The sequence below is a fragment of the Mustelus asterias genome, chromosome 4, assembly GCF_964213995.1.
Source record: "Mustelus asterias chromosome 4, sMusAst1.hap1.1, whole genome shotgun sequence".
Taxonomy (NCBI): Eukaryota; Metazoa; Chordata; class Chondrichthyes; order Carcharhiniformes; family Triakidae; genus Mustelus; species Mustelus asterias.
Genome location: NC_135804.1, coordinates 42,034,263 through 42,530,845, shown reverse-complemented (window position 1 = coordinate 42,530,845; position 496,583 = coordinate 42,034,263). Strand labels below are relative to the sequence as shown.

Sequence of the window (496,583 nt, the reverse complement as noted above, 5' to 3'; positions counted from 1 at the left end):
GTTTACCAGGAAGTTGCCTGGTATGGAGGGGCTTGGTTATGAGGAGAGATTGGGTGAAACTGGGGTTGTTCTCCTTGGAAAGACGGAGGATGAGGGGAGACTTAATAGAGGTGTATAAAATTATGAAAGGCATAGATAGGGTGAACGGTGGGAAGCTTTTCCCCGGGTCGGTGGTGACGTTCACGAGGGGTCATAGGTTCAAGGTGAAGGGGGGAGGTTTAACACAGATATCAGAAGGACATATTTCACACAGAGGGTCGTGGGGGCCTGGAATGTGTTGCCGGGCAAGGTGGTGGAGGCGGACACACTGGGAACGTTTAAGACTTATCTAGACAGCTATATGAACGGAGTGGGAATGGAGGGATACAAAAGAGTGGTCTAGTTTGGACCAGGGAGCGGCGCGGGCTAATTGTTCCTTGTTTCTCGTTTCAAGGCTTCATTCTATGATCATCTTGCTGGTGCCAGTACAGAGCGAGACTGCGGATAGTTGGGAACCTGTCTCGGGGGCAGGGAATTCATATGGTGTTCGTGGAAGTGGAAATGACTAGGGTTGGGAAGCATTTTCCGATCAGGGCCATTGTGATCTCCTGGACTCGTTTCGATCGCCTCAGGGGGTCGGAGAGGAATTTCCCAGATTTTTTTTCCCCATATTGGCCCTGGGGTTTTTCACTCTGGGTTTTCGCCTCTCCCTGGAGATCACATGGTCTGGAATGGGGGGGTGGGGGTGAGTTAATAGGTTGTAATGAACAAAGCATCGTAGCTGTGAGGGACAGCTCGGTGGATAGGATATTGGTATGTAGATAGGCTGGAAAATTGGGCGGGGATCCTGGATTCAGGATTCAATCCTGGACCGGGGAGCGGCGCGGGCTTGGAGGGCCGAAGGGCCTGTTCCTGTGCTGTATTGTTCTTTGTTCTTTGTTCTTAAACGTTCCCAGTGTGTCCGCCTCCACCACCTTGCCTGGCAGCGCATTCCAGGCCCCCACCACCCTCTGTGTAAAATATGTCCTTCTGATATCTGTGTTAAACCTCCCCCCCCCCCCCCCCCCCCCCTTCACCTTGAACCTATGACCCCTCGTGAATGTCACCACCGACCTGGGGAAAAGCTTCCCACCGTTCACCCTATCTATGCCTTTCATAATTTTATACACCTCTATTAAGTCTCCCCTCATCCTCCGTCTTTCCAGGGAGACCAACCCCAGTTTACCCAATCTCTCCTCATAACTAAGCCCCTCCATACCAGGCAACATCCTGGTAAACCTCCTCTGTACTCTCTCCAAAGCCTCCACGTCCTTCTGGTAGTGTGACGACCAGAACTGGACGCAGTATTCCAAATGCGGCCGAACCAACGTTCTATACATCTGCAACATCAGACCCCAACTTTTATACTCTATGCCCCCTCCTATAAAGGCAAGCATGACATATGCCTTCTTCACCACCTTCTCCACCTGTGACGTCATCTTCAAGGATCTGTGGACTTGCACACCCAGGTCCCTCTGCGTATCTACACCCTTTATGGTTCTGCCATTTATCGTATAGCTCCTCCCTACATTATTTCTACCAAAATGCATCACTTTGCATTTCTTTGCCCAAATTTCCAGCCTATCTATATCCTTCTGTAGCTTCTGACAATGCTCCTCACTATCTGCAAGTCCAGCCAATTTTGTGTCGTCCGCAAACTTGCTGATCACCCCAGTTACACCTTCTTCCAGATCATTTATATAAATCACAAACAGCAGAGGTCCCAATACAGAGCCCTGCGGATCACCACTAGTCATTGGCTGTAAATTTTCTGGGATGTCTTTTTCTGCATGCTCTTAAATCTTTGTAATGGTTGATACGGTAGAACAGAAAAGAAATGATTGAGAAATGAAAGTGTCTTCCAAATTAAGACATTACACTTTTAAAGAGAGGGAGGGGACATGTTAGGAATTTGGAAATTAACAGTGAACTTGAGACAGAAACAAAAATAGCAGACAAGTAACATGATTAGCAAGCATCTAGAAGAATACTGAGATACAATTTGCACAGTAACAAAATTAGCAGGCGTCCAGAGAAATTTGAGGTGCACATTCTTATCAGAAACATTGTTTACCAGAAATCAGCGGGGCTATAGAAAATTAATGTTTTTATTACTTTAATAAATATTCTTTATCAACTGTTTATATGACAACTGAACTTGTTCCTCACTGGGCTGTACATTCTTCCTCACATTATCTCAGACACTGCCTACACTTCCCGCTGCCTCAGCAAAGCAGCCAGCTTAATTAAGGACCCCACACACCCCGGACATACTCTCTTCCGTCGGGGAAAAAGGTACAAACGTTCGAGGTCATGTACCAACCAACTCGAGAACAACTTATTTCCTGCTGCCATCAGACTTTTGAATGGACCTACATATATTAAACTGATCTTTCTCTACACCCTAGCCCTGATTATAACACTACATTCTGCACTCTCTCCTTTCCTTTTCTATGAACGATATACTTTGTATGTATAGTGTGCAAGAAATAATACTTTTCATTATATACTAGTACATGTGACAATAAATCAAATCAAAATATACACCACATGGGTCGAGACTTTGGGACACTCTCGCAGGTAACATCAGCGGAGTGAACAATTGTGAGAGTTGGTAAGCCAGCTGTTCTTTTGTATCAGATATTTTATGTTGCTTTAGGTATATTGCATCTGTTGTTCCAAGCGTTGCTGTTTCAACATGGACATAATGCCTGTCAATAAATGTATTGATATCAATTTTAAAGTCTATTTTTAAATAGTTATGAGGAGCGTGATTTGTCGTATGGATATGAGACGTGGACCTTATGGAAGGAAGAGACCAATTTGCCAACTAGCTTTGGAATGTGGGTGTGGAGGAGAATGAAAATAATCTGTTGGACAGAAAAGGTAACAAATGAAGTGTAGTGGAAAATGAATGAATAAAGACATTTATTGAGCATGATTAGGAAAAGACAAAGACTGATTGGGGCACATTTTAAACTGACCTGTTCTTAAAAAAAATTATGGGAGGGAAGATTTCAAGGAAAAAGGAAGAGAATACCTAAGACTGCCTTAAGTGGGGGGGAAAAAAGCATCCAGGAAGAAGCTGAATACCTAATGTTTTATCATCGAGAACAAGCTAAAGCCAAACATCAACAGTATGTGTGGCGACTCAGAAGCACACCCACCCGATCCTCCAACCATTATCTGCCCCACCTGTGACAGAGACTGTCGGTTGCCTTGGACTCTTTAGTCAGTTGAGAACTCATTTTTTTTGTATGAAGCAACTCATTCTTGACACCAACGTCCCACCACCTCCCAAGAGACTGTCTAAGAAGAAGGAGGAAACACAGTTCCAGAGGCAAAGGGAAAGAATTTGCCAAGAACTGCAACCAGGAGAATACAGCAATTACAGACTGGAGAGGTTCTAATTTTCTGTTTAAATTCACTGTGCAGTAAAGTGAAGTTCAAGGTCAAGTTGGAAAGTCCCGGACCTTAAGGGAGCTGTTGAAAAGTTTGGAGTTGGTCCCAAGAAAGTGAATAATCTTCAAGAACCTGATACATAGCCAAAGACTCTTAAGCAAAATCATAAATGAAAAGGGGAGGTTCAGTTGTGAATTTTGATTTAAAATAGGTGTTTTGTGTTCTATTATGTTTTTCAATGTAAATAAGTAACCTAAGACTGTTTATAGTAAAATTAATTGTTTTAAACCCTGGGATCTTATAATAAGGGTTCCTATGGGATCGTAACAGTTACAAGTTATTGCAACTAGAAAAGGTTGACAAAGAATTGAAGATGACACTCGGACTAGGGGGGGAAAAGCAAAAGTCAGATATGAAGAGGATATTAATTGGGCAGAAAAGTTAGTAAATATGTTATAGGATAAACATTGGAAAATGAAATGAATAGAGTCCTATTGGGTAAAGGTGCATCAAAAATAGTTCTGCAGATAAATCAAGGCTAAAATCAGGAGATTTTCTGAAAGACTTCAATTACATGAAAAGACTAGAGAAACTGGGGTTGTTTTCCCTAAAGCAAAGTTAAGAGCATATTTGATCAATGTGTCCAAAATCATTTAATGGTTTTGACCGAGTAAATAAAAGCAAACGGGCCAATAGTCAGGGGTCACAGGTTTCAAATGGTTGGCAAAAGAACAAAAGGTAACATGAGTAAGTAAGATGCACAACAGGCCAAGATCTAGAATGCACGGTGTGAAAAAGTGATGGAAGGAGGTTCAATAATTTTAAAAGGGAATTCGATAAATACTTGGAGCAGACAGTGAGTGGGACTAAGTGGTTAACTCTTAAAGAGCCAGTACAGGCATGATGAGCCAAATGGATTTATTGTTCTGATTCTGAAATTGAGGATGCAGGTAGATATTTTGCATTTATAAATGGTGACAAAGAATGAAATATATGTCATGCTTTGGCTACAATTAAGAATGCTCTGTATTCTTTTGGCTTTCCCGTTAAAGAAAGGGCATAAAAGCCATAGAAAATGTACAGTGTTAATTTACTGCGATGATGCATGGGAAACTACCAGAAAATGATGCATGGGAAACAACAAAAACTGTTGTGATGAAAGGCTACAGACATGAAACGTTAGCATCCATAGAGAGGGAAATGGAGTTGAATGTTTCCAGCACTTTCTGATATTCTCACATGTCAATTTGTACAATGAGTGGTGTGGAGGTTATTCTGTGATTTGTGTTTTTAAACTTATTCGTGGAATGTGGGCATCACTGCTAAGATCGGCATGTATTACCCTCCAAAGGTGATGGTGAACTGCTGCCTTGAATTTTGATCCTTGTGAAGTAGGTACAACCCATAGTACTACTGGGGAGGGATTTTCAGGACTTTGACTTGTGACGATGAAGGAAGGCTAATAGATTTCCAAGTTGAGCGAGGGTATGATTGGGAGGGGATCATGCAGGTAGTGATGTTCTTGACTGAGGCTATGGATTTGGAGGATGCTGTTGAAGACACCTTAATGAGATGCTGCATTTGTGAATAGTAGCTGCAATGTGTACGGTGTACTTCTGGCACTGCTGGTGGTGAAAAGTGGGTCGTACTTCAGGTGCCAATCAAGCAAGCTGCTTTGTAGCCATTAATCTCAAGCTTTTGAGTGTCCAGCATGTCATCCAGGCATATGGAGTGTGTTCCATCATATTCTTAAACTTGTACATTGCAGATAGTGGAAAGGTTTTGAGAAATCGGGGTGAATCATTACAGAATACTGTTTGACATGCTTTATAGCCATAACAGTATAGGTAGCACAGTGGTTAGCACTACTGCCTCACAGCGCAAGAGACCTGGCTTCAATTCCCACACAAAAAAGGGGATTAGATGAATTGACCATGATAAATTGTCCTAGTTAGGGGGATTAACAGGGTAAATATGTGGGGTTACAGGGTAGAGCCTGGGTGGGATTGCCATCAGTGCAGGCTCGATGGGCCAAATGACCTCATTCTACACTGTAGCGATTCTATGATTCCAACTCCACAGATAATTAAGCAGCCTGAGCCCACAGGGGGCGGCATGGTGGCAGTGGTTAGCACTGCTGCTGCCTCAGCACCAGGGACCCAGGTGCCATTCCAGCCTCGGGTCGCTGTCTGTGTGGAGTTTGCACATTCTCCCCATGTCTGTGTGGGTTTCCTCCAGGTGCTCTGGTTTCCTCCCACAGTCCAAAGATGTGTGGGTTCGGTGGATTGGCCATGCTAAATTGACTCTAGTGTCAGGGGATTAGCAGGGTAAATATGTAGGGTTACAGAAATAGGGCCTGGGTGGGATTGTGGTCGGTGCAAACCCGATGGGCTGAATGGCTTCTGCACTGTAGGGATTCTATGAAAATACAGTTAGACACCAATAACATTCAAACTTCGGCTGATATGTGACTAGTAATATTTGTGCCATAAAAGTGCTGGCCAATGACCATCTCCATCAAGAGAGCATCTCACCAATTCCTCTTGATATTCAAACACATTAGCATCACTGAATCCTCTTCCATTAACATTCTGGGCATCACCATTGGCCAGAAACCTAAGTAGACCACCCAAGTTTGAAAGTTTATTTATTAGTAATCACAAGTAGGCTTGCATTAACACTGCAATGGAGTTGCTGTGAAAAATCCCCTAATCACCACACTCCAATGCCTGTTCTGGTCCAGTGCACCTGGAGAAAACCCACGCAGACATGGGGAGAACGTCCAGACTCCACACAGTTACGTGAGGCCGGAATTTCCTGGCACTGAGAGGCAGCAGTGCTAACCACTGCACCGTGTCTGGAGTAGAGTTAAATAAACACTGCAATCCAAAGCACACATCTCCACTTCTGACCTTATGATCTGAGACAGATGACCCCAGTTGGGATATATTTGGAGTGCTGAGGTTCCACTTGAGGGGAATAGAAAGAAAATATCCCTTATGCCAGTATAGGGATGTGATGGCATGTCAGCTGGTGCATTCTTGATCTTTCTATCTGATGTGTTCACGCATTAGAAAAGCTGATCAATGCTGTTATTACAATAAAACACTGCAGTCTATGGTGATGTGATTTTAAATAATAAAGGTGATAATGAAATAGAAACAAAGAGTGAGTTTGGAGGAGAGAGCAGGAGGAAAGAAAGAAAATCTGGTGAAGTCAAGTGGGATGTTCTACCCTGGAAATGAGATAGAAGAAAGGTAGGGAGATCTTGGGTGCTGACTACACTGCTGCTTGGTTGGCTGTATAATGGTCGGGAAGCACCAGGCCTGCATGCGAGGTGTTTTGTAACAGTGAGAAAGCGATTATTCGCTGTTTCCTTCTCTTCTCCTTTTATGTTGTCATGAAACTTCAGAGCAAATAATGATTTTTAAATCCTGGCTGGAAAGCCGAATGATTTTTAAAAATTGACTGAAAAATGTGACTTTAACATGCAGCCGAAGATGGTTACACAATTTATATCCCTGTACCCCACCATTGAGAAGAAGACTCCATGTCTGCAAAAACAATGACCTTGGGGGAATAGGAATAAACTATATATATAAGGCGTTTGATAAGGTACCCCATGGTCGGCTTATGATGAAAGTGAGGAGGTGTGGGATAGAGGGAAAGTTGGCCGATTGGATAGGTAACTGGCTGTCAGATCGAAGACAGAGGGTGGTGGTGGATGGAAAATTTTCGGATTGGAAGCAGGTTGCTAGCAGAGTGCCACAGGGATCAGTGCTTGGTCCTCTGCTCTTTGTGATTTTTATTAATGACTTAGAGGAGGGGGCTGAAGGGTGGATCAGTAAATTTGCTGATGACACCAAGATTGGTGGAGTAGTGGATGAGGTGGAGGGCTGTTGTAGGCTGCAAAGAGACATAGATAGGATGCAAAGCTGGGCTGAAAAATGGCAAATGGAGTTTAACCCTGATAAATGTGAGGTGATTCATTTTGGTAAGACTAATTTAAATGTGGATTACAGGGTCAAAGGTAGGGTTCTGAAGAGTGTGGAGGAACAGAGATCTTGGGGTCCATATCCACAGATCTCTAAAGGTTGCCACTCAAGTGGATAGAGCTGTGAAGAAGGCCTATAGTTTGTTAGCTTTTATTAACGGGGTTGGAGTTTAAGAGCCGTGGGGTTATGCTGCAACTGTACAGGCCCTTGGTGAGACCACATTTGGAATATTGTGTGCAGTTCTGGTCACCTCACTATAAGAAGGATGTGGAAGCGCTGGAAAGAGTGCAGAGGAGATTTACCAGGATGCTGCCTGGTTTGGAGGGTAGGTCTTATGAGGAAAGGTTGAGGGAGCTGGGGCTGTTCTCTCTGGAGCGGAGGAGGCTGAGGGGAGACTTAATAGAGGTTTATAAAATGATGAAGGGGATAGATAGAGTGAAGTTCAAAGACTATTTCCTCGGGTGGATGGAGCTATTACAAGGGGGCATAACTATAGGGTTCATGGTGGGAGATATAGGAAGGATATCAGAGGTAGGTTCTTAATGCAGAGAGTGCTTGGGGTGTGGAATGGACTGCCTGCAGTGATAGTGGAGTCAGACACTTTAGGAACATTTAAGCGGTTATTGGATAGGCACATGGAGCACACCAGGATGATAGGGAGTGGGATAGCTTGATCTTGGTTTCAGATAAAGCTCGGCACAACATCGTGGGTCGAAGGGCCTGTTCTGTGCTGTACTGTTCTATGTTCTATATCCTGTCTCCATTAGCACAGTATTGGGAGCACTCAACTAGGTGGAGATGAACCGTCAAATCTAATTATTTGGACAATGGGATCCTGGCTCGAAGGACTATTCTCAGACTTGGTTAATCAAGTTACAATTCCCTAACCATGGCTGGAATTTTACCGCCATTCCCATCCCGGAATCGGGGTGGCCGTGGCTCTCAGAACGGCATTCTCCGTTGGCCTCGGGTGGGCTCTTGCGAGCCTTGGGTGGGTGAGGTGGTAAAATGGGCATCACTGACTAGGCCAGCATTTATTGCCCATCCCTAATTGCCCTTGAGGGTGATGGTGAAACATCACCTTGAACTGCTGCAGGTCATATGGTGAAGATACACCCACAATGCTGTTTGAAAGGGTGTTACAAGATTTTGACTGACAGTGAAGGAATGGCAATTTATAATCCCAAGATGGGATGACGTATGGTTTGGAGGGGAACTTGCAGGTGGTGATATTAAAGTTCATCTGCTGCCCTTAGTCCTTCCAGGTGGTAAAGGTCATGGATTTGGAAGGTGCTGTAGGAGGAGCCTAGGTGAGTTGCTGCAGTGCAACTAGTATATAATTAGCACACAACTGCCACTGCGTCAATAGCTAAGAAGCTGAAGGAAGAACACCTGGGTGGGGTTCCTCCTTCCCCTCGTCCCCTCCAATCCAACTTGGAAGCTTTCCAGCTGCTTGCTGATCGTAACTACTGAGGTGCTGCAGACAGAGACTTTTTAAAGGAACCATACCCCAGCCCTCCTAGCTCCAGAAGAACTGACCAATCATCTGTCTACATTTTTTTAATCTTCCTGATTCGGGGAAGGGGGGGGAGCAGCTGGGCTACTGAATTCGGCCTGAAGTTAGCCAACCTGCATAAACTGTATATGCCTTTTACTTCTCTGGACGCTTGATCAATCAATTAACCCTTTCTCGTTCTGTAATCTGTGTGTTGGGAGTGTAGTTTATTATTTTACCTCGGCTGGATTAAAAATAAACAAGAGGACAATAAAAATGATCTTCTCAAAAATCAAGAAAATCTGTCTGGTTGTACCTTATCACTGTGATGCATTTAAACATGCTCTGAAATGGCAAGTATGTCTTTTTTAAACAAACCTGTTGCAGTCAAACGAAGAGTGAGAAATGAAGGGAGCCATTCAAACCCCCTCACCTGATTGTTACAATGTATAGAATTAATGCAGCAGTTCACTACTAAGAGTTCAAAATGGACAAAACTCCTTTAGAGTCAGTAGATCTTTTCAAAAATAAATCTTGTGTTGCTTGGTTTTGTATCCAGCTTCTGTTTCTAAGTATCTGAAGTATCTAATTAGGTTGCCAGATGATTATGGCATTGCCTGGCTGACCATGCAAAGAATATTGCCAGCTGCTAGAAGATGTCAAAACATTTGCTTCCTCAGTAACCTTATGAAGCTGATGGGAGGGGTCCAGGGAGGGGCCTTTTTCCCAGCAATACTGTAATTCTGCCAAAGGCTGTCCCGGCATAATGCCTTTCTGTTTTTATTTCACAATTCCCTTTCATACTATAATGGTATAACTGTGCACTTGTATTGGTTTCACTCTTTCATTTGTAAAGCTACATATTTTTAGCAAATGTTGCAAGATAGGCATGCCATGCTAGTGATGCAATGCAATAGTTTTCGGATTGTGTGCATCTGTTTTCTAGATTAATGGCAGTATTTCCATCAGAGTTATAATGTTCTGGGTTCAAGTCCCATAATAGACTATTGAGCACACAATCTAGGTGATATGTCACTGCAGTGCTGAGGTGATTCAGCATTGTTCGTGGTGCCTTACTTTGGAAGAGGTATTTAAAGTCCCATCTAAGCTTTTGGTTGAGAGAGAAAGTACTCCCTTCAGTGGGAGAGCTCTGAAGGGAATGTAATCTTAGAATTAGGCATTTCAGAAATGGTAGGAAGCACTGCATCAGAGTGGTGGAGGAAATTTGGAACACTTTCCCAAAAAGAATGAGATTAATTGAAAATGTAAGAGTTGAGATTGATTGTTGTGAGACATCTTAACTGTTTCAGAGCCACAGTGAGTCACAGAGTTGAGATGCAGATTATCCATTATCTCATTGCAAAGCAGAATAGGCTCGTCGTGAATGTCCTGCTCCAATTCTGTATACTTTAAGCAAAAAGCTGAATATACCGTGGCATTATTTTGAGAAGAGTTAGTCAGGATGTTCTGGCTTTCTGGCTAACATTTGGCACTCAACTAATGTAACAGATCAGTAATGCCGTTGCTCTAAACTGTTTTTGCTGTTTGCTACAATATAGTTGTAACTATTCAAAAGCACTTAATTGGTTATAAAATTCATTGATAGTTGTGAAAGACCCTGTATAAATGCAAGTTCAGTAGATTTGTTCTTGCAGTTAGTATCAGGCCATATGTGATATTCTCACCGCTTAACAAACGGTTGGAATACCAAGGAAACTGGTTTGCTATTATGAGGGAGAATTTAAGCCTGATTGATTATGCCTTATTCTATTGACTGACTTTAATTTAACACTTCTATTGCAAAGTTCTTAATATTTTCCTACTTGGCTAACACAACCCTCTGGGAGAACTTGTTGGGGTGGGACTGGGATTGTGGGTGGGATGGTGCTGGGGTGTGGTGTGGGATTAGGAGGAAATTTAAGATTGGTATAGATTGCCGGGAGAAAAATATTAAGGAAGTTATTAAGATGTTCCTAATTTGGATAAAGTCTCTTGAGCATTGGTAATACAACAACAATTGTAATGTTAATGCATTTGCAAGCTACCAGAAAGCTGCATATTCTGAATATTGAATTCCACCTCATACTTCTATATATTGTGGATTTAGCAAATACCAGAAAATCACCTTCGCATTAATATAAATCTTAAGCATTTAAAAAAAAAAATTGGAATCTGAGGGACAAGAATTCACTGTGGGAAGATAAGCATTCAGCTCTTCATTCAAGAGCACTTTGAAAGCAGCGCCTCTTTTCAAATTCCTACTTTGGGATCTAGATTTGAAACCACAGGCATGTGGAAGTGCTTCATAAGAACATAAGAAATAGGAGCAGGAGTAGGCCATCTGGCCCTTCGAGCCTGCCCCGCCATTCAACAAGATCATGGCTGATCTGAAGCGAATCAGTTCCACTTACCCGCCTGCTCCCCATATCCCCTAATTCCCTCATCGATCAGAAAACTATCTACCTGTGATTTAAACATATTCAACGAGGAAGCCTCCACCACTTCAATGGGCGGAGAATTCCAGAGATTCACTACCCTCTGAGAGAAGAAGTTCCCCCTCAACTCTGTTCTGAACCGGCCCCCCCTTATTTTGAGGCTGTGCCCTCTAGTTCTGGTTTCCCTTCTAAGTGGAAAGAATCTCTCCACCTCTACCCTATCCAGCCCCTTCATTATCTTGTATGTCTCTATAAGATCACCCCTCACCCTTCTAAACTCCAACGAGTACAGACCCAATCTGTTTAATCTCTCCTCATAAGCTACACCCCTCATCTCCGGTATCAACCTGGTGAACCTTCTCTGCACTCCCTCCAAGGCCAATATATCCTTTCGCAAATAAGGGGACCAAAACTGCACACAGTACTCCAGTTGCGGCCTCACCAGTGCCCTGTACAGTGAAGCAAGACCTCCCTGCTTTTATATTCTATCCCCCTCGCGATAAAGGCCAACATTCCATTCGCCTTCTTGATCACCTGCTGCACCTGCAGACTGAGTTTTTGCGATTCGTGCACAAGGACCCCCAGGTCCCTCTGCACAGTCGCACGATGTAATTTTTCTCCATTTAAATAATATTCCAATTTACTATTATTTCTTCCAAAGTGGATAACCTCACGTTTGCTAACGTTATATTCCATCTGCCAGATCCTCGCCCACTCGCTCAGCCTATCCAAATCTCTCTGCAGACTTTCCGCGTCCTCCATGCAATTCGCTTTCCCACTCACCTTCGTGTCATCAGCAAACTTGAATACCCTAGATTCAGTCCCCTCCTCCAGATCATCTATGTAAATGGTAAACAATTGAGGCCCCAGCCAACCAGAAAAGCACCCATTTATCCCAACTCTCTGCTTCCTGTTAGATAGCCAATCCCCAATCCACGCCAACACCTTACCCCCAACTCCGTGTACCCCAATCTTCTGCAGCAACCTTTTGTGAGGCACCTTATCGAACGCCTTCTGGAAATCTAAAAACACCACATCCACCGGTTCCCCTCTGTCAACCGCACTAGTGACATCTTCATAAAAGTCCAGTAGATTCGTCAAACAAGACTTTCCCTTCATGAATCCATGCTGCGTCTGCTTGATCGAACCATTCTTATTCAGGTGCTCTGTTATTTCCTCTTTAATAATTCAGAATTATAACCTGAAACTCTTGACATAGGAGCCAAAGCTTTAGAAATTAATACAAAATAAATTCTCTTCTAGAATATAAAGTGGACTAGAGAAGTTCAAGCAGGTGTACGGTTGACTACAAGGAATGAACCCTTTCTGGAGTATGTCTACAAGTTCTAGTCGAAAGGTAATAGAAAAGCATTTGTCACAAATGTATTCATAAGAATGAAAAATTGTCTAAGAGTTACCTTTATTTTGGAGGAGAGCAAAAAATGGTCAAAAGCCTGGTCTAGTGTTTGAAAATACGAGTAAATATTTCTGTCTTGTGCAAATTTTTCTGTATTTAAAAAGTTTAATTAGGATTTATCCATGTTACCAGATATTAAAATGACTGAATTTTCATGTGTAATGCTTTTTGAATTGCTGACAGTACCCTCTGAGCTTTTGGAGCTATATTGGTGGATGATTTGATTAAGGTACAATTGAGAGAGTCTGTAGGATCCACATAACAAATCTCCCTTGGGACTGCACACTTGTCCTAACTGGATTAGTGATCTGGCTAAAAATCCATCACCATAAATGTCCTGCATATTTTTGGCCTGCTTTGAGGTTACCACCTGTGTTATCCTTGGCTCTGTTGCCAAGAGCTAATGAGAGGGTTGATGGAAATATTCCATCCGTTCCCACCTTCAGGAATATGCTCATGTCTTCAAAGAATCAAAGAAACCCTACAGTGTGGAAAGAGGCCATTCAGCCCATCGGGTCTGCACCGACCACAATCCCACCCAAGCCCTACCCCCACGTCCCTACACATTTACCCGCTAATCCCTCTAACCAACCCATCTCAAGACACTAAGGGGCAATTTTAGCATGGCCAATCAACCTAATCCGCACATCTTTGGACTGTGGGTGGAAACCGGACCACCCAGAGGAAACCCACGCAGACACGAGGAGAATGTGCAAACTCCACACGGACAGTGACCCAAGCCGGGAATCGAACCCAGGTCCTTGGAGCTGTGAAGCAACAGTGCTAACCACTGTGCTACCGTGCCGCCCCTTGTTTTATGTTGTTTGTCCAACCTGTAGAGCCGCTCATTTCCTTTAATTTTTTCAATACAATGCATATGCAGCATTTTAAAGTAATGCCTGAGAGTGATGTCGAACACTGAATTTTAAAATCCACCTTCCAGTGGTAACGACCTTGTGTTTTACAGAAATCTGACAGTGAAGAAAGAGGTTTGTCTGGAGAACAGAAGACCAGCCCTCCACGCTCTTCGGCAGCCAAGAAACAGTTGCCCTCTATACCAAAAAATGCTGTTCCTGTGACTAAACCCATTTCTCCTGTCACATCTACACAGTCAACTAATGGAACACATGCATCATACGGTCCCTTCTATTTAGAATATTCTCTCCTTGCTGAATTGTAAGTAGCAGCTCTTGTTATCTTCAATGTGGTTCCAATGTGCAGATTATGTATTGAGTGCTTTGTTCAGTTTCATAAACTTTTAATCTCCCCTCCTGCTGAGATTCACAAGTGAGGTAGCAGAAATTCAGTTGAGAATGGCGGTTTTTGGCACTTTCAATAGTGGCAAGTTTGGTCTCCTGGTCTATTTGGACAGTGTTCTAAATTTCAACTGGATCTTTAGAGTAGTCCTGATGTCTTACCTTGAAGGGCAAACCTGAACACAGGTTAAAATAGGCTGTTCTAATGTGTCAGAGTTGAATGTTTATTAACGTTGCAGTTTGGGTGTTCATTTGATCTTGTTGACGAGTAGAAATAATTCTGTGCCTGAAACGTTTGCACCTGAGTGTTTTTCTGTTTTGTAGCACCTTGGTTGTAAAGCAGAAATTGCCTGGAGTCTACGTACAACCTTCATATGGGTCTGCATTAAGTAAGTCCCATCATTTATGTAATCCAAGACTAGTTTTGCTTTTCATCCATTTCTGATTTGCAAATTATTTTGGAAACTAATCATTTTATATGTCTCTTTTCAGTGTGGTTTGGGGTGATCTTTATAAGACATGGCTTGTATCAGGATGGTGTATTTAAATTTACTATTTATATCCCTGACAACTACCCAGATGGAGACTGTCCTGTAAGTTATATTCCTTTATCACTTATTTCCTTTTAGAATGTATAAATTTTGCACATTACATCTTCATGTTTGCAACATTGATTTATGGTGAACACAATGAAATAAACTAAGCCACGGAGCAATTTGTGCAGTAGTAGGTACCAATGCTGTGAATATTTTAAAAGTGGTTTTATTTGAAAAGTACAAAGTGACACTTTATTTAGATCATCATCTCCAGTCAACTGATTTATATTGCTTTTCTTTACTCCCCAGAATCAGCTGAAGTAAGGAACAAAATAACTTGTCTGAGCTCAGTTAGCAAGACTGCAACTGATTAAGAAAAAAATTATTTCTTCCTCCACTCATTCAAATTACCACATTTGTTTCTCTCTTGTTTTTCCCCCTGCCCCACTCCCTTTGGGGTGCTGTGAATGTGTTCTCATCCTGCGATTGTGCTTTATGCATTAGGAAGAGCTATCTTGACCACTGGTGGCAGATCTGTTAATCTGAGATGTCAGCGGTTACTCTGGTTGTGATTGTAATCTAGCTATGTTGATCTACACATTTTAAAACCTGAAGATCAGTTGTACTTTAGTTTTCCACCAGTCAGGGGCTTAATTTCCAATTTGGGGCCTACTTCTAAAATGGTTTGTATAGTACTGGGAGGCAGGTGGAATGTCTTGTGAAAAGGAAGAGGGGAGCTTATGTAGGGATGAGGAAACAAGGTTCAGAAGGCTTGATTGAGGGTTACAAATTAGCAAGGAATGAGCTGAAAAAGGGGCTTAGGAGAGCTAGGAGGGGACACGAGAAGTCCTTGGCGGGTCGGATCAAGGAAAACCCCAAGGCTTTTTACTCTCGTGAGGAATAAAAGAATGACCAGGGTGAGGTTAGGGCCGGTCAAGGACATTAGTGGGAACTTGTGTATGGAGTCAGTAGAGATAGGCGAGGTGATGAATGAATACTTTTCTTCAGTGTTCACCAAGGAGAGGGGCCATGTTTTTGAGGAAGAGAAGGTGTTACAGGCTAATAGGCTGGAGGAAATAGATGTTCGGAGGGAGGATGTACTGGCAGTTTTGAATAAACTGAAGGTCGATAAGTCCCCTGGGCCTGATGAAATATATCCTAGGATTCTTTGGGAGGCAAGGGATGAGATTGCAGAGCCTTTGGCTTTGATCTTTGGGTCCTCACTGTCCACGGGGATGGTGCCAGAGGACTGGAGAATGGCGAATGTTGTTCCTCTGTTTAAGACAGGGAATAGAAATGACCCTGGTAATTATAGACCGGTTAGTCTTACTTCGGTGGTTGGTAAATTGATGGAAAAGGTCCTTCGGGATGGGATTTACGACCATTTAGAAAGATGCGGATTAATCCGGGATAGTCAGCACAGATTCGTGAAGGGCAAGTCGTGCCTCACAAATTTGATTGAATTTTTTGAGGAGGTAACTAAGTGTGTTGATGAAGGTAGGGCAGTTGATGTCATATACATGGATTTTAGTAAGGCGTTTGATAAGGTCCCCCATGGTCGGCTTATGATGAAAGTAAGGAGGTGTGGGATAGAGGGAAAGTTGGCCGATTGGATAGGTAACTGGCTATCTGATCGAAGATAGAGGGTGGTGGTTGATGGAAAATTTTCGGACTGGAGGCAGGTTGCTAGCGGAGTGCCACAGGGATCAGTGCTTGGTCCTCTGCTCTTTGTGATTTTTATTAATGACTTAGAGGAGGGGGCTGAAGGGTGGATCAGTAAATTTGCTGATGACACCAAGATTGGTGGAGTAGTGGATGAGGTGGAGGGCTGTTGTAGGCTGCAAAGAGACATAGATAGGATGCAAAGCTGGGCTGAAAAATGGCAAATGGAGTTTAACCCTGATAAATGTGAGGTGATTCATTTTGGTAAGACTAAATGTGGATTACAGGGTCAAAGGTAGGGTTCTGAAGACTGTGGTGGAACAGAGAGATCTTGGGGTCCATATCCACCGATCTCTAAAGGTTGCCACTCGAGTGGATAGAGCTGTGAAGAAGGCCTATAGTGTGTTAGCTTTTATTAACAGGGGGTTGGAGTTTAAGAGCCGTGGGGTTATGCTGCAACTGTACAGGACCTTGGTGAGACCACATTTGGAATATTGTGTGCAGTTCTGGTCACCTCACTATAAGAAGGATGTGGAAGCGCTGGAAAGAGTGCAGAGGAGATTTACCAGGATGCTGCCTGGTTTGGAGGGTAGGTCTTATGAGGAAAGGTTGAGGGAGCTAGGGCTGTTCTCACTGGAGCGGAGGAGGCTGAGGGGAGACTTAATAGAGGTTTATAAAATGATGAAGGGGATAGATAGAGTGAACGTTCAAAGACTATTTCCTCGAGTGGATGGAGCTATTACAAGGGGGCATAACTATAGGGTTCGTGGTGGGAGATACAGGAAGGATATCAGAGGTAGGTTCTTTACGCAGAGAGTGGTTGGGGTGTGGAATGAACTGCCTGCAGTGATAGTGGAGTCAGACACTTTAGGAACATTTAAGCGGTTATTGGATAGGCACATGGAGCACACCAGGATGATAGGGAGTGGGATAGCTTGATCTTGGTTTCAGATAAAGCTCGGCACAACATCGTGGGCCGAAGGGCCTGTCCTGTGCTGTACTGTTCTATGTTCTATGTTCTAAATAAAAACTAAGAAATGGAGATTATGCAAGGGACCAGTTGTGTTGTTTCAAATTTAGGTAATGCTACTGATTCCTGTGATTTCTCCCAAATGAAGTTAAGAGTTGTATGTATGAGAGGCAATGGACTAGTGTTATTATCGCTGGACTATTATTCCAGAAACTCAGCTAATGTTCTGGGGACCTGGGTTCAAATTCTGCTATGGCAGATGGTGGAATTTGAATTCAATTTTAAAAAAATAATCTGGAATTAACAATCTATTGATGACCATGCAACAATTGTCGGAAAAGCCCATCTGGTTCACTAATATCCTTTAGGGAAGAAAATCTGCTGTCTTTACCTGGCCTGGCCTACATGTGACTCTAGAGCCACAGCAATGTGGTTGACTCTCAACTGCCCTCTAAGGGCAACTAGGGATGGGCAATAAATGCTGGCCAGCGAGCAACGCCCATGTCCCAAGAATTAATTTTAAATAGTATGCATGTTTGCAGAGTGCAGTCAACTGGCATCTGAAATGTGCTTGGGATATCCAATCAGGATGGATGTCCAATCATATTCCAATGCTTGGGATAGTGTTTGGGATATCCAATCAGAGTGCCTGATCTCAAAACAGAACAATTTGTTTTATTGGATTATTTGAGAACTTTTCAATTTTGGGTATCATATTGGATGCAGTATATGGAGCTTAATGCAAAGCCACATGCATGATGTGACAGTCGATTCTGGAGGTTGTTCAATACTTAGGTTTTGGTGTGGTACTTATTCAAATTATTGATCCAATTCCAGGGCTGAACAATTGATGTAGTAGAGGTATATCACATCTCATCTCAAGTTAAATGTGTGTTGCAATTGATCTCTGCAAAGTGGAAAATTACAGTATCTGCAGAATCATTCATTAACATGATTCTTAGCTGGATTTAAAGCTTTTTGTCACTCTTTAGGAAAAAAAATGTATTTCATGTCAGGAATTTAATGTTGTTGCCAAAATTTGCTGTATTCAAAAGCATGACCTTTTGATGGAATCTTTCCATGCTGTACATATAATGTGAAAGCTACTGTAACTTTGTGCTGAATCCGGTGTGACACCTGAGGGCACAGAATCCAAGCAGTGAAGCCCTGTATCTTTTTTTGCATTGGCTGTTGTATATTCAACATATATAATCCCTGAAGAAGTCACCTACTTCTTCTGACACTCTGCAAACATTGAAAACTAACTGCTGGGATCGGCCATTAAAGCAAGGTTGTTCTAACCCCAGTGTCTAATCTCAGCAGATTCCAATCTTCGATTCATAGTTGCACTGTGAAACTTGCCCTTTTGGGAGGAAGGTTCCATAAGAAGTGCAACATTAGCTTCAGAAGAATTAAAAAAAATAATTCCAATGTTTCATCTTTATATTTTGTATTGTTTTAGCGCTTGATGTTTGATATGCCAGTCTTCCATCCACTAGTAGATCCAACTACAGGAGAATTGGATGTAAAAAGAGCATTCACAAAATGGAGGTTAGTACATTAGTTTGAGTTTCTGACCACATAACCATACATACCATCACTAAGATCGCCTATTTCCATCTCTAGCATTGCTCAACTCTGTTTCTACAACTCTCATCCATATGTTTTATTACCTTTGGACTTGACTATTCCAATGCATTCCTTGCCAGTCCCTGCTACTTATCTCTATAATCTCCTCCAACGACCCACCAAGATATCTGTGCTGCTCTAATTCTTGCACAACCAGGATTTTAATTGTTCCGCCATTGGTGGCTGTGCCTTCAACTGTGGAGTTCCTGCTCTAAACCCCTCTGTCTCTTTACCTCTTTCCTGCTTTAGGTGTTCCTTAAAATCTACTTTTCTGATCAAGCTTTGGGCATCCCCCCTAATATTACCTCCTGTAGCCCAGTGTTTGATTTTGCTTTATAATGCTGTTGTGAAGTACCTTGGGACTTTTTTAATATTAATTTAAAGATTCGATTGTAGTGCTGATTGATCTATTTTAAAAAGGTCTCCAAGGGGATTGTTATGGCTCTTCCTTCAATGGCAATAAATATACATTGACATTGCCTGTTACAAAAAATAAACAAACTTGTTTAAGATTTAACATTAAAACAGTTTCTTTAATTTTCTGATGCTAAACCAAGGTGTCTAAAGACCAGTTTCACACTCAAACGCGTCTTCATTTATATTGATGCCAATGCTCACCCCCCTCAAAAGAGATGGAAACTCGGTTGCACACAGTCCACAACAATGTGTGCAAATGTCTGAAGAAATCTGCCCCATTCCACACACTTCTTCATGGTAGATTTTTGTAGAAGAGGTAAATATAAATGATTTAATGCTATCTTGCAATGATGCACGTTCTTCCCACAGGCGGAATCATAATCACATCTGGCAGGTATTGATGTATGCTCGTCGAGTATTCTACAAGATTGATACAGTTAATCCCTTGAACCCTGAAGCTGCAGTACTGTGAGTAAAAATAAAAGCGCTTTTATACAAAAAACCGAGTTCTAAGGTCTTGCTTCCAAAATGGTGCTCTTGTTAACTCACTTGTTGGTTTAGTCCCACCTTCATGACTACCATTAGGAATAACTGAAATGAGTAGCTTGAAATAATGAACTTTGTTAATCTTTTTTTCCTCTCTACTGTTAGCTGAACTATAGTTTTCAAAAATTTGTTTGTAGTTAACTTACAAAAATATTGCTATAATTTTCAGCAAGTAAATATTGTCTAGTAAACTTCAGCATGAGTGGGATGAGCAAGCTGGCCATTGCTATTCATAGGACTACATAAGATATACCGAGCAGATGCAGGCTAGTCAGCCTAACCAGGATGCTTTCATCCAGTTGTTACCAAGTTTTAAAAACAAAATATTAATGAGTTTTTCCAGCAATTTCTTTATTTCCGATGAGAATCTGCAATATTTTTTTGATATTGAAGAAAAATTGACCAATGAATGGGATATTGATGTACCTCATCTTTTCTTTTTCTGAAAAACACTTTTTTGCTAAGAATAGCCAAATTTGGCCAACTGTTGAATTGAAATGATGCTTTAGAATATGGTGACATCTTGCCATAACTGTAATGCAACTATCAATTTTCACTGCATTCCAAGACAAGTACAACTTCACGTGTGAATCAGGGGTTGGTACTTTCACAAGTAATCTTTTTGCCTTTCTCTGTAAGCAATACAAGGAGAACTATTATAGAAAATCTGGAAAGTTTCTGTTAGATGAATAAATTATAACTTTTAAGGCAAACACCACAACTTTTTAAGCATTGGCTTTCAATTTTTCAAGATTTTTTTGATAGAAGCCACCTTGTTTGTCAAACTGAATTTATAAATTATTTTCCAGATATGAAAAAGATATCCACTTATTCAAAAGCAAAGTAATTGATAGTGTGAAACTATGCAACAGTCGTCTCTTTGATCAACCTAAAATGGATGACCCTTATGCAATTAGGTAAGCTGCATTGAGCTTTTTAAAAACCGACTTACCTGGGATAACTTTGCAACAAGATGGCGTTTATTGTGTCTGTTTAACCTGCTGTTTGATGTGTTTAATGCTTCATGTAACTTCTGGCTTCGTATTTATGAATATTGTGATCATTTATATTGTCCTGCAAGAACACATTGATTTTACCTAGTTAAACAAAAGATTTTGATAAAACTTTTTGAAATTCAAGATTAGAGTTTTATGATTTTTCCAGATATGAATAATTTTCAATCATAGAACCTGATAAAGCTAGGCACTTGGGTCAGCACTTCACTTACTAGTGTAAAAATTGCTGTTAAGCATGACCTTTAACTTATGATTTGATTTATTATTGTCACATGTATTGGGATACAGTGAAAAGTATTGCTTCTTGCTCACTATGCAGACAAAACGTATCCTTCATAGAGTACATAGGGGAGAAGGAAAAGATAGGGTGCAGAATATAGTGTTGCAGTTACAGCTGGGTGAAGAGAAAGATCAGCTTAATATAACAGTTTAAGGGAGTTAGAGTTAAATTTTAAAAGATGGAATCCAAGGGTATGCTGAGGACAGCTCGCAAGAAGTAGCCTCGCTCTGACTCCCTTTTTTAAAAAACGTTATTCAATTTTTATTGGTTTATTGCTAAGGAAAGGTTACGTAAAGATGAATATACTAAGATTTTAATCAGACATTTGCTTTTCTTCAGGCAAGCAGCAGAAGAACTGCAATTTGGGATTATGCTTTTCCCATATTAAACAAGTGCACACAACCAATTGTCCCAGTCATTGCTATTTAATAACCCAGATGTATAAGTGTCTGGTGAGGGTCAGGACCACTTGGCTCCAGACCTCATTACAGCCTTAGCCCAGAGACACACACAGCTAAATTCCTGTAATGACCTGAAAGTAACAGTTCTTGATGTCAAGGCAGTCTTTGACCAAGTGTGGCACCAAGGAGCCCAAGCAAAATTGAAACCAGTGAGAAATCTGGGGAATGAGGAAAGGTTGGAGAAGCTGGGGTTGTATCCATTCGAGTTTCGAAAAGTAAGAGGCAACTTGATCGAAACATTATTGAGGGGTCTTGATAGGGTGGATGGGGAAAAGTTATTTTCTCCTGGGGGAGAATCTAGATCAATATCTTTTCCCAAAGGTAGGGGAGTCTAAAACTAGAGGGCATAGGTTTAAGGTGAGAGGGGAAAGATACAAAAGGATCCAGAGGGGCAATTTTTTCACATGGAGGGTGGTGAGTGTCTGGAACAAGCTGCCAGAGATAGTAGTAGAGGCGGGTACAATTTTGTCTTTTAAAAAATGTTTAGACAGTTACATGGGTATAGAGGAATATGGGCCAAACGCGGGCAATTGGGACTAGCTTAGGGGTTTAGAAAAAGAGGTGGCATGGACAAGTTGGGCCGAAGGACCTGTTTCCATGCTGTAAACCTCTGACTCTGAACTAGGGGTCACTGCTTAAAAAATTAAGAGTAATCCATTGAAGACAAATTGAGAGCTGTTGGTCTTTGACTCTCTTTCTCAAAAGGTGGTAGAAGCAGAGTCTTGGTATATTTTTAAGGCCGAGCTCGACACATACTTCAAAAACAAGGGGGTGAAAGGCAATTGGGGGTTGGTGGGAACGTGGAGCCGAGATTGCAGTCTGATCAGCCGTGAATGGCGGAGCAGGATCCAAGGGCTGAGTGACCTACTGCTCCTAATTCATATGTTCATATGACATGTAGCAAGATCTGGAAAGCATTCAGGCCTGGACTGACAGATGGCAAATAACATTTGTGCCACGTAAGTGCCAAGCAATGACCATTTTCATCGAGAGAACCTGACCATTTCCCTTTGACATTCAGTGGGACTACCATTGTTGAAACGCCTACCTTCGACAACCTTTTGCTGGGGTGTCAATATTGACCAGGAATTTGCCTGGACCAGCCAAATGAACACCACGGCTTAAAAAAGCAAGTTAAGAGGCTGGGAATTCTGCAGCATGTAATGCTGCTTCTGACTCCCCAAAACCTTTCCGCCATCAAGAAGGCACAAGTTGGAATAGTGATTGGAATACTCACCACTTGATCGGACAAGTGAACCTCCAACAACATCAAGAACTTGGCTGTCCAGCTGATTGGCTTACCACCTTAAATATTCACTCCCTCTACCACAGGCACAGTTGTAGCAATGTGTACCATCTGTAAGATGATCTGCCTTTTGCCAAGGCTCTTTCACCAGAACTTTTCACATCTATGACCTTTACCATCTAGCAGGATATGGGCAGCCAGTACATGGAAACACCATTGCCAGCAAGGGCAACAAGTGGATCATGGGAATGTCAATGCCTGCAAATGCTGCTCAGTCACACAACATCCTGATTAGGAAACAAATCACCATTCCTTCACCATCGCTGTATCAAAATCCTGGAACGTCTTTCCTAGAAGCATATGGGTGTACCAATACAATAATAACTGCAGCGGTTCAGGAAGGTGCTCACCACCACCTTGAGGACAATTAGGATGGGTAATAAATGCTGGGTTTGCCAATGATGCCCACATCCCATGAATGAACAACTTATTTATATGGTACCTTTAACATAATGAAAGTACCAAGCACTGTAGACCAAAGAATGACACCAAACCAGATGGGTAGCATGGTGGTTAGCACTGCTGCTTCACGGTGCCAAGGACCCAGGTTCAATTCTGGCCTTGGGTGACTGTGGAGTTTGCACATTCTCCCAGTCTTTGTATGGGTTTCTCCAGTTGCCCTGGTTTTCCCCCCTCAGTCCAAAGATGTGCAGGTTAGATGGATTGTCCATGCTAAATGCCCCTTAATGTCCAAAGGATGTGCAGGTGGGTTAGGATCAATGCATGAGGTTACAGGGATAGGGCAGTGGTAAGGGCCTAGGTAGAATTCTTTTTTTTGAGGGCCGGCAGATTCAATGGGTTGAATGGCCTCCTTCCGGACTGTAGGGATTCGATGGATTCTATGGACAAAATGCTTGGCCAAAGCAATAGGTTTTAAGGAGTGTCTTGAAGGAAGAAAGTGAAGCGGAGAAGTAGAAAGGAGCTCGGGGAATAGGGAACTGAAGACACAGCCACCAGTGGTGGTGCAATTAAACTTTGGGGATGCTCAAGAGGCCAGAATTAGATGAGTACAGGTATGAGAGTTAGTGTTGGGGGGGAAATTACAGTGTTAGGAAGCGTGAGAACATAGCAGGACTTGAACACAAGGATGAGAATCTAAAAATCAAGGTGCTGCTTGACTGGAAGCCAATCTAAGTCAGTGAGCACAAGGGTGATAGGTGAATAGGGTTTGATGAAAGTTTTTAGAAGAAAAATTGGCTGCCATGCCATCTAGTCCAAATAGTTTTCCCCATTATTAAAGCTTTCACTTGATGAATGACTATTTGAAAAAGTTACTCATGGACATTCAGTACCTGTGGAATTTACCTGAGCAAGGAGTTAATGACTTCAAAAGAAAAAAAAAATCTGACTTTCATATGCATGGTGGGAAAAGTGGGCTGTAACTTATAGAAATGTACCTATTTTCTTACAAAGCTTTTCACCTTGGAATCCAGCAATACATGAAGAAGCCAGAGAGAAGATGTTAACTCAGAAGGTAAATTCCATTCATATCTGATGTAGGAAACAAAAAAGCATTTTGATCAAACTTTCATTCACCTGTTCTCATATTTCCTTTATTGTTTTATAATACTCATGTGATGTGCCTTAACTCATTTTACTAAATTGAAGGTACTGTACAAATGAAGATTGTTGACCTAATACTTTTTTCTTTTCAACCCTCTATTGTTAACCCTCTCCCTACTTTAAACAACTTTAGATTTACCCCTCCACTTTGCTTTTATCTCCTTTCAGTCATTTATTTTGCTCACTTTATACATGTACACTCCTTGTAAAATGCTTCAGGGCATTTCTGTTGCATGAAAGATGATCCAGTTGTAAAATTTGTTGTACTTAAATTTATTCATGTCTTATGGCACCAGTTTGACTATCTGCATCGCTAAGTTGCTACCATCATATTTCTTCTGCCATGCTGAAGTTTAATCATTTAAAAATAACTTTCCTGTCTAGAAGAAGCCGGATGATCAAACCAAAAGCATGCACATGGCTGGCCTTTCCTGGGTAAAGCCTGGTTCAACACAACCTTTCAGCAAAGATGAAAACACCGTGCAAACCTAGTACTTCCGATCAACAGCACACCAGGCACTTTCTACCTGTGAAACATATGGACCAGGTCAATTGGAATATAACTGTTTCCTGTTGGTGCAAATGTTGAACTTTATTTTAGCAGTGACTGTAAAAACAAAAGTTTTATATATATAATAATAAAACTGCTGAAGATGGGGTTCCTTTTGTGTAGATTATGAAATTTTAAACTTGTATTCAAGTTCAACTTTTAACTGAAAGTTTGTAAAACCTGCATTTTGGAGACCTCTATCTACTACCTGGGTAATCTTGGCAATACAACTATCAATTATGTTAGGGTGGCGAACTGAACTGACTGGGTATGTCATCATGATGACACCGTTTTGTAATACTGTTATGATGTAGAAATGTTTTTTCATGTTTTGGGGCTGGTCTGTAGAGTTTAAGATGTGAGTTTAGACATTCAATAATCCATTCAAATCAAATGCATTTTACATAATGTGTGACAGTATTTAGCTGTTTTCATAAGTCATTTGGGTCTTATGTAAATATATTGGTGTATAAATTTTGTACATAGCTTGTTGGACCCTACAATTGGCACTTTTGAGGCAGAAATTGTGCTAAAAGTGACAATAGGTATACATTTTGGGCAGGCTGATCCATGCTAAAGTAACAGATTGGTACAGTGAGCCTCATGTTTTGTAATTTCACTATTCTTTATATATGCCATGTATGAATGTGCAAAGTAATCCAACTCAAAGAAAACAACTTTTCCAATGTTGTTACATAGACATTTTCATGTTCTAATTATCTTGTGCAGTAACACAGCATAATTATATACATTAAAATGCTGTTTTGTCACATTGATTGCCAATATTGGGGCGCATTTAAGGGGAAGTAGTTGCTGGCCGAGCAACTGGTATCCTAATGGTTTAACCCTTAAAATAAAAGCAAGCTAAACTGTCTGTCTGTGTATATTTTAATATGTCATGGCATGTTCTTTTAAAGTCCCATGTAACCAACCCTTTTGCCTAGGCCACATTGCTTAGTGTCATAAAGATTATTCCAGTCTTTCATGGCTGCAGTTGCATGTGCAAACCACCAGGTGGTGGTGCAATGCAAGTCTCTTGGCTTTATCTTTGGATCCCATGCAATCTTTTTTTATCTTTCAGGTAGGTTAACTTTTCAAATACACTTTTAACTTCTGACTTTTCAATGTTTCTCTCTATCCTTAGCCCCACTCTTCAAAAATCTCTTTTCCCCTTCGTATTCCTGGCCTCAACCTGCATTGTTCTTTGTTGAACACCAGCAAATCAAGCTTTCCTTTCCCCGTACTCTTCAGTGCTCTGCTTCTCTCTGCCCAGCTGTCTGCCTTTTGACAACTTCCCCAAAAATCTGAGCCTGTTGCACCACTTCCACAAAAATAGTAATGTGGATCTCTCTGTGGAATACCCTTAATTTTTTTGAATATGTTTATGTTCAGAAGGTCAAAGCCACTATTTAGTTGTTAGCCTGCCCTCTCCCTTTAACTTTTTCCCACCCATCACTGCACCCTTCTACAAGCTCTAACTATACTGCCTCCTGTCCTTCACTCTTCACCTTTCTTTATATATAGTCTTTTATAACCTCCAGTGTTGGGGTCATCTTTCATTTGGGTTGCATTATCCACTGCCACCTAATTCTGCTTCACCTGGAAATTGCAAATGATCTTGACTCCATATGCAACGCCTTGGTTAATTTAGGAAATGATGAATAAAGTGCGATTAGCAGCTAGCCTTTCCATGACCATTTGAGAAAAGATTCAATGAAGACCACATTTCCCAGACTACATTTAGACATCTCATGCTTCAAATTAGTGTCGGTATTTGGTCCAGAGCTAGTTTTTGATATAGATATTGACTTTGCCCCAAAAAGTTACAGTAGTAATAATGGCTTTCACTGTACCGCATGACTTGTGCATGTGTAAGCTGATTTCCGCCACCTCCACTCCCCCCCCCCCCCAAGTCCCCAAATATACCTGCAACATTATTTCCCTTTCTACCTTAAGCCTGCACTGTGTAGCAGGATCTTTCAAAATGTCAGCAATTTTGTCTTGTGTAGTTAGAGCAGTAAGATCCGATTGTGCACCAATCCACTCTGTTTTCCCAAAACCCTGCTCTAGAAGCATTACGAGAAGAATGTCTCAAATATGGAAACTGCACCTGGCTGAATCTAAAGGTAAGAAACTCCAATCTCCAAGATTCTCCAAACACACAATTTCTTTTCCTTCTTTAAAACTTGTGCTCTGATATTTACAGATCATTTCCATGGAATGCTGCTTGAGTTTTGTCCTGTTTGCAGCTCGGTGAAATTTAAACTTAAAGTAAAAGTTTTTATTAGTCACAAGTAAGGCTGACATTAATACTGCAATGAAGTTACTGTGAAATTCTCCTTGTCGCCACACTCTGGCACCTGTTCGGGTAAATGTACCTAGCCAGCATGTCTTTAAGACTGTGGGAGGAAATCAAAGCACCCGGAGGAAACCCATGCAGACATGGGGAGAATGTGCAGACTCCATACAGTGACCCAAGCCGGGAATCGAACCCAGGCCCCTGGCGCTGTGAGGCAGCAATGCTAACCACTGTGCCTAAATCAGTCTTGACAAATGTCATGAATGTTTTTTTTGAAAGGTTTATGCAGTAAAGCAAAAAATATTAGGAGCTTAGCAGGTGAGTTAGTAAGGGAAAGATTAAGACTGATTAACATTCAGCCTCTTTAAAATCACTGACGAGAGTTACACCCAAAATGTTAACACTTTCCTTTCTGCTAATTAGCTGCTTCTGCACTTAATTTTTTTTTTAACTTTGCTTTTTTTTAACATCAATTGATTTCTCAGATTTAGTAAACCTCTTGCAAAACAATTTAGTTCCTTCAGAGTTCCTATTTTAAAATATTTATTCCTTCTAGTATTTCCTGCCTCTTGTGATTTTTAAATGTGCAATATAACTTATTCCTCTGTTTTACTCAACATTGTTTTCTTTCACATAATTGGAAATGTTTTCTTATTTTGCAACTGAGAAGCCACATGCGTAACACTGAAATGAGTCTCTGATGCACAAAGGGAGATGTTGAAATGGGAATGGCACAGGTATCTCAGAAATGGTTGGCAGTCATGAATTTCTACAAAAATACCAGAGTGGAAGTGTAAATTTTATAAATTTTGGTTCTGATCTACTTTAAAAACTGTACAGACTAAAATGTATACTTTGCTTATTAAAATATTGCTTGGTCTTAACAAGTTTATACTTCAATGACGTACACACTCGCTTTAGACATGAACACTGACACATACAAATATATTTTAAAAAAGGATTTCACAACTTTTACAAAGCAATACAACACACAAATATAACAGGTAGACATTTTTAAAGAGAACCAATTCTGATTGGCATAAATTAAATACTTTCGCAGATTAATGAATCTTAAAGCAACTTTTGTTTTTAGTCACACTTTGTGATGGTATCTATGTAAATGAGTGACCAATCATATTGCAATAATTCCCATGTCATTTTTGGGTTCAATTTCATTCATCACCAATTGTATAATTAACTGAAGAGATGATTATTTCACTGACATTTTTAACCCTCCTGGTAATCTTGAAAGATGCAACACAGAATGCTATGTTGTGAGAAAATGGGTTCTATATGCAACCGCATCAATCCCAAAACTTTTAATGTCAGTCTTTTGCGTTACTTTAAAACTCCCCAAGTTTACAGATAATGTTGGGAAAAGAAAAACAAAACTTTCAACAAACAAAGCAAGACTTTCATTGTGTTTGAGCAAACTTGCAATGTGTAGTTGTTTTACACTTTGCACAGAGTGGTGAATCTGCATTGTGTATATGGAGGTCCAGACAAGATTTGCTTAACTAAATCCGAATGCTATCATCCCACAATGAATTATTCATGGTCGCATACATGAGCAACTTACTAGCTCAGCTCTTTCAGGCCACAAGAAGAATAGATGACTAATGTACAGATTGCTATCCTAACGTCCATACTATATAAAATTTGCATATGGTTGAGCTTAATACTGTCAAAGCATTGCAGATTAAGTTGTCAGCATTTTATGGAAACTAGGAAACGAATTTCTTGTGAGCTTCCTAGCAGTCAGGTTGAAGCATTATAGGCAAAGATGTGGAAACCGGTTGCTTTGCTACAGTTGGTAAAACTAAACACTGGCAGAAAATTGGAGGCTTGTTTCAACCTTTTCAATTCTGAACAAAGTCCAAATATTAATCTGTCTTGACTGTAATGTAAACTATGATCCAAACATTGAAAGTCTTGTGTACAATTTCCATCAGTTTTCCATCCTAACTGTTGCGGCAACTAGAAAATCTACATTAATTGTTTCTCAGGTCAGAAGAACCTCGTGGAAATTATTGCTGCGCCTCTCTTGGTCTCAAATGTGTACAAGTGACAGACTGTAATATTTGACTATGAGCAAATTGGAATACATTCCGAACTTTAAATATTGTTTCACTAATTTCCCGGTGAACTCGAGTTGCAATTGTTCCTACCTGGTGCTATTAAGGCAAAATAGCTGGATTACTGTCTGAAACCTTGGTTAATGTATCCACCTAAATTCTACTTTTATCTGCCAATTAGTGTTGTAATCAATAGCTGTTGTCCACGGATATTGAATAACCTCTCATTTGTAAAATACCTTTTCAGCGAACTGAATCCAGTAGCTGTCTGGTTCTGATCAGAACTCACTTGCTATCGATCAATTATGTGATCCACTGACTCCAGTTGGCAACATTGGTTTGATTACACATTGTGAATATTTATTTTCAACCACTTGAACTGGATTTATTTTTTAATCGGACACCTATTCTAAAATAGCTTCAAAATGCATGAGCATGTTTTTATACAGAATGAAGTTAATGCGTTCTCAATCTACTGTACTGGGTGCGTTTACTGGTCATACTGTAACTGTGCTTGTTCTGCCTTTAAAATTTCTGGAATACTTAAGTGCGTGTGGTTTATTTTGCTCTCTGATCTGTATACAAAACTTTTATGCTAACCACTCTTGTCATTCAAACACTATTTTGGTTACTGAATATTTCCATCACCTCAACTAGGAAAAATATGTGAAAGAAAAATCACATCATGGAACATTGACTCAGCAAAAACATACCTTTCTCCATCATTGCAAGTGAATGTTGTCGGGTTGAAAAGTGAGTGGACAAATGATTATCAAATTAATTATTCTGAATGTGTGACCATGTGGGCCACAAACTGCTGTTAGAGATGACATCACTGCAATTGGGGAGCCTGGGTGAGGTATGAGATTGCTGGTTGTGGTTACTGTACTTAAGGAAAATTCTTCTTAATTGTGCCCAGTCTCTATGAATGTGAAGCTGGATCCATATGATGGAGGCGGTGGAGCCAGACGTGGGGAGGGGAAGAGAGATAGGGCATCGCAGCAGTCCGTGTTCGAGCTATATTCAATCCAATGTGTTCTCAGCCACTGCTATTTGATATTGTCTGTAAATGGTTCTATCTTGTGTATTGTCTGTTCGTGGGAGTGACGACAGGCGAAGTAATCCCCACCCAAATTAAGGGACAAAGCAAACATTTCATTAAGTACTGCGATAGCTGACTGGACACTCAAAACCACACATGAGCACTGTCAGACACTGGAACAGAGTTGAAGCCCTGGCCAGCATGCTAACAAGGGTAATTTTACAGTAGTCACATCAACTACATGGGTCTACTCTAATAGCAGAATGTCAAAAGTACTGGACATTAAAGTAGCACATTGTCCTGGAGCTTTTCGTATAGGACTTTGTAATTTGCATTCTGATGGTGGGACAATTACTGACTGTTCTCATAAGCATGGCATTATATTTAAAAGGAACATATTGAAATTCCTTGAATCATGTAACACCGTTCAGTTCCAAGCATCCTTTAAATGTCCTGTCATATGATTGTTTTTGTTTTGGGTGAAGGTTTGGTAGGTACTTCATAGAATCAATGGTTCTTTGTAATTCTATAAATATATTATTTGCACTAATGCTCATACACCTATTTAAAGACAATTAAGTTCACTCCTTGGTGTATAGCATGAGCCTGGATCTGATGTATATTCAACCCATCTGAAGATGAAATGATCACATGGTAGCATATGACATTTTATTAAGCTGAAGTAATGTTTTCTGCTCTATCGAGGTCTTGCTCTACTTACCTAGATGTTAAAGTGAAAAGATGCTTCATGAGAAATGTGACATCTATTTATAGAGTGGTCAATATATTCTGGTTATAATTCAGGGCATCTTCCATTGACCACTTCTCTAGCCTACTGCTTAACCTTGTTCACTTACACTCTCACACTTGCAGTTTGAATCTTTCACAGCTTGGTGCATCATTAGCATACTATCCATATAGATCTTAACCCTCCAAACTCATTGAAGGACACACACAACTGCCAATTCTGGACATCCCATAATAATTGTAACCTAGAAATACATTTGTGTGCAAGCTATTTGTATACATCGAACATAAGCTTGTATTTTGGAATGCTATGTACATGACTAATGAAAATTTAATGCATGGGGAGTTTCTCTTCCCCTACTCCACCTCTTCAGATGTTGCACATAAAATGTTTGTTATAAATGTACAATATTGGAACTTTGCTTTGAAAATAATTTGTCTTAAATTGTGTGTGGTTTTCAAGTACCCAGTTAAAATATTAAGATTTTGTCAACCTGAATGTTAATACTAATTAAATTTGGTATGAAGAAGTAGTGCATGCTGTTCTAAGCCTGCATTTTTTATTTCTTTCAGAAAAGCTTTTAAATAATAAAAAGCAATTTAAAAACATTTTCATTGCTTCACAAATCCTTAACCTAAAAAACCATCTGCCTTTAACTACTGGATTTAAGAAAAAGCAAGTTGCTTGCCAAAGCAAATGTTTCAAAGCATCTAATCCTTCCTCACTCACTTGCAATTTTTAATTTTCTACAAATGTTCTCTACCTGTATAACTTTTAAAGCTTGGCAATAATCCTGTCTGCTTTGCTTTCCAGCTTTTGGGATTCTTCTACGATACATGTTGGGTAAAAGTCATGAAAGTTGGTGTGACTAGAGGACATTTGTGGCAAAGCAAACTATTTCACAGCAATTGACCAGATAGTGATGCACCATAAACAGGATCAGTGTGAACCTCTGTCATTGGCTACATCCTGCAAACGTCTATATAATGCAGTGTGGTTCTCTTGACAAACCCTCTTTGCTGGCACTTCACTGCCATCGTCCAAGGACAAGCCACGTTTCTTGGTTGGAGTTTCACCAGACTTAATCATACTATTGATGTCTCTCAGTCTCTGCAGATAGAGAAGCAAAGAAAGAAGAAACATTTTATTTTTGAGCTGCAAAGAATTGAACATTTGCCTTTTTAAAGTGTTCTCCAGGGAGCTGAACATTTCCTATTAAAGAAGGAATACTAAAGGGGATAGTTACTGAGTAGAGTGCTTGGACAAAATGTGTTATGTAAGAAACAAACGCTGACAGATTTGATGGACAAAATGACTTCGTCTATCAGTAGCTACTGTAATTAAACCATTAATCCAAAGAACTCTGGATATCTTTCAGAAATCATTGCTATTTTCTACTCCATGTTTTAAGAAAGCCACTGTGAAACACATCAGTAATATACACCTGTCATAAAGCTATTTGCCTCATTGATTTGTGTTGAACAAGCCTTATCTGGTCTTAAGATGAAACGTTGGTTTAGCACAAAATATAATCTTGTACAAGGAGCTGTCAGCCAAAGCATTGCTAAGGAACTGATTGACACTTTTTTTGGCTGCAGTGTTCATTAAGGAGGCTGCAGAACATTTAGTGGCTAGTACTTGATTGGGAATAAAAGATGTTGAGGATTTTGAATGCTCTTTAAATTTTTATTCATTTGCTGCTGGAAGTTTGAAGAGCACTTCTGAAACACATTGAGACTTCCTGGGAGGGACACTTTGTCAAGACTTAATAGACATTATAATTTATTCTGGACCTTGAGGAATTCACCTAAAGAAGTGAGTGCTATGTTCCTTTACCTTTAAGAGAAAGGAAAGACTTGGTCGTTGGCACTTTGGTAGGAGTCTCCCATGATCTGCAGATATAATGGGGTGAGGAGGCTGGGCAGAGGAACACCAATGTCTGCAGGAGAAAGTGACAGGGCAAGGTGGAGTCCTCCACATCGGTACAGGCCATCTCCCTCCTCATGACCTCATCCCACCAGAACTGCCAGTGTAGCGTCCAAGAGTCTGCACACCCTCTCATTCAGTCCCTGTACCATCCTGAGAAGTGCCACTGTGTGTAGATGAGTCCACTTCACACCTTGACTATAAATAGATACATGGTGGACTAATCAATCTAAGCTTGAGTGCTATACTTACAATTGTTTCTGTTTTAGGATTGGGCACATTCAAATTGTGGTGATCAGTAATTAGGACAAAACTTGCATGGTAAAACCAGACTTTCAAACAGATGTCTTTTTTAGCACATGACTGGTGTAATTCCTGTTTTCATCTTTCCACCAAAATAATGCCCTCATTTTAATTTTTTGATGGTGTAACATAAAACGATTTAAGCTAAATCCATTGTGACACACGTCACCAATTATGGAAATATAACATTGGTTATGCAGAAACTGTCTTTTATCATTGTAACTTACCTTTGATGGACTTTTGCTAAAACAGTAAAACATTTTTTCTCGTGGTGAGAGGGAGCCCCCATTCTTGTGGGGTGAAATATAAATGGAGTGATGTTGAGAGAGTAAGACCCTGCGTGGTGATCCTGTCCTTATAGATGGGAAGGGCGATAAAGACGGAGCTTCACTCTGTACAAACAAACAAGTTCTTCAAATTCATGCACATGCATCAATGTGATACTGATACAATATTTTCACTCGTTCACCTTTTACATGCTTCAAAATATTCTGGTATCCTTGGTTTGCACCATATAATTTATAGCTCCCCTTCCACAATGTGAATATAGATCATAACACTAGGATGACAAATTGTAGTTATTAAACAGGGCAACCTCATAAGATGAGCTGAACAAATTATAGTTTTCAGAAGATGTGTGACAAAGGAATCAACACCTCTGGCATTCAAATTGTAACTGCTAACAACATGATTGAAATTTCACCTATCTCCCAGTAACATGATTCTGAATACTTGAGAGTCAAATCTAAACTACATACAGTACTAGAGGAGTAGTGGTTACACCTAATAATATGCCTCAGTGAGGCACTTCCAAGTGAACTTAACTAATCAAAGTCGTTAAAAACTATTGTATGTTTGTACAGTATATTGTGCAGAGTTAATGTGCCCTTCTGCACAAAATTAAACCCTGCAATTGTTCCTAGATAAATTATCCAGGTTCATAATCCCTTTTGAAGTAGACAATTTATCTACAGAAAAACTATAATAACCTTTGAATGTTGAATACAGTCTTATCCTCTAAATAAATAGCACTTTGCATTTAATTAGGAACCATATAGTTATAAATTGCATAAGTAAATCATTTCAAGATTTGCAGTACAATATAAATGTACATGATTAAATATACATTGGTTACAAAAATCAGTAGTTTATAAGAAGTTGCAGGCATGCAAATGAGTCTTTTAAAAGCATGCCTCCAATCGTTTTAAGCAAAGTGCACATTTAGGAGATTCCAAAGTCGTGATTGCAATGCTCATCTTTTCATTCTGGGATATCTGGATTTGGCTCAAGGTTTCCTCAATAAACTGAGATATCCTCAGCCTACCCCTAAACTGGGCACAAGTCCACAAAACAAAATCAAAACTGTCCATTATCTGTCTCAGGGATATTAAATAGTCAATCTAGTCCAGAAATGTTAGGAGGACACAGGCATGAAATGCAGGTATTGTTGGGGTATTTTTCTGCGTTTGGAGTTCAGGCATTTCTTTGGGACAGAAAAATATAACCTTTATTCTGTATTTCAGCAACACAGATTTGACATAATTAATGGTTCTGTTTCTCTCAACGTTTTGAGTGCACTCTGGCACCTAGCTCCTGCATATCCTTTTAATTGGTAGAAAGCGAAATTCAGTATTTTTTTTTGTTTGTGTTAACATTCCACACATTCAATTTTTATCTGATTTTATAACCCCACCAAATGCTTTGAATGCTAACGTTCCAGTGCTCTCTAGTGATAGAAACATGTAACTGCAGCCCTACATTCAAACTTGCAAATAATAGCAATCATTTTGAAAAATAATCCCATACACAGGAGAAATTATGAAAGACCTCCTATTACTGTTCTTGATTTATTGCCAACATCGAGGAGCACATTGGTTTCATATCTGCATAGAAAACAAATTGCCTGAGGGTAAAGGGCAGCGATGACCTTCCAAAACAAACTGCACAGGGATTTAGTTAGAATATAGAACCCAGGCTAACATTCTTGAGCACAGGCTTCTTTGTGTAAGCTTAGGCATTGCAAGCTGCTTCAGATAACTGAATACTTCCCAAAACAACACCCATTCTCCAGCTATAATGACCATGCATCACTATACTGTGAATGCAACTTAATATAACCTAAGACTGTGCAGCTGTATATTTGTTAAATAAAATACTGTAGCTCTGTTATGATGTAGGAAACGTGGCAGCCAATTTGCACAAAGCAAGATCCACGAAATGCCCAAATCAGTTTTTGTTATGCTGATTGAGTAATAAATATTGACCCACCATGTCAAGGTGGTATGGTGGGAAAATCGTATGAGGAAAGGCTGAGGGGCTTGAGGTTGTTTTCGTTAGAAGAAGGTTAAGAGGTGACTTAATAGAGGCATACAAGATGATCAGAGGATGAGATAGGGTGGATAGTGAGAGCCTTTTTCCTTGGATGGTGATGGCTAACACGAGGGGACATAGCTTTAAATTGAGGGGTGATAGATATAGGACAGATGTTAGAGGTAGGTTCTTTACTCCGAGAGTAGTAAGGGCGTGGAATGCCTTGCCTGCAGCAGTAGTGGACTCGTCAACATTAAGAGCATTCAAATGGTTATTGGATAAACATATGGATGATATTGGAATAGTGTAGATTAGAGGGGCTTTAGATTGGTTTCACTGGTCGGCGCAACATCGAGGGCCGAAGGGCCTGTACTGTGCTGTAATGTTCTATGTTGCTTGTTCTACTTGGAAATAGTGTCTGGGATATCTTGCATTCAACTGGGAGCAGTTTGACAGTGCTGCACAGAGCTTCAGCCTTGATATTTTTGTGTTCAAGTCCTGGAGTGTGGCTTGAACCCATGACCAGCTGCTTCTTAGCGGAGACTGCTACCAAAGTTATAGGATCCAGAATAATGTTTTCATTGCTATTTAGCTCCCTTCAGTACCAAGTAAAATGAAAACTCTTAGTCATATAACCTCCGACTTACCCCACTTTCTGTGTTTGATGAGGAATATTTAAGTGCAAATGCTTTCACTCTTCTGATGTAGATATTATTGTAGAATTGTATGAGATCGCCTCTCTCCTCCTCTTCTATATCACTATTGGCACCAGCTAGGCAAGTTGGGGTAGGTGGAGCACTGCTAGGTTGGGGTACTGGAAGTGTACTGTTGGACCTCATATTTGGACTGGAGTCTCTGCTGGCTGCAGAAAACAAAACAATTTACAGTTTAAAATAACTGAAGAAATGTAACTTGAAAGAGATGCTGATTACATGGCACCACTGTCCATTGAGTACCAGGGTGGCAGAAAGAATGTCCCTCTTTGAGCTCCTGCATTGTGCCCACTGATTTGTACACAATCCTGAATTAACATTTGGATTCAAGAGTGAGCAGTTTTTTAAAAAAATGCACAGGAAAATAGAAAGAAGAAATGAACAAGGGAATGGGAAAGGTGATAATTTTCAATTAAAACAGTCAGAAAAAAATCATCTGCTTAATTTTACCCACCACAAAATGTGGCCAAAACCTGAAGTACAATAAAATTGTACCAGGGATAAAGAGTGAAATTAACCAGCTGCAATTGGGGCCAGTGCCTACAATTACCTTGTTAAGGTTCTAGGCAGCTATATTAGTCACGTCGTTAAACAAAACTCTGTTAGCTAATTCTTTAAATTAATTTCACAATTAACTTTATAGGAATACAAATGCAGGTGTTGAATTCCACCCACAGTTCTTCAAATGGGTTAATTAAAATAAATATATCCCGGGAGACACAAAACGGAACAGGATAATGCAGTATCCCAGTGCAGCAAATCAGTAATATACAACCTCAATGTCATACATTGCCTACATTTTCTGTGTATTAATCTGCAACAAAGGCAGAACAATGGCTAGAATTCTCCGGCCGTTCACACTGGCGGGATTCTCTGGTCCTGCTCGCAGCACACCCCCGTCCGTGGGGTGATGTCAATGGTAATTCCCATTGACAGCAGCGGAGCCAGAGAATCCCGCTGCTAGCAAACAGCGCACCACCTGCCGGCGGGAAACACACGGCTGGGAGGCTGGAGAATTTCACCTAATATGTTTAAAATTGCCAAATTTATGTAAACCCAGAAACAAAAACAGAAAATGCTGGAAAACTGCAGCAGGTCTGACAGCCTCTGTGGAGAGAGAATAGAGCCAACAGTTCTAACATCTCTGATGTAGGGTCATCCAGACTCAATGTTGGCTCTACTCTCTCTCCAGAGATGCTGTCAGACCTGCTGAAATTTTCCAGCATTTTTTTTGTTCCAGATTCCAGCATCTGCATTTTAAGACAAGTTAAAGTAATTTTATCTGAATCATATTCATCAGCTGTAAGGTGTCACAATATATTTAAAAAAACATTGTATTAAATGTAAAATAAAACTGGAATGTCTGAATAGGAAAAGAAAACTTGTGAGATACTTACTCCTATCTCTGTTTGTCTCAGTTGGTGAACCCTGGCGACCACTACTGTCACTGCTGCCTGATGTTCGTCGTCTTCGAGCTTTTAACAGCACACTTCTGTAAATCTACAAGGACAAATACTGCATCAGGCACAGTGCACCTTAAAGAGGACTGGCAAAAAACAGGATAACAACCTAAATCACAATTTAAAAACAGTGAGAAGCGGGTTTGTTAATTTTTGGACTGCACTAATGTAAAACATAGCAAAGGTTAATGAATAGTTTTCATGAGTCAAAATATTGACCCAATGGAAGTGATAGGGTCCACTGATATGGAAGATAACTTAATTCAAATAATGAATATCACTCTACCTTTACTCTTCATTTGTAATTTCCCATGAGTCTAAGGCTTCAGTCAATAGTCACATACTTGAAATTTTTCTTCTGACACTTTTTTCACCTGGACAAGATTCATGAAAACGTTTCTTTGCCTGATAGATGATTTTTCTCCCCATGTCAGTGCAACCCACTCTTTGTTCCAACATTTCTCATCTTCCTTTTTTTAAAATCAATATTGGCATAGTCAGGGCTCCTTGAAACTTCACTGTTTCATTTAAGCTGCAATCACTCCAGTCTTTAGTTTTCCTGACTTTTTGATGTTAAAGTCAAGTCTCAATGCCATGTCTCCCCTCCTAGTTCATTCATTCTCATTTCCACAGAAATGGAGATCACTCCATCTGTCATTCCACCCTACAACAATCTACAAGCTTTTAAAAAAATGGTCGGAGCCATCAAGATTTACTAGGATGTTACCGGGACTTGATGGTTTGTGTTATAAGTAGAGTCTGGATAAACTGGGACTTTTTTTCCCTGGAGTTAGGAGACTTAGGGGTGATCTTATAGAGGTCGATAAAATAATGAAGGGCGTGGGTCAGTTAGATAATCAACATTCTTTTCCAAAGGTATGGGAGTCTAAAACTAGAGGGCATAGGTTTAAATTGAGAGGGGAGAGATACAAAAGGGTCCAAAGGGACAATTTCTTCACGCAGAGGGTGGTGAGTGTCTTGAACAAGCTGCCAGAGGTAGTAGTAGAGGTGAGTAGATGGGCTACATTGGTAAGATGGGTATAGAGGGATATGGGCCAAATGCGGGCAATTGGGACTAGAGCTTAGTGGTTTAAAAAAAAAAGGTGGCATGGACAAGTTGGGCCCAAGGGCCTGTTTCCATGCTGCAAACCTCCATGACTCTAATTCATTAGTTCCTGATTTAATTGTTTTAGTTTATAATTTTGTCCTGATTAACCTTTGCTGCTCTTTTCAGTTGTGTTTGTGCCTTGCAAATATGGGGCATTAAAAGTTTTGTGGCAAACTGTGGGAGTTGAGAAGGCCAGTTTGTTTAAGATCAAGTCAATTATGCCTTTTTAACCATTACATCTTTGTAAAAGTATAAAGGTGTTATGTGACTGGCTTGCAAATTTCACGCTAACCATGTATTAGAACCTACCGGTCTTCATACGCTAACATGTAAAATATAGGACTCAGTGGAACACAAACCATCTTAATGACATGACCAGACCCATATAACACATTCTGTTGGTGTCCTTCTGATACTTTGGGCCTGCCAGGAATGTAACACTTTATAGGCACTGGAAGTGGGACAAGCAGTAGGATTGAGAGAGGTAGTGGGTTCTTGCTACACGTAGCTCCTGATACCTCAAAGCAAATCTCTTTGAATTGTCTATAATGAAAAATATCTTTGAGCAGAATGCAACTTGCTCCACACCAAAAGGCAACTTCTCATAATTGGCTGCTGTTTCTTCGGCATGAGTGGTGTCCCAATGCTTCACTGAAATGGCCACTTTTGTTTGGAAATTTTAGTGCTAGTTAGCTACAAGTATGCAACATACATATTTCCCACAGGGACCAAAAGATAGGGATTAAGATTTGGAATCTTGTATTATTTTCCCTTTGATAATCTGAGGATGCTGAGCCAATATAGCTAACTATGTCCCGGCTGAGATAATTTGACTTGATACAGGCCAGCGATCTAATTTGCCTGGCTGTTTATTACACCACACAGCGCATTTTATTGAATTATCATCACGGCCATTGTGATGACGATGCTTAATCATTATCTCAATAACTATCTTGGGCTGGAATTCAGAATTCTCTGTTTATCAGTGAGAACAGTCCAACTGTTAGATAAGATTGGGTTTTCTGGGAGGAAGACTCAACAAAAGGGTGTCATTCTCATAAAAAGAACATGCAGCAAATAAGTTGCCGAAAATCCTAGAAATAATTTGAGAAAACAGCTGAGTGAATGACAATTCATGGTTTACATTGCTTTATTCTTGCTCTCTTAGACTCCGACACAGAATATAGTTATTGACTCTGGCAGAAAACTACAATGAGAATATCACCACAAAAAGCTGTATGTACATCCCAAAAGTGTATCATGTTACATGCAAACTCTTACATTTGTTTTCATGTTTTTTTTAAACTAGAAGGAGCTATGAATGAATTAACTAAAAAAGCTTATTCTTTTAACTTATTTAACAATGTTATTGAACAGGCGAGCATATACCTTGCTAGCTATGACATGTAACACTATTTGCATTTTATATGAAACAGACATGGTTATTTTCAAAGTCAATGTAGATACTGCCCTCAAGCATATTCTTCACCTTCTTCTAGTTTCAGCTTCAGTAAATCTGTTAGTTAGATCTAAAACACATGAACTAACATGGAAAGAATGTAAATGTACTGCCAGTGATTTTTCAAATATTATTTTCCCAGGTGTCGGACTTTTGTGCTTGTTAGAAGAAATAAAAGAGCCAAAACAAACCATTTCCAGAAATGTGAAACCTTTAAAAGCACCACATGAACTAAAACAATTGCCCCAAATTCATGACGTATAAAGTGTCACATGAAGCTCACTGTCCTTTAAAAATATGCACAAAACATTTGAACACAGGCGTATAACATTTTAAACATTGCAAGAACATAGTTACACTTTTGGTGCAAGTCCCTGATTTGTAACTGTTAAACCAGCGACTTTTACCAAAAAGTGACTTGAGGGAAGTGTAGTTAACAAGCCACTGGAATTCCTCATCTGTTAAAATTAATGTCCCTTTTCTTCTTGAATGGCAAATTAAGTTAATGGTAAATTTGAAGTTTTGAAAAATCCATGGATTTGCCTGAGGCAACAAAGCAAGATATCCAAGTCAGGTTGATTAAAAAAATACCCAATCCAAATCTCATGCTGGTTACAGCTGAAAAACTTAAAAGTTAATTCAAACGTCATAGTGGGATTTTAAACGAGTAAAATCCGCATCTTTTATTTTTGTCTTTTGTTATTTTCTCATCTTTTCAGGTCTATTTTCTCAAGAGTGCTTCAGCTTTGGCACTCACCAATCAGAATAGTGATTTAATATATCCCAACAGCCCACTGTATGTACTCTGAGATACCACATTCAGATTGGGTCACAATGACCTGCACTGATTTGGGTAATGGTAAAAGATGATTTCTTACTGTACAATGGTTATTCTGAAATGGAAAACACAATGAATTCTATTGTCACTTGCCATGAAACATCTCCAGTCGCTGAATTACTCTCCTTGACGGACTATTTGTGATTCTAACAAATAACTTAATTAGGGGAGTCGAGGGAAGTGGCGGTGTCGGGCTGCTACACTCAATTTTGTAGGGAACATAAAGTGAATGTTCAAACCTTGATAAATGATCAGATTTAAAGATTATCCAAGAGTACAAAATAAATTTGGGTAAGATGCAAGGGTGCACTGGCAAAACATTTCTCAGTAAGAAGTTTAACAACACCAGGTTAAAGTCCAACAGGTTTATTTGGTAGCAAAAGCCACACAAGCTTTCGAGGCTCTAAGCCCCTTCTTCAGTTGAGTGGGAATTCTGTTCACAAACAGAACTTATAAAGACACAGACTCAATTTACATGAATAATGGTTGGAATGCGAATACTTACAACTAATCCAGTCTTTAAGAAACAAAACAATGGGAGTGGAGAGAGCATCAAGACAGGCTAAAAAGATGTGTATTGTCTCCAGACAAGACAGCCAGGGAAACTCTGCAGGTCCACGCAACTGTGGGAGTTACAAATAGTGTGACATAAACCCAATATCCCGGTTGAGGCCGTCCTTGTGTGTGCCAAGTTCCGCACACACAAGGACGGCCTCAACCGGGATATTGGGTTTATGTCACACTATTTGTAACTCCCACAGTTGCGTGGACCTGCAGAGTTTCCCTGGCTGTCTTGTCTGGAGACAATACACATCTTTTTAGCCTGTCTTGATGCTCTCTCCACTCCCATTGTTTTGTTTCTTAAAGACTGGATTAGTTGTAAGTATTCGCATTCCAACCATTATTCATGTAAATTGAGTCTGTGTCTTTATAAGTTCTGTTTGTGAACAGAATTCCCACTCACCTGAAGAAGGGGCTTAGAGCCTCGAAAGCTTGTGTGGCTTTTGCTACCAAATAAACCTGTTGGACTTTAACCTGGTGTTGTTAAACTTCTTACTGTGTTTACCCCAGTCCAACGCCGGCATCTCCACATCAAAACATTTCTCAGCAGGTTGTCTTATGAGATCAAGTTGGACAGGCTGGGCTTGTTTTTACTGGAGTTTAGAAGAGTGAGGGATGACTTGACTGAAATATATAAGATCCTGAATGGTGTTGACAAGGTGGATGTGGAAAGGATGTTCCCTCTCATCTGCGAGTCCAGAACTAGGAGGCATTGGTCGCCCTTCTAATACAGAGATGAGGAGAAATATTTTCTGAGGGTTGTGACTTTCGAAACGCCACCCCCCCCCCCCGCCCCACCCCCCTCAGAAGGTGCCCCCCCCCCCCGCCCCACCCCCCTCAGAAGGTGGTGGAAGTGGAGTCACTGAATATTTTTAAGGCAGAGATAGACTCTTTGCAGTGAAAGAGACAACTGAATTATTTTAGATTCTTGTTAGGCAAGGGAATTGAAGGTTATCAGGAATAGATGGGAATGAGAAACTCGGAACACAAATTATCTTATCAAATGATAGAACAAGATAGAGGGACTGAAGGACCTATTTCTACTCATACTGCATGTTCATTCAAGTGGGGGGGTAAAGTTAGGGTTAGATGGCAACTAATATGAATATATTTAAGAAATTCGACATATAATGGTGCCAGTTTCTTTACCTTTACACTGACGTGGTAACATATTGACAATATGAAAAGGAAAGTAGTTTAAGAACTGCTAGTCAAAGCAAAAGCAATAAATCCAAATCAATGTAGATTCATGATTGGCAGTGCTGAAATTATCTTCAAAATGTTATAGAGTAGCATAAGGGTCATGCTGGCTGAGTGGTATGACAGTATAATAGTTATCGTACTGGACCAGCTCTACTCCATTAAAGCCTGCCTCTTTGATCAAACTTTTGCTCACTTGTACCAATGTCACCTTGTACGACTCAGTGTCAAATTTTGTTTGATAATGCTCCTGTTAAATGCTTTGAGAGATTTCACTAAATTAATGCCGCAGTGTAAATATAGGTCATTGTTATGTTGCCAGCTGTAATCCTACTATGGCATGCTATGAAATTGAATTCAATAAATGTGACCATTTGTGGGTTAGCGCCAGAAAAACAGGTGACCAGCTGATGGTGCTCAAAGACCTGGAAGTGGAGACCCGGATGCCCAGCGGGGAGCCTGTGAAATGGCCCCCGCGGATGTCTCCCTGCCCGCTCTGTTGCTGGAGCAGCACAGCGGGCTGGGAGAATCACCCCTTCAATGTTTTCCCTTCCGCAGCAGTGTACTGCAAATTGAAATGTTGCTGCAGCAGTTGTCAAATTTCTGTCAATGACTCTTTTAGTGAAGTGAAGATGTCATTTGCATCGATTTTCCAAGCCTCAGGTAAGAGAATTGCTCTTTAAGACCCTTGGCAGATATTGCCCCATTTACTGAGAGTCCTTCTCCTCCTCCACCATCTAGCAGCTTGTCCAGCTCTGCATGGCCCCCTTCATCCTTCTAGTTATGATTGATTCCCATATGGAGCCCTAACAGGCCACCCATGTTCGGATGCAACTTCAGCACGGTATTTTAAATGATCAAAGAATTACCATCAACCGGGTCAATCCCAGTAGACTATTCAAACATTAGTCAAATATTAGAAAACTGTAAAAATATGTTTAATTGCACCAGGGGCTAGAGGAAATAATACATTAATAACCAGGAGCTAGAGGAAATAATGCATTAATAACCTGTAAGCACTTCACGATCACTTTAAATAGTGCTGGTGACAGATCCTGCATTCCAATTAATCAGGATCATAGAAACCCTACAGTGCAGAAAGAGGCCATTTGGCCCATCGAGTCTGCACCGACCACAATTCCACACAGGCCCTAACCCCACATCCCTACATATTTATCCGCTAATCCCTCTAACCTATGTCATGTTCAGCTGTGCAGTTGACCGATTCGTATCATGATCTGTCTATTTTGCACCCTGTTGGTGTTCATTACGTCTATCCCACAAATGCTTTAGCAGGCTGGGGTCCTGTGTGCTTCCTGTTGGAAGTGCGCCCAAACATCTCAGACCCCATTTCCAAGCGTGAGGTGACCATGTCGTACCTAAAGGTTTGGGCAATGCATGGCCCAATATCGCTCCTATAAGATACTAGATTTCATCATGCTATGAAAGCAAATACACCTAAACAATATTAGCTAGAATGCTGGGCATAACTTTCAATTTTAGAACAAAGAACAAAGAAAATTACACCACAAGAACAGGCCCTTCGGCCCTCCAAGCCTGCACCGACCAAACAGTGCAATACACAGAGCAATATTGAATTGGCTGTGGATTATATACCACACTCAATATTCAATGCATTGACTTTGATGGAAAGATAAAACAGGCTTGGGTGGATCATGGACGAATGATCTATAGTTGCCTGTTTCGCGCTCCTGCAAAAGCGGAACACTCCAGCTTTTGTACCCAGTAACTTATTTCCAAGAAGATGGCACAGAAGGGGTTTACTAAGATGACATCAGACATTAAAGGCTTTAGTTATGAAGACAGAACAGAGGAACTGGACTTATTCATGAAAGTTGGTCATAATTATCACTTGTTTCGAAGTATCCAAAATTATAAGACATTATTACGATTTCTGGTGTTCAGTGCATTAGTAAATAAAGGACATGGGGAAGAAATTCATTTGCGTTGCTTTTAGTGACTGTCAATGCCCCAGGGAAGGGAGGTTAGGGTGGGGGCAGATGGTCGCAGCAATTATATCAATGAGGAAAGATGCACAGGCTATATAATAGTGGTTAGTGGTACTGTCTGGACCCGGAGTATCAATTGATTTCTCTCCCTTTAAATTTAAGCTCATCACCGAAAGAGCAAAGAGAGAAGGGAAACAATGGTGGCAGCAGAATCCATAACTTTTAAAAGGAAAGCAGATAAATATTTGAGAAGGAAAAATTTTAAATCTTTTAGCTAAAGACAGGGGAAATGGGATTGAGAAGAGAGTTGGCAAAGGCAAAGTGGGCTTAATGGCCTCCAATTGTATGATTACTCCAAGACGTTTGGGCAAGCCAGGCAGAGGTGCTAATTGGTGTTGATACTTTTTCTTAGCCTGTGGGGGCCGACTGAGCAACAAATGAACATTGGGGAAAAGCACCAATTTGAAATTGGTGCTTTTCCCCAATTTCAAAGTGCCTTTTGACATCTTGACATGAGTTCAGGTAAGCTGCATGCTTTTGAAGTGTTGCAGGACTCTGGAAGACTCAAGAGTGGGTGGGTCCATGAGTAACTTTAAAATATAAATATAGTAAATTGATTAAACATCTGAGTTGAGAGTTAAGTAGCGTGAATAAACTAAGAGCACACCAAATATTTTACCCTCCTTATTTCTAATCAACTTTACAGCAATGAAATGAATTTCTGTAATGCAACACGTAATGGAAAATCACTTTCCTGTTATCTGCATTTCTGGCTGAGAAGTGATACTTCTGAGCCATGTTGCTAACTTCTCTCATGAATAGATATCCGTAGTGAAAGCCAACAGTAACCAGAGAATTGCAATGAGACAAGGCTTGGAACACTGATGCCCATTTTCTACCTCATATGGGTCACATGTAATATGGTGATTTCCTTGAAGATTCCATCGCCTGGAATCTCAAAGAACTGAAAAGGAAATTAAGAGGTATTTTTTCACTTGTTTTGTGGTAATATTGCTAGTGCGATATTCTTTCATTATGTACCATTTGTGTAGAATTACAGCATCACAGGGCATTGAAGTAATCTTGCCAAATTATTTTGGCCAAAACACTCAAGAACTGGAAATAGCAGAAATGAAATGAAATAGAAATCATCATTTTTACCCTAGCAAACTCTAAATGCTGAAGAGTTGTGGCTAATCAGAATATTTGATTGAGAAGGGATAACTGAGATACATGCTCATTCTGTACACATTTCAATGGGAAAACTGGTGGTTCCCACTTGCAACCCAGACAGTGGTTTCATTCTCATTAGCATGATTCATAGCTTGCCCTGTAACCGATCCATTACTGAACAAGCAGATACAAGTACTTTATTGTACTCTACACAGTACTGTACATCTAACACAATTCATTGGATAGACTGTATTCAACCTCCTGGTTGGCTGAGTGGGCAAATACTTGGCAAATGCAATATAATGTGGATAAATGTGAGGTTCTCCACTTCGGTGGCAAAAACAGGAAGGAATATTGTTATCTGAAGGGTGGCAGTTTAGGAAAAGGGGAAGTGCAGGATGTCATGGTGGAACAGTCACTGAAGGTTGGCATGCAGGTACAGCAGGCAGTGAGGAAAGCTAACGGCATGCTGGCTTTCATAACAAGAGGATTTGAGTATAGGAGTGGGGATGTCTTGCTGCAGTTATACAGGGCCTTGGTGAGGCCACACCATGAGTATTGTGTGCAGTTTTGGTCTCCTAGTCTGAGGAAGGACATTCTTGCTATTGAGGGAGTCCAGCGAAGGTTCAGCAGGCTGATTCTTGGAATGGCAGGACTGACATATGAAGAGAGACTGGATCGACTGGGCTTGTACTCACTGGAATTTAGAAGAATGAGAGGGGATCTCTCAAAATCCTGATGGGAAACACAAAATCCTGATGGGGCTGGACAGGCTGGATACGGGAAGAAAGTTCCCAATGTTGGGGAAGTGCAGAACTAGGGGTCACAGTCTAAGAATAAGGGGTAAGCCATTCAGAACTGGGATGAGGAAGAACCTCTTCACTCAGAGATGTGAACCTGTGGAATTCCCTACCACAGAAAGCTGTTGGGGCCAGTTTGTTAGATATGTTCAAGAGGGAGCTGGATGTGGTCCTTGTGGCTAAAGGGATCAAGGGGTATGGAGAGAAAACGGGAGTGGGATACTGAAAGTGCATGATCATATTGAATGGTGGTGCAGATTCGAAGGGCTGAATGGACTACTCCTGCACTTATTTTCTATGTTTTTCCTATTACCGTGCAATAAATCCACTTCTAAAGCTTCCTTTTTGACACTTATTGCAAATATATTCCAGAGGTGTTACTGACTTCTGTGCAGCTACAATGTTCTGGCAATTGGGATCAATGCACGCAGTTTAACAGTATTTTCTTAAGAGTAATGTTTAAATAAAGGGAATATTTTGCTTGCCACAATTACATTTCTATTGAAAAGCTGCTATTGTACTGGGTAACTCCAGTTCTGAATCGTTATTTCTGTGCCAGTCAACTACTTGCAGTCAGGAAACCGAAGCCTGAAAATTACTGCACGAATGCTTAATATTTTGATATCAAATTCCACTGTCTACTATTTTAAAGAGGTGCACTAAAATGGTTAAATAAGTTAATGCTGCCATTAAAATATGTTGATATGATTCTCTGCAGTCATTTCCAGGCTAAACCCTCCCGATTCAAATTCAGATCCAGCAGCAATTCACCTGTGCATAGAAAAATTAGCTTAAGATTTGCCCACTTTACTGTATTCTTTATGTTTTTATATTACGTTTATTTAGAACAAGGCAGAATAGCTAATATAGCCAAATTGATTTGAACTCTGTGCTTGCAAATCCTATATTTTCTCTTCAATCACATGGATAACATTGGAGGACATTGTATCATAAGGATTGGCAGATACAGATCATATACCAAAAAGCTGCTTGGATAATTGTCCAGGATATTCTGGACAAAGGATCATTAAACACCCTGCAGAGTTTGCATCAGTCTTTGAAAGAAAATGAAGAGATAAATTGTGTTTCATTCAGCAGGAACTTAGGGCTACTTTCAAAAGCTGATAATGTGCTTAGATTTGGATAAGCCTTGCTTACGTATATGTCCCCCTAAAAATCCTGAACATGTATGTTTAAGACATGCAGTTTGCTGTACTGCCTTGTATGAAGTTTTAAGATGAATGTTTTGAAACAATAAATTAATTATCGGACATATAGAAATCATAGAAACCCTACAGTGCAGAAGGAGGCCATTCGGCTCATCGAGTCTGCACCGACCACAATCCCACCCAGGCCCTACCCCCACATATTTACCCGCTAATCCCGCTAACCTACGCATCTCAGGACTCTAAGGGGCAATTTTTAACCTGGCCAATCAACCTAACCCGCACATCTTTGGACCGTGGGAGGAAACCGGAGCACCCGGAGGAAACCCACGCAGACACGAGGAGAATGTGCAAACTCCACACAGACAGTGACCCGAGCCGGGAATCAAACCCGGGACCCTGGAGCTGTGAAGCAGCAGTGCTAACCACTGTGCTACCGTGTCGCCCTAATTACTGTCTCCATCTTTATGCACTGTTCAAATGATAAGGAAAGCAATTATTCAACAACCTACAATCCTCCTTCCATCTATCCAGGTCAGCGATTGCTCAGTGGTCTAATTCAGGTGTGGGATGAACATGCTTTGGAAAAGCAGCAAATCTTTATTGGTACGATTTAGCTGTGAATAATAACTAGTTACAAAACAGAATTCACCAATGACTTAAATAGCATCACAAGTGCATTGTTTCCACACATTATGGGCTGTGTTTAGTCTTTGACCGTAGATGGAAACGTTTTTAATGATATGCTGTAATATTCTTGTGAAATAACCGTCAGCATCTTGAGAGTCAACAAGAATAAATGTTTGAAATAAAAGTCATCTTTCTGCATGATGAATTGGTTGTCCTATGGCGAGAGGCTAAGTAAATTGGGCTTATATTCTCTGGAGTTTAGAAGAATGAGAGAATCTCGTTGAAACCTGTAGAATTCTGAAGGAGCTTGATAGAATGGGCACTGAGAGATTGTAGTTCAGACTCCTCAACCAGCAGAAACAGAGGCACAATTTCAGGATAAGCGACTGACGATTTAGGACCAAGATGAGGAAAAATTACTTCACTCAAAGGGTTGTGAATCCTTGGAATTCTCCATCACAGAGGATTGTGTTGAATTCATTCCAGGCTGGGATCGAGAGATTTTTGGTCTCTCAGGGAATTAAGTGGTATGGGGAGTGGGCAGGAAAATGGAGTTTAAGCCCAAGATCAGGCATGATCATACTGAATGGCGGGGAAGGTTCAATGGGCCATTTATTCTATTCCTGTTCCTATTTATTCTGTTGACAGATCCACTGCTAAAATTTTACACCAGTGGCTCATTTCAGGGCTCCCCAGCAGACACGTGTGGCATTTCCCAAGCTTCGCCACTTAAATGCATATGGGAGGTTACAAATGCCCTGTTCAGCAGGACCAACGAGTTTGAGATTCTCAACAGGGTGTAATTGAGTGCACACACATCAATGGGCCACTAGATCGCCCTGAAAATAGCCAGCTGCATTTGTAAATCAGAAGGCGCTACACTCCCTTAACATCCAAGTTGTCTGTGATCTCCAGAGAAGAATTAAGCAGATGTGTGCTCATTTTCCAGTGAGCTCCCATAACACACACTTCTTAAGGAACTCGAGCTGCAGTGGTTATTCAATGCCCCTGCCCAAGTGCAGAGTTGGATCCTGGATGACAAGGACTATCCCCTAGAATGTGGCTCATGACACCATCCAATAAAGCTTGAGCTCTAGCACACCACCAGATTGTTCCCTACACAAATGAGATGTCTCTCAGACCCCATCATTCAACAACGACTGCCAAGCATGAAGCATGACTGTACAAGGTATTAGTGAGATTGCACATAGAGTACTGTGTGCAGTTTTGGTCTTCTAACTTGAGGATGGATGTAGTCACATTGGAGGCAGTTCAATAAGTGAAGAGATTCACTGGATTGATTCCAGAGATGAGGGGTTTGTCTTATGCAGAGAAATTGAGAAGTTTAGGCCTATACTTTTTAGAGTTTAGAAGAATGAGAGGAGATCTAATTGAGGTATATAAGATGATAAAAGGTATTGACAAAGTAGATGTAGAGAGGATGTTTTCTCCTGTTGGGAAATCTAGAATGAAAGGTCACAGTTTTAGGATAAGGGGTAGCAGATTTAAAATGGAGATGAGGGGAAATTACTTCTCTCAAAGGGACCTGAATCTGTGGCATGCACCAGCCAGAGTGCAATGGATGCCAGGACATTGAGTAAATTTAAGGAGGCGATAGACAGATTTTTAATTAGTAATGGATTGAAGAGTTTTGGAGAACAGAGAGGAAAGTTGAGTTGAAGCCGAGATAAGATCAGCCATGATTATATTGAATGGCGGCGGAGGCTCAAGGGGCTAAATTGCCTACTCCTGCTCCTAGTTCCTACGTTCTTAAGTTTCGTATGGCAGCGCAATAGGCCCTCCAAAGGGGCACATCCCAACAAATGCACACAATAGTCAGGAGAACAAAATGTATTGTGATATCTATATACATGAGCATACCATAACACTGTCTCAGTACCCGTGCCATCATTGTGCCCTCACCCTTTCATTTCTCTTTCACAACCACTACATCTTGGTGCAATCCCGAAATCAGCAGCCGATGAGCAGCCAGGTTGCTGAAAGTGATCCCCAAGATGTTGCTGCATGTAAGACACATGCCCATCTCCTCCACTTTCTGGGTGACATAGTGTCTCGCAGTGCCAGGGACCTGGGTTTGATTCCCAGATTGGGTCAGTGTCTGTGCAGAGTCTGCACGTTCTCTCTGTATCTGTGTGGGTTTCCTCCAGGTGCTCTGGTTTCCTCCCACAGTCCAAAAGATGTGCTGGTTAGGTGCATTGGCTATGCTAAATTCTCCCTCAGTGTACCCAAACAGGTGCCGGCGCTTCATGGCAGTGTTAATGTAAGCCTACTTATGACACTAATAAATAAACTTTAAACTTGTATTGTGATTAAGCGCATTATGGTTCCCCACAGGTAAGCAAAAACTTCCTTCACTCTTTTGGGAGCCATGCTCTTCTTATTAAATTTCAACTTCAGTCTGACGTTCTATACAACTATGAGCATATGATAAATGCTAAAATATATTAAACTAGTGGAAATAAAAGCAGATGACACCAGCCCAATACTAATATTATAATGTCTCAGGTGCTGAGCTTGCATAATTTCAGAATTTGTTTCACTGATAAAGAAATATAAACATCTTATTTTGTTTAAGCCTGTGCCAGAAAAGTTCAGAGGTTTGAAGACGGATACCAATTGACTGTGATATTTAATGGTTTTAACAAATCGATGTCACATAATCATTAAACTATGTTGTTGTGCCTTAAACTTGTTTAAGTATGGTATTAATGTGGTATTCAGCAGGTAAATAATTTTGGCATTTTTTAATTGTTTTGAAGCTAGTGATGCACATCACTGGGGAGGACAAGGCAACTGTGCACAGTGATTCCGCAGCTATTCTGACAGCTGTGTACGATGGTTGGGATATTGGACAGGTTATTTAGGGAGATGAGTTTAAGTCTAGAAAAAAACTTGTATGTTCTTAAAAGGACATTCATGTGATCATCAGGACATTTTTAGTACGGAGATTGGTAGGATTTGGGATTATCATGGGTTTCAACTTGGGTTTGTGATGGGGTGATTTTATATTCGAACATTTTTGACAATGTTAACTTTTTAATATTGATATTAATGTAATATAGTTTAATCATTTCTATTTTTGGGCAATTATTTTATCTATAAAGTGTGAATGTTGAAGAATGACAGCTACAGAGTGATATTAGCCACTTTGTAAAATAGTTTTGTGAGAAGGTGTTATTGCACTACTCCTGAGGTTACATTCATTGTTCTTTTATAACATCCACTGGTTTCTAATCAGTTTGTTTTGGATTTTTTTAAAAGTACTCATCAAGCAGTACTGAAAGAGATCATTGTTTCAGAAGCTCACGTAGCAGTGACACTGTTCAACTGTGGCACCAGCTGCCTTTGCTTCAATGTGAACTGGTTTTCCCACTCGCTACTGCGCAGTTGGTTGTCAACATGGTGCAGAGTTCTACTAACAGTCATCAAATATTGGTGACATTTTTAGTATTTGTACAGACCAGAGTGATCTGTTTATTAACATTGCAATCTTCACAACAATCCAGAGATGGCTCTGCTTCCACAACAGTCTTTTACACTGGGGAAAAAAAACTCCAGTAGTAACCCGTAAATGATATATACAGTACGATAAAGTCGCAATCTTGAAGGCGGCAATATCAACTTACAAAACAAAGGAGACACTGCAAAAATACCCTCATGAAACCAGAGAGCTGATACAAGCCTATATTAGTGTGATATTATTCACTGCAAATAAATCATTTAATAATTAATGTCGCTGAAAGTAACTTGGCTATTTTTATCCACATGGTTTTTATTTTCCATGGTTATCCAGTTCTATTAGTTCAAAATGTTGCCAAAGAACTTTTAACTGTAATAAAATGCATATGTAAATAACTGAGAATAGATTAGTGTTTGTAATATTTATTAAATTTAACTCTTCTTGCATAAAAACTGACCATGGCCATCAAATGCAAACTGCTAGAGTTTTGTAATTCAGTAAATAGAAAGCTGGGAATTACTAGACAAAAAACACCAAAGTCCATCTAGCTTTTGGTAGTTGCATGATACAATGATAATGGACTTGTAGACTAAGCATGATAATCAGTCTCTTTCAACCAGTGTATGACAGACCCAGAAATAACACGAGGAATACTCAAAGTGGTGCATAGCACTGACAGCCATTGGTTCAAAATCACCATTTTCTTCTTATCCAAGCACATAGGTCATTTAGCAAATTACTCATATAATGCATCCCAAAATGTTAGTAGTAACACTTACATTGCTGCTGGCCTGTGGCTGCGTTCTATAACTCCGCATGATGTTCTGGAAGGATCTATCTTCTTTAGTTACCTGAAAATAAAAAGGTTTTTTGGAATGATTCAAAGTGTAGCACAAAGTACTGTTTTCCTAACACATTAACATCAATGGAAATAAAAATCAGGAAGAAATGTAAATAGGTTGCCAATTTGCTATCGCCCTTTTTACATTAATGCACAAAGTCAAAATCTACTCCCTGCCACCCGGCAGAGCAAACACAATTGCTTTTACTCACATGTAAAACTGAGAAATTTGGGATAGGGCCATTATTATGGGCGGCGAAGTGTTCAGGCCAAAATTCTTAAAACACTTTGGGCATAAATTGAAAAGTAGCTGAGAGTGTATTTGTCTCTTTGTTTAATGTGCATTGGATGATAGTTAGATAGTATGAAACTCCAACTTTCATGCGTAAAGGAGATTATCTGGTGTAGGTTTGGTTCTTTCCTGAGGCCATGATTGTTTACACTGATTTCTGGGTTTTTTTAACCGTCATTTTTATAATGAACAAAAGTTGGAATATATCGGCAGGACTTTGGGTGTTCATTTTGCTGAGGTTTGTTTACACCCAAAGTCCGGATGTAAATTCCCAAATACTTTCCTGTAAGAAGTTCTACTCCAATGCGTGGTGCCTCAATCCTACACACCTGGAGTAAAGGGAGGTCAAATATGCTTTATTAACAGCCTCGATCCTAAACAAACACAATCTGTTATTGACTGCAGCTAGCTTATTTTCTGCTGAACATATACTTAATTTTTATTTTCAGCAAGAATTAATAAATTTGCAAACATTGGCAGGAAACATGTTGGGTGTACGTTTGAATAGACTTGATGCTTGCACTTCAGACCACTCCGATTTTGTGGGACACCACTGTTTTTAATATTTTCAGGGATAAGAACTTACATGCCCAATAGAGTCTACATGGTCGGTGTTGACGTTTAAGTAACAGGAACACCAGACCCATGGAGTGGATGGAGGGGCAAAAGGTCAGTTGAATCAGGCTTCAAATTGCTATCGAAAACTCCATTTTTAATTTTAAAAAAATAATGCACACAATTAGTTTTGAATTAATTAATTATTCATATTTTGTAACCCACATCATTAGAAGTGGAACTACTGAAGAGTGTGGTATAATGTTTTTCAGAATTACTTACAGCCTTTAGTGTGAGTACATTTATAAATAGATAATTAAAATAACATTTTAAAAGGAAAATTTTAAAACTAATAAAAGGAAGCTGAATGTATAATTCTTCATGCATGCCAGTTATTCTAACTTTTCACTGTTAAACTCAATGTAGATTTTACCTTAGACATTATATAAACCGCACACATCAGCAGCTGATCTAAGTGTCTATCAACCATAAGATCCGTGCAGTTGACCAAAGAATATTCAAAACATGTCCAGATTTTGCTCCTCAAGTCATCATTAATGTCCAGTTTTGCACAGAGATCCCGCAGACGAACACTTGCCAAATGATAAACCTAGTTAAACAACAGCACAAACAGGGACAATCATCTGGCACCATAATTGGTTATAAAACATAATTTCAAACTTTCTGCCCCACAACATCCCACCATATCTAATCTCCTCTTCTCTGGGCTACAGTGGTGAGTGATGAAATGCAGCCACCTGCAACCCAGAGCACCTCTATCTAGCTGCAACTTTTAGAAAGCCCATAACTGATTCAGTCACCCAACCCAAAGGAACCATACCATAGGAATGCAGGGAAAGTGTGATAAATAGTTCCTAAGCTGGAAATGACTAGGGTTGGGAAGCATTTTCCGATCGGGGCCATTGTGATCTCCTGGACTCGTTTCGATCGCCTCAGGGGGTCGGAGAGGAATTTCCCAGATTTTTTTCCCCATATTGGCCCTGGGGTTTTTCACTCTGGGTTTTCGCCTCTCCCTGGAGATCACATGGTCTGGAATGGGGGGGGTGGGGGTGAGTTAATAGGTTGTAATGAACAAAGCATCGTAGCTGTGAGGGACAGCTCGGTGGATAGGATATTGGTATGTAGATAGGCTGGAAAATTGGGCGGGGATCCTGGATTCAGGATTCAATCCTGGACCGGGGAGCGGCGCGGGCTTGGAGGGCCGAAGGGCCTGTTCCTGTGCTGTATTGTTCTTTGTTCTTTGTTGTCCAATTTTAATCCAGCAAATAGGCTAGATTTCCCATTTAATTTGCTACAAATGTTACTCATCTAAATGGCAGACAGAAAATGACTGGAAGTATTTCCAGTTGGAAAAAAAGTACTATATAAACCCTGACTGTTATTTCCAGCCTCTGAGCCAAATCATTGTCCATCAGTTTGAAGAAGTGTCAAACATACAAGGACCACTTCACTATGTAACTCTGGCATATTAAAAACCTTCCGGACCCCATCACTGCTGTTGCCCTATTCAACCGAGAATAATACAGACAGGCTTGTTTGTTAATCACACCATAATCACAAATGTATTCTATGAATTTGCTTTTACAGCTTTATTATAAGTAACAGAAAAAATATTGCCCCTGGCAGTCCCATTAGGAATCCTGAACCTCGGTATGTTAATACATGTGACAATAATAAATCAAACCAAATCAAATCTCTGGGGGAGAATGATAGGGGTGGGGGTTATTGTTATGTGTGGTTCGGGATGGGGATGGGGGGGAAAGAATGCTGACGCCTTTGAAGGGGGGACTTGAGAGTGATGGGGGAGCGGCGACTGAGAAGGGGGAATTTGCAGGCATGAGGGGGAAGGGGGGGGGGTGTGGGCAGTGAGGGTGCACCTGGCATTAAGGAAGGGAAGTGCCAAAGGTACTGCCATAGTGGAGCCAACATGTAGAGCCGACCTTGGCAGCTCAATCTGGCCCTATCCTGCCAGACTCTGATAATGGGGCGGCACGGTAGCACAGTGGTTAGCACTGCTGCTTCACAGCTCCAGGGACCTGGGTTCGATTCCCGGCTTGGGTCACTGTCTGTGTGGAGTTTGCACATTCTCCTCGTGTCTGCGTGGGTTTCCTCCGGGTGCTCCGGTTTCCTCCCACAGTCCAAAGATGTGCGGGTTAGGTTGATTGGCCATGCTAAAAAAAATTGCCCTTAGTGTCCTGGGATGCATAGGTTAAAGGGATTAGTGGGTAAATATATGGGGATAGGGCCTGGGTGGGATTGTGGTCGGTGCAGACTCGATGGGCCGAATGGCCTATTTCTGTACTGTAGGGTTTCTATGATTCTATGATTCATCAAGGGTGCCAGAAAAACCCGTCTGAGAACTCGGCCGTGCATTTGGAGAGATACATGCCGGTTTTCAGTCAGAGCCTGACATTGACAAATTATTGGAAAATTCCGCTAAGTATCTGAAGCTAATACTGGGTATAAAAAGTATTTCTTTCCCCAGTACATCACCATAATAAATATTCACTCTCATACCCACAAAGAAACATACCTTTCTAAAGAACAGAGCTACAGAACCTGTCTTTTTGGGTCTGCTATTCGTGGCCAGTTGGATTTGTCTTTGTCCTGGGGATTGTTGAATTGGCACCTGCCCAGCAATCTGCACTGCAGCACCAGCTACTGGGTGACTACTGGCAAGAGTTTGGGCAGAAAGGGGTTGAATGGTATTTGCCACAGACTGGGCCTGTCCAGTGACACTGAGCTGAACTGGAATGAAAGTGATTCCTCCATTTTCATTTGCAATGCCTGAAAATTAAAAAAAAACAAAATTAGCAGATTGCCGAAGGACAAAAATACCTTTTAACGTCACTTGACAAGAATAGTTTAAATAATCAAAATGTCCTAAGGACTAATCTTAGATATTTGCAAATGAATAGAATAGAATCTAGTGCAGAAGGAGGCTATTCGGCCCATTGGGCCCACACCGACAACAATCCCACCCAGGCCCTAACCCATAACCACATATATTTACCCTGCTAATCCTGCTAACACTAAGGGGCAATTGAGCATGGCCAATCAACTTGACCCGCTCATCTTTGGACTGTGGGAGGAAACCGGAGCACCCGGAGGAAACCCACGCAGACACGGGGAAAACGTGCAAACTCCACACAGTCACCCAAGGCCGGAATCAAATACACATCCCTGGCACTGTGCAGCAGCAGTGCTAACCACTGTGCCACCGTGCTGCCAAATGTTTAGCATAATAGCCAAAAGTGCACAAAAGACGATAAATTTCCAACTTTAAATCTAAATAAACCTTTTTGCCTGCAACAGAAACACTTCAATTGAAACTTAGCAGAACTTGTACAAAGAAATAAGAAAATTCCAAATAAGGATTCCAGTTGGGTTTTCTAAGTTAATAATCATTTTTTCCTCGTCTTGTATACAAATGAACCCCTTACTAGTTCCTGGAAAATTTCTTCCATCCTTATTTATAAAAGTGCAGGTGGAAAATTCGTAATTGAAAATATTCTGCAGGATTGACTATTTTTAGATTACCTGCAGTTCCATGCTCAAGTTTAAATATCCATAATACTAGCGAGTAAGGCAGGAAGTAAACACTACAACTTTATGTATCAATCACTTGCCTTGAACTGGAATTGTAACAGTTTGTCCATTGGTAGCTGTAACAGTTGCAGTTGCCATGGTGACTAAGGTCTGTCCAGGGACATGTGCGATAGATACAGTCTCAGTGGTCACATTCTGGACTGGAACGGTGTTAACTGTTGGTTGCTGGGAAATTCTGAGGGAGTTGCTTGAAGAGTCTGGGTTGTTGTCACCATCCACAAACAGCCTCCTTCTCGCACTACTTGCTGCTGGAGAGCTGTAACGATCGTGCAGTGTGGTAGGTGATGCAATGGTATCTGGAGAGAGCAGCAGGAGTGTACTTGAGTAATAATCATTAAAACAGTTTCTGACTGCAATTTAGTGGCTTTATCAGGAGATACATTTTCTGAGAAAGGATGCTCCTATTAGCATTTTTATAAATGCGTAAGATCTCCTGCCCAAAATCTTACTATTCAGGACACTACAGGCAGCATTTGGACATCTTCATGATTTCTTTGGCTCCGAACCACATCATTTGATACATTTGTCCACTGAGCCAACATGGAGAAGAACATCATAAGGGAAGCAAACAGTCGTAAATTTTAAGTCTTCCCTGCTCAGCTCCATGCAAGTGCACTAAATGGATGGGGAATCGGGCTGTTGCGATGACGACACATGAATTCCCGATATGTGCTTCCTGGCAGGAAGCTCTACATCAGGAGAGCTATGGTATATGGTGCAAGTTCATTTTAATTCGAGCCACCTACCTTTTCTGCCACTCTCAGTGCGAACCTCGTTTAGTCGTGAATGAGTAATAGGAGAGGACAACTCACTGTTTCCAGTGTTCTCCAGATTTTCAAAGTAATGTGGTGGCATCACCTGAAGGAATGTACAAATTCTAAATCAATTCTGTGGGTTCCAATACCAATACCATTTCATACCTGGTTACTTCTAATTGCTTTCTGCTAATAAGGTGAAGTTTTAAATTTTTTCTGAAGAAAGTACATCGTGTGGTAATACATCGGGATGTAACAATTATCTCACAGGTGTCCGTGCTGGGGCCTCAACATTTTACAATTTACAGCAATGACTTAGATGAGCGGAACAAAGGCATGATAGCTAAATTTGAAGAAGTCACTAAGATAGGTGGGAAAGCAGGTTTTGAAGAAGACATTAGGAGTTTGCAGATGGATATCGTTCGATTGAGTGAGTGGGCAAAAATCTCGCAGATGGAGTATGTTGTGGGAAAATGTGGAGTTATTCACTTTGGCAGGAAGAATAAAAAAGCAGAACATGAATTAAGTGCAGAATGACTGCAGAATTCCGAGGTGCAGAGGGATCGAGATGTAACTCGTGTATGAGTTACAAAACGTTAGTATGCAGCTACAGTATGTAATCAAGAAGGCAAATGGAATGCTGTCTTTTATAATGAGAGGAATTTAACATAAAAGTAAGGATGTTATGTTTCAGTTATACAAGGCGTTGGTGAGACCACATCTCGAATACTGTGTGCAGTTTTGATTTCCTTTTTTAAGGATGTAAATGCGTTGAAGGTAGTTCAGAGGATGTTCACTAGATTGATACCTGGAATGAGCGGGTTATCTTATGAGGATAGGTTGGGCAGGCTGGGCTTGTTTCCATTAGAGTTTGGAAGAGAGAGAGAGTGACTTGATTGAAATATATAAGATCTTGAATGGTGTGGAAAGGATGTCTCCTCTTTGGGTGAATCCTTGGCACTGCCTGATGCCCGGTGGGCAGTGCCAAGGTGCCTCTTAGGCACTGCCAGTTTGCCCCTTGGGCAGTGCCAGCAGGCCAGGCTGGCACTGCCTGGGGACACCCCCCCCCCTTGCCCCGATCTCCTGAGGGGGGGTCCTCAGCAGCCTCTGTTCCCTCCAGTGGGTTGGGCTGCCTGTTCCCCATTAGTGGGGAGCAGTTGTGAACCCCCTTAGAGGGAACCACTCCTGGCAGGGGTAGATGATGTTAGCGGGCCCAGAGACTTCAGTCTTGGGCCTGCTAATCAGATGCTAATACTCATTTAAATGTTGTAATCAGCTCCGCGCCATTTTCTGGTGCAGAGCCGATGATTCCAAAAATCTTAGCCCAGGAGACATGCGGAGGCCGTGGCGTCCAGCAGGGAGTCCGCTCAATGACCTCCACTGATGTCTCCCAGCCCACTACACAAATCGCCCCCTCTGTCTCAGAAGGCGGTAGAAACGGAGTCACTGAATATTTTTAAGGCAGAATTAGATAGATTCTTGTTAAGCAAGGGAATCGAAGGTTATTGGGGGTAGATGGAAATGTGGAGTTCGAAACACAAACAGATCAGCCATGATCTTACTGAATGGCAGTGCAGGCTCCAGGGATCAAATAGCCTAAATCTCCTCCTATTTCATACGTATGTTTGTAACTCTTTCCTTTTGTCTGCTGAACTATGATATAAAGGTATAATTTACTGTCTCAGGCGACTATAAAGTTCCTTTGCCTGCCATTTTGAAAGAAGTTTTTTTCTCAGAGTTAAAATAACAAAAAGGAATTCAGTCTAATCATCTGTAATGGAATTTAATTTCTGCATTGTTTTAAAAACCTCAATCATATAATCTTAAAAGTCCAGTGAAGCCACAGCCAGCTTTTTGAACACATCCGAAGATTGGTGTGCCCTCAGACTGAGAGGATGAAGGAAGATCTGAGAGAATCCTAGGAAAACAGTGTAGACATCCCACAAAAATAAGGCCCAGCACTGCTCGCTGCATTTTCTGAGTCGTTTGTAGCAGTTTTTTAAATTACTGTTCATTAAACAATACAAAGTCTGGTACTAATGGGTGCAGCTTGCACAGTACAGGAATGGGACATGAAGCTTTGCATGGCAATTTTCGGATGAAACTACCCTATTCATGTTATTCGCTGCCAAGTACTGTGCTTTGATCAGGTTGGAAAGATAGGTTTGGAGGAAGAACTTTACCCTTCTGGTTATTTTTAATTTGTTCTGCTCATTTAGCGGTTAGGGAAAACTTTGGAGAAGAATGTTGCCCACACTGCATGGGGGCATAGGCCTAAGTCCACTATGCCAATTCCTTCCAAAGTGAGATAGGAAACAAGATGCTAATCTTTTTACTTAATATTAGATTTATTTGCATATTTATTACATATGTCTGCCTTCTCCCTAACCAATACCCAGCGTCCCCGAACCTCTCTTTATATGTGCTCAAGACATTTAATCAATTAAGTATATATGTAACCTTAAGAATACTATTAACACAAGTGAAGGATTCTTTGTTAGATATCAGGCCTTATTAATATAAATAATTGTGTTGTAATGTGCCCTCCTCTCCTCCCACTGATCATAATGCTTATTTTCATTGAGGTAGGAAGGTCTGGAAGGTTAAATCTGATTAACCTCCTGATACTGTAAAGCTTGCCCACCATCTACAAAACACAAATCAGAAGTGTGATGGAATACTTTCCACTTGCCTGGATGAGTATAGCTCCAACAACACACAAGATATTCAACACCATCTAGGATAATGTAGCCTGCATGATTGTTACCCCATCCACCACCTTAAATATTCACTCCTTTCACCATGTACAATTGCAGCAGCATATACCATCTATGAGATGCACTTCCACAACTTGCCAAATCACTTTCAACAGCATCTTCCAAATGTACAACCTCTATCACCAGAAGAATAAGGATGCCACATGCATTGGAACTCCACCACTCACAAGTTCCCCTCCAAGCCACACACTGCCCTGACTTGGTACTGTATCACTGCTCTGATTGTTGTTGGGTCAAACATTTGGGACTCCTTCCCTAACGGCACCACAGCTTTTTTTACACCAGAGGGACTGCACACTGGTTCAAGAAAGTGGCTCCACCGTCACTTCTTCAAGGACAAGTAAGGATGGGCAACATATTCTAGCATTTTTGAGTGAGGCTGATGCCCCATGACTGAATAAAAATAAAATGGTTTGTAGAACAGCCACTGCGGTATTTGACACGTAATGAAAAGAGGCCTAGTCATATCTTGCCCAATTAAAGAAATTTATTTCCTTCATAAATCAGAATTATGGCAATAGTTTGTGATGAGATTAATGCAAGCTACAAGAGTAAATAATAAAGTGAAGATGGACACTCACCTCCTCACATGTTGGAACCTTGTTTTCTGCATCTTTAATTCCATCCCAAAGGGGTGACTCTTGTCTCCATGCCATATTTTCCAGGATAGTTTCCTCAATATGATTTAGATGTTTCACTACCTCTCTGAAGAGACCATCCTCTGCCCTTATAAGTACCTCTATCACCTACAAAATAGGCAATCAACTTTGGAAATATTATAAACTGCACATAAACGCACACCAAAGAATTTCCTGTCGCTGCCACCATATTAATATACCTGAATTTATTATAAAGCCCTTTCCCCCCCGCCCTCCGCAGGGCAGAATAATTTCAGATAATGGTTTTCTATAACCAGGGATAATTTAAGATTGTGTGCAACATTATGCATTACACTGAACAGGTTTATGTTCGGGATCAGCATTTGGATTGATTTAAAGTAAAAATGTCAATGCAAATCACTTCCAGATCAGAAAACAGCCCGTCAAATTTCCTCACAAACCAATCGGGAAATTATGGATATAGTTTCGCGGCACAGTGGTTAGCACTGCTGCCTCACAGCGCCAGGGATCCGGGTTCAATTCCAGCCTTGGGTCACTGTCTGTGTGGAGTTTGCACATTCTCCGTGTTTTCATGGGTTTCCTCCGGGTGCTCCGGTTTCCTCCCACAGTCCAAAGATGTGCAGGTTAGGTTAATTGGCCATGCTAAATTGCCCCTTAGTGTCAGGGTAAATATGTGAGGTTACGGGAATAGGGCCCAGGAGGAATTGGTGTCAGTGCAGACACGATGGGCCGAATGGTCTTTTTCTGCACTGTAGGGATTCTATGATCTCCTGAGGAGTTTGTTTGAAAAATATAGTCCTGGTTCCGATTCCTATTCAAAGTTCTTGCCTACAAATAGAAATCCCACACCCACTTCACTAGGAAGTGGCCAACATCTGCAGCAGGATCACTGAATTCTCAATGTTTTTGAGGCTGAGTCACCATATTATGATAGATCTTGTTTATCCTTGGTTTTAGCATCCACTTCCGCTCCAATAAGTCAAAGCAATGCTTTCTGGCTGCTATGCTAAGACATATGGGCTCTTTCTGTGCTTAGTACTGTGTGTATGCCAGCTCCAGAGGCTTTAGGCAGATGCAGTAGGAATAGAGATTATTATATTATTATATATTATTAGGTCTCTATACACTGTGCACAATTCCTCACACATCACCAATGCGGGTCAGAGCATTTAAATTCTACGGGCTCGATTTTATGCTGAAGGTGGGCTCCCTTGGGCTCTAGTGAAAGTTTTGGGAGTGACCCCCTCCCTCACTTAGCCGCATCTGCCTCTCTTTAGTTTTTCAGACAACAACCCTTTAATTAGCATGAGGCTGGACTTCTGTCCATCTCCAGGAGATTGTTCCACCTCAGAGAGCTGCCAGCCAATCGGAGAACAGTAGCTCTGCACACTGACAGCATGGGCAAGAGCTGTGCCCAAGGAGGTGGGATTCAATGATGGACGTTCAGTAAGTCCAGATTCTTGCTCGGGCCAGGTTGACAGTACTCAATACGGGGTGTTACGGTTGGCGGGGAAGCATGTTGGACAGGGCAGGGGGTGAGGGTATATCCGGGTAGGCAAAACTGTGGAGGGGGGAGCTTCCGATTGGCACAGGAGGCTGGGTAGAAGGCAGCCTTGCCCCCCACCCCCTCTCCCCACCCCAAATCCCAACCCCATTTCACTGACCAGCAGCCCATTGAGTTTAATCTGCCAAGCTACACCTCGGGCACAAGCCATTCATGTTGTTCATTAGCAGCAGCGGGATGCCCTTAATCGGGCATTAATTATCCACTTTCAGTTCTCAATTAAGTCACAGGCAGGTGACCCATCTGTAAAATCACGGAGTGGGGTGTGTGGAGATATGCTGCCAATGGCAAGGCACCACTATTTAAGGGTCCACCCATCTGCTTTCCTGCCCGCTGGTGGTCTTTAGGATCAGCCCTAAGTTAGTAAAGCGAGAGTGACATTATTAACATCTTTCACACCACTATCTTCAAAACCGAAAATAGAGGTTCCTGGGGGTTGCTCTGTCAGATTGACGGTTCTGTACAGAGGCAGCCAATGACCTACTAAACCCTCTCGAATGTTTTGTTTTCTCTTATAAGGTTATAGCAGGACTGCACTGTGGATTGGAGTTTATTGAACTGCTTTTTCTCACTGCAACAAGAACGCCAAATTACTGTCAGGAACCTGTGCTGACTTTAAGAGCTGCAAGAGCTGTACAATTTCTCCTCCCTAAATTGACGTAATGATCACTTCCCAGACAATAGCCCTGCCTGTTGCTCACACAAGGCACCTAAGTGAGGTGAACAAAAATTACAAATGGTTTCAGTGGAGGTTAAAAGGGGCCAATCTAGAAAGTGCACCACTAGATTTATATTATTGTGCGGGAGGGAAAATAGGGCCATCTTTTGTGATGCGAGTTTTCAAAATATAGAAATGCATAAAGAAAACGATGACCCCAACTGTGAAAGATCATATTTTCAATAATACATAATAACTACCACCAAAATAAAGACAGAAGCCAGGAATTCATGGCCCTGCAGTGGCGGGACCTGCTGTGAGGGAAGCAGCATGCCAGCCAAATCCTACAGATTTTCGGCAGGCTTGGAAGATCCCGGCAGAAGGTGGGGTCAGGATATCCCAGCCAGATTCTTTCTTCAAGCAATTACTCAAGGATAGGATAGAAGCTAATTATGGAGTTTTAGGGTGACACGGTGGCACAGTGGTTAGCACTGCTGCCTCACAGTGCCAGGGACCCAGGTTCGATTCCTGGCTTGGGTCACTGTCTGTGCGGAGTCTGCGCATTCTCCCCGTGTCTGTGTGGGTTTCCTACCACAGTCCGAAAGACGTGCTTGTTAGGTGCATTAGCCATGCTAAATTCTCCCTCAGTGTACCCGAACAGGCACTGGAGATTAGGGGATTTTCTCAGTAACTTCATTGCAGTATTACTGTAAGCCTACTTGTGACACTAATAAATAAACTTAAAACTTTTAATTTAAAAGAGCTAATAGAAGGTCAATTAGTACCACCATGCATTGCTTACCTTATAAAAATGATAGGGTGGAAGATCATAGATTTCAATGATCCATGAATAGTCTCCTGGAGGTTTATAGGAAAAGATAACTATTTCAAGGCAGCAAGCCAGAAGAGATCGATGAAATATATCTTGTTCCAATATTCCCTGTGTAACAAGCAGAGACATTTGCCATAGTTTGTTAAATGTAAACTATGAACATCAGACATTCATTTGGTTGAATCATTATTGTGTGACAATAGTGTACCTTTAAGAGATCTTTTTTATATCATGCTCTCTGCACCTCATAGCCTTAGCTGATGTCATTGTTGCTGAGCTATCTGCGAGGAATCATTTTATTGCTCCTAAATTGGCTTAAATGGGGGTTGTTTATTTTTAATTTGGGAATTAATTTTGTGACCCTGCATTGTCAGGAGGTAGAATGTTTGCAGATCAGATGACGGGAGCTCTTTCATTGTCATTTCTGAGCTGCAGGTTTTAGTTTGAGAAGGGACATCAAGCTGGAAAGAAGTGTCTCTCTCTCTCTCCCCCCCCCTGGTTTTGGAAATTCTGCTGATTAGCTGAAAGCCTTCCTGGAGTAGAAAATCCGCTGCTGGTAGTTTGACCAAAGTCTCTCCCTGGTGTCCTAGGAAGCTGTTCTGACTTCAAACTGTTCTGAGTGTATCAACAGAACCGCAGCATTCATCCAAAGGACTCAGTTCCAGTATCATGTGAGCATTAGTCTTTGCTGTGTTAAACCTGTAGAAGGGTTTTGTTTATGGAATTAGTTTGATTGGAACATCTTAGATATGTTTGTAAAGGGTTATACATTATTGTGGTTGTTTTGTTTTGTTTGTAATTGATAACAGTTATTGTTAATATTCTTACTATACATGTAACTATCTTCTTAAATAAACTTTGTTTGATAAAAGCTCCCTAGTGGCTCATTTGAATCATATACATGAAGTGAAACATATCATGCTTATCCTAGCCAAATTCAAGGTGCAAAACTTATGATCCAGGCGGGCTCCATAAAACACTTTGGAGTTTCTGACCTGAACCATACCAATTGTACATATGCAATGCCTTCGGAACCTGCTGGTCTGTATGACATACACAGTTCCATTATGAGAGTCACACTTATGCCTTTTATTTTCCATGACCATTTGTTAATAATCGTGACATTATTTCCATGAAAGAAACAATAGCAACAAAATCAATTGTGACAAAAAGGAATACAAAAAAATCAAATCAGCTAATATGAAAAGTAAAATAGAATTATAGATTGGTTACAACACAGCAAGTGGCCATTCAGCCCTTCATGTCCACGTCAGTTCTTTGCAAGAGCAACTCAGCTCGTCCCACTCTTCCGCTCTTTCCCTGTAAACTTGCGATTATTTTCCCATCAGGTGCTTATCTAATTCCCTTATGAAAGCCTCAATTGTATGTTCCTCAACCACACTCTCAGATAGAGCATTTCAGATCCTAACCGTTTACTGTGAAAAAATGCTTTCCCTCATATTGCCGTTGATTCTTTTGCCTTAAATCCCTGTCCTCTGGTTCTCAACCATTCCGACAGTGGAACACTTTCCCTCCACCCACTCTATCTTGACCCCTGATGATTTTGAAAACCGCTATCAAATCTCCTCTCAACTTTCTCTGCTCTAAGGATGACAACCTCTAATCTATCCACATAACTGAGGTCCATCACCCCTTGAACCACTGTTGTATATATTTTCTGCACTCTCTTTAAAGCCTTCACATCCGTATTGAAGACCAGAATTTGATATGATACTTCAGCTGAGGCTGAACCAGATAATAACTTCCTTGCTTCTGGATTCTATGCCCCTAAAGCGGAGGATCCTGAATGCTTTATTAATGGCTTTCTCAACCTGCCCTGCCACCTTTGTATGCATATGCCCTCAGGCTTCTCTGTTCCTGCAACCCCTTTAAAACTGTATCCTTTATTTTATATTACAGCTCCTCGTTCTTCTTTCCAACATGTAACACTTCACATTTCTCTGCATTAAATTTCATCGGCCATGTCTCCGTCCAGCCTGTCTACTTGCTCTTGAAGTCTATCACTAGCCACTTCACAATTCACAATACATCCAAAGTTTGGTGTCATTTGCAAATTTTGAAATTATGCACTGTGCACCAAAATCTAGGCTCTTAAAATAGGTCAGGAAAAGCATTGGTCCTAATGTTGACCCTTGGAGAATCCATTGTATATGTGGAAAAAAAACAACCATCCACCACTATTCTCTGTTTCCTGTCACTCAGCCTATTTTGTATCCATCCTACCATTTTGCCCTTTATTCCATGGGCTTCAATTTTGCTGGCAACCCTGTTTTGTGGCTTGAAAGTTTGGAAGTTCTTACATGCTGCATCAACCGTATTACCCTCATCAACCATCCATGTTACCTCAACAAAAAAACTCAATCAAGTTAAGTAAACATAATTTACCTTTAACAATTCCATGCTGGCATTTCTTAATTAATTCACAAGTTGTCCACATGATGCAAATGTAGATCACAATGGGCTGCTTATTGGAAGCTTCGCCACTTCACTAAGACTAGTTTTAATACATAGGAGATGTGATAGTTTCCAAACTTTATACAGTAGCAAAAGTGACTTTATGTTGCATCTTTGACTTGAGATTCCTCCCAAATCTGGCAGATCTATTAGTCAGTAATGCCAACAACCACACTGCAGTACTGGGGTGGGGAAGTGGTGCCATCAAACAAGGAATGAAGCCGAGGAAACTTATTGCTTCATTGTCACAAGATTTAAAAAGAAAATACCCCATAATGAATTGAGGCCAGCATGACACCAGACACCTGCACAGCTGAGGATTCATCTGTAACATTTTAAAAAAAATACTGTGACAAGAGCTAATACACAATTAAAATATAGATAGAAAAAGTTTCACCTCTGACACATAGGGGCGGCGACTCTGTGTGAAAACTTGCCAAACTTTATGTAACAGCTGAACCTAAAGTTGAGTCTTTTGTTGTATTAGTGTATGAAAGCTTACTGCCAATACTGCACGCAGTAACTTTTAATATCTGTTTTCAAAACATCTTAATTTGTACTTACAGTTAAATCTATCTCTCCTAACCTCCTCTTTTCCTGCTCAATGACTGCTTCCAGGACTTTGTAGTAGAGAATCTCTGCAAGTCGAAGGCGCTTGGTGGTGTTGTCTGTGCAATTAAAGACCAACATATCAGCAGACCCATTTATTTAACACTTCCTTCCAAGGAAACAATTTACTACAACACAAATTAGGAAAGCCCCTCCTTCACTCAATATAATAAAAGCTCCTTCATTCTTAGTCACAGGAAAATAGGAACAGCTGAAGATAAAAGATAAAGAAGGACCTAGGCAGGAGTGGGCTCATACAGTGGAAGCGGTCAGAACTGCATCTGGGTGAATCAAAGTGAAAGTTGAGACATGTTGAAGGTAGGCTAAGAATAGCACAAGGTTCATTAGAACCTGCAGGAAAAGAAACCTAAATTAAGAGGGAAGGGATCTGTCATGATTGACATGGGCTGTAGACATCCTGACTTCAAGGGATTTGTAGAAGAAATGCACGATAGAACAACCCAATAACCAAAGGCCCAACCACGAATTTTTACTAACGGCATTTGTTAAGAAGAAATTTGTTCCAGTCATGGCCAGAGTATTCTTTTCTCAAATATGTTCATTTGTGCTAATTTTTTAATGGAAGAATGCATTAACAATGCAATATATTAAAATTTGATATTTTTTAACATTCATGGGATGTGGGCATCTCTGGAAAGGCCAGCATTTGTTGCCCAGCATTCAGTGGAGGTGGAAGGCCTTCTTGATCTGTCCACGTGGTGCAGTTAGGGAGGGAGTTCCGGGATCTTGACACAGAAACAATGAAGGTAAAGTGATAGAATTCCAAGTCAGGATTGGGTGTGACTTGCAGAGGAACTTACAGGCAGTATTCCTATTCACTGTATTTTAAAACATATTCCTTCATGGGAAGTGGGTATGGCTGGCTAACCCAGAATTTATTGCCCACCCCTAGGCCTGCTACCCTTGTTCTAGGTGGTGCAGGTCTTTGGTTTTGAAGGTGCTGTTGAAGGAGCCTTGGTAAGTTGCTGCAGCGCATCCTGTATGTAATACACACTGCTGCCACTGGTGCATCAGTGGTGGAAATGGTGGCAATCAAACTTGCTGATTTGTCCTGAATGGTGTTGAGCGTCTTGTCCATGGAGATGCACTTATCCAAACAAGTGGAGAGTACTCCATTACACTGATAAGGTGGAGTGACTATGGGGAGTCAGAGGCGAGTTACACATCACAGAATGCTCAGCCTCTGATCAGTTCTTGTAGCCAGTAACAGTTTTAACAACACCAGGTTAAAGTCCAACAGGTTTATTTGGTAGCAAATACCATTAGCTTTCGGAGCGCTGCTCCTTCGTCAGATGGAGTGGAAATGTGGAGATCCTCTCCACTTGGAGCCGGCAGTTTGCGGTGTCGATGGTAGTCATGATGTGGAGATGCCGGCGTTGGATTGGGATGAACACAGTAACAGTTTTAACAACAGTTCTTGTAGCTACAGAGTTTATGCGACTGGTCCAATGAAGTTTCTGGTCATTGGTGATCCAATTGTTGCCCCCCCCCGCACCCTCTTGCCGTTCCCCCCTCCCCCAGGATCTTAATGCAGCTGTTTTTCCTATTACATTTGGTAGTGGTTTTCCAGTAACTTATATGTTAATTGTGTTTAGCATCACCTGTACTGACCTATTGAGAAGCCAGAGTGATCCTTGGTGGATTGTGTGTAATGGTGACAAAATATTTCACCCATCTCTTTGACTCTGCTGAGGACAGACTGTGTGGGATCTCTGGAGCATGATCTGAAAAAGAGATAAACACATTATCATGCATCTGAACAACTGCGAGTTGAAATTGATCCCTTCAGAGTTGGATTCCTGTTTCAGCAACAGAAAAAGGAAGAATGCCTATTTTCTGCATAATTAATTAACTGTGAACAAAATTGCGGGACATCTTCAGCTTTGTTGGCAGACTGTTAATCGTGACGAAAACTATTTGTGCCTTTAAATTACAAATGCACAAGTAAAGAACGAGATAACTTCCATATTATACGACATCATAATAGGGACAGGTGTCAATTAGATCATTTTAAATCATTCCACTACTTTAGTTTCACACCATGTTGTGTTGCCTTGGGACATTCATACATAGACATGTGGTTACCTTCACTGGTCCTTGTTTAGTAATTCTCTGGTATCTTTATCTTCAGACCTAACTCATGCATTTTGTAAAATAAATTAACAACTTTCATGCCAATTGCAGTTGGTAGCTTATTCTATCTATCTTTACTTCAGGCACGGTGGCACAGTGGTTAGCACTGCTGCCTCACAGCGCCAGGGTCCCGGATTTCATTCCCGGCTTGAATCACTGTCTGTGTGGAGTATGCACGTTCTCCCCGTGTCTGTGTGGGTTTCCTCCGGGTGCTCCGGTTTCCTCCCACAGTCGGAAAGATGTGCTGGTTAGGTGCATTGACCCAAACAGGTGCCGGAGTGTGGTGACTAGGGGAATTTCACAGTAACTTCATTGCAGTGTTAATGTAAGCCTACTTGTGACTAATAAATAAACTTTAACTTTAACAACTTAATGTTTTCCTTGCAGATTTTCTGTACTGATCAATGTTTTGAATATTTTCCCCAAGATTCTTTGTTTCACAGAGAATGATGGAAAGTGCCTCACTTGATCTAAAGTCAATGCAAATAAAAATCAAGAGAGATGTAACAAGGGTTGCCAATTCACTATCCTCTATTATACACTGACATGCAAAGTCAAAATGATCACCAGTAGTTTTATGTTATATTTGACATATCCTGTATTTACTCATTTTATTGATGGCTGCTTCATTTTTATGTTCAGTCCAGTTCACAATACCTTCAGATTGCCTTCAAACTCCATCTTTTATTAGGGTTTCTTTGCATCAAACTTTTTGAGGCACTTTGAATATAGTTGATTCCTCTCTCAAACTATAATCTTACCATCTTTCAGTTTGCTCCTCTTGGGGAAAGAAATAACTTGCAGCTGTCACAGCCTCAAAACAATCCAAAGCTCTTTTCATCCAATGAATTACTTTTGGCCCTGAGATGAGCTTTCAGCAACATGATATCTCCATTACTAAAACCGCCTACTCCATCTCTGTAACATCGCCCGTCCCCATCCTCATCTCAGCTCATCTGTTCCTAAATTCCTTTTCCATGCCTTTGTCCTCAGAATTGGCTTTTCCAATGCTCTCCCATCTTCCACCCTCCATAAACTTGAGCTCATCCAAAATTCTGCTGCCTGCATCCTAACTTGTACCAGATCCTATTCACCCATCACCCCTGTGCCCACTGACCTACATCACTTCCCAGTTTGACAAAGCCTCAGTGCAAAATTGATATATTTGATTACAAATAGCTTACATGGCCTCATCCTTTCCTATCACTTAACCTCCTTTAGCCCTCAGAGATCCCTGCCCTCCCCCAATACTGGCCTCTTGTGCATCCCTGATTTTACTCACTCAATCACTGGCAACCATGCCTTCTGCTGTCTATGCCCTAAGCTCTGGAATGCCCTGCCTCAGCCTCTCTTCCTTTAAGATATTCTTAACAATGAGTGGTATTTTCCAACCCTGCCAGTGGCAGGCATCATCACGGGTGGGGTGGGAAATTTTGGAGAACTGACTTTTGGCCGTTCTCCAGATTTTCTCATAGTGCCCACGATAATGCCCGTCGCTGGTGGGGCTGGGAAAGTCCTGGCACATCGTTGACCAAGCTAATATTTCCTTACGCTTTTTGTTTGATAACATTCCTGTGAACACTTTGGGATGATTTACTACATTGATGGTGATAAATAATGCAAGTTGTTTTTGCTCTTGAAGTATAATTGCTGTTGCTTTGTAGGTAAATGTGACACTCGAACAAAGCAAGGTCCCAATAAGATGAGAGGAATGATCAGTTAATCTATTTTTGGCAGTGCTGATCAAGAAATAAATGTTGGTCAGGATACCACCAATTTATTTACTTACACAGGCAGGCAAGGCCTCAATGCAATGCCCCATCTGAGAGACAGTAGCTCTTACAGCTGCTCTACTCTATCAGTATAGTATTGAAGTATCAGTATAGATTATGTCCTGGAATCTATTGAGCATAGTTTGACCCTACAACCTTCAATCTCAGAGTTCTATCACAGAGCCAAGGCTTACATGTCAGATCAAATGCTATTGGGGATTATGAATATATGTTAATTGCATCTTCCTGCTTTGCTGTTGTGAAAACCTCAACTAGATAATAGATCCGTTATTCATGATCTTTCTCTTCTACATCTAACTTGATTTCATAAAAGTTTAATTCATGTAAATGACAGTCTATGACATTGAAGAAGACAGTCTCTAATAATTTGTCCAGGGCAGTTTCTGGCTGTAGTACCCAATGTCTGTTTTTGCTTTCCTGAGAAGTGGTACTCTCCAATTTCTTCTGAAATATTGTTCTCTCTGCCACCCACAACCGATATCAGTTTCAGATCATCCATTCCAAATACCTTCATGAAGAAATAATTCATTATGAATCACTAATCTGTCCTCTACGTTTAACACCCAATTGTTAAAGTTACTGCTCAGTTTGTGTTCCATCAAGGCTACTTAGGTCCTGACCTCGTTAGCCTTGGTCCAAACATACGTACAAATGAAATAGGATCAGAAGTAGGCCAATTGGCTCCTCGAGCTTGCTCTGCCATTCAATAAAATTATGGCTGATTTGTTTGTGTTTCGAGTTCCACATCTCTACCTACCCTCAGTAGATTCCTTTGATTCCCCTGCCTAACAAGAACTGTTGACCTCTGTCTTAAAAAAATCAGTGATCCGACTTCCACCACCTTCTGTGGCAGAATGTTCCAAAGTCGCACACCCCTCAGAGAAAATAATTCTCCTCATCTGTCCTAAAAAGGCATTCCCTAATTTTAAAACATTGCCCTCCAGTCCTGAACTCACCCGCGACAGGGAATATCCTTTTCACTTCCACTTTGTCAAGTCCAAATGAGCTGAACTCAAGAGGTGAGCTCAGAATGACTGCTCTTAACATCAAGGCAGCCTTTGACCCAGTGTGGCATCAAGGACCCCGAGTAAAATTGGAGTCAATGAGAATTGGGGGAAAACTCTCCATGATTGGTATCACACCTGACACAAAGGAAGATGGTTGTGGGAGGTCAATCCTCTCACTCCCAGGACACCACTGCAGGAGTTCCTCAGGGTAGTGTCCTGGGCCCAACCAGCTTCAGCTCCTTCATCAATGATCTTCCTTCCATCATAAAATCATACGTGTGGATGTTTCCTGATGATCACACAAAGTTCAACACTATTCTTGACTCCTCCGATACTGAAGCAAACTGTGCGCATATGCAGCAAGATCTGGACAACATTCAGGCTTGAGCTAATAAAGGGCAAGTAACATTTGCAACATACAAGTGCCAGACAATATCCATCTCCAACTAGAGTGAATCCAGCTATCTCCTCTTGACATTCAATGGTATTACCATCACTGAAACCCTCACTATCAACATCCTGGGGGTTAGCGTTGCCCAGAAATTGAACTCCAATTCTGAAGTGAGTAATTCACCTGACTCCCCAGAACCTGGCCACCGTCTACAAAGTACAAGTCAGGAGTGTGATGGAATATTCTCCACCTACTTGGAGGAGTGCAGCTCCAACAATACTTAAGAAGCTCAACACCATTGAGGGCAAAGCAGTCTGCTTGCAACAATCCACTGTTCATTCATTCCACCACTAACGTACTGTGGCAGCAGTGCGTACAATCCACAAAATGTCCTGCAATAATCCACCGAGGCTCCTTATACAGCAAGCTCTATCACAAATAAAGACAAAGGCATGAGAACACCACCACGAAGTTCCCCTCCAACTCATAGGCCATCCTGATTTGGAACTATATCACTGTTCCTTTACCTCTGCTGGGTCAAAATCCTGGAACTCCCTAGCAGCACTGTGGGTGTACCTACGCCTCATGGACTGCAACGGTCCAAGAAGGTGGCTCACCACCAACTTCTCAAGAATAATTAGGAATGGTAATAAATGCTGGTCGAGCCATTAACACCCACATTGTGTAAAATTAAAAAAAACCTCTTGGCAATGGCCAATGAGTTTCCAGCTATTCATATGATGTTGCGTTGAAAAGTGTTACACACACTTGCGCAGGCATATACATTTCCCTCTCTTTCTTTGTTAAACTCTTCCCACCGCTTAGCATTCATCAGGCAGAAAAATTAAGAGTCCAGGTTCTAGATTGGTCTAAAACTGCTGCCAAAGTTGTTCAATTACTGACTAGCAACTCTTCCTATGAACTTGAATGGATCGCAGTCCTTTAATTTTCACGACTGCTACCTGTTCAGTTATTTCAGTCAATGCACTGTAAATAACAGTCCCTGCGATAATAATTTCCACAATTCTCACGACTGCAGATTGGCTGTGATCCGTTGCAAAATAAGATAATCAGAACCAACTGTACAAAGCTCATATTTTTGGCAGTGGTATGAAATACTCATATTTTAAAGACATTTCAACTCATACGGAAATATTTCTAGATAGGAGACAGTGATCTATAACAATGCAGATTCTGTATGGTCTAGTGGGCTGAATTTTATGATCCCTTAGGGTAGAATCGGACGGAGGCAGAGGGGCCTGTAAAATTTTATGGGTACCTTTCCTGCCCTCCCCCAACCTGGCCGTGAATAATGGGTAGTCCACCTAACCTTGCACCATTTGAGGACCTTAGGGGTCATCTTCTGCCTGACATGGTCGAAGTAGAGAACCGCCAATGTATCTGCCATCCAGTTCTTGGCTCTTCTCCTTCGGGACTGGATGCAGTCCCAGTTGTGGCCACTATTCCTGGTGGAGCTGCTGAGACCAAAGAGCTGCCATCCAATCAGATTAGGAGTGGAGGTTTCACACTGAGCCACTTAACGTCCTTCCAAGCATTAAATCGCAGTAGGGCAGCTGGCTGGAGTGGGGTTTTAAGACACAACTAACCATAAAATCCTGCCCATTATCTCAAACATTGAGCAAATATTAATAACCAAGTCTTGAGAACATCTCTAAATATGTAACATTACCTGAAAGAATGCAACCTCTACTTCAACATGCATAGCTCACCTGAATATTTGTAATAATTTCTCACTTGGGGTATTTTTCAGCCCTGTTAGTAAGGCATGAAGACGACTAACACACTGTGTTGCAGAGGATATCGGGGTCACACAAAGGTTGCTCTCCTTCATATACTTGCGACCAGTCAGTGGTGTTGAAACTGAGAGTGCCCTAGACTGTTGAAGAAAATAAATAATATTCAGGTGATCAAAATCTTTGATCCTAATCTCTCTAGAGATTATCCCAAATTTAAACACTGTATAAGGAGTCTGCAAATTGCACAATACTAGGTGGCCGTCACAAAATGGGTTAGTGAAAAATTAATTCAAGGAGTTTCTATTTGCGTGTCTATCCTTAGAACTTGGATCTAAAGTTACATTTAGGAATAATTTTCCAATGGCACACACTTACTGGAGATTGTTGTCTGCCGGGAATACATATCAAGAATTTGGAGGTTCTTCGCATGATCTTCCAACCATTCACTTAACAGCACGCACTCAAATTTTTAGCATGTGTTTCCTGCACACTATCCCCTCTAACACCCTTTGCCACCATCCCCGCTGCCCACTGAGTCAGAAAATAATCCTTTAGATTTAACTTTCATAATTAGAATGGGTTTTTTAATAATCCAATGGCATTTGGATCATTAATCCAGCCTTGTGACTACACTCAGGTATTGTTACATAACAAAGGTGCTTGGCACATTGGATTAAAGCTTGTACCCCTGACTTTATGAGACGGCTGTATGCTGCATTCAACTAAATGTTATATCTGTTATCCTGCCTTCCCATTACGATATCACTTGAAAAACGTAAAGAGTGTTGCATGTTGAGGGAGCAAAAATCTGGCATCATAAAATTGTATTTGCCGTTGGATCTTGGCTCAGTGCTGAGGTCAGGACACAAATGGGCTCAACATTCAGCTGCTGTATCATCCCTCGTGATTCTAATGAGCACCAGATTGAGTTAATGCCTGAGACAGTTCAGCAACCCAGGACAGCTCTTGGCACAATTAATTTCAAAAAGCAGTGGGCTGGATTGTATGGGGTTGGACAAAGTGGAGGGTAGCGAAATGCAGAGGTGGGAAGACCTTGGGATGGGGGCCTCTGATGAGCAGAGGGGTAGGTAAAAGAGGCATCCTCCCACCCACCAGCCCATGCAGTGAAAGATGCTAGGTTGCATACTTAATGAGGGCCTATCCCTTTGTGGGTTAAATCTCTGTAGCAGCAGGAGGAGGCCCTTAATGGCCATTAATTGGGCCACTTAAAGGTTTCAATTGACCCAATGAAGGGTGGGTCTCCCAATGCTCCCCTCCACCATTTGTAAAATTGCAGTGGCGGTGGGCACTGGGAAAGGCAGCCAATTTTACACTCCCATGCTACCCACCCCACCGCAATCGCCTACCAACCTGTCCAAGTGGAACTGTGAAATCCAGCCCAATGTTTTTAAATGTAATGCAAATCCAGTGCAATTGTAGCCCAGTAATGTGGTCCTCTATTCACAAAGACCCATTTTCACAATCAAGATACTGAACCAACAATTCATTCAATCACATTTCACTATTTGATTCAGAGTGAGGCTGTGCTTTTTATACTGCACAGCTTAAAAGTGTCTCATTGATGTTGCACAGAATGACTTCAATCTAAAGGAGACGTTTTGGTCCTATAACTTCAGTCACTAAAAGTATTTAAAATGGTACATACAAACTGACATAAAGTAAGATTTAACAGTTCACATACATTATTAGGCCACAATAGTTCATTTGGACTTGCACAACTACTCCAGCAAGCTTCTTGAAGAATTCCTGGAAAAGGCTGGGGATCAAATACATTTGTTTCTGCCTTACTGGGGAAATCTTGCTCTACATGAGGAAACCCATACCAGAACCAAATGGGCCTACAGCTGGACTCCCTTTTCTGAACATTCCTGCCTCCATAAGGAGCCCAGCCTAAAACTGGAGGTCAGTGCACTGAGGGAATTGGTGTACAAGTCACCAGGTGGCAGGAATGAGACAGGTAAGTAACCTTGACCACCAAGGATAGGTAATTTTAAAGATAGATAATATTAATCTCCTAGTTACAAGGGAGCAAACAGTATTGGCTCTCTGGTCATGTGTGGCTGCCGTTCTGCTACAATTGCTGGGATCGCAGTCCATAAATTTTCCAATATTATTTAGTAGATCTAATATAGCTTCACTTCGAAAGGTCAATACCTACATTGTCAAAATGTTGTTGAAGATTGTGCTCCACTTGCATCCTTTCAGCTGTCTCTGCATTTGACATGTTGCTCAGAAATCTGTTCGGGGTTCCTATCTCTTCATCTGCGTCATCTCCCAGAAAAATCCTTTCATCTATGTTTCCCACAGTTAACACATATTCATCATAGGCCTTGTTAATGGATTTACTATAAGAGAAAGAAAAATATAACAGAAGATGTCCTAAAATAAAGCCAGACCCCAATTACTGAGGCACTTCCCATACTTGCAAAGAATATTTTAAAGAAAACGGACGCACTTTTCATGTCCTCAAGATCTCGCAAAGTATTTCACAACTAATGAAGTGCATCCCAAGTGTAGTCATGATTCTAATATAAACAAATGCACTAACCAATTTGTGCATTGCAAGATCCTACTACAATCAGCAATATGAAAATGAACCAGATAATCTGTTTTGGTGATACTGGCTGCAGGATAAATGCTGACCAAGACTATGCAATAACATCGAGGCATGAAAAGCAGATTTTTCCAAGCCCATATGAAGAGCCCGGTCAAATTGTTCCTCAGCCTTTACCCAACTGCAGCATAAAAATGTAGGTCCATAAGCTACTGGCAAGCTGATGCACAATCATGGAATCCAGGACTTCCAAATCCCTCTGTACCACAGGGTTTTGCACTCTTTCTCCTTTAAATAATATGCTGCTTTTCTATTCTTCCTGCCAAAGTGGACAAATTCACTTTTCCCACATTAGACTCCATCTTCCAATGTTTCTCCCACATCCTTAACATATCTAAATCACTTCGTAGACTTTTTCTGTCCTCCTCACAATTTACTTTTTTACCTATCTTTGTGTCATCAGCAAATTTAGGACCATATATTTGGTCCATTCATCCATGTAGTCACAGATAGTCCATTAGTCACAACTTGCCAACCCAAAAATGACCCATTTATCCCTACTCTCTGCTTCCTGTTAGCCAACCAATCCTCCATGCATGATAATATGTTTCCCATACACCATGACCTTAGCACCTTTGATGCCACACCTTACTGAATGCCTTTTGGAAATCCAAGTGCACCACATCTACCCTTTTATCCATGCTACTTGTTACTTCCTCAAAGAACTCTAATAAATTAGTCAATCATAATTTCTCTTTCACAAAACCTTACTAACTGTGCCTAATTGCATTATGATTTTCTAAGTGCTCTGCTATAATCTCCTTAATAAGAGATTCTAGCATTTTCACTATGACAGATGTTAGACTAACTGGCCTGTAGTTACCTGCTTTCTGTCTCCTTCCTTTCTTGAATAGGGGAATTTGCTATTTTTCAACCAGATGGAGACTTTGCAGCAACTCACCCAAATGGCTATTCTTCATGTTTGAGCACAAATAGCGTGATAGCAGGTTATTCAATCATGAGAAGCATCACAGGCAAATCCAATTGTGTTTTTACGATGTTCACTGGTGTTCTTTCCAGGGGGGATCATCAATAGGAAACAGACTCCGAGTTCATTTTTTTATCCGACTTAGCCCAGATGCCTATGCCCACGTGGGCACGTCAATTGCATGTTCAGTTCACTCTCCAGAGACTAGGGGCGGAACTTTCCCATCCTGCCCGCCATGGGAATCGTACCGGGCGGGACACGGACCATGCAAAGGTCTGTTGACCTTGGATGGGATTTTCTGACCTTGGGTGGGATTTTCTGACCTTGGGGTGAGCACGGTCAGAAACTTCCATCCTAGGAATTCAATCTGAAAGTCTCTGGTCTGCATACTAGTACCCTTTAGTCATTGGGGAAGATGAGAACTAGCTTATTATCTCTTTCCTAAATTCAGAAATGCCAGCAGTCAGAGGTCATGAAACATATTGTATTCATCTCTGCCTCTCACAATCTTACATCCCTGCTCAGGTGTGCAGCTATTCAATAGTATACTTACCACAATAATAATTTAGCATGAAGTTTACTTTCTGTCCGTATCTGACGTAAGCAGACAACAAAATGAAATCAAAGGGGAAACTGTCTGGAGTCATAGATTTGGAAGCCAATCATCTCAGTGCCAGGATATTGCTGAGGAAGTTCCTCAGGGTAGGGTTGTAGGACCAACAATCTTCAACTGCTTCATCAACAACCTTCCATCCAATACATGGTTAGAACTGGGGATGTTCACTGATAATTGCACAATGTTCAGTTCCATTCGTCACTCCACAGATACTGAAGCAGTCCGAGCCCATGTGCAGCAAAATCTGGACAACTTTCAGGCTTAGGCTGACAAGTGGCAAGTAATATTCATTCCTCACAGGTGCAAGGCAAAAAACATTCTATCAAGAGAGAATCTTAACCATCTTCCCTTGACATTCAATAGCATTTCCATTGCTGATTCCCACGCTATCAACTTCCTGGGGATTACTATTTACCAAAATCTAAATTGGACCAGCCATATAAAAACTGAGATCACAAGAGAGGCCAGTGGTTAATAATTCACCTCTTGTCTCCCCAAAGCTAGGCCGCCATCTACAAGTCACATGTCAGGAATGTAATGTAATACTCTCCACTTGCCTGGATGAGTGCAGCTGAAACATTTACTCTTTCCACCATCGATGCACAGTGGCAGCAGTATGGACCATCTACAAATACACTGTGGCATCTCATCAAGGCTCCTTTGTCAGCACCTTCCAAACCCTTGACCTCTACACCTGGCAGGACAAGTTCAGCAGATGCATGGGAACAGCTCCACCTGCAAGGTCCACTCCCAACCACACACCATTCTGACCCAATGGTCATTGGGTCAAAATTCTGGAACTCTCATGGGTCAAAATTCTGGAACTCTCACCCTAACTCCTATGTAAGTATAGTTTGCTGCTTTTCACATAATTACAAATCCTTTCAACTCAGTCAGGAAAAAATTCTTTGAAGCTTGGGCGATAGAATTTCGGCATGACTTACACACTTTCTGCAAAGTTCCCAGGATCCAGAAAACCAGTTAGAGTTTCTCCTCTTCCCTTCAGGATCTGTGATCAATCACAAATGCAACATTTTCAATAACTTATGTCAAGAAATGCTAAATAATTCATAAACCAAAAGTTGGCTGCTTTGAATTGATACAATTTAAAATTTGAAATTTGACAAACTGGTGATACAGTGGGTTCAATATTAATTGATACCTCTTGGATCTGTTCAAATGCCTATGCTAATCATAGAATCCCTACAGTGCAGAAGCAAGCCATTTGGCTCATCAAGTCTGCACCGACTCTCCTAAACAGCATCTTATCAACAGGACCCTATCCCCATAACCCCACTTATTTACCCCACTAATCCTCCTAACCTACACATCTTGGGATACTACGGGGCAATTTAGCATGGCCAATTCACCTAACCTGCAGATATTTGGACTGTGGGAGGAAACTGGAGGACCCAGAGGGAAACCAGGCAGACATGGGGCGAACGTGCAAACTCCAAAGCTGGAGTTGACCCCTGACACTGTGAGGCAGCAGTGTTAACCACTGTGCCGCCCCAATGGGGTACTGTCTGCATGTGTGCCTCTGCAAGAATCCTACAGTTTCGGTATTTAGGCAATTTTAGCTTCTTATGGATTATACATAGAGCAAAGAGCTACATCTGATGTGGAACTAACATGTTTGGGAGCCCAAAGGATGGCTGCTGCACAAATTAGAAAATGTCAGAATGGTGCATCACAGGATTCCCGTACAAAGTTGGGATGGAGAAACATTGTTAGCACATAGTGGGGTGTATTTTACACTGCATTGAACCATACCACACTGCATCCTGCAGTGCTTGATTCTGCATTGCATACTCAAGAAGGGCAGGTTCAACATCAGTTACCTAGTCAATAGATACTGCAATGGAGGTAGGAAATGCAAGATTAGCATCCATCTGAATGGATGAGTGCTGGTCCTACCACAGATTGCAGTCTGAATTTAACATAAATGATAAAGACTATAATTTATAAGTAGTAATCCTTTGAAGAATGAAATTCACTTGTCAAACCTTTCTCTCAAAAAGTTTTCTGATGTATGGCTTCCAGTAATGTTGTTTAATACCCTTTGCCTCTAATTCCAATCCGTCATGCACGGAACATAACTTGTCAATAATGCACGGAGGCTCTAAAGGTGGTTTATAATCCTTATTGTGGAAATCTTCTGGTAAACCTGGAATAAACAGAACAATACAATGTGATATTACAGACCTCACCTCACCAGGAGTCACCATCAATCAGGCTTACAAATAACTGCTTTTATAAAACCAGTCCTCATTAAAAGAAAGCTTCTTACATTGAACTAGCACCATATCATGTTTTCAAATCAGTGGATATTGGTGAAATCATTGTAATTTCATAGGTAATCATAGCAGCCAATTTGCACACTGCAAGATCCCGGGTAGCAAATAAATGACAATAAAATCTGTTTAGCAGATTGAAGGAAGAATATTGTTGAGGATTATCATTTAAAATCAATCATGATTCAATGAATGGCAGAGCAAACTCAATGGGCTGAATGGTCTACTTCTGCTCCTGTGTTTCATGGTCTTATGGTCTCATGGGCAAAATTATCCATTAGCCGCAGTGCAAATTGGATGATAGTGAATTGGCTGTCCCATTTATATTCTGCCCAATTTTCTTCTCCACAGAGTTCAACCCACCAACGCCATGTTTCCCTGTTAAAACATATTGACTTCACTTCATTAATAACCCATTGGCCTAAGTGTATGATAGGGTACTAAACAAACACAAAAGTCACTCCAAGCTTCTCCAACAACGCAGAAGTTCCTCAGCGCTTCAGTGAAGTAACAGCTTAGATTGTGCATCAAGTCCATGATGGAGTATGAACATTTGACCTTCTGACTTAAAGGCAAAAATGCTACCAACTAAGCTGAGCTGACGCCTCCAGATGCAGTCATATAATTCGAGAAATTGTTCGATGTGTCTTATCTGCATAAATAGGCAATTCAAATCAATTTAATGAAGTTAATGCTGCTTCTCTATAGGATGTAATATATGGAAAATCCTGTATCCCATTCCTTCCTGCTCCTGAACTGGACCATACAGGTTCAGTGTGTGGGGAAAATCAGGTAGGCAGGATCTCATCAGGATATTTGAATGATAAAATCCTACGTACACAGAACTGGAAGTAGAAAATCTGCCCGATTGTCTCTGGATTATGTTTTATTCTGTTTACAAAAATGAAATTTTTAAAAAGCAACAAAATGCATGTGCAATACGTATCTGAGCATAAACATTTCAACAACTTCGCAGTACCCACTCACTCTGTCCACAATACTGGCAACATTATTATTTTCTACATTCTTATTGGTTCTTAATCTAAAACACAACTACAGAAATGAACAGAACCAAACCTACAGCTGCAATTTTATTCCAAAATTAACAAATGCTTGCTGAAAAATCCTTCTTTAGGAGGAACAACTAAAATCATAAAATAAAATACAAATCAATTAACATATATTCATACATTTTAGAAAAATGTCTTAAGGCACTTACTTCAAGAGTAATGGGAAAATGGTTGTTAGTCAAAAGGATAAGATATTAGGAGCAGTGACGAAAAGCTTGACAAAAAAAATAGGCTTCAAAGGATAGAAGGGGTTTAGGGAAGCAAACAAATTAGATCAGCAAACATCTTAAGGTGTCACCACTAAAATCTAATAACACGACATTTTGAAAATTACACAGACATTTCCAGTTGTGTACGTAGTGCTACAATTTTCAAAAGACTAGGAAAAAATGTTGTTCTGTGCTGCATTTAACAAAGGAAATCCCTGGCCTAGAGCAAATTAAAAAAAAAAAATTATTTATCCAATTCCATCAAATCAAGTCCAATTCAGAGTCTCAACAAGTGAGACATTCCCGATCCAAGCTAACAAGACAGGGCTCTCACCTCCTGTCTTGGGCTTGATCTACATGATCCAAGTTGATTGGAGTAGGCATTGCACCTCCTCCAAGGCTTGATCTCATTTGCATCTTAGCCAAAAGGCCGAGATGCCACTTTTAAAAATTGCTTCAAATGAAGCTAAAATGTAACCTAATGACTTCAACCAAGTACAGCATGTCGATACTACACTTGATCTTAACCAAAAGGCCGAGAAGCGAGCAAATTTATGTAATTCATGAGCTATTTCCACTGTAGCTTAATATTGCATTAGAGACCACCACCTAAGCCATTCGTTATCATTCGGCCTTTCAGTGAGTAGGATCGCTCAGAGAAACTGAGCTGAAGAGAAATAACCGTTCATTCAAGGTTCAAGACTATAAGCATCAGCCATGTGGAGATTAGCCCCAGCTAATTTGTCCTTTTTGTTCCATTGTGCTCCACCTCTATTTGGTGACTGCTGGAGAAATTATGAATGTAATTTTTAAGTTCAATCTATCCTTGATGCAATCCAAGGACAGTGAGAAAAATTTAAAGAGAAGGGGATCAAACAACAAGCTCATTATAAAAATTAAGAAACATGTTAATAATCTGTAAATATGTAATGTGAATATGTAAAACAGCGTCCGAATTATTCAGCGCAGATAATTTGAGGAAAATGTAAAATAAATTAAACAGTCCATTAATCCAAGGGGCTCCTGAAAGAGGTTGTGGGAACACAATGCACGAATGACTTGCAACCATTGCTTCTGACACAGAGAGCACACTAGCTTTGTTCTGCCTGCTAATCTACATGCTGCTGAGTGCAGCCAATGTTAAATTCGCTTCTGAATGGCTGCACACTTCAGCAGGGGCCCCAAGTTGATGTGAGGTCAGAATCACTTAAAACTAATCTGCACTACTTAAAGGGGAGGTGAATTCTAGCTGGAACAGGTGCTCAAACCGTTTGTCAAATGGATTCACTGCATGAAGAGGAGGGAATTATGGTGCAATAGAGGAGAGGAATTGGTTCAGTTTTCTCTGATGCTGCATCTGATACCTTGGTGGAAAGGAAGAAAGGTGTGATCAATTCACATGGCACCAGACAAGCTGTCTGAAGGCAGTGGGTCCAGATAGCTGTGGCATCAGTAAAACAATGTCATGACACGCTCTACCACTGGGAAGCCTGCAATATCCATGATGCCGTGTGTTTGCCCAGCATGCTTCTTACTGGCAAGAGAGATGAAATGTATCCAGCTCTCATGGATTATTGAGCCACACTGACCTCTCTTATACAACTGTGGACAGTAAACTGGGAAGTGTTGCAAATACCGGGCAGCTCCCCAGCCTGGAAGAAGCCAACATATAAACAATAGTGGACAGTCATTTTCCCAACTGCTGGCAATGTAGTCCTCATCTGGGACAACATCCTTAGCAAAGCAGGGACGCCTGGCACATTGCTCTTTCCTGAGATTGAGGAATAAGAATTGCTCCCTGCACTGCCTGGGATAATATAGTCTCCTGCTGAGAATCTTTTTCTCTCTGCACCAGCTTGCCTTGTTCTGTGTTGCCTCTGCTCATTCTCCCTGTTAAGTTGTAATCTAGAGTGGACGCAACCTACTGCGCTCATGACTGGAGCAAGTGTTAAATGGAGAATCCTTAAAGTCATAGCAAAGTACTTCAGCACATGCCACACCATTCCCAGAAGACTTCAGCAACTTTAAATAACCCTAGAAACCACTGAACACTTCCAAAATTCCAGCCAGTAGAAATCAATTCGCGATTAATCTGCTCCCTTCAAATAGTGCTAGTCGTGGGTACTTCATGCTACTAAATGCATGTTCAGCTGTGTGTGTTCAAGAGATGGCATTAGTTGGTCACAATCTGCCTATTCTGAACAGCCCCCAAGGTCACTCCACACATGCACACATGCTAACACCCTCACCAAAATGTTGTCCAGCACAGTTTGCACCAACAATTGACACACATGTTGCAGATACCATTTTGGCATCCAAATAGCACTTGTGTTGCCAAATGTCCAACTGCTAACCTTTTGGCTAAGATTAAGTGTCAGATCAAGCCCAAGATGAGATGCAATGCCTTATCTTGCCAGTTCTGACGAAGGGTCATCCAGATGCGAAGCATTAGCTCTATTCTCTCTCCAGAGATGCTGTCAGACCTGCTGAGGTTTTCCAGCATTTTCTGTTTTTGGTTCAGATTTCAACATCCGCAATGTTTTGCTTTTATTCTGTCAGATTGGACCTTGTTTGTCTCTCATGTGGGAACCATGAATTGGATTCAATTTGAATTTGGTTTCTGGAGCAAGCAAGGAATGGATTTGGTTCTGCCTGGTCCGCTTTGTAACTTTAAGAATGAAGTTAAAAAAAATTGAAAAAAACATCCAGCTGCTAAGGAGTCGGATTTTGTCACCTTAAATCTCAAATCACAGAAAATACGTTATTTACAGACATCCAATATTTTCTATCAAATAAACGTTCTTGGTAAATCATCAGGCAAAAATTCAATAATACTAAATTTAGCTGAAAATTAGTGTAATGAATAACAATCTTACAAACTGCACATGCTATGCTTTCAAAGTTATACCCACCTTGCAATTTCCTAAGTAAAGACAGAAAGAAACAGCACAGAACATTGATTATTTGGTCATATTCAAACAGGAGGCAGTTTCGGACTATTCAAATATCGTTCTGAAACTTTAAACTGCAATGCTCTGCTAACAGTTAAGGATCAGTTGAAAACAGTTAAAATTTACACTGCTGACTCAATGGAGATTTATTGCCCATTAATTATTTGCACATGCCTTTATCGGGTCAGTCCACAGAATTCTTCCATGCAAACTCAAGAGAACTGACTGTTGCATTGGCTGCCTGCCATTGTGAGGTTCAAGCAAGATATATAACTAACCAGTTTATCTTATTGTCACCATCATGTTGTCCTGCTTTGAGTCTCAGTTTCTTGATGCTTATTTTCAGATTATAAAAAGGTAAAACGACTTACAATATGCATTCAACTGAATTCAAACCATCTCGTGGACATAATCCATTTTATTTTGTGTCTGTTCTAGTATCAAACACTAAAAAAAAGTAGGCTCTGACTGTGGGATTGCTTGATCCCTCAGCAGCTGGTTTAGTACGCTGCACAGTTTCAATTAAAAAAACTTAAATCTTGAGGTGAAGCCAGAGGTAGGAAAATATCATTATGAGAGAGACTTGAGATACCGGGACCATTTTTCCGAGAGCAAAGAAGGCTAAGAGGAGATTTAATATTGTTTTTTTAAATATAATTGCTAAACAGGCAAAGAGGAAAACACCATTTCCTCTGGGATATCAGTGACAAGGGGGTCATCAGTTTAAAATTGATGCTTGTGAAGATACTCCTTGTACACCTATGACTGTGCGGCCAAATTACCCTCCAATTCGATTTTCAAGTTTGCTGACGACACCACCGTAGTGGGTCGGATCTCAAAAAATGACGAGACAGAGTACAGGAATGAGATAGAGAATCTGGTGAACTGGTGTGGCAACAATAATCTCTCCCTCATTGTCAACAAAACGAAGGAGATTGTCATCGACTTCAGGAAGCATAAAGGAGAACATGCCCCTATCTACATCAATGGGGAAGAATTGGAAAGGGTTGAGAGTTCAGGTTTTTAGGTGTCCAGATCGCCAACAACCTGACCTGGTCCCCCCATGCCGACACTATAGTTAAGAAAGCCCACCAACGCCTCTACTTTCTCAGAAGACTAAGGAAATTTGGCATGTCAGCTACGACTCTCACCAACTTTTACAGATGCACCATAGAAAGCATTCTTTCTGGCTGTATCACAGCTTGGTATGGCTCCTGCTCTGCCCAAGACCGCAAGAAACTACAAAAGGTCGTGAATGTAGCCCAATCCATCACGCAAACCAGCCTCCCATCCATTGACTCTGTCTACACTTCCCGATGCCTTGGCAAAGCAGCCAGCATAATTAAGGATCCCACGCACCCCGGACATTCTCTCTTCCACCTTCTTCCTTCGGGAAAAAGATACAAAAGTCTGAGGTCACGTACCAACTGACTCAAGAACAGCTTCTTCCCTGCTGCTGTCAGACTTTTGAATGGACTTACCTTGCATTAAGTCCAGGTTGCATGGGGTTCTTGATTATGCTGGCAGCTTTTCCAAGGCAGCGGGAAGTGTAGACAGTGTCAATGGATGGGAGACTGGTTTGATTTAATTTTTATTTTTTTTTTTTATTAGTGCCACAAGTAGGCTTACATTAACACTGCAATGAAGTTACTGTGAAAATACCCTAGTCGTCACACTTCAGCAGTTGTTCGGGTACACCAAGGGAGAATTTATCATGGCCAATCCACCTAACCAGCATGTTTTCTCGGACTTGGGAGGAAACTAGAGCACCCAGAAGAAACCCACGCAGACACAGGGAGAACGTGCAAACTCCACACAGACAGTGACCCAAGCCAGGAATCGAACCTGGGTCCCTGGCGTTGTGAGGCAGCAGTGCAATGTATTTGCCCTTTCTTTCTTCTTAAGGCTTCTTGACAATGGTGGGGGGGTCCAGAACTAGGAGTCATAGTTTGAGGATAAGAAGTAAACCTTTTAGAACTGAGGTTAGGAGAAATTTCTTCACCCAGAGTGTGGTGAATGTGTGGAATTCACGACCACAGAAGGTAGTTAAGGCAAAAACGTTGTGTGATTTTAAGAAGAAATTAGATATAGCTCTTGGGGCTAAAGGGATCAAGGGATATGGGGGGGGAAGGGGGATCAGGATATTGAATTTGATGATCAGCTATGATCAAAATGAATGGCAAAGCAGGCTCGAAGGGCTGAATGGCCGACTCCTGCTTCTAGTTTCTAGTTGGTTGACATACTCATGAAAGGCTGTGCAAGAGATACACTAGTTCAATTGCACCTGTAACATGGCTTTTATTTAACTGCTCCCTCTTTTTGGTTCAAAGCTGAATCACTAAGCTGAAAACCCCTTTTTCAGTTTGCATTTGAAACTGTGATTGAATGTATGAAAGATGCAAGTTTAAATATTATGCTATTTTCACATTGTGCTACTATTTGAAAATTCCACCCATCTTTGATCAATGTTTTTCTCTTCAGAAATTATATTTTCTAATTTACTGTAAAATGCAGTACTCATCATATAGCTGTATAAGAACATAAGAACTAGGAGCAGGAGTGGGCCATCTGGCCCCTCGGGCCCGCTCCACCATTCAATAAGATCATGGCTGATCTTTTCGTGGAACTCAGCTCTGCTGGCCCGCCAGCTCACCATAACCTTTAATTTCTTTACTGTTCAAAAATTTATCTATCCTTGCCTTAAAAACATTCAATGAGGTAGCCTCAACTGCTTCACTGGGCAGAGAATTCCACAGATTCACAACCCTTTGTGTGAAGAAGTTCCTCCTCAAGTCAGTCCTAAATCTGCTCCCCCTTATTGAGGCCATGCCCCCTAGTTCTAGTTTCACCTGCCAGTGGAAACAATTTCCCTGCTTCTATCTTATCTATTCCCTTCATAATCTTATATGTTTCTATCAGATCTCTCCTTATTCTTCTGAATTCCAATCAGTATAGCCCCAGTCTACTCAATCTCTCTCCCTCTCAACTCTGGAATCAACCTACTGAATCTCTTCTGTACTCCCTCCGGTGCCATTATATCCTTTCTCAAGTAAGGAGACTAAAACTGTACACAGTACTCCAGGTGTGGCCTCACCAGCACCTTATACAGCTGCAACATAACCTCCCTGTTTTTAAACTCCATCCCTCTAGCAATGAAGGACAAAATTCCATTTGCCTTCTTAATTACCTGCTGCACCTGCAAACCAACTTCTTGTGATTCTTGCACAAGGACACCCAGGTCCCTCTGCACAGCAGCATGTTGCAATTTTTTATCATTTAAATAACAGTCCATTTTGCTGTTATTCCTACCAAAATAGATGACCTCACATTTACCAACATTGCACTCCGCCTTCTAGACCCTTGCCCACTCACTTAGACTATCTATATCCCTTTGCAGACTTTCAGCGTCCTCTGCACACTTTGCTTTGCCACTCATCTCAGTGTCATCTGCGAATTTTGACACACTACACTCGGTCCCCAACACCAAATCATCTATGTAAATCGTAAACAATTGCGGTCCCAACACTGATCCCTGAGGCACACCACTAGCCACTGATCGCCAACCAGAAAAATATCCATTCTTTGCCTTCTGTTAGTTAACCAATCCTCTATCCATGCTAATACATTACCCGCCCAGGTTCACCTGGCAGGCTGTCTACATGGCATAGTCCCCACCTACTGCTGGTAGGGCCTCAATTGTCCTCCAGCGAGAAGGATGTCCCCAAGCTCTTAAGCGAGGGAAGTCAAAAAGTCAATGAGATCTCCACCCCACACTATTATACAGCCCCTGCTGCTTCCCAACCCGACTCCAGAGCGAGCAATAAATTCAGTCCAATATGGAAAATAGTCTGACCTGATTGTCTAGAGAACTTGTCCTCTTTTCTACTCTGCAATTTAGAATGAAGACCTTCCATCATACAATGTAGCTCTGCAGCTGATACCTTTGCACTCGAGCTTTTTAAGTGCTTCATGAAATATTACCATCAGGTTATGCAGGAAGTTAACGTAACAAAGAAGCTCCTGACCATCCCCATTGAATTCTTCCCATATAAATCTTTACACATTCTTCATGCTCTTGCAAGACAAAAAAATGCTTTTAACAGTCCTGCATTGCAGGACTCACTGGACTGCAAGCAGAAGGAACTGCCAACTTGTTGGCAGGTGATGTAGATGGTTCTTTATATTCAGTTTCTACAAAATCAAAAATGAACTGAGAGATTCTGTCTTTGTAATGGAGGAAGAATCTTGTTATACACTTTATTGATAATAAGACAAGACACAAATCTTGCATGCAGTTTTTTTATGAATTACATAGCATTTACATCCAACCTGAACCATTTTCTTGTTCAGTAGTTGCAGCTTTTGGAAAACCAACTTATGGGGTGGAGTTCTCCCAAAAAAATTCTAAGTGTCAAATTTGCCTGAAGACTGGAGTAATTCACGCTGTTTTTTTCAGTGGGAGTTCGGAGAAGAATCTCCCACACTCCGTGCACTGCAGAGGCCACCAGCATGAATATCATTAAATTTCAGGGGACGGCGTCTATCCTCGCTGGGGAGGCTAAAATCAGAGCGCTGAGTGGGCTACTGCGCGTGCGCCGATCTGTCAGTGCTGAGATCGGAGCATGTGCAGTGGCCTCCTAATTGCTATCCAGCTCGATCGATAGCCAGCCCTGCGACCCCTGCATCGCTAGCTCTCCGCCCCCCCACGGCCCGATTGCTGGCCTCCTGACTTTTCCCGGGCCTATCCCTGATGCCCCCCTCCCAGCCCTCCATGATCTCCAGCTACCCCTCCACTAACCGCCCCCCCCCACCCCCTCCGATCCCCCCTCCCACCGCAGTCCCGGCCATCCTCCCCTCCGCAGTGCCGACCCCCCCAGAGGGCCGACCGTGCCCCCCACCCACCGGCTGACAACCCCCCCCCCGCCCGCCACCCCCCCTCCCCCCCACCCTCCCACCTAGCCCACCCCGATCATTAGCTTTTCTGTTTCCTGATCCCTAGTAAGAAGTTTAACAACACCAGGTTAAAGTCCAACAGGTTTATTTGGTAGCAAAAGCCACACAAGCTTTCGGAGCCCCAAGCCCCTTCTTCAGGTGAGTGGGAATTCTGTTCACAAACAGGGCATATAAAGACACAAGCTCAATTTACATGAATAATGGTTGGAATGCGAATACTTACAGCTAATCAAGTCTCTAAGATACAAACAATGTGAGTGGAGAGAGCATCAAGACAGGCTAAAGAGATGTGTATTGTCTCCAGACAGGACAGCCAGTGAGACTCTGCAGGTCCAGGCAAGCTGTGGGGATTACAAATAGTGTGATATGAACCCAATATCCCGGTTGAGGCCGTCCATTTCATTCATGTAAATTGAGTTTGTGTCTTTATATGCCCTGTTTGTGAACAGAATTCCCACTCACCTGAAGAAGGGGCTTGGGGCTCCGAAAGCTTGTCTGGCTTTTGCTACCAAATAAACCTGTTGGACGTTAACCTGGTGTTGTTAAACTTCTTACTGTGTTTACCCCAGTCCACATCCTGATCCCTATACAGAGTGGCAGCGGGACCCCCCCACCCCCACAGATCGTCCCCAGAGACCCCGCCCTCCCTCAGGCCCTGCCCCCTATTAGGCCCTGCTGCCTTGGCACTACCTAATGCCCGACAGGCAGTGCCAAGGTGTCCCCTGGGCATTGGTACTTTGCCCCTTGGGCAGTACCAGGGGGCACAGGCTGGCACACCCTCTCGCTACCCGACCCTCTGGATGGCCCCGATTGCCCCCCCCCCTTCACTCAGTGGGGTTGGGCCGCCAACTCCCCAAAAGTGGGGAGCTACTGTAATTCCTGCTGGAGTGTAATACTCTGGCGGGGTGGGAGATGCTAGTGGGCATGGAGACTTCAGTCCCGGGCCCGCTAATCGTATTGAAATCATATTCAAATGACCATTTAAATGGTCTTTGTGCCACCCCCGCCGATTTCCGGTGTGGAGCAGACACTGTCAGAAATCCGGTGCTGGGAGACGCAAGCGGGATGCGAATGCTCGCGCGAACGCTGCAAATGGGCCGACGCAACAATCTCCCGGCCCGCTGCATGAAAAAAATTAGTGCAGTGAGATGGGAGAATCGTGGCCATGGATCTCAAAATGACAAAGGTAATATCACCTACACAGAAAGATGTACAATTTACCCTAAGGCTATTCTCTTCCAAAATGTTTGTCAAGTCTGTATCAATGGCATCCTTTCTTTCATCACTATCATAAGAATCAATTAAGCCAGGTTTAATCCCTCCTGTCTTAAAAAAAAATCAAACAGCTACTGAGAAAAACTTTGATTTCACTTATTTGAGGCATTTGTTCCAAATTAGAAAAAATGCTGACTGAAAATCATTAACTAAAAGTTCCTGTGATTTCAGAGCTAAAACATCCTCGATCCTGCTCTTGTGTGTCAACAAGACATACTTTTGCAATTTCAGTACCTGGTAGAACATTTATAACCTGCTTATTACCACAGAACTGGCTTAAGTAACTTAAAAGATGAATCATGCCATGGTAAACCGATCCTATTTCTGCCTGTGTCATGAGATTTTCCTGAGGTGTGTCCTTGATTGTAAAAAAAGATGCAGCATCAAGTGCTTATTCTTGATTTTTTAATCAATTCTTTGTCTTGTGCATTCTGCATGCATGGCCACGGCTCTTCAACCTTCACATTTAATGGAAAAGTATTGATGACACAAGGCACGTTCAGCCATGAATTCATTGATTTTACAAAGCCAATTTCTAAACCCTGGATTATGTTTATACCAGTCGTCACTGTGAAGTACAGCAGCACTTTTTAAATAAAAACGGTTTCTTCCTGAGCTATGAGGTTGTGAAGGGTCACCACCAACATTCTCCACCGAAAATTAGAGCTATTGTTCATGAACTGCATTTAGACTTGGTTACAATGATAAAAAGAATATCACTGCCTCTACCGTAGAATTGCCATTAGCACGAGGGCAATGAACGCACAGTTGCATCAAAGGAATAGAAGACTTTTTCTCCTGGGTTCCTTAACTTGCTTGCAGCTTTATTCTAGAGATTAATCTTAACTTTGTGGGTGGCTAACACAGACAAAATTAATGTGACTAGACAAAAGCAGAAAGTAATCGTTCTGTACTGTATTGTTACGGCAGAATCACTGAATTGTTACAGCACAGAAGGAGGCCATTTGGCCCATCGTGTCTGCACTGGCTCTTCAAACGAGCATCATGACTTAGTACCATTCCCCTGCATTTTCCTCGTACCTGTGCACATTTTTTCTATTCAAATAATCATCTAGTGCCCTCTTGAATGCCTCAATTGAATCTGTCTGTACCACACTTCCAGACCCAAACTACTTGTTATGCGAAAAGGTTTTTTTCCCACATCATATGTTTCTTTTTCAAATTTTATGAGCAGGAACCTTTTCTTCCTATTTACTCTGCCCAGCCCCCTCATGAGTTTGAACATCTCTATCAAATCTCCTCTCAGCCTTCTGGTCTCCAAGGTGAACAGTCCCAACATCTCCGATCTATCCTCATAACTTAAGTTTCTCATCCCTGGAACTGTTCTAGTAAACCTCTTCTGCATTCACATCCTTCCTATAGCATAATGCCAGAACTGTACACAATATTCCAGCTGAGATCTAACTAGAGTCTTGCATCAGTTCAGCATAACTTCCTTGCTCTTGTACACCATGCCCCTATTAATAAAGCCCAATATACTTTATACTATATTAACTGCTGTCTCCATCTGTCCCAGCACCTTCAATGATCTATGTACAAATACACCCAGGTCCCTCTGCTCCAACATCCCTTTAAGATTTTTACCCCCTATTTTATATTGTCTCTCTATGTTCTTCCTACCAAAATGCATCACCTCACACTTCTCCACACTGAACTTCATCTGCCATTTATCTGCCCACTCCACCAACTTGTCTATGTCCTTTTGAAGTTCTACACTGTCCTCTTTACAGTTTCCAGTGCTTCCAAGTTTTGTGTCATCCACAAACGTTTAAATTGTTCCCTGAGCGACAAGATTTAGGTAATTAATATATATCAGGAAAAGCAAGGATCCTAATACCAACCCCTGTGAACACCAGCACAAACCTTCCTCCAGGCCGAAAAATATCCATTGACCATTATTCCCTGCTTCCTATTATTAAGCCAATTTTGTATTCACATTGCTTTCCCTTCTATTCCATTTGATATAGTTGTTTCACAAGTCTGTTGTGTGACACTATATTGAATGTCTTTTGAAAATCCATGTACACATCAAACAGCATTACCCTCATGACCCTTTCTGTTACCTCCTAAAAAAAACTCCAGCAAGTTAGTTAAACATGATTTGCCCTTTAGAAAAAGACATGCTGATTCTTCCTAATCAACCCAACTTTTTCCATGTGACTAATAATTCTATCCCAAATAATTGTTCCTAGTAGCTTGCCCACTACTGATGTCAAAGTGACTGGCCTGAAATTGCTTGGGCTATCCTTACTATCTTTTTTGAACAAGGGCGTAATATTTACAATTCTCCTGTCCTCTGGCACCTCCCCTGAGCCTGAAGACTGAAAAATTATGGGCAGCACCCCTGCAATTTCCATTCTTATTTCCTTCAATATCCTCATGTCATCCAGTCCTGGTGCCTTATCAACTTTCAGTACGACAGCTATCCAAAACTTCCATTATGAAGCCTTCTAGAGTTTCCCTATCTGTCTCCATGTCCTGCACGGCATCTACCTCTTTCGTAAAGACAGATGCAAAATATTCATTTAATACCTCAGCCATGCTCCTGCCTCCATGTACAAATTCCCTTTTAGGTCCCTAATTAGCCCTACTTCTCCTTTTAGCACTATTTTACTATTTACATGCCAATAGAAGACTTTAGGATTCCCCTTTATGTCGGCTGCCAGTCTTTTCTCACAATCCCTCTTCATTTCTCTGATGTGCTTTTTTACCTCCCCACTGAACCTTTTGTATTCCTCTTGGCTCTTGAATGTATTTTCTATCTGACACCTGTCATAAGCACACTTTTTCTTCCATGTCTTAATTTCTATCTTCTTTTTCATCCAGGGAGTTCTGGATTTGTTTGCCCCTACTTTTCCCTTTTAAGGGAATATACCTTGTCCAGACCATTTCTTTTTTGAAGGTAGTCCATTGTTCAGCAACAGTTTTTCCCATTAGCCTTCCATTCTAGTCTAACTGGCCTAGCTCTGTTCTTGCCTCACTGAAGTCAGTTATTCCCCAGTTAACTATTCTTACTATGGATTGCCTATTGTCATAGAGTCATAGATGTTTACAGCATGGAAACAGGGGTTAAAAAAGGAACAGCATGAATAAGTTGGGCCAAAGAGCCTAAGCTAGTCCCAATTGCCCGCATTTGGCCCATATCCCTCTATACCCATCTTACCCATGTAACTGTCTAAACGCTTTTTAAAAGACAAAATTGTACCCGTCTCTACTACTACCTCTGGCAGCTTGTTCCAGACACTCACCACCCACTGTGTGAAAGAATTGCCTCTCTGGACCCTTTTGTATCTCTCCCCTCTCACCTTAAACCTATGCCCTCTAGTTTTAGACTCCCCTACCTTTGGGAAAGGTTATTGACTATCTAGCTGATCCATGCCATTCATTATTTTATAGACCTCTATAAGATCACCCCTAAGCCTCCTACGCTCCAGAGGAAAAAAGTTCCAATCTATCCAGCCTCTCCTTATAACTCAAACCATCAAGTCCCGGTAGCATCCTAGTAAATCTTTTCTGCACTCTTTCTAGTTTAATAATATCCTTTTCTACTATCATCCTATACCTTACGATACAATGATTGATCACTGTGTCCTAAATGTTCCTTGCTGACACTTGATCTATTTGGCCCACCTCATTTTCAAGAACCAGGTCCAACAGTGTATCCTTTCTTGTTAGACTGGTTATATACTGTTGCAGAAAATTCTCCTAAAGACACTATTGGAACTTTTGCCCCTCTCTGCCCTTTACACTACCACTGTCCCAGTCTACATTTGGGTAATCAAATTTCCCCATTATAACTACACAAAGAACAAAGAACAGTACAGCACAGGAAACAGGCCCTTTGGCCCTCCAAGCCTGTGCTGCTCATTGGTCCAACTAGACCATTTGTTTGTATCCCAAACGCTATAATGTTTGCATCTCTCTGTAATTTCCCTGTAGATTTGTTCGTCTACATCTTTCTCACTGGTTGATGATCTGTAGCAATGTTGTTGCACCCTTTTTGTTCCTTAGCTCCAGTCAAATTGATTCTGTCCTTGAATCCTCTGGGACATCCTTTTTTTCAGCACTGCAATGCTCTTCCTAACCAGTACCACCCCCTCTCATTTTCTATCTTTTCTGAGCACCTTGTACCTCACAAATATTTAACACTCAATCCTGTCCTTCCTTGAGCCAAGTCTCTGTTATTGCCGCAACAAAAACAGAAAATGCTGGAAAATCTCAGCAGGTTTGACAGCATCTGTGGAGAGAGAATACATACAATGTTTTGAGTCAAGATGACTGGACGCAGGGATGTTTCCTCTGGCTGGAGGGCCTAGAACGAGAGGTCACTGTCTCAGGATACGGGGTAGGACTGAGATGAAGAGAAACTTCTTCACTCAGAGGGTGGTGAACCTTTGGAATTTGCTACCATAGAAGGCTGTGGAAGCCAAGTCATTGGATATATTTATTATGGAAACAGATAGATTTCTAGACTCAAAGGCATCAAGGATATGGTGAGAGCATTGGCATGGTATTGAGATGGAGGAACAGCCATGATCATATTGTATGGTGGAGCAGGCTCGAAGGGCCGAATGACCTCCTTTTTCTATGTTTCTGCGTGATAATGGAGAAAGGGGATGTTACAGAGATGGAAATAAGCAGTCCTTGTCACGGAGAAGTCAAAGAGATCAGTGGCAATAGTATAAGATTTGTGACAGGCACTCAACACAATGATTTTGATCTTGCCAATGTTAAGCCTGAGGGAATTGCAGGTCATCCAAGACTGAATGTCAGACAGAAAATGTCATAACAACGGAAATGTGGCAATGATAAGCAGCTGCTGCACCATATAAAAAACATTAGCCCTGCTCTCAATCTAAATCAACAAATTCGCAAAAAGTGTTGGTCATTTCTGAAGAAGCTTTCCTCCCATATTGCCAACAGGCAGATCTCGGGATACAACCCTCTGATATCAGCAGACTCCTGTCGAAACCGGGATGGTCAGGAACCTTACCCCAGTCTCAACTCTTCTAGTGACGACTGCATGGTGGAGATGAAGTGATAATGCAAGTTCACTTCTCCACTTTTAAGCAAAATTTGCGAGTGCACCTGCAAATTCCCCCTCTGTCCATCCAAATAATAACCACTGCGTGTACCATGTGTGAGGGATTTCAGTGTGAATATAATTTAAATGATGTGAATATAATGGGATTATTTAGTTCATTTAAAATAGCTGTTCCGGAATTCTGCTTTTTCGGGGCAGAACAGGGTCATGATCAGCGTAAAAAAGTTACCACAAGAGCTGCAGTTATTTTGCCCTTTGACAATGAGTTCAAAGTTCAATTAGCCAAATCTATCAACACTGCCAATGAAGACAAGAGCAAGGAAATCTGGCCCAGAAATGAAGCGCAGGCCAGGAAAATAAAGATTATTTTAAAAGTACAATGTTCCCAAACGATGTGGAAACATATGTTTGGAGCCCTGCCCCATTGAGGACGCAAGTTCAGATGTGTCCAAGACAAAATAAAAACATTGGGTGCTGCCAATTTGACCAGTTGATAAGTGCGAAAAGACAAGGAAAGGCCCAGTTTTTTTTTGCCCAATCTGTTTTGAATTAACAGACTTGAGTTGGAATGTAGTAGGGCAATTAGACCAATGCAGTGTCCTAGTGCAAAGGAAGACTCATGTCAAGCATAGGTGCTGCTTCTGATCACTAACCTGCTGAAAAATGCATGCAGGATTGAATTTTATTGCATACAGGCTGAACTCATTTCCTGAACACCATATGTTTGGCCCTTTGTATATTAAGAGGAACGTATTCAGTTTTAAGGTTCAAAAACTGGGCATCCATAGAATCCCTACAGTGCAGAAAGAGGCCATCTGGCCCATCGAGTCTGCAATGACTCTCTGAAAGAGCATTCCACCCAGCTCCTCCCCTCTGCCCTATCCCCGTAGCCCTGCACTTTTATCAATCCACCTAAAGTGCACATTTTTGGACCGTTGGAGAAAAACTGGAGGACCCGGAGGAAATTCACACAGACAGTCACGCAAGGCCAGAATCAAACCCGGGTATCTGGCACTGTGAGGTAACAGTGCTAACCACTGTACCACTGTACTGCCCCATAGGTTGCATTAGTAACAAACCACTTTATACTACACGCCACTGTTTTAGGTTTCCATGGTCCTGGAGACATTTTAAAAATTCTCTCCGTTCCACTTCTGAAGGTGGTAACTCATGCTAGGATACGATTCCCAAGGCAGTAGCAGTTCTTCATTCCTTCTCCTTTCTTTTGGCTGATGTAGATTAGAGCAAGAATCATAATTGTACGTTCAGTGGTTACGGAGTCGAAGAACATATAGCTATGATGTTTCTATCATATCTATAAATCACGTATTGAGTCGCTATATGTTCCATAGTCTTTTCAGGGTGAACACAGTCGCACATGGGAGAGTTTTCATTTTCTTGTTCTGAGTCAAGTATCTACACCTTCCATGGTCTGTGCACATGCAGTTCACAGAAGATCGAAGTGAGAGCTATTATGCCATGATTACAGAGTTATACATTTTACAAGTTCCAGTTTACTGACATATACACAGACTTTGTTCGACAACACAACTAATTACCATAGTAGTTACCCCACAGGGAGACGAGGGCCTCGTGGTATTATCACTAGAATATTAATCCAGAAACTCAGGGAACCCGGGTTCGAATCCCACCACTGCAGATGGTGGGATTTGAATTCAATTAAAAAGTCTGGAAATAAGAATCTACTGACGATCATGATCATTGTCGATTGTCGGAAAAAATCATTTGATTCACTAATGTCCTTTTTTCGGGAAGGAAATCTGCCGTCCTTAACTGGTCTGGTCTACATGTGACTCCAGAGACACAGCAATGTGGTTGACTCTCAACTGCCCTCGGGCAACTAAGGATGGGCAATAAATGCTGGCCAGCCAGTGACACTCATGTCCCACGAATAAAAGCTCACAACTCTCCGCACAAGTAAATATAGTATGGGAGAATGTAAATGCATTGGAGATGGTTCAGAGGAAGTTTACTAGATTGATACCTGGAATGAGCAGGTTGTCTTCTGAGGATAGGTTGGACAAGCTGGGCTTGTTTCCACTGGAGTTTAGAAGAGTGAAGGGTGACTTGATTGAAGTATGTAAGGTCCTGAGTGGTCTTAATAAGATGGGCATAGAAAGGATGTTTTCTGTTGTGGGTGAGTCCAGAGCAAGGGGACATGGTTTTAAAATTAGGGGTTGTCTTTTTAGGACAGAGATTAAGAGAACTTTCTTTCAGAGGGTTGTTCAACTTTGGAATTCTATGCTGCAGAAGGCAGTGGAAGCAGGGCCACTGCTTATTTTTGAGACGGAGGTAGATTTATTTGCCTGCCTAACAAAAATCTAAGGTTATGGATGGTAGGTGAGAATGTAGAACTTGAAACACAAACTCTCAAAACCTGGATCAGGGACTGAATGGTCTATTTTTGTTCCTATTTCATATGTTCATATTCATAACTTATCATGTAAGCCACAGGCCATATTTTAATAGTAGGCACAAGCTGTTTTTATGAGACAATTCAACATCAGCCTGGGTGCATTATTTTCATTGGAAGATGCATTATATGGGAACTATGTTAGCAAGCACAGTGGGTGGGATTTTATGGCCTTGCTTGTCCCAAAAAAGTAAAATCCCACCCGAGGTCAACTGATCTTTCCATTCTCCGCCCCTCGCCTGCTCCGATTCCCGTGGCGGGCAGGATGGTAAAATTCCAGACAATGAGTTTCTTCTCACATTAAGCAATATTTTGAGACCAGCTTGTAGAGCAAAATAATTGTTTTTTTAAAATGAGCGCTAAATTTTCACAAGCATCTCCTGATCTTTTGGCACAACTGAGATGGAAGAAAGTAAGAAGGCCTTGAGAAGAAACAGAAGAGTCTAAAAATATTTCATCAGAGCTATTGACAATATTACCAGTGGAAATTTGAAAGTGTAATCTTGCTTTCTTGTTACACACAGAGGTATATTTGTAGTGACTACTGAGTATGACTTCATTCAACAGCGGTGGCAAACTACCAGGATAATGCTTCCTGCTACACACCACTTATATTGATGTAGTTTCAGACTGTGGTGTTGTGAATCAGATTACACCTGAGAGGAATCTCTAGAATGGTCTGTTCTCCAGTGCCACAGTCAATAGGTTTATTACATAGAAACATAGAAAATAGAGCCTAGAGTAAAATAAAAATGCCAGGCAAGATGTTGGAATGCTCCTCTTGCAGGATGTGGGAGATCCAGTATCCCTGACGACAACACCTGCAAAAGATGCATCCAGCTGCAGCTGCTAGCAAAGCGTGTTAGGGAACTGGAGAAGGAGCTTGATGACCTCCATCTAATTCGGGAGAATGAGAAATATATAGACAGTAGCTTTAGGGAGGTAGTTACACCGAAGCAGCAGAGCACAGGAAATTAGGTTACTGTAAGGAGAGGAAATGGAAATGTGAAAGGACAGGTAGAGCAGGGTTCCCCTGTGGCCATACCCCTCCACAACAGGTATACTAAATTGGATGCTGTTGTGGGAGATGCTTTACCTGGGACAAGCTGCAACAGCTGGAACTCTGATACTGAGTCTGGTTCTACAGCGCAAAAGGGTGAGAGGAAGAAGAGGAGAGCAGTAGTGATAGGGGACTCAATGGTCAGAGGTACGGACAGGAGGTTCTGTGGTCGGGACAGAGACTCTCGCATGGTTTGTTGCCTCCCAGGTGCCAAGGTCAGGGATGTCTCTGGTCGCGTGCACAGCGTTCTAAAGTGGGATGGTGATCAGCCAGATGTTGTGGTACTCATCGGTACAAATGACGTAGGTAGGAAGAGGTCCTAAAGAGTGAGTACGAAGAGCTTGGGAGGAAGTTAAAAAACAGGACCCCGAGGGTAGTAATCTCAGGATTGCTACCTGTACCACGTGCCAGTGAGGGTAGGAGTAGGATGCTTGGGCGGATGAACATGTGGCTGAGGAACTGGTGTAGGGGGCAGGGTTTCCGATTCTTGGATTATTGGGACCTCTTCTGGGGCAGGTGGGACCTGTACAAGAGAGATGGGTTACACCTAAACTACAAGGGGACCAATATACTTGCAGGGAGGTTTGCTAGTGTTATTGGGGAGCGTTTAAACTAGATTTGCAGGGAGATGGGAACCAGAGTGCCAGAGCAGATAGTGGAGCAGGGGTAAAAAGACAGGTTAGTTCAAGCAAAATCACAAATGGAAGGGTTGAGTGTGGTGGAAATAACCTTTTGAGGTGTGTCTATTTCAATGCCAGGAATATTGTGGGGAAGGCAGACGAGCTGAAGGCATGGATAGACACATGGATATATGACATTATAGCCATTAGTGAAACTTGGCTACAGGACGGGCAGGACTGGCAGCTCAATGTTCCAGGGTTCCAATGTTTCAGGCGGGATAGAGGCAGAGGGATAAAAGGTGGGGGGGTGGCATTGTTGGTCAGGGAAAATGTTACAGCGGTACTCAGGCAGGATAGATTAGGGAGCTTGTCTACAGAGGCCCTATGGATGGAGCTGAGAAATAGGAAAGGTATGACCACATTAATGGGTTGTATTATAGACCACCCAATAGTCAGCGAGAATTGGAGGAGCAAATCAGCAGAGAGATAGCTGACAACTGCAAGAAACACAAAGTTGTGATAGTAGGGGATTTTAATGTTCCACATATAGGTTGGGACTCGCATACTGTTAAAGGTTTAGACGGGGTAGAGTTTGTAAAATGTGTTCAGGAAAATTTTCTACATCAGTATATAGAGGTGCCAACTAGAGAGGATGCAATATTGGATCTCCTATTGGGAAATGAGTTAGGACAGGTGATGGATGTGAGTGTGAGGGAACACTTTGGATCCAGTGATCATAATGCCATTAGTTTCAACCTGATCATGGACAAGGATAGATCTGGTCCTCGGGTTGAAGTTCTGAACTGGAAAAAGGCCAAATTTGATGAAATGAGAAGGGATCTGGGAAGTGTGGATTGGCACAGGCTGTTCTCTGGTAAGGATGTAAATGGAAAGTGGGAGGCCTTCAAAGGAGAAATTTTGAGAGTGCAGAGTTTGTATGTTCCTGTCAGGATTAAAGGCAAAGTAAATAGGAATAAGGAACCTTGAGGGAAATTGTAACACTGATTAAGAGGAAGAGAGAGTTGTATGAAATGTACAGGCAGCAAGGAACAGATCAGATGCTTGAGGAGTATAAAAAGTGCAAGAAGCTACTTAAGAGGGAAATCAGGAGGGCTAAAAGAAGACATGAGGTTGCTTTGGCAGACAGAGTGAAGGAAAATCCAAAGAGCTTCTATAGGTATGTTAGCAGCAAAAGGATAGTAATGGATAAAATTGGTCCTCTTGAAGACCAGAGTGGTAGACTGTGTATGGAACCAAAAGAGATGGGGGAGATACTAAATGGTTTTTTTGCATCCGTATTTACTGAGGAAACGGGCATGGAGTTTACGGAAATAGGGCAAACAAGTAGGGAGGTCATGGAACCTTTACAGATTAAAGGGGAGGAGGTGCTTGCTGTCTTGAGGCAAATCAGAGTGGATAAATCCCCAGGACCGGACAGGGTATTCCCACGGACCTTGAGGGAAGCTAGTGTTGAACTTGCAGGGGCTCTGGCAGACACATTTAAAATGTCAGTATTCACGGGGGAGGTGCCGGATGATTGGAGGGTGGCTCATGTTGTTCCGTTGTTTAAAAAAGGTTCCAAAAGAAATCCGGGAAATTATAGGCCAGTAAGTTTGACGTCGGTGGTGGGCAAGTTATCGGAAGGTGTGATAAGGGATAGGATCTACAAATATTTGGAGAGACAGGGACTTATTAGGGAGAGTCAACATGGCTTTGTGCATGGTAGGTCATGTTTGACCAATCTAATAGAGTTTTTCGAGGAGGTTATCAGGAAAGTGGATGAAGGGAAGGCGATGGATGTTGTCTACCTGGATTTCAGCAAGGCCTTTGACAAGGTCCCTCATGGAAGGTTAGTTAGGAAGGTTCAGTCGTTGGGTATATATGGGGAGGTAGTAAATTGGATTAGACACTGGCTCAATGGAAGAAGCCAGAGAGTGGTTGTGGAGGATTGCTTCTCTGAGTGGAGACCTGTGACTAGTGGTGTGCCGCAGGGATCGGTGTTGGGTCCATTGTTGTTTGTCATCTATGTTAATGATCTGGATGATAATGTGGTAAGTTGGATCAGCAAATTTGCTGATGATACAAAGATTGGAAGTGTAGTGGACAATGAGGAAGGTTTTCAAAGCTTGCAGAGGGATTTGGACCAACTAGAAAAATGGGCTGAAAAATGGCAAATGGAATTTAACGCAGACAAGTGTGAGATATTGCACTTTGAAAGGACAAACCAAAGTAGAACGTACAGGGTAAATGGTAGGACTCTGAAGAGTGCAGTCGAACAGAGGGATCTGGGAATACAGGTACAGAATTCCCTAAAAGTGACATCACAGGTGGATAGGGTCGTAAAGAGTGCCTTTGGTACATTGGCCTTTATAAATCAGAGTATCGAATATAAAAGTTGGAGTTTTATGGTAAGGTTATATAAGGCATTGGTGAGGCCGAATTTAAAGTATTGTGTACAGTTTTGGTCACCTAGTTACAGGAAGGATGTAAATAAGGTTGAAAGAGTGCAGAGAAGGTTCACAAGGATGTTGCCGTGACTTGAGAAGCTGAGTTACAGAGAGAGATTGAATAGGTTGGGACTTTATTCCCTGGAGCGTAGAAGAATGAGGGGAGATTTGATAGAGGTGTATAAGATTTTGATGGGTATAGATAGAGTGAATGCAAGCAGGCTTTTTCCACTGAGGCAAGGGGAGAAAAAAACCAGAGGGCATGGGTTAAGGGTGAAAGGAGAAAAGTTTAAAGGGAATATTAGGGGGGGCTTCTTCACGCAGAGAGTGGTGGGAGTGTGGAATGAGCTGCCGGATAAAGTGGTAAATGCGGGGTCACTTTTAACATTTAAGAAAAACTTGGATGGGTTCATGGATGAGAGGGGTGTGGAGGGATATGGTCCAAGTGCAGGTCAGTGGGACTAGGCAAAAAATGGTTCGGCACAGCCAAGAAGGGCCAAAAGGCCTATTTCTGAGCTGTAATTTTCTATGGTTCTATGGTTCTAGTAGGTCATTCAGCTCTTCGAGCCTGCTCAGCCATTCATTTTGATCATGGTTGATCATCATATTCAATATCCTGATCCCCCCTTCCATCCATATCCCTTGATCCCTTTAGCCCCAAATGCTATATCTAATTTCTTCTTGAAATCACTCAACGTTTTGGCCTGAACTATATTCTGTGGTAGTGAATTCCACAGAATCTCGCTCTCTTCATCTCCATTCTAAAAGGTTTACTCCTTATCTTCAAACTATGAACCCTAGTTTTGAATCCCCCCCACCATAGGGTAGATTCAGAAAGAATGTTCCCAATCTAATCCTGGTATCATGGCCACATTAAATTTTCATCCTATTTATCAGCCAATTTGTGACAAATTACAGGCAAATGATAGAGAAAAATAGTGCAGGAAGGTTGGTGCCAAATCAATGCCTGTTTATCATTTTCTCAGCTCATAAGATTAAAATAATTAATGTGTTAATGTCCAAAGTTGAAATTCCCTACTCCTCCACAAGTGGCCCACCTGTAAAAATCAACATCGGTTTGCAAGATGGTGTACAGTGAAGCTGTGAGGGTTCCAGATGTACCCTGGGATCAGACAGGAAACTGGCTGGAGTCTATGAAATGGTGAGCACTCATTAGAGGAGTTATTTTGAAATGAGGGAAAGTACTGACTGGGGTACCTCAGGGACTATGACAGTTTCTAATTTACATAAGTGACTGCAATTCAGAAACTCAACATCAACTTGCATTTATCTAGCTCCTTTAATATAGATGAAATGTTGTTGGGTGCTTCGTAGAGTTGTAAGGAAAATATAGATGTTGAGCGACAGAAGGCAGTATTAGGAAGGGTGACCTAAATCTTGGCAAAAGCTGTAGTTTAAAGAATCGTATTAAAGGAGAAGAGGGAACTGGAGAAGTTTAAGGAAGGGTGGCTAAGATCAAGTGTAATATCGACATGCTGTACTTGGTTGAAGTCATAAGGTTACATTGTGGCTTCATTTGAAGCAATTTTTTAAAGCGACATCTTGGCCTTTTGGCTAAGCTGCAAATGAGACCTTGGAGGAGGTGCAATGCCTACTCCAATCAGCTTGGATCATATAGATCAAGCCCAAGACAAGAAGTGAGAGCCCCGTCTTGTCAGCTTGGATCTGGAATGTCTCACTTGATGAGACTTTGAATTGGACTTTGATTGGATTGAATTGGATGTATAAACAAAAAGAAAAATGGCCACTAACACCTTTTGGCTAAGATCAAGTGTAGTATCGATGTGCTGCATTTGTTTGAAGTCAGGAGGTTACACTGAGGCTTCATTTGAAGCAATTTTTTAAAGCGGCATCTCGGCCTTTTGGGTAAGATGCAAATGAGATCGAGCCTTGGAGGAGGTGCAATGCTTACTCCAATCAGCTTGGATCAGGTAGATCAAGCCCAAGACAGGAAGTGGTGAGTCTGTCTTGTCAGCTTGGATCTGGAATGTCTCACTTGCTGAGACTTTGAATTGGACTTTGATTGGATTGAATTGGATATATAAACAAAAAGAAATGGCCACTAATAGTAGGAGGAGGGGAGAGTGGTGCAGGGTACATAAAAGGCCAAAGTTAGGGAAGCAAAGTTCAAGGGGCATGGTTGGTTAAAGAAATAGGCACAGGGAAGTCCATAAAGGACATAAAACACAACGTTGTGAATTTTAAGTGTTAGGGTTTGGGGATTGGAAACTAAGGTACAGGTTGAGCAGGATTTGAGGTACAATAGAACATGGGAAGTAGAGTTTTGGACGAAGTGAAGTTTATGGAGAATGGAAGGTAGGCCAGAAAAGCAATGGAATTATTGGACTGATATTTTCTGAGAGAGTCGGAAATCTGACATCGGGATGATATGAGAGTCCCAATCTTATCCTCATCATCAAGGCACCCACTGGCTCAACTTTATGTGAGGTAGTTTCCTAATTAGCCACTCCAGTATTTGTCTTCCAATTAATGATGTAGGGTGGATTCCTGAGGCAACAAGCCCAATGAGAGGGCCTGCAGCACTGACCGGGCAACAGCCTTAGTGGGCACTACTGAGGCAGAAAGATGACAGGAAATCCCACCACAGGAATGATTTCGACCATGGCTGCCATCTTTTCATGCTTGTGTCTCATTCGTTGGCCAGTAAGAGGTGGGGCTGATAGTCCCTTGTCCTGCCACAAGGTGGCAGCCTCCAAATTCAGCTGGCCTCTGCAGTCAGCAAAGGGTTGGTCTGATACCAGGAAATTGCCAATAGGTTCTGAAAATGGCCACTGTGGGACCCTAATTGGCCTAATAGGTTGCCTGTCTCCATGGGGTAGGTTGACGATTCCTGTGGCAGTCTGCCCCTGAGCAACTGAACTGGCAGCAAGACTGTGTCGACAAGCTGGCCAATATGCAATTTTATGAATATCCTTGCTCCTCCACCTGTGAACCTGCCTCCACATCTCCGGCAAAATTCAACCCATATGACACCGGAGGTGGTTAAGACTTGAATGATTGATTTCAGCAGCAGTTAGCCCAAGTAATGCTGGAGGGAGGAGATGTTAGAGTGGTTGAAGTAGGCAGCATTTGTCATGGAGAAGTCGTAGAGATCAGTGGCAATAATACAAAAACTATGGCAAACACTGTAGCATTGATCTTACCAAATGTTAGACTGAATGTCAGATAGACAACTTAACAACACAGTGGCATTGGCGAGATGAGATAGGTGGTGTAGAGATAAATCTGGGTGCGAGCAGTGTATCTGCAGCAGCAGATTGCGGGTCTCCAATTGACACTGCACAGGGGCAGCCTACAGATCATAAAGAGGAATAGTCAAGGATAGACCTTGAAGGACTCCTGGGGTGAAAGTGTTGGCAGGAAGAGAAGCCATTGGTGGAGATGTTCTAGCCATGAACCAAGAAGTAAAAGTAGAAAATGAAACCAATCAACAGCAGTGTTGGTGAGCTGGACAATGGAGGAGAGGCATTGGATAAAGATCATGCGACAAATATGTTGAAAGCGTGCGAGGTTGAACTGGGATACTGCTCAAGAACTTAATAACATTGGAATATAATTTCTGAACCTGATTAGGTTATTTTGATACTGTGGCAGGGGTGGAAATCTGGTTGGAGAGATCCAAACAGGGAATTGCAGGAAGATGGCAAAGTACTGAAATGATAGAGATGATTTCAAATTAGATGTGGTGCTGGAAGTGAGCCGCAAGTTTTTAAAAATATAGAATGGTTGAACAATATATGCAAAAGCCAGAAAACAATGTAATGTCAGCAAATGGAAATTCTACACATAGAATGGGAAAATAGGTGACAACGTACTTTATGAATGCATACACACACACACACACACACCACACACACAGCACCCCCCCCCCCCGCCCCCCCACCCCCAGTCTGGGTAAACATCACTCCTCCACATATCTGTCAACTAGCAACAATTCACAAAATGGAAGTTCACTATGTACCCCCCTCCCCCACCTGCCACTTCATGCTGATTTATTCAGCCCACTCAAAGTACGACTCTTGATGGGAAGGTTGCAGGGTCTTTTGTCCTAGTAGACCTGTAGACTCTGAAAGCCAGGCCTGGCTTATGAAATGTAGATGACCCTTGTATAATTCCCTTTGAATTTGATCTCTGCAGAGATAATGAGGCAAAAGTCTCTATGATACTGCCCTGAAAAGTCCTTTGTTTAGGGTCACAGCCAGACAGAGCTGTTGTCATTTTAAAACGGCGTTGTTCAGTTTTTTTTACAACTTTAGAAATTAGACATGAAGTTATCTATATTTCGTAAAAATATAGTGTGAAGTCTTAGCCCTGTTACGGCACGAACTTCCTGGCCAGACTATGGGCGTGCAACCTGCTTCTTCCCTATCTCTTCATCCTTATCATCCTTTTCCTCCTCCTTCTCTTCCTCTGCCCCTTGAATGTATGTATAAGCACTTGGAAAGATCCGCTGGCATAAATTCAGGATGTGGAAATGCCGGCGTTGGACTGGGGTAAACACAGTAAGAAGTCTCACAACACCAGGTTAAAGTCCAACAGGTTTATTTGGTAGCAAAAGCCACGAGCTTTCGGAGCGCTTGCTGCCCCTTCGTCAGCTGAGTGGGAGTTCTATTCACAAACAGGGCATATAAAGACACAAACTCAATTTACAAAATAATGATTGGAATGCAAGTCTTTACAGGTAATCAAGTCTCAAAGGTACCCTTCTTACTATAAAGGTTCAGTCACAGAGAGCTTGGTGGCCACCAGCAGCACCATCCTCACCCTACTCTGATCTGCAGATATGGTTCCAAGTGGTGACACATTTCTGTGACCATCTCTTCGGTGAAACACAGTCGCTCTTGGCTTATGTGAATGTCGGAGAAGTGCCCCTGTCGACTCGAGGGTTGTGGGGGAGGGGGGGGGGGTACAATCTCTCGCTGACAGTCCTCTGCCTTCTTCCTCTGTTAGTAGCTTCTCCTTCTTGTTGCCTCTGCTCCATCTTCCTCTGACGCTGCAGCCCAAGGAGAATACAACTATAACCCAATGACAGGGAGGGATGGTATAATCAGAGGACTTTCAAGAAGGATACAACTCCTTCCAAATGTTCAAACCACTCCCCTTCTGACATAGGCAACTTCTCACATTTCTTCCAACAACACAGTGCTTCCACTAACTCCACAATAACAAGTAGATAACCAATAATACTTCATCTGCAAGTTGGATGGCGATGTTCTTAAATAGAGCTGTACGTGTTTGAGGTAAGAGTGCCAACAACAGTAAGGTCCAAAATGTCAGGCTGGGCATCAAATCAGTGTCAGCCAGTGACTAATGCACCCACATTGCATACTTCCAGCATAAGCCTGGAATACCCATGCTATAAACTTTGAAATATGGTGATCAGCATATACTACACTGGAAGTGATTAGAAATGGCCACCCCACCACCATTTTTTTACTTCAACTGGCTTCTCCTGTACCACCAAAACCACTCAAGCTATGGGGCCAGACTTTGCGGTCATACTCTTTTTGGTGAGACCATAGTTAGATTGTGGTGAGACCATAGTTAGATTGTATGTACATTTACCACAATAGTAACTTTATATTCTCAAGGAAACAACCTGTTACATAAGCCTCTTCATTTTTTGGGGCTTTTAAACAACTAATTGAGTTGAAGATTGTAGCTTCAGAAAGGACCTACCTTTGAAATTGGGATTCAGTAAATCTTTACGGTGAGAGCAAAGCAGTGCACTCCCATATACCAGGTCAAGTGCACAAAGCAGAAGATGATACGAGTTAACAAGATCATCACTGATCATGGGGAAATTTCCTATACAAAAAAAAAGAAAACCTGTTAATACTTGTTAACAAACACTACTATTTACACCATTAGATCTTTACAATTTTACTATACGTGATTTTATGTCATGTATATGGTGTTACTGAAATATTAATCAGTAATTTCTTATTTTGAAAGATTCTGGAGAAACTATTCAATATTTTTGGAATAGAAAATAACCTTCTAGCAAACTCAATATGGATTTTGAGGAAGCTCAGGATCTACAACATGAGAATGCTGACTTCATGGCCAGATGATTCAGTTTTATGATTCCCAACTCTGGCTTTGTTATGGTCAAATTCAACATTTCTCAATCAATGCAACTTCACTCTTAATAATGACTAGCAATGGGACTAGAGTGAGTCTGGGGACTGCTCCAACTTTCTGACCAGGGAAAAGAGAGAAACAATAAGAAGGCTATTCTGTCCGAAATGAGCAAAATAAATCTTTCATATAGTTGATTTGTCTCCAAATCACACTAGTGTATCACGGCCTTGAATATAACCATAGTAACAAAGGCAACATCAAAACTCGTACACTATCTGTGCCTAATAAACAGTTGAAAACAATTCTTTCCATTTTATTTCATGAACAACTCTGTTCATTTACAAGCATATACATGGGCATGGGATTGTGATGATGCAGGTTAAAAATTGTACTTGGAGTAGCAATTTTGGCATTTGATGGATCTTTGTTTTCAAAGGCAATTGGGCAGGACTTTCCAGCCGCGCTAGCCCCACAACCGGAAAATCCCACCTGAGATCAACGGACCTTTGCATGGTCTGCCCCCCGCCTGCTACGATTCCCGTGGTGGGTGAGATGGAAAAATTCCCCCCAATGACCTTGAAAGCGAAAAGTTTTCCAGAAATGTTATGGACTTGCAATGGGTTTTGTACAAAGATATACAGATTATCACAATTTGCAAAAACGCCCTTAACTCTTAACACAATGTATTAAGTCAAGCATGTCTGCAATTAGTACTCAGGGAGGTGTTAAGCAAACTAGAAAAGGGGGAGACAATTGAGGGACTCTGAAATGAGAATTAAAGAAGAATTAAAGAATTCTTATTTCAGAATGACAAATGGCTGGTGTCTACAGCCCAGAGGGAAGGTTTTCTCCAAGTAGTACAGGGGAACCAGGGCAGACCACCTTAGTGCATGGAAAACATGACTATGCAGGAAGGTGGCCTCATCAGACAGAGGAAGTAGAGGACTTTTGTCATAATTGTATTACTTGTGCGGCCAATAATCCAGATCCACAAGGAGGAAGTCACCTTTGAGACATACAGGAAGGTTAGCAGAGCACTGGCAGTGCCTGCAGGTAGATTGTATAATACCTTGCCTAACATCCAGCAGAGGGATGTACTGAGTACTCACTCAGAAGGTGATGAACCTTTGGAATTCTCTACCCCAAAGCAGTATGGAAGTTCAGTTACTGAGAGCATGTTCAAGACGGAAATCGATAGATTTCTGGATACTAATGACATCAAAGTATATGGGGATAGTAGTAAAATGGCGTAAGAGGTAGATGATCAGTCACAATCTGTTTGAATGGTGCAGCAGGTACAATGGGCCAAATGGCCTACTTCTGCTCCAATTTCCGATGTTACTACGGGATAGTTCTGGTAAATAACTTCAACAAATGGGCTGAGGTGGTTCCATGTAAGGCAGCTATCACCCTAACGACAACAAAAATCCGAGAGAAGGAGGTATTTTTCAGGACTGGAAATGGAATCAGATCAGGTGATGCAAACGATTCTGAAACTGCTGGACACTGAAGAGAAATAGCACTTAAGATATAATCCACAGTCCTCAGAAATTGAACCCGAACAGGAAAGTTTAGGAAAGAACTGGATGAACAAAAGAAAAAAATGGGATGAAGTGTTACCACTGGTCTTGATGAATATTAGGGGAAGTACCTTTCAGACAACAGGGCATTTACCTCATGAGCAGATGACAGGGAGATCAATGAGAAGATTGGTATTCTTATTGGTACCTGTTCTGACTGAAAGACAGGAAATGGAAGTAACTGAAGACAGATTTTTGAGAGACCTGAAGAAACAATTAGAAGAGCTCTACAGGCAAGCTGCAGGGAATACTGGCAGGAAACACTGCGCTAACAAAATGAATCTAGAACCACACAAACCACAGGAATGGGACATAGGGGGTCAGGTGATGGTAAGGAATTATGCTCGAGTGGGCGTGTTTGAACCATTGTATAAGAGACCGTGTAACATATAGTGGAAAAAGGGAGCCTGATGGTATATGTGTTAAGACTAGCGAAGATGATAAAATGGTTCCATACTATTCAAATGAAACTGTACAAACCCCAAAACAAAAGAAATCAGAAGGGACTATTAAGAGCATGGTAAAATAGTGGGCCAGAAAGGATGATGGTGCAGAGCTTTGGTGATACAGCCACAAAGGATCGCCACCATTAGTCCCAGCCCTTTAGAACAAGGATGGCACAGTGGTTAGCACTGCTGACTCACAGTGCCAGGGACCCAGGTTCAATTCCCGGTTCAGGTCACTGTCTGTGCAGTCTGCATGTTCTCCCCGTGTCTGCATGGGTTTCTTCCAGGTGCTCCAGTTTCCTCCCACAGTCCGAAAGACGTGCTGGTTAGGTGTATTGGCCATGCTAAATTCTCCCTCAGTGTACCTGAACAGGCACTGGAGTGTGGCGTCTAGAGGATTTTCAGTAACATCACTGCAGTGTTAAAACAAGAGGCTGCGAACAGAAGGGTGCAAACCCAGAAGATGTTAGCCCCAAAAGCCTGAAATATAACCTGAGAAGGCATAAGTGCCAAGGTCATGTAACATCTATAAATTAATAAATTGCTATGTAACCAATTGGATCTGCATAGCCTAGACTGTATAGGGGCATACGCAGAGCAAATCTTTGTGTTTTTTTTCCCAGGAGGAGAAAAGGAGGAAAATGGGTCAGTGCTTCTCTTGGGAATACTGTGGTGCAGAAGCATCACCTGCAACTGGATTGGTGTTCCTCAACAGTCACCTACCTGGGGAAAATGGCTGAAGCTGAAAATTTGATAATAATTTGGCTTTGATATAGATCTACTGGAAGCTTAAGTTCAGCTAACATAACTAAATTACTGAATGATCTTGACATAACCCAGCATGTATTGTGGGAATTAAGACATAGAATCATAGAATCCTACAGTGCAGAAGGAGGCCATTCAGCCCATCGAGTCTGCACCGACCACAATCCCACCCAGGCCCTATCCCCATAACCCCATGCATTTACCCTAGCTAGTCCCCCTTACACTAAGGGGCAATTTAGCATGGCCAATTCACGCAACCCGCACATCTTTGGACTGTGGGAGGAAACTGGAGCACCCGGAGGAAACCCCGGCAGACACGGGGAAAATGTGCAAACTCCACACAGACAGTGACCCAAGCTTGGAATCGAACCTGACAAAGTGAGGTGGAATTGTTACACAAAACATTAAAATTATCACGTGAACATTATTAATTGATGGCAACAATTGTGGAGTTGGGGAACTGCAATTCAAACAAATCCTGGGATAATATTTGAAAGCAAAAAAATGCATTGCAAAAATAGGCTATTTGTGATAGACAATTTTTAGAAATTGGCCCCATATTCAATGTGACATTGTAAGCCTAATCAAAAGGCAGTTAACAAAACCATCAAACCGCACAATTAAGTACGCATCTACAAACTGTAAAACTGTAATACTTACAGATTTGGAACCACTTCATCTGAATGTGCCCCCACATTCCTTGCAAATGTTAACCCCAGAGAACTTTTTGATCAGAACAAAACCTACCAGATATCATAACCAGGATCTTCCCCATTGAAAGCACTTTCATATGTCACTGATCTATTCATGAAACTTACATTATGTAAGAAGACACAGATCTGGGGAAGGGTTTTGGTGGCAATCTTTGTCATGAGTGTGATTCTGCATATTTCAGTAGTAAGAGCAATAGTTATAGTAGCAGATTGCAGTAACAGCTGAAGCAGACAAGAGAAAAGGCAGCAGCTGATGGCAATGGCAGCACTGCACAGTACAGGACTCTAAGAAAATAAGTTTAATAAAGGATAGACTAAAATGGAACAGTTGAACTTAAAAGAAATAGCAGGAACAGAAAGTAGCAACTTTTCAGAAGCAGCAATGCAAGGGTTAACAGAGGGTGCAGCTCAGAAGTTGGGGATGTTGTTTGTGAGTATGATACTAATTTTACTTAAAAAGGGGAGCTGGGTATTAATGTTTGTGAGCTCATTTGCAAATGCCAACAACTTAAAAAGGGAACAGGGTGCTGACTTTTCTGAGTTTATCAATGGTACAATATTTTAAAAAAAGAGTTGTGCACATTGAGAATTTTCTCCACTTGGAACTGTTCAAGCCAATCTTTCAAGCTAGAAGTATAAGAGAGGAGGTGTGAGTTCACCCACCAACACTTTTAACAATTTCAATTAAACCAAGCATCTCTGGGATTTATGTCTCATATACATCTCTCACACTCGAGTAGTCGCACATTGTTACAGTCGGTAATGCAGAGCCAGAAATAAAGCCAGTCACTTACCTGGAGCCTGAAATTTATTCCTGTTACAAGTGTCCTCTGATCGACTAGAGCTGCTATAATTACCTGGATTTCTTTACCTGATTTTTACCTCCCACAGGGATTACTTGAGCAATAGCTTTACAGGGACAGACTAGATTGGTATGCAATCAACACTCCTGTGCTCCAGATCCCCCAGATCACCGAATATCAATGCCAGCACAGAGTAGCTAATAAATATATATTGGCTCAGGTATTATATTAATCATGCAGTGATTAATCATGACCCAGACAGATAGGAAACAGACTAATGAACATCTATCTCACTAACCTAAAAGTGCATTCTATGACTTACTGAAGGTGCTGACATGGGATATTTTAACATTTAATTTCACAAAATAAAATATTATTCACAAACTTCCGTCTACACAAAATGTTATCATTTTACAGGTAAAATATTCAGTGCAACTCATCTGGTCCTTCTACTCACTCATCAGCAAGCTCCACAAAAGGTACAACCGTTGCTTGATTACTTGGAAAGTTTCCGTGATGCACAGAGCACTGATGTACACTTACGTCGTACCAAGCATTTGCCTATTTCATAAATCTGAAGGGATTAAAAGTTCCACCACAGAAGCAAAAAAAAACAAACCACCCATAAACACTAAGAGGAGGGAAAATATGTGTTTCTGAAGACCACAGACATTCCAGCAATCCATACTGGCACCAAGCATGGAACTTCGCATTTTTGATGTAAAATCAGCTATCACCTGCTTGTGCATAAAAATTTCCACACTGCTAAAATCTGGATGGGCAAGAGCATGACCTGATGGGGTTGTAACCATTTAAATTGGGGGAGAGAATAATTAGTTCAGGACTGCAAACTCCAGAATGTAGTGTCAGCAAGCGGCAAGCTTAATTTGCGTAATTAGATGCAAGGGAACTTAGACTTTAAAAATTAGCCTGAAATGTCCTGTATCCTGGCAGCAGTCATGATGCCTTTGTCCTGCGCCAGTCGAATGTACCATCTGCTTATGTGCCACCACAATAAACGAGTGTGGACACTGGGTGATAAAGGCTATCTGTTGACCACAAGGCTCATGACTCTGGTACACAACCCATGCACATGTGTGCAGCATGCATATAATAAAAGCTATGCTGCCACAAAAAGTGTGATCCAGCAAACCATAGGGGTGCTTAAACGACTTTTTCACTGTATTGACGGTCCTGGAGGGGCATGGCTATGCATGCGTCATGATTCAAAGTGATCCGTTACATGTTGCAGATCTCACCATTGTGAGGACACAGCCTTTGCCACTAGCATCATAACATTCAAGGCTATGAGTCAGGTGCTGGTAAATGAGACTAGGTGGGAGGTTAGATGTTTCTCACGTGTTGGTGCAGACTCGATGGGCCAAGGGCCTCTTCTGTACTATATGATTTTGAGGGCAAGATAGCAACCAGCTGAGGAGGTGGAGAATGATGATGATGATGATAAGGATAAGCAGGAGGAGGAAAGATGGAGGATGCAACCAAAACAATTTATTTCTGGCCAGGTTGTTCATGATCAACTCGTCCAACCACAGAACCAGTGAATGCAATCCGAATTCCCCATTCACCAATAGTCTCACACCTTTATTTTCCTCTATTTCTGAACATCACAGTGTCCACTTAGTCACAATGCTAAAACAAAAGTCAACGCGAAACAAACATTCCAAATCAAGGGCATAATTCTCCCAGTGGCGGATTTCAGGGTGGGTGGAAGTGGAGAACCAAGCAGCAGGCAGAAAGCCAGAAACCTGCTGGCAAAAAAACAGTTTGTAATTCTCCCAATGGCAGGTTAATGGTGGATCAGTTTCCTCACTGCATTGTGGTGTGGACACCATTTGCATCCATTAATATCTCATGAATGATCATTCAAACAGCTGCTTGCCAGAATCTCCTCACGTCACCAGTTGATCAAAACAATCACGTAGTCATCAAATGCATTCACAAAAGTGCAATTTTTTAATAGTGATAGCACACTCGTGATCCAAAACTTATGTCAACATTTCTTAACTTTTCTAACCCTACTGCTACGCCTGGGTGCACAACAGAGGTGGAGGCAACTTGCTGACTGCTACATCCTGATGTCTGTGATGACCTTGGCAGATGTCCTCTGGTGGCCTATGGCCTGGAGAGACCAGCCTGATAAGGGTCTCCTCCTTGTGGCTGCAGGAGATAATGCACCTGGAGGGAGGTCAAGGTGCCTTGTCCCCATGCTACCTACATCTTGATGGTGCCCACCAGGTTATTTGGCCATGGAGTGCAGGGCCAAGCACAAATCTGGCAAGACCTGCTGGACCAAAGTCTCTACGATGATCATCAACTTCCTTGGGCCATCCCTCCATTTGGAGATTTCACACATTAAGTCTGAAAGAAGTCAACCAAAAAGATCTAAATGTCCCTCACAACTCATTGCCTAACACTGGACCACTGCATGTGCAGCTCCAGTAATACTCACACTAAGAAGTCCAGGAAACCTGATTAAATAGTTCTCTGTCACTATTTCCCACTGTTTTGGGAATTAAATGTTCCCTAGGCCCAACACAGAAGAAAAACTCCATCTATTTTCTTACTACTAATGGTTTTTAAAGGTATTTAATGTATAGCAACATTTCTTAGAGACTATCCATATTGAAGTGACAGAAAATCAACAAATGCTATGTTAATGATAATTTCAAACTAACGTCCTGTGAAATGAACTAACAAGTATACTTACATGCTGCTTTGGAACATGAAGCTACAGTGCCTATTTAAGAATAAAGGAAGTTATAACCACCGGGTTATGGGGTGAATCCTACAGACAAGTCTAGACTTGTTGAGTATGTGGTGTTGCTATGATAAGAGGCAGAAAAGGTTGGTGGTATAGAAACAATAAACTATTCATACTGCACAATGCAGCAGTTTGATCGTCGCTGGTGAATGACCTAAGAAAAACCTCAAGAATATGAACTGAAGTAAGAAAGAGCATGCACTAATTGCCACTAGTCCCCTGAATCTCTAACATAAATCAAGGTCAAATGAAGTAGTGAGGTTATTGCAGCTGACAACAACTATGTCAATAAGAACTGGAAATAAGCAAAACATTCTATCTTCTCATCCCCAACCAGTACAGACCTCCTGAAAAGTAGTATTATTAATTATTCATTTATCCTTATAAAATATTTTGTTTTAAAGACTGTCTTTATTGAAAGTTTTCCATTTTACCAACAAATACCCAAAATCTAGTACAGTACAGAGTGACCATTATTCCACATAAATATACAGAAAAGATCAGCAAATATTCATACAAATGGTTCAAATGATCAATCATTGCAATTGTTGTAGTCAGCGTATCCTCTCCAGAAAGAGTGGGGGATCTCAGGATAACAGGATAAAACCACGAACACTTGGCCCCATTGTGCACACCCTCCTCCACAGGATAACAGAGCTACACAAAATATGGGACCCCTTATGGGGTAATATGCAATCAACTGGGACCTAACTCAGCATCCCAGGGCCTTCACGCAACGAAAGGATAATCCAGAAAAAGGGGAACACCAGGATACTGCCATCGGTACAAGATGTGGTGTGGCAGTGCACACTCTCGTGTACAGGAACCAGTAAGTTCAGGAACTCGATTTTCAAGTTTGCTGACGACATCACCGTAGTGGGTCGGATCTCCAACAATGGTGAGACAGAGTACAGGAATGAGATAGAGAATCTGGTGAACTGGTGCAGTGACAATAATCTCTCCCTCAATGTCAACAAAACGAAGGAGATTGTCATTGACTTCAGGAAGCGTAAAGGAGAACATGCCCTTGTCTACATCAACCAGGACAAAATAGAAATGGTCAAAAGCTTCAAGTTTTTAGGTATCCAGATCACCAACAACCTGTCCCCCCCATGCCGACACTATAGCTAAAAAAGCCCCCTAACGCCTCTAATTTCTCAGAAGATTAAAGATATTTGGCATGTCAGCTACGACTTTCACCAACTTTTATAGATGTACCATAGAAAGCATTCTTTCTGGTTGTATTACAGCTTGGTATGGCTCCTGCTCTGCCCAAGACCGCAAGAAACTACAAAAGGTCGTGAATGTAGCCTAATCCATCATGGAAACCAGCCTCCCATCAACTGACTCTGTCTACACTTCCCGCTGCCTCGGCAAAGCAGCCAACATAATTAAGGACCCCATGCACCCTGGACATTCTTTCTTCCACCTTCTTCCGTCGGGAAAAAGATACAAAAGTCTGAGGTCATGTAGCAACCAACTCAAGAACAGCTTCTTCCCTGCTGCCATCAGACTTTTGAATAGGCCTACCTTGCATTAAGTTGATCTTTCTCTACACCCTTGCTATGACTGTAACACTACATTCTGCACTCTCTCATTTCCTTCTCTATGAATGGTATGCTTTGTCTGTATGGCACGCAAGAAACAATACTTTCCACTGTATACTGATAAATCAAATCAAATCAAGCCAAGGAATCGTACACCTCGCTGCACAACAAACCTCCCTCTTCTCCAGCCAGATCAGAGGCACCAATCAGGCTTCCCATCACTGGAAAACATAAACCATTTTCCACCAAGGAAACCCTATTGACAAGGAGAAGAAGAATTGTCAAGACTTACATCCAGATATCAAGGGTATCTTGAGGAGAGATACAACTCTCCTCCTCCTGATAAGATAAAGCAAACCCTCTAGGATTAACTATAACAAATCAGATCCTATTAACAACTCCCCACCCAGATAAATGAAGAAAGGAAGCCCCAAAGTGAGTGGAGCATCAGGATTATTCAATAGATGCCAAACATGGTCTTTTAAAGCAGGGAAGATAGCAGAAACAGAAAAACACAATCTCACAAGGAACAGACCACTGCCTACCTACCTCCCCAACCCCTCCCCAAAGGGAAGCATAAATTTCAAGAAGGTGGACAGACTGGATGGCTACACATGAGACCACTTGTAGGAGGTGACCTACTCCTCTAACCAGTCTAATCTCCAACCGAAGAAAGAGTCCAACAACGGTGAACCGAAGCACCAGACTCGCACTCAGGCCCCGCAGCCAACATCTACGGGGGGGAAACCAAGTCTCAAGAAGAAGAGCAGTCCAGAAGTCTCCAAAACGTGATGTCTCAGAGACAGCAACCGACTCCCCCACCCAACATGCCCTCCACCTGACCCGGATAAACACAGCCACTACTACCATAATCTACTCAATAACACAACAGAATAAGGGCCCACAAAACCAAGAATACTCACATCACTCTTAGACATTGAACAAAACAAATTACTCCAGTCTGTAGGCACCCAGAGACACCATTTAAACCCTGCCGTCAACAAGATTCAACCATTTCCCCTCTTCGGAGAAACCCTAACAACAGGATAATGTGCCCACCATACATTCCATGAGCCAAGTAATAAAGTAACCACTATCCACACAGCCAAATCAAAATAGAAAACCTAACAAGGCTAGATATCTTAAGGATTAGACAACTACAGCAGGGCATGCACCAGTACATAATTCCCCCACTCCGACAATACCCGAGACGCCAACGACAAAAAAAAAAGTGCCCAGTCTTTTCCAGCATACATGATCTATCCTTACCTTCATAGGAAACAAGCAAGACAACAAATGAGATGAAGGCACTGCCGGAACTGCTGGAGCTGCTGTCCAATTGGATTCACCAACAGCTCCCAAGGGCAGGACCTGTTCTTCGGTGAAGGAGGAAGTCTCACTTTCCACCAATTTAGCCTGCCCACAGCATATTATTGCTGCAGAGCAGGCTAGCAATGCAGTGAGTCGTCGTGTTCCTGCTGACTTTCCTCCTGGATGATGGAGGGGGGAGGGGGACAAACTGTTCACCCCTATCCCCCATTATTATGCAGCTACCTGAGTCTAAACTTGTTATTTGAATGTGAAAGGTTGACAACTAAATGCCAATCAGGCCACTAAAAATTTTCTATCAAGCTGTAATATATGAATAGAGCTTTGGGTCAGCAATAAAATCTCAGCAGGTGAGCTTTTACCCGCCAACAATGAATAGTTTGATTTGATCTTGAAGGTCATCACATAAAAATTTGAGTGGAATTCGGCTATATCATTTAGCTGTATAATACCCCCAAGTGCGGGTTAATTCACTTTACTGTGAATAATACAGCACTCTGAAACAGTTCATTAATTGTACAAAGTAGCCTATATTACTTTCAATAGTAAATAATTTACTTGCATATACCGACATTAAGTCTGTTAACTTGCAGGAAGCAACATTCATGTATCAAGGAATTATGAGAGAATGATGAAATCTTAATTCCAGGGGGCTATTGAAACTATTTCAAAACCTTCATTGTACTTTCTTCCTACCCTCAGCCACGTCACCACTCGGAGGTTTCTGAACCATGAGGTTTGGGAGGAAATGTTGTCAGGAAAATTTCCCCTGCATCCCATTCACGCCTTCCACAAAATTCCTTCTTTTCCCAGTTTCCATTCAAAGTAACCTTTTTTAACAAATAGGTTCTGTTAATCAAAATTAATTTCTGGCAGTTGTCTGCTTTTATATTTTACTAAGTGCTGATTCCGAATGGCATTGGGAAAGCCCTGTGAATAAGTCACGTCCCTGTCCACTTGAGCACAGTTGACAAAGAGCCAAGAGAAAACATTGAGGGCATAGGGTGCAGGAAGGAAAATTACATTACTTTTGCAGGAGGGGTACTATGAAATTCTGCAATAATCTTTTAAATGAGAACATTGTTGGAAGAGTAGTGCTTTCAATATTAAGTAGGGTCTTTATTTAATTCTCTTGTATCTGGTAGGAGAATTAATTTTAATGATACATGCCGAGTTATTTATTGAAGGATGCTGCTGAACCAGCCTGCGATCGACATAGCTGAGTGCTATCTCATCAACTGCCTTTCAAAACTATGTAGCGAAAACAAACAAATATACGAATTAGGAGCAGAAAGTGGCCATTTGGCCCCTGGGACGTGCACCACCATTTGATAAAATCATGGCTGATTTTACTCAGCTCATTGGCCTCAACATCACTTTCCTGCCTATCTCCTACACCCTTGCATCTCTCTTGTTAATCAGGAATCTATCTAATTCAGGCTCAAAAAATATTCGATGGCCCTGCCTCCACCACTCTCAGGGGAAGGGAGTTCCACAGACTCACAGCTCAGAGAAAATAATTATCCTCATCTACATCATAAATAGGAGTGACTTACCTGATGAAGGAGCAGCGCTCCAAAAGCTCGTGAATCAAAATAAACCTGTTGGACTTTAACCTGGTGTTGTGTGGCTTCTTACTATGGCCATACATTCAGTCCTCTAATCAAAGTCATTGATATAGATTGTAAATAGCTGCGGTCCCAGCACTGATCCATGTGGTACTCCACTTGCTACATTGTCAAGTACCTTCTGTGTCCAAAAGGAGAGACAAACTTAGGGTGCCCTGAGCTTTTCATCTCTGTGGTGAAGAGTGTGGCTCTATTATAGACTAATTAATAGGACAAATTGCTATGATTAGTCCCCAGGTCCATTATTTTTGTATGATGAGACTTCCATGATAGTGGAAAGTAAACTAGATGAACCTTAGTCCTTTCCATTACAAAAAATGTCTATGGAATGTAGGCATCACTGGCTAGGCAACATTTGATGCTCATCCCTAATTGCCCTAAAGAAGGTGGTGATGAGTTGCTTTATTGAAATACTGCCATTTATATGGAGCTGTGAAGGAGAGTTCTAGGATTTTGACCTATCGACAGTGAAGGAACGGTGACATGATTCCAATTCAAGATGGTGTGTGGCTAGGAGGGGAACTTACAGATGTCTGCTGCCCTTGTTCTTCTAGATGTTAAAGGGTGTGTCTTTAAAGTGCTGTTGAAAGAGGATTGACTGGTTGCTGCCACTGTGCAAGGTGGAGGGAATGAATGTTTAAGGTGGTGGATGGGGTGCCAGTCATTGGGCTTCTTATCTGAAGGGTATTTAGTTTGAGTGTTGGAGCTGCACTAATCCAGACAAGTGAACAATATTTCATCACATTAACTCTCCTGATTTGTGCCTTGTAGATGAAGAACAGGTGTTGGGGAGCCAAGAGTTGAGTTAATTGCCACAGAATTCCCAGCTTCTGATCTACTCTTGTAGCTACAGTATTTACTTGGCTACTCCAGTTCAGTTTCTCAATGGATGTTGATAGTAGAGAATTCAGCGATGGTAATACCACTGAATGTCAAGGGAAGATGGTTAGATTCTCTCTTGTTGGAGTTAGCAATTTCTGGCATTTGTGCAGGACAAATGTTACTTGCCACTTACCAGCTGAGTTAGAATGTTGTCTGGTCTTGCGGCATATGGACACAAACTATTTCAGTATCAGTAGAGTTGCAAAGGGTGCTGAACATTGTGTAACGATCAGCATTACATTCCTATTCCGACCTTATGATGGTCATTGATGAAGCAACAGAAGATCTTTGGGCCTAGGATGCCACCCAGAGGAACTCCTGCAGTGATGCCCTGGGATGGAGGTGACTGACCTCAATCATCTTCCTTTGTGCTAGGTATGACCCCAACCACTGGAGAGTTAACCCCTGACCCTCAGTTGACTTCAGTTTTACTAGGGTTCCTTGATGCTGCATTCGGTCAAATGCTGCCTTGATGTCTTACCTCACCTCTTAAGTTGAGATCTTTGTCCATATTCGGACCAAGCAATTTAGCAAAAAAAAAGAGCAATTCCCATCTTCTAAAACTAAAACCTTTTTTTAAATTCAAGAACCAATAATTTATATTAAAAATAAGGAGTGTGATCTTTCTGCCCACTTCGCCGGTAAATCAGCGCAGAGAGCCAGGAAGATAGCACGAGAGACTTTCCCAGCCTGGCGCCGAAAGCCATCTTCCTGGCTCTGTTTTGCTTCATGCCCACAAAAGACGCAAAGCCAATTTAAACATTAATGTCTTCATTTAAATCCTATTAGCGGGGTCAGCATGGCCATTTCCGGCCACCCGTACATTTCCCGAGAGGGGAAACGTCGAGAGTCTCACCAACTAGAATCACTCATGGTCCCCACCAACGGAGACCAGACATCATGGACTTGCCGGGGGGTTCGGAGGCCATTGAAGTCCCCAGGTGGTCGGGGGCATGGCTGGACAGTGCCCATAGGCACCACAACAGTGCCAGGGAAGTGCCAAGGGGGTGGGGCAATAACAGGAAGGGGAGGCAAGGAGGGGAGCTCTGCAGAATGGCAATCGATGGGTGGGCGGAGGACCGACACAGGGAAAGAAAGATCATGCCCAAGGTTTCAGTTTCATGTTGCGGCCTATTTTTTTTAAAAAAACATATTTAAATGTACAATGAGTTTATTCTCCTGTCACCAAGTTACCAAGTCTGAGAAAAGGAACAGAAGTCTAGCTGCAACTTCAGCCCATGCTATCGGAGATTCAAAGATGTAAAAGTTGTGAGGTGAATGTTTTCACAGCTGTACTGCAAAGCCAAACATTGACTTCTACGAAAATTTACACATGCTTAATTTGAAGACTTGGCACTATCTTGTGATTTTCATAAGAATCAAAAAAATGAATAGCTATCGTTTTCATTCAATTTCCTGTTACAATCAGCAAGAATTCTATCATTTGAGCTCTATTTTCCCCCAACCGTTTCCTCAACCAGTGTTCGGCAAATGATTTTAAAAGATGTTACTGCTTGATTTATCCCTTTCGTTGGCAGCAGAAAGGAAATATGTTGGCTTCACTTCTACAGTTATTCCCCTTATGCTACAGTTAACTGTACCTGTTTCACCTCAAACAAAAGGTGGTTGAAAGAGGAGACACACACAGCTGAGACAAAGGGTATACTCAAAGTTTGCATCAAAACTGCTCACTGCATAATCAAGCCTTACTACATGGCGAGGTTGCACTTTGCAAGCCCTAGCATGCAGTTAATATACAAGGAACAGATTATTGTGGGTGCCTCCCTCTGATTTTATCACGTCTGAAATTAGATTTACTTGTACCATTTTAACCAAATGCCGTTGGAAGTCACAACATTTTCCTTCAAAATGCATAGGATTCTTTCAAAAGTATTTCAATCACTAGCATCGTAAACTGGTATTAGGCAAAAATTGGTACTGCACACCCGTTTCATGATGTGTGATGCTTTCTATAAGCCTGAAAATAACTTTCCTTACCTCAGCAATCAAGAGCTGTTGAAGCTGCCTGCGTCCCCTGCAGAATATTAAAAGTAATGAACTCAGATTTACAGCTCTCAGGCATTTCTTCCAGGCCAGAGACGGGAAAAGCATTAGTGAATCAACCGTGAAGTGGAAAAAAGATAAAAAGAGTAGCTCAAGCTTTCACTGAAGACTTCAACTGGTGAACCCTGTGGAGGAAGCGAGCAAGCCTGCACAAGTCAACACAAATCTCTGTAAATACAATTAGCCATCGCTGCTGAGACCATCCAAGTTCCAGCATGACCATACACTGCCTATGCTCCGAGAGTCCCAGCTGGAGTCTGCTAAGGCTGAAGCAAATTACCTGGCAAATGGTACTGAAATGTCATTGTACAATTAAGTCTTAGCTGCGTTTTCAGCCAAAAGCAGACTCCCCATCCAAAGTCAACAAAAGTGTGACATTCTAATCCCAGTAACCATGTTGATGGGATGGCAAACAATTTTCCAAAAAAGTTCACTGCAGAGAAACCAGATGGATTATTCTGGATAAAGAACCAATTTTTCAGCATCACACTTCCTTACAGAAATGCTAAGTAAATAAATGTACCAAGGTGTATGATTGCTGTATTACTGTCATCTGCGGAACATATAAAATGAATATCTTTTCATTAAAACTCCTTTTCATTAAAAAAATCTGCAACTCTTGGGAAAGATAGGCAAGTAATAAATCCAGAAGCAGAATCACACTGCTTTAAAAAAAACCTTTACAAAGTCACATTTAAAGATCCATGTGGAACTATATTGATTCATTTTATCAGGCAAATGGTGAAGTGGATCAGCTTTATTACAGGTTGCATGAGGCACAAAATTCTCTGGAGGCTTGCTTGCTCCACGTCCAAGATATAAATGCAAGCAATTTATTTTCATTTGAGAGTTGCCTCTTTTTATTCCTATTTATAAACATATAACAGGAAAATCAAGCTTGCCCATTCCAATATGGTGCAACAAATAATCACCTACTTCCCCTGCCCCTACTCCCAACACTCATGCAATCACCTGCAAGTGACATAAAAGGTCAGGACACAGTATTCAAGACATGGCCAAATTAAAATCCTGTACATGGTACTACCTGCAATAGTGTTATATTCATCCCAGCAATACTTCCTAACACCCTCTTCATTTTCCCAACAGCTTCATGTCAATGATTATGGGATTTCAAAGTTGCAAAGTATGACCCAAGGTCCTTCTCTCGCTAACCAGTCTTGAACATGCCATCTTTCATGAAGCCTGGAAAAGCTCCTGCCCAAAAGCATCACACACTGCATTTGTATAAACTAAAAGACATATGGGTTCAGCCCAGTTAGATTTGCGTTCAGACTATTTATTTAACTCCTAACTCCAAACATATTGTCAGGTCACCAACAAAGGTACGGACTGTTCCACTGATGCCAACGCCCAGATCAGCAATTAAACTGGCGGAGAAAGATGGACTGAATAAGGTTCAGTGCAGAACTCTGCTAATGACCACCCCCCACACACAGCTGGTACCATTGAAAACTACACTATTGACATAAATGCAATCAATCAGAAAAACGCTTGTCAAACCAACAACATTTAACCTTACCTAGCAGCCCTTTCTGTCGCACTTTGTCAAAGGCTTTTTTGAAAATATACGTGCATTATCTGCAATGTTTGGTTGCATAGCGTCTGTACTTTCAGCGCTCTCGGTACTGTTTTGGGTGCAAAATGTTTGTGTTGTGCGCGCGCCACTTCTTGTTTTAGATATGGTGGAGAGGAGGAGCTGAAAGTAGCAAAGCTCCAGCTAAAGCCTTCTCTTAATCTTACACAGCTAAACATATGTTCAAACTCTAGACAGGAAGGCTGTAGGCCATCCCACCACCGCTGATATTTAATCTGCGACGGGAGGTTTCACTATTTGGGGAAGCTGCCCAGCAATGTCGGGTTTGTCAGTAGCGTAATTAGAGGGGGGAGGGGGGCTGCATCTCTGATACACAGACACTGCTCAATTGAGGGACCCAACATCAGGAAGGGGAGCTCTGCAGGAAGCCACCCCTCTGCACTTGCTGTTGATCCCCCTCCTCTACCCTGTCAGGCAACCCCCTCCCTCTGACACTAGTTCTGCCCACACTCACCTTTCTCTGGAGATACATGACTGATCCCTCCAGCAGGCTCAAGTACATCAGATGGAACAGGCATGGAGTAATCGTGCATTGCAATCCCCATGGCATTTTTTAAATTTAGTGATCACAATATCTGCTGATTTTCCATCATCCACCAGATATGTCTGCTCCTCAAAAAAAAAAATTATACAATATTTTCTCTTCCAGAAGCCATGCTACTAATCTCTCATAGCTGCCACTCTTTCTAGATAATCATACAACACATTTCTAATCACACTTTCCAGAAATTTACTTGGAACTAATGTTAGATGAATGGACCTAAAGTTTCCAGATTCTTATTTACTCTACTTTTTTTTACACAAGCACTGCATAGGCATCCTTCCAGTTCATAGGAACAATTTAAATCATCACTGAGTTGTCAAGTATACAAACTGGTGGTTTCCTAGCGTGTACTCCATCTCTCTTATCAAGGGCAAGTATCGTCAAGGCCAATAGTTCACTCTGCTTTTTGAGTCCTAATTCTAGTGATGGACACTTTCCCTTCTGTTTCTTCGGATTCAATGGCATGATTTTCACAATGTTATGTGGATTCTGCAGAGCTTCCAAAATGGCGGATAAAACCTGAATGTGAAGTCCCGTCCATTTTGACAGATCCACTTTATGTTGGTAGGGGAAAGACTGTGGAGGCATGATTCACACATGAGGCAAACCCAAACACAGCAGGCTCATTTGAACTCAATGCTACAGTCCTGTTGGCTGCTTCCAGGGATATAACCTGTAGTGTGGGAGTCATAAGTATAACTATGACTTATTGTTAAGTCACCAACAAAGGTACGGACTGTTCCCCTGATGCCAATGCCCAGATCATCAATTAAACCGGCGGAGAATGATGGACTGAATACGATTCTCACCAACCTTTACAGATGCACCATATAAAGCATTCTTTCTGGTTGTATCACAGCTTGCTATGGCTCCTGCTCTGCCTAAGACCACAAGTAACTACAAAAGGTCGTGAATGTAGCCCAATCCATCACACAAACCAGCCTCCCATCCATTGAGTCTGTCTACACTTCCCGCTGCCTCGGCAAAGCAGCCAGAATAATTAAGGACCCCACACACCCCGGACATTCTCTCTTCCACCTTCTTCCATCGGAAAAAAGATACAAAAGTCTGAGGTCACACACCAACCAACTCAAGAACAGCTTCTTCCCTGCTACTGTCAGATTTTTGAATGGACTTACCTTGCATTAAGTTGATCTTTCTCTACATCCCGGCTTTGACTGTAACACTACATTCTCCACTATCTTGTTTCCTTCCCTATGAACGGTATGCTTTGTCTGTACAGCGCGCAAGAAACAATACTTTTCACTGCATGTTAATTCATGTGACAATAATAAATCAAACCAAACCCTGGCACTGTTCACTGGGCACCCTTGCACTGCCACCCGGGCAGTACCCAGTGGGCACTGGGCAGTGCCAAAGGGTGGGCCTTATGGTGTGGAGCCAGACCGGGGGTTGGGGGAGGTAGGAGGGGAGGAAAGGGGGTGGAAGTTTGCATCTGGGGGGTGGTGGCTGGTGGTAGGGCCGGCACTTGGAAGCTGAAGATGGCCATCAGAGGCTGGCTATTGGGAAGGGGTTGGGGCCAGCAATGTCTGTGGGTGGGGTGGAGGTTGGGCCAACGATCGTGGTGGGGGCAGGGGGAGGTCAGGGAGGCCAGCGACCAGGGTTACAAAGGGTCAAGGGGGGGTGGGTGGCAGTGAGGGCTGGAGGGCCTAAAATCTTATAACACAATTGGGATAAAGTTTCAGAGAACCAAGGCAGGCCCTCTAACCAGTCCGTCTTGACAATCAGCCAGCCCCTGGTTGCTACGCTCTGCTTCTGGGGGCGGCGGGCCCAACTCCATGCTGTATTTGTGCCCTCAATCCCCACCCCAACTCCACCGAGTGAAAATTACATGATTCCAGACCCTTTCTACCCATGCCAATTTTAGTTTCACTCTGTGCATAAGCATTGGTAAAAAAATGAGCAGATATTTAAAATAAAAAATTGACACCACAGTCTGCTAGAGTCCATTAACACAATATCCTGTTTGAAATAGGGTGCAATGCATTGGTATTTTTACTATTTAAAATCTTTATGCTATGACATTATTTGAATATAGGCTATAAAGTTTAAGTTGTGTTGAAATTGCACAAGAACAATAGTATTCTGTATTTCCATCTGTTTTTGTCCTTACTAAGAACAGGATACGTTAGTAAAAAGGGATGCACATTCATTCTAAGTTAAGTGGCAATGCAAAGAGGTTTCTGCTTTATATTGAGCCTAATGTTGCAGGCTGAATCTGGAGCTACAGCCTAAACAAATGCTCATGTGAAGAAGAGTGAGAGTTCCCCCTCACTTTTGTTTGACACCACAAGAAGAAATGTCTCAAACTTAGTTTACAAACTGCTCAGTGAACCATTGGGCCTCCTGGGTGCTTTTCAAATTTAGCTGACATCAAATGAAGTGTTTCGCGGACAGGGACTTTTGCCCACTCCCCTCTAAATAACAACAACATAAATTTTTACTGTTAGTAGTGAGCTCTACAGATGAACGCATCCAGACATACACAGAGCATTTTCCTGGGTTATACTGTTGAAGACGGGTGATGAAAAAAAAGAGTTCTGTCCAACTGAAACCTCAAATACAGCTAAAGGTTTTAAATAGTATTGGTAGCATCGGTGTCAATCCATTCTGGAAGAATGGCTTTTTGGCTAAGATTAAGTCAAATCAAACCCATTTTCTTGTCAGCATAGATCTTATATGTCTCTCTGTAGGAATTTGATTAAATTTGAATTGGTTTTTGCAGCAAGCAAGGAAGTGGATTCAGGGCTTGCCCTGCCAACTCTATGCAATAGCTTTGTTACTTTAAAGAATGAAGTAAAATTTTTTTAAAATAATTTAGGGTGGTTAATTGTCTAAAATATACAGTCAACAACACTCTAATGTTAATAATGCTGGTAAGTTAGGTATCTGAGTGGAACAATAGGAAGGATTAGAACAGCATTTGCTGAACCAATCTCTTTTCTATACTAAGATCATATTTGCGTGTCCAACAACATCTATGGAGAGAGAGTAAAGCTAATGTTTTCAGTCTGGATGACCCTTTGTTAGAGCTCTTGACAGCTCTGATGAAGGGTCATTCAGACTTGAAACACTGGCCAAAGTCTCTCTTCACAAATACTGCCAGACCTGCTGAGATTTTCTAGCACCCATAGTCACTTGCTCTTATTTTACTTGTGTGTGGCCCTTTCATATTGGACAACTAGAAAAGCAGCTTCAACTGAGCAAGTTCACCTCGTTGAATTGCACTATAACATCATTTATTGAATAATAACAGGATGTGAAAGAATCTGCAGTGAGTGACGCATGGGATGGGGGTAAGATCTTAAAGATAGGAGGCATTTAAAGAAAGGTGACAAGGCAAAATGATTGAGAAGGAAATTTTAAGGGACAATGGGGACAGTGATTTAAAGATCATCCTTCATTAGCGGCGTGGAGGAAGTGGGAGCAAGCTATAAATTAGAAGCAGAGGGTTTGGATGGTTTTGGGGATGAATGATTGAAGTAGATTCCAGTAGAAGACCCCCAAGAGAGTCACCGCGTGTGAACATATATTGCACATTGGGGGGTAGCAGATCAAGTACAGACTTGGGGGTTAAATGGGTTTAGAATATGAGGAAAAATGTGCCTAATTATATCCCTATTTTAAATTCACACATTCTGCACTTAACTTTATAATTCAATCCGAAATTACTAGGTTCACATTGAGAATAAATGCTGCTGATGTAAATGTATTATGCTGTAATTACATCAGCCCACCAGTAAAAATAAATCTGGAATAAGAAGCCAATATCTGTAATGGTGACAATGAAACTGCTGAATTGTTGTAAAAACTAATTGATTCATATATGTCCTTCGGGGAAGGAAATTTGCTGTCCTTACCCAAACTAGCTTTTATGTGACTGCAGACCCACAGCAATGTGGCCAATTCTTAACTGCCCTCTAAAATGGTCTGGCAAGTCACTCGGATGTATCAAAACTATTATGAAAAATCTACATAAACTACAACGGTTCAAGAAATCCATCACCATCTCAAAGGTAACTGAGAGGGCAAGGGGGTGAGCAATAAATGCCAGCCTTGTTAGTTATGCACAAATCCGATGAGTGAATAAAAATAAATTATGGCGTGTGTACATGTGTCCCAATGTTGGAGATATCAAGGCATACGAGGACAGTGTGGGAAAATGGCAATGAGGTAGAAGATCAGTCAGAATCTCTTTGAATAGCAGAGCAGACTCGAGAGGCTGAATGGCCTTCTCCTGCACCTACGTCCCTTTACGGACAAAGTAATTGTTCCAAAAGGAATGAATTTAAGAGTCGAATTTCAGTTTAGTGCATACAGGCATATTTTATAAAGGCAAAATACTGCAGATGCTGGAATCTGAAACAGAAAATGCTGGAGAAATCTGGATGACCCTTCGTCAGAAGACAAAGGGTCATCCAGACTCAAAACGTTGGCTCTATTCTCTCTCCACAGATGCTGTCAGACCTGCTGAGTTTCTCCAGACATATTTTATATATTTTTTTATTCATTTATAGGACATGGACATGGCTGGCAGGTCAGCATTCATTGCACATCCCTAGTTGCCTTTAAGAAGATGGTGGTGAATCGCTGCAGTCCATGTGCTGTGGGTTGACCCATATTGCTGTTATGGAGGAAATTCCAGGATTTTGACCCAGCGATTGCGAAAGAATGGTAATATATTTCCAAGTCAGGACGGTGAGTGGCTTGGGGGGAACTTGCAGGTGGTGGCATTCCCATGCATCTGCTGCCCTTGCCCTTCTAGATGGAAGTGGTGGTGGGTTTGGAAGGTGCTGTCCAAGGATCTTTGATGAATTGCTGCAGTGCATCTCGTAGATAGTACACACTGCTCCTATTGAGCGCGGTGGTGGAGGGAGTGGATGTTTGTAGATGTGGTGCCAATCACTTGGGCTGCTTTGTCCTGGATGGTGTCAAGCTTCTTGAGTGTGGTTGGAGCTGCATCCTTCCAGGCAAGTGGGGAGTATTCCATCACACTTCTAACTTGTGCCTTGTCGATGGTGGATAGGCTTTGGAGAGTCAGGAGGTGGGTTACTTGCTGCTGTATTCCTAGCCTCTGACCTGCTCTTGTAGCCACTGTGTTTATGTGGCGAGTCCAGTTGGGTTTCTGGTCAATGGTAACCGCGTGGATATTGATAGTGGGGGTATAAAATTTTGGTCAATGAAAATAAGCAGCCTCTTGCTGTTTCTATGAATTCCGTAAGAAGTCTCACAACACCAGGTTAAAGTCCAACAGGTTTATTTGGTAGCAAAAGCCATTAGCTTTCGGAGCACTGCTCCTTCATCAGGTGAGTGGGATTTCAGTTCACAAACAGGGCATATAAAGACACAAACTCAGTTTACAAAATAATGGTTGGACTGCGAGTCTTTACAAGTAATCAAGTCTTAAAGGTACAGACAATGTGAGTGGAGAGAGGGTTAAGCACAAGTTAAAGAGGTGTGTATTGTCTCCAGCCAGGACAGTTAGTGAGATTTTGCAAGCCCAGGCAAGTCATGGGGGTTACAGATAGTGTGACACGAACCCAAGATCCCGATCTATGAATTCCATCAGAAATGTATCATACAATTAAAAAGTGCATAAGTGGATCAATTTAGGAACGGTACTCTCCTATCAAATGCTGGAGAATAATGAGACAAAAGCTGAATCTGTCCATGACTCCACCTGACGAAGGGACAGCGCTCCGAAAGCTAGTGGCATTTGCTACCAAATAAACCTGTTGGGCTTTAACCTGGTGTTGTGAGACTTCTTACCGTGACAGATTAAACCATTCTGAGGGGCCAATTTGAATGAAGCATGTTTCTACCTTCCTCACAATGGACTGAATTTAGTGGCTGCAGGGGTGGCCCTGTCCACTGCTTGGAAAGCTGCTGGCCAACACTCCACAGCCATTTCTGACAGTCCCGGGAGATGAAATGCCTATCGGGCAGTTAACTGCCTGCCCCTAGGTTTTCTGGTCTCTGAAGGTAATGATCCCCAGTTGGCCGAGAGCTCTTTAGCCCCAGCAGCGCCACCAGAAACTGGTATCCCTGCTGCTGGTAGAACATAGTGACAGTGGAATGAAGGCCTTGAATGGCCCATAAATGGTCACTTAAGTGCCTCAATTAACATACGGCCGGGGTGGGGGTGGGTGGGGGGGGGGGGGGGGGGGTGGTGGTGCATCTTCAACATCCCCACCCTTGAATTAGTGTGGGGGTTATGATATTTTCAAACGACAGATCTCCACCCCACTCCTTCCCACCTGATTTTACGGGCCCCTCTGGCCATAGTTGTGAGGGGTAATTAAATTCTGCTCAGTAAACGAGGCACAGCTCTATTATCTGAATATCACAGGAATTCTGAAGCAGCGTCACAGAAAGAGTTTGCTGAAATACACCGCTGACCGTGCCAAGCAAAACACTGACATCAAGAAGGTTACTGAGAGGACACGATGGCCTGGAGTGACTATCACCACAATCCAACACTGTTCCTGGAAAGCTACTTTTATTACAGTCTCAGCAAAGTGAAATCAAGTTGGAGAGACAAATCCCTCTCAATACTGCCAACCCTGCCCACACTAAATAAACAATGGCAACAGTTCACTGATGGAAAACAAGGGACCGTTAATAGTTTTTACACATTGATGCTAATCTGAAGCTCACCAAGCAAAATCAATCAGATGATAGCCGGCTGATAAGGATGTGCTGAAGTCAAGGCAGACAAAAGTGCCCCACTGGCACCTGTGGCTAGATTTATTGCCTGAAGCACAGTGGCATTGTGCTTGTGAAACCTGCAAACAACAATGTTCCAGTTCAAGCCTCTGACTGTCTTTTTCAGTCTTTGGAGTTCTCACCTACAGAGAGCAGTGGAGGCTGAGTCGTTAAATATACTTAAGGCTGAGTTAGACAGATTTTTGATTGAGAAGGAAGTAAAAGATTGTGTGTGCAGGCAGGAACGTGGAATTAAGGTCTTAATCAGATCAGCCATGATCTTATTGAATGGCAAAGGAGGCTTGAGGGGCCGAATGGTCTAGAACCATAGAATAGAGCCATGGAAAAGTTATGGTGTATAAAGAGGCCATTCAGTCCATCATGTCTGCATCTGAAGTGCTGTAACCTGGTCCATAGCCTTGCAGGTTACAGCACTTCAGATGCAGATCCAGATACATTTTAAATGAGTTGAGCATTTCAGCCTCAACCACTAACATAGGCAATGAATTCCAGATGCTCACCACCCTCTGGGTGAAAAGGCTTTTCCTCATGTCCCCTCTAATCCTCCTATCAATCACATTAAATATATGGTCCCTGGTAATTGACCCCTCAGGGGAAACCAGTCTCTCCCATCTTCGCTATCTAGGCCCCTCAAAATTTTGTACAGCTCAATTAGGTCACCCCATAGCCTCCTCTGTTCAAAAGGGAACAATGATGTGGAGATGCTGGCGTTGGACTGGGGTAAGCACAGTAAGAAGTCTCACAACACCAGGTTAAAGTCCAACAGGTTTATTTGGCAGCACTAGCTTTCGGAGCCTCAAGCTCCTTCTTCAGGTGAGTGAGGACTTGGAAACAACCCATGCCTACCCAATCTCTCCTCATAGCTGCAATTTTCAAGCTCTGGCAACATTCTTGTAAATCTCCTCTGCACCCTCTCCAGAGCAATTATGCCCCACTTCCTATGTTCTTATACTCCCTCCCTAACAGCACTGTGGGTGTATCTACACCATGTGGACTGCAAAAGTTCAAGAAGGCAGCTCACTACTACCTTCTCAAGGGCAATCAGAAAGTCAATAAATGCTAGCACGGCCAGCGAAGTCCACATACCATGAACAGATTTTTAAAAATAACAGCTACATGCCTGATCTGACATGAAACAGTTGTCCGATAGTCAATTAATGATTATTACCATTTGGTGCAAGGGTACAACTTTCCCCTGGGGCAAAATTCACCCACTTCCACACCAAATCACACTTCCCCTTTCTAAATGATAACCATTCTCTTTATTCTTTCCACTTGGAGCTTTCTCTTGCCACGAACATTCCCTGGCTGGAGACTTCCATCTATAAGTCATCTTAAGGAGGCATGCAGGTTGATGAAGCTAGAGGTACAGTTATCCCCCTTTTTTCCCATGGAGGAGCCTGCCTTTACCTCAGCTCATCCTCAGAGTAGTACACCGAAGCTAGGAACTCAGTGTGCACATATTTCTCTGTGGCACAATATGTTGAAACACCAATGAGTTGTGCCAATCTGAAAAGTACAATTTATCCTTTAGAAAATATTTAGCAATTTCTGAAAGCAAACTTTGGCACCTAAACTTCAGAGTGTGTTAACAAACAAAGACAACAATGAAATCTGATTAAAACAAAGACAATCTTCCAAAGAGTGACGTTAATGGGGAGGGAGTAGGACTGATAAGGGGAGGAATGAACCAGGGTCACTGGAACAGTGAAAGAGAAATAATTTCCTCAAGCAGCACTGGCAGGAGGGAGGAATTCTTGTTTATTACAGCTCATTTCAAGTAGTTCTGGGTGCAGCTGTTAATGAGAGGTGATGTTTGTGACCTTCACACTCCACTGCATATTACAGATTCCTGCATTGTTAAGAAATGAGTGACAATCACTGTAATAGCAAAACAAGTAGCAAACAGGCTTTATGCGTCCTTATATATAAACTGAGCAACTGCCATTGCAAAATATAGGGCCCGATTTTGCTATCAAGATGAGCCCATTTTCGGGCGCAAAAACATGGTAATGTTGGGTGTGAGGTGAGTAGCACAATCTGCGCCTGCCTCCGCACCGGTTCCCCCTTTACCAAGGCCCAAAAATGACCGCGATTGGGACCGTGCCCGCAACGAGCGCGGCGGCCATTTGCATGTCAGTAATGTTGTCCACTGTCACTCTGCCTGTGATCAGTGAGGGGGAAGGGGGGGTCCGCTGCCACTCTGCTTGAGATCAGTGAGGGGGAACGGGGTCCGCTGCCACTTTGCTTGAGATTGGTGGGGGGCGGGGGATAGGGGCCCGTGATCATTCTGGGTGGTGGAGGCGGTGGGGGGATAAGGGGGTCAGTAATATTGTGGGGGTGGAGCAATGTCTGTGGGGCCAGGGGAAGGCATTATCCAACCCGGGAGCGATGTGGCAGGGGAGCCGCATTCTATCATTTTTTTTCCTGCGTATGTGCAGTTGGAAGCGCCAATCGGAGCTGCAGGATTTCGGGAGCATTAAGCCCCACCCACAAGCTTTTGCAGTGCGATTCGGAATTGCTGATATTTTTTCAGGCAGAGTGCACATGGGGGTACCTGAGAACGGATCTAAAAGTCGGATCTGAAACACTCCCAGTTTCAAGTCCGCCCAGCACTTAGAATCAAAATGGTAAAATAGGGCCCGTAATCTCAAGTGAGTTTGGATTGGGTCAGTGTGAGATATGGGAATTTGAAACATTCATTGCATAATTCAGCAAGGAAAGTATTAGTAGCTTTGCAATCAGTGGTTTTTATGTAACCAAATATTCCATTAATTGAGTCAATAAGCAGATCATTTAATCAGTAAAATAGTTGACACAGTTTAGTAAAAAAACTTATTAAAACATATAACACGTGATAATATTATTTGGGTTTCAAATTAGTCACTAGAGTTTAACTATGAAAAGTCACCTGAAAGTGGACAGAAATACACCTCAACTGTTCAGTTTTTTTCTTTAGTGTGTAACTAATAGACTACTAGCTCAAATCCTGTTACTGTCCCTTTCAACATAAGAAATACAGATTGCATCACCTCAATTGTGTGAGTCAAGGTCATTCGCAAGAAATACGTTGCTTTTTCAAGTCGGAAATATAAGGGGCAGGATTCTTCAGCCATTCACGGCAGCGGGATTCTCTGATCTCGCTGCGGTAAATAGAGATTTGGCTGAGCGCCAAATTCTTCGTCCTCACTTGCTGTGGCGTGGGCGTGAAAGGCCAGAGAATTCCAGCAATAAAATGTTTGAATTTGAAAATTTAGCATCAAAATATTTGGACCTACCAGCAGTGGGTATCGTCGGGGGTGACATGGGAAAATATGGAGAATCAACTACCTTTCAATTTTGTTCATCTTGAAGGCAGCAGATTGAGCCAGAACCTTTTATCAGATTGAGCCAGAATTTTGGAATTCAGCTTTTGTGGAATAATTACAAAGAAGACTTGTCTTTTTGTGTAACTGTTTATCGCTTTCTCAGAAGTGCCTCACAGCACTTCACTACAATGAATTAACTCAATGTACGGTGACTGTTCTAATGTGAAAGAGCATGGGAGCTATCTCACACACAGCAAGATCCTAAAACACAAAAATTAGTGAATGGGCAATTAATTTATTTTATTGCTGGTGGGTGTGGGAACATACTGGCAGAACTGAAAAGAAAATGTCATGCGATTATTAACATCCACCATGGACCACTGATGTCAGCTAATGGTTTCATGTTGCTCAAGAGGATGATTCCTGTAAAAGTGCAGCAATTCCTTTCTCAGTACTGCTGTGTCAATGTATGGCTCAGGTACAATGTCAGTTGTGGCTCAGGTAACTCGTTCTTAACACTGTGACAGAAGGCTCTGTGTTCAAGTTTCAGTCCAGAGATTTGAGCACAAAAATCTAAGCTAAGACTCTACTATAACACTGAGGGAGCGTTGCACTGTCAGAGGTGTTGTCTTTTAATCAAGATGTGAAATTGATGCCCTGTTTCCCTCTCAGGTGGACATAACCATGGCACTAATTTGACAAGAGGAAGGGAGTTATCTCTGGTGTTCTGGCAGATATTTATCCCTCAATCAGCATCCCAATAATAGATTATTTGGTCATTATCACATTGCTGTTTGTGGGAGCTTGCTGCATGCCAAGTGGCTGCTGTGTTTCATACATCACAACAGTGACTGCATAGTGGAACTTCAAACAAGTTGGATTAAACCCCAGAAGACTGCAGTATGGTGCAAAAGCTTAAAAGTAAGCATTCAGGTAGCTCGACAAGGAATATATTCTGGCTATGGCAATGCAACTAAAAGAAATCCAGTCAGCAGCAAAAAGCCACAGAATTACACTGAAATAATAATAACAATATTGAAAAGAGTCATCGGACCAGCTGTCAATCAGCTACTACATAAACTTGCTCTGTCAATCTGGGTGACCCACACTGAACCATACACACTACATGAAATGAGAACAACATCTGATGGTGTGCTATAAATGAACGGTAATTGCAATAAGAAATCAAATGGAAGAGTTTATGATAACTTAAAGTAACTGTTAGAAATTAGGAAGGAACTTCAGGTTCAGTATGCAACCTGCCTGTTGAGAAAGATCTAAACTTCAGAGATTTGGCAAAAAAAATTACCTGTTTCATGTACACCTAACTTACTACAAAGATAATGAACTGCCTTTGAAATTTGTGGCCTTAAGATATCTAAGTTAACAATGTTTTTGAGATATTAGTACAGGCAATCTTAAGAAAATGCTTTGCCTTTTGTCTCTTTAAATATTCAGAATAATTTTGCAGTTAAAGATTACTATGATTTTATTAATTCAGACAATACAATCATCTTTATTGGTATCTATGTAACCTAATGCTACAGGTTAAACTATTCCACGTACACAGTGATCACTACTGAAAATATTTGTGCAGGACCAGTAATAATATTTTTGAGATCTGCTGAGGAACAATAGACATAACAAGATCACCTTAGGAAAGTAAAAGCATTTCAACAGAATCAGAAAATTGCTTCTAATCATTGATTGTAAAGCTGCAGTGTTGCACACAAATCCCAAGAGGATGGGATTATCAGATTCACCGATGAATTATTATTTTTAACTGTCATGATTTATGCAATAATCCACTTCATTCAGTTAAGTGCATCTCTACTGTTGATTTAACAATTTGGCGCTACAGACCAAAAAAAAATTATCTCTGCTGATTCCTCACAATGATTTGCCCACTTACCTTTGGTCTGAACAAACAGCACCCAGCAGAAGTTAAACACCTCAGAAACTGTACAAGGTTGTCGTCTGTTGAGAAAGAACATAAAAATCAGCACTGTTGCATAATTCAGTACTTGCTGAAAGGACATATTAGTTACAATGAGTGAACGGTGTTCTCTGACCAGATCATTGCAGCTGATTGCCTTTGTGGCTGATTTTCTTTCTCAAATAATTGGTTCGTTTCTACACAAAGGTTATACAAGGTTTTTTTTAAAAAAACATGGGTATGAAAGGACAGAAGAACAAGGAGTCCTATGTTGGCAACGCAGGCAAAGAAAATGGCCAAATAAGTTAAAGCTGATTATTCTTCATAAATATTTATGACTATTGATCTCTGGTTCAATACAAAAATGTCTCCTATGTGTTACATATTTTCTACCTAAGTCTGTTTATCCAAATAAGGATTTTTGATAATTTAGCAATTGCTGGCTTCATAGATTCGTGCAGCTTGTTTTACGTTTAAGTCTGTCACTAACACTTTGAAACCATTGTAGTATTTCTGCATCAAAGTCAAAAATGAAATGATCCTAGTTGCTTCTAATAACACAATGGGCCTGATTTTAACTCTCTGTAAGTGAATGGGTTTTGAGTGAGTTAAAATCAAGCTCAGTGAGTTGGCTGATAATCTTTGGGTCCACTGCATTTCATTACTGCTGCTTTAGAACAGCAGTCATCAGAAGTGTTCCAATAATCTCTATTGCAGCTCTTTGTTGAGAAGTAAGTTGCATGCAAGTTATTCAGCACTCCATGAATTGATGACATACCGTATAAACAACCGGACACTGAAAGACCACTTCAACAATACAAGTACAGATAAACATTTTAGACAGTACAGTCTTGAATACAATCGGGTGGTTAAAAACATCCCAGCAACACTAGAACAAAAATCAGAATGGAAGCTGCCAGAGTAGGAACGCCCAGTGAAGAGTCTAGTCAAGAGATGAATGGGGATGAATGACAAAGAGATGAAAACAAAGGATGAGGAGAAAGAAAAGAACCAAGACATAATACAACAGAGCATGACTGTGGTACACGTGGAGCAAGTGTGACAACATGGAATCTGCTGGTGCAAATGAGGTCTTGTGTGGCTGATGGGCATCACATGAGCTGGAGTCTGCACAGGGCATAGAGTTTCCTTTGTCTTTTTTATGATTTTGATTGTAGAATGTGATGTCTTCTAAATGCCACTTTTACCTGAAACTACTGTTTGGTGACACTGGAGCAACCCTGTATTTCCCTTATGGTTCGAGGCAACAATGCAGAAACAATAAGTAACAAAGTAATAAGTAGGGATATGGGGGTAGGGCCTGGGTGGGATTGTGGTCGATGCAGACTCGATGGGCCAAATGGCCTCTTTCTGCACTATAGGATTTCTATGATTCTATGAACAAAGTTGAGACTAATTAACATTGACCAAACTGAACAAAATGAGGAAATGGGCAGCACAGTGGCACAGTATTTAGCATTGCTGCCTCACAGCTCCAGGGATCCAGGTTAAATTCCGGCTTTGGGTCATTGTCTGTTTGGAGTTTGCACATTCTCCCCGTGTCTGCGTGGGCTTCCTCTGGGTGCTCCGTTTCCTCCCACAGTCCAAGGATGTGTGGGTTAGATTGATTGGCCATGTTAAATTGACCCTAGTGTCAGGGGATCAGCAGGATAAATATGTGGGGTTACGGGAATAGGGCCTGGGTGGGATTGTGGTCAGTGCAGGCTCATTGGACCGAACAGCCTCCTTCTGCTCTGTAGGAATTGAATAAAATATTGCTCTTGCAATATTTTATACAATCCCTACAGAGCAGGAATTAAGGTGTGAAACTTCCAAATGCTGATGTTCAGAGGGACCTAAGTGTACAAAGAGCACGACAGTTAGCAGGCAGGTGCAGCATGCAATTTGGAAGGCAAATGGCATACGGGTCTTGATTGCAAGGTGATTGGAGTACAAGAATAAGGAAGTCTTGCTGAAATTGTACTGGGTTTTGGTGTGACCACACCTAGAATACCGTACATAGCTTTGATGTCCATATTTAAAGAAAGCTTCACTGGCATTGAAGGTGGCACACTGAAGATTGGTTCCAGGGATGAGAGGTTTGCCCTATGATGAGAAGCTGGGTAAATTGGGCCTAAATACTCTGCAGTTTAGAAGAATGAGGAGCGGCCTTATTGAAACATGGAAGATTCTGAAAGGTCTTGACAGGTATCCTGTCCAGTAATGGCACAGCATATCCACAACTTTGAAACATAAACCATGCACAGCGTTAAATTTTCCAGAATGGACTTTTCTTTTAAAATAGAGATTAAAAGGTTGCACAAGATGGTCGCCGAGAGTTACCTGACAGGCTCTGCCAATTCAAACTACCACACTGTCTTGAAAGGACACATTCCAGACTAAGAAGTGTAATTGCTCATCTTTTGAAGCCATCCAAAAAGTGTTTCCTGACTTGAGTGGCTCATTCTGAAACCAAGACAGCGATTGTCTCAAACCCCCAGGTGAATGCCTGCAACAATAGCCCAGGTTGTAGCTAATCCACTGAAGCACAACACAACTTTTAGAAAAGGTGAGTGAGAAACCACATGGTAAGGCAGCCATGTTAATCTCTCTTTTTATCTTTAAGTGCTGTCTGCAAGACACAACAATGGCAGAAACAGCAGCAGCAGAGAGGACAACAATATCTATGCCTTAAGACTACAAATTCATAAGGTCTCTAAGCCTATTTCATTTTGAAATTCCATTAATACAGAAAATTGACCTTCTGGTAACAAGTTACTAACTTTGCAACCTGTAGAAAGTCAATGGCCGGGATTTTCCGACCGTTCACGCCAGCGGGATTTTCCTATTCCACTGTCATGAACGGAGATTTGGCTCGTTGTCAAATTCTACATCTTCGCTGCAGCAGGAGCGTGGCATGAATGGGTGGTAAGATCACGCTTCATGTCTTTAAGATAATCCTGCAACGTCTCTGGTATTCAATTTCAGCTACTGAATTCAACTAACCACACTTCAGTGAAAAACGTTTCTTACCAGGTCTGCATCTTGTGTTTTCCAAGATGAGCCAATTACATGAATTATAAAGCATTCTTTCATTAACTTGTAAAAGCACACTATTTGCTTTAGCTATATTTTCCTCGAGAGTATATATGTGTGTGTTTGTGACGTAGTGCCAGATTTTCAGTGCGAACCTGTGAATAAATAATCCTCTTTGTTTAGGCTCTCAAAAAGCACGCTGCTACTCAAATTGTCCACACACTCAGCTTAAATAAATACTAATTATGGATGACAAAAAATGCTGGAAAATCTCAGCAGGTTTTTTGATTTGATTTATTATTGTCACATGAATTAGTATACAGTGAAAAGTATTGTTTCTTGCGCGCTATACAGACAAAGCATACCATTCATGGAGAAGGGAAGGCGAGAGTGCAGAATGTAGTGTTACAGTCATAGCTAGGGTGTATAGAAAAATCAACTTAGTGCGAGGTAGGTCCATTCAAACATCTGATGGCAGCAGGGAAGAAGCTGTTCTTGAGCGTGTTGATACGTGACCTCAGATTTTGTATCTTTTTCCTGACAGAAGAGAGTATGTCTGGGGTGCGTTGGATCCTTAATTATGCTGGCTGCTTTGGCAGCAGGAAGTGTAGACAGAGTCAATGGATGGGAGGCTGGTTTCCGTGATGGATTGGGCCACACCTTTTGTAATTTCTTGAATCTTGAGCAGAGCAGGAGCCATACTAAGCTGTGATACAACCAGAAAGAATGCTTTCTATGGTGCATCTGTAAAAGTTGGTGAGAGTCATAGCTGACATGCCAAATTTCCTTAGTCTTCTGAGAAAGTAGAGGCATTGGTGGGTTTTCTTAGCTATAGTGTCGGCATGGGGGGGCCAGGACAGATTGTTGGTGATCTGGACACCTAAAAACCTGAAGCTCTCGACCATTTCTACTTTGTTGTACCTGTTAATTCTCAGATACTTTCGACTAGTTTGCTTACTCCAAGGTTTTACCCCGGTGCCCTTATTTGCAAGATGGACAAAGGACAAACACAAGTAAAGGTTCAACAAGTTTATTAATAATAACACTATTAACCCTTAAATTACCCACATAAAACAAGATGATACCCCAGATTCAAGTATACTACCCGCAAAGATGGCTTGGTTAAACTGCAGGCTCGATTCTCCGAGTCCCTCAGGTCTGTTGTCACGAAGGTGAGTCTCGATGGCAGCTTCTTCCTTCCTTCCTTCTCTGGTCAGTCTTCCGAATGGTCAAGGTCGTCTCCCTCGTCGAGTCTTTGCTACTGGTGTGTCTGAAAATGTGTTCCTTTATCCCCTTGCCTGCTTGCCTTTCCAGAAACTTCTCTGGCTTCCTGCCAATGAGGTCCCAGGAGGGGGTTCCAATACCCAGTGGGTTTCTTGATGTTTGCCTGACAGGACACCAGGATCCGCCCCCAGGTGTCCATCTCCATGCTGTTGCTTACATGTAACTGCAGGAACTCTCGGTTACAGAAAGTCTGGCCAGATCTGGGCTTCTAACAATAGGCCGGTGCATTTCAATGAGGTGCAATGATCTCCTGCTAAGTATCAGTAGAGTGCAACGACCTTTGATGGGTGGTTGATGGGTCAGGCCCAGACATGTTTGTGTATTTGTACAATTGGCCTGCCCGAGGTTTGACTGTGTTTGATTTTAATATGCCCAATTCTTTAATTTAGGATATCCAATTTTATCAGCCTTAAAACTAGGCCCTGTTTATATTACCACAACTTTGACCCCATTGACGTAGACAGGGGCATGTTCTCCACTATGCTTCCTGAAATCGATGCCAATCTTCTTTGTTTTGTTGACATTGAAGGAGAGATTATTGTTGTCACACCAGTTCACTAGATTCTCTATCTCATTCCTGTACTCTGTCTCGTCATTGTTTGAGATCCAACCCACTATGGTGGTGTCATCAGCAAACCTGAAAATCAAGTTGGAGGGGAATTTGGCCACAGTCATAGGTGTATAACGAGTATAGTAGGGGGCTGAGAACACAGCCTTGTGGGGCACCAGTGTTGAGGATGATCGTGGAGGTGGTGTTGTTGTCTATCCTTACTGATTGTGGTCTGTGGGTTAAGAAGTTCATGATCCAGTCGCAGAGGGAGGAGCTGATGCCCAGGCTATGGAGTTTGGATATGAGTTTCATAGGAAGAATGGTCTGACAGCATCTGTGGAGAGAGAATAGAGCCAACGTTTCAAGTCTGGATGACCCTCCGGGGACAGATGCTGTCAGATCTGCTAAGATTGTCCAGCATTTTCTGCTTTTATTTCAGATTCCAGCATCTGAAGTATTTGCCTTTTTCTTACTGATTATGGATAATAAGGGGAAGGGAACAAAAGTCTCAGGTCTCTCTCATTGCTCTCTGTAACACAGGGTAGACGCTGAGAGGTAGTTTTCTCCGGCTGGGCAATCTAGAACATGGGATCAGTCTCAGGATATGGGGGCAATCATTTATGATTGTGACAAGGAGAGATTCTGCCACTCAAAGGGCTGTGAATCTTTGAAATTTTCTACCCAGTGTTTTGTGGATAATGCATCGTTCAATATATTTAAGGCTGAGATTGACAGACTTTTAGTCTCTCAGGGAATGAAGGGATACAAGGAAGGGACAGGAAAATGGAAGTGAGGCAGAAGATAAACGATGATCATATTCAATGGCAGAGCAGGCTGGAGGGACCATATGATCTCTTCCTATTCCATTTCTTATATTCTTATGATGAACTCTTTGTAGTGTATTTAGAAATAATTTGAAAAGACAGTTGAGATATCGATTTAAAAAAATTAGGACTGATTTTAACTCAGCTCATTAGGTGTAATAGAGGCAGTAGCACCCTGGTCTCAAGTTATACATTATAAAAAAAACAATAGCTTTATGAATTTGCTGGTGGGAACCAATAATTGATTTAAATAAAACTAAAGCCATATCCCAATCACTTGAATGTGCAAGGAAACCTGACTGCCCTTTATAGTCACATAAACAGTTAAAGGCTCGGCAAATTGGCAAGCATAACCTTTTTATCACAAAAAAACCTGTTGTGATCAAACAAGGAGAACAACAAGAAGGGTGCCATTCCACCTCACGTGATCATAACACATTCTAAAATAGCCACGTAGCATCCTATTGCTGCTCTGATCTTGTCAATTATCATATAGCTTAATGCCTTCAAATAGGAAGCTCAGGAACCTGCCTGAAGAGAGAGAAAACTCATTATTCTATGCAAATAGGGGTCTTATGATAAGACCCTGATGCAATTTGTAAAGGCTTATGGGGAAGATGTGTATTGTGGATGCTATGCTCAATAAAAACTGGCAAGTATAAAAGGTAAATAATGTTTGCAGAGCTAGGAGGATCTCTCAGTTCTGTAAGAATAACCTGGGCTCTTACTCCTGAGACTCCACCCCCACCTCTGAATTACTTTTGTTGCTCCTAAACTTCGTGAAGGCAATTAATTTTAAACCATATATTGATTTTTCCCTGAACAGCTACCTTTCAAAATAGACCTTTCCTGTCTGTTAGGTGCCTCTGTCATTTTTTAATGTTGTCAGATTTCTAAATTCATCTGTCTTGTTAATCAACTTTTATTTCTCTCACAACCACTCAACCAAATCTTTGTTCATAGCTGTTTAGTAATGAGCTCTGTTTCAATTATTTTCATTAGGCTACTTCATATTGGAAATGTGGGATCTAAGTAAATGGACATAATTATCACAATGATTTGCAATCTCTCTCCAATTACAGGCAACTAGACCCAACTAGAATTTTAGTTGCAAATTATCACCAAGCTCAGGTGATGAGATCCCTTATTTTCTCCTTTTGTTGATTGTGTGTTGATACTTAACATTTGAATTTGTTTGTTTGTTGGTTTAATATGTTTTTCAGCTTCAGGTATTTTGATATTCTTCATTTAATTATAAGAATTCTAATTGATATGTTACACTTTCTTTCTATAAATGTCTATCTATATTTGTTGTACCGAAATGTTTGCTTTGTGGTGTAACAATCTTTAATCCTTTCCACTTTAAATTTTGTATTTACGGAAACTTGTGTTTGTTATGACTTGTCTCTTTTTGTAGTTTGTTTCAGTAGTGTGCACCCCACTCCTCTCTTCCTGTACTGTTCAGGAATTGCAATGGCAGTTTCAGGCTCCTGTTCAAACATTCACACACTTTCATCTTTTCTATTATTGGCTTTAGCTAGTTTTCACTATATTAAATATGTGGTTACTTGCCTTTTGTCTCTTTCACACACCATCCTTATTTAGTTTTTTCCCTTGTTCATTTTACACTGTTATTGTTGAGAGTAATTTTAACTCCCATTGCATTTTCATTCTCCTGCTGAAAGATGAAGGATTAAACCATTCATCTCCTTGGGAACTGTTGCACAAACACTCTCTTCACTCCAGTACTAACTTCCACTTTGGGAAACGTCATCCCATCACTCTGACGCACCATCATGTGGTGGGATAATGGTTAGTATGCTGATGCAACTTTATTATAATCTTGATTTTTTTTTTTCTCTGCCAGATTCACGCCCTTATCTTTATCTGCGGCGCCTTTATGTGTTTTAACTTGAGCATTGAGTCTTATTGCTAGTTACAATGAAAGGTTGTTGATCTGAAATGTAATAACTTCTTCTCTCCACGTGTGCTGTCTGACCCGAGTATTCCAGCATTTTGTTTTTTATTTAATTGACCAGAGGTTCAATTATGGGGATCAATTAATATTTCAAAGTTGCTTATGATTTCTATCAATATTATCCTTTGGTATAAGTCTCTAGAATGTTACTTTCCCTGAATCTTTAGCTTTACTATAACATCCTGCTCTTGGATTTTCTCAGTCAATTCTAATAAATTGTATTGGTTCTTTTCATTTCTTTCTCATTCCTGTCAATCAGTTAAATCTTCTCAAACCCTCTGCTTTGTATTTACCCGATTTTAACATGGGCAGTCAAATGTTCTGATTTCATTGGGTGCACCCAATTTTAAATTATTTAAACAGCTGATGGCTTGTGTGTTTTAATTATTTATTTCAACTGAAGTATATAATTTCATATTCTAGCTTTACTGAACTAATAATTCAGCCAAAATTAAGAACTGATTCAAATTAAGGTTTATTTTTGAAGTTCTGAATCTGATCTCCAAGTGCAGCTTCATAATCCATATTTGATAGTGCACTTGCTTTGGCCATCTCTATTAAATTGGAGCACGCATTGTGGATACCTGCCAAGTTTTGCTCTCAAGGTTATTTGGAATAGTCTCTTTTTAGTTCTGTGAGTAAATTTGAACACTTGCAGGATTACACTTTTTAGTATCTTCTGTACAGTGGTACTTTTACATTATACTTCAGTGAAGACTTTACATGGGATTAACCATATGGAAACAGATAATTCATCTTTACACGGAATTTACTACACAGTAACAAGTCATGCATCCCAACTATCCTATGTTGGTGATATGCTTCACACAATTCAGTTTACCTAAACCTCCAGATAACTTTCTATTCTTTTCTCCATCATGTCATATGCTTCTGACATTCACTTCAACTAGCAGGTTCAATTTTCTAACCTCTTGACGAAGATGCTTCTTCTGATTTTTATTTTTGATTTACTGTCACATGTATTAGTATAGAGTGGAAAGTATTGTTTTGTTTGCTGTACAGCCAAAACACACCATTCATAGCAGAGAAGGAAAGGAGAGGGTGCAGAATATAGTGCTATAGTCATAACTAGGATGTAGCGAAAGATCAACTTAATACGAGGTAGGTCCATTCAAAAGTTTGATGGCAGCAGGGAAGAAGCTGTTTTTGAATCGGTTGATGTGTGACCTTAAAATTTTTTGTATCTTTTTCCTGACAGAAAAAGGCGGAAGAGATGTTCGGATACGTGAGGTCCTTGATTATGCTGGCTGCTTTTCCGAGGCAGTAGGAAGTGTAGATGGAGTCAATAGATGGGAGGGTGGTTTGTGTGATGGACAGGACTATGTTCACAACACTTCATCATTTCTTGTAGTCTTGGTCAGAGCAGGAACCACACCAAGCTGTGATACATCCGGAAAGGATGCTTTCTATGGTGCCTCTGTAAAAATTGGTGAGAGTCATAGTGGACATGCTGAATGTTTAGCCTCCCGAGAAAGTAGAGGCATTAGTAGGATTTCTTGACTATAGAGTCAGCGTGAAGGGACCAAGACAGGTTGTTGGAAACTTGAAGCTCTCAACTGTTTCCGCTTCATCAACACTGATGTAGACTGGGGCATGTCCTCCACTATGCTTCCTGATGTCGATGACTATCTCCTTCGTTTTATTGACACTGAGGGAGAGATTTTGTCATCGCACCATTTCACCAGATTCTCTATCTCATTCCTGTACTCCATCTCATCATTGTTTGAGATCCAACCCACTACAGTGTCATCAGCAAACTTGAAACTGCAGTTGGAGCGATATTTGGCCACACAGTCATAAGTATATAAGGAGTATAATAAGGAGCTGAGGACACAGCCTTGCGGGGCACTGGTGTCGAAGATAATCGTGGAGGAGGTGTCGTTGCCTATCCTTACTGATTGTGGTCTGTGGGTTAGGAAGTCCGGTCACAGAGAAAGGAGCTGAGCCCTAGGCCACAGAGTTTGGTGATGAGTTTTGTTGGGATAAAAGTGTGCAGGATAATGGTGCTGAATTTCTCATTGTCCACCTTCTCAATTTGCGCATCCTTTCTGATTCAAAAAATGTGCCTCGGACAGCAGGAACAGAGGTTGGGAGAGCTGGTAAAAGTAATTATGAAGGCGATCTTACCAAAAGAATTCTAAGTGCCAAACATGTGTGAAAACAGGAGAGAATTGTGCCCATTCTTTTGCTGGGCTGTCAGACGTGATCTTATGCCACCTAGTACAAAAAATTAGGCAAAGTGTGATTCACGCCAGTAGAGGGAGTGGACAAAGTCTATTCTTGCTGGAAAGCCAGCTACTGACAACTAGAGGTCGACTGGCGGTAAGATCTGTTAAGACTGCCCCTACATTTTTTTTCTTCCAATTAAATGGAGTGCAATTATTTTGAGGAGTCAGTGATGAGGGGGAGAAAAAAAAAGGAATGCGGCCAAATCTTCATACACTAACATGTCCTATTTTAAATAAAAAGCTATAACAATATCCGTTTTAATGTCCTTTCTAGAGGTATCAGTGAGGGCAACCTTTTGGTAGCAATACATTCAACTTAATCAGTCCTGAGAAGGATACTTTTTAAGTGATGGTTCTGTCTCTATATGATCTTCTTTCCAGATTCCTTTCCAGCTTGTCACAATTCAGAATTGCTTTTGATATTTTTTCATATGACAAACAGAATAGTCTGCTTTTACTAGAAAGCCCTCAATACGTGTAGGAAATGCATCAGCCAATTTCACAATGGTTACAGCATAGAATGAGACCACTTGGCCTGCTGTGTCTGTACTGGATTGCTGAAGGAGCAATTCACCTGGTGACATTTCATGTCTGCTCCCCATAGCTCTGCACATGTTTCCTGTTCCAAGTAATCTAATTGCTCCTTGAATGGCTCTGCTGAACCCGTTTCCACCACACTCGACAGTGCATTCCAGATCCTAACCACTCGTTGTGTGAAGTCACTTTTCCTCATGATGCTACTATTTTCCCCCCAATTACCTTAAACCTGTGCCTTCAATCCTCCCCCAACCACCATCCCCCAATCAACCATAATAGAAATAACTCTTGTCAAATACTAGCTTTTATTTTTTTCCATCTAATATTTAACAAACTGGTCTACCGTTACCTAGGTTAGCCCTGTCTCTTATCTTTTTGTTGTGAAGCTGCCAATTAGTCTAGAATTAAGAATCTCTCACTTATTACATGATGTATTTCTGTTGCACCTAATGTCGAGTAAACTCATGAGCTTAACATCATGTATCTTCAGAATCACGTGCTCCTTGAATTTCCAGAAATATCAGGATTGTTTTTGGACTTCTCTTCCAAATTAGAAAAAAATACTTGCTTTACAGCAGGACCATTCCTAACAAATACACCGACCCATTTGCCCAAGTTTAGGACATGAAAACTGACCATACTACTCCGGAACCAATTCACGTGTGCATTTGGAAATCAATGTATTCTGTGACACATTGATTTAGTTCCAAACCATTTGGTTTGTTCCTAATTTAACCAAAACCTAGCACATTGTAAACCATTTGTGTTAATAAACCACATTTGTTTGAACACTTAGATATCTTTCGGAGACAGAGGGAGAAACACAAATGCAAAGGCATAAAACCATGGATAGACAGAGGGAGAGAATGGCAGTTGCATAAGACGGCAGACTTGTACACAGGGATAACCAGAGTAAAAAATGTGTGTGAGGATAGATGAAGGAAACATTCTTGTTTTGCTTCAGAGCATGACTGACAGAATTGGGGGTGCCCTTCCCTTAATTGAATACATTTACCTCAATACTCTGTGCTCAAACATATCCGGCAGTTATATTTTTCAAAGTAATTCCAAATAGCAATTATTTAAGCTCGAGTTTCTTCTAACAGATAACTACAACTGTAAACAGCTTTTATATTGAATGAGCATTTATCAGGTATGACAATTTGTAAAATGTACTACTGACCCAAATCTTTTGTGCTATTAACTTATTTGAAGAATAGGCAGCTTTGTGCAAATTGGTAATATTGCCAAGAAGGACTACTAGCAAATCAGTACCAAGTCTGAATAGACTGTAGAACATTGCTTTTGTTGTTTCAGATCTCACCTCTGTTTCCGACCCCGATGCTGTCGTGGTGGCTGTTCTTCTTGAGGATCCTTAAAGAGGTCACGAAAGATGGGCTCACACTTCTTGAATATCACAGCAGAAACTGTGAAGTTTCTCTCCAGCTTTTCAGTACGTTCCCTGAATTCTTGGGATAGGTCTGCCATGTCTGCCCATTTTTGCATCTTATTGAAGAACTCGATCAAACTGTTCCACATACAAAAGTCCATCTAAGTAAATGGTTTTTCTGAATACAAAGCATTTACATTCAAATGTGTTCATAGTTTAAAAATCTTATAGTGAGGAGATGGGGGGCACAATGGCTAGCATTCAATTCCAGCCTTGGGTGACTGATTCTCCCTCTGGGTACTCCCATTTCCTCCCACAGTCCAAAGAAGTGTGGGTTAGGTGGATTAGCCATGGTAAATGCATGGGGTTATTGGGATGGGCTGGGGGAGTGGGTATAGGTAGAGTGCTCTTTTGGAGGGTTGATGCAGACTTGATAGGCTGAATGGCCTCCTTCTGCACTGCAGGGACTCTAGAGCAAGATCATCCTCTACTTACCTTGATAAATTAAACAGTATCGACAGGCCCCCACGGGTACCTTCTGACACTTTTCATAGCTCTCTGCAACAGCTTTTCTTTTGAGTTGTATGGGGCTTCATTCCCAAGACCTCAAGCCAGTTTCTATAACCAATAGATAGGAACAGCAACCATATTTTGATCTTTCTATTGCGGTGATACCGTGTCTTTAAGAAATGCATTTTGTGTCATGTTTCTTGTGCACAATTTTATTTAGGAACCTGTTCTACTGACTGATGCCGCCTTGTCTATAATTGGCAGCCCACATGTTGATTCTGCAGAAGCAGAATTGATCCTAATTGCTGGAGTGTTTGTTTTAATCTGGGATAATGCAATTTGGTTATTTTAGTATTTTCCCCAAGTGGGGCTTGAGGGGGCAGCACGGTGGCACAGTGGTTAGCACTGCTGCCTCACAGCGCCAGGGACCCAGGTTCGATTCCCAGCTTGGGTCACTGTCCGTGCGGCGTCTGCACGTTCTCCCTGTGTCTGGGTTTCCTCCGGGTGCACCGGTTTCCTCCCAAAGTCCGAAAGACGTGCTGGTTAGGTGCATTGGCCATGCTAAATTCTTCCTCTGTGTACCCGAACAGGCGCTGGAATGTGGCGACGAGGGGATTTTCACAGTAACTTCATTGCAGTGCTAATGTAAGCCCACTTGTGACACTAATAAATAAACTTTTCAAGTATGTTGATTGATAGGAAATATCATGTGACTGTGTGGGACTAGGCTTACACTGAAAAATAAGCTCAGTGTAAGCTGCTTGGAATTGGAGAGAAGCAGCGAAGTAACTCTCTATGTCTCTCTCTCTCCTGAAGTTCTGCTGTATGAGAGTCAGAAGACGGGTGTCTTTCTGTGTCTCTGGCCAGAGGGGCTAAAAGGCTGGAAATCCATGTGAGCCTATGTTGTTGTGCTAACTGTTTCTGTTGAAAGATTTGTCTGTGGGGATGTTGCTTAAATTGGAACTATAGAGATAGCTAGTTGATAAGAATTATTCCTGGTCATGTTTAAGTATTTCAATTGATAAAAATTATGCTAATTCTTTTTATTATAGTTTATCATGTTGTTAAATGAAGTTTTTTTTTAACTAAAAGCTTCCAAGTGGGTCTATAGAATCACACCTGGAGTGAAACACCTTGTGCTCACACTAATGCCAAAATCAAAAAAAGGTTTAGGTCTAGGTTAACTTCATAATATACTTTGGAGGTTTCTGATGTGGTCCCTAACACTATCCCTCTTCAGTTCTTTTTCTTGACTGGTTTTGGTTATTTCACACCTTGGTGCCAAGGTCCTTGTTTGGGAAGGGTTTTATTCACCAAAATGTGGCTGGTCTTTGCATATATTATTTCTGGGCCATTTTTGTGCCAATCTGTAACATTACTGGACAGTTCAATGATTTTGTTATTCAACATTACAGTGGAAATTAAATATCTATTAATTTCAATAGAGCAATATTCTTCTACTTATTGGTGGTAGTAGTATAGAAAATAGAATAACTGTACTACGATTTCTCTTGATATTCCCAAATTTGCTTTTTACAGAATGCAACTGACTTAACTACAGCCTAATGCTATTTCTCTTCAGTACACCCATAACAGTGGTACCACATTTTTGTCACCATAGGTAACCTCTAGAGACTGAGGCTAAGCTGTTCAGAGAATCTATTCTGAAATATAAACCTACTCTTGGTAAGAAAGAGGTAGATGAATTGCACTTGAAGCGTAAAATAATCATGTTAGCCAAACATGGTTTAATATATTCCTACCTGAGTTCAGAAGAGCGTAGGATCTTTGTCAAGGAGACACAATTTCCTTCTACAGTTCCTCTTCCCACTGATGGAATGGCTTTTCTACATGCTACATACAAGGCACAAGCCAACCAGTGAAGATCTTCTCCCTGAAATAAAATAATCTTCCCTAAATTATACAACTAATTACAGATAGCCACAACTTTTCAGTTCAATGACTTCATTATATCATTTACTGACAAGGATTACGAGCAACTGTCACTAGTTTGTTTGGTTAGTTCAATTATCATGGAGTTTGGGTTTTAAGCAACATTTATTGTTGCGCCAATTTGCAAAAGGAATAAAAATGAAACGAGAAGAAAATATGGATTTTTAGAAAGTTTGATTCTGATGTGCTTGTATTTGATCAAGTCAAAGTGATCTGAATTATGTTGGAAAACCATATCTACTTTTAACTCCCTGGCAGAGGTTCAAACACAAAAGAAACCCTATCATAGCGCAGTTAATTATTTCCATTCTGGCATAGATTCTTTTTTGCTGTCCTGAAGAGATTAATATTTGGTCATAGACTTAATTTAATGACACAGCAAATGGGAAGCTTTTCCAAACCTGCATTTAAAAAAAACACATGAACTAACATACTTATTCGAGGATTTTCTTTTTGAAGTTCAGGTATATGTTTTTTATTAGGTGGTCTGTATATCGGATTGAGCTTCTGGGAATTATAATTTAAATGAATGTTTGCTGTTATCTGTAAATGGATCCTTTGTATAACAGAGAACCCAAGAACCTGATAAGAAAATGTGGCAAACCAGTGGGGAATGGGACAGAAATAGCTGAGTGATTGGCAAAGGGATGAGAGAAATCCAAGGGCAAAAAAGCTCTTGCTTTTGTGTTGACGTGATGTGGCACTAGTTAACATGCTGCTAAAACATCTTTGCCTCCATGAGAGGATGGTTCAAAGGAAATCTAGGAGGTTCTTGGGCCAAATAAAAGATTTCCCTTTCCCTTTTGATCCGATCTTTGTGTGAACTGATTCAAGCATGGACAGAAATGTCTTAGTTCTTTGCAATACAACTATACACAATCAGACAGCACTGAAGCAGGCATTTGTCCCATTGTGTCAGTGCATTATGTCTCTTTGAAAGAACTATCCAATTAGTCCCACTTCTGGGTTCTTTGAAAAGGAGCAAACTGCATGGTTTTGGACAAAGTATATGCATTACTTCACTTAAATTGTCCTTCCTTGTAGCTATTTTGGGCAGAATTCCTGATGACTAGTTTAGAAATTAAACTGACTGAATTATGTGATTGTCCTCATCCATACTTGCATTTTTGGTTTTGGTTGTCTCGTTCCTTGGCTTATCTGAGAGAGTCTAGATGTTCTCAGATGCTAAGTGGACAGTAGTATTTTTAAAATGTGCCACAAAGCAGGTTTGCATTCAATAAGTTTAAAATTATCTGTCAAAAATGTGAAAGCAGATACTTGTGTTTATAATGAGTTCTTGGAGTGGCTGCTTGATATTTCAAATTTCACCAACGTTCAGGCAGAAACATAACACAAGTGTGATAGTTGAAGTATGATGGGCATTGCTGGATCAGTGAAAACAATCAATGACAATGCCTGCTTCCTGCACTCCAGAAGTTCCTTACACAGGTTTTTCATAAAGCAAATGCCATTAAGTATAATGAATTCCTATTGTACTGGCAGAGAAGTGGTGCCATCTGAATGTAGAATTATGCAAAACTATAGTTAATACATTGAAAGTGACACCTTGCAAAACAATGGATTGTCATTTGAAATATATAATGGAATGTTATTCCAGGCACTTAACCTATCCACAATGTGACTATTTCCATTTTGTGTTCAAGCTCTGATAACGATCAAACCAGAGCTCCATTCATCATTGTATACAGTGGGATATTATGGTAATGTTGTAGCACAAAACTTTTACTCAATAAAATTGTAACTTTCATAGCTTCACTGAATGAATGTTAAATTAGAGGGATGAAGAATTAATAATCAGGACATGGTTCCACCAGGCCTTCCCTACAACCATCTTGATAAATGACACCTCTGAAACATGTTGGGTGTTGTGATTAAAAGTAGGTACATCTTCAATCAAAAATGTAAAAAAAAACAAATCTAGCTGAGGCTAAATGAATGACCCTGGGATTATTGTAAGGCTTTTAGAGGTACTGCACCAAGCATTGTATCCATTGTCTCATTGTAGTGTTGGAAAATTGAGTGGGTTCCCTACCAAAGCAAAAATGGATTGAGGACTAAATTGCTCATTAAAGTATCAAGTTTGTTTTATACTTCTATACCTTGGAATTCACTACCACAGAAAGTAGTTGAGGCCAAAACGCTGTTTTTTTTTTTCAAGAAGAAATTAGCTATAGCTCTTGGGGCTAAAGGGATATGGGGGCGGGGGGGGGGGGGGGGGGGGTGGAATTAGGATATTTGAATTAGGTGATCAAAGTGAATGGCAGAGCAGGCTCGAAGGGCTGAATGGCCTACTCCTGCTTCTATTTTCGATGTTGCCTCCAAAAGCATGTAATGGAAACTGCAGGTGCAAATAACTAAAACGACTGCTGTACTGTACTCGCAAGCAGTTTTAACCATTAGGTGAAGGGCCAAAAGATTCTTTCACTTCACTCACTGTACATAATCCTCTTGTATCTTTACAATGCCACTTTCTCGAGCACAAACATCCTACTAACAACAAATCCTTTATACTTCTAAACCTTTTGTACACTCCCATACTCCTGTCCTTTTTCTGTCATGTGCTCAAATGTCCTCTTGCAAATTCATGTTTCTCATTCTTAAATACTGCCGCATTTTCTCTCTTTCTCAGGTCCTTACATAGATTCATCTCTCATTCCCTTTCTTCCTTGTGCAGTGCTTCTCATGTACTTTGCAGTTATAATGTTTTGATTTTGTTTAGTCGTTAAATGTGCACTAATCTGCGTATCTTCAGCACAAAGATCAGCTCTTTGGGAGGCCTACAGAATGGACAATCCTCCATTGGTGCAGTGCTCTGATCAGTTCTCAAGCTGTTTAGGAGCTCTGCACACTCCCCAGTCTGCCAGGGGACTGCAGAACGGTGGACCTTGCAGATCTAACACAATATGTAGTGATCAGGAATTACCTTCTGGGGAAGAGAAAATATCAAAGCTGGAACTAGTGGAAGAAGAAAGTGGGCTGATAAATGGCAGATGGAGTTTAATTTAGGTAAATGCAAGGTAATGCATTTTGGTGGATTGAACCAGGGCAGGATTTACTCAGTTAATGGTAGGGCGTTGGGGAGAGTTACAGAACAAAGATCTAGGGGTACAGGTTCATAGCTCCTTGAAAGTGGAGTCACAGGTGGACAGATTGGTGAAGAAGGCATTCAGCATGCTTGGTTTCATTGGCCAGAACATTGAATACTGGAGTTGGGACGTCTTGTTGAAGTTGTACAAGATATTGGGAAGGCCACACTTGGAATACTGTATACAGTTCTGGTCACCCTATTATAGAAAGGATATTATTAAATTAGAAAGAGTGCAGAAAAGATTTACTAGAATGATACTGGGACTTGATGGTTTGAGTTATAAGGAGGCTGGACTGACTGGGACTCTCTTCTCTGGAGCGTAGGAGGCTTGGGGTGATCTTATAGAGGTCTATAAAATAACGAGGGGCATAGATCAGCTCGATAGTCAATATCTTTTCCCAAAAGTAGGGGAGTCTAAAACTAGAAGGCATAGGTTTAAGGTGAGAGGGGAGAGATGCAAAAGGGTCCAGAGGGGCAATTTTTTCAGAGGGTGGTGAGTGTCTGGAACAAGTTGCCAGAGGTAGTAGTGGAGGTGGGTACAATTTTGTCTTTTAAAAAGCATTTAGATAGTTACCAAATGCGGGCAATTGGGACTAGCCTGGGGGTTTTAAAAGAAAAAAGAGCGGCATGGACAAGTTGGGCCGAAGGGCCTGTTTCCATGCTGTAAACTTCCATGACTCTATGACATGGCTAGGGGATATTGGAAATCAATTAACTAACAAGTGAAACCACCTTAAAGAAAGTAATAAAAGAAGGGAATAATGAAAGTGAAAAACAGGAAGGCAATGGGTAAGAGGGTCTTGGGAGCAAGACTGGAAATATTTGGCAGGTTGAACATTTGTGAAATTAAAAATTCAGCTCAATGTTACATTTGTTAATATTCGAGCAATTGAAAGGGAAGCACTGTGATACGTTGTAGGAACCTATTACCACAAAGCCTGTCATTTAAAGACACAAAAGTTGTGTCCACATGGGAGTACAAATCAACTGCTGATTTTCTACCATCTTCCACACTACATAAAGTGGAGTTCATTCAAAATTCTGCAACCCAAATCCAAGCTTTCTCGAAGTCCCGTTCATTCTGCATTACTGTGCTCACTGACTAGATTGGTTCCTGTTCTAGCAATGCTGCTAATCATCCTGATTTTCAAATCCCTCATTGCCCTGGCTCTTCTAGCCCTACAATCCACCAAGCTATCTGCCCTCTTCTTAGCCATGTCTGATTTTAATCGCTCCACAACTGGGAGCTGTATCTTCAGCTGCAAAAGCCCCAACTCTTTCTAAAACACTCCAAAACCTATTCTTTCAACCAAGCTTTTTGCACCTGTCCTACTATCTCCTTCAATGGCTTGGTGTCAAATTTTGTTAATGCCGCTTGAATCATCTTGGGACAATATACTACATTTAAAGGCACTGTATAAATGCTAGCTGCCAATGCAGTAAAAGTCAAGAATGGGACCATGTCTGTGATCTTGGTAAGATCATGGAGGCAAATGAACTTGTTCGACTACAGTGGAGAACTCCGACCTTGCATTTTATGCGACAGAAATAAATTTCAAAAATGGGAGAGAGAAATTTGCTCATTCTAAATAACAACCCAATACTTCAGTATTTAACTATGACAGTCCACAGCAGCTTTAGTTGGGGGCACTCAAACTTTTTAAAATTGACCACACCTGGCAAATACAGAGAGAACCACGATCAGACCACTTAACTGCTTCAAAGGGCGGCATGGACAAGTTGGGCCAAAGGGCCTGTTTCCATGCTGTAAACCTCTGACTCTGAAGTGAATGGTGGTGGAGAGGTATGAAAATAGTGGAAGTTCAAAGGTAAAATATCAAAATTGCTGCAACAGGGACATTTTTAAATTGAGTACACTTATCATTTTTTAAAAAAATGTTTTGGCTTCACTTACAAATATCTGTCTGTCACTTTCTTACAGCTGATGCACAATATACTGAACATACATTTCCATTTTGTGAACCAGTCATGTCATTGACTCCAGTACTTTAACTATTGCTTGGATTGTGAAAATTGGATTTTTTTAAAAAAGTCCTGTATGAAGGAGACTGTTCCTAATGCGCATGTTCTGAAACATGCCATCACATTGTGAAACAATGCACAGGCTTCATATAACTAGAGATAGATACACAACCCTAAGCCACAAGCAGTTCGAGCTGGACTCTGCAACGTAAAGTGCCCAAGATCTGAAGATGTTTTTTTTCTTTCCACATTCTATCCTACCTTACAGCTTGCAATTGTATTGCAGATTTACAAATAAACTTTCATTTCCTTATGAATGAAAAACAGACACCAAGCAGTCATGAAAGGGTTAGGGGGGAGAAAAAAAACAAAAACACAGTTGAAAAGATGGGATACTGAGGAAATATCTAAACACTGGGAACCGATGCAGTTTTTGATGGGAGCCAAAAAAAATAATTTGTCTTCCTCGGATTCATTTCTGAGGAAATTATAACTCATCCATGCCTTTATCAGACCTGCAAACTGACAAAGCAGAAATGGCTATCCAGTAATACCACGTCAATGTGGGAAAAGGAGGTAACTCTGCTAACTAGGACAGTCAAGATTGTTGGCAGCACTGAACCAGATTGAAAGAAGTGAGCGCAAATTTGGGAAGTGACAATTCAGAACCTTGGACAGGATGTTGTTGTGGGATGTTCCTCAGTTCAAGGATGCTGATCTTTGGGCACAAGGGGTAGGACATTCCACAAGGTAAAAGGATCCAAAGTGCAGGATTGGCTTCCTATTCTTCCCTCCTCTTTCTGCTCTACCTCCTCAGTAAGGTCTTTGTCCATCAAGCATGATGCAGCTTGATGGACACATTATTGCCATTTTGAATGATTGGCAGCGAGTTACTCTTGTCATTAATGTCAATGCTGTCATGCTTCAGCATTTTCTTTTGCCCTCCCCAACCCTGGTAATTTGAATGTTAAGAAAATGGGGACTGATGGGGAAGATGTTTCTCAGCCATCCATACAGTGTCCAGTCCATCAGGAGCTGGCTTAGAGGCTTGCGGCACCGGCTTTAAGAAAGTTACCAGGTTTGTTCAATTATCCTCCCATTGAATCCAGAGGATATGATGGAGGAATTACTAGTGGAGCTTCTCTAGCACTCTTGTGTCATTGATACAGTCAATGTCTCACTGCAGTACAGGAGTGTGGCGAGATAATTGCTCTGTACGCTAGGACTTTTTGTTGACTTGCAGAGCTCTTTTGCTGCCTTAGTTTGTAGAAGGCAGAGCTGGTGCAGCTGATCCAGCGTTGGATCTCCTCGTCAATGGTGGCCTTTTGAGAGAGATGGCTGCCAAGGTTTGAGAAGTGCTCAGTATTTTCCAGAGTCTTGATGTGAGCAAAAGCCCACCAGCTTTGAAGACCTCAGTTGGAATCCCTTTGGAACTGCAGGCTTTGATGTTTTTCATCTGCCTGTCTGTTGCAGCTCTCCCATTGATGGTTCATCTGTAATTCTACCACAGGCCACTCGGGGATAGACTGGCGAGTATCAACTGCCACTGTTGATTGCTGGAAATGTTTTCTGCAGCATTGACAAATGGCATTGTAATCCTTAAGAAACACTATCCTGTGAGCGAAAGAGGTTTAGTCCATTTAACCTCTGTCTATAGATGGCCATAATGGCTTCAAAAAACGGTCAGCAGACTGTTGAATCTCTTAAACTTTCTCTTCGCACCACTTGTCCTTTTTATCTTCCACTTGGATGGGAATCTTTTTAAAAATCTGCTGAAATCTGTCCTTAAGTAGCTGCGTTTACCCCCTCCCCCAAATTATTAATGGCCCCATAAATCAACAAGTCGTTTTAGTTAGCAAAATTGGGCTCATTCAAGTTCTGGAGATGCTGTGAAGGGAAGAAACAAGGTTGATTCCCAAGTAAATAATCACAAGAGAAACATGAAATCTTAATGTGTTCTTGATGCCTACTTTGATCAATCCAAAACATTTTCAAAGCTGAGTACAAGTACTGAGCTCTGCTAGATTGGTAAATTTACTCCACTCCATTTGTGCATATTCTCTGTCATAGGACAGAGCGAATTGCTATGTTGATTGACTGTTGTGTGACATTAAACAGATCCTCAAACATAAAACTTCCAATGGGCACTACAAAAAGCATCCTGGTGTCACAGCCAACATTTGTATTTCAGTCAAGACTAGAAAAAAAACATACACTGATCATTTGTTGTTTGGAGGCAACATATTGCACGCAGCAAGGTCTCTCAAACAACAGTGTACATTTAAAGAGTAGCTAATTGGCTGTAAATAGTGTCCTGGGATGTGTAAGGTGCTAGATAAATGCAACTTTTTATTATTACAAACTAAACTGCGGGAATAGGGCAAACGCCACCCTCAATCAGGCAGAGTCCAAAACTTAAGTTGTAATCAAAAAAGTAGCTGGTCATAGAGAGTGGTCAGCACTCGGAATCCACTTCTATGTGGGAGGGGGAGTAGATGCAATAAAAAACCCTGGAAGAAGCTACTGGATGTGGTGCTGGGTATAACCTTCCTGAGCTGTGTGGACTTTCTCATTTGTGTACATGTAACTCAGCAGCAGTTGGCACTGCATAAACAAACAGCACTTTCCGGTGCTTCCTCTGCAAGGCTGTTTGTTTAGGTGGACGATTTGAAACTTCGCTTTGGCAACGTGGGTCAGGCAAAGGCGCTGCTGGACTTGAAGAGGAGGGGGGGCGATTTGCTGAAAGGGGGGAAGGGGGGGATCAGGCCTTTTATAACTGGCATAGCTGATGAGCAGGCCTGCTGCTAGTCAGTAACGTTTAGCTGCAAACTCCCCTCATTTTAGGTGCTGGGGGATGAGGGAGATTTGCCTTGCAATCTCATGTTATCTCTACCCCACCCTTCCTGCTCCAGCTGTCAAGACGGCAGGCTGCTTGTTTACAAGGCGGGTGTCACCTCAGAGACATAGCCCTCCGCCCCCACCCCGGGCTAGCTCTGCTCACCCACCTCCAGTGTGTACTTCCTGCTGATGCTCTCGTAACTTGCCCAAGCCTCGCATTTTGCCCCCTCGTCCATGTTCAGCTTCTGACAAAGTTCCTCGAAGCGCTGCTTGGTCCGGCGGCCGCCCTGCTGCTGCTCCTGGCGAGCCATGCTGGATAGAGGGGGGTAGCAGTGGCTGATGGAGCTGACATTGACGCTGCAGTGTGTTTGTTTGTGTGTGTGCGCGCCGCGGGGGGGGATTGCGGAAGCGGTGCCGCCGACACTGCTACCCCCCCCCCCCCCCCCTCAGGCAGCGCTCGCGGGCAGCACTGGAGCCATTTAAAGCCGCTGATTGACAGTTGGTCCCCTCCAGCCCCGCCTCCCACTCGCGCCGCCTTCTCCATTGGTCCGTCCCGCCTCGCTCCATTGTTCTCATCTCGCTCGCCATTGGCCGGGATGACACGTCAGTCACAATCCGGCCCCCCCCGCCCCCCTCCCATTGTGTGGCAGTGCCCGGCGCAGGCTGCGTGCGTGCGCGCGCCAGTGCCTGCTGTCAGTGAGTGTGCGTGCGCGCGCGCCAGTGCCTGACGTCAGTGAGCGAGCGAGCGAGCGCCAGTGCCTGCTGTTAGTGAGCGTACGTGCGCGCGCGCGCCAGTCCCTGCTGTCAAGTGTGCAGTAAACAAGGGGGGGGGGGGGTGATACAGTTGGTGAGCACTGCAGCCTGACAGCGCCAGGGGGACCTGTGGTTCATTCCTGGCCTCCTCAGATGACTGCCAGTCTGGAGTTTGCACATTCTGTCTGTGTCTGCGTGGATCTTCCCCCACCTCCCCCATGTTCCATTTTATTCCCACAGTCCAAAGATGTGTAGCTTAGATGGATTAGCCATGCTAAATATGTGTGGGAGGGGAGAGAGAGATCCTGGGTAAGATACACTGTCAGTTGGTGCAGATGCCATGGTTTCAAATGATCCCCCTTCTGCACTGTGGGGATTCTATGAAATCCCTCTTGATGTACAGTCAAAACAGAAAGTGCTGGAAAGACTCAGCAGGGTCAGGCAGCATCTGTGGAGACGAGGGTTTGCGTATTGAAGAAGTGTGGCCAGTTGCCATTGCTCTTGCACCTGAAGCACACTTCAATATTGCTTTCTCCCTCCACAGACTCTTGCCAGACCTGCTGAGTTTTTTTTCCAGCATTTCCTGTTTTTATTTCACATTTTCAGCATTTGCAGTATCTTGCATAAGCACGTTTCAATGTTTGTTTCATTGGCGGAAGCTCAGTGAGCTGAAATGTTTAACTCTTTTTTTTCTCTCTTTCTCCCCCTCCATAGATGCTGCCTGACTGGCTGAGTCTTACCAACATTTTCTCATTTTATTTCCAGCATCCTGCTTTTGCTCCCCTCAGGTGAGGGACAAGGTTGAGAAGCTGGGGCCTTTATGAATCACCTAAACTGGTACAGAAATTGAACCTGCGCTGTGATGTTGCTCTACTTCACTAACCAGCTGTTCAGCCAACTGAGCTAAACCAACACCAAGCCCAAGACACAACTTTTGGGAGAACCCAAGTAGTTCAGGGCTAGTAAATCTTTAGGAGTTTATTTTGGCATCTTAAAAGGGTGCATTCCTATCCCCAAGATGTTTTCTGGGTCAACTAATTTGTATAGCAATCGGTGGACTCAACTATAGCTGGAGAGGGCAATGCTGTTACACCAGCCAGATATACAATAGGACTCTGAAATTGGCTGTTATATGGGGCGACCTTAAGATGAAAGCATTGTCCTGAGCTGGCAGAGGAGGAGATATCGACATACACGATGTATTGCTGGTAGTTATGGCCAGCTGAATATTGATGAATTGGAACGCTTTCCTATTGCTATATGATGCTGCATCAATTAAAGGGATTCATAGAACATAGAACATTACAGCGCAGTACAGGCCCTTCGGCCCTCGATGTTGCGCCAACCAGTGGTACCAATCTAAAGCCCCTCTAATCTACACTATTCCAATATCATCCATATGTTTATCCAATAACCACTTGAACGCTCTCAACGTTGACGAGTCCACCACTGCTGCAGGCAGGGCATTCCACGCCCTTACTACTCTCTGAGTAAAGAACCTACCTTTAACATCTGTCCTATATCTCTCACCCCTCAATTTAAAGCTATGTCCCCTCGTGCTAGCCAACACCATCCGAGGAAAAAGGCTCTCACTATCCACCCTATCTAATCCTCTGATCATCTTGTATGCCTCTATTAAGTCACCTCTTAACCTCTCTAACGAAAACAACCTCAAGCCCCTCAGCCTTTCCTCATACGATTTTCCCACCATACCAGGCAACATCCTGGTAAATCTCCTCTGCACCCTTTCCAACACTTCCACATCTTTCCTATAATACGGCGACCAGAACTGTACGCAATACTCCAAATGCGGCCGCACCAGAGTTTTGTACAGTTGCAGCATGACCTCCTGGCTCCGAAACTCAATCCCTCTACCAATAAAAGCTAACACACCGTACGCCTTCTTAACAACCCTATCAACCTGGGTGCCAACTTTCAGGGATCTATGCACATGGACACCCAGATCCCTCTGTTCATCCACACTACCAAGCATCTTACCATTAGCCCAGTACTCTGTATTCCTGTTACTCCTTCCAAAGTGAATCACCTCACACTTTTCCGCATTAAACTCCATTTGCCACCTCTCAGCCCAGCTCTGCAGCTTATCTATGTCCCTCTGTAACCTGCCACATCCCTCCGCACTGTCTACAACTCCACCGACTTTAGTGTCATCCGCAAATTTACTAATCCATCCTTCCACGCCCTCATCCAAGTCATTTATAAAAATGACAAACAGCAGTGGCCCCAAAACAGATCCTTGCGGTACACCACTAGTAACCGAACTCCAGGATGAATATTCCCCATCAACCACCAACCCTTTGTTTTCTTACAGCTAGCCAATTCCTGATCCAAACTACTAAATCACCCTCAATCCCATGTGTCCGTATTTTCTGCAAAAGCTTACCATGGGGAACCTTATCAAACGCTTTGCTGAAATCCATATACACCACATCAACCGCTTTACCCTCATCCACCTCTTTGGTCACCTTCTCAAAGAACTCAATAAGGTTTGTGAGGCACGACCTACCCTTCACCAAACCGTGCTGACTATCCCTCATCAAATTATTCCTTTCTAGGTGATTATAAATCCTATCTCTTATAATCCTTTCCAATACTTTGCCCACAACAGAAGTAAGGCTCACCGGTCTATAATTACCAGGGTTGTCCCTACTCCCCTTCTTGAACAAGGGGACAACATTTGCTATCCTCCAGTCTTCTGGCACTGTTCCTGTAGACAATGACGACACAAAGATCAAAGGCTCTGCAATCTCCTCTCTAGCCTCCCAGAGAATCCTAGGATAAATCCCATCCGGCCCAGGGGACTTATCTATTTTTACCCTTTCCAGAATTGCTAACACCTCCTCCTTATGAACATCAATCCCATCCAGTCCAACAGCCTGCATCTCAGTACTCCCCTCAACAACACTGTCCCTCTCCAGTGTGAATACCGACGAAAAATATTCATTTAGTGCCTACGTAACATTACTGGATTCTTCCAGTAATGTTACGTATCAATGGCATTCTATACTCTGGAAGCCACTCACACTGTAGAAACTAACATTGTAATCGACTCCAGTGACATCCTGATGCATTCTGCTGCCTCTCTAACACTGTATAAAGCATTGTGCTGTGGATTGAGGTATGATGCTAATGCCTACATTTGCAATCTGGAAGGATCTAGTTGAATAGCAGCTTAAGACTATTATGATCTTCAGAAATAGAGCATGTAGAATGCAAATTCCTTCAGTGCAGTTAAAGTTAAGGCCTGCTCTCTTCAATTCAGCTGCTCCTCACCCTGTGTAGCAATCAGATATTAGAATTCAAGGGGAAATGTATAACTGCCTGGGTTTCAATGTTTTTGGTGAAGCTTTGGGGAGTTTAGGAGAAATGATGATTGATCCTTTACATTTGATATGCTAACAATATATCCCTTGCATATTAGAGACTGACTCACTGATAGTGAAATGAAGAATGTGCCAACAATAGCAAGATTCACCACAAACTGCATCAATCTAAAATCCATCAATTACTGCACCCAGACAACAACAAATCTGGTCTTGTATGGGATAGTAATCTGCTGCCCATATAAGTAAGAGGTGGAAGCTAAAGATCATGACATTATAATGGTGTTAAGATCTCAGTTTGCGTCCTTGAGTGGGTTGCCACCACTCTGGTGCACTGGAATGGAGAGTGGAAAAACACGTTTGTGCGTTCTGGAATGTTGCTGTGCAAACCTGTGTTGATTTGTGTCCCATCCCCATCACACGTTTTTGCTCCTTGTCAGCCATGGCCCATTTGCTAGTACTCTTGCTTTTGAGTCAGAATGTTGTCAAATCAAGGCTGACACTTCAGTGCAGTACTGCGGGAGTACTACACGGTTGGAGGGACCTTCTTTCAGATGAAGTATTAAACCAAGGCCCGGTCCGCCCAGAAGTCCCATGGCTATATTTTGACAAAGAGCAAGGGAGTTATCCCTGGCATTTTGGCCAGTACTTGTGCCTCAATCAGAATCACGAAAACGAATGAGCTGCTCGCTATCAAATTGCTGTTTGTGGGGAGTTTGTTGGAGACAAATTTGTTGCTGTTTTCCCCTAGTGACTACTCTGCAAAAGTGCTTTGTTAGATGGAAAGCACCTTGGGACAACTTGTGGTCGTGTTAAGTGCAATATGAATGGACATCTTTCAAGTCTTTTTCACTAAGAAGTGTGGAAAACCCTGAGTGGAATATTTTATTACTGACGGAGTCCTAGGGCGGGATTTTCCAGTTGTGCTCGCCCCAAGACCGGAAAATCCCACGTGAGGTCGATGGACCTTTTGCATGGTCCGTGTCCCATCCGCTACAATTCCCATGGTGGGCGGGACGGGAAAATTCCACCCTTAATGTTCTACTGATGTTGGAATTTATTTGTAAGCATTATGTTTTTTTCATGATGCGTGTGTTACAGGTTAACAGTCCTGTTTTGGCCAACCATGTAGAGTGACCTATATTTCCAAACGAGGTTTATTTTGATTCCTGTGAGATCTACAGCCAGCCTCGTTTGAAGCAGTACATGTAATTGCCTGTCATGTCATATTATATGTCCTCCAGTTACTCTGCTACCATTTAGTGACATTAGTTATATATGATTTTCACTGGACAACTTTCACAGTCCAAGACACCAGCAACTGCAGCATGAAATAATTGCTTCATCGGCAGAATTCTGACTGCATGTCATGGTGGCTTGGCACTTTGAAGTACCAGCATTATTTGGCCAGTGATATAACAATTTCTGACACACCAGACAGACATACAGAAATTATTACATATTGATACACAGGAAACGGTTCACATTACCTTAACTCCAAAGTGCAGGGTGCTGGTGGAGAGGATTAGTCGAAAAACATGTTGGGGAAATGCCAACAGGTGATCATATTCAGTTTGAAGCACAGTGAAATCAGCTGGTGTGGTGCTCCTATTATGCGCCTGAACTTTTATGAAGAATAAGCTGGTTTGTCTGATTTATAATTGCTATATAGTGAAACATTGCTGAGTCATCACCCACAATACTGAACCATTTGCCGCAAAAATGATCTGGTTGCAGAGAAAAGGACTAACAAATTTTGAAACAGTTATTGTTTGAGAGTGGCTATAACAGAGGGCAGTCCTTCTGATGGCCGTTATTTGATACTTGAAATAACCCATTTAAAACAAATGAGAAACTACAAATGTTAAAAGAATCATAAAATCCCCACAGTAAAGAAGAAGGCCATTCAGCCCATCAAGTCCGCGCTGATACTCTGACAGAACATCCTACCCAAGGACCCCCCCCCCCAATGCATTTACTCCACTAATCCCCTAACCTACACATCTTTGGACATTGAGACAATTTAACATGGCCAATTCACCCAACATGCACATCTTTAGACTGTGGGAGGAAACGGAACCATCTGGAGGAAAACCACGCAGACAAGGGGAAAATGGGCAAACTCCACACGGTCACCCAAGGCCGGAATTGAACCCAGATCCCTGGCACTGAGGCAGTAGTGCTTGCCAGTGTGCCACCGTGCTGCCCTACCGCCCTAATATCTAATATAATTAAATAACCCACATTATTGTTTCTCCTGAATGTATTATGTAGATCTGGGAAAGGTTACAGTTCTAAGTGCAAAATGGTGAAATAAGTAATTCCTCAAACTGGCATGAGACCATGGAAAATGACTAGGCTATGCTTAATAGCTAACATGAAGGAATATACTTTGACCATCCCGCCTCTGTTACCAACTCCTTGTTTTTCCTCAAGATGCATAATTTCATACTTACCCATAGTAAACTGTGTTTGCCCACACTGCTAACTTGTCTAATGCCTTTTGAAGTCATTGACAATCTTTCTTTCCACTTGTGTTTCATTAGCAAATTTGGCATCCTATTTACAGGGCGGCACAGTGGTTAGCACTGCTACCTCACAGCACCAGGGACCTGGGTTCGATTCCCGGCTTGGGTCACTGTCTGTGTGGAGTTTGCACATTCTCCCCGTGTCTGTGTGGGTTTCCTCCGGGTGCTCCAGTTTCCTCCCATAGTCCACAGATGTGCTGGCTAGGTGCATTGGCCATGTTAAATTCTCCCTCAGTGTACCTGAATAGGTGCCGGAATGTGGCGACGTGGGAATTTTCACAGTAACTTTATTGCAGTGTAAATGTAAGCCTATTTGTGACACTAATTTAGTGAACTTTTGCAGTACACCTCCAATGTGAGTTTATCCTTTCTTCAATATGGAGATCAAAACTGCACACAGTATTCCAGATACGTTCTCACCAAAACCCTGTAAAACTATAATAAGACTTCTCAGTTTTTGTACTCCAATCCCCTTGCACTCAAGGCTAACCTGTCACTTGCCTTCCTAACTGCTTGCTGCACCTGTTTGCTAACTTTCTGCATTCCTTGTACAAGCACACCCAAATCTCTCTGAACATTAACACAAGTTTCACACCTTTTTAAAAAATGGTCTTACAACCAAAGTGAATAACATCACACCTACATTATACTCCATCTGCCACGTTTTTACCAGTCACATAACCTTTCTATATATCTTTGCAGCCTGTCTTAAGTTCATCCCATCTGACTTGGTCTCATCAGTAAACTTTGACACACTACTCTCTGTCTCTTCATCCAAGTCATTAATATCAATTGTAAATAGCTGAGACTCCAGCACAGATCCTGGTGGCACTCCATTATCTCACTGATTCTGAAGGGGCTTGATAGAGTATGCATTGAGAGATTGTTTCCACTGGCAGGGAGACTATAACATGGAGTTTCAGGATAAGGGGCCGATCATTTACAACTGAGCTGAGTAAAAATTACTTCACACGAAGGGTTGTGAATCTTTGGAATTCTCTACCCCACAGGGTTGTGAATGCTTCGTTATTGAATACACTTAAGGCTGGGAAAACAGATTTTTGTTCTCTTAGGGAATCATGGGGTGCGGGGAAAATGAAGTTGAAACCCAAGATTAGCTCTGATCATAGTGGATATAGAGCAGGCCCGGTGCATTGGATGCATCTATTTTCTGCACCTATTTCTGTTGTGCTTATTTTAAATATATATGGAATTTTAAAAATCATAATTAGTGGAGTTTGGCATTCCACAAATATCAAATTCGTTTTTTTTAGGGCCAGAGCGGTTGTTCAACAATAACTATGAATTAGTCCATCATTTAAAAAACCCCAGTAATACCTTATTCAACAAGGTATAACATTTTCAAGAGCGATTTGGATAGTATAAAATGTACAGGTTCATGTCTAAGCTTTTCACTTGTGAGAACTTTAAAAGCACATCCTGCGGAGGGTCAGAGTATCACTGACAGGGTTTTCTGAATCTCTATATTTAACTGTGTATGTGTGGAAGCCACAAGTTGTCAGGTTCACAGTTGCAATGATGGTGAATGCTGACAGTTTCGCTGTCCTCCTCCTTCCAACTTCTCCCATTTTTACCTGGGGTTGCCACAATGCCAGTCGATCACCCTCCTCCTGCCAGTCACCCATTCCTCTTTCAATCCCGCTGTGTTTAAGTCGCTCACCCACCACATCTTCCCGTCTGGTCAAAAAAATAATTTTTACCAATTAACGAATGTGCGCAATTTATAAAACATTGGGTAGTCAAAATAATTAATCTGCTCCGTTTCATTTCAATGACGTGCCAGTGGCCTTCCTCTTCTGCTCCTTCTTTCCGGCAGTCTTGTCTATGGATGGCACAGTGGTTAGCACTGCTGCCTCACAGCAGTGCTAACAACTCCTCACTCACCTGAAGAAGGAGCGACACTCCAAAAGCTTGTGCTACCAAATAAACCTGTTGGACTTTAACCTGGTGTTGTGAGAATTCTTACTGTGCCTCTCAGCGCCTGGGACCTTGGTTTGATTGACAGCTTGGGTCACTGTCTGTGCAGAGTCTGCACATTCTCCCCGTGTCTGCGTGGGTTTCCTTCCACAGTCCGAAAGACGTGCTGGTTAGGTGCATTGGCTATGCTAAATTCTCCCTCAGTGTACCCGAACAGGCGCCAGAGTGTGGCGACTAGAGGATTTTCACTGTAACTTCATTGCAGTGTTAATGTAAGCCTACTTGTGACTAATAAACTTTTCACTCACCTCACCACACCACATTCCCTCTCTCTATCTGCAACAGATGTATAATTTAAAACTCTTCTTGGGCTACATTCTTTGATGCTCCCACAATCTACTGATTCTTGTCCTCCCCTGACTGCACCACACTTCCATTTCAGCATCCGCATCTCATTAGTATCCAGTTGTTGTTCCTCCCTTTTTGAGATTGCCTATTGTAGCAAGGCCAGGTTTCTTCCTTTCAGTTTTGGCAGTGCTTTTCTACCACCTAACACTCCACTTCTTCCAAATACTCCAGTTTCATCGTCGTTACAACTTCAAAGTCAATCTTTTTATTTAGAACAATTCATCAAAACCAAAGTAATTTCACAATAATGAAATACAAACCAGAAGACACTACAATTTCACAATAATAAATTCATAAACCAATATAACACTATCAACAGTGAAAACTATCCTAACATAATAACAATAACAAATATACCTTCATTTATGCAGTCGAAAACAACTCTCGTTCCAAATGAGAGTGGGGTACAACTTCAAACTCTGGGCCTAAGTTTCTCTCCTATTTGCTCAACATGCCACAGCCTGTACTTAGGTAATCATGATGTGGAGATGCCGGCGTTGGACTGGGGTAAGCACAGTAAGAAGTCTCACAACACCAGGTTAAAGTCCAACAGGTTTATTTGGTAGCAAATACCATAAGCTTTCGGAGCAGAGCTCCTTCGTCAGATGGAGTGGATATCTGTTCTCAAACACCCACATTGTCTGTACATTTAAGACCTGGCTGGCTGTAGAGATTTGCATTCTAATCAGTATTCTGTAATTTGATTTCTGTGTCTGTGCCCTGTTTGAGAACAGATATCCACTCCATCTGACGCAGGAGCTCTGCTCCGAAAGCTTATGGTATTTGCTACCAAATAAACCTGTTGGACTTTAACCTGGTGTTGTGAGACTTCTTACTTAGGTAATCAGCCAGCAGAGGGAGCAGTGACTCCAATTTTCATGTTTCACCACCTCCAAATACTGAACAGCAGACTGATGGGTTACTCTGCAATCTACAATTCCCAGTAGGAGCGGTGCACAGTGACCTACATTTCTGAACAAGAGGTAGATTTTATTTCTCAGGAGATCCCTTGGGAAATCGCTCACATTTTCATCTATTAAAATCAATGAACAGAAAATCAGAGGCTGTGTTCCTGAGGTGCTTGTGCTGTGAATGATGCTCTGTTGGGATTTCTGAGTTACAGCATCCCCACTATTATCTCATCTTTACGGTAATTTGATAATGCTGCAGGGCGAAAGTCGATAGCAATTTGTTTTTCTGTGCCAAATATGACCGCCCCAAGTTTTTTTGTTATTCAACTGTAGCGACGCACTGTCATGTGTGTAATTTAACAAGATAGCCTCTCACTCTAGGTCACAAGATTGGGCTCCGAAGCATTGTCGTTGCCCAGGCTGTGGCAGTCCCAAAATGGAAAGAAATGTGGGCCGGGATGCTCCCACCCTTTTCCAGCATGGTGACCTGCACAGTGACTGACAGGAGTGGACGACCCATGGCATCAAACAATGAACCCCAAATCAGTCTCCCATTTTGGGTGCAGCTCGGCTCCCTCTTGAGAGATCCACACATTCCACCCTCAGTCTGGTATAAACGTAACCATCCCAATTCCGAGGTGAGGTGCCTTTGATTTAATGTTGTTGGTACAGAGTTAGTGGAAGTACTGTGTTCTGTATTATTGGAGAGGTATTATTGGGTGGCACGGTGGTTAGCACTGCTGTCTCACAGTTTCAGGGACCTCAGTTCAATCCTGGCCTCAGGTCACTGTCTGTGCGGAGTTTGCACGTTTTTCCCGTGTCTGTGTGGGTTTCCTCCCACAGTCCAAAGATATGCGGGTTAGGTTGATTGGCCATGTTAAATTGACTCTTGTGTTAGGGGATTAGCAGGGTAAATGTGTGGGGTTACGGGAATAGGGCCTGGGTGGGATTGTGGTCGGTGCAGACTCAATGGGCTGAATGACCTCCTTCTGCACTGTAGGGATTCTATGATTTGACTAACATTTTGGATTTGCAAGGGAGTGATGTTGGATTTTGACGAGATCAGAGGAGTTGGTTGGCCTGTCAGGAGAAAGTCTGCTTCAGTAGAATCATTGAATCCCTACAGTGCAGAAGAGGACCATTCAGCCCATCGAGCCAACACCAACAACAATCCCACCCAGGCCCTATCCCCATAATCCCATGCATCTACCCTGCTAATCCCCCTGACACTAAGGGGCAATTCAAAATGTCCAATCATCCTAACCCACCCATCTTTGGAGTTATGGGGGAAATAATTACTGTTTCTCTTGGGCAACAGCATGACCTGGGAGTTGAGTACTGACAGCAGAGTGAGGAAACAGTGCACAGAGGGAGAAGGAGGAGGGTGGCTCTCAGTAGAACCCCTATGCACCAATGGTCTTCAGGGAGCACTTCAGCCTACACCTCAGCCAAAAGCAATGTTAAGGCAGCCTTTGTTTCAGCAAGCAGTCTCTTATTGGAGATGGTCACTGTCTGGCACTTATGTGGCACAAATGTTACTTGTCACTTGTCATTCCAAACATAGATATTGTCCAGGTCTTGCTGCATTGAGACATGGGTTGCTTTAGCATCGAAGGAGTCTTGGATGGTGCTGAATATTGTGCAATCATCAGCAAACATCCCCACATCTGACCTTATGATGGAATGAAGGTCATTGAAGCAGCTGCAGATGGCTGGACCTAGGACACTCCCCTGAGGAACTCCTGCAGTGATGTTCTGGGACTGAGATGATTGACCTTTACTACCACAACCATCTTCCTTTGTGCCAGATATGAATCCGACCAGGAGAGAGTTTCTTTCCCAATTCCCATGGACTCCTGTTTTGCTCGGGCTCCTTGATGCTACTCTTCGTCAAATGCTATCTTGATATCAAGGGCCATCACTCTCACCTCACCTCTGAAGCTCAGCTCTTTAGTCCATGTTTGACCCAAGGCTGTAACGAGGGCAGAAGCTGAGTGACCCTGGCAAAACCCTAACTGATGGTCACAGAACAGGTTATTGTTAAGCAAGTGCCACTTGATAGCACTGTTGATGTCCACTTCCATCACTTTATTGATGATCGAGAGTAGACTGCTGGGGTGGTAATTGGGTAGGTTGGATTTGTCCTGTTTCTTGTGTACAGGACATGCCTGGGCAATTTTCCACATTGCTGGAAGATGCCAGTGTGGTAGCTGTACTGGAACAGCTTGGTTAGGACGCGTGGCAAGTTCTTCAGTATTGTTGCTGGAATATTGTCAGCGCCCATAGCCTTTAACGAGGTAGCCTCCATTGCAGATTGTTTCAATATTGAATTCAAATTCCACCATCTGCCACGGTGGGATCTGAACCCAAGTCTCCAGAGCATTACCCTGGGTCCCTGGATTCTTAGTCTAGTGACAGTACCACTATGTCACTGCCTCCCCGCTAATGATGAATGTGGGAAGCAGCTAGTAGCATTGACACGTCAGGGTGAATGTTAGACCCAAATGTTGATTGTAAGCAATTGCTGATGAGTGAATGATGGGGCTATGGTGTTGTGAGCAAGGCAAAGGGGTTGATAGTGTAGTGGGTAGGAGATGCCATGTGAAAATACATTCATTGACCTTGGCTACTGCATGAATTCACTAGGTTCCCAGGGCCAGACTTCAGGAATTGACTTCTTGATCACCTGCTCCTGATCTCTTCTCTAGATGTACCTTCAGGGCCTCATGCAGAAACGGAGCATTTCTCCCACCTGCTAGCCAACACACTAATGCCTCCAGTAATGATTTCTGTCTTCCAGTATTCTGCAGCTCCCCTCAAGAGGGGCAGGCTGGGCATATATAATGTTAGTCACACACACTATTGGGCCCCTGGTTGAACATGCTGTCACTGGTGGGGTCTATACTTGGCTGCACAATTAAAATTTAATAACTTAGATGAGGCAATACCAAGTTTATGTTCCAAAAACAGAAAATACTGGAAAATCTCAGCAGGGCTGACAGCATCTGTGGAGAGTATCATAGAAACCATAGAAATCATAGAAACCCTACAGTACAGAGAGAGGCCATTCGGCCCATCGAGTCTGCACCGACCACAATCCCACCCAGGCCCTACCCCCATATCCCTACATATTTTACCCACTAATCCCTCTAATCTACGCATCCCAGGACACTAAGGGGCAATTTTAGCATGGCCAATCAACCTAACCCGCACATCTTTGGACTGTGGGAGGAAACCGGAGCACCCGGAGGAAACCCACGCAGACACGAGGAGAATGTGCAAACTGCACACAGACAGTGACCCAAGCCGGGAATCGAACCCAGGTCCCTGGAGCTGTGAAGCAGCAGTACTAACCACTGTGCTACCGTGCCGTTTCGCCTGTCTCAACCGGAGTGGGTGTGAGTGATCCAGAATTACATCCCCTGTGCCTGAAAATGGGCATTGACAGATTTCATCCCCCTCCTTTTATTGTTCACACATTGGAAAAAGCATCAAGCCAAGTGCCTGATTGGTTACGAGACTCAAAGTCAGCATGCAAACTGAGCGAATAGGGGAATCTTAAAACTGTTCAACGGGAGATGTGAACTTTTATCTTTGGTGCTGTAGAAGATACAGGTCTTAAGTGTTGTTTGTCTAGTGTTACTCTTGGTCATAGGAAATTTCCATAGGAGCTAATTTTGCCAGCTTTCTCCCAAATAGTGTGTTTTAACTATCTGAAAAATAAAATGAAGGGGGCATCACGCATTAGGTTTTCTCTCAACACCCAGCCTACTTACAGCAAAAAGACAGTCTTTGTAGCAAAATCAGTCCACTTATGATTTTATTCTTCTGCATGCAGTGGATGAACCTACATGCCACAGAACTTGCAATGACTCATTTCTTACACCAGAAACTATAGTACCCCCACATTTTCCTGTCCACTCTCCAAGTGGTAAATGCAATGCTATCATACTGTTATATTCTGGCTAAAACTAATTGAAGACATTCATTTACAAGACAACCCATGCAAAAGTAGCCAGAAAACAACATACTATAAATGGTGCAGTTGCTTTGAAAATAAAGGTGGATCATCCATAGTTGGGAGCATATTTAAGCAATTCTTTCAAATTTGATCATTTTCTTATCCTAGATTTCCCACTGTGATAACAAAGGCACTTCAATCCCGATGTTGGTCCCCAAATTCAAATTAGCAATATCCAACACTCAAAATCAAATTCTGAATTTGAACATGGAAAAAAGAATATTGAATGTCTGAAGTTTACATCCCAATTGATTAATTAACTTCAAAGACAGAGTGGTAGTGCATCTTTTGTATCGACTCATTTGAGATATTGCACACACTAATTTGTCCAAGCCTTGCACATCTATTAAAGCTTTGATCATGAATAATCTAATCAGGACAAAGCATCTGCATCCTTGTTAATCCACTGATTAAAAGAACCTGCTTGCATCTTTTAAGCTCTGGTTCTGTTTTTTGAGGTAAGTCACCCTTCATTTCAACTTATTTCAAAAACAATATCAAAAAAGATAGACCGTATCCTGGTTTAATGCTGTCTTTGTCAGCGATTTGTTACTCTTTGAATAAAGATGCAGATGGGAGCCTCAGCAACATGCGGGCAGTTTGAAGAATTCCACAGAACTATACCCATTGCCAGAGATTTTGGATGTGGAAATAAAAAACTATTTTCACAGCTGTACACTACAATAATTGATTCAATATTGGTATCCAGTTACTAATGGCACCATATAGTCCATGACGTGTGCAGCACGGTGAGGTTTTATTTTGTTGTGCTTTCCTTGGTAACCAGTGACGGTGTTCCCACATGTAATAAATGTTAGATATCAGGCAAAAGCAATCTCTACTCAGTCCAGATAAAGTGCCTTTATCGTTTTCAGAAGTACCTCTACTGCACTAGGGTTAGAATTTTCCCCCTCGCCCCAGATAAATCTGAAGAATAACAGTGAGCAACAGTGTCAATGTTAATTGGTGCTCTCTATTTATTTATTCTGTGGGCTCATGTCCACAAGGCACTCATTTCACTTAAGGAACGTAGCCAACAGGTAGGTTCAAACCTAGGTTCCAGGAGCAAAAGCTGCGTCCTCCACCCACCTTGCTATCCATCCCTTGTTTAGTACATCTTTTGTCTGTCAGTCAGTCAGTCTAATATCCTGTACTGTTCAGAGTTTGTCAAATCAGGAGGTGGAATTTTGCAGCCCTGTTGCGAGGGGAGTGGATGGTGGAGGGGAAGACTGTAAAACGGTGCGCTGTTTAGGAGTCCACTGACTTCAGTGGGTCTGGGGAAACCCCACTGGTGAGAGGGGCCGTAAAATTCCACCCAAAGGAATATTTTCATATATGGGTACACTGCTGTACATAAACATACATTAAAAGCCATAAAACAAAAGTAAATACAAATTAGTTCAACATTAATGATCCAGATTTTGCAGTCAGCAGTAGAGTAACAGTGCATCCTGCTGACCTCTGAATAATCTGCCTGCAAATGTCTAGCAATGTGACACAAATTTCTCCTTTCCTGACACCATTTTGAATCTGCCAAATAAGCAAATCTCCAGGTGACAGCCAATCACATTGAAGTATTCTCACGGACAGCAAACCAGAAAATCTAATCTTTTTCACCTTTTAATTAAATATTTTAAAGCAAACAGAATAAATGATTGAGGTATACATATGGATTAAGAGGGCTGAAAATATAATAAACATCTTTAATGTGCAAATTACCATAATGGAGAAACTTGACATTGCACAAATATAAAATTAGTTTTTCAGGACCAGTGAGGCTATTTAGCAGTAATTACATGAATGGTAGGCCAATAAAAACCCTGTTACACCTCATTCAACAAGCTGCAACCTTTTCAATGCTTTTACAGTGGAGTAAATAGCTGAAAAGAATTTTTCCTCTTTTTGACGAATCCTACTCAATTGCAGTCTCGGGGGATTCAACGGCACCACCCTGCAGAAAGCCGACAACTGACAAATTTCTGCATTGAACTTTGCACATGTAGTCTCCTGAAGTTGTTGTCAGTTTCAAAGAGAGAGTGCCAGTGAAAGCTGACAATGTCACTACAAGTTCGAATACATTTAAGTTCAAGCGTATAAAAGGCAGGTGAATGGAGTTGAAATGATGGTGAGCAATCATCTAAATGAGTGGAAGAAGAGGCTCAAAGGAATGAATGACCTACTTCAATACCAAACACCTATGCAATGATGACTGGTTGCAATTAGCCAGATTTGGAGCAGATAAAGGCATTGTTCAGTTTTCATGAGATGTCCATATAAATTTATCTTGTTAAATATAGATGACATGCCTCGTCTTGGGTCTACATTTAGAAATTCATGAAAAACCGTGGTCAAATTTTAACATAGGTATGTTTTTCCCCCACAGAAGCTTGGTTTCTGGAGCTTGCGGATAGCGAAGAGCATTGTCGGGCAATACAGCAGGATATAGATAGGCTGGAAAATTGGGCGGAGAGGTGGCAGATGGAGTTTAATCCGGATAAATGTGAAGTGATGCATTTTGGAAGAAATAATGTAGGGAGGAGTTATACAATAAATGGCAGAGTCATCAGGAGTATAGAAACACAGAGGGACCTAGGTGTGCAAGTCCACAAATCCTTGAAGGTGGCAACACAGGTGGAGAAGGTGGTGAAAAAGGCATATGGTATGCTCGCCTTTATAGGACGGGGTATAGAGTATAAAAGCTGGAGTCTGATGATGCAGCTGTATAGAACGCTGGTTAGGCCACATTTGGAGTACTGCGTCCAATTCTGGTCGCCGCACTACCAGAAGGACATGGAGGCGTTAGAGAGAGTGCAGAGAAGGTTTACCAGGATGTTGTTTGGTATGGAGGGTCTTAGCTATGAGGAGAGATTGGGTAAACTGGGGTTGTTCTCCCTGGAAAGACGGAGAATGAGGGGAGATCTAATAGAGGTGTACAAGATTATGAAGGGGATAGATAGGGTGAACGGTGAGAAGCTTTTTCTCAGATCAGAAGTGACGTTCACGAGGGGTCACGGGCTCAAGGTGAGAGGGGTGAAGTATAACTCAGATATTAGAGGGATGTTTTTTACACAGAGGGTGGTGGGGGCCTGGAATGCGCTGCCAAGTAGGGTGGTGGAGACAGGCACGCTGACATTGTTTAAGACTTACCTGGATAGTCACATGAGCAGCCTGGGAATGGAGGGATACAAACGATTGGTCTAGTTGGACCAAGGAGCGGCACAGGCTTGGAGGGCCGAAGGGCCTGTTTCCTGTGCTGTACTGTTCTTTGTTCTTGTTCTATGGGGTACAGTTTCAAATCCTATTCCATTTTAGAGCATATTACCTAGGCTAATATTCCAGTTGAGCTGCAATTATGTTAAATAATCGAGTGATCAGGCTGGGATTCAACTAAAAATAGCATGCGCTCAACTGAAAAGCAGATACTTGAGGCAATAGGGAGGACCAATAAGTCACAGCACACATATTTAACTTAATTGGCATGATGAGCCTCTCATATAACTCGTATTCGAGAGTACACACTAGATGCATCTATAAACTGATACTGATTGGATTTTCACACACAGACAGGCCAAAACAATGGCTAGTGTGGCAAAATAAAAAGACATTAATGGAATTGGACATTCTTTCAAGGGTGGAGTAAGGAATATGGTTGGCAAAATGAAATGGAGTTTAAGCCTTCATCTAATACTTTAAAAGTTTTAACTGCGATTATATAATAGAAGCAACGCATGTCAAAAAGAGTATTTTATTTTACAAAACTACTGAATAAATTAGGGTACATAATTTTAAAGACAGAGGCATCCTCAGGATAGTTTGTGATGCAATTACCCGATTAGCCATGGTACATGTAGGATATACAACGAATCACAGGTTTTCAGTCAATTGTATAAAATTCTAACCATTGCTTTAATTTGCAGTGTTGTGACTGCGTCATGCAGCTTGTTGTACTCTGCCTTTGGGTCTTTATCCTCAGTATGACTCTGCAGGGCTTCTCACAGCCGAACTCATGCCAAGTTTCCACAGACATCAAAGATCAGTTGTAGAAAACTCCTCAAATCAAAATTTTGCACATTAGACAGAATTTAGAATGAGAGGACACAAAAATCAATCATGGGTAGTCAAAGAATAGGTTTAATAAAAATAATTAAACTTCCATTTGCTCTATAGAACTTCATAGAAAGTAATTCAATAAATTACAAATGACTTTTAAGACTCATTGTACTACAGAAAGCCAATTCAGACTACACAGAATACAACCTGCAAGTACTGCAATTGTTCAAAATAAAAACACACTTAATCATCAAGCCTCCAGCAACATAATTAAATACATGGTCAGAGCAGCTACCAAAGTTTGACTTACAATAACTACAAATACACATATTCAATTTACCAACTCATCAGTGATCCTGTTAATGGCAGCACATATTAGTGTAATTCTTGTGTGTGTTTGCTCGTGTTGACTAATGCTACATTGGTGCATTGCATCAGCCACTGATTGTTACACATTGTTGTCTCCTGTAGTTTTACTTCTGTGGACTTTTTTTTTTAAATATTAAAAAAGCAGGACCAAAGTCATACCATCTGAACACAATTATTGAGAGTCAGTAAAAATAAAGGTAACGGTTTTAAAATCTAACCTGGAGGCAAAGGGAGACAACGTGACATTTTACATACATGTTTGAAAGCTGTGGTCTGTCAGATCTCACCATTGTAAGAGTATATGACAAAAATACTTTAATTACTAGACTTCAGGGAAATATACGTTTATATACAGTAATGCTTCATTTCAGACAGAAGGAGCAATTCGGTATATAAAGAAACCAGCACATTATAATTTAGTTTAATGCTGCCTGTGTTTAGCACTACAAAATTACTGTAAAAAATATTTAAAGTATTCACTTAGTCTGCATACTTTTTAAAGCTGTGGTATCCTCTTAGGTGGCATGTACAAACTGCATTTGAAAAATCTAAATACCATCCTACACCTACTCCAGTCTTCAAAAGTATCATTCATTGTTGACTTGAATATTAAAATCAGCACATTAATTACTTGGAGATTGCAACTACTTTCAAAGTGACTCTCACATTTGTTGGATTGAAAAATGCTCAAATGCAGTGGATCGAATATATCTTTTTGTCAAAAATGTTTCTTTTGAAACTTGCCCTATTTAGAACGAAGGGATTTTGTTGGGTGTATAACAATGCTATTTTTTTAGCAGAAATATTTACAACACAACCAATCCTTGCCAAATTCTCAGTGAAATACAATAGATAATATTTGTTAAATTCTGTACAGATTAAGGATCATACTCTAAGCTTAAGTAACCCAGAAGAACAAGCTCCAAATTAATTTGTTTGTGCTGCATAATTTGTCTATTCTATGTATTAAAAAAGAGTTACATACCTATAAACGACACAGCAAAACTGGGGATTGTAATTTGTTTTGGATGGGCATGGAATTGGTCTATATAAGCAGGCAAAAAGTGGGATACAACAGCTTTAAAAAAGTGACTGCATATTAAACCTCTCTTTGTAAACTGTTGTCTCTAAATACATTTCTAACTGTGAAATCAATATAAATTCTCAATACTGCAAATAGCATTAATTGCCTTTGCTTCTAGCATGTGGGTACTTGTGCGTGTAACACTGCTTTGCAATAATTTAAAACCAGCTTTTGACAATGATTTTTTCCAGTCTTATTACTGACAGCGGAAAGGAATACCTTGTGTTAAATTAAAATTACTGTGCATTTACCATACTTTAGTGTAACAGAATTATACAGTCAATTCATAAGTAAGAAAATGCTGCAATGCACACAGCCAATAGTGCTATATTCTGTTAGTTCCTGGTGAGCTTCTTATATCAGGAGACATTTGTTTAATTCCCAAATTCAGTACTGAATGCCCAACGTAAAACTGCTGTTCCGCATTGATTGGTATGACGCTGGTAGGTAATAGTTGCTGGGGACCTAAATTTAACTTGGATCAGCACTGTACCCACAGCCCTTTCCAAACAGAGGTTGGCATGGTTCCTATGGAAAGATGATAATGCGTGCCAAACAATATTTCACTGCAGTGAAAACAATTATATTTTCCAATGCAGCGAACTAACACACTGCTCTGCAGTGATAATAAACACTGAAAACTGTAGAATAAAATGCATCACTTCCTCTTCTACATGTATACTTTTATTTCATCAATTCCTATAGTGATTTTTGGCAGGAATGCATTGTGTATTTTAATTTACTGAACAGCTCCTTATGTATTCACAAATAAGAAGCTAGATTATGTAAATTGGGATCAAAGAATCCTTTCTGGACACAATTCCTATTTCTGCTGCCTATTTTGAGACACCAACTAATCATTCCCATGAAATGAATGACCAGGCAGAATATACTGCACGTATCAATTTGACTTCCCATGGCACCTTGCCCCTTTTAATCATTTGCAGAGAAAGAATACATGCAAGGCGAAAGCACTCACTACAACCAGCTACGTAATGTAATAAATGAGACATCTTGCAAACTGCAAACAAAGCGAATATTATAGAAACTACTTCTGTAAACCTTCTAAACTAGCACAGCTGAGGTAATAAATAAATAGCCAGTTCTATGGCTGATTGGGAAAAAAAAATCTTCCAAATAACTCAGAAGTGTACCTGAATTTTAAAACTGACAGTGCATCACAACACTTTAGCAATAAAATGCAAACTTCCATTTCGACTGTTGCCATGTTGCATTATCAAGATGTATATTCTACAGTTTTAATGACATTCATTAGCTGCCAGGGTTATTGCTGTGTCTCCTGCAGTTTGATCTGAGTACTGAAATGAGTGTCAAGGAGTTTGTGAATTTATATACAGTAAGTTAATATGATATGCATAAAGGTATTCTCATTTTCCCTAGTTCACACCAAATATATTAAATATACGGCTCTCGTGGTGCATATTTCTTTTATTAAAATTAATCCCCTAAAAAAATTAACAACTAGCACTGTGACGCTTCAGTATTTGTTACAACTGATAGCACACATGGATTTTGTTAGCCTCCCGAAACAACTTTACATGCAAGGTACCATTAAGTACTTTGTACCTTTAAACAAATACTGAAATCCTTTCAGTTAATCACAGATGAGTATTTTTTTTCCAAATCATCACTGGGCTATTTACAAATGAACCATTTATACTACCAATGAAGCTGTTCCAGTGTAAGATTAAATATATTATTTCAGATTCAGTCTTCTTCACTGGAATCTGAATCATCTGGCTGAGTTGTATCTTCACTAGTGGACAATGATGTTGTTTTCTCAGATGCATCATCTCCACTGTTTTCATGTGAAGAATTCTGTTCTGTTCTCTCGTGATGTTCTGCTGTCTCCTTTGCAAGCTTGGGCATGGTTACATTTGTGTTCCTATTAGTCTGTACATCAAAGATATTAGTCTGAGGGAATCCGGGGATAGGTATGTTAAGGCCTGGAGAGAGTAGAATGCCTGGATAAAGCATACTGGACAACAACAGGGGATTAATAGCCAGAGGACTGTTGGGTGTTGCTGAGGCAGAAGCACTTGTGGTTGGCGTAGGCTTCTTGGGAGAAGACATGGCAGAACTTGACACAGAGATTTCACTACAAACATCCACGTTTTGTTTCTCTGTCCTTTCATTTGTCCCATCTGTTGGCTTGAAGGAATCTGCAGTGCTAATTCCCTTTCTATCCTTGGGACCTGTCTCTGAAGGTTTACTCAGTAATTCTCCCATGCCAAATATATTTGGTAACCCTGCCATACCAGAATGCATCATAGGAAACATTGAAGCCAGGGATTTTGTGTCTCCTCCTGCAGATGGAAGGCCTGCAGGGAATCCCATTAATCCAGCTGTCAGTTGTAAAGACTGTAAGTTTTGGAGGTTCTGCTGCAAGCTTTGGAGGCTGCTTAAGTCCATCCCAGCTAGAAGGCCATTGGCGACCAAGGGATGAACAGTCATGGCCGCAGCAGCTGCAGCAGCAGCTTTGGTGAGCTCACTCTTTGGGCGTCGGCCTCTACGACTAACCTCCTCTCGCACAACAGGTCCAGTGAGGATGCGGTCAAACATATTTTCTGGTAAATACCCCTAGGAAAGACAAATGAGTTGTGTTAAATGTTTTGCCATATTTATATGCAGTACATAACAAACCAGGATGGTGGCGTTAGATCACCTTTTAACCTTTCCTCCTATCCTGATCAATTTTCTTCCCCGCTAACCTGGAGGCACTGGTTCCTTGTTGGCACATGGTTCCACAGGGACCAGACACCCTCATAAATCTGGACCAAACTATCATTCTTCATTTGTCAGTCTGTGCGAGTGAGTGTCAAGCGATACAGCCACAGGAAATATCACAGTCCATGCCCGAGTTTCTCACCAACAATTAGTTAGGGGTCAGAAGAGATCTAGCTTCCCTAACTCTAGCACTAAGCTTAAACCAGATCATTAAATTCAGCACCAAACTAGAATCAAAACTGGAACGGATAAAATAAATTCTTCCACAAGTGGCTGAAGCCCATTAAGAGGAGACTGAACAGGCTGAGGCTCTTAGCTGAGAATTAACCCACAAGAGCTCTTTAAGATAGAGTTTTATAAGATAGAAGCCCATTAAAGCACTTCTTTAAATACTGCTCAAATTCCATATACAAAATAAATAAGTCAAATGAGGATATCACACACACATATATATATGTATATATATATATCACACACACATACATATATATATATATATACACACACACACACACACACATATATTTAGAAGTTACAATACCGAAACAGGCTATCCAATCTGTCCCTCTCACATTTGCCATACATGCAATCATTGCTGCAATCACATTTACCCATTCTGTTCTCATAGTCTTTCAGCTATTTTAAATTCAATTCGTTAAAAATTATGGAATTGAAAGCTAGTCTCAGCAATAGTCACCATGAAACAATCATCGGTTGTTGTACAAACCCATCTGGTTCACTAATGTCCTTTAGGGAAGGAAATCTGCCACCCCTACCCTGTTTGGCCCACATGCAATTTCCATCAAACTTTTCATAATTTTAAACACTTGTAATTTATTATTTAGAAATCAGCACTGTTGTGATGGAAAAAGAAGACTAAATCCTTGAAGTCTTTCATTATATTTATGTTTCTTCCTGACAAGGAAGTTGTAGTGAATTTGTGTTGTGACTAAATAAAAGATGGCATTAATAAATTTGCAGAGTGGGCATGTAATTAGAAAATTAATTTCAAATATAGATAAATCTAAGTGCTGCATTTTGATAGGAGGAATAAGGAAGCCACATACTGTTTGGGCAATAAAACTGAAGGGGGTTAAAGAGCAGAAGGACAGATACATAAATCACTAAAAGAAGCAAAGCAGATTAATTAGGCAATTAAAAAGCAAATGGCTGGGATTTATTTCTAGAGAAACAGAATTAAAAAGCAGTGAAATTCTGTTAAACTACACTTGGAGTGCTATGCACATTTCATATTATAAAAATGTTAGCCACTGAATAAGGTTTAAAACAGATTCACAAGAATGATGTGAAAACTAAGAGGATGTACTTATGAAAGACTGAATAGGCTGAGGCTCTTAGCTGAGAATTAACCCAAAAGCAGTCTATAGGATAGACGTAGAGAAAATGTTTCCACTTTGTGGAGGAGTCCAAAATTCAAGGGCATTAAATTAAATCCAAGAGGAAATGTCCCAGACCCAATCACCTTCAGTTGCTTCATCAATAACCTTTCTCCATCATAAGGTCAGAAGCGGGGATGTTCGATGATGACTGCAAAATGTTCAGCACCATTTGGGTCTCAAGATACTGAAGCAGTCCATGTCCACATGCAGCAAGACCTGGATGATATCCAGGCTTGGGCTGACAAATGGCAAGTAAAGTTCATGCCACACAACTGCCAGGCAATGACTATCCTCAACAAGAGAAAATCTACCCATCACCCCTTGACATTCAATGGCATTACCATTGCTGAATCCCCCACTAACAACATTCTGGAGTCATCATAGACCAGACTGAACTGAACTAGCCATATAAATACTGTGGCTATGAGAGCAGGTCAGAGGCTAGGAATCTTGCAGTGAGTAACACACCTCTCAGCTCCCCAAAGCCTGTTCACCACCTACATGGAGTGTGATGGAATATTCTCTGGATGGGCGCAGCTCCAACAACACCCAGGACAAAGCAGCCCACTTGATTGCTACCCTTTCCACAAACATTCATTCCCTTCACCACTGACGAACAATGGCAGCCATGTGTGCCATCTACAAGATGCAGTTCAGGAACTCACTGATGCTCTTTAGACAACACCTTCCAAACCCATGGCTGCTATCACCCAGAAGGACAAGGGCAGCAGAGACGGAGGAGCACCACCACCTGGAAGTTCTCCTCCAAGTCACTCATCATTCTGACTTGGAAACATATTGCTGTTCCTTCACTGTCGCTGGGTCAAATTCCTGGAAACTCCTCCCTAACAGGGCTCTGGGTGTACCCACACTACATGAACTGCAGCAGTTCAAGAAGGCAGCTCACCACCATCTTCTCAAGGTGAGCTAGGTATGGGCAATAAATATTGGCTTAGCCAGCGACACCCACATCCCGTAAAAAAATAAATAAGTTCAGGAGAAAGTGCTATACCTATAGAGTGTAAGAATGTGGAACCTGTTACTTCAAGCAGCAGTTGAGGCAAATAGATGCTTTTAAGGGGGAAGCTAGCTAAGGGAATGAAATGGTACAGTGGTATTGTCACTGGATCAGTAATCCAGAGACCCAGAGTTACATTCTGAGGACTTGGGTTCGAATCCCACCATGGCAGATGGTGAAATCTGAACAAAAATCTGGAATGACCATTAAACCATAGCCATAAAAACCCATCTGGTTCATTATTTTCCTTTAGGGAAGATAAGCTCCCGTCCTTACATGCTCTGGTCTACATGTGACTCTTAAATGTGCAAGGGCAATTAGGGATGGGCAATAAATGCTGGCCCAGCAGCGACACTCACATCCCATGAAAGAATGAAAAGAAAAAGCAGAAGGAAGGAATAAAGGAACATGCAGATAGGGTTAGAGGAAGAGGGATGAGTAGAGGCTTGTGTGGAATATAAATGCTGTTAGATTAAGTAATAATCTAATCAAGGTTTTTTGGAAAGATAAATGCATTCAATTGAGAAGATACAAAGAAACTATTCCTCCAGTGCAGGAATACAAAAAGTGTAAAAGAAATAACATGTATTTCATTTAGAAATATTTTCTTCATACAAACACTGCTTTCCTAACCCCACTCTTAACCTCATTTCTTCTTTTTATATTTTGGTTCAGTTCCTTTGTTATTCTTATAGTCCTCATCAGCCCTCCTCTTCAATTTTAATTTGGTTTCTTACTTCTTAATTTTTCCATGGCATCCTAAAATTGCAAGAAATTATAAAAGTACTTATTTTGTATTTTGACCATCTCTCTTTTTTTAAAATAAACCAAATGTTCCTCTGTGGTCCTATGTTCATTTCTCATTCCACCTTATCTCAACTGGTGCCCTCAGCTATCTAAAATCTGCCCCAGTCCAACCTGTTTTCATAATTTTGTACTGACTTTACCGTCAATGTATTATTAATCAGTATATGGTAATTACCTTGCTAAGGGAAATGCTAATTAAACATGTGACATTGATTGTCCCACAAATAGAGTCAGTTGGAACACTTTGGGTGGAGGAGAGCTTCTTGTAGGTTAGTAGCACTGAGGAAGTGTCGTATAGTAAACCAGCTTGAACCGAAAAGATCAGTCTGGATCGATTCTTCCACAACAGCCACTTGATGCGCGTAACATTTACCCTTTCCAGTTGGACCTTACACTCGTCATAATGACAAAGTTTGATCCAGCTCAGCATTCATGACCAGATCCAACCATGCCTCTGCCCTTGTGAGCCCAACCCCCACCCCCCCAAATTTACTCTCACTCTTTCTAATTGATGTGGCTAATTAGAATCTCATGGAACAATAATAAATTAGTTTTTTCCACTCAAGAACAGGATCTGGAACATTCTATCTGAAAAGGTAGTGTAAGCAGGTTCCATAAATAACTTCATAAAAGGGAGTTGAACTGATACCTGATGATGAAGAACTTTATTTGGTTAAGCAAACAGTGGGGATATGGGAAAAAGCACAGTGCTCTATCATAGACCCAGCATCGCACAATGCACTAACATTAGTCTTCACCGGTGTTACAAATTTATACAATTCAGCGCTCCAATATGATGCACATTTCCCCTCCAGAATTGAGGTATATAATACTTCGACTAACAATGTTGTATTAATATCTCCAATTTATTTCCTATACTGCACTTTGCAATAAGAGCTTTTTAAAAAAAATTAAATAGAACTACTGCTTCCTCCTGATTCTTTTTGTTCAAGGTAACTTCAGACCTTTCCCTGTTTATATCTTATCCATCTGATCTGCCCCATGTCCCTCTTAACTGTTTCCGACATGAATGTTGCCCTAATATGTTTCTCCTTTCTCGATTAGCCGGCCCAGTGGCTGTTTTTGTCTTTCAACCTCCACTTGCCCATTTAAAAAAAAAACACATCACTGAAATCAGTGCTTTAGGTGTTAGCCAGCAAACAAAATTTGATTAGGGTAGAGTTTGAACTGTTGTTAACGGGACAGAAAGACCTGCAATCAAAATAACAAATAAAGCACACACACTTTCACACGGGTCTGAGAATTGTCACGGCCTCTTTATAACCACTGCCCCTGTGATTTCCCTCATTTGGATGTGAAGAATGAAGGAATAAATGAATGAGGACGAATACTTTTACTTTCATCATCTCTATTGAAATCTGAGCAAACACAAGCTCAAAAGTCACAAAACAAGAATGTTTAACCAGCATTTGCACTTCAGGTTGTAGTGCTGAGTAATTTCTAGTCAGCACTGTCCAAAGTCAACGTCTTAATTATGTTTCAATTTCACAGATCAGATTAGCTAATTATTAGAAGTCACAGTCCATCTCCACCATCTAAACTGTAAATTAAATTGATGAATTATATAAAGACTAGGCCTTGTAGAACATTGCTTTGGTTTGCCATTATTAATTCAGATTTACATTTTACAAAGCTAGAGTAATATAATTCACGATCATGATTTCAAGCCATTTTGCGATCCCAACTCTGTGAATCTCCGAAATACATTGTGGATTTAAAATAGCAGATTTATGGTTCTATTTGAATAGCACTGAACATTAAAATTACTTAATGAGATGACTGGATCTCAGAGTCAAACTGTCAGGTTGAGTTATTTAAAGATAATTACCTAGTGGTCTAAGTTTACACTTCTGGCCAGCCGTAGTTCCTCTGGCCTCATGCGGGACAATGGGTAGCAAGACTCTGCCACTAGCTCTGGTTCATGGCAATCTAATTAATTACACTTCCACTACTTCAAAAAAAGGTACAAATTACAGGGGTAGAACTTCAATATGAAACCTTTTAAAAATTCATTACTTTACTTACCGATTGCTTTACTACATTTGCCCATTCTGGAGCGATTCCAAAGTCTGGATTTTCCCGCAGCCACCTCTCTAGGTCTTTAATTGGAGGAGCTAGTGAGCCACCCACCTAAATTTTAAAAAACATGCAATTTACAGAACTCCTTTGAACATTTCAGCTTTTTTCTCCCAGGTTCTCTGTACATCGAGCCTTAAAATATCAATATTGTACAAAATCAAAAGTCTGTATCCATGACAACACATTGACATGCAATGGGTGCTTTATGAAAGGCAAACCCTTCTGTGATTGCTGGAAATCTGAAATATAAACAGAAAATTCTAGAAACATGGCTGCACGAGTGGAGAGAGCAATAAAGCAACACTTCAGATGTGACCATTTGTTCTAGCTCAAAAAAATATGGCTGATCTTGTGCGTCAACTCCACTTTCCTGCCCACTCCCCACATCCCTTTGATTCCCTGAGACACCAAAAATCTGTCTGTCTTAAAAATAATCTCCACAACCCTCTGGGGTAGAGACTTCCAAAGATTCAGATGCAAACTGCCTGCCGGCAGCTCTATTTCCTGCACACAGGAGTCAAGGTACTGAGTTGGCCATCTTTGGTCGAATGTGCATCCTCCTAGGTTGTCTTTCATCGACAGCCAACATAACCTTTTTTAAAAACACCAACTGCAACATTTGTTGCATGACTGAATGGAACAAATATATTTTTAAAATATTTTCCCGAAAGCAATGATCATGATTAATAATCAGGCATGGTAGCAGACATTTATTGTAATTAAGGGCTTCTGCCAAAAAAGACCTAGAATGGGAGAATATTGAAAGGTTAATGTTTGTTGATTTCTTTATCATTACGAATAATAATTTTGGACTGCTCATTTCTAGACACCACTGACTGCACTGAACAGTAATGAGAGTACATTGTGTGTGTTAGACACATGACCAAGTCTAATTACCTTAATGGTATCAGTGCCTTCCTTACACAACCAGCTGGCTACTTCTATTGGTTTGCACAGCAAAATTATCGAGCAGGAAAAATCCTTGCAATTGTGGCCGAGACACAAATTACATGCTAGTAATCTGTGTATTTTGTGTCTTCTTGCAATAAGCTTCAAGGCAGAGAAACCAATGGGAGATGCTTTGAATATGCTCCAGAATGATGCAGTTTAAAACTCAAGTCACATACTATGTGGCAGTTTTCATCGCTTGAGTTGCAATCTTCAGCCCATAACTTGCTGTAGCAGTGCATCCAGTGGCGTTTGATTTTAGTTAGACCTGCCCTTACACTTAATGTTTTACATTTTTAAAAATTTGTTCATGGGTTGCAGTTTCACTGGCCAGGCCAGCATTTATTGCCCATCCCTAATTGCCCTCAAGAAGGTGGAGGTGAGCCACTTTCTTGTGCCGCTGCAGTCCATGTCTTGTAGGAACACCCACCGTGCTGTAAGGAAGGGAGTTTCAGGATTTTGATCAAGTGACAGTGAAGGGATGGCGATGTAGTTCCAAATCAGGATGATGTGCAGCTTGGTGGGTGAAACTTGCAGGTGCAGGAACTTCCAAGTGTCTGTTCGTGTGCTTGGAAGGTACTGTTGAAGGTGTCTTGGTGAGTTGCTGAAGCACATCTTGTAGATGGTACACATTGCTGCCGCTCTATGTCAGTGTAGTGAGGAGTGAACGGTTAAGATGGTGGATGGGGTGCCAATCAAGCGGGCTGCTTGGTCCTGGATGGTGCAAGTTTGAGTGTTGTTGAAGCCGTTTTCATGAAGGCAAATGCAGAGTATTCCATCACGCTCCTGACTAGTATCTTGTATTTGCTGGGCAGGTTTGGGGAGTCAATGCCCTGGGGCTGAGATGATGAATCCCAACAACCACCACCATCTTCCTTCTTGCTAGGTTTGATCCCAACCTGTGGAGAGTTATCCTTTTCCACCGATTCCACTGACTTCAGTTTTGCTGGAGCTTCTTGATGCCACACTTGATGTCAAGGACAGTCACTCTCACCTCACCTCTGATATTCAGTTCTTTTGTTCATATTTGAACCAAGACTGTAATGAGGTCAGGAGCTGAGCGGCCCTGGCAGAACCCAAAATGAGTGTCAGTGAGCAGGTTATTGCTGAGCTTACTGTTGGTTATTCAAATTGTCCCCACATTCAGGGGTGAAAAATACACACTTCCCTCTCGAAAGCTTACGGATTACGGACAGTTGGAAAAAGAACAGGGATTTCAGCAGTTCTCTCTCACCAGGTCCATAACGTGTTTCATCGTACATCTTGTTGCTCACCTGAAGTTGCTGCAGCATGTGTACAAATAACAGTGTATGCCATTAGCTTCATTGTTATTTGACAGCAAATTCTATTCTATTGTTTCCAAACTATTCTCATGCTTTCAATCAGTACCACTAGCTTGTTGTGTAGGGAAAGGAGAAATTTTTTAAAACTCAAAAGGTAACAATGGGACACAGACTGAGGTTTATTCACAACGAATCATGTCTTGGCATTATATGTCATTTACTATTTTTTTAAAAAGTCACCTTTTTGGCATTTCTTCTATTTATAACAGGCACACGTTCTTCGCCAGTCAGACTTTTGACATCTATTTTGTTAGGATTTCTGCACCGATGTCGTTTTTGCTTTGGCCGATCACCCAAAATCTCAGGTTTAATAATTTTCTGAAATAAAAGGCAAACGTCTTAAAACTGTAAAACACTACTGTAATGAGTCAAAGGTCTGAAATAAAGGCTGAAAAATAAACCACATTAGTCTAAAATAATCGCAAGCAAGCCTATTGTAGTAGCTGAAATATGACATACCCACTCCCACAATGTACAATGTAGATCCAAATCAATTTAATGGAAAACCTCCAAGCATAAGAGTCTTTCATTAGTGCATCAGAAAACAGAATTTAACAAAGTATAAATCCTTTCAGTCACACTAAATAACTGCATTCAGCAAGCACTGTTTCAACATGTAATTAATCACAGTGGGCTAAACCTTCCCAACTGCATTATTTTTGAGCTACACAGCTTTGCTCACTTCTAGGCAGGTCCCCTACAATCGCAAATGCTTACTGGAACATGCAATGGCGCATCTGCCACATAGTCTGGGTGGTCTTTGAGCCACTCTTCCAAATCCTTTCTTTTTGGAGCATCATCCCCCGTGAGCCTTGTGCCATTTTTCACGTTAATCACGGAAACACGACCTTCAGCATCAAGCTGTCCTTGCGTTATACTGAAAGCTGCCTGCTTGTTGGTGAACTCAACATTAGCCTGTAAACGGAAACAGCTGTAGTAAGTCTGCAGACATTTCCAATAATGTCTACAGCACAGTTAAGAAAACAATTATTACTCGAATACTTTACAGAGTGAACTTTGTTGTATAGTTTGTTCAAGGGGTTTCTTTGACTATTACCATTGTACAATTTTAAAATGTGCTGGTTACGCCACACTGGGTGTCGGGATACAGAAGAAACATATGAAGATACAGGATAGTATTAATAATGTTAATGAATGGGCATGTAATTGGCAAACACATTCCAGTATGGATAAATGAGGGTTGTTCATTTTGATAGGAAGAAAAAGGATAAGACCAATTAGGGAGGCAGTGGCGTAGTAGTAACATCGCTGGACTAGAGACACAGCGTAATGCTCTCGGGACACAGATTCAAAATCCATCACGGTGAAATTTGAACTGAATAAAAATCTGGAATTAAAAGTCTAATGACTGTTGATTGTTGTACAAATCTATCTAGTTCACTAATGTCCTTTAGGGGAGAAAATCTGCCACCCTTACCTGGTTTGGCCTATATGTGACTCCACAACAATGCGGTTGACTCTTAAATACCCCCTCAAGGGGGAAATAAATGCTGGCTCAGCCATCAACACCCACATCCCAGAAAGAATTTTTAAAAAGATTAACTAACGACCCTTCCTTCGGATGCAGGCAGCATGCAAATACTGCACCCTATTTAAATAATTTCTGGGTCCAGCCAGCCAACGTTAAATGCATCAAGCAGCTGCACACCTGAGCAGGGGAGGCAAATTGTGAGAGGCTGTAGGCACTACCTACTCTGGCTGGAGAAGGTTATGCTGGTTGCGGAAAAGTGTTATCAGCTAGAACACTGAATTATGACAGAGATTTTCCAACACTGCTCTTGAGCATTTGTATCACCCATCTGCAGCCAATGGGGGTGGGGAGGGGGGAGGGGGGAGGCAGGGCAGGAGCCCCTTCAGATAAAGGGAATGGGAGCAATTAGTTGTGGCGGTCACCGACAGGAGTGCTTCTCCAAGGACCTAGATGCAGTCCCACAAGTAGTACAATGACTTCACGACGTCAATAAATTAAACTTCGAAAGTCATATCCTACCCAATGGCATCATTAGCCTCACAAGTACTGCCCAAATCAGCACGCCTCCAACTCAACTATCAATGACCTCATTTATTCATGAATCAAACCCAACACTCTCATGCCTCTCTCATCACAGCCTGCTCACATTGCCAGCTACTCAACCATGCCACTCATCACCCAAACACATTGTATCACACTCACTGACACAATGCCCTCTCCCTTGTAGGGCAGGATGGCGTACAATCAGAGGCAATAGGAGCTAACTGGTTACAGCCATGGAGACGACAGCGGTTGCCATCATTAGAGCAGCCATGATTGAGGCCAAAATCTGTTCTCTTTCCTGACCATTTCCAATTACAGATGGTTAATTTCCCAACTAAAGACAACAGCAATTACAACAGACAGAAAGGATACAACTGGACAGCTAAATAAAATTAACAGCTGTGGAGAATAAATCACCAACATTTCCACCCATCTCCACATGCTAATGTAACAAACTGTCTCCAGTTATAAACTTTCAGTTCCAAGGCTTATTTATTGCATCCTTTCACAAGCTGCAACAAACAGCAAGATACTCGTCTAAAAATGTTTTTCCATTTTTCCCAGGAAATACAGGCCGAGCAAATCACAGAATGAGTATCATGACTCAGTGCCATTCCCCTGCTTTTCCCCCATATCCTTGTACATTGTTTCTACTCAAATAATCACCCACCTCCCTCTTGAATGCCTCAATTGAACCTGCCTCCACCACACTTCCAGGTGGAGCATTCCAGATCCAAACACGTGAAAAAAAAAATTCTCACATCGCATTTGCTTCTTTTGCAAATCACTTTAAATCTGTGCCCTCATTCTTGATCCTTTTATGAGTGGGAACAGTTTCTTCCTATTAGCTCTGTCCATTTTGAACATCTCCATCAAATCTCCTCTTAGCCTTCTTCTAAGGAGAACAGTCCCAACCTCTCCAATCTATCCTCATAACTGAAGTTTCTCATCCCTGGAACCATTTTTGTAGACTTATTTCATTTTGTTGCATTTAATGTGGCCAGTGGAAATGAACCACCACATCAATGTTTTGCTCGAGGAATTAAAATCTCCTCAAGAGTGCCAACAAGCACTCAGAGAGGGGAGGGCGGAGAGAGAGGGGAGGGCGGAGAGAGGGGAGTGCCAACAAGCACTCTGCCTTCCCAATTCACTAAGTGTTGTACTAGTACTTGAGTGCACAATTAGCTTCACATAAACTTTAAAAAGTCTCGACTTGTCCACTTCAAGGTGGGCCCAACCACAACCTGATTCATTGCAACGACTTCTTCAGCCCTGATTTCCACTGCTCTCCACACTGCAGTGTCTCAGACGCAGTTCTTGAATCTAGAGTATTTAGGAAAATTATGACCAAACATATCTACAATTTTCCCATTCTTTTTGCTAAATAGCCTGGGTTGAGACCATTAGGATTTAAATATATGTCAATCTTATTTTCTCCATTACATTTCCTTTTAAAACTTTAAATTCCTTCCCTTGACTTATTTTCAGGAACCCCTGTACCACTGGTACCTTTCTGTACTGTGAAAAGTGCGTCAAATTACTAATTTAAAGTAAGTCTGCCATTTCCTTGTTATCTGTATCCACATACACGAAACATATAACAGCTATAAGACCATAAGATATAGGAGCAGAATTAGGCCACTCAGCCCATCGAGTCTACTCCACATTCAATCACGGCTGATATTTTTCTCATCCCCATTCTGCTGCCTTTTTCCCATAACCCCTGATCCCCTTATTAATCAAGAACCTATCTATCTCTGTCTTAAAGACACTCAATGACCTGATCTCCACAGCCTTCTGTGGCAAAGAGTTCCACAGATTCACCACTCTGTCTGAAGAAATTCCTCCTAATCTATGTTTTAAAGGATCGTCTCTTTAGCCTGAGGTTGTGCCCTCTGGTTCTAGTTTTTTCTACAAGTGAAAACATCCTCTCCACATCCACTCTACCCAGGCCTCACAGTATCCTGTAAGTTTCAATAAGATCCCCCCTCATCCTTCTAAACTCCAATGCGTACAGACCCAGAGTCCTCAACCATTCCTCATATGACAAGCTCTTCATTCCAGGGATCATTCTTGTGAACCTCCTCTGGACCCTTTCCAAGGCCAGCACATCCTTCCTTAGATACGGGGCCCAAAACTGTTCACAATACTCCAAATGGGGTCTGACCAGAGCCTTATACAGCCTCAGAAGTGCATCCCTGCTCTTGTATTCTAGCCCTCTTGACATGAATGCTAGCATTGCATTTGCCTTTCTAACTGCCGACTGAACCTGCACGTTAACCTCAAGAGAATCTTGAACAAGGACTCCCAAGTCCCTTTGTGTTTCTGATTTCCTAAGCATTTCCCCATTTAGCAAATAGTCTATGCCTCCGTTCCTCCTTCCAAAGTGCATAACCTCACATTTTTCCACATTGTATTCCATCTGCCACTTCTTTGCCCATTCTCCAAATCTGTCCAAGTCCTTCTGCAGCCCTCCTGCTTCCTCAATACTATCTGTCTCTCTACATATCTTTGTGTCATCTGCAAACTTAGCAACAGTGCCTTCACTTCCTTCTTCCAAATCGTTCATGTATATTGTGAAAAGTTGTGGTCCCAGCACTGACCCCTGAGGCACATCACTAGTCACCGGCTGCTATCCTGAGAAAGACCCCTTTATCCCCACTCTCTGCCTTCTGCCAGTCAGACTTGAGCTACATAATTATTAGTGCATATTCTTGAAAACCCAGTAAAACAATTCTAATAAAAGACGCTCAAGTTGAGTGGGTTTTAAATAGTCACCTGAGTTTCTATGAACCAGAAAAGGAGGTTTTCTGGGTAACAAGTTACCTTTTCAAGGTAACAAGTCAAATTCTTGGGAAAAAAAATTCTACACAGCAAGTAAATCAAAACAACTTTTACTCTGGCATTTGTTTAGTTTGGGTCACAAATAACCAGCACTGGACCACAGGTTCCTCACTTTTACACTGCTAATTCTGACTCACTCATCTTGGGAGCACAATTACAGATCCTCATAAATGAATCTAGGATCATGATGCTGGGATACAAGAGAAATGTTGGGCTTCGCACTAAATCTGGAAACCAGTTTTTGCATTGCCCCTTTTGAAAGTGCAATCCCATGCTGGAATATGACTCCACTGATGTTTGTACGTTTTCAGCAGAGGTCACTGGATAGCAATTAAAACTGGGAATCCTTGAATACGAAATATTCTGCTGCCCTAAAGCATTACACTCAATAGCTTGTTATTTCCCCCTGTACCTCAGGTTTACTGACAGACACCAGTGTGGTGCTCTGACTGTCATTCCAGTTGGTATCATCTCATCTAACACAGACTGAGGATTTTATTTGTAACCTTCTTGGTCTCGTATGTTGGTGGCTGTACACCAGGAGGTGAAAGTTTAACACTGAGTTAGCAAGGAAATACTCATGTAGTGCTGATGTGGTGTGTTGAAGGTAGTGGTTTTGGGCAACCGAATATCCTACAACAAGAGCAAAACTAAAGGGGATCTGATCTGCTCAGCAAAGCATAATTCATGTCAGAATGAGAACAAAGGTGAATTACAACAAACATGGAGAAGTTTGGTAACAGGACTTTGGCTGAAGGACAGCAGAACCAATAAGACAACTTAAGCAAATGAGGGTAAGCAACGAAAGCTAGGTTTTACACTTCTTCATTCATCCTACAGTGAATCTGCATTACAGACTTTATTCCGACAAACAACTCAGCGATAACAATACTGAAAATATACACATAAAACTTACCGGTTGCATTGATTTCCTGTTCATAAAGAGGATATCTATTCCTTCCACATTCTTTTTCCTTCCTCTTCTCTTTTTAACAATTGGTTGGCCATCCAGTAGGACCCCATTTGTACAGTGCCTTGATATCTGCTGCGAAGTGCCTGCTAATGCTGATTTAGGATCAGAGATCACTGTGGAGGTGTTGCTAGGTAAACTGGCATTGAATAACACTGAGGGTGACAAAGAGTTGGAGCTCCCAGCACCCAGTAAAGATTTGGAAAGGTCCACAGCCAGCTCCTGGCTGCTGTCAGAGACAGAATATAAATCATGCAGCCGGGCCATGTATTGCCGCTGATCTGAAGTTCCTTCCTCAGCCTCAAGTCCTCTCTTCTGACTGAGCCTTTGTTTCTGAAAAGTTAACTTCAATCCACCTTCCTATTGAAACAAATGCTAATATTAAAAAAAAACCATCGAAAGGTGTCAGATCTACCTTTCCTACTGAAGCCGTATTCATTAAAATTCAATGTTTGGAGAACAAACCTCAACCATATCTTAGTTCAAATATAAGCACAGGCACTCAAATATAAATGTATGTAATATACCCTTCAAACATTTAGGCACAAATGCATTTTTAAAATATTAATAGGAGAATTATACTGCGTAGCGTGTTTAAAATGCCCAGCAGTAACTAGTAACTGATATAGGTGAAGTAAAAGGTTGCATCAATTAGTCCATTTCTGAGATTCACAGTATTAGTTTTTCTTTCATAATGTTGTCCTCTGTCACAACCTGGTACCTAGTGACCATTCTTCATGCCTGGGTTTAGACAGACTGCGCAATTGGTTATTCCATCAAAAAAGAATTAGAACAGTGAGATGAATTAATACATCAAGAATTATGATTAAACTATTGCACATTTGAGGGGTCAATTTTCTAATAAATACTTACACATCGAAACAGGTATACCCTTAATGTGCCCCATTCAGAATTTTTTAAAAATCTTTTAGGTTTCACATGTACTGCACCGCCGAGTCTGGACAGAATGGCAAGTGACCCAAAATTGTTGTGGGGTTGCACAGACTGACTCTTGTTCCAATCATGTGAGGAGGTATTTCCGTCTTTGTCCGCTTGACTAATACAGGGGACACGCCTTGTGGGATAATAACTTGCTGAGTGTGGTTTCACTATGGGCACAAATATTCCACACTGCAGCATCTTAAGTAGGTACGTCCGATGAAAAGTCCTCCGAGAATTAAAGATTAATTTCCTGAATACTAATGTTTTAAAGTTTATTATTGTCACAAATAGGCTTACATTAACACTGCAATGAAGTTACTGTAAAAATCCCCTAGTCACCACATTCTGGTGCCTGTTTAGGTACACTGAGGGAGAATTTAGCAATGCACCTAACCAGCAAGTCTTTCAGACTGTGGGAGGAAACCGGAGCACCTAGAGGAAACCCACACAGGTGCGGGGAGAACATGCAGACTCCACACAGCCAGTCACCCAAGCCGGGAATCGAACCCGGGTCCCTGGCGCTATGAAACAGCAGCGCTAACCACTGTGCTGCCTTAATGTAAAGCAATCCAGAAGAAAAAAAAAAATCATAAGGGATTAAAAATATAGTAGATGGGAACAAAAGCCGATTGACCGAATGTTAAGAATCATCCATTCGGGTAAGCAAGAATCTGCTCGCTTTGCAATTGATGTGAGAATGCAGCAAGCTGCAGGCGTGGAGATAGTACATGGCCAATGGAGATGGTAGGGAATTCAGAGGGAGGAGATCATCCAATGAAGTCTTCTTTATCGCATCCAGGGTTGGCAACTCTACTCCCGGTGCAAGGCTGAAAACTAATTTAGTGCAAAGTATTCAGTTCATCTCCTGATGTTAAGGGATAATTGCAAAGTTTAAGAATCGGATAAATCAAAGTAGCTTACATTCTCCCCAAACTTGACAAAGTTTGAGAAATTAGTATTTATCTACAATGCAATATGGTTATGATCATTTTCAAAGCGGCCACAAAGACTGAGAAACACGTTCTTTGTCTTCTCAAAAAAATCTAGATTGGTGAAATCTGAGAAAACTATTTGTTACTGGGCTAAGAAAATTATTGTTCAAAAGTAGTGCCTCTCAACTCATCCAATGTCATGATTTCCATCGCTCCCAGGGCAGAGAAATTTGGTTGGTTTGTGAAAATCTAACAGAGTGTTTTAAAATGAGAGAACCTCAAAAATCTTCTCAGCCTCGCTCATTTGTTCTGCAGGTGTTGTAGCATTAAAATAAGTATCAGTGCGACTGCATACCACAAATGTTAATCCATATCCGAGTACCTGCCGTCACTTGAAGCTGCCAGCTCAGCACTTACTTTGTGTCAGACGTCCCAATATTTACTGACAGTTGTGACACAGGGCAAAAAGCTGATCATGCCGATTTATTTTAAGAAATAGAAAACAAAAGCAGACTGTTCAACTTTAGAAGCAGAGAATTAAAAAGAAAAAAAAAAGCTCTTTCTGCATCGACTACAACACATGCTGTGCCATCAACCTTCAATCACAACCCGATACGTTCGTTCTGTATTAAGAATCCACAGGTTCAAAGGCCAACAAACAGCAAGAAACCACAAAATGCAAAGCATTAGGTAAGCACTGTTGCTAGGAAAGCCTTCAGAATTGCAAAGGGGTAAAGCAGAAATAAAGATTTCAAAATGCTGCGCATTACAAATACAGCTCACATCTAAATAAATGTTCTTTAAAATTAACAATGGTTATAAAGCACAAAGGAGTAATGTATATAAAGTGTGCGAAGGAAGTAGTTCAGAGTGAAAACGCTGCTGGCAGCCAGATGCGCAGTAGCATGCTGCACACTGCAAAGATCTGCAATTAGAATCAGATCTAACAGTAATAAAAATGAACATACGTCATTGATTTTCACTGTAAACTCCTTTTCTCGCACATGCTTCTTCACCTTTGTGAACTGCGACAAGAGAGAATTATCTTCTTTAACGCCCTGGCTTCCCGACGTTGTGACAGCGGAATCACTGAAATTCCCCATGGCGGAAGGGCTATCGAGCAGTTTTGTTGTGTAAGATGAGGTCACAGCGTTGTAATCGTAACTTCTCCTTGATGGGATCCAATTTCCTTTCAGCACCGCATGGCATATGCTATCAATTCTGTTGATCATTACGCGGTCCTATGTTTTTAAAAAAAAAAACGCCTTTAGAAATTTCTTGTAAACTAATTTCAATGCTCTGAAATAATTTCTTTCTGTAAAATGTTTAACCCCTCGAAGTAGAAACTAAAACCCAAGAAATTTACAGCATTGCGCTCTGCCTAAGATGATTGTAACTTGAATCGTCCAAGATGAAACCGTCAATTTCAGTTCATACCTTTGGCCAGCAGGAGGCAGCAAACCTATGTCTTTCTTGGAGGAAGTGACTATCAGGCTTTCCACTATCTGGTAGAAAGCTGTCCTGTGTCTCATCATGTGTGATACTGAGAGACGCTACACTGTCTTCATCGTAGGTCTTCAAGAGCTGTGCTGTTGTGCCTTTAAAGAAATGTAATTGATTTTGCATTAAAATAGTATTTCAATACAGCCCTGATTCGCAGCTGCTAATTCACATTTTACAGACAGCAAATCAACAATTCAAACAAAGCAGAGGGTAGTGACTCAACTATGGCTGATAATATTTATACACAGATTAACCCAGCCTCCATCCCATCTAAGGGCAAGATGCCCGAGATCTGCTCAGCTACAATTTGGCAGAGATAGGGCTTCTATCCTACTTCTCTCAGCTCTAAAAAGCCAGATGTTGCTGCTTCAGGTATTACAGATGTTGCTGCTTCACGTATTACACTGCCTGCACCGTATTGTATTTTGCTGTTCTGTGCTCTAAATGCCCAGAGGAACTGTTCTGTACATGCCGCCGCAATGTGGCAGATGTGGCACAGAAGAAAACCTGGTTCAGCTTGATGCATATATGCTTTTGTGTGCAAGGGATGGTGATCTTGTGAGTGGGCAATTGTGAAATGTGCTATTCTGACATACAATTGTTTTATTAAAATTGGGCGGGTGTGCCTGTAGCAACGTTACACCACTGGTACCTTATATCACCGATAACTGACACTCGAGACACAATAATAATTGCTTTCTAGAATATTGTATTGTTATTTAAAATACACGTAGTAATTTTTATTGTCAAAATGAAAGCCACTCCTGGCTACAGCAGGAGGCAAACATATTAGTAATTTCTTACATGTGTTCGACCTACATTCAAAGCCTAAATGCACCTTTTAGTAAGCATCTCTGGCACTAACTACATTTTTACTCGAAATAATAATTGAACTAGTAATTTTGACTGCAAAAAAGACTTACCCACAGAGACTGCGCCATGTACATATTCATATCACTCATATTATCCATACATCTGAAATGCTATTGGAATTTTAGCTAGCAGAATGCATGGTATCTGTTATTTTGGTGGAATTTAGTTAAAACTACTTCAGCTCAAACCTTCGCCACATCTATACATCATTTCTGAAAGACTATTGAAATCTCCATCGTCAACAGCTATTCTTTCCTGCATTTTCAAAGACACTTGTTCATTTATGCCAACCCAGCCAATGTTTGGCCGAGGTAGGAGTTTCAATAAGTGGCACTTACAACCTGTAGTGGTCTGTTTATCGTCGCTGTCACTATCTTCAGAAGAGGACGATGAGGAAGACGAGGAGGAGGAGGACGACGAAGAGGATGAGGAGGACGAGGATGACGATGAGGAGGATGAAGAGGAAGAAGAAGATTGTGATGAGGATGATGACGACGACGATGATGAAGGTGAAGATGACGAAGAATTGTCTGAATCAGAGTCCGAATCTGAGCTCGAGTCAGAATGTTCTCGATTAGCTTTCCGTTTGTTGAGTACAGAGTTTGGTGTAAGGGGTTGAGTTCTTGCTGCAACCATACATCCATCTGGATCTGGGTCTAATTTGATGCCAGTCTTCTTGTCTAATCGGTTCTGTAATTGAAAACCACCCACAGCACCCCAATGTTCTGACTTCACTTTACTCTTAACCTCAATATGCATTGTGTCCTCATCATCCGATGAATGTGGCTCCTTTTTTACACTTGCTGTCCTTTCACACTTTACAGTTTCAGTCTCGGACTGATTTTTCTTATCCTGCAGCTTAGGCGGTAAATGAAGAGGTGAGGATGAAGATGGGTACTGATGGTACAAGAGTGGCGTGGAACTCCTAGATTGCGTCACTTTGTTCTGGCTGTAGTTTCTTTGAGCCATCATGAAGGAAAGCTCTGAATCACCGAAAATGTGATAATCAGTCTTGCTGACACCATGCTTGGCTGCTCCAATGAGCAACTCCTTGTCATGCTTTCCACTCTCCCACCATTCTGGCAGGTCTGGGCCTGGTTGGCACAACTTCAACCGCTCGTCTAGTTGCGGATGGCGAAGAACTTGTTCTCGCACTTTCCGAAGCAGCTCAATCCGATAGAGTGTCCTGGAAGCGCGCTCCTCTGTAATAGGTTGTATGAAAATGGGTGGATCGAGAAGTTCTGGAGTAAAAAAAAATGAATTTTTTGCAAGTTAATCTTGAACTTTGAACTCCAATAGTTAATAACAAACACTAACAAACTCCAGGCAATGCAACATTTTGACATTATGCCATAAATATTGTACTGGGCACCTTTACAGATTCCTTAAATACCATTTCCGTTCCTACATAATTCTGATACATCTGATCACAATGCTCTACTGCCAGTATCAAGGAGATTCAGGAGAGTTTTCTGGTTACATTGCCTAACTGGGAGTTGGAATAGGAGTTCATATATATATATATGGAACTTTCACCACTTACTTGACTAGAAGTTTGAATCTATGAATTAAAGATTGAGGTTTGAGTGCTGTATCAATACAGAACCGTTTCAGAATCAGTTACATTTAATTCAGTTTAGCACTTTGAAACGATGCATATTGGTCAAACCTCACTCAGACATGTAATTAACATTGGGACAGACAGAGAGAACACAGGAAATGCACTTTGACTAATAATCTCAGCTTTAAATCATTTAGTTCAACAAAAATACTTTAAAACACTCTAGCGCCCTTGTCCTTTTTTCCTTTACTACCTACATTTATTAATTCAAAATAAAGACAGCACTTTTAAAATGAATTGATAAAGCATGGTTTTACATGGCCTGAGGCTGAAGGCAGCATGTACTGAGCAATATAACCTGTCACCTCTCTGCATTACGTTTTGTTTGATGGGAGCTTGGTGAACGAATCCTGCTAGCTTTGGGTGAGGGAGGTGCATAGACTTTGAAAATTTTAGTTTTTAAGGGACTGAGAATAACCTGTATAAATGTTGGTCAGGATTCAATATGTGCATATTATTGTATTGCACAATACTGTATCAAACTCTTCGTAACCTGTCACCTCTCTGCAGGCCCAGAAGTTCTCTCTTATTGTTGCTACTGTGTATTTCTTGCAATTCTGATGCAACAACACAAACTTTTAATTATCACCAAATCATGATTTACCATGTTCCTTAATTGGAGAGTCATCATATCAACAATGATGCAAAATCAACTGTTGTTTCCTCGAAAGACTCGTAGGTAAAGTTAGCTCCAAATGGCAGTGATTTATGAGAAGGAGGAAGAACTCTCACCATTGGCACTGCTGCTTGTGTAAATCTAGCACATATTGAATCCTGACCAACATTTATACAGGTTATTCTCAGTCCCATAAAAACTAAAATTTTCAAAACCTATGCACCTCCCTCACCCAAAGCTAGCAGGATTCGTTCACCAAGCTCCCATCAAACAAAACGTAATCAGGACAAACGCACGATTACTTGTCCCCGAGGCTGCTGGAAATGATATGCCCTGATCATATGATATAGAAGCTCGAAAATGACATTCACTAACTCATATTAATATGGATAGGAGGTAACCTCAAGTTATCTGTACCTTCTTTCTCTTTGGGCGGTAGACGGCAAACTCTTCGACACATGGCAATGAAAGCATAAAGGTACTTCTGCAGACTCTCATCCGTCTTCTTATTCAGCCTGGCGATAGCTCGGAATTTGGTCCAGTCAAATTTTTGCTTGTCTGGATCATAAACGACACCAAAAGTAGACACAACTCTGTAAAAATCAGCCTCTTCTCGCCTGGTCCACCTAATGGAAAAATGATGGATTAGCTGCTCTGATATGATGTGGCCTCAGCATCTACTTCAATTAAGTTACTTCTCACTGAAGCAATCGTCTCTGACAGCATTGTTGTACCAAATCAAAATGTAACATTCATGTTTTCTAGTCTACTAAAGGGATAACTCTAAATCATATAAACTGACAAAGCTTAAGAGCTAATTGATTATGTTACAATACAAATGTACTCCATTTTATATGTCTTGGTGGTGCACACTTTGCATGAACTAAGACCACGTGTACCTGCTGTCCAAACTCTATCTCTCAGGATGATTAGTGCCCTGGGATATCTGAAGGATCAGCACTAGGCAGGACTTTCATGAGTGGACATTTTCTTTTATTCATTCATGGGATATGGACATTGCTGGCTGGCCCTAGTTGCCCTTGAGGTGGTGGTGGTGAGCTCCCATCTTGAAATGCTGCAGTCCATGTGGTGTGGAAGGATGTGAAATGACTTGCAGAATTAAGGGTGTCTGTTACTTCATTGCCAATTCCCACAAAGTGCTAAGCTGAGAAATTAATTATTTTGTTTGAACACCAGTGAATTGGACAGACCACCTTGTGAGCAATCTCTCCCAGTCTGTTTACACAGCAATTCACCACCCACTGAAATTTCCTCAACATTAACTGGAGTAATACTCGTTCTGCTGCTCTAACCTTGAGGTACAGAACTGATAGTGGACCGGACTGGTTTGGTTTGATAATGGCACTGGCATGGTACACTTGAGGGTGGGCCTCTTTGAGATAGGCAGCAGTGGTATCAAAGTGAACCATTGTCCACCTTAATTATAGTGATTCAACTGCTCGTTATTCAATTATGTCCAAGTTGCAAGTAACTTCATCATCTTCGGTGGGTCCTCACATGACTGAGCAGTCCAATGCTGAGTTAGAATGGACGTCAGCAGAACAGGCAGTTCGTGTTGTCATTGTTAGTGTGCTTGGGGTGGGAGGGGAGAAGCATCTTCAGCTGCATCACTTCTGGCCGCCTTCTGGGAACACTTGACATTGCGAATTTGGTGTCGATGCTCCTCTAAGCATGTCAAACTAAATTTCAGTGATCACCTTCAGATGGCTGGTTGGCTTCCAGGAGAGGTGGTCTGCAATTCACAAGTTTGGAAGGCTCTTCATTTTTCAAAAAGAGATGCCCTCGTATCATTTGTACTGACCAACTTGATGTTGATTCCCCACCGAGATAATTCCCCTTAGGTCATCTGCCTGAGGATTCCGTAGCTATCCATGAGAACATAGCTGCACATCGAAGTTGGATGGTGGTCTCTATGCTCTTGAATTCAGTGTAGTGAAAGGCTTTGTTGCTTATGACTTTGGCCTGCAATTGAATTCTCATGGTGGAACTGTTCCAGAGCTTGGCACTTATAGTAGACCCGGGATTCTGCATCTTACAATAGGGTGGTTAGGACAATGGCCTGGTAAAGTTTAACTTTAGTCTTCAGCTTAATGCCATGCTGCTTCCAACCATGATCATGTAGTCAATCATAGGCAGAACCTGCTTTCTGGACACAGCACTGACAGCCTTATCAATTTTGACAACCTTACCTACCAAAGTATTTTCCACAACCTTGACACTAATGCCATCGGTGGTTATGTCTGATACTTTATAGCATGTGCTTGGTGCTGGCTGAATCATAATCTTGGTCTTGGAGACACAGATTTGGAGACCAACATTTCTGAATGTACTTGAGAAATTGCTACAGTCTGGATGTCTTCCTCGTTGTGGGAAGCTGGAGTGAAGTCTCAGCATACAGAAGTTTATTTATTAGTCACAAGTAAGGCTTACATTAACACTGCAATGAAGTTACTGTGAAATTCCCTTAGTCGCCACATTCCGGCACCTGTTCAGGTCAATGCACCTAACCAGCATGTCTTTCAGAACATAGAACATAGAACAGCACAGCACAGAACAGGCCCTTCGGCCCATGATGTTGTGCCGAGCTTTATCTGAAACCAAGATCAAGCTATCCCACTCCCTATCATCCTGGTGTGCTCGATGTGCCTATCCAATAACCGCTTAAATGTTCCTAAAGTGTCTGACTCCACTATCACTGCAGGCAGTCCATTCCACACCCCAACCACTCTCTGCGTAAAGAACCTACCTCTGATATCCTTCCTATATCTCCCACCATGAACCCTATAGTTATGCCCCCTTGTAATAGCTCCATCCACCCGAGGAAATAGTCTTTGAATGTTCACTCTATCTATCCCCTTCATCATTTTATAAACCTCTATTAAGTCTCCCCTCAGCCTCCTCCGCTCCAGAGAGAACAGCCCTAGCTCCCTCAACCTTTCCTCATAAGACCTACCCTCCAAACCAGGCAGCATCCTGGTAAATCTCCTCTGCACTCTTTCCAGCGCTTCCACATCCTTCTTATAGTGAGGTGACCAGAACGGCACACAATATTCCAAATGTGGTCTCACCAAGGTCCTGTACAGTTGCAGCATAACCCCACGGCTCTTAAACTCCAACCCCCTGTTAATAAAAGCTAACACACCATAGGCCTTCTTCACAGCTCTATCCACTTGAGTGGCAACCTTTAGAGATCTGTGGATATGGACCCCAAGATCTCTCTGTTCCTCCACAGTCTTCAGAACCCTACCTTTGACCCTGTAATCCACATTTAAATTAGTCCTACCAAAATGAATCACCTCACATTTATCAGGGTTAAACTCCATTTGCCATTTTTCAGCCCAGCTTTGCATCCTATCTATGTCTCTTTGCAGCCTACAACAGCCCTCCACCTCATCCACTACTCCACCAATCTTGGTGTCATCAGCAAATTTACTGATCCACCCTTCAGCCCCCTCCTCTAAGTCATTAATAAAAATCACAAATAGCAGAGGACCAAAGCACTGATCCCTGTGGCACTCCGCTAGACCGTGGGGAGAAACTGGAGTACCCGGAGGAAACCCAAGCAAACACGGGGAGAACGTGCAGACTCCGCACAGACAGCGACCCAAGCCGGGAATCGAACCCGAGTCCCTGGCGCTGTGAGGCAGCAGTGCTAATCACTGAGCCACCGTGCTGCCCAATGCTATGATTATGGCCATCTGACTCTGTTGGAGGCACACAGTCTGCAGCGATTGAAGAGCTTCCCTGAAAAGAACCGAACGTTGATGCCAGCATGCACATCTCTTGTGGCTTCTTTAAACATTGTTGCAAAGAGATTGAAAAATTGGGAGCCATGATGCATCTTTGCTGTATGACACTGGTTACCACAAAACCATTGGACATCTCACCACAGGCACAAACATGTCCAACCAAACCATCATGCAGCTGGCATAGGATTTTGACAATCTTGTTCAGACATCCTGCCTTGAAGAGCAAGTTCCTCTTTAATTATCAGCTACAATAAGTGTACAAACTCTGCAGAGTGGGCTTGGTGACAGGCCATATGGCCATGGTTCAACCTTGGGAAAATATGCATTGCTCAATAGCTTTCAAATGCTGAGGTTCATGTTCTGAGGATCAGAGTTGGTGCTAACAGGTGAATTTCTAAGAAAAGCGAACTGATTAATGTATTGTCTAGAAACAAACTGATACTAGGTGCAGGAAGAACACTAGATTCCTACAATATGAAAAGAGTGTAATTGTAAATATGGCAAAAAGATGCACATATTTTGTAGGTTTCAACTGCAATTAAGTAAAAAAAAATGTTCAATAGTGAACAAGCATGCAGAATGTTTCAGAAGTGCTACGGAAAGATTTCTATTTAACAATTTCCTTTTGTTTGTCATTAAAGACTCCAGTTCTCTAGAACAGGAAACCTTAACAATATCAAAACCAATGGAGTAAATGACCTAGGAGGAGAATTATTCCAAGCATTAAAGGAAATAGATTTATATAGTCAGTGAGACGTTATGACACAGAAAGAAGCCATTCAGCTCAGCAAGTTCATACTAGCTCTTTGTAGAGCGGTCCAATCAGTCCCGTTCTCCTGCTCTATCCCCATAGCCCTGCAAGCTTATTTTCCTCAAGCTTGTAGGTTTGAAGTGAGGGGTGCCATTTAAATGTAAACAATCTTGGAGAAAACACCACTGACGTTATACTATGATTACTCCTGCATGTACCTTTGCTGCTTCTCGATCTTCGCAGCCTCCTTTGCTTTTACAGTGTCAGCACACAGCCGTCTTCTCCTATCTCCTTTTGTTTGCGCTTCCTGTTTAACCTGCTCTCTCTTATTACTGCGCTGATAAGCAGTTACAAGTCGACGCAGGCGTGTTGTTAAAGCAGATGCCGTCGGCCAATAGAGCAGATCACCTTCCCCCAAAGGACCGTCTAAGATGAAATAGAAAGGGGCCTTTTTATCTTCAAGTAAAAGGCAATCATCTAAAAGATCTAATCTTTAAATCTAGTTACAAAAAAAACATGTTAACACTTCATTCTCACCTGTAATTATTAGATCCCCAGGAGAAGATGCAGCATCCTAAAATAAAATAAGTTTCAGAAGAATTGTTTTGAGCTAGTTTTACCCAATTTTAATAAATAGAACAAGATTTGTACATAGATGAGAACTATTCATCTGTGCCAAACTAATTTTCACTATTAAGTAATATTGTAGCATTACTATTACAAAGAATATCAGTTTTGCTCAGGAACAAAGTAGCATTTACAATATATATCAGAATTTTGTTTTCACTTGCACACCTCCATTTCATCCTTGAATAATGGTTGAGTTGGTTTATATTCTGGGTCTTCACCATCCCTGTTAGAAAACCCATAGATTAATTAGAATATAATTATCAATTAATAGTACTTTTATCAAGTTTATAGACAGTAGCAATTTACACAGTATAGAAAAGACAAAGAGATAAAGATTTAACCGGTCAAAACTAACACATGGAACCCAACCCCGCAACCCATTTTCTCACTCAGGTCACTCATATCGTTCATCATCATCCAGACAGAAGGAAATTATGTCCCGGGGGTTGGGGGGAGGTGTCATTAATTCTCCAAGCGTTTGTTAATTCTATTCTACGATCAACCAACGTCAGGTATGAGTCAAGAGGGCTAAGCAGGTGGTACCATTTCCTGATAGACATGGAATACCTTGCTTCTCTGAATGGCAGCCCCTCAAGCGACGTGACCAGAAAACTAAATATGCTCACCCAACTGAGGCGAGCAAATTCTAAAACAAAGCATCTGTGAGATTATGGAAAGAGAGACAAGTAAATGTTTGAAAAATAATGTTAACCACTTCACCATGTTGATTGAGAGTAACCATACCCCTCTGCACCATCTGCAAAGGTATCATTGCCCCTCTGCTCTGCTGCAATCGCTTTCTCATCAGGTTTACCAACTCTTTCTAAGAAACAGAGTGCAGGGTCATTTCTCATTGTATTATACTTTTCATAACCTGTGAATAGTAAAAATAAAAGATCTGTTAGGGGAGAATAATACGAGACCAGACATTACACTAACACTAATGTATCCATTTCAGTTAATTCTGTCTTAAAACTACATACATTACACAGAAATTACAACATGGAAACAGTTTTTTTTATCCTGTACTTTAAATTTTCTAGCTAATTCTCCACCTCAGCATTATGTTTTTTTGTGAGAAATATATTCCCCAACATTGAAAAGGTTTTAACAATTTTACATTTTTAAAAGAAACTCTACTGACCGAGTGGAAGGATAAAAGTCATCCCAGAAATGTCCCAGATCCAGATATTTCTGGGAACCAGCGTACTGTACAAGTGTTTTCATAACTACTTAATCTGAAATGCTGCCAGCGACTTTGTGGCAAAATTAACACGAACTCTGTGGGTTCGACAGTTTAGTTGTCATGGACTAGCAACCCAGTGCCTGAGGGTATAAATTCCTCCCCGAAATGCTGGTACTGATGTGTTATTTAAATGAATAAGAACGTTATGCTATGGCCAAGCACCAGGAAAAATGGCCACAGGCCAAGAATTGGTTCAAGAAGGCAGCCCGCCACTAGGAAAGGGCGATAATTGAATCTTTGTAAAGTTGTCATGTGCATCCCAAGAAGAAATAAAATTTGAGACAACTGGGTGTTACTATGAGACACTAAGATATCAAATACAAGCATATTTAATTATTTTGTTTTGGATATGGATGCATCTCCATGCCTGACTATGCTGACTGTCTATTCTTTGATTCCCTCACTTCCTCTCTGAAAATTCCACTGGAATGCTACAAATAGCGCAGGAAACATTTAATATCCTAAAGTGGTCTCACCATCTTTAACTCACCGTGCTTGAAAACACCAATGAGCAGTGATTTGTCAGCATCCACATCCCACCATTCAGCAGGGATCTCAGACTGTTCAGGCTCAGGAACCCAAATGTCAATCTCACTAAGGAAACAATGGTAAGTTCAGTCAATGGCCAAATTGTGTGAAGGCAAGAAAGTAAATTGTGCTCATTAGATCACTGATCGAATAAATTTTATCAGAATAATTTCGTACGGTTACCATTTTTCTTTTTGTTTCAAGAGATTTTTAACACAACAGATTTTTCTTGCAATCTTCTACATTCCCCGTTAAAATGAATTACGATTCTTTGTATTCCTGCACCTACACCCACAACCAACCCGACCAGTTGAGATGTACCCACTTCTTATTCAAAGTCAGATATAAAGCTCAGTGAGGGGGCATCCATTCTGCTTCCAAAAAGAAATATCAAAATACTTTCTAAATGATGAAGGACTAGGAATTGGGGAGGCCTTGGACTTTGATGGCAGATCACTATAAGAGGATACATATAATATTTGGTTGCTGGCCATCTTCTCAAAAGGAGTTGGAGCCTTGTTCAGATCCCACCTGGAGTGCAGTGCTCAGTTTTGAGCAAGGCACCACAGGGGGTTATGTAGGAGGTACGGTCCAGACCAGCAGAATGATTGAAGGCTTTAAGTGCTGAATTATAAAGGGCAGGTTAAATCCACTTAATTCGTACCCTCAAGTTTAGAAAGTCGAATTAGGACAGTTAAAATGATAGAATTATCCAACAGCGTAGATATAGAGGAACTGCATGCTTGCAATAAATTCAACAATTAAGCTGATCTTAGAAAATCTTGCAAGGCCGACTGTTATAAAACTAATATGTTTTAAATGCTAAAATTAGCACTAAATAATTGACCCTATGTCTTTGCATCTGGAATCGCTCATTAGGTTAATATTTAAATCTGACTGGGCCATTGATGGCGGAAGAGGAGATAGGTTCTGAACAGAAAGTGAGAAAGCCAAACTTAAAGTCAGCAGCGATTATTTTCTGTATCTTTAAAAGCTGTTTACACAGCAAGGCACCCATGTTTCTTCTCATTTGTTCATCTGGGAGCTAGTGACTTTTGTGGAGAAAACCCAAAATGCAATTGCTCAAAACTTAAAAATTAACTGCACTTTGGGGAAACTGACTACCTTTAATGGTTAAGAGGCAGAAAGAAATTCCAACTTGCAGCATATACTGGGGTGATTATTTTTCCCCGAATTTAGCACTTGCAGATATTACAGAGCGTTAAAAATGATGCAAGTGCAGACTTAGTGTCGTCACATTTACCCACTGAAAAGTGAAGGTTGACTGAGGGCAACTGGAAACTCATGCCCTGTGCTGATATGAGAAATGTGCATCCGGTAAATAGCTTTCCCCATGGTTGAGAGCTTGAAATAACACTAGCTACATTATGAAAACAGTAGCACTTTAAAAACTTCATTACAGTCTGTGTTTAAAGTTTATTTATTAGTGTCACACGTAGATTTATATTAACACTGCAATGAAGTTACTGTGAAAATCCCCTAGTCACCACACTCCGGTGCCTATTTGGATACACTGAGGGAGAATTTAGCAGTTAGGCCAATGCACCTAACCAGCACATCCTATGGACTGTGGGAGGGAACCGGAGCACCCGGAGGAAACTCACAGGGAGAACGTACAGACTCCACACAGACAGTGACCCAAGCCGGGAATCGAACCCGGGTCCCTGGAAATGCGAGGCAGCAGTGGAGAGGTTGGGGGGCGGAGGGGTGGGGGGTTGCAGTTTTAAGGCTGGCTAGTATTTCAGCAACATCCTGAAATTCCAAATTCCTTGGATATTATTGGGGTTTTTAAAACGTGGGTCATTATTAGTTAAGTGCACAAGTCTTATTAAAAGAAAGGAAACTTGCCACATTTCTTTTTTTAAGCAGAAGTCAATCCAGAAGCTTAGTCTTTCCCCCACAAAATGAGTTTTCAAATTTGTCAGAAGTGATGAGCATTTGTTATTTTGATGGTTGGCAAGTTTTCAAAAACACTGATTGCATTTTGCTTTCTCTTTGATCAGAACGGTGTGGTAGTAATTGTACGCTTAGGGAAATATTGCAAATCAAGTACATCTGCTTTAATTTTTTTGTGACCACATTTTGTCTGATGATGTCATGTTCGATCACAATTATCAAAATGCAAGAAAGAATACAGTAAAATGGAGATTTAAATCAAGAGAAAAGGTCGCAGTAGAAAAATAAAAGAGGCAGTGAGTCAGACTGTGAAAGGATATTTAAATGAGATGATTTTGAAGTAGTTAATTTGGTGTATTGCACAGAAACGCAGGGCAGCCTTACAATCCTAACAGGAATCATGTTTAAGATTCTAAATTTACTGTTTGGGCCTGGGTAAGATGCTCTTTCAGAGTCGGTGCAGGCTTGATGGGCTGAATGGCTACCTTCTACGCTGTGGGGATTCTACAACTCTTATATAATGGTCCCATGGGTGGCTGCATGTATATAGTATGTATTCCGTAGAACCATAGGAAATTAATAGCACAGAAAGGGGCCACTGAGTTCACTGTGTCTGCACCAGCCAAAAATAGAGAAAAAAGAAACTAGCCACTCATTTTAATCCCACTTTTCAGCACCTGCTCCATGGCCTTGCAGGTTACAGCACTTCAGATGCAGACCCAGGTACCTGTTCAAATATTCAGATACAAATACTCCAGAAATGCAGCAAGCACAGCTGCTTCAATACTATTATATGTAATTGACTTGCTTGGAAACAAACAAGGAACTTTGCCATTTAGCTTACAGCAAGCAGATTTTTTTGTTTTGACTTGGATGCAGTGACATCGTGCACTTTACTGAAGCTTCCTCAGCTGGTTCTATATTCCATTATTGGCCACATCTAAACTACAGGGGTGGCGGTGTTGCCACCATCGCTAAATCACATCGTCGTCTCCTTCCTTGCTTTCCTACTCTTTCAAGCACCTCATTTTGTTTCACCCATCACCTCTCCTTTCAAACCCTTGTTGTCTACAACCACATCAAGCTCCAACAGAAATATTATTTCATTTCCTCCCTCAGTCTTTGCACTGTTAATTATTCATTCTTAGGTAACATCAATCTCTATCCTTACTCTCCTTGTCCTGTGAACTCATTAACCTTGTGGCTTCCTGTACATTTTGCTTCGTATAAACTCTCCCACCAATATTCAGAGCCAGCCACTTGACCTGGTCATTGCCCATCGTCTTGCTACTCACACGGATGCAATCACTGACCTCTGCCTTGCATCCCTCAGTATTCACAACTTTCACTCCCTTCCAACACTATTTCCTTTTTCATTCATACTTAGAAAATAAATTCACAATTACCAACTATTTCCTTTCACCCCTCTGCCCAAACCCCCGGTAACCGCAGCAACAGGTTTAAGTACCTCATGGACCTTTGTCACTAAGACTACGACCACCTATCCATCTGCTTCTCCCCTTTCACAGCAAGTCAAATGCCCCTGAAGCCATTCCCTTAACTTAGCTCTCTGTATTTTGTTTATGGTTGTTTTGGTGCTATGACAGAGGCAGAACCTTGATAGATGGGGTGCAAAGAGGAAATTGTGTGAAAGATGGGCAGACAGTTCACATTCAAAATAAAACAATTCAGATATCTATTATCGTTCCCTACACTGTGAAACTGAACAAAAATTAAAATTTTAGGTCAGCTTTTTTCTTTTATTCTTTCATGGGAGTCAGTGGCAAAGCCAGTATCTGTTGCCCAATCCAAATTTCCCCTGAACCAAGTAGCTTGCCAGGCCATTTCAGAGGGCAGTGAGAATCAACTGCATTGCTGTGGGCCTGGAGTCAAATGTAGGCTAGATCGGATAAGGATGCAGATTTCCTTCCCTGAAGAACATTAGCAAACCAGACAATCAGTGATGGCTTCATGGTCACTGAAAGTTTATCTCAATTCCAGATTGAATAACTGAATTCAAATTTCACCAGCTGCTGTGACTGGATTTGAACCCACGTCCCCAGAACATTAGCCTGACCCTCTGGATTATTAGTACAGCGACATTACCACTACGCCAACATATCCTGCCCCCTCCCCCCCAAGGATTTTAAACAATAAGATAAGGGAGCCATAAAGAAAATTTAAAACAATTTTGGGTTGGAGCATTGGTGCATTTATCCTTCCGTTATGAAGATTAGGAATTAAATCTTTTTATAAACTTCTTGTCAATTTTGATAAAACCAAGCTTCTCTGCTTGTTTCCTCAGGCTCATGAGGATTAAAGGTCAGTGGCAAGATAAAATGAGTTTTTCCTCACAAAATCTTCACAATACAATGAAATCTTTTCCTGTGTTGAGCAATATGAAATATTTCTGGAGGTCACCCACAAACAGGTCAATATTCAATATTTCTTACCAGCTTGAAAGTCAATAACTCAAAAAAGTGATCAATTTCAAACCATTCTATGGTGATATTCATGGTTGCACAATTGTTATGCCCACTAGCTAAATGTTCCCATGGGCCAATCACAGTATTTTAAACAAGCTACAGTTAAAAAGTGGTACCCTAGGGGCCAATTAGCAATGCTCATCTTGCAACAGTGAGACTTATCAGTCATACTTTTCTCTTTGGCCAATCATAGAACTGCAAAAGAAAGGTCCGTTTAAAAGAAAGCATTTCAGCAATTTATAGTTGTATAATTAACAGTAGCGTGTAAGCTGTGGTGCAACTGGTAGCAAACGCGCCTTGGACTTGTAAGGTCCCAGGTTCAAATCCCAGACTAGACCTTGAGCACAAAACACAAAGGCTGGCACTGCCAGTGCAGTACTGAGGGAGTTCTGCACTGTTGGAGGTGTTGTCTTTCTGATGAGATGTTGAACTGAATCCCCTTCTTCCTGCATGGGTGGATATAAAAGATTCCATGGCACTATTTTGAAGAAGGGCAGGGGAATTATCCCCAATGTCCCAGTCAATATCTATTATTGCTCAGTCAATATTACAAAAAACAGATTATCGGATCGATTGCTGTTTGCAGGAGTTTGCTGAGTGTAAATTAACCATCACATTTCCTCCAGTGACTGCATTAAAACAAAATACTTCATTGGCTATAAAGTGCTTTGAGGCTGCCGCCTCTGCATGCTCTGCATGAATGTGAGCCTTGTATTCCTTTATCTTCTATTTTTGAAACTGGCAGTGTCAAAAAGGAATGGACATGCATTCCTAGAAACGACAGAAGAGACTGATAGACAAAAATAAAAAACATGAAATGTTTACAGAAACATTGAGTAATTCTACATTGTTTTTAAGAAAATGATCCACACAAAAAAAATTCCCACCAAGAAGAAGCAAATAACAAGAGACCATCAATAAAAGCTGACACTCAAATCCACAGGAGAATCCTCTGAGCTGCCCGGTTGGGTCCCCACTGGTATCCCAAAATAAAATTTACAATACACAAATTGAAAGCTAGAGCTTGGATTTTTCAGTAGCAGCCTGAGATTTGATTATTTGGGCTTAACACTCACGACCTAAAGCCCAGTAGTCACAACAAAATAGTAACTTTCTGTAGGACCTTGTGTATTCAAAACTCAACTTCCCTTGGTGCTTCTTACCAAGACTCTGCACATATGAACTTTGGCGCACAGACAATTTACACCCTTGCCTACTTGCACATCTGTGGCAGAAAGCACATCACTCCCACGCAAAAGCTATTCAGCACAAGCCACATTGCACTAACAAACAATGCTAACTCTGACAGCAGAACCAACCAGGGAACCTAATACCAACAGTGAAACACAGCAGCAGTTCAACTAGGATTTCAGCATTCCTTGAATTTCTAAATCAGTTACATGATTAACCAAGTTCCTAGCCAAAGTTAATGATTCAGTAAATGATCAAACATTACTGAATTACTCACTATCTAACTGAACTTAATCACTGCATTATTAATTTAAGCATTCTGTAACTAATTTACCATTTTAGTAAATTATCAATGCATTAAAAAAATCTACATACATTGAATGCCTTTAAAAACCAACTGAGTTCCTCACTACAGCCAATAAAAACTGAATTTACTGGACGGTTATAATAAGCCAAATATTTTCTTACTAGTATGCTGATGAAGTCCCTCTGACACTTGCCTGTTCTACAGTTGCTAGTTCCTTTGCTGGTGGCCGTTCTTCCACCATCTAGGGCATAATTTAGGAATGTCATTCCTGAACATCTCCACCTCTTTACCTCTACGTCTTTTATGACTCTCCTTAAAATCTACTTCTTTGATGGTCTTCCTTTCTATGTTAAACCTGAGAGATCATTCTCCTTGGGACAGAAAAGGTTAAGGGAGGGGATCTAATAGAGGTTTCAAGACGAGAGATTTTTATAGAATAGAAAGTGAAAAACAACTCCTTCTGGCAAATGAGTCAACAGCCAGGAGTATTAGATTTAGAAATCACTGTCAAAAGATCGGAATAGAAGATGAGAAGAATTTTTTGACCCGGTTGTTGAGATTTGGAAAGCTCTACCTGAAGGTGGTGGTGGAATATGATTCAATTTAAAAAGCGAGTTGGACAAGGATTCTGAGAAACGTTTAGGATTACAGACAAAAGGTGGGTCTTGGACTGAGCAGGACTGATCACGCAAAGAGCTAGCGCATGAACGATGAGCCAAAATGCTGTAAGTTTCTCTTATTGCAAAGGTGCTATATAAATGCAAGTTATTGTTGGTCGCTCAATTGTTCACTGAAACTGTAAGAACTAGTTTCAATAAGTAGTTAATCATGGAAGATTAGACAATTGAAATGATTGCTAATCTGCAAGAAAAATAGAAATGGTGCTAATATTCACAAGCTCAAGAACTTTTGAGATTATGGCCAGAATTTTACTGTCCCGCCCGCCACAGGAATCAAAGTGGGTGGGGCCGGACCATGGAAAGGTCCGTTGACCTTGGGGGGTGGGGGGTGGGATTTTATGGTTTCAGGTCTAGCAAGGCCGTAAAATCCCGCCCTACAAGTCAGACTTTTCAGTTCGAAGTACGTGTAACAAACATTCTTACCCAGCATCCACTCCATCAAGCACCTTTTCCAACTGGTCACCAATTACTTCTTGCTTCAGATAATACAACATTCTTACTCGCAAAAGCACCCTGAGTGACAAGAGTCAGATAGAAACTAATTTAGGCACACAATGCTCACCTTAAGTAAGGCTGTTTGACAGATGTTGTATAAATTATTGAGAAAAAGACACAAGCTGACAAACTCAAAAAATGAAAGCAGTTTATCTTTCTTAACCATCTGTTGTGTTTGTTAATCGTAGGTACAACCACTTGTCTGTCAAAAGGTATGGGTGCACCTTTATACACTGGCCACGTCATTACAATTTTGCACCATGCTCAGTTAAACATTTTTAGACATATCACCAACTAGAAAGCATTAACAGTAGAGAAAATACTTTTATGTTACAAGAATCAATGAAGAATTAGTACAGGAAGTATCAAGCAACTGCCTGACTTACTTATTGCAGTGGTGTTTTAAATGTTTCTTGTAGCCATCATCCTGGAGCAGGTGTTCTGGGTTATATTTCCTGAGCCACTCAGCCTTCTGCATGTCAAATGTGCTTCCCTGGATCTTAACCTTCTTCCCTTTCCGGCCCCTCGGGACGGGTGCAGACAAACCTAATCAAAGAGATCAGAACATAACTTAATTCTAAATTTGGTTTTGAGGGGGGGAAAATGCAGAACAGGTAAGGCAGGTTTAACTCCAAGCTCAAGTACACTTATACAGTCGCACACCAGAAGGCTAATAAATGAGATGATGCAGCCAAATTATTTGCATGTCACGATCAATATAGTACAGATAGGAGTTCACAAATCAATATAGCGCAGAAGCAGCCCAATCAGCTTACCTTGCCCGTGTGTTCATATTAAAACTGAACATAATCACTGTTTACCTACAACAAATACGACTTCGACCTATTTAGTATGAAGTGGAATGGAAATAACCAGGATTCGATATAGGAAGTAGATGACACATTGTAATAAATATATACTTAAATATTGTTGAATCTGTCATATCTTTTGATTCTGCCATATGCTGTAGAGTCACTTAAAATTTCAACATGAAAACAGATCCTTCACTGCTTTATTGCACTGTATTTGCAAAGATATTTGAGAAGACTGTTATAATCTATACTCCATGTTGTCGGGCTTCTATGTTACAATGTTGAACAGACAGCATAACATGGCATCGGGTTAACAATCTGGCTTCTGAGCACACAAGATAATTTCTAGGAAGTTGCCTTTCACTATTTGTGGTTCTCATCGGATGAAGAGGGATATGGGCCAAATGCGGGCAATTGGGACGAGCTAAGGGGTTAAAAAAAAAAAGGGTTGGCATGGACAAGTTGGGTTGAAGGGCCTGTTTCCATGCTGTAAACCTCTGACTCTAGTAGTACACCAGTCAGGTGGAAAGCCAAGTTTGTCGATAAAGACAGAGTTGGGCTCTGATATGACTCCTCCCATTGTTGAACAGCTTGCCAATGCTAATGTTGAGACTGCTGCATCAACACCGTAGGGCGGCACAGTGGCAGTGGTTGGCATCACTGCCTCACAGCACCAGAGACACAGGTTCGATTTCAGCCTTGGGTAACTGTGTGGAGTTTGCACATTCTCCCTGTATCTGTGTGGGCTTCCTCCGGGTGCTTCAGTTTCCTCCCACAGTCCAAAGATGCGCAGGTTAAGTGGATTGGCCATGCTAAATTCTCCCTGGTGTCCAAAGGTGTGTAAATTAGGGGGGGATTAGCGGGGTAAATGTGTGGGGTCACGGGGATAGAGCGGTGGGTGGGCCTGGGTAAGATGCTCTGTCGGAGGGTCAGTGCAGACTCGAAGGGCCGAATGGATCCTTCGACACTGTACGGATTCTATGATTCTATGAACACCAACTGTTTAAGTATTGGGATGTGTCCATAATCCACTGAACTGCATACCACTGATCAATTAATGGCTCAGGAAGTAGGAGAAAAATCAGCACAAAAAATCCTATTGTCTTTGAACATTATCAAACATACGGGGAAGATTCTAATGTGTATCCAACAGCAAGACTTGGTATTCCAAACACACAGATGTAGATCTGAGACCATTACCTCCAGTATAACACATTGGAGTTCATGGCTTTTGAATTACAAAACATTTAATTGTAGAATGGCCATAAACTGGTATTTACTGGTTTCCTTGCTACTCAGTGAGTAGACTTATATTTCTAATACCAAACTCACACTCATCCTCCTGGTAGCCCATAAGCATAAACATTGAAAAACATGTTTTTCCAAAATCAATAATTTACATACTTAGAAAGAATCATAGAGACACGCAGTACAGGAGGCCATCCGGCCCATTGAGTCTGCACCAACCACATCCACCCAGGCCCTATTTCCATAACGCCACACATTTACCCTGCTAATCCCCCTGACATTAGGGTCAATTTAGCGTGGCCAATCAACCTAACCAACACTTCTTTCAGGCTGTGGGAGGAAACCGGAGCACCCGGAGGAAACCCATGTAGACACGAGGAGAACGTGCAAACTCCACACAGACAATGACCCAAGCCGGGAATCGAACCTAGGTCCCTGGCGCTGTGAGGCAGCAGTGTTAACTACTGTACCACCGTACCGTGGAATACAAATTGACACTGGAAGCCTCCAAAGATCTTTCTGAAAACTGGAATCAAGTTATACATCAAGTGTAAAATGTGAAGCTCTGGTGTGGGTGGTCGCCATTTTAAAATGTGAAAGAAACATAAGATGGGTAATTCTTATTAATGGCATGGTTTACTGAATTAATTATTTGTACAAAGATACTTCTAACCACTATCGAAGCTTTTTAAAACGTCAAATTTTCTGTTTTTGGCATCCGTCACAAAGAATCCCATCAAATTCATGCGAGTCACTTTGGCTCTGGCATCATAAGGATCCCACTTTGGATCAGATTTGTCACTTTCACTTTCAGAAGCATCGCTCCGCCAAAAAATCATCTTCCTCTCCATCCTTTGAAGTAGATATTCTGCATTTTTTGAACGACAGAGTGTGTACTAATATGATTTGACAACAAAGCCACACAAAACATTAACTGCACAAACTGCAGTGTGGGTTCGCTTCGGTTCTGTGGAATCTGAACATGTTCCAGACTAATGAGTTGCACCCTTTAAGGAAGTGACTGCGAACATCTATTTTCAGACATTATCGATCCATAACTGCACTTCATTCTCATCCATCCAACTGTTGTCATGGACATGCTCAAAAGCTCCTTCACGAAACGTCATGATTATAAAGAAAACAGCACAGGAACAGGCCCTTTGGCCCACCAAGCCTGTGCCGATGCACAGTTTCTATCCTTCTGTTTGTCATCCACTCATCTGTCTAACAAGATACGTCTTAAACATTCTAATATGCCTGCTTCCACCACCTCCATTGGCAGTGCTTTCCAGGCACCCACCACCCTCTGCGTGAAAAACTTTACCCGCACGTCTCCCCTAAACCTAACTCCTCTCACCTTAAACCTGTGCCCTCTTGTAGTTGACCTTTCCACCCAGGGAAAAAGCCTCTGATTATCCAACCTATTTACAGCTCTCAATTTTGTAGACCTCTATCAGGTGACCCCTCAACCTCCATCTTTCCAGTGAAAACCATCCAGGTTTATCCAACCTCTTCTCATACGCAAAACCCTCCAGGCCAGGCAACATCCTGGTAAACAGTCTTTGTGCCCTCTCCAAAGCATCCACGTCTTTCTGGTAGTGTGACGACCAAAATTGCACGCAATATTCCAAATGTGGCCTAATACAGCTGGGACATAACTTGCCAACTTTTATACTTCATGCCCTGGCCGATGTAGGTCAAGCATGCTGTATGCCTTCTTGACCATCTTATCCACCTGAGTTGCCACTTTCAGAGATCTGTGGACCTGTATGCCCAGATCCCTCTGTATGTCAATGCTCCTGCAAAGGTTCTGCCATTTGCTGTATAAAATCGGCACCTCCCTCTGGATCCTAAACTTCCTAATTCACAGACCACAATCAGGAAGGATAGGCAACAACTTCTCCTCCACGATCATCTTCAACACCGCTGCCGCACAAGGCTGTGTTCTCAGCTCCCTACTATACTCCTTATACACCTATGACTGTGTGGCCAAATTCCCTTCCAATTCGATTTTCAAATTTGCTGACAACACCACCGTAGTGGGTCGTATCTCAAACAATGATGAGACAGAGTAGAGGAATGAGATAGAGAATCTGGTGAACTGGTGCAGCAACAATAATCTCTCCCCCAATGTCAACAAAATGAAGGAGATTGTCGTCGACTTCAGGAAGCGTAAAAGGAGAACATGCCCCTGTCTACATCAACGGGGACGAAGTGGAAAGGGTTGAGAGCTTCAGGTTTTTAGGTGTCCAGATCACCAACAACTGTTCTGGTCCCCCCATGCCGACACTATAGTTAAGAAAGCCCACCAACACCTCTACTTTCTCAGAAGATTAAGAAAATTTGGCAAGTCAGCTACGATTCTCCCCAACCTTTACAGATGCAGCATAGAAAGCATTCTTTCTGGTTGTATCACAGCTTGGTATGGTCCCTGTTCTGCCCAAGACCGCAAGGAACTACAAAAGGTCATGAATGTAGCCCAATCCATCACGCAAACCAGCCTCCCATCCACTGACTCTGTCTATACTTCTCGCTGCCTTGGCAAAGCAGCCAACATAATTAAGGAACCCACGCACCCTGGACATTCTCTCTTCCACCTTCTTCTGTCGGGAAAAAGATACAAAAGTCTGAGGTCACGTATCAACCGACTCAAGAACAGCTTCTTCCCTGCTGCTGTCACTTTTGAATGGACTTAGCTTGCATTAAGTTGATCATTCTCTACACCCTAGCTATGACTGTAACACTACATTCTGCACTCTCTCATTTCCTTCTCTATGAATGGAATGTTTTGTCTGTATAGTGCACAAAAAGCAATACTTTTCACTGTATGCTCATACATGTGACAATAATAAATCAAATAAATCATAATTTGCACTTGAATTTGATCTTCCAAAATGCATCACCTTATATGTTTGAAAATTACCATCGGCTTCAATTTCTTTCCAATGATCATGCAAGTCAATGACTGTGAATGGCGTCTTCTCATTTCCTATCATTTTCACTGGAACTCTTTCAAAACTTTCCACTCCACAGTTTGGCTTCTGGACATGTCAAACCTTATAGATGCTTCATTGCTGATGTGACACCATGGGTATGTATGTTTTTCATGATGTGGAGATGCTGGCGTTGGACTGGGGTAAACACAGTAAGAGTTTTAACAACACCAGGTTAAAGTCCCAACAGGTTTATTTGGTAGCAAAGGCCATTAGCTTTCGGAGCGCTGCTCCTTCGTCAGATGGAGTGGATATCTGCTCTCAAACAGGGCATACAGAGACACAAAATCAAGTTACAGAATACTGATTAGAATGCGAATCTCTACAGCCAACCAGGTCTTAAAGATACAGACAATGTCTGTATCACATTGTCTGTATCTTTAAGACCTGGTTGGCTGTAGAGATTCGCATTCTAATCAGTATTCTGTAACTTGATTTTGTGTCTCTGTATGCCCTGTTTGAGAGCAGATATCCACTCCATCTGACGAAGGAGCAGCGCTCCGAAAGCTAAATGGCATTTGCTACCAAATAAACCTGTTGGACTTTAACCTGGTGTTGTTAAAACTCTTACTATGTGTGTTTTTGGCAGTGTCTGATTGTTGGACTGCTGGAAACTGGTATTTCTGACATCAAGGTCTCTTGGTCGTCTTTGAATAATCTTGGTCTTCTGTCACAATACGAGATTGTTTTGTTCCATAAAGTGGTTACATCAACTAGCATGCTGGGCTGAAATGTTTACTGGACTCAGGGTTTAATTTGCCCCACTTTAGTGGGTACATACAAATTTACATTTCTGATGTTGATGCAATAATCCGGAGATTTTCATGGACCTATTCCAATATAGACTTCTCAAGAATAAGGCAATAGCTGGTCCCTGTCCTGATACCGCATTTGGTCTTGGACATCATCCTCAGGGCGGATTTGTCCTCCTTTCACTCTCACACCAATTTTTCACCAACACCAAACTCTCTCATTGCAGCACAGTTATTTGATGAGCTAGCAAATGTTATGGCTTTTAACTTGAAAGCAGCTTTGCACTTCATTCATTTTGCTGGAAGACCCATTTCTGTTCGTAACTTGCCATGCCACGTGTGGTCTGCTCTGTGCAAGTGCGTCTCAAACTCTTGTGCATCTTCTTTGTAACAGCCCGTAGTGCCTGCTTGATCACATGCGCTGGTTATTAATATAAGGCAAGTAAAACATGTACTGTTGGGGTGAAAAATTGAGGCCCACTACTAATGCACAACGTGCTTTACTTGTGTACCTGTGTGTGTGCGTACACGTTTGTGTGTGTGTACACGTTTGTGTGTGCGTACACGTGTGTGTGTATATATACACGTGTGTGTATACACGTGTGTGTATACACGTGTGTGTGTGTACACGTGTGTGTGTGTACACGTGTGTGTGTGTGTACACGTGTGTGGATTCAACTTATGTACCGGGGCCAAGAGAAGGGATTGACTTACACGCCTTATACACTATGATCTACAACACTTATCTCCATGCTGCTAAAGCAGCAATCTTAACCATCTCAAAAATGTCACTCAAGATAAAATTACTCCCAATTTTTCCCGGTTATCATCAAGCAGGTATGCCTGAAACTATTTGCAACCAGACCTGATAGTTGCTCTTGGGAAGGCAGAGTGGAAATGACAGTCAACATTGATATTCAAACCCAGCTCCCAGATCATTATATAGCTCATGCTCTTCAAAATATCCTATGGAATATTTTGATAGATCAGCACTGCAGTAATACCAGCATCACAAACATTTCAAAAGGAGTGCAAGGAAAGGTTGTCACATTAACAGTCAGGTAACTCAGAGCTCCATGTAGTACCCAGCTACATTCAGAGTTCGGATCACTAGCCTCTAACTGCCTATCTAGGAAAGGAGCAAAAAAAAACAGAAACTCGAGTCATTCAGGTTCTAATGAGGTTCAATTTTGTAAAAATTAATCTATGTTAAACATGGGCAAAGTTAAATTAATTTGCTTCCATTTTTGTGCATACAAGTATCACATCAGAAATTCACTGTTGCCTAAGAAAATATCTCTCTCCACTCACATTGTCTGTACCTTTAAAGACTTGATTACCTGTAAAGACTCGCATTCCAACCATTATTTTGTAAATTGAGTTCGTGTCTTTATATGCCCTGTTTGTGAACAGAACTCCCACTTACCTGACGAGGGAGCAGTGCTCCAAAAGCTAGTGGCTTTTGCTACCAAATAAACCTGTTGGACTTTAACCTGGTGTTGTGAGACTTCTTACTAAGAAAATATACAGTACTTTCACAATAATTGTTGAACTGAGGTTATGAATGGTAGATTAATCACAGGCTGAGTTAATCTGCAGTTTGCTAGGAGATGCACACCACTGTTTAGGACTGAAATCTATGGCCTTGATCAACAATTAACAGAAGACGTAAAGACCACCCAAGAAATAATTAAGATGGACCACCAGGAGGCCATACCTATATTGAAAGTCTCCTGTATTTTCAACTATCACAGACCTCTGTACGGTTAAATACAGATATGTCTACAATATTCACAAGTGCCGTCTCTTCTGTCATTATCTGGCATGTTTGCTCGTTCTGCTCACCAGACTCTTACAATTTAGCTTTGTCCTTAAAGTGTGCTTATATTGCTCGAGGCAGGGATGTGATAGTCTATCTTGATAGATTTGGAAGTTATATTGATTGACGGTCAGAACCGGACAGGTACACACATACACCAAGTAGATGCTACATGACTCTGGTGTATCGATCACTACACCGAGGCATTACTCAGTGTAACGATGGATACTTTGAGAAGCGCAATGGACTGTTGTTTACCGACCAGCAGGTATTTATAAAAGTACCAGTCAAAGATAACCATTGTATCTTGTCCTTATTTCGATTGCTTCTCTAACAAAATTTAATTAGTAGCTTTTAGCTCCAGCCAGTGTGCCAGAGTGGCATTTTCTGCTGACCTGGACTTATCTGAAGGGATACAATGTGTGTTGTTAAGCTTCCAATGTATACCCAAGCAGAAGGTAGCTTCATTGTTTGTGGGGCTTCACAGTTGCTGTAGTATAACTGTAACTACTATAAAGTACGCTTTTTTTGGTAAAAAGTCAGATTTTAAAAGAACTTCTTTTCTGAACTGCCTAAAATTTTTAATCCTACCAAAGTACTGAAAATCCCATGCTCTCTTCACGCTTTAAAAGATTGAAGACCAGGGAGCAGCACTGCACAAATGTAATTAGGTACCCATGTTTGATGCTCTGCTTTCCCCGATATGAAAAAGACTGTATAATCCCTTGTTGTCCTTTGTACGATCCCAAAAACAGCTTTAATGATACAAATCCAAGGCCAGACAATACACTGTTGGTATATGTTGCTAGTCTTTTTGCATATGCCATATGAAATCCTTGTTATAGTAATGTAAGCTGTTAATTCATATACAATTTTACAACTATATTCCTTTTGCAATCAATACTTCATATGCAATACATGAAAGTTAAGCTGAACCTGCTGACCTTGCTTGAAGGTACGAATCAGTTACATATTATGGCTGGCACCAAGCATTGCAAAATTATAATGCAAATTTCTAAAAGTATTATGGCACTGAGGTCAATGAAAAAGTCAGCTGGCAAGACTGTTACCCAGATGGTTTTGTAGTTCCTTCGTCTGTCCATCCTCTGTTGGGGTAATGAGGTCCCAGATAAAACTCTTTATCTTTTCATCTCCTCTATAGTGAGCAAGGCAGTATACCAAGAGCGCACGACAGATTGTCTCCACGTCCTGTTCCACTAGCCGTCTCTTAAACCGTCCATGTGATAGAATGTCTTTCCAGCGGTCCCACCTGAAACACAATGAAAGCCAATGAAAAAGGGCTGATTTTTTAAAAATTAAACCCACCAGCTGACCACAAATCAACAACCATGCTTTACATGGCTTTCACTTTGTAATTCCCACTATTATTGAAAGTCACAATTCCTCGATGACATGGGACGAGTGAGGGCATTTGTTTATTAGTCCGAGTGCATGATCAAATGAGAAATTCCTGGCACATGGCAGAGGAAGGATTCCTGGAAAATGCAGAAAAGAATACTTACTTGGGTTTAACTGCCCAAAAACAGAACTTTGGTGTTATTATTATCTGGTTGGCGAAGACTACATGGGATCTTCTCAGAGAGTAATTTAAGGTTTGATATTCACATAAGGGAAGTGAAGCTGATTGAGGCCTTGTGCATCGGTTGACGTATGGCATTTGGAATGGAATGAAACCATCATAAAGATTTGCCCTTGTTGAAGAAGCTAAATTGGTCGAGGAGTGATTTCATTATTTCGTTAAGGCGGAAAGGATATCGAAAATATGGAACTTTACACAGGAGATTTGCACAGAGTGCACGGAAGTGAGGTGGCAACAGACAAAAATAAAAAGGGATGGAAGGTGGTGAGGTGAAGAAAGAGCATCCAAGAGACAGAGACAAAGATGGCATGTTAACAAGTGGGAGGAAGTGTTTCTCCCACAAAGCTCATTCTGGTTGTTAGATTGAGTGACCAAACAGCAGTCTGTGGGCCATAAATAATACATCGGCTCCAGAAATCAGGCACACATACCCCACAAAACTCAGTGCTTGTGTTGTGCGTTTGCTGGGTTTTCCGATTCGGAATTTCCTGGGCCAAAAGGTTCAAAAAGGGCTGTTTGTGGCATTGTTACCACATTGGTCGGTAAATTCTAAATTGTAAAACAAGCTGCCGTTAGCAGCAGCGTGAAATATAAAAATAAAAAGATAATGGCAGCATGGATTAGACAAACCATTCAAAATAGATCCATGAAATTTCTGTCTGCTTTTAATAGTTGTTTTTTTCCATCACCTTCGAAGTAAGTTGCTGGTGAGGCAAGCAAATGTGAAAGAGTTGAATGTTTTTTGCTCAAAATTGTGACACATCACTTAACCAACAAAGAAACCTCCAGCTGCTAATGATGATTAAGCATTTCATCACTGAGAATGTAGGCGAAGGTGATTTTTTAAACAAAAGGCACATCGTTTCAAAGCGCTTCATCTCTGCCAGGCTGGCAACAGATTGCAACTAGGTTAAATTTCCATTCTGTGCTAGATTCATGTTCAAAGAAAAAGATTGGCTTCCCACATTAGCCCACAGAATCTAGTCACATATGCAAAGTATACATCATGCTTTCACCCGACAGGTTCAAGCAACATTGATAAAAACACAGAGCAAAACTGAAAGGGAGATCAAATCTGAAAATGAATGAATAGGAAGCAAGTATGAGCGTCACCAATGACAAAAAAAACCCCAGCAATTATCTCGTAATAAAGCTAGCAAGGAAGGAAACATGGGGACACGTGAAAAAGGAAATATAGACTGAGCCCTAGCAAACTAAAAATGCTATCATGCTCTTCAGCTAGATGTCAACTCTGGCAAGGCTATGCATGACTCATTCCATATTCATAACTTTATTTTTTGGGGGGGCTGGGGGTGGGTTCTGTCTCCTATGTCACTTTTCATCCATTTGCCTTGGGTGCTTTAACTCTTGCTCTGAGTACAAGTTCTTTCTTTCTCCTTCACGCCTCAATGGGGCAGAAAGCCTTTGGACAGGTGAGCGAGGGATATTTCACCCATTGCACCAGGGGTGTGATGCTCCCATCTCGCTGTGTTAATTTTTTAGCGCAGCGGGCTGGGAGAATCGCATGTCGTCCGCTTAGCGGGATTACCGCAAGCGTTTGCGGCTCCCAGGCCTGGATTCCCGGCGGCGTCTGCGCAGTGCCAGAAATCGGCTGCGAGCCGGGGTAGCGGGCCCAGGACTGAATTCTCTGGGCTCGCTAGCATCTCCCACCCAGCCAGGAGTATTTCACTCCAGTGGGGTTCAGACTAGCTCCCCACTTTCGGGGAATTAGCGGTCTGACCCCGCTGGAGTGAAGGGGGTAATCAGGACCCCCCAGGGGGTGGGGCAGCGGGGGGAGAGGGTGGTGTCCCCTGGGCATGGGCACCCTGGCAGTGCCAGCCTGTGCCCTCTGGCACTGTCCAAGGGGCAAAGTGCCTATACCCAGGGGGAACCTTGGCACAGCCCATCGGGCATGGGGCAGTGGGGGTGGGTCAGTCAGGGGGGTCTGATTGGGAGTGGGGTGGGGTGGGCCGGGAGGGGAGGGGGTTCGGGGCTGGCCCGTGAATGGATGGGAGTCCTGGGCTGGCCAGCGATCGAGCTGGCCAACAAACAGGCAGGCTGACAGTTCAGGGCCACTGCGCATGCACAGAGACCTGCTGATTGCATCTCCACATCATGATTTCAGCCCCTCCAGCGTGAATAGGCCCCGCCCCCTGAAATTTAATGATATTCACGCTGCTGGCCTCCGCATTGCACAGAGTCAGGGAGATTCTAGTGTGAACTCCCACTGAAAAAAAAGTGTGATTTACTCCAGTTTCCCCACGAATTCGACATTTAGAACTTTTTGGGAGAATACCAGCCCATGACTGATAGTTCTCGTCTGCAATATTCCCTGACCAAACCACAATTAATCTCCAATTACCCTGACCTCAGGCTTACTTAAACATGGTTTGCTACTTGATGGTGACCTCAGGAAACACCTCTTTGGTGAATATACTATACTTTAGAGTATATTATCTTCTGTCCTTATACAAGCAACACCACAGGAGATCTGTTGATCTATTTTATATTTACCTGAAAAGTATTTAACAGTTCATGATTTATATTACCTTGATTGAATAATGTGTTAACGTTTTCACACTTTCAATCATTAGAAAATGTTGGTTATTTTAAAAACAATGAATTTGCAGCCGTACAAGATTCCTGTTGTTATGATATGATCTATTCTCTGACTCACCTTTTTCAACGCCATGGGAAATTTGCTAGTCTATAAAAAATAAGGCAATCTTAGTTTTTTTAGTACTGAAACAATTAGTAGATATAAGAGAAATTAGGAATTCTTATGGAACAAAATGCGTAAATGTAGTTGTTCAAAGTATTATGTTTTGTCATGCAAATCTATTCAGAAACACTCGAAGCACCCAAAATATTGCTTGATGATAATACAAGTAGTCTACATCCGAGACATGGTTTCCGGATTGTTGCAGAAATTTTTGAAGATATTTTATACCCATAAATTAGCAGGTTCTTCTCAATTCTGAAGCACTCCGTTCTGCCATATGCATGACATCGGTCATACGGCCTCCGTAGTTTAGGTCTATCCTCCCCATCACTCTCTGCCTCTGATAATTCCGCCAACTCATCCTTTGCAGCATTGTACGGTCTGGTTTGTTTCCGTACTCGTGGAGTGTCAATAACTAAGCTGTTCTGCAAAGAGAATTATCAAAAAAGAAAACTTACTTTCTCAGCAAATCATTGCAGAAGAAAACTTTGAATCTTGCAGGTGCTCGGTGGTCACATTGCGAAATACTCAGTAAGCATGAACGCTAGACTGAAACCGGTGACTTACCCTTCCATGTATGGCTTCGAGATCGATTTCTGCCTTCTTTGCCCATTTCTGCCAGAAGTTGGGATCATCCAAAGCAATGTCACTTCTGTTCCCTGATGCAACAAAACTTGCCTGAAATAGTGAAAAGAATTCTTGATGATGAGTGACACACTCCAAAAACCGTTACAAAAGAAAAATGTCATCTTTAAACTTGGAACCTATATCACAAAAGGCCAAGTTATGGTCCTAACTCCTGAATGAACCAACAGTTAAAAGAGTTCTCAGATCCAATTTTAAACATTCTTCTCTCAAAAGATGCTGTCAAGAAAATCCAATTTATTGAAACTTCCATTAAAATTTAACAAATTTAATTCATTAAAAATGGAATTTGACCCATTCTTGAGAAAGCTCAACTGGAGTTTCGATTCTAGCAGAACATACCCTGATGTAAAAATTAGGAAATGGTCCCTATCTCAGATGTTCAAGCTCCATCCCTTCATGGGCCACAGATGAATACTGTAATTGAAGTACGTAACGGTAAGTTAATGAAGGACTTCATTGGAGATGTTACTTCTCTCACATTAAAAAGGTGCTAGAACTATACCAGAGCCGACCACTTTTCTTCAATCAATTTTGCCTCATGTAACAAAGCTATTGTTAACTACCTGACCGCCTTGAGCTCACTTTGCAAAATGTGGCACACAGAAAACACCTCCGACCCTATTAAGTTCAGTGAGCCAGCAGTTCCTTTCAACTCATTAGGCCTACAACATTCAGATAGGCCAAGACAGCAAACTAAGAAAGGAGTGGATATAAATAAGCATGCAAACAGAATCCTGCTAACAGGGATACCAGAGGCAGGACTGCTGAGACTCATGAACTGCACAGACATGCAATGCAGACTGTGGTTTAAAAACAATTGAGTTATAGTGAGTTATAGTAAATACCACATTTTAAAATTTAGAACTATTGATCAATGGATACGCATTTTACAAATTAGATTATAGTAATATAGATAACGCTATGAAAAGACGAACAGCTGAATAGCAGTTATAAATTTACATTAGAATGTTGGAAACTTCATCTATCTTTTCATTAAAAATCCTCCATTTGTGCTCACTGAGTATTCACAAAGCCTTAGTTGCTGTTGTCACTCTTGTTTCACCTCCTCCCATTGTAGATATAATTTATCAATTACAGAATGACAAGTTGACACGGGTAATTTCCATTAGAAATGTGGATATAGGAACTTTTATAATTACTCATATTAGCTTGTCATTCTGCAACTACATAAATGGCCGTGGGTGGGGAATAGGCCGCAAAGCAAAGTGGGGGGGTGCTGCAGTGAGGAAAAGACCAGGCCTCCAGGAATGCAGGAGTTGGTTGGAGGAGGTAAAAAGATGAAGAAGCGACAGACAGATCAGAAAGAGTATAGACCACATGTGCTGACTTACTGTGTGTGTTGATGCTATATGCAGATCTGTGAGCAATAAAAGAAAATCTAAACATAGCAAATGGTGTATTTTTAATTCTAGGGTAAAAACACCTGTTTAATATTCTTTCCCATACAAGATATATGGCATTTCACTAAAAAGGTATATAACCATAGAATTTCAATGTGGCTTTCATAAATGCAGAGTTCCATTTGATTTTATCAAAACCAATTGCAAGATGTATGAAAATCTGAACTATTTTACCATTCATTTACTAGACGCTGAGACAATAGCACAGAAATACGAAGGAGAATCTTGGTCATCCCTCATAAAACTATCACTTATTTGCGCCTTGGCCTTGTAAAGTTATCAAGACCAGCATCCTATCCCTGCCCGAGTCAGTTCCATTTTCACAGTAGCTTTTGCCCGTACACAATGTGACAGCAATGTAATTCTGTCGGACGATGTTGCCCGATACGGATTTAGGTTACCTTTGCAAACGTTGAACCTCTTCCTTCGGATTCAATAGTAATGGTTTTTGTGCGTCGCATGAGAATCTGATCTATGTCTTCCTCACAAAATTTAGAACCCTCGTCTTCTTCATCCATTATTGCACCATAGGCACCTCGGCGAAGCAAGTCTTCAATTTCTTTCTTGGACATTTGCTGCATCTACATAAAATATAAATTATTTAAAAGATTTACCCTTTTAGAAAAGAGCATTTTTTAAAATGGCGATCGAATAAGGTGTTGATGGTCATCCTGATTCGTCTCAAAATGTGTGTTTAAAGATCAAACTGAACGTACTAACTCGATGTTTAGATCTGATCCACTGTATTATGCAGGTCAATGTTCAGGTTATTCTGAAACAGGATTTTCACAGGTATTTTAGGCCACAAGATCTATTTTCAAACTGGATTCCTTCCCAATCCATAATTTTTGAAGGCGGCTGCCAATATCCAAGCTGTCATATTCCCATCCTCAATGCTGCCACCTCCCTCCCCTCCTCCCTACGACCCGAGGATTCTCAATCCCAGAATTGCCAGGTGATGCTCACCATCCAGGCCCTTAGATGAATTGCGGGCAGGTTGGGTGAAGCTGCAACAGCTGCCCAAGCACCTACAGAAACGGCAGGAAGAGAAAATGCTTTCTCAGGGGATGGAGGGAAAGCTGGGGGTAAAAAGAGTTTTACTTTTGAAAAAGAACAGTTTAATACATGGGGCCAGCCAGATGGAACGGAATTGTCTCATTTGGTCCTGTAGATTATGTTTCAATGGAACAGTGGGGGGAAAAAAAAACATCTTTAGTTAAAAAACAGCAATGGAAACAAAAGGGCAGCTCGTCTAACTTAATTGGAAAATTGTTTTTAATATTCTCAAAATAAAAGACGAACAGTAAAAATTGACCATTTTCTCAAAGTCAAGAAATACCTAGAGTCAGAGAGTCATAATAGCACATTCGGCCTATTGGGTTCATACTAGCTCCCTGAAGCGCAATCCAATCAGTCCCTGCAAATTTATTTTGCTCGAGGGTCCATCCAATTTTCTTTTGAAATTATTCATCATCACTGCTTCCAACATCTTCACAGGCAGTGAGTTCCAGGTCATTACCAGTCGTTGCTTAAAAACGTTCTTCCTCATATCATCCTCTCTATCTCCTACCCAAAAACTAAGATCTGTGTCCCCTAGTCCTTGCACAATTAGCAAATTTCTACATATCTGCACAAGTCATAATCTTGCACATCTCTATATAACTGATGGCCACTCATTGCCCTGCTAATAGTTTAGGATATCATGTAATGTTTTACATATAGGATAAAAACAATATGTTCACTACATACCCCGCCAACACTGTTTTCCCGTCCATTCATACTCTGCAGCACAGCTTTGTCGAGACCCAATTTCAGACTCGCTTTGTCAAACATCTCCCGTTCATACGAGTTCCGAGTTATTAGCCTGTAAACTTTCACAGCTTTGTTCTGACCAATCCTGTGACATCGAGCTTGAGCCTTCAAAAAGAACAGCCATTTACAAGTGTGACAGTACATCACAGATTTTAAACATTAAACCATGAAAATTCATCAAAAACTTCCATGGAAGGAAAACAAGTCCTTGACTAGATAATCAAGGTAGTGTTATTTTGCAAAATTGTTTTCAAGTAAAAGCTATATTCAATTTGATACTGCTTTTGCTTTGTATAACTCTAAAGGCACAGACATCTTTTGTGGACCTGTTCTTATGTTTGACCTTAGTTATTTGACTTAGAGAGTTAATACAGCCAAGTCCAAATCAGTCAAGATTAGCACATGTGGATATGTAACATGGTACAGTGGTAGCAGGGTGGAAACCTTTGCTATTTTTTTCTGTTCCTAAACATGGTTAATAATAGTGTTTCATCAATGCCCCTGCTGAAATCAACCAGATCACCATAGTGGCACAGTGCTTAACATGTTTGCCTCACAGTGCCAGGGACCCGGATTCAATTTGGCTTCGGGTGACTGTGCAAACTCCACACAGACATTCTCCCTGTGTCTGTGTGGGTTTCCTCCGGGTGCTCCGGTTTCCTCCCATACTCCAAAGATGTGCGGGTTAGGTTGACTAGCCATGCTAAATTGACCCTTGGTATCAGAGGGATTAGCAGGGTAAATAAGTGGGATTACGGGGATAGGGCATGGGTGGAATTGTTGTCGGTGTAGGTTCTTTCTGCACCAATAGATTCAATGATTCTATGCATCCTAAATGGTGGAATTTCTGCTCCTTCATATGCTCTCAAAAGGAATTTAATTGATGGTGACATCATTTTAACCTTATTGGTCACACAATCTGTTTAATTCAAACATCATCCAGTATGGTTTGACAAGGTTTAAAACTACGATGATATAGCATTCTTCAGAAGTCAGGGCAGGGGCGGGAGTTGCATGAATTTGGTTTGCATTCCTTGAAATCCTTAGAAAGTTGAGGGTGATATAATTGAGTTGTTTAAAATGACTAAGGCATTTGATAGGGTAGAATCAGGGAAACCATTTTCCTCTTGTTGCAAATCCAGGGCAAGGAGACCATCTCAAAATTAGAGTCAGACTACTTGGCAATGAAATCAGGAAGCACATATTCACAAAGAATGGTAGGTCTGGAACTCCCTCTCCCAAAAGGCAACTCAATACTTTTGTTATAGCATATGAGATATGAAGTAAAGATAGGTTTATAGAACCAAAATACAAGTCAGCCTTGATCTGACTGAAAGGCAGTACAGACTTGAGGGGATGAATGACCTACTCCCATCCCTACGGGTTTCAGTAAAGCCTGTTGGGATTCAAGTGGCTTCAGACCTTCTTAGGATGCATATCACAAAGACCTTGCTCAATCACGAGCTGCATCTAGAATGAATTGATTGATCGGTGCTGTTAGCTTTCAGCTGCCAGCACTGGATGACCAAGTGTTTCAGGGAATGGGGAAATCAATCCTGTAAATTGCGCATTTTGATTTCTAACAACGCCCTGAAGCAGGATTTGCAACCTAACAAACTGCCTTTTCTCACGAACCCTCAATTTTACTCGCTAAACTTTTTGCTTTGTCCTCCCAATATTGTTTCAGTGCTCATCTGTCCTCTAATTACAATAGAGAGACCCAAAGGCTTCTCCCATTTCACTAAATTGGGGATATAGATCGTAGACTGAAAACACCAAAGCTACACAAGTATTCCAGCTGCTATGGACTATAAAACTGGGTAGTGGAAACCATTAATACACATCATATTACTTGGATAAAAATAGGTTCTTTTTAAATATGTGGAGGCTTTAAATTGGATTTTTTGAGATTATATATGGATTAACAAACTTTCCTCTAACACTATTTCATAATGATTTTACAAACCTAGGCAAGAAGTTAACTTTTTGAAAAAAACTAACAAAGCACAAGCCTATTTCTAATGGTGCCTGATTACCAAACTTAAAGTTTGTTTTCTCTTTTTTATATTACCTGAAGGTCATTCTGCGGATTCCAGTCTGAATCAAAAATTATACAAGTATCTGCTGCAGTTAGGTTGATGCCTAAACCACCAGCTCTTGTGCACAGTAGGAACACAAAGCGGTCAGAGTCAGGCTTGCTAAATCGGTCAATTGCTGCTTGTCGCAAGTTACCCCGAACTCTCCCATCAATACGCTCATATGGGTACCTGTATATAAAATGAAATGAAATAAAATAAAAATCATTCATGTGGTTTTCACTTAGTTCAGGATAAAGATCTTTTCTTCCATAGATTCCATACTTGGTTTCCATCTTTGAAAAACTTAAATCTACAGTACTAAACACAACATGAAATGGCAACAATAAAAAATTGTCAACAGGGACACCAAAAGTTTACCATTATAAACCATTGATATATTTCTTTGTTGATCAAAATCATCAACTATGCCCAATGGCCACCATGATGGTAGAATGTTGCAAAGATCAAGTATCCAATTCTTTGATCAGGAAAGCAGACCTCTATACATAGACACTCAAATTTGTCCACAGCTCCATCCATGCTCAAATACCTATGAAATCTTGATTGTTTAAAGAAAATTGATGCAGCAATATGATTTTTTTGAAACACTAGAAACCTGCTGCATTTTATGGTGGAAAGTTGGTACATGCATAGCTATAGTTGGAGTCCCAATTAGGTAGTATCCATTTACAACTATGTTTCAGTTGGTAAAACTGCCACAGAATCAGAAGGTTGAGAGTTCAAGACCCACTCTGGAGTCTTGAGTACAAAATTTAGGTTGACACTCCAGTGCTTTACTGAGGGAGTGCCATCTTTCAGATGAGGTATTAAGCTGTGTTTGTCCAATGGACATTAAGTGATTTCATGGCACTATCTCCACATCTAAAGTGAAGAGCCAGGGGTGGACACAATGTTCCCTCTAATTTCTGTTTGAACATGGCTGGCTTGTTGAACTGTGCGGCCCCATTAAAATTGATGGGTAACTACGCATGCACAAAACTTAAAAACAGTACCTCAATGCTCCCTACATAGCACATTCCCGATTACTGAGGGACCATTCACCTGGACAGCTTAGAGGGAACATTGCCGGTGACTTCTCCCATGACCTGGTCAATATTTATTCCTCAACCAGTACCCAAAAACAGATGATCTGGCCATTATCATATCACTGTTTATGGGACTGTACTATGTGCGATTGGCATTCACACTTCTTGCATTATAACAGTGACTGCACTTCAAAAAAAGGACATCTATGGCTGGAAAGCACTTTGAAATGAAAGGCACTGTATAAATGCAAGCCTTCCATTTTATGGCCCTTGCTTGAGAGAACGCTCTGTAAACGTCGAGAGTGGGTAGCGATGCTTAAATTCTCAGTAGAAGTAAAAGATGTATTCAAGAGATGCAAGGAGAACAAATATCTTGACTTCTTAAACACATTTTAACATAGCAATGCAGTTGCACCTCCCCTTTAGGAAGGCTCATATTGGCTGCGATTCTTCCATCCGCGCCCGCTACTTTTTTGGTGGGTCCGGCCAGGAGGCGTGCTTCTGCGGCCTTGAACAGGGATTTGCGCCGGGAACATGTGCACATTTCCCAGGGTCTGAGAGCAGTCACCGGCCAGACCACGCTGGAAACCAGTGGGAAGGCAGGTAAGTCATTTAAATCTGTTTTTAATCTATTTTAAATATGTAGATTTGTTAATTATCGGGACCTTTTAGGTCCCAATCGAATCTCCCACCCCACCAGGAGTACTTCATTCCGGCAGGGTTCAGACTAGCTCCCCATGTTTGGGGAGCTAGTGGGAGACCCTGCCGGAATGAAGGGGGGACAATCGGGGCCCCCCAGGGGGTCGGGCAGCGGGGGCTGGTGCCCCCTGGACATGGGTACCCTGGCAGTGCCAGCCTGTGTTCCCTGGCATTGCCCAAGGGGCAAAGTGCCCATGCCCAGGGGGCACCTTGGCACTGCCCACCAAACATCGGGCAGTGCCAAGAGGGTGGGGCTTATTATGGGCGGGGCCTAGGTGCGATTGGTTGGGGTGGGGGGGTCCCACTGCCACTCTGCATTGGGATCGGTCTTGGATGGAGGGAAGCAATTGGGCGGGCTGAGGGAGGGGGGTGGTCTGTCCGGGGGGGGAGTGGGGGGGGGGGGGGGGGGGGGGGGGATCGCCACTGCTGGGAAGTGGGGCCTGGACATCGGGGCGCTCTGGGACAGGTCGGGTGGGAGGGTGAGGGCTCAGGGCTGGGCCGCGAACGGGCCGTGGGGAGGGGGGTGGGCTGGAGGGGCAGCACTGCAGGGGTCCCGGGCTGGCCAGCAATTGGGCTGGCCAGCACACGGGATTTTGACAGTTTGGGGCCACTGCGCACGCGCAGAGCTCCAGAACTGGCAAACACCAGCGCGAATAGGCCCTGCCCCCCCCGGGCTTTTAATGAGATTCACCACTGGGACCTCTTCAGTACACAGAGTGCGGAGATTCAGATGAGAAGCTGAACTGTCAGAACTGTTGCAATCTAGAACAGTTTTCCCACCAATTCAGCACTGTTGGGAGAATCGCCCCCATTATTTCTATTCTTTGTAGTCAAATTCCAAACTTCTGTAATAATTTTAGCATCACAACAAATTGGAAAAACACCAGCACTGAAGCAAAATCTGCAGCGTGAACATGTCTGTAAAGGCAGTCACTAAATGAATTGGGTCCCTTTTAAACTTTAAAATTAAGGTTTAAGAAGTTGGTTCTGATGGAGTACTGTTATACAGCAAGAGGTTTGACAGCGTAATACCAGATTCTGCAATAGTGCAACATATAATCGAAAACTGACTGCGCATCTGCTTCAAATCGGTAAGATGTTTACAATCACATTAGTGCAGCAGATTATACAACAATATACTGCATACATCATTCAGTCGCCAGTCAAAAATCCATATATTTTATAATTTACTCCCAGTAAGCTAACCTAAACCGTGATATAAATAGAAAATAGCAGCGTCCCGCAGAATAAAATATGTGCAGAATCCAATTTTACCGAACAAGTCCTTTCTATAAACAGAGGGCACAGAGAAACTCAGCTAAATATTCTTCATTAATCCTACCCAGCAGTTTGCTTCTGAATATTGAGAATTTTTTTAAGCTTAAGCTAAGCCCCCCCCAAAAAATTACTGAACAAATACACATCCAAACAGACTGCTATAGGTCAGAAAATAATTAAAATTAGTTGGTTTAGCCTCTAATTTACATATATGAAACTATATTGATTTGCAGATTTTTAAAATGTAATTGGGAGAAATTAAATATGAGAAAATGCATATTTGTCTTGCAAGTGTTTTCACCTGTTGAGGGCTGGAATTAGAAATCCTGGAATTAGAAATCGTGGTAATTGCGGCTCTCCCTTTATTTACTGCTCTGATTTATCACTCTGTAATTATCTTAAACAAGACAAGGCCAAGCTACAATTAATCATTTATTTCTTACTGATTAAGAAGCCCATCATAACGGTGCTCAGATACAAATTTAATTTCCGATAACTGCACATTTCTCATGACTTTAAGTACCAAAGCAAATTGATTACAAGCTGGCCTGCCTCGCAATCAGAGAAGTGACATTTGTACATTAATTATTTTTGCAGGGAATGGTTATATTCAAATTATTTCAGGGAATGGTTATATTCAAATTCAAACTATTAATTTTCACAAGCTCGTATGCATGCAGTTCCGGCAAGTATTATTACCTACTTGGATAAAGATTTTTGTGCCTTTCTTATCATACAACCGAATATTTACTGACTTTATTTACCTCGATGTAACTTTTCCATGTCTGACTTCCAAGGTAGGCAACCCATTTCGTACTTACCTTCAAGACCTCAGCAGGTAGGTCCCCAAGCGTTGTGCGCCCACCTCTATTGAAACGTTTGGGTAAGCTAATTTTAAAACTTAATTTTATACCGTGATATTTTAACATTAATTTTTAAATGATTCTTTTTGATGAGACAAAACAAGCAAGTTGACCATCTGTAAACTTTTGTCATCTCCCACCTTTCTCCTCCCCTATGCTCCAAACACCAGTCAGAACCTGAAGGGACCTTCTCTCCTAGTGTCAGAAAAGGTTGCACTTAGCACACTCACAGATTACTAATTGTTGAATGATATTTTGTCATGTGAGTTTAACACATTAGACAGTTGCTGCCAGAAAATCAGCTGAATCGATTACTGGGGAGGGGGGAGCCAAATCATCTAAACGCAATGCTGCATTTCCCAATACGGGTTTTCTGAACCTACACTGCAAGACACGATTGGACTGAAGTACACTACTGTCTAAATATCAGGCCAGGCTTGTTTTAGAGCAGGTTAAATTCTGTACAAAGAGTACACGTATAGAAAGTGCTCGCATAGAAAGTGCCAGTATCATGACTGACTTGCACTCCATTCTTAATTAAATGAAGTTACTGTGAAATTTCCTTAGTCGCCACAGTCCGGTGCGCCTGTTTGGGTCAATGTACCTAACCAGCACGTCTTTCAGATTGTGGGAGGAAACCGGAGCACCCGGAGAAAACCCATGTAGACATGGGGAGAACGTGTAAACTCCACACAGGCAGTGACCCAACCAGGGAATGGAACCCGGGGTCCCTGGCGCTGTGAGGCAGCAGTGCTAACCACTGTGCCACCATGCCACCCATTTACAAGATACAGGTCGAGAAACCTTTATCAAAAACTCTCGGGGGGGGGGGGGGGGGGGTGGCAGTTCGGATAATTTTGCTTTTCGGATACCGCATATAAATTTACATTACAATAGCCTAACTCAAGGCTACCTATAGTCTAAGGTAACTAAAATGGCTAGAGTACCTGCAATTAATCTCTTTTTGACATGGTCACCACAAAAATCGCAAAGTAAACAATACACACAAACATCTAGATATCCTGCGCTAAAGGGCGATGAGATTCAAAAAAAGTGCGATCTTTGGATTTGCTTCATTTTCAGATTTACAGATAACGGGATACTCGACCTGTACCTGTCTTTACAGACCCCACCATGCTGAAGGAGGAGCACTGCAGCTGGCCCTGTCAACGCAGAATTAACTGGGAAATTGATAAATTGACATTCAAACTTACATAAGGTTAAATCTCACAGGATCTAGGGTGAGGTAGCCAATTAGCTTGATGACAGAAGAGGATGGTTGCAGAGGGTTGTTTTTCAAACCGAAAGCCTGTGACCAGCGGTGCACCTCAGGGATCGGTGCTGGGTCCACTGTTATTTGTCACTTATATTATTGATTTAGGTGAGAATTTAGAATGGTTAGTAAGTTTGCAGATGACACCAAGATTGGTGGCAGAGTGGACAGTGAAGAAAGTTATCTAGGACTGCAAAGGGATCTTGATCGATTATTTAGATAAATGCGAGGTGATGCATTTTGGTAGATTGAACCAGGGCAGGACTTAGTTCATGGTCGGGCATTGGGGAGAGTTATAGAACAAAGAGATCTAGGGGTACAGGTTCATAGCTCCTTGAAAGTGGAGTCACAGGTGGACAGGGTGGTGAGGAAGGCATTCCACATACTTGGTTTCATTGGTCAGAACACTGAATACAGGAATTGGGACGTCTTGTTGAAGTTGTACAAGACATTGGTAAGGCCACACTTGGAATACTGTGTAGAGTTCTGGTCACCCTATTTTAGAAAGGATATTAAACTAGAAAGAGTGCAAAAAAGATTTCCTAGGATGCTACCAGGACTTGATGGTTTGAGTTATAAGGAGAGACTGGATAGACTGGGACTTTTTTTCTTGGAGCATAGGAGGCTTAGGGATGATCTGATAGAGGTCTATAAAATAATGAGGGGCATAGGTAAGGTAGATAGTCAACATCCATTCCCAAAGGTAGGGGAGTTTAAAACTAGAGGGCATAGGTTTAAGGTGAGAGATACAAAAGGATCCTGAGGGGCAATATTTTCACACAGAGGGCGGCGAGTGTCTGGAACGAGCTGCCAGAGATAGTAGTAGAGGCAGGTACAATTTTGTCTTTTAAAAAGCATTTAGACAGTTACATGGGTAAGATGGGGAGAGAGGGATACGGGCCAAATGCGGGCAATTGGGACTAGCCAAATGGTAAAAACTGGGCGGCATGGACAAGTTGGGCCGAAGGGCCTGTTTCCATGCTGTAAACCTCTATGACTCTAAACTCCATGAGGATTCCGGATGACTGCTCATCAGACTGCGGCAATCAAGACTTTACACAAGAAAAGACCATAAGCTGGATAATTCTTTGGAAGTGTATGAATAAACAAAATATGTAATGTCCTGGCTGAAAAGGCAATAAAAATACACAGCAATAAAAAGGTGCCCATGTATCCATAAAAAATTAAAGTTTGTTTGGTATAGCCCCTTCTTGATAATTATCCTGGATCATTATTTTGCTCAAATCATCTTTCACAACTAAAATAATTATTTGGACAAAGGGCAATGGAAATAGGAGTTGGTTATTCAGCTCAGTCACCCATTTAAATAATTGCTCACAAAAATATGCTTATGTGTTTTGTCACTGAGCATTTTTACTGTTTAATTCAACCACATGACAATGTTAATACTGTTGTTCTCAAGGTTGGGAAAATATTGCTAACTGACTATTCTCCAGTAACAATGTGAGGTGCAGCAAGTGGCATCACAAGACCTTGTTGCGTTCATAGCTCTGAAAATGTACAGGGTGATGCAGTCATATCTATGGTGCCATGGCATTGGAAGAGCTTTGATGAATAACACTTTTTAATAATTAGCTTTACTGCAATCTCAGGAACCATTATCTAAGAGCCAACAGGAGTCATATTCTGCAGTTTCCATCATTAAGTTGTTGGATTACAGGTTTGGAAAACCGGTAAGTCTTTGTGTGTGAGAAATTGCGGGCACGGTCATAAAGAACACATTTATACTTCCATTACACTAAATTACAATTAAATTCTCATGTAAAAAGCAGTTAAAAAGTTAATATTCCTATTCAGCTACATTTCAACAAGTTCTTTTAGAAATCTCCTTTTCTCACAAACAAACCTCATGTGCTATTCTCCAGCTAAGTGGGTGGGTACGAATCACACTGTTCACACAAGCCATTGATATGCCATTCCAGATATCCACCTTAAGGAACGTACAAAGGCATAGAGAGTAATGCTCTAAGCTTCTAAATTTCTCCACAAAAGTTGACAGAGATGGGCACCTAATCAAATTAGGAAATTATATATTCAAACCGGTGCTGCACCAACTTGTGACAAAAGAATAACGCATCAGCTCAATACGCTGACTTGTAAAACATTATACGATATTCCTTTCCTCAGCTGAGGTTTGACTGTATTCAGTCAATTCGCATGTTAATCAAGAAAAACAGAAAGCCAACGGACAGTTTCAAAAAGCTGACAGAACCCATGAACAGCCAACAGTTCAGAAAGAATATGGCATATGAAGGTGAAGATCTACACTAAGTGCAGTGTGACATGGGTAACCCATAACTTCAGCTGTGGGGAATATCAAACAATTGATTTTACTGAAGAGGAAAGAGAATCTACAGACAAATAACAGCAGGCGAAATCTGACTGTGGAGATTGAATACCATATTTTCCATACTGAAGCAAAATGAAGATAGCAATCATTATTAGATTGTACTCAATGTTCCAGGCATAGGACTGCCTTCACAATGACACATTTGGTCCGCGTTAATGCTATTGATTTGTAACAAACAGAAGTAAGTTTACAACAATGATGGATTTAGAAAATACTGAAGACGATGGAGTGCTGAATCTGTGAAATTTATTTTCTAGGAATGTTCCCTCTCAAGCAAGTTGATTTTTGACCTTTCTTTTGTGCATTTTCCTGCATTTTGAAGTTTATTACAATTTTGGCTTTCAAGCCAAAACTTCTAGCTGGGTTAAAATATTTAAAATATTACTCTGACGTAACAGGATAAAATAAATAGGCTACTGCTCTGCGTTAAATTAGTGAAATGCAAAATGTCAAATGAAGGTACCATATTTTCATACGTTATCACCCAAAGTCATTTCATAAAAATTATCATAAGAACTAGGTGCAGGAGTAGGCAATTCAGCCCCTTGAGCCTGCTCCACCATATAATTCAATTATGGCTGATCTCATCTTGGCCTCAATGCCACTTACCTGCCCATTCACCATAGCCCTTCAAACCCTTACTAATTAAAAGAATGTCCACCCGAGTATACACCACACTCTGGGGTAGTGACTTCGATGTGGAGATGCCGGCGTTGGAGTGGGGTAAACACAGTAAGAAGTCTCACAACACCAAGTTAAAGTCCAACAGGTTTATTTGGTAACAAAAGCCACTTTTGCTACCAAATAAACCTGTTGGACTTTAACCTGATGTTGTGAGACTTCTTACTGTAGTGACTTCCACAGACTCACGACCCTTTGAGAGAAGTAATTTCTCTGTTTTAAATCTGCTACCCCTTATCCTGAAACTTGTTTGAGATTGCTCCACAAGAGGAAACATCCTCTCCATGTCTACTTTGTCAATCCCCTTATTATCTTGTACACCTCAATTAGATCTCCTCTCATTCTTCTAAACTCCAAGGAGTATCAGCCTAAACTGCCCAATCTCTCTTCATAATCAAACCCCTCATCTCTGGAAACAATCTAGTGAACCTCCTCTGAACTGCTTCCAATGCAACCACATCCCTCCTCAAGTAAGGGGACCAAAACTGTGCACAATATTCTAAGTGCGGTCTCACTAATGCTTTGAGCAATATTGACAACACTTCACTGGTTTTATATTCCTTTAGCAATAAATGCCAAGAATTCCATTTGCCTTCCTTATTACCTGCTGGACCTGCATACGCGTTTTCTGCGATTCATGCACGAGAACACCCAGATTCCTCTGCACCGAAGCACTACAAAATAATAACTTGCCTTTGCATTTTTCCAGAAAAATGGATAACCTCACACTTATCCACATTAAACTCCATCTGCCACATTTTACCCCATTCACTTAACCCATCCATATGTACATTTCTTATTTCATTTTCGCAGTTTACAATCCCACCTATTTTATTGTCATCTGCAAATTTGGCTATGGTACCCACTACCCCGGCATCCAAGTCATTAATATAGATTGTAAATAGTTGGGGCCTGAGGACCCTGTGGCACTTCATTAGTTACATCTTGCCAGCCTAATTTCTAGGCTACTTTGCACTTTTAACACCAAAGTTTAAAAAGTGCATAAGAATGTGGTTTGCAGCAATAGGTGAGGAACTGAATTTTGCACCTGACAATGCTTCCAGATGTGGAAATGCCAGTGTTGAACTGGGGTAAACACAGTAAGGAGTCTAACAACACCAGGTTAAAGTCCAACAGGTTTATTTGGTAGCAAACGCCACTAGCTTTCGGAGCGCTGCTCCTTCGTCAGGTGAGTGGGAGTTCTGTTCACAAACAGGGCATATAAAGACACAATTTGTACTCAATTTACAGAATAATGAATAATGATTGGAATGCGAGTCTTTACAGCTAACCAAGTCTTAAAGGTACAGACAATGTGAGTGGAGAGAGCATTAGCACCTCTGATATTCGGGTAAGCATTCTCCAAGGCGGCCTTCACAACACACGACAGCGCAGAATTGCTGAGCAGAGACTGATAGCCAGGTTCTGCACACGAGGACGGCCTCAACTGGGATCTTGAGTTCATGTCACACTATCTGTAACTCCCACAACTTGCCTGGACTTGCAAAGTCTCACTGGCTGTCCTGTCTGGAGACAATACATATCTCTTTAACCTGTGCTAATGCTCTCTCCACTCACATTGTCTGTACCTTTAAGACTTGATTACCTGTAAAGACTCGCATTCCAATCATTATTCATTATTCTGTAAATTGAGTTTGTGTCTTTATATGCCCTGTTTGTGAACAGAACTTCCACTCACCTGACGAAGGAGCAGCGCTCCGAAAGCTAGTGGTGTTTGCTACCAAATAAACCTGTTGGACTTTAACCTGGTGTTGTTAGACTCCTTACAATGCTTCCAGAAACAGGCTTACAATCTATTAAACTCTCCGTGTAACTCCTGCTAGTTCACTGTAGATATTAACTGCTCTAATATGGAGGGTGAAACAAAAACCTCAATGCTGCATATGCAAACAAACCGAGAACAACTCATGTTGCTGGAAATTAGTGGGCTGTAATTCACACACAAACAAACCAGTGATCATACTCGTTAATGTCAATTAAATTTGAATATTGGGAAGTCAGTGTAATTTGTCTAAATGAAGCAAAACTCTAATCACTAACTCCACAACCTATTCTACTTCCAAATCCTGGTGTTCTTCCAGGACAGTGCCAGGAATGCACAGTAGATCAAATCGTCCACATCTTGAGATTCTTCCAGCCAACATATTTCTTTGCAAGCGTAGTTACAGTTGTTATGTAGACAAGGACCTGCAAACATCAATGAGTTAAATGACCAATTCATTGGTTTTCGTAGTGCTGGTTGAGGAATAAATGCTAGCCAAGACAATGGGAGAACTCCTGGTCTTTCCAATTTGTGTCATGGCATCTTTAACATTCATCTGAACAGGAGGGTGGAATCTCACTTTACTGTCTCAACTACAAAAATAAAATATTTTAAATATTTTATCTAAATAAAGATTAGCAATATTTAAATTTGCACTGAACAGTTCAATTAACACCAGTGCATCAAATGCAATATTTATCAGACCAACCTGTTGCGTGTTTGAATAAGTTTTGATGCAAAATCCTTTGATTTAACTTAGCCAATAACATCCCTGCGACATTGTCCACAGGTAATTGGTAGAGAAAGCTATTTTGTAAATTAGATGTCATTGATGGGAAGAAAATTCAGCAAAGCAACACATATAGCAATCTGGTGGCCAGAGCTAGTAACTATATTCTGACAGTTGAAAAAGAAATCTATACTGGAAATACTGCCAGAGGTGAGATCAAAAACTGAAACTAGTAACAAGGTTTTTTGCACAGGAAATTTTACATGGAAAAATTTTAACTTTGCGCTTAAAATATGTAAAATACAGCATTATAGTGTTATGCAAAAAAATGTGAATTCTTAATTTGAGAGATTGGGACATCATAACCTGTACCTCTTTTGAATAAGATAGTCCTCAAGTATGTCAAGGCAGCGCACCATCTGGGAGAAGATAAGAACTTTGTGACCACCAGCTTTCATCTTTGGGAGTAGCTTGTCAATTAAGACTAGTTTACCAGATGACTGAATCATTGCTTGCAGATGAAAGACTGGAGCAACTGGATTGTGCATCTCTCTGAACTCTCCTAGAATCTTTTCTTCAGCACCTAGTACCAAAGAGAACATGCGTCATCCTGGATCTATAATTCTTTGGTCACATTGTTTGATAAATAATCTGCATCCGGGATATAAAAGTTTTGCTTCAAACAAACCAATGTTACTTAAATGATCCAACACCATTGTTCAGATGCCAAAGGATGACAGAGAGTGGCATCTAAAGATACAATATTTAAATATTAAACTGCAACATCATTATTATTTGTAGGCTACAGGGTTATAAGGATACAACCAACACGACTAAGATAGCACATTAAAACACCAAACAAAATCATTTTATACTGAAGTGAGGAATAATTCCTAAATTTTGAGAATTCACAATTAACAGGAACTTGAAACAGAAATCCCTAATTTTCATTGGAGTAAGCACACCGGTTTGATGGAAAGCAGCCAGCACTGACATAATGGGGTAAGTGAGTCTTTCCATACTGCTATTTCTACGTTGTTAAGAAACAATGTCAAGCAAACTTGCTTATTTGTGTGTGGCATTTAGGCAACCATGCCTCAAAAGCGAATGTATGCAGCATGTCACATGCAATGTATTTACAAACATTAAGGCTCAAGCACTTTTCAAGTCCTTGGCTTTTAAAATTAAAAGTGGCAAACTCGGTTTTATGAATATTGGCATTGTATTGAATTAGTAACAATTTTCTTTTAATCCAAACATTGCTTAGTCAACAGCCAGAATTTAAATTACCCTCCAAAGTTTAGTAAAGCATCTGGCAACCTGGATATTTATTTCACCATGGTGGACTAGAGACTAGCTAGTGAATAAGTTTCAAGCTTATTTATTGTCACAAATAGGCTTACATAAACACTGCAATGAAGTTATTGTGAAAACCCCCTAGTCGCTACACTCTGGCGCCTGTTTGGGTACACTGAGGGATAATTTAGCATGGTCAACCTGCACGTCTTTTGGACTGTGGGAGGAAACCGGAGCACCGGGAGGAAACCCACGCAGACATAGGGAGAACGTGCAGACTCCACACAGACAGTGACCCAAGCCAGGAATCGAACCCTGGTCTCTGTCACTGTGAGGCAGTAGTGCTAACCACTGCGCTATTGTACTGCCCTTATGTGCAATGAGCAATATAGATGCAAAATTATAGTTGCTGAATAAATATTGCCACTTCAAATTTGGACAAAGCTTAAGATTCTATTACAGGAGGTTTAATTTGGATACAAGAAGCCAACCATATTACTGTGGGAAGATTAAAACTAATGAAGTCTAGTTGTTGAGAAAAATATGAATTACAACTTCACTGTATTAAACAATGTGTTTAAGTTGAAGTCAAATTTGAGCCTTGAGGAAAATAGGAAAATAGTCCAAATCACCAAAGTCTGAGCTTACTGGAACATTTCTATGGTTATGCATTTAATGTGCCACATAAAATAATTGACAATTTGATACTTTATTGAATTCCAATGAACACAACAGGCAAAACAATTAGCTTATTCCACATCTAGCTGTCTGCAACTATTGAAGTGTTTTCTTTGGCAACAAAAGGCTCTCTGAAAGCAATGGATGTTAATTTGTTCTCTGAAATCCATTTTCCTCTCTGTGAAGTTTCACACACATCAGGAAGCCTCATTCTACTACATTACAATAGACTGGATCAGTGCTTTAATCAGCCAAGCCCCAAGACTGACATCCAACTTGTTCAAAAAGCCAGTTCTCAAGTCAGCAACCCTTCTCCACATAAAATTCACAAATACTATTGAATATGGTTAGCTATTGTCGATCACATTTGCAGGAGATAAATGTATTAACTTTCACAAAATAGAAAGTTGGGAGAGAGAGAATAAAGAAATTTAAATGCAGTAATTTCTAAGATATCGTTGATTTCACTTGATGCAAAATTAGTTCTGGAGAAAGTGGTTCTAATTTGCATTGTTCAACATTTACAACCATGGGTGGAGGGCTGATTACCTGATACAAAACAGAGCAAGTATGAAAGGAGCACTTTCAAATTGGCAGGCTGGTAACTAATGGAATGCTGCAGGGATTAGTGCTGGAGCCTCAGCTTTATAACAATCTATACATTAATGATATGGCCAAAAAGATCAATAATAATGCATTGATGTTTGACAATACAAAGCGAGGTGGGAATGTAAGCTTCAAGGAGAACAAAAAGAAACTGCAAAAAGACAAGTTATGCAAATAGGGATATAGGGATGGAATATAATGTGGGCAAGCATTACCATTCACTTTGGTAATAATAGAAAAGCAGTTTTTTTTAGGCATGAAACCTGTAAATGTTAATAGTCTGAGGGACTTGAATGTACTCATACATGGAACACAAAAGGTTAGCATGCAGGTACCGTAAACAATTGGGAAAGCAAGCTGAATGTTGTTTTTAAAGAACTGTTCTGCTGTAAATTGCAAATATAGCTATTGCTGATCAAGCTAATTTGATAGCTTGAACTCTTTATGCCTCTGCAAAAATTGTGGTGACAAACAGGCACAAATACATTAAAGTTCTATGCATATTATTTAAATAGGTTAGGTAGACTTCACTGCAAACAAGAATAAAAATGGAGTACTGCATTTCAAATCTACATAAGCCTGACTACTATTATCCTCCCCAACGCCCCCGCCACTTATAAAACCCTGTTTTTTAGGAGTTGAAAAAGCATTGGTGAGTCACGCAATTTTCATCTATTCTATTTTTTCTGAGACAAAAAACGTTTTGTATCACTGACAATTTAACTTAATAATCCAACTAATTGTTGTTTTAAAGATTAAATAGATAGGAATCGGGTGCATCAGTCTCATCCACTTTCAAAATGATAAACTGACTGACAAAGCCTTTGACCAAATTTGTTGGGGGTGGGGGTGCTAGGGGAAGCACCAATAATGAAATTCTACTGTTATTGAAAAAAAGATACTGGCAGTAACTGATTCAAAGCAGGCCTGGATTCTGGAAAATAAAAATTTGGCAGACATCCTGAGGTTCCTGAAAGGAAAATTTCTTTACCGTTAGGATGGAGAGTGTTCGAAAATAAAATCCACTGCTGCCAAGGACAGAGGGAGAACAAAATAGTGCAACATTTCAGAAAGTAGGCAGATGTGTACCTTTAATAAGATATGGGTGATTGCAGCATTTCCTGAGCTCCATCATGGTGTTTACCAGGTTAGGCACATTTGCCTGACCAGCTCCTTTGGATAGGAAGGCAAAGTTTCTTTCCAGGATTGCACGATAATATTTCTTCTGAATATTGGTCAGTTCTACTTCAATAATAGTTTCTTCTTTAGGAGCAAGCTTCTTTTCCACATCCTCCTTCAGACGCCGCAGCATCATGGGCTTTAATATCGCCTGCAGCTTTTGCACCTTAAAGAAACCATGCACGCAGTTATGATGATGAGGTTATCGCCTTTGTTTACAAGCACAGACTGGGATGGATAAGTGCTTACAATAGAGTTGCACCACACTGAAATCAGACACCGAAAGAAAAATTTTACACACAAAATGAATTACAGATCTAAAGCATATTAGAAAGGCAAACCAAGATGCAAGGGAAGGGGGAAAAGGTTTAATGTAAAGCAAACCAGACAACTCTGAAAAAGCCACATGTCAGACCTGCTGAGATTTTCCAGCATTTTCTGTTTTTGTTTCCGATTCCAGAAGTAATTTTTGCTTTTAACTCTGAAGAAGGATTGCCTCAGCAGCTTTATACTATAGCATGCTCTGAATGAATATAGTGATTCCATAGAACTGTATTTGTACTAAGTATTTACGAGATTGCTTCCTGATTTAACACATCTTTTCTCACATTCATCAGAGGATGTATCCATCAGAGGATATCGATCAGGGGATACAGCAGGATATAGATCAGTTGGAGACTTGGGTGGAGAGATGGCAGATAGAGTTTTAATCCGGACAAATGTGAGATAATGTATTTTGGAAGGTCTAATACAGATAGGAAATATACAGTAAATGGCAGAACCCTTAAGAGTATTGATAGGCAAAGGGATCTGGGTGTACAGGTACACAGGTCACTGAAAGTGGCAATATAGGTGGAGAAGATAGTCAAGAAGGCATATGGCATGCTTGCCTTCATCGGCCGGGGTATTGAGTTTAAAAATTGGCAAGTTATGTTACAGCTTTATAGAACCTTAGTTAGGCTGCACTTGGAATATAGTGTTCAATTCTGGTCGCCACTCTACCAGAAGATTATGGAGGCTTTGGAGAGGGTACAGAAAAGATTTACCAGAATGTTGCCTGGTATGGAGGGCATTAGCTATGAGGAGAGGTTGGAGAAACTTGGTTTGTTCTCACTGGAGCGACGGAGGTTGAGGGGAGACCTGATAGAAGTCTACAAGATTATGAGAGGCATGGACAGATTGGATAGTCAGAAGTTTTTTTCTCAGGGTGGAAGAGTCAATTTCTAGGGGGCATAGGTTTAAGGTGCCAGGGGCAAGATTTAAAGGAGATGTACGAGGCAGATTTTTTACCCAGAGTAGTGGGTGCCTGGAACTCGTTGCCGGGGGAGGTAGTGGAAGCGGATATGGTAGTGACTTTTAAGCGGCGTCTTGACAAGTACATGAATAGGATGGGAATAGAGGGATATGGTCCCCGGAAGGGTAGGGGGTTTTAGTTAAGTCGGGCAGCATGGTTGGTGCAGGCTTGGAGGGTCGAAGGGCCTGTTCCAGTGCTGTAATTTTCACCTTTGTTCTTTGTTCACATTGCTGTCAAGCACCTGTGATGAATATAGTCCTTAAAAAGCATCTTCATAATGCATTACAGCATACCAAAGATGAGTAGGTTAGGTTGATTGGCTATTCTAAATTGCCCCTTAGTGTTGGGGGATTAGCAGAGTAAATGTATGGGGTTACGGGAATAGGACTTGGGTGGGATTGTGGTCAGTACAGACTCGATGGGACAAATGGCCTCCCTCTGTACTGTAGGGATTCTATGATTCATGATCATTTGGTCAGTGGTGGCCTTGTCTATACTCTCTTAGTCTGGGAACACTACCAGATTGAGTTACGCAGGAAGTTTATTTTGTCATCAACCGAAAAACACATGGAAAGTCAAATCTCACTGCAATACATTTCACGATGTTTTTCCCAACACTATGAAGGGGTTAGATGTAGAAGTAGCCCCTCCCAAATAGGGGCAGTTAAACTCACTACTTGTGGCTTTCTCTTTTACATCAGCCTCCACTGGACATTCAGCTCGTGCTAAGGGCTCTGATAATTGTTCTGTAGAGAGCAGTGGTCACACTCTGCAGTGCTACCTTGTCTGGTGCTCTGTGACAGATGACGGTGACTCTTGTCAGTGCACAAAGATTACAGCTACGAGGTCCTGTTGTCCAACTAAAAAAATAGGAATGGAACTACCTGCATTATGATGCAAGACCTGGCGTGATCACCAATCCAGACAGGCACAAATTGGTGACCATCCACTGCATTCAGACACATCTGTAATTGAATTTTCTGCTACTCCAGCACAATAGCAATTCCACTGAAATTCACCAATGCTTAAAGGAGCTTAAAACGGGCTTCTTCTCAATCTACTACTTACTGCATCCAAGGTCACCTTAAATAATAAATTTCAAACCACTCAGGAGTAAAACACGGAGCACAGACACTGTTGGACTGCCTGTCACCTTGAATATCACTGATTTTGTTGATTTGCCATAAGTATCATATTCCAATATGGCTTTAAGTGAAACCTGATTTATTCAGTGTAAAATCTGCTCAGAGACGGCCATTTAATTTCCTAGACTGTTAAAAAAAAATTCAAGAATCAAGTGTTTAGGCTTCAACTGTCTTGCCCCATTGAATTAACTTCAGTTTGATTGCATGAAAATAAATTTATCTTTGAATCACTATCACTGGCAATGTCAATCATGTTCAAGTAAATTGACTCTTTTAATGTAAAATACAAAGCTTGCTTATTTAAAATATACTTTTCATCTGGATAAGGTAAATGTTGGAAGGGATACGATTCCTGATCTTCCTTCCCTAAAAAAAATGTATTTTCTAAACCTATGATTAAAAATGTATTAAAGCGTAATTAGCACTGCTGCCTCACAGCACCAGGGACCTAGATTCAATTCCGGCCTTGGGTGACTGTCTGTGCAGAGTTTGCACATTCTCCCCATCAGCGTGGGTTTCCTCCGGGTGCTCCAATTTCCTCCCACAGTCCAAAGATGTGCAGATTAGGTGGATTGGCCATGCTAAATTGTCCTTAGTGTCCTTAGGTAGCAGGTTAAATACATGGGGTTACAGGGATAAGGATTGGGTGGGGAGCTCGATGGGCTGAATGGCCTCCTTCTGCACTGTAGGGATTCTATGACTCTGTGAAATGGTAACCAGGACCCTCAGAGTGCAGAATGAAACACTGCTCTATTTTACCCTTATTTTTAAAGAAAAGCAGAAACAGATTTGGGCAATTATTCATTTGTTCATGATAATCACAGTATTACTCTTTAATAACCATTGCACTACTGTTCTATAATAGCCACAATGATACACAATTAAATGATGATAAACAGACAATTCATGAAACAAAAGCAAAATACTGTGGGAATCCCGAAACAAAAACAGAAATTGCTGGGTATACTCAGCAGAGTAAGAAGTTTAACAACACCAGGTTAAAGTCCAACAGGTTTATTTGGTAGCAAAAGCCACACAAGCTTTCGAGGCTCTAAGCCCCTTCTTCAGGTGAGTGGGAATTCTGTTCACAAACAGAACTTATAAAGACACAGACTCAATTTACATGAATATGCAGGTCAGACAACATTTGTGAAGACAGAAGCAGATAACATTTCACTTCAATAACCCATCAGAACAAATCAGTAAAGCTTATTGACATTTAAAAAAACTCCCCCAGTGCTCCGCATAAACTTACTGCCGGTTTTACTTTTGATCACAAGACTGTATCATACCATCAAAAGTTAACTGATCTGGCCCATTAGCTTTAATCAATACAAGAATTATTGGATGCATTGTTTAAAGTACCTGTGCTTCACTCTTCAGGTCTCCAAATTCCTGCATGAATGTGCTTTCTGATGAGAAACGTAAAGGTTCCAAGAAGTGAAGCAAACTAAACAATTCCTCCACCGTGTTCTGGAGAGGAGTTCCTGTCAGCAGCACCTTGTGTTCCTTGATTGAAATAAAAATATTTGTACATTTTCATCCTTTTTTTTCTTGATGTCACAGGTCAGTAAATTAAAATTCAGCTTCCTCTCTTCCCCATGTTGGAGCCATACTATCCCTCCTCAGGGAGGTAGCTCAGAGTCACCTCCTCCAATGTCAATCATAGTGTTTACTTTGTTTCACTAGTATGGCCCTGGCCAAAGTTCTCGGCCTTTTGGCTAAGATCAAGTGAAGTATGGTTTGGATGCTGCGCTTGGTTGAGGTCATTAGGTTACGTTTAAGCTTCATTTGAAGCAATTTTTAAAAGCGGCATCTCGGCCTTTTGGCTAAAATGCAAATGAGATCAAGCCTTGGAGGAGGAGGACTTGCACCTACTCCAATCAGCTTGGCTCATGTAGATCAGGCCCAAGGCAGGGGTGGAGGCCCTGTCTTGTCAGCTTGGATCAGAAATGTCTCAACTTGTTGAGACTCTGAATTGGACTTGATTTGATTGAATTGGAATTTTAAAAAAGTAGTTTGGTTCTTTTGTTTTTAATCATGCGTTTTTAACAAAAATCTCTATCCTGCCATGTTGTCAATGCAGATTGAATAAATCTGCAGGGCTCTTTAGGGCCAACTTACTGAAAAAAACATGCAGCAACATCATTGGAAGATAAATATAAACATTTAATTTTGTTCCTTTTGCGAGCATAATCTGTTGTCTGGAAGATGTTGGGTTTATAAACAATTCTCAAGAGCTGGAAGCTTTTAACTGAAGCTTTTAATTTGGGTACTAGTTACAAGATAAACGAAACGGGTCCTTTTAAAATTCCACTTATCCACTATTGGACATTCAATTATTTCATAACTAAAAGTAATGATTTGCAGAAGGCAATACAAAATAATTCCACTAAAAAACATCAGAGCCACAAATTAAGCTGCCCGATCTGTTGCAGCAGGACCAAACTTGGGTTTTTGTTGTAAAATAACATGTTATCAACCATACAATATTTTTCACAAATTTGAGTGACGCACCAGATTCATGATTTTCAATCCCTCCAGCAGCTTGCAATTTTTGTTTTTCAGTCTGTGAGCTTCATCAATGATCACACATCGCCACTCAATTACATTCAGCTCTGGACAACCACCCAGGATCATTTCAAAAGTAGTTATCATGGCATGAAACCTGTACGTTCCGCGAAGGATCCGGCCCTAAAGATGAACAAAAATTAGGGAGAGCTAAACATCCTGTTTTAGATAAGCCATTAGATAAGGCAGGTTTTCCCACCGACAGCTGATAATAGTCTGCAATTCGATTCACTGAATAACTTGAGCTATCATTTTACCTTTTCATCCTCCAGAGAAAATCTCATAAATTGCAGTAAGACTACAGCATCTATTTGAGAAAGGCTCATAACTATAGTACTCCCTTCACTGAAACAGTCTGATGGACTCTCAGTTTGACAGAAGACTCTTAAGCATCCAATACGATTTAAGAATCAACCAATTCAATGTTCAGAACAATTGTGTTTGAATAAGTAGCAAATAACAACAGACAAATGCAAAAGGAAATATTAACAGGAAAGTTCAAGTCTACATATTAACCCATCAGACACTGTTGCTATATGTTACTACGCTCTTTCCAGCATCTATTCTAAAAGTGAAACCACAAATGTCAACTTTGAACAACTTTTAATGACCTACTATGGACTCAGTAAATTTTAAAATGCCCTTAATATTTCTTAATATTAGTGAATTTAGCACCCTGAGTGGGGGAAGGGTGAACATCCAGAAATTGTGATCCACATCAGTACCAATGACATCAATAGAAAAAAGATCAGGTCCTGCAGTTAGATTTTAGGGAGCTTGGTAGGAAATTAACAGGCAGTATCTCAAAAGTAGTAATCTCTGATTACTCTCAGTACCACATGCAAGCGAGTATAGAAACTGGAGGCGAGACTAGTTTAATGCATAGCCGGATGGATGGCGCAGGAAAGTGTTTTAATTTCTTACAACATTGGGATCAATGGGGCGGCACGGTAGCACAGTGGTTAACACTGCTGCTTCACAGCTCCAGGGACCTGGGTTCGATTCCCAGCTTGGGTCACTGTCTGTGTGGAGTTTGCACATTCTCCTCGTGTCTGCGTGGGTTTCCTCCGGGTGCTCCGGTTTCCTCCCACAGTCCAAAGATGTGCGGGTTAGGTTGATTGGCCAGGTTAAAAATTGTCCCTTAGAGTCCTGAGATGCGTATGTTAGAGGGATTAGCGGGTAAATATGTGGGGGTAGGGCCTGGGTGGGATTGTGGTCGGTGCAGACTCGATGGACCGAATGGCCTCCTTCTGCACCGTAGGGTTTCTATGATTTCTCATTCTGGGGCATCTGTGCAAGGCAGGTGGGTTGCACCTAAACAGAGCCAAGCCTAATTTTCTTGCTGGGTGATTTGCTAGTGCTATTGGTGATGTTTAAACTAACTTGACAGGAGTGTGCAATCCAGGAGGTAATACTAAAGAGGAATACCAAAGTGCAAAGAAAATTTGGAGAGCCAAACAGTACGAGAGTAGGAAATAGCAAGGTATAAGAGAGTTCAGAGAAAGGGAGAAAGTAATAAAGCCTATATTAGGACTACAGTGCATGCTTAAGTGTGGTAAATAAGACTGGTGGGGGGCGGCTCAGGGTGCTATCTTAGGAGGAAAGATTGAACAGGTTGGGCCTATGTCCAATGGAGTTTAGAAGAATGAGAGTGTTCTTATTGAAACATGCAAGATCTCAAGGGCACTTGACAGGACAGATGCTGAAAGTATGTCTCTCCTTGTGGGAAAGACTAGAACCAGGGACAGTGTTTAAAAATAAAGGTTGCCCATTTAAGACTGAGATGAGGATAATTTTCTTCTCTGAGGGTTATTAGTCCTTGGAATCTAGTCCCCAGAGAGAGGTGGAGAGTGGATCATTGAATATTTTTAAGGCAGAAGTAGATTGACTCCTTTGACAGGAACATGGATGGAGTTGACAGGGTATGGAATCAGATCAGCCATGATCTTACCGAATGGCGAAGCAGGCTCAAGGGGCCAAAAGGTCGACTCCTGCTCCTGTAAGGAGTAAGAGGGACAGTAGCAATACAAAATTGGCTGCGTGGCAAGAAATAAAGGGGAGTGGTGTACAGTTGTTTTTGGATTGGAGGAAAGTATATATTGGAATCTACCAGGGGTCAGTGTTAGCACCCTAGTGTTTCCTGATTGTTAGAGTCCTGGACCAGAACCCCAAGTTATTTTTGTCAGACTAGACCCCATCAACTTTTCTATTTTGGCATAAATGGATAGGATGCTTCATTCCAGGAGTAAGTCCACTTACAAATTAGGGATATTTTATAGCAAACTAAAACAAACTTTATTTAATAACATCGTTTAACTATACCCCTAACAAATGAAGCAGCTTAACTATCAACAGTTAACAATATTTAAAGATGAAAGGAAACAATTTTAATTTCTAACTTATCATTGTTTCAGTTCCAAATAAGCAACATTTCTTTTACAGACTTAAAGACCCTGATTTTATCAGCACGGCTGCCCCAAAATCAGGGCGGGTGAGGCTCGCAGAACGGCATTCCCCATTGGCCCCCGGCATGATCTTACGAGCCTTGGGTGGCTGTGCAGGTAAAATTAGGGCCAAAATGCCACTTTAAATACAGTTAGCACCCATAAATATACTTGCTATAATGAGTGTAGCCAGTCTTGCAGCTTTGAGAGAGAGAATGACCTTCAGCAGCTAGCAGAAAACCTCAGCCTTCAAGCAATCCCCAGCCAGAACCGAAAAGCTGTTTCTCTGCTACAGACCCAGCTCTCTTTGTTAACCACATCATCACAAGATCCTGCCTACCTAAACCCACCTTCCATTCCTTTAATCAAAACCCCAGGGGAAATAGCCATCTATGAACAAAAATCCATTAGCTCTAGTAAAGACTATATAGCAAAATGAGTAATTATCCTGTTCTCTCAGCATCTGAGCTAAATGTTTTCCAGACACACCAACTGCGTGCAGAAAAAAGCTGATTTTAAACATTCTTTTAAACAGAAAATAAATATATATTTATATCAATTGCGTGTGTGTCATCATACTGATATAAATTAACAACCTAGGCTTTGACGTACACGGCACAATTTCAAAATTTGCGGATGATACAAAACTTGGAAGGATTGTAAACTGTGAGAAGCATAGTGTAGAATTTTAAAAGGACACAGACAGGTTAGTGGAATGGACAAACAGACAGGACAGATTGAAGAAGCGATTAATAAAGCATACAGCATCCACGCTTTTAATAATAGGGACAAAGACAAAAGCAAGCAAGTTATGTTGAACTCTTCTAGAACACTGGGTCAGCCTCAGCTAGAATCTTGCATTCAGTTCTGGGCACCAAATTGCAGGGAGGATGTAAAGTCATTAGAGAGGATGCAGAAAAGGTTCACAAGGATGATTCCAGGGATGAGGAACTTCAGCTACGTAGAAAGATGGGAGAAATTGGAACTGTTCTGGGAGAAGAGAAGGTTGAGAAGAGATTTGATAGACGTGTACAAAATCAAAGGGTTCCAAATGGTGGAAAGATCAAGAACCAGACGGCATTGATTTAAGGTAACTAGCAAAAGAGTTACATCGAGAAAAATCTTTTCCCATAGTGAGTGGTTAGGATCCTGAATGCACTGCTCGAGTGTGTGGTGGAGACAGAGTCAATCAAGTTATTCAGAAGAAAATCTGAACGTCATCTGTAAAGGAAAGATTTGCAGGGCTGCACAGGGAAAAATGCAGGGGAGTGGCATGGAGGTGAATTGCTCCTACGGAGAGTCAGGGCAGACATGACAGGCCAAATTGCTCCCTTCTGTGCTGTAACCATTCTACGACTCCACAAATACAAATTACTGATGGGTATTAGAACCTTTTTCACTTTTCACACCTATTGCCAGCTACAAGAATGGGTCAGATCGAGACGAAAGCTTTTGTATTTTCGCACTCTCTGAAGCAACCTCACCTGCAGATTTATGCAATTTTAATTATAATCCTACAATGAACAAATCGTTATTTGACAGAGTTCAGCTGAAGGAAACTAAAATTTTGGGCAAAGTGTCAAAATATGAGGACAGTCTGTAGAAAATGAAAATGTTTACACTGGAAAACATTCAGATCCTCGTACCTGCTCCGTCATTCAATGAGATCATGGCTACCTTGGTATCTGTAAATCTGCCAGTCATTGACTCCAATACACTCGATGTCGACAGCTCTCCGTGGTAACCTTTATTTTGGGTGACAGATTTTTGTGCGGCACCTTATCAAATGCTTTTAAAAGATCCAAATATACTACATCCACTGGTTCCCCCCTTCCAAACTACTTGTCACAAAACTCGAATAGATTTGTCAAACGTGATTTCTTTTCAGAAATCTCAATCATAGTATGTTCTTAAGTGCATAGTCTCCAATGACAGATTCTAGCATTTCCCTACTACTCATATCTGGCTAACTAATAGTTCACTGTATTTTCTCTCCATCCTGTCTTTGATAGAGGTATTCCATTTGCTGCCTCCCAATCCATGGGGAGCAAGAGTGTTGGGAATGCTGCAAGATTAAAACCAATGCTTTCACTATCTCTATCCCCACTTCTTTAAATTCAAGGTTTTAATCCCAATAATTTCTCCAATGCTTTTTTTAAACTCTGCATTATATCAATAAATATCATTAAATGTCCTCATTTTTATCAGAACTTTGGTTTCCCATTACTTCCAGAATGTTTCTCGTGTTTACTACTGAGAAGACTGATACAAACTATTTGTTTCGTATCTCCGCTATTTCCTTAGTCTTCATTATAATTTCACCTGACTATTCCTCTAAGGAGTCCACATTAATCTCACTGATCTGTTCCTTTTTACATATCTACAGCAGTTTTTTTTTTCCAAAATCTGTTTCTGTGCCTCTTGCGAGTTTACTTTCATACCTTATTATCTCTATCAATTTCTTGGTCATCCTTTGCTGAATTTTAAAAACTTGCTAATCTTCAGGTTCACTACTCTTTTTGTCAAAATGCGCTTGTTTAATTATTTGCAACTGTGCAATCTACCACTTCACAAGGAGCCTTTTTATAAAACTCCCAGTACAGTCTTAAATCTTTTTTGGTTTATTAATTCTACCCATAACGTCACCTGCTTACCTCCCCTTAATCACCTTCCGTTCCACCATTTTCCCTTGCTTTCCTGTGGACTTTGTAACCTGGCATATTTAGTTCCCAGTTCTGACCACCTTGCAGCCACACCTCAGGAACGGTTACCATGACATGCCCTCCAAGACAAATTTGTTCTTGCAATTCATTCAATTTGTTCAGTAGACCATGTGTGTTTGCGCAAAGAATGTTCATTTGGGTCACACTCCCATCTCAACCTTCAGCTCTAATGTTTTACTCACACGTTTCTTATCTCATTGGTTAAGGAGATGCACAGTTGCTTGTCCTGTTCATTTAGGGCCCAGCTGCCTTGTAGAGGGCACCGTGTCATTTCCATCTTTTCTTTACAGCAATTTGCAGGGTAATATATTGTCTCCAATAAACAGACAAGGGCAAGTCTAATAAACAGTGAGTACCATGCATTGGCCAGCCACAGCAATCTTTGAGCTGTTATTTTTTTTCTCAATCGTCATGCAATAGCATCAAAAATACATCAACATCTCTAGTAAGGGTGGAATCATCATAATCTTGTTTTATCTTCAATATTTTAAAAAAAATCTCTACTACTCAGCTGCAAAGAGTCTTGTAACAATATATGATTATTAGAGACACTTGCTAATTAGGATGCTCACAACTGTCACAACATTTCACTGCTTCAGTCAGTTATAAAGGAGCAACAGTAATCAGTAATTACATACATGCTCTGTTTAACTTCCATAAGTACAATGCCAGTGTTCAGACTGATCTGCGACTGTTGGCTCCCATGGCCTGGGTTTCCTTCAGCCAGTGTCCAGATCAACATGAAACTAGAACATTTTCCGAGACCAGTGAATTAAAAGGAATCTCTCCCCACTTGGATTTGGCACCAGCCAACATGCTAATGCTGGTCAGTGCTGCATTGGTAGCCCTGTGCTCTACAAAAGCTGCCAGGGCAATTTCGGAGATTTCATCATGACGAAACAAGGAGTCTGAACACTCTATGCATCATCTGTTTCAGGTGTCTTGATAGGTTTACTTTGCTGACGTACAGTGGCCATTTTGTTGTGATTACAATCCACAGGCACAGGCTGTAGAAAGCCCTGTGTTTCCAGTTCAGAGGAAACTAGCTGTGTGGCTGCACTAAAGTTCAGAAGAGTGGTGCTCTTAAGACTGGTTGCCAAAGTCCCATTTTGTACCAAAAAAGGAGTTGTATTGGATTGTTGAGCATCAGTGTTCTCTCTTAGATTTTTAACATGAAAATAAAAACAAATTTTGAAGTGTGCCGTTATTTGAGGAAAAACTCAGAACCAACTTTTTTGGCAAAAAATAATATCTTTAACTGAATTTGTCAATTGCATTAAGTTAAAATGGTGAGAGGATTGGATGATAAAATGGAGTGAACTGTACTTCTAATACAGAAATCAGCACCAATCAGGGTTACTCGTAAATTGGAGTTGTGGTATGGAGCCAAAACTCAAAGTCACTAAGCTCAGATTCATTAAAATGTTTGAATTACAGAACGTAAACTTGCAGCAGTGTCTTCATTTTGATACCAAAGGCTCAGAGTTATTTTGGAGTTCTCAGATCAGTACATGTTCGTTTAAAAATTCATTCCTTTATAGAAGCATTGAACATATTCCAAAGGTATCAAATGAAGTAAAGATTGCCAAGTCAAATTGAATACTTGGATAGAAAAAGCAGCTGATTCTAGATGAAGAAATGGTCATACCTCTGAGTCTCGGAAGTACATTTCATACTGCTGAATCATCTGTCTGCTGATCATACTGCCGTGATAAACAATGACGTTCAGGTCTGTCCACGTGCGAAATTCTCTCTCCCAGTTTGCAATTGTAGACAGAGGCGCAATGATGAGAAAAGGGCCATGGATGCCAGTCAGATAAACTTCATCGAGGAATGTAATAGACTGGATGGTCTTGCCTAAACCCATTTCATCAGCAAGAATGCAGTTCTGCCTGGAATTGAGAAATTATTACCTTCACACACTGTTATTGCACATGTGTGCTTAAACCACAAGTAACATTATTCCCATTAACAACTGTGGTGAGATGCACGATAATGCAGAATATTCCATGGCCAGATACATACCTGAACATAGCACAGGTGTTTATTAAATGAAGTTATAACTTAATGAACTCAGAGCTGGCTTGCCAAAAATGATTATGGTGGCATTGGAATTTGTACACAGTATGTTAAAGTTAGAGCTGGGATGTGCCTCAAAATTTTGCTGAGCCGATATTGCTTGGCAAATATAGAATGTGGAGCCAATTTCAAATTTTGAAAGTAACTGAATTAACTGGAAAGCTTTTTTTTTTAAGTAAAATCAATGAAAATATTTACAGATTTCTGAGACATTAAAGTGATGACATATGGGAAGTTACATAATGGGCTGGAACAGTTCAGACTATTAAGGTCACCATTTCCAACATTCCAATTAGATTCAACATAATCATGGACCTATATATACTTACTTAAACCAATTTAAAAGATTTCAGAGATTTTATTGCAAGGAGGAAATTAGGCAACATTCCTGCTTAAACCCTGAAAGCAGTCAATCTAAAAATGAAGACTATCCATTATTCTGATTTGTTATATTCCACAGGTAAAATGTTCCCACAGGACCAAAACCATACTGTTCAAATATATCTATGCCTGCACTGCTTTCCAATCTCTGATTTGTTTTATATATCAAATAATCATGCATCTCCTTTATTGCAGTTTATTTCAATGCCAAGAATTGGAAAATATTAGGACCAAGTTTATTTTATTTAGCTCTGACGAAGGGTCATCCAGACTCAAAACGTTGGCTCTATTCTCTCTCCACAGATGATGTTGGATCTGCTGAGATTTTCCAGCTTTTTCCATTTTTATTTAATTTGGACTGAGGCTGCCAGCACTTTCAAGCAAAACACATTCTGATTGACGTTCGCAGTGAATGTGATCATTTAAATTACATGCAAATTTAAATGTGGAAATACAGTAAAAGGTTCTAATGTACATCTGTTATTCAGTGGAACGGATGTTTTCTCTGGACTCTGCAATTTATTAATTTTGTGCTCACGCCCTCCAGTCCTGTGAATAGCAAACAAACCCTGTGATACATCAGAACATGGCAAATCTCTGCATGGAACTGGGAGATGAGAGCAAATCAACATAACAAGCTGTAAACATTGTAGAAAATCAATGTGATAAACAGCAGTCAACACAAGACAAAAGCACTGTGAACCCCTATGAGAAACTGCAGCTGCGTAAAGTCTCCATTAAAAAGAAAAGCATTACAACAATCATTATACAAGCACTCACTTCAATATTAAACATATTCAGTTTTGCTCGTGATTAAAAGTGACAATAACATAACCCACAATCTTAATTTGTCCAATTAAGCTCTTGCAATTGTACAGATTGAGAGTTTTAGCAACCTGTGATAAATATTCCTATATTGTATTTTATCATGTCAAATATAATGACCAGGCAAGCGCTTTCATTGGGATACAATTAAAAATTTAAGACTTCCACGTGGAAGAATTTATTTTCCTTGTTCTGGATCACCCACAATTTTAATGAGTTCATTAAAATAAAAACTGCATGCCCTTTGGACTTCAATTGTACCTGTTATACCAGTTGAAAAGGAGCCAATTGACACCTTCCAGTTGGTACTCCCTGAGCTTGTTACCAATCTTGTACTCTCTGGATTGTCCAAGCTTCTTCCAAGCAGTGGCAGGGGGTCGCTCCTTTGATAAAAGAGGGGTAAAATAAAGTACAAATTAAGTTCAGAATAACTGAGTTACAAAAGAAATATATTCTTACAAGGTCTTTAAAGTGTTGCCTTGTCTACTTGGGACTCTCATGTTCCTTGGCATTAAATAGCTTACCTTACACTTTTAACTTCAGTTACAAGAATGTAAGTTTGGTCACCTCTAATGGCTAAAGTCACCAAACAAAGAACAGTGCAAAGTGTTGCATACTCCAGGTTATTAGAGCTGTCTAGTAGTTCTAAGGCCTGTAGCTGCCTTCTCAAGTTCAATGCTATTAATTGCTTATATAAGATGATTCCACATTTGTTACATTCTAGAATTGATTCTCACTGCCCAATCTACTTCCACAATACTGTGACTCAAGGGGTGTTGACAATCGACCCTTCTTGACTGACAAACTGGTTTCAGTAAACTCACGTGCCCACAACATGCAACCCTCTGACCTTTTGATAGGTAGAACTAAGGAACACACAGGGATGACGATGACAAATCAAGAAGCTGGTTTATTTGGGTCATCAGATGTTACTGAACAAAATCAGCAATTTTAATGCTTCTCGTCACAGCATAGGAGGCTTAGGGGGTGATCTGATAGAGGTTTATAAAATAATGAGGGGCATAGATAAGGTCACCCAAAGGTAGGGGAGTCTAAAACTTGAGGGCATTGGTTTAAGGTGAGAGGGGAGAGATACAAAAGGGTTCAGAGGGACAATGTTTTCACACAGAGGGTGGTGCCTGTAACAAGCTGCCAGAGGCAGCAGTACAGGCGGGTACAATTTTGTCATTTAAAAAGCATTTAGACAATTACATGAGTAAGATTGGTATAGTGGGATATGGGTCAAATGCAGGCAATTGGGAATAGTTTAATGGTAAAAACTGGGCGGCATGGACAAGTTGGGCCGAAGAGCCTGTTTCCATGCTGTAAACCTCTATGACTCTAAAACAAAAAACATCTGCCATACTCCACAGTTCCTAAACTGAACCCACACCCTTCTGAATCAGAGACCAGAGTGTTACCACTCAGCTGAAGCTGACACTTACCTCCAACCTCTTAAATAGTTTTAAGTATTTGAGTAATATAAAGTTTGTGCAGTGATTTCCACTTGGAATGTTTTCAGCACCAATATTAGAGCTGCAGACTGCTCACTTACCATACGTTTCAAGGAAGGCTTTGCCTGCTGCAGTCGTTCAAACTCTTCAATCTTTCCTTGATCTACATCTTCTCTCAACTCCCAGGTACTATCCTCATACGGCAATGAACACCATTTAACCAGATAGTAAACTACAGCCTGTATGAAAAAAATAATGCGCTTACTGAAAAATAAAGTATATCCGCTTTTCATAAAAATGGTATCATAAGCGTGAGGGAAGCTTCTCAAGGAAGTCCTTTTAACTACAAACAATGATCATATTTTGAACAGCATCATTCCACTTTAACTAACAAATGGATTTGTAACTATAATATCCAAGATACTGTCACTGTAGACAAAATCCAAACTTATACTTGACATGCCAGTACTGTTAAGACTACACTTCTTAAAAAAAATTATTAGGTATTATATGAACTATTTACAAATGTAAAATGGCACACATAATATGGAAGAATTGATAATTATGCTCAGCAGTGGATATTTATAGATAAGATTCCTATGCTCCAAGGTACTATTTCAGCAAGGGAGAATTTGAACTCAGTCCAAAACATGAATTTGCGGTCATCAATGAACATTTATATTTATTATTTCTTCAGCATTTTAAAATACATAATAAAAACTGGGAGGAACCTTTTCTCCTTATCTCTTTAAAAAGAAAAATAATTAAATACCTGTTGAAAAATGAGAAACTGACACCTTGGCAAATGATTTTCCACATTTTAAAATTGTGGTCCTCAATCAAATGTTAAACAAGGAAGATATAGACGGGTACCTCGCCAGTATCTGTGTCCTCACAGCATGAGTATTCTAATATTCTGTCCACTTCAACATAGTCCGGATTAAAAGGTTCGTCATCCATCTGAAAGTAGTTTTACAGTGAAAAATATCATAAGTACTTTGGAAATCTTGTGCATTTGCCTTCAGATATTTTATAAATGCAAAGTAATTTTATTTATGAACTGTAATTATTTTTTTTCCAATTCAATTTGATCACAGATTTCCATGCTTTTGGATCATGGTTGCATACAGAGTATGCCCTTGTATTTAATTTAACTGAAGTTAGTTAACTATCATAAAGAGAATCAAAGTTGGTATTGTACACAATATATCTTAAGGTGAGATTTTTAGTGAAAAGGCCATCCCTGGTCAAGGGATGCTAGAGATTTAATTTTAATGGGGAGGTTCGAAGTCCCCATCAGCTTTCTAGGAAATGTTTAATTAGCGGATAACCCTGTGACTAGCCTGACATATAGCTAGTAATAGCCAGCTGGCCTTCAAGGAGAGGCCTACATTTTCCGGTGTTTCTCCAGTTCCACATACAGCCTGTATATTACTTGCTTTGACCAGGTTATGTCCCACATGTGGTTAGACCGCATTCGATGCAGGGAATGTTGCATTACGCCACAACAGAGAGGTGTCTCTTCTTGCTAACAGCAGCCAGATCTGTTGTGAGTAGCAGGAGTCCTTGCTCTGCTGGCAATAGGCCAGGTATGCATTGGCTTGAGTCCAGAGCAGTTGTTCAGCCATCATCCCTCCAGTCTATTGTTAAGAAGCATCAAGGGTGTGCACAACCTGATTGTGTGCAAGAATATGCCTTAGCTGCATCAATACTTGCTTGCCAGAACCAGATTATTCTTTTAGATTGTGTGGGGTAAAGAATAAACAGCAAGGGATTCTTGAGTTGATTTTTTTTGTCCATTTTTCTGTGGGTGGCAGTATTAAGAGCTGGTTTCAGTGCCTTCTTCCAGTTTTTGTGAAGAATTGGCAAGCTGCATCTCACTCTCAGGAGCCATACAGATTTTGTGTGCCGGAGGTGCTCAGATAGACTGGATAGAGTAGGGTACTATTGCATTTTTTAGACCTATTCGTACATGGGATATGAATGTCATTGGCATGGCCATCATCCCCAGCATTTGCTACCAATCCCTGATTGCCCTTGAGAAGCTGGTGGTGAGCTGCCTTCTTGAACTGCTAGAGTTCATCTGGTGTAGGCACACCCATGATGCTGTTAGGAAGCGAGTTCCGCAACCAAGGATGGTGGCTTAGAGGGGAACCTGTTGGTGGTGGTGTTCCTGCTGCCCTTATCCTTCTGGTGGTATACGTTGGGGATTTGAAAAATGCTGTTTACGGAGGCTTGGTGAGTTTCTCCAGTGCATCTTGGAGATAGATGGTGGAAATTGAGATGACTGATGACTTGAAAAGAAAATTGGATTGGGCACTTGAGGGAAATAAGCTTGCAGGCCTATAGGGATAGAGTGTGGGAACAGGACTGACTGAATTGCCAAACAGAGAGCCAGGATGGACTTGACAGGCCTCAGTCTGTACCATGACTCCAAGGAATGATTGTTTAAAATGCTGGATGAGGTGCCAATTAAGCAAGCTGCTTTGTCCCAGATGGTGTTAAGTTTCTCGAGTGTTGTGGAAGGTGAACTTATCCAGGCAAGTGGAGAGTCTTCCAACACATCCCTGACCTGTGTCTTGTAAATGTTGGACAGGTTTTGGCAAGCCACTTGCCACAAAATTCCCAGCCTCTGACCTGCTCTTGTAGCCGCAATACTTATATGGCTAGCCCAGTTCAGATTTTGGTCATCATTGAATGTCAAGGGGACTTGGTTAGATTCTCTCTTGTGGTTATTGCCTGGCAGTTTTGTGGTGAAAATGTGGCTTGTCATTTAGCAGCCCAAGTCTGAATGTTGTCCAGGTCTCCCTGCATTCAGGCCGGGTCTGCTTCAACACCCGAAGAGTTGCGACTGGTACCACTGTTTGACATCCCATTTCTGAACTTACAATAACGGAAAGGTGTCTTAACTCAAGTCTTGATCCTCTATCACCCCTATGCTCACTGACCCAGTCAACCACGCCTTGATTTTAAAATTTTCATCCTTGTTTTCAAGTCCCTCCATAAAGTTGCCGCTCCCTATCTCTGTAATCTCCTTCAACCCCACAATTTAAGATATGTGCACTCATTTATTTCTGGCTTCTTGTGCATAAATGTTCAACCATAGGTAGCTGTGCCTTTCAGTTGCCTTAGCCCCAAGCTCTGGAATTCGCTCTCTCCACCTCACTTGCCTCCTTTAACACATTTCTCAAAATCTCGTTCTTTGACCAAGATTTTTGTTATCAGACCTCACATCGCCGATGTGACTCAGTGTCATACTTCATTGTGTAATGCTCCTATTAAATGCCCTGAGATGTTTCATTATGTTAACAGCACTATATAATTTTTTGTTGTTATTGATGCAGAAGTGAAGATTTTAGGATACTACTGTAGGAACTCCTGCAGCGCTGTCCTGGGGTTGACAGGATTGGTCTCCAAAAACCACCACAATCTCCCTTTGTGTTAGGCACAACTCCTATCAGTGGCCAGTTTCCCCTGATTCCCATCGACTTAAAATTTTGCTAGCACCTTAATGTCATACTTGTGCCAAATGCAGCATTGCTATCAAGTGCAGCCTCCCTCACCTTGTGTTTGAAAGGCAGTTCTCTTTTGGAGACTCAGTCCCGATAGGACTGATTTTACTGTAGATTTCACAGAGCACTACAAGGTGCTGGAAGTAGACCTGGACGTACAGTCAGTAATTATGGGGAAATTTGCCTGCTGGCTACCAAATAAAGACGGCCTAGCCCTGATGGAGCAAACTGTCAAACTCCGAGATGCCCTGTACATATCACTTTGAAGTCACTGGCACAGAGAAATTACAGAAGGATCATATTGTGGAACACTGGAGGCTCATCAGCACCTTGGGTGTATGCAAGTGATGATGGAAGTTAGAGATATTACTTAGTGTTTCTGTAGACTCACCTGTTACGGGTATCTGTAGTGGAAAAAATATGTACTGAAACGGCACGGTGGTACAGTGGTTAGCTCTAGGGTCCCAGGTTCAATTTTGGCCTTGGGTGACTGTATGGAGTTTGCATGTTCTCCTGTATCTGCATGGCTTTACTCCGGGTGCTCCAGTTTCCTCCCACAGACCAAATGATGTGCAGGTTAGGTGGATTGGCCATGGAAAATTACCCCTTAGTGTCCCAAGATGTGTAGGTTAGATGATTAACCATGGGAAATGAGTGGGTTTATGGGGATAGGGCCAGGATAAGATACTTTGTCAGAGAGTCAGTGAAGACTCAATGGGCCAAATAGGCTCTTCTGCACTATCGGGAAATCTATGATTTTATGATGATTCAAGTATGATCTTTGTCCTCATGCTAAGTTGGGAGATTTGGGACCTGAAGTGGGGCAATAGCAGCTAGAAAAGAGAGCTCTTCTTCTGGACAATGATACCCTAGTCAAACTTAAGTCCACAGACACTTTAAAACTTACAGCTGCAAAGAAATTGCCTCTCTGTGCCTGTTTAATCTTGAAGCGGTTCACTTTCTGATGTATCCTTTTGTCTTTCATCAACTGCGCTTCTGTGGCCCATTCACAGTGCAGGTATGAGCTAGAAATGAGACATTAAAAGTCAATACCATAAATTTTTAATTAACTCCGCTTATTATAGCTTCAGTCATTGGTGTCAGTTTAACTTCACTGATGCGTTAAACTGAGCATTAACGTCAAAGCAATAATCTATAAAACATAATATATATTTTACTAATTAGTACAATCTACTATAGTGCACCAATGTACTTCTATAACTAACAGCCGCAGTTTATACGGAGTTTTGCACTTCAACGAGCCAAACCCAACTGCACCAAATTTTACATTTTTCATTCTGTGCATGCATAGCAGCACTTGAGTTGGCGTAGATGACACACTAGGATTTGTTCAATAGATGGGGTAGGTATTTCCTGTGCAAATTGTATATGGATGTGTATTACATATACACATATGTACAGGTAGACACAAACCTCTTTCATTGGCAAAATATATTGCATCTAAATGCACCATTTTTTACCAAGGTGAAAATGTACACAAGATCAAACACCAAAACAAAGATTTCTGATCTTTCACTCATCATTGGTAGATAAAAGCCATGACATTTATAAGTGTGCGGTTGTTAATTGTGGAATGATACAACACTGAAGAGGTAATTTCACCCATCAAGACAGTGCTGGCTCTTTGAAATTATTCAATTAGACATGTTCCCTGCATTTTTCCCCACTTTCATTTATTTATCCAAATTCCCTGTTAAAAATGATCAAATCCATTTTCACTATCCTTGCATGCAGTACATTCCAGACAATAACAACTCGTCGTGTTAAAAGGAATTCCCACGCATCCTCCTTTTCTACTTTAATATTTATTTGAGTATGGCACTTGACATGCTTAAGAGGGCGCAAATCAACATTCGCTGCAATATCTACAAGGTTGAAACTTGGCAATCAGTTTAAGAAAAAGCTCAAATTCCAGAGGTTTAAAAAAAAAGAAACTCAAATTCCAGAGAATTCATGGTTCGGAGGTAGTCAAAATGGAACTTAACATTACAGAAGTGCATTTGTATCATTATATCATCATCTGATCTAACAACTGGAGCAAATTTCAAGTGAGCTATTTTGACACATTCATCTCAACATTAGCTATCATGGAGACAGTGAAGAAGCCAAGAATAAATCATTTGTCCCATCATCATCCATAATATTAAATCAGTCCCAGACTGTTATAATTATGTCTGTTGCACTTATTTGTTTTCCCCTTCCATAAGTCTTTTCACACCTAATTGAAAGAACGGGTTTGAAGCTTGTTCATACATCTCCACCAGTTCCATTCCAGTGGCTAGAAGTAACCCAAGATAGTCAGTCCCAGGATGTCTGTGAATCCAATTTACCCTCCTAGTGGGAACCACTAATCTCCATTTAACTTTCTGCAACAAAGTTATATATACAACATTGCCCCCACCATTTTTGTTTGTCAAACACATTTTGTAACTAAATGCTGTACAACCATCAGACGGAAACATACACATTGTATACTTAGATTCTTAATTAGATGACACAGAATTACATTTTGTGGTAAAAGTTTGCAGATTAAAACAAAACAGAATATTAAATGGCCATTATCTTTAGGTCTAAAAAGGACTGTAATATCTAAAAAGTAGTACATTTACTTACTAGTTTTTGTATTTAACGAAGAACTCTTCAACATCAGCCATATGTCCCATGGCTACCTAAACAAAGAAGCTTTCTGATTAATATCACTTGTCAAACATACATTATAAATGGCTATGGGGCATTTTGGGAAAAAGTAATGAGGTATCAGATACCACAATATTCTACAAGAAGGACCAACTGAGCTTCAGACATTTCATGTGGTCAGCAACAGGGGCCATTCTAGTCAAGTGAGCGCTTGTTTCTTATGGACTCAAGTGTGACTTGATCCACGCAACTATCTGGAAATATACTATCACCCAGAGGTCGAACACAAACTTTTATTAGCTCATGAAATTGACAAAAGCCCTCTTTCTCCAAGTTTGTGGATAGCGGAGGAATAAACATTACCAGATTTTGATGTTGATAATAAGCAATAAATCAGATTTATTAAAAGAGCAGTAGAATGTTATCGAGTACAACAAAATAAAAAAATCCAACAGTGCCAACTCTCCTAGTGTGACTAAGCTTGGGTCAATATTAATAAGATGAACTTATCTGTGAATATTTTATCTAACATTGTCACTAGTGTCTATCTCAATCAGTTCAGAGAAACTGGAAAGCAAAACGTTTTCTCTGTCTGTTATGATAACAGGAGCTGTTACTTGCTGAGCAAACCAAATCCCAGAGGGAAACTTGCCTTACTGATCATAACCTTTTTTTTAAAGTATTCTGAAAATGGGGGAAGAATTACTGATTCCAGAAGCATAGAATTCAAGGAACACTTCTGGATCTTAAAAATATAAAAGATCTATTAAGAAAAGAAAACTTAAGGACACAGGATTAAAGTTACACAGTTAAAAAGTCTTGCAAAACCTCCCCAAAAGAGACCACAAGGCAACACCTTCTTTGCCACACTTCCTTATCCACCTTTACTCTAAAAATCCAGTAATATTACCCAAGGCAAAACTGCTGTCACTTTAGTAAAGGGAAAAAGAAAATTCCGAAATAAGATTACTTTATAAAAAACTTTTCTGAGTCCTGAGCGGCTGCTTCGGATTTCACACCTTCTCTCAGTACAAAACTGGTGCCAGGATATCTTTCCCACAAACCCAACACAATTCAACTCAACAGGGGCGATTTTCCCATCCCGCTGCGCTGTTTTTTGCTAGTGCAGCGGCCCAGGAGACTCAAGCGGAGGCCATTCTGTGGGCTCCCGTCTGGACACCACGACCTCCACGGGGCCGACACGCAGGAAATCCGGCTGCCGGAGACTGTGGTGCCCAGCGGGGAGCCCATGAAATGGCTTCTGCATGTCTCCGACCGATGGATTTCCGACACCGTCAGCTCCGTGCCGATTTCTGGCGTGGAGCTGCATAATTTATGCAAATGCACATCTCAATATATTTTAAAATATTAGCGGGCTCAGGACTGAAATCAGGAGGTCGATGTTGGCCTGGACATGTTCAGGTTACCAGCGATTGAGCTGGCCAGCCATCGAGAGGCCAGCAATGTGGGGCCACTTCGCATGCGCCGATCTCAGCGCTGACAGATTGGCGGATGCGCAGTGGCGCACTCAGCACTATGCTACCAGCCTCTCCTGCGGGAACAGGCACCAACTGCAGATTTTTCAAGTGAATTACGCTAATGCACTCTGCAGTACGCAGAGTATGGGAGATTCATTTTGAAACTCGCGCTGAAAAAAAAGTGCAATTTACTCCAGTTTTTACACAAATTCGATACTTAGAATTTTTCTGGGAGAATCGCCCCAAACATCTTTCCTTAAATATCCTTTTTCCTTTCACTTGCAATTCCATTGTCCTCAGCATCTCTTCAAACTCAACTTTTCCAAAATATAAAAATCTTTCATGTTTTCTTATTACCTACCCATTTGAGTCAAATAAAATTTAATAACCCTCCCATGTTTACTTATGAAATCTTTGCATTTGTAAAAGTCCCTTACCCCCGCCCATGAAGTATAACAGCTGAAAAGCCAAGTCCCTATCAAACGCAACTTTTTAAACCCAACTTATTTACTTATAAATCTACTTCACCATGGCCTCTTACATGCATTTAGCACTCACCCATTTTATCTCTCAACTCTCCCAGACAAGTTGTCTCTATTAATCTTTCCCCAGCTTAATTAAATAATTTACACACACCCTTCTTTACAGAGTAACAAAATATTAAAAATAACATCCATCTTCATGCTGTTAAGCTCTCTGACAAATGCCAACTTTACCTAATTGGAAGACGTTCTGCCACTCTCTGTTCCCATCAATCATGTTATGACACTCAGCATGAACTGATGTTATCCACACATTAATTAATAACTGAATCTAAATTCCTTTACCGCGACTGACGAATGTACCAACAAAGCAGCTCAAACAAAATTGAAAGTTAACAAACTGAAACAGTTCTACACTTGGATCAATGGATAAATGCGTACGGTTCAGTGAAATGTATAGACCTTGAACTGTGTAAAATTTATAACAGCACCTACCTTAAGTTGCATGAGAGACAAGTGCATGGAATTATATATAAAATAAACCAACAAATCTCTGCAATAAGCTTCTGCGCTTCTGAATTTTTGCTTTGTGTCAGGTGTACAGAGTTGGGAGAATCCAAAGCTCCGCAAACCCAAATCCTGCAAGAGTACCGTAGAAGATTGGATTTGCATTCCGGGATGGATAGGGGAGGTTTTATGGTAGTCCTGCCCATCACCCACAGAAGGAGTTCAGAGGTTTAGAGGCAGGCTGGATAAAAGACCTTGGTGCTCCAGTACATTATCCCAGTTGTGAAAAAAGGAGTGAAACAAAAAACAGCTCTGCAGCAATCACTTCTACCCCATCCACTCCCTATACCCCATTGATGCCAGTTCAGGCCATCTCATGTCCCTTCACTAACCCATAGCTGTTTATACCCTCCATTCCAACCTATATCCCTCCAGCCACCCTCACATGGCCCTTCATAGTCCTATGCCCTTAGCACCAACCCATGCCCCCCCTCCCCCCCACCTCTCCAATCTTGGCCTTATACCCTCCCTAACTTCCCCACTATCCGCCATGGACAGGCTTGTTGTGTTGAAAATAAATGTGCTTGCAATTTCACTCTGACATAAGTTGAGGGTTAATATTTTGGGATTCGTGCTGCACAACTGAATTGCTTTCAATCTATCATTATCACTGTGGGGTGCTTGTCAGTTCACAGTTTGAATGACAGCTTCAAGTGCTTTTTAAAGTCTTTCACAGAATCATAGAATCCCTACAGTACAGAAGGAGGCTATCAGGCTATTGAGTCTTTACCGACCATAATCCCACCCAGGCCCTATTCCCATAACCCCACACATTTACCCTGCTAGTCTCCCTGACACTTGGGTCAATTTAGCATGGCTAATCAACCTAACCCACACATCTTTGGACTGTGGGAGGAAACCGGAGCACCCGGACACGGGGAGAAAGTGCAAACTTCACACAGACAGTGACCCGAGGCCAGAATTGAACCTGGATTTACCTCCTACGGAAGTAAAAAAGAGCAATGGCCTATTTTAGAAAAAAGAAAATTGTTCTTCATCAGGTTTTCCCCCAAAACACATTCCTTTGTGACACATCACTGAACACACTGAATCACCTTCTTGGAAGCCTTCCATAGATGAGCATGTCTCAATGCCTTCAGGGACATAGAACAGTACGGGGCCAGAAAATATAATTTCCACTAATTGAACTGGACACAAAATTCAAGGACTTCATTTTATTCCTCACACACTTTACCCTTATCTCACAAAAATGTAGCCATCACCCTCTGAAACTTGTAGCACCCTCCACTCCCACAACACCCTGACTCTTAATGTTAAAATTTTGCTGCAATAGGATACACACCAAGTTGGTAATTAAGCACAGCTGTCACCAATTGGGGAAGGATTAAGGAATCATTGCAAGAGTACATTAACAGTTCACTCAATATCTGGGAGAGTCTCTGACTGCTTTGCTGTCTTGGAAATAAACATGTTTTAAAGGTACAGGCTAGCTTCAGACTCATTCTTCATCTGCAAACCTGAAGAACTTTGTTAAGATCTGCCACTCCACAATCATTAATAAACATTAAAATAATGATCCCAGAACAATCCTTCAAGTACCACGCTCGCCAATTCTGTCCCTGCAACTGCTGATCCTTTCACTACCACCTTCCGCATCCTCTGGATAAATCACTTCATTTCATGAACTTCCCTCCCAAAATAATGAATTGAAGATTGCAAGCCAAATATTTAAGAAGAAAATTTTAAAAAATAAACTGATTGACAAAGTACAAATTATTGGGAGTTAATACAGATTACTTTTAATGTTCTGTTTAACATTTCAACATTGAGTTCAAGGTTTTTTGTGGAAGTAACACTGCAGGAGATTAACTAGTCTTATAAATATTTTATAAAGTACCGTACTTAAAAGCTTCAAACATTATAAATAATTTCTGTACAATTATTTTGACGACTCTGGTGTGACGACCAATCACTTTTGTGTATTAACGCCAACAGAACAAGTTTCTGAGACCTTAGTTTACGATCCACACAGCAGTACTTTTATCCAGCTGCATGGAGGTAACACAGGGCTTGCATCAAGCAGCAATTCACTTTCTTGCATTCAGAATACTTTGGACAGTTGATTATCCAAATTGAGGAGGGTTGGGAAAACTCAGAAATTAGGACCTGGATCATGTCAATTACAAATACTAATTTTGGATGATGTTCATCGCCTTATGTTAAAAACTAGTTCGGGGGTTAATAAAATGAGCTCCAACTTTCGCAGCAAATACAAAAAAATTATTATTGCAGATTAGGAAAAAGAAACACTTTTGCAAACTAGACTAAGCAGATGAAGATTAATTATTTCCATGTTGAAAAACTTCTCACCTCTTTTTTTACTAATCTTGAAGCCATAACTTTGTCTACAATTGCAGCATCTTCTTCACTAGGGTTTTCCTATGGAAGAGATACCAATTTCAAAACAATATCTTAAAAACAAGATATTTCACTTCATATTGTTAACATAATTAAACGGCTTGAGAAATAATGCTTAAATACAAGATGACAAAAACGTTAACGGGCAGAACTTCCGAGGAGTGGCATTGCCACTCCACTTCTTTTTACTTGCCTTCTACGGGAGCTGCAAATGTTTTGCCTGATTCAGGTCAGGTAACAATGAAGTAGCGCGGCAGTTCCTGAGTCCTCCCACAGCAGGGCCATTGCTGCAAAGCAAGTACGCTTAAAAGTCCAGCCACTTTGAGAAGCCAAGAGAAAGGCAAGTGAGTAGCATGGGTCTGGGGTAGGAAGGGCTGGGTGACTGGGAGATTGAAGCGGTTTTTATCCTTTTAATTTTTCCCAGGTAACTAGTCTGAGAGTTGGAACTATCAGAAGACTGTGATTTAAAATCGGACTATTGGGTGATTCCCAAGGCAGGGTAATTGCTCATCAGAAGTCTGAACTTCCTGGCAAATGCCATGTGGTCCTTCTGTGGGGATTTCTGGGAGCGTCACCTAGCACATCTTCTGGGATACACCCCACCACGGGTACGAGCCCCTCAGAGACTGAAAATTCTGAGCCATTAATTTGAATAACAAGCCATCTAATTCTGGGTTCAATAACAATGGCATCCATTCAGAATTCATTGTTTCACTGATTTGATTCTAATTGATATTCTGAAATTGTTGCAGTTATATTGTCACACTATCATCAAGATATCTCCATTCAGAGCAAAAGCAAAGAAGATGACCAAGGTGATTTTGCTCCAATATATGCATTTGCTAGAGACAAATTTAAGAAAATTACATCATTCACATGGCTACTAAATAACTGTTACAGTTTGTGTGACTACTGTTTAAGTTTGTAGATACTTCATTGTATTAGTCTGAGAGAAAATGTAAGCATTGCATTTGAAGAATATGCTAAAGGGAAAGTTGGGAATCAAACTGGACTTGACATTACAAAACAAAACGAAAATTGATTTTTCTGAAAATCTAACAATGAGAAGGAGAATGAAAACATATAAACAACAAGTGGAAGCCACTTCATTGCAAAGAGCACTAGATATTCAATCGACTTGTTCTGAATGTCCGGGAGAATAGTCAATCCATAATAATTAGTGCATGTTTTAATAAAACATTCAACACTGAACATCAACTAAACTATAACAGCTGGCAACATTTATCTAACTTACTTTTAGTAATGTCCTCAAAATTCTCAGCCATTAGACATTGCTACAATTGACAAAAATGGGGTCTCACCACAAATAACTGCACAGGTTGCTCAGCAGGTAGAACAGCACCAGCCCTGGATTTCCCTTTAGCAGTTAACCCATCGTCATCGTCCGAAATCTTCATCCCAGTGTCTTCGTTATATTTCTTTCTTTTTACTTGCCTGTTTGATCGTCTCTTCTGCAAAATTAATTACCACCTTAAAATCACCATTACAGTTTTTAATTCCCATAATCAAAACCAATATACTAAGTTGAATACATTAGATGATTACATTTCAGCATTTTGATGCGGTCACATTAATGAACAGATGATTTGTTTTAGAAAAAAAATACCTTCATTACTTAATTCAGTTGACAACAAGAAGCTGATCAGCAATGAGGAAGCCAAACATTAGCAGACAATATTTAAAACACTACACATTTGCAATTTAGAGAGGAAATCTCATTGTCATTACGTGGCAGTTGTACCTCATTTGGGACAAGTGAAGGATTGGTCACAGAAAGAGTGGAAATGGCAGAAATCATGAAAACAGAAGAATAATCAGTGAACATTTTATTTTGCTATATTTTTAAATCCCTTTTTCCTGCTTTTGCTTAAGTTTTTCCCTGCCTTTGCTTAAGTTTTTTTCCTTCTTTCTTTCTCCTTTACTTACTCTCCATCTTACTCCAGTCCACGTCCTCTCCTCTTGTCTCTCTCATCGTTAACATTCACTCCTCCTCTCCCTCCTTAATGCTGACCTCCAACCCCTCTTTTTCCTCATTTTGTCTTTCATCCAGCAATGTCCCTTCCACTTTCTCCCCCTCTGCTTCCTCCCCTAGACGACCTTCCACTAGCACTCATCTTCTTCACCCATCCATACCACTTCCTCTTTCCAATCATGACTATTGCCTATCTTGCCCCATACTCTACCCGCTGTCCTGTCCCAAATCCTTCACCCACTGCCCTGTGTCACCATACCAGCATTACAAAGTAGTTTTGCTTCCCTGAAGCACTGGAGGCTAAAATCTTACTTGACATCCAGAGATGGGTTCTTTCTTTATTGATGGCGTGGCAATCTGTTCGGTGTCCGATCCCTCTTCTGATGAATCATTCTTCCTTTTTTTCCCCAGTGTAATTATGATTTTGCTGTTGAATCAATTTTCAATAAATTAGGTTCTTCCAACACATGTAACCGAGATGTTCATGTGGGGCGAGGGGGAATAATACCCATACTAATAATTATGGAGGAAAATAGCAGTCATTAATAACTGTTTCCAGTGATAGGGTTAACAGAGACAAATCACAAAAGCCTACACAATGTTTAACTGCAGGATGGTAAGCAGTTAGTTCCAGACACCTGACCTTCAGATAAGAAAGGGAGAAAGTTGTTATGCTGGGAATGGCCTTTAAACCAGGCATTGGAAAAGGGAGTTGATTCATGTTCCAACATTCAGACACAGCTGGGATGTTTAAAGATAGTTCCTAACAATACCCAATTGATGCAACTAAAAACCTCTCACCAATTGGATATTATAATTAAGCAAGTGTAAGGTGATTGCGATTGGTTTTAAAAACTGTACTTTTTAAATGATGCAACCGTAATCAATGAATATGAGTGGGTAGAGACAACTTCCAGACTCTTATTGGTATATGCCAATTACTTGTAATCAAATTTGAACTTTAATTGCTTATGTATTTCTGAATTTTTCACTTGGAATGGTCTGAATGACTTCACTCAGAGTCCTATTGCTCCAGTCTTTTAATAAACTCATCTTGACACCACTCTGTGAATTTTTCTGGCGACTTGAGAGGAACAACAGTTTTAAATACAGCAAGAAAACCATGATGACAGCCCCGTAACGCTGGGCTAACTCAGTAGAGTCAGAGTCATAGAGGTTTACAGCATGGAAACAGGCCCTTTGGCCCAACTTGTCCATGGCGCCCTTTTTTTTTTAAACCCCTCAGCTCATCCCAATTGCCCACATTTGGCCCATATCCCTCTTATCCATGTAACTATCTAAATGCTTTTTAAAAGACAACATTGTACCCGCCTCTACTACTACCTCTGGCAGCTTGTTCCAGACACGCACCACTCTCTGTGTGAAAAAATTGCCCCTCTGGACACTTTTGTATCTCTCCCCTTAAACCTATGCCCTCTAGTTTTAGACTCCCCTACTTTTGGAAAAAGATATTGACCATCTAGCTGATCTGTGCCCTTCATTATTTTATAAGCCTCTATAAGATCACCCCTCAACCTCCTATGCTCCAGAGAAAAAAGTCCCAGTCTATCCAACCTTTCCTTATAACTCAAACCATCAAGTCCCAGTAGCATCCTAGTAAATCTTTTCTGCACTCTTTCTCGTTTAATAATATCCTTTCTATAATAGGGTGACTAGAACTGCACACAGTACTCCAAGTGTGGCTTTACCAATGTCTTGTACAACTTCAAGAAGACATCCCAACTCCTGTATTCAATGTTCTGACAGATGAAACCAATGCAACAGTTGAAAGTATGAAATTGTACAATACTTGATCTTAAGCAGAGATGGGGTGGGAGGGGTGGGTGGAATAACTGATTAACTTGTGCGCTTATCAAGAAAATAAATATCAGTGCTAGGAAGTGGGACACTTTACTTCATTCGCAATGTATACACTCCCTTATACTGTTATCTCCAAGTCGGTTGCAGAGATTTTATCATTAAACACCATAAAGCATTTCACAGCAGTGTACCATTATGCTGGTTCAATGATCACGTCAGCCATTTCTAATGGTCTGAAATACTGCCAATTAACACAAATAGTTTTGCATCATGAGCGTATTTCCACCAGGAACAGCATTAATAGTTAAAAATAACTTGGAACCAGTATAACAGCTCACTGGCATCAGATCCTACTTGTCGGAATATTGACAACAATGGCACTCTTGGCTCTTATCGTAATTGGGGTTACGTTAAGCTGATAGGATTTGGATGGTGGTGCCATACCGGTAACAGTGCATTACTGAGCTTTATACTCTGCTCAATTGATTTTCATTGGATACTTCCCAAAACAAATTCCTACCCTGCTGTCTTGCATTTGTTTTCTTTCCAGCCATTTTCATCCCCTCTTCACCCTAAATGTGCTGTGAGTGAAGAGGGTGACTGGCCGTCCCCCACAGCTCATCCATGTGACACTGAGAGAGAGCACTTGGCCACTGAATGGCTGCTGGCTAATTAACGATTAGCACAGCTGAGCCCAATCCCTCGCGCTCGCTTGCATGCACGCACGTGCACACTCACGAGGCCTGCTGGATAGCAATCAGAAGAGGAAACACTGGCCAATTTTATTTATTGAACCTGGGTAGATCAAATAAATCACTGCAGCCCAGAAATTGAATCTGGCCCAGTAAGCTGCTTCTCGTAGATAACGATGAACACAATATCCCTTGGCTTTTGTCTGAGCAGTTAATCATGTTCTTCCGTGATGACTGTGACACTTGTGCTCCATCCTACTTTTGTCAAAGTTTTTGCCACCAAAAGCCCTCGTGTCCAGGTTGGGTTTAGCCCCAACAAATGCAAAAAAAAAAAAGCTTAGTGTCATGGAACCAGCTTCAGGAAGGTGCACCATGGAGCACCTTTCTCATAGTAACTTCATTGCAGTGTTGATGGAAGCCTATTTGTGCCACTAATAAATAAATTGAAAATCACAAAACACAGTAGAATGGAAAATCAGTAAAACTATTCACCTAGTAAAACTTAACTGAACTTGCTTATCAATTCAAATTGATTGCAAAGCCTAAGCTTATTTCAAAACATTCTTGATTAACAGCGCAACACTGACCAATAGGCCAAGTAGATTAACACGTTTCAAGGTAACATCTGTAGTGTGACTGATCTGCACTTAGTCTTATTCAGGCACACTGCACGAGACCACCTGAAGGAGGCGGCCCCACATAGTTGGGTATCTGCAGCCAGTGCAGAGCAAGGATTTAAAAAGTTAATTAATGGTTGTGGGACTTCATAAACTTCATTTTGAAGTTGGGTTAAGTGGCAAGTACTTACAATTTCAACAGCAATCTAGACACATTTCAAACTTCCCTGGCAAATAATCAGTCAGATAAAAGCAATGGGGTCCATTTTACAAGAGTGATAAAAACGGAGATTTAATATGATGCAAACATTTTCGGGGAACTAATTCCTTTGTGGTGGAAGATATTTAAGAATGGCCTGGATGCTGTGTAGGCAATAAGAGTGCTCACCATTATTGGGTAAACCAGACAGCAATTTGCAGAGTCAATACACATGCAGTTAAATGTTAGAAATTAGGAAATCGCCATATGAGTTACCCTGTTCCCCCACAGACTGTGCTGTAACAGCACCTCACTGATGGTAGTTTTGGTGTCAAAATCCATGTAAGGATGTGAAGATGGGGTAGTTACTCACCAAACAAAGCAGAAAAAGTTAGGGATGGGGCATTCAGATGCATGTAAATTTTGACTGAGGTTATAAGTCCACTTAGTGTCAAACAATTTCTCTCGAACCAAATTTTAATTTTAGAATTGTGAAATCTCATTTCTTCACAATTTATTCTTTGTTGCAGATACAAAAAGAATAAAAGTATATATTTTAACTTTTTCATCGTGTCTTTTTGTCTCTCCTAATCCCATCTTCCGTTCCCCATCTTTCTGTTTTCTGCACGATTGATATTTCCTGGTTTAGACTTGATGCTACATTTATCTATGGAAATTCTTCAATCAGATTGGTTGAAGAGTCAGACTGGTGTTTACCCTACTGACACATGCCATAGATCCCCCTGTAGAGGACACTGCACCACACATCTGATGGCAACAGGTTGTCACTTAAAAGCCAGTGAACTGCTGTCAGTGAATTGTACAGTTGAGCACCATGCTTTTGTCACTGACTACAAAATAGGGGCTATATTTTTTAGGTTTTATCAAATATGTACTAGCTCTCTGGTAGCTTGTATAATAGCCTACTTTGGACTTAGAATGAATACCCCTCAGTGAGAAGAAATCACTGCTGTGAGACCAGGACAGTATATAATTGAATAAATAAGAACATTAGTCCATATTTAGAATTGTTCTAAAGATGTCACATCTTATTCAACATCCTTGGAATGCACTCTCCATATAACCAATGCATAAAAGGTATTAAATCCTGTCCGTTAATCTTTTTGACAATATCTTTATACTTGACCTTTTAATGCTACCTTGCTCAGTGGGACCATATTCACACTCAGGGGCAATAAATTTCCAAACTGGAAAATTACATTAGTTCAGCATTAAAGTTCCTTCAAACGATCCAGATATTTCATTAGTGCTAAACAGCATGCAGTATCGTGATCACTTGTGCTTGTTCATTACATACTCCTCAGGTAGATGAGACCATGCACTTGAGGCACGCCAAAATATTTAAATATTGGCTCCAACTAATATTCAACACTGTGCTAGAATAGTTCTGGCTCGGGAGACAACCATTTGGCCCTTCATGTCTATGCCGGTTCTCTGCAAGAGCAACTCACCTAGTCCCACGCCCCCATAGCCTTGATTTTCTTTTCAGATTATCCAAATCCTTCTTGAAAACTTCATTTGAATCTGCCTCCACCACATTTTCAGCCAGCCATTTACAGCCTTGGTTATTTTCCAGCCAGCACATTTTCAGCCAGTATTCCAGATCCTAGCCAATCACAGCTCTCTCATTTCACTGTTACTCCATTTGTTGTCACCATAATTCAATGTTCTTTAGTTTTGAATTCTTCTATGAATGGTATTGGTTTCCCATTACCTAATCTGTCCGGTCCTCTGATGATTTCATAGAAATAGAATCATAGAAACCCTACAGTGCAGAAAGAGGCCATCTGGCCCATCGAGTCTGCATCGACCACAATCCCACCCAGGCTCTACCCCCATATCCCTACACATTTACCCGCTAATCCCTCTAACCTACGCATCTCAGGACACTAAGGGGCAATGTAGCATGGCCGATCAACCTAACCCGCACATCTTTGGACTGTGGGAGGAAACCGGAGCACCCGGAGGAAACCCATGCAGACACGAGGAGAATGTGCAAACTCCACACAGACTGTGACCCAAGCCGGGAATCGAACCCAGGTCCCTGGAGCTGTGAAGCAGCAGTGCTAACCACTGTGCTACCGTGCCGCCTGCTACCGTGCCGTGTTGAATATTGTTTGAACAGCGTTATCAAATCTCCTTTTAATCTTCTCTTCTCCAAGCTGAACAGTCCTGGCTTCTCCAACCTAGCTATATAACTGAAGTTCTTTCTGTTTCTCATCCCTGGAAACATTCTTGTGCATCCACCCGGGCTAATGCTTTTATACTTTATGTCCCTATTAATACAACACAAGGTCTCACGTGTTTTATTAACCACTTTCTCAACCCACCCTCCATCTTCAATAATTTGTGCACATTTAATCCCAGACCTTTCTGCATCCACTTTAGATTAGGATGCTTTATTTTATATCACCTCTTCATGTTCTTCCTGTTAAAATGTATTACTTCACACTTTTCTGCATTAAATTTCATCTGCTACTTGTTCACTCATTCGACCACCCTATGTACGCTTGAAGATGATCACTATCCACATAGTTCACAACATTTCCAAGCTTTCTGTAATCGCAACAAAGTTCCAAGAACATAAAGAGTGTGGCAGGTATTGTTAAAGGGTCAATATCTCAATTTTAAAAGATCGGTTAACTATTTACTTCCGTCACCAGACAAACACAGGCAGCACAGTGGTATGGTTAGCTGCAAAAAAGATGCATTCCATCTCACAATACCCACACCCAAGTGGACAAGGTACAGTGCTTCTTTTTTTACATTCATTTATGGGATGCGAGTGTCACTGGCTGGACCAATATTTATTGCCCATTCCTAAGTGCCCTTGAGAAGGAAGTGGTGAGCTGCCTTCTTGAACCGCTGCAGTGACCCAGCGACCGTGGAGGAATGGTGATATATTTCCAAGATGTGGAGATGCCAGCGTTGGACTGGGGTAAACACAGTAAGAAGTTTAACAACACCAGGTTAAAGTCCAACAGGTTTATTTGGTAGCAAATGCCATTAGCTTTCGGAGCGCTGCTCCTTCGTCAGATGGAGTGGATATCTGCTCTCAAACAGGGCACAGAGACACAAAATCAAGTTACAGAATACTGATTAGAATGCGAATCTCTACAGCCAACCAGGTCTTAAAGATACAGACAATGTGAGTGGAGGGAGCATTAAGCACAGGTTAAAGAGATGTGCATTGTCTCCAGACAGGACAGCCAGTGAGATTCTGCAAGTCCAGGAGGCAAGCTGTGGGGGTTACTGATAGTGTGACATAAATCCAACATCCCGGTTTAGGCCATCCTCATGTGTGCGGAACTTGGCTATCAGTTTCTGCTCAGTGACTCTGTGCTGTCGTGTGTCGTGTTTCAGAGCAGATATCCACTCCATCTAACGAAGGAGCAGCGCTCCAAAAGCTAATGGCATTTGCTACCAAATAAACCTGTTGGACTTTAACCTGGTGTTGTTAAAACTCTTACTATGATATATTTCCAAGTCAGGATGGTGAATGACTTGGAAGAGAACCTCCAGATGTCGGTGTTCCCAGGTATCTGCTGCTCTTGTCCTTCGAGATGGTAACGGACATGGATTTGGAAGATGCTGCCTCAGGAACCCTGGTGAGTTCCTGCAGTGCATCTTGCAAATGGTACACACTGCTGCCACTGTGCATCGGTGGTGGAGCGAATGCGAAAGGGGTACCAATCAAGCGGGTTGCGGTGTCCTGGGTGGTGTTGAGCTTCTTGATTATTGTTGGAACTGCACATACCCGGCAAGTGGGAGAGTATTAACATAGAACTGGAAGCAGGAATATACCATTTGGCCCTTTGAGCCTGCTCCGCCATTCATATTGATCATGGTTGATCATCGAATTCAATATCCTGATCCCCTCTCCCCTTCCTCTTATATGCCTTGATCCCTTTAGCCCCAAGAGCTATATCTAATTTCTTCTTGAAATCAGACAACGTTTTGGCTTCAACCACTTTCTGGTAGTGAATTCCATACATTCACCATCCTCTGGGTGAAGAAATTTCTCCTCACCTCAGTTCTAAAAGGTTTACCCCTTATCCTCAAACTATGAACCCTAGTTCTGCATTCCCCACCATTGGGAACATTATTTCTGACCCTGTTAGAATTTTATAAGTTTCTATGAGATCCCCTCTCACTCTTTTAAACTCTAGTGAATATAATCCTAACCGACTTAGTCTCTCCTCATATGAGACCTGCCATCCCAGGAATTAGCCTAGTAAACCATTGCTGTACTCCCTCTATAGCAAGGACATCCTTCCTCAGATAAGGACACCAAAACTGCACACAATACTCCAGGTGTGGCTTCACCAATGCCCCATATAATTGCAGCAAAACATCCCTATCCCTACACTCAAATTTTCTGGCTATGAAGGCCAACATACCATTTGCCTTCTTTATCGCATGCCTGACTTGTGACTTGTGATAGTGGACAGGCTTTGGGGAGTCAGATGGTGAGTTATTTTCCATAGGATTCCTAGCCTTTGATCTGCTCTGGCAGCCGCAGCATTAATATGGCTAGTCCAATTCATTCTGGTCAATGGTAATCCCCAGGATGTTGATAGTGGGGGATTCAGTGATGGTAATGCCATTGAATGTCAAGGGGTGATGGTTAGATCCTCTCTTTGTGACACAAATGTTATTTGCCACTTGTCAGCCCAAGCCTGGATATTGTCTAGGTTTTGCTGCATTTGCACATGGACTGCTTCAGTATTATGGACTGCTTCAGTATCTGAGGAGTCACAAATGATACTGAAGATTGTGCAATCATCAGTGTACATCCCCATTTCTGACTTGAAGGAAGGAAGGTCATTGAAGAAGCAGCTGAAGATGGTTGGGCCAAGGACACTATCCTGAGGAACTCCTGCACTGACATCCTGGAGCTGAGATGATTGATCTCGAATCACCACAAACATCTTCCTTTGTGTCAGGTACAACCCCAACCAGCATTTTCCCCTCTGATTCCTCTTGACTCCTTGATGCCATACTCGATCAAATGCTGCCTTGATATCAAGGGCAGTCACTCTCACTTCACTGCTGGTATCCAGCTCTTTTGTCCATGTTTGAACCAAGGCTGTAATGAAGTCAGGAGCTGAGTGACCCTGGCAGAGCCCAAACTGAGTGTCCATGAGCAGGTTATTGTTGACTAAATGTCACTTGATAGCACTGTTGATGATCGCTTCCATCACTAACTGATGACAGAGAGTAGACTGATGGGTTGGTAATTGGCCAGGTTGGATTTTCCTGTTTCTTGTGTACAGGAAATACTTCAGCAATTTTCCACATTACTGGGTAGATGCCAGTCTTGTAGCTGTACTGGAGCAGCTTGGCTAGGAGTGTGGCGAGTTCTGGAGCACAAATCTTCAGTACTATTGCTGGAATATTGTCACGGCCCATAGCTTTTGCAATATCCAGTCTTCAGCCATTTCTTGATATCATGTGGGGTGAATCAAATTGGCTGAACACTGACATCTGTGATGCTGGGGACCTTCGGAGGAGGCCAAGATGGATCGTCCACTCAGCGTTCCTGGTTGAAGATTGCTGCAAATACTTCAGTCTTAGCTTTTGCACTTATGTGCTGGGCTCCTCCATCATTGAGAATGAGCATATTTCTGAAGTCTCGTCCTCCAGTGAGAAGTATGATTGTCCACCATCATTCGTGACTGGATGTAGCAGGACTGCAGATCTTAGATCTGATCCATTGGTTGTAGGATCACCTAGCTCTGTCTATTACATACTGCTTATGCTGTTTGGCATGCAAGTAGACCTGTGTTGAAGCTTCACCAGGTTGACACCTCATTTTTAGGTATGCCTGGTGTTGCTCCTGGCATGTCCTCCTGCACACTTCGTTGAAACAGTATTGATCCTTTGGTTTGGTGGTCATGGTAGAGTGGGGGATTATACCAGGCCACGAGGTTACAGATTGTGGCTGAACACAATTCTGCTGCTGCTGATGGCCCACAATGCCTCATGGATGCCCAGTCTTAAGCTGCTAGATCTGTTCAAAGTCTATCTTATTTAGCGCGGTGCCAGTGCCACACAACACGATGGAGGGTCTCCTCAATGTGAAGATGGGACTTTGTCTCCACAGGAACTGTGCAGTGATCACTCCTACTGATATTGTCATTGACAGATGCATCTGCAGTAGGCAGGTTGGTGAGGATGAGGTCCAAGTAGGATTTTCTCTTGTTAGTTACCTCACCACCTGCTGCAGTCCCAGTCTAGCACATATGTCCTTTAGGACCCAGACAGCTTGGTCTGTGGTGGTACTACCAAGCCACTCTTAGTGATGGACATTGAAGTCCCCCCAACCAGAGTACATTCTGCACCCTTGCCACCCTCCGTGCTTCCTCCATGTGGTGTCCAACATTGAAGAGTACAAATTCGCCAGCTGATGGGGAACAGTACATGGTAATCAGCAGGAGGTTTCCTTGCCCATATTTGCCTGGTGCCATGAAACCTCATGATGCTGAGAGTCGATGTTGAGGACTCCCTGGGCAACTCCTGGGAGTCCTCAACTGTTTACCACAGTGCCACCACTTCTGTTGGGCCTCTCCTGCCAGTGGTACAGGACATACCCAGGAATGGTGATGGTGGTGTCTGGGACATTATCTGTAAGGTACGAATCCATGAGAACGACTATGTCAGCCTGTTGCTTGACTAGTCTGAGAGACAGATCTCTCAATTTTGGCACAATCCCCAGCTGTTAGTAAGGAGGACTTTGCAGGGTCGAGGGCTGGATTTGCTGTTGTCAGTGCCTAGGTCGATGTCAGGTGGTCCATCAGGTTTCATTCCTTTTTGTTCTATTTGTGGCATTTGAATACAACTGAGGCCATTTAAGAGTCAACCACATTGCTGTGGATCTGGAGTCACATGTAGGCCAGACCAGTTAAGCATGGCAGGTTTCCTTCCCTAAAGTACCTTAGTGAAGCAGATGGGTATTTATGACAATTGACAGTGGTTTCATAGTCATCATTAAGACTTTTAATTCCAGATATTTTACAGAGTTTTTAAAATTCTACCATTTGCCGTGGTGGGATTTGAACCTGGGTCCCCAGGACATTACCCTGGGTCTCTGGATTACTTGTCAATTAACACCACCACTGTGCCACCGCTTCCCCACTTGATGTATAGACTCTTTCTGGAACTGGAAAAATATCAAACATTCTTGACTTCGATTTTTCACCCCCCTTTAACCAACTCCAGAATGCATTCCTGCAGACAGAGTGGTGGGTGAATACCAACAAGAACACACATGATCCATCCATGAGGAAAAATAATTGATCCATTCCAAGAACACAAGAGGGTCTATGCACTCTGTATATCAGTGCTGCCACCAATCCATTCCTCCCCCAAGCCCTAAAATTATGAAATTATTGCTCAAATACATCCTGCCATCCTTACCTAGTCTGGCCTACATGGGAATCCAAACCCACAGCAATGTGGTTGACTCTGAAATGGCTGAGCAAGCCACTCAGTTGCATTTAATCATTACAAGTGGAACAAAAAGGAATGAAACCGGACGGATGACCCGGCATCAACCTAGGAACTGGAAACGACAATGGCAAACCCAGCCCTGTTGACCCAGCAAGGTCCTCTTTACTCACATCTGGGAGCACGTGCCAAAATTGGGAGAGCTGTCTTATAGATTAGGCAAACAACTGCCTGACACAGTCATATTCACAGAATCATACCTTACAGATAATGTCCCAGACACCCATCACCATTCAATGTTTCTTTGTATAAATATCAGGACAATACACACTAATGGAATGCATGGGGAAAAACAGGGACAAATATTTCCTTGCACAATTTTTAACTGTTTATACTTGGACAATTTTTTTTTTGCCATTTCACTTTTCGAATTATAATTGGTTAGTAACCACAACTTTTTTAAAAAATTTGTTCTTAAGAGGTATCGAAGCAATATGGTAATGTGTTCTTCTGAGATATTGTGTGTACATTTTTTTAAGCAAAAGAGCTTTAAGATGTCGAACGCAGCCAGAACCTGATCTGGAAATGGGTAACACTGAAATGAAATAGAGTGGAAGATCTTCAGTTCTCACCACTGACATCCCTTGCCTTAAAAACAATGATACCAAAAATAAAATAAACACAAGCTTAGATTTTTTACTCATGTCCATCAACTCCTGCCCCTCCACCCCTGCTCCCTCTAATTGTTGAGGACACAAAATACATTCAGAAATAACAGCTCATATTTTAGACATCCTTTTAGACAACAGAGCTTTTTCACTGTTCAATTGAATTTTCTATTTTAACCATCACCTTAATCTAAGAAATGTTTCAGGTGAATCAGCTATATAATTAGCAGCATTTAATAATTTGATGAAAGCCATCAATTCCCAATTATTAACAAAAAAGTGTATTGTGGTACTCCGTGAGCACTGCTCTCAATAGCTGAAAACTGTTAAAACAATCTGGTGAGAAACTAGGAGAGTTTATCTACTACTGTATACTGAAGCTGATCATCGTTGGAAAAGTCTTTAGCACATGTGTATATATTTAATATGCCACATATTTAATATGACATATTTATCCATAAATAAAATATAATCGGCACTTTAAGTTAGGTGCGTCAATTTTGAGGAACAAAATGCTTTCTGAGTTTGATGCCCAAGATAAAACATTTCAAGGTCAACTACACTATTGACAATGATAAAGCAAACCTCGCCTTACTTTGCTAAAACAATTGCACCTTAACCACATCACAAGGATCTTTCTCCTCCCACACCACCATGAGGCTTCCCACACTAGCTGCTCTGGTGGCTAGATCTGTGCTGTTCATTTAAATCCGCTGGGAAACAGTGAGAGAAAAGTCAAATTCATTTCACACACAATCCTTAAAGTAGCCAGAACACTTCTTAATCACAAGGTGAAATTCTAAGACAGCTCCCCCCCCTCCCCGCAAGGTGAAAGGATAATGCCGCACATTACATCTTTAGCACCTGATGAGAGTACAAAAAGCAGGTGTGAACAGGGTGAGCCCCACACTCTTAATGGACGACACCGCATTTTCTTTCCATTAATTTAAATAGAAAATTAGGCAAATATCATGGGTGGAGAGGAAATGCTCGTCTAAACGTTGTCTCTCATCAGTTGATAAAGACGAAACTCTATTCAGGTGTTAAACCGAGGCCCGCCCTTCCTCCTCCCACTATCATTCTTTTGCTCAAGTAGATCCTTTATTTAACATTATGAGACTGCACAATTAAGACAATGAACAGTTTTTTCCCTCCCAGCATTTGGACGAATTAGAAGGCAACAGAGGTGGTGCATATGAACATACAAACAAGGAGCAGGTGTTGGCCATTCATCCCTTCGCGCCTACTCCACCTTTTAATAAGATCATGGTTGATCCAATAGTAACCTCAATTCCCACCTGCCCCCGATAACCTTTCACCCCCTTGCTGACCAAGAATCCATCTCGCTCTGCCTTAAAAATGTTTAAAGACTCTGCTTCCATCACCTTTTCAGGAAGAGACTCACAACCCTCAGGGGGAAAAAAAACTCACCTCATCTCAGTTTTAAATGGGCAACCCCTTATTTTTAAATAGTGACCCCCTACTTCTCGACTCGCTCACATCCTCTCCACATCCACCCTGTCAAGACCCCTCAGGATCTTTTATGTTTCAATCAAGTGGCCTCTTATTCTTCTAAACTCCAGTGGATGCCAGCTTAGCCTGTCCAACCTTTCTTCATAAGGCAACCTGCCCATTCCAAGTATTAGTCTGGTAAACCTTCCCTGAGCTGCTTCCAATGCATTTACATCCTCCCTTTAATGAGACCAATACTGTAAACGGTACTCCAGATGTGGTCTCACTAGTCTCCTGTACAAATGAAGCATAACCTCCCTACTTTTATACTCAATTCCCACGCAATAAATGATAACATTCTATTAGCTTTCCTACTTACTTGCTGTACCTGCATACCAGCCTTTTGCAATTCATGCACTAAGACACCCAGATCTCTCTGCGTCATATAATATTCAATACAGGTAGAATGGCCAAATAACATTTATTACAAATTTGCTTTAACATGCTAACACTGTCCTACAGGAAATCTCGCAATGCCCAATTCAGGTCTGTGATTACACCACCACATTTGAAGAAACTACCAACATGACTTGTGGCCTGGATCCATCCTTGCTTTCATTTCTTTTGGTCTAACAGCACCAGTTAATGCAATACATTTTGACTCCAAGGGTAAATCACGTTTTGGTTAACTCATATTCAGCAGCATTTTGAGCTTCCTCATGTGTTTGATTTAGCTCAAATCATTCATTCTAGGCACCACAATCTGGGAAAGACGGCAAGGCCATTGAGAAGATGCAAAGGAGGTTTGCTGCAATGGCATCAGGAATGCAGGATTTTTGTTACATGGGAGAGGTTAGAGAAGCAGGGGCTGATCTCCTTAAAGCAGAGAAGGTTAAGTGGAATTAGATACAAGTGTCCAAAATTGTCTTGGGTAAATAAAAAGAGGAACAGTTTCCAGAATGGGTGGTAACCAGAGGACACAGATTGAAGGTTAATACTAGAGGCAAAATGAAGAGGCATTTATTTAATGCAGCAAGTTGCCATGCTTTGAAATGCATTTCCCAAAATGAGTCTGTCTGAAATGAGTGCGGCCTTTCACACAGTTTCCTAGTGGATGTAAATATGCAGCACAGGTCTAGCCACAAGAGCAGTTATTGTGGGAAACCTCACATTGGTGTGGTAGGGAGGAGATCCTCCAAAGATGTGGTTATGGCACATTGTTTTGGCAGAATAAAGCCAAATATCATCATAACCTTGGCATGTTTGATCCTGTGTGTCAAAATCAGAAAAGCAGAAAAAATTCTGTTGCTCGTTATTGATGCACGCAATTTTGTTGAGTGCCAAAATTTACCTGAAGTGGAAACAGAATAAATACTAATAACTTCAAAAGGAAATTGGAAAAATATTTGCGGGGAGGCACTTGCAAGGCTATGGAGGAAATGCAAAAGAAGAAGCACAGACACAATTGGCCAAGTGGCCTCTTCCGGTGCTATATCTTTCCGTGATACTACGGTTTCACATGAGACACTCAGAAACAATGGTTCAGCATTTGGGTTTGAAGATCCTTCATTATTTTAAGTGGCCAATATTTTCGGTGAACATTCAGGGTTAAAGAAAAACTCCTGATGTGTAAAATGGCAACATTGAAAATGAAAAACCAATTCTATTTTGTAATATTCAAATCTAAAATTTCAAAATATTTACATGTACTAGTTTTAAAGTTGAACATTTAAATACTTGCAACTAATCCAATTAATTTGCTAGAAGAAAAATAGCTTTATACATTTCAGAGATGCCGGTCAACTTACTTTATTTTCGTTCTATCCTTTGACTTAGAACATAAAACAGTTCTAGACTTCTTGGACTCTTTATCTTTTTGTTTTGTTTTGCACTTGCTGGATTTCCTTTCTTCCTTTCGAGCAGACCCAGTGGATAAACAGGCTGGGTTTACCACTCGGGGAATATTCTGCTCCCCACGTGCCTTTGCCTTAGCGATTGCTTCCGATATGATGCGATTAGCTTTCTCCTGCTTGTTCTGCATTTCCTTCTTTTTCAGTTGTTTGTTTCCAGTCATCACCTGTACATTCTGTAACTTGACAATTTGCGCTGTTTGTGGACTAGAACCATCAATGGTGGTCTGAGAGGAAGGAGGCTGCAAAGAAAGTGCATACAGATTAGCTATAGCTACATCAAGAAGATAACTATTGGGATGTAGTATATATACACTCAGATGCAATTTAAGCTGGGATTGGGAAAAGCATGGGGGGAAAAAAATGCATACAATTGCAAAAAGTAATATCCTTAATGCACTTTGTTGCAAGGATGGAGAAGTGTAAACTTATAACATAAAAGCAAAGGAATACAAAAACTTTTCATTTGCTGAAGATCAGTTTTTATGTATTTTTGAAATTCTTCAAGCGTATATGTGTGCACAATGCACAGATAAATACACCTATGCTCCCAAATCTATTAAAGTTCACCTGTAAAGATAGACTATACAATACAGAAGACGGCCAACGCTGTTATGCTGTGTATCGAGTCTTTTCCCCAGAATGTGGTACATATTCCAGGCTGCACGCTACACTGAAAATTACATAGTGCCTGCACATACACACAATGATGGTCTTTAATGGGACCTATAATCCTCCATTATTATGGATTCCTCAACATTGCCCTTTTTCCACATTAGGGGGGAGTCTTTCTTTAATAAAATAGGGTGCGAGCTACAGATGTCCCTGTCTTCTATCAATGCTGTTCCATGATCAGCTGACAGGTGGTGTGCTGGGACAGAAAGTTTCCAACAGTTTTCCCAATGCTGAGCTGGAGTACATAGTTGGGCAAACTCGACCACCTCAAGGTGGTTAGGCCAAAGAGCATTTGAAGATGGAATTCAAACTGGGCTCTTCTGAAATGCCGTCCTCAGGTCTGTGCTGATCATAACCACCACATCCAAAATTACTGTCCAGAAAAAGTGAACCCAAAGGGAAAACATATAATAAATCACTGAGACTTTTACCAATGTTGCACCTTCGACCTGAGTAATGTTATAAGTACAGAATGTAAATTTAGTGAAGAAAATTAAATTCGTACAGATTTTAAAATGTTCAATACAAATGTTAGATGATTCCCTCTATTTGCCACATGTGGTGAAATCAGTATTTCATGTATTTAGGTATTTTGCGAAAGAAGAAAATCTTCCCAATGTAGCAAACATTTAACATATTTATGGCAAGTTAGAACTCACTGCTGTTTAAAAGGTTAAACCGTGGATCAGGCTGCTACAGAAATCATAAACATCAGTTTATTATTTCAGCTCTCAAGATTTTCTCAAGAGACCATCACAGGTATACAGCACAACTAAACAACTTGTCATTTCAGCATGCACCATTACAGCAAAAACAATAATACAATGAGAAAAATGACGAAACAGATGCAAACTGCTCAGTAAATCTTTGCAATACGACTATACACAATAACGATTTGTCAGTACGCCCCCAATTTAACAGAACAAAGGATTTACAACTAGAACTGAATGAATGACCACTGCCCTTTATTTTTGCAGATCAGTTTAAATACAAGCAAAGATATTAGCCTCAAAACTGTCAGCATTCTAACATGCTCCACAGTACATGCAACCCTAGAGAAGCTCATTAGAGCTTTTTTTTAAAAAAATGAGATAATTAGTCTCCCAATATAACTAATATCTTTTCATTCACTACTTGTCAATAAGCGCAAAGCAAAGGTTTTATTCACAGAACTATAAACAAGCAAGCTGTTCACACTACCACAGTACCAATTTTTGAAATATGTTAAAGGAGACTACAGTTACCCACTGCTCCTTTCCAGGAATTTGAACAGCTTCCCGTTTAAATACAGCAGTAAGATACATCTTAGCATGTCTGCGTTTCTCACCCATAAATGAGCTGCTGACTACAGCAAAGTAAATTGCCACCAGGCATTTCCAAACAGATTTTCAGGCCAATGCCAGTGCACTCCACTGGATAATATTTCTGCACATGCTTCATCAGCCTAACAGCAGCGCTGCAGCACTGGTAGGCAGAGGCAATCAAACAGCTCCTCTGAAACATTGTGAACAAATGCCACCTTTAGGCCTAAGCTAACAAATAACACAATACTAAAGAAAGCTGGAGCAGCTAAGATGGCGGTGCATTGCGACTCAGTCACCAACCAGTAGAAAAGAAGGTTATGCAATCCCATTAGCCTTTAGTCCAAACCCCTCCTCCCACTTATTCAGTCTTTCACTTACCCTTCCTCTAGACCTCCTCATAGAAGCCATTTTGTCATTCAACAAAGGCTAGCCCTCCACTTTTTCACCTCCGGCTCTGCTCGTGAGGAAGGCATTGAATGATAACTGCTAAATGGCCTATTTAGTGTGCTGCACTGAAGATGCACGCTTCTCCTCACAGAAACACATTATGATTTCTTTTTAAATCGTTTGTCCTCCCTTTGAATCAATACTGCCAAATACATTATCACTGCACATCCAGACAACGCACTACGGAACGAGAACTTCTGGATGTCTAATTAAATAGAGGCTTGTAAATCTCGTCTCCAATAAAGCTAAGTAAAATTATGCACCAAAGCATGAAAATGCATCAGCATGAATAGAAATGTTGTTCAATAACAGTCAGGACTGTGCTCATTTGGGCCAGCAGATGGTGCTGCCCATTGTTACTCTGCTAGGTTTAAAGCAATTCCTCCCTCCTCACTCCCACCCCCCCCAGCCCGCATCCCTCAGGACCGATGTATCTGCATCCTTGTTCCTTTATATCGTAATGGCTAAATCCTTTTTCTGTTACCTTATGCCTGTTCCTCTGACATTTATGGCAACTGTAAGAAAATTTTACTTTGCAAGAATTATATTTTGAAAGATACCAGCAAGGATCTTAAAATAAACTCATCCACAGAACAGGAAAACAAAATTAATTGCAATCTTTTGTTATTTTCACTAAATTAAAATGGGGTCAAAATTAGCCTGCAGACTGGCAGAAATCCTTACTTCACTTGAATGAAAATATCGTAATTTTAAATTTTTGGCCAGGGAAATGATATTTTAATTGCTGCTTTTGGAATAATGTATTCATTAATTGTAATAGATGACGCACGCAATATTGTTTAACATTTTAACCTCATTTAATGGCTTTTGTTGCTCAGTTTTTTAGTTCAAAGCTGATCTTGTTGAACATCAGCCCTCTTTATAATGAGGGCAATTGGCAAGCAATGACAATATCACAGAATCTTTTGCTATTCTAAAAAGATTGCTGTTTATTTTTGGTAAAAATCAGTGACATTTTAGAGAATTACAAATAAAGTACAGAAAGGCTACACCTATTTATTATTTTAGATAGCGCAAGCCTTAGTAGTCTCCACCAATAAGCTACGCAGCAGGAAAGTCTCGAGTTCAATGTCCAATCTGCAACATGTTAACCGATTCATGTTTGAGCGTTACAATTGGCCTGGTGAGGATTTGAAGGGAGGAGGAGAAAGGGATACCATCTGCACTCCTGATCTGCCCGTAGAGATCTCCAAATGGAAACGCGTGTGTGTCAGAGCACTGGGCAAGGTAAAGGCTAGTTGACCTCCAGTATTCACTGTCAAGGTTAACCCCTGAACTATGGTCACAAGTAGGAGAAACCACAGCAAGATAGCTGGCATCTCCTGGAGGGGAGGGGCTGGTTAGTAAATTGGAACGCAATTTTCAGAATATCATTTCATGGACCATCAGCTGGCACGGTTTGCAAACACAGCTAGGCCACACAGAGAAATGACTGTCTAACTTCAAAACAGGGTGGCTGGTGCCTTAAGTGACAGACTAAAACGAAATCCAAAAAACATTTATTTCAAAAGTGAAAAATCCTTGAAACCGGGCAGTTGGAAGTTTTAATAAATAGGTTTTTGTTCATTTTAAACTGCCCCTGTGAAAATAAAACGTGATGATTTCCTTCTGAGAATCTGAATACTTGGACAGATTCTGCAACACTGTTAGTGCTTAGAATCCTGGAATCCCTACATTGCAGAAAGAGGCCATTCAGCCTAAGAGCCTGCACCGACAACAATCCCACCCAGGCCTTATCCCCACAACCCCACATATTTAATCTGCTCATATCCCTGACACTATGGGGCAATTGAGCATGGTCAACCCGCACATCTTTGGACTGTGGGAGGAAACTGGAGCACCTGGAGGAAACCCGGGGAAAATGTGCAAGTTCCCAAGGCCGGAACTGAACGTCTGGTACTGTCTCTGTCTGTTGATTAAACTCATTCAACAAACCCTACACCTTTTAAAATGAGAACGTCACTGTTGTGTATCACCTCCTTCCAACGGACATGACACCATGCGAGATGAGCCTGTTCAATAAAATTTATTCAAAATGTGTTTTTGACCAATGCTGAACATACCATAGTAGTAAGTTAAAAAGTATGTAATGAATTAAACATGAATGTTAAAATCAGCTTAGTATCAAAGTGAAGCCCACAAGGAACAACACTTGCACGAACCATTGATTCTTATTAGTTGCCTTCTTTACATTAGATACATGATAGATTGACATAGAATAGTAAGTTTCAAAGGATCAGCATCCAAAAATTTTAAGCGCTTGACAATGAGAAACAGGAACTTAACAAAATGCTTGTTCATGTCCATTAAAAAGATGACACTGTTATTGCTAGAATTATTGAATTAATTTTGCAGGGGCTTTAATGTTACTAACAAGGAGTAGTAAGCCAGAGGATTGGAAGGATTTTAGAATTCAAAGGATCACCAAGAAATTAATGAAAAAGAGGGAAGAGAGAATGAAAGTATATTAGCAAGGAACATAAAAACAGATTGCAGACACCATAATGTAAATATAAAAAGATTAGCAAAAGTAAACAGGAGCCCATTAGAGAAATTACAATGGGATACAAGGAAATGGTAGAGACATTAAACAAATATTTTGCACCTTCTTCACAGTAGGTGACAAAATCATTCTGGAAATAGTGGGGATTACTGGTCTAGTGCGAATGAGCAATTTTGCTTTGTATAAATAAAGAAATTTATGGAGTTAAAAGTTGACAAAACTCCTTGACCCGAGTCCAGGAACCAGTGCTTGCACTGGTTTCAACCTTCCAGAATTTGACAAATACCAGAACAGACTCCATTGGTAGGAAGGTAGAAAACGTAACCCCATAATTCAAGAAAGGAGGAAGCAAAACTGGACACTATAAACTAATTATCCTGAAAACAGAAAAATGTTAGAATCTATTATTATGGACTTGATAACAAGGTGCTTAAAACTTGTAACATTATGAAAGGGAAATTTGACAAATTTGTCACTACTTTGAGGTTGTAACTAGCTAGGTAGATAAGGGAGAACTAGTGGATGCAGTGTATTTAGATTCCAATTGATAAAGTGTGGCACAAGAGGTTATTACAAAAAAATTAGGGCTCATGAGATTAGAAGTGATGTATTAGCTCGGACTGAGGATTAATTCATCGGCAGGAACAAATGAGACATTTTTAGGTTAGAAAGCAGTGACTAGTAGGGTATCGCCAACATTTCGCTAAATTCCTGTTTCTCAGTTGTTAAGTAATATTTTTGGCACACTTGATTGTTTTAAGACTAATTTTATGCCAATCTATTCTGTATCTAAGCCACTAGAAGGAGTGTACTCCAACAAATGCTCAGGCCTCAGCAACTTACATTTCCTTGGGAGAAAACTCAAGCTGACTTGAAAGGAAAAGGAAAGTGGTGAAAACAACTACACTCTTGCCTAAATATCCCCTTTATTGTTAGTCTCATTTACTTTATAGAAAGAACAATAGTGAACAAAGGAAACAAAGTATGAGTAAACTGCACCATAATGCATGAGGAACTGCTGCAACCTTATGGGGTTGAGCAAATATTAATGACGCAGCAGAGATACTGACTGCCAAATTTTCCCCAATTGAAATACAACACAATGTTTTTCAGACTCACCCAAAGCTTCATATTTTTGCCACCTGTTTTACATATTCTTTCATGGAGGTGGCATCGTTAATAACATTTGTTGCCCAATCCCTAATTGCCCTCGAGAAGGTGGCAGTGATCTGCCTTTCTGAACCGCAGCAGTCCATGTGGTGCAGGTACACCCACAGTGCTGTTAGAGATGGAGTTCCAGGGGGAGGTGGTGACATAGCTGCAGTGTCATTTCACTGGTGATCCAGAGGCCCAGACTAATGCCCTGTGGACACTGGCTCAAATCCCAGCACAGCAATTGGTGGAATGGAAAATCAATTAATTAATTAAATCGGGAATTAAAAGCTAGTCCCAGCAATGGACATCACAGACCTGTTGTCGACTGTCGCAAAAACCTATCTGGTGACTTCAGATCCTCAGCAATGTGGTTGACTCTTAAATTCCTCTGTGCTAGCCTAGCAAGTTACTCAGCTGTACCTATTCCAACCGTTTTACAGTTTGCTCAGTCAGGCCCAACCAGGCTGCACACAATTTCAGCATTTTGTTTGTCCCATACGGAGCTACAAATTCCATATTTTATTTACTATCTGGAATGCTTGTTTTCCCTCCTCAATATTGCTCGAATGCAGCAAATAGGAGTCTGTTGGTGAGGGTGGAGGCAGGAAAATAAGCATAGGTCCAGGCAGCACCTAAATACATACATTGGGTGGATGCTGGAGAAAACCGTATATTGTCGGGGGAAGATACAGCGCTCTATTGTTAAGGAGGTTACAGTGAGGCACTTGTGCAGTCAGGTGCAATCAGCAAGATTTTGTGAAAGGGAAATCATAATTTACTGGAAGTCTTTTGAGGAAGGAGCAAGCAATGTGGATGGAGGGGAATGTAGATGTGCGTGTGCGGTGCTTGGATTTCCAGATGGCATTTGGAGCTCAAGGTGTAGTGGGTGAGGTTGATTGGCCATGGTAAATTGCCCCTTAGTGTCAGGGGGATTAGCAGAGTAAATATGTGGGGTTAAGGGGATAGAGCCTGGTGGGATTGTTGTCAGTGCAGGCTTGATGGGCCAAATGGCTCCCTTCTGCACTGTAGGGATTCTATAATTCTATGGGTGCCATACTGGCATGGATAAAAGATTGATTGGCTAGCAGAAAGAACAGTGGGGCATCGATAGGTCATTTTTGGGTTGGCAGGATGTGACAGGTGGAGTGGTAAAGGGAGCAGTGCTGGAACCTCAACTAATTACAATTTATATTAATGAGCTGGATGAAGGACTGACTATATGGCTGCTAAATTTGCTGATGACACAAAGATAATTAGGAAAGTAAGCTGAAAAGAGAACGTAAGGAGTACAGATAGGTTAATTGTGTGGGCAAACATTTATCAGAGGGTTATAATGTGGGAAAAACTAAACTTGTCCACTTTGGCAGAAAGAATAGAAAAACAGCACATTATTTAGAGAGAGAGAGAGAGAGAGAGATTGCATAGCATTGAGATACAGAGGGACCGGGGTGTCCCAGTACATGGATCAGGAAAGGTTAGCATGCAGGTATAGCAAGCGATTAGGGAAGTAAGTCTCTCTCTCTCTCTAAATAATGTGCTGTTTTTCTATTCTTTCTGCCAAAGTGGACAAGTGTAGTTTTTCCCACATTATAACCCTCTGATAAATGTTTGCCCACACAATTAACCTATCTGTACTCCTTACGTTCTCTTTTCAGCTTACTTTCCTAATTATCTTTGTGTCATCAGCAAATTTAGCAGCCATATAGTCAGTCCCTTCATCCAGCTCATTAATATAAATTGTAATTAATATAAGTCTATCCCCTTAACCCCACATATTTACTCTGCTAATCCCCCTGACACTAAGGGGCAATTTACCATGGCCAATCAACCTCACCCACTACACCTTGAGCTCCAAATGCCATCTGGAAATCCAAGCACCGCACACGCACATCTGCATGGCCAATTCACCTAACCCGCAGGACTGTGGGAGGAAACCAGAGCACCTGGAGGTAACCCATGCAGACACGGGGAGAATGTGCAGACTCTGTACACACACACACACACACACACAGTGACCCAAGCAGGGAATCGAACCCGAGTGCCTGGCGCTTTGAGGCAGCAGTGCTAACCACTGTGCCACCATGCTGGATGCTGTTGTTTATTGCAAGGGGAATGGAAGTTAAAAGTAAGGATGTTTTGCTTCAGTTGTACAGGGTGATTATGAGATTACATCTACAGTACTGCGCAGAGTTTTGGTCTCCTTACTTAAAGGAAGGAAATAAATGTGATATAAATGTGCACTTTTGATCTCCTTATTTAACAATTGCATTGGAGGCATTTCAGAGGAGGTTTAAAAGATTGATACTACGAAGGAACAGGTTGTCACACGAGGATAGGTTGGACAGACTGGACTCATTTCCACTGGAGTTTGGAAGTGCGACTAGTGACTTGATTGAAGTATAGAAGATCCTGAACGGTCTTGACAAAGTGGATGGGGAAAGGGTATTTCCTCTTGTGGGTGAGTCCAGAACTAGGGGGCACTGTTTAAAATTAGGGGTCGCCCTTTCAGGACAGAGATGAGGAGAATTCTTTTTCTCTGAGGGTTATGTGACTCTCGAAGCCTCGGCCTCAGAAGGCGGTGGTGGCAGGGTCATTGAATATTTTCAAGGTAGAAGGAGATTGATTCTCTTACTTAACAAGAATCTAAGGTTATCAGAGGTAAATGGGAATGTGGAATTGGAAACGTAAACAGATCTTCATGAATAGTGGCCCAAGAGGCTAAATGGCTTACTTCTGTTCCTCTTTTACAGGCTTGTTCGTAACAATTCAGAGAAGGTTCATTTGATTGATACCTGGGAGGGGGGGGGGGAAACGACTGTTATCTTATGAGGAAAGGTTGGCCTGTATCCACCAGAAGAATGAGAGGTAATCTTATTGAAACACACAAGAGGCTAAAAGGATGTTTCCCCTACTGGGAGAGACTAGAACTCAGTTTAGAAATAAGGGTCTCCCATTTAGGATAGAGAAGAGAATTTTCTTTTCCTCTCAGAGAGTATTTGTCTTTGGAACTCTCTTCCCCAGAGAGCAATGAAGGCAGGGATATTGAATATTTTTATGGCAGAGGTAGATAGATTCTTGGCTAACAAGGGAGTCAAACGCTAATGGCGGTAGACAGAAATGAGGAGTTGAGACCACAATCAGATCAGCCATAATGTCAGTGAATAACAGAGCAGGCTTGAGTGGCGGATTGACTTATTCCTGCTCCCTAATTTGTATGTATTATTTAAAAAAGGCAATTTATTTTTCATACACATGAACAAAATTGCAAACCCAGTGGTTAAAGAAATCACTCCAACTAAAAAGTCAAGTTCAAATCCAACAGTATTTTGGCATTGAGTGTAGCCATGAAATGAACAACAGTTAAAATGTGAATTCATATAACACCTTTAATGTAGTAAATCATCACAAGATGCTTCAAAGAACTTGGAACTGTAGGATCCCTACAGTGCAAAAAGTGAGGCAGCAGTGCTAACCATTGTGCCACTGTGCTGCCCTACATTATCAAACAAAATTTGACATAAGGCATGCAAGGACATATTAGAGAAAATGACCAAATACTCAATCAAAGAAGTAGGTTGTAAGAAGCATCACAGAGACATTGAGTACCAGAGTGCTGGGTTAAGAATCTGACTAACAACTAATTAAAAATTATCAGTCTGGCTTGCAATGTGGCTCAATTAATGTGTGCTAGAAGCTACATATATTCATACGCAAAGTCCTGTCTTATGCAAACAACAAGAATCTAATCAGGCGTTGCACCTTTTTCAATGAAACAGATGCTTGGGGGACAATGTTCTCTGGTGCATTCCCCATGGCAACGCTTCAACTAGTGTCCACTTGCCAGCCAACCAACCAATCAGCACCACCAATCAATATCCTTTTCTCATGTAGTATAAATTGTTGTTCCTTTTGACGTATGATATTCTTACAATTTTGTCCTGGCGAGTATAATACGAAAAGCTTCTCTTCTTTTTCAAGCTGCACTTTAGTTTTGTACTATGAAGCGACTATAAAATACACACTGACAGATTTGAAACTGAGCATTCACCATACTGATTTCCATTTTTTAAAGCGAATATATAACATTCAGATTGAACAAGTTCGCAAGGTTAGCTATGTACCATATTTATATGAGAAAGAAGCTTTAATGAACTGAAAATCCCAAAAATAATAATTTCATTAATAACATTTTTTGAAGATTAGTGAAGGCTTTCCACTACATCAGCGTAATGTACAGATGGTAGAAGTTCGCACTTGGATGCGAAGTACCATATCTGTAGCTGCTAGAGGGGATTCTAAATGTAGAACTGTATTTAATGTTCTAGTTGCGATTAGACCTTGAAACTGCTAAAGGCACCAATTCTTTCAGCCAGCGTTTAAATCTGCTAACAGGCTCTCCCATCGGTCTGTGTGTTTGTTAAGAATCGTGCTTTGGCAAATTTGTTAAATTAATGGTGGATCAGCATCTATTTAAACCAATACATTAAAAGATTCATTTAAGCCATAATAAATGTCACCATTTCCACACAACAAAACTGGCCAACGGCAAATAAGTCAAAAATTGGTCAGAACAAACAACGCAGAACTGGAAAGGAATATCTCTGTTCCACGCAGAGAAATCCTTATAATGAAAATAATTACTCCAATACCTTGCCAATAGGCTGTGGTTTGATGGTCCTTTTCTGTATGTTGCCGTTGTGCATGGCATTTTAATTCAATCAGCTCGGAATTCATACCATGTTCTGACACTTGCACACTTCAATTTCAGTGGTATAAAATAGTCACATACTTTACAAATACACGAGCAATGCAGCAAGAGAACACTATAAACACAGCACCATGGACATTGGTGAGAACATTGAATACAGGAGTTGAGACGTCTTGTTGAAGTTGTACAAGACATTGGTATGGCCACACTTGGAATATTGTGTACAGTTCTGGTCACCCTACTATAGAAAGGATATTATTAAACTAGAGAGAGAGCAGAAGAGATTCACTAGAATACTATCGGGACTTGATGGTTTGAGTTATAAGGAGAGGCTGGATAGACTGGGATTTTTTTCTCTGGAGCGTAGGAGGCTGAGAGGTGATCTTATGGAGGTCTATAAAATAATGAGGGGCATAGATCAGCTAGATAGTCAATATCTTTTCCCAAAGGTAGGGGAGTCTAAAACTAGAAGGCATAAGTTTAAGGTGAGAGGGGAGAGATGCAAAAGGGTCCAGTGTGGCAATCTTTTCCACACAGAGGGTGGTGAGTGTCTGGAACAAGCTGCCAGAGGTAGTAGAAGAGGCGGGTACAATTTTGTCTTTTAAAAAGCATTTAGATAGTTACATGGGTACGATGGGTATAGAGGGATATGGGCCAAATGCGGGCAATTGGGATTAGCTTAGGGGTTTAAAAAAAAAGGGCAGCACGGACAAGTTGGGCTGAAGGGCCTGTTTCCATGCTGTAAACCTCTATGACTCTATGGCATAGCATGGACCTGCCTGGGACATTCCACGGAATGAGGTCTTCACCTTGTTTGTATACCCAAATGGAGGGAACCAATTATAGGCCAGACATTTCTCAGGAGGAAAGTGCATTGGTAAATTATATATATATATTTTTTTAGAAGAGTTCAAGACAGCTCTGGCTGTGTTTGCATCCCTCAGCAGATAGTTAGATGCAACATGGTCTCTCTCATGTTACATTTTGCAAAAAAAAAGCATTTCAAGGGCCAAGAATTCAAAGTTCACAGGAAAATGAATTACAATTCCAATTGCTCGCAATTATACGTTCTATGAAAAATATACTTCTCCCTGACAGGGCTCAGTCAGTTCTTCAGAGCATCTGCTCAATTGCAGAACTACAAAAAAGGAACGTGGGAGCTGGAGTAGGCAGTTCAGCCCACTCCGCTGTGCGATTAGATCATGGCCAATCTGTACCTCAATTTTATTCACTTTACCTTCATGCCCCTTGAAGCCCTTATTCAACAAAAAATTATTGATCGTCGTATTGCAAATTCCACTTTCCCCAAATGGCTGTGGACACAGGGGCAGGTTTTCATTACCCTTTGTGAGGAAAAAGTGTTTCCTGATTTCCCTCCTAAAAGGGTAGCACTAATTTCAATACTATTGTTACAATTATGAGGCTTATGCAATTGTTATACTTTGATTGTCTCTCTGAGTCTAGGTAATGTGACCTGTGAAGTCTGCCTGCCAGCAAGCCTGGTTGGTTTGATTTTTGTATAATAGGGGGTCCAGAGTGTTTTACTGGGAAAAAGTGCAAGATATTTCCATTTGGAGACGCTAGCAGCAGCCATGCTAAAGGGAAAGAATGAAAGTCTCCAACATTCCAAAAAAGTGTTGAAAGTGTCAGGTTGCAAATAGTTGTGCTTTAAACTTTACTTTCAAGATGAGAGTTGGGATTTCAAGGATAGCTAATCAGCATCTCTACCTGGATACAAGGCCCATCACATTGCCATGGAAATGGGTTTTGAGGGGGAAAAGTTTCTAAGGTATCCCGGAAAACTCTCCATGCTGGGGTCCGGGAAGAGAGGGAGCAGTGGGAAGCCAAAACTCTCTACTGTTCACTGTGGTGGAATGCAGGTGGAAATACATGCTCAGGTCGAAAAGATCAAATTCAGGAGGACTTAAAATGGAGCTCAGAGATTTGCCGAGGATGCACTGGAAGAAGGATCTCCGGTAGCACTCTACTATGAAAGACAGTTCTGGTGGGTTAGAAATTATCAGGTTGAGAAAGGAAAAGAACCAAGAGTAAAGCTCTGGGAGCCAAAAAATCACTTCAGACTGATTTCAGGAGAATTGAATGTCCACTTAAAAGACCAGCTGTGTGCTAAAATAAAAACAGTGGGGTATTCAGTTTTGTGGTTTAAAACATATGTTGCCTACAAGGATAGTGTTTAGTAAATAGAGCTTTTGGTCTTTTGTTGTAGTAAACATCTTAAATAATTTCCCTGCATCTATCAGATCAAAACTTTTAAACACCTCAATCAGATCATCCCTCAATCTTCTAGACTTAAAGGAGTAAAAACCAACTACATGCAACCTGTCCTCATAATTTAACCCTCCAATCACCAATATTCTGGTGAAAAGGACCAGTAACTGAGCAAGGTGATACATTTAAAATGGCCATTGGCCAAGTGAAATTTTCCCTCTTTTTAACCCATAATCCAACCTGACAACAATGAATACAAGGTGTCTGGATGGAGGAAGTGAGAAGATGATTTTATTTTGCCAATAGTGGATTTGGTAAGAGGTAAAAACTATACGGACATTTGGGGGCGAATTTTCCCATTCCGCCCACCACAGGAATTGGAACAGGCGATGGGCAAACCATGGAAAGGCCTGTTGACCTTGGACGGTTTGTTTCCGGTTTCGGGGTGAGTACGGCAGGAAAGTCCTGTCCTAGGAACCTCATTCTTGAGTTCACACTCTTTATGGACATGATGGGTTCCTCTTTCACCCTTATCTTAATACAAATGATCAGATATTAAATTATGCATGCAGACAGGAAATTCTAATTCACGGTCGAGCTAATTAACGTCAAAACAGAAAATGTGAATGAAGGAACAATTGACAAGAGAAGGAAGGCTGTTGTCTAAAGTCCTGATACTTGTGAACAGTTTTATATGCTTCACTGTGCTGCTAAACAATGAGTGGGATATTTTCTATCTTTCGTTTCATTCAATTTGACTTTTCTGTCCTATTGCCCCTCAAGTCTCTAACAAAGGATTCTACTCAAAATAAAAGAGTGATAAGTTAGCTTAATGCTTGCTACAGATTCTTCTAGCACAGGCCTATACTGATTACAGATAGATGGAGACAGTAATTCGCTAAGGATGAGTTCAGTAATGGCTTTGTTTCATCACAGGCACCCTCAGCACCTACAGGCTTCCGACCAAGTTCAAATAATGAAAACAAACAGCAAGTGACTTGGAAATCATGTTGAAGCATCTCAGATCTTATTTTTAAAAATATATGATGCATACAAACTTCTCTTCGAGGCAGATGCCTACTCTAAGGTTAAAGGATCAGGCAAGCTTGCGTGACATTGCAACTTATGTGCTGAATTTTCCAGCATTTTCAAATTACATACTGCCTTAAATGTTAATTCTTCAATCATTGTTTTGCAGAGATAGTGCACATAATGAAGACCGTTTAGTCTAATGTCTTTGAGACTGATTACAAGAGAAAAATATGGACTTCTTTCTCTTTCCTGTAACCTGCTGACCCGAATTAGAATATATTTCAGCATTGGGCTGATAATGATTTTGTGATAGGGTGATGCTCGATTATCAGCACAAGAAAAGCTAAACTCACCACCAACTTTTCAAACTATGTTAGCAGGCCCTCATTTGCCCCACGACAGATCAGATGCAATTATGCAGTGCAGGAGCTGAATGTTGACCACTGAAGAGCACGTGCAATTTAAGAATATAAGAAATAGGGGCAGGAGTAGGCCATCTAGCCCCTCAAGCCTGCTCCGCCATTCAATAAGATCATGGCTGATCTGATAGTGGGTTTAGTTCCACTTACCCGCCTGCTCCCCATAGCCCTTAATTCCCTTAATGGTTAAAAAATCTATCTGTGACTTAAACACATTTAACGAGGTAGCCTCGACTGCTTCATTGGGCAGAGAATTCCAAAGATTCACTACCCTCTGGGAGAAGAAGTTCCTCCTCAACTCTGTTCTAAATTGACACCCCCGTATTTTGAGGCTATGCCCCCTAGTTCTTGTGTTAGGCCAATCTAAACGTTAGGTAATCGATATGCAACAAATGCAGAAAAGGACAGCAATAGTCAGCAGGTCACAAGAGTGTCTGTGGAGAAAGAAGCAGAGTTATGTTTCAGGTCAACGATCTTTCCATCTGAACTGGGAAAAGTTTGAGATGTAATAAATTTTGAAGGAGGGATGGGTGGGGCAAAGGCAAAGTCCTTGGTCTGTGATAGAGTGAAAGACCGGAGAGATCGAATGACAGAAGCGTGAGTGTAACAGGGCCAAAGGGAATGATGATGGGGCAGAATGAGAAACAAAAGATGTGTTTGGAACATTGTTGTCGGAAAGCAAAATGAGAAAAATCAAACCGTGCAAAGAAAAAGAATCAAAGTGTGTGTGTGTGTGTGTGGGGGGGGGGGGGGGGGGGGGGGGATTGCAGTGTAACATTGTTTACAGTCTGAAATTGTACAACTCAATGTTGAGTGTGGAAGATAATAATGTGCCCAATTGAAAGGGGAGGTCCTGTTCTTTAAGCTTATGCTTGAACCTCAGTGGATCAGTGCAGCAGGCAGAGGGCAGTGATGTCAGTGAGGGCAGGATGGAAAATTAACATGACAGGTCATTGGAAGCACAGGGTCAAGCTTGCAGACTAAACGGGGGTGTTCCACAAAGCTGCCATCGAATCGGGGTTTGGTCTCCCCCAACATAGAGACGACCACATTGTTGGCAGTGAAAAAGAGACTAGGCTAAACTGAAAGAATTGCAGGTAAATTGCTACTTCACTTGGATGGTGTTTTTGGAGCCTTAGATGGCGGGGCAAAGTGGAAGGGGGTACATCACCTAGTTTTACATGGTTAGGTGCTGCAGGAAGAGGGCAGGATGTATGGGGTGACTGAGGAGCGGACCAGAGTCTTCAGAAAACTGAAAGGGGGAGGGGAGGTGATGTAATTTGTGGCAGCATTATGCTGGAGGTGCCTGAAATGGCAGAAGATGATCCACTGAATATAGATACTGGCGTGGTGAAAGGTAAGGACAAAGGTGCCCAATCGTGGTTCTGGGAGGGAGGGGAAGAGGTGAGAACAGCAGTGTGGGAAATATGGCAGATACATTTGAGGACTTTGTCAACCACAGTCGGGGGGGGGGGGGGTGACCGAAACACGACTGTGAAAGTTTGAATCGTCAGAACAGATACTATGGGGACAGAGAAACAGGTTAAGGAAGGGGAGGAAAGAGTCGGACGCGGACTATGTGAAACTGAGGAAAGAATGGAAATTGGAAGCAAGGTTGATGACATTTTCCAATTCTTGCCGAGAGCAGGACAGGATACTGATAAAACCATCAATGTACTGAAAAAGGAATTGAGGGAGGTGCAGAGAGATTGGACATCCCTGGTGATGAGGAGGTGGTTAGGGGCCAGGAAAATAGAAACTTTTAAAGTGACAGAGGGCACCAGAAGAATCATGAAGCAGGCGAGAAGAGACTGGACAAGGGGAGAAAAAAAGTAATAAAAGCAAGAAATCAGGATAACAGGTCAGGAACTGGCTGAAACAATAGATCTACCAAGGCAAACCCATTTCAGATCTCGAAAGGGTGGTAGAACATGGGGTGGGGAGCTATGGGGTGGGAAGCTCACTGGAAGGGAAGAGGTCAGTGGCTGTTGTGGAAACAATGATAGTATTATGATAGGAAATGTCAGAGGGCTGGCAGTCAGCCTTTGCAAGGTAGAGGTCAGCTTGCCAGACAACTACTGCACCCTTACTGCCATTGTCAGTAGGTTTGATAATAATGTGAGAATTAGACCCAAGAGAACTGAGTGCAGCAAGTTCGCAGGTTAGAGTGAGTGAAGAGAACAGAGAACCTGAAAGGCCAATGTCACGCAGCAGTTCTCAATGAAGAGATCAAGAGAGGGTAAGAGGTCAGAGGGAGGGAGTCAGGTGGATGGAGAGCATTGGAGATGAGTGAAAGGATCTGTTGAGCAGGCAAGGAGCCCAAAGGAATGGAAGAGGAGCTCAACTTTCATTAAGAGGATAGAACTGAGTGCTTGGTTGAGGACAAATTGTTCAGCATCAGATAGAGGAAGGTCAGAGGGCATCATGAATACATGGCAAGGGATGAGATTAGGAGTGGGGCCAGAGGGGAGTGAAAGGGAAAGAGATCTGGTGAGGCATTGGTACGCATGTGTTTCGGAGCTGAAAGGACTTTTATTAAAGCACTGGATGAGTTAAAGGATGAAATGAAACTGGAAACAGGAAAACTCTGAGATAGAGTGAATCAGTGCTGCTGAAAAGCAAGGTTGAGATTGTGCCATGCACTGCTACATAAACAGAGTGTGGACCTAAGGCATCCCAGCTGCCACTGTGTTTACTGAAAGATTACAAATGAGCTGAGCAATTGCTCTGGTTCGATAATTTCATCAGTTTAACTCAATTTAATATTTCAGTTATTAGATTTCCCTTTAGTATTCCAGTGCATGCAAGGCACACAGTCTCCTGAAAACCAAATCTCTAATACATTGGTGGGCAACCTGCACCCTGGGGGGCCACATGTGGCCCATCAGGACTCTGAGTGCGGTCCCCGAGACGTTTTGTTGACTGTTGCCTACGTGCAGAGTTGCCACATTCCACTGGTTTCCATCTGCGGAGCTTTGTCCCTACTGGTGTAACTGGTGCGGTACACATGTAAAGCAAGGGCACGAAGTGAGGTGCATACTGATTGCGCACAACATTGACTGTGAGAGCCGTGCTCTGCCTCTGCGTCCAATCAAGCATAAATATTTCTTTTGTTTTTAACCACTTGAAGTTGATGACAGTTCTATTAATATATGAATGATTCAGTATTTTCTCTAACTCGTGAAATATTTGATCGCATTTAAGGGTTATAGTTAGTGAACATGCGCGATTTCAGTCTTGCGGCCCACTGAGATGAAGGAGGACCACTCATGCAGCCCACTCACTTGCCTAGGTTGTCCATCACTGCTCTAATACCAGGCAACACCAGCTAAGGTGAGAAAGGGACTTTTATTTCAACAAAAGCTGAAGAAAATCAGCATGCCAAATATGTAAAAAGCCCAAAACAAACAATTTAGAAGTAAAGGCCACCTGGAAGAACAGAAAGCAAGGATACAAACTGGCTTTCTGATCAAAGGTTCCATATTATACAGGGAATAAACAGTCCATCGTGCATGCATACAATGCTCAAACCAGATCACAAAAGGTGAAGCAAATATCTGCGAGTAATCCTTTCAGACTTGGTCTTGTTGACCAAGAAAGGACTGTTTCACAGAATGAGGAATTATAGAAAAGATCCTACTGACCACAGCAGCAAAAAAAAACACTAGGAGCTCCCTCGATACCTCTACCGTTCTTCAGAATGTAAAGGTCTGTCTTGAAGACCAAAAAAACCATCCTAACCGCGAACATATCTATTATCACCAAGAGATTTTCAACAAGCTTTAATTTCTTCAAACAGCTGATGGAAATTGATGGCAAGCGAACAGCTGTAGTGAGGTACAAGATAGAATCAAAGAATTCCTGCAGTTCAGAAGGAGGCCATTCAGCCCATCAAGTCTGTACTGACCACAATCCCACCCAGGCCCTTTACCCATAACCTTCATTTACCCTGCTAATCCCCCTGACACTATGGTCAATTTAGCATGGCCAATCAACCTAACCCACACACCTTTGAACTGTGGGAGAAAACCGCAGCACCTGGAGGAAAACCCACACAGACATGGGGAGAATGTGCAAACTCCACACAGAATCATCTGAGGCCGGAATTAAGCCCTGGTCCCTGGCGCTGAGGCAGCAGTGCTAACCACTGTGCCACCGTGCCGCCCAAAGATGAAGAAACCAATTTACCATTTTAAGTGAGAGGGTTTTAATCTGGCCATTGATCTCCTTTAGTGAGGTGTCAACCCTGTCTAATTTAAGCAGCAGTTTTGGGTTTATCTGATTAGTTAACCAATTTTCTTGCTGAGTCGGAGGAATCTCCGAGGGAGAGAAAATTGAATGGATTTTTGAACTGGAAATACCAGTCAGAGATCACAGAGGAGTTAAATACGAAAACAGCATATTAAACAATTATTCTGCTGACTGACACTCTTTTCCTCAATAAACAAGTGAGTGCATGGAATGGCGATTTACGTCAGATGCTGAATGAGAGGACCTAATGGTGAAACAGACCTACACCATTAATATAGGGGGAGATAGTGGCGTCACGGTAATGTTACTGGACGCGCAATCCAGAGGCCCAGGATAACGTTCTGGGAACATGGGTTCACATCCTACCACGATAGCTGGTGGAATTTGAATTCAAGTAATGAAAATAAATATAAAGCTCATCTCAGTAATGGCGACCATGAAACTGTCATCGCTTGCTGTAAAAAACTCATGCATATCACTAATGTTCTTTAAAGAGAGAAATATACCATTCTTACCTGGTCTGGCAAATATGAACCAGATTCTCAGCAACGTGGTTGACTCTACAATCGCTTAGCAAGTCATTTAATTCAAGGGCAATTAAGAGTGGGCATCAAATGCTGGTTTTCATATCCCATGAAAGAATAAAGTAATGACATTTGCCTGACTTGTTGAGATAATCCATTAGCCCCTTTTCTATCATCCACCTATCCATTCCAATCTCGAACATTGACACAGATGTGAATGGGACTTTCCCAGGGATATTAGGATCCGCTACCCTTTGCAGTTTGAATTAATAATCTGGATTCAGAGACGCAAGAACAGCTTCTTCCTTGCTGCCATCAGACTTTTCATAGAATCCCTACAGTACAGAAAGAGGCCATTCGGCCCATCGAGTCTGCACTGACCACAATCCCACCCAGGCCCTACCCCCATATCCCTACATATTTTATCCACTAATCCCTCTAACCTACGCATCTCAGGACACTAAGGGGCAATTTTTAGCATGGTCAATCAACCTAACCCGCACATCTTTGGACTGTGGGAGGAAACCGGAGCACCCGGAGGAAACCCACACAGGCACGAGGAGAATGTGCAAACTCCACACAGACAGTGACCCAAGCCGGGAATCGAACCCAGGTCCCTGGAGCTGTGAAGCAGCAGTGCTAACCACTGTGCTACCGTGCTGCCCTGGTGATCGAAGTTTCAGTAGGAAAGCATTTCGGGAACAGGGATCACAATTCCATAAGTTTTAAAGGTGCTTGTGGATAAGGACAAGAGTGGTCCTCGGGCGAAGGTGTTTTGAATGGTCCTATTATCTGGGATCTTCACCCTATCTGTAACTCTCCTTTCCTTTTCCCCTATGTACTCTACAAATGATAGGTTTGTCTGTATAGCAAAAAACAATACGTTTCACTGTATCCAAATACATGTGATAATAATAAATCAAATTAAATCAAAAGCAAGTTGATCCAACTTGCAGACAATACTAAAATGCCTGTATGGAGTGGGTGGAAGATGTTGAGAGAGGTGAGCCCAGACTAAAAGAGGACCCATAAAATGAGCTGGATAAAATCCAAATGCGCAGATAAAGAACATTTAGTAGCGGGATAAGCTACATTTCTGAAATTGAACCATCCCACGCACAGGTTGTGTGTGTAAAAGACAGTTGAACAGACTCAATCTTGAAAATTAATACAAAATTTGTACCTCAAAGAGCTTGTTCGATCTACTTTAAAAGCAAACAGTTAAAATGCAAATCATTTCTGTAGATTGCAGCGAGTTGTTTCAGTTCCCCCAGCAAATTACAAGCAGGTGTTGGTTTCAGAGCGCTATTAATTACAGACTAATCAGGGTGCTATTTTCAAAGATTTTGAAACTTGAACCAATTCTGTTGCCCTTTGGCTACAGTCTGGTATAAATGTCTCCACGAAAGTCACTTTACATGGTACTTTCAGAGATTTATTTGTAGCTTTATCCGGTATCTTGTAACTAACTGAAGATGCATGTAATTCAGTTTTAACTGGTGAGAATGGTTTAGGAAGCCTCCATGCCAGCAGTAGCTACCTTCAGAGTGACAGTCTGCATAACCAACCTATAGCACAATGCAAGTTGCACTTTAAATAAGTGTATCAGTGCGCAACACAAGGTATGCCTAGTCTCAAGAATTCGCAGCAATCTGCTTTTAACCAAAAGAACTATAAAACGCAAAGGGCAATCTTCCAAAACGAGATATTTTCTTTTAAAATTATTTTTTCCATCTCCTTTGTCAAATGGGGCAACCACAAACACAAGGCCAAGATGGCAACGTCACCCAGCTTTCTCGCTGGCAGGTGCCAATGCAGCTCTGAATGTGGCCAGGAGGATAAGAATAGGCATCACAAACTCTCGTTCTGAGTTTACCACCCTTCCTGTGAGTTCCCATTTGCAGTTCACAGCCAGCCCACCATTCCATATGGTGGGACAGTAATAAGCATCACCAACTTCCCCTCTCCAAGTCACTTCACCACCCACCCTGCGCCCCACCCCACCCCGCCCCTACACAAACAGCCACCACATCCCCATTCCTTTCAGCTCTCTACAGGGTAAGCGAATCGTTGTGGGGTACAGCTTAACAGATGTTGTTAACTCTCTAGAACACTTGACAGTTTGTAAGCTAATGTCAATAGATCTTTTGACTATAAGCAACATCATAACCAAGCCAGGTTTTGGGTTTACGTAATAGCTATCCACATGCCCACTTTCCTGGAATAAGCAGCAAACTGTGATAATCATAGAATCCCTACAGTGCCATTCGGTCCACTGACCCACCACAGTCCCACCCAGGCTCTCTCCCCGTAACCTCTCATATTTACCACGCTCACCCCCCTGATACTAGGGGGCAATTTAGCATGGCCAATCAACCTAACCCGCACATCTTTGGACAATTATCGGTTGAGAAATGGCTCAAAAAGGGGCCGCTGCAGAAGAGAGGGGCAGTTCATTGGCAATGAGAGATGAAACAGCAACCAGAATCTTCAAAAGCAAAATAGAGAAAAAGAGTATATGGATCAAACACGGTTTACTTTTAACTTCGATCTTCAAAGTCCTGTTTGGATTTTTGAAAATCTAATGCACACGTTTCAAATGCCAATAAAATCCCATACTTCTGCAAGTTTCCATTTTTTCCAAATTATGTGGATGTCCATTAGAATCTGGCGTGAAATTTCAGAGGGCACCATCCAGTAAAGAACATGCACTAGGAAATGTCGTACGATGGTCGGGTCTGTCATTTGTTTAAAAAAAATCTGTTCGAAACTTTTTTATTGCATGATCACTAAGCTGGTGTCAAAATATATCTCAAGTTCATGACATGGTTAGAATAAAAGGATGCAATAACCAACACCAAAAGACTGACAGATGCGATCAAATTTGATTTCTATTTTGTTTTTAGAATCACGGGGATCAGTACAACAACATTGTATCGTGAAATCTTTTGTTATTTGATCTCCCCTACCCTCCACCGTATCACAGCCCTACTCTCCCCCCCTGCCACTGGCTTAAAAACTCTTACACATGTCTCTCAGTGCTGATGCAAGGTCACTAACCTGAAACACAAACTCAGTTTCTCTCAACAGATGCTTCTTGACCTGCTGTGCATTTCCGGCGCTTTTTGTTTTTATTTCAGGGATCAGTACTGTTGGTTTTCCAGCACTACCCCACTTGGGGCCTCAAAAAAAAAAAATCATAATTTCTGGCTGTGGGTTAAAAGCATTTTTGTTCCCCAACATAGGAACTTTATGGCCTTACGGCACAAGAGGAGGCCACTTGGCCCATTGTGTCTGTGCCAGCCGGAAAAAAAAGCAAGCCACCCCAGCCTAACCCCACTTTCCAGCATTTGGTCCATAGCCCTGCACGTTACAGCAGTTCAGGTGCACATCTAGGTACCTTTCAAATGAGGTTAGGTTTCCTGCCTCTCCCACTCTTTCAGGTTGAGAGTTCCAGAATCCTACAACTGTCGGGGTGAAGATTCTTTTCCTCATCTCCTTTCTAATCCTTCTACCAATTACTTTAAATTTGTCCCCTAGTCAATACCACTGTGTTAAGGCAAAAAAGCCCTTCTCATCCACTCTATCCAGGCCCCTCATAATTTTGTACATCTCAATTAAATGTCCGCACTGTCTCCTCTGTTCCAAGGCAAACAACCCAACCCTATCCAATCTTTCCTCATGGCTGCAATTTTTCACTTCTCATAACTCTCCTCTGTACCTTCTATTGCAATTGCATCCTTTCTGTAGTAAAATGACCAGAACTGCAAGGAGTATTCAAGTTGTGGCATAATTAATATAAAAGTTTTGCTAAAATCCAAGCTGACCACATCAACTACAGTACCTGCATCAATCCTCCTTGTTACTTTCCCAAAAAATTCAATATGTTTGTCAGACACAACCTTCCCTTAACAAATGCATGCTGACTGTCCTTGATTAATCCTTGGAGCGGTCCGGTGGCACAGGGGTTAGCACTGCTGCCTCACAGCGCCACGGATCTGGATTTGATTCCAGTCTCAGGTGATTGTGTGGTGTTTGCACGTTTTCCCCGTGTCTGCGTGGGTGTCCTCCGGGTGCTCCGGTTTCCTCTCTCAGTCCAAAGATGTATAGGTTAGGTGGACTGGCCATGCTAAATTGCTCCTTAGTGTCCCAAGATGTGCAGGTCTTCAGCACAAAAACCCAGGGATTAAGCTGACACACAGTACTGATGGAGTGCTGCACTCTCGACATGCCATCATTCTGATGAACATTAAACTGAGACCTTGCATATACTTTCAGATGGACGTACAAGGTCTTATAGCACAATTTTGAAAGCTGGGGAGTTATCTCTGGTGACCGAGCCAATATTTATGCTATTTGTGGGGCCTTGCTGTTGGAAATGATTTGGAAACTCTTGGTCTCAAACTTTAGCTGCAGCATAAATGGATCACAATTACCCAAGTGAAAAACATGCCATCCCCTACCTCATTCTTTTTCTATTAATAGTTCATATGGTACCCCCTGGTGAAAAGGTACGAATAGTCCGTCTTTGGCAAAACCATGGAAACAAGAAGAAACTACACAGAACTAGGCTAGTATAGTGGAATGTGAAAGAGGTAGGGTCTATGGAGAGCATCCAGACCCAAGAAGGGGTCTCCAAACATGCATCAACCTGCCTCCCAGAACAGAAAACTTCGCAAGTACTCAATGTTGCAAAGAAAATGGAGGTCTGAAGTTGCGCAGATCAAATCAGGCCCCATGAACCTCCAGATCCAGATTGTTTAACTATCATCAGGTCCTGTTCATTCCAGATTCCAACATTTGGAAATTTCTGGCACTTAAATATTTTGTAAAGGATTTTTATATTTTTGTCAAGTTTCAACAAGATGGACTCTAACTACCAGCTCGCAACTGCCCAAAACGCGCCTAACTGAAACCCAGTGATACACTTTGCAAAGTTAGTTCTGTATTGTCCCATCTTTATCTGGGGTCAGTTATGATGACAGCCATGGTACAGCCACCACCTGATAGTAGCAATCATCATTGGCGTAACTTGGACTGGTTTATGAGCTGGGGAACCTTTAAAGAAAATGAATACTTCGAAAAGATATTTCTTTGATACAGTGCAATTACTGTTGGGGTATAATTTTCTTCTCTAAAGGGGGCAAACTCTAAATAAAATTAGCCTTACAACTTTAAGTACTTTTCAAGTCAATCCTCAAAATAACAGAAATTCATAATCTCTGATGTTAAAATGTTCCCCTCCGTTCTTACTTTCAGATTCATTAAATCAGCGGCTGATTGTTCCACGTCATAGAATCCTAAAGTGCAGAAGGAGGCCATTTGGCCCATCAAGTCTGCACCAACCACAATTCCACCCAGGCCCGATCCCCATAACCCCATGCATTTACCCCAGTTAGTCCCCCTGACACTAAGGGGCAATTTAACGTGGCCAATCCACCAAACCCGCATATCTTTGGACTGTGGGAGGAAACTGGAGCACCTGGAAGAAACCCACGCAGACATGGGGAAAATGTGCAAACTCCACACAGACAGTGACTCAAGTCGGGAATCAAACCCAGGTCCCTGGCACTGTGAGGCAGCAGTGCTAACTACTGTGCCACCCACTTGAATGAATAGTTACTCAAGCTGCAAGATTAGAAAACCTCAAGTCCAGCAGTATAGAAAGTAGGCTCCAGAGGACATAGATAAGAGCAACGGAGGCAAGGATACACAGTTAAAAGATTTGTTGAAAAAGTTAGAAAATGTAACCGGGTAGAGAAGTGACAAAAAAAAGCATTGTAAGAATGTTCTCCTTAGAAGGATTGATTCAAAGTATGCTATGAATGGAAGGGAACCAACTATGGAAAACAGAAAGAGACTGGATGTAATATGTCACTGTCAATGTCAAGAGATGATGCAAAAAGTAAACAAAATGTTAGAACGCACGATCAGAAGAAGAATTCAGGCCTTCAAAAAGCAATGTAAAAGCTTCAGACTAGATTTGCGTCTATCACAAATAAGATGTGCACCTATCTAAGGGATGCAAAGGAGGGGAATAAAAGAATGATCCAATGAACCAAGTTTAAAGAGAACAAAACTGGGAGGGAAATAAATGACCCAAGCTCAATCTGTATAATCTAGAAATTTAAGAAGGTGTAAGTGCTTTTAAAGGCACTTCATACGGGCATCATAAAACAAAGCATGATACTGAACCACATATGGCGATTAGGCCAGACAACCAAATGCTTGATCAAAGAGGTAAGTTTTAAAGAATGTATTAATGGAGAAAAACAAGGTAGTGAGGCGGAGCGGTATAGGGAGGGTATTGCTGGGGCTGATGCAACCTAAGGAGCAATCGAACTTGGGGACACACGAGTTCAGAATTAGAGCAGCACAGATATCCCAGAGACTTGTGGGGCTGGCGAAAATCAGGAGGGTCCAGGCCACGAGGGATTTGAAAATAAGGATAAGAATTTTAAAAGCAAGGCATTGCTTGACAGGGAACCAATGTAGGCTTGTGAGCATAGGAGTGATAGGGAAATAGGACTTGCTGCAAGTTAAGGCATGGGCAGCAGAGTTTTGGATGACCTCAAGCTTTTGGAATGTCGAATGTGGGAGCCCAGCAGAGTGCATCGAAATAGCCAAGTCCAGAGGGAACTAAGCATGGATGGGGATCTCAGCAGTTCAATAATGTTACAAGAGGTGGAAATTTGCAGTCTTGACATTGTCACGAACAGGAGATCATAAGCTCATCTCGGGATCAAACTGACACCAAGGTTGCAAACAGACTGGATTAAGCTCAGGCCTTTGCCAGGGAGAGGGATGGAGACAGCAACAAGGGAACAGAGCTTGTAGCGGGGACCAAAAACAATGACTTCAATCTTCTCAATATTTAACTGGGAGAAATTTCTGCCTCTCCAGTACTTGAACTCACAACATTAAATGGATACTAGTAAATAAATCCAGATTATTACTTTAAAATAAAACAGACCAGTAAGGCAGGGGATAAACATTTAAAGGTGAAATGTTAATTTAAAAGAAAAGGGCAAGTCCATCTCCTGTGGTATTGCTCTTGGATTGAAAGTTGACACCAAGCTCATGTGAACAAAGTTTGGAATAATTATGCACTGTGATTGAACCAAAAGTGGAACAAAAATAGTAGGAAATTTAAATGGCTGGGAGTGGGGGAGGAGAAAGAAGATAGTGAAAGAGAGAGAAGCCAAAGCAGAACAGGAAAAGGAGGCAAGAAAACAAATTACAACGGGCATTTATTTTAAATTAGCATTAGCACCATAGTAACCAAAGTCAGGCTCAATCACGCACGTTTGAATCTGTCCAAGATAAATAAATGGGAACAAAGGTCACGAGAAGAAATCAAGGTACAGGCAAGAAGGAAAAGTTCAAATGACTCATGAAGATTGAGAAACAGTAATTAGAGTGGGAAGATACTGGGCCGAATAACTGTACTTTGTTGTAAATTTTATGTAATTTCTTTCTTTGAATTATCTTCTCCACGGAATCCACAGCGATTCAAATCATGTTGTCAGCCAGCTGGCAATTATATGAGATGCATCATATAAGTTTGTTTTTAAATTTATTCAAGGGACGTAGACTTTGCTGGCTAGTTATTGCCCAACCCCCATTGCCCTCAAGAAGGTGGTGGTGAGCAGCCTTCTTGAACCGCTGCAGTCCATGTGGTGTAGTTCCTTAATATCTTCCCATCACAAACCTTTCACTTGGAAACAATTTAAGAATAAAAATTAATCAGCTCTCCTTCGTACAGTGCTCAAGCATGCTTCTTGAAAAAAAAAAATCAAAAATCTCAGCTGAATGAAGAATCCTGTTGCCTTCATGGACAATGCACACAATTGGCCAAGGATCTCAAAGATCTGAGTGCCCTTTGATTCCCGTGTGAGCCAATAAGTTGGAGTCAGGGCAAGACTAATAACAAAACAAAATGTTTTTAGAGTCTACGCAAACCGAGATAAACAGAATTTCTGCACGACTGAAACACCTAAAAAGAAGGTGGGGTGATTTCTTCAGCAAAATGCAGTGATTGGAGTAGAATTGCATAATACAACTGGATTGGGAAAAATCAATCCCAGTCATTTACAGGAAACAAAATCAATGGGGGAAATTACCAAATCAGCTCCACGATGGCCAGGAGTAGTGACTGCTCCTACAGTCCGAAGCTGTGCGAATTAGGTTGACTGGCCATGCTAAATTGACCCTAGTGACTCTAAACTATTATGTTCGGCTATAACAAAACATTAGAGAACACTGGGGCGTGCGGCACGGTGGCACAGTGGTTAGCACTGCTGCCTCACAGCGCCAGGGACCCGGGTTCAATTCCCGCCTTGGGTCACTATGTGTGTGGAGTTTGTACATTCTCCCCGTGTCTGCGTGGGTTTCCTCCGGGTGCTCCGGTTTCCTCCCATAGTCCAAAGATGTGCGGGTTAGGTTGATTGGCCATGCTAAATTGACCCTAGTGTCAGGGGATGAGCAGGGTAAATATGTGGTGTTATGGAGATAAGGCCTGAGTGGGATTGTGGTTGGTACAGACTCGATGGGCCTAATGGCCTCCTTCTGTACTTAGGAATTCTATGATTCTAAGACATATAGCCAAGACGATACAGAAGGTACATGGTAGCTCCCTCGCAGCTGCCAACTAAGCTTAACTCAGTAGTGGAGGGCAACAAAAACCTAAAGGAAACTTCTCAACTGGGCTGGAAATATCTGCCTAACCACAAACTGCATCCCAGTGCGTACATAAACATATAAAAGTTATGAAATGCAGCAGGACTTAGTTGTTGTGTCTCAAAGTCCCTGAACATTTTATAAAGCTTGCACTAGCAAATAATTGCTCGCAAGCTGTATATTTTGTTGCAGTCAGCAGCACCCTTGTTCGACACTGCTGAGAATAGGGTTTCAAAGTATGTGGAATTGTAAAGCTCAAACACCTTTAACACTTGGTTGTGAATAACAATCTGGACATTAATTTCTGCTGGCAACTTTGTGCTGAGTCTCACAAAGGACAAAGTAACACCTTAAGAAAAAAATAAACCTTATTTTATCTCATAAGCCCCTATCTTTTGATGATACTTCTGTATAAACCAAGTACGCACTTTAGCGCTAATGCCACTGAGGTGAGGGACATTTAGCTTTTGGGCACAGTGGCTCTGTGGGCACTGCTGCCTCAGTGCCAGGGACCCGGGTTCGATTCCCGGCTTGGGTCACTGTCTGTGTGGAGTTTGCACATTCTCCCCTTTCTGCATGGGTTTCCTCCGGGTGCTCTGGCTTCCTCCCACAGTCCAAAGATGTGAGGGTTAGGTGGATTCGCCATACTAAATGCCCCTTAGTGTCAGGAGGACTAGCGAGGGCAAATGCATGGGGTTATGGGGATAGGGCCTGGGTGGGAATGTGGTTGGTGCAGACTCGATGGGCCGAATGGCCTCCTTCTACACTGTAGGCATTCTATGATTTTTTTCTGATGTTTGTAGCTTAACAGTTTCTTACAAAAGAAATTAGGGATAATATTAAATCCAAAGAGGAGACATATAAATTTGCCAGAAAAAGCAGCAAGCCTGAGAATTGAGAGCATTTTCGAATTCAGCAAAAGAGGGCAAAAATTTGATCAAGAATGGGGGGGTGGGGGGGAAGAGTACGAGAACAAAATTGTAGGGAACGTAGAAACTGACCATAAAAGCTTCTCTAAATATGTTAAGGGAAAAAGATTAGCAAAGACAAGTGTCCCTCACCGTCAGACGTCAGAGAAATCATAACGGAGGACAAAGAAAGAGCAGAAGAATTGGTTCTGTCTTCACAAAAGAGGGCACAAATAACCTCCAAGAAATGTTAGGGAACCAAAGGTCTAGTGAGGGGGAGGAATTGAAGGAAATTAGTATTAGTAAGACAATGGTGCTGAGGAAATTAATGGTGTTAAAGGCTGACAAATTGTCAGGGCTTGATAATCTACATCCCAGAATATTGATGGAAGTGGCTCTGGAAATATTGGATGCATTGGTGGTCATCTTCCAAAATTCTATAGACTCGGGGGAGAGAATTACAGACTGGTTGTCCTGACATCCGTAGTGGGGAAGATGGCAGAGTCTGTTATAAAAGACATGATAACAGAACATTTGAAAAGCATTAGCGGGATTAGACAAAGCCAGCATGGGTTTATGAAAGGCAAATCATACTTAACAAATCTACTGAAGTTATTTGAGGATGTAACTAGTCCAGTAGATAAGGGAAAACAAGTGGATGTGGTGTATTTGGACTTTCAGAAGGCTTTTGATAAGGTCCCTCACAAGAGGTTAGTGGGCAAAATTAAAGCACGTGGAATAGGGGGTAATGTTTTGGCATAGATCGAGAATTGGTTGACAGACAGGAAAGAAAGTGGGAATAAATGGATCTTTTTCCGAGTGTCAGGCCATGACTAGTGGGGTACTGCAGGTATCAATGCTTGGGCCCCAGCTGTTATATATATAAAAATTACCTGATTGAGGGAACCAAATGCAACATTTCCATGTTTGCTAATGACAAAAAACTCGGCGGAATTGAGAGTTGTGAGGAGGATGCAAAGAGGCTTCAAGGTGATTTAGACAAGTTGAGTGAGTGGACAAACACATGACAAATGCAGTACAATGTGACTAAATGTGAGGTGATGCACTTCGGTGTGAAAAACAGAAATGAAGAGTATTATTTAAATGGTGAAATATTGGGAAGTGTGGATGTACAAAGGAATCTGGGTGTCCTTGTACACCTGTCAATGAATGTGGAGAGGTAGGTGCAGCAAACAATTAGGAAGCAAATGTTATGTTTGCCTTCACTGCAAGAGGATTTGAGTTCAGAAGTAGGCATGTGTTACTGCAGTTATGATGTGGAGATGCCGGCGTTGGACTGGGGTAAGCACAGTAAGAAGTCTCACAACACCAGGTTAAAGTCCAACAGGTTTATTTGGTAGCAAATACCATAAGCTTTTGGAGCGCTACCCCTTCGTCAGATGGAGTGGTTATCTGTTCTCAAACAGTGCAAACAGACACAGAAATCAAATTACAGAATACTGATTAGAATGCAAATCTCTACAGCCAGCCAGGTCTTAAATGTACAGACAATGTGGGTGGAGGGAGCATTCAACACAGGTTAAAGAGATGTGTATTGTCTCCAGACAGAACAGCCAGTGAAATTCTGCAAGCCAAGGAGGCAAGCTGTGGGGGTTGCTGATAATGTGACATAAATCCAACATCCCGGTTTAGGCCGTCCTCATGTGTGCGGAACTTGGCTATCAGTTTCTGCTCAGCGACTCTGCGCTGTCATGTGTCGTGTGTCGTGAAGGCCGCCTTGGAGAACGCTTACCTGTAAGCGTTCTCCAAGACGGCCTTCACGACACACGACAGCGCAGAGTCGCTGAGCAGAAACTGATAGCCAAGTTCCGCACACATGAGGACGGCCTAAACCGGGATGTTGGATTTATGTCACATTATTAGCAACCCCCACAGCTTGCCTCCTTGGCTTGCAGAATTTCACTGGCTGTTCTGTCTGGAGACAATACACATCTCTTTAACCTGTGTTGAATGCTCCCTCCACCCACATTGTCTGTACATTTAAGACCTGGCTGGCTGTAGAGATTTGCATTCTAATCAGTATTCTGTAATTTGATTTCTGTGTCTGTTTGCACTGTTTGAGAACAGATAACCACTCCATCTGACGAAGGGGCAGCGCTCCGAAAGCTTATGGTATTTGCTACCAAATAAACCTGTTGGACTTTAACCTGGTGTTGTGAGACTCCTTACTGCAGTTATACAGGGTCTTGGTGAGACTACACCTGGAGTATTGCATGAAGGTGTGGCCTCCCTACCTAACAAAGGATGTACTTGCCAAAGAGGGAATGCAGCAGGGGGTCACTAGGTTGATATTGGGTTGGCAGGGTTGTCCTGTGTGGAAAAATAAGTTTGACTGAGCCTGTAGAGTTTAGAAGGTTGAGAGGAGATCTGATTGAAACATAAAATTCTAAGGGATAAATAGACTAGATGTTTTCCTTGGCTGGGGAATCTTGAATCAGGGGACACAGTCTCAGGATAGACTGTTTAGGACTGAAATAAGGAAAAATTTCTTCACTCAAAGAATGGTGAACCTGTGAAATTCTCTACCACAGAAGGCTGTGGAGGTCAAGTCACTGAATGCATTCAAGAAAGAGTTAGATAGACTCGAAAGGCTGAATGGCTTACTCCCGTTCTTTAGCTTCTATGTTTCCACAATTAGGCAGATCCAGTTTATAACGGAAATCTGTGTGTTTCTCAGCTGTAGAAAAACAGTTAACGTTTCAGGCCAATGACCTTTCATCACAATTGAGAAAGGACCGAAAAATAATAGGTTTTGAGCTAGGGAAGGGAAACGCTTCATGAGAAGAAAAGGGAAGGCCTGTGATAGGGTATGGAGAGGCAGAAATTAAATGAAAATATTTCATGGTACCAAAGCCAAAAGGTAAAGTCAAACAGAACATGCGTCCAGCTGAAGTATGAATGGCTGTATGCAGGCTCCAAATGCAAGTAAAGGAATAAAGAAAGAAACCAGAAAAAAAACAACAAATGAACAAAAGGCACAAAACAAACTGGAGGCAGAGATTATGATCTAAAATTGTTGAGCTCAACAATGAGTCCAGAAGGCTGTAGAACACAGGGTTGAAAGACGAGGTGCTATTCCTTGAGCTTCACTGGAACACTGTAGCAGGCCGAGGACAAGGTCAGAGTTGGAGCAAGATGAAGAATTAAAATGACAAGCAACAGGAAGCTCAGGGTTACACTTGCAGCCTGAACAGAGACATCCCGCAAAGCAGTCATCCTGCCTGCATCTGGCCTCCCCACTGTATTGGCGACCACACAGTGAGCAGCAACACAATACGCCTAAATTGAAAGCACAAGTAAATCACAAGGAGTGTTGGGGCCTTGGATAGCAACAAGGGCAGGAATGTCATAAGTCACTTACTGGAGACTGCAAGGGATGTCCAACACTTTTTCCCCCCCGTCACTTCAGAAGAACAAAAATACAGCATCTCTAGGCCCCGGTGTATAGATGGCTGCCACAAATTATTTACTTCAAAATATTGTAAGCGAGCGTGCAAAATGTTGCATGGGCAATAGAAGATCGGAGTTTAAAGCAATTCCCATGTCATCAGTTATAAGCAGAAAATGTTTCATTTGTCTTTGTGCTTTTGGATCTGATTTTTGGTGCTATGCCACTGGACAGACTTTTCAGACTTTTCTTCTCTTACTGTGCACAACGACATGGCATTATTCAATACAGTAACCCATGATATTCTGATGACCAACTCATAGCAAAGCGCCATCAACAAACACAGCTACAGTGTCCAACATGTTAAAATGCTGCTGTATTGCAGGCTTGAAATATTATTGAATCAGTCATTAAAATACCATGTACTGCAATTTAGTGGTCTGGGTGCCATGTAACCTGAAATAGACAGTGGGTGTAAGAAGCCAAGGATAGGCGAGACACAGTTCTCTGCGGGAAAACACTCACGAATAATTTAAAATAAGGATTGCGGTGGTGATTCCTGTTAAAACTCCCACAGCACCAAGCTGGCAGCACAGCTGTGTTACTGTGGGAAAGAATTTGGCAAATATTCAGGTCCTGCTGGACAGTGTAGTTGGGAGCAAGGAGAGCAAAAACAAAAATCCTCCTCGTCCTATGGCTGCCCTCATATTTCTCTGAAACACTACCAAACTGTAATACTGATACAGGCTGAGGAGCATGCCCCATTCAATCCCAATTTTCCCCTGATCATACACAGGGTGAGGGCAAGTGCCATCGAGGTGGGCGAGAGGCGCAAAAGGGACAGACAGAGAAAGAGCGAGAGAGGCGAAAGGGACAGAGCGAGAGAGGCGAAAGGGACAGAGCGAGAGAGGCGAAAGGGACAGAGCGAGAGGGGCGAAAGGGACAGAGCGAGAGAGGCGAAAGGGACAGAGCGAGAGAGGCGAAAGGGACAGAGCGAGAGAGGCGAAAGGGACAGAGCGAGAGAGGCGAAAGGGACAGAGCGAGAGAGGCGAAAGGGACAGAGCGAGAGAGGCGAAAGGGACAGAGCGAGAGAGGCGAAAGGGACAGAGCGAGAGAGGCGAAAGGGACAGAGCGAGAGAGGCGAAAGGGACAGAGCGAGAGAGGCGAAAGGGACAGAGCGAGAGAGGCGAAAGGGACAGAGCGAGAGAGGCGAAAGGGACAGAGCGAGAGAGGCGAAAGGGACAGAGCGAGAGAGGCGAAAGGGACAGAGCGAGAGAGGCGAAAGGGACAGAGCGAGAGAGGCGAAAGGGACAGAGCGAGAGAGGCGAAAGGGACAGAGCGAGAGAGGCGAAAGGGACAGAGCGAGAGAGGCGAAAGGGACAGAGCGAGAGAGGCGAAAGGGACAGAGCGAGAGAGGCGAAAGGGACAGAGCGAGAGAGGCGAAAGGGACAGAGCGAGAGAGGCGAAAGGGACAGAGCGAGAGAGGCAAAAGGGACAGAGCGAGAGAGGCAAAAGGGACAGAGCGAGAGAGGCAAAAGGGACAGAGCGAGAGAGGCGAAAGGGACAGAGCGAGAGAGGCGAAAGGGACAGAGCGAGAGAGGCGAAAGGGACAGAGCGAGAGAGGCGAAAGGGACAGAGCGAGAGGGGCGAAAGGGACAGAGCGAGAGGGGCGAAAGGGACAGAGCGAGAGAGGCGAAAGGGACAGAGAGAGAGAGGCAAAAGGGACAGAGAGAGGGGCAAAAGGGACAGAGCGAGAGGCGAAAGGGACAGAGAGAGAGGGGCAAAAGGGACAGAGAGGGAGGGGCAAAAGGGACAGAGAGAGAGGGGCAAAAGGGACAGAGAGAGAGGGGCAAAAGGGACAGAGAGAGAGGGGCAAAAGGGACAGAGAGAGGGGGAAAAGGGACAGAGAGAGAGGGGCAAAAGGGACAGAGAGAGAGGGGCAAAAGGGACAGAGAGAGGGACAAAAGGGACAGAGAGAGAGGGGCAAAAGGGACAGAGAGAGAGGGGCAAAAGGGACAGAGAGAGAGGGGCAAAAGGGGCAGAGAGGGGCAAAAGGGACAGAGATGGGTGAAAGGGACCTTTCCCTGAAGAGCTCATTTCTACACAACAGATAGTTTGATAGACATGAAAACAAATAAAAAGTATGCAATATATGTACAATTTATATCATGACAAATGTCTACAGTTACTGGGGATGCTGTAAACCTTTATTACAGTAGGTCCACTCAGAGGAAAAACTTGAATCAGTAGATTTGTTAGTTCTCAGTTGGGGTAAATTGCACTGCCAAGTCCACACATTGGTGTCCCTCCAAATAAAGATTCAAGCAAGAGCATCACGTTTTGTTGCACTTATGGTAATTTGACAGTAGGTCCAACTGAAGCATTACCATTCTTTACTGAAGTCAACTCAAACATTTTGACAGGATGCAATAGATTTTGCTGAAGAATACTACTTCTGAGAACTGTGGCCAGGTCTCTCGGGACGACTACTGCACATGCCGTACCTCATATTGTCCAAACGTACAACTGAGAAAAATAACTGCCATAAACAGTTCCTGAAAGTTGTATATTCCAAGTGGAGTTGATTCAATGCTGAAGCTTTTTCTTTGGTACTGCACTATAACACTTGACAATGACTAAGTGTCCATGCATCTGCATTGTAGTCTCAATACTGCTCTGGCAGCAAGTCCACCACTCAGCACAACTCTGACATACAATTAATATTTCTTCACATTTCAAAACCACACAAAATCTCTCTCACCTTACAGGTATAAACAGGGTTATGGGAATATAGTTTGGAAATTGACTGACTGATTGGTTCTGTCAGCAGGAACTCAATAGGTTGAGTGAACTCCTTCTGTGTCGGTGATGGTGGCATAGTGGTATGATCACTGGACGAATAATCCAGTGACCCAGAGAAATGCTCTGTGGACTAGAATTCCATTGCGGCAAATGGTGAAATTTGAATGTTCCATCTTTACCTGGTCTGGCCTACATGTGACTCAAGATCTACGCTCATCTAATTCTGGCATCTTGAACATCCCAGATTTTAATTTCTCCATCAATGACAGCCGTGTCATCAAGCTCTCCAATTTCCTCCCCAAACCTTTCCACTTAAACCTCTCTCTTTGACCAAATGTTTAGACATCTGCTCAAATATCACCATGTGTGGCTTGGTGTCAAGCTTCGCTTTATAATGCTCCTGTGAAACACCTTGAGTCTTTCATTAGGTTAGGCATTATAAAATAGATAAGTTGTTGATTCAACACTGGGATCTGTATACTGAAAAGAGGGCAACTTTTGCTTCATAAACCAAAACATCTTCAAGTTTTTCATGTCCTGCCTAATCCTCCCAAGCAGAAGTGCAATCGTTCTTTTAATTGAAGACCCTTCAACAGGGCGGCACAGTAGCACAGTGGTTAGCACTGCTGCTTCACAGCTCCAGGGACCTGGGTTCGATTCCCGGCTTGGGTCACTGTGTGGAATTTGCACATTCTCCTCGTGTCTGCGTGGGTTTCCTCCGGGTGCTCCGGTTTCCTCCCACAGTCCAAAGATGTGCAGGTTAGGTTGATTGGCCATGCTAAAATTGCCCTTAGTGTCCTGGGATGCGTAGGTTAGGGGGATTAGTGGGTAAATATGTAGGGATATGGGGGTAGGGCAGACTCGATGGGCCGAATGGCCTCTTTCTGTGCTGTAGGGTTTCTAAGATTTCTTCCTCTAGCACTAATCCTCCAAAAACAAGTGATACAAACTTTCCCACCTGTTCAACTGCATCCCCAACTGGAGCAAATACATCTCCCCAATGTCCCCCAAATAACACGCCCTTTCTTGTCTTTGTCTTAATTCGTAATCCAAATTTTCTAGTCTCCCTGTGCACCTCATTCAGTTAGACTCCGCAAATCTGTTTAAATGGTACTACAAGGTCAATGTCATGAACATTTCTGAGATTCTTTAATACCCTGCCACGTAAGGAGATTCCTCCAATATGATTTATTCGTGCAAGATTCATTATTGCTTCCAGTACTAGATTAAATAAATCAGGCGACAATGTGCATTTGTGTCTCACCCCAACTGTTGATCTAAAGCATTACGTCAGTTTCCTGTCCACTCTAACAGCGCTTCAGGGACTGGTTATGGATGCTTTCGATCAGTCCGACAAGTTTCTCAAGAATACCATACATCCTCATGACATCCCACATCCATTCTAGTCCTACAATGTCGAAAACCTGCTTAAAATCTATGAGGCTGTTATAACAATGGATAGTGTGCTCCATAAATTTCTCAGAAATCTGCCACATCACAAACTGTTAATCTATCATACTTTATCCTGGTCCAAAACCAGGCAGTTACTCATGCAGTACTTGCAGCACTTCCTACTTTCCTACATTACAACCGTGGCTACTTCAAAAGTAATTCATTGGCTGTGAAGTGCTTTGCAAAATCCTGATTTTTTTTTCAAATGTTTTTTTCATTCTCCCCTGTAGTTTCTTTGTAAATACTCTTTCAGTTATATTCAGTAGGCGGATTTCTCTGTAATAGTGCATATCTACAAAATTATAATATTAGAATCAACTGTCTTGGATTTTATTCAGACTAAAAATATTATGCTAAGATATGATGTATTGCTGAAGTGATACTTTGTGTCCCCTCAGCAGTTATTCTTCACAATTCAAAGTCCACAATTACTATGTATTTTATTGCCAAAACAGCTTGACAGTATTTTGCAATCTCAGAATTTACATAACATTAAGAACTGCCATCTCATTAACATTCACTAGAAATGTAAAATGGGCATATTTAAGTAGAGATCAGTGTAAGCAATTGTACCCATACATTCTGCCTTATGAAAATTAAAATTTCAAGCTATTATTTATGCATATGGGTCGCAGCACGTTTTCGAACATACAATCATAATACCAGGTCAATATTTAATTTGACTTGGAATATATTTTTATAATATGGATACAAGAAATAAAAATAATGAATAAAACAAACCATTTAAAAACCAACAAAGTCAGTGATTCCTGCTATAGCGAAAATAAAATCTGTGCTTTATTTTGCAGCCATTCTCAACCGGCATAATTGTAAAAACCTCAAGTTTATGGGCTCTCTAGCCTAAGGGTAGATTATGAGCCGAGATGTGCTTAGACACATGGATTGATAGCAGGGCACAAGACTAAAGTAAAAGCAAAATACTGTGGATGCTGGAACTCTCAAGCAAAAACAGAAAATGCTAGAAAAACTCAGAAGGTCTGGCAGCATCTGTGGAGAGAGAAACAGAGTTAATGTTTCAAGTCCGTATGGACTCTGGAAACTTTGCTTCTCTCTCCACAGGTCAGCCAGACCTGCTGTATTTTTCTGGCATTTTCTCTTTTATTACATAATTTTAATGCATTTACTTTACACCATGATTAAGCGTGTTTCTGGTTACAAGTTCATAACAAATTTCAACCCCTTCTGGCAGTGTAAAAGATTTGATTTATTGTCACATGCCATTCATAGAGAAGGAAAGGAGAGGGTGCAGAATGTAGTGTAACAGTCATAGCTAGAGTGTAGAAAAAAATCAGCTTAATATAAAGGTAGGTCTATTCAAAAGTCTGATGGCAGCAGGGAAAAAGCTGTTCTCCAGTCAGTTGGCACCTCAGACTTTTGTATCTTTTTCCCAACGGAAGAAGGTGGAATGGAGTATGTTTGGGGTGCATGGGGTCCTTGATTATGCTGAATGCTGCAGAGGAGATAACTGAAGGACAGACAAATTATGATCTAATTTAATTGCAGAAAAAAAAATGAGATACACACTTCAGATGTCAAATACATAAAGTGAAACAGTTATTCAAAATTTAGGAGAAAGTTTGGAAGCCCTAGTTTCAAATGCAGAAATTACCAATCACCTACTTAAAATCTGAAGTCAATTTGATTTATAATAAGTGTATATCCTGCAAACGTAACCCTCGTCTGAGGACTAACTCTCACCTGTTTGTGCCAACGTAGCTTTGATGCAATGACTGAGCGACGGTGCTAGATCTTTAACAGTTGAAGAGGTTGCTATCATAATTAGAGATGGTGTGGGTGGGTGGGTGAGCAATATCACAGTCAAGCATTCTCGACAGAGTCATCAACTTGATCTCCTCAGCACCAAATTAAACATACCATCTGGCATCCTTCTGTCTAATTCATTCTAAATTTACCTGCAATGATTCAGTCACTGCTTTGCTCACATAGGACATTAGCTAATCCACTCTTATTGATGCAGGGTCATAAAAGTTGGAACCACAAAGGGCAGGTAACATGAGGAACTGTCTGAGGAGGCCAAACATCCGAAGCTGCATCTACCCAAAATAGAACAAATTCTCAAAATGGCATAAAAATCATCTGCATTTTGAGCCCTGCTTACATATTTGCCTTCACAATGTCTTGTACAATCCAGTCTTAATGTGGAACAGAGAAAGCTTTTATAAAATTAATTACTTTTCTCTTATTTTATACTTTTCCTCCACACTCAGCCATAAAGGAACAGAGGCACCCGCTCTCAAAAATCACCCTATACTCCCAACAAATCAGTGGCAAAGAGACAACAATCAAGCAGTGCTCGGTGTATCATCAGGATTTTTCTCTTCCTGTGGGAAACACCCAGGCTGCTCATACTGCTTTCGTTCTGTCAGTTTGCCAAAACCTGCATGTTTGTGCGCAGAGAACGGAAAACAACAGAGAAGCATAAACTGATGCCATGAGAATAGGCCAGGTAGTCAAACAGTCGTATTCTAGCAAAGAATACTGGCTCAATAGACACTCAAGCCTCAGGTAAACCCAGAAACAAGCAGAAAAGTTAGCTCAGTCCAAGAGAAAACTGGTTTCCAAGAGGTCAATAAAGTGACTGAAAGGTTGGCTGCTATGGCATTGAAGTATGATCCAGGAGGCCAGTAATACTGATGCACGAGGTTTGGGCTCCAAGCTGGAACCTGAAGAGTCACAATAGCTAAACGTTCAAACGATTCCACTAGATAGAGCACACTATCCAAATGGCAGAGGAATTGGAGATAAAACATACCCAACATCAGGGGAAGAGAAACCGCATGGAGAGGCAGGAGGAAGTAGAGAATTATTAAAGGTTGGGGAGGGTAAACAATGGCAATGGAACTGAATAGAAAAGGATCTTTTAATTTATTTTGTCACAGAGTATGGGTTTTGCTAACAAGGTCAGTGTTTATTGTCCATTGCTAGTTCCCCTTGTGAACCACCTTCTTGAACTGCTGCAGTCCATGCAATGTAGGAACATTGTGCTTTTAGGGAAGGTGTTTCAGGATTTTGACCCAGCGACAGTGACGAAATGGTGATATATTTCCAAGTCAAAGTGGTGTGTGGTTTGGAGGGGACCTTGCAGGTCATGCACCATCCATGGTTAACTAAAAAAGTAAAAATCAGTGTCAAACTTAAAAGCATATAAAAGTGCGCAAAGGCTGGTCACGAGATTGGACAGAATATAAAGAACTGCAAAGAATGACAAAAAGATTAACACAAAGGGAAAAATTAAGAGTACGAGGGAAAGATAGAAATATAAAGGCAAAGAGTAAGAACTTCTACAGATATTTAAAGAAGAAAGGTTGACAAAGTGAGTTTTGGTACTTTAGAAGGTGTGTCTGGGGAATTGATAATGGAAAGTAGGGAGAAGGCAGATAAATTGAACCGGTGTTTTTTGCATCAATCTTCACAACAGAGGATACAAGCAGCATCCCATGAATAGCTACAAATCAGGAATTGAAAGGGAGAGGGGAACTCAGGAAAATTATAATCACCAAGGAAGAGATATTGAGCAAATTGTTCGGGTCACAGGCTGACAAATCCCCAGATCTGAATGGATTTCATCCTAGGGTCTTGAAAGAAGCTTCTAGTAAGATAGCTGATGCATTGGTTTTAAATTTCCAATATTCCCAAGATCTGGGGAAGGTTCTGTTAGATTGGAAAATAGCAAATGTAATTCCTTTAATCAAAAAGCGAGATAGAAAGCAGGAAACTACAGGCCAGTTAGTTTAACATCCCTTCCAGGGAAAATGTTAGAAGCTACTAAAGACAGTAAGTAGCCTCACAACACCAGGTTAAAGTCCAACAGGTTTATTTGGTAGCACGAGCTTTCGGAGCACTGCCCCTTCATCAGGTGAGCAGTGCTCCGAAAGCTCGTGCTACCAAATAAACCTGTTGGACTTTAACCTGGTGTTGTGAGACTATTTACAGTGCCTATCCCAGTCCAATGCCGGCAACTCCACATCATTATTAAAAACATGATAGCAGGGCATTTAGAAAAATTCAAGGCAATCAGGCAGAGTTAACATGGTTCTGCAAAAGGGAAATCATGTTTCACCAATTTATTGGAGTTCTTTGCAGGAGTTACGTGTTGTGGATAAAGGGGTGGATGCACTGTACTTAGTTTTCCAGAAGACATTTGCCACATCAAAAGGTTATTGCGGAAAAGCTCATGGTGAAGGGGTAACATACTGAAATGGATAAAAGATTGGCTAGGTAACAGGAAACGGGGTTGGCATAAATGGGTCTTTCTCTGGTTGGCAGGATGTAGCGAGTGGTATGCAACAGGAATCGTGCAGGGGTCCCAACTTTTTATAATTTACATGAATGGCTTGAATAAAAGGACCAAAGGTATGGTTGCAAAATTTGTTGACAACGCAAAGATAAGTAGGAAGGTAAATTGTGAAGAGAGCATAAGGAGGATACAAAGGGACAGTGATGGGTTAATGGAGTGGGCAAAGATCTGGCAAATGGAATATAATGTGAGCAAATGTGAAATTGTCCATTTTGGCAGGAAGAATAAAAAAGAAAATGATCTCAATGATGAGAGATTACAGAGCTCTGAGATTCAGAGAGATATGGATGTCCTGGTGCATGAATCACAAAAGGCTAATGTGCAGGTACAGCGAGTAAGTAGGAAAGCTAATGGAAGTTTATCGTTTCTTGCGAGGGGAATCGATTCCAAAAGTAAGGAGGTTATGCTTCAGCTGTACGGGTCACTGGTGAGACTACATCTGGAATATTGTGGACAGTATTGGCCTCCTCATTGAAGGAGGCAGCTCAAAAGGTTCACCAGATTAATACCAGGAATGGATGGGTTGCCTTGTGAGGAAAGGTTGAACAGGCTAGGCTTGTATCCACTGGAGTTCAGAAGACTAAGAGGCAACTTGATTGAAACCTTTAAGATCATGAGGTGCTTTGACAGAGTGGATGCGGAGAAGATGTTTCCTCACGTGGCAGAAATCTAGAACTAGGGTTCACCGTTTAAAAATAAGGTGTCACTCATTTAAGATTAGATGAGAAGAAATCTTTTCTCAGAGAGCAGCGAATCTTCAGAAATCTTGTTCAAAAGGTCATGGAAACAGAGTCTTTGAGTATTTTAAAGGCAGAGCTAGATAGATTCTTGATTAACAAGGGGAAGAAAGGTTATCGGGAGTAGGCAGGAATGAGGAGTTGAAGTTACAATCAGGTCAGCCATGATCTTATTGAATGATGGCGCAGGCTCGAAGGACTGAGTGGCCTACTCCTAATTTGTATGTTCATCTGGTTTTCATATGCAACCGCTGCCCTTCTTCCTCTAGATGGGAGAGTGCTGTGTTTAGAAGGATGTCAAGCAGCCTAGGTGAGTTGCTGCAATGCATCTTGTACATGGTGCACACTGCTGCCACTGTACATCGGTGGTGGAAGGAGTGTATTTCAAGCAGGCTGCTTTGTCCTGGATGGTGTCGAGCTTCTTTGAGTATTGTTGGAGTTGCACTCACCCCAGAAAAGGGGAAGAGTATTCCATCATATTCTGGATGTGCCTTGTACATGGTGGACAGGCTTTGGGGATTGAGAGTTACCCATCGCATGATTTCCAGCTGCTGACCTGTTCTTGTATGTTCAGTATTTATATGGCGGGTCCAGTTCAGTTTCTGGTCGTAGGGGCAACAATTACTTATGGAACTTGCAGGCCAGGAGCCACCTTGCTGGGAAAATATGCTCATTATGTTTTCCTGTGTAGGATGATTCTGGAAGTGGAAGATCACGCTCTCTTTTTGATTGTGGAATGATGAGCATTGACAGGGAAAGAGAAGGAAGGTTACCCAAAGGTTAGAGAGAAATCAACTTTCAAAATGACTGAAATGAAGTGCTTTATAAAGAAAAAAGCTCAATCACGCAAAAAAAAGACAGCAGTGCCACTGGAACATACGTTCACAAAAATGTTGTAAATTCACACTTTGCAGATTGGTAGTCACAGCCCAGGTGTTGGATCTCTGGGGAAATAGTTCTTACACTCCACCTTTAATATAGCTCTGCTTAAGAGCAGCAGCATTTGGCAGAATTCACTACAGTGAATTCACAACTTGGAAAAATTCAGTGAATTTAACAGACTATCCCTCAATGACAAAATGGAGAAAGGATCAGAAAAGCACAATTCTTCAATCCATAGAGGAATGGCAGTATCTGTCAGCCAAGGGCTACTCCATAAAAGCACGCCGAATTTTGTAAATTTTTATTTATTCAAGGGATGAGAGCTTTGCTGGCTCGGCCAGCATTCATTGCCCATCCCTAATTGCCCTCGAGAAAGTGGTGGTGAGCTGCCTTCTTGAACCGCTGCAGTCCCTGTGATGTAGGCCCACACACACACTGCTATTAGAGAGTGAATACTAGGATGTTGATCCAGCGACTGTGAAGGAACAGCAATATATTTCCAAGTCAAGATGGCGGAGTGATCAAAAGAAAACTTCCAGGTGGTGGTGTTTCCATGTATTTGCTGCTCTTGTCCATCTATAATGGTACTGGTCGTGGGTGTGGAAGGGGTTGCCAAAGGAGCCTTGGTGAGTTCCTGCAGTACATCTCATAGATCGTACACACTGCTGCCTCTGTGCATCAGTGGAGGGAGGAATGTTTGTGGAAGGGACGCCAATCAACCTGGTTGCTTTGTCGTGGATTGTGTCGAGCTTACTGAGTGTCGTTGGAGCTGCACTCGTCAAGGCAAGGGGAGAGTATTTCACCATACTCCTAACTTGCGGCTTGTGGATTATTGACAGACTTTGGTGAGTTAGGTGGTGTTGCTCACCGAAGGATTCCTAGCCTCTGGCTTGCTCTTGTAGCCACAGTATTTATATGGCTAGTCTGGTTCAGTTTCTGGTCAATGGCAAACTCAGGATGTTGACAGTGGGAGATTCCATTATAGTAATCGGCACGGTGGCATAGTATTTAGCACTGCTGCCTCACAGCACTAGAGATCCAGGTTCAATTCTTGCCTCGGGTCACTGTCTGTGTGGAGTTTGCACATACTCCCCGTGTCTGCGTGGGTTTCCTCCTGGTGCTCCGGTTTCCTCCCACAATCTGAAAAACATGCTGGTTAGATGCATTGGCCATGCTAAATTACCCCTTGTGTCAGGGGATTAGCAAGGTAAATATGTGAGGTTACGGGAATAGGGTGGAATTGTGGTCGGTGCAGACTCGATGGGCCGAATGGCCTCCTTCTGCATGTAGAGATTCTATGATTCTAGTAATGTCATTGAATGTCAAGGGGAAATGGTTAGATCCTGTCTTGTTGGAGATGGTCATTGCCTGGCATTTGTGTGGTGTGAATGGTACTGCCACTTGTCACTCCAAGTCTGGATATTGTCCAGGTCTTGCTGCATTTGGACATGAACTGCTTCAGTATCAGAGTTGTCGCGAATGTTGTGCGCAATCAGTGAACATCCCCAGTTCTGATCTTATGATGAAAGGGAGGTCATTGATGAAGCAGCTGAAGATGGTTGGGCCTCAGACACTACCCCGATGTCCTGCAGCTGAGATGATTGACCTCCAACAACCACAACCAGCTTCCTTTGCGTTTGACATGAGTCCAACTAGCAGAGAGTTGTCCCCGATTCCCATCGACTCCAGTTTTGCTAGGGCTCCTTGATGCCACACTCTGCCAAATGTGGCCTTTTAATCAAGGGCAGTCACTCTCACATCTGCAATTCAGCTCTTTTGTCCATGTTTCAAGCAAGGATGTAATGTGATCAGCCGCTGAATGGGAGTGGCCCTGGTGGAACCCATCAGTGAACAGCTTATTGTTAAACAAGTGCTGCTTACGATTACACTGTTGATGACACCTAATCAATTTATTGATGATTGAGAGTAGACCAATGGGACAGAAATTTGATTTGTCCTGCTTAGCTTTTCCACATTGCCCGGTAGATGCCAGTATTGCAGCTGTAGTGGAACAGCTTGGCGAGGAGCACGGCAAGTTCTGGAGCACAAGTCTTCAGTATTATTGCCGGAATATTGTCATGGCCTGTAACCTTTGCAATATCCGGTGCCATCAGCCATTTCTTAATATCACATGGAGTGAATCGAATTGGCTGAAGACTGGCATCTGTGATGCTGGGAACCTCACGTGGAGCCCAAGATGAATCCCCCACTTGGCACTTCTAGCTGAAGATTGTTGCAAATGCTTTGGCCTTGCATTGCTGAGCTCCTCCATCATTGAGGATGGGGATATTTGTGGAGTTGTTTAGTTGTCCACCATCATTTAGGGCTGGATGTTGGCAGGACTTCAGATCTTAGATCTGATCTGTTGGTCACTGCTTATGATGTTCGGCACGCAAGTAGTCCTGTGCTGTCGCTTCACGAGGTTCACACCTCATTTTTAAGTATGCCTGGTGCTGCTCCTGCACCCCTGCACACTTCATTGAAACAGGGTTGATCCTCTGGCTTGGTGGTAATAATAGAGTGCAGGATATGTGGGCCATGAGGTTACAGATTGTGGTCGAGTACAATTCAGCTGTCACTAATGGCCCACAAGTGTCTCATGGATGCCCAGTCTTGAATTGCTAGATCTGTTTGAAATTTGTTCCATTTAGCCCAGCGGTAGTGTCACACAACACGATGGAGGGTATCCTCAATGTGAAAACAGGACTTCATCTCCACAAGGATTGTGTGGTGGTCATTCCTTCTGATAACGTCATGGACTGATATATCAGTGGCAGGCAGGTTGGTGCAGATGAGGTCAAGTGCGTTTTCCATCTTGCTGGTTCCCACATCACCTACCATGACCCAATCTTTCAGGGCTTGGCCAATAGTAATGCTTCCAAGGTACTCTTGGTGATGGACATTGAAGTCTTCCACCCGGAGTACATTCTGCATCCTTACCACGCTCAGTGCTTCCTCCAAATGATGTTCAACATGGAGGAATACTGATTCATCAGTTGAGGGGTATGCTAATGTGGTAATCAGCAGGAGGTTTCGTTGCCCAAGTTTGACCTGATGCCATGAGACTTGATGGGGTCCAGAGTCGATGTTGACGACTTCCAGGGCAACTACCTTCCGAATGTATACGACCATGCTGCCACCTCTGGTGTGGCGTCTACACATTGTCTGTAAGACAGAGTCAGGTTGTTGCTTGACTAGTCTGTGAACAGCTCTCCCAATTGACACAAGCCCCCAGATGTTAGTAAGGAGGACTTTGCAGGGTTGGGTTTGCCATTGTCGCTTCCAGTGGGTCCATCTGGTTTCATTCCTTTTTGTTGCGGTTTGATGCAACTGAGGGCATTTAAGAATCAATCACCATGCTCTGGGTGTGGAATCACACGAAGGCTAAATCAGGTAAAGATGGCAGATTTCCTAAAGGACATGAATGAACCAAATGACTATTTACAATAATCGACAACGGTCATCATTAAATTTTTATTTCCAGATTTTTTTATTGAATTCCAATTCCAGCACCTGTCACGGTGGGATTCAAACTCACATCGAAGAGCATTACTCTCAGTTTCTGTATCACTAGCGACAGTACCTCTACATCAACACTTCCCCAATAGGTTGTAGTGGGTTAACACTGTAGACAATATTAAAATTCAAACAAGTGATAGCTAAAATCAGCTCAAACTTCAAAAGTTCCTTAATACTGTAAACAATAACGAGGAAGCAGTCCATGATTTAACTTGGCCTTCACAATCCACTGAAGAACTTGGCCTTTCTGGCAAACCCAGAACTGGGGAAAGAGAATATAGCCAGATTGAGTTTAAAACATAGCTGAAGAGAGAAGGGAACCAGACGTTTAACTCAAAGTGACTGAATCTCTGGATAATTTCCCCCTGCAAATCCTAATTCTGCAAATTGTGAACAGAAAGCTCAGCAACCAACACAAAAAAATCGTCACTTTCAACTCAACATTCTGCTCACACTCAACCTGCCAATTCGGACATCACCTCAACATACACCACTGCACCAAAACTAAAACATCCGTAACAATTCCTACCAATGGGACTGAATGACTGCAGAGGAAACTCAGTTAAACAAACAAAGTACATCTGCAAACAATTTCAAACGTGCTTCAAGTTATTCCATTCAAGGAACTGTTTTGCAATGTTCCACGAGGAGGACACATAAAATCCCTACAGTACAGGAGGAGGCCATTCAGCCCACCAACCACAATCCCACCCAGGCCCTATTCCCGTAACCCCACATATTTGCCCTGCTAATCCCCTGACACTAGGGTCAATTTAGCATGGCCAATCAACCCAACCCGCACATCTTTGGACTGTGGGAGGAAACCAGAGCACCCAGAGGAAACCCACGCAGACACAGGGAGAATGTACAAACTCCACACAGACAGTGACCCGAGGCTGGAATTGAATCCAGGTCCCCTGATGCTGTGAGGCAGCAGTGCTAACCACTGTGCCACCATACCGCCCTGTGAAGCTGCGTAGCTATAGAGGGAACAAAGTCACCTAACATGGTTAACTACCAACCAAAAAGTTAGCTACCAATCATTGTGCATTTATTAGGTGCACAGATATTCAAATACGAGTTAACCCCATAAAGTTCATTTTGCTTTAGACACATTGTTGAACACAGCAGGGACTTGACCAAATCCAGAGATTAGCAATAACATTGAACACGTCTTGCTGTCTGACCCGTGACTAAGGAAGTCAGTGAACTTGAAAATAATTAGTTAAATGCAAAGCATCCAAGATGTTTGAGGTGTGATACAACAATGTAAATCCAAATCCTAGTTTTCTAAGTTTCAATATCAGGTCTTTCTAACTGCAACCAGAAAACTGTGTACCACAAGAACATTACAATTTCGGCAACTTCATGGAGGGAAACAATTTACAAAACTGGTATGTTTAAGCTTGCTTCTCAGTATTTTAACATTAGCACTACACAAATTTAACATGCAGTTGGTATCGGACATGGAATTTTCTTGGTCACAATTAATAAATCTGAAGTCTCAATAGTTTTGCACCAAAATCTTGCATTCTGTGCCTGACAGTTAGGGCCAATGCAAAAACAGAACAACTGCAAAATCTTCAAACTAAAATTGGATATAAATACCACACAGTGACCGTCAAGGCAGACTCTGACCTTTGTTTTGAAAGATTGATATAAACCACTGAAACAGAAATCTGTAAACTATCTGAATCCTTCAAGTAGAATAACACCATATAATTACTGCCTTATAAGTATGTCAGATACTGATTAAAACACACACCCCTACGCAGTTTACATTGACAGATGCTTTATACGTTGTTGAGATCTGCCCCCAAGGACACATTCTCTGCTCACTTCTTCCCACCTCAGTCTTACGCTTTCCTCTTCAGTTGCTTGCAGAAGACAGCTTGAAATTTAAAATGGGAGGTTAAAAATCAATCAGTCTTTCGCCCTGTTGCCCTACTTCACTCTCATCTCCCTTCAATCACCTCCTTCAGCAAGTTCCCACCTCTTAGGATATGGCCAATCCAACATTGGTGCTTTTATTAATGATGAACGATCTTCCCTCCTCCACCATCCCGAAAACATTTGCATTGCTCTCATATTCTCTCCAACTGACTTACTTCCATCCTTCTATAGAACCACATTTCAGTTTTAGAGGCTTTGGATGTCCACTTTTCTCAAGGTCCACATTTCAGTCCTGTACGAAACATTCCAAATCACAGCCTTGATAATTATTTTCTTAAGACGTGTAATCATTCTTATGCTGTGCGATTCTTGTTTGGAGAATTCATCCTTTGCCATTGCTTATTCCAGCTTTGATTTCTTCATGACAATAACCATCTTCTGAAATGATGCTTTCCAGGTACTTAAACTGTGAGACCAGTTTCAGGCTCTACTGCCATTATTAGCAGAGAGGGTAGTGCAGTTGCATTGTTGCTGGACTAATATTCCAGAGACTCAGGGTAATGCTCTGGGGCTGCAAGTTCAAATCTCACCATGGCAGATGGCGAAATTTGAATTCAATAAAAAAATCTGGAATTCAAAGTCTAATGATGACCATGAAACCATTGTCGATTGTTGTAAACAAAACTTCTGGTTCACTCATGTCCTTTAGGGAAGGAAATCCACCACCTTTACCTCCATGTGATTCCAGACCCACAACGTGATTGACTCTTAAATAGCCAGTTCAAGGTCAATTAGGGATGGGCAGTGATGCCCAAATCCCCTGAACGAATAAAAAAAATCTTCCAATTTTTATAACTTTTCTCTTCTTTATTAATTTACATTTCATAAACTTCCACCACTTCATTCATTCTATTAGAACCTGCAGATCATATGCTGTGCGAGCCACTAGGGCTTGGTCATCTGCAAATCAACTACCTTCACCAACTGATTTCCTATTTTGACATCTTTCTGAACTTCATCTGGTATTTCTCGTACCCTGGCTTCTGTATAGATGTTAAAGAGCAACGCTACTGGTAGACAGCCTCAGTTTCACAACTCTTCCTAAAACCAAACTGATCATAGCTGATGTAGTGATTTGCTTTGGCTTCCAATCTATTTATTAGGATCTTTGACATTACCTTGAATGCACGTGTAATCAGAATTTTACGACATTCTTCACATTTTCTGTGTTGGTCTTCATCTCCTTTGCGACCATTGCCCTCCCCGAAAAGTCTTCTGGTCATTTTCCCTTTGTCTGCATCTCCTTACACAAATTAGTCAACTCTCTCATTGCTTTTTTAAAAAACACACTTTTATAATTTCTGCAGGGAATCCATCATAACCTTCTGTTTTTTCTAGCTTCAGTTCTTTCAAAGCTTTAAGTGTTTCACACTCCAGAGGATCAGGTTCTAAATCATCCTGGGAAATTCTCCCTTCTCTGGTTTTAGGTCTGCTGGGCTGGTCATCTTTGTTATAAAGGTCTCTGACATGCTCTTTCCATCTATCCTTTACTTCCTCAGGTTCATGCAACATACCATCTCTACCAGCAATTCCTTTTTGCATTTGCTTAGCTCAGTCAATTCATGTATTCTCTCTGTGTATCCGTCTTTTATTTTTACAGTTTTTTTCAATTCTCCGCACTGCTTCTCCTTATCACTCTCTCATCTGCTCAATCTTGCTTCTCAGCTCGCTGTTTGGTTTTTGTTTACTTTTTCTTTAAATTTACAGAATTATTTTTATCATTCATGTCTAGCTTCAAAACAGTTCAATAAAACAGACACAAAATGATATTTTAGCTCCCAAAGTAAATCCTGAAGCGATTTTTAAAATTAATGGAAATACTTTCATTTAGTTCTTAATCTTCTGTAACCTACTGCCAATTTTCTAAATTTTTTTCTCCTTTGCATAATTTTATTCCTTGCCATTTAATCCAAGGGAGTCTGTTCCATGTTGGGGCACTGCTTGTACTCCAAAATCTTGTTCAGGTGGCCATTATGGAGGGTCAAGTCTCCACAGTGAATGCCTTCACACTAATCAACTGAAGAGGAGTACCATAGCTGGCCTGAACCAATGCTGACATATGCATAGCTCCAAAAGTGGTAGGTGAATAATAAGCAGGGACCCTACTGAATTCTGCTATCCTAACATAGATGCCAAATATCGTTTCTTCCCCACCCGCCCCCACCCACATCCCCATCAGTACTCAAACTAACAGCAGCTATTTTTTGAAATCATGGTTGCTATCCCCTTAAACTGATTGACAGAATATGTGCCAGGGACATGGATTTGTTGCAATCTTCAACAACGGGAACCCCTGGGAGAAGAGGACATTTCCAGTTAGCGGGTGGGTTATCAATTTAAGATTATGAAAAGTTATTGGCTTCAATGGACTTCTGAACACTTGCCCGATTTGGACACATTCTGTGCCAGATGAAATACCCAGACTGCTATCTCACTGGAACTTGTTTCATTGGGAAAGGGCCAGCGGTATAAAGGTCTCTCCGGGTTTGGAAAAAGTTGGCTTGGTGCATTTGTTCCTGGCTTCTTTTTCACGTTTTCCAATTCAACTGTGCACAGAGAAGAGAACAGAATCCGAAATCTTAAGTGTGTGCATGACTCAGCTACTCACTGGGTAAACATGCTCAGCCAACAAGTAGCATAATTTCCATCTATCTACACTGTTGTTCCTTGTCTACACAGCCCAGCTTCAAGGGCTGCCAAATCCAAAAGGGTTTTAATGTGCCAGTGCTCAAAGGGCTTCACACACACACAGGCACATTTTACTAACATTAAAAGGAGAAAATTCACCTTTTCCCAGGCAAACTTTGATGGACACCTGAATTCCAACAGCTGTCCACAGAAGATACTGTAGGCACTGGGAAAATAACATCTATCTAGATAAACCTTATGCTCTTTAGAAAGTACGTATCAAAACTTTACAGCAATTATTACTTTTGCAAGTTGCAATAGCATGTTGCATCTGAAATTGGGACCTATCCTTAAGATAAACACATCATGGAAATGGTACATTTCACGCAATAATCAATACTGCTGTGTTGTCTGAGCTTCTGAAAAAATTTATATCCACCGTGATATTTATAATACATCTTCCTACAACACAGTTAAAGAGAAATGGGGCACATTTCCCCTACAAGTTTAGATGACAGAATTACAGAACTTGTGGATGAAAAATACAACTAAATGCACACACAACATATTTATTTTAAACTGTATTTACAGCCCCAATAGGATCTTCAAAACAACAGCTGATAGTTCGAACCAAAAGTCAATCAAAAAATGACTTGATCATGTGCTATAATGGTAACCAATTTACCGCCTAAAATGTAAAAACAAAATGAGCTTTTATCATTTAAAAATTTATAGATAGGGAAATGGTAATACTGACAATTTTAATTTTTCATATCGCAGGAGGCAATTTGCTGCAGTAACCAACCTCTTCGGAACCATTTCTGGATCACAGACTATTAGTTCCAAAGCACAGTCTTCAACAGTCACACTTTAAAGGGGCACAAAAAGTACATTGTGCATGTTATCATTCACTCAGGGAGTCAGAGTTGCTCTGGTAACATGCGCTTTTACACACATATTGTAGCCTGAAGCTATAGATAGTGATGGTAGAGGCTACAATGTTCTTTCCATCATATAGCTGACCAGGTTCTGCTCTTCCCACCTGCCACTGCCGTGCTGGAAGGATCATAGAATCCTACAGTGTAGAAGGAGGCCATTCAGCCCATCAAGTTCCCACCAACCACAATCCCACCCAGGCCACATCCCCATAACCCCATGCAGCTTGAAACTCAACCTGTTTCGCCATATCATGAACACGCCTTCCTTGACCATCAGGTCCTGAGGCAGAGCTCAAACCTGACTTTCTGGCTAAAAGGCGGGACCATAACCCAATGCATGGCAACGCCTCCACGTACAAAGAACAAAGAACAGTACAGCACAGGAAACAGTCCCTTCGGCCCTCCAAGCCTGTGCCGCTCCTTGGTCCAACTAGACCAATCGTTTGTATCCCTCCATTCCCAGGCTGCTCATGTGACTATCCAGGTAAGTCTTAAACAATGTCAGCGTGCCTACCTCCACCACCCTACTTGGCAGCGCATTCCAGGCCCCCACCACCCTCTGTGTAAAAAACGTCCCTCTGATGTCGGAGTTATACTTCGCCCCTCTCAGCTTGAGCCCGTGACCCCTCGTGATCGTCACCTCCGACCTGGGAAAAAGCTTCCCACTGTTCACCCTATCTATACCCTTCATAATCTTGTATACCTCTATTAGATCTCCCCTCATTCTCCGTCTTTCCAAGGAGAACAACCCCAGTCTACCCAATCTCTCCTCATAGCTAAGACCCTCCATACCAGGCAACATCCTGGTAAACCTTCTCTGCACTCTCTCCAATGCCTCCACGTCCTTCTGGTAGTGCGGCGACCAGAACTGGACGCAGTACTCCAAATGTGGCCTAACCAGCGTTCTATACAGCTGCATCATCAGACTCCAGCTTTTATGCTCTATACCCCGCCCTATAAAGGCAAGCATACCATATGCCTTCTTCACCACCTTCTCCACCTGTGTTGCCACCTTCAAGGATTTGTGGACTTGCACACCTAGGTCCCTCTGTGTTTCTATACTCCTGATGACTCTGCCATTTATTGTATAACTCCTCCCTACATTATTTCTTCCAAAATGCATCACTTCGCATTTATCCGGATTAAACTCCATCTGCCACCTCTCCGCCCAATTTTCCAGCCTATCTATATCCTGCCCGACAATGCTCTTCGCTATCCGCAATTCCAGCCATCTTCGTGTCATCCGCAAACTTGCTGATTACACCAGTTACACCTTCTTCCAAATCATTTATATATATCACAAATAGCAGAGGTCCCAGTACAGAGCCCTGCGGAACACCACTGGTCACAGACCTCCAGCCGGAAAAAGACCCTTCGACCACTACCCTCTGTCTCCTATGGCCAAGCCAGTTCTCCACCCATCTAGCCACTTCCCCTTGTATCCCATGAGCCTTAACCTTCTTAACCAACCTGCCATGTGGGACTTTGTCAAATGCCTTACTGAAATCCATATAGACGACATCCACGGCCCTTCCTTCATCAACGTACATGGAGCAAGACATTATAAATAACTGCAGTAGCTGTTGAACCTGTTTTTCAAGTGTTACATGCATGACCTGATAGCCTCGAATTTACTGCAGCAATTTCCAATCAATAACTGAAATCTGGATCTCAATGGAAGTGGATAGACGAAACCCTATAAAGATACATGCAAGGCCAGCATGGAAGCTTGCAATATTAATCTCAGCACTCATGGACAACAGGTACTTGCATAACAACACAATGGTAACATATCTGACAGATTATTTTAGATTAAATTGAAGCTGCAAGATATGGCTGTCAAGCATCCAGCCTGCAAGTCTACTCGTGCATCTCTGCCCTATGGCTATAAATGCAATATGGGTTGCTAATATTATGTCTCATCCAAGAATAGGATCATCTCCTAGTCATCCAGTACAACTGAGATGCACCGGTTGATTCAATGAGAAACAGCCAAAGAAATCTGGCCACAAATCAAAATAGCTCCCATTTCCTTTTAAATTTGAATTGAAATGTGTCATGTACAAAATAAGGGTTTAAACAATATTGTGTCCTTCCATGGCTTCACTAAAGCTACCAAGTCTAAAGATGTGCAGGTTCGGTAGGTTGGCCATGTTGAATTGCCCCTTACTGTCTCAAGATGGGTAGGTTAGGCGTGATTAGTGGAGTAAATACATAGGGTTACGGGGATCAGGTCTGGGTGGGATGCTCTGTTGGAGAATTGGTGCAGGCTCGATGGACCGAAAGGTCTCCTTCTGCACCGTGGAGATTCTATGATTTGGAGTTTGCAGCCTCTCCTCAAAACTCGAGCTTGGTACTCACGTTTTAGCCCAGAGTTGCTGCAACTGGAGTTGGGTTGTGCAATCTGAGTCTGTGCAGTGTGCACAATTCCCCTGAATGCCAGACTGATTGATGGAACATCCAGCACTTGCTACCGGCATCTTTTGCTTCAAATAATCTTGAAAGACCAGAAGAAACATTTCAAAAGATGGAGGTAAAATTTATATTCAAGGTTATTATTCACAAAAAAAAAGCGAGAGCGAGAGGGAGAGCCAGACTTGATGACGATCATTAGTTTTTTTGCTCAGCATGCATTTGTGCCAATTCACATATTTGTTTGGTTAGTGATAGCAGTAGTGAAACCGGCCATTGCTAGAGCATACTAGTACCTGTCACGTTAGCCTCATTCCATCCTGCGTTCCTGTGACAGATGTGAAGTATCTGCTTGATTCAATGGTACCATTTCAGAATTTTTAAAAAACTTTCATGGGATGTGAATGTCACTGGGAAATCCATTATTTATTGCCTCGAGAAGATGGTCGAGAGCAGCCTTCTTAAACTGGTACAGTTCCTCTGGTGTAAGTACACCCACAGTGCCGTTAGGAAGGGAGTCTTAGGATTTTGACCCACTGACAGTGAAGTTCTAAATTTCAATGGTTTGGCTTGGAGGGGAACTTGCTGGTAGTGGTGTTCTTAGGAGTCTGCTCGCTTTGTCCTTCCATGGGGCAGAGGTCATGGGTTTGGAAGATGCTACCAAAAGAGCTTTGGCAAGTTGCCAGAAGACATCTTGGCGATGTTCATACTACTGCCATTGTAGGGCAATGGTGGAGGGTGAATGTTTAAGGTAGTGGATGGCATGTCATTCAAATGGGCTGCTTTTTCCTGGTGTCAAGCTGCGAGAGTGCTAAAAATTTCAAATCAGAAACTTGAACACACTGTCTAAGCTGACACTATAATTCAGTGCTGAGAAGGTGCTGCACTGTTTGAAGTCTTTTGGACTATATGTTAAGGCTCCATTAGCATGTTCAAGTGGGGGTGTCAAAGATCCATGGTGTTCCAAGACAACATTTATCCCTCCAACAGACCCTTCAATCAGGTTTCCTGAGCATTCATCTCATTTCCATTTGTGCATTCTCACTGCGCGCACATCAACTCATACATTTTCTTGTAGGAAATTATTTTAAGCACCTAGCTGATCACCCACAATTAGTCAACTAGTGCAATAAAAGCACAACACAAATACAGGAAAAATGAAATGGAGTGGAGAATTAACAGGGAATGATCTAGAGCAAGTCTTCATATATTGTATTGTATTCTAAATGATTATACAAGCCTCATTTGTTAGGTTAAAACTCAAAAAACTAGGAATACAGAATGACCAACAGTCAACAGTCAAGGATTTTACTGTGGTTTTTTGATTTATCATTGCCATATGTATTAGTATACAGTGAAAAATGTTGTTTCTTGCACGCTATACAGATAAAGCATATCATTCACAGAGAAGGAAACGATAGAGTGCAGAATGCAGTGTTACAGTCATGGTTGGATGTAGAGAAAGATCAAGTTATTGCAAGGTAGGTCCATTCAAAAGTCTGATGGGCGCAGGGAAGAAGCTGCTTTGCATCGGTTAGTACGTGACCGTAGACTTTTGTATCTTTTTCCCAACAGAAGGTGGTGAAAGAGAGAATGTCCGGGGTGCGTGGGATCCTTAATTATGCTGGCTGCTTTGCCGAGTCTGCGGGAAGTGTAGACAGAGTCAATGGATGGGAGGCTGGTTTGCGTGATGGACTGGGCATCATTTATGATCCTTTGTCGTTTCTGTTATTCACATTTGGAGGAAAATTCTCAATCAAGGTTTCTAAATATAAGCATTTTCATTTATGCTGAGTTTTTTTTTTAACTGAAGTAAACACCGTGACAGAGATGTCTGGTTAAAACAAGAGAAAACTGTAAATTCGTTTGATCTTAATTTTTACTTCCTTCTGGCCCTCACTATAAAAACACATGCCCTAAAAAACATCAGTTCTGATGAAAGGTCATCAACTGAAAACATTTACTCTTTTTCTCTCTTCACAGATGCTGCCTGACCTGACTTTAATCCCATTTCCAGTCCTTTTTCCCATGTATTGAAATCACTGAGTGAGTCTCGATATTACATTTCAAAAAGCACTCTCACTGGCGGGAAACCAAGTACCAAGGTGTTAACGTCTACTGCATACCTGTCAGCATCTAAGTAGTGGTGTGATGATCTTCAGTGTAAAATGGCATATGTGATGTACCATTAGCTGCTAAAACAGCAACTATATAGTATAGAAAGGTAATGGCTGAAAAAAATGGGTGAGCTTCAATGGAGTTTCAGCCTCTGATCCTGTGTTGCTGTGGAGCAGTTTGCCATCCAGCAGCTATGATGATACTGGGAAGAGAAGCATGTTGGTATGAAAGTTTCCAGCACTTTTTGTTTTTGATTCAAATTTCCATTGATGGCACTGCTGCCTCACGGCGCCCGGGAACCGGGTTCAATTCTGGTCTCAGCTGACTGTGTGGAGTTTGCATATTCTCCCCGTGTCTGCATGGGTTTCCTCCAGTGCTTCGGTTTCCTCCCAGTCCAAAGATGTGCGGGTTAGGTTGATTGGCCATGCGAAATTGCCTCAGTGTCAGGGGGATTAGCAGGGTAAATACATGGGGTTACGGGGATAGAGCCTGGGTGGGATTGTTGTCGGTGTGAGTTCAATGGGCCGAATGGCCTCCTTCTGCACTGTAGGGATTCCATGAAACTTTCACATGCTTATCTTACCAATACCATCAAAGCTGATGGGTAGCAAACCACTCCACAGCAACACAGGATCAGAGGCTGAAACTCCATTGAAGCTCACCCATTTTCTTTTTTAACTATTATCTTTCTATACTATATAGCTGCTGTTTTAGCAGCTAATGGCACATCACATGTGACATTTTACACTGAAGATCATCACACCAGCACTTACATGCTGCCAGGCAGTGCAGTAAATGTTAACACTTGTGTGTGGCATAGAACTTTTCAGTGCACTTTAAAATGTGATATTGAGACTCACTCAATTATTTTAATATATGGGAAGAAGGACTGGAAATGGGACTAAAGTAGGTGGTTCCGACTGAGGAGCCAAAACAGACACAATGAACTGACTGGCCGCCTTCAGTGCAGTACTTTGTGATTCAGGTCCCAGAATTAGAGCCATACAGCATAGAAACAGGCCCTTCGGCCCAACCAGTCCATGCCAACCATGGTGGCCTCACAGCTCGTCCCAATTGCCCACCTTTGGCCTATATCCCTCTAATCCTTTCCCATCCATATACTCATCCAAATGCTTTCCAAATGTTGCTATTGCCTGCCTCAACCACTTTCTCTGGCAGCTCATTGCATATACGCATCACCTTCTGCATGAAGAAGTTGCCCCTCAGGTCCCTTTTAAATCTTTCCCCTCACACCTTAAACCTATGCCCTCGAGTTTTCAATTCCCCTTTCCTGGGAAAAAGATAGGATGTGTGTACATCCTATCTATGCCCCTCATGATTTTATACACCTCAATAAGGTCACTCCTCATTCTCCTGCATTCCAAGGAATAAACTCCTAGCCTGGCTAAACTCTCCCTGTAACTCAGGCCCACCAGTCCTGGCAACATCATCGTAAATCTTCTTTGCACGCTTTCCAGTTTATCAATGTCTTTCCTATAGCAGGGTGACCAAAGCTGTACACAATACTCCAAGTGCGGCCTCACCAACGACTTAGACAACTGTAACATAGGTTTCTAACATTATATAGGCAAGAAGAATTTTTGTTTTTAAACATACATTTTAATCAACTCTTCCTAAGAAAAGGAAAATACAGTTATAAGTAACAAACATTTGAATTTTCCAATCATCTGACTCACACGATAATGAAAATAATGTGTTCAAGGTCTTTAACTAAGCAATACAGTTATGCATCAATAGAGTCAAACAATGCCAATGGCGACTGTAAAAGCTTGTTTAACCCCCAGCTCTTTCACTGAAAGGAGTAGATTTCCTCAAAGGGAACCCAGAGCAAGCGCTGTAATCATACTCAATCTTACCAAGCCTGGACAAGCAAGTCCAAAGAAAAAATTCTTTGTGCAAAAGATTGTGAGGATGTGGAGTAGACTGCCCTAGAATGCCATAAAATCCCAACCTAATTGTGAGATTTAAAAAGGGAGGTAGGTATTTACCTGGGAGGTAAGGGCATGATGAAACATGGAGAATAGGTTGGGGGGATTGAAATTTTAAAAAAAGAGTTGGGGCAGTTAACAAAAAAATGACAACGCAAACTCAATGGGCTGTTTTCAGCTACTTTGGTTGCTTTGCCACATTCCTTTTCTTCCTCTCCACACTTGCACATTATAGCTCTAAAATTCCCTACAATTATAAAGGGTTTTTTTTCGAGAGAGGTTTGAGGATATTCAAAAGAGAAACTGCTACAAAATATATAAACTTATTTCAGGACCAGTGGGAAACTAAGTGGTAGATTATAGAGGGGCAGTTTAAGAACTGATGGCTCTACACTCGGAGCAGTGACACAACCCATAATGCTAGTAATCAGGCACAGCATCTCTAGACCGTTCCTACTGAACCATTTCAACCATCAATTGAACATGCTACTGTTCAAATACTTGTATGTGACCATCGTCTGCCTGGTTGCTTGCTTTTGTTAACAGTTGCACACTAAACTCTTTGTATCGCTGTCGTGCAGAGTGGAAGCAATATACAATTACTATTGCTTTGTATTTTAAAACTTCCAAGGGGACAAAGGCTCTTTTATTGGATTGCACCATTATTAAATAGCACGAAATGAAAACATCTATACGCTTATATGTGTTTTTTGGGTCATGGTCAGAAATACTATGAACAAAGATCTTGTTGCACGCCTTATGACATGATGGTATGGAAATAGTGAGCATTGTGCAACGTACTCTCTGTCATCGGAGAGTCCTAAGCAATATGCAAGTTCCCACATTGTCTCCAGCCAGCTCACTTAAACACAAGCTACTAACAGACTTCAACAATTATCTTTTTCAGATTACGTGGCAGATCAGTAGAGCATAGATTTTAAACTGATGCTCCCGTTCCTGCTAGAAATGGCAGGGGTCCACAAGATCACTGGATTTCTGCATTTATTGGTTGACGAATACATCATTTCTTTTACCAGATGCAAAAACTTTTTCTGCAATGGACAGCAGTTACTGTCTTTCGCTAGTTAGGACAAGGGATCAATAATAGCATGTCAGTATTGGCAGATCTCCCATACAGAGGACAGCCACTACAGTTGAATAGCATTGTCCCTCAAAATGCAATGAAGTCAATCTGGATGTTTAGCCAAACAGTTTACTGTTGCCAACTTTAGTGGATGAAAACTTAATACGACATTCCTTTCCCATTTATTTTAACTCAGGCATTAACCTACTTTAAACCGATTGATGTCTCTGCCAAAATAGCAGAGAAACATCAAGCACTGAACATTCGTCCATTGACATCAGCAAGTCTTTCCTAGATTATTGTTTGGCTTAAATTCTGGGAGAAAGCATTTGTAACACACTGTAACAGAACATTAGAGAACATTGGGGCGGCACAATGGTTAGCACTGCTGCCTCACAGCGCCAGAGACCCGGGTTCAATTCCGGCCTCGGGTCACTGTGTGGAAATTGCACGTTCTCCCTGTGTCTGCGTGGGTTTCCTCCAGATGCACCGGTCTCCTCCCACAGTCCAAAGATGTGCGGGTTAGGTTGATTGACTGCGCTAAATTGACCCTAGTGTCAGGGGGATTAGCAGGGAAAATATGTAGGATTACAGGAATAGGGCCTGGGTGGGATTGTCGTCGGTGCAGACTCAATGGGCTGAATGGCCTCCATCTGCGCTGTAGGGATTCTATGATTCTAAATGGGGTTGCAGGGCTCTAAGCAGTTAAGATTTTGCTATTGTTAGGACAGTACAGTTAAAATAAATGAACAAAGGGATGACTGTACTGTTTGGCTTAAGTTCATCCTTGAGCACTGTACATATTGAAATATTTTCCACTTCTTTGCAGAAACAAACTCCAGATACATAAAGCTGAAGCCTTAAAGGGTTAATGATTTGCATAAACGTTGTAAACGATTTCACTTATTCAGAAAAGATTAAAGTGGCCTGAGAGGAAAAAACACTGCTGGTACGTATTGCCATTTAAAAAAAAATGTTCTGAAGCAAAGCCAAGTGATTTTATGCAGTATGCCATTCTGCAATGTAATTTTCTCCATGCAGTTAAATTGTTGCCTCCATTTATCTATTGCAGCTGCTGTCTGTGTGGAAAGCATTTTTCTAGGGCTCATAAGTTCACTGTTGGAGGTATAAATGTTTTCTCAGTACGTCACACCCAGCAGTTCAGCAGTCCTAACAGACTAAATGAGTCATCACAGCAATTTGGGGGTTGGTTGGTTGGTTGGGGGGGGGGGGGGGGGGGTGGTGCAGAGAGAGGAGGAAACACGTTCCAGGAAAATCACCCACTACCAGAAAATATTTAATTTGTCAAACCCACTGCTCAAACTGGCTCAGCTCCTAACTACTCCTTTCACATTCATCCACTAACCTACCCGCCTCCTTTTCCTGTAAACACTTCCTTTTTACCTTTGACCTAAAGGGTAAACACAAGACAGACCAATAATCTAAAAGCTACTGTTGGAAAGTCTTGTCCTTTTTTTAAAAAGTGTCATTTCATTGGCAGGCAGTGACGGGTCCCCTCCATACCCGACACACAGCGGTGCCGACCAGGAATCAGATTTCATTTCTGGCTGCCAAACGTATCCAGGTTACAACAGCCTTCAATTGTGCCAGGAAGCAGCAATAATTTCTCTGTCTCCATTAACCCATTTCAGACTAGGCTGCCTAAAATTAAAGCTAGCTGTACTGACAGTAATGCAATCTAACTCAATTTTTTTCTCTAAAATTTTCTGTTGTGTTACAAATGCTTCCTGCCAGCATACAAAAGTGCACACAGCTATCATTTATTGAATATCGTCAAGTGACGATAGCCCACGCCACTGCCCAACATAGTCAAAGATTTGCCCTTGATGTGTGCAACTCAGATCATTCAGCCTCTAAAATGGATGAGGTACCAAAAATATAGCTCCAAGTTATTTTGTAAAATGTCTCCGTCGGGTTCATTCTGCAACCATTTTCTTTCAATATTTTGCCTTTAGAACAGGGTTTTAAAAAATGAAAGTGTAAAATTACCAAAGCATTGTGTCGCCAGCCCTCCAAATTGTCCAGGAGTCCTCTGGGATTAATTGGCTGAACACTGGGAGCAAAGTATTTGGGGCATTTTGTGTTTGTTTTTCATATTTATTAAAGATTTCCCTTTATTAGCTGTAAAAAGGGAGGGAAGGCAGTTTGACCAGGCAAGTCAATCAGAGGTAGGAAGGTCATATCATAGAATCCCTAGAGTGCAGGAGGAGGCCATTTGGCCCATCGAGCCTGCCCCGACAACAATGCCACCCAGGCCCTATCCCTGTAGACCCATGTATTTACCCTGCTAATCCCCCTGATACTAAAGGAGCAATTTAGCATGACCTGCACATCTTTGGCGTGTGGGAGGAAACCAGAGCACCCGGAGGAAACCCACGCAGACACTAGAACATGCAAATCCCACACAGTCACCCAAGGCCGCAATTGAACATGGGTCCCTGGCACTATGACGCAGCAGTGCTAGCTACTGTGCCACCGTGCCGCCCCTTGAAACTTTTGAGTTTACATCCAGCTAGAGCTAGTTACCTAAGTAATGAGCCATGTGCTACCTTCCCAGGATACAGTTCTTCACACTATAGAACTCACCTCAAAAACACACAGTACCATTGGGATAGTCATTCTTGTCCTGATCAATCCACCTCACTGAAAAGTAGGGCCATTTGGGTCTGTCCACTAATGTGACATGTCCATCTCGACTCCCATTCATTGATTCTGTCTACACTTTCCACTGCCTCAGGAAAGCAGCCAGCATAATCAAGGACCCCATGCACCCTGGCATACTCTCTTCCACTTTCTTCCACTGGGAAAAAGATACAAAAGTCTGAAGGTCATGCAGCAACCAACACCAGAACAGCTTCTTCGCTGCTGCCTTTAGACTTTCGGATGGACCTACTTTATATTAAGTTGATCTTAATCTACACCCTAGCTATGACTGTAACTATATTCTGCACCCTCTCCTTTCCTTCTCCCCTATGTACTCTATGAATGGTGTGCTTGTCTGTACAGCGCGCAGGAAACAGTACTTTTCACTGTATACCAATACATGTGACAATAATAATCAAATCAAACATGATTTTAACTCACTTGGAAAAAACTAAAATCAAGTTATATTTTTAAAGTGCTCCTAAACACACACACAAATATCCAAGCGCTCTCCAGAGGAAAGAGACAAAGAGGAGAGGGATTGAAGAGGTGACAAAGCACAGTAGAATGGAAGGAGGTTTCCCACACCTTTAACCTCTGGTTATTTCTCTCCTCCCCATTCCCAGCAATCAAGGCTTGGTCCCTCCTTTTTCTCATTTACATGTTGTTCTTTGGCAACATCTAAAAGCACAGCATTAATTTTCACATGTACGCCAATGACACCCCAGTTCTAACTCACCACCACCTCTTTTGACTTCTTTGTTGCTTAATTATCAGTCTGCGCATCAGGCATCCAAGTACGGGATGAGAAGAAATTTCCTCTCATGGATTATTGAGAAGACCAAAGATATTGTTTTGGGTCCCTGCTCCAAACTCCTTTCCCTCGCTGCTGACTCTATCCCTTCTCCCTGGCAACAGCCCGAAATTAAGCCTGTCTGCCTGCAACTTTAGTGTTGGTCATTTGACCATGAGATGAGCTTCCAACCTTATACATGTGCTTTGGAAGACCCTCTATTTCCACCTCCATAACTCTGGCTGACTTAATCTCCCCTCAACGTATCTGCTGCTAAAATGAGCATCCACGCCTTCACTGCCTCTAAACTTCGCTAGCCCAGCGCACTCCTGCCTTCGACGCCACATTCAGCCCTCTGCAAACTTGAGGTCATCCAAAGCCCGGATGCCCATTTCTTAACTTGCAGCAAGGCCCATTCAACCATCACCCCTGTGGTCGCAGGCCTTCACTGGTTCTCAACCAAGCAACATCTTGAATTTAAAATTCTCATCCTGGTTTTCAAATCCCCCCATCACCTTGCCTATCCAGAACTGTGGAATGTCTCCCAAACCCACAACCCTCAGAGATCAGAGATTTCTGCTTTCCTCTAATTCTAGCCTCTTGTGCATTCCCAATCATTCTCCATCATGCTCCAACGTTGTGGCTGGATCTTTTTTTATTTTTCGCTTTAATTTTTATTCCATCCCATCCAGAAAACCAAATTCAAATTGAATCCAATTCATGGTTCCCTTGAGAAGGACAAACAAGATCCAAGCTGACAAGATGAGGCATTGAGCCCCATCTTGGGCACTATTAGTCACAAGTAGGCTTACATTTACTCTGAAATGAAGTTACTGTGAAAATCCCCTAATCGCCACACTCTTGCGCTTGTTCTGGTACACTGAGGGAGAGTTTAACATGGTCAATGCACCTAACCTGCCCACCTTTAGACTGTGGAAAGAAACCAGAGCACTCGGCAAACCCACGCAGACACGGGGAGAATTTTCAAACTCCACACAGACAAGCCGGGAATTGAACCGAGGTCCCTGGCCCTGTGAGGCAGCAGTGCTAACCACTGTGCCACCGTGCTTAGCCAAAAGCCAAGATTGCATCAGGTGACACCTCGGTCCAGCTACCCTGATCATAGACTCTACCCTAGTCTGGGAGATCAATCTGCCTGGTCACTGACTCTCCCCTGCCAGGCAGCTGTGCCTTCAGTTACCTTGGCCCCCAAGCTCTGCAATTCCCTGCCAAAACCCCTCTATCTCACTTCCTAAAGCCTACCTCTTTGACCAACGTTTTGGTCATCTGACCTCATAGCTCCTTATGTGGCTTGATATCATATTTTGTTTTATAATGAGTCTGTGAAGTACCTTGGATGTTTTATCACATTTACATAGCATTTTTAATGTAAGTTGTTGCTGTTTTGAACACAGAGGGGGGCAATGTGCTGAGGGACGGAGTTTGAGAACAGAAACTTAGTGGCTAAAGGAGTAGCCCCAATGGTGAAGCACAGTGAGTGGGAAATGAGAAGTGGTGCACAAATCCAAAAAGAAAAATAAAATACTTGCATTAATATAGCACCTTTCACAACCACATGACATGCAAAGTGCTCTTAAACTAATTAAGAATTTTGAAGTGCAATCTCTATGGTCCCCTTCACTCCAACAAAATAGAGCCTCGGAATCTACTATATCGATTTGCGACCTCAGTTTAGCATCTCACCCAAAAGCCGTGGACAGTGCAGCATTTTCGCTCTCTCTCTCTCCCCCGTATTGCACTGAACTGTTAGCCTTTTGATTTTTGTGCTCATGTTCCAGATTAGGACTGGAAACCACAAGTTCCTGATCAGAGGCTAAAGCGCCATCAACTGAGCTACAACTGAAGGAAAGCTCTTAAGTTGGGGGTAAGGCTCTGGAAGAAGATAAAAAGCAAGCGTCAGTTTGTCAGTGATCGCATGAAGATGACAAAATGGGGGCAAACGCTTCTGCGCAAATGAAAACATTAATCTCGGCATTCTGAATGAAACCTTTTCCTTTCAAAAATGGTTTGTATGTCTGGGAAGCTTTAGATATGGCAAGTGCAAGAAAAACTGCCAAACCATTGACATGGGAAAAGCAGGGAGGGAGGCCTAAGCCATTCAGGCAACAAATGTGAACAGCATTGCCTTTGCAGCCATTATTTTCACCGACACAGAAGAAAAAGTCAAATGGTTGTATTTGTGCTTCTGAACATGAAGAAAGTCCATGAACCCAATCCCAGTAAATCAAGGGGGCCCAATTTATGTGTTTATGCTATGAAATTATTTTTTTCACCAGTAAATGTTATCTGAAAATTCACAGTATAAATGAATGGATTGTACACAAAGAGGCAGGGCACATACGGAACAATTGTGTTTTAGAAAAAGTATCTTCTGGTGGTAACATTAGTGTCTCTCAGGGGTTTCCTTATAAAAAGTGTAACCCCATAGGGCCATACTGCTCCGCAACAGGATACCTTGCACCACCACCACCATCAAGGCAGCAAAAGCATATTTAGAAACACGTTAGTGCATTTGGTCAATGGTCTGGTTAAATGACATCAGAACACTTCTTATGCATCTTATTCAACACATCGGAAACAGCCCAACACAGCATTCCACAACATTATCAAGTTTCACAATTTGTGCACTCCTAATTCCCTATTAAATCTGTCGAATAATTTTGTACATTTCTAATGATGGCTGAAAATACAATGACTGGAAACAAACCTCTGTGGAATTCAGAGAACACTTCGAACAAGAGAAAACTTTATATACAATGATAGATTTGAACTAAGGCTAAGTCAATATTCATCACCATATTGCACAAATAAACATTAGTGACTTTAACTAGTTCAAAGAGATGCTTATGAAATAGAATTGGAAGCAATGTTAGCATCAACTTTACATTGGCAGATGCAAGCTTATTCTTAATGTGCGTCTTTGATTAAGAGTTGAAAACTAATACTATTGCTTAAGGTTCATAGCACAGTCTGTCCAAACTCCTTTTACAAAATAGTACCAGAATGCAAACCCAGGTTGCAAGAGGTGACAAGATGCTTAGCTACTCTAATATGCTTCCTGGCACCTTAAAAAAAATAGGGCTTTGGTTCCAGTTCTTGCAAAGGTCAGCATGGTGCAGGGGGTGCTTTAGATATGGCAAAGTTTCTCACTGAAAAAGATTTCAACAGAACATTGAGCTAGAATAATCAACTAAAATACTTTATAAATGCTACCGACTTCAGAATTCAGAAAGGGACCAAACTGCCCCATTGCAAACACAAGGGGTGGGATTTTCCGGCTGTGCTTGAACCAAAACTGGAAATCCTGCCTGAGGTCAACAGACCTGTGCATGGTCCTGTCCCGCCTGCAACAATTCCCGTGGCAGGCAGGGACGGGAAAATTATGTCCAAGGAGTCATTAAATCAATGATTGTGACAATGCTGTCACCAAACACACTGTTCTGGGAAAGAGTAAAGTAATGAATGCTGTTCAATAGCATCCATTACCTAAATCAGCTCAGATACTAGATACAGCTCCAACAGAAACAGTCTCAAGAATAAACAGTATTATGAAGTAAACAGGCAAAGTTACTTAATTGGTAAAATAATGAATGAACATCAGAAAATCCAAAAGTCTTTCCATTACATGCTCCATAATGCAACACTGACCTGGTCAGTAAAACAATGCTTCCATGTTAGGCTTCACACTAAGAATACATTATGTACACCAGCCAGCAAATCACAGATTTCTCAAAGAAATGGTCGACTGAACAATATAGTTCTTCCTGCATCTAAATGTCTGCATGCAGGGGACATATTTCCAGGCAAGCACATCATCAGAGGCCCCAACAGGGAGAAGTGACATTAGGAGCTCTATTGCTGGCAGTAGTATGGATTTTCTGCACAATGCTGGTGCGGTTGAAGAATCCCCTTCATTCCTGACATGAAAACAGAAAAATTCAACTGAAGCACAAGCAACTCTTGCAGTGTTGCTCAAGATGTAACACTGCAGAGGATTGACAGGCTCCACATCTCTCTCCAATGCTGTATAACATAGAGTAAGTATCGGTAGCCTCTTGACATACAGTAAACCTCTATTCCTCTGAATAACTTTAGACTGTACTAAATCCAGGACCAGCTGCTTTTGCCACTGTTTCTCCTTTGCACATATCAGATATCATTACCCAGTCAAAGAGCTGAACCAAATCTACAGGCTCACGTCACAGTTGGTTTAAGTTTACCAACTCTCAGATGACGAAGCAGTTTGTGAAAGCGCAAAGCTCTTCCTTACGATTTCAAGAGCATTCTACATCCCAAAATACACGATCATGTACCTTACTGAATCCAGCTGATTGAAGCATTGAAAAAAATTGTCCCCACACATTCTTGTTCAAAATAAGAGATATAAATATGCTTTTAAAAAAGTTCTCAGAATTTAAGTTTCAGCAATTTTCACTGAAGTAACATTAAACTCAAGTATTGCAAACAGGCTTCCCACAGGCAGTTGAGCAACAAAAGAACAGTGAACAAAATGAATATCATCAGACAAATTCCCACAGCTTTAAATCGCTGGTCTCAACTACAGACAAGGTAGGAGATTTGCCAGCAGTGTGGAGAAAGTAAATGGACAGCTTGACCAGGGAACATCCAGCTAAATAGACTGCCCCAGATCACACTTGGCAGTAGTCTGGGAGGATGCCCCAAGGCATCGTCAATGTTGATCTGTAATCAGTCAAGGCAGTGCGCAAGATTTGCCTCAGGCAGTTCAAGTAGACAGGTCTCGGTCCTCTCGCCCACGAGGCATAATCAGAAATAGATAAAATGGGGAATCCATAGGTGGAAATGTTTCTTTTATGGCTATGGCGTGGAGAAAAGAAAAAGGGAACACACAACTTTCTCACCTCAACTCATTAACCCTTGTACATTCAAGCATCGAGGAAAGAATCAAAGGCAGCTCGAGTGCCCCAGAGTCGAATAACTGAACAACTGCCAGGATTAGGCAGTAACATGTGCAACTGATCCAGTTAGAAGAGAGGAAAGCTGGTGTCAGTGTCATCAAATTCAAACAAGAGTCACTTTCTTCAGGGAGTGGGGGGGTGGGGGGGGGGAAGAGTTTGAAGGAAAAGCCCTCAGGCAACAGGGCAACCATGGTTGGGGAAAAAGTTAGCCCAGGGTGCCAAATGCCTTAGCCCCACAGTACTACATGCTAGTGGTGCTTGCACGATACTAGAGGTTCTCTGTGCCCTTCCAAATCTTTGGAAGGGCACAGTTTCATTCTTGCCAGATCCATGGTGATATTGCTCGAGATCAAGTACACCTTCATAGATCAACTGGACTGCAATTACTGCATCAAGGGCCACATTAACAAAGCTAAATAGAATGAGTTATATTATATCCTGAAGTACACATTAAGGAGGATAAGTTAGCCGAGAAGGGAATGCTACACAAATTTAACAGGATGATACCCGGACTCTTAGGGTTAAATTACAAGGTAAAATTACATAAATGAGGTTTCTATGGCCAGGAATTTAGATGGTCAAGAGGTGACCTGGTCATTTTCAAGATATTGAAGGAAAACTATCAGGTGGATAGAGAGAAACTACAACTCAGCCTTAAACACCATTATTCCCATGAAACTCATCTCCAAACTCCGTGGCCTGGGCCTCGGCTCCTCGCTCTGTGACTGGATCCTGAACTTCCTAACTCACAGACCACAATCAGTAAGGATAGGCAACAACACTTCCGCCACGATCATCCTCAACACTGGTGCCCCAGAAGGCTGTGTTCTCAGCCCCCTACTATACTCCTTATATACCTATGACTCTGTGGCCAAATTCCCCTCCAACTCGATTTTCAAGTTTGCTGACAACACCACCATAGTGGGTCGGATCTCAAACAATGATGAGACAGAGTACAGGAATGAGATAGAGAATCTGGTGAACTGGTGCGGTGACAATAATCACTCCCTCAATGTCAACAAAATGAAGGAGATTGTCATCGACTTCAGGAAGCATAGAGGAGAACATGCCCCTGTCTACATCGTAAGAAGTTTAACAACACCAGGTTAAAGTCCAACAGGTTTATTTGGTAGCAAAAGCCACACAAGCTTTCGGAGCTCTAAGCCCCTTCTTCAGGTGAGTGGGAATTCTGTTCACAAACAGAGCATATAAAGACACAGACTCAATTTACATGAATAATGCATTATTCATTATTCATGTAAATTGAGTCTGTGTCTTTATATGCTCTGTTTGTGAACAGAATTCCCACTCACCTGAAGAAGGGGCTTAGAGCTCCGAAAGCTTCTGTGGCTTTTGCTACCAAATAAACCTGTTGGACTTTAACCTGGTGTTGTTAAACTTCTTACTGTGTTTAGAACATAGAACATAGAACATAGAACATTACAGCGCAGAACAGGCCCTTCGGCCCACGATGTTGCACCGACCAGTTAAAAAAAAAAACTGTGACCCTCCAACCTAAACCAATTTCTTTTCGTCCATGAACCTATCTACGGATCTCTTAAACGCCCCCAAACTAGGCGCATTTACTACTGATGCTGGCAGGGCATTCCAATCCCTCACCACCCTCTGGGTAAAGAACCTACCCCTGACATCGGTTCTATAACTACCCCCCCTCAATTTAAAGCCATGCCCCCTCGTGCTGGATTTCTCCATCAGAGGAAAAAGGCTATCACTATCCACCCTATCTAAACCTCTAATCATCTTATATGTTTCAATAAGATCCCCTCTTAGCCGCCGCCTTTCCAGCGAAAACAATCCCAAATCCCTCAGCCTCTCCTCATAGGATCTCCCCTCCATACCAGGCAACATCCTGGTAAACCTCCTCTGCACCCTCTCCAAAGCCTCCACATCCTTCCTGTAATGTGGGGACCAGAACTGCACACAGTACTCCAAGTGCGGCCGCACCAGAGTTGTGTACAGTTGCAACATAACGCTACGACTCCTAAATTCAATCCCCCTACCAATAAACGCCAAGACACCATATGCCTTCTTAACAACCTTATCTACTTGATTCCCAACTTTCAGGGATCTATGCACACATACACCTAGATCCCTCTGCTCCTCCACACTATTCAAAGTCCTCCCGTTAGCCCTATACTCAACACATCTGTTATTCCTACCAAAGTGAATTACCTCACACTTCTCCGCATTAAACTCCATCCGCCACCTCTCGGCCCAACTTTGCAACCTGTCTAAGTCTTCCTGCAAACTACGACACCCTTCCTCACTGTCTACCACACCACCGACTTTGGTGTCATCAGCAAATTTGCTAATCCACCCAACTATACCCTCATCCAGATCATTAATAAATATTACAAACAGCAGTGGCCCCAAAACAGATCCCTGAGGTACACCACTTGTAACCGCACTCCATGATGAATATTTACTATGTTTACCCCAGTCCAACGCCGGCATCTCCACATCCTGTCTACATCAACAGGAATGAAGTAGAAAGGGTCAAGAACTTCAAGTTTTTAGGTGTCCAGAACACTAACAACCTGTCCTGGTCCCCCCATGCCGACACTATAGTTAAGGAAGACCACCAACGGCTCTACTTTCTCAGAAGACGAAGGAAATTTGGCATGTCAGCTACGACTCTCACCAACTTTTACAGATGCACCGTAGAAAGCATTCTTTCTGGTTGTATCACAGCTTGGTATGGCTCCTGCTCTGCCCAAGTCCGCAAGAAACTACAAAAGGTCGTGAATGATGCCCAATCCATCACGCAAACCAGCCTCCCCACTGACTCTGTCTACACTTCCCGCTGCCTCAGCAAAGCAGGCAGCATAATTAAGGACCCCACGCACCCCAGACATTCTCTCTTCCACCTTCTTCTGTCAGGAAAAAGATACAAAAGTCTGAGGTCGTGTGACAACCGACTCAAAACAGCTTCTTCCCTGCTGACATCAGATTTTTGAATGGACCTACCTTGCGTTAAGCTGATCTTTCTCTACACCCTAGCTATGACTGTAACACTACATTCTGCACTCTCTCATTTCCTTCTCTATGAACGGTATGCTTTGTCTATATAGTGCGCAAGATACAATACTTTTCATTGTATACTAATACATGTGACAATAATAAATCAAATCAAACTATTCCTGCTCTTTGGGGAACCTAGGACTAGGGAACAGAGCCTATAAATTAGAGTCAGACCTTTCAGGAATTAAGTTAAGAAACATTTCTACATGCAAAGGGTGATAAAAGTTTGGAATCCTCTTCTGCAAATGGCAGTTAATGCTAAGTTCATAGTTAATTTTGAATCAGTTATTGATAAATTTCTGTTAACTAAAGGCATCAAGAGATAGGTGTATATGTATATGTTATCCCGAGATTATATTTTCATTTGATTCTTTCTCAGGTGTCAAAAAATACACTTATTAAATTAGATTTAATTATTAGGAATGCAGTTAAACAATTTTTACACCTCATCCAATGGCAATAAAGGCTTGAGGAGTGAAATGGTTTGCTCCTGTTCCTATATGCCTAAACCAGGATTGCTGGAATTTTAAGAAAACAGTATCAGAGGTTGTTTGGCACATTAACTACAAACAGGCACAGTATAACCAATACAAAATCATCTTTTTAGAGTTTGTCTTAACGTTTAAAAGAACCGAGGTGGACAACTGTCTGTTAAATGCTGTTTACAAGACAAGACTGTTGGCCGCTGGTTCATTTGTAAGATATACACTTCCCGTTGCCTCGGAAAAGCAGCCAACATAATCAAGGACCCCACACACCCCGGACATACTCTCTTCCACCTTCTACGCCTGGAAAAAGATACAAAAGTCTGAGATCACATACCAACCTACTCAAGATCATCTTCCTTGCTGCCTTCAGACTTCTGAATGGACCTACCATATATTAAGCTGATCTTTCTCCACACCCTAGCTGTGACCATAACACTATATTCTGCACTCTCTCCTTTCCTTCTCCCCATGTACTCTATGAACAGTATGTTTTGTCTGTGTAGCGCGCAAGCAACAATACTTTTCACTGTATCCCAATACAGGACAATAATAAATCAAATCAAACCTTTATTCTTTATTCAAACACTGATGACCCGAATTCCACTTTATCTGAGCACAGTTGTGCAGGGCCTGAAGTAAATGGAGTGCATACAACTCGCCTCTAAAAACATGCACCAGTGTTAAAACACTATGATGTATGACCAGAGCACTGAACATGCAATTGTGCACATTAGATTTACAATATTTTTAAAAGCAGTCACCCTCACATAGAACACAAGGTCAATGTACAAGGGGCAGATGTTATTCCAATCATCCAGGTGTGATTTGTGCATTACAAATAAATCTGCTTTTCCACATCAAGGGATGGAGAAGAGAGGGGTGGGGGAGGAACCTTTTTTTTTCTCCCAAGTGCTGCGTCAGACCTATCTTTCATTCGTAGTAACATTAGCAAGAGTTGCTCCTTTAAACAGTTCAGATTGCTCTAAAAATGAAATGGCACAAATTCATGCTGTTACATTGAGTCGAGATAGGATGGTGATTTGATTAATCTGATTCTCACAAATCACTTTAAGACCTGTGCTTTCAGCACGACAGCCACGCATACAGCCTGTAGCTAGCATTTCATACAAGAGGTTAAAATTATATGAGCATTTCTGTATGAGGAAGCACATTACAGTTCTGATACGCTACAAATGAATGAGTGCAAGTAAGCTGCAACCAGATGTCTGCTTCATAAACATGGAACAGATGCTTCTAGAATATACCGGGGCTCAAGATATGGTGCTGACTTTTAAGTCAATTTTGGCCATGTGCCAACAAACGTCATTCAAAAGTTAGAGCGCACATCTCATACTACCCAGAACACAAAAACACGTCATCTTTTTATAAACGCTGTTTAAAACATGTTTACCATGAACAATATTAAAATTATATTGTCTGCCAGGTTAGAAGGCAACATTGCAGCTGGAGCCACTGCAATATATTCAACATATTAAAAGCACAAAAGGTAATGTCAAGAAACGACGAGTGACATAAGATGAGGCGGGCTCATGTGTCCTGCCTTCCTCACTCAGGGTAGTGCAGATGTATGGCTAACCTGAGCTGAGAGAGAGCGAGAGAGAGGGTTATTGTCTGCCAAGTGGTGAGCTACTGCTTTCAATTTGGTTCCATAATTAAGTTCAGCTTCAGTCTGCCCTAATGCTTTTATTTGGTAGTTTTACATAGGATTAAAAAAAATTGCTTGGAAGGGCTTTGCAAAACTCTCCCCAACCACAGGCAGCACACTACCTTTGCATTAACACTGACATGATAGAGGATTCAACTGAAAGGACTAGGCCAAATTTGCAGTTGCACAGGGCACAGACGGCATACGTTATTTAAAAATGTCAGGATTTGCTTTCACTGCAGCTCATTCTCCACGTTGAGGCAGACAAAGGAATAGTTTTGCCACAAAATCAAATGTCTCCAGGCAATTCACTTCACATATCACACATGGTCAAGTATCAGGAAATGCACATTTACTGCACTGGGCCGGACTTGTTCCTAATTTACTTTTCCAAGCAGATGTTGGCACTAGATGGAAATGCTGTCAAACTAAATATCTCATGGGAGCGCTGAATATCCCAGCTTTAAGATTCTAAACTGGCTTGGCCCGGCATTAATTTGGAATTCTTGCCATGATGCAGTTGTGCGCACCCTGGCACAATAATTCATTAATGGGATAGATGCAAAAACAAAACAGTTTTAGGTCAATCCCATACAGTAGCCCAAAGTAACTGCTGCACAGGAGGAGAGGAGGGATGGCGAACAGCTCCCCAACCGTACCATCTCCAAAAAGATAAACACCACCAGCACAAATCTGGGTAATTTTCCCCAAGTCAACAGAAACAAATATGAACTTGCACATGAATTTAACTTAAAAAAAGCAGCTTCGCTTAAAAATTGCTACAGACAGGTTGGTCCATCACAGCAGTAAAAAGAAACTTGAGTGCACTGGTCACCTACTACCATCTCCCAATATATACAAGAGGCAAGACCAGCAATCGCCAAGGTGACAATCTACAACTAAATTGTTTGCCTGCTACATAAATGTAGATATTAAAACCTTGTCCACGTTAACAACTTTTAACATTTGGCTCTGATCTTATTAGGTATGCACAGATTTTAGTAATGTGGCCAGATTCTTATATAACACTGCTACTGGCAGAAATAACACTAGCTTCAACATTTAAAACAATGGAAAAGTTACAGATAATTTATTGGGTAATCTAAGCTTCAGAGACTGTAAGGTTTATCCCCCACATTATACTGGTCTAAAAAAAAAGGTCAAGAGAGAATACTTCCTCTTCCTGTCCTCTCCCCATTAACAATGAAACCATCACCTGCACAACACAGAATTTTAAAGTAAAACTATTAACAAATGCATGTGCAGCAGTGTTGTGTGATTAGGATCAAAAGGTCTGCCTTGCAGTTACACCCCACAATTTCAAAATCTTAGGGAACTGGTTTTTCAGGTGTCACTTTAAGTAAAGACTTTGCTTTGATGATAGTCTAAATATTAGGGACTTCAATGCATGCTGCCTTTTTCAGAGTCTTTCTTTTTTTTGGATATCCTAACCAAGCTGCAGCTTCTCCGCCTTTTAATAGGCAAATGCTGCCAGGATTAAATCAGGCTATCCACACAGGGCATAGTTATCTGTGGTGAATCAGTTGTCAAAATATACCACAATCTGCCTTGGTGCATTTCATGAATTCGATTGGCAGAGACACAGGCCTGAGCAAAAATTTTGAGACATGTCCCAGCAAGTTAGAGATTACATTGCAATTAAATCCAACATGACGATTCTAACAATGATACCTTGTGCATTAACTTAATGAACATCTGAAGAGTATTAAAAAGAGCTGAATTAACTCTATACAGAACACGAGAAAAAACATGAGAACACATGCTGTGTGCAAACTCTCCAACATGGTGTCCAAGTTGCATTTTGAATACCCCTCAAGTCTTTTAGCTCAAATTCACCCAATCTTTCAACATTACATTTCATCAATGGCCCAGCTCTACAAGTTTCAGAGACCGACATATCAGTGCTCTACGGGAGTCCTTGGAAGCACTGACCCTGTGGGAATTGCCCGAGTGATGCGCGGCAATCAAGCACGTGGAACAAGGCTTCAGCTATTGAAGGCTTTTATTAGCAAACAATGGAACTAACTAACACGAGTACACCAGTTCAGACTGGAGGGGTCCCGCCGGAGCAGAGGGTCTTATACCTCTCCCCAGGAGGCGGGGCCCGACCGGGATGTGCCATAACAACATTTACCACAGGTAAACACCCTAACCCAACAACATTATACAACCCCCACAGTGGCAACACCCTAACCCAACAGTAACATAGGAACAACCCCCAGTGGTAACCAACGATGGTTCACCACATTCACCCCTCCTTAAAAACAAAGGCCGGCGGGGTGCGAAAACAGGTCATATATGTACAAAATTCACAAGTCCAGACGGTCTGGAGGACCGCACCGTCGCTGTGATCTCTTCAACAGCGGTTGCGACACCGGAGCAGGTGCTTGCGGTGGCGTTCTCTCCAAAACAGCGTCCGGCTGTCCCCTCGAGGACTCCCGGGCCGGTTGACCCTGGTGAGGCGATGGTGCAGGGGATCCTGGAACCTTCTGTGGTGGCGCCGATCTCCGAGTCTCAGGCAAGCTGTACATGGGAGTATAACTGTTATGCACTGGTCCCGGTGCTGACCGCGCCACGTCTGGGGAAGAAATAAGTGATAGGGGATTCGTGACAGGGGGTATGGGAGCGACAGGAGTTGCTACGTCCCCTGTGGGCGCCAGGTCTCGAATGGAGACTGTGTCCTCTCGCCCGTCAGGATATGCCACATAGGCATACTGAGGGTTGGCGTGGAGGAGTTGGACCGGTTCGACCAAGGGGTTGGACCTGCGGGCCCTCACATGTCGCCGCAGAAGGACGGGTCCTGGGTACGTCAACCAGGCTGGTAAGGAGATCCCCGAGGACGACTTCCGAGGGAATGAGAACATCCTCTCGTGGGGAGTAGCATTGGTTGCCGTACACAGGAGGGAGCGGATGGAATGAAGCGCATTTGGAAGGACCTCCTGCCAAAGGGAGACTGGAAGGCCCCTGGATTTCAGCGCCAGTAGGACAGCCTTCCAGACTGTAGCATTCTCCCTCTCCACCTGTCCGTTACCCCTAGGGTTGTAGCTTGTGGTTCTACTAGAGGCAATCCCGTATGAGAGCAGGAATTGCCTCAAGTCGTTACTCATGAACGACGAGCCCCTGTCGCTATGTATGTAGCAGGGGTACCCGAACAGGGTAAAAAGATCACTGAATGCCTTAATCACTGTGGCAGTCGACGTGTCCGCACAGGGGACAACAAACGGGAACCGGGAGTACTCATCTATTATATTGAGAAAATAGACATTCCGGTCCGTTGAGGGAAGGGGGCCCTTAAAATCCACACTCAGCCTCTCGAAGGGGCGAGTGGCCTTGACCAATTGTGCCCGGTCCGGTCGATAAAAGTGCGGTTTGCATTCCGCGCAAATCCGACAGCTTCTCGTCACTGACCTGACATCCTCCACCGAGTAGGGCAGGTTGCGGGCTTTTACGAAGTGGCAGAGTCGGGTGACTCCAGGATGGCACAGGTCATTGTGGAGGGCCTTCAAGCGGTCCTCCTGCATGATGGCGCATGTTCCGCGCGAGAGGGCATCCGAGGGCTCATTGAGCTTCCCTGGACGATACATAATATCGTAATTATAGGTGGAGAGCTCAATTCTCCACCGCAAGATCTTATCGTTCTTGATCTTGCCCCTCTGCGTGTTACTGAACATAAACGCCACGGATCGTTGATCCGTGATCAGGGTGAACCGCTTCCCCACCAGGTAATGGCGCCAGTGTCTGACGGCCTCCACAATGGCCTGAGCCTCCTTCTCCACCGCTGAGTGCCGAATTTCGGGGCCTTGAAGGGTGCGGGAAAAGAACGCGACGGGCCTGCCTGCCTGGTTTAGTGTGGCGGCTAGGGCGAAATCAGATGCATCACTTTCCACCTGGAAAGGGATGGATTCATCCACCGCGTGCATCGTGGCTTTCGCAATGTCGCTTTTCAAAGCCTTGAAGGCCAATTGGGCCTCCGGCGTGAGTGGGAAGGTCGTGGACTTGATGAGCGGACGAGCTTTGTCCGCGTAGTTGGGGACCCACTACACATAATACGAAAAGAAGCCGAGGCATCTCCTCAGTGCTTTTGTGCTAGCGGGCAAGGGAAGTTCAGTAAGGGGGCGCATACGGTCTGGATCAGGGCCAATGACCCCGTTTTCCACCACGTATCCAAGGATAGCTAACCTGCGCGTACGGAATACGCACTTCTCCCTGTTATAGGTCAGATTCAGGCGAGATGCAGTGCGCAGAAAGTGTTGGAGATTCGTGTCATGGTCCTGTTGGTCATGGCCGCAGATGGTGACGTTATCCAGGTACGGGAAGGTAGCCCGCAACCCGTTCTGGTCCACCATTCGGTCCATAGCACGCTGGAAGACCGAGACTCCATTGGTGACACCAAATGGAACCCTGAGAAAATGGTATAGACGACCATCCGCCTCAAAAGCCGTGTATTGTCGGTCCTCTGGGCGAATGGGGAGTTGATGGTAGGCGGACTTAAGGTCTATGGTAGAGAACACCCGGTACTGCGCAATCTGATTGACCATATCAGAAATGCGCGGGAGAGGGTACGCATCCAGCTGCGTATAACGGTTAATGGTCTGACTGTAGTCGATGACCATCCGAGGTTTGTTCCCGCTTTTAACCACCACGACCTGCGCTCTCCACGGACTAGCACTGGCCTGTATGATCCCTTCCTTGAGGAGCCGCTGAACCTCAGATCTGATAAAGATCCGGTCTTCAGCGCTGTAACGCCTACTTTTAGTAGCGATGGGCTTGCAGCCTGGTACCAGATTCTTAAATAAAGAAGGTGTGGTGATTTTTAGTGTGGAAAGATTGCATGCGGGGCGCGTTGGGCAATTTGGAGGCTGCGGCTGATTCCCTACTGCCAGTGAAGGGAGTGGCCCACCGTACTGTAGGATCACACTCTTCATGTGGACCATAAAATTTAGTCCGAGGAGAATTGGCGCACAAAGGTGCGGTAACACAAGGAGCCTGTATTGCTCGTAAATTGTGCCCTGTACCTCTAGGGTTACCATACACCATCCTTGGATCGGTACAGACCGGGACCGTGATGCCATGGAAATTGTCTGTTTGGCAGGTAGAACCCGGAGTCCACACCTTTTTGCAGTGTCAGGGTGAATAAAACTCTCGGTGCTCCCACTGTCAAACAGACAATACACAGTACGACCATTTACCTTGATGTTCATCATGGAATTATCAAGCCTGTGGTGCTTTGTCTGGTCCAGAGAGATCGACGCCACCGTTGGCCCCTGGGCGTCACTGCATGCAGCCGAGGTTGATGCTGAGGACCCCTGCTGGTCGCTCCTAGTCGTCGTTGACCATGATGGCCGCCCCCATGAATCGCACGTGGGTGAGGGCGCCAAACGTAGCGACTCCTGGTGGTCTTCCTCCTCCTCCGTCAGCCACGATGGCGCCGTCCTGGATTCGCACGTGGTCGGACCTTGTGGGTACAGCGACGCCGAAGGAGATTGTCTCCGCTCTGGAGGGTCACAGGCTGCACTGCCGTTTTTGGGCTTCGACCTGCAAACTTTAGCATAGTGGCCCTTTTTACCACACTGACTGCAGATTGCCGTTTTTGCAGGACACTGTTGCCGTGAATGCTTGGCCCCGCCACAAAAATAGCATCGCTGGCCGCCTGGAGCTGCCGCCGTCGTCGGATCGATATGGGAGCGCGAGCCCGTGGGGCGAGGAGGGATTTGTGCTTGCTCTTGCCACGTTGTCTCCACGTGGTCTTCGGGGTACAGAGCCAAGCTTTTCGACGCTGCTTCCAGCATCTCAGCCATCTCCATCGCTTGGGTCAAGTTGAGGTTCCCTTTCTCTAGTAACTTCAGCCGGATGTACGAGGACCCTACCCCTGCTACGAACGCATCTCGGGCGAGGTCGTACATATATTGCTCTGCTGACACATCTTTACAATCGCAACCCCTGGCAAGCTGCAAGAGCTCATTGGCGTAGTCCTCCATGGTTTCGCCCGACTGCCGACGTCGTGTAGCGAGGAGGTAACGAGCGTGTATCTCGTTGGGTGGTCTCGTGTATCGTTTCTTCAAGAGCTCGATGGCCCTCGGGTAAGTGGTGGCCGCACGAATCGCAAGATAAATCGTGTCGCTTACCCTCGCGTGGAGGACCTGGAGTTTGTCGTTGGCTGTAGTAACAGCTACAGAGGCTGCCAGGTAGTCTTCGAAACACTTCCACCAGTGGTCGAAGGTGTTAGCGGCACCGACCGCACGTGGGTCCAGCGCCAGACGTTCTGGTTTTAATATTTGTTCCATACTCCCTTTTTACTGTTGAGAGTTTTATGTTTGCTAATAAAATTGATGCGCGACAATCAAGCACGTGGAACAAGGCTTCAGCTATTGAAGGCTTTTATTAGCAAACAATGGAACTAACTAACACGAGTACACCAGTTCAGACTGGAGGGGTCCCGCCGGAGCAGAGGGTCTTATACCTCTCCCCAGGAGGCGGGGCCCGACCGGGATGTGCCATAACAACATTTACCACAGGTAAACACCCTAACCCAACAACATTATACAACCCCCACAGTGGCAACACCCTAACCCAACAGTAACATAGGAACAACCCCCAGTGGTAACCAACGATGGTTCACCACACCGAGAAAGTCTGAACTTCCGATGGGCAATTACCCTGCTCCTTGGGACCCTCTGAAAATGTCTCGAGTTAAAGTCGGAGACTTTGGACAGTTCCGGATTGCCCGAGTAGTTACCTAGGAAATGTTAGAGAGAAAAATTCTAGTCCAACTCCTGGGTAATTACACAACTGACCATCCCACCCTCAACCACCTCCTGATCCGACCTCACCCACCTACCCATCTTTTTCCTTTACCAAACCCACTCTACCCACTGGCCACCCTCCCCCCTTACCTCACCCACCCTATAACACTCATTCACCAACGCACTGAAAAGCTGTTTAATTGTTCCAAAGCATACATAATATGGCAGAGAATTCCGGAAAAAAAGGGGTGAGGCATCTGTGCAGTTTCCCTTCCCTAAGGTCTTCGAAGTTTCCAGTGTTGAGGAGTTCTGCAGGACCCCACCCACCTAATCACATGATTAGTCAGAAATAAAATGGAAGGAAGTGATAACTAAGGCAGGTGGATATTTTTTTAAATTGGGGTTCTGACTTTGATCAAAAGATCTGGGTCAATAGATTGCTTTTTGCTACATTATAAATGTTATTAAAAGACACAAATATACATAAAGGTTGGGGGGAGGGTGGGGGAGAGACAGAGACAACATCAAGATCACTCAGGTGGAATGTCTCTTTCACTGAACTTAGAATGCACCCAAATTCAACAAAGGCAAACAAATTGGAAGCCAATTCATTAAAACAAATTGGAAAGTTCTTCCAACTTCCTGAAGCAGTCAAGTTCTAGGACATAGGGTCGTAATTTAAACTCAATCTGGAAAGGACTCACTCAAAAACTTGCCAAGCTCCCTATAAAAACACTGTAGCCACTGGTCCAAATACATTCTTTCCAATCCACTCAACATTAGAAAAGACTCAATAATGTCACCTAAAGTCTGTGATTTCCTAAGTAAGCCCAAAGCCTGGAGGCCATCTTCCACAAGAGAACTCCTCTTCAGCACCTCCTTCAGAGCAGTTATGCTCCTGAATACATACAAACAAAACCCGACAGGCTCCTTCTAGTACAAGCTAAACAAAATCTTCAATGAATCTCTTCAGTTAGAACTTGTTGGCTCCAGCAATACAATCTAAACCCCATTTGTTGTCCATATAGCCATCTCACACTTTTGTGCATTTTTAAATAAGTGATCAACTATTACTGCTCCCATGTAGGCCTCTTAATCCACAACACTTGCTGCTTTACATCTGTGTGATAGAAACTATGCCCACACTCGAGGTATGGGGTGTCAGTAGGAAAATAATCATTCTGGTCACTTCCACAATAAATGTAATTAGCTTCGCAAAAGGACTTGGGTTTTCTAGCTCTATGAAGGGAATCACCACTAACCATCAACTTTGAGAAATGGAAGATAAAGTTATCTCCAGGTGAAGCGGGACCAAAAGTCAGGGAAAAATTAGACCAGGGTGCCCAAACAATTTATCCCCTATTTTACAGTCTCAAGTAATAAATGATATTCAAGGAGTGTACAGGAACAGAGGGACATGGGAGTCCACAGGCCCAACCCCTCAATGGGAGTAGGATGGTAGATAAGATAATTCAGGCAGCATATGTGATGTTTTTTTAAAACACATTAATCAAGGCACAGAGTACAAGAGCAGGACGATTATGCTAGAACTGCATAGAAGATAGTACTTCAGCTGTGAGCTAACCATGTACCGTTCTGGTCACATTACAGGAAGGACGCGATTACACTAGAGGAGGTCCAGAGGAGATTGGGATCATTTCACAAACGTACATTTTTTTTTGAAGTTGAGGCGGCCGAGGCAAGGCTTATCTGTGATAAGGGCCTAGAATGCTAAGAACAACCTGTTTCCCTGAGCAGGGAGGTGGGGTCAAAAACCAGGGCATAGATTTCAAATAATTGGTAAAAGGATTAAAGCAGAATTGAGGATATTTGTTTCCTCACCCAGAGTGTTGAGACATGAAAGGGTGATGGGGGCAGAAACATTCAGCATATTTAAAAAGCACTTCAAGTGCATATCCATGTTACATATGAAGTTTAAGAGACTATATTGTTTTGGGACTGTATCTCTAAATTAGGGTAAATGAGGTCACGTGACCTGCTCTGAATTCTTCCCAATAGTAAGTTTGGGAGGTTTGATTGTTTGACTGGGAGGAGGGTGTAGGGTACTTATGTTTGGAGACAACGGCAGCAGTCTGAATTTACGATGAGTGGACTGTTTCACAAAGTCCAAAAAGGTGTTGAAGGTCTCGAGTTGCAAACCATTGTGCAGCAAACTGTCCATTTACTTACAAGATGAAGTTTTAAAAAATTTTTATTAGTGTCACAAGTATTCTTACATTAACAATGCAATGAAGTTACTGTGAAATCCCCTAGTTGCCACACTCCGGCACCTGATCGAGTACATTGAGGGAAAATTTAGCATGGCCAATGCACCCAACTAGCACATCTTTTGGACTGTCGGAGGAAACCGGAGCACCCAGAGGAACCCAAAAAGACAATGGGAGAATGTGCAAACTCCGCTCGGACAGTGATCCAAGCTGGGAATCAAACCCGGGTCCCTGGCACTGTGAGACGGCAATGCTAACCACTGTGCCACCGTGCCGCCCTTTGGAGCATGAATAGCTAAATCAGTGTTTCTGCCTGGAAGCAAGGTTAATGTGTTTTACTTTGCCATGGGGAAAAAGGCTGGGAAGCCATTTTCTGACATCAGGTTATAGGCTTCCCTTCAAACTTATGAATGTTACAGATAGTCAGCAGTTCTGTGCAGTCAGTAGAGTTAAGGCTGCTTTGCTTTGCAAGCTACTACATCTCGATGCAAAGACACATCATGCAGCCTAAGGATTCCAGGAGATTTGTCCTGGTGTAGCTAGGTAAGAATCATTGGAACAGGCTTTACTGCTGGTGGTGGTTTTAAGAAACTCTTCAAAAATTGAGGAAAGCCCCTGGAGGCAGTCAATGCAAAGTTACTACTCAACGCAATGGGGACCCATTGGAGGTTGGGAATAACTGTGGACCATACAAGGACTGCAATTCCATACAATGTGCAATATGTAAAAAAGCAAAATTACTCTATAATCTAAAGTTTAAGTTGCCTAGGAGAAGAAAATAGTGTTTAGAAAGTAGTGCTCTTAGTACAGTAATTTGCTGCAGTAAAAGTTTTAAGATGTATCATTCTTTCACCTATAACCTGGATGTTTGAATTTCTTTTTAAAAGTCTTGGCCTGTAAAGGGATCATAACACCTACAAGATCATGAGCTGGAAAATGGGATTCCGCTGGATCGCTTTTTTTCAGCCAGAACCAACATAATGGGCCAAATGGTCTTTTTTGTCATAGGTTTCTGTAATCCTATTGTTCTAATTATTATACAGTGCTTTGATTTGGTATTATAACTAAAATTACTAAAAATTGTGAGCAGTTTTGGGGAGTAGCGAAGCTGGTTAGAGGGTAAGTGTTTCTCCACTGTATAGGCAAAAGGGGTCCTACTCTCCACTGCTTCCATCGAGAAGGTCATAAATTAATAGCATGAACATTTGCCCAGGTGGTTTCCATTATAAATGTGGACACAGGAATTCACTGAAGAAAAGCTGAAACAAGTGTGACAAAAAACGTGAACAGGAAATAAAGATTGTGTAGACAGGAAGTGCCTGCTGTTGTCAGGTTTTAAATATGTTGCAGATTTAAAGTAAGCACTTTCAGAACTGATTGCTCATGGAAATGAGCTTTGTCAAAGTTACAGATAGAAAGCATGAAACTGTTCTAAAGCTACAATTATCTATTCTGGTTTTTTTAAATCCGTCTCCAGCATTCCATACAGGAGTATGTGAGTAACAGTGTTGATACAACAGCTGTAGGAATACAATTTCTCAACTATCATAAAAATATGATTGATTCGAATGTGGCAAACTGGCCACACAAGCATTTAATGCGAGTGTTCCTGTTTGAAAGCAAAAGGTCAAATTTTCCTCGAACCACCAGACAATAAATGAAAAAAATCAGTGCAATATAATAGATACAGTTATGCTGTGGCCCAGCTTGCAACCTACTTTGTGGATAAGAAGCCCATGTTTGCAACCATTACATTACCCAGCTACTGGAATGTCTTACTCTATCCTGGTGGTACACTGAAATAACCATACAAGTAAATGAAAAATTGAGTCACAATAGGAAAATGCATGAGGTTTAAATTGTCAATTGGAATTAACTTGAAATCTCAATTATTTCAGTTGTTGAAATGGAAATAATTACTTGCATTTAATTACTGATGCAACTTAGAAAAAGATGTTCCATTGATACTTTATAGAGGCATAATAAAAAAGGGCACCAAGCCAGAGGCGTTAGGTGGGGTGTCCCAAGATGTGCATTTCAAGTAGGGTTCAGTAGGAAATAGGGAGGCGGAAATAGGGAGGCGGAAAGGTGGAGTGGTTCAGGGAGGGAAATCCAGGAATTAGGACCAAGGAGCTGAATGCACAGTCACCAATAATGGTGAAAGGTGGTGGGGGAAATGAACAGAGGCTTGCGCCAGGCAGCTGACCAAATAAAATACCAGACCTGTAAGTCATATGAAACAAACATTTAACCCTCTCATTGGCTGTACAGGGGAAAGCCTTAAAAAATTCAGAGCATGACAAACGGATAAAAATTACTTTTAAAACTGCCAAGAAAACAAAATAGATAATGAATGCAACCCTGTTATCTGTAAAGTGTCAGAAAAAATTCTACCAACCAGACCAGCTGTTCAAAACAAAAATCACACACAAATATCCTCAAGACATGACAAACACCCTTAGGCAAGCGTGGTTTCCAAAACTTCCCAACTCAAAAACCAATTTGTGCTTTACAAATACAATTCTCTTGTTGGATATGACATCGTTCGGCACTTTTGTGTAGTGCAAATGTTAACTGCCTATCAGCCCCAGCCTGACTGCTGTCTAGGTTTGGCTGCAAGCTGGCACAGATTGCTTCAGCATCTATGGGTTGCAACTTGCATCGAATGCTTTGCAATTATCGGGAAACATCCCAACTGGAGGAGTGGTCATTGATAAAGCAGCTCAAAATGGTTGGGCCCAAGACACTATGCTGAGCAACACCTGCAATAGTGTCCTCAGACTGAAATGACTGGCCTCCAACAACCACAATCTGCCTTTGGGCTAGATATGATTCCAGTCAATGGAGAGTTTTCCTCCACCAAGTGTTGCTTCTTGATGCCACAATCAGTCAAATGCTGCCTTGATGGTCAAGGGCAGTCACACCTCATCTTTTTTGCCCATTTTTTTTTTTAATTAATAGAGTCACAAGTAGGCTTACATTAACACTGCCGTGAAGTTACTGTGAAAATCCCCTAGTTGTCACACTCCGGCGTCTGTTCGGGTACACCCAGGGAGAATTTAGCACGGCCAATGCACCTAACCAGAACATCTTTTGGACTGAGAGGGGAAACTGGAGCACACGGAGGAAAACCCACGCAGACACGGGGGGAACATGCAGACTCCGCACAGTCACCCAAGTCGGGAATCGAACCTGGGTCCCTGGCACTGTGAGGCAGCAGTGCCAATCACTGTGCCACCATGCCGCCCTTTAGATTAAAGCCAAATGAAGTCTGGAGCTGGGTGGTCCTGGCAGAACCAAAACTGAGCAAAGATGAGCTGTGCAAGTGCCACACACGCCATTGTATTGGCATAATATACCACTGTTTAAAAAATTCAGAATACTATTGCCAAGCATAGACACATTCAAATGCGAGGTAGCACCCACTCCGCTCTTAGCTATGCCTCTGAGGAAGAGAAAGAAACAGCAAGGTTTATGGGGGGAGGTAAGTGACAGCATATCACTCTCCTTGCACATTTTGGTGACTGACTATTGGATATCATCAGTCATAATGTAACAATCTGCTACCCACATTTTCTTACCAAAGTTGGTGCGTGACACAGAGATGGAATGAGATAACAAAATCCAGATTCAAAAACACAATCAATAATATCCTTAGCACAAAACCAAGGGTCATATATCCACTGGCAAATTTTATCCAAGTCTTTCAACAGTGACAGCTATAGTTAAGAAAGCCCACCTACGCCTCTACTTTCTCAGGAGGTTAAGGAAATTTGGCATGTCAGCTACAACTCTCACCAATTTTTATAAATGCACCATAGAAAGCATCCTTTCTGGATGTATCACAGTTTGGTATGGCTCCTGCTCTGTCCAAGATCGCAAGAAACCACAAAGGGTTGTGAAAGATGCCCAGTCCAACATGCAAACCAGCCTCCCATCCACTGACTCTGTCTACACTTCCCATTGCCTCGGAAAAGCAGCCAGCATAATCAAGGACCCCACACATCCCGGACATACTCTCTTCTACCTTCTTCTATAGGGAAAAAGATACAAAAGTCTGAGGTCAAGTAACAACCAGCAGCTTCTTCCTTGCTGCCATCAGACTTTTGAATGGACCTACCACATATTAAGTTGATCTTTCTCTACACCCTAGCTATGACTGTAACACTACATTCTGCACCCTCTCCTTTCCTTCTCCCCTATGTACTCTATGAACGGTATGTTTTGTCTGTATAGTGCGCAAGAAACAATGCTTTTCACTGTATACTAATACATGTGACAATAATAATTCAAATCAAAAAGTTGTTTGGTTCAAATCACAGCAAAGTGGCACCTTATCCGCTGGCTCCCTACACTCCATCTAAAACCAGCTCCATTATCCTGGTAGCACAATCACAGACTTGCAAAGAAGGTCTTGGGAGGCCATCAACCAACAGAGCTTAAGTAAAATCTGACTTTTTAAAAAAATGATTGAATTTATTTAAATTCATTTAAATTAAATTGAATTTAATGGTTGCTGGTATGACGGTACACCATAGAACAGTACAGCACAGAACAGGCCCTTCGGCCCACGATGTTGTGCCGAGCTTTATCTGAAACCAAGATCAAGCTATCCCACTCCCTATCATCCTGGTGTGCTCCATGTGCCTATCCAATAACCGCTTAAATGTTTCTAAAGTGTCTGACTCCACTATCACTGCAGGCAGTCCATTCCACACCCCAACCACTCTCTGCGTAAAGAACCTACCTCTGATATCCGTTCTGTATCTCCCACCACGAACCCTATAGTTATGCCCCCTTGTAATAGCTCCATCCACCCGAGGAAATAGTCTTTGAACGTTCACTCTATCTATCCCCTTCATCATTTTATACACCTCTATTAAGTCTCCCCTCAGCCTCCTCCGCTCCAGAGAGAACAGCCCTAGCTCCCTCAACCTTTCCTCATAAGACCTACCCTCCAAACCAGGCAGCATCCTGGTAAATCTCCTCTGCACTCCTTCCAGCGCTTCCACATCCTTCCTACAGTGAGGTGACCAGAACTGCACACAATATTCCAAATGTGGTCTCACCAAGGTCCTGTACAGTTGCAGCATAACCCCACGGCTCTTAAACTCCAACCCCCTGTTAATAAAAGCTAACACACTATAGGCCTTCTTCACAGCTCTATCCACTTGACTGGCAACCTTTAGAGATCTGTGGATATGGACCCCAAGATCTCTCTGTTCCTCCACAGTCTTCAGAACCCTACCTTTGACCCTGTAATCCACATTTAAATTTGTCCTACCAAAATGAATCACCTCACATTTATCAGGGTTAAACTCCATTTGCCATTTTTCAGCCCAGCTTTGCATCCTATCTATGTCTCTTTGCAGCCTACAACAGCCCTCCACCTCATCCACTACTCCACCAATCTTGGTGTCATCAGCAAATTTACTGATCCACCCTTCAGCCCCCTCCTCTAAGTCATTAATAAAAATCACAAAGAGCAGAGGACCAAGCACTGATCCCTGTGGCACACCGCTAGCAACCTGCCTCCAATCCGAAAATTTTCCATCGACCACCACCCTCTGTCTTCGGTCAGACAGCCAGTTACCTATCCAATCGGCCAACTTTCCCTCTATCCCACACCTCCTCACTTTCATCATAAGCCGACCATGGGGGAGCTTATCAAACGCCTTACTAAAATCCATGTATATGACATCAACTGCCCTACCTTCATCAACACACTTAGTTACCTCCTCAAAAAATTCAATCAAATTTGTGAGGCACGACTTGCCCTTCACGAATCCGTGCTGACTATCTCGGATTAATCCGCATCTTTCTAAATGGTCGTAAATCCCATCCCTAAGGACCCTTTCCATCAATTTACCAACCACCGAAGTAAGACTAACCGGTCTATAATTACCAGGGTCATTTCTATTCCCTTTCTTAAACAGAGGAACAACATTCGCCATTCTCCAGTCCTCTGGCACCATCCCCGTGGACAGCGAGGACCCAAAGATCAAAGCCAAAGGCTCTGCAATCTCATCCCTTGCCTCCCAAAGAATCCTAGGATACATTTCATCAGGCCCAGGGGACTTATCGACCTTCAGTTTATTCAAAACTGCCAAGACATCCTCCCTCCGAACATCTATTTCCTCCAGCCTATTAGCCTGTAACACCTTCTCTTCCTCAAAAACATGGCCCCTCTCCTTGGTGAACACTGAAGAAAAGTATTCATTCATCACCTCGCCTATCTCTACTGACTCCATACACAAGTTCCCACTACTGTCCTTGACCGGCCCTAACCTCACCCTGGTCATTCTTTTATTCCTCACATAAGAGTAAAAAGCCTTGGGGTTTTCCTTGATCCGACCCGCCAAGGACTTCTCATGTCCCCTCCTAGCTCTCCTAAGCCCCTTTTTCAGCTCATTCCTTGCTAACTTGTAACCCTCAATCAAGCCATCTGAACCTTGTTTCCTCATCCCTACATAAGCTTCCCTCTTCCTTTTCACAAGACATTCCACCTCTTTTGTGAACCATGGTTCCCTCACTCGGCTATTTCCTCCCTGCCTGACAGGAACATACCTATCAAGGACATCCAGTATTTGTTCCTTGAAAAAATTCCACTTTTCATTAGTTCCTTTCTCTGACAGTTTCTGTTCCCAACTTATGCCCCCTAATTCTTGCCTAATCGCATCATAATTACCCCTCCCCCAATTGTAAACCTTGCCCTGCCGTACGGCCCTATCCCTCTCCATTGCAATAACAAAAGACACCGAATTGTGGTCACTATCTCCAAATTGCTCTCCCACAACCAAATCTAACACTTGGCCCGGTTCATTTCCCAGTACCAAATCCAATGTGGCCTCACCTCTAGTCGGCCCATCCACATATTGTGTCAGGAAACCCTCCCGCACACACTGCACAAAAACTGCCCCATCCAAACTATTTGACCTACAAAGGTTCCAATCAATATTTGGAAAGTTAAAGTCCCCCATGACAACTACCCTGTGACCCCCACACATATCCATAATCTGCTTAGCAATTTCTTCCTCCACATCTCTATTACTATTTGGGGGCCTATAGTAAACTCCTAGCAACGTGACCGCTCCTTTCCTATTTCTAACTTCAGCCCATATTACCTCAGTGTGCAGATCCCCCACGAAGTGCCTTTCCGCAGCCGTTAAACTATCCTTGATTAACAATGCCACTCCTCCACCTCTTTTACCAGCTTCCCTACACTTAGTGAAACATCTATACCCCGGAACGTCCAACAACCATTCCTGTCCTTGTTCTACCCACGTCTCCGTAATGGCCACAACATCGTAGTCCCAAGTACCAATCCACGCCCCAAGTTCATCTACCTTGTTCCGGATGCTCCTTGCATTGAAGTAGACACACTTCAACCCACCTTCCTGTCTACCAGTACCCACCCTTGACCCTGATACCTTCCCCAATACCTCACCACCCTCACTGACTTCTGGACTACAACTCCCTTTCCCACTCCCCTGACAAATTAGTTTAAACCCCCCTGAAGAGCCGTAACAAATTTCCCTCCGAGGATATTGGTGCCCCTCTGGTTCAGGTGCACCCCGTCCTGTTTGTACAGGTCCCACCTTCCCCAGAACGTGTTCCAATTATCCACGTATCTGAAACCCTCCCTCCTACACCATCCCTGCAACCACATATTTAACTGCACTCTCTCCCTGTTCCTCAACTCGCTATCACGTGGTACCGGCAACGTACCAGAGATGACCACATGTTTCGTCTTGGCTCTCAGCTTCCAGCCCAGCTCCAGAAATTCCTGCTTTAAATTCCCGTCCCTTCTCTTACCTATGTCATTGGTACCAATGTGCACCACAACTTGTGACTGTTTCCCCTCCCCCTTCAGAATCTGGAAAACACGGTCTGAGACATCACGGACCTTGGCATCCGGTAGGCAACATACCATCCGTGAGTCTCTTTTGCTGCCACAGAACCTCCTATCTATCCCTCTAACTAACGAGTCCCCAATAACTATCGCCCTCCCGCTCTCCCCCTTTCCCTCCCGAGCCACAGAGACGGACACAGTGCTGGAGATCCTCTCACTGCGGCTCCCCACTGGTATGTCATCCCCCTCAACCGTATCCAAAGCGGAATACTTGTTGCTAAGGGGAACGACCACCGGGGATCCCTGCACGGACTGCTTCCTCCCAGCCCCTCTCACCGTCACCCATCTGTTTTCAATCCTCGGAGTAACTGTATTCCTAAAGCTTGTGTCTATGGCCATCTCTGCGTCCCTGATGATCCTAAGTTCCTCCAACTCCAGCTCCAGTTCCCTAACACGGTTTTGGAGGAGCTGCAGATGGGTGCACTTCCCACAGGTGTAATCAGTAGGGACACTGTCGTCGTCCCTCACCTCAAACATAGTGCAAGAGGAACATTGCACTGCCTGCACACCCATCCCCTCGAGACACCAACTGAATTTTAAATCATGATTTCCAAACAAAATTATGCATTAACTGGATTCCATCGATATGGTTGCCTCTAATGCAAAACTAATTTCACAGTAACTTCATTGCAGTGTTAATGTAAGCCTTACTTGTGACAAATAAATAAACTTTACCTTACACATTTGCTAAGGGGCTCTGACCATTGACCGTTAAACTCGGTCTTATTAGCAAACAAGTATGAACCAGTGTTAAATGATACAGTACTTATAACAAAAAAAACTAGTAAAGTTGCAAATTTGTTGAAGTACCAAAAGAAATAGTCATGTCAATTACAACAAGTAACATCTCTAATCCATGTTACCTTTACAATACTAGTCTAAATCTTATTTGTTCCTGCTCCCCCCATCAGGGTAACAGTGTCATGAGTGCCTGGCACATTGCGTCAGACAAGGGATATTTCCTAAAATAAACAGAGGATGCTGGAAAAACTCAGCAGGCCTGGCAGTATCTGCAGGGAGAGAAAGCACAGTTAACATTTTGAGTCCATTCTGCTCTTCATCAGAACTTCAAAACATTAACTCTGGTCATTTGACTGCTTGGGGTGTCACAGCTAAACCGGACTTCACCCAGTAGTCACTTCCAGCAAATGCTGTTGCAGAATGATCAGTTTTGTAGGAGTTCCATCCAATTTTCCCTTTCCATATCCTGGGCACCAAGCATTAACACTCCCAACATCCAACGTTTTTACAATTTATTTATTAGGAGTGGAACAGTGGTTAGCACTGCTGCCTCACAGCGCCAGGGACCCGGGTTCAATTCCCAGCTTGGATTACTGTGTGTGTGGAGTTTGCACGTTCTCCCCTTGTCTGCGTGGGTTTCCTCCGGGTGCTCCAGTTTCCTCCCACAGTCTGAAAGACGTGCTGGTTAGGTGCATTGACCCGAACAGGCGCCGGAGTGCAGCGACTGGGGGAGTTTCACAGTAACTTCATTGCAGTGTTAACATAAGCCTTATTTGTGACTAATAAATAGTGTGACAAGTAGACTTACATTAACACTGCAATGAAGTTACTGTGAAAATCCCCATGTCGCCACACTCCCTTCTCAGGGAGAATTTAGCATGGCCAATGCACCTAACCAGCACATCTTCTGGACTGTGGGAGAAAACCAGAGCAAACCCATGCAGACATGGGGAGAACGTGCAGACTCCAGACAGACAGTGACCCAAGCCAGGAATTGAACCCGGATCCCTGACGCTGTGAGACAGCAGTGCTAACCACTGTGCCACCATGTTGCCCAGTACTCAATCAACCCTGCAAAGGTTAAGGGTCATGGAAACATGGATAATCATTTCTGTTTAACATGGGGCTATTGAGCAAGAACATGGCTGCTAAAATGCAATGGGATGCTTTTGCATATTTTAGTTACCTTTGGTCAGTCAAGCCAGAGGAATCGACCTTTTATTTTGTAAACTTATTTCAGTGCCATTCACTATCTAACTGAAGGAATTTGATTACAAGTTTTACTCCATCCTCCCCCAAAAGTTCCCCAGAACACTTTTTGGAAAAAAAAGCAACAGGTTTTTTGATGTCTTTGAGTCTGCACAATGTTGCAATTCCAAACTTGATAAAACATGCTTCAGTTTGTGATTAGTATAGGTTATTCTCAGACTCAATGGCAGCAGGATTATGTTGTCCTGAACATCACACAAATCAGCACAGCAAAGAGAGATTGTTTTTTAATAAAAGGTGGGAATGCAACATAAAGAAAGAAATTAAGTTTGAGAGATGTCTCTCAACGAGAAGCAAACATTTTTTTAAAAATGCTATTCATGGTTTTATTGCATTTGGAATGATAGATCTTGGTTTCCAAACAATGTTACATTGCACCAAGCTGTCAACTACATGCTGGTGAGAAAACTGCATAAAGGAAACACACCGACTGCGTCATACCACAAAAACAGAGGCAATACTACCAGTCAAACACAATTAAGGCCCAACAACTAAGATACTTTACAGCAATATTGGCCCGACAGCACATCATTTTACAGGTCCACCAATGCAACAGTCGATTATGCAGATAAAATTTGGAAATCTTCAAAAAGCAGGTGGAAGAATCTTGATTATATGAATGAATCCCAGAATACAGCCACTCCGTTTCAATTCTACCTCAATTCAAATAGTATAATAGCAGAAATTCATCTTTCAATCTTATGGTTTACAGGACTGACCCTTTAATATTTCAAGTATCCATACAATTCTGTAAAGTAAACCATCAACGAACTTTCTTCATGTTATAAATTAGCAGCATCAACTGAGATACACCACTCTCACTGGTCGATTCTTGCCATTGACTTCACGGACACATCTTGCCCCAAACCCCAGATTCTTATCACACCGCCGCATTTTCACATTTTTAACTAAAACTCATCACAGAAAGTTAGGTCTACTCATTCATAGCACAAATGCTCTTGAAAGAAGCGATCATTGTTAAAACTACCCATCAACCGCTCTTGCTCAAACAGCCAAACTTATGGAGTTTCACTCCTTCTGGTTATAAATTGGATGATTTTTAACATTTCAAACATTGAATTTTTACTTTTGCCTTTTTCAATTTTCACTCTTTTAATCCAATCTTTGTTTCTTTCTGTTTTACTCTGTATTTTCTTTGACATTCAGTTCACCCACAGCACCCTCCAATTCACCCTTCTTCTCAGCCATTTCTCAAAACCATTAATTACAAGTTTTTTTAAAGTTTATTTGCTAGTGTTGCAAGTCAGCTTATTCACACTGCGATGAAGGTACTGTGAAAATCCCCTAGTCGCCACACTCTGGCGCCTGTTCGGGTACACTGAGGGAGAATTTAGCATGGCCAGTTCGCCTAACCTGCACATTTTTGGACTGTGGGAGGAAATTGGAGCATCCCGAGTTAACCCACACAGGCACAGGGTGAACGTGCAAACTCCACACAGACAGTGACCCAAGCCACGAATTCAGCCCGGGTCCCTGGCTCTGTGAGGCAGCAGTGCTAACCACTATGCCACCATGCCACTACACTGGTTAAGGCGATAGACTAATGTTTGAGGTTCCAAAAGCCCTGCGGTTGCCCTCACCACACCTATCAATCAGTTTGTGTTTCCATCAACTTTACGGACAGAAAGAGGTTTTCAACCTAAATGTGTAGTAATCAGTCTAGCTAACATATATACCCAACTCCAGCAAAATCTGAGCCAATGTTTTTACCTAAACACTCTGAGAAATGTTCTTTTGATATAGCTGTAACTGTAGCAAAATTGCAAGACAGCTGAAAACAGCACATCAAAATGGAAAACAGCATGTGGCCCAATTCAAGAAAACATTCCGAATTGCCTTATTAAATGTTCATACTATCACAATTAATGAGATCTAATCTCTAAAGAGTTTAAGTACAAACCTGCCGTTGCAAAGTCAACTGCATAGATCCCTTCATCTGTCGATGCTGGCTAGTTATTGACGGCTGCCAACGTTGAGAGAGAGAATGACTGACAGTCGCTGGCTCTTGATGCACTTGCTGTTGGATAACCATCTTCTGTTGCATGTTTGGATGCTGCTGTTGCAACTGGCATGGAGCCACTGGTCTTGGAACAGGGGACGAACCCCTTTGGCCAAAAGTTGCTAACAGCTGCCCTTGATAAACATCATCTGTATTCATCCTGGTCAATGGATGCATCTGAGACTGTGGAAGTGGATTTCCCTGAAGAGATGAAAAGCCAGTTGTTTTCCTTTGAGTTGATGTGTTAGAAAGTCTGACCTGAGAAGCCGGGCCACTTGTTATTGGCACACCAGTTTGAACAGAGGACATGCTTGAAGGACTGAAGTTTCCCTGAGTGTTTACAGAATGGATAGGCTGGAGAACTTTCTGCTTAGCAGGACTGTTGGGATTGAGTGTATGCTGTGCTGGTTCCTGGTTGGTCCCTGCCGGCACTGTGAATGCATCACCCCCAGGGAAGCTGGTCATGGCCTGGGTTACCTGATGAGTTGAAAGGATTGCAGTGGATGTTAAATTGTTGCCATTAGCTAGGTTGTTACTAGGGTAGGAATACTGAGGAGTAAACTGGGTTGAATTATTAATGGAACAAGGAGTCATGTCTCGTGGCGAGTTTGAAAAGTTCACATTCTGATGTGCACTAGTGTGGTTGGCATTACTGGTGAATCGAATGGGATTCATGGGCAGTGCCGCTGTTGGTTGGTTAAACTGTTGCACCGTAGCAGGATGTTGTTGAGTGGATGAACTTACAGTTGTGGTTGGTTGGCCCATCGGAGTCACGCGGGATGAAGCTGATCCATGGGCACCCATAAATTGACTGCCTTGATTTAGAGCTTTCTGCCCTGTTGTGAAATGATTCATATTCTGCTGAGGTTGCACAGATGCAGGTTGTTGTTGTTGCTGCTGAGGGCTGGACTGATGAAGAGCAAAATCATGATGATGTGTTAAAAAGGGGGTCATCGGCTGGATGGACTGTGAATGTGCTTGCAAAGTATGGAATGGTGACCCATTCTGATTTGAAATGGGGCTTTGATGACCCCACATTGGGCTTCCGTCCACAAACGATTGGCCACTACTCTCATTATGGGCAGAAGGGAACAGCCCGTTTGTCTGATTTTGCTGATGATCCGGTGAACAGTGAAACTGGGAATGTGGAGACAGTACGTTGGTCTCAGTAGCACTGCCCACCAAGTTAAACGGCTGGTTCACTTGAAGTTTCAGCGAGTCAAATGTCTGTAACTGCTCAAAGTTAATCTTTTCTGGCGTTTGCGTCTCTGATACATGGTGTAATGGTTCAACCTGCAGAGGTTCAAAATCTGCACTTAGGTTTAGTTCGTCAACCAATGAAACTGGTCCTGCATGCGCAAAGCTGTCATCCGTCAAGCCTTCCAATCCCCCACCAAACAAATTGGCGTCATCCAAAAAATCCATGATGGGATCAGTCATCTTGCTGCATGTATTGCTTAACAGTAATCAACAGTTTGTTCAGCTGAGATGGCTTCAGCTGTTCTGCAGTGGGCGGTTAAACTTCTTAAACCGTTCAACGACTAATCCACAGCATGTCACTTTCTATCCACTTAATTCATGCAGACACCTCTGCCGTGCAGCAACTAGAAAATCCTTTGAAAATAAAGAAAACAGCCATTAAATAATGCACTTAGAATGCGTAACCTTTTATAATGCTTGACCATACTAGCATCAACCCAATATTTTTTCACCCACAAGAATAGTCTGACTATAAACATTCTACTTCAATTACACCTAACGACAGATCAAAGACTGGACGCTTTATTTACGGTCACGTAGACATTAAACAACTCTGAAGATAAAGCAATAAAATTAACTCTGATTTTTAGTTAATATCAATTTAGATGATCACAATTATTATTAGAGGAGGAAAGAATCATATAAGGCCTTAGTACCTTGGGTTAATAGAGCCAGAAGGAGGAGAAATGTATAAATAATTAATCACAGTGCCTTTTCCTGATCATTAATGAGTAGCTTTGTCTGGAAGATGTCAAAAATTCAAAATCAGCACCAGCATGATTGAATAATGTGCCAACATTGACTGACCAGGTCCCTACATAAGGAACTGCGACTTAAGAGAGCCTTCCAGAACAGTTATACCTCACAAGAAATCATTCTCTTCTCTAGAGCAAAGGTGAAGGTGAAAAATTGGGCAGACAGAGATGTTGTAGATCACTAACCAATAAGTATAGAGACATGTTAGGCCACTTGGTGGAAGGAAAGACATTTTAAAACCTCTCCATTTTAGTAGGGTCTGGAAGTACAGTTGCATCAGTTCAGGCGTGACACTTCCACTTTTAATACGTGAAACAAATCTAAGCTGCAACATCTTCCATGCTGCCAGCACCCGTAGAGATTACTTACCTCCCGACATCGTGAGAAAGGTAAATACACACCTTGCAATTTGGCCACACATTTAAGGCATAGATGGAAATGTCATCAGGACATTCCAGAAAGACTTTGCAGTGAGTGCTCACCAATCATATTATATAAAGACTCAGGAATTAACCATTATTGCCAAGCCATGGTAGTAGATGGGTGCCACATGTGTGAATGGTGCACATCATTTGCAAGAATAAAAATAATCCATCAGGTAGGTACTGTCTTTCTTAAATCAAAACAAAAATGATGGGAATACATAGGTCTACAAACAGAAGTTAACATTGGGTATAACAACTTAGTTAGAAAAGATCAACATGCGAGTGTGTATCCTTTCTTTACAGCTACCGACAGACATAATGCTTATTTTAAGCATTTTCTGCTCCTATTTCTGATTTCAAGCATTTGTGTTTTTCTTCCCCTTCATTTCTAACGTAACACATTCTTTGTGTTATACTATGTAGAGAATGCCAAGCAAAGTGGTGGAAACATAAGGAGGATGGGAGGTCTGCCAAACGGTACTGTGCATTGGCAGCCAAATCTACTTGAATGTGAAGACTGTTTCTTATGGCAGCCTCGCATGTGTTACCGAGTGAAACTGACTGAGATACCCAGGAACTAGCCTTACAATATGCCAGACGTCGTCCTGTTAGAGGGTAGCGTTGAGAGTTACATTCCATTATCTGCTTGGCTAACCACTGCTTCAATATAAATGTTCCTGTCATAGGGACGGGGGAGGTGGGGGGGGCGCTGGCTCAGACGAAAGAACCAAGTAATTGTCAAGACTACTTAAAAGTCTTTCTTTGCAAGAGATGTAATATTTAAAGGATCTAAGAGCATCTATATACTTGGGAGGAATTGGGCAGCGGAATGGATGTAGTAAAAAAGTGAAAATAATATAACTACCTACATTGTTAATACACATTGTCCGCCAGTGAATAAAACAAATTTTTTTCTCAGCTGAAACGGAGAAGCAAACTAACAAAATAATAGCTACAAACAAGTTCTGAGGACCACAGTGTTTCAATGTCAAATCAAATACAGCCAATAACCAAAGCAAACCTAATGCACAGAAGAGATACAAACGAGGTTTGAACTGCACTTTGCTCTTACTGGAGTGCTGTCAATAGAAGGATCAGATACTTCAAATAAAGATAGCACTCAATAATATAAACAATCTCGTCTACATACAACTGGAATTTTAGTCCAGCATTCAGGCTCACTAAACATCCTGATCATTCAGTCTTGAGCATGATCTATTTTTTGATCTATCTAAATTGCTTAGCTATACAATGTTTTAAAATTTTAAATTATTTCACAGGGTGTGGCTATGTCAGCATTTATTTTCTATCCAAAATAACCTTGAGAAGATGGTGATGTGCTGTCTTCTTGAACTGCTGCAGTCCATGTGGTGTAGGTACAGCCACAATGCTGTTACAGAGGGAGTTCCAGGATTTTAACCCAGTAAAGGAATGGTGATATAGTTCCAAGCCAGGATGGCGAGTGGCTTGGAGGGGAACTTGCAGGTGGTGGTGGCCCCATGCATCTGCTGTTCTTGCCTTTCTAGGTGGTAGAGGTTGTGGATTTGGAAGGTGCTGCCTAAAGTCAAAAGTCCATTTCAGAAACTTTCTTGGATAATGATTCGAGTAGCTTCCCGCTCGTTTGCCAGGAATCTCTGCCCCAAGGCTACTTTGTGTTGATGATAATAGTTATTGCAACAACAGATTCTTGGGTGTCGTCAAAACTTTGCACTTTAAGAATCAACATCTGAAGGATACCCCACACTATTCGGATCAATCACCTCCCTGGAGGACTCAATTTAACTTATCTTTGCTATTGATGAACTTCAGTGTCACTAGTTGATGCAAATGCAAACTCTACTTCATCTGATGCACAGGCATTCCCAGCATCAACCAAACTGCTCATGTTCATTTGTACTATTATCGTTTATTAGAAATAATGTGGCACATTACAACTTTTTCTGGATACATTTTGGGAGTCTTGTATTCAGGCAGCAGACATTAGTCCAACAATCATTGACGGGACCACTGTAATTAGCATAATGTTTAATTGGCTTTGACAGGCATTTCTAACCTATGGTGGCACATTGTTTTTAATGCAGTTAGTATACTGCATTGGTCACTGCAGTGGAGCACAGATGATCACAATCCGGTTGAATTTCTTTTTTGCAGATAAATTGCAATTTATCTCTTAGCATTCAAATTGCTTGTGCTTCATTATGGGTTCTCTGTACCAGTGAAAAGGTGTATAGGGACTAATGATACCAAGTGCCCTGAAAAGCATAGCTGTTTCCTTTCTACGCCACTTTTGAAATGGACAATCTAGTGTGAAACTTTTAAGACCATGATCACCTACTGCCAATACCTTAATCTTGGATAAAGAGAGAGATCCAGACAAGCCAGATTAATTTACTGGGTAGCATGTCTGATTTCAACTGCCTCTGTTGAGAGGTTAGAAACTTTGTTCCAAACTTTGGTAATTACAGGCCTAAAACAAGCAGCATGAAACTCCAACTAGTGAAATACAAGCTGCCTTCATATGAAGGAGGACATATCAGGAATATCTGTCTGTAGCATTCCAATTTGCACGCAGCTCAGTTTGCAAATGTTGCAAACTGAATATTTACAGAATGCAAAATAATAAATTTTGACCAACAGCAGCAACAATTGCTTTCCCTCTCCCCATGTCTCTCTCTAATATTTACACAAGTACAGCCAAGATGTCAGTAAACACGGTTTAGAGGAAATGTTACCCAAGAGTAAGAATTGCAATGCTAACGCAGTGCAATGGTATCAATCTAATCATTGTTTGGGTGGCACAGTGCTTAGCACTGCTGCCTCAAAGCACCAAGGATCCAAGTTCAATTCTAGCCTTGGTCACAGTCTGTGTGGAGTTTGAATGTTCTCCCCATGTCTGCGCGGGTTTCCTCTGGGTGCTCCAGTTTCTTCCCACAGTTCAAAGATGTGCAGGTTAGGTTGATTGATCATGCTAAACTGCCACTTAGTATCCCAGGATGTGCAGGTTGGGGGAGGGGTTAACAGAGGTTACGGGGATAGAGCCTGGGTGGGATTATTATTGGTGCAGGCTCGATGGACCGAAAGGCCTCCTTCTGTACTTTAGGGATTCTATGAATGAACAAAACTGGTCAGGTTATCAATTGAGATTTCCAATCCCATTTACACTTAAAACTACCAGCAACCTATAACTTTCATGTATGGCTTGGCTTATATAAATAAATGTAAATGCTCTAAAAGTAGCAAGTTGTGTCAAGAAAAAGATATCCTGTTAACTGCAAATTGCCACAAAATGCTGACCAATTTGCCTTGCTCTACCAGTAGCTTTACAAAAGTGACATCTTGCCCTTAGTCTCCCCATGATTCTCATGAAATTTCTGTATTTGAACATTTAATTCTTGTTTTATTCATAAATTCATTTACAGGATGTGCATTGTATGCCGGTGCTGCAGTCAAGGCAAGCATTTAATGTCCATTCCTAGTTGCCTTTGAGATGATGGCGAGCCTTCATGAATCTATCTGAATGACTTTCTAGGCCTTTTTAGAGGGCGCTTAAGGGTCAACCACACTGCTGTGAATCTGAAGTCATGTACAAAGAACAACAAAGAACAAAGAACAGTAAAGCACAGGAAACAGGCTCTTCAGCCCTCCAAGCCTGTGCCGCTCATTGGTCCAACTAGACCATTCGCTTGTATCCCTCCATTCCCAGACTGCTCATGTGGCTATCCAGGTAAGTCTTAAACGATGCCAGCATGTCTGCCTCCACCACACTACTTGGCAGCGCATTCCAGGCCCCCACCAGACTCTGTGTAAAAAACGTCCCTCTGATATCTGAGTTATACCTCGCCCCTCTCACCTTGAGCCCGTGACCCCTCGTGATCATCACCTCCGATCTGGGAAAAAGCTTCCCACTGTTCACCCTGTCTATACCCTTCATAATCTTGTACACCTCTATTAGGTCTCCCCTCATTCTCCGTCTTTCCAGGGAGAACAAGCCCAGTTTACCCAATCTCTCCTCATAGCTAAGACCCTCTATACCAGGCAACATCCTGGTAAACCTTCTCTGCACTCTCTCCAAAGCCTCCACGACCTTCTGGTAGTGCGGCGACCAGAACTGGACGCAGTACTCCAAATGTGGCCTAACCAGCGTTCTATACAGCTGCAACATCAGACTCCAGCTTCTATACTCTATACCCCGTCCTATAAAGGCAAGCCTTCTTGCCTTCTTCACCACCTTTGCTGCCTCCTTCAAGGATTTGTGGACTTGCACACCTAGGTCCCTCTGTGTTTCTATACTCCTGATGACTCTGCCATTTATTGTATAACTCCCCCCTACATTAGTTCTTCCAAAATGCATCACTTCGCATTTATTCGGATTAAATTCCATCTGCCATTTCTCCGCCCAATTTTCCAGCCTATCTATATCCTGCTGTATTGTCCAACAATGTTCATCGCTATCCGCAAGTCCAGCCATCTTCGTGTCATCCACAAACTTACTGATGACACCAGTTACACCTTCCTCCAAATCATTTATATATATCACAAATAGCAGAGGTCCCAGTACAGAGCCCTGCGGAACACCACTGGTCACAGACCTCCAGCCGGAAAAAGACCCTTCGACTGCTACCCTCTGTCTCCTGTGGCCAAGCCAGTTTTCTACCCATCTAGCCACCTCTCCTCGTATCCCATGAGCCTTAACCTTCTTAACCAACCTGCCATGAGGGACCTTGTCAAATGCCTTACTGAAATCCATATAGAAGACATCCACGGCCCTTCCTTCGTCAACCGTTTTTGTCACTTCCTCAAAAAACTCCACCAAATGTGTAAGGCATGACCTCCCTCTTACAAAACCATGCTGTCTGTCACTAATGAGATTGTTCCGTTCTAAATGCGCATACATCCTGTCTCTAAGAATCCTCTCCAACAACTTCCCTACCACGGGCGTCAAGCTCACTGGCCTATAATTACCCGGATTATCCCTGCTACCCTTCTTAAATAACGGTACCACATTCGCTATCCTCCAATCCTCAGGGACCTCATCTGTGTCCAACGAAGAGACAAAGATTTCCGTCAGAGGCCCAGCAATTACATCTCTTGTCTCCCTGAGCAGTCTAGGATAGATGCCATCAGGCCCTAACACCAGTGCTGTTACCTAAAAAACCTAACACTTCCTCCCTTGTAATGGAGATTCTCTCTAACGGGTCAACACCTCCCTCTGAGACACTCCCAGTCAACAAGTCCCTTTCCTTTGTGAATAACGATGCAAAGTATTCATTTAGGATCTCCCCTACTCCCTTGGGTTCTAAGCATAATTCCCCTCCTTTGTCCCTGTATAGTTCACACTGGGCAAGGATGGCGGATTTTCTTTCCGAAAGGACATTCGTGAACTAGATTTAAAAACAAAAGATGCTGAAAATACTCAACAGGTCTGGCAGCACCTGTGGAGAGCGAAACAGAGTTATGGTTCAGGTCAAGTTTTCTTCAGAAACTTTGCTCCAGTGAACTTGGGAGTTTTTTTTTCCCAAACAAAAGATCCATTAAAATGGTTCTGTGGATGAGGTGCTTCAAAGATGGAGAAAGACTGGAGAAACTGGGGCCTTTCTCATTGGAGAAGAGAAGGTTGAAAGGAGGTTTGATAGAGAGATTCTAAATCACTGGAGGCCTGGACAGTAGATCAGGGATACTGTTGCCATTTGATAGATCGAGAACCAAGTTTAAGGTTACCTCTAAAAGAAGCAATGGCGACATGAGGAAAAACTTCTTCACGCAGTGAGTGGTCAAGATCTGGAATGCACTGCTTGAGAGTGTGGTGGAGACAGATTCAGTCGAGGCATTCAAGAGGGAGCTGGATTATAAGGATGTGCAGGGCTACAGCGAGAAGGCTGTGGAGTGACACTCAGTGAATTACTCCTTCAGAGAACCAACACAAGACACAGCGGGCCAAAATGTTGCTGGCCTGTGCTGTAACCATTCTATAACAAATCGGGCAGCTTCATGCTCACCATTACTGATCAGCTGGATTTATTTGTGTCACAGGAAGCAATTCCTGCACATACACAGATGCTGTGTCAGAGCCTGTGATGGGCTGGACAGTGACATGCCAGGCAGTTGCCTGCATCAAAGACTAATTCCAATTTACCCTAGATAATTCTAGGGAGTTTTCCAGTACAGGCACTGTCCAGCACAATGCTGCCTTAAGAACTGGTAAACTGGCGCGCAATTAGAAACAGAAGAACTTCTTTAGTTTTTAAAACTGGTTTATTGACAGCCCCTCACCACTTGCCCTGCTCCCCGGTTCCTCTCACTGTTTCACCCACTCACCCTGCCACTCTCACTTCAACTGCTATCCACTAACTTAATTTACCACAAAGCTCAGTCCAGTAATTAACAGTGCAAGTGCTATTACCCAAGTGTTAATGTCAACCAATTGATCCCCTTTGTTCAGAGTGAACAATTAGAAAATTGTGGAGTCTTATTCTTCCAGAGTGAATTATTGGAGATTTTGTAGAAGCCCATTTTTAAAAATATTACATTTCATTTGTCTTTTAGTCTCAATTCAGCCTTTCCTTCTCTATTTCCCTTTTTGTACCTGATCTAATTTGCCATCCTTCATGTTTAATTGCGTCCTTAAATAAGGAGATGCATTCATGTTGTTTATTGTCCGGTATTGTTTATCATTTATTTATTAGTGTCACAAGTAGGCTTACATTAACACTGCAATGAAGATACTGTGAAAATCCCCTTGTCGCCACACTCTAGCGCCTGTTCGGGCCCACTGAGGGAGAATTCAGCATGGCCAATGCACCTAACCAGCAATTCCTTCGGACTGTGGGAGGAATCCGGAACACCCGGAGGAAACCCACGCAGACACGGGGAGTAGGTGCAGACTCCACACAGACCCAAGCCGGGAATCGAACCTGGATCCCTAGCACTGTGAGGCAGCAGTGCAAAAAACTGTGCCACCCATAATGTGTCAATATACTTGGTTCTTCAACATTCACCAAACATTCATACATTCACTACAGATGCTGGAACAAACTTCAGGTGGAGCAGATTTAAGGCAGTGTGCATCAGCACAGAAGTTACGAACAGTTCAAGCAAACTGCATGCCTGTGCACAGCTAAATGTAAACAAGTGTGTTTGGATAGTGTGCGGCTAAAGGTTAACGGTAGTTTTTTTGAGTTTTATTTAGTGTCGAGATCACAAAGTCGCTTTTATATTGCCGCTGTTTTCATTTGGATTCTGAAAGACTGGCGTCTGTGAGCAAGCCCCTGAAAATTTACACAACTAATACCAGCTCCCTTATCCCAGCAGCAGAACCATATTCATAAATTTAAAACCACAGCCCACGTTTCACATGACAGAACTGGAACAATTCCACTGCACTGACGTAAGCAGATTCTCTGCTGTTATGTAGAAAAATCTGAAGACAGCAGGAATTATGGTCAGTTATATGCTTTCTAACAGAGACAAGGGGTGAATCAGTTTCACCAGAAATCCTGCTGGTCAAGAACATTCAATGCCATTACCAAGGAACTACAATTTCTTCCTGGGCTCAGGCAGAAGACGATACACAAAATATGAGGTGCTCACTCATTTGTTTTTCCTTTCCTCTTTCTCAGGGGGAGTGCCACTCAAAAGGTCCATGACCAGCTCCTAAACAGCAGTGGTTTGCCAGTCAAGGATATGCTCATGGCGTGCAGTCTGAAAGGTTAAGTCTCTCTCCGAATGAAGAACAGAAATATTGGCTTGCCTGCACAGAGCATGAATGGGACCATCAAGAGCCTGTTCCAAACACCGCTGTACTGATGATATCTTCAGTAAGAGTTTTAACAACACCAGGTTAAAGTCCAACAGGTTTATTTGGTAGCAAATGCCATTAGCTTTCGGAGCCCTGCTCCTTCGTCAGATGGAGCAGATATCCACTCCATCTGACGAAGGAGCAGGGCTCCGAAAGCTAATGGCATTTGCTACCAAATAAACCTGTTGGACTTTAACCTGGTGTTGTTAAAACTCGTACGGTGTTTACCCCAGTCCAACGCCGGCATCTCCACATCTGATGATATCTTAACAGCGAACCTTAAATTTTAATAATTACGGTAACCACAAGTACAGAATGGGCCTGTAACTTCCTCGGAGAAGCAATCAGCAGTGGATTGCCACTCCATACTGACTTACCCATGCTTAAATTCCAAAGCGCCCATCTCACCTGACCTTCCTGACTCAGGCTGGGTGAGACTGAAGAAGTGAAACATGTCCATGGCTCCAGTAGCGAAGTGTGAAAGGAGCGGAGTTAAAGAGGACACACACCCTGTTTTTTTTTACAGCACTAGCTGCCATAAAGCAGGTGAGCTTGAAGGTCCCACTGAAAGGGAGATGATAACTTTCTATGGTAAGTGAATGGGATCTAGGGGTTCAGACAGCAGCCGGGGGCGGAGCTAGGTGGGTTGGTGAGGTCAGGTCGAGGGCGTACGGGGTTCCTGTGGGGTCTTTAAAATAGTTACTCTAAATTAGAAGTGCTTTATTTCCTACTACCTCTTTCAGAGTAACTACCAGAACCATCTGAAGTTAGTGACTCAAATCACTTTGCTGATGGCTGCCAGTGCAGCACAATTGTCCAGGGGAAGTTAACGCTTCTGGACAATTGCTGGGTAAACCCTCACCTGGGAACTTCCAAAAGGGATTTGCCAGTCCACCACCAATTCCACACACCCCCCCGCTCCCACCCCCTCCTCCAACCACCCTCCTGCGAATCCAATACTGGGGAGTCAGGAAATTATAGCCCATTATATAACCTGTACCCGTCATTAGGAAACACCAACCACTCCTGAGGAACTAGAAGAGGAGGGAGGCTTGACAAAATTTTGTCCATTAAGTGGCTGCCACACACATCCCTTTAACTGCAATATTAATTGGGTTCCGCATTATAAAGAATGTGATGTGCAGTCATCGAATGTAAACCAGTCTGGCATTTCTGTCCCTTGGCACTTAGGAGCAGTCGATAAATGGTGTACTGTGACTAGTTGGAAAAAATGTCTTCTAGTGTGCAGGCGATAGGAAGCAAAAGGGGAAGGTGGCTATGTTGGTATAATCCCAGCAGCTGTTTAGCTTGGTTTTACTGAATTCTATAATGTCGTGCATTTGATGATTTTTGTGGGGGTGAAGGAGGAAACAGTTTGTGTACAGATAGGAGGAGAGACTGGGAAACACACAAGGCAATAAATGGGAGCTATCAAAATAATTAATTTTAAGTGCATGTTTTATAAACAGCAAAACTGATTCAATAATAAAATTGAGCTTTATTGATTTTATATACCATACAGATCAAGCCTCTTGAAATCGTGCATTTGAGAAACTTTGGCAATTGTATCATTTTATTAAAATCAGTACAGTGGCTGAGTATAGGGACAAGCAACCAAGAGGTCATGACTTCAAATCAAATCGTGGCAAGTTATAAAATTGAATTCTATAAAACCTGGTAAATGTGCGACCTAGTAGCAAATGACCACTAAAGCAGCTGAATTGGTGTGTGTGACTCTAGCCCCACAGTGAGTGACTGGTAATACCCTCAGGGTATAATGAGACACTGAAAGACGTATAGGATAATAGCATCTACAGATTGACAAATGGTTTGTCGGTGTTACCTACCTACCTCCCGAGAACATGTTTAATGTTAAAGTATTAAGTTGTGAATCCTTAGTTCACATCAGTTTCACAATTTTAAACACTGGTCTCAAAATCTAATTTTTCCTCTGCAGCTCCCAACCATCCCAAATCTTACTATGTTTACCTAGTGGTAGATTATATCATAGTATTCCTTTTTTATGATTGACATGCCTTGAGACCTTTTAAGCTCATGCAGGTGAAGGTTTGAATGTGTGAAAATCACTGCTGATATGTCTTTTAATTTTAAAAGCTAGTCACCAGAGAGGCATGCCTGTGTAGAATATCACAAAATTTACATTGATTAGCAGGTTTGGTATAAGTAAGCACTCAAAATGTTGTGAAAGAGAGAGGGTCAGTAGACTATCGGCCTGGTAAAAGCAGCAGCTTTGAAAGTGCAGTTATAAATGGCTTAAGGCTCTACCACCAATGTCAGGATGCAGAGTGGGCGACATAAAAGAGCATGTATGAGAAGGCAGGCAAGTACAAACTAGGATAGAAGGTTTAAATGTACTGTAGACAAATGCCATGAAGGTATTTGTAATTGAGCACAAGTATTCTGAAGTCAATGTGTTGGTGACTAAGCGATCTGGAAAGACAAAGGCAATGGGGAAACTGTATAAATAGTACAGGGTGGAGCTGGGGAAGTTAGCGAGGAAAGCTTAGAGGTGACCAATATATGGATGAGAATTTCAGGAAATGTTGTACTGCACTCCTAATTGCATAGAAACTACAAAACAGTAACAGGCTATTGGGTTCAAACACTCAATACCCCTGACCTCACTGAGGTACACAGGCTCCTGATAGAACATCAATTTTAAAATTCGCATTCCCATTTTCAAATCCCTCCATGGCCTTGGCTCTCCCTACCCCGTCTCCTGCAGCCTCACAGCTCTCTGCACTCCACCTATTTTAATTGCATTACTACTGGTGGCCATGCCTTCAGCTGCTGAACTCTGAAATTCCCTCCTTAACCCTCTTCTTCCTTTGAGACACCCCTTAAAATCTACCACTGACAAAGCGTTTGGTTATCACCCCAACAGCTCCTTGTGTGATTCATCAAATTGATTGATAAAGCTTCTTAGAAGAACCCTGGGATGTTTAATACATTAAAAATGTTATATATATATATATATGCAAGTTGTCATCACAGTTTATCCTTGCGTGAACATTAGTCACAATCTCGTGTGGAATCGGCTGACGTCGGTGGTGGTGGAGGCAAACTCGTTGGGGTCTTTTAAGAGACTTCTGGATGAGTACATGGGATTTAATGGGATTGAGGGCTATAGATAGGCCTAGAGGTGGGGATGTGATCGGCGCAACTTGTGGGCCGAAGGGCCTGTTTGTGCTGTGACTTTCTATGTTCTATGTTCTATGTATCATTCCCAATTCCCTTTATATCCCTGTTCTTCAATCAGCTACCTGGATGTTTCTTAAATGCTGCCACGGTCTTTGCTACAATCACTAATTTTGGTTTTGCATTACACAACCTCTCAACATTGCAATTCTTTTTCCTGCTTTCTATCCCATACGTACTACACTTAATCGTATAACTGCAGGCCTGTTTTAGTTCTCTTCACTTTTTTGTCCACTTCATCATCTCATCAATATTCCTTTACACCTTGCTCTAGTCCTCAAGAATTTTTGCTGCACCCATTTCATTTGTCATCCACAAATTTGGACACAAATCCTTCTAGAGATATCTAAATTACTTAAGTACACAGTGAACATAGCCCCAGAGTGCCTTGTGCAACATCTCCACTCACTTCTAACCCCTCTAAAAAAACTGTCCTTAATTCTCCTCTAACCAGCTTTACCAGAACTGAACATATTATTCTAAGCATGGTCGCATGGAGCACTCGACAGGCTTAACAGAACATGGAGACTTGCACTCTAATCTTCTAGCTGTATCTCTTAGCATTGTTATTTGCATATTGTCTATAATGTGATTAGTTGACCATCATTTTCAGGTCATTTTCCAAGTTTCTTTCTGCTAATTGAATATCATATTGTATACTTCTACAACGCAATTCTTTTCAACTTACTTCTGCTCTTACCTGTCCAATCGTTGCCAGAGTGAGTGTCTCCAGCATTAGCTTTCCTTCCAAACTCACATCATTACTGCCAAAGTCCTGCACAGTCTATCCAGTCTACCTCATTGACATTTGTCATTACCTGAAGACATGGGGTCAGATTCCATATCTACCCAGAGCACCCGGATCTACCTATATATTTTGCGAACCTCCATTATTTCTCCTGCCTACTGGCCAATGTTACTCCGTCAACAAAATTAAATTAAATGGTAATTCATCTCATTGCTGCCTGTGGTACCTGGACATGGACAAACGGACTGCCACATCTGTCTCTATATACCACTATACTGCACAGTCTTTCCTTGTTTGAAGGAAATAGGGTGTTTCTGGCAGACATAATAAGGTTTTAAATTAATGCATTTTGGTTTATTTCTATTGATGTTTTCCATAAGGGGCTATTAAGGAAATAAGAATTTTCCTGCATCTCTTGCAAGAACCATGCACAGTGAAAAAAAGCACTGCTATTATAATGCTTGACTGATTGTTTGAAAAAACAGTTCTTGACCTTGAACATAAAAGTCAGTAGGTCACTCTGAACTACTGCTTCACAATTAGGAAAAGTAATTTTCCCCACAGCAAAATGGACTTGTTCCTATGGACAGGTTACAGTTAGCTGGTTAAAAGTAGTAAAATAAAGTTTCCTGCTAACCTCGACGTACCTGTCTGTTTCAGCTGGTTGTGTCTTTTTTTTATCTTTTCATGAGATGTGGGCGATGCTGGCTGGGCCAGTATTTATCGCCCATCCCTTATTGCTCTTGCTTGGCCATTTCCGAGCACAGTTAAGAGTCAACTACATTGCTGTGGGTCTGGAGTCACATGTAAAGGAGTCACTAAAAGGACATTAGTGAATCAGGTGGGTTTTTACAACAATCGACAATGGTTTCATGATCTTCATTAGACTTTTAATTCCAGATTTAATTTTTTTTTTCCACCACCTACTGTGGTGGAATTTGAACCCAGGTCCCCAGACCTGGGTTTCTCGATTACTAGTCCAATGACAATATCAATATGCCACCACTTCCCCAAACAGGGAAACAGGACAAGTTTTGTTTTACCCCCAACAAACTTACTTAATTCACCCATCGTCTCATGATGCTGATTGCAACAGAGGCTACAGTAATAGAAAGAGCAGTGCAGCCTCGAATTAGTGAATTCATTAATTTGAAAGAACTCAATAAGACATGATGCTGAAGCATCTAGAATTAATAACTAATCCTATATTATACATCCATGGCAATGTGTGAGTGAGCCATGTTCAACAGGAATATCTTATACATAGTAGCTACAATATAAAGACTTCTCAAATTGGTTTGCTCCAGATTCATGGAAAAAGTCTACAAGCCCAGACACACGTCCTGTGTACCACAAGTCATGCCATCATGTGTGCCGAACTGGACTTAAAAAATAAGAGATGTTGGATAGACTGGCTGTGCTTAAAGTTGACAAGCCACCAGGGCCGGATGAGTGTACCCAAGGACGTGGAAGAAAGTAAGGGTGGAAATTGCAGAGGAACTGGCCATAATTTTCCAATCCTCATTAAATACAGGACTGGTGCCAGAGAACTGGAGAATTGCACTTTTTTTTTTAAAAAGGACGCAAGGGAAATCCCATCAACTGTAGGGGCACTCGAGTCAGTTTGACCCCAGTGGTGAGTACATTTTTAGAAGCAATCTTGGACAAAATTAACAGTCACCGAGAACAAATGTGAATTAAGGAAAGCCAGCACTGATTTGTTAAGACCGAGTCTGGTTTAATTAACTTGCTTAGGTATTTTGATGAGGGAACAGAGGTGGTTGATGAGTTATGCGGCCGACGTGGTGTGCGTGGACTTCCAAAAATGTTTGCTAATGTGCCACATAACATGCTTTCCAGCAAAGTTGAAGCTCATGAAATAAAAGGGACAGTGTAGCATGGATACAAAGTTGGCTAAATGACAGAAAGCGGTAATGGCAAACAGCTGTTTTTTGGACTGGAGGAAGTTGTATCGTGAGGAGTTCCCAAGGGGTTGGTGTTAGAAGCACTGGTTGTTTTGACCTACAGCAATGACCTTGATTTGGGTGTACATGGCACAATTTCAAAATTTGCAAATTACACAAAACCTGGAAGTACTCTGACTGTGAGGAGGACAGTGATCGAATTCACGAGGACTTATGACAGGCTGATGGAACGGTCAGACAAGTGGCGGATTAAAGTTAATGCAGACAAGTGTGAAGTGATTCATTTTAGTGGGAAGAATCAGGAAAGGCAAGATAAGATGAAGTGTACAATTCTAAAAAGGGTGCAGGAGTAGAGACAACTGATTGAAGGTGGCAAGGAAGGTTGGAAAAGCAGTTAATTAAGCACACAGGATCCGTAAAACACTGGCTTGGCCTCAGTCGGAGTATCTTGTTCTCATCTGGGCATCACACTTTAAAGGAGGACGTGGAAGGGATTGGATACAGTGCAGAAAAGATACACAAGAATGGTTCATGGATGAGGAACTTCACTTACATGGATAGAGCGGAGAAGCTGGGACTGTTCTCCTTGGAGAAGAGAAGGTTGAGAGGAGATTTGATAGGAGTGTTCAAAATCATGAAGATATTTGACAGAGTAGGTGGGAAGAAACTTCCCATTGGTGGAAGGATCAAGAACCAGAGGGCACAGATTTAAGGGATTGGCAAAAGACACAATGACATGAGGAAATAAAGTATTTTTATATTTGTGCACATTCAGGATCTGAAATGCAATCCCAGAGTGTGTGGCGGAGCCAAATTAAATGGAGACCTTCACAAGAGAATTGGACAATTATCTGAAATGAAAGAATTGCAAGGCTACATGAACATTTGCAAGGCAGAAGCGAAGGGTTAAATGGGACTCCTTCTGTGCAATAACCATTCCATGATTCTAAATAAATCTCATTTGCACAAGTCTACTGGGCCAGGGAGCAACCTCAAATCAGTAGCTAGATGTATGGGGAGAGAAATGTATTCATGTGTCCCACTTCCAGTGGCACTATGCAGGCTTGCATCAATGGCAGCACAATGACACAATGGCTAGCACTGCTGCCTCACGGCGCCAGGGACACAGGTTCAATTCCAGCCTCAGGTAACTGTCTATGTGGAGTTTGATTGATTGGCCATGCTAAATTGACCCTTAGTGTCAGGGGATTAGCAAGGTAAATACATGGGGTTACGGGGGTGGGACTTTTGTTCGTACAGGCTCTATGGGCCGAATGGCCTCCTTTTGCACTGTAGGGATTCTATGATTTGAGCAATTTGCCTGCTGAAGCATTTAAGGTTCAGCAGGGTGGCACGGTCTCACAGTGGTTAGCACTGCTGCCTCACAGCACCAGGGACCCGGGTTCGACTCCAGCCTTGGGTGACTGCCTATGTGGAGTTTGCACTTCTCCCTGTGTCTGCATGGGTTTCCTCTGGGTGCTCCAGTTTCCTCCCACAGTCTAAAGACGTGCAGGCTAGGTCATGCAGGACATGCAGGATTAACCATGCTAAATTGCCCTTAGTGTCCCAAGATGTGTAGGTTAGGATGATTAATGGGGTAAATTTGTGGGGTAATGGGGATAGGGCCTGGGTAAGATGCTCTGTCGGAGAGTCGGTGCAGACTCAATGGGCCGAATGGCCTCTTTCTACACTGCCTGGATTCTATAATCACTTAAAGATAAAGCTTTAAAGTTCAGTTATTGACTTCTCAACTTTATTCATCACCAAGTACTTCAACCCTTTGTACAATATACCCATTATTTCTTTGCCTTTAGTTATAACTTTGTACCCAACCTAAACACACTTAATTGTCTGTACAGCAATAAAAGACCCCACGCACCTCGGACATGCTCTCTTCCACCTCCTTCCATCGGGAAAAAGATACAAAAGTCTGAGGACACATACCAACCGACTCAAGAACAGTTTCTTCTCTGCTGCCAGACTTTTGAATGGACCTATCTTGCATTAAGTTGGTCTTTCCCCCAAGGAAAAGATCAACTTAATGCAAAAACCCCAAGGCTTTTTACTCTTATGTGAGGAATAAAAGAATGACCAGGGTGAAGTTGGGGCCGGTCAAGGATGGCTGTGGGAATTTGTGCATGGAATCAGAAGAGATAGGAGAGGTGATGAATGAATACTTTTCTTCGGTGTTCACCAAGGAGAGGGGCCATGTTTTTGAGGAAGAGAGGGTGTCACAGGCTGATAGGCTGGAGGAAGTAGATGTTCGGAGGGAAATGTACTAGCAATTTTGAATAAACTGAAAGTTTATAAGTCCCCTGGGCCTAATGAAATATATCCTAGGATTCTTTGGGAGGCAAGGGATGAGATAGCAGAGCCTTTGGCATTGATCTTTGCGTCCTCACTGTCCACGGGGGTGGTGCCAGAGGACTGGAGAGTGGCGAATGTTGTTCCTCTGTTTAAGAAAGGGAATAGAAATGACCCTGGTAATTATAGGCCGGTTAGTCTTACTTCGGTGGTCGGTAAGTTGATGGAAAAGGTCCTTAGGGATGGGATTTACGACCATTTAGAAAGATGCAGCTTAATCCGGGATAGTCAGCACGGATTTGTGAAGGGCAAGTCTTGCCTCACAAATTTGATAGAATTTTTTGAGGAGGTAACTAAGTGTGTTGATGAAGGTAGTGCAGTTGATGTCATATACATGGATTTTAGTAAGGCGTTTGATAAAGTCCCCCATGGTCGGCTTATGAAGAAAGTAAGGATGTGTGGGATAGAGGGAAGTTTGGCCGATTGGATAGGTAACTGGCTATCTAACAGAAGACAGAGGGTGGTGGTGGATGGAAAATTTTCGGACTGGAAACCGGTTACCAGCGGAGTGCCACAGGGATCAGTGCTTGGTCCTCTGCTATTTGTAATTTTTATAAATAACTCGAGAAGGGGGCTGAAGGGTGGATCAGTAAATTTGATGATGACACCAAAATTGGAGGAGTAGTGGATGAGGTGGAGGGCTGTTGTAGGCTGCAAAGGGATATAGATAGGATGCAGAGCTGGGCTGAAAAATGGCAAATGGAGTTTAATCCTGATAAATGTGAGGTGATTCATTTTGGGAGGACAAATTTGAATGTGGATTACAGGGTCAAAGGTAGGGTTCTGAAGAATGTGGAGGAACAGAGAGATCTTGGGGTTCATATCCACAGATCTCTGAAGGTTGCCACTCAAGTGGATAGAGCCGTGAAGAAGGCCTGTAGTGTGTTGGTGCTCATTAACAGGGGGTTTGAGTTTAAGAACCATGGGGTTATGCTGCAACTGTATAGGACCTTGGTGAGACCACATTTGGAATATTGCGTGCAGTTCTGGTCACCTCACTATAAGAAGGATGTGGAAACACTGGAAAGGGTGCAAAGGAGATTTACCAGGATGCTGCCTGGTTTGGAGGGTAGGTCTTATGAGGAAAGGTTGAGGGAACTTGGGCTTTTCTCTTTGGAGCAGAGGAAGTTGAGAGGAGACTTGATAGAGGTTTATAAGATGATGAGGGGGATAGATAGAGTGAACGTTCAAAGACTATTTCCTCGGGTGAATGGAGCGGTAACTAGGGGGCACAACTATAGGGTTCATGGTAGGGGATATAGGAAGGATGTCCGAGGTAGGTTTTTTACTCAGAGAGTGGTTGGGGTGTGGAATGGACTGCCTGCAGGGATAGTGGAGTCAGAAACTTTAGGAACATTTAAGAAGCTATTGGATAGGCACATGGAGCACTTCGGGATGATAGGGAGGAAATAGCTTGATCTGGGTTTCGGACAAAGCTCGGCACAACATCGTGGGCCGAAGGGCCTGTGCTGTGCTGTACTATTCTATGTTTCTCTACACCCTAGCTATGACTGTAACATTACATTCTGCACTCTCTCCTTTCCTTCTCTACGTACGGTATGCTTAGTCTGAATAGCATACAAGCAACAATATTTTTCACTGTATACTAATACGTGACAATGAATTAAATCAATCAAATCAAATGTAAAATGTAAAGCCATCAAGGTGGCTATATCTATTAATGCAGGAAAATAGGGCAACTGAAGTGTGCTACACTGGTAAAATCACTTTTGAATTAGTCTCTGAAACATTAAAGCCTCAGATACATTGGAAATGATTTAGCAACCAAATAAGTCTGTTTATTACGATGCTAAAATTCTGACACTCTGCACATCTTCTGTCAATGTGATATCCTTGCGCAAGATAATTCTATCATTAGCATCTCTAGGTACAGCGATCTCCAATTCAATGTGTGCAGATAAATCACTTGCTAAAATTCAGAAAGACAACCCGCACAAGCCAGGAGCTCAGATTCATAGAATCCCTACAGTGCAGAAGGAGGCTATTCTGCCCATCGAACCTGCACCGACAACAAACCTGTCCAGGCCCTATCCCCATAACCCCACATATTTACCCTGCTAATCCTGTAATGTTACAGCCACCAGGTAAGTGATTGGTTGGCGACTGGGGCAAGTAGTTTTTCCTTTTCTTTTTTTCTCTTGGCATTGTAGTTGTTGTTGTAAGTTAACATAAAGGTTAAGTCATGACAGGAGATCACACACCCATGTTCATGCTCCTCTTGTGCAATGTGGGAATTCAGGGGCCCTTCCAGTGTCCCTGGCTCCTTCATGTGCAAGGAATGTGTCCAACTGCAGCTCCTGTTAGACCACTTGATGGTTCTGGAGCTGATATGTCAGCAGACTATGGGAAGATGTAAAAACAACAGGGTTGCTGCGATAGGCGATTTTAACTTCCCCAACATAGACTGGGATTCCTTTAGTGCCAGGGGCTTGGATGGGGCAGAGTTTGTTCAGTGTGTTCAAGAGTGCTTCTTGAGGCAACATATAGATAGTCCAACTCAAGAAGGGGCAATCTTAAACCTGGTTCTGGGAAATGAGCCTGGACAGATGATTGATGTCTCAGTGGGGGACCATTTTGGGAACAGTGATCACAATTCTATAAGTTTCAAGATACTTGTAGACAAGGATAGAAGTAGTCCCAGAGTGAAAGTACTAAATTGGGGGAAGGCAAATTATGACAGTATTAGGCAGGAGCTAGGGACTGTAGACTGGGGATGGCTGTTTGAGGGTAAATCCACATCCGATATGTGGGAGTCTTTTAAAAGTCAGTCGTTAACAATTCAGGACGAGTATGTCCCTCTAAAAATGAAGGATAAAGATGGCAAGATTCAGGAACCCTGGATGACAAGAGAGATTGTGAGCTTTGTGGAAAAAAAAGGAGGCATACATAAATTTCATACAAAGATAACAGGAAAGAGCTTAAACGGGGCTTATGAGGGAAAAAAAGGGACCATGAAAGGTCCTTGGCAGGCAGGCTTAAGGAAAATTCCAAAGCTTTTTATGCATATATAAGGAGGAAGAGGGTAGCTAAGGAAAGGGTAGGTCCATTCAAGGACAGTGGAGGGAATTTGTATGTGGGGCCAAATGAGGTGGTGAGGTCCGTAACAAGTACTTGCATCAGTATTCACAAAGGAGAAGGATATGGCGGATAGGGAGTGCAGAAAGGATGATGTGACATTCTAGGACATGTTGAGATAAAAAGGGAGGAGGTTTGGAAGTTTTGAAAAACATTAAGGTGGACAAGTCCCCAGGGCCAGATAGGGTCTATCCCAGAATACTGAGAGAGGCGAGGGAAGAAATTGCTGAGGCCTTGGCCAAAATCTTTGTATCCTCTTTAGCCACGGGCGAGCTACCAGAGGACTGAAAAGTAGCTAACATTTTTCCTCTGTTTAAGAAGGGCAGAAGCGACAATCTGGAAAATTACAGGCCTGTGAGCCTTACATCAGTGTGGGGATATTATTGGAGAAGATTCTTAGGGACAGGATGTACTCACATCTGGAAGAGAATAGGCTTATTAGCGATAGACAGCATGGTTTTGTGAAGGAGAGGTCGTGTCTCACAAAACCGATTGAGTTCTTTGAGGAAATGACAAGAAAAATTGACCAGGGCAGTGGATGTTGTATACATGAACTTTGGTAAAGCCATTAATAAGGTTCCTCAAGGCAGACTGATACAGAAAGTGAAGTCATATGGGATCCAAGGTGAGCTGGTAAGATAGATACAAAACTGGCTTGGGCATAGAAAGCAGAGAGTGGCAATGGAACGGTACTTTTCTAATTGGAGGTCTGTGACAAGCAGTGCTCCACAAGGATCAGTGCTGGGGCCTCTGTTGTTAGTTATTTATATATACATATATCTTAATATAGGAAGAAAATGTAGATAAAAGCAAAATACTGCGGATGCTGGAATCTGAAACAAAAACAGAAAACGCTGGAAAATCTCAGCAGCTCTGATTGCGTCTGTGGGGAACGAAGAGAGCCACCGTTTCAAGTCCAGATGACCCATCATCAGAACTCTGATGAAGGGTCATCTCGACTCGAAACCTTGGCTCTATTTTTTCCCCACAGATGCTGTCAGGCTTGCTGAGATTTTCCAGCATTTCCTGTTGTTGTGGAGGAAAATGTAGGTGGTCTGATACATAAATTTGCAGATGATACAAAAATTGGGGGAGTAGTGGATAATGTGGAGGATTGTCAGAGAATGACAGCAGGATACAAATCGGCTGGGGACCTGGGCCGAAAGATGGCAGATGGAATTTAACCCGGACAAATGTGAGATGATGCGATTTGGAAGATCCACTGCAGAAGGAAAGGATACAGTAAATGACGCCCTTAGAAATATTTATACAGAGGGATCTAAGCGTGCAGATTCACAGTTCCCTGAAGGTGGCAACTCAGGTGGACAAGGTGGTCAAGAAGGCGTATGGCATGCTGGCCTTCATTGGTCGGGGCGTTGAGTATAGGAATTGGAAAGTCATGTTGCAGCTGTATAAGACTTTGGTTAGGCAGCATTTGGAGTATTGTGTACAATTCTGATTGCCACATTACCAGAAAGATGTTGTTGCATTGGAAAGGGTGCAGAAGAGATTTACCATGATGTTGCCTAGTTTGAAGGATATGGACCATGAAGAAAAGTTGAACAAACTTGGATTGTTTTCACTAGGGTGTCGGAGGATGAGGGGGGACCTGATAGAGGTTTACAAGATTATGACAGGCTTGGATAGAGTGGATAGTTAGAGTCTTTTTCCCAGAATCGAAGGATCAATTATTCAGGGACATAGGTTGAAAAAGTGAAAGGGAAAAGTTTAAAAGAGATGAAAGGGGCAAGATTTTCAGAGAGGATGGTGAATGCCTGGAATGCACTGACGGAGGAGGTGGTGGAAGATTCTATAACAACATTCAAGACGCACCTGGATAGATATACTTGGTGGGCCGAAGGGCCTGTTCTGTATTGTTGCTTGTTCTTTGTTCCCCGACTCCAAGGGGCAATTTAGCATGGCCAATCAACCTAACCCACATATCTTTGCAGTGTGGGGGGGAAACCGGAGCACCTGGAGGAAACCCAGACACGGGCAGAAAGTGCAAACTCCCCACAAACAGTCACCCGAGGTCAGAATTGAACCCGGGTCCCTGGTGCTGTGCGGCAGCAGCGCTAACCATTGTGCCATCATGTCGCAAGTCTGAATCCCATTGTTTTGCCGAATTAGCCGATCTCATCCAGGGCAACAGATGTGATAATGCAATTGGCTTCAAAGTTTCAGACGTGGAAAAAGAAGCAGGTAAATCCTATTCCAATGTCTTAACAAGTGGCCATGGCTAGAAAGCTGTATATTTGGAAATGAAACAAGGCTTGGAGCTGTGGTGCCTAACACAATTAAGTTGCTGACCCATATCACATGAAGAATGGCCACCTTGTGCAAGGTGTAAGAGGACACCAAATGCCTCCCAAACCAACCTTTACTTTAAATTGCAGGGGAAAGAAAATGCTGGTTAGATTTACTCGTCTGCCACGGCACAATGGCTAGCACTGCTGCCTCACAGCGCCAGGGACCCGGGTTCGATTCCGGGTTTAGGTCACTGTCTGTGCAGACTCTGCACGTTCTCCCTGCATCTGCATGGGTTTCCTCCGGATGCTCCGGTTTCCTCCCACAGTCCGAAAGACATGCTGGTTAGGTGCATTGGCTGCGTTAAATTCTCCCTCAGTGTACCCGAACAGGCGCCGGAGTGTGGCAACATGGGTATTTTCACAGCAATGTTAATGTAAGCCTACTTGGGACTACTAAATTAACTTTAACTTTTTTTAGTATATGCTGCCACATTTAGTATAACTCCGCTGTGTATCAGACCAGATATGAAAATGCTCAGTATTTCCAGGAATTCTTGTGCACTTTTGAAAACAATCTACAATTGCTTATTGCACTAAACATTTAAAATGGAATTTGAGACAACAGTTCTACACATGCATGCGCAGACACATGCACAGAGTCTCTACTGAGCAGTGCAACTGAAGCTCGAGTCAGAGTAGACAGGTTCATGCTTGACCTAAACCCCGACTGCACTCTTACATAGCATGCAAAATTAAAATCGACATATAGATGTTCTTAGGCTGCAATATGTAAACCAATGCAAGAAACTTAAGTTTCCTAAAGAGCTACAGGTTTTATTTTTCTGAACAATTTTGAACTTAGCACTGGTTGGACATATAATGGTATTTATGTAGACTGAATACATCTGTGGACCAGACCTTTCAAATTATACTCACTGCATAAGGCATTATGATACCGAAAGGCAAAGGGCAAGAAGGGACACACACCATATTGCTTTAGAAAATATATGCTTGTAGGCATTTTAAAAAAAATGCAATATATATTTGCAAGAGTGCATTAAAAAATCAATGTTGAGACAATGTTAGGAAACACATACAGACAAAACAGTCAAGCATGTCTAAATCTGCAGTGAGCACAGTACAAGAAATGTGATAAAATGTTGGTTCTGTCTTAGCAGTGGTATGAAAGTTGCCAAGCCAGCACATCTTGTAGTTATCCGAAAGGTTTAAATACCAAAACTAGGACAAAACAGCTTTGAGAAAGTTTTGCATAAGTAGGTTCTGACTACAAGTCATATCAAAAAACCTGTATCCTTTTTCTCAATATATTTGCATGACTTTTTATATAACTCCCATTGCCTTAGTATTCAAATGTTAGGAGCAATCAATGCTAAGGAACAAACTTACATTTATATAGCGAACCTTCACGAGATTCTTAGCAGTCAACTTATTTTTGAAATATAGGCAGGATTTCTCCAGCCATTCACGTCAGCAGCACTCTGGTCCCACCAACGGCGCATCCCCTGTAGTGTGGGGTGGCTTCAATGGAAATTCCCATCGACAGCAACAGGATCAGAGAATCCCGCTTCCAGCGAAAGGCGCATTGCCTCCTGTCGCTGAGAAAAACGCTGAGGGGAGGCCAGCAATCTTACCCCTGGTCTCTGCTGTAATGTAATTAAACATGTCCGCTAATTTGCAAACACGCATTGTTCAATACACATCTCTTTAACCTGTGTTGAATGCTCCCTCCACCCACATTGTCTGTACCTTTAAGACCTGGCTGGCTGTAGAGATTTGCATTCTAATTAGTATTCTGTAACTTGATTTCTGTGCCTGTGCACTGTTGGAGAACAGATATCCACTCCATCTGACGAAGGAGCTGTGCTCCGAAAGCTTATGGTATTTTCTACCAAATAAACCTGTTGGACTTTAACCTGGTGTTGAGAGACTTCTTACTGTGCTTACCCCAGTCCAACGCCGGCATCTCCACATCGTGGAGCTGATACCCATGAATTCCCAACTCGAAGACAACAGTGCTACCTCTAAACCAAAGTTGATTGACATAGTATCCGGTCCATCAGTTAGTCATTTTAGAGAGAATTTCACATCAGTGCAGCCTCACAAAGCACTGCAAAACAGAATTTTTGTGTCACTACAGCAAAAAGCTACACTGCAACTTGGTCTATAATCATGAGACAAACAATCACAATAGCCTAACTTTACCACCAAAATGTTTTAATTTTTGCAGAAGCTGCGCAGTTGGGCAAAATAAAAACAGGGATCACAGAATGTAATATTTACCCAAAAGTTGGCCCGACAAGTTGATGCATACATGATGAAGTATGTCAAATGACAAATGTGTCATTGGGCCCCCATACTGTTTAAATATTATTTCCAATGGTTTTCCAAGTAATGTGTTTTGGAGCTTTAACAATTTTTGTTTAATGAATAGTACTAAATTACAAATTAAAGTACTGCTGCATGAGTGAGATCATGAGGTGATAGGTGGTTGCCATCGCTAAGGTTGGGGGGAAACTGATTAATTGGTTAATTTAAACTTTCTGCCACTAGTTAACCGGGGTAATGTCTGTGTCGTCGGGTGTTAAAGGAAATTTAAGTGAACAATTACTTCTGCCCAATTGTAAAGAAAAGGGATTTTTGAAACCCCTATCTCCAAGTTGAGCAACACAGCTTCTCATACAAGTAGCTCCTTGACCAAGAAGCATAGGTCATGTGGTGCCTTGACAATTACAAGCAATAAAGGTGCAATGAGTTCAGTCAGCGCCACAAGTGGGATGGGGACTACATTCCACACAACAGTTTCAGTCAACTTTGGTTTAGAGATAGCACTGTTGTCTGTGTGAGTTGGAAATTCATGGGCTTGAGCTCCACTGCGGGGACTTGATGGAATTTAATCCGGATAAATGCGAGGTGATGCATTTTGGTAGATCCAATTCAAGTGGGAGCTATAAAATAAATGGCAGAGCAATCAGGAGAATAGACACACAGAGAGATAGTACACGTCCACAGATCCTTAAAAGTGGCAGCACAGGTGGAAAACGTGGTGAAGAAAGCATATGGCGTGCTTGCCTTCATCGGACGCAGCATCGAGTATAAAAGCTGACAAATTATGTTACAGTTGTATAAAACGTTGGTTAGGCCACATTTGGAATACTGTGTCCAATTCTGGTCACCACACTACCAGAGGGATGTGGAGACTTTGGAGAGAGTGCAAAAAAGGTTTATCAGGATGTTGTCTGGTATGGAGGTTATTAGCTATAAGGAGAGATTGAATAAACTGGGATTGTTCTCCCTGGAAAGACAGAGGCTGAGGGGAGACTTTATAGAAGTTTATAAAATTATGGGAGGTACAGATAGGGTGAACAGTTGGAAGCTTTTTCCCAGGGAAGAAATGACAATTACAAGGGGGCACAAGTTCAAGATAAGGGGGGAAATGTTCAGTGGAGATGTGCGGGGGAAGTTTTTTTTTTACACAGAGGGTGGTGGGGGCCTGGAACGCACTGCCAAGTGAGGTGGTTGAGACAGTTATGTAAGCCACATTTAAGACTCATCTCGATTGGTATATGAACAAACAGGGAATAGAGGGATATAAGTGGTTGGTTAGATAGGTAAACGTGATCGGCTTAGGCTTGGAGGGCCGAAGGGCCTATTCTGTACTGTTCTTTTTGAACACATAATCGAGCTGGACCCTTCAGTACAGTACTGAGGGAGTGCTGCACTGTCATGGCTGTTGTCTTTTAGATGAGATGTTAAACTACATCTGCCTGTCCAGGTGAATATAAAAAAGAGTCCTGTGGCATGGCCACAACATTTTTTGCTTCTTCTGTTAGGTTGGGCAAAAACTTAAAATGCAATCCCACTATAATTCTTCATTTTAAAATGGGAGCTAAATTGATGCTTGATAATGTCACCATGCAATAAAATCTTCACTCAATATGATGGCTAAAAAACACAAATCTGATTTGTTTAAATACGACTAAATTTCCACACAGCAAATATTTTGCACTCTATAAAGGCTAATGTGTCTGATCTTGTGTCGGAAATAATTGATATTTTAAAAATTCTCTTTTCAATGATGTTAGTTGAGGGATGGATGTTGGCTAAAACACACGAACTTCCCCAAATTCTTCAAAAGTGCGTCACACAATATTTTACCTCCATTCAAGTACAATGATGTGCCCTCAAGTTTAGTGGCTCATCCAAAGTATTTATATACCATCCTTCTGAATCCTAACACCACACCCTAAACATGATGTCTGCTATATTTGGGTAATTAGCACTCAGATTGGGATGCATCTAAAAACTAAAATATCACATTTTGCAACTACATTAAAGAAAGAACTCAAATGATTCTTTCCCCGTTAGGAGAACAACAATTTTCACAATTTAAATTCATCTTGCAAAAGAGAATGCCTGGAAAATAAATGTTATGCACGCTTATATACTTAATAATACTTGCAATATACTTCTGACAAGGGTAGTTATTTTCTTTATAACATTTCTTTTACTTCAAATTGCTTCCATAGTTTTGCAATTAAAAGGACATCCATTCTTCCCACAAAGAAGCCAGTAAAATGGGTTTCCAGAAAGGTAAAAAGAAAAGCATCAGACACAGATTGTGAATTAAGGCCTGCCATTCCCAGCATTTAGGCCTGTATTCCTCCACTATCAACTGCCTCCATTATAGTTCAAATCCCCTATCAATTGACGTGACAGATTTGGTCAAAGGGTCATCGTAAAACAGAGAAAGTCAATGAGGAGGTCAAGCCAAAGAATCAATACATTTTGGATTGATTTAAGTCCATTCAAGTAACTCCAGTATACATGATGAAAAATGGCACAATAAGTTACTATATCAGTGGATCAAAGCCACAGCAGAGCAGCTAGCTGAACGTATTATCTTGTCTACCAGATGAAAATAACTGAGTAGGTAGTGGGGCTGGAGGGAGGGGAGTATGATTGAAGTGCAAAAGTATGAAGGGTTGTCTCACCTCCCAATCATCCTGAACAATTCCTGCAGCAATCCAAACAGATAAAACCTTCCCCTCAAACCAAACTCGGTGCTACAGACCTTACTGGCAACCCTGAGGGGATGGAAAGCAGTATTTCTAAAACTACAGATACAATAAGGTACACAACAAAAGGTTTGTACAGAATAGGAAATGCACTGTATACTCCTCTATAGGATATTAGCAGGTTTCAATCCAAGATACCACACTATCCCACTGATTGTTTTGCTCTACTAAATGACAGCTATTAAGGACAACTGTCCATCCAGTGTTAGCAGACAAGTGGACAGATAAGAGGATTAGGATTTCAGCAACTTTGCAGTTCCTCTTAATGTCGTCAACGCAATGTTTTTGAAGCAAACAGCAAGTGCAGGCAAAAGCTAGAGTGCAAAATATATTCCTGCCTTCTTCCATTGTAATAAATGGAACAAATTATTTGATCTAAAATATCGAATTATTTCAGCTCAACTAGTACATAGCACAGAATTTTGCTGAAGTATTTGTTACTGTAATGCACCAATTCTTCATACTCAACGTATACTTGCATTGTGTGAACGCACACAAATTTAAAAAGACTCTGAAACAATAGGGAGTCAAGCTGTTAATGTGCTAGCCTTGATTATGTTTTGCCCTATACTACAAATAATAAGCAATGCATTAGCCTGTCTCAACCACTGAAAAAAACGTCACCACTGTTGCAAGCTCCACTATCCCTTTCAATCTGATAAAATACATGCAGGCAAGCTTTTGAAACAGAAAACTATGAGGCATTGGTGCCCCAACAAAAGCTATTAAAGGCTAGCATGCAGATGGTGGTCGGGAATTATTTTGTTTAAGTCAAGCAAGATGACCCACTTATTATACAGGGAAGCACAGAATGTTTATTCTTTGGCATTAAGCAAGAACAAGTCATACTGATTGGAATAAGCAAATCTGTTCATAAGTATTTCTCTGTACATTCATGCACTAAAGCAGTCTCATGAATCATATCTGGCCTCATCTCACCAAGTGTTTGCTCAGGCTTAAAGAATACAAATGTCTATTTCTACATTACCGTTACATTCTTGGGTTACTATCAGATATTGGGCAGTATAGGCACATCTCAAAAAGGCAGCTCGACCATTTACCAAATGACTAGTGCTGCCACACCCAAATGAATATTCAACAAAAGATCTCAAACATGTGACGGTCACATTCCACAAACTAATCCTCGGAAAATCAGTCCTTAAATTCTGCATCAAAAGTGCAGAATTTAAAAAAAACTTTTCCTGGTTTAGCAGGCTTGATCTCATTTAGGATTATAACACTGGATCTATTATACATTTCAGGTAAAGTCATGCGTGCAGCCATCAGCATTTCAACCCATGCGTCAGCCTGCCAACATTTCACAAGAAGAATGTGCTTTTTTACCCCCACTGGGATCAAAAGTTGGCTCCATCAAAAGGTAGGATTGGAGCCGATGGGTTGAAAAATGTGACTGCAGACAGTCAGAACCAATTACTTTCTCTTGCCGTTTGCACAACAGCCCAAGACAGAAAAGTTTTCATATCCTTGGTTTAATTGAGAGACAGAGTACAAAAGCAAGGAAGTTATGATAAACTTTTTAATAAACGATTGGTTCCAGCTAAAGTAACATGTCTATTTCTGGGCACCACACTTTAAAAAGTCTAGACTATGAAAAGGACACACAGATTTACCAGAATAACAGGAGGGGATGGCACAGTGGTTAGCACTGCTGCCTCACAGTTCCAGGGATCCAGGTTGCCTTGGGTGACTGTGTGGAGTTTCGTGTCTGCGTGGGTTTCCTCCGGGTGCTCCAGTTTCCTCCCACAGTCCAAAGATTTGCAGGTTAGGTTGATTGGCCATGCTCAATTGACCCTTAGGGCGGGATTTTCTGGCTGCGCTTGCCCCAAGACCTGAAATTCCTGCCCGAGGTCAACTGACCTTTGCATGGTCCTGTCCGGCCTGCCACAGGAATCGTAGTGGGAGAGATGGGAAAATTCCATCCTTAGCGTCAGGGGGACCAGCAGGGTAAATATATGGGGTTACAGGGATAGGGCCGGGATGGAATTGTTGTTGGTGCCGGCTCAATGGGGCCCAATGGCCTCCTTCTGCACTGTAGGGATTCTATGAGGAGGAAATTCAGTTATCTGGAGAGACCGGAGAAGCTGTGATTGTTCTCCTAGCAAAAGGATAACGGGAAATTTAATGGAGACGATCAAAATTATGATAGCTTTTGATAATAATAGATGTCTCCCTTGGCGGGAGGGTCAGTGAACAAGAGAATGTAGGTTAAAGGTACATGACAAAAGCAAGGAGAGGTTCTTTTTAAAAAAACACAGCAGGTTTGATTGGTGGTGGAAACAGATTCAATAGTAATTTTCAAAAGTGGTTTAATACTAAAAAGGAAACATTTGCCGGATGATGGAGATAATCGTGGGGGCGGGGAAAATCAATAACTCTTTCACAAGAGCTGGCCGAGGCACAGCTCTGGTTGATCCAAATGGCCTCTATTTGTACTAGGAGTTGATAGTTTCTGAGAGCTACAGTTACATTCATGTTAACTCCAAGTTACCAAGGAACAAATTAGCTACACAAATTCAGCTTTTGAAAAAATGATTTCTTCAAAATGCATCTCCTGGAACATTCTTGTGTTGTCTTATTCATTGGGTTTATTACGTTCAAAACAGATGCATTGCTTTGAGACCAGGAATGATCCCTGATGTGTATGCATTAAATGGGTTTTGTTTGAGCATACGGTGCTTTGTGCACTGTAATGTCTCCAGTCCAGAAATCTATTGTTCAATAACATCAGTTGTCTGGAAATTCTTTGAGCAACTCACTGGCTTCGACTATCTTTGCTGCAACAAATCAAGACGGCGGCCTCAGTAAAGATGATTGGTACTTGGATAAGTGAAACAATTTTTGTAACAGCTTTATACCGTTTTATCACTGTCTATATTTATGGTGATTTCTGGTTCACATTTTATTATTAGGCCTTCTAAACATCATTCTAAAAGCCAGAAAATTCTAAAATCCACAAATGACTTGGTCCCTAGCTTTGTGGACTGGAAAAGTTTCAGTGCACCTGTTGCAATGGTTAGAGTTGGAAATAAATTAGGCAGTAGGGACAAGTTTCACTTAAAAAAAACCAGATTCCTATATTTAGGACAATACTATAATGCGCTATCACAAGGTGGACCAATAACCATTTTATCCATACCAGACCAAAAAAGACTTATTCAGTCCATCTGGTCAGTCCCAAAAATCTCAATTATAATTTCCTTTATATATTGATCAATTTTTCCACACTGTCCAATCCCCGCCCCCAGACAGGCCATTTCAAAAATTTATCATTCTGTGTAAAGTAGTTCAATCTAAACTAAACTATACACGTACTATCCCTCTTCTCAGCTTCAGTCCCCATCACCTGGGTGTGGATCTTATGGTAATCTCCAACATAATATCAGGGATCAATTTAACTACTCCCTTAAGCATCTTTGAATACTTGAAGAAATCCTGAGCCTTCTCCTCGCTAGTGTTAACAATCCCAACTTCTGTAGCAGCTGGGACATGTCCCGCAATTGGGAAGCGTAATTTCAGTTTAAATGCTCGCAGTAATGATCCCCTTGGTGAGTAAGCCAAGAGAATTCAGCAGCTGTACTAGATCCCCATGAGGTGAGAAATGAAGTCAATAAAAGTGCATTAGGTTTTTAAAAATCCAAGACCAGAAGCCAGTCAGGTCTATCTGCAAACGTGACGTTTGACTTCCCATACCCGTCCTCTGCTCCCCAATTTAGATTTTCTTTTTGGAGTATTTGCAATCATTATTTCCAGTATAGGAAAAGAGCGAGCCAGGTGCCATGGTGAGCTAGCTTCTCTTGTAATTCAAAATTCAGTGGCAGTTCAGATTATTGTGTGTTTTGGTTGAGACGTGAACAATCTGGCTCGGGTTAGAATTCAGCGAAAGAATCAAGGTCCTGTTAGATAGTACTGAAGACCCTCCCAACTATTTTTATTTTCATACATAAAATCCCACACACTTCCAGGACACTTATAATGGGATTCAAATAATAAATAAATTGCCAAAAATACAAATCTTCTCAGATGGGCAGGCATACTGTAAGACAGTGAGCAAATGAATAAGCATTTCACAATTAATGCTGCAAATCCCGAAAGATTATAAATGCGAAAATAACTAAGCCGTTCACAGTGCTGATACCCTGAAAAACATTCAGAAATAATTGGGGCATCACGATGGCAGTGGTTAGCACTGCTGCCTCACAGCTCCAGGGACCTGGGTTCGATTCCCGGCTTGGGTCACTGTCTATGTGGAGTTTGCACATTCTCCCCATATCTGCGTGGGTTTCCTCCGGGTGCTCCGGTTTCCTCCCACAGTCCAAAGATGTGCGAGTTAGGTGCATTGGCCATGCTAAATTGCCCCTTAGTGTCCCAGGATGTGTAGGTTAGAGGGATTAGTGGGGTAAATGTGTGAGATTACGGGGATTAGGCCTAGATGGGACTTTTGTCGGTGTGGACCCGATGGGCTGAATGGCCTCCTTCCGCACTGTAGGGTTTCGATGATTTGAACTTGAAGTTCCATGTTTTTACCGAGTATTTCCATTAATCTTCCCCTGAAATATGCTGCATTTCTTAGTATGCACAACACATCAGCCGGAATTCTCCGACCTCCGCAGTGAATGAAGATTTGACTGAGCTCCAAATTCTCCATTCTCGCTGGCAGCGGTGGCGGGGCAAACGACATCTAAGAATTCCAGCAATCATTATCTTCCACACACCTTGTAAACATGTTAATGACTTAAATAGAACAGCCCATCTAAAATTATTCAATTTCTTGTTGCATACAATATGCTGACATTGTGGACATACTCCCTACTATGTCAGTTGAACTGATAACACAGGAATGAATGGCAAGGTGTTCCACATACAGTACATGCATACATTCACCGGAGCAGGTAAACAGAGCAATCCACTGTTGCGTAAGCGAAGTAAATTTTTTGTTGAAACCAGAGATTGGGAACTCCAAGTCCTAAAAGACCTTGGAGTTTCTGCATATGCGTGGATTGGGAGTGGGCTCTGCATGCGCAATTCAACTTTTAGGTTCTTTAGGCTGAGGACTACAATTCCCAGCAGGTCATGATTTCTGGAACAACCACAGCATGTCTGGCCATGCATGCTCTGTCCTGGATTTCTCCGCCGGCAGCTAAAGGGTTCGGCCATCCTGGCATCAGTGTGACTGGGTAAAAAGGGAAAACGACATGAAAAACCTGGTCACGTTACTGAGAACAAAGCGTTAGGTTGATTGGCCAGGTTAAAAATGGCCCCTTAGAGTCCTGAGATGCGTAAGTTCGAGGGATTAGCAGGTAAATATGTGGGGGTAGGGCCTGGGTGGAATTGTGGTCGGTACAGACTTGATGGGCCGAATGGCCTCCTTCTGCACTGTAGGGTTTCTATGATTTCTATGATTTCACTGTTGAAGAGAAGACTCTCAGACAGGGGACAGGGACACATCCCAAAAGAAGAGTCACAGGCAGAGATACAGAAGAGGTTCCAATTAAGAAAAAAAAACGGAGCAAGAAAAAGAAAGGCTCCAAGCAGGAAAAGGGCTGCAGTTTGGCGATGACAATCAAAGAGAGTTCAGGAGGAACCCTTTAAGATCTGAGGAGACAGCGGAAGACTCTGTACTCCGATTGGCTGAAGATATCCCTTTGGAGCAGTGGTAACTACGTAGCACGGCTACAGGGCTAAAGTTGTGCTTGACTGCATCTTGGGAATCCAGGGAAATGGAGTCTGAAGAGAAGAGATTGCAAGATAGGCCTTCGTTGAGACAGGTGCAAGTTTGGTGTGGGACTTTTAGAAAACTCCAAGACGAACAAAGACAAGAGGGAGACAGAGTTTCAATGAATTATCTGACGCGCAGAGTTACTGATGTCTGGGTAGGTTTTTGAGATATCCGTGGAATCTGTCTTGGTTGCATATACCATATATTGTGCAATGTGCTGTGCTTGACCAGAGTTTGCCTGATAATTCACATGTACCTCATATTAATCCTGCACGTTAAGTGTAGAAGATAAATATTGGCTGAATTCTCCGGTCTCACATGCCAACTACTGCCCCCAGCAAGAATGGAGAATTTGCCACTCAGCCAAATTTCTGTTCACACTAGCGGGACCAGAGAATCCCAGCCATAAGACTATAAGACATCGGAGCAGAGTTAGGCCACTCGACCCATCGAGTCTGCTCCGCCATTCAATCATAGCTGATGTTTTTCTCATCCCCATTCTCCTGTCTTTTCCCCATAACCCCTGATCCCCTTATTAATCAAGAACCTATCTAAGGGGGAAGTTGAAGAATCTGGCCAGTTATAAATTGTTTTATCTTTCTGATCTTTGTTCGTTCAAAACTTGTGGCTTTACTCACTTAGCAAGTGCATTGATTCTCAAACATTGTTTATTTTAAAAAGGTTATTGGTCCCTAGCCAGATCTTACCAAAAACTTATAGGTCTGGTCCGGGACCATAACATCAAAATTAGGAGTGGTACCATGGCGCAGAGGTTAGTACTGCAGCTTCACAGCACCAGGGACCCAGGTTCGATTCCAGCTTTGGGTGACTGTGTGGAGATTGCATATTCTCCCAGTGCCTGCGTAGATTTCATCTAGGCATTCCGGTTTCCTCCCACAGTCCAAAGATGTGCAGGTTAGGTGGATTGACCATGCTAAATTGCCCCTTAGCATCCAAAGATGTGTAGGTTAGGTAAATGTGTAGTATTATGGGAATAGGGCAGAGAGGTGGGATGCAATTTCAGAGAGTCAGTGCAGACTTCATGGGCTAGATGATCCCTTTCTGCACTGTAGGGACCCTGTGATTCTATTATGTAATCAACTTGAGGCAACAGATATGTTCTACACCCCTCAAAGGTTCTAAATCACTTGTCAGAGCAGTTAGGTCTTAGTAATTATCTGTTCCAATTAATAGTTTGTCATTTATTTGCAACAAATATTAGTTTTACATTATTTATTGGAGCACATGGACACTGTACTTAAAGCAGCAGATAGACAACATAGCACCCACTTCAGAAGAGATGCAACAAGAATGAAAAAGGCCGGAGATAATTATTTGCATAGACTGTGGGTAGACGTTCGACCGTTGTTGAAGCAGAGTCGATCTTCTTTGTTTGAAGTTAAGTAGTTGCTTGTTGAAGTGAGCAATAGAGTGGAATTAATTTAGGGAATAAACAAAAATACTGGTACAGACCCAATGGTCGAAATAGCCCATGTCTGTGTTATTTAGCCCGTCATTTCATCTACATATTTGAAGTTTCATCACCAAGGCTGTTTACCTGCAGATCTGCCAATGAAAGCACAAGTGTGGATATGTGGAAATAAGAGTTCATTCCCAACGTTGCTGTGATTGACAAGAGATGTGAAGCCACGCGAGGCATTTATCTCACGCAACACGAAAGCCATGAGACAGACAGAAATAATACAACGTGGAGGGAAATGACTGGGGAAACTTGTTAGTGCAGAAAAATCTCATGCAATGGTCCCAATTTAGGTAGCAAGGAAAATAAATCAAAGCTAGATATCAGCTAGATATCTAGATATCAGCAAGCAATCCTACCAGCCAATTGCACAGCAAATCTGCAGGCAATTGGCTTAGTAGCATGCATGCTCAGTCAGGTGAAAAATGATGCAATGCCAGGGGAATTTTGTACCATGTTTTCACTGCTTAGAGCCAATTTTATTTTGTCCCGATTGTCAATACTCTCAAAATGCATCGCATTTAAATTCTGGGACTGATTCCAGAGTACTGGTGACAGCATACGCAATTCTGTTCAGAATTCGGGAAACTGAACGACAGGACTTCAGGTGAAACCTGAAAAAGGGGTTGGCTAAAGGGAAGAAAGCAGCCTGTTCAGAGAGTGACAGGAGCAAGAAAGAGAACAAAGAGAAAGAGAGGAGCATCCAGGGATCCTTCTGGGAGCTCCACCGTCACGCGTTTAACCACTTGGATGCAAAAACCCAAAGCAAGAAGAAAAACAATGCTGCAACTTTGTCATGAATGGTGAAGCAGTATTAAAGGTGATGTGGAATAGAATTTGGGTGATTGCCGATTCAGCACCAAAGAACACAGCGACATACAAAACAAACCAAATGTACTGCCAGTGAGTTAAGCACTGTTTTTAGTTTTGGTTTTCAATATATAACAAACATTAAAGCCTCAAGGGTAATCCCTAGCATCCAAGGCTCCAATTATTAAAATACTGAGAACTTGGTCCTTTAACCTTGAAGAGGTGACTGTCAGAAAAATTTGTAGAGTTAGTACGACATGGGAGGTTTACCAGGCTGATTCCGGGGATGGCGGGACTGATGTACGAGGAGAGATTGACTAGGTTAGGATTGTTTTTGCTGGAGTACAGACGAATGAGGGGGGATCTCAGAGACTTATAAAATTCCAACAGGACTAGACAGGGTAGATGCAGGGAGGATATTCTCGTTGGTGGGGGAATCCAGAACCAGGGGTCACAGTCTGAGGATTCGGGGTAGAGCAGTTAGGACGGAGGTGAGGAGACATTTCTTCACCCAAAGAGTGGTGAGCCTGTCGAATACATTTCCACAGGAAACAGTTGATGCCAAAACATTGAATGTATTCAAGAGGCAGCTGGATATAGCACTTGGGGAGAATGGGATCAAAGGTTATTAGGAAAAAGCAGGATTAGGCTATTGAGTTGGATGATCAGCCATGATCGTAATGAATGGCGGAGCAGGTTCAAAGGCCAAATGGCCTCCTCCTGCTCCCATCTTCTATGTTGAGGCAGAGTGGGTAGCGCCCCTGCTTCTGGGACATTAGCTCAATGTTCGAATCCCACTCCAGGCCTTGATGGTCAAGGAACGTGTATTCATAACATGGCTCAGCAAATTGATTATTAATCTGTAGATCCTTTCAATACACCTTTGCAAGTAGTAAGAATGGGCGAGTCATCTAGTCAGCCATGTTTCGATGTAGAGTAGTGCCACTCAAGTGACACGATTCTAGCAGCTGGCCAGCAATTTGTTCCAGGAAAAACTAGCTTCGAAAACACGTAAGCGTGCACTTTGTCTGCCTCATGAGTCTCTAGAGGCAGGAAAGAAGAATACAACATATTAAGAGGTACAGATAAGAAAAGTCCAGAACACTCCTTCAAGAAAAGAACAAGAGACCAACGGTTTAAAACGTAATGAGCAGGCAATTTAAGACAGAAGGAATAACCACTTCACATTTGCATAACCAACATACATCTTCCAGGAATGGCAACATGATGAAAATCTTTAAGATCCTTCAAAGTATAACTGAAATGTGTGACGGGAGGATAGAAAAAAAAATCATATTGTGGTCATCAGTGAACTAAGATGGGCAGAATGGCTTCCCTCATCAGTATCCATCTAGCATTCTAAAGTTTCATTTTCTGCCGACCAACCTTCCTGGTTGTACCAGCCAAGTAAATGTCAGAGGTGTGGCAGTGCTCAGAGCTGTTTACATTAATTACTAGTGGCACTAAATCTTTGGCTGAAGGATAGGAAAACATTGAGAATTGGGCTTTTAACCTCGTGCATGGTTTCAAAAATTAACACTGGCTGCTAGGCAAATGTTACAGCATTTATCGACAAACAGTGACAGTAGGCATACAGGTGACTGCATAGCAAACATTCCAAAGAGCAATGCACATTCCCATATGCTGGAAGACAGCTCTTTACAGCTAGCAAACATCTACATAGAAAATTCACAGTTAAAGTCTATCAGACTTGTGATTTTTACATCTGTACAGATTTCTGTCACTGGTCCAGATGGCAGGAGTATTCGCGGACATCTTCAAACTCTCTTTACAACAATCTGAGGTCCCTATCTGCTTCAAGATGACCATCATCCCGGTACCCAAGAAAAACCAAGCAGCGTGCCTTAATGACTATTGGCCGATGGCCCTGACATCCATCATTATGAAGTGCTTCGAAAGGCTAGTCATGGCACGAATCAATTCCAGCCTCCCGGACTACCTGGATCCACTAGTTTGCATACCGCCTCAACGGGTCCACAGCAGACACCATTTCCTGGCCCTGCACTCAACCCTGAAACACCTAGAAACAAAGACATCCATGTCAGACTATTTATTGACTACAGCTCAGCCTTAAACACCATTATTACCATGAAACTCATCTCCAAACTCCGTGGCCTGGGCCTCGGCACCTCCCTCTGCGACTGGATCCTAAACTTCCTAACTCACAGACCACAATCAGGAGGGATACGCAACAACACCTCCTCCACGATCATCCTCAACACCGGTGCCCCACAAGACTATGTTCTCAGCCCTCTTCTATACTCCTTATACATCAATGACTGTGTGACCAAATTCCCCTCCAATTTGATTTTCAAGTTTGCTGATGACACCACCGTAGTGGGTTGGATCTCAAACAATAACGAGACAGAGTACAGGAATGAGATCGAGAATCTGGTGAACTGGTGCAGCAACCATAATCTCTCCCTCAATGTCAACAAAACAAAGGAGATTGTCGTCGACTTCAGGAAGCGTAAAGGTGAACATGCCCCTGTCTACATCAACGGGGTCGAAGTAGAAAGGTTGAGAGCTTCATGGTTTTAGGTGTCCAGATCATCAACAACCTGTCCTGGTCCCCCCATGCCGACACTATAGTTAAGAAGGCGCACCAATGCCTCTACTTTCTGCCATTCACACATTCTGATCATTTAATCGATACTTCTTAGCACCTTCTCAGCCTTCTGTATCCTCATTTGCATTCCCTTTGTCTTATTCCACCCTCATTGTATAAATCTCCACTGATTCTCTTTGCTCTTAGCTTTGACGATGGGTCATCTAGACTTGAAACATTAGCTCTATTCTCGCCCCACAGATGCTGTCAGACCTGTTGAAATTTTCCAGTATTTTCTGTTTTTGCGCCAGTCAATATTACCTTTCATAACTGCCCAAAAGTGAATGCAATACTCCAGGCGAGATCAGACAAAGCACTGTGCAACTGAAACATCATTTGCTTACTATTGGAGATCTTGAGGCTCAGTGGGTAGCACCCGTCTCGGCCAGAAGCTCAGGGTTCAGGTCCCGCTCCAGGATTCGTTGGCCATGGAAGGAGCACTGATGATGCAGTTCAACAGGTTGATAATCAACTTGCTAAATTCTTCCAACACTTCCTAACTAATCCCCAAAAGGGGAAAAATTATTTGAGTATACAAAACAAACGAGCTTCCTGACAATTGAATTCCAACCCCCTCGAGATAAAGACCAACATTCAAGAGCTTTCTGATTATTTGCTCTACTTTTGATGTAACTTTGTGATTTGTGTACATGGGTGCACAGATTTTTGTGTTTACCCATAGTTCCTTGTCCCCCACCTTTGAGAAAATATTAATTTGACCGGGTCCAAAATTAATGACTTTATTTTCCAATGCTGAACTCCATCTCAACAGTTTTACCCACTCACTTTGTCTATGGCTCTTTGCAGCTTCCTGTTCCCATCTACACAGCTGTAAATCTAGATATACAGTTTCCGTCAACCAAATCACTGATAGATGTGATAAAAACATTGAGGACCACATGATAAAACCTTGGAGAACCTTAATTGTCTTATTCTGTCATTCAGAGATTAAACACTTTACTGCTACTTTCTCTTGTTTCAAAAAAAATTAGTGACGCTTGTCACAGGATTATGTATAATATCATGCACTTCCATTTTTCATAAATAACCACATGTGCCTTCTGGAAGTCCAAATAGACAACATAGAGAGTCCCCTATCTACTATGCTAGCACTCTCTTAAAAAAGATACTAGATAGGCTAGATCATAGCTAACCAACGCCAAGTCACACCAATTCTAATCATTTTATACATATTCAAGTTTTCAGTAACAAATGCTGGTGATATAACCAATGTTAAAATGGCAGGTCTGCAGTCTTTATCTTCTATCCTATTCTCATCCACATCTGTTTTTGCAAATCCACATTCCCCTTTACAAATCTTCCAATTTATTTAATTTATATTGTCATCCTTTGTCCCTTTTGCATCCTTCTTTGTATTCCCGTTCCTTTCTCGCTCTCAAGGTCCACTGGCCATCACCTGCTCCTGCTTTTATGCAAGGATTTATTTTAGTGTAACACTGTCCCTTGCTTCATTCACTGACCATTGTTCCTTAAATATACAAGTAGAATTTAATGTACTTGTTCTGTATCATACCAAATACGTCTTCAATTATCCGAATACTTGATAATGTTTGTAGGTTTACCCGTTTAAATGCAAAATCATGTCCATCTTGAAGCAAGAAAACTATAATTGCCTTCACATTTAATTAATTCACTTGTGTTATCTCTTATGCTATGTGCAGAATTCTTATTTAGCTATTGCCAACTTGCCCTGTTGTTTTTCCATTCAGTTACGTCCTTCCCCTTCCCATTCCCCAGACTAGTTAAACTTTCTGCAAAGGCATGGCATGGGCCCTCTGTCATTTAGGTGAAGTGATTCAGTAGGAAATTGATGCATCCGTCTGGGAGCTGACCATTCCACCAGACGTTAGAGCCACCAAAAGTGATTTTAAAAAACTTGCAGAAGAAAAAAAACGGAACTTAATGTTCATTGACGATTTGTATTATTCCAATATACAATGATAACCTCCCTTTCTAACACTGATATATACACTGTTTTCTCAGTAACTGCATCCTTACAAACCACTATTGGACACTTTTTGATGGCTCTAAAGAAATGCATTTTAAAGGAAGTCTTTCAGTGCAAATTACGTCACCCAAACTTACATTACAATAGTTAGTGTAGTTAACATTACTTAAGACCAAAATCCCTACAGCACTTTTTCATATCTCATGTAAAATGCCCATCTGGAGAGGATACAGATTAAGACTAATAGCCATTAGCACCATGCATAACAACTCATAAGCCTAAATCTTTGAACATTATGTATTAAGAAGCTCAACTACCTAGATACAAGGCATTCAAAGATCAAGTTTGGGCACCAAGAGATCACTACTCAAACAGATGACTGCAACTTGACTCGCTTTTATTTCCCCATGTCACTGGTTTCTATTGGTTGAAGGCCATAACGGAGTTGCTCATATTCCGCATTCTGTCCTTAAATATATCTGTAGCACAGAAGAATCACAATTTTCAGACCGACTCTTGAAAAACAGACTATCCATCTTCTTCATCTCACATCTTATCGTTTGTAAGCTTCTAACAGTGATGCACCCTGAAGTCAATTAGAGGTTAACTGCTGAGACAAGTGTCTGCAAATTGGCAACTAGGATTGGGCAATAAGCTCTCCACCTTCCCAGCAACTTCCAGATCTCAGAAAAAATACAAAAAATATGAAGTTTATTACAAGATAATACAGGAAACCACTGTCTTTCTTTACTACTTTTGATGTTGTGAGATAGGAAATATGCAAGACTTGCATAGCTTCATAAAAACATTTTAAAATCACACTGGTTTCCAGGTCGCAAAGCAGAAATAGAGTGGTGCATGAAAATTTCAGTTGGATCAGTGTTAGGTATGCATCCCATGAAGAAGTAGTTTATTCTTAACTGAGTAGACTTGATAGGAGTTTCCCTTTTTTTAAATAAAAATTATAAAATTGCACAAGTTCATGCTCCGGTACAGTGGTTAGCCCTGCTATCTCACAGCGTCAGGGGCCCGGGTTCGATTCCCGGCTTGAGTCACTGTCTGTGTGGAGTCTGCACGATCTCCCCATGTCTGCGTGGGTTTCCTCCGAGTGCTCCGGTTTCCTCCCTCAGTCCAAAAGACGTGCTGATTAGGTGCATTGACTCATGGTAAAATTCTCTCTCAGTGTACCCAAACAGGTGTCGGAGTGTGGCGATTAGGGGATTTTCACAGCAACTTCGTCGCAGTGTTAATGTAAGTCTACTTGTGATACTAATAAATAAACAAATTCAAAATGGCCAGCTGTGAACAAAGTGGGCACTTGTTTGCCTTGTGCATTTATTGTTATTGCTGTTAAGGTCACAGAAGCGCAACCACGAAGAACGGCACTGCAACACGAAGCAAATGCTTTTCTTCATGATTAGTCAAGTGAAATTCAAATGAGTATAGTGGAAGACAGATGGTGTTATTGGACTAAGCGGAGTGTCCAACTCCAGATCCTCTCCATCACCAAGACCACCCACTTCCACAAAATTGCCCGTCTTCACTCCTGCTTCAACCCATCTGTTGCTGAAACCCTGATACACAACTTTTTACCTCTAAACTCAACAATTCCAAAGCTCTCCGCACAAGCCTCTCTTCCTGCACCCCTGTAAAGTTGAAATCATCTAAAACATTGGTACCCATATCTCAAACTCACACCAAGAGCCATTCACCTATCACTCCGGCGTTCATTGACCTAGTCAGTGAAACCTGGCCCGGCAATGCCTCCATTTTTAAATTCTCATCCTCGTTTTCAAACATTTGACTGGCCTCACTCCTACCTATCCCTCCAGCATCCAGGGTAATAGGTGAAGCACTGGCACGATGATAACCAAACTGGACTCAAAGCCAAAATAATTAGTAAGCATCTGTTTGTTGAGTTAATTTCAGCTGACAGTAGAGACATAATCTGAATGGCTTCTGATCAGTATTTGTCCATACAAATTTATGCAGATGCTCGGTACGGCTACAGCACATGAAAAGTCAGTCTCCTCTCAACAATTACAAAATCTTAACTTTATTCTAGCATTTGTGACAGCCAAATGGGACAAAGCAGCACCAATTAATATTACAAGGATACAAATTCAACCGTAAAAGTTAAAGCCTGGCTACATACAATTGTGGTTTACCGGAAAATAAAACATACAGTGTATGTTTTGCAGGAATCTCCCACTCAAGTTTCCAGAGGAAATTCCTCTTGCACACCTCGTTTATGTTATATGATGGCTGATTTCATGAGTTCATTTATCTTCAAAAGACAGACAACAAAATGGTGAGATCCTGCTGGGACATATCATCAAAGAAGACTACTGAGTTTCGGCACTGTCGCTGTTCAAAATAAGTGGTTAAAATGATCTCGAAAACCCATGTTGTGCAAAAGATTAACTATAACTTACAGGAAATTCTGAAGTGAGTGCGGAAAACCTAACACATTGCCATTCAGTATGAAAGTATCACTTCATTAAAACTTTAATTTCAGAAGCTACTGCAAATGATGCAGTGATAACTATGCCAGAGTTTGTCAACATGGTTAGCACTGCTGCTTCACAGCTCCAGGGTCCCGGGTTCGATTCCCGGCTCGGGTCACTGTCTGTGTGGAGTTTGCACATTCTCCTCGTGTCTGCGTGGGTTTCCTCCGGGTGCTCCGGTTTCCTCCCACAGTCCAAAGATGCGCAGGTTAGGTTGATTGGCCAGGTTAAAAATTGCCCCTTAGAGTCCTGAGATGCACAGGTTAGAGGGATTAGCGGGTAAAATATGTGGGGGTAGGGCCTGGGTGGGATTGTGGTTGGTGCAGACTCGATGGGCCGAATGGCCTCCTTCTGCACTGTAGGGTTTCTATGATTTCTATGATAAAGTAGACCAATTCATAGAACTTAGGAGCATACAATGAGACCTTTTGGCCTAGTGTGCCTGTGCTAGCTCCTTAACTGGAGCTACCTACTCAAATCTTATTTCCTTGCCTGGTCTCTGTCATCCTTTTATTTTCTTCCAGTTTTAAATAGCATTGAGTTTCCTTCCTACTAATGTCAAAACCAATTTTGGTAAAAGCCAAAGGAAATGTCTAATTTTCTCTTTCAACTTTAGGATGATCTGGAGTTTATGGTCCTGTATTATCAATTCATTGGATATTCACCATTTATCATCTCAAAGCCTTTCAGAATTTTGATAAATTCTAGATCAATCCATTCAACCCTGCTGTAGTGGCAAACGCACCCATCTTTCTTCATATCAACCTTTCCTAGAATTATGGTGGTAAATCTTCACCATGCCTCTTCCATAGCTCAATAAAACATCTACGCTGTCTATGGCCTAAGCAACGTTTGATACAAATCCAACATCACTTCCTTACAATGGAACAGAGAATACTAAGCAAATGTCTAATCAATTATGAAGGTATTTTAGAAGGAGAAATGGGTCAACTGTTTCTAGTTCAGGGAAAGTACAGAACAAAAGGACAGAGCAAATGAAGAATTTAAAGAGAAATTTCTTTCAACAGAGGGCTGGCATGTGGAACTTACTGCCACATGGTGCAGCTGAAACAGATAGCATTAGCACGTTTAAGGAGAAATTCAATGCATAGCATGCAAGAAAGAAATAAAGGGGCATAAGTGGTGTACAAAGAGGGAATCTGACTGGGAGGCTGCTTGAAGGAGGTATAAAGTCACGATAGACCAGTTGGGCCAAATAGCCCATGTCTGTGCTGTAGATTGGGTCACCTCAGGACATGACTAGTCCAACTTACTCCTGGCTCACTCCCACATTTTAAACTGTGCCTCTCCCACCGCCCTCACCCTCCACATAATCACGAGTCATTTAAAACATGAATCAAGTCCCATCCAAACAAACTCAGTATTTGTCAACCTACATTAGTTCCCAATCGAGCAATATCTTGATTTTTAAATTCTCAGCCTTGTTTTCAGGTCTTCCCACAGCCTTGTCTGCACCTATATTTGTGAACTTCTTAAGTCTCACTATGCTGAGAGATAACCACACCGAGCATCCCAGATTTTTAGCTGCTCCACCACAGGCAAAGACTGTGCCTTCAGCAACTGAGGAAATATAGAAACTAGGGGCAGGAGTCAGCCAATCAGCCCTTTGAGCCTGCTCCGCCATTGAATATCATGGCTAATGTTCGATCCCAATGCCATATTTCTGTTTTCTCCCCATACCCCTTGATATCTTTCTCGCATACATTCAGTGACTTGGCCTCCTTAGCCTTCAGAGATAATTTCACAAGTTCACCATCCTTTGAGTGAAGAAATTTTTACTCATCTCTGTCCTAAATGGTCTATACAGTAAGGAGTCTAACAACACCAGGTTAAAGTCCAACAGGTTTATTTGGTAGCAAACGCCAGCATTTCCACACTAAATGGTCTATCTCAGGATCCCATATCCTGAGACTGTGGCCCTTGCTTCTAGATTTCCCCAACTAGGGAAAACATCCTCCCTGTACCTAGTCTCTCCATCCCTATTAGAATTTTATATGTTTTAATCAGATCTCCTCTCAACTTTCTAAACTCTAGTGAATACATGTCTAGTCAAACCAATCTCTCCTCACAGAACAGTCCCACCAACCCCAGTATCAGCCTAGTGAACTTCTGCTGCATTCCCTCGTATATCCTTTCTTCAGCAGGGAGACCAAAACTGCAAGACATTGTCCAGGTGTGGCCCTTTATAACTGCAGTAAGATATGCCTACTTCTGAACTCAAATCCTCTCGCAACGAAGGTCAACATACCATTTGCCTTCCTAATTGCTTGCTGCACCTGCCTTTCCATTCACTGACTGGTGTACAAGGACAGCCAGATCCCTTTGTACATCTACACTTCCCAATATTTCACTATTTAAGCAATAATTTTCATTTCTGTTTTTCATACCAAAGTGCATAACTTCACATTTAGCCACGTTGTACTGCATCGGATGTGTGTTTGCCCACTCAACTTGTCTAAATCACCTTGAAGCCACCTTGCCTTCACCCCACAATTCCACCCAGTTTTGTGTCATCAACACACTTGGAAATGTTACATTTGATTCCTTCATCCAGGTCATTTATTTACATCGTGAACATCTAGGGCCCAAGCACTGCTCCTTGTGATGCCCCACCAGTCATTGCCCGTCATTTGAAAAAAAACCCAATCAACTGTCAACCAATTATCAATCCATGCTAATACTTTAACCCCCATCCCATGTGCTTTAATTATGCTCACTAACTTAAGGGACCTTATCAAAAGCTTTCTGAAAGTCCCGATGCACTACATCTTCTGGTTCTCCCTTATCTATTCCACATTACAAGCTCAAAAAGCTAGCAGTTTTGAGGGCTTTGGAGTTCTTCCTGCACATCTATTGGCTCTCTACAACTCTCTTCCTTTAAGAAGCTCCTTAAAACCTACCCATTTGACCAAGCCTTTGACCATCTGCCTTTATACTGCCTTATGCAGATCAGTTAAAAATCTTGCTTTATAAATGTACCTCTTGGGACATTTTATTGTACTAAAGGTGCTACACAAATGCACGCTATTGTTGTAGATTGTGCGTAATTCATTTCTACAGCATCAGATAGTCAAGTACAAAGAGGAAAATTTTGAATGATTTGATTTCATGCACTATTTCAAAACCCTTGGTTTTCTACAGGCCTCCGAAAAGTTCCAGAGATGTAGAGGAAAGGATTGCAAAGACGATTCTGGATAGGAGCGAAAGTAACAGGGTAGTTGTTATGGGGGACTTTAACTTTACAAATATTGACTAGAAACACTATAGTTCAAGTACTTTAGATGGGTCAGTATTTGTCCAATGTGTGCAGGAGGGTTTCCTGACACAGTATGTAGATAGGCCAACAAGAGGCAAAGCCACATTGGATTTGGTACTGGGTAATGAACCAGGCCAGGTGTTAGATTTGGAGGTAGGTGAGCACTTTGGTGATAGTGACCACAATTCAGTTACGTTTACTTTAGCGATGGAAAGGGATAGGTATATACCGCAAGGCAAGAGTTATAGCTGGGGGAAAGGAAATGATGATGCGATTAGGCGAGATTTAGGATGCATAGGATGTGGAAGGAAACTGCAGGGGATGGGCACAATTGAAATGTGGAGCTTGTTCAAGGAACAGCTACTGCGTGTCCTTGATAAGTATGTACCTGTCAGGCAGGAAGTGGTCGAGCGAGGGAACCGTGGTTTACTAAAGAAGTTGAGTCTCTTGTGAAGAGGAAGAAGGAGACTTAAGTAAAGATAAGACATGAAGGCTCAGTTAGGGCGCTTGAGAGTTACAAGTTAGCCAGGAAGGACCTAAAGAGAGAGCTAAGAAGAGCCAGGAGGGGACACGAGAAGTCTTTGGCAGGTAAGATCAAGAAAAACCCTAAAGCTTGCTATAGGTATGTCAGGAATAAAAGAATGATTAGGGTAAGATTAGGGCAAGTCAAGGACAGTAGTGGGATGTTGTGCGTGGAGTCCGAAGAGATAGGAGAGGCGCTAAATGAATATTTTTCGTCAGTATTCACACAGGAAAAAGACAATGTTGTTGAGGAGAATACTGAGATACAGGCTATTAGACTAGACGGGATTGGGGTTCATAAGGAGGAGGTGTTAGCAATTCTGGAAAGGGTAAAAATAGACAGGTCCCCTGGGCCGGATGGGATTTATCCTAGGATTCTCTGGGAGGCTAGGGAGGTGATTGCAGAGCCTTTGGCTTTGATCTTTATGTCGTCATTATCTACAGGAATAGTGCCAGAAGACTGGAGGATAGCAAATGTTGTCCCCTTGTTCAAGAAGGGGAGTAGAGACAACCCTGGTAATTATAGACCAGTGAGCCTTACTTCTGTTGTGGGCAAAGTTTTGGAAAGGATTATAAGAGATAGGATTTATAATCATCCAGAAAGGAATAATTTGATTAGGGATAGTCAATACGGTTTTGTGAAGGGTAGGTCGTGCCTCACAAACCTTATTGAGTTCTTTAAGAAGGTGACCAAAGAGGTGGATAAGGGTAAAGCAGTTGATGCGGTGTATATGGATTTCAGTAAAGTGCTTGATAAGGTTCCCCACGGTAGGCTATTGCAGAAAATACGGAGGCATGGGATTGAGGGTGATTTAGCGGTTTGGATCAGAAATTGGCTAGCTGTAAGAAGACAGAGGGTGGTGGTTGATGGGAAATGTTCATCCTGGAGTTCAGTTCCTAGTGGTGTACCACAAGGATCTGGTCTGGGGCCACTGCTGTTTGTCATTTTTATAAAATGACCTGGATTAGGGCGTAGAAGGATGGGTTAGTAAATTTGCGGATGACACTAAAGTCAGTGGAGTTGAGGACAGTGCGGAAGGATGTTGCAGGTTACAGAGGGACATAGATAAGCTGCAGAGCTGGGCTGAGAGGTGGCAAATGGAGTTTAATGCGGAAAAGTGTGAGGTGATTCACTTTGGAAGGAGTAACAGGAATACAGAGTACTGGACTAATGGTAAGATACTTAGTAGTGTGGATGAGCAGAGAGATCTCGGTGTCCATGTGCATAAATCCCTGAAAGTTGGCACCCAGGTTGATAGGGTTGTTAAGAAGGCGTACGGTGTGTTAGCCTTTATTGGTAGAGGGATTGAGTTTCGGAGCCATGAGGTCATGTTGCAGCTGTACAAAACTCTGGTGCGGCCGCACTTGGAGTATTGCGTACAGTTCTGGTTGCCGCATTATAGGAAGGATGTGGAAGCATTGGAAAGGGTGGAGAGGAGATTTACCAGGATGTTGCCTGGTATGGTGGGAAGGTTTTATGAGGAAAGGCTGAGGGACTTGAGGCTGTTTTCGTTAGAGAGAAGAAGGTTAAGAGGTGACTTAATAGAGGCATACAAGATGATCAGAAGATTAGATAGGGTGGACAATGAGAGCCTTTTTCCTCGGATGGTGATGGCTAGCACGAGGGGACATAGCTTTAAATTGAGGGGTGGTAGATATAGGACAGATGTCAGAAGTAGATTCTTTACTCAGAGTAGTAAGGGCGTGGAATGCCCTGCCTGCAACAGTAGTGGACTCGCCAACATTAAGGGCATTTAAATGGTCATTGGATAAACATATGGATGATATTGGAACAGTGTAGGTTAGATGGGCTTTAGATTGGTTTCACAGGTCGGCGCAACATTGAGGGCCGAAGGGCCTGTACTGCGCTATAATGTTCTATGTTCCATATAAAAGTGACAGTCAGCAGTGGGTTGTGCAATAAAAAGAAATTGGAATGATTTGGGCCTAAATAATTCACTTGCCCAATATGTACCCAGCATCACGTGAGTAAAACCACTAAGTTCTACAAGGCACTTTTGCTTGTGCAAGGATTTATCGCCAACAGTTCTGACCAGACACAGTCTCAATATCTTTCAGAAGTTTAATGGAACTTTGCTTCCAATCATTGGCACGTGCAGCATTTTGAGAGAAAATAAGTAAGTATTTTGTTTATTTCAATTTGTACTAAGACCTTAAGTGACTCAGTACAACAAGCTTCAAAAGGCTCTATTTTTCAAATTCATAAAACAGTACTGGGCACATGCAAGCAAACTGAAAAGGAAAGGAAAATCTAAACTCTTCAAGGCATTTATTCTGTAACCACCTTCTCAGAATTCTACAATACGAACAGAAGCAGACCATTCAGCTGCTCAAGGTTACAGTACCAACCAATTAGATCATGGCTGATCTGTACTTCAAGTCTTTTTATTCACCTTTATTACATATAATTTGATACCCTTAACTTAAAAACAAATTGATCTGTCTTGATCTTATATTTCAGTCAACTCTACATCCACATATTTTGGAGAAGGAATTTCCAGATTTATAATATGCCACCAAAACACAATTTGGCTACATTCAGTCCATTAAAAAGAATAAATTTGCAGATTTTAAATCCGAGCTTCCATAATATGTTTGCATTCAAACATTTGCTGTTTAAAAATGTTTATTTTGCCACAAAAACAACAGTATGACACATGTTGCTCATGTATACCTATGAGCTTCAATGCATAGGATGCAAGGGCACAAAACACATTTGTTGTCATAAAACAGAGCAGGAGAGGAATTCAGAACCAAAAAAAAAGACACTGATGTGTTTTTTTAAAAAAGGCTGTGCCATAGTACTTTACAGGGCAAAGAAAGAGATATGTCTTAGCTCTGATGAAGGGTCATCCTGACTCGAAACATTAGCTCTATTCTCTCTCCACTGATGCTGTCAGACCTGCCGAGATTCGCCAGCAGTTTCTGTTGTGAAAGAGATATGTCCGTTCATTTTGTAACAACTTCCCTTCATTCTACTGCAGTCATGATTTGTTCTTTAACATCTCATGCTGAAGATTAGGATAACTAATTACAAGTGGCTTGCTGTTACTACTATTACCAAAGACATTACTTCACTTCCAGAATGGTTTGACTGTTATTTAGCAGCTCGTGCCAAATAAGGTACAGTACATAATTCTGTCTTTCAGAAGCTTTGAATGGCAAGAACAACTCATTAATAGCAAATTGGATGCTGGAAATCTGGATTAACATTGGGGTAGTAGAACAAGAGAAGGCCATTCATATCCTCCAGCCTGTTCTATTGTTCAATTAGGTCATGGCTATTTGCAGATCAACTCCATTTACCTATCTTGGTTCAGTATTCCTTAATACTCGTGCCTTTAAAATCTGTTAATCTGAGATTTTAAAGTTTCAGTTGATCTAGCCTCGATTGCTTTTGGAAGGATTGAAGAGTGAAATCATCAGGTCCTTTTTTGATTTGATTTATTGTCACATATATTGGCATACAGCGAAAGGTATTGTTTCTTGCGTGCTTTACAGCCAAAACATACCGTACATAGAGAAGGAAAGAAGAGGGTGCAGATAGCTAGAGTACAGAAAAAGTCAAATCTGTAAGAGATTGAATTAAAGCATTGTTAGAGAGTTTAAGAGAGAATAGAGTTTTAAGGATAGAACAAGAGTAAAAGATAGAATTACAGGGTATGCTGGGCACAGCTTGCAAGAAGATGCCACGCTCCGGTGCCATTTTGGTCTCAAATGTTTAGTCTCATTATGTTCACCATAAACTTAAATCTAGTAATTTTACTGAATCTACTTTTAGTTTACCTCATATCTCTGGTATTTTACCCTTTTCCTCTATTGTGAAGACACATACCCAAAATTATTTAGCAAGTCTGCAACTGCTTCATTTTGAACTACAATATCCATGTCTATTCTTATGAGTCATTATAATCCTTACAACTTCCATCAATGAAAATACTGTACTTGTAAAAAAAAATGTTTTAGTGCCAGTGCATGGCAGATTAAACATAATCCCCAAAGTCACAAGAAGCATACTTTATGATTATTCACATCCACTCTTGATGACTGCAAGAAAACATGCTCAGGTGCGTTCTCACAACAGCTGTCAATCATGTGGAATGTAAAGTTATACTGCCCTGGACTTAACCAGAACAAACACAATCAATGCATTAAACTGATTTCGTTTTCTGTTTTATATTCCTCAAGTACTCTGGAAACAAAAACTGCAGAGTCATGCAGCTGCTAAAGAGAATTTTTTGCAACAATATGATATTTACATTTGTGAAACATACAGAGTGACTGGCAATCTGTACAGTGATTACAGTCTACTGCACCTTGAATCTAATCTGTTTTCCCCTCTTGTCAGTCAGACAAATTGGTGGATTACAATTGAAAGATTACAATTTTAAAGTGATGGTAGAAAAACAGGAAGTTTCGATTGCCCCAAATCCTGTGTGTTAGTAAATCATAAGACCATAAGACCATAAGACATAGGAGCGGAAGTAAGGCCATTCGGCCCATCGAGTCCACTCCACCATTCAATCATGGTTGATTTCAACTCCATTTACCCGCTCTCTCCCCATAGCCCTTAATTCCTCGAGAAATCAAGAATTTATCAATTTCTGTCTTGAAGACGCTCAACGTCTCGGCCTCCACAGCCCTCTGTGGCAATGAATTCCACAGACCCACCACTCTCTGGCTGAAGAAATTTCTCCTCATCTCTGTTCTAAAGTGACTCCCTTTTATTCTAAGGCTGTGCCCCCGCGTCCTAGTCTCCCCTGTTAATGGAAACAACTTCCCTACGTCCATCCTATCTAAGCCGTTCATTATCTTGTAAGTTTCTATCAGATCTCCCCTCAACCTCCTAAACTCCAATGAATATAATCCCACGATCCTCAGACGTTCATCGTATGTCAGGCCTACCATTCCTGGGATCATCCGTGTGAATCTCCGCTGGACCCGCTCCAGTGCCAGTATGTCCTTCCTGAGGTGTGGGGCCCAAAATTGCTCACAGTACTCCAAATGGGGCCCAACCAGTGCTTTATAAAGCCTCAGAAGTACATCCCTGCTTTTGTATTCCAAGCCTCTTGAGATAAATGACAACATTACATTTGCTTTCTTAATTACGGACTCAACCTGCAAGTTTACCTTTAGAGAATCCTGGACTAGGACTCCCAAGTCCCTTTGCACTTTAGCATTATGAATTTTGTCACCGTTTAGAAAATAGTCCATGCCTCTATTCTTTTTTCCAAAGTGTACGACCTCGCACTTGCCCACGTTGAATTTCATCAGCCACTTCTTGGACCACTCTCCTAAACTGTCTAAATCTTTCTGCAGCCTCCCCACCTCCTCAATACTACCTGCCCCTCCACCTATCTTTGTATCATCGGCAAACTTGGCCAGAATGCTCCCAGTCCCGTCATCTAGATCGTTAATATATAAAGAGAACAGCTGTGGCCCCAACACTGAACCCTGCGGGACACCACTTGTCACCGGTTGCCATTCTGAGAAAGAACCTTTTATCCCAACTCTCTGCCTTCTGTCTGACAGCCAATCGTCAATCCATGTTAGTACCTTGCCTCGAATACCATGGGCCCTTATTTTACTCAGCAGTCTCCCGTGAGGCACCTTGTCAAAGGCCTTTTGGAAGTCAAGATAGATAACATCCATTGGCTCTCCTTGGTCTAACCTATTTGTTAGGTTGTGAGAACGCACCTGATCAGGTTATATTCAAAAGAAAAGATTTCCATTCAAGGTTTCCAAGATTATAATGTCACGGGTAAAAGGAATCATAGCATTTGCAGGGAGTTACCAAACTACAAAGCACTGTAATGTGCACTGATTACAATTAGTCAATTTATTGTGCAGGATTACAATACCCACAATCCTGAGCTCGCAACACATGTAATAAATTGCTTTGATCGGACAATACAATCTAACCCAATAATGACAAAGCTGTCAGTATTCAACACCATTATCCTTTGAATCAGACAAAAACTTCTGATATCCATACATGTGCAGTTAGGGGAGGCAATGGCCTAGTGGTACTATCACTAGACTATTAATCCAGAAATTCAGCTAATGTTCTGGGGATGCAGGTTCAAATCCTGCTACGGAGGATGGTGGAATTTGAATTCAATAAAAAAAAAATCTGGAATTAAGAATCTACTGATGACCATGAAACCATTCTCGATTGTCGGAAAAGCCCATTTGGTTCACTGAAGGGAAGGAAGTCTGCTGTCCTTACCCGGTCTGGTCTACACGTGACTCCAGAGCCTCAGCAATGTGGTTGACTATCAACTGCCCTCTGAAATGGCCGAGCAAGCCACTCAGTTCAAGGGCGACTGGGGATCGGCAATAAATGCTGGCCAGCCAACGACATCCAAATCCCACAAATTAACTTAAAAAAAACATGGAAACTCAGAAGTTGTTGTTTGTGATTTGCTGCTCTTCCCATAGGGTGTGTTGAAGACCCAGCAGATGGGAATCTTAAAGCAATCTTGGAACTGACCTATGCCTTTCACACTGCAATATCATTGTTAATCCTACCCCTCTAAAATTAGTCTTGCTAATGAGGTACAAATGCATATTTAATGGTGTACTAAGTTATAACTACTTCCAAACGACCTCTCCGACCCGGAAAAGCTAATTTAATTTTTGTGAAATGTAACGTTAAAAAAATAACATTATAAAAATGCAGTGGTTTAATATAATAAACAATTTTTTTTTAGAAGTACATGATAGTTCAGCTTCTTTACTTTAACTCGGTGAATTTTATTACCTGGCTTATTATGTGAAAACTCTTCAACATGACAAGCTGCTTACCCTGCTTGATGCTGTCACTTGATAAAATGCCCTTGATTTGCTTCCAGATTTAAATGAGGGGCGGAAAAAGTAAATTTGCATCAGAAGAAATCACTCGGTCTTCGTGGGTTGCAATTCTCAAGAGGTCAGCAGCAAACACAATTGTTTCGCCACCGACCACAGGATCCAAGCCTTTGAAAGCAAGAACAGCATATTTACACCGTCTAGGGTTTGCTGCAATCAGATTTTGACTATCTGTCCGGCTGCGGTTCCCATAATTGCCAGGAGATAAGGAAGCTCGAGTGAAAGTAGTCAGAGAGAGACAACCAAATTGATACCCTGTATTTTGAGCTCAGCTATCACAATAAGCTCCACAAGCTGGGGTCGTTTTCCTCAGAGAACCAAAAGCTCAGAGGCAATCTGACTGCAAATTTCAAAATGATGAATGGACTAGATTCTAACTATCTGGTCAAATATTTCTGATAGAGATGGGAAACTGAGGGAATATTTAGAAGACGTCTAATTTTGGAATCAATCCCATCCAGAGTTCTGGATCAGATTAGCAAAGTATGCAACAAATGCAGACAGGGGAGCTTGACAAGTCCTTCAGAAAGGAGAACATTTGTTTAAAAAAAAACGGATGTAGGAAAATCATGAACTACCACAGTGCCCTGGAACTTTCCCTATTCCCTTCACTGATCAGAGAGGTAGTCCCAGTTTTTTCACAAACTGGCCAATTTTATTCTGTCCCATTGCATAATGGGGAACTAACGGGACAGCTGGGTTGGGGGTGGGGGTGATGCTGGGAGAGAGGTGAAGAGAATGGTCCAAAAGAGAAAATGCTGGAAAATCTCAGCAGGTTTGGTAGCATCTGTAAGGAGAGAAAAGAGCAGACATTTAGTCCAGATGACCCTTTGTCAAAGCTTTAACAAAGGGTCATCCGGACTCGAAACCAAAGCTTTGACAAAGGGTCATTTGGACTCGAAACATCAGCTCTTTTCTCTCCTTACAGATGCTGCCAGACCTGCTGAGATTTTCCAGCATTTTCTCTTTTGGTTTCAGATTCCAGCATCCACACTAATTTGCTTTTAAGAGGAGAATGGTCACTGCTCTACAAATTTGCACCACTTCTGAACAGAGTAAGTTTCATTAATAGATGGTCTGTTTTGTTTGTCCATATCAGGGATGGACAACAAATGCTGGCCTTGCCAGCTCCAACCACATCCCACGAACAAATTTAAAAAAACTGAGCCTTTATATTTTAGCTGGACGGTGGGGCGGGGGGGGGGATCTGCTGCAGACGTTGGTTCAAGGATTTTGCTGCATTCTAAGTCGTACCTGGTATGTCTTTTTGAAATGTGCAATTCAAAAGCTAGGCTTCAGACTGGAATTCTGTTAAAATCTTGCTGCTAACATGACAACATTTTAAACAAGCACCAATGTCGAACACCACCATTACATTAACTCCCAACTAATCCTCATTCAGATGGGGGATTTTCAAACCAACGATGCTAAGGGAATCTCAATTGCCTCAAGGCTAGCTGGTGGGCAGCACTGAAAGACAATAAATGCTGATGTGCCCTCTTCCCTGGTTCACAGTCTTGACACAGTGGTTAGCACTCTGCCTCAGTGCCAGGGACCTGGCTTTGATTCTGGCCTTGGATGACTGACTGTGCAGAGTTTGCACATTCTCTCTGTGTCTGCATAGGTTCCCTCCGGGTGCTCCAGTTCCCTCCCACAGTCCAAAGATGTGCAGGTTAGATGGACTGGCCATGGTAAATATGCAGGGGTTACGGGAATAGGGCATAGGAGAGGACCTGGGTGTGATGGTCTTTTAGAGTCGGTGCAAACTCAATGGGCCAGATGGCTTCTTTTTGCACTGTAGTGACTCTATCATTCTATACTTCTCCATAATGAGTAACTTAACCTTTTAGCAATTCTAGCCAATTTTCACACAATGCTCTTTCATACCAGGCAGCTTTCCATTCATCAGGTTATTTTCTTCCCAAAAAATAAAATTCGTTACAGCCCAACATCACAATTTTCATTCTGCAAAAATCCTAACAAAGCATCTCTCGATGTAGAGTTTTGAAAAGTATGCACAAAGACATGACAAAATTGTCCGACTTACTATGTTAACATTAAAACGTCAGTCTGAATGCAGATTGTTAGCAGCTAATGTAGCATTAGATGCACTTCTGAGTTTTAATGCTGAAATTAGTGATCATGCTGAGTACAAGAACTTATTTGCCGATCTGTAAAATCTCAGAGGGTGGGAGAGTTTGGTCAATGGGAACAAAGCTTCAATACTGGGAGGTGACGATCAATATACGGTATAAAATTCCCCAAAGTAACTTGCTTATCCTCCACACTATCAAATTCATCCATGACATATTGCAGATTTCCATCAATGGTATCAATGAATTCTCCACCAGCCCAACATTTCAAAATATGTATTCCAATTGCATATTTTCCAAAAGTTTATTGGATTATTAACCAAGACAAAACTGAAAAGTCAGCAACCCTCTGAAGAAATTAAAAGGCAAAGCTAAAATTTATTTTAAACAAACCTTTCAGGGAACACAAAAATTAACTTCACAGATGTGATACCCAAAGAATCGTGAATTCAAAATAAACTACTGAGTCTTTTGGTCGAGTCGACAAATCTAACCTAAACATGCAAACATTTGTGAACTATACAAGCCCTCCCTACTCAATTTCTTCTTCAGAATTTACACCCTGACCATCTGTATTTTTCACACATTCAATGTAAATCTGAACCCTGAATCATAGAATCCCTACAGTGCAGAAGGAGGCCATTCGACTCATCGAGCCTGCACCGACAACAATCCCACCCAGATCCTATCCCCATAACCCCCATATTCACCCTGCTAATCCCCAACACTAAGGGGCAATTTAGCATGGCCAATCAACCTAACCCACACATCTTTGGACTGTGGAAGGAAACCGGAGCACCTGGAGGAAACCCACGCAGACACGGGGAGGACATGCAGACTCCACATCGACAGTGACCCAAAGCTGGAACTGAACCCAGGTCCCTGGTGCTGTGAGGCAGCAGTGCTAACCACTGTGCCACCGTGCTGTCCAACCCTGCTTTTATTACACAAGATCTATTTCCTAAAACAAAACATGCGGATAGACTCACAGGTTTGGCAGCTGCCGTGGAGCAAAACAGAGTTAACCACTGAAAGCCTCTGACCTCACCCACTGCTGGGATTCTCCGGTGCTGCTAAAGTGAATGGAGTTTTGCCCGAATGCCAAATGCGGGGCGGGAACGAAGAAGATTGGAAAATTCCACCCAACAGTGACTGCTTTTTTTTCTCCACAGATGCTGCCAGACCTACGGAATTTATCCTGCATTTTCTGTTTTTATTTCAGATTTCCAGCATCCACGGTATTTTGCTTTTGCCTATTTCCCAGACCTGCACAAAGAACAATTCTGACATTTCATTTAGGCTGTGTGCGCAAAACTAAATCACCTAATCCAACAGTTTGACTGCCATGAAACTTGCGTCAAGTCAAAATTATTTCTACTTCACAATGCAATAGATAGGAGACACTAAATACGTATATCCCAATGCAGGGAACATTATGCATTCTCTGACTAACCAGTCACAATTTTGAGGATAACCATGCGTGTAGACTACATCAGAACCTTTATTTGTATAAAAAAGCTGACAAAAAAGAAAGATGAAAAGCCGAATATAGCACCGAGGTGAGAGGGAGGACAAGAACCAAATGAACCAGAAAGTGATAACAATCAGTGGCTAAGTTGGTTTGAAGACAAGGCAATAGGGTGATCCGGCCTTTTGGCTAAGATCAAGCATTAGCTTAAGCCCAAACTGGGGTGCAATGCCTTTTCTGGTCAGCTTGATTCTCGTATGACTCTTTTGTGGGGACCATGAATTAGATTCAATTTGAATTTGATTTTTGGAGCAAGCAAGGAGATGGACTGAGGTAAAAGCAAAATACTGCAGATGCTGGAATCTGAAACAGAAAAATCTCAGCACCTGTGGCAAGAGAATAGAGCCGTTCTCTCCCCACAGATGCTGTCAGAAAGGGTCGTGAATGAAGCCAAGTCCATCACTCAAATCAGCCTTCCACCCATTGACACTGTCTACACTTCCCACTGCCTCGGAAAAGCAGCCAGCATAATCAAGGACCCCATGCACCCCGGACATTCTCTCTTCCACCTTCTTCCATCAGTCTGAGATCACTTGCCAACCGACTCACAAACAGCTTCTTCCTTGCTGCCGTCGGACTGTTGAATGGACCTACCTTGCATTAAGTTGATCTCTCTCTACGCCCTAGCTATGACTGTAACACTACATTCTGCTGCCTCTCCTTTCCTTCTCTATGTATGGTATGCTTTGCCTGTATAGCACGCAAGAAACAATACTTTTCACTGTATATTAATACATGTGACAATAATAAATCAAATCAAAAAGACCTGCTGAGATTTTCCAACATTTTATGAGATGGATTAAGGGCTTGCTCAGTCCACTCTGTGTTCTGGCTTTGTAACTTTAATAATAAAGTAATTAAATTTAAAAATAAAACAAAAAACATTGGACGCAAAGAGATCAAGCACGGGATCAGGTGTAATACCTGTTCTTGTATGTCCCTTGTCTGGGGACCTTAAATTGAATTGGTTTTTTCGAGCAAATAGGGGCTTGCCCCATCCACCCTATGCATTGATTAAGTAACTCTGAGAAAGGAATTTTTTTTTTAATATTAGACTCCAAACATTCACTCTGTTTTACTCTCCACCAAAGCTATCAGATCTGCTGAGTTTTTCCAGCAATGTTTTTATTTCAGATTTCCAGCATCTGCAGTGTTTTGCTTTGATTAAAATGAGGCGGTCATTTTTGAGTAGTAAGACAGAGCAGAAGTTGAAGATTACAACGCGGTGACTAAAGGCATGCAGAAGGGGGTACAGAGACCCCTGCGATTTTGAAGACTATTAAAAACAAAGTAGATCAGTTTAGAAAAGGAATTAGGAATCATAAAGTGCCATCATGCAAACGTATTGTCTTCATAGACACATATCATTGGTAGAGAATTTTGAACAAGTATTGTAGATTTAAAATGTAATTTTAAATGCCTTGTAAACTTTGGCCAAGATGCAGCCTGCCCCAAAGCATAATGGGGAATGAGCAGAACTAGGCTGGCTACATTCTTTGGAAACAATAAGGTACAGAATATATTCTCTATCATCAGTAGGAGACCTTGCAGTTGCAAGCTACCAAAGTTTTATAATGAATGGAGGCATTAAGCTTCTGGTTGCAGTGAATAGAAGTATTCAGCTTCTACTGATAAGGGGTAGCAGCAGACAGAGGGAAACGACTCCCTCTCCATTCCCATGGTTTGCAGGAGGTGAGGGCGATCCTTGAACCTACTGGATTAGTGTAGGTAAGGTTACTAGGCAATGGTGGGTAAGAACCTCCAGATCCAGCTGACCAATGAATTCCCAATTCTGCCAGAAGGTAGAATGCTATTGGCCGAGGTAAATAATGTGTATCAATGTAATTGGATCGTCCAGTTTGGATGACAGGTTGGGCGGGAGAAACAAACCTTCGAAAAAGTATATCTATCTCACACATGTAACGGCAGAGAGAAGTTGGAATCTTCAGGCTGTCTCTCCCCCAATGCGTAGTGGTCAATAAAGTATATTTTTAACTGCACCATCTTTCGTGAGTCTTTGTATTAGCTCAGTTCAGCTCAATACATTGCACCAGAGGGAAGCTCCCAGAAAATCCCTTTACAGGGCAGCATTAAGAGCCTGCTAAACAGGCGATTGAAAGAAGCTCCTCAAATATGGGAACAGTACTTTGGCCTCTTTTTAGGAACAGAAACAAATCAAATCTATAGCAATACTGGAGAAAATGAAACAGTGGTTTTGTACAGGACCCATTTGGAGTGCTCATTTGGCACAGAGTCAGTTCTCGGCAAAATAGCCGAAGATCAGTGAGCAATGTGTGTCCCAAATAGGAGGTGAACTTATTTTTTCATTTTTATTTCCCTCTGGCTGGGAATGAAAGAGGGAGGGCAGAGAAATGAAGCGGAGCAGTTGCAAAATATTCAATCTCGCCCTCAACTCCTCACTGTTCCACTATATTGCCAGACAGAAAAATTGAGCTGCTCAGATTTCAAATAAAGTGACATCCCTAAAGTTGTTTTAAAACTTGGGCTGGAAAAGGAAGATCCCAAAATAAATCAATAGTCACAGCATTTCAATCTTTTCACAGGTTATATAGCAAGATGCAGGTACGCAGAACAAACCACATTAACAAGGTACAGTCAGGATAAACCAGACATTTCACCATGCACTGCAATATTGGAAATGAAATGTGCAGTTTTAGACACTTGGAAGCAAGATGTTAAATTGAGCAACAGAGATAATAGGATGAACATATGTAAAAATATCATATACCACTCCTGGCTTTTAAACATAAATTAAAGGTTAACTGGATTAAAAAAGTGTTTAAATTCAGATACAAGAAAAATTGGCACTAATCTCCATGCATACCAGATAAAGGTTAAAGGCCTAGACTAATTTCAGCTTGGTCATATCAAAGTAAAGAACTTTTATTTATAACATATTCCACTTCCACAAAACACCCCAAAGTACTTTACAACCAATTAGATATATTTGATATTGTAAAGATACACAAGGTCCCACAAAGTAATAGAATAAGTGAACAGACAATCTGTTTTGGCATATCAGTTGGAGGGGAAGGGTACAAATATTGGCCAGAACATCAGAAAACCTTTGTACCTGCAAAATTACGATCGACATCTTGACAAAAGAACATATTTAAAACGAGCCTGAAAACTGCAGAAGGCAAACCAACAGGTACAGCCCTATTTACAGGAAATTAAGTAAGGTAGCTCATTGTCACTGTCAAAGTTAATCCACTCCTCGGAGAGTTTAGCCTCCCTATACTACACTGCTAGTCATAATTAAATGATCCACACAATGGGAATTCACTAGATTGCAAAAATCATTAAATAAAGCAGGGCTTTAACACTGACAGATCACTGCACACTGTGATGTGATTAATTGCCACAGGGCGCTAAAATTGTACATAAGCATTAAAACCAAAGTTTAGTAGCTTTCGTATCACCAACACGTCTAAATCAGGTCTCAACTGGATACAATGCTTAAATAATGGATGCAGCAAATACCACTTGGTGTTTTAAAGTATGCAATGCAAATTTCTGTCAGTGAATTGAAATTATCATGTAGCGCTCTGGCGATAAATGAAATTATCCAAATGGTGCAGCACTTGGGAACATTTTCACGTCCTGACCGTTCGACGCCTCCTTGAGCGGATAAGCAGCTGGCGGCGCGACACGACAGTGACTCAGTGGAGCGCTGCTGTACAATGGAGCCATGACTCATCCGGTCAGAGCAAAGCACATCCTCCCTCCCTATTCCCATCCCCACCCACCTCCTCCTCAAACGATCACTCAAAAAGCGGCCCTAGTTGCCTTCCCTCCCTCTCGCCATTTCCCCTTTGCCTCCCTACTCCCTCCGCACCCCCCCCCCCCCCCCCCGCAAAGCTGGGCTTTGCCATTGCAGCCCAGAGCCACGCACGTGTTTCCACGTCGCTACTTCGGCGAACACAATGTAACGGCGCGGGGATGGAACCCTGTGCTGGCAGCAACCCCAGGGCTCGGGGATGGAACCCTGTGCTGGCAGCAACCCCAGGGCGCGGGGATGGAACCCTGTGCTGGCAGCAACCCCAGGGCTCGGGGATGGAACCCTGTGCCGGCAGCCAGTAACCCCAGGGCTCGGGGATGGAACCCTGTGCTGGCAAGCAACCCCAGGGCTCGGGGATGGAACCCTGTGCTGGCAGAAAGCCCTGGGCGCGGGGATGGAACCCTGTGCTGGCAGCAACCCCAGGGCGCGAGGGTGGAACCCGGTGCTGGCAGCAACCCCAGGGCTCGGGGATGGAACCCTGTGCTGGCAGAAAGCCCTGGGGGCCGGCGCGGGGATGGAACCCTGTGCTGGCAGCAACCCCAGGGCGCGAGGGTGGAACCCGGTGCTGGCAGTAACCCCAGGGCTCGGGGATGGAACCCTGTGCTGGCAGAAAGCCCTGGGCGCGGGGATGGAACCCTGTGCTGGCAGCAGCCCCAGGGCGCGAGGGTGGAACCCGGTGCTAGCAGCAACCCCAGGGCGCGAGGGTGGAACCCGGTGCTGGCAGCAACCCCAGGGCTCGTGGATGGAACCCTGTGCTGGCAGAAAGCCCTGGGCGCCGGCGCGGGGATGGAACCCTGTGCTGGCAGCAACCCTATGGCGCGGGGATGGAACCCTGTGCTGGCAGAAACCCCAGGGCGCGAGGGTGGAACCCGGTGCTGGCAGCAACCCCTAGAGCGCCCACAGGCAGCCACTGCAAAAGCAAACGTGCAGATAGGAGCTGCGCCATTGGCCTTTTGCAACATTACAGCTGGCCGGTGGGGGTGGGGGTAGACATTAATAGAGCGCACCAACAAAACAGGGCCGTCTGTCTTGTCAACGGGGGAGGGGTGGGGTGGGGGCTTCCAGAAGAAGTTCCATTCTCACCTCTCCCAGACTGGCCCACTCCCCATTTTAACTGTAATCCCTACAATATAAATAACACTTTTATAAAACGGCCGGGGGGGAGGGGGAGGAGGTGAGAAAAAGACACCCCGCTTTGGGGGATCTCTCCTCTTTCTCTTGTCTTTTGGGGTTTTTGGCTTTGCTGCAAGCTGAACTTACCAGAGAAAAGGCCGGCTCTAAAGGAAGTATTTATGAAGAATGATTATTTGCGAAGTTTTAGTACGGAGTCGACCTCAGCGCTCCGACTAACGTGATACATTTCATTTGCATATTTCTTTTTTGTTTTCTGATTGGACACTGGCTGCTTTCGGGGTCAGCGCCGACACGGCTGCTTTATTAGAGAGGGTGGTGGGGTGGGCCCCGGGCGGACGGCGCGGCGGAGGCAGCCGCTGCTCCGAGTCCCGGGAACGGGGGCTGCAATCGGGGGGAAAAGGCCGGCGGAGCCGCTCGAGACGATCATGGCCGTCCCGCGGCCCGGCCAATCGGCGGCCGCCTTACTGAACAGGGAGCGGCGCGGAGCCGAGGCCGGATGAAACGCCGCCTCTGATTCGTCGAGCCGGATGTGCCGCCGCCTCTGATTGGTCGATCCGGATGTGCCGCCGCCTCTGATTGGCCGAGCCGGATGGTCCGCCGCCTCTGATTGGCCGATCCGGATGAGCCGCCGCCTCTGATTGGCCGGGCCGGATGGCTCGCCGCCTCTCATTGGCCCAGGCCGGCCTGCGGCAGGGTGGGGGGGGAAAGGCTGCGAAGTGGCCCCTAGCGGCCGAGCGCGGAACAGCAACAACCCCCAGCCCCACGTCAATCAAAGCCCTTTGTCAGGTCAGCAAAGACTCAGTGCTGTTGCTGCTCTGGGAAAGACTGAATGCTCCACAAATGGCATGGGTAATTCAAAGAGATTAGGAGGACCTTTTTGGAGGGGTGGGGGTTGCAAGCAAGTTAATTTCCACTGGACAATTATAACCACTTTACATTTCATTTGATTTAATTTATTATTCTCACATGTATTATGGCACGGTGGCACAGTGGCTAGCAGCTCCAGGGACTCGGGTTCAATTCCGGCCTTTGGTGACTATGTGGAGTTTGCTTGTTCTCCACGTGTCTGCGTGGGTTTCCTCCGGGTGCTCCGGTTTTCTTCCACAGTCCAAAGATATGTGGGTTAGGTTCATTGGCCATGCTTAATTGCCCCTTAGTGTCAGGGAGATTAGTGGGGTGACTACATTGAAACCAAAGAAACCCTACAGTGCAGAAGGAGGCCATTTGGCCCATCGAGTCTGCACCGACCACAATCCCACCCAGGCCCTACCCCCATATCCCTACATATTTACCCACTAATCCCTCTAACCTATGCATCTCAGGACACTAAGGGGCAATTTTAGCATAGCCAATCAACCTAACCTGCACATCTTTGGACTGTGGGAAGAAACCGGAGCACCAGGAGGAAACCCACGCAGACACGAGGAGAATGTACAAACTCCACACAGACAGTGACCCAAGCCAGGAATCGAACCCAGGTCCCTGGAGCTGTGAAGTAACAGTGCTAACCACTGTGCTACCATGCCGCCCATTGGGTGGTGGGAATAGGGCCCGGGTGGGATTGTTGTCAGTGCAGGCAGGATGGGTTGACTGGCCTCTTTCTGCATTGTAGGAATTCTGTGATTCTGTATTAGCATAACAGTCAAAACTATTGTTTCTTGCATGCTATACAGACAAAGCATACTGTTCATAGAGAAGGAAAGGAGAGTGTGCAGAATGTAGTGTTAGTCATAGCTAGGATGTAGAGAAAGATCAACTTAATATGAGGTAGGTCCATTCAAAAGGGGTCTTTTTCAGGATGGCAGCCGGTGACCAGTGATGTGTCTCAGGCGTCAGTGCTGGGACCACAGCTTTTCACAATATACATGAATGATTTGGATGAAGGAACTGAAGGCACTGTTGCTAAGTTTGCAGATGATACAAAGATATGCAGAGGGACAGGTAGTATTGAGGGGGGCTGCAGAAGGACTTGGACAGGTTAGGAGAGTGGGCAAAGAAGTGGCAGATGGAATACAGTGTAGAAAAGTGTGAGGTTATGCACTTTGGAAGGAGGAATGGAGGCATAGAATATTTTCTAAATGGGAAAATGCTTAGGAAATCAGAAATACAAAGGGACTTGGGATTCATTGTTCAAGATTCTCTTAAGGTTAACGTGCAGGTCCAGTCAGCAGTTAGGAAGGCAAATGCAATGTTAGCATTCATGTCGAGAGGGCTACAATAGAAGAGCAGAGATGTACTTCATATAAGGCTCTGGTCAGACCCCATTTGGAGTATTGTGAGCAGTTATGTGATCCCACGGCCCCCCTCCCCAGCTTACTCCTTGAAAATGTCCAATCTCTGGAAAACAAGCTAGACAAACATAGAGCCAGACTCACTTTCCAAAGAGAACTGAGGGACTGTGTATACTCTGTTTCACGGAGACGTGGCTCACACCTGCTTCACCGGTCAGTGCCCTACAACCAGAGGGCTTCTCAATCCATTGAATGGACCGTACAGCGGCCTCAGGCAAGGCCAGGGGAGGTGGGATCTGCTTCCTAATCAACAGTTCGTGGTGCCTAGACATAACAACACTGGCAACTTTCTGCTCCCCAGACCTAGAATACCTGATGCTAAAATGCCACTCCTACTACCTTCCGTGGGAGTTCACCTCCGTTATCCTGATGGCAGTTTACATCCCACCCTATGCGAACGTGAAGATCACACTGGACACCACTATATACACCAAATATACACCATCACGAATAGCCTTCAGACAAAACATCCCAAGGCCTTGCTCATCGTGGCCGTGGACTTCAATCAGGCCAAGCTCAAGAGCGTACTACCAAGTTACCACCAACACGTCTCCTGTTCCACCAGAGGCCCAAACGTCCTAGACCACTGCTACACAAATATTAAACATGCCTGCCGCTCTATCGCCCGCCCACACTTTGGCAAATCAGACCACAAGGCTGTGCTCCTGCTCCCGGCTTACAAGCAAAAACTGAAGCGTGAGAATCCATCAAAGAAAGTCGAGCAATGTTGGTCTGAGGAATCGGATGATCGCCTACGGGGCTGCTTAGAGTCAGTGGACTGTCAGTATTTAAAAACTCTGCGACCAGCCTGAACGTGTACGCCACTACAGTAACTGACTTCATTCATGTGTAGAAGGCTGTGTGCCAAAGTAGCAAATCCGTGTGTTCCCCAACCGGAAACCATGGATGAACAGGGATATCCACTGCTTGCTGAAGTCCAGTTCTGAGGCGTTCAAGTCAGGCAACACTGACCTATACAAGAACGCCAGATATGATCTAAGGGGATCCATCAAAGATGCCAAAAGACAGTACCGGATCAACATAGAGTCCCAGGCTAGCCACACCGAACCCCGCCGCCTATGGCAAGGTCTGCAAGGCATAACAGGCTACAAGATGAAGGCATGTAAAATCACCAGCTCCAACACACCCCTCCCTGATGAGCTCAATGCATTCTATGCCCGTTTTGAGCAAGAGGTCAGCGAGAGCATGCCCTCCACCCTGGAAGCCCTGGATGAACCTGTATCTACAGATGCCACTGCAGATGTCAGAGCAGCTTTCTTGAAGATCAACCCACGGAAAGCGACTGGCCCAGACCAGGTACCCGGACGAGCACTCAGATCCTGCGCTGTTCAGCTGGCGGGGGTATTCACAGACATCTTCAATCTCTCTTTACAACAATCTGAGGTCCCTATCTGCTTCAAGAAGATGACCATCATCCCAGTACCTAAGAAAAACCAAGCAGCATCCCTTAATGACTATTGGCTGGTGGCTCTGACATCCATCATTATGAAGTGCTTCGAAAGGTTAATCATGGCACGAATCAATTCCAGCTTCCCGGACTATCTAGATCCACTACAGTTTGCCTACCACTGCAACAGATCCACATCTCCCTGGCCCTGCACTCAACCCTGGAACACCTAGATAACAAGGACACCTATGTCAGACTCCAATTTATTGACTACAGCTCAGCCTTCAACACTACTATTCCCATGAAACTCATCTCCAAACTGCATGGCCTGGGCCTCGGCACCTCCCTCTGTGACTGGATCCTGAACTTTCTAATTCACAGACCACAGTCAGTAAGGATAGTCAACAACACCTCCTCCATGATCATCCTCAACACCAGTGCCCCACAAGGCTATGTTCTTAGCTCCCTATTATACTCCTTATACACCTATGACTGGCCAAATTCCCCTCCAATTCAATTTTCAAGTTTGCTGACGACACCATCGTAGTGGGTCGGATCTCAAACAACGATGAGACAGAGTACAGGAATGAGATAGAGAATCTGGTGAACTGGTGCAGCAACAATAATCTTTCCTTCAATGTCAATAAAACGAAGGAGATTGTCATCGACTTCAGGAAGCATAAAGGAGAACATGGCCCTGTCTACATCAATGGGGACAAAGTGGAAAGGGTCGAGAGCTTCAAGTTTTTAGGTATCCAGATCACCAACAACCTGTCCTGGTCCCCCCCATGCCGACACTATAGTTAAGAAAGCCCAGCAACGCTTCTACTTTCTCAGAAGACTAAGGAAATTTGGCATGTCAGCTACAACTCTCACCAACTTTTACGGATGCACCATAGAAAGCATTCTTTCTGGTTGTATCACAGCTTGGTATGGCTCTTGCTTTGCCCAAGACCGCAAGGAACTACAAAAGGTCATGAATGTAGCCCAAACCATCACGCAAAGCAGCCTCCTGTCCGTTGACTCTGTCTACACTTCCCGCTGCCTCGGCAAAGCCGCCAGCATAATTAAGGACCCCACGCACCCCGGACATTCTCTTTTCCACCTTCTTCCTTCGGGTAAACGATAGAAAAGTCTGAGGTCACGTACCAGCCGACTCAAGAACAGTTTCTTCCCTGCTGCTGTCAGACTCTTGAATGGACTTACCTTGCATTAAGTTGACCTTTCTCTACACCCTAGCTATGACTGTAACACTACATTCTGCACACTCTCGTTTCCTTCTCTATGAACAGTATGCTTTGTCTGTGCAGTGCGCAAGAAACAATACTTTTCACTGTATGTTAATACATGTGACAAATTGAATCAAATCAAATCAAATCAGTTTTGGGCCCCATATCTAAGGAAGGATGTGCTGGCCTTGGAAAGGATCCAGAGGAGCTTGAAGAACTTGTCATATAAGGAACGGTTGAGGACTCTGGGTCTGTACTCATTGGAGTTTAGAAGGATGAGGGGGAATCTTATTGAAACTTACAGGACACTACGAGGCCTGGGTAGAATGGATGTGGAGAGGATGTTTCCACTAGTAGGAAAAAACAGAATCAGAGGGCACAATCTCAGGCTGAAGGGACGATCCTTTAAAACAGAGATAAGGAGGAATTTCTTCAGCCAGAGAGTGGTGAATCTGTGGAACTCTTTGCTGCAGAAGGCTGTGGAGGCCAGGTCATTGAGTGTCTTTAAGACAGAGATAGATAGGTTCTTGATTAATAAGGGGGTCAGGGGTTATGGGGAAAAAGCAGGAGAATGGGGCGGCACGGTAGCACAGTGGTTAGCACTGCTGTTTCACAGCTCCAGGGACCTGGGTTCGATTCCCGGCTTGGGTCACTGTCTGTGTGGAGTTTGCACATTCTCCTCATGTCTGCGTGGATTTCCTCCGGTTGCTCCGGTTTCCTCCCACAGTCCAAAGATGTGTGGGTTAGGTTGATTGGCCATGCTAAAAAAAAAAATTGCCCTTAGTGTCCTGAGATGTGTAGGTTGGAGGGTTTAGTGGGTAAATATGTAGGGATATGGGGGTAGGGCCTGGGTGGGATTGTGGTCGGTGCAGACTCGATGGGCCGAATGGCCTCTTTCAGTACTGTAGGATTTCTATGATTTCTATGAATGGGGATGAGAAAAATATCAGCCGTGATTGAATGGCGGAGCAGACTCAATGGGCCTAGTGGCCTAATTCTGCTCCTATGTCTTATAGTCATTCAAAAATCTGATGGGAGCAGAGAAGAAGCTGTTCTTGAATGCAAGCTTTATTTTGACACAATTTGTCTCCTTCCTGTCCATTTTTTTTTTGGTTTTGAGCTTGACTGAACATCTTCTTTTGTTCAACCCACGATCTTTTTACGTTTCTTCGAGTTGTATGATTTTCTTTGTCTGTTGGTTGAGGAAATGCAGTGGAAATGTTGTCATTTGTGCAAAGAAAATTTGTGTTATCAAGTCACATATAGATCAGCTCTCATGTCTGATCTCTCTCTCTCTCGCCCAGCAATTGGAGAGTTTCAATTGACCTCAAATCAAGAGAGAAAAAATCAAATGGTCCTAGCCCCTGATCCACAATCCAGTGGCCCTCCTCAGCAGAAGTATAGCTTTAAAAATGGCAAGTAGCTAAAACGATCAAGTTTGACTGGGATAAACTCCTTCCCACAGTCGAATACCTTCAATTTGGACCTCTGGATTGAATGCCATTCATGGTTGAGTGACATTAAACATCCAGAAATCCAGATATTGAGGAGTTAACACAGTGGACAGGTTGGCACCTGTGGAGTTGCATATCAATATAATTCACTGCGGACAGGAGCTGGAGGGGAAGAAGAAAGAAATCCTGTATTCCCACAGTGCCCACTTAACATACACCACCTGTGCCACTGCCTGGTTTGGAAAGGGAGTTTTCAGACATGAGAAGTAAGTCATCTTTGTGATTTTTAGATGGGATTCAAAGGGTGTTTTGCAAAAATTGGCACAGAAAATATGAACTTGAGTTCAACTCAGGATTGGTCAGTGGCATAGATAATGTGAAATTAAAATTATTGCTCTTTGAGTACACTTTTTGTTTTATTGTCTTGTCTTCTGGTTTATTATATGTACGCTGGCTGCTTTTCATTGCAGCTCTGAGGCAAAAAGCAGTGATAAACGACCAAAGCAAATAAGATTTTTGGCTCGTTAGTCGTGGAAACTTTTTAAGCTGTACATGTCGTTTGAGACGGAAACATAAACCACCAAACATTAAAAAGATAGGCTGGTACCACTGGCAGTACACAGTAAAGTAAGGAGGTGTTGCAAACTCTGAAGGATCCAAGACTCATCTGAAGAGATTTTTCTTTGGGCATTTCAGCCAGTGCCTGCTACCCCTTAGAGTCATAGAGGTTTACAGCATGGAAACAGGCCCTTCGGCCCAACTTGTCCATGCCGCCCTTTTTTAAAAAAAAACCCTAAACTAATCCCAAATGCCCGCATTTGGCCCATATCCCTCTATACCCATCGTACCCATGTAACTAAATGCTTTTTAAAAGACAAAATTGTACCCGCCTCTACTACTACCTCTGGCAGCTTGTTCCAGACACTCACCACCCTCTGTGTGAAAAAATTGCCCCTCTGGACACTTTTGTGTCTCTCCCCTCTCACCTTAAACCTATGCCTGATAATTTTAGACTCCCCTACCTTTGGGAAAAGATATTGACTATCTAGCTGATCTGTGCCCCTCATTATTTTATAGACCTCTATAAGATCACCCCTCAGCCTCCTACGCTCCAGAGAAAAAAGTCCCAGTCTATCCAGCCTCTCCTTATAACTCAATCCATCAAGTCCCTGTAACATCCTAGTAAATCTTTTCTGACCTCTTTCTAGTTTAATAATACCCTTTCTATAATAGGGTGACCAGAATTGCACACAGTATTCCAAGTGTGGCCTTACCAATGTCTTGTACAACTTCAACAAGACGTCCCAACTCCTGTATTCAATGTTCTGACTGATGAAACCAAGCATGCCGAATGCCTTCTTCACCACTCTGTCCACCTGTGACTCCACTTTCAAGGAGCTATGAACATGTACCCCTAGATCTCTTTGTTCTGTAACTCTCCCCAACGCCCTACCATTAACTGAGTGTGATTACTTAACTAGGTTTGTGATGTGACTTTGTGCTCACCATTCTATACCCATTTCATCCCTAACAAACCACCATTTCAGTGCAACAGTGCAGGAAAATTGTGCGATATTTGAGTAAAGTAGAAACCATCATTTAATATCGTGCAACTGCTTGAAAAGGTCCTACAATCTAAATAAACCATCAAACGGTGTATCTTTAAATAAAAACAGAAAAATGCTGGAAAATCTCAGCAAGTCTGGCAGCATCTGTGGAGAGGGAAACTGTTAACGTTTCGAGTCTGTATGATTCTTCTCCACAAATTTTCAGCATCCTCTGCAGCACTTTGCTTTTATTTTAGTGCATCTTTAAATATAGCCACAGAGAAATCACCAGAATTGGCAATAAAACCAGAAGACAAGACAATAAAATAAAAAGTGAAATCATGTTTTTAAAAGGCCCCTGGAGGACATATGGAGATAAAAAAGTTTAGAATTCCAACATTTTGGGCCTAAATGGCAGAAGATACAGCTCAAATTGTAGGGCACAAGGAGGGCGATCCATATGAGGCTGAAGTTGGAGGAACTGAGAGTTATTTGATGGTTTTAGGGCTGGAGGAGGTACCGAGGTAGGTTGGGATAAGGCATAAACATGAAAATAGGGAACTGGCAGCCAATATAAATCATTAAGCAATGAGATGATGGGTGAGCAAAGCTTGGTTGGTGCAGCAGAGTTTTGGATACTCAAGTTACTGTGTCATAGTCCAGCATATCTGTCACTCTGATGCTATCAACAAGCCACAGGACCAAACCTGAGTCAAGAGTAATGCAGAAGAGCAAGCCAGGAGCAACACAGGACATAGCTAAAATGAGATACCAACCTGCTGAATGGTGGAAATGGTAAAATGATGGAAGCAGCATGCTGTAGAAAAACCTAAGTGATCCAACACCAACAGATCAGATCAAAGCTCGACAGTCCTCACGTATCCAAACATGAATCATAATGGATAATTAAACAACTAACGGGAGGTGGAGGCTCCATGATCATCCTCACCCTCAATGTTGGCAGAGTCCAGCACTTAAGTTTATTTAGTAGTGTCACAGGTAGGCTTTCATTAACACTGCAATGAAGTTACTATGAAAGTCCCCTCATCGCCACACTCCAGCGCCTGTTCAGGTACACTGAGGAAGAATTTAGCATGGCCAATGCAGCTAATCAGCACATCTTTCAGACTATGGGAGGAAACAGGAGCACCTGGTGGAAATCCACGCACTTACCTATCTTATCTGATCTGGGTGACATGGGGAGAGTTTGCAAACTCCAGATGGACCCAAGGCTGGAATTGAACCCAGGTCTCTGGCACTATGGGGCAGCAATGCTAACCACTGTGCCACCTAAAGATGCGACTGAAGCATTTGCAAGCATTTTCAGCCAGAACTGTCAACTGGATGATCATATCAGCCATCTCCTGATCCTGAACATCACAAAAACCAGACTTCAGCTGATTCAATTTACTCCAAATGATATCAAGAAATGACTGAGCTGACTGAAAAAGGCCCTGACCGTAGTGTTTAAAACCTGTACTCCCGAACTAGCCACGCCTCTAGCCAAGTTGACCTGTCACTGCTGCAACACATTTCCTCAGTGGGGTGGAAAAAAGCCCCTTTTTGTCTTTTCCAGAAAACGCAGGACAAATCCAATCCAGAAAATTACCACCCCATCAGCCTACAGTCAATCATCAACAAAGTCTTGTGGACAGTGCGATTGAGCTGCACTTATCAATAAATTAGTCACCGATGCACAGTTTTGCTTCCGCTATGATCATTTGCCTTCTGATCTCACTTGGTCTTAGCCTTGGTCTAAACATGAACAAAAGAGCGGAATTCCAGAAGTGATGAGAGAGTGACTGCTCTTGACACCAAGGTAGTCTTTCACCAAATATGGCATTTGGCTCCAGGTTATCACCAGGTTATCGTTCAGCAGGTTATCACTACAGGATTCATGATGTTCAGCCATTTTCAACTGCTTGATGAGTGACATTTCCTCCATTAATAAGATAAGGGCTGCAGATGTTCGCTAATGACTGCATGGCGTTCAGTTCTGTTTGCAACTCCTCAGACAATTAAGTTGTCCATTCCCACAGACGGCAAGACTGGACAGTATTCAGGCCTGGGCTGATAAGTGGTAAGCAATTCATGCAACACCAATATGGGAACACCAGCACCTACAATTTCCCCTCCTATTCACAGACCATCCAGACAGAGTCTGGAGATAATAGAAGGCATGGAGAAGGGTTTTGACACTGGATGGGATGAGGCATGGACACAGACAAGCAATTTTACATGAGTGAAAGCAGATGGTCTCCGTGATGGACTAAGGGCAACGAGGACATCAAGGTTGACCAGTGAAAAAAATATTGATTTTGGCCATCCTTCTGTTTAACTCAATGAGATTGTGACTTTTCCATTGGATGTTAGGTGCACAGGCTGAAAACACAGGACCATGGAGGGGTTGAGAGAGTTGATGAAGATCTAGAGCTGGGTGGCCTCCACATAGATTTGGGGCAGCACGGTGGCACAGTGGTTAGCACTGCTGCCTCACAGCGCCTAGGACACGGGTTCGATTCCCGACTTGGGTCACTGTCTGTGTGGAGTTTGCACATTCTCCCTGTGTTTGCCTGGGTTTCCTCCAGATGCTCCGGTTTCTTCCCACAGCCCAAAAACGTGCTGGTTTGGTGCATTGGCTATGCTAAATTCTCCCTCAGTGTACCCAAACAGGTGCTGGAGTGTGGCTACTAGGGGATTTTCACAGTAACTACATTGCAGTGTTAACGTATGCTTACTTGTGACACTAATAAATAAAAAAACTAAAACTAAAGTTTTGCTGATGATATCACCAAGGGTCAAGATGCAGATAATGAAGAGGAGGGAATGAAGGATTGATTCCTGACAGACTTTGACAATGTTGTTGGGTGGGAAGAGAAGCCATTGCTGGAGATGCGCTGTCTACGAGTGAATCCGTAAGAGTGGAACCAAGTGAAGGCATTCCCACTGAGCTGTAAAATGGATGACTGGCATTGGTAGAATATGGTGTTATCAACAGTGTCAAAGGTCACAGATTGGACAATCATGGAATCTACAGTGTAGAAGGTGGCCATTTGGCCCATCAAGCCTGCACTGACAACAATCCTACCCAGGTCCCATCCCCGTAACCCCACATATTTACAGTCCTAATCCCCCTGACACCAAGGGGCAATTTACCATGGCCAATCAACCTAACCCTCACATCGTTGGACTCTGGGAGAAAACCAGAGTACCCGGAAGAAACCCATGCAAACATGAGGAGAATGTGAGAACTCTACACAGACAATCACCCGAAGCTGGAATTGAACTTGGGTCCTGGCGCTATGAGGCAGCAGTGCTAACCACTGTGCCACCCTCTACACTCGTTCTTACCTGAAGATTGTAATGTCAATGTGGGGCGATGATGTTCAGGATCTCTCCCAATAAGGATCCGATGGGTTTCTCAGTGTAAAATATTTAATGCACTTTCCTTTGTGCTGTGTCATGGACTTTATTAGATTTTGTGTAGAATTGTTTGAACTCTCTAATTCTGCATGAGTAAACTCATTGTACTAGCTGAGCAGCTGGAAATGCATGTTTCACCCTCATACAGCAGTACAGGTTTTAATCCAAGGCTGATTGATCCCACAGAGGCCATGCGAGTTTAGTGGATATGTGGCCTGGGCAATTGATTGGGCAGTGGTATAAGAGCTCTCTACAACTAAAGTAAATATACACGTGGTACTGGACAGGAGCTGGGGCCATGGATCGAGTTCTATGGTCCAGCCTTCCATTTCCTGATGAGTCAGCCAAACCACAGTTAGGTATAAGATGGATAAGTGCATTGGTTTAAAAGAGGGAACACATTAGACCTTCCAGTCAGTAGCAGTGTTGGGGCAATCATAGCTAACTGTGAAGATAATGATAGACTTAACCTTTTCCATCTTTGCAGCCGGGTCTTGCTGTCCCATCTGCAGTAGCAAGTCCTCGGTGCAAACATCCAAAGAGAACAATGATGAAGAGGAATGGCAGACAGTTCCTTTTTCACAGTGCCAGCTACCAGGTACAGTTAGGTTATAAAAGGTCCAAGGGGTTTTGGTGGTCTTAGTTGGGTGTGGGTGAGTCAATGAGTGGTTCAGTGAGAGGGTTGGTGGACAGCATGGCTAGGTGAGTGCATGGGTGGGTAGGTGAATGAATGTGAGTGGGTGGGTGTCTGTGTGGGTGAATAGTGGGTGTGCTTTGGGTGGGTGGTCGGGCTGGGGGGAGGCAGGCACTCAGGTCAGAGAGGAGTGGATAGTCAAGGGGCATGGGTAGTGGGGGCAGGTAGTCGAGGGGGTTGAGTAGTTGGGTGGGTAGGATAGTCATGTCATTTGGGGTGGAGTGGGCTCCTTTGTTAATCGCTGACCGACATCAGAAATTACCAGTAGGCCAATATATCTGGGTAAGTATCATGTGACAGTCTGAACAGGTCAGTGTTCGAGACTTTCTTGGATGGACCCAGGCAGTGCAAATCTGCCCATTGGAACTTTAAGCTTCCCAGACAATGACTGTGCATATGCATGGATCATTACATTCCAAAGAGCCCCGATGCTCAACAGCAACAGGCATCTCCACATTCACCGCTGTTAATGTTGGAAGAAATGATCTAATATTTAATCTCATTTGAATAATCCTTGTCACTGATTTTTGTTACAACATCAGAGGTTTGAATGCTAGTTATTCAAACAGCTCAGGAAACACACTTGTTTGGTGCAACCATTATAAACTGGAAAACATTGCATATTAAAGTAATAAATTAAATCCAGCAAGAAAACTGATCAATGATATGATTGAATAAGTTGCACAGAGGGTATGTTGGAAGGTCCAACCAGTTTAATTAACCAATTACGTTAATACGTTCAGATAAATGATGTCTTATTGAATAAAGTTCTATATCTCACAATATAGGGCGAACCACATTGATACATTATTTGTCACATGAAATTCAGCTTGATTTCAACCAGACCAACTAAACTTCTCAGAAGGAATGAATCAGTATCTAAATTAAGTTCATCAAAGGTGAGATTGTTTTGCAGCCACATTTATATACATTATAACAGCAACAGCAGCCATATATTACAACAAATATTATATACTATATTGTATAAAATGTATTTTATCTCTTGTATTTCTACAAATTATATTCTTGTAAACTACATGTTTGTCTAATGTACAGGGGTTAATTTGTGTTTAATGTTGCACTTTTGGTATTAGCTAACTCATGTTTGTTTGCATCAATTGCATTACAATTCTGTGTTGTACTTTAACAGCCACCCTCTTCCCTGTGCACACAGATCACTGAAACAAGTAAAAAGAAGTACTTTGTGCATATTATCTACCAGAGGTTGGGGAATGAATTACAGCTGCATTCATTCCTTTTTTGATGTTGGGATATGTAAATATATTAGTGTCTTCAGTGATTAACCAGCCTTTTACAGGCCCAATGGGAAGCTGGATGGTGGGAATAACAGCTCCCTGACTGACTGAATGAATGCCCACCCCGTCAGTCAGTGTTTTCTCACTTCTACACATGAACCGGTCATTTTAATTTTTAATCAAAGCTCTCACAGTTCTGTACAAGAGCCTCCGACCCCAATGTTGTGTTCTTCATCAATAATTGCAATCCCCACTGCTGACTTAACTGCAGCAATGGCCTAAAAATTTGCCCTTGGATCCCTTAACTTCCTCATGTACTGATAGCAAATTAATAGATTGACAGATGATTGACAGCTTTCCTACATATCTGGAAGTTTGAGTATTTAACTAATACTTCAAATTATATCAGTTCAACAATTCCATGTGACCCCACAGCGGTATGAGAATGAACTGTTTGTGATCAAGGAGTGACATGTGTGGTGTAAGAGTAAATGCATTTTTTATAAATGCATTTGCAACTGTGCGACACCTGAAGCTTAGAGGAAATCATCATGTTCAATCTAAGTTCATGCCTGTGATTCAGTAACCTGAGGCCTCAATTAGGTCTGTCTAAGGGTTAAAATGTTAAATGTCCAAATATAAGGTTAATTGAAGAGCCTTCCGATGGAGAATGCAAGAAAATAAGAGGGAAAGTGAAGCTGGAGACTCAAGTCATCAGTGACAAGACAGCGTTCACAGAATCCTGGAATAGAACTGTCAGCTTTGTTTCAGCTAGGAAGAGGGGGAAGAAAGTTCAGATGGAGAAGAAAAAATAATTAAAACTGGGGGGGGAATATTGCAGGGCAGGCATATTTCAGGAACAGTATATTATGTGAAATATAAACTCTTCAAATATATCAGGGAAATAAAGGTTTGCATCAACAATAAATGAAAACATCGATCAGTTAAAGAAGTGATGAATGAAAGAATTAACATTGATTGATACCATGGATGTGCATGCAATAAAGTGAAAAAAACTATTCATATACTGAGTCTTTGTTCCACAATTGTTTCCATTTCATCCCATTTCTACATGGAAAAAAATACAAAGTGAACATTTATGCCCTATCATTAAATAACACTGTGCTTTCTACGCAATGATTTTCCTCTCCTTAACGTGTTGACTCCCTTACAGGGGTATGGTTCCATGGGCAATAGCCTTCCCTCTAGTACTGTGCTCATTTGGCCATTACTTATGTATGAATCCTGTCAGCGGGCTATCAAATTGTGCAATGCATCACAGTCAGGTCAGATAGTGCTCGTAGCTGACGGCCACATAAAGTCCAGCAAGGGTAATCGGTGAGCAATCAGGAACGGGAAGGCTGGCTAATTAACTTGGGGTCAATAAAGCTAATAGTAATTATTATATTTGTAGCACTTGTCTCGACCTTTTGGCTAAGATCAAACATTGGATGAAGCCCAAGATGGGGTACAATGCCCTAGCTTGTCAGCTTGGATCTTGTTTGTCTCTCTTGTGGGAACCATGAGTTGGATTCAATTTGAATTTGGTTTTTGGAGCAAGCAAGGAAATGGATTCGGGTCTGAGTTCACTCGGAGCATTGGCTTTGTTACTTTAACAATGGAGTAAAAGAATTAAAAGAATAGAAAGCGATAGTGTGTGGATTTTGGGTGTCACAAGAGAACAGGTTTATTAGGTAGCTGCTTACTCCACAGTGGCAGGATCTAGACTGAATAAAGTCCACAAAGTAGCCGATGATGTAACGGACTGACCAAACCCTTAAAGGGACCATGCAACATAAATAACTAATGTATAACAGTAATGATCCCACAATTGTGCCTTCTGAAATCAACTAATTCAGCATAGATCTGGTGTCATTTTGGCTGACATATTGTAAATGGCTCCCTTACCTCAAGTATGAATTCCCTTCATTTCAGAAGAGCCATCCCATAAAAAAATACAACATGTCTGTCCTTGCAAACTACGATCCTAGATCCCTTTCCTCCCTATTGAATGTGTTGTTACCTCACAAATTCATGACCATGGTGGCACAGTGATTAGTACTGCTGCTTCACAGCTCCAGGGACCTGGGTTCGATTTCCAGCTTGGGTCACTGTGTGGAGTTTGCATGTTCTCCCCGTGTCTGCATGGGTTTCCACCGGGTATTCCGGTTTCCACCCACACTCCAAAGATGTGCGCGTTAGGTATATTGGCCATGCTAAATTGTCCCTTAGTGTCCTGGGATGTGTCAGTCAGAGGGGTTAGTGTGGTAAATATGTGGGATTACGGGGATAGGGCCTGGGTGGGATTGTTGTCGGTGCAGACTCGATGGGCCGAATGGCCTCCTTCTGCATTGTAGGGTTTCTATGTTCTATCTTTTCAGCAACTCCCTATATGAATTGCTCCAATCAGGTCATCAAAATGCTTGAACTAAAGTCACATATGATGGTTTTTATGAACATGATATATTTTTTCTCCTCATTTCCTCTGAAGCCTTGGTCACACAACCTTCTCAAAGATCTTCCCCTTGTAACACTTGCCCAGCTCAGTGGTACTACCCTTACTTGGTTCCAATCTTAACCATTCAATCAAGTGAGTGCATTTCCAGCAATTACTTCTGTTCCCACCCTGTCCCCAAAAGACCTTCTATCCCTATCTGACACTTTTGCATTTTGGTTATTGCTCTTTGATAACATGACCTGCAGATTTGGAGTCAGCTTCCACATGCTCTTCAATGCTAGTCACTCTAACACACCACTCAACTTCAAATGGAGGTTGGAATGGTATTGTCAGACTGCTTGTCCAATGCCCGGTGGGCAGTGCCAAGGTGCCTCCTGGGCATTGCCACTTTGCCCCTTGGGCAGTGCCAGGGGGTAGGCTGGCAATGCCCAAGGACCACCCCTCTTACCCCCAACCTCCTTTGGGGCCTCCTTGGCCCCCCCCTTCACTCCAGCCGGGTTGGGCCGCCAGCTCCCCATGGAGTGAAACACTCCTGGTGGGGGCGGGGAGGGGGGAGGCTAGCAGGCCTGGAGACTTCAGTTCCAGTCCTGCTAATGAAATACAAATTGGATTTAAATATTTTAATCAGCTCCACGCCGATTTCTGGAAATCCGGCGACCGGAGACGCATGAAGGCTGTGGTGCCCAGTGGGAAACCCACTACACAGCCTCCACTTATGTCTCCTGGCCCGCTGCGCTGGGAGAATCGCTCCCAACCTTCTTTCCACCTTCATAAAGCCACCCCTATCTCAATACATCTGTTGCTGAAACCCTCACCCCTTTGTAAACATCAACATGTCCACAACTCTGCTGCCTATATATATATAGAACAGTACAGCACAGTACAGGCCCTTCGGCCCTCGATGTTGTGCCGAGCTTTGTCCGACGGTCGGCACGGTAGCACAGTGGTTAGCACTGCTGCTTCACAGCTTCACAGCTCCAGGGTCCCGGGTTCGATTCCCGGCTCGGGTCACTGTCTGTGTGGAGTTTGCACATTCTCCTCATGTCTGCGTGGGTTTCCTCCGGGTGCTCCGGTTTCCTCCCACAGTCCAAAGATGTGCGGGTTAGGTTGATTGGCCAGGTTAAAAATTGCCCCTTAGAGTCCTGGGATGTGTAGGTTAGAGGGATTAGCGGGTAAATATGTGGGGGTAGGGCCTGGGTGGGATTGTGGTCGGTGCAGACTCGATGGGCCGAATGGCCTCCTTCTGCACTGTAGGGTTTCTATGATTCTATGATTCTATGAAACCAAGATCAAACTATCCCACTCCCTATCATTCTGGTGTGCTCCATGTGCCTATCCAATAACCGCTTGAAAGTTCCTAAAGTGTCCGACTCCACTATCACAGCAGGCAGTCCATTCCACACCACAACCACTCTCTGAGTAAAGAACCTACCTCGGACATGCTTCCACATGCTCTTCAATGCTAGTCACTCTAACACACCACTCCATTCCAACTCCCACTCACACTGCAGGACTGTTAATCCTGAACTACATTGGTTACAGGTCCAGTAACATCTCCAATTTAGAATTCTGTTTAAATCTGGCCATGGCTTCACCCTTCCTATTGGCATTGCCCACCAACTTTGCTGTCCTGAAATCTCTGCTCTACTGAACCTGACTTCTCCCCATCCTCTACTTCACCACTGGCAACCATCAAAACCCCATGTTCTCAAATTCCCTAAACTGCTCTTCCACTTCACTTCACTGTCCTATTTTAAGACATGCCTTAAAACCCATCTCTTTAATTACAGTTATCTTTCCTTCCATGATGTCCATTTTCTCGATTATGCCTTTGCAAAGAGCCTTGGGTAGCTTTTCTACATGAAAGATACTAGACAATTTCAAGTTGTTGTTGTTGCATGGTTCAGGGAAATTATCTCTGTGAGATGTTAACAGTTAAAAAAAATTGACAGGTCTCAAGCAATGGGCAAATATGTGAAAAATTGTTTACTCCGAAAAAACAGTTTTACATATCTATTGGGTTAATAGGGGACTTAACTACTTTCTGATGCTAAAAACACTAACAAGTCTAAAAAACTAACCAAGTACTGGAAACATCAATAAGACTGCTATGTATTATTTTTCTATTTAAATATCAAAATGCTTCATTTGACCAAGGAAGTGGATTCCTAACCAAAAGAGAAAATACTGGAAAATCTCAGCAGGTCTGGCAGCATCTATGTCCAATCTCTATAAATGACAAAGGGTCATCTGGACTCGAAACGTCAGCTCTTTTCTCTTCTCACAGATGCTGCCAGACCTGCTGAGATTTTCCAGCGTTTTCTCTTTTGGTTCCAAGTGGGTTCCTAATTCGCCTCTCTTACAATATACTTTCGTGAATTATCCGCTTATATTATGGGGACAGTGCAGCAGGAGGCAGCTTCAGTATTGGGAAAGTCAAACTTCAGGATGTAGTTCCTTTTAATCACATTTCTTCGACATTCGAATTTATTCAGCTGCAAACAGTTTACATCGCCAAGCACTCAGAACTGCAGCCAAGCTTAATGCAAGTGTAAGGCACTGAACCTTATCTTTCCAGTAGGTACTTTGCTCCAATCTGAATTTAATATTGACTTTAATATTTTCATATCTTGATTTTAGTTTCCACCTTCTATCTGGCAGAAAATGCTGGTTCTGTGAGATGGCTACATTTGCTTTCTTGAAGGGAGGAAGGCAGATTGGTAATCAGGATGAAGACCTTCTGAAAACTGGTAATTTGGTGCCAGCTATAATAATTTTTGTCTCCCAGGTTGCAAGACTGTTGGAACCTACTTGACTTTATCGGTTTTTTGTATTTCCATTCTCTTCAACTCTTCACTGTGTCTTGCAACTGTCTTTAATTTCTTTGATTACACTCACTATGCATCATATTGCCTCAGGATCATGTCACTACAGCCATTTAATCATCTCTGGTTTCACTTTTAACTGACCATTCTATTTTTGCTTGTATGTGTGTACATTTGTCTTTGTTCTGCTCCTTCTTAAACACCTGTGATATCCTTCTGATATTTCTTTAGGACCCACCTTTGAGAGAACAACTTGTCTGCTCTCTTTGTAGATGTGTTCTGCTTCCAGCATTTTCTGTTTTTGTTGTATTTAAATCTTATGGTGAATTTTCTCTTTTGCACAGGTGCTGTCTATTTAGTGCGTTAAGTATATCCAACCTCTATAAATTTCCCCTCCCATTGCTTGTGTTCCATTCTCCACAGGCTATTTTGGTTCAGCAATATTCCACATTTTCTGAAGCTATCTGACGTCCTTTGGATCTTTGCATTTACTACTGATTGAGTCTTTTTCCCCTTGATTTTAAAAAATGATTATTTCATAGGATGTGAGCATCGCTGGCAAGGCCAGCATTTGTGGTCCATGGTTAATTTTCCTTGAGGAAGTGGCGATAATCTGTGTCCTTGAACCCACTGCAGTCCATGTGTTGTAAGTATACACACAGTGCTGTTAGGGAGGGAGTTCATGATTTTTGACCCATCAACAGTGATGGTGTAAGGCTTGGAAGGGAACTTATAGGTGCTGGTGTTCCCAAGTGTCTGCTGCCCTTGTCCTTCTAGGTGGTAGACATCATGGGTTTGAAGGGTGCTGTGGAAGGAGCCTTGGTGAGTTGCTGCAGTGCATCTTGTAGACAGTACACAGTAGACTGCTACCACTGCGTGTTGGTGGTGGAGGGAGTGAATGTTGAAGGTGGTGGATGGGATGTCAATGAAGTGGGCTGCTTTGTCTTGGATGGTGTCCAGCTTCTTGACTGTTATGGGAGCTGCACCCATCCAGGCAAATGGAAAGTATTCCATCGGAATCCTGATTTGTGCCTTGTAAGTGGTGGACAGGTTTTGGAGAGTCAGAAGGTGAGTTAATTGTCACACAATTCATAGACTTGACCTGTTCTTGTATTTCCATAGCTGGTCTAGTGGAGCTTTTGATCAATGATAACCCCTATTATTCAAAATATCCACTCATGAAACATTCTCAAAGTACAAGGTAATAAATTACTGGGGAGTTAATAGTTTTTTTCAATGCCTCTTCTTCACATAATCTCTTCCTGGATTACAACTTTTCAGGTGTATGACTTCATCCAGTTCCTTAGTATCAATGCTCATATTTATCAATCTTCATGTTTTTGTTGATTTCTTCATAATATGATACAGTCTTTGTGTTTAGAAACTGATGTGGATTTCCATTTCTTTAAGCACACCAATACCAATACTACCAACTAAAAGTCCAATAAGAAGAACACAGCATCACTCATACCGTCAAGAAATTATATTAGCTCCTAACCTGTCTTCATACCTCAAAGTATACTATCTTTGGTGTTGTGAACTCACAATTCACCATGCCAATATCCTCTGGATCAATGAAGCCATTGACTACATTGTAAAGGCTCATATCAATGATATAAAATATCCAAAATAAAATAATTCAGGATAACATCATCTGGAGGGAATCAACACAATCACTTGGTCCCCCAAAACAAGTTCTTAGTTGCTTAAACAAAATTGCTGAATTAAACCCTCTAGTTAAAGAGAAACCAACATCCCATGGGAGTCTTTGGATTCTGTTATTACATGCTGTTTTTGGTTTTAATTTGCTCTTAAATGAGCAATAATATTAGCATAACAATGCTCACAAAGTGTTTTATAATAATTCCAAAGTTATATTTTGTAAATTGGCAATCCCTGTGCCCCTAATCATTTACGGTGCTTCAAAAATATTTAATTGTTTCAGAGTATTCTAAAAAATTCACTGTAGCATTGTTAGTCCACATCCCTTAGCTGCAGCACTTACAGTTTCTGTCAAGTTTCTTTTCACTCTTTTGGTGCCAGAACCATCTAAATATTCACACAGATGGTGACTGATGCGCGATTAATTCACTCGGGAGGCTGGATCGTACCCGGGAAATAAAGGCTTTTATTAGCAACAAGAATGGAGCTTACTGCTTAACAATACAATCCCAGACTAAAGGGTCACTAGGAAGTGCAGTGACCTTTATACTCCTATAGGAAGGCGGGGCCAACCGGAGTGTACCACAGAACAATACCAACAGGTGGAACACCCCAACCCTAACCCCAACAGTAACAAGAGTAACATATGTACAAGTACCCATAGTGATAACCATCTATGGTTCAGTACCCATAGTGGTAACCATCTATGGTTCACCACAGTGACTTAAGGTAGATGAAATACTTTCCCTAAATCTCTTTCTTTTTCATTCGCTCATGGGATGTAGGTGTCATTGCAAGGTCAACATTCGTTGCCCATCCATAATAGGTGGTGAAAAACTGCCATCCTGGACAAATGCAGTTTGTGTGGTTTTGGTACACTCACAACGCTGGTAGGAGTTCCAAAATTTTGACCCAGCATTTATGAAGGAATGACAATCTATTTCCAAGTTAGCATAGTGTGTGACTTGGGTTGGAAATTGCAGATGGTGGTGTTCCCATGCTCCTGCTCCCCTATGTAGAGGTAATGAGCTTGGAAAGTGCTGTTGAAAAAGCCTTGGCAAGTTGCTGCAGTGCATCTTGCAGATGGCATACACTTCAACTGGTGGTGAAGTGGATTAATGTTTAATGTGGTGGATTGCATGCTAATCATTCAGGGGGCTACTTGTTTTTGGGTGCTGCTGAGACCCGTGAGTGCTATTGGAGACACGGTCATCCAGCAAGTGGAATGAATTCATTATATACATGGCTTGTGCCTAGATGATGGAAAGATTTGGGGGATTTTGAATCATTTACCTCAGAATTCACAGTCTCTGACTTGCTCTTTTGATCACAGTATTTATGTGGCTGGTCCAGTTTGGTTTTGGATCAATGGGGACTACGTGATGTTGCTGATGGAGGATTCAGCAATGATAATGCCATTGAATGTCAGGGGAAAGTGGTTAGATATTATTGGAGATGGTCATTATCTGTCACTTGTGTGGTGCGAATGTTACTATCAGTCCATGCTTGAATGCTGTCCAGGTCTTGCTGCATGTGAGCATGAACTTCTCCAGTATCTGTGCAGTTTTGAAAGGAATTAAACACTGTGCAAACGTTAATGAACATTCCCACTTCTGACCTGATGATGGCTGGAAAGTCATCGATAAAGCAGCTGAAGATATTTGGGGATAGGACACTACCCTGAGGAATTTCTGCAGTGATGTCGTGGAGGTTGAGATAATTGACCTCCAGTTCAGTCACAAACATCTTCCTTTGTGCTAATTATGGCTGCAGCCAGTAGTAAAGTTTCCCCCAATTCACACTGACTATAATTTAATGCTCTTTGATTCCACACTTTGTCAAAAGTCGGCTTGATGACAAGAGCAGTGACGCTCATCTCACCTCTGGAATTCAGCTCTTTTGTTCATGTTTGGGCCAAGGCTGAAGTGACACCTGGGGCTGAGTCACCCTGACAGAGCCCAAACTGAGCATCAGTGAGCAGATTATTGTTGTGTAAGTGCCTCTTGGTAGCACTCTTGATGACGTCTTCCACGACTTTGCTGGCGATTGAGAGTAGACTGATGGGGTGGTATTTGGTGAGATTGGATTTGTCCTGCTTTTGAGGACAAGACTTATTCAGGCAATTTTCCACATTGTTGAGCAGATACTAGTGTTATAACTGTACTGGAACAGGCTTACCGGGGTCACAGCTTTCACTGGAACACAAGTCTTCCTTACATCTACCAGAGTGTTATCAGAACCCAGGTCGAATAGCCTTTGTAGTATCCTGTGTGTCCAGTCATTTCTTGATATCATTGGAGTGATTTGAATTTGTTGAAGTCTGGCAGCTGTTATCCTGGAGTCCTTGGGAAGAGGTAAGATTGAATCTCTACTCAGCATCGCTGCCTGAAGATGTTTGCAAATACTTCAGCCTTGTGTTTTGCACTTAAATGCTGCATCACTGAGGATGCAAATCTTCATAAAGTTTCGTCCTTGCTTAATTATCGATCATCATTCATGACTGTAGAGCTTTGATATGATATGTTTGGTTATGGGATCACTTAACTCTATCCATGTATGCAGTTCTGCAGTTTGGCATACATGTAATTCCTTTTTGTAGCTTCATTAGGTTGTCACCTCATTATTCAGTATGCCCAATGCCACTCCTAGTATGCTCTGCTACACTGTTAGATCTGTTTTGAAGCTATTCCATTCAGCATGGTGGCAGTGCCACACAACATGCTGGAGCGTATCCTCAGTGTGAAGATGGGTCTTTGCCTCTACAGGAATCATGCAGTGATCACTCCGACCAGCAATACTGTCAAGGATAGCTGCATCAGTGATAGATATTTTGGTGAGGACAAGTAGGTTTTTCCTTCATGCTGATTCTCTCATTACCGGTCACAGTCCGAGTCTGGCACTTACATCTTTCAGGACGCAGCCAACCTGGTCTATAGTAGCCCTACCAAACCACACTTGGTAATGGACACTGAGCCCCCACCCCCACCCCAGAGTATATTCCGTGCCCTTGCCTCCCTCAGTGCTTCTTCCAAGTGGTGTTCAACTATGGAGGAATGCTAATTCATCTGCTTAGGGAGTGCAATAGGTGGTAATCAGCATTGCCTATTGTTTGACATGATACCATGAAGCTTCATGGATTTTAGAGCCAATGTTGAAGACTCCCAGGGTCATTCCCTCCTGACTGTATAGCACTTTGCCACCATCTCTGGTGGGTTTGTCCTGCCAGTGAGACAGGACACACTCAGGATGGTGTTGGAGAAATCTGGAACATAGAGTCGTAGTGCCCACTTAGACCATGCCAGCTCTCTATAGAGAAATCCAGTTAATTAAGGTATGACTCTGTGAGTAGACAATATCAGGCTGTGGCTTGGCAAATCTGTGGGACAGCTCTTCCAATCTTGTCACCGGTGCTGAGATGTTAATGAGGAAGACTCTGCAGGGTTAACTGAGTGAAATGTGCCTTTGTTGCGACTGGTACTGAGGTCAATGCCAAGTGATTGGTTCAGTTTTATTCATGTTAGACTTCTGTGTAGTGTTTTGATATAACTGAGTGACTTGCAAGATCATTCCTGTAACAGATACAAGTCAACCACATTTCCATGGGGCTGGAGTCACATGTAAGCCAAATCAGTAAGGACGGCAGGTAGCCTTCCCTAAAGGATGACAGTGAACCAGTTGGATTATTATGACAATCCTGTAGTTACTGATATCAGCTTTATATTCCGGATTTATTTAAATAATTGGTTTTAACTTATCCAACAGCTATAACGGGAATTTAACTCATGTGGATCCTTAGTCCAGACCCACTGGATTACTAGTCCAATGATATAATTACCATTATTTTATGAAACATCATAATATTAGATTCTGCTACCGATATTGTTATCTTATTTCACAGGCAATAATCATTTACTGGTATGTTATTGGAATGTGAGGGCTGGCATGCACCATTAGAAGTATCTTTAAAGTGTGCAATGAAGGCTCAAGCCTTCAAGTGGTGTGGCAGTAAAATTACCAGCACTCTAAACACCTATCCTAAGGTTTCCAAGCAGCATTCAGTAGCAATTCAGGATGCGAGGTTTTATTGGGAACCTGCAGACAGTAATAACTAAAGTACTCCTTATTTACCACCCAAGTTTTGTCTTTTAATCAATGTTATAAAGGACATTAATTGTGAACAATTTACTGAATATGCTGTGGGACTCAAACGTTTCATGACACACATCATGCAGTCTGTTGGGAATATTACAGAAGGAGCCATTTGATTTTTTTTGCCTGAAAAGAAATATTAAAAATTAAATAAAAAAGGTTGAAGCTGCAGTGCCCCACGATTGTAACATTCATAGAAATCATAGAAACCCTACAGTGCAGAAGGAGGCCATTCGGCCCATCGAGTCTGCACCGACCACAATCCCACCCCACATATTTACCTGCTAATCCCTCTAACCTACACATCCCAGGACTCTAAGGGGCAATTTTTAACCTGGCCAATCAACCTAACCCGCACACCTTTGGACTGTGGGAGGAAACCAGAGCACCCGGAGGAAACCCACGCAGACACGAGAAGAATGTGCAAACTCCACACAGACAGTGACCCGAGCCGGGAATCGAACCCGGGACCCTGGAGCTGTGAAGCAGCAGTGCTAACCACTGTGCTACCATGCCGCCCTTCTTTGAATATATTCAAGGCTGAGTTAGACAGATGTTTGATTTACAAATGAGTCAAGGATAATGGGGGAACTGAGCACAGTACTCCATCAGAAAGAAGGAAGCAAGAACAGATTGCATTGGGAAAAAAAAATCACTTATCCAATATGATTGATTTGAAATATATTAAGTTATATTAATGAAAACTAAACATCAAACTGCTTCATATTTGGCTAACTTTTGCTCTTTGACACCATTTTGTGATTCTAACAAAGTCTGAAGCCAAATTGAAAATACAGTGGATGTCTTGAATAGTCTAGAAAATCAAGCTTCAGTTATCAATTAGAAAAATCACACTAGAAACCAAATTGGTTTGGAACCTTGTTTTGGAAATCTATACTAAGGGAAAAATACGAAGAACACCATTCATTTGAATGAGCTGCAGAGGATTTATGTTTTTTAAGGAAGAGCAATAAAGCGGCAAATAAAGAGGCACACAGTTCTGAAGAAGGGTCATCCAGACTCGAAATGTTGGCTCTATTCTCTCTCCACAGATGCTGTCAGACCTGCTGAGATTTTCCTGATTTTTCTGTTTTTGTTGCGAAACACGCACACAGATTGGTCTCCATACTCAAGCTAGCACTTAGCCATTCATCTTTGTTGTAAAACATGCAAACTATTTAAACCTCCAGATGAAACTTTAAACTCTTAAAGCAGAGAGTTACATATCACATCAAAATCCCAAATTCATAATACCATAGAAACATAGAAAAACTACAGCACAAACAGGCCCTTCGGCCCACAAGTTGTGCCGAACACATCCCTACCTTCTAGACCTACCTATAACCCTCCATCCTATTAAGCTCCATGTACTCATCCAGGAGTCTCTTAAAAGACCCTATTGAGTTCGCCTCCACCACCCCTGACGGCAACCGATTCCACTCGCCCACCACCCTCTGTATGAAAAACTTACCCCTAACATCTCCCCTGTACCTACCTCCCAACACCTTAAACCTGTGTCCTCTCGTAGCAGACATTTCCACCCTGGGAAAAAGCCTCTGAGAGTCCACCCGATCTATGCCTCTCAACATCTCATACACCTCTATTAGGTCTCCTCTCATCCTTCGTCTCTCCAAGGAGAAAAGACCGAGCTCCCTCAGCCTATCCTCATAAGGCATGCCACTCAATCCAGGCAACATCCTTGTAAATCTCCTCTGTACCCTTTCAATCTTTTCCACATCCTTCCTATAGTGAGGCGACCAGAACTGAGCACAGTACTCCAAGTGGGGTCTGACGAGGGTCTTATATAGCTGTCAACATGGTTACTAAATCTCTTGCAAGGATCATTTTTCTCAGTACTATCCATGGTCCTTGAAATAACACCCACGAGACCGATGCCCCTTCACCAAATCCAACTTTATTTACAATAGTTAGTAATATCCAGACAGGTACTTCCCAGTACAGAGTATACACCCTGAGGGCTGGTAAACCGGACACTCCACATTATATCCCCCTGGAGGGCTCCCAGACTGGACAGCATTAACTGCCTCAATCAGGGAGCTCATATTCTAACAAGTCCACCTCGTGGACCTCGTTAAAGTCATTACCATCCCCATCTTCATAAGAATATAGATTAATTCAAAGTAACACACATTCTCCAATTAGTACTTCTTCAAATCCAAACTAAGGATCAACACCCTACTTTCTTCTGTACTGCGTAATACACTTCCCATAATACATTTCTAAAATTCTCCCAGTATGTTCTGCATATTCAGCTTATTGCAAAAAATTGCTTTAGCAGCCTTAAGAAGACTCAGACAAATGTCATGAGACATGCAATGACTGAATAAGATGGCATCACCTGGTTTAAAATGCCTAAAGGGGTCTGTACATCCATAACAAAATGCATTGCTATAAATTTTAAACAGTCTAGTAATGATAAAAAGCCACAGAAAACGATAAAACATAATGGACTGAATAAAGCAACGGCTGCTTTAGATGTATATTGCTAAGCTCTTGAAATTTACATTTCAAACAGTCCACTAAACAAAGAAAGCAGAATAAATAATCAACAGTATCACAATGACATTAAATCTAATATATGGAACAAAAATCCACATCAGCCACAATAGTACATCATTAAGAAGGCCAAAATTGTGAAACACAAAATATGCCAAAAGAATTAAAGCACACAGATTTTGAGTGTTTATTAAACATGTAAAAACATTAACATAAAATGCATAGGAGTTTCAGTCGCACAAGAATGAGTTAGAAGAGAAAGTGACCACTTCCTTATATTCTCTCCCAAAATTGCACAAGTCAACAACTGCTCTCAAATTAGGCCAATTTTTGAACTCTTCCTCATCTTGATCTGAGCTTAAGGCAGAAAGTGCCTTATTTGTGCTTGGCGTATCTACAATGCATTAAACAGAAACCAAAAAGCTACCAGTTGATAATTAAATGCAGTAGTTCTATTCTGTTGCCTTAGCTCATCTTGCTGGTTCATCTGGTTTTGTCCATCGGAATAGGAATAGGCCATTTAGCCCCTCAAACCTGCTCCACCGTTCAATGCGATTATGGCTGATTTGCGACCTAGCTCCAGAGACCATTGTTGTGCCATGATCTGCCCCAAGTCCCTTAATACTTTCAGAGAACAAAAACCTACCAATCTCAAATTTAAAACTGACAATCGATCTAGCATCAATTATCATTTGTAGAAGAGGATTTCAAACTTCTACCAGCTTTTGCATGATCAAGTGTTTCCTAATTTCACTCCAATTTTATTCCTACGTTCCCCCGTCGTAAACTCCCCAATCAGTGAAAATAGCTTCTCGCTATCTAGCCTATCTGTTCCCTTCACTATCTTGAAAACTTTAATCAACTTATGCCTTAGCATTCTAAATTCCAGGGGATACAAATCTAGTTCATGCAAAATCTCCTCGCAAGTTATCTCATGGAGTTCAAGTGTCATTCTGGTAAATCTACCCTGCCACTATATCCTTCCGAAAGTGAGGTGCCCAGAACTGCTCACCATAAAGGTGTGGTCTAACAGATTTTTATGGCTGTAGCACAACTTCTACCTACTCTAGTTCTCTGGGTATAAAGGCTGTCATTCCTTTTATAGTTCTGTATATGTTCATGATAATATAATGATCTGTGATGTGATCTTCTTCTTAAACTGAACTTCCACTGTTTCTGGACTTGATAAAAATATAAGAAACTGAAGCAGCAGTAGACTATTTGGCTCCTTAAGCCTGCTCTGTCATTCAATAAGATCATGGCTGATCTCTTACTTAACTTCATTTTTGCACTATCACCATATTCCTTAATTCTCTAAGTGTCTGGAAACCTGTCAGTTACTCAGTGACTGAGCATCCATTGCATTTAGATTCTCAATTTAGGAAGTACTCTGCTCCATCCTTTGTAGCTCCAGTATGGCTGATCTCATATTTGCTTGTATTGAAAGCCACCTGCCACAGTTTGGCCTATTCACATAAGAAGATAAAACTAGAATGAACAGGAGCAGACATAGGCCATTCAGCCCCTTGAGCCTGTTCTGTCATTAATAAGATCATGACTGATATGATTGTGGCTTTAACTTCACTTTCCTGTCAGCCCCCATTATCCTTGACTCATTTGTAAATCAAACATCTGTCTAACTCAGCCTTGAATATATTCAAAGAAGGGCGGCACGGTAGCACAGTGGTTAGCACTGCTGCTTCACAGCTCCAGGGACCTGGGTTTGATTCCCGGCTCGGGTCACTGTCTGTGTGGAGTTTGTACATTCTCCTTGTGTCTACGTGGGTTTCCTTCGGGTGCTCCAGTTTCCTCCCACAGTCCAAAGATGTGCGGGTTAGGTTGATTGGCCATGCTAAAATTGCCCCGTAGTGTCCTGAGATGCGTAGGTTAGAGGGATTAGCGGGTAAAATATGCAGGGAAATGGGGGGAGGGCCTGGGTGGGATTGTGGTCGGTGCAGACTCGATGGGCCGAATGGCCTCTTCCTGCACTGTAGGGGTTCTATGGTTCTATGGTTCTACATACCCCCCACTGCTTTCTGAGGTCGATAATTCAAAGATTAACAACCCCCAGAGAATAAATTCCTTCTTATCTCTGTGTGAAATGAGAGACCCTTTTTTTAAAAATTGTACCCGTAGTTTTAGATTCCCCCACATATCCTCTCACATCCATCCTGTCAACCCCCCTCATAATCTAACATGCTCAGTAAGATCAGCTCTCATTCTTTTAAATTCCAACGAGTATCGGTCCAATCTACTCAATCTTTCCTCATAAGACAATCAATTCAACCCAGGAATCAACCAATGAACATTCTCTGAACTATAATGCATTATAACCCTCTTTAAATAAGGAGACAAAAAATTTCCACAGTACTCTATGTGTAGCTTCACCAATTCCCTGTACAGTTGCAGCAAGATGTCTCTAGTTTTATAATCCATTCCCCTTGCAATAAAGACTAACATTTCATCTGCATTCCTAATTGCTTGCTGTACTTGCATGCTAATGTTCTGTGATTCATGTATGAATACACCCAGATCCTTCTGTACACAGCATTTTGCAGTCTCTCAACTTAAATAATCTGCTTTTCTATACTTCTTGCTGAAGTGGATAAGCTCACATTTTCCCACATCTGCCAAATTTTTGTACACTCACTTAACTGAACCATGTCCCTTATCCCTCTTCACAACTTGCCTTTCCTACTTATCTTTGTACCATCACCAAATATGGCTACGATATCTTCTCTGTCCTTTCATCCAAATTATTAATATAAATTGTAATTAGTTGAGACCCTAGCACTGATCTCTGCGGCACTTCACCACTGGTTTGCCAACCTGAAAAAGACAATTTTTCCTGACTGTTTCTTGTTAGTCAATCCTCTATCTGTGCTAATATATTACTCCAACACCAAGAGTTCTTATCTTGTGTAGTAGTCTGTGGCACCTTATTGAATGCCTTTTAGAAATCCAAATATATAATATCCATTAGTTTCTCTATATGCACCCTGTTTGTTACCCTGCTTGTTATGTAGGGTAGGAATTGTCAAATATATTTGTCAAATATGATTTTCCTTTCACAAAACCATCTTGACTCTTCTTGTTTGTATTTTGAATGTCCTGGCAATACTTCCTTAATAAGGGATTCCAACATTTTTCCAACGATAGATGTTAAGCTTAATTGGTCACTAGTTCCCTGCTTTCTGTCTCCTTCCTCCTTTGAATAGAAATGTTACACTTGCAGTTTCCCAATTTGCTAGGACCTTTCCAGAATCTAAGGAATTTTGGAAGATGACAACCAATGCATCCACTATCTCTGCAGCCACATATTTAAAAACCTTATGATGTGAGCCAAGTGGTCCAGGGTAATTGTCAGCCTTTAGTCCGATTAGTTTTCCTGGTACTTTCTGGTGATCATGATTTTTAAAAGTTTCTCCCTTTTCCTTTCACCTAATCCATGAATACTACTTTGTAATTTAATGCTTCCATTCACACTGTTTTCAATTGTGCCTATATTTGTGTCATTGGCAAACTCGAACATGTGACTTTCTATTCCATCGTGTTAAGTCATTGACACGTGGTGAATAATTGAGAATCCAACACAGATCCATACGGGATACCAGTAATCATATCCTGACAATTAGATTGCCTGTCAAATGATCTATTCATGCTGCTAATAAATTCTCTGGAATTGTGCTAATCAAAAATCTATACTGTATGTCTTGTTTGGAGATTGATTGTTGCAGAAAAAACGTCAGGGGAGACTGAAAATTCCGGGGGCGATTCTCCCAAAAATATTCTAAATGTCGAATCCGCGTAAGAACTGGAGTAAATCACAGTTTTTTTCAGTGGGAATTTAAAAAAGAATCTCCCACTCTGTGCACTGCAGAGTGCACTCTGTAAATCCTGTTGAAAACCAGCGGGTGGTGCCAATTCCTGCTGGAGAGGCTGGCAGCATAGCGCTGAGGAGGTCACTGTGCATGCGCCAATCTGCCAGCTGGGATTGGCGCATGCACAGTAGCCGCTGTTTGGCAGCCTCCCGATTGCTGGCCAACTTGATCGCTGGCCAGCCCCGTGACCCCAGCCCTCCGATCCCCCCACGGCGCAATCACTGGCCTCCTTGACATGTTCGGGCCAGCCTTGACCACCCCCTCCCCCCCCCCCCCCCCGCCTTGCCTCGATCTCCCCCCCATCTCCCGACCTCCCCTGCAGCCCCAACCCTGCACCCCCCCCCCTCCGCCCCCCGATGGCCAGCCCCAATCGCTGCGCTGATTTTTTAGCGCAGCTGGATAGGAGAATCGCCCTCTCTATATTTCAAAATGTACAAGAATTTAAGAATTAGGCTTCTAACGAGCTATCACAAGACATCATTACACAAATTCGCAATTCAAATAAAGGAATAAATTATCAGTGAACTTATATTCAGCAGCAAAATTCAGACCCTTGTTAAATACACTCTCTGGGAGGTATCGCCTGTTCTGGAGTAGAAATTGGGTGGCGAGAGAGGAAGTAAAAGTGGTTTCCACTGGGAGTACTAGATGGCAGGCCATGTGCAATCTCACACTGTTCAGCTCTTTACGTATGCATATGTTCGAGAATCTTGCCATGGGGGCAGGCGGGAAGTCGCCATCCCCACTGGTGCCTCATGGGTTGTGGGTCCTGGCATCATATTTAAAGAGCATACAGCAGCAATTCTCTGACTGCAAGCCAGGAGCTCTGGATTCTACAGATCACAGCATGTCCTAGAGAGGACGATGGACGGATTTTCCCAAAATTGCGCAGAGAGCTGGATCGGGTGAGAAAAGCTGTGTGAAACTCACTGGCTTCACAGATGCCGTTTCTCACAATTTCAAAGTGCTGGCGAGGATTACACAGACAGCTGGCAGGAGTGTTCTGAACATGCCGGCAAAGCCAAGATTCAGAGAGCAGTGCCTGAACTCAAAGTTAAATGGCCCACTCCACCCCACCCCCCAGACATCACCCCCTCCCAGCCCTCCCCCCCCTGAGCGGACAAAGGGAATGCCCCAACCCTCACACGCCGATGGACATTCTCCCATCACCACTCAAAGATTGGGGCACCCCCCACCACACCATGCAAACAAGCAGCAGGGTAATGAGTTTCATTAGCTCTGTTTTCTCTCTGCAGATGCGGTCAGATCTACTGAGATTTTCCAACATATTTTGTTTTTGTTTCAGATTCCAGCATCTGCAGTCGTTTATCTTAATGTTAAGAATTATTGTTGGTTGCTATACTGTCCATAATGTCTCGATACAGCAAGGCTCTCAAATTCCAGAAGCAGGGAGGGATCACAAGGTACATGATGCCTGTTCATTTCACATCAGGAGGAGAGCACCCAGCAGATAAAGAGAGTAACTAGCCTGCAGCAGAGAAGGGAGGCAGGAAATTATGTCAATAAAAACAAGAAAGATGAAATAAAATCTTTTCCTCAGGTTATCTTTCCCCTGAGGCATCAATTGGACTTTCATTCTCAATGGTTGCTAATAATAGAAAACTCTTAATAGCACAGTCCAAGAGCTTGGTCTTTTAGGTGCACTGCATAAATCTTCAACAGAATTCAGGAAGCTTTGTTGTGCTACCCAGAATACCCTGGGGGGTGTGGGAACAAAATGTAGGAAGAGGTATTAAGTGGAATGCCTTGATTTTTTAAAAATCAGTATATGATGATAGTAATGCAATTGATATATAGGTAGCGTTGATTCAAAAAAATGAATTTTAAAGTCTGTGAGGGAAAATCATTTTTTCTTAAAGAATGTGTTTTTTACAAAATGAAACTTGAACAATATTTTGGCTACCTCTTTTGCCTTCTAATTTTCATACCTGAGCTCCTAGTCTTCTCCCATGAATGCTCCAAGCATGATAATGGCAGATGGCTTGAACAGTTACTCTGGACTCTGAGGATTGAAGTAATACATACCTCAGTAAAGCTGCTCTCCCTGATGGACCTACTTACGGTAATCTTTCTCTGCATTGTTAAAGGATGACAGGCCCAGGTCTGAGGCAGTCTTGCTATCCACTTGTGTTTCGCAGGGGCCATATGAAAACCAGCTCATTGTTATGTCGATGAGAGACTGTTGTTTGCAACTCACTGGCCCTTGGCACAGACAGTAAGAAGTCTCACAACACCAGGTTAAAGTCCAACAGGTTTATTTGGGAGCAAAAGCCACTAACTTTCGGAGCACTTGCTGCTCCTTCGTCAGGTGAGTGGGAGTTCTATTCACAAACAGGGCATCTCAAGACACAAACTCAATTTACAAAATAATGGTTGGAATGCGAGTTTTTACAGGTAATCAAGTCTCAAAGTTACAGACAATGTGAGTGGAGAGAGCATTAAGCACAGGTTAAAGAGATGTGTATTGTTTCCAGACAAGACAGTTAGTGAGATTTTGCAAGCCCAGTCAAGTCATGGGAGTTACAGATAGTGTGACATGAACCCAAGATCCCGGTTGAGGCCGTCCTCATGTGTGCGGAACTTGGCTATCAGCCTCTGCTCAGCGACTCTGCGCTGTCGTGTGTCGTGAAGGCTGCCTTGGAGAACGCCTACCCGAAGATCAGAGGCCGAATGCCCATGAACGCTGAAGTGTTCCCCAACAGGAAGAGAACACTCTTGCCTGGTGATTGTCGAGCGGTATTCTTCAAGGTATTCACTTGATCCCAGCTGCCTAAGAATGTCATGTGCCTCCTTCTACTTCTTGACCAGGGCCTCAATATTCCAAGTCATCCAGGGTTCCCTATTTCTACCTACTTGCCCTTCACTCTAAGAGGAATGTGCTTACCCTGAACCCTGGTTAACACAATTTTGAAAGCCTCCCACTTACCAGACGTCCCTTTGCTTTCCCACAGACTCCCCCAATTAACTTTTGAAAGTTCCTGCCTGATACCATCAAAATTGGCCTTGCCCCAATTTAGAATGTTAACTTTTGGGCCAGACCTATCAATCTCTATAGCTATCTTAAAACTAATAGAATTATGGTCACTGGTCCCAAAGTGATCCCTCACTTCACCTGCCCTTCCTTATTTCCCAAGAGGTCAAATTTTGCCCCCTCTCTAATTGGGCCATCCACATACTGAATGAGAAATTTGTCCTGAATACACTCAACAAATTACTCTCCATCCAACCCTCCACTGCTATGGCTGTCCCAGTTAATGTTGGGAAAGTTAAAATCCCCTACTATTACCACCCCATTTTTCTTGGAGCTATCTGTAATCTCCTTACATATTTGCTCCTCAATTTCCCACTGACTATTTGGGGGCCAATAATACAATCCTATCAAAGTGATTTCCCCCTTCATATTTCTCAGTTCTACCCATATAGACTCAGTGGCCGAACCCTCGGATATATCCCCTTTCAGTACTGCCGTGATGTTTTCCCGACTCAAAAGTGCAACTCCCCCTTCTCTCTTACCTCCTGTACTATCTCAACTAAGTTATAAAAGCACTTGTTAAGAAACTGGACCAGAACCCCACAGTTTAAAAATAACTCGAACAAATTAATCAGCTTAACCATTAACAAGTGAACAATATTTAGAAATGAAAGGAAACAACTTTACTTTCTAGCTTATGACTGTTTCAATTCCAAATAAGCCCCGTTCATGCATGGATCAAAACCACTTTCAAATAAATAGTTAACAAACTCAGGCATACTTACTATAAATTGTGTTAACAGTCTTGAATCTTTCAGAGAGATTTTGTGGAGAGCGAGTGAGTTCTCAGGAGCAGCCTGTATGTACATCTGACTTCCACAGACCTCCAGCAGCAACTGCTTAGTTTTTCACTCTGCTACAGACAGAGCTCTGCACACTAACCACATTATCACATGACCCTGTCAATCAAGCTAATCAAAACCTCCAGGGGAAATCATCTTCTATAAACAAAAGTCCATTAGCTCTGTCCTAAGTAAACACTACAAGGTTAAAATTAGTAATTATCCTGCTGTCCCAGGTTCTGAGCTGCATTCCTACCAGACATACTGACTACCTATAGAATAAAGCTGAATTTTTAAACATCCCCCTTAAACATAATGGGGTGGGAGATTTTCCATTTTTTTCCCAGGTGCAGGGCGGTCTTGAAACTGAAAGAGTTTCAGATCCGTCTTTTGGCTGTGTTTTCAGGCCCCCACCAAAACGCACTCTGCCTGCAAAAATATCAGCAAACCTGTTGCTCGCTGCAGGAGCCTGTGGGCAGGGCTTAACACACTCAAAACCCTGCAGAGGATAGTGCAGGGGTCTGACAAACAAAGAGAGAGCTGTCAGGCCCCTGCTGGTGCAGGCTGCCTGAAGCAGCTCCCCTCCCCCCACAATTGCAGGGGCCCCTGCCCCAAGATAAAGCCCCTGAGGACCCCCCTCCACTCAGACCAATCGTGGAGCACCTCTTTCCCACCGATTGCTGACCTGCCACCCTCCCCCCACCGATCGCGGACCCGCCGCCCTCCCCCCACCAATCACTGCAGAGTGGCAACGGGCCCCCTCTCCTTCCCTCCCCCCTCCACCAATCCCTGCAGAGTGGCAACGAGTCCCCTCTCCTTCCCTCCCCCCCTCCACCTATCCCTGCAGAGTGGCAGCGGGCCCCGTCTCCCACTCTCCCCCAACACTCCCACCGATCACTGCAAAGTGGCAGCAGGCCCTTCTCCCTCCGTCCCCCCCCACTGATCGCTGCAGAGTAGCAGCAGGCCCCTCACCCTCCCTCCTCCCCCACCGATCCCTGCAGAGTGGCAATGGGCCGCCTCCCCCCATTAGCCCCACCCCATTAGCCCCACCTCCCATTAACCCCCCCTTTGGCTCCACCCCCACTGGCCCCACCCCCACTGGCCCCACCCCCACTGGTCCCACCCCACTGGCCCCACCCCCATTGGCCCCATCCCACTGGCCCCCACAATATATATATATTAATTGCTCTACTATCATCGCACTCTGATAAAAAAATCAAGGCATTCCACTTCATACCTCTCCGTACATTTTATTCCTACACCGTCCAGGGTATTCTGGGTAGCACAACAAAGCTTCCTGAATTCTGTTGAAGATTTTTGCAGTGGACCTCACCATCATCCACTGCATGAAAGAAATGAAATTTATGCTGCTGAATCATTGTTCTTTTGGACTAGTCCCATGTGATCTGGATCTCTATGCTCCTCAGCTAATGGTGGCATTTTCTCCACCCTTTGTCAAGAATCGGCTCAGACATTGGGGGTGATTCTACCAAAAAAATTCTAAGTGCTGAATTTGTGGGAAAACTGGTGTAAATCGCGATTATTTTTTCAGTGGGAGTTCAGACTCGAATCTCCCACACTCTTTGCAATGCAGAGGTCACAATCAATATCATTAAAAGCTCGGGGGCGGGGCCTATTCCCACCTGAGTCTGACAGTTCCAGGCCTCTGCGCATCCGCAGTGGCCCCGAACTGTCAGCCTGCAGTTTGCTGGTCAGCTCAATCCCTGGCCAGCCTGGGATCCCTGCAGTGCTGCCCCTCCAGCCCCCTCCACAGTCTGATTGCAGCCCCCACGACCATTTCCAGACCAGTCCTGATCCTCCCTCCCATCTCGGAGCACCGCAATCTTCAGCAAACCCCCGCAGCAGTGATGATCCCCCCGCAGGCTGACCACCCCCCAGGAGGCAAAGCCCCACCACCCTGGCAGACCCCCCCATGGGAGTCAAAACCCCCTGGCAGACCCCCCTCCCAATCCACCCCTATCGCTGGCCTCCCTCCTGCCCCAACCAGATCCCAATGCAGAGTGGCAGCAGGACCTCCACCCCCACCGATCGCCCCCTAGGCCCCGCCCCACCAGGCCCCATCCCTGAGCCCCACCCCAATAGGTCCCGCCCCCTTGGCACTGCCCGATACGTGGTGTGCAGTGCTAAGGTGCCCCCTAGGCATTGGCACTTTGCTCCTTGGACAGTGCCGTGGGCACAGGCTGGCACTGCCAGGGTGGCCATGCCCAGGGGGCACCACCACCCAACCCCCTGGGGGGCCCCAATTACCCCCCTTCACTCCAGCGCCCGATAATCACATGCAAATAACATTTTAAAAAGTAGATTAAAATTACTTACCTAGTCTTCCCGCCGGTTTCCTGCGTGGTCCCGACCGCGCCGGATTTCTGGCAGTGGGAGACGCAAATGCTTCGGGAATGCATGCACGAATCCCACGAATCGGCGCAAGCGTGCATCTCCCAACCCAGCACACCAAAGAATTAGCGGATCGGGATGGGAGAATTGCCCCCATGATCTTCCATCCTTAGGTTATCCTCACTGCAGCTTATTATTTCAGCCAGTTGAACTCTACCTGACTGACTAACCCCAACTCTCTCAACCACCTTCCCAAAGTTGGTGTTGAAGAATGAAAAATGGCAGTTGGTGAGGATGGGGTAGGAGTCGTGGAGCTTGATGTTCCTGGTTACTCATCTGTCTGGTTCTTCTGTTGGTGTTTGGAATCCCTTGGGAAGTTAAAGAAAACATTAATTTAACAGTGAAGACACCCAGCTTAAAAACATAGGCCTGAATTTTTCGGTCAGATGCAAAGTGATGATTCTTTCCTTGAGGAAAGTTGCCCACAAACATTTCACAAACTTTGTGGAGCAAACTCAACTTTTGTATTGTTAATTTCATCCTCTGCCTGCTTTAGAAGCAGATAACTGTTTGCTTTTGACATTGAGAGTTGAGGGATTAATATTAGCTAGGACGCCAGGGATAACTCACCTGCTCCTCCTCCGATCGTTCGAGAGAAGCTTTAAGAAAAAAAATCTTTCTTTTGTCAGCGATATTCAAATCCCAAACAGCCAACCGGTTGCCCAAATAACCAGGCAGGGAGTTTTGAAAGCAAAGTTTTTATACTTTATGAAAACATAAAGATTACAGTAAAAAGAATATAACCATAATGTCACCAAATAGACTAATCAGCCAATCACATTGAAGAATTCACTCAGACAGCAAATCAGAAAGTAACAAATAATTTTTATCATTAATTTTTATAATTTAAGCAAAGTAAAATAAAGATTGGGACATGCACACGGGATCAAAGTGGAAGCTGAAATATAAACAATATTGAAAAAGTAATCTTTATCAATTTAAAGAAATGTGTGGAATTATCAGAGGGAGATTTTACACTCCATAAATATTAAAGCAGTTTTTCAGGGCCAGGGAGGTTAGGTTCTTCAACAACAATTATAACTTAGTATATCATTGAAAACCCAGTCACAGTTCATTCAAAAAGGTATAACAGCCCAAGTAATAGCACAAGAAGTGGCAGTACACGTCAGTTCAGTAATTTTTATTTGATTTCTCTCTGTGAGGATTTCAACAGTGTACCCAGTGGAAGAGGCCAGTTCTGGATTTCTACACATGAAGCAGCTGTCAGTTTCACATAGCAATGAAGGAGAATGCTGACAATTTCACTGTCATTACAACAGCTAAAACTGGGTCATGGTCTACCTGTGCATTTTGAAATTTCACAGAAAGGTAAGGCCAGTTGCTTTTTTTGCCTCTCAGTGTCTTTACCAACCATACCTTGTCAGCTGACCCATCTCCCACGGTCTTCTATAAACTGCAAAATGCAGATGCTAGAAATCTGAAATAAAAGCAGAAAACACTGGAAATACTCAGCAGGCCAGGCAGTATCTGTGAAAATAAATACAGAGTTAACATTTCAGGTTGATGTTGATCCTTTATCAGAACTGATCAGTGACTTGAAACATTGGCTGGAACTCTATCACCTTGCTAGCCATGGAATTGGCATGGGCAAGGGTCTGACAACGGAAATCTCCATTGACTTTGGATTGACCAGAGTGAAGCTGTAAAATCCTGTCCATTAACTCCGTCACTTTCCACAGATGCTGCTTGACCTGCTGAGTATTACCTGTGTTCCTGTTTTTAGTTCTTCTTTGCACACACTTCTCAGGGTGGCTGTGCCTCCTCCAATTGCATTTGTTTGGCACTGCTTGTGGGTTACTTCTTCCCTTGCAAGAAGGAAACAGCGCTAAAGAAAACAGAATGACGTTTGTGTTTCTTTTAATCCAGGTGTCAACATCCATTCCACGATTATAATGCTCACAATGCCTCTCTTCATTTCTGGTTTCCCATGCTCAGAAATAGATCAAAAACCCTCCAACACAATGGGTTTGAAGTATCTAGTGATTAGTTAGACAAGCTAATGAGTTGCTTATTCTTTGCTGGAGGAAACAACATCAAAGCTAGCTCATTAGCATCTTAGCTGCTCACTATCTCAGCCCCTATTTTATTGATCCTGTCTGTGGCAAAATAAAATCTTATAAAATAAAAGCATGACACACTTTATTTTAAGCAAAAAAAAATCAACTGATGCAGGGGAACTTTGAACTGCTGATCCATGGGAGCCACTTCTTCCAGATTCATTGTCACCTTTTACTATATATCTTCTGCCCTCCATAAACTTAAAGTCATCTGGGGCCTAGATTTTAACTCCCAAGGCAGGTGCACAGGGAAATTTTCCAACCCTGCTGTAGCTGCCTCAGGAAAAAGTGCCCTGAATAACGGGATTGTCCAAGGGAGTGGTTGTGTACTAGAGTTCGATCCATTACCCCTGGAAATAGTTCTCAGGCACTCACAGGGGCTGCTAAGTGCCAATGCAGGCTGGTAAAAAGACCTTCCTCCAGGAGGATATCCAGTTGTGTGGATTAAAATTAGGCCCTGTAATCTCACCATCCCTCACTCTCATTGACTCCCCATGCCCCATCCATGCAAATTCATTCCAATGAATGACCCCACCCTCCCTGATTGGCCCCTCATGCCCTCCATGCCAACCTATGACCCCCCACCTTTCGCCAATAGCCCCTTATAGCTCTTATCCCAACTCAGTGCCAACTCATGTCAACCCTTGCCCCATTCACCATCCTTGTATTTAGACCCTCCATGCCAACTCACCCAATCTCCACTTTGGACGGAACCTGGGAGCTACTCTGAGATGAATTAAAATAAAGTTCTGAGTATCTATTATAGAGTTCACTATATCAAAACACATTCACATTGATAAAAGCCCATGGAATACATTTAAATCACCTCAAGTAATTCCTTATGAAAACAAACATTTGTTTTCAAAGCCCCACATCAAAGACAGCTAATCCCTTAACCACAGAATCATTGAATCCCTGCACAGAAGGAGGCCATTCAGCCCATCAAGTCTGCATTGACATTCCGAAAGAGCATCTTATCTAGGCCCATCCTCCCCCTGCCCTTTCCCCGTAACCCTGCACATTTAGCATGGCTAATCCACCTAACGTACATATTTTAGGACACTAAGGGATGGTTTAGCATGGCCAATCCGTCTAACCTGCACATCTTTGGATTTAATAACCTCTTGGAGCTGTAACTAAAACAGTGAAATTACAGTCATGGAAAGAGTCAATCAGTAATAATACTAAAATGGTAATCCTCAGGTTTATGTCAAGAAACCACTCTTGAAACTGCAAGAACCATTTTTTTCTCAACGCAGAGACACAACAGACATTCTTTTCAAAATTTAAAGGGCGGGGCATTTAAGCAACTTGACAGCTTGGCTGTTTCACAGATTCCTTCTGCCTTTTATTAGCGTTCATGTCTACTCTAAAAAAAGCATATTTCAGGCACTCCACGAAATGCACCTCACTCCAGCAAAATGGAATGGCCCGACTAAGTTCAGACATCCCCCATTTGTGACCACATTCTACCTTCTTTCCCTTCCTGGTGAAAACAGGATCTATCGGGCTGGGTCCAAAATCCTGATGCTATTTTGGATAAGCCATAGATACCCCACAAGTCTGCAATAATCTTCCCATTTGTTGAGTATTCCCTTGTTTTGTTTGCCCTCCCAAAATACGTAATCTCGCACTTCTCCGGGATGAATTACATTTGCCACTTTTCCACTCATTCAACCAAGCCATTGATATAATTCTACAGTTCACAGCTATCTTCTTCACTATCAATGACATGGCAGACTGATTCTTGAGTTATCTGCAAATTTCCCAATCAAGCCTGCCACATTTAGGTCCATAACATTAATATATAAAACAAAGAGTAAAGCCCCAACTCTGGGCCCCATGGAATGCCACTGGAAACACTTTCCATTCACAATATCATCCAATAACCATTACCCAACATATCCTGCATTTCTCCTCACTCCCTATTGTGAAAATTATTGGACGGAATTTTCTGGCCGCATTCGCCCCAAAACTGGACCTTTGCATGGTCCAGCCCCCCATGCCCGCTACAATTCCTGTGGTGGGCGGGACGGGAACATTCCCCCCATTTTCTGTGTCTTTACTTCGTTCCTACCTGAATACAGATTTTTTTCTCTTCTGCAATGTGAGAGGAAGTTACACTTCTGGGTTGTTGAAGAAGATATTTAATGTAAACCACATCCTAATGTTAAACCAAGTCATAGAGACAAGGAAGGTACAAAGTTTGATCTCAGGTCTACAATCAGTTTGTCTCAGCTGGGATGACAGTAGATGTTTTATAACTGACCTCAGATAAACAACATTGAAAAACACACTTGTGTGGATGTTGACAGGGACAAGATTGATTTTGTTTGTGATACCTCCTATTGCCATATAGGAACTATCACATATAGGCAGCTGATATTTACTATACAAATTTAAACACGATGAATATGTGCCTGGGCAATGTATTTAAAGGTGACTAGAAGAATCAGTGTTGGCATATCAAACCATACACTGCTCCATAGATGAAAAGTATAAGGTAAGTTTGTAGTTTTACAATTAGTTGTCATTTCATTTCATTTCCTTTATCAGTATCCTTTAAAAAGTACCTGGATGAGCACTTGGCATGTCATAACATTCTAGGCTACAGGTCAAGCGCTGGTAAATGGGATTAGGTTGGAGATGGCACAGTGGTTAGCACTGCTGCCTCACAGCTCCAGGGGCCTGGGTTCAATTCCGAGCTTGGGAGGCTGTCTGTGTGGATATGTGTGTTTACACATTCTCCCCGTGTCTGCGTGGGTTTCCTCCAGGTGCTCCGGTTTCCTCCCATAGTCCAAAGATGTGTGGCTTAGGTTGATTGGTCACGTTACATTGCCCCTCAGTGTCCCGGGATGCGTAGGTTAAAGGGATTAGTGGGGTAAATATGTGGGGTAATGGGGATAGGGCCTGGGGAGGATTGTGGTCGGTACAGACTTGATGAGCCGAATGGCCTCCTTTTGTACTGTAGGGTTTCTATGATTCTATGAAATATTGCAGGCTCCATTGACATCATTTTCACTCTGTTGCGATGCTAACCCCCAGACTGCCTCCCGTCCATTGACTCTGTCTACACTTCTTGCTGCCTTGGGAAAACAGCCAGTGTAATAAAGAACTCCACGCACCCCGGACATACTCTCTACTGCCTTCTTCCACAGGGAAAAGGATACAGAAGTCTGAAAACACGTACCAACCGACTCAAGAACAGCTTCTTCCCTGCTGCTGTTAGAGTTTTGAATGATCCTTTCACACATTAAGCTGAGCCTTCTCTTCAACCTATCGGTAACTGTGAGTCACACACACAGTTGTTGAATGCGCCACTCAAAATTGAAGGAAGATAGATTCACAGCAAGCAAAATAAGTGTTTCTTTTCAACTTTACTGGCTTCCTTGTGGGTTAGGAGAAGAGGGAGAAGGAAATTAGGGGATTCCCCTGCCTCTGGTTTTTCTCCTCTCCTATCGACCCCTATCTGACATTCAGCTTAGCGTTGAGGGCAATGCGGGTTTGTTGGTCACACTGTGACATTACAATCACACTAAGTTAAAATCAAAACTTTTGCATCTTCACATCTTTACCCTGCTCCCACTCCTTATCTCTTGTACTCATGTTACAGCCAGTTTCTTTTTGTTTTGTTTCCATTTGTTGCAAAATTTTGAGGATGTGTGGTTTGAATAAAAAAATCCCGCTTCCTTTGTGAAGCAATACTGTCATTACAACATGCTGCAATTAACTTTCAAATGTTTCAAGCACATTGACTTTACATAATTTACTTATCATATTACATTGGTGAAAAACGACAGTATGTTATTTAAAAAACATGCACCAACTCACTTAATATATATTAGTAAATATTTATATACTACCACCAACACCTCTAATTTCTCAGAAAGTTGAGGAAACTCGGCATGTCCATCACGACTCTCACTAATTTCTACAGATGTACCATATAAAGCATCCTTTCCAATGTATCACAGCTTGCTATGGCTCCAGCTCTGACAAAGACCGCAAGAAACTGCAAAGGTTTGTGAACGTAGCCCAGTCCATTATGCAAACCAGCCTCCTGTTTATTGACTCCATCTACACTTCCTGCTGCCTTAGACATGCAGCCAGCATAATCATGGATTCCACACACCCCGGATATGCTCTCTTCCAATGTCTTCCATCGGTAAAAAGATACAAAAGTCTGAAAGCACGTACAAACCGACTCAAGAACAGCTTCTTCCCTGCTGCCATCAGATTTTTGAATGGTCCTATCATATTGATCTTTCTCCTTAACCTATTGGTAACTGCAACACTATATTCTGCACCCTATCCTTTCCTTCTCCCCTATGTATGCTATGAACGGTATGTTTTGTCTGTAACAGCTCGCGAGAAACAATATTTTTCACTGTATCCCAATACACATGACAATAATAAATCAATTCAATTCAAATGTAATATATACTATATATAGTGGGTAAACATGATTATAACTTAGTGCAACTACACACTGAATAATATTTAGCCAAGGAATGGGGGATGGTGGGAGGGAAACTTTTAACGTGTGCCCAGGATGAGTGCAAGATTGGTGGGGTGATCGTGTCATTCACCCACTGACGTCAGCATGAGGCACAAATCCTTTCCATGCTCAAGTCTTGTTTAAATAATATAAATTGCACTGGTGGACAGTTCAATTATTGTGGGAAGAGTTTTGGACTGGCCCAATATCAGTTACTGATGGCTTGTATCTCTCAAAGGGAAGGTATGGTATTCAGTTGAACTGCAGCTAGTTTCAGTGTACTGAGGGCAGAAAATGTCCCATGGGATAAATGTCTGGATTTTTGACAATGCCCTGGAGGCTTCAATGGGGGGGGGGGGGGGGTGGAATGAGAAGAAGGACAAATGTCTTACTTTTGCAAGTGGCTGAGGGGTTCCCTGCCACACAGCAAGCTAAGCATTGCTCAAGATCAATGACCATGACAATGCCTGTGTTTAAATCTGGAAGCAATACAAAAAGAATTTAAGTAATTTAAACCAGGCTGCTAAGACTGCAGTTCACAGTTCTGTTGTCCTTCATGTTGCAACAGCATCAATGTAAATTTCGACCTCCTCCCACTTCATTTTCATCTCATCCATTCATTACAAGACCATTTGCTACTGTGCAAAGGGACCTGGGGTCCTTGTGCATGAGACGCAAAAACCCAGTCTGCAGGTGCAACAGGTGATCAAGAAGGCAAATGGGATGTTGGCCTATATCGCAAGGGGGATAGAATATAAAAGCAGAGATGTCTTGCTGCATCTGTACAGGGTATTGGTGAGGCCGCAGCTGGAATACTGTGTGTAGTATTGGTCCCCTTATTTGCGGAAGGATATATTGGCCTTGGAGGGAGTGCAGAGAAGGTTCACCAGGTTGATACCAGAGATGAGGGGTGTTGATTATGAGGAGAGACTGAGCAGATTGGGTTTGTACTCGTTGGAATTTAGAAGGCTGAGGGGGGATCTTATAGAGACCTATAAGATAATGAAGGGGCTGGATAGGGTAGAGGTGGAGAGATTCTTTCCACTTAGAAAGGAAGCTAGAACTAGAGGGCACAGCCTCAAAATAAAGGAGGGTCAGTTTAGGACAGAGTTGAGAAGGAACTTCTTCTCTCAGAGGGTGGTGAATCTCTGGAATTCTCTACCTACTGAACTGGTGGAGGCTACCTCGTTGAATATGTTTAAATCACGGATAGATGGATTCCTAATCGGTAAGGGAATTAGGGGTTATGGGGATCAGGCGGGTAAGTGGAACTGATCCACTTCAGATCAGCCATGATCTTATTGAATGGCGGGGCAGGCTCGAGGGGCTAGGTGGCCTACTCCTACTCCTATTTCTTATGTTCTTATGCTCTTATCAGTAGCCCACATTCTGCTATCACTTGCAAACTCAGCCAGTGCCAATGTTTTCAGCATTAATACCATCTCTTGCTGGCATGGGATCTTCATTCTGATACCAGAAGTAGAATATTGCAGAAAAAAAGAGATCCTATCAAAGCTTTGCACCTTTTATCAGGATAGTTTACAAGAAATTACCAACTGTAACAAGAGAACAAGTTATACTGTGTGAGAAGAGAGTGCTGGTCAGTTGGCAAGTGGACTCAGATTGGTGGCGGTGTTGCAATGGAGAATGCAGCATAGAACAGTGAACTGTCCAACTTTGTTGAAATTCAAGCTGGGCAGGAAGACTCTGATTGGTCATGATGTGGAGATGCCGGCATTGGACTGGTGTGGGCACAGTAAGAAGTCTCACAACACCAGGTTAAAGTCCAATAGTTTTATTTGGAATCACAAGCTTTCGGAGTGCTGCTCCTTCATCAGGTGAGTGGGGTTGAGGGGTGGGTGGGGGGAGGGGGCAGAATCTTGACCAGTATCTTCAACTTTGCTGCATTCCCTCATTACTGCCCAGGAGTGGCAGCCTGGATTTTTTGTACTCAACTTTCTGGAGTGAGACTAGAACTTACAACTGATTGACTCAGAGGAAAATGCTACCAACCGAGCCACAGCAGACCATCGTACGTTTCAGGAGTAAAGACTGGAGGAGATGCTTGAGTTGTAAGTATGAAAACTTTTACTTTAGCCAGAACTTTCTGTCTATTTGTGCCAGTGGCATCTTCCGATCCCGCTGACAGCACACCCTCGGCGTGGGTTTCCTGGCTGCAAGGGGGGCATTCAATAAGAAACCCCATTGATAACAGCAGAACCAGAAGATCCAGCCACCAGCCAATGGCTGGCCACCTCCGTTGCCCTGTAACACGTGGCGGGTTAGAATGTCACAAGGATGTATAATTTGGAAATATAGGCCGGGATTCTCCCAAAAAAATTCTAAGTTCCCAACATGTGGGAAAACAGGAGTAATTCCCATTTTTTTTTAGTGTAGTTACCAGAGTGAATCTCTGACGCTGCAGAGTGCCTCAGCGGAATTCACTCTGGAAAGTAGGGGGTGGGGCCTATTCCCACCTGAGCGGCTGGCAGCATAGTGTTGAGCGGGCCACTGCGCACGTGCTGATCTGTCAGAGCAGAGGTCAGTGCATGCGCAGTAGCCCCCCATTGCTGGCCTCCCGATCGCTAGCCTCCCGATCGCTGGCCTTCCTGATTGCTGGCCAGCCCCACAACCACCCCCCTCCACGATCACTGGCCTTCTGACCACCCCTCTCCCCCCACAATCATTGGCTTCCCGGACCTCCCTGGGCCAGCCCCGATGTCCCCGCCACCCCAGCCAGCCCCCGGTCAGCCCTGAGCCACCCGCCAACAGTCCAAACACCCCTCCGTTGACTAGCCCTGGCCCTCACGATGACCAGCCCTGACCCCCACCTAACAGCCACGACACCGCCCACCCCGAAGTTCAGCCCCAGTAGCCCTTACTCCCTCCCTCCCCCATGATGCTCTTACAGAGTGGCAGTAGGTCTCCCCTCCACTGATCACCCCCAAAAGGCCCTGCCCCTCAGAAGGTCCCGCCCCTGCTGGCCCTGGTCCTTTGACACTGCCTGGTGCCCCGTGGGCAGTGGCAATGTGCCCAGTGGGCAGTGCCAGTTTGCCCCTTGGACAGTGCTAGGGTGCCATGCTGGCACTGCCCAAAGGGGCACCCCCTCTACTGCCGACTTCCCTGGGGGAACTCAATGGCCTCTGTTCCCTCCGTCGGGGTCAGGCCGCCTGTTCCCCGACAATGGGGAGCAATAGTAAACCCTGCTGGAGGGAGCCACTCACGGTGGGGGCGGGGAGACGCTAGCGAACCTGGAGAATACCGTCCTGGGTCCACCAATCATCTTGAAATGCTGATTTCAATACGATAATCAGCTCCATGCCGATTTCCAGTGCGGAGGTGATTACGATCAATAACTTAGCCTGGCAGACCCACGGAGGCCCGGGCGCCCAGCTGAATCCCGTGAAATGGCTGCCACTGATGTCTCCCAGCCCACTGTGCTACTTGAACAGTACAACGGGCTGGGAGAATCCCGGTCATTAAACCTTAATGATCTTATGAAGACAAAAGATAGAAGAGAATAGTACAGTCGCTCTCCGATAATTGATGGCCTCAATAAAACAGACACATTGAAGGGATTATTTTGATGAGAGGTCATTGACCTGAAATTTAACTCTGTTTTTCTCTCCAGCAATGCTGCCTGATCTGCTGAGAATTTCCCTCGTTTTCCGTTGATATTTCAGTGCCTATCTTGTTAATTATGATTCATTGAACTGAGCCTTTTATTTCTTTGCAACCACAATATGACTTTATTAACAGATCTATTTTAATTACTTGGCACCCATGGTGCAGTGATTAATTTAATTAGAAATTATGTTATTCTGTTGTTATGACATATTAATGGGTTTACTATGCTGTGATAACTTCAACCAGGACAATGGCATATATCTGTCAGAAAAAGCCTTATGTTGCTTTATTATTCACAGCAGGAAGAGATTAGCACTTATTTCTGATCCTGATTTCCAATGTCAGGACTTTTAGCTATCCTGATTAATAAACTAAATTACTTGGAATAAAAACAAATAAGAATGTATTAAAAGAAATAGGAAAACATAAATCTGGAAAAAAGGTACAAAAATGAAAGCGTAAAATAAACCGGGAGACGCAATGAATAATTGGCGTATGGTATGATATGTACGGCACCACAGAATGGTTCAAAGTACTGGAGAGCTCCACCTTCTTCCC

At 42.1% G+C, this 496,583-nt stretch overlaps 3 protein-coding genes and 1 non-coding gene across 21 annotated transcripts in view; 1 reads left to right on the top strand and 3 right to left on the bottom strand.

Annotated features, from left to right (window-relative positions):
* The window catches only part of aktip (akt interacting protein), a 48,836-nt gene extending 16,041 nt beyond the window's left edge, over nucleotides 1-32,795 (top strand). For 3 of the 13 annotated variants that reach the window (XM_078210899.1, XM_078210900.1, XM_078210896.1), the window contains exons 2-10: nucleotides 12,609-12,702; nucleotides 13,730-13,938; nucleotides 14,343-14,407; nucleotides 14,511-14,611; nucleotides 18,649-18,737; nucleotides 19,602-19,700; nucleotides 20,588-20,695; nucleotides 24,255-24,315; nucleotides 31,932-32,587. In XM_078210899.1, the coding sequence (XP_078067025.1) occupies nucleotides 12,661-12,702; nucleotides 13,730-13,938; nucleotides 14,343-14,407; nucleotides 14,511-14,611; nucleotides 18,649-18,737; nucleotides 19,602-19,700; nucleotides 20,588-20,695; nucleotides 24,255-24,315; nucleotides 31,932-32,030 (873 nt within the window). In that variant the 5' untranslated portion in view covers nucleotides 12,609-12,660 and the 3' untranslated portion in view covers nucleotides 32,031-32,587. Of the gene's footprint in view, nucleotides 1-12,608; nucleotides 12,703-13,729; nucleotides 13,939-14,342; nucleotides 14,408-14,510; nucleotides 14,612-18,648; nucleotides 18,738-19,601; nucleotides 19,701-20,587; nucleotides 20,696-24,254; nucleotides 24,316-24,788; nucleotides 28,136-31,931 lie in introns of those variants that run through there. The other 10 variants (XM_078210895.1, XM_078210894.1, XM_078210898.1 and 7 more) reach the window with 6 other exon arrangements.
* Nucleotides 28,035-161,039, bottom strand: rbl2 (retinoblastoma-like 2 (p130)). The gene is made up of 22 exons (XM_078210886.1): nucleotides 160,707-161,039; nucleotides 152,420-152,550; nucleotides 150,081-150,284; nucleotides 138,275-138,339; nucleotides 109,205-109,333; nucleotides 81,112-81,272; nucleotides 80,050-80,114; nucleotides 77,106-77,292; nucleotides 74,900-75,066; nucleotides 69,457-69,569; nucleotides 67,780-67,883; nucleotides 64,711-64,848; nucleotides 61,648-61,812; nucleotides 58,281-58,392; nucleotides 57,555-57,830; nucleotides 56,459-56,712; nucleotides 54,338-54,514; nucleotides 52,996-53,067; nucleotides 37,768-37,870; nucleotides 36,305-36,519; nucleotides 33,575-33,739; nucleotides 28,035-32,228 (listed from the first exon to the last, which is right to left on the bottom strand). Exons 1-22 carry the CDS (start codon nucleotides 160,848-160,850, stop codon nucleotides 32,058-32,060), a joined length of 3,318 nt encoding a protein of 1,105 aa, XP_078067012.1. The 5' UTR covers nucleotides 160,851-161,039; the 3' UTR covers nucleotides 28,035-32,057.
* LOC144493235 (U2 spliceosomal RNA) lies at nucleotides 83,044-83,225 on the bottom strand. The gene has a single exon (XR_013497697.1). It is a non-coding gene; the product is annotated as a U2 spliceosomal RNA (small nuclear RNA).
* A 17,516-nt stretch (nucleotides 161,040-178,555) lies between the features above and the next one.
* chd9 (chromodomain helicase DNA binding protein 9) lies at nucleotides 178,556-449,240 on the bottom strand. 6 transcript variants are annotated; one of them, XM_078210878.1, is made up of 38 exons: nucleotides 448,909-449,240; nucleotides 385,372-387,084; nucleotides 291,747-292,090; nucleotides 277,332-277,446; nucleotides 276,349-276,498; nucleotides 274,979-275,047; nucleotides 270,097-270,152; nucleotides 268,370-268,487; nucleotides 264,824-264,910; nucleotides 264,052-264,189; nucleotides 262,758-262,879; nucleotides 260,860-261,103; nucleotides 253,991-254,167; nucleotides 252,839-252,982; nucleotides 248,945-249,200; nucleotides 245,648-245,858; nucleotides 234,545-234,740; nucleotides 232,411-232,578; nucleotides 231,063-231,242; nucleotides 229,160-229,270; nucleotides 228,821-229,017; nucleotides 225,341-225,540; nucleotides 217,033-217,192; nucleotides 216,575-216,664; nucleotides 209,533-209,636; nucleotides 208,517-208,670; nucleotides 207,962-208,019; nucleotides 207,704-207,740; nucleotides 207,385-207,592; nucleotides 203,063-203,271; nucleotides 200,747-201,649; nucleotides 199,470-199,630; nucleotides 199,001-199,273; nucleotides 196,105-196,518; nucleotides 191,027-191,224; nucleotides 190,490-190,627; nucleotides 187,965-188,069; nucleotides 178,556-182,546 (listed from the first exon to the last, which is right to left on the bottom strand). In XM_078210878.1, the coding sequence occupies exons 2-38, from the start codon at nucleotides 386,908-386,910 to the stop codon at nucleotides 181,674-181,676; spliced, it is 8,907 nt and encodes a 2,968-aa protein (XP_078067004.1). In that variant the 5' UTR covers nucleotides 386,911-387,084; nucleotides 448,909-449,240; the 3' UTR covers nucleotides 178,556-181,673. The 6 variants fall into 6 exon arrangements, with proteins under 6 accessions (XP_078067004.1, XP_078067006.1, XP_078067005.1 ...); XM_078210880.1 differs by having other exon boundaries at nucleotides 199,049-199,273; XM_078210879.1 differs by having other exon boundaries at nucleotides 208,541-208,670.
* Between the last annotated feature and the right edge of the window lie 47,343 nt (nucleotides 449,241-496,583).

What these genes read in the sequence shown, in the direction of transcription:
- chd9 (XM_078210878.1), bottom strand. Translation starts at nt 386,910, where the DNA reads ATGACTGATCCCATCATGGATTTTTTGGATGACGCCAATTTGTTTGGT. An exon ending in TTAAAACACCACTGCAATAA is followed by an intron (nt 216,665 to 217,032) that starts GTAAGTCAGGCA and finishes CTTGTCACTCAG; the next exon opens with GGTGCTTTTGCGAGTAAGAA. An exon ending in CAAATGTAGTAAAGCAATCG is followed by an intron (nt 182,547 to 187,964) that starts GTAAGTAAAGTA and finishes TGTCTTTCCTAG; the next exon opens with GGGTATTTACCAGAAAATAT.
- rbl2 (XM_078210886.1), bottom strand. Translation starts at nt 160,850, where the DNA reads ATGGCTCGCCAGGAGCAGCAGCAGGGCGGCCGCCGGACCAAGCAGCGC. An exon ending in CGGTTTATATAATGTCTAAG is followed by an intron (nt 53,068 to 54,337) that starts GTAAAATCTACA and finishes TTTTATTTTCAG; the next exon opens with GTAACTAAAGAAGATAGATC. An exon ending in CATCAAACACAGAAAGTGGG is followed by an intron (nt 33,740 to 36,304) that starts GTAAGTCGGAGG and finishes TTGTTTGTACAG; the next exon opens with AGTGAAGCTCCGTCTTTATC.